Below are 449,762 nucleotides of genomic sequence, written 5' to 3'. Positions count from 1 at the left end.
AAATCTCCATTCACTGTCATTTATGTTTTCTGACTCATTAACCTAAATAAACATTCATTTATTAAATATGGATTTAGTTTATTTTTATTTTTATTTTGTAATTAAATTTGTTTATTTAAATTCTCTTTTATTTATATATTATTTAATTTAATTGTATATATTTCCATTCACTGTCATTTATGTTTTAGACTCCTCATTCACCTAATAAACATTCATTTATTAAATATAGATTTAGTTTATTTTTATTTTTATTTTATAATTAAATTTGTTTATTTAAATTTTTTTTATTTATATATTATTTAATTTAATTGTATATATTTTAGTTTGATTTAATAATTTTTATATTTTAAATTTTATTAAAAAATAAGAAATCAAAACATAAAAAACGTTTAGATTTTTTGTTAATATTTTCATTTCCTAGTGTTTTGACGATTTCGAAATTCAAATTTTAGATGTTTATATTTTGAGTTTTCAAATTTTAGATGTTTCTATTTTGAGTTTTATTCAGTTAAATGAGGTAAATGAAAATTTGTTAGAAAATTAATTTCATGGAGAACAATCTAGAAACATTAAATTAAACAAATCTAGAGACTTTTTATGGCAAAAAATTAGCAGAAGTGAAGGCAACTAAATCGCAACCAAATATCAATTTGGGAATTTGTTTTGAAGAATTTTAGTTGGCCAAAAAATAGCTTCTTGTTGCAAATTCATTTTGAATATCATTTTTGGCTAGAGAATATATCCATAGTGAAGCAATGAGATATTAGAATATGATTTTATTAATTTATCAAATAGATTCTAAATTTGTTGATTTGTTTTCACAATTTTAAAAATCTAAATTTTTCTCCATTCTTATTAGTTTTAATTTTTATTTTGATGGGGTTTTTCTGTAGGAAGTTTGTTGAAGAGATTGGAGCATAGGAAAACACAAGAAAAGGGAGGATTTGCAACTCCAAAATTGATGGATCTAAACTGCTTTCAACAACTCTCCTTTTTGGAATTTCTTTTATAAATTATGAATGAGAATTGAGAGAATGGAGAAAGGGTTCTAGATCTGAAACCTTAAGGGGAATTCTTTGCAAAAGAGGGCTTTTTGCACTACAGTAAGGAGCATAACTTTGTAGAGAATTAAGTATTATTTGGACCATATTTAGGGAGATTTAAGGAGATGTATTTCAGCTTTGAAAATTTCATGCTATCATGAAATTTTTTGAGAATTTTTGTGCTCAAAAGGCTTTGATCAGATCTGTAATTTTTGTACACTTTTGTCAGAGATAAAAGTTGATTGGTAGCTACATTTAATTAAAATTTGATGCGATTCTTGATCCAGATAAGTATGTGTTTTTATTGGGTTTTACACTATTGTAGATTTATCTAAGTATATGCTTGTTTAAATAATTTGAAAGTTATCTTTTAATGATGGATCTATTTGTTATCAAGTTAAATAAAAAATTCGAATAGATATGCATGGCATAATTGTTAACTATTTAGCAAATTAATGTCAAGTTTATCTTGGTTTTAATAATGATTGTTTTATGAGAACTATTTCCTTAAGGAAATCATATCATTAAGTTTGAATTCATTTTATTTGAATTTGGATGTATGTGCAACAGAAACCTGATGACTATTCATCAGATAACTGAATGTATATACCTGCTTGAATTAGTAGTAAGTCCCATAACTATTTCCTTGGCTTATTGATTTCATTTTTATTCTAAATTCAAAGTTGGTCCAAACTTCGTTGAATGTATATACCTGCTTGAATTAGTAGTAAGTCTCGGAACTATTTCCTTGGCTTATTGATTTCATTTTTAAGTTGGGCCAAACTTCACTACTTTGCTCTTGGTTGGGACTAAATCTATATCTTCCCAATTGAGATAGATTTAGGATTTATTTTATATTGCTTGTATCCTAGAGTAGATTTGCATTTAGAATAAATTCTTCATTTTAAAAGTCTCCTTACACAAGAGAAAACACTAGTGTGGCTTGGCTAAGCTCTTGTTTAGCTTAAGGGTTATTTTCTTGCAAGAGTTGGGTAAATAAGATATTTCTCTTTCTGTTGATAAGTAATTTGAGATATCATAAGTCAGCAGGAAGGGTGAGGGGGTAACTGGACCCATTAGAACTAGTTGGAACCATCATCCCAAACGGAAAAACGTCTAACTTGTGGCTTTGATTAAGTGGTCTCCCTAAATGTTGATGAGGTCATTTTTGGTCGTCAACATATTTGTGGTGTGATTATCAAATATGAAAGAGCTAGTGTAATCATTATTGTAACTGCTTGTTAGAATATTAAACCACCATATTTTTTTTATACACATTGTAACAAGAATTACCACATTATAACTTATTAAGCATATGATATCTATTGTTACAAGATTACTCATTGTGTGATTAGAATAATTCCATACAAAGGATGCTTGTGTGAAGAATTGTTATCTTTCATAATTAAACCAAATTGCAAATCTTGAATTGTAAGTTTGTGATTACGTTAATATAAACTTAGTTTATGCCATTTTAATATGTAAGAAGTGTTGAATAACATTCACAATGGTGTGCATTATATAGACAGTGAGAGATTTCTAAACTTAGCAAGGAATTACGAATAGCCGAAAATATTTTGTCTTGTTATCAACTACATCAACAATTATTTGCACCCTTTGGAGTCTGAAGTTTGGCAATACACTCCTTTGATTCCATAGACTATCTTATCTCCACACTATGCCAAGAACTCATGGTGAGTTTAGAGTCAGATCATAACAAACCTTGTAGTCATTCCACAATGAGCTACGACGCCTTAGTAGTAAGGTGCAATAATGCACAACTTGTGCAAAAGTTGTTATTTGATGGAGGATCTCTAATAGCCGAAGAGGAAGCGATTTACAAAATATTTATGCAAGATGATAGGGAGCCACACCCTAAAACACAGGCCTATATTTCACCAGATATATGGATTTGAACTGCAAAGGCATTCTACATTCCGCATAGCTATAACCAACATGATTGGTTTATACTCACATGTCCACGTCTATAATGCGGAAGTGCGTATAAATCACCATTTTTCGTACTTCCGCACATGGGCAGCTCTGAAAAGATCCATCCTGACAAAATCACAGATTGCTTTATATAACATATTGGTATTCTTGTTTATACACTGTCATTTAACTCTAAAAAGTATCTAACCCCACGATTCTGCTATATTGGTAATGTAGTTTAATTTCCCTACAGTCAATGAATTTTTTTAATCTGAAATGGTCATCAAAAGTTTCAAATGATTATGTACTACTATCTTATTATCAACTACACGTGACTTGCTAATTGCAGTAGTGCAACTCGACTTCTTGCCTCTTACACCAAATCACGATCAATGAGTACAGTGCATGTTTTCAAACCTTTTAGGCATTTAGTTAAATCTTGTCGCATGTTTAATTTATGGGACGTATCGAAAAGGAAATTAGACTCTAACTAATCCAAAATTACTATCTCTCGTTTTCGTGTCTAATTGTAAAACCCAATACTTGTTAGCATTTGTGGGAGATCCCGAGGCCAACAGAAAGGGTTTCAAATTCTAAATCTCATCGAGGTAGTGAGGTCTATCAACCAGGTAAACCACGTGGCTATTTAAGCGGTGAATTCAACAACATTGGCACATTCTTCAATGAAGCTCCACACTCCGCTCTGGCAAGTGCTATTTCATGGACTATAGCATCATTAATGCTATAGTCCACGTAACCGGGAGAGCCCATCTCATCCATGGATGCATGGATGCCATACATCGATTCATGAACTATCCGGGAATGTCCGTTCCTGCCCGCCTCTGTCCGTTCCTGCCCTGCCTCCGGCGCCAGCCCGCCTCCGGTTTGAGACATAATGGCCAGTGCACCAACCGTCCATTAATGCACTTAAACTCTCCGCCGTCTCCGCCGTTTACGTTTACCCACGCATCAACATGCCCGGATCCATAAACTCCATTCGCTCTTCAGATGTCAGTCCCTGCAACCAGCGAAGAGCGAAGAAGAACACGGCAGCAGAGCAGATTGGTGATCACGGGTAACGTTTGGTTTCATTCTTTTTAAGTCTATTTATTAAGTCATTCGATGGTTTCATTCTGTTGCCGTCTTGCAAACTAAACACTGCATCTCATCAATAAAATCACTGTTGTATTTATATTTCTGTATTTATATTTATGACCTTGGAAAGGAAATCCCTCTGATATGTTAGCTACACAGTGAATAGCAATGGCGATGACATTGTAATGACCATTACTCTCCTTTACTCAATGAAATAAATGAATTATTATGCTTCTTGGGTACTTTATCATGGAATTTTCATTATGCAAATAATAAAACGTGTTACAGGTTATCTGCTTTGCACATGAAATGCATGACCAGTAAATAAACAAATAAGTTTTGACCCGCAAAGAAAATTGGAATACTGCAACATAAAAGTTAGAACCGCTGTATTAAACGAAGATGCATGGCTATGCCATGTATTAAACAAATAACGCAAAAAGAAGCCAAAATATTGTAGGGTGTATACAGCACAATACAGAAGAAGATGAGACGAAACTGCCACTAGTAACAATGTTTGCTCTCCAAAAATGTTTTATACCACTACTTTCAAACGGCAACAATCTCACTCCAAGTTCTAATTCCTTCTCATGTCCGCTTTTTCATAAAATTCACTTTAAGAATTTTGTTGCATCTTCAAATCCGCCGTCATTGCATCGCATCTCGAAGTTACTAGAAAAAAAATTAGGCGGTAAACAAAATTCAGAGCAAGCGGTTTTCTGCTTTTGTGCTTTTATAGTTTAAATGGGCAGTATACAAAATTCAGACAATCCAAGCTGTTTTGAGCTTTTATAGCTTAAATTGGCGGTATACAAAATTCAGAACCGTCTAAATGGTTTTGTGCTTTTATAGCTTAAATGGGCGATATACAAAATTTAGAGCAATCTGGGCAGATTTGTGCTTTTGTGCTTTTACAGCAATTCAGATCAATGAAGGTGGTTTTGTGATTTTATAATAGCATACGTGTTAAAGCAATTGACGCGGTTTTGTGATTTTATAGCATACGCGTTAATGGTTAGTTGATACTCACTCACTCGAAGTTTTTAATCACTCACTCGAAGTTTTTAACTCAAAACAATATCACAGCGGTTCTAACTGGAGCAGGTCATTGCTGCCATTATTAATTAACAATAGGCATTCGCCAAAGCTGAAAATGATTTGTTTTATACTTTCCATGCTTCTGTTGGATATGATGTTCTAATTATGTTTCAAAAAAATTCTTAAACAAATGACAGTATAAAACCATGTTGACATGTTGGGCCACTCACAAAAGGCAGCGACTTCTTCCTAAACAGTTTACTATGCTCTGAGCCTAATTCTGTTTCAGACGTGTTCTTAAATAATAATAGAAAAACATGTTTGTTGTACCAGTTGCTCAGTCCACTAAAATTTCGTAATAACCAGGACCAGGACCAGCGGCCATATACGAATGGAGGACAATAGACATGAATGGGAGGTAACTATCAAAGGCACCAAGCAATTGTTCATTTGTCTTGTTGGTGATTGTGCGGGGAACTTGAGTCGATCTAAGCTATCTAGCCTTAATCATCATCGGGCTACCAACCACAATCTTCCACCAATTCCTCCACGTCAAAGAGGTCGAGTAAGAGATGCAAATGCTACATGGGCGGTTAAATCTACAAGTGTAGTAAAAAGGCAAAATGCCAAAATACAATATGATTTAGATGCAAGGCTATGTCGTGCACGACAACAAGCATATAAAAGATTTGTTAATGAAGAAATTCTTTCAGCTGTAAGTATTTATTAGTATTTATTTGTATATGCTTTTTTATTAATATTGTCAATGATGAAATTCTTTCAGCTGTAAGTATTTATTAGTATTTATCTGTATATGTTTTTTATTAGTATTAATTTATTGTTGTGGACTAAATTCATTGAAACTTGTTTTCACAGTCAGTTGTTACATTTGATCAGCTTAATGATACTTCAAAGCAAAGGATTTGTGAAAAAATTCAACGTTGGGATCAAAGTCTACCTCGTAGACGTATGGAGACAATGAAGCGCATAGACATTGCTTTAAAAGAGAAAGCAAGGACTGGGGTTCGTGATGATGTGGGGGAAGAAAGATTAGATGGGCACAACTATTTTAAACTTTGATGAAACTAATCAAGACAATGAGAACACAGTTGAGTCCATTTTTTTGCGTATATTAATTTTTTAGACATTTTAACATTAAATAATATTTATATTGATTATACTCATTGTTATTGATATGCGTAGCCGAATCAACAAAATTCCCCAAGTTCAACCCACCAACTATTACGCCGCTCACCTAGATTTCAAGGTTTTCAAGGGGTTATTGGGCCAGTAAGTTTTTAATCCATATAACCTATTCCACTAAAAACATTAATATATAAATTGTTATGTTTTACCATAATGATGGGATGAGAAATGGATGTTTTGTATGATATATCGTTATCCTTGATTTGTTTTGATTATGTGTGTGTGTGTTATTTCTTATTTATGGTGCAGGTTTTCCCTTTGGAACCATCACAATCTATGAAAACCCCTTGTCGAAGTCTTAAGAAGAATGGAAATGAAATGGTTCAAATGCTAGAACCATCTTCACGTCCAATGTCACAATGCAAGGTAAGCTATTTATACTCTTGTAAATTTAGCATATTTTTACATTTAATTTTATTTGATTCATACTTATATCTATGTATAATCTAATGTTCAGAGTAATGAATATACATTTCCCAAAACACCTTTGCACATGTATGATGGTGGACACGATACTCACCAAAAATCACATTCTCCTCAACCATTGCGGCATTCACCTAGACTTCAAGATAAATTAAGAGAGGTAAGTTATATACTACATATCTTAGCTCATAATAACATTGACATATATTTTTATGACTAGTTAATGCATTTTCTTTTCATATTCGTTACATGTTCCCCATATTCTCATTATATCTATATAGATTTTGATATTTGTTGATAGCTAGTCAATGCATTGTCTTTTCATATTCGTTACATGGTCCGCATATTTTCATTATATCTATGTGGATTTTGATATTTATTGATAATGTTTTAATTTCCACAGAAAACAAAAAAGATAAATGTTGATGCTATGGTTAAAAGGACCAAAATCACGCCAAAGGACTTGAAAGCACGTGGGTTCAAGTCACGCAAACAATACATAGAGCATATATGCTCAACTAGCATTGCTCTCACTAAACCCACTAGGCTTGCTACTTTGAAGGCTAAACATTCCAGCAAGTTGTGATTGGAGAAAGTTACAAGCTTGAATCTTAGAAATAAATGTTAAATTTACCTTGTTATTGAATTTACATAATATATGTATTTACTTGATATAGCAATTGCAATTTGTGAAAGAAATATCCTCGCTGTCAAATCTTTGAAATCAACGTTGAATATTTGCAAATATACTCTCGCGAACAAGCTTGTCTTGAATGGTATATTAGCTAGTTTACATTGAGTATAGCATGAAATATTTTTTTTTTATAAAAAAATGTAATGCATTATAATAAATAAGATACATATGGAAATTTGGTATCCCTAAGTTAGTTAAGTGGTTAGTGAATTACTTTAAATGGTTAACTGTTTTGAATTTTATATGGCCACTATTGTGAAATGTATTATGTGTTAACTGTATGTATTATTATTATGAGAAATGGAATGAGGACCATCAAAATTTTAAGACATGTCAAGATTCACACTAGAAAAAACTAAGCACCATACAAAGATGTTAGGATGGTTGCGTACAGATTGTTTGGCTTTATAAGAAATGGGATGAGAAACATAAATAAATTTAACACATTTCAGAGTTCATACTGTAAAAAAAAACTGAGCACCATATAAAGATGTTCACAGTGATTTTGTACAGATGGTTTGGATTTATGAGAAATGGAATGAGAACCATCACACTTTTAAGACATGTCAGAGTTTCACACCGAAAAAACTAAGCACCATATAAATATGTTATAATGATTGTGTACAGATTTTTTTGGATTTATGAGAAATGGAATGAGACACATCAAAATTTTATAAATCAACATTATTGTTATCATTATAAACTTCTATGGGCATGGTCTGCTTTTCATAATTCTTAACAATATGTACAAAGTCATTATGACATTAAAAAACCTTTGCATAGAGATCAAGACACTGACATCATCATTAATTCTTTATCAACTTTTCAAATAAAGTGAAACACTAATAAATCTATTCAGCTGGATTACTTTAAAGGGAAAAAATTATAAGTCATACGAAGTTTTCAATGTGTTCAAAACATTTTAAATTATATAGGTAGCTGAGATACTGCAATCTTATCAAAATATTTTAAATAATTGTAAATTTTATTCTATATGGCCACTATTGTGAAATGTATTATGTATATATACAAACAATTTTAATAGTTGAAAGGGTAATGATATTTTTTATTCATATTTATATAGGTATTATTTTATTTTTATTTTGAATTGTAAAATAAATTCTATAAGTAAATGGGTTATATACAAACAATTTTAATAGTTGAAAGGGTAATGATATTTTTTATTCATATTTATATAGGTATTATTTTATTTTTATTTTGAATTGTAAAATAAATTCTATAAGTAAATGGGTTATTTTGGAAATATTTTAAGAAAATGTATTTAAAAATAAATTTCTATTTGAAAAAAATTACATTATCTATATAAAAATATTTATCATATAAATCGATTATTATCAAAATATTTATGATTCAAGCAATGTTCTTAAATGGTATATTAGCTAGTTTACATTGAGTATAGCATGAAACATTTCTTTTTTTTATAAAAAAATGTATCTTAAAATTTCCATATGTATCTTATTTATTATAAAAATTTCCATATGTATCTTATTTATTATAAAAATTTCCATATGTATCTTATTTATTATAATGCATTACATTTTTTTATAAAAAAAAAGAAATGTTTCATGCTATACTCAATGTAAACTAGCTAATATACCATTTAAGAACATTGCTTGAATCATAAATATTTTGATAATAATCGATTTATATGATAAATATTTTTATATAGATAATGTAATTTTTTTCAAATAGAAATTTATTTTTAAATACATTTTCTTAAAATATTTCCAAAATAACCCATTTACTTATAGAATTTATTTTACAATTCAAAATAAAAATAAAATAATACCTATATAAATATGAATAAAAAATATCATTACCCTTTCAACTATTAAAATTGTTTGTATATAACCCATTTACTTATAGAATTTATTTTACAATTCAAAATAAAAATAAAATAATACCTATATAAATATGAATAAAAAATATCATTACCCTTTCAACTATTAAAATTGTTTGTATATATACATAATACATTTCACAATAGTGGCCATATAGAATAAAATTTACAATTATTTAAAATATTTTGATAAGATTGTAGTATCTCAGCTACCTATATAATTTAAAATGTTTTGAACACATTGAAAACTTCGTATGACTTATAATTTTTGCCCTTTAAAGTAATCCAGCTGAATAGATTTATTAGTGTTTCACTTTATTTGAAAAGTTGATAAAGAATTAATGATGATGTCAGTGTCTTGATCTCTATGCAAAGGTTTTTTAATGTCATAATGACTTTGTACATATTGTTAAGAATTATGAAAAGCAGACCATGCCCATAGAAGTTTATAATGATAACAATAATGTTGATTTATAAAATTTTGATGTGTCTCATTCCATTTCTCATAAATCCAAAAAAATCTGTACACAATCATTATAACATATTTATATGGTGCTTAGTTTTTTCGGTGTGAAACTCTGACATGTCTTAAAAGTGTGATGGTTCTCATTCCATTTCTCATAAATCCAAACCATCTGTACAAAATCACTGTGAACATCTTTATATGGTGCTCAGTTTTTTTTTACAGTATGAACTCTGAAATGTGTTAAATTTATTTATGTTTCTCATCCCATTTCTTATAAAGCCAAACAATCTGTACGCAACCATCCTAACATCTTTGTATGGTGCTTAGTTTTTTCTAGTGTGAATCTTGACATGTCTTAAAATTTTGATGGTCCTCATTCCATTTCTCATAATAATAATACATACAGTTAACACATAATACATTTCACAATAGTGGCCATATAAAATTCAAAACAGTTAACCATTTAAAGTAATTCACTAACCACTTAACTAACTTAGGGATACCAAATTTCCATATGTATCTTATTTATTATAATGCATTACATTTTTTTATAAAAAAAAAAATATTTCATGCTATACTCAATGTAAACTAGCTAATATACCATTCAAGACAAGCTTGTTCGCGAGAGTATATTTGCAAATATTCAACGTTGATTTCAAAGATTTGACAGCGAGGATATTTCTTTCACAAATTGCAATTGCTATATCAAGTAAATACATATATTATGTAAATTCAATAACAAGGTAAATTTAACATTTATTTCTAAGATTCAAGCTTGTAACTTTCTCCAATCACAACTTGCTGGAATGTTTAGCCTTCAAAGTAGCAAGCCTAGTGGGTTTAGTGAGAGCAATGCTAGTTGAGCATATATGCTCTATGTATTGTTTGCGTGACTTGAACCCACGTGCTTTCAAGTCCTTTGGCGTGATTTTGGTCCTTTTAACCATAGCATCAACATTTATCTTTTTTGTTTTCTGTGGAAATTAAAACATTATCAATAAATATCAAAATCCACATAGATATAATGAAAATATGCGGACCATGTAACGAATATGAAAAGACAATGCATTGACTAGCTATCAACAAATATCAAAATCTATATAGATATAATGAGAATATGGGGAACATGTAACGAATATGAAAAGAAAATGCATTAACTAGTCATAAAAATATATGTCAATGTTATTATGAGCTAAGATATGTAGTATATAACTTACCTCTCTTAATTTATCTTGAAGTCTAGGTGAATGCCGCAATGGTTGAGGAGAATGTGATTTTTGGTGAGTATCGTGTCCACCATCATACATGTGCAAAGGTGTTTTGGGAAATGTATATTCATTACTCTGAACATTAGATTATACATAGATATAAGTATGAATCAAATAAAATTAAATGTAAAAATATGCTAAATTTACAAGAGTATAAATAGCTTACCTTGCATTGTGACATTGGACGTGAAGATGGTTCTAGCATTTGAACCATTTCATTTCCATTCTTCTTAAGACTTCGACAAGGGGTTTTCATTGATTGTGATGGTTCCAAAGGGAACACCTGCACCATAAATAAGAAATAACACACACACATAATCAAAACAAATCAAGGATAACGATATATAATACAAAACATCCATTTCTCATCCCATCATTATGGTAAAACATAACAATTTATATATTAATGTTTTTAGTGGAATAGGTTATATGGATTAAAAACTTACTGGCCCAATAACCCCTTGAAAACCTTGAAATCTAGGTGAGCGGCGTAATAGTGGGTGGGTTGAACTTGGGGAATTTTGTTGATTCGGCTACGCATATCAATAACAATGAGTATAATCAATATAAATATTATTTAATGTTAAAATGTCTAAAAAATTAATATACGCAAAAAAATGGACTCAACTGTGTTCTCATTGTCTTGATTAGTTTCATCAAAGTTTAATATATAGTTGTGCCCATCTAATCTTTCTTCCCCCACATCATCAGGAACCCCAGTCCTTGCTTTCTCTTTTAAAGCAATGTCTATGCGCTTCATTGTCTCCATACGTCTACGAGGTAGACTTTGATCCCAACGTTGAATTTTTTCACAAATCCTTTGCTTTGAAGTATCATTAAGCTGATCAAATGTAACAACTGACTGTGAAAACAAGTTTCAATGAATTTAGTCCACAACAATAAATTAATACTAATAAAAAACATATACAGATAAATACTAATAAATACTTACAGCTGAAAGAATTTCATCATTGACAATATTAATAAAAAAGCATATACAAATAAATACTAATAAATACTTACAGCTGAAAGAATTTCTTCATTAACAAATCTTTTATATGCTTGTTGTCGTGCACGACATAGCCTTGCATCTAAATCATATTGTATTTTGGCATTTTGCCTTTTTACTACACTTGTAGATTTAACTGCCCATGTAGCATTTGCATCTCTTACTCGACCTCTTTGACGTGGAGGAATTGGTGGGAGATTGTGGTTGGTAGCCCGATGATGATTAAGGCTAGATAGCTTAGATCGACTCAAGTTCCCCGCACAATCACCAACAAGACAAATGAACAATTGCTTGGTGCCTTTGATAGTTACCTCCCATTCATGTCTATTGTCCTCCATTCGTATATGGCCGCTGGTCCTGGTCCTGGTTATTACGAAATTTTAGTGGACTGAGCAACTGGTACAACAAACATGTTTTTCTATTATTATTTAAGAACACGTCTGAAACAGAATTAGGCTCAGAGCATAGTAAACTGTTTAGGAAGAAGTCGCTGCCTTTTGTGAGTGGCCCAACATGTCAACATGGTTTTATACTGTCATTTGTTTAAGAATTTTTTTGAAACATAATTAGAACATCATATCCAACAGAAGCATGGAAAGTATAACACAAATCATTTTCAGCTTTGGCGAATGCCTATTGTTAATTAATAATGGCAGCAATGACCTGCTCCAGTTAGAACCGCTGTGATACTGTTTTGAGTTAAAAACTTCGAGTGAGTGATTAAAAACTTCGAGTGAGTGAGTATCAACTAACCATTAACGCGTATGCTATAAAATCACAAAACCGCGTCAATTGCTTTAACACGTATGCTATTATAAAATCACAAAACCACCTTCATTGATCTGAATTGCTGTAAAAGCACAAAAGCACAAATCTGCCCAGATTGCTCTGAATTTTGTATATCGCCCATTTAAGCTATAAAAGCACAAAACCATTTAGACGGTTCTGAATTTTGTATACCGCCAATTTAAGCTATAAAAGCTCAAAACAGCTTGGATTGTCTGAATTTTGTATACTGCCCATTTAAACTATAAAAGCACAAAAGCAGAAAACCGCTTGCTCTGAATTTTGTTTACCGCCTAATTTTTTTTCTAGTAACTTCGAGATGCGATGCAATGACGGCGGATTTGAAGATGCAACAAAATTCTTAAAGTGAATTTTATGAAAAAGCGGACATGAGAAGGAATTAGAACTTGGAGTGAGATTGTTGCCGTTTGAAAGTAGTGGTATAAAACATTTTTGGAGAGCAAACATTGTTACTAGTGGCAGTTTCGTCTCATCTTCTTCTGTATTGTGTTGTACCCTACAATATTTTGGCTTCTTTTTGCGTTATTTGTTTAATACATCGCATGGCCATGCATCTTCGTTTAATACAGCGGTTCTAACTTTTATGTTGCAGTATTCCAGTTTTCTTTGCGTGTCAAAACTTATTTGTTTATTTACTGGTCATGCATTTCATGTGCAAAGCAGATAACCTGTAACACGTTTTATTATTTGCATAATGAAAATTTCATGATAAAGTACCCAAGAAGCATAATAATTCATTTATTTCATTGAGTAAAGGAGAGTAATGGTCATTACAATGTCATCGCCATTGCTATTCACTGTGTAGCTAACATATCAGAGGGATTTCCTTTCCAAGGTCATAAATATAAATACAGAAATATAAATACAACAGCGATTTTATTGATGAGATGCAGTGTTTCGTTTGCAAGACGGCAACAGAATGAAACCATCGAATGACTTAATAAATAGACTTAAAAAGAATGAAACCAAACGTTACCCGTGATCACCAATCTGCTCTGCTGCCGTGTTCTTCTTCGCTCTTCGCTGGTTGTAGGGGGTTGCAGGGACTGACATCTGAAGAGCGAATGGAGTTTATGGATCCGGGCATGTTGATGCGTGGGTAAACGTAAACGGCGGCGGAGAGTTTAAGTGCATTAATGGACGGTTGGTGCACTGGCCATTATGTCTCAAACCGGAGGCGGGCCGGCGCCGGAGGCAGGGCAGGAACGGACAGAGGCGGGCAGGAACGGACATTCCCGGATAGTTCATGAATCGATGTATGGCATCCATGCATCCATGGATGAGATGGGCTCTCCCGGTTACGTGGACTATAGCATTAATGATGCTATAGTCCATGAAATAGCACTTGCCCTCCGCTCTAACGTGTTGTCTATCAACATGTAGAATGCAACCAATAAACATGTTGCTACAATGATTTTTAATTAATGTCAATGACATCATTGTTTTCTAAATTAATGCATTTACTTTAGGTTTAATGTGGCTATATTTAATGTCTTATACCAACACCTTTTATATATTCAATCGTAATTATGAAATAATGTTACTAACATGTTTCCATATCCATAGTGAATCGCATACGGTATAACAATATTTGCATATCTATGATATATCATATACGAGTATAATGTATCTTATCAACATTTTCTAAACGCAAAAATAATTGTGTTTTACTCTCAAGTTTGCATGTAATAATTAAGGCAAGATGGACACATGACGAGGGAGTCACAACCTTTTTATTGGACTAATATATTAGATGCAAAATAACTTAGTTTCCATCCCAATGTGTATCTCGGTTATATCTTTTACTTCGATGCACCAATGTGTATTAGTCAAATCAAGAAGTGCCTCACTTCTTTGCACCTTTGCAAACATTTTATTTATGCAATGTAAAGAGTGGAGAGGTGTAATTGTGTGGAGGTCAATACAAATACACTTATGTTGCACCAAAGAAATATACGACTCCATCCCAAAAGAAACATACATGACATAACCCCCTGTTTGGCGGCCCAACTATTCCAAACTCTCGCCTTCCCGCGGGCTTTACAATTTATGATGTCTACGAGGGAGATCCCTATTGCCCAAAACCGCTTACCTCCTCCACTGCTCTAGAGATGTCAGAAAAATCTGGGCTCCAACTCCATGAATGTGTTAATGATAACCTCGTCTATGAGACATGTGAACTCCATGTGCTTGTGAACCAACAACATGCCAATTCCCACTGACAACAATGTCTCGATGTTGTCTACGACCTCTGGCAGCAACAATAATAGATCCTCACTGTCTCAAAAGACTTCCTCCTTAAACAACCATATGTGCATGATGAATGGTTTAAACGTGAAGAACAAGATGTTGAAAAGAGTCGTAAACATAATTGAAACGATTGGTATTCCATCATAATAGATTGACAAGAATATGTGCACCTATTAGCAGTGGCGCACTCACAGTTTCAGTAGTGCACTCACACTTTTAAAACAAAGTGTAACTCTTTCCATTCCACTCTACCTATTGAAAAAAAAGAACTAGAATGAAAGGGCTTAGGCTGGGCTTAGGCTCAAGCGAAGGGAAACTTTTCAGAGTCAACTTAGACCTATGAACCTTGTTCGATATAACATTGTTAGAGATGAATAAGTATTGCTAATGTCAGAATGAATTAGAGAGAGTTTGGGAGATGGCCTTACGAAAGAGAGCGTTAACATTAGTAAGAGGAGGGTGACTTAATACGATAGTGGGGTTGAAACATTGCATTTTATCATTAATAATACACAAAATTCATGCCTTTGGACCATATTCGGCTTAGCCGGGAATGCACCAGCTCACGAAGAAGTCAAAGACGAGAAGAAGGTGTGGGGGAGGTGGCAGGCCCTCGGAATCATAATATTTTCATCCAGTGAGCTTCCTCATAAGATTATCAAAAGGGTCACACATTTTCTCGACTATATCAAATAGTTTGGGCGTCCTGTCCTACGAGAGGGATCAATGTGTGAGGCAATATGGAAGTGGGCATGTGTGCGGAAGGAGAAATATGCAAAAAATACTTTTGCACCTTTTATCCGGTCAATAACTATTGTCATTGTGATATGTTATTAGGAGGAGTGCATAAGTGTGGAGGAAGCTTTCATTGTGCTTCTTCCACACTCTACATAGCCTTAAACAATTAATTAGCGGTAGAGGAAGGGACTACGCTGCATTGCAACTATTAATGTTGTTTATATTAGAAATTTCAATTATTATTTATATATGTCAGTTATAATTAATGTGAAAGATATTTTACTCTTCTTAATGCAATTGAAAGGATAATTCTAAATCTAATTATTTTTATTCGTAAATTTAGAAGTTTTATTGCATATTGAAAATAGATAACATAAGTTGTTTTTTACTTATTTCAGTCGCGTCCTATCACTGAGGAAACTAGACTAGGGATGGAATAATCAACTTATAGTCCAAAATTTTACAAAAGCATTATAAAATTTGTCCCACTACCAAAAAGCAACATGATATACTAGATTTCTAGATAAACAAAAGGGAATAGTTGTGTCTAGCTTGTAGTGATGCTACCAAAGAGACATAGAAACTATAAATATCCACATCAAATCTACCCTGAAATCGGCCAAGCTTGCACAAAGATACCCATTGACTATGCATTAGAGGTCCATCACACCCTAGGATTGAGGAAGAGGTTACAGAATTGGAATGTTGAGGGAAAAAGCCAAGATTTGGGAGGACAGATCAAGGGGACCTAGACCTTCCCCAAAAATGAAGAGGGAAACCACATTGGGGATGGAAGGTTCCATGACTAGAAAGGCATGTTGCTCTATGCAATCACAAAGGAGTTACATTGTCGGTGGTGAGGAACAAAGACTTAATGAGAGCAGATGGCGTTGAAGTGGTTTGGAATGGTGAGGTGGGCTTGAGGATTGGAAATGAAACTCACAACATGAGGATGTAGAAATAACACATATGGCTCAACATAGGTTTGCATGTAGGGAGTAATGGAAGGTCGCTTAGGTGTACCATAAATTAATTGTGATGGTGCGGTGGGGATGGTGGTGTCCCATCGCCACCCACTTCTCTTGTGTGCACCCCTAACAAGGAAAATCTAATTTAAAATAATATGCAAAAATTTAAAAATAAAAATGTAATCCAGTTTCAAGAATATAATAATTTTCCATTATAAAAAGTTTTTTCAATTTAGAACTTAGCTTTAAAATAGATAAAGAGAGTTGGTGATAAGATAGACATATAAAATATTATTAGTCAAAAGCCTTTTTTTAGATGGAAGGTACATGATTTTTTTTAAATCATGGAAAGTGTATATAATTTTTAAATAAAATTTATTTGGAAATTATAAGATGAGCAAAGATTTTTTAATCTCCATTGGAAATATTGAGATTATTGAATTTTATAAATAATTAACAATAATTTTTTTCTTTAATAAATAATTAACAATAGTTTTTTTCACCGAGGAAATATCGATTCATCTAAAGGGATCACTTCCTACCAGCGTATTAGAAGAGCCTAATCTTAAGGGCATTGAGGAGAATTGACCCCATAACCTCCCATTAGTGAGGTGCTTTTAGCAACTAGAGCTTGACTAATTGACCTAACCCAGACTTAATAATTAACAATAATTCAAATAAATTTATCATATTAAATCTTGAAACTAATAACTATATCTTCCTTCCTTACATATCATTATAATGTACTAATTTAATTAAATTTGTTTATGAAATTGTATAATAATAATAAAAGTTAAATAGGACTTCTAAATTTTGAATGCATTGTTTGGCTATAAACTTTGTTTTGATTATGAACATGCTACAACATTATGGCATTGCCATCATAAACCATCAAAAGAAAAAAAAAGTAGAAAAACATTTAGAAATGGACTGTTATTAAGTGGAACATGATAATTTTGCAACAAATTTTACACTTACAATATTGACAAATTTTATTGTTTCATCTTCAACATGGTGCACCAAATACATTAATATAATGAAGATTTCAATACATCTTCCTTTTCACTAGTATCCTCGTGGAAGAATATTTTGAGAAGGAAAAAAAGAGAAACTATTCACATTCTTTAACCATTAAAAATCCAATTATCATTGATAACATTTCTAAAAATTTCTAATTTAAAACATCTTCTCTCTTATTAGTATTTTAGGACCCAATTATCATTGATAACATTTAAGAATTTCTAATTTAATGGCTCCAAGTAAGAGCCATTAAATTAGAAATGTAAAGTGAAAAAGACAAAAATAAAACAAATAGGAAATTAAATTTAAATAATAAAATATAGAATTAACATCTATACATATTTATAATTTATAAATTAGAATTTAAACTCTTTAATAAACTTGATAGTTTCTTAATTAAAAAGGTATTTATATTTACAAATAATCAAATATTAAATTTACTATAAAATAAAACATATATAATATTATAATTTAAAAATAATCACAATATTTTTATACATATAAAATTAATTTCAAGAATCCAATTCCAATATTTATAATCCACAAGTTCATTGTCCATGTGATTAAAAAAAAATTAAACACAAAAGATTGAATTGCAAAAAATGAAAAACAAAAAATTAATAGTCTTATAAGCTATTTTTAATCTCATAAATTATTTTGATCCATTTCATTTCATTAGAAAACTAAGACATGAAAAATAAATAATAAAAATTATTTGATCCCAAAAAACACAAACAACAGAGAAAAAATAATATATGTCCAATATTTAAAATTCACAAGTTCATTGTTGATATGATTTAAAAAATTCAAACATAAGCAATTAAATTGCAAAAATGAAAAACAAAAAATTAATATTCTCATAAATTATTTTTAATCGTGTAAACCTTAAAATATTATTTCGTTTCATCAGATAACTCAGACCAGAGAAATAAATAATAAAAGTTATTTGACCCGGAGGAACACAAACAAGGGCGAAAGAAATAATATAGGTTAAATTGATTTCAAGATTTCAATCGCAAATATTTATAAAAGTCATAATAAGCTCATTTCCCATGTGATTTAAATTTTTAATTTCAAATCATAACATTAAGAAAGAAAGAAATAATAATGACGAATAATAAAAGTTATTTGACCCAGAGACAGGGGACAAGGAAATAATGTAAGTGATTTGGCCCCAGATTACGTTGTCGTTTTGGGATATCAAACATGAACGTAGCCGCCTCTCATCCGTGGTCGATCAATGGAATGGCGAGCTATCTGAGTGCCCATATCCCACGCCTGATGTAAGTGCACGCAGTCCACCATCATCAGCTCATTAAACAACTAATTGATCAAGTCCAACTGCACGCAGGTCGTCACCTCATTAAACAACTAAAAAATCAGGTCTTCCTCGATGCAGATGGCCATAAATAAGAATGATTCAAAACTTCTACCATGCTTAAACCATCGACCTCTGCAATGGCGTCCGCAGCTGCGAGACCTCTTGTGTTTGGTCTGAATGGGCAGAGAATAGAAGTAGACCTCTCGCAAATCGATCCAGCAACTACAGTGCTCGATTATCTTCGTTATCACACCGAATACAGAGGAGCTAAGCTGGGTTGTGGGGAAGGTATGATCTGGAAGCCCAACCATTCATGATATATATATATATATTCCATTCATCATTAATATATATATGCTTTAGTATTATATTCTTTGTAGATTTCTGTGATTCACTGAAACATTTCTATTTCACCTTAGATGATACATAGACTCGCTTTTTAAATTTGGCATTGTTTGCTTGTATTGATAGCTATTTTACCTTGGATGTTACAGAGGCTGTTGCTTTTTAGATTTTGCATTGATTGCTTGTATTGGTAACAGGTGGTTGTGGAGCTTGTGTGGTGCTTTTGTCAAAATATAACACTAAAACAAAGAAGATAGAAGAATTTTCAATTAGTTCCTGCTTGACCTTGTTGGGTTCTATTGATGGCTGTTCTATTACAACTTCTGAAGGTCTTGGGAATTGCAGGGATGGATATCATTCTGTTCACAAAAGAATGGCAGGATTTCATGGATCGCAGTGTGGATACTGCACTCCAGGAATGTGTATGTCTATCTTTGCTGCTCTTCGCCGAGCTGAATCTAAAGAAAAACCTGATCACAAGCACGGGTTTACCAATTTTTCGGCGTTGGAAGCAGAGGAAGCTATTGCAGGCAATTTATGCAGATGTACAGGATACAGGCCCATTGCTGATGTTTGCAAAAGTTTTGCAGGAGATGTAGATTTGGAGGACTTGGGTATAAACTCGTTTTGGAAAAAGGGTGAACCCGGTGACCCTAATAAGTTGCCTGGCTACAATCCAACTACAGTTTGTACTTTCCCAGATTTTTTAAAGACGGAGTTTCTAGCCAGTGGACCTGCAATTCCTAATTGCAATAGCCAAAATGGTGAAGTACCGAGAGAATCGACATTGAAGTTTTCTTATAAAGAGGATGTTAAAGGAGAAGAGCGTTTCTGGATCAGACCATCCAGTTTGGAGGAGGTTTTGACAGCTTTAAATTTGAGAAAGGCCGGCAGTAAAGATCTCGAACTTAAGCTGGTTGTTGGAAATACAAGTGCTGGAATCTACAAGGAAATGAACCCTAAAGTGCTTGTTGATATCGGTAATATCCCAGAGCTACAGGTCATCAACATACAGGATTCTAGGATTGAGGTTGGAGCAGCAGTAACAATTGCCAAACTTATCGAAGCTTTAGAGGATAGAAAACACATTACCACTGATGTTTCAGATCAGAGTAAAGAGGGTCATAACAGAAATGTAGTTTTCGAAGGCATCGCCAGTCACCTGAAAATGGTTGCTTCTGGATTCATCAGAAATACAGCAAGTATTGGTGGCAACATAATTATGGCCCAGAAACTGCCCTTTGATTCAGATGTTGCGACCATCCTCTTGGGAGTGGGTGCATCAGTCAAAGTTATTTCAGCCGAAAGAATAGAATCCATGTTAACCATGGAGGAATTCCTTGACAAACCTCTAGATTCAGGGTCATTACTACTATCAGTATGCATTCCATACTGGAATGAATCTAGTCACCCAGTCAAAGATCTTAAGAGCGATGGTAGTGTTGGATCTTACAACAATTTGTTGTTCAAGACATACAGGGCATCCCCTCGTCCCCTTGGTAATGCAGTTTCCTATGTAAATGCTGCCTTCTTGGCTCAAATTTCACCCAATAAATCTCAGGGTAAATGGATGATAGAGAGTGTTCGACTTGCTTTTGGTGCTTTCGGTGTGAGACATGCCATAAGGGCTAAGAATGTGGAGGAATTCTTGGTTGGTAAAGTTATAACTTCAGCTGTTCTTTTGGAAGCAATTCAAATGCTTAAAGTGTCTATCATTCCTGTGGAAGGCACTCCAAAATCAGCTTACAGGCAAAGTGTGGTTGTTGGTTTCCTTTTTGATTTCTTTCTCCCTCTAGTAAAAGATAGAGTAATTCCCTCTATTACTTTCCACCCAAATGGTATGGATGAAATAAGTAGGTCCGTTAATTTGAATGATTCTCTGGAAGCAAACAGGGGCCTGAGTAGTATCGATTCCAGTGCAAAGAAATTGTGTTGTAGACCAAAATGTCTTACACTTGGGAAACAGATGATGGAGTTCCACAAAGATTACTATCCAGTAGGCCAGCCTTCTGCAAAAGTTGGTGCTGAGCTCCAGGCATCAGGTAATTTCCTGTCCTCTGCATTCCCGACTGTAGATGTCAACTATCTTGATTTTACATCATCATGTCTCAAGCCAAGCTATTCATGGTTTATATGAAAGAATTTGATACCAGCAACACATTCTCGTGTTCATATGCTTGTTAACGCTTGTGAAGAATCTAAAGTAAACTCTGGATGAACATTTTACATAAAATGGTACTTTTTTTGGGCAAAAATGCTTCATATATTACAAAGACAATATTATGTACACCTACAAAGTGAACAACATATGTACATGAGATAAGGATGTACAGTGAAACTTCTGTGATCAAATCAGAGTAAGCAGAGGAATCAAACTTCCTTGCATCCCTAATCAATAGAAAGCCCTTGGCCTGCAATTCAAGATGTAGCTCTTCCCACTGGGATTCAAGGAAGAGATAGAGTTGACAGTATTTGGCTTTCATTGCTTTTATCTTTCGTTATGGCTTTCTTACACTCTTATCTTTATTTTTAGCTGCATCAACGTGCTGGGCATGTTGAGATTGTAGCTTGGAAGGTGGTTCTGCATAGGTCAGGTGCCATGACATGCAGCCAATCACCTCAATTATCTTCTATGGCAATTATTTAATGAATTCCCCAAGTCAGGACTTTAGATGGCAAGAGACAGTTATCACGACAAATAATTAGAGATCGGTACACCAACTTCTAGGGTTTTCTACCATGGCCACTAGCGTTCAATATGAAGACAGATTGGAAGGCCCTTCAAATGATCTATAGTGGAAGGTTCAAATCTCAGCTGTTTTCAAGGAGAACAAACTGTGGAACTTCGTTAATATAACAATGGTGCCGCCAAACTTAGATCCAATTGATCTTGACTTGCATGAGGTCAAGGAGGCCAAGGCACCACGAATTATTCTCGATGGGGTCAAAGGTCATCTGATACCCCATTTGTCGGAGAGAGATACTGCAAAGAAGATGAGGGATATGCTCACAAAGTTGTACTAGAGAAACTATCAGAGTTGTAAGATTGTGCTTGTTACCACAAAATCTAGCAGGGCTTGTAGAGGGAAACCTTACAAGGCAAGGAGCTAAACTAAGTGCTAACAATGGGACAATGACCCACTGTTACCACAGCTAATGTCCCCTACTCTTTATGAACTTTCACCGATGGGAGGGGTCCCAGTAGGAAGGAGATCACTTAAAATAGATATGCTAGGTATTGGGTATGAGGTGATCAAGCTAGAGCTCATTCGAAAGAGAGGCTCAATAAAGGTACAAGGCTTCAAAGAAGCAAATCTCTCTCTAAGAGAAGCCCTAGAAAAGAAGGCACAAGAGCTAGGGTTTTGATTTTTTTTTATGGGAATAGGTATACACAAGGTCAATGCCCAAAACAAAAGGCTTCTTATGATATACTTCAACAAGTACTTAGCTCATACAACCTTCAACAAAGTCCTCAAGTTGAGGGAGAAGAACCTAGGGTTTCCCGCATGGAGCAACACCTAGGGCAAGAGATTTTATGGATGAAACTTGAGTGGATGCCCACCAAACTTGCAGCATAGGTAGCCTAGACCTTAAGCTTGATGTTTAGGCTCTCGAATTCCCGAAAAATCACCTCCCTAAAATTTTGTTGCAAGCCCTAGAGTTTCACCCTAGCCTTAAAAGGATCAAATTTTAAGAGAAAAAAATATGGATGAAAAGTAGAGATGACCACTAAGGACTTGGATTAGTGTCCTATCATTTGGTCATTTTGTTAATTTTAGATAACAATGGTATGTTCTATGCTTAGCACAATTACTTCAATGTTCCTTTAGCAACGCAATAACAATTTCCAACTATTTCAATAGCAATCACATTAACCATTAATCACATTAACAGTAAATGCAGATAAAACATAAAACAAGATGCAGAAGACAAGCCAAGACAAGAGAACACCGGATTTGGTGGATGCCAGGGAAAAACCCCAATGTGGGGAAACCCTTTGATCAAATCTTCTTATTATTATTCAATAGTTTAGTAGAGAGAGAGAGTACAAAAGTCAAATAGACTAGCCCAATACAAAGTCAAATCAGCCCTGTCAAATTCTACAGTGAACTGCAGTCAAACTTCATCCCTAACCAGAAAGTCAACGCTGGTCAAAACAATAGTCAAATACGTCCTTTGAAGCACGGTCAAAGGAAGTCAAATTTGACCTCCAACAATGGTCAAAGTCAACCCGAAACAATCCCAAAAACTCTGGTCAAATTCAATCAACCAACGGTCAGTCCTGTGGTCAACACAGGTCAAACAACTCCAAAATTCTCAATTTTTGTGCCAGTCAATGCAGCCTGAAGAAAGAGGAATTTTTCCCTTAAAACCGCAGTCAAATTCAGTTAAAACAACCTCGGTCAACGCTGGTCTTGAAGTCTTAGATTTAGCCTGTAATTTTCTGCCTAGAAAATTGTCCTCATTGCCACACGTGTGAGAGAGAGAGAAGTTGCCTAAGATGTATGAACCAATCTGATGAAGAGAGAAGAAATGTGTGAGTGAATGATGTCCAAATGAGGTGTGAGGTCTCTTTTATATATACACTTCGTTGTGGGAGAAGAGACACATCCATTGGGCTTCTTGAGCCTGTTACCACTCAAACTAGCAGGGGACCTAAAGGGGATTCCTAAAGGGCAAATGCTAGACCAATGGCAACAGATGGAGACTTAGCCCGCTATCACCTCAGCTAAAGCTCCCTACTATTTATCTACTTTCACCGATGGGAGGAGACCCTGTATATTATGGAGTCACCAGTGAAGGATAAATCAATAAGTGGATGTGGAGTGACCCAAATGATCCCTTTCTAGAAGAGGTTGAAGGATAGAGCTTGCTTGCTTTCTAAGCAAGGTACAATGTCTTCTAGGATAAGGATGGGAGTATTTTAGGGTTAGGTTAAGGGAATTTGACCCGTGAAAGAGTTTCACAATCCCTGTTGAAGATTGGTATCTTGGATGGTTCTTGAAGAATTGTCTTTTCAAAGGAACGGGACCACACGGGACCAAGTGGACCCAACCTAGGTTAGAAGGTAAGAGTTTAGCAACCAATGATGTTCTTAACCTAGACAAGGTGGGGGGAAGCATCAAAGAAAAAATATTCACTTAAAGGTGTTGAATTGATTCTATGAGGCACTAGCCTTGAGGATGCTAGGGCAAAGTTTGATCTCAGAGCTAGGGTTTGGCTTTTCTCACAACTCCATCGTCGGAATGGCTTCAAAATTGGAGGAGGCCTTGGGGAGACACTAGCGCAGGAGAGGCTAGGAGTTTGAACTTTTTGGAGGGATATCTTGTCAGGAAAATGATGCCCTAGATGACCCAACTTGGCTAGACCTAGGAAAAGGTGAAAAGGAATTGATTTTAGGTGACCACCTCTTAGTAGATCAGTGCCTTAATCTTGGGAGAATGGAGTCTATGATAAATATGAATGAAGACCTTTGGTTCTTAGTCAAGGAGGCCTCAAGACTACCTCGCTAGCCTTCTAGGTCAAAGAGAAGCAATCTTGCAGCTTTTATACTTCGATGTGCAAAAGGTGATGGCTTATCAAGATGAATTCGTTGATAGAATTATCCCTAGGAGATTTCATTCAAATTACATGGCCCATACATTGAGAGATGCTATATAGAGACAAAATTCCACAATTTAAGCAGTAAATGCATGCAACAATTAGCCCTAAAAATAGCGAAAATCCCAATCCAATGTATATGACAAAGTAAAACAAGAATAACATTAAAAGCATGTACTTACATGTAATAGAACATATCCAACCATCCACAATTTGACAATAGAGAAGCTCCAAGATAATATAAACCAAATCCACAAATCAAAATTCATCCATAAAGCTCCAATTCATCCTCCAAGAAAAAGTACGAAATTCTCAAGAGAGAGAAGAGATCCAATCCAAAGTGATGATGAGAAAATGAAATCATCTCACTTGTATTTATACACTAATGAGGAGTTCAAATTAGTCTCCTTGGCCTACATAAGCCCCAAAAATAAAATAATGTGCTAATATTCTAACTTTTGGTGACAAGCCCACCAAACTAGCTCACAAATGAAAGAATATGCCTCTTAAGAGGTCAAATGATGAATAATACATGTCGTAGAGCCCTCTAAGAGGCCTGATGAGGTCCATGGGTGCCATAATGAAGAGTAGGACCCTCAAAAGTGATGGACAAGGGGTTGGCCCCTTGTTCTCCAAACAATAAACTTGTGGTGCTCCCAATGGGTGTGGGGGCACAATAATAACCTCATGGGTCTCCAAATGGGTCAAAGATGCTTGTAGATCATCTGCAAGGGCTTTGATGATGGTATATGGGATACCACATTATTCTACAAGTTCTGGGTCAACTACCAAGTGCATGGTACATCTGTGGGGTCGGCTAGGCAAAGGTGAACCAGGTGCATCTTGTTCATCTAGTGGGAGTATCTCGAGCATCTTTGACCATCCTCGGGGATTCATGGAGTGTTTTCTACTGCTGTGGAGGCCCATGGCTCTCAACACATGCTCTACATGTGCCAATGTAGCCCTCTGGAGGATTAAGGCTCCGTATAGGGAGACCAAACCCAAGATGGAGACCATCTTCATTCCTGCATAAGATCCAATGTGTTCCCTAGCATTCCAATACAACAAATCATTAGAGAAATCAACTAAATGAGCTTAACAACCATGGACCACAGGTGGGGACTTAATAATGGCTTGCCCTTCCATAATGGGTTTCGGGATGTGCCAATGTCTCCTAACTCCAAATGGAGTTAAGTATCCTATTAGGTGGTTTCTACTTCTAAAGGGGATAATATGTTCAAGGTACATCCTTCAAAAGGTGGTGGCATGTGACAGATAGGTGCATGAAGTAGGGGATGAGAAGGGGCATCCCTGGGCCACATGCTGCGGTACAAGGGTAGCTAGTAAAAGGGAAGCCCACACTTGGGTTTATAATGCATAAGAGGGAGAAATCGTGGTATATGAGGTGCCTCGGCCTTGATTTTTCCACCCTTCTTTATATGCCTTTTTCCTTTTTATGATTTTCTTTGATTAACGGCTCGGGGCTCAAGGGGTAAGAGCATGATACATAAGATATAGCAGTGAATACCCCCTTTTAAGGTGGGGTAGTTTATTGCCCACTAGGTGTTGGGACAATAATGGGTTCCTATATGATGAAGGAGGCTAGTAGAACCAGGAGGGACCAAGGTGATGGCCATGATGATGGGGTAGAATTCATGTATTGGCTTTTGCCCACGTGCTAAATGTTTTTGTCTCGGCAATATTTTACATTTTGTGGTACATTTTCTTGTTGAATGTGGCCAAATATGCTTTTGTCTTTATTTTTAGCTGCATCAACCTTCAGGCATGATTCTAGGCCTGACCCGAGGTGTGGGCAAGGGGAAGGGGCGGGCCAACCCTATGTGGACCCAGTGGAGGAATTTGGACCCAAGTGGGAGAAATGATGGATGGGGTAATAATGCATGGAAAGGGGGGGTAATATAAGCGGATAAGGGAGTGGGACCACACAACCAGAATCGGGGTTTCCCATGAAATACCATCCCTAAAGCCAAATGGTTAGTAAAAGAGATTCCACGGGACTAGAATCCAAGGTTAATATCCAAAACGGTCTAGGGAACAAGAGCACAGACTTAACCCATTCTTTCCGCTGAATCCCCCCATTAATCCATGCCCATAAGTGTCCATGATAAGCAAACTAAAATACTCAATTATCGAATGACAAGGCATACCTTTAGGTTTGGGAGGCCCACCTTCAAACATACAATCATGGCAGATGGGCGAGGGACCACATGGCTAGCTCAGGTGGCGGAGAAATGGTACAATGAGCTAGCTAGTGGTTGCTAATTGCCGGCTGAGGACCATCTTGGAGAAAAAAAAAAATCTCCTAGGGATATCACCCACAAAATGGTGGGTAACAGAGCCTACATTAAGCTGAGGCCGACTTGAACAATTTGCAAATGTGTGGTCATAAATTCAAAATCACACTTTTGCTTGTCTAAATGAGATGATCTTTATATCAATCTTGGACCTCTCGAAAAGAGGAATCCAATGCAATTATCATCTCCATCAAATGAGCTGTCCCAAGGTGGAATTTGGCCGTAGTTTTCAATTTTAACACTCCCTCTCAACTTGGGAGAATTCCACTTGCCAATCCATCTGTCATCATCATGCCATCCTTTCGTCATGTACCATCTTTGTCATCTCTGTTCTGCTGAACCATGAAGTAATAATGAAGAAGAATTGATCGAGAGTGAGTCACAAGACCTTATCACTCTCCACTGACAAAAGTCAGTCTAGAGGTAGAACCTCAAATGATCCCAGATCAAGCTGTTGAACACCATGCATCCTAGTCATAGGGAGTACGACAATACACAATGCATCCATCGATAGTGCTATGGTCCCTAACCACTTTTCCCAACTCATTGGCCAGATGAGAGGTACTTCCCATGAGTCTCAGACTCCATGGGTAGGATGTATGCTGGGGCATCGACAGGAGAAGGTGAACTACTCTTCCTACTCATATGCCATAGGAGAAGGTGAATCACTCGTCCTATGCATATTTCAATCATAGGGGAAGGTGAACCACTCACCCTACATACATGTCAACCATCATGGGGTATCACAGGGGAAGGTGAACCACTCACCCTATACATAGCACACCACTAGGGGAAGGTGAACCACTCACCCTGTACATAGCGCACCACTAGGAGAAGGTGAACCACTCACCCTATGGTCGCTCATAGCTCCAAGAAGTACCCCAAGCCCCTAGGAGCTTCCAGAGCTCAATGTCCAACTCACGTGGGACCCTCATAGGAGGGTCTTTCCATGACTCCAAGTCTCTCTCCGAAGGTTAAGAATTCGACCTTCTCCAAGGGCTTCATGAGAATATCTGCGACCTGCTCATCAATATTTATGTGATGGAGCCTTATTGCTCCTTGTGGTACCATATCATGGATAAAGTGATACATGGTATTAGTTACTTACTTCTCAGTAACTGAGTTGCAGTGCAACAGTTAGCAGTGTTAGTGCTATGGGCAGCATGATGAGAGGGGCTGCCGTACAAATGCAGCAGTGGCAGTGGCAGGGACATGGGTAGCAGTACATGATGCAACAGTGCAGAGGATGTTGGGCAGCAGGCCTAACATCAGCACAGGGACCGATGCCGGATGATCAGGGTGATGCTCAGTGAGGAATCTTACTAGAGCACAATCCTTGCTAAGAGGGAGTGTTGATTTGGGGTAGCATCGGATGTGCTCTAGCCATGAAAATTGGTGGAGAGGCTAAAGCACATGAGATCTCCAATACCTAGAAATGGTTTGGGTAGATTCTAAACAGTTTGGGAGATATTAAAATAATTAATATTTTTAATGGAGTCCCTTAGTCTAAACTTAGGGAAAATAAAATATTAATGTGAATTAATATAAAACTGTGTTAGAAGGGTCGAAAAGTCATGGGTCAAGCCAAAGTTAATCTTAGTTGTTGATTAGGGACTTAATCTCAGCCGTTGATTTGTCAACGATAAAAGTATAAGAGGAGGCTTGAGGGTCATTTGGAGAACACACCGAGTTGATCAAGATTTCGATTTTTTGGGGCAAGGTTTGCTGAGGAAGTCAAAAGAGTGATCAGAGTTGCAGCTGAGGGGCAGTGAATACAGAAGCGGAGAGGTAGGGATAGTACCAGGAGGATCAACGCAGAAACTTGAAGAGAGGGACGTAGAGCTAGCCAGGGCTCACGTAGAGGTAGCTAGGAGCTGCACAGTGCCTCAGAGAGCCAGCGTGGGTGACGTAGAGGCTCTAAGGGCTGACGCAGTGCCTCCAGAGGCTGACGCAGGGTGAGCTAGGGTGATGTTGGGCCAGAAAGAGCTGACACAGTCCCTAGAGGCTGACGCTGGGGTTTTCGTGGGGCAGATTGGAGCTAGGAGCTCTCGGAGTGTTTATCCGGGGTTTCAACGAGAAAATCTATCTCCGATGAGAGGTACTACTGCCGAGATTATTCTCTATTGGGTGAGCCAGTTTTGGCACCCAGATTGTATTCTGAAACTGCTTAATAATTAAAATCCTCAGATAGTTGCACCGGTTTTCCCGCATTGGGTTTTCCGAGGACATTGGTCCAAAAACAACGGTGTCACTTGTGTGATTGTTTTGTTTCCTTCAGTTGATGATCTGTAACGTGTTGAGCATGTACTTGTATTTATTTTCAGTATTTACATGGTAAATAACTTGTTAATTAATCAGAACAAGTAGGCAGAAATAAATTAGAAAAGTACATGAAGGGTTTCTAACAGTTAGACTTAGAAATTCCAACACCTTCCACACTTGGTGCTTCACGGCTTCTTCTAACGTACATGGCTCAGATTGAACAATGCTACTCATAGCAGCTAAGTACATTTGGTACCTGTTCGGCTTCTTGCTTTCACGAAATGTCCCCCTTGGTGCAACATGTCTTTGAGCATCTTCAAGAGTATCTTTGAGCCACAAAGGTCTTTTCCTTGAGGTAGAGGGGTCACTAGGAGGTGGATCAATGGGATCCATCAGGCTTTCAACATCGGGCATCAGATCATCTGTCGGAGATTCATCCATCTTTCTTGCATTATCATCATTGTCCTTCCTAGGGATAGGAAGATCTTCGAATTTCGCAAGGTCAGAATCTTTATCGAAGGTGACATCATGACTTATTTCCACTTCTATTTGACCAGGCACATAGATTCTATTTGCCTTTGAAGTTTCACTATAGCCCACAAAAGTTCCTTTCTTCCCAGATGCATCTAGCTTGTTTTTTTTCTCTTTCAGCACATGAAAATATACGGGACAACCAAAAATTCTAAAATGAGAAACATTAGGTTTCTTACCGGTGAAAACTTCTTCGAGTGTCTTGAAGTCCAATGCTTGATGCGGGCACCTATTTTGAACATATACAGTGGTGTTGGCAGCTTCTTCCCATAAGAACTTCGGTAGGCCTTGGTCATGAAGCATGGCACGGGTGGCTTTTATGATAGTTTGATTCTTCCTTTCGGCAACTCCATTTTTCTCAGGAGTATATGCAGTAGTAGTCTCCCTCTTAATGCCAGCTTCTCTATAATAGTCATTGAATTCATTTGACTCATATTCGGTTCCATTATCGGTCCTCAATATTTTGATCTTCTTCCTTGTTTGATTCTCGACCAAGGCTTTGAAAGAGCAGAACCATTTGAACACTTTGTCCTTCTTCTTCAAGAAATAGATCCATGTTTTGTGAGAGAAGTCATCCACAAAAATTGCATAGTACAAGTATCCTCCTAAAGATGTTACGGGCAACATACCTGATAGATCAGAATGGACCAATTGAAGAATATTGGTAGTTTGACTTTCACTTGAAGGGAATGGTCCCCTTGTATGTTTTCCAGTTGCACAACCCTGACAAACTCCTTCATGATCTATGTTGAATTTGGGCATACTTGTGACCATCTTCCTTACATCAGGTAAGGCTTTGTAATGAAGGTGAGCAAATCTTTGGTGCCATAATTCGGATTGAAGAGAAGTATCGCAAGTCATAGCTCCCAAAGGACTTCCTCCAACCTGATAGAGACCTTCAACCCTAAATCCAAGTGTAAATGCATCTTTCAAGTTCCTTTGCCAAACACGTACCTTCCCATCAACAAATGTTACCTTGAAACCTTTATCTTCCATCGCATAAATAAATACCAGGTTCTTTTTAAAATCACGTACATACAATACTTCTTGTAGATGAAGGGTTTGACCTTGATTTAAGTGAAGTGTGACAGTCCCAATCCCTTTCACGGGGTAGGTGTCATTGTCCCCAAGTATGATCTCCAAATTTGTCTTCTTTTCAACCAAGTTTGAGAGTGCCTCCGTGTACCTAGTGAAGTGCCTTGAGGCACACTATCAATCAACCAATGATCCAATGTATCCAGAGGAGAGGTAGTGGTGAGGGTAGAAATAAGATAAAATTATTTTTTCTTATGTACAACATTAGTTTCCTCATACCTGGAGTTTCTCGATCTTTTGGGAGGATGACCATTTCCATATCGAGCAGTAGGAGCATTCCTCTTTCCTTTGTTGTTGAACTTGTTGTTCCTTTGATTGTCGTTGCCTTTGAAGTTGTTGTGGTTGTTGTTGTCATCATCCCTTGGAGCATCCTTTTTGTGAGGACACTCTCTAGCATAGTGGCCAAACTTGTTGCAATTAAAGCATCTTCGTTTTCTTCCTTTTTGAATCCCGGCTTAAATCCTTGACCTTGTCTTCTTGGACCAACATTGTTCTTCCTTTTAGCATGAGTGCATCTAGCCAATAATTCATCAAAACCCGGAATCCTGTCATTGTTGAGGATGGTGGTGTTAAACACATCCCATTCTCTTGTAAGGCCTCCAAGTGCAATAAGAGTGAGCTTCTTGTCGCCAACAACTTCTCCAATAGATAGGATTGAATGGATTCTCCTCTCTCCATCTTGATGTCTTTCAACTTATTCTTGAAAAAGAGGACTTGATTTGCATTGTTTACTTTGAACATCCCAACCAGCTTGTCATACATCTCCTTAGATGTTTCCAAATCAGAAATATAGGCAACCAAAGGCTTGTGAATGGAATCAACAATAATTTTCTTAGCTTTGACCTCACCTTTCTTGTACTTTGTTTTGGCAGCAGCGGTGCATTTGAAGGAGGTTCCACCACTCTTCCTTTGACATAGTCCATAGCATCATTTTCTTCCAAAGTCAAATCCAGAGACATCTTCCATGCATGATAGTTGGATTTGTCCTTAAGCTTGTCCTCAGATTTGAAGTATGATGTAGTCGTCATTGAGGCTAGCTCCAAATTCTTGTCCAACAACTTCCCTTAGTGATTGCTTTTTCTTACTCTTGCTTGGGCTTTGTCTTCACCCGAGATCTGATACCATGTTAATTTTAGATAACAATGGTATGTTCTATGCCTAGCACAATCACTTCAATGTTCCTTTAGCAGCCCAATAACAATTTCCAATTATTTCAGTAGCAATCACATTAACCATTAATCACATTGACAGTAAATGCAGATAGAACATAAAACAAAATGCAGAAGACAAGCCAAGACAAGAGAACACCAGATTTGGCGGATGCCAGGGAAAAACCCCAATGCGGGGAAAACCCTTTGATCAAATCTTCTTACTATTACTCAATAATTCATCAGAGAGAGAGAGTACAAAAATCAAATAGACTAGCCCAATACAAATTCAAATCAACCCTGTCAAATTCTGCAGTCAACTGCAGTCAAACTTCAGCCCTAACCAGAAAGTCAATGCTGGTCAAAACAATAGTCAAATACCTCCTTTGAAGCTCGGTCAAAGGAAATCAAACTTGGCCTCTAGAAATGGTCAAAGTCAACCCAAAACAGTCCCAAAAACTCTACTCAAACTCGATCAACTAGTGGTTAGCCCTGTGGTCAAACAAGCATGCGGTCAATGCAGGTCAAACAACTCCAAAATTCTTGATTTTTGTGCCAGTAAATGTGGCCCGAAGAAAACGAAATTCTGCCCTTAAAACCACAGTCAAATTCAGTCAAAACAACCTCGGTCAACGTTGGTTGTGAAGTCTGAAGTTCGACCTTTAGTTTTCTGCCTAGAAAATCGTCCTCCTTGCCACACGTGTGAGAGAGAGAGAGGTTGCCCAAGCTATATGAACCAATCTAATGAAGAGAGAGAAGAAATATGTGAGTGAATGATGTCCAAATGAGGTGTGAGGTCTCTTCTATTGATACACTTTGTTGTGGGTGAAGAGACACATCCATAGGGCTTCTTGAGCCTACATTGTGCTGAGGCCGACCTGAACAAATTGGAAATGTGTGGTCATAAATTCAAAATCACACTTTTTCTTGTCCAAATGAGATGATCTTTATATCAATCTTGGACCTCTCGAAAAGAGGAATCCAATGAAATTATCATCTCCATCAAATGAGCTATCCCAAGGTGGAATTTGGCCCTAGTTGTCAATTTTAACACATATGGAGTCTTACGATGTTCAAGATGAGCTAAATCGTCTCTAAGGAGGCTTAAAAATGATGCCCTAGGTACCACGTTTAAGCATTTACCCGCTTAAAACATAATCGAATTTCATGGAGAGTTCAAGAATTTCTTCCACTAGGGACATTAATTATATGCCATACACTGAATAACATATGCAATACTCAACTAGAAAGCCTTCCAAAATTATTTTTCAATAATTAGGGCACAATTAGCACATTCTAGAAGCAACAATTTCATGCATTAAACAAATTCAAGAGAAAAAATCCATCAACATTAAGAATTTACAAGGTGACATGCAATATATCCATTCAAGATCCAAGAAAGAGCTCCAAAAAAGAAATGTGAACTAGCTCCAAATGTCAAAATGCATTCCAAAAGATCTCCAATAGCCAAAGGAACAAGTGCAAAATTATCTCAAGAAGACTGAGCCCAAGTGCGATGATGATGAGTTAGCTCAAATGAGCTCTCATCTATTTATACATATCCATCAAACGTAATTTTAGCCTAGAAACCCCTCAACATTATAAAAATGGGCAAGATACATCCCTTGGTCACAAGCCTACCAGGTAGCTTTACAAAAATATGAATTAGCCATCCAAATGCAAACCGAAATGATGATGTCATGCTGATGTAGGGTCGTTGGAAGGCAATGTTGAGTCCTCTTTGTGCCAAAATGTGTGAGAGGGCTCCATAAATCTTGAACTAGGGGATGACCCCTAACTCTCCAAGTAAATATTCATGTGGGGCCCCAATTTGTGTTTGGAGCATAAACATTGGTCTCATGGGTCTCCTAATGATAGAATAACCTATAATACTCCAATACTAAGGGCTCTGACGATGGTGCTTGCCCTCCCATGTCTTAAGGAGTGAGACAAACCTCCTTTGGGCCTTGGGTCAATTGCCACACCATGTGGTAAATGCTAAGTTGGTTGGGGCACATTGGTCCAAGTGCATCAACTTGTGAATAATGTGGGGCAATGAGCAGAATGTTAAGGGCGCTGAAGGTGCCCATGAAGTGAAATGATGCTTTGCACATGATGGGAGTCCCATGGCTCTTGATGGTTCACCCAGGAATGCTAATATGATCCTCTGGTGTACTTGGGCTCCAATTAAGTTTCTTAGCCCATGATGAAACCACCTGCCAATTACATATAATGTCTAGTGCTACATCTTCACCACTAGGTACAATAATTCATCAGTGCATCTAAATGAACCAAGCTTGTTAATCAAGGGCACATTGAGACTTCATATGGGGCTTCTCTTCTAAATTTGGGGCTTTGATCTCAAAGTAGTGTTACCCATAGTTTTTAACTCTAGAATCGGTGACTGGACCGGTCCACCTAATGAACCAGTTTACCGACCGGAACCGGTCTAACCGGGACTGGTTTGGTCTAAACGAACCGGTTTTAGAAAAATACATTAAATAATTAATTTTTAATGAAACAAAACTATTTTTAAGATTTAAAACCATGATTCCAAGCCAATAGAGACAAAATATACAAAGTTTGCTCATTTATATACCATGTAAAGGTGAATATATCAAAATGGCACTGAGTGCAATACATATCATCGACAAAATAGCAAAATAAATAAGCAATGAGGCTGTAAATGGCCTATAAAGTCCAAAAACAATGTTGCAAGCTATGAGGCCATTGGCCTACTACAAGTCTACAGTGTACACATGATCAATCATCAAGTTCATCACCACTACTAGCCACAAGATCATCATCAGGAGCTACATAGACATCATCTGGTTCAGAGTCTGAGGATGCCTTAGCCTGATCTGCAACCTCAGTATCAATGCCACCAATAACAATAGAAGTGGACCTAACAGAAGCACGAGTTTGTCGACCTGCATGACTAGTGTCTTCCATTGTTTCTTTGCCTTTTCTTGATGCTGCTACTGATCCTGGTTCTGATGCCACCACATAATCTGCTTCATCCCCCGCTAAAGCCATGTCGATCTCAAAATCAGCCTCAAACACAAGTTCTTTAGTCTCCTCCACCCATTCTGATGTTGGATCAATATTGTCCAACACAATGGGATCTAGATCAGGAGTTTTGCTCATCATTTGGAGCTCCGATTGCATTTATTGTTTACCCCCAAACCATGAAATCCTGAAAACCATTAAGTCTGCTGAATTTTGAGTGAAATCTAAAATTCTAGTTTCTCCATATGAAATCCAATGAGGTCGAAACCACTCTCAAACATCCTGAGCCATTTCATGGTAATGTTAAAAATTTAAGTAAAAGGATGAAAATGAAAATTAAAGGAAATGTCACTTTTACTTTAAGAATTTAACATTACCATTAATTGCCAACATTGTTAGGGTTGAAATGTGTCAGGAAAATGAGAGGGTAGGCATGGTTTTCTTCGAGGGACTATTTTTGGACGAAAACAACCCCAAATTTCCCTCAAAACAGCTTCAAAACTCACAAAAATACATTTTGTGGGGGTTATACTTGCCCTGGCAATAAATCGGCCGGTTTAGGACAAAACCAGCTGGTTTGACCACAAATCGGCCGGTTCCGTCCTAAACCGGCTGGTTAGGACCGGTTAGCTCCAATTTTTGTCCAAACAGGGTGTCTGATCGGGTTTTTTGACCGGTTCCAACCGGTGGGCCTGCTAACCGGCCGGTTAGACCAGTAACCGGTTAGCTAGGCCGGTTTTGAATACTATGTTACCTCCTTAGGTGGGAGTTGTTAATAAATGACCCTATTAGGTGTTCCCAACCCATAAGGGGAAAGACAGGTCCCTGATACATCCTTCTATCGATAGTTGTCATGTGAATGATGATGAATGGATGGGGATACAGGGATCTCAAGGCCAAATGCCATAGGTTCAAGGGTGGAAATGATGAGGGATGTCCTCATATTGGGTGTATAGATTTAGGAGGGAACAATCATGGATACAATGAGTTACCCCAACCTTTATTTTTCCACCCTTCTTTATTTTCCTTTTTCCTTTTCTTGATTTTTCTTTGTATTACTACTCAGGGCTCCATGAAATGAGAGCATGCTATGTATGATGTGAAGCAGTTATTATCCCCTTAAGGTGGGATAGTTTATCACCATCCAGGGGTTGGGACGTGCATGGGTTCCTTTAATAATGTGGGGGCACTCATAGGCCATAGGAACTAGGGTGATGGCCATAATGATAAGGGGTAGAGCTCATGTTTGGCTTTTGCCCGTGTGCTATATTAAATGTCTTGACCATCTTTTGCATTTTATAATATTATTTTCATTGTTTCCTGCTTGTGGTCATGATATGATTTTAACTTTCGTTTAGCTACATTGACCACTGGGGAAACATTTCCAGTCCTGACCTAGATATGCAAACAAGGGGGTGGGGTGTGCCAGTGCCTTGTGGATCTAGTGGTCATGCAAACCCAGAGAAGGAAAATGATGAAATAGGGCTCGTAATGTGCTCAGGGGAATGAAAAATGTGGAATGGGAAAATGGGACCACACTACCAAAATCGGGGTTTCCCAAGTAGTTCCCTTCCTAAAGCCATAGACCAATAGGGTGTTAGTTTTTGTAGCATCAGATGTGTTCTAGCCATGAAATTTGGTGGAGAGGCTAAAATACATGAGATATCCAAAACCTAGAAATCATTTCTGGAACTTCTGCCTAGAAATGACTTAATTAGATTATTAACCAATTTTTAAATATTTCCTAAGTCTAAACTTAGGGAATATGGTTAATTAATCAGTATTAATTAATTCAAGGCGAGAATCATCTAGAAAATCACACGGATCGATCCATAGATGATCCTAGCTATCAATTATATTTTAAGCATGGCCGTTGGTGCTCCAACAGAGGATTATAAGAGTAGGTTCAAGGTTGATGTGGTGATGGAGAGATTAATTGAGACACTTGTGAGTGTTAGTTTTTGTAGCATCGGATGTGTTCTAGCCACAAATTTTTGTGGAGAGGCTAGAATACATGAGATCTCCAAAACCTAAAAATCGTTTATGGAAATTCCACCTAGAAATGACCTAATTAGATTATTAGTCGTTTTTTAAAATATTTCCGAAGTCTAAACTTAGGGAATGTGACTAATTAATCAGAATTAATTAAGTTAAGGTGTGAATGTTCTAGAAACTCACACAGATTGACTTCAAGTTAATCCTAGCCATCGATTAAGATCTCATCTTGGCCGTTGAAGTCTCAACAGAAGATTATAAGAAGAAGTCGATGGGGTTTGGAGAAGAAACTTGAGCAGTTTGATTTTTTGAGCAAATCGATTTCCAGAGTTGTAGCAGTCAATTGCCGAAGAGAGTCGAGATCGAAGCAGTGAGAGAGGGGCAAGGACAGTGAAGTCGGAGGAAGGATTTCCAGATCCGGTGAATGCATTTGCAGAGAGGCAGAAGAGCCACAGAGAGACTGACACTGGGGCAGCGCAGTAGCCTCTAGAGGCAAAGTCAGTTTGTTGGGAGAGATTGATGTTTTCAGTTACAGAGGCTGGGAAGGAGTCTCAAAACACTGGAGAAGCATCTTTCTGGTCAACAGAAGGAAAAACGATTTCATCAGAGTCTAAGTCCTAAGCTAGACATCGAGCCAGCTATGCAGAGCAGCGCAAAGGCTGATGCAGAGCCTCAGAGGCCGAAATTCTGAAGGCAAATTGTGCCGAGAGATTTGCCTGTGGATTACAGAATTTCTCCTCACTAGATTTTCTTGCCAGTATTTCTTTGTAGGATTGCTAGTTTCAGCATCCAGTTGTACTCAGTTTATTTCACTGCTGCATAATAATAAAACCCTTAGCTGCTGCATCGGTTTTCCCGAGTTGGGTTTTTCCAGGAACATTGGTCCAAAAATAACTGTCATTTCATGTGTGTGTGCTAGTATTTCTTCCAGCGTTTATTTCTTCCACAGTTTATTTGTGTAGGTTGCAGTGTAATTGATTCAGTATTTGTTGTAATAAACAGTAAATAAATTGTTAAAATTAATTTAACAATTAGGAGAATTATTTCCAGTTGCTGCAATAGGAATCAGGTTTCCGATTTTTCACATGGTATCAGAGCACAAATGATCAGCCAGAGTGCTCAGTGGCGAAGAGGGAGTTTTGCTGTTCATTGAGGGACAACAGTTCGAAACCCCAAAGGCAACGCAGTTACCTTGGCCATGAAGACAAATTATTTGTCATGTCCCTTCTCAAACACATTTGTAACAGGGTGTTGCTACACAATTTTGCACAATTTTGGCTAAGGAAGAGGACCCATGATTTTCGACTTAGGGACTTAGGAGGAAATTCGACTTAATTTGGTTGCTAGTGGAATGTGGGGGCCACCCACATGGGAATTCGAATTGGCCCATTCGAATGGCTTGGAGGGAAAGTCGAATAGGTGGATGGAGGGGCCCACATGAGGCAAGGGAGGCCCACGGAGTTATAAGGAGGGATCAACTTTCATTTTTGGATTCATTCTTACACCTTGCAATCAAAATTACTTGACTGTTCGCTCTGTTGTTTAGTTGAGTCAACCAGATGTTTAGCCACGAATCTCTCAAGCGAGAGATTCAAGCTCTACTTCGGGGGACCATCCGTGCCCGCCCTAGAGAGGCATTTCCACAAGTATCTCAGGAGTTTCAGGAGTGCGTTACAACACTACCATTCAGCCACAACAGGGAGTGCATATTTCTAGCTAGTTGGAGAATACGCAGGGGGAGTTTGGAGATATCAGTGATTAAGCATTTGCCAGGAGAATTGGAGGATTGGGAGAGCAGCAAAGGGCCAACCTTTCTTGTGAGTTTCGGAGCCAGCAAAGTGAGCATCCCAGCAGTTCGAATTACTGGCCTTGGGGACAGCGCAGAGGGCCAGTCCAACAATTTCGTGGAGCTAAGGAGCAGGTGCCATAGGCCGGAAGCCCATCCGAGAAGTCAGGGGATTGATAGCAGAGGTCATACCAACACTTTCGGTCCATTTCCGGGGGATTTACAGGTAGATTCCAGCAGGCCGAGATTTGCAGTTGTAGCTGACGCTGGGCTCCAAGGGGGTCGAATTTTAGTAGTCTAAACCAACCAAATTCCTTTCTGGAATTTTCTGGGTTTTGGGCAAGGATGACATTCCTAATTTTATAGAATTTTTTGGGCAGATCTAAGGGGTCAAATAGGGGTCCCAACCGAGCCAGCAACTAGAGGAGCTAAGGGGAATTTGGGCCAAAATTCCGAGGTCAAAGTTTCACCAATTCCTTTGTGAGTTCTTCTGGGTTTAGGCCAAGGAGCAAGGAGTTGAAATCTCATAATTTTCTGAGCAAGGGAAGCAGTGATTCCAGCCCTTTGAAGTAAGCAGACAAAACAATTTTCTGGGGCAGCGCAGTTCAGTTTGGTGCAGCAGTTGTCACAGCTTTTAGTTCAACATTTTCTCACTTGGGTTTTGTCATGCTTGTCCATTAAGACAAGCCCATGTGCACCATTCTATTTTACTATTGTATTTGGTCCTGAAGAAGTAATAAAATGGCTCAGCAGTTCTCTATTTCTAGTGTTTCCATGGGTGCTTAACGTATATTTCGTTTTTCTAATTGCTGGATTGTTTGCATGCTTGTATATCACTTATATTATTGTTTAGGAACATTACATTCTTGAAGAGAAATCGATTTTTTTGGGAGGGACAAAAAAATTTGATCTCTCCAAATTGATGGTTTGCAGGGGTAGAGGGAGCAACCAATATTTTTCACAGAGTAGATCTCTAGTTGGACGCAACAATTTTGCAGCAGTTGCTAGAGTAGAACTAGCGTCGAGACGAAGAAGAGCACACACTGAGAGGGGAAATTTTCCTCAGGGAACTTCTAGTCTCAAGAAGTTCGAATTCCCTTGTAGAGTAGCAACAACGGCTGAGTAGCACGCCGAGTAATAGCAATGGCTGAGTAGCAGCAGCGGCTAATTAGTAGCGACAACCGAGTAGCAGCAACAACCGAGTAACAACAGCGACCGAGTAGCAGCAACGACCGAGTAACAACAACGACCGAGTAGCAACAACGGTTGAGAAGCAACAGTGACTGAGTAACAACAGCTGAGCGACGACCGAGTGGCAACAGCGGTTGAGTAGCAGCAGCGACCGAGTAGCAATAGCGGCCGAGTAAAAGCAGCCGAGCGACGACTGAGTAGCAACAACTAAGCAAAAAGGGAAGAGGAGATTTTCAACATCATCTGAGATGGCCAATGCCGGACTACGAGATCGAGATAGGTTGGACGATGCTTCCAACTATGTCATTTGGAAGGCAAGGATGTCCTTCCTTCTGGATGAATATGGCTTGAAGCCATATATTGATGTAGTGGTAGCTACCCCCACGGATGCAGATCAACGGAAGGAATACCAAAAGGAGATGGCGAGGGCGAAGAGATTGATCCTAGATGGTGTCCGGGATCATGTTATATCACACATAGTGGCCAAGGTAACGACCAAAGAGATGTGGGATACACTTTCCACGTTGTACCAAGGCACTTCCGAGCAGCGAAAGATGTACTCGGAGGAGAAGCTGAGATGCACGAGGATGCAGAAAGGGGAAAGCATAGACCAATTCCTCACCAAGATTCAGGAGATCCGAGACCAGTTGTCAGTTGTTGGGGCAGCACCTCAACCCACAGAGCTAGTACGATTGGGACTCAACAGTGTCTCAGAGGAGTGGCAAGTATTTGTCCGAAGTATCTTGAGCAGAGAAACCATGCCAAGTTGGGATAAAATGTGGGCCAATTTGTAGCAGGAGGAGTTGAGATGAGCTCTTTTGAAGAGCTCCATCAATGGCAGTAGCAGCGGACCGAAGCAAGTGAATGGGGAGAAGAATGTGGCCCTCACATTGAAGGGTCCCAGCCAGGGACAGGGGGAGCAGAGAAAGAAGAAGAAGGACCTGTCAAAGGTCAAGTGCTTCAGATGTGGTGAGCTTGGTCACTACAACACTCAGTGTCCTCTTAGAAAGAAGGACAAGGAGGAGAAGCAGGACCAACAGGTAGCATTAGCAGAGATTGATAGGATTTCCTCTAGGCTGGAGGAAGACTGCCATATTTGCTGACATACCCCAGGAGTCAAGTGGGGTGTCTTGGTGCTGTAGCCTCAAAGTGTTACAGATGGGCAGGATTCTTGAGAAGGTCCACCTCTTGAATCAGTACCTTGCTACGAGGGGCCTATAGTGTTTCAGTAGCAGGATGGATCAGTGGCAGTAGATGCAGTTACATGCCAGAGTGACAAATGCAGAGTCTAGTTGCAGTCATATGCTGGGTAGCGCAATGAAGAGTTGGTAGCAGTGCAGAGTCAGTAGCAACACAAATACCTCAGTGATAAGGCAGATACTAGTAGTAGTCAGAGACTCAAGTGACGAATGTATCATACTGATCACAGTTGATTCAATATTTAGGATGCGTTTTAGTTGCAGATGTTGTAGTTGCAACAACAACAAATGGAGAGGGAGTTGCAGTGTGGATGCAGTGTTGGTAGCAGTTTTGCAGGGTCAGCAGCAACACATATCAGAGTTGCACAGTAGCTAGACATCAGCAGCGTGACAGGAGATGATGCAGTGACAGGGTGTTGCTATAGGGGGTAACAGCATTAGAACTCATTGCTCGCTAAGAGGGAGTGCTAGTTTTTGTAGCATCGGATGTGTTCTAGCTACAAGATTTTGTGGAGAGGCTAGAATACATGAGATCTCCAAAATCTAGAAATCATTTCTGGAAATTCTGCCTCGAAATGACTTAATTAGATTGTTAGTTGTTTTTAAAAATATTTCCCAAGTCTAAACTTAGGGAATATGACTAATTAATTAGAATTAATTAAGTTAAGGTGTGTATGTTCTAGAAACTCACACGGATCGACTTCAAGTTAATCTTAGCCATCAATTAAGATCTAATCTTGGCCGTTGAAGTCTCAACAGAGGATTATAAGAAGAAGTTGATAGGGCTTGGAGAAGAAACTTCAGCAGTTCGATTTTTTGAGCAGATCGATTTCCAAAGTTGCAACAGTCAGTTGCTGGAGAGAGAGTCGAGATCGAAGCAGTGAGAGAGGGGTAGGGACAGTGAAGCCGGAGGAAGGATTTCTAGATCTATTGAGTGCATTTGCAGAGAGGTAGAAGAGCCACAGAGAGGCTGACGTTGGGGCAACGCAGTAGCCTCTAGAGGCGAAGTCGATTTGCTGGGAGAGATTGACGTTTTCAGTTCCAGAGGTTGGGAAGGAGTCCCAGAATGCCGGAGAAGTGTCTTTCTGGTCAGCAGAAGGCAGAACGACTTCATCAAAGTCAAGTCCCAGGCTAGACGTCGAGCCATCTACGCAGAGCGGCGCAGAGGCTGACGCAGAGCCTCAGAGGGCCGAAATTCTGAAGGCAAGTTGTGCTGAGAGATTTGCCTGTGAATTGAGGAATTTCTCCTCACTAGATTTTCTTGCTAGTGTTTCTCTGTAGGATTGCTAGTTTTGACATCCAGTTGTACTCAATTTATTTCACTGTTGCATAATAATAAAACCCTCAGTTGCTACACTGGTTTTCCCGAGTTGGGTTTTTCCGGGGACAATGGTCCAAAAATAACTGCAATTTTATGTGTGCTAGTATTTCTTCCAGTGTTTATTTCTTCTGCAGTTTATTTGTGTAGGTTGCAGTGTGATTGATTCAGTATTTGTTGTAGCAAACAATAAATAAATTGTTAAAATTAATTTAACAATTAGGAGAATTATTTCCAATTGCTGCAATAGGAATCAGGTTTTCAATTTTTCATAGTGAGCACCAGAAGTTCGATCTATTGGCAGATCGATTTCTAGAGTAGCAACAACCAATTGCCGGAGAGAGATAGAGATCGAAGTAGTGAGTGAGGGGCAGGGACAATGATCCGGAGGATACTTTTCCAGATCCAGAGAGGCAACAAGAAGAGGGCCGAGTTATCCCAGTGAGGCAGTGCAGAGCTTTGTGCAGTAGCTTCAGAGAGGGAAATTTGATTTGCTGAGAGGGGAAGATGTCTTCAATTACAGAGGCCGAGAAGGAGTGCCAGAGTGCTAGAGAAGAATTTTCCCAGCTAGCAGAAGGCAGAATGACTTCATCAGAGATTAGTGAGAGGTTTGACGTCATAGTGACTGTGTAGTCTAGTGTAGAGGGTGACGCAAAAGCTTCTGGAGGCCGAGTTTCTGTAGGCAAGTTGTGTCGGGAATTGTTTTTGGAGGAAGGGTAAATTCCCTTCAATAATTTTGCCCAGATTTTCTTGTTGTGGATTGCCAGTTTCAGGCATCTAGATTGCAGTTAGATTTTCACTGCTGCATAATAAATAAAACCCTCATCTGCTACACCGATTTTCTCAAGTTGGTTTTTTTCGGGGACTTTTGTCAAAAAATAACGGTGTTATTTTTTATGTATGTGTGCTAGTTATTTCTCAGTTTCTTGTGTTATTATTTTCCGTTGTATTTTATTTGTGAAGGTTGCAGTGTGATTTATTCAATATTTGTTGTAGCAAACAACAAATAAATTGTTAAATTAAATTAACAATTAGAAGAATAATTTCTAGTTGCTGCAATAGGGTTCCAGTGCAAGAATTTTCACATGGTATCGGAGCGCAGTTGATCTGCTGGAGACCTCAAAAATGTGAGCAGCACAATATTTTTGCTAGGAGTCTGAATTGCTTGAGGAAGTTAGTTTTTTTTAGAGGGGCAGAAAAATTCGATCCTTCCAGATCAAGTGAGTCTAGAGGCAGAGGGAGTAGCTCACTCATTTCGTTGGGCAGATCTCTAGTTGGACGTAGACGTTTTTGCAGCAGTACGCTGAAGTAGAACCAATGTCGAGGTGGAAGAGAGAAGAGCACACATAGAGAGAACATTTTCCTCAGGGAACTTCTAGTCTCAAGACGTTCGATTTTCCTTGCAGATCGACAATAGTTGTGAACATACACTTCAGAAGGGAGTGCGAGTAGCAGCCGAGCAGAATGAAAGAGGAAGTTTTCGACAGTTCATTGAGATGGCCACTACTATGCTTTGTGATCAGAATAGGTTGGATGGAGCTTCCAACTATGACATCTGGAAGGCAAGGATGTCCTTCCTTCTAGATGGATCAACAAAAAGATTACAAGAAAGATATGGTGCGGGCGAAGCAGTTGATACTAGATGAAGTCTGGGATCATATAGTCTCACATATAGTTGGCAAAGATATTGCCAAACAGATGTGGGATGCTCTCTCCACGTTACACTAGGGAAATTCCGAGGAATGAAAGATGTTTCTTGGGGAGAAGTTGAGATGCATCCGGATGCAGAAGGGGGAAGGCATAGATCCCTTCCTTAACAGGATTCAGGAGGTCCGAGATCAGCTGTCAGTGCCTCAATCCACGGACCTAGTGCGATTGGCACTCAATAACGGCTGAGAGGATTCACAAGTTTTTGTCCAAAGAATATTGGGCAGAGATAGGCTACCAGACTGGGATAGAATGTGGGACGTGTTGACCACTACGTGTCAACTACCCATAGTAGTACACCCCCTTTTTTTGCAAAAGGGATAGCGCTTGAGCGACGTGTTCGTGCCATTCGACTTCCATCATCAGCCTAATTGTGTTATGTTGTAAACCCAGTCTGCATGTGTAAATTGTAAATAATCTTAGCAGATATGAGTCATGTATGTAAATTGCCTAGGTGGACCTAATTTTCTAGTAATAATCTACATTCTGGAAGGTTTTTTGTCTCACCAATCCATGATCGGCAGAGTTTTCCTTCAGCCTAACCCCAAAGCCGGAATGAATTTTGTCATTAGAATCTTAGGGGAATCCTAGTGTGTTGATCTGCTAGATTATATGTGTCGCAGAACTAGGTGGTCCATGAGGGTCTATGTCAAATGGGTTTTCCCCCTTGAGATGTCAAAACTGTAAAAGTCATGATGTAAAGTGTCTTGAGGGTTAGAAAATTTTCTAAATCCCCTCATAAGTCTTAAGTCCTAGGTCCTAGGTAATTTTTCCAAAGGCTAAGTTCGAGGATCCAAAAAACAAAATTAAAAATTAAAAAAAAAAATAATAAAATAATAAGTCAAATTTTTGAGTAAATGAATGCAGAATTTTAATTTTTCAATATATTAAGATGCATTTAAAAATTCAACGGATGAGATTAAAAGAAATCTTGATCCTCGTCGACGGTTGAGATTAGTTTGACATGGATCACTCGAACTAGCCGTTGGGATTTTTTCCTTTAAATAGGGTGCTAGGGGTCATTTGAGATCATTCGATCTGTGAGTCTTGTGCTGAAGAAAGCTCTCTTGTAAACTTTTTCTTGTGCAATAAAGAAAGACTTTGGGGTTGAAATCTTGCTAGTGTTACTCTCCTGAAGTGTTGTAAGCTGTTTTATTTTCTACATAATTTTATTTTCAGCCATTAGTAATAGCTTGGTGAAGAGTGATGTTGAACAGAGGCATCTTGTTCACTCACTAGGGTATTAATAGTAGTAGAATTTCTGGAAAAAATGGCAGGTATCTCCATTGGATTTGGAATTTAGTATTGCTTTTTCCCTCTTTATTAATAGTTGAAGTTAGCTGTGCAGGAAATCCAGATTGAGAAGATTAACGGGCGTTTGGGGAAGTACTAGGCTGAACCAGCCAACTCCCGAAAAGCATTCTCTTGTAGAGCCCAACCAGTTTCGATTTTGGGTCTGACATTTAAAGTTTATTTTTTGAATTGCATGAGAGATTTTTGAAGTATCTCATAGTAAATCTGATATTCTGAAAATATTATTGAGGGTTACTGACAAATCCGGCTGTTGTAGAGTCACAAAGCTGTAAATATTGTAGCTGGTTTGTAGGGTTTTAGTTTTAATATATATATTCTCTGGCTGTTTATCTTTCCATTACAGGTTGCAGGGTTTTCTGAAGATTTCCGAGGGTTTGATCAGCTCCTTGCTACTTCTTAGGGTTTCTTTGTGTTACAGGGGCATTTTGAATTCTTTTTTGAGGCAGATCTATGAAGTTACATCACTCAACGCTTCCCCCTTCATCTGCGTGTTTGCTGCATGTAATTCTACTGCATATACACAGCCCTTTAGGCCAGCATCTTCATTCCACAGCTTCTACTGCTGCTCCATCTGTAGCCATTGCTGCCAAACCACGCAGCCCATCCCACGCTGCTACCACAAACTTTTTCTGTCTCATTTCTTCATTGCTCTCAACCTGTACGGCAAGCAAAACAATAAAGACTCTATCATTAACGATTCCTTCACACTGCCCACGCAGCTCCTTCTCTGTGTGTTAACTCCGTGCAGCATACCTCCTCCATCGACTTCTCCAACCTGCAAACAAAAACTCAAGACGTTGCCTCTTCTACGCTCAACCTTCAGTATTTTTCTCACACTGCGTTTCACTCCTACGTAGCCTCCCTCCGCTGTCCATTTGTTCAGTCTCACGCAGCTGCCGTTACCTACACACAACAAAACGCCGTCACCTGCACACAACAAAACGAATAAGAGTTTCTTTTTTTTTTAATGCGTGCGTAGGTTCTAGGGCAAGCATTTGATTTTTGCATTAACTTAGATTTTGTTTTTCTTTTTTAAAGTGTGTTTAAAAAAAAAAAAAACATAAAAGAATTTCCGATTTTCAATCTACAGTCTAAGTTTTAGACGCATTACGATTTCATTTTATTTTAGGTTTTATATGTATATATCTTTAGGCTTAAACTTCACGTAAAAAAGGGAAGTAATTTAATTTGATTTTAGATTAGTTTATTTTTCTTTACGATTTTTTAATTTTAATTTTATTTCAAGCAAAGAAAATCATAAAAAAAGTTAAAAAAATAAAATAAAAAAAAAAAAAAAAAAAAAATCATAAAAAATTAAAAGGTCCCAAAAATATATATATATATATATATATATATATATATATATATAAAGGAAATCATTAAAAGTCTTTTTTTTTAGAGCATATTTTGCTTTTAGAATTTTAAATTTCATTAGTTTACTTTAGCTTTAATAATCTTTAAGTTTTATTTTTGCTTAGTTTTTTTTTTGTTTTATTTTAAATCATAAAAAAAGAAGTCATAAAAGGCATAAAAGGTTTCTTTTAATTTAGTTTAGATTTTAATGTTATTTAGATTTTAGATTTAAAGTTTCATTTATTTGGACTTTAGTTAGCTTAGTCTCGTTTGAAAATATAAAAAAAAAATTGGAAATATTTTGCCAGATTCAGCCTTGGCTCAAGGATTTGTCATGTTTGCGATATATCTTTTTCTGCCGAGGCTAAAATTTTGATGTGGGATTATGCTTATCATTTTCATGTGGTTAAACATGCTTGAATGATCATTTAAAGATTAGCTGTATGAATGTGATCTCTGGTTAGCATTTGAAATTACGTGGTTATTTCAAGCATTTAGTCTTTCGAATTTTAATCGCTGAAATATCGTTATTGAGTTTTAATTGCTAGAATATCATTAAGCCATTGAGCATTTATTGAATATCTCACATTTGGTAAAAGTTAATCTTTGTTTGAGTTATCTGATGGTAAATGATTGTTAATGAGTTCATCTTTCCGCAGCATTTGATAGATAATCATTCAGTCATTAACTCTATAAGGCACTGGTCTATTAACTTAATAAAATCAGGTAAGTGCTTGTTTTCCCTCGTGTCTCCCAGCCCAACTGGTCCATAGTTGGTCATCCATTGTCCCATAGGGTCTACCCCCCTTAGCCGCGGGAGACAGGCTTAAACGGAGAGATCGGGGATCAGGGTGACAGCCCCCTGTCGAAGTGTTGTTGTGACAATCTGTGCGACAACATATTTTGGCGCCGTTGCCGGGGATAGAGTTTTTCTGTCCTTGGTCCTTTCCTTTCGAGCTTTTCCGTGTTTCACTGCCTGTCCGGGTGGCGACTCCACTTCATATATCGTCTACAAGAGTGTATACTAGAAGACATCCAAGTAGTCTGTGCAATCCTGCTCCTGATCCTGAAAGGGCCCTCAGGATACGATTACACAAACTCTCTTCTTGTACACTTCTTGTTAACCTCAGACAAGAAGCCCTCTCTGATATCTATTTGCTTTTTACTAGTCTAGTTGGGCACGACATCATGGATATGTATGCCCCTTGCGATTTTTCTAACATTCCAGGGTATCCCAATAATCTTCCATCACTTGGGATAGATAAGTTGCCTAGCTTTCAGGGAGATAATGCGATTAGTGCTAATTCGCATCTGAGAGATTTTAGTATATGGATGGCTAAGTACGCAAGGTCTCCTGATTTCGATCATGAGGATGTTAGAATGACTCTTTTTATTTTAACCTTGGGGGGCGATGCTCATGAGTGGTTTACTGAAAAGCCTCAGAATTCATTTGATTCCTTACAATCAATCATTGATGCCTTTAAGGAAAAGTATGGAGATAAGAGAGAAGGAAGACACCTCGTAAAAGCTATTAGCATAATAAAAAAGAGAGAGAATGAAACTGTTGAAGAATTTAACAAAAGGTTTAATGGTATTGTTAGAGAATTACCGCAAGACTATAAACCTACAGACAAATCTCTCCGAGATTTTTACATTGATGCCTTTAGTCCTGAGCCATCTTATGAATTAAGGCGTGCTAGACTTAATGATTATAGGGATTGCCAGGCCTTAGCTATAGAGCTTGAAAAGGACAAGGCAACATCTGGGAAGTCTGAGATCCCAGGTTTCGATAGGGCTGCTACGAAACTAAAAGAACCTAAAGGAAAAGCAGTTCAAGAACCTGAAAGCGAACTTGTTCTCAAATTGCTCCAAAAGATTGAAACCATGGAAATTAATCATAATAAGGAGATAGCTACTTTGCAGAATAGGTTGATCCAAATGGAAAGAGCGCAAACGCAAAATTTCCAACCTCGAAATAATAATAATAGAAATAACAATTGGCAAAAGAAGGGTCAATCTAGTGAGCAGAGACCTCCTAATCCGTTAACTAATTTGGTTGATAATGCTCCTCCTTACTGTCGGGTTTGTGAAGAGGCCACTTGTCCCATCGTTAGAAGAATCTTAGATAACGGGATGTTTGGGGCAGGTGATCAAATAAATGTAGTGGGTAACAAGTTTCCTTTGTCTATGGATGATTGGATAGAGATCAAGGAAAATAGTCGTGACGTTATGAATCCTTCATCAGCTTTTAGTATAAATAACCTTGAAAATGAAGATGACATTTTGGCTAGGTTATATGGTGAAAAACCCTCTCCAGAGCAAATCATGGAAATTGATAGAGATAAAGGTTTAACCTATCAGAGGAGCGATAAAGATCAGAGCGGGAATCAAATTCCTCCTCGAACTTTTGACCTTGGTTTAAACTCTGCATTAGATGTTGATTTGGGAAGTTGGTTTAACAATGCGAAAATCTGGGTTCCTGTCTCCGAGATTGCTAAAATCCCTTCCCAAAGATATAAGTTGCTAAAAGCCATTCAGGGTTCTCAAATAAATACTTCTCAACAGAAGACTCGGGAATTTGACTATCACGATGCTCCCATATATTTGCAAAGCTTAGATGCAGATAACAAAGATCACCAGCCTTTATTTATCACCTTGTTAGTTAATGGATATAAATTGAATAATTGCATGTTGGATCTGGTGCATCAGCTTGTGTAATGACTAAAAGGATCATGGAACAACTTAACTTAAGAGTTTCTAGACCTTATTATAATATATGTGCCATGGATTCTAAAAAGATTGAAGTGCATGGTTTGATCAAAGATTTACAAGTTCATCTATCAGTTTACCCAGACATCATGATTGTTATGGATATAGTTGTTGTTGATGTGCCTGATGCCTGGGGTATGCTTTTATCTAGAAAGTGGGCCTCTGATCTAGGAGGAAGTATTCAAATGAATTGGTGATATGCTATGATTCCTTCCCCTAGAGGTGATGGTTTTGTAAGACTTAATAGAGAGCTCGAAAGAAAATTCCATGTTGAAGATCCTAAGAGACCTCACAACGAGATAATTAAAGAGCAATCTGACATTGGGAATTATGCTATCATGTCTAATTTCATAATTCCTCCCGATGATAAGATTAAGGATCTCAATGGTAGAGTTTGGTACATGTAATTTGATGGTGCATCGTCTAGGCATGGTAAAGGTGCTGGAATAGTGCTTAAATCTCCCCTTGATCACATTTTCAAGTTTGCCTGTCGATTAGAATTTGAAGCGACCAACAATGTCGCTGAATATGAAGCTGTATTGTTGGGTCTTGAATTGGCGAAGTCTTAGAAGATTAAGTTGCTTAGCATTAAGGGGGATTTTGATTTAATTATCATGCAGCTTAAAAATAAATTCACATGTAAAAATCAAAGATTAAGGAATTATCGAAATGCTGTGTGGGATGATACTATGGAGCACTTTGATGCCCTTGAGCTCGAAGAAATCCCAAGAGAGCAAAATAGTTTAGCAGATGAGCTTGCCATAGCTGCTACTACTTTCTAGTTATCTGATGAGCTAATTAAGGATAAGATCAAAATGGAAGTAATATTTAGACCATCTGTTCTAGATAACTCAGAGCATTGGCAAGTCTTTAATGATGAAAAACAAGTCATTCGTTTTCTTAATAGTCTGGATGAGTTTGAAGATTTCCGGATAGATTCTGAGGAGGATGGATCTTTAAATCATGAGCATATCATAAATCCTACTCCTAGGAATGTGGTTGCCTTAGAGCAACACTTTGATCGTCATGATGCCACGAAGTTGAGAGAGGAAAATAAAATGGACCCAGGCGAATATCTCGAGATAAACATTGGTACTCCTGAGAACCCAAAGATTGTTAAAATTGGTAAAGGTACTAGTGTGGAGGAAAGAAAAAAGTTAACTAATTTACTTTGCGAATATCGAGATGTTTTAGCTTTTTCTTATGATGAATTAAAGGGCTATAGGGAAGATGTCATGGAACATACTATCCTCTTAAAAGATGAAAATGCTAAATCCTTTTGTTAGAAGCTTAGGTAGATTAATCCTAAGTTAGCCCCTTTGGTTCAGAAAGAGCTTGCGAAAATGCTTGCGGCTGGACTTATCGCTCAAACAAGGCATTCGACATGGTGTTCAAATCTAGTGATTGTTAGGAAAAAGAATGGTATGATTAGGCTTTGTGTCGATTTCCGAAATCTTAATCTAGCATGCAAGAAAGATAATTACCCTTTGCCAAACATGGAGACTTTATTGCAAAGAGTAACCAGTTCTGGAATGATGTCGTTGCTAGATGGCTTTTCTGGGTACAATCAGGTGTGGGTTAAAAAGGAAGATCATCATAAAACCACTTTCACCACACCATGGGGTACTTTTGAATACATTAGAATGCCGTTTGGATTAACCAACGCTGGGGCTACATTTCAAAGGGCTATGGATTATGCCTTCAAGGGGTTAATCGAGAAATTTATTGAGATTTACCAAGATGATCTTACTGTATTTTCTAAAGATGGTATCAGTCATATAAATCATCTTAGGAAGGTTTTCGATAGATGTAGAGAATACGGGATTTCTTTGAATCCAGCTAAGTCTGTTTTTGGAGTAACCAAAGGGAAATTACTTGGCCATATCATTTCTAAGGATGGAATCAAGATTGATCCTGAAAGAATTGAAGCAATCCAAAAGATTCCTCTTCCTCATAATCTTAAATCCCTTCAGTCTTTCCTTGGAAAGACAAATTTTCTTAGAAGGTTTATTCCAAATTACGTAGAAATAGCTAAGCCTATTCAAAGTCTTCTGAAGAAAGATGCAAAATTTGTTTGGCAAGAAAACGGCAAAAAGGCTTTTCAAGAAATCAAATGTGCTATTGCAAGAGCTCCTGTCTTAGTTAGTCCCAATTATTCCAAGGATTTCATGATTTTTTCTTTTTCTTCCGAAGATACCATTGTTGGTGTCCTGTTACAAAAGAATAAAGATGGCCACGAGCAGCCTATTGCTTTCATGAGTAGAGCGCTTCAAAATTCCGCATTAAAGTACAATACCATGGAAAAGCAAGCTTATGCCCTGGTTAAGTCTCTTAAGCACTTCAAAACTTATGTGGGTTATTCTTAAATCATTGCTTTCGTCCCACATTCTGCTGTTAAAGATATATTAACTCAAACCGATTGCTTAGGGACTCGCGCTAGATGGGTTACTAAAATACAAGAATATGATTTAGAGATCAGACCCACCAAGCTAGTCAAAGGCCAAGGTTTGGCTCAAATGTTGACTGAAAGTAACGAAAAGACTCTTGGTTTGTTTTGTCTTAGCGATCTATCTTCACCGAAGTTGCAAAGATTAGGAGAGCATGAGTGGTACAAGGACATCGTTTATTACTTGATGAATCTTACATGTCCTAACCATTTAGCTGCTCATAAGAGAAGGGCTCTTAGACTAAAAGCCACTAAGTATTGCCTTATGAAGGATGGCCTTGGATGGAGAAATCCTGAGGGCATAGTGGTTAGGTGTGTTGATGAAATTGAGTCCAAGAGATTAATCTCTGAGTTTCATTCAGGATTTTGTGGTGGTCATTATGATGCTAGAACTACTGCCCACAAAATTCTGAGAGCTGGTTATTATTGGCCTTCAATTTTTTCTGATGTGCATAAGTTTGTTAGAACTTGTCAGGCCTGTCAACTATTCACTGGGAAATAGAAGCTTGCTGCCCTGCCCTTACAACCTATCATTGTAGAGGCACCTTTTCAGCACTGGGGTCTGGACTTCATCGGGAAGTTCCATGAAAATTCTAGCAATGGCTACTCATGGATTTTGACTGCTACGGATTATTTCACTAAATGGGTTGAAGCCATTCCTGCTAAGAATGCCATTGAAAAGGTTATTATGGATTTCATTGAAAATAATATCATTACTAGATTTGGTGTCCCTGCTAAGATCACTACTGATAATGCCAAGGCTTTTAGTTCTTCAGAGTTTTCATCTTTCTGTTTCAAATATGGCATTATCCTATCTCATTCATCAAATTACTATCCTTAGGGTAATGGTCTGGTTGAATCAAGTAACAAAAATCTCATAACCATTATCAAGAAGATAGTAGGAGATAATAAGAGATCATGGGATAGCAAAATCAAGTATGCTTTATGGGCAGATAGGATCACTAAGAAGAAAGCTACTAGTAAATCTCCCTTTGAATTAGTTTATGGCTTGGACGTAACCTTACCTGTGCACCACAAATTGCCAGCTTATCAGCTCCTTCAGCATTTTTCTACTAATAAAGATATTGTTCAGAATAGAATAGATCAGATTGTGGAGTTAGATGAAGCTCGTAGGACAACTTTTGATGCTATATGTAAAAATCAATCTAACATTAAGAAAAGCTTTGATAAATCCTCTCGATCTAGATCTTTGTAGGTGGGAGATATGGTACTTCTTTGGGATCGCAAGAATGAAAAACCAGGAAAACATAAGAAGTTCGACAGTTTGTGGCTGGGGTCATACATCATTCGAGATATAGCTGGACCAAACTCATTCCACTTGAGTAGAATGGATGGCGAACCACTTGATCTACCTGCAAATGGCCAAATGCTCAAGTTGTTCTTCAAAGATGATATCTGATGCCATGGGGCATCCTTTGTATTGTATTTCTAACCCTATTCCTTGTCATTTCAACATTTTATTTCTGTTTTAGGATTAGATTTACTTTCCTTGTTACTAGATAGTTAATAAATGAAGAGCTTATATTTTTCATGTGCTTAATGATGATTTTTGGATGGACGCTACTTATGTTTTGTTGTGTGTTGCATGGATGCAGATTCTGGATTCTCACATTCCTACAGTGCAACAACGTGTCCCCAAGTAGAGCCATATGTTGACCACTACGTGTCAACTACCCATAGCAGTACACCCCCTTTTTTCGCAAAAGGGATAGCGCTTGAGCGACGTGTCCATGCCATTCGACTTCCATCATCAGCCTGATCGTGTTATGTTGTAAACCCAGTCTGCATGTGTAAATTGTAAATAATCTTAGCAAATATGAGTCATGTATGTAAATTGCCTAGGTGGACCTAATTTTCTAGTAATAATCTACGTTCTAGAAGGTTTTTTGTCTCACCGATCCATGATCGGTAGAGTTTTCCTTCAGCCTAACCCCAAAGCCGGAATGAATTTTGTCATTAGAATCTTAGGGGAATCCTAGTGTGTTGATCTGCTAGATTATATTTGTGTCGTAGAACTGGGTGGTCCATGAGGGTCTATGTCAAATGGGTTTTCCCCCTTGAGATGTCAAAATTGTAAAAGTCATGATGTAAAGTGTCTTGAGGGTTAGAATTTTTTTTAAATCCCCTCATAAGTCTTAAGTCCCAGGTCCTAGGTAATTTTTCCAAAGGCTAAGTTCGAGGATCCAAAAAATAAAAATGAAAAAAAAATAATAATAATAGTAATAAGTCAAATTTTTGAGTAAATAAATGCAGAATTTTAATTTTTTAATATATTAAAATGCATTTAAAAATTCAACGGATGAGATTAAAAGAAATCTTGATCCTCATCGATAGTCGAGATAGTTTGACATGGATCACTTGAACTAGCCGTTGGGATTTTTTCCTTTAAATAGGGTGCTAGGGGTCATTTGAGATCATTCGATCTGTGAGTCTTGTGCTGAAGAAAGCTCTCTTGTAAACTTTTTCTTGTGCAATAAAGAAAGACTTTGGGGTTGAAATCTTGCTGGTGTTACTCTTCTGAAATGCTGTAAGTTGTTTTATCTTCTACATAATTTTATTTTCAGCCATTAGTAATAGCTTGGTGAAGAGTGATGTTGAACACAGGTATCTTGTTCACTCACTAGGGTTTTAATAGTAGTAGAATTTCTGGAAAAAATGGCAAGTATCTCCATTGGATTTGGAATTTAGTACTGTTTTTTCCCTTTATTAATAGTTGAAGTGAGCTGTGCAGGAAATCCAGATTGAGAAGATTAACGGGCGTTTGGGGAAGTTCTAAGATGAACCAGCCAACTCCCGAAAAGCATTCTCTTGTAGAGTCCAGCCAGTTTTGATTCTAGGTCTGACATTTAAAGTTTATTTTTTGAATTACATGAGAGATTTCTGAAGTATCTCATAGTAAATTTGATATTCTGAAAATATTATTGAGGGTTACTGACAAATCCGGCTGTTGTAGAGTCACAAAGCCGTAAATATTGTAGCTGATTTGTAGGGTTTTAGTTTTTATATATATATTCTCTAGTTGTTTATCTTTCCATTACAGGTTGCAGGGTTTTCTAAAGATTTCCGAGGGTTTGATCAACTCCTTGCTACTTCTCACGGTTTCTTTGTGTTACAGGGGCATTTTGAATTCTTTTTTGAGGTAGATCTGTGCAGTTACATCACTCAACGCTTCCCCCTTCATTTGCGTGTTTGCTACGTGTAATTATGCTACATATACACAGCCCTTTAAGCCAGCATCTTCATTCCACAGCTTCTACTGTTGCTCCATCCGTAGCCATTGCTGCCAAACCACGCAACCCATCCCACGCTGCTACCACAAACTTTTTCTGTCTCATTTCTTCATTGCTCTCAACCTGTACGGCAAGCAAAACAATAAAGACTCTATCATTAACGATTCCTTCACACTGCCCACGCAGCTCCTTCTCTGCGTGTTAACTCCGTGTAGCGTACCTCCTCCGTCGACTTGTCCAACCTGCAAACAAAAACTCAAGACGCTGCCTCTTCTACGCTCAACCTTCAGTATTTTTCTCACACTGCGTTTCACTCCTACGCAGCCTCCCTCCGCTGTCCATTTGCTCAATCTCCTCATGCAGCTGCCGTCACCTGCACACAACAAAACGCCGTCACCTGCACACAACAAAACGAATAAGAGTTTCTTTTTTTCTATGCGTGTGTAGGTTCTAGGGTAAGCATTTGATTTTTGCATTAACTTAGATTTTGTTTTTCTTTTTTAAAGTGTGTTTAAAAAAAAAAAAAAACGTAAAAAAAATTCTGATTTTCAATCTACATAGTCTAAGTTTTAGACGCATTACGATTTCATTTTATTTTAGGTTTTATATGTATATATCTCTAGGCTTAAAATTCACGTAAAAAAGGGAAATAATTTAATTTGATTTTAGATTAGTTTCTTTTTTCTTTAGGATTTTTTAATTTTAATTTTATTTCAAGCAAAGAAAATCATAAAAAAGTTATAAAAACATGAAAAAAAAATCATATTTTGCTTTTAGAATTTTAAATTTCATTAGTTTACTTTAGTTTTAATAATCTTTAAGTTTTATTTTTGCTTAGTTTTTTTTGTTTTATTTTAAATCATAAAAAAGAAAGTCATAAAAGGCATAAAAGGTTTCTTTTAATTTAGTTTAGATTTTAATGTCATTTAGATTTAGATTTAAAGTTTCATTTATTTGGACTTTAGTTAGCTTAGTCTCGTTTGAAAATATAAAAAAAAAAAATGGAAATATTTTGCCAGATTCAGCCTTGGCTCAAGGATTTGTCATGTTTGCGATATATCTTTTTCTGCCGAGGCTAAAATTTTGATGTGAGATTAATGTTTATCATTTTCATGTGGTTAAACATGCTTGAATGATCATTTAAAGATTCGCTGTATGAATGTGATCTCTAGTTATCATTTGAAATTACGTGGTTATTTCAAGCATTTAATCTTTCGAATTTTAATTGCTAGAATATCGTTATTGAGTTTTAATTGCTAGAATATCATTAAGCCATTGAGCATTTATTGATTATCTCGCATTTGGTAAAAGTTAATCTTTGTTTGAGTTATCTGATGGTAAATGATTGTTAATGAGTTCATCTTTCCGCAACATTTGATAGATAATCATTCAGTCATTAACTCTATAAGACACTAGTCTATTAACTTAATAAAATCAAATAAGTGCTTGTTTTCCCTCGTGTCTCCCAACCCAACTGGTCCACAGTTGGTCATCCATTGTTCCATAGGGTCTACCTCCCTTAGTCGCAGGAGACAGGCTTAAACGGAGAGATCGGGGATCAGGGTGATAGCCCCTGGTCTGAGCGTTGTCGTGACAATCTGTGCGACAACAGGACGATTTGCAGCAGGAGTAGTTGGGATGAGCTTTGTTAAAGAGCTCCATCAGTGGCAGTAGCAGCGGATCGAAGATAGTGAAAGAGGAGGAGAATGTGGCCCTCGCATCAAAGGGTCGCAGTCAGGGACAAGGGGAGCAAAGAAAGAAGAAGGACCTGTCAAAGGTCAAGTGCTTTAGGTGTGGTGAGCTCGGTCACTACAATACCCAGTGTCCTCTTAGGAAGAAGGACAAGGAGGAGAAGCAGGACCAGCAGGCAGCTTCAATAGAGATCGATAGGATTTCCTCCAGGTTGGAGGAAGACTTCGCTATGTTCGTCGATATACCTCTAGGGGTCAGGTGGGGTGACTTGGTGTTGTAGCCCCAGAGCGCTACAGTTCAGCAGGATTATTGAGGATCCCACCTCATGGATCATTACCTGGCTACGGGGGCCCACAGTATTCAGTAGCAGGATGGATCAGTGACAGTTGATGCAGTCAGATGCTCGAGTGATAGTTGCAGAGACTAGTAGCAGTCAAACGTTGGGGAGCGCAGTGCAGAGTTGACAACAGTGCAGTTGGCACAATGCAGAGTCAACAACAACGCAGATTCTTCAGTGACAGTGCAGATGCTAGTAGCAGTCAGAGAATAGGGAGATATATGCATCATACTGGTCATAGTTGATTAAGTATTTTGGATGCTTTTCAGTTGTAGATGTTGCAGTTGCAACAAAAATAGATGAGAGGAAGGGGCAGTGCAGATGCAATGTTGGAAACAATATGGCAGTGTCAGCAACATCACAAATGCAGCGTATATCAGAGTTGCGTAGTGGTTGGTGGGCACTATGTTCAAACATCAACAATGTGATAGGAGATGATGCAGAGATAGGGTGTTGTGGTAGGGAGTGCAGTGCTAGAACACATTCCTCGCTAAGAGGGAATGTTAGTTTTTGTGGTATCAGATGTGTTCTAGCTATGAAATTTGGTGGAGAGGTTAAAATACATGAGATCTCCAAAACCCAGAAGTCATTTCTGGAAGTTCTGCATAGAAATGACTTAAATAGATTATTAACCAGTTTTTAAATATTTCCTAAGTCTAAACTTAGGGAATATGGTTAATTAATCAGTATTGATTAAGTCAAGGCAAGAATCATGTAAAAACTCACACGGATCGATCCAGAGATGATCCTAGCCATAGATTATGTATTAATCTTGGCCATTGGTGCTCCAATAGAGGATTATAAGAGTAGGTTGATGTGGTGATAGAGAGATCACTTGAGACACTTGTGAGCACTAGAAGTTCGATTTCTTAGCAGATTGATTTCCAGAGTAGAAACAGTTAGTTTTCGGAGAGAGCCAGAGATCGAAGCATTGAGTGAGGGGCAGGGACAGTGATTCGGAGGATAGTTTTTCAGATTCGGAGAGGCAACAACAAGAGGGGCGAGTTATCCCAGTGAGGCAATGCAGAGATCTGCACAATAGCTTCAGATAGGGCATTTTGATTTGCTGAAAGGGGAAGACGTCTTCAGTTACAGAGGTCGGGAAGGAGTCCCAGAGTGCAGGAGAAGAATTTTCCCAGCCAACAGAAGGCAGAAGGACTTCATCAAAGGTTAGTGAGAGGCTTGACATCATAGTGACTGTGTACTCCAACGTAGAGGGTGACATAGAAGCTTCAGGAGGTCGAGTTTTTGTAGGCAAGTTGTGCCGAGAATTGCTTGTTGAGGAAGGGGAATTTCCCTTCAATAATTTTGCCCAAGTTTTCTTACTGTTGATTTCCAATTTCAGGGATCCAGATTGTACTTAGATTTTCACTGCTGCATAATAAATAAAACCCTCATCTGCTGCACCGGTTTTCCCGGGTTGGGTTTTTCCGGGGACTTTTGTGCAAAAATAACAGTGTTATTTTTTGTGTGTGCTAGTTATTTCTCAGTTTCCAGTGCTATTATTATCCGTTGTATTTTATTTGTGAAGCTTGCAATGTGATTTATGCAGTATTTGCCGTACCAAACAACAAATAAATTGTTAAATTAAATTAACAATGAGAAGAATAATTTCCAGTCGCCGCAATAGGGTTCCAGTGTAATAATTTTCACATAGGGGAGATCCCACGAGACTAGGATTGAAGATTAACCCCCCCATTTAAGGTGAGGGAACAAAACCACGGTCAAAACCCTTCTTCTAAGTTACCCAATAATCCATGCCCAAGATGTCCAAGAAAAACAAGCATAAGCACCCGATTGCACAATGAAAAGCATGCCTTTTGGGTTGGATTTCCCACCTTCTAACATATGCTCTCGACTGATCGGTGAGGGGACATACAATTGATGCAGGGAGCGAAGATCAAATACATTGATTACATCGGTGGCTGTCAGGGGCTACTAGTTGCTAGATGAAGAGATATGTAGGAGAAAAATTCTCCTATGGGGTCACCCACTTTTGGTGGGTAACAGTGCCGAGGGACAAGTTGCATAGCATAAGAATATCGAAGGACGAGAGTGTGACATCTTACTTGACTAGGATAACTCAATTGAGGGACGAGATGGCAATTATCGGGGACATGATCTAAGAAACGAAGTTGGTGCGTATCTTAAATGACATTACAAAACAATGGGAGGTGTTTGTCATGTGTATTGTTGGCTGGGAATACCTACCCTCTTGGGAGAGGATGTGGGACGATTTCATCCAGGAGGAAATCTGAGAGGGAGCTCAACGTGGAGATCAGAAGAAGAGATTTGAAGAGGACGAGAATCTTGCCCTAGCAGGCAAAGGTAAGTCTAAGGCCAAGAAATGGCTTAGTGATGGGTCTTCTTCAAAGGAAAATAAGAAGAAGGATCCAAGCAAGGTTAAGTGTTTTGCATGCCATAAGCTAGTACAATATGCCAGGCAATGCCCTAAAAAGAAGGGGGGAAAATAGAAGAAGCAGGTTGTTGGTACCGCAGAAGTGGACGAGTTTGCGATACGGTTCGAGAATGAGTTTTCACTCATTGCATGTCTCTCGATTTCAGTTGCCACCAGTGTGTCGTACATTGACAATGGGGCTTCATGCCATATGAAAAGAGTTAAGGAGTATTTCACCAGCCTAAAGGAAAGGGAGACAATTTCTACATAGAACTTGGGGATAATGCCAAGTACCAGGAAACCAGTATTGGCACGGTCAAGTTTTAGAGGGAGTCTGGCAAACCCTTGTTGGTGGAGGATGTGTTGTATGTTCTGAGTATGACAAGGAATCTGATCTCAGTTTCTACCTTGGAGGACAAGGGTTACATCATGACCTTTGAGGAGGGTAAAGTGTATATTCGGCCTAAGAATTCCAAGACAACGAAAGTGATATGGGTCAGGAAGGGCAACTCGTTTCAATTGCAGTTTGAACCAGCACATGCATTGATGAGTTGTAACAAAGCATCGTGGGAGTTATGTCATAGGAGGATGTCTCATCTTCATCGTGGAGCACTTAATGTGCTCAGGGAGATAGTGACGAGGTTGCTAGAACTAAAGGTAGAGCAACATAAGGTGTGCAAGGGTTGCACAATAAGCAAGTACACCAAGACCATTTTTCTGAGCAATGACACTAGGGCCAATGGCATTTTGGATCTAGTACATTCATACATGTGTGGGCCCATGTCAGGAGTATCCTTGAGTGGGTACCATTATTATGTGACCTTGACAACTTCTCCAGGAAGACTTGGATCTATTACAGGAAAAATAAGGACGAGGTTTTGAGTCGGATCAAGGAGTTCAAAGCTCTTGTTGAGAACTAGATAGGGAGAAAGATCAAGACACTGAGGCCTGATATTGGAGGTGAGTACACCTCTAACACCTTCAAGGACTTTTGTGTGCAGGAAGGCATCAAGGATTTGACAGTTCCATACAACCCTCAACAGAATGGGGTTGCAGAGCAGAAGAGCATGTCTATTATTGGAGCGGCCATAACCATGCTCCATGATTAGGATCTGCCTTTGTTTCTATGGGCAGAGGCTTGCAACACTATTGTGTATATGTAGAGTAGAAGTTCACACAAGGTGTTGGGAATATTGACACCAGAGGAGGCATTCACAAGAAAGAAACCAGATTTGGGGCACATCCACATCTTTGGATCCTTTGTGTATTTCCTTGTTCCTTTGGAGAAAAAGACCAAGTAGGAGCCTACTACAAAGAGGGTATCCTTGTGGGGTACAACGAGACTTCAAAAGCCTATCATGTTTACATTCTCGCTCTTAGGAAGACAGTAATATGTAGGGATGTGAAGTTTGAAGAAGAGAGGGCTCTTTGGAAGTCCGACAATGTGATTTCTTCTACAGTTAAGACTCAGGAGTAGCAGGCACCAAAGGTTGAGTCAACAAAGATTCCTCCAAGCACAGTCACACAGATTGGAGAACAAAGCGAGTAGGTCGAACAGGTAGATCAGGATGAGGAACAAAGAATTCCTAACACCTAGCCTCAAACTCCTGACACAGGGAGGAAGAGGTCCATGTGGGCAAAGGAAACACTGAGAGAATCCTAGGAGTACGTTAGTACTCCAAGCTTTTCAGTCAGATGGAGTACGGCTCCTCAACGTTATTTCCGATACATGGTGTTGATGAGTGATTGATCGAGACTGAACCTTCCAACTTTCAGGTGGCATTCGAGCATCAAGTGTGGACGGATTCCATGGTGGAGAAGTATTCTTCCATCATTAAGAACAATGTTTGGGAAGTAGTGCCACGACTAGAGTGCAAGTCAGTGGTTGGCTCCAAATTGGTGTATAAGATCAAGCATGTTGCGGATGGTAGCGTGGAGAAGTTCAAAGCTCGTTTTGTGGCTAAGGGGCTCTCACAGAAAGAATAGATTGATTATGACGAGACCTTCGCACCTGTATCTAGATACTCATTCATTGGGGTTGTTGCCGCAAAATCTAGCAGGCCTTGGAAAGGGAAATTGTTAGCTTTTGTAGCACTGGACAAGTGTTCTAGTCTAAATTTGTGACAGAGAGGCTAAGAACATGAGATCTTCAAAACTCAGAAAAGGTTTTATGAGATAAGCTTGTAAAATGACTTAATTAAATTAATTAACCATCATTTAATTTTTTCATAACTTAGGAAAACTGGTTAATTAATAGTAATTAATTAACAATTGGTGAGAATCTCTAGAAACTCACATGGATTGAGTTTGAGATGATCTTAGCCGTTGATGGAGATCTAATCATAGTCGTTGGTTCACCAACAAAAGATTATAAGAGCAGGCTGATGGGGATTGAGATACACACATCAAAGACACAGAGAGAGCAAGTTCCTTGGCAGATTGAACTATCCAGTTGCAAAGTTCGAGCAAGGAAGAAGAGTTCGAGTAAGAAGGAAGCTTCAATGATTGAAGGAGATCAACAATAGAGTTCTGGAGGATTATTCTAGTTCCGAGAGACAGTAGAGGGGAGGCTGAAATATTCTGCAAGAAAGCTGTCCAGGTTGAGCGAGTGAACTAGAAACCCAAGCACAAGTGTCAGAAGGAGATCGTTTCAGTTGTAGGAGACCTAGAGAGCACCCAAAAGGTAGAACGACTCATTATGAGTGATAGAGGGAGGATAGACTGCCGAGTTAGAGGCAGTTCTAGAGGCCGTACGACTTGCCCAAGCTAGTAGTGCGAGCAACCACTCAGGAAGTGGAAGTAGGCCAGAACGAGGCCGAATTATTTTGGAAGAGGGAGAAATTTTCTCCTAATTATTTTGGCGAGATTTTGGCTGGAGGATAGCCAGATTGGCATCCAGATATTATATTCAGATTTTGTTGCTGAATATGATAAAATAAACCCTCATCTGCTGCAACCGTTTTCCTAGTTGGGTTTTTTTGGGGACTTTTGTCTAGAAATACTGGTGTCATTTTTATTGTGTGTGCGCGCTCTATTTTCTCAGTTCCAGTTTATTTTCTGCAGCGTAATTTTATTGTGAATAAATTGTAGTGTTATTTATTCATTATTTGTCGTAACAAATAAACTGCATAATTAATTAGTTAGAAGAATAACTTCTAGTTGCGGCATTTCAAGGAATTTTCACATGGCTTCAGAGCAAGTTTGAAGACAGATCAAAAGCTCAGAAGCGATGGAAATTTTTTGCAGCTTTAGAGGGAGTTTCTGGGCATAATTTCTTTGATCTGCGCAGAGGCCAGCTAGTAGTGCAAATTGCAGAGGCAGAGGCTCGATTTCCAGTTGCAGCAAACAAAAAATTTGATCAGCTTCAGATGCAGAGATTTGAGGACAGTGGATTTTCTAGGAAGCAGTTTTAGTGAGCAGATCAATCGGTTCGTTGAGCGTATCTGGGCGCAGTAATTTTGTAGCAGATTTTGCAGTAGCATATCAATGTCAGGTTGAAGAGAATAGCACACAAAATTATACTCAGGATATCTTCAGTAGATTTCTCAGATTTCTCTAGTATGGCCACAAACAGATTCGACAGTCAGGAGGCTATTGATTTTTCTTCCAGATTGGAGGACATATTTTCTCATATAGCTTACCTATCTTGCTTAGCTTCACAGGGAGTCTGGTATATAGACAATGGAGTGTCAACGCACATGACAAGAGTTAGAGAATACTTCTCTATCTACAATGAGGAGATGGACTTCCATATAACAATGGGAAACATGACTAAATGTACTCTAGTTGGGAGAGGTACCATTGACATTAAGAGGGAGTCAAAAGCAAGCATAAGTGTTACAGATGTATTGCATGTGCCAAAATAGGTATGAACCTAATTTAAGTATCCCAGTTATAGGATAAGGGATATGATGTCTACTTTGTAGGGAAAAAGGTGTTCATCAAACACCAGAACTGGAAGAAGGTGAAACAGATTGGGGTTCAAAGCAAAAGATTGTATAGGTTGTAGTTCGACTCTCTAATGACACTAGTTAGCAGTAATAAGAGTAATAGTGGGAGAGACCTAGATGAGTTATGGCATAGGAGGATGGGACATTTACATCATGGAGCACTTAGGATGCTCAGGGAGACAATTACAGGTGTTCTAGAATTAGGCACGAAACACGATGATGTGTGCAAAGGGTGCATACTTGGGAAGTATGCTAAGGCAGTGTTCCCAAAACAAACAATTCAGTTTTCCTTCTTCATGATTCTCCTTCCTTTGCTAGGATATGAGGCACTTTCTTATCCCTTGATTGAACTTTTGCAATGCTTGATTGATTCTTGAATGAGGTTGAGTCTTTTAGTATATATAGGCTTCCTTCCCATGCTTGAAGACTGACTTGACATAGCATCTTAGGCCTGTTGAAGGAAATGTAACTAGGTTCGGTCTTCATAAATGTACTTTTGATATTTGTATTTATTCAAGATGATCTGGTAATGAGATCTAAGACAAATAATAAGGTATTACAGACTTATGTGCATGGATTTATCTATGTTATTTTATGCAATGGATCGATAAGATTGCGAAATACATAGACAATGAGGCAGTAAACAAAAACATAATAGACAACCCATAACACAACAAATTTAATGAGGAGTTCACCCAATAATCCTGGGCTACATTTCCTGGTCCAGCCTTCAGTGGTGGCCTCTCTATTATGTCTTCAAGCAGAGTTTTTACAACATTATGAGCTCAATTTGAGACTCAATACACAACAGATATAACAATAAGAGTTTGCTTGAACCTCTCAAGCCTTCTTTGAGTACACAGACTCTCTTAATCACTCTCTGTCTTTGTATTAGCTCTGTCTCGGCACTGCCTGCTCTGTCTTCTATTTGCTATGGCTTTAAAGCCAAAACTGCGTTGCCTGTTCGTTTCAGCTTCTCGGCTTTTAGTCTCCCGTCCTCTGTCCGCTTAGACCCCTTTCTAAGCGTTAGCAATCATTGCTAAATGCTTCTAAGGATGGTGGCCACCTGTACTGTAACGAAATGGTCATCGGGCCTCTGAAATCCTTTGGAATGCCCAAAAACGATCGTTTTCTGTTTTACATAGAGAAACACTGCAACACTGTGAAATTCCGACAAAACTCTGTTCATTTCGGACTTCAAAAGTCCTTAAATCCCGACTATTTTGCTATCAGGTCCATCCTTATCGCTATCGCAAGTCGCTTCGGCCTTGCTCCTTTGTATTTTTAAAAATATGTTAAAATCGTGAAAATAACGTAAAAATGGTTTTCCCCCGGACTTGAAACAATATATATTTCCTTTCACGAACCCTTTTGGGTCCGGTTCTTATCACATCGGTGCTGTTTCTTTGTATTTCGTTAAATAACGAAATATGTGAAAATACATTAAAAAACGCCTTTCGACCAGATCTCAAAATCTATGCAATAATGTTTATATCATTGTCGGATCCGGTTCATCGGATCGCATATATGTATGTGTATAGGCCCCGTTCCATAACATTTCTTTGATTGCGATATCACGATGCGATTAATCGCAATTGCATATTGCTCATGCCCCGGGCCGTTGTAAGTGCTCTGTTGTGGTTGCTGATTGCGATGTTGCGATGCAACGTGGGCCGTCGATCTGCGCGCTTGATCGACGATCCTCATTGACTCCGTCGATCGCCATCGCTACACATATATGTTAAGCGCCGATATCCGCTGTCTGCCTGTGCCGATTGCGATTGTTGATCAGATCTGGACCGTTGATCAGCCAGATCTGACGGCTACTGTGCATTTATTGTTCACGCCTCCAATACTCTGTTTTTTCACGGTTTTCTCTTGTTTTTGCCTCCCAATAGTGTTTTTCCGCCATTCCGAAAGGTTTTCTCATGCGATTTTTTTTTGGTCTTTTAAACGATTTTAAGAGTTTTCAAGACTTAGAGAGTGTTCTTGGATCCATTTGGATCACGCCTTCCCACTGAAAAGGCTTTTGGACCACCAAAAGTTGGTTTTCAAGCATCGCTTAAGTGAGGATATAGCTGCCTCACTTGCCCAATCTCTATCCATTTTGCACTGCTGGGTTTTGAACCTTTGAGTCCAATTCTAAGGTACTCCACGTCCCCTCTGCGCGTAGTCCTCACCTTCCTGTCCAGAACTGTATCTTCCTGTAGCTCATTGAGGTATTCAGGCAACAGATCATCAATGGAAGGCAATTGACTTTGCTCTTCAGGATCTTCAATTAATGAAGGTTCAAACAGTCTTAAATTTTCTGCATTTACCACTGAATAGATGTGCATGTATGCTGGCAGATCAAGGCGGAAAGCGTTCTCACCAATTTTCTCAAGTACCTTAAAAGGCCCATACCTTATTGGCTTCAACTTTTTTCCTTCACCTTGCATTCTGTCCTTGTTGATATACAGCCAGACTTGATCACCAACTTGGAAGCTGTGCTCCACCCGATGTTTATCATGCCTTGCCTTATACTTGGCTTGGCTCTTTTCCAGCTGTTCCTGCACCGCCTGGTGAATTTCTTGGATCTATTCAATGAACCTGGTTGCTTTGTCCACATCACTGTGTCCAACAACTACTATGTCTTTTTCAAAGACAAAATCCAAGGGAGACCTTGGTATAAAACCAAAACAGGTCTCAAAAGGAGATCTCTGTGTAGAAGAATGTTTAGCATGGTTGTAAGCATGTTGCACATAACATAAATGTTCATCCCAAAGCTTGGGATGCTTGCTGCAATAACCCCTGAGCAACTGGATCACTGTCCTGTTGACTACCTCTGTTTGGCCATCTGTTTGTGGGTGAAAGGTTGTGCTCTTCTTCAGTCTGGTGTCCATCAATTCCCACAGACTTGACCAAAACTTCCCAACAAATCGGGAGTCTCGATCAAATACTATGGAAGTGGGTAACCCAAAATGCACCTAGACATGCTGAAAGAACAACTTCGCTGTTTGTTCAGCTGTAATCTGCTTATTACAAGGTATTAAAATACACATTTTGCTGAACCTGTCCACAATAACATATAAATAGTCATGTCCCTTTCTAGATTTTGGCAATCCCCCAACAAAGTCCATGGAAACACTTTCCCAAGGACGGGAAGGAATTGGTAGTGGAGTGTACAAGCCTAGTTTTCTATTGCTGGGCTTGCTTTTAGCACACATGGTACACCCTCTTACATATCTAGAAACTGTTTCATGCATTTTTGGCCAATAGCAGTATCTTTGCAGCTGTGCAACTGTTTTACTTACACCAAAATGACCTGATATCAGAGAAGTATGTGCCTCCCTAATTATGTTAACTCTTTCAGTTTGTGGAATGCATAGCTTCCCCAAATGATACAAGAGTTGGTCCTTAACATAATAGTTCAAATCTTCTACTTTTTTTCCATGACATAAAGTTACATATACATCTTTAAAATCTATATCTTGAATATACTGTTCAATGTAGCTTTCATGCATTATCGAGTTATGCTTAAGTATAGTAGATGCATTTATGATTGGTCTGGACAACATATCTGCGACTTTATTGTGTATGCCCTTTTTATATCTAATGACTAAATGAAATTGTTGTAGGAAACCCATCCACCTATAGTGTCTTGATTGCTGCAATTTAGTTTGTGAGTGCAAATACTGAAGTGGCTGATGATCAGTATGTATAATTGTTTCTTTGCCCATTAAGTAATGTTTCCATTTCTTCACAATCTGGACTAATGCATACAATTCCTTATCATATGTAGGATAATTAACTATTGCAGAATTAAAAGTCTCAGAATGGTAGCATATGGGTTTACCATGTTGCATCAACACTACTCCCATGGCATAGTCACTGGCATCCATTTCGATCTCAAATGGTTGTTGAAGATTTGGCAATGCTAGTACTGGTGCTATACTAATTTTTTCTTTCAAGGTGTTGAAGGCTTTTTGCTGTTTGCCTCCCCGTTGAAACACCTTGTTCAATCTTGTTAAAGCATGTAGGGGAGCTGCAATTAAGGAAAAGTTAGCAATAAACTTTCTCCAATACTGTGCTGCTCCTAGGAAGCTTCTAACTTCTGTAGCAGATTTGGGTTTAGGCCAGTTTACAATGACTTCAACTTTAGAGGGATCTATCTTCAATTCACCACCCCCTACAATATGACCCAAATAATTTAAAGATGTTTTGCCAAATTCACACTTTGATAATTTAACATAGAGATTTTCTTTTTTCAAAACATCTAGAGTTTGCTTTACATGCTTCAAATGTTCTTCCCATGTTTTATTGAAAACAAGAATGTCATCCAAATATGCAATTACAAAATCACCAATAAAAGGCCTGAGTACATCATTCATAACCCTCATGAAAGTGGCAGGAGCGTTAGTCAAGCCAAAAGGCATAACTAGCCATTCATACAACCCTTGCTTTGTTTTGAAAGCAGTCTTCCATGCATCTTGCTCTGCTACTCTGACCTTGTTGGAGAGGTAAATCCCCTCTACGGATAGAGGCGATCCCTACTAGCCCAGAACGGGTCTAACAACAATCAATCAATGCTACTATGCAAGTTCCTAATTGCAAATAAAAGATAGGCAATGAACACCTACTTGGATTCCAATGCTATTGTTTGATGAAAAGATGTCATTCTCGCTCCTTCGCTTTGGCCGGTCACGATCTTCCACGATCCCCGTAGATAGATACCTGCACACACGAAGAGAAACGCAAACACAAGCGTGAAATCTAATAAATGCAATTATACATCAGTCAGAAAGGATGTAATTCACATTAACCATTACAAAGACAAATGAGAATGGAACCATAATAGTAGTCATCTATTATTAATCAATAAAGGAGAAAGGTACAACCAAAGTTCTGACGTTGAGTCCTTCTCAAGAGGGTCCAGCCAGCAAGTCTCTTAAGCATTCACCCTTGGAGGTAGATCTCCCAAGACAAAAACTCTCTCTCACACAAGCAATACTCACAACCTTCCTTAAGCTCTCTAGCAAATCCACACTTGTCACACCAACTACCTACTAGCAGCAACACTCTAAGCACTATGAATTCCACACTATCCAAAACTCGCTGCTTATGGCCATGGTAGAGGCTTAAATAGGAGAAGGAGTCTCCATGAATGGTGGGAGGATGAGCTTATCTCAAGGAAGGTGGCTCAAATGACGAACAGACATGCCATAGAAGTGAGGGCGACATTCACAAGGCCAACAACCAGGTCTGGAATCATCTGGAAGGCTGGCTGTTAGAACAAACTCGCCCAAACTGGATCAGCGCAGGTGTATAACTGCACTGGAGCGCTGACATCGCATCTGAATAACGGAGAAGGTTGTGTCAGCGCGACTCAATACAAACATAGGATGCGCTGGCTCATGAAATTCGACCAGCGCGGAAAACCCGTGTGCTTCCGCGCTGGCAGCGCATTCGTTGCACTATGAGGCGCCAGTCAGCGCGGTTATTTTAATAACAGTCGCGATGATGGAATAAACTTTGGCAAAGTGGGTCATTTGGCCAGATTAGAGAGCATGAGCATGATTAATTTGATTTCATGACACAGTAGGGAGACTGACAGAGAGACAGTGACAAATTACTGTGTAACAGATGCCCCCTAAAGCATGAAGCCCGAGAGAGTGGGAGGGGTGAAATGCTTTACAAAACTCGCTGAACTGGAACACCACCAGGAAGAACCTGCATGTACGTACAACTGATATCTCTATTACACGTAGTCTAGGCATGGGCGCAGCCATCCAAAAGACATACGAAAAGGTCTGTGGTATGGACGCAGCCACCCAGCTGAAGAGACCATGATGATAAGAAGGTATGGTCGCAGCCATCCCAAAAGACTCAGGTATGGGCGCAGCCATCCATCAATGAGTCATGTAATAACAATCCACAAAATTGCAGCCTGGTTCGCAACAGACAAAAACCAGGGTCTTGCGCTCCATCCCAACCCGAACAAAGTACAAGTCCAAGCATGTGAATACATGAGCTGAAGTCGAACATGCATGAACATCGTCTGATTACCAGCCAATAATGAAAACTGTTAACAGACGCGAGAGGTACCACCAATAATGACAATGGTCCTCAAGGTACTTATAGGTACAATCCGCGGCGTGTGAATCAATGAGCTGGTGTCGAACACCCGCAGAATCATTCGATCGGAGGCCAATGATGAAAACCTCGCGTCGAACACGAAGAACCTGCCATTGAGGCATGCAGGCTCTAAGGCACTTGAAGGGAGTCTCTAGGTCACTTTCCTGGATAATGAGCTGAAGTCGACAGGAAGTAACCTTGATCGAAGGTGGGCCATAATGTTTCCCACATCATCGACACGAGACAAGAAGGATAAAAGATTTTGTGTGAGACATCAGAGGGAGGTGGTAAGTTTGCAGAGGTCAACTTCTCTTGAACATATCGACGGCACGACAGCGGGTTTGGCAGTATTTGGCATCAAATGAGCAGAGGTCATGGTGACAAGGCAATGGGCAGATGAGAGGTCAAATAGGATAACCCAAACCCACGGAGGCTAGTGTAAACAAGATGAGAAATCCCCACCTAGACACGAATGCAGACTAGTGCCATGTTCAAGAGCGACATACTGCCGACACGACCATTATTACAGTTCCATTTTCCCCACCATTACTGGCAGGTACCCCGATTATTTTTGGGTTACAAGCTTGACGGGGATAGCATATGCTTGGGAAACGTCATTTCGACGGTGTCCGATGTCATTAAGTTTTAATGAGTCTGACAAAGGAAGAACTCGGCGTCTTTTCTTGTTTAGAGAGTCTGAAAAGACAGCGGAAAAGAAAACTCCAGGGGGGTCCTTTTTCTTAAAGTTGTGTCTCTCGAGCCCGAAAAAGTATAAAACAACGCTCGAAAGAACCGCCCGACCAGTATGATTGAGGAGTACTTTTCGTAAGTAGTGACTTTGACCCGAAAAAGTAGAAAAGCGGTCAAAAGCACGTCATTTTGGAGCCAATTACGAGTTCGAAATGACAAAAACCCGACAATCTTTTTTAATTTAAACGGTCGAAAAAAGAGCTTTAAAGACGACCGCCTCTCATTTCTTTAACGAGTCGAGAGGGGGACTCGGCAATCTTTTCATCTTTAAACGGTCAGAAAAGAGCTGAAAGCAGACCTCCATTTTTATTCTCTTTAACGAGTCAAAAAGGGAAAAATACTCGGCAATCTTTTCACATTTTACGAGTCAGAAAAGAGCTTAAAGGTGACTCGTTCTAGAGGAACGAGTGGTATAAAAGGTAGCAACTGGTTCCAGCAATGGTGGAACTGCTCAAACATATAATGGTCAAGAGGTTGGCTAATAAAACCACTCATCGCTGCGGTTCCTCAAGAAAGGATAAACAACCAAGTGAGAGCATATGATCGGCCAAAGAGATGGTAGCAATGGAATGAAACAACCAAGGCTCATCTAGCAGAATTCAGCGGATAAAAATGGCAATCACGAGATGTAAATCGGGTATGGGTTCATTTTTACACAAGCTTGAACCATGGAGAACTCTGTTTGGATTCGGTTTCATGTTTACACAAGCTTGAAACGAAAAACTATGCTTGTTATAAGTTCGCATGCCCCCAGCATAATAACGCAAATCGAGGTACATGCCCCCCAAGCTTCATTGCATTCAACAAAGTGGATGGAATGAAGGTTCACTCTCGAGATCGATGAAAGACTCGACTTGTATTTTACGAGATCTTAATCAAAAGACTCGATTTGGAAAGGGAGGTGTTTCATTTTTTAATGAGGTTGACACAGTAAAAGAACTATCCTCATAACCCTTGTTTCATTTTTTAATGAGCTTGACACAAGATCAGGAACTATGCTCGGGACACTTTGTTTCATTTTTTAACGAGCTTGACACAAGACAAGGAACTGTGCTCCAACCAAACCTAGTTTCATTTTTTAAGGAGCTTGACACCGGAAAGGAACTATGCTCCAACCAAACCTGATTATAATGAACAGGAAGTCGGTGCTTCCAAGAGTGTTACTCCCGGTGAAAGGCCCACATCTTGGAAGTCAGGACCTAATGCCCCCAGGACACTATACACGACAGTGTCAGCACTGGATACATGCACGGGGTAGGTGGCCACGTAGTTGATCTGCGGTAGGGCAGATACAACTGGTGGATAAAAACTAGGAGGGGACGACAACTGCACAGGAGGCATTGGGGGACTAACGAACGACAATTGATCGATAGTCACAATTCTTCCATCGTGTGGAAAGCAAACCACACGGAAAAGCGAAGAAACGAGGGCCCCCATGGCGTAAACATAGTCGCGACCAAGGAGAAGACTAAAGTCTAAAACACCTTGGGTAACCAAGACGTCTATATAGACGGTTTTGCCTCCAAAAGTAATAGGGAACTTCGGGAGAACTCCTAGAGATGGACAGGCTCCTCCGTCGAAGGCCAACAGATTCTGAGTGACTGGCCCAAGTTGCGGGGAACCTAAGGCTTGCCAAGTAGTGTACGGCATAAGACTGACAGACGCCCCTTCATCCAAGACAGTGCCAGGTACTGCCTTAGCACAGGCGTGTACTGTGAGCTGGAAAGGCATATGGGATGGAAGGCGACCGGTGATCAGGTGATTCCAATCAAAGGAAGTGACCAGACTACTTGGTGGGGGAATCGTATGATTGCCCCCATGTGCTAAAGGAACCGAAGGAGAATCGTCGGGAGTAGCTGGGTTAGGAGAGTCATTTCGAGACTCAGGAGAATCTGAAGAGACGAAAAGAACATGGGCGTGATTCTCTTCCGAAACAGAGTGAGCGAGTGGCGGACTCGAGTCGACACTCTTTTCGACCAATGGTTGGTCTTGAACAGGTTGGGGACAGCCGGGTTCAAGAAGAGGAGGCTGGACAAGAGAAGAAGATGAATCAATCTCTTTGTCAGCAGGGGAACGATCTGCGGCTACAGAGAGACGTCGATAACCAACGGGAAGTTGGGGTGAAGGGGCTGTAAGACCTTCCAAGACAACAGAGGCTTTATCCATGAGTGGACAAAGGTGAAGGGGATGATTGCCTTCACAAAGTCTACAGGAGATTCGAATCTTCCCTTTTCCCTTACCTTTGTGAGTCGATAGAGGAACATCGCCGTGAGCCTCAGTGGACGATGAGGGGCGGGCCGGATCATGAGACCATACTTCTAAGACCCTGGGGATGCCAGGACAATCACGAAGAAGATGGTCCCCCTTGCATAATCTACAAGGAAATTTGACCTTCCGCGGAGGAGCAGAAGGTGGCCCGACTTCAGGTGTACTCGGAGTAAGAGCTATACTTCTAGCCTCTCCCTTGGGAGCCTTCTTCTTCTTGGTCTTCTTCTTCTTCTTCTTAGCCACCTGGTTATTCGAATCGAGACTTTCACCAGGCGAAGTACAAGAGGAAGACGTAGAAGTAGGCGTCGAAGGGGAGAGATCCACCTTAGGATCAACATGATGTTGTTCAGGTGGAGGGACTGATGGACTAGCAGCCGATACGGCAGGGACCAAAGAGGTTGAAAACAACCAAACAGGCAACCCGACAGTTAACCCCGGAAGGGATAACGTTGCCATATAAGGGGCACCAACATTCCCGAGAGGAGGGAAATGACTAGGATTCCCGTCAGGAGGGGAACTTGGGTTGGTGAACCCCGGAAAAGTTGCCATGGCAAACAAAAAGAAACCTACTCAAGCTAACGCACACAAGATCTAACCAGGTAACGTTAATCGTGGCCAAATAAATTTTAAGACGCAAAGACACAACTTGACCTTTTCATGTTTTAAGAGTCGAGAAAAGGACGAAAAGATGACTCTAGTCTCCTTCGAATGTTTAATGAGCACGAAGTGACAAGACGCTCACTGGCACCTTTTCTTTTAAGGAGTCTGAAAAGGATCAAAAGTGACTACTCTGGAGACTCTAGGCAAAGGGTTTACCAGACAATCCGTAAAACTGCTTATACACCTTGGCAATCATACGAAAACCAAGGACTTTCCGTACTGCAGTCAATCTTCCCGAATGCTGTGTTCGGTGCGTTACGGCTTGTAAGGCGGCAGACACGGCTTCCTGTGGATAAAGGATGATAACCTATTGGGGTCTCCCTTATATACGCGACGGTACGTGGGAGCTCAATCCGTGTTAGACCACTATCGAGTCACAGAAGGAGGAATCACCCAACCGTAATGTGAAACAATAGTGACTATGTTTAAAGACGCCGGAACACGTCTCTAGCCTAGACCTCTAGATGTTTGCGTTAAGTTCCAATGCGTTTTTAGGTTCATTCAGTTCATTTTATGGTTGATCTTCGATTAAGTTTCAATTTCCAGGTCCTACCGTATGTAATCTCTCGCAATTCCCTAAATGCAAGCTATAATGAATGAAGTATCCTTTTCTTCGATGAACACCTACCTATGGGAGGGTAGAAATATCATTCCCAAACCATGACAAGCGAATGCAAACACTAAGAAACACAATGCATCAATACACTAATCTCACGATGAATCGATACTACTAATGAAAGATTTAAATTTTGCTTTTCAATTTCTCAAACATGAAAATTCGTAATGCAAATGCACTTTCACTTTCGTATGCTAAATGAATGCAATTTTTTTTGTGAATTCAAGAAGACAAACAAGCAAGTGTGAACTGATCGATCCAAACAATTGTGATCTATGCTTGGTAGTGAAGAAATCGAATCAACATAAAAAATTGGTTCAATAATCGACACTAAAAATCAACCAGCAACAAGCAGTGAAAAAACCTCAAGCAAATCAATAAGAGGGTTGTGGATGAACCTTGAATAGACAAGTAACCCGAGCAAACGGTTTCTCGATGAAACTTCTAAAGGACTAGGTCACATGGTCGAAAAAACACAAGACTCACTCGAATGAAATCAAAGAGAGAGTGCCCCTAACCAAAAGTAATCAAAACAAGCTAATGAGGGACAAGAAACAACAGGGGATAAGAAAGATTGATGAATTCAGGAGATAAAGTTATAAAAGCAACTTTTCAGGAATCAGCGCAAGTTACACACTGAGAACCCGAGATGATCACAATGTCAGCGCAATTTTTACACAGACAACCCGAGATGTCAGCGCAATTTTTACACAGACAACCCGCGATGATGCGATTTCAGGAGTCATCGCGGGAATTAAGCTAGCAACCCAAGATCATCGCGGGTAAAAAGCTATCAAGTGGCACTGACATCGCGACTGTACACGTCTTTTCCGCGATGATCCGATTTCCAGGATCGTCGCGACTGTTAGGCGTAATTCCGCGATGAACAGGATGTTGCAAAAGGGTGAGCGCGATGACAGCGCGACTGTTAAAATTAAATCCGCGATGGAGCTCAAAAATAGTGGCAGACAAATCAAAACTCCCAAATCAAAACAGCCAATCTTTCAATCAAACAGGGGCATTTCCCAGATCAACCCAGGAAACGTAAAAGACTGGTAATTAATCCCCAAAGCTGCAAAAGAGACCAAAACAATCAAACTCAAAGCAAGAATGAACAAAAAGGGACAAAGGCTATGATCCCCAGTGGAGTCGCCAAATTGTTGGAGAGGTAAATCCCCTCTACGGATAGAGGCGATCCCTACTAGCCCAGAACGGGTCTAGCAACAATCAATCAATGCTACTATGCAAGTTCCTAATTGCAAATAAAAGATAGGCAATGAACACCTACTTGGATTCCAACGCTATTGTTTGATGAAAAGATGTCGTTCTCGCCCCTTCGCTTTAGCCAGTCACGATCTTCCACGATCCCCGTAGATAGATACCTGCACACACGAAGAGAAACACAAACACAAGCGTGAAATCTAATAAATGCAATTATACATCAATCAGAAAGGATGTAATTCACATTAACCATTACAAAGACAAATGAGAATGGAACCATAATAGTAGTCATCTATTATTAATCAATAAAGGAGAAAGGTACAACCAAAGTTCTGACGTTGAGTCCTTCTCAAGAGGGTCCAGCCAGCAAGTCTCTTAAGCATTCACCCTTGGAGGTGTTAGTGTCAGTCTTTCCAGCCTTCCTCCAGTGATCAAATATGCTCTTACAAAGTGATTTTGAAGTGTCAAGGTCAAATTTTGTCATTTCAGTGAGTTTTCAAGCAAAATTTGGTCACTAGGCATTAGGTCTAGGGTTTGCCCAAATGTCAGTCCATGTCATCATTCAGCTGAGCCTATCATCATTCATAGGGTTGTCATTATCATGTCAGTGTCGAATGAGTCATTTTACACCTTATTCATGCTTCAGTTGCGCCTAGGCAAGCTCATTTCCCTCTCCTAGGGTTTTGAAGGCAATTTCTCTTGGATGGTCAAATCACCGACAAAACTTGTTTCTCGATGTTCATACACCTTCCCCTATCCTTAAAATACCTTATCAAACACTTCCCATCCCTTAGATCCGCCAAATTCCTCATTTTTGCACAAACCCTAGTTTCTAGCTACAACCTGGCAATTTTCTAGGTTTGGCCTGTGTTTTGCCCTTTTGGACCCCTTCCCCTCGCTCAATCTCTGAGATTCCACTTTCCCCTGCTTCCTAACATCCCTCCCCACTCCCAAAAATTTCCTCAAGAATTTAGAAGCCCCCTATCCCCTTCATTTCGCTTCATTTCGACAGAATTCCTTGTTTCACACATCGGGACAAGTTTCACTCAAATGATGTTTCATAGCAATCAAAAATGAATTTTGGGAAACTGAGAGAGGTTTTTGTCCAGAACATGCCAAAGAAGAAAAACCTCCTTCACTTTTTGCACAGGTGTCATTGTTTGAGAGAAATGTCAAGAATACCGTTGCCTCAGGAGAATCAAAGACACCTCTGAAGTGACCTTGGGAAAATCAAGTTTTCTCCTAGCTTGGTTGGCCAAATGATTTGCTTGATGGGTAAAATGATAACTATACATAAAGAGCTTTCCAATGAGCTATCATGAGCTCAATTTGGGGTTGAGGAAGGCATTCAAAAGTTGACTGCAACAGCACTCTTCCTTGAGGCAGCCTCATTTGACACTTTTTGACCAGTCTTGGGAGATTTGATTTTTGATAGGTCAAATCAACTCCAAATTGAAAAATTCTAGTTGGGTTGGAAAGTAGACTCAAAGACCTTTCCAACGAGCTATCTTGCGCCCAATTCCGACACCGGGAAGGCCTCCAAAAGCCTCCTGCAAAAGCGCGACCCGTTGGGTGGTGCGCGACCCGTTGAGAGCTCTTCTGCAGTTCAAAAAATCAACGTGCGCGACCCGTTGGGAGGGGCGCGACCCGTTGGGGATTTCTCCACAGAAATTTGCCAGTAAGCTGCCAAATGACCCCAAATCTCTTCAAGGTTGCAGGTAGGCCTCTGATCATCAAAGTATTTTGCTTGATAGAGAAAAATGAGCATGGGAAATGTGTTTTAATGCCATCAAATTGAAATGAGAAGTTCATGTATATTTGCTTTAAAAATGTCAAAATGCAAGTAGAGATAGGGTTTTGTTTTGCTGCTCTCAAGGTTATCCCTTTCACCCCCTGAGGTTGTTCATGAGGAGGGAAGGCCATCACAGTAGCATGATATTCTTGAGACCAGACATGTCAGCTCTCCTCCATTGGTCACTTATCAGAGAGGCCCAAGGGCCTTATTTGCAGCAGCTAGGCGAGTACTATCTCCACAGCAGGTGGAAGGGGTCTCGCCTTCATCTTCAGCTCAGCGAGTGTTATCTCCACATCAGGTGGAAGGGGCCTCGCTTTCTTCACCAGCACAGGTACTACAGAGGGGCAAAGAGCCCATGATTCATGAGGATCCGGTGATTGATCTTGAGGTTAGTTCTCCTAGCCAAGAGGTGAAGGAGATCATTCAGCATCTCAGGGCTGAAAATGATGTTTTACAGAGGAGACTTGAGGGTGCCCAATGGACTATTACTTACCTGGAGCAGCGGAACAAACAATTGGAGGATGAGAAAGCGCTTGATGAGCTATGGAGGATTCGTAGCGACCGAGTCTTGAATCGTAGAAGACCCGGTGATCCATTGCCAGCTGACCGAGAGTCAATGCTCATTCAGGAGAATGCTCACTTGGAGAGGCTGTTGGCTAAGGCCAACCAAGAGAAAAGACTGCTGAGAAACATGAAGAATCACCATTGGGCGAAAATGCATGTATGCAAGGCCAAAATGAAAATGTTCCAAAGGAGGTTGTCCGAGGCTCTTAAGTGGAGGAAGAAGACCAATCCACTCCGTATCTTGGCTGAGGCATCCCTCAAAGATCATGGCACTCACTAGCATCAGCTACAGCACAAATCCCAAAATTTTTTGAGAATTTTGGGTAATTTTGGGATTTTTTGGAAATTTACAGGTTTTGGCTTCTCAACGGGTCTCACCCCCGGTGAGACCCTTTGTCATCGTAGCTCCGTTTTGCAAAAACTCAACATTTCTAGATTTTTCATGCAAAGTTACACATGCCTATGGATGGACTTGAGTTTTTATGGGGATTTGGGCCTCCAGAAGGTCAAAATACAGGCAAAATTTGACTTTCTGCCCCTTTTTTGAGTTGCAGAAGCAGTCTTGGGAGAATTGACTTTTGACTGGGCAAATGACCTCCAAATCCAAAAATTCCAGTTGGGTTGGAAAGTAGACTCAGAGGCTTTTCCAACGAGCTATCCTGCACCTAATTCTGACACCGGAAAGGCCTCCAAACAGAGCTCCAAAGTGCGCGACCTGTTGAGGAAATGTGCGCGACCCGTTGAGGAAACTTTGCCAGATTTGACCAGTTCAGCCCAGAAAACGCAGTTTGGCTCCAGTTTGACTTTTTGAGGTGGATGGTGGTCCTCTTGAATGTAATTGTGACACTTTTTGGATATTTTTACTCTTGTTTAACTCTTCTAGAAGATTCTTGCATGTAAAGGGTAAAAATTGAATGTATGAACTGGTTTCCAAGTTTATAGAGGCAAGTTGTTTTGACTGCCTATTTTCTAGTGCTTAGTTTAGAAGTGGTTCAAACAGCTCCTAGGATAGTGAGTTCGACCCCTAGAGGCAAGGGAAGAGGTTGACTTGCCTATATTATGTATTTTCTTAATCATTTTCAGGGGTTGGAAGGTTGGACTCTTGAGGGAGAAGCTATCATTGTATATTTTCACTGTATCTCTGCAATTTTTGGCTAAGGAAGACCAGGGTTTTGCAGTCATCTTTGGGATTCTTGTGGACCCATGTGTTGATGGTGTGTTTCTCAATGTTCTTGTAAGCTTTGTTATGTGATTCATCTCCTTTCTTTACTGCTGCACATTAAACAAATGAAGTGTTAAAGTAGGAATTCATGCTAGCAATGCTCTGCTTTTAAATTTGTTTAATTTCCATGTTTTCTACTGTCTAAAGGGAATTCAAAGTCATTGTTTGCTCTCTTTAGCTCCTCATCTTTCATTCCTGACCATTCATTTCAGTTAAAGGCATCAACGCTGTCTCCTACCTCGCCCCAAGGAAACCCCTGCAGAAACTGTGTCCAATCCCCGCACCCAAAATTGCAATTCCTCAATTTGCCACCAAAAACCCAAAAAACCCCAAATCAACCTTTTAAATCAGTTTACTAGCCTAATATCAGTGTTACCTTGTTGGTCATCTCATCCCATTGAAGATCTACCGAGATTGACCGGAAAGAGCCTTCTTCTGCCCCGTAGGGCTAGCTACGAGGCTAAATGGTTTGATGTAGCCTTGAGGTTTGCCTTTCTCAGCCTGAGGTGAAATTTCAAGCGCTAACATACTGGCGACCATACTGGGGAGAACAAACTTGTTTGTGGGTTGATGTGTTTGTCTCATAAGTCTTAGACGGAGCCTGAAGTTACGCCAGGTAGCCTTCGAAAACGCTCTTGTTTTACATCAGCGTTAGTAGATAAACGCTGCTTCAGTCAATCTCCGTGAGCTTGTGAATACAACACTTCATTTGTATTTTACCCCAGTACATGTATCAGGTTCAGATCTGATTGTTGATGGTGAACAACGATCAGACACTGACAAGGCTGAAATCATTCACCTGGCGACTCTTTTCACTGAAGAATCCAGCAATCTGTGCTTCATGGTGACTTCACTGCAGAGAGATCAGTAGCTTTGAGATTTCTCAAGATGGATCAGATTGCAAGAAGATATGCTCCCTTGAGCCGAGATCACATTCCAGGTTTTCCGAATAAGATGCCCAAGGTAGATTGGTCAAGGAATCTGCCCACATTTAACGCTGATGGTAAGAAGGATGCTGCTCTTCATCTAGTTAGATTTCATATGCATATTCGCAAGTTAAAGATCAATTTTCCTGAGGACTGTTTGATGAAAATGTTTATGGCTACTCTGGAAGATGAAGCCCGATCCTGGTATGAAAGTTTGCCATCTGCTTCAATTTATTGTTTAAGGGATTTTCATACCGTGTTCTTTGAAAAGTATAAAGAATCATATCCATCTTTGATTTTAGTTCAGAACTGTTGTAGCCATGTACATAATTTTATTGAAAGCCTTGAGAAGTATTATGAAGATGATAATTTTATGGATGTTGAGATTATGGAGGCTCTGTATGAGAATCCATTTCAGCAACATGAAGAGAACCTAGTGGATACCCATCAAGATGATCAAGAAATTTTGCAGCAGAATCAAGATCAGCAGGTTGAAGATGGCCATATGGATGAAAATGATGAAAGAGAGGGTTCTATTTCAGATCTGCCCACAGAAGAAGACAGCGTGCAGGGTAGTCAAGATTCAATTTTAGAATGTGATGCAGTCAAGTCAGCCATTTCAGATCATGATGACCAAGAATACCTTGTGTTGAATCTTGAAAATGAGAATTTTGTTGTTGAGATCATAGACAGCGGTATGGATTCAAATGTTCTCAGTCATGCTGCCAGTCTGTCATTAGAACCGAGTCTTCATGAGGAGGTAATTCAGTCAGCTCATGAACAACAAGGTGAGATCTTTGCTCAAGCAAGTGAAAAAGTTTCTTTGAGTGAATTTGTGGCAGACAATCTAAACAATAATATTGTGCTTGATACTATTGAAGAATGTAATAAGGAAATTGATAATTTGGTTGTGATATCATATGACGATGACTTACCATGTATTCAAACTACAAAAGGTCAGACCATTCAGGATTCCATTTCAGATTCTTCCTCATATGTCTCATGTTTGAAATGTTTTCACAAGAAGAGATCTGCTCATCTACTTGTTCAGAATTTTTTGAAGCCCGTGAGCATACTTTTACCGAAGCACATGAGGAAGGCAAATCAGAAATTGAAACAAAGGATACCTTGATCTTTCAGCAGGAGGTGGCAGTGGCAAATCTTCATGTTGTTCACGATCCTCTAGCAGGTTTGTTGCAGCCAGCAGTGAAGGTGATTATTGCAGTATTCAGTGATGAAGGAGAATATGGTCAACTATGTTTTTGGATGCCCAGTGATAGGTTTGTATTGTTGACCAGAAGATCTAATCAGGAGAATCAATCAAGAAGGCATCTGCTTGATTGGTTGCATTGGCATTTTGATATAGTTTGATGTATATAGTCTTGTAAGAAACACCGGTGGTTGTCATCATGATTTCAGATCTTGATGGACTGCTGCCCTTCCATAAGCTTTTTAAGTTCTTGTTTTAGTTAAGTCAGTCATGAGTCATTTGTGTTTGGTCTATTGAGTGAGTTTTTTCAAGTTATTTCAGTTTGTCATCGAGTCGGTTTGAGTCAAGTTTCAGTTAAGTTTCAGTCAGTTTTTAGTCCAGTTTCATTCAATAAATGTGTCAAAGGTTTTGAAAGGTTTTGTGTTATCCGTTCAAAATAATGACTCCATTGCCCAATGATTGTAAGGCACTGGTCTGCTCTCCCAGAGGTCTAAAGTTCTTGGCACCTCCAAGGAGCTACCATCCCCATTGGAGCCAATGTTAGTGTCAGTGTTTCCAGCCTTCCTCCAGTGATCAAATATGCTCTTACAAAGTGATTTTGAAGTGTCAAGGTCAAATTTTGTCATTTCAGTGAGTCTTCAAGCAAAATTTGGTCACTAGGCATTAGGTCTAGGGTTTGCCCAAATGTCAGTCCATGTCATCATTCAGCTGAGCCTATCATCATTCATAGGGTTGTCATTATCATGTCAGTGTCGAATGAGTCATTTTACACCTTATTCATGCTTCAGTTGCGCCTAGGCAAGCTCATTTCCCTCTCCTAGGGTTTTGAAGGCAATTTCTCTTGGATGGTCAAATCACCGGCAAAACTTGTTTCTCGATGTTCATACACCTTCCCCTATCCTTAAAATACCTTATCAAACACTTCCCATCCCTTAGATCCGCCAAATTCCTCATTTTTGCACAAACCCTAGTTTCTAGCTACAACCTGGCAATTTTCTAGGTTTGGCCTGTGTTTTGCCCTTTTGGACCCCTTCCCCTCGCTCAATCTCTGAGATTCCACTTTCCCCTGCTTCCTAACATCCCTCCCCACTCCCAAAAATTTCCTCAAGAATTTAGAAGCCCCCTATCCCCTTCATTTCGCTTCATTTCGACAGAATTCCTTGTTTCACACATCGGGACAAGTTTCACTCAAATGATGTTTCAGAGCAATCAAAGATGAATTTTGGGAAACTGAGAGAGGTTTTTGTCCAGAACATGCCAAAGAAGAAAAACCTCCTTCACTTTTTGCACAGGTGTCATTGTTTGAGAGAAATGTCAAGAATACCGTTGCCTCAGGAGAATCAAAGACACCTCTGAAGTGACCTTGGGAAAATCAAGTTTTCTCCTAGCTTGGTTGGCCAAATGATTTGCTTGATGGGTAAAATGATAACTATACATAAAGAGCTTTCCAATGAGCTATCATGAGCTCAATTTGGGGTTGAGGAAGGCATTCAAAAGTTGACTGCAACAACACTCTTCCTTGAGGCAGCCTCATTTGGCACTTTTTGACCAGTCTTGGGAGATTTGATTTTTGATAGGTCAAATCAACTCCAAATTGAAAAATTCTAGTTGGGTTGGAAAGTAGACTCAAAGACCTTTCCAACGAGCTATCTTGCGCCCAATTCCGACACTGGGAAGGCCTCCAAAAGCCTCCTGCAAAAGCGCGACCCGTTGGGTGGTGCGCAACCCGTTGAGAGCTCTTCTGCAGTTCAAAAAATCAACGTGCGCGACCCGTTGGGAGGGGCACGACCCGTTGGGGATTTCTCCACAGAAATTTGCCAGTAAGCTGCCAAATGACCTCAAATCTCTTCAAGGTTGCAGGTGGGCCTCTGATCATCAAAGTATTTTGCTTGATAGAGAAAAATGAGCATGGGAAATGTGTTTTAATGCCATCAAATTGAAATGAGAAGTTCATGTATATTTGCTTTAAAAATGTCAAAATGCAAGTAGAGATAGGGTTTTGTTTTGCTGCTCTCAAGGTTATCCCTTTCACCCCCTGAGGTTGTTCATGAGGAGGGAAGGCCATCACAGTAGCATGATATTCTTGAGACCAGACATGTCAGCTCTCCTCCATTGGTCACTTATCAGAGAGGCCCAAGGGCCTTATTTGCAGCAGCTAGGCGAGTACTATCTCCACAGCAGGTGGAAGGGGTCTCGCCTTCATCTTCAGCTCAGCGAGTGTTATCTCCACATCAGGTGGAAGGGGCCTCGCTTTCTTCACCAGCACAGGTACTACAGAGGGGCAAAGAGCCCATGATTCATGAGGATCCGGTGATTGATCTTGAGGTTAGTTCTCCTAGCCAAGAGGCGAAGGAGATCATTCAGCATCTCAGGGCTGAAAATGATGTTTTACAGAGGAGACTTGAGGGTGCCCAATGGACTATTACTTACCTGGAGCAGCGGAACAAACAATTGGAGGATGAGAAAGCGCTTGATGAGCTATGGAGGATTCGTAGCGATCGAGTCTTGAACCGTAGAAGACCCGGTGATCCATTGCCAGCTGACCGAGAGTCAATGCTCATTCAGGAGAATGCTCACTTGGAGAGGCTGTTGGCTAAGGCCAACCAAGAGAAAAGACTGCTGAGAAACATGAAGAATCACCATTGGGCGAAAATGCATGTATGCAAGGCCAAAATGAAAATGTTCCAAAGGAGGTTGTCCAAGGCTCTTAAGCGGAGGAAGAAGACCAATCCACTCCGTATCTTGGCTGAGGCATCCCTCAAAGATCATGGCACTCACTAGCATCAGCTACAGCACAAATCCCAAATTTTTTTGAGAATTTTGGGTAATTTTGGGATTTTTTGGAAATTTACAGGTTTTGGCTTCTCAACGGGTCTCACCCCCGGTGAGACCCTTTGTCATCGTAGCTCCGTTTTGCAAAAACTCAACATTTCTAGATTTTTCATGCAAAGTTACACATGCCTATGGATGGACTTGAGTTTTTATGGGGATTTGGGCCTCCAGAAGGTCAAAATACAGGCAAAATTTGACTTTCTGCCCCTTTTTTGAGTTGCAGAAGCAGTCTTGGGAGAATTGACTTTTGACTGGGCAAATGACCTCCAAATCCAAAAATTCCAGTTGGGTTGGAAAGTAGACTCAGAGACCTTTCCAACGAGCTATCCTGCACCTAATTCTGACACCGGGAAGGCCTCCAAACAGAGCTCCAAAGTGCGCGACCTGTTGAGGAAATGTGCGCGACCCGTTGAGGAAACTTTGCCAGATTTGACCAGTTCAACCCAGAAAACGCAGTTTGGCTCCAGTTTGACTTTTTGAGGTGGATGGTGGTCCTCTTGAATGTAATTGTGACACTTTTTGGATATTTTTACTCTTGTTTAACTCTTCTAGAAGATTCTTGCATGTAAAGGGTAAAAATTGAATGTATGAACTGGTTTCCAAGTTTATAGAGGCAAGTTGTTTTGACTGCCTATTTTCTAGTGCTTAGTTTAGAAGTGGTTCAAACAGCTCCTAGGATAGTGAGCTCGACCCCTATAGGCAAGGGAAGAGGTTGGCTTGCCTATATTATGTATTTTCTTAATCATTTTCAGGGGTTGGAAGGTTGGACTCTTGAGGGAGAAGCTATCATTGTATATTTTCACTGTATCTCTGTAATTTTTGGCTAAGGAAGACCAGGGTTTTGCAGTCATCTTTGGGATTCTTGTGGACTCATGTGTTGATGGTGTGTTTCTCAATGTTCTTGTAAGCTTTGTTATGTGATTCATCTCCTTTCTTTACTGCTGCACATTAAACAAATGAAGTGTTAAAGTAGGAATTCATGCTAGCAATGCTCTGCTTTTAAATTTGTTTAATTTCCATGTTTTCTACTGTCTAAAGGGAATTCAAAGTCATTGTTTGCTCTCTTTAGCTCCTCATCCTTCATTCCTGACCATTCATTTCAGTTAAAGGCATCAACGCTGTCTCCTACCTCGCCCCAAGGAAACCCCTGCAGAAACTGTGTCCAATCCCCGCACCCAAAATTGCAATTCCTCAATTTGCCACCAAAAACCCAAAAAACCCCAAATCAACCTTTTAAATCAGTTTACTAGCCTAATGTCAGTGTTACCTTGTTGGTCATCTCATCCCATTGAAGATCTACCGAGATTGACCGGAGAGAGCCTTCTCCTGCCCCGTAGGGCTAGCTATGAGGCTAAATGGTTTGATGTAGCCTTGAGGTTTGCCTTTCTCAGCCTGAGGTTAAATTTCAAGCGCTAACAGGAGGTAGATCTCCCAAGACAAAAACTCTCTCTCACACAAGCAATACTCACAACCTTCCTTAAGCTCTCTAGCAAATCCACACTTGTCACACCAAATACCTACTAGCAGCAGCACTCTAAGCACTATGAATTCCACACTATCCAAAACTCGCTGCTTATGGCCATGGTAGAGGCTTAAATAGGAGAAGGAGTCTCCATGAATGGTGGGAGGATGAGCTTATCTCAAGGAAGGTGGCTCAAATGACGAACAGACATGCCATAGAAGAGAGGGCGACATTCACAAGGCCAACAACCAGGTCTGGAATCATCTGGAAGGCTGGCTGTTAGAACAAACTCGCCCAAACTGGATCAGCGCGGGTGTATAACTGCACTGGAGCGCTGACATCGCATCTGAATAACGGAGAAGGTTGTGTCAGCGTAACTCAATACAAACATAGGATGCGCTGGCTCATGAAATTCGACCAGCGCGGAAAACCCGTGTGCTTCCGCGCTGGCAGCGCATTCGTTGCACTATGAGGCGCCAGTCAGCGCGGTTATTTTAATAACAGTCGCGATGATGGAATAAACTTTGGCAAAGTGGGTCATTTGGCCAGATTAGAGAGCATGAGCATGATTAATTTGATTTCATGACACAGTAGGGAGACTGACAGAGAGACAGTGACAAATTACTGTGTAACAGACCTGATGGTAACCACTACGTAGGTCCAACTTGGAAAAGTAAACAACTTCTTTCAGCTGATCAAATAGATCATCAATGCAAGGAAGGGGATAACAATTCTTGATCGTTATTTTATTCAGTGCTTGGTAATCAATGCACATCCTCCATGAACCATCTTTCTTTCTCACCAACACGATTGGAGATCTGCATGTGCTTGGTTTTATGAACCCTTTCTCGAGCAGCTCCTGTACTTGCTTCTTGATCTTTTCATTCTCTAAAGCGGATAACCTGTACATTTCGATGTTAGGCAATGGAGCATCTTGCTGCAAATTAATATCATGTACAATTTCCATTTTGGGTGGCAAACCTTTAGGTTCTTGAAATAGGATATCATATTCTGAAACAACTTTTTCTAAATCAGCTTGCTGTTTAGCATTACAGTCTTCAAATACATTGGTTTTATCAGGTTTCTTTTCCTTTACAACCATCAGTAAAAATTGCTTGCATGAATTTACAATTCTTTTCATCTACCCTGAGTTTAGGAGAGTATAATTATTCTTGAGTTTATGAGCTCTTACAATATATTCGATTCCATTTTTAACGAGTTGAATTTATTTTCAGCTCTATAGAAAATGGCTTTTCTACCATACAAGTAAGGACTTCTTAAAACAATTCCACATATATCCAAGGGAACGATATTTAACTCAACCTCATCTACAAATGCTGACCCAAAAGAAAACCTAAGTTTACATTGTCTAGTCACTTGTAGCTTTGCTTTATCACATACCCAACCTAATGGATATGGCCTCTTGTGAGGTGTGGTTAGTAGTCCCAATTTCTTTACAATTGCTGCAGAAATCAAGTTTACTTGTGAGCCACTATCAAATAAAGTATCAATCTTTTGATGCTTGGAGATAACTCTAATATGAAAAAGCTCATGTCTTTTCCTCTCATTCTCTTCACTATTAATAGTTTGTGTAGAATTACTAGTGGATGCTTCAGAATTTTTACCTTTTATACTTGTGGCTGTGATTGTTGTTTCATCACCTGAGTCTGACCCCAAATCTTTCTGTATAGTAGCAGCAGTCTTCTTCTTCTTGCCATCAAACTTCTTGGGTTTCAACTCTAGATGCAAAGACCAGCAATGTTCATCATCATGTCCATCTTTTTTGCAGTGAATGCATGAAGGTTTGGCCTTTTGTACAGCATTTTCCTTCCTCTCTTTCCATTTCCGCTTCCTCTTTTCCTTGTTCTTGCTTGCAGTGGGTTTTGATGATCCCCCAATCTTTGGGTTCACATTCTTGCCTTTAGCCTCTAGATGGGTAGCCTGAACAGATACCTCATCTATGCTAGTAGGGTTAAACATGAGAATGGTGTGCTTCAAATAACTATGCAGCCCACCAATATACTTCAGCAAAGTTTCAGGTGAGTCTAAATAAATGCCTAGAATCAAAGCTCTTTTTCTAAATTCTTGGGTGTAGCTTTGTACACTTTGCCCTTTTAACTGGTGAAGAGTTTGCCAACTCATCATGGCTTGCTGCATATAAGCTAGTGGATAGAACTGTTTTTTAATTGCAGAAACAAATTCACTCCAGACAGAAAGAATTTTACCATGCTTCTTCAAGTCAGCTTGTGTCCTGCCTTCCCACCAAACTAAGGCAGTTCCTCCAAGGCGTAGGCTAGCCAGCGGAATTTTACTCCTGTCTGAATCAATGCTTTGCACCCTGCAATACACATCAATCTGTTTAATCCAATTATATAGCTTCTCTGCATTTAATTCTCCATCATATATTGGCAAATCAAATTTAACATCTAATTTAATCAAAGATGTTTTCTTCTTTTTATTTTCAGGGCTATCAGGAGGTGTGGATAGAGGAGCCTCTTTTCCTTTCCCTTTGCCTTCAAAATGGCCATCTAGAAGAGATTCCTCTGTTCCTTTGTCTTGTTTGGAGGTTGAAGAATCTTCACTTCGACCTTTCTTGAATTCTCGATACATTTCTTCTACCATGGCTCTCATGGTCATGAAACTGTCCATGAACTAAGAGTCTGATTCCAAGGGATTTTCTTCTGCCATTTTCCTCCTAGGATAGACTCTACCAATTTTTGGGTTAGCTTCAACCAGTTCTCTTTCTCCTAATTTGAGCTTTGACCTAGTTATCATTCACCAATCCAATACAAGCTTGTCTAACCTTAGTAAACCTAAAGCTCTGATACCACTTGATTTGGTAATGAGATATAAGACAAATAATAAGGTATTACAGACTTATGTGCATGGATTTTTCTATGTTATTTTATGCAATGGATCGATAAGATTGCGAAATACACAGACAATGAGGCAGTAAACAAAAACATAATAGACAACCCATAACACAACAAATTTAATGAGGAGTTCACCCAATACTCCTGGGCTACATCTCTTGTTCTAGCCTTCAGTGGTGGCCTCTCTATTATGTCTTCAAGCAGAGTTTTTACAACAGTATGAGCTCAATTTGAGACTCAATACACAATAGATATAACAGTAAGAGTTTGCTTGAACCTCTCAAGCCTTCTCTGAGTACACAAACTCTCTTAATCACTCTCTGTCTCTGTATTAGCTCTGTCTCGGCACTGCCTGCTCTGTCTTCTGTTTGCTATGGCTTTAAAGGCAAAATTGCGCTGCTTGTTCGTTTCAGCTTCTCGGCTTTCAGTCTCCCATCCTCTGTCTGCCCAGACCCCTTTCTAAGTGTTAGCAATCATTGCTAAACGCTTCTAAGGATGGTGGCCACTTGTACTGTAACGGAATGGTCATCGGGCCTATAAAATCCTTTGGAATGCCCAAAAACGATTGTTTTCTGTTTTACACAGAGAAACGTTGCAACACTGTGAAATTCTGCCAAAACTCTGTTCATTTCGGACTTCAAAAGTCCTTAAATCTCGCCTATTTTCCTATCGGGTCTGTCCTTATCGCTATCGCAAGTCGCTTCGGCCTTGCCCCTTTGTATTTTTAAAAATACGTTAAAATCATGAAAATAACGTAAAAATGGCTTTCCCCCAGACTTGAAACAATATATATTTCCCTTCACGAACCCTTTCGGGTCCGGTTCTTATCGCATCGGCATTGTTTCTTTGTATTTTGTTAAATAATGAAATATGTGAAAATATATTAAAAAATGCCTTTCGGCGGATCTCAAAATCTATGCAATAACGTCTATATCGCTGTCGGATCCGGTTCATCGGATTGCATATCCGATTACGATATTGCGATGCGATTAATTGTAATCGCATATCGCTCATGCCCCGGGCCGTTGTAAGTGCTCTGTTGTGGTTGCCGATTGCGATGTTGCGATGCAACGTGGGCCGTCGATCGACACGCTTGATCGACAGTCCTCGTTGACTCCGTCGATCGCCATCGCTACACATATATGTTAAGCGCCGATATCCGCTGTCTGCCTGTGCCGATTGCGATCGCCAATCAGATCTGGACCGTAGATCGGCCAAATATGACGGCTACTGTGCATTTATTATTCACGGCTCCAATACTCTTTTTTTCACGATTTTCTCTTGTTTTTGCCTCCCGATAGTGTTTTTCCGCCATTTCGAAAGGTTTTCTCATGCGATTTTTTTTGGTCTTTTAAACGATTTTAAGAGTTTTCAAGACTTAGAGAGTGTTCTTGGATCCATTTGGATCACAAGAAAAGAAATATTATTTTTATTATATTTGTCAATGAGTTTCTTGCTCATTGAAATAGGTCTAGCACATGTTAAAGTGCTATAGGTGAGTCAAAGAGTCAAAAAAAATTATGGAAGACCTTAAGGGCATGTTACTCTATGTATACTTATGTATTAGAGTCAAAGAATATACCTCCAAGCAAAGTAAAGTCTCCTCCAAGCAATGGAACCATCAAAAGAAGCCATCCGAAGCAAATAAGTGAAGTCATCCTATAGTCAGCAAGTCGGCCTAAAGGAGGGACAAACCTCTATATATAGAGACTGTCCACTCCTCCAACGTCAAGCTCACTCACCTCTGAAATTAGCGAAGGTGGAAGACCAAAAAGAGAGAAGAAAATGCAAGTTTAAGGAGACTCTAGTGCAACGAAGAAGGAGAAGTCACCACCGAGGGTTAAGGACTGTTTCTAGGGTAAAAACGCAGCCACAAGTGCAAGAAAGGAAGGTTCTGCCTATAGTCATAACAACAGAAACTCACAGTTAACATATCTCACCATTTGGGCTAGTAAACTAGGCCTATAAGGCCTCCTTCTCAAGCGAAGAAGAAGGGAACTCAAGCGAAGGAGAAAAGAGCCTATAACATCAAGTAAACCTCCCACACGTGCGAGAATTTAGGGCTGCAGGATGGTCATATAAAGTCTGCACCTACACCTTGAAGAAGGAGCTCATTTGGTCAAGAAGAAGGGAGGGATCATCACAAGGAGAGGGACTCATCAAAAGGTATCTCTTCTAGAGCAAGTGCAACAAGGTCTATCAACAGTTGAAAAAAGAATGAAGTGCCGGAAGAAGGAAGACAAAGTACCGCGGAACGATGTGTCAGAAGGAGAAGGACAAAGTGTCGGGGAAACAAAGTGTAGGAAGGAGGAAGGACTTGACTTATGCTTGGAGGATATTCTAGTCAGGGGTTTAGGGTTTGGCATTGATCAATAAGAAGCTTCAATAAGAGAAATTTACGGAAGGGGTTTCCTCTCAAGAGAAGAGAGGTTTTGGCTCTGGCAGAGAGCCAACATCTTGTGTTCTTTTTCTTATGTTTTTGGTAGCAGTTTGATGAAGTACATACACATGCATTAATAAGAAGAGGAAGAAGATTAAGCTAACAAGACAAATTGTAAAAAGTCTTCACAAATTATTATCAAGTCACGAAGAATCACACTACACCTAATTTCCCTAGATTCTTCAATATGGTATCGGAGCTAAGGTGACACATCAAGGAAATGGCATCTCAAGAACACTCATCAAGAAAAGACATCTACAAAATTGAAGCATCAAGTTAATAATTCTCAATCACTTCAAGGACAAGAGGGTCTACCATCTATCATTCATCAAGGAAGACTACAAAGCAAGAAGAAGAGCCTTATATAAAGGCACCCACAAGAAGAGAAAATCAAAGAAGGATCTACATCATCTACAAGCCATCAAGCAAATCTCATCATCAAGTAAGTCTGTTGGAATTTCTAAGTTTAACTCGTTAGAAATTCTTCCTGTACTATCTGGTTTATTTCACCTACTTGTTTAATTACTTAACAAGTTATTTACCATGTAAATACTGAAAATAAACACAAGTACAATATCAACATTTACAGATCATCAACTGAAAGAAAACAATCACACAAGTGACACCGTTATTTTTGGACCAATGTCCTTGGAAAAACCCAATGCGGGAAAACCGGTGCAGCTATTCAAAGGATTTTATTATTATGCAGTTTTCAGAATACAACTAGGGTGCCAGAAATGGCTCACCCAATAGAGAATGCCCTTGGCAATAGTACCTCTCCTCGGAGACAAATATTCCGGCTGATTAATCACCTGATGAACGATCCCACAGCAACAATTGCAGCTTCCACTGCTCTGCATCACTCTGATAGGGACTACGTCACCCTTCCCGGCTCATCAACACCCAGTCTGCCCCACGAAAATCCTTCCAGTGCTGCCTCTTGGCACTGCGTCAGCTCTTCTAGCCTTTGCGCAGCTACTAAAGCCTTTGCATCAGCCCTCAGACCCTCTGCGTTACCCACGTTGGCCTCTCTTGGCTCTGCGCAGCTCCCAGCTGCGTATGCGTAGCACCCGACTACCTCTGCGTCAACCTCCCCGGGCTCTACGCTGTCTCTCAGGTGCCAACTCTGCCTCTCTGCTATGTATTCACTGCCCTCGCTGCTTATCACTGATTCAATTTCTCTTAGCAAACCCTGCTCTAGAAAATCGAATGACTGATCACTCTGGTGTGTTCTCTAACTAACCCTTAAGCCTCCTCTTATACTTTTCTCGTTGGTCCTTCAACGACCGAGATTAAATCTTTAATCAACGGCTAAGATTAGATTTCGCTTGATCCATGTCTTTTGGAACATTCTAACCTAGTTTTATATTAATACCCATGAATATTTTATTTTCCTAAGTTTAGACTTAGGAACTCCATTAAAATTATTAATTATTTTAATATCTCCCAAACCGGTTAGAATCTACCCAAACCCTTTCTGGATCTTGGAGATCTCATGTGCTTTAGCCTATCCACCAATTTTCATGGCTAGAGCACATCTGATTCTACCCCAAATCAACACTCCCTCTTAGCGAGGATTGTGCTCTAGTAATACTCCCACTGAGCATCACTCTGATTATCCAGCATCGATATGTATGCTGATGCTAGGCCTCCCCGCCCAACATCCTCTGCATTGCTGCATCTTGTACTGTTGCCCATGGCCCTGCCACTACCACTGCTGCATCTGTACGGTAGCTCCCTTTGCATCCACGCTGCTGCTGGTCCATACTCCCAACACTGCATCCCCCTCTCATCATGCTACATCGTGCTACTGCATACTTCTAAGTTCTACTGCACTGCAACTCAGTTACTGAGAAGTAAGTAATTCATCCACCCAACTTCTGACATCCCTGTCAAGCTAGAAACACTCCTGATGCTGAAGCTTCCTCTACCACTAACAAGTGCTCCCTCTATTGACCTCTGTGCTGCTGCAACAACTCCCTTCATCTCGCAACGTTGCACACCTCTCTGTGCCATCCTGCACTGGTGCAACACTCCCGTGCCTCTCGCACTATTGCAGCCTGCTAGACTCGCGCTGCCCGGGGACTCTTGCACTATAGCACTCTCTGTTGCTTCATCCGCATTCGTCTCTACCCACATCTGCTAGTCCTGCTACTCCTCTTCGGGGCTCCCGTAGCCAGGTATAATCCAAGAGGTTGGGTACCTCAAGGATCTTGCCCCTCATCGCCTGTAGTCCGTTTGACTATAGCTCGATGTCTCCCCACTTCTTCTTAAGTGGCACATGAGCACTCATGGCACAATTGTCATCCTCCTTGACTTCTTTCTCCACCCTCGCTGGCGCTGCGTTGGTCTCAAAAGCCTCTCCCTTACTCTTCTTCTTAGGACACTAGTTCGCAAATGGACCTAGTTCCCCACAATGGAAGCACTTGACCTTGGAGAGGTCCTTCTTCTTTCTTTTCTCTTGCTTTCCCGCAGATGCTAGAGCTGCATCATCTTCTTCCTCCTTCTTGATTCTGACCCCTTTGCCGCTATTCCCTTCCTTGGTCACCCATCTGATCTCTTCTTGAGGAAGAGCCACCCACAATTCCTCCCAATCCGGAAGGCTCGTCCTGCCCAGTATGCTCTGGACAAATACCTCCCAATCCTCTGAGACTACACTCATTGCAGTCCTCACCATCAATTCCCGATCCGGCGTGGCCCCTATGGAGGTTAGCTGGTCACAGATCTCCTTCAATCGACTGAGGAAAACATCTATCTGCTCTCCCTTCTACATCTGGTATGACCGTAACTGATTTTCAAGTAACATCTTGCTCTGCACGGAATTATGCTGGTACAATTTCTTCAGGGCCTCCCACATCTCATTTGTCGTATCCTTTTTGGTAATATGCGACACCACATGATCCTTGACCCCATCAAGGATGATGTACTTCCCCTTGCCATTGCCTCCTCGTACTTCTCATTTTCAGCTAGGTCAGCTGGGATCGCTGTTATTTTCAAGGCGAAGTCCTTGATGCGATATCTGTCTAGAATGGACAAGATCCTGGCTTTCCAGACCACAAAGTTGGATGTTCCGTCCAACCTATCCTGATCTCTCAGTCCATTCATAGCCATTATGTTGCCCTTCTTTGGACTCCTCTGAGTCTCTTAACTTCCCGTATGGAAGTTCTTGGTTCGACTCCCTCTGAGTCTCGATTTCCCTTCTGGCAATCCTTCTGCCAATGTCAAGTTGCCCCACTTCGATGGTTTGACATTGATCAGGATTCCTTGGCTAGAAATCCACCTTGGCAGCAACTTCCTCCACCTTGGTCTTGCCCTGTTAGGTATTGTTCTGACCACAGTACCCCACTAGCTTCGCTCCGCAAACTACCCACAACCTCCTTTCCCCCAGCAACTGAAGGATTGAGTCACTTGGCTCTGCACATTCCCGACACTGGCAAATCAGCGCCCGCAGCAAACTGCGTCAGCCCTCCTGGCCTCTGCGTGAGCTTGATTCTGCCTCCCACAGCCTTTGCGCTGGCCTCTCACTGGCCCAAACTGATGATGCAGTCTCTCTACGTCACTCCTTCCTCTGTCGCCTTCTGCACAGATCAGCTCTGTCACTCGGGACAACTAAATATGCTTCTATTGCTCTGCTAGCTGATGCTTTCAGTTATCCTATGATCTGCAACCACGCTTTGATACCATGTTGGAATTTCTAAGCTTAACTTGTTAGAAATTCTTCCTATACTATCTAGTTTATTTCACCTACTTGTTTAATTACTTAACAAGTTATTTACCATGTAAACACTGAAAATAAATACAAGTACATTATCAACATCTACAGATCATCAACTGAAAAAAAAACAAGCACACAAGTGACACCGTTATTTTTGGACCAATGTCCCTGGAAAAACCGGTGCAGCTATTTAGAGGGTTTTATTATTATGCAGTTTTCAGAATACAACTAGGGTGCCGGAAATGGCTCACCCAACAGAGAATGCCCTCGGCAGTAGTACCTCTCCTCGGAGACAGATATTCCCGCTGATTAATCACCAAATGAACGATTCCACAGCAACAATTGCAGCTTCCACTGCTCTGCGTCACTCTGATAGGGAATGCGTCACCCTTCCTAGCTCATCAGCACCCAGTTTGTGTTGATTTTGGGTAGCATCGGATGTGCTCTAGCCATGAAAATTGGTGGAGAGGCTAAAGCACATGAGATCTCCAAGACCCAGAAATGGTTTTGGCAGATTCTAACCGGTTTGGGAGATATTAAAATAATTAATATTTTTAATGGAATTCCTAAGTCTAAACTTAGGAAAAATAAAATATTAATGGATATTAATATAAAACTGGGTTAGAAGGTTCCAAAAGTCATGGATCAAGCGAAATCTAATCTTAGCCGCTTATTAGAGATTTAATCTCGGCCGTTGAAGGACCAACAGGAAAAGTATAAGATGAGGCTTGAGGGTCAGTTGGAGAACATACGGAGGGAGACTTGTCAGTTCGATTTCTGGAGCGGGTTTAGCTGATAAATTTAAACTAGTGGTCTGGAGAGTAGCAGGAGACAGCAAGTACGGAACAGAGTTAGGATCAGCACCAGAAGACTAGCGCAGAGGCAGAAGAGGCAGACACAGAGGCAGCAGGAGACTGCGCAATCGCTAGAGGGCTTGCGTGGGTGACGCAGAGAGGCCTAGGGCTAACACAGAAAATTTGGGAGCTACGCAGAGGTCAGCCAGGCTGATGTTGGGAATGGGAGAAGTGCTGGAGAATTTTTTCTCTCTGTTGGGTATGCCAGTTTGGCACCCTGTTGTACGAAAGAATTGCTAAAAAATAAAATCCTCCCTTGCTGCACCGGTTTTCCCACATTGGGTTTTTCAGGGGACTATTGTCCAAAATAACTATGTCGATGTGTTGATCCTTGCATGTGTTTGTTTATGAATTATGGTGTGATATCTACAACAAAATTTATTTTAATGTTTATTGAAGGAATTTCATAAATAACTTATTGGAAATAAGTAGGCAAAGTAAATTAGATGTTGTAGTGATAGAATTTTCACATGTTATCAGAGCAAGTAATCAGAGACAGGAAAGGAAAATCAGTTATGGGTTGAGACCATGATGCGGAGGCATCCACGTCAAGAGACTCGCACAGATTTTCAGAAATCTGCACAAGAGAAAGTGATTTCAATTTCTTTATGTTGGCTTCCAGGCTGGAAGAAGAAGTGGCTTGCATGACTAGTTCTGCATCATCAGCAGTATGGTATATAGACAGCGGAGCCTCTTGGCATATGACGGGAATCAGAGAATGTTTCTCAGATTACCGAGAAGAGAAGATGAACTTTCAGATCACCATGGGGAACAAGGCAAAGTGTACTCCAGTAGGGAGGGGTACCATAGTTTTTCAAATAGAATCGGGAGAACGGTTCTGTGCTACCAATGTGCTGCATGTACCAGGATTGGGATGAACTTGCTTTCTGTGTCGCAACTTCAAGGCAAGGGCTATGACGTCTTCTTCATCAAGGAGAAAGTATACGTCAAACACCCGAGCTGGAAAAATAAAGTGCAGATCGGGATCAAAAGTAACAGGTTGTACAGATTACAACTAGAATCACCAATGGCACTAATAGGCAGTCATGGAGACAAGGACTTGAACGAACTATGGCACAAAAGAATGGGACATTTGCACCATGGGGCTCTGAGAATTCGTAGGAGCACTATAACAGGAGTTTTGGATCTTAGTACGGAACAAGATGATGTATGCAGAGGATGTGCTCTAGGAAAGTATGCCAAGGCAGCATTTCCTAGAAGTAAAAACAGGGCCAAGAGTGTACTAGGATTGATACGCTCAGATATCTGTGAACCAATGTCCACTAAAGCTTTGAGTGGTGCCAAGTACTTCCTTACCTTCATTGATGATTGCTCAAGGAAAACTTGGATTTATTTTCTGAAAACCAAGGACGAGGTTTTCTGTCGATTCAAAGAGTTCAAGGCTCTGGTGGAGAATCGCACTGGGAAGAAAATAAGAGTTTTGCGCTCAGATAATGGTGGAGAGTATGTCAATAAGGACTTCATTGATTTTTGCGCTAAGGAGGGCATCAGAAGAGAGTGGACAACTCCTTACAATCCGGAGTAGAATGGAGTAGCAGAAAAGAAGAACATGACTATTGTAGAAGTAGCTAGGGCCATGATGTATGACTAGGATATGCCAAAATTCCTGTGGGCGGAAGCATGCAACACAACAGTCTATGTTCAAAACAGGACTCCTCATCGGGTGTTGGGCAAGATTACTCCAGAGAAAGTTTTCACAAGGAAGACACCCGAAGTCAGTCATTTCAGGATATTTGGGAGCTTAGCATATTACCGCGTACTCGAGGAAAAGAGGAAAAAGCTGGATCAAACTATGGAAAAAGGATATCTAGTGGGATCTAGTGAGAACGCTAAGGCATGCAGAATCTATCTTCCAAGGAGTAGGGAGGTAGTGGTTCGACGAGATGTAAAGTTCATGGAGGACAGGGTTTTCAGAAAATCTCGTGAGATGCCTTCTGAGGATCAGTCAAAAGAGGAGTTGTTGGTTAAACATCTTCAACCAACGGAAGTAAAGAATTCTTCCTCAGATCAGGAAGATTCACAGGATTGAGGAAGAGCTAACAGAAGCACCAGCGAACAGAGGAAGAACTAGCAGGGAACTTTGTCAGATTCTGCGAGATGCAGAGGACTTCATCAGTGCACCAAGAAACAATAAGAGGGAGCAAAAAAAACCAGATAGATATCGAGCATTAGTAGCTCAGGATGGGGAGCCTGCCATTTTCTAGGAGGCAGCTTAACATCAGGTTTGGCTAGATGCGATGGTAGAGGAGTACAACTCCATAATGGTGAACGATGTCTGGGAGGTAGTGCCAAGGCCTCAAGACAGATTAGTGGTAGGTTCGAGATGGATCTACAAGATCAAATACGCTGCGGACGACAGTGTTGAGAAATATAAGGCTAGGCTTGTGGCTAAGGGGTATGCTCGAAAGGAAGGAATTGACTACGAGGAAACCTTCACCCCAGTAGCCAGGTATACATATATTAGGACAATGATATCTCTTGCAGCATAGATGGGGTGGGAGATTCATCAGATGGATGTCAAAACGACGTTTTTGAGCGGGGTAATAGAAGAAGAGGTATAAATTGAACAACCAGAGGGCTTTGAGATACATGAGAAGAAGTCTCATGTATGCAGGTTGAAGAAAGTTCTGAATGGGCTAAAATAGGCACCTAGAGCATGGTATGGTTGAATCGATGGCTACTTGCAGAAGATGGGATTTGTCAAGAGTGACGCGGATCCAAATCTCTACTATTTGGTTGTAGAGAATGGGCCGCTAATCTTAGTGTTGTATGTGGATGATCTCTTTCTGATAGGATCATCCAGGCGGACTGCAAGAAGAATCTAGCCACATAATTTGATATGAAGGATTTGGGACGAATGCATTATTTCCTAGGGTTGGAAGTTTGGCAGCAGAAGGGAGAGATCTTCCTTGGGCAAGGGAGGTATGCTACAGAAATCCTGAAAAGATTCAGGATGGAGGACTGTAGACCCATGGCTACTCCAATGATCACCAACTGGAAGAAGATTGATGCATTAGAAGACAAGGATGTTGATCCCACCTTATATAGGCAACTCATAGGGTCCCTGATGTATCTGGTCAATACCAGGCTAGACATTTGCTATGTTGTCAACACCCTCAGTCAGTTCATGGTGGAACCAAAGAGGGCGCACTGGGCAGCAGCCAAACATGTTCTCAGGTATTTACAAGGAACAGTCGATTATGGACTCTTGTACACCAGGGGTAAGGATATCAGATTGAGTGGATTTACTGATGCAGATTGGGCAGGAAGTTCAGTGGATCGGAAAAGTACCTCTGGGTACTGTTTCAACATTGGATCAGGAATGACTTCCTGGTGCAGTAGGAAACAGAAGTCCGTGGCTCTGAGCTCATCTGAGGCAGAATATATGGCAGCGAGCACAGCTTTGTGTGAGGCCATATGGCTTAGAAAACTGCTTGTGAACCTATTCAGAAGAAAAATGGAGGCGACCAAGATCATGTGCGATAATCAGAGTTGCATCAAGCTCTCTGAGACTCCAGTGTTTCAAGATCGGTCAAAGCATATTGATATCCAATGTCACTTTGTCAGAGACCGTGTCCAACGAGGAGCTGTACAGTTGAGCTACACTCCTATAAGAGAACAGGTGGTAGACATCCTTACCAAGGCCCTTGGAAGAACCAAGTTTGATTATTTAAGGGAGAAGATGGGGATGATAAAGAATCCATTTCAGTAGCAGAAATGGGTATGATGTTGCAGTGTAGTAGCACGATGCAACATGATGAGTAGGAGTTTGCTGTGTTGATGCAATGTTGGGAAGAAGGACCAGCAACAGCACAGATGTAGAGGGAGTTGCATTGCAGATGCAGTGTTGGGAAGATGGACCAACAACAACACGGATGTAGAGGGAGTTGCAGTACAGATGTAGCAGTGGCAGTGATAGAGCCATGGTAGCAGTATAGGATGCAGCAGTCCAGACGATGTTGTGCAGGGAGACTTAGCATCAGCACAGGTACCGATGCCGTATGATCAGAGTAATACTCAGTGTGGAGTATTACTAGAGCACAGTCCTCGCTAAGAGGGAGTGTTGATTTGGGGTAGCATCAGATGTGCTCTAGCCATGAAAATTGATGGTGAGGCTAAAGCACATGAGATCTCCAAGAAACGGAAATGGTTTGGGCAGATTTTAACCGGTTTGGGAGATATTAAAATAATTAATATTTTTAATGGAGTTCCTAAGTCTAAACTTAGGAAAAATAAAACATTAATGGGTATTAATATAACACTGGGTTAGAAGATTCCAAAAGTCATGGATCGAGAGATATCTAATCTTAGCCGTTGATTAGAGATTTAATCTCGGCTGTTGAAGGACCAACAAGAAAAGTATAAAATGAGGCTTGAGGGTCAGTTCGAGAACATATGGAGGGAGACCAATCAGTTTGATTTCTGGAGTGGGGTTAGCTGAGAAATTTGAACTAGTGGTCTAGAGAGCAGTAGGAGGTAGCAAGTACGGAACAAGAGAGTCAGGATCAGCACCAGAAGACCAGCATAGAGGTAGAAGAGGCAAACGCAAAGCCTCTCAGGCAGACACAGAGGCAGCAGGAGACTGCACAGTCACTAGAGGGCCTGCGTGGGTGACGCAGAGAGGCCCAAGGTTGACGCAGACAAGCAGGGGCTGACACAGAGTGTCTGGGAGCTACGCAGAGGTCAGCCAGGCTGACGCTGGGACTGGGAGAAGTGCTGGAGAATTTTCTCTCTGTTGGGTATGCCAGTTTGGCACCTTGTTGTACGAAAGAATTGCTGAAAAATAAAATCCTCCCTTGTTGCACCGGTTTTCCCACATTGGGTTTTTCTTGGGACTGTTGTCCAAAATAACTGTGTTGATGTGTTGATTCTTGAGCATGTGTTTGTTTCTGAATTATGGTGTGGTATCTGCAGCAGAATTTATTTTAATGTTTATTGAAGGAATTTCATAAATAACTTATTAGAAATAAGTAGGCAAAGTAAATCAGATGTTGCAGTGATAGAATTTTCATAGTCCACCCCACGAAAATCCTCCCAGCATTGCCTCTTGGCCTTGCGTCAGCTCTGCTAGCCTCTGCGGAACTACTAAAGCCTCTGCGTCAGCCCTTAGACCCTTTGTGTCACCCACGCTGGCCTCTCCTAGCTCTGTGTAGCTCCCAACTGCCTCTGCGTAGCACCCAGCTGCCTCTGCGTCAACCTCTCCGGGCTCTGCATTGTATCTCGGGTACCAACTCTGCCTCTCTGCTATGTATTCACTGTCCCTCGCTGCTGATCACTGATTCAATATCTCTTAGCAAACCCCGCTCTAGAAAATCGAATGACTGATCACTCTGGTGTGTTCTCCAACTAACCCTCAAGCCTCCTCTTATACTTTTCTCGTTGGTCCTTCAACGGTCGAGATTAAATCTCTAATCAACGACTAAGATTAGATTTGGCTCGATCCATGTCTTTGGGAACATTCTAACCCATTTTTATATTAATACCCATTAATATTTTATTTTTCCTAAGTTTAGACCTAAAAACTCCATTAAAAATATTAATTATTTTAATATCTCCCAAACTGGTTAGAATCTGTCCAAACCCTTTCTGGGTCTTGGAGATCATGTGGTTTAGCCTCTCCACCAATTTTCATGGCTAGAGCACATCCGATGCTACCACAAATCAACAAAGTCCACTTGGAGAAAGCAACTTGAAGACCATCAAGATCTAAGGAAGGCAAGCCATCAAGTCTTCAAGGAGAAAACAAGTTGCTAAGGTTCTAGGGTCTAGGGTTTGGCATTGATCAATAAGAAGCTTCAATAAGAGAAACTTACTAAAGGGTTTTCCTCTTAAGAGAAGAGAGGTTTTGGCCCTGGCAGAGAGCCAACATCTTGTGTTCTTGTTCTTATGTTTTTGGTAGCAGTTTGATGAAGTACACACACATGCATTAATAATAAGAAGAAGAATAAGTTAACAAGGAAAAGTGAAAAGACTCCACAAATTGTTATAAATAGAATAAGAATCACACCACACCTAATTGCCCTTGATTCTTCAACATGGTATGGGAGCTAAGGTGACACATCAAGGAAAGGGCATATCAAGAACACTCATCAAGGGAGGACATCTACAAAAGTTGAAGCATCAAGCCAAGAAGTCTCAATCACATCAAAGGACAAGAAGGTCTACCATCTAGCATTCATCAAGGAAAACTACAAAGCAAGAAGAAGAGCCTTACATAAAGGCACCTACAAAGAAGAGCATATCAAAGAGGGACATACATCATCTACAAGTCATCAAGCAAGTCCACTTGGCTGGGGGCACACAAGTGTCCTCATTGGTCTCCAAACAAATCGAAGATCCCTGTGGGTCGCCCTTAAGGGATGGGATGATGGTGTAGGTGATGCCACATCATTGTGGCAGTCTTGGATCATCTGCCAAGTGTATGGTGTAGCTTTGGGGCCGGTTGGGCACGATGGATCAAGTGCATCCTCCTCATCCAATAGGTGAACCACAAGTAATCTCTGAATGGATGTGGGGATCCATGGAGTGTACTCTGCTGCTGTGGAGGCCCCTGTCTCTCAACGCTCACCCTACATGTGCCAATGCAGCCCTTTGGAGGATTAGGACCCTGTATAGGGAGACAAAATGCCAAATGGAAACCATATGCAATATTGCATAAGATCCAATGCATCACCTAGCCTTCCAGTACAACAATTCATTAGAGAAATCAAGTAAATTAGCTTACGTAACCATGGACCACAGGTGGGGACTTCATAATGGCCTGCGCTTCCATAATGGGCTTCGGGATGTGCCAACATCTCCTAAAATCCTAATGGGGTTAACCAAGTGTCCTATTAGGTGGTTTCTACCTCTAAAGGGGATAAATAGTGAAGGTATATCCGTCAAAAGGTGGTGGCATGTGGCAGATAGGTGGATGAAGTAGTGGATGAGAAGGGGCAACCTTGGGTCACATGCTTGGGTACAAGGGTAGCTAATAAGAGGGAAGCCCACACTTGGGTTTATAATGCGTAGGAGGGAGAAATTATGGTACATGAGGTGCCTCAGCCTTGATTTTTCCACCCTTCTTTATATGTTGTTTTGCTTTTTATGATTTTCTTTGATTCACTGCTTGGGGCTCAAGGGGCTAGAGCATGATGTGTAGGATATAGCAGTGCAATCCCCTTTTTAAGGTGGGGCTGTTCATCGCCCACCAGGGGTTGGAACTTGGGACAATCATGGTTTCCTATATGAAGAAGGCTCATAGAACCTATAGGAACTAGGGTGATGGCCATGATGATGGGGTAGAGCTCATGTATTGGCTTTTGCCCACGTGATAAATGTTTTTGTCCTGGTGATCTTCTGCATTTTGTGGTACTCTTCCTGTTGAATGTGGTCATATATGCTTTTAACTTTCTTTTCAGCTGCAACATCCTTTAGGCTTCATTCCAGGCCATGACCCAAGGTGTGGGCAAGGGGAAGGGGTGAACTAACCCCATGTAGATCTAGGTGGGAAATATGACGAATGGGGCAATAGTGAATGGAAAGAAGGTAATATAAGCGGATACGGGAGTGGGACCACAACTAAAATTGGGGTTTCCCATGAAATACCATCCCTGGAACCAAATGGTCAATAAAAGAGATCTGACAGGACTAGAATCCAAGGTTAATTCCTAAAAGGGGTCTAGGGGATAGAAGCACAGACTTAGCCCATTCTTTCCGACGAATCCCCCCATTAAGCCATGCCCAGAAGTGTCCATGATAAGCAATCTACAAAACTCAATTTCAAAATGACAAGTCATACCTTTAGATTTGGAAGGCCCACCTTCAAACATATGATCGTGGAAGATGGACTAGGGATCACATGGCTAGCTCAAGTGGTGGAGAAATGGCATAATGAGCTAGCTGATAGCTGCAAGGGGCCGCTCGTTGCCGGTTGAGGACTATCTTGGAGAAAAATTTTCTCCTAGGGATATTACCCACAAAATGGTGGGTAACATCTGGCTCCAACTGGGACGTGATCTCTCGAAGAAGTGGGCGAATCTACTGGAACGAGAGGTCACGTGAACTCCAACAATCTCTTGGTTACCGTAGACCTGTCACCTACACATATAATAGATGGAAAAACATAGGGCAGCATGCTTTTGCGGTGTCTCATGATCACACATGCTAATATGTTAGGCCATAAAATTGTTGAAATTTGGTACCGGAGGACAGGTGGTTCCCTAAGGCTTTGATCTTTGGCCTAGGGAAAAGTGTCCAAAAACAGAATTTAATTTTTCTCCTAAAGTGACTTTATAATTTTTATAAAGTCAAATCTAATTTAAAAGTGACTTTAAGTGATAAAGTTACTAAAGTCTAATTTTAAAGTGACTTTAATAAAGTCAATGTAAAATTAGAAAGGAAAAGTGACTTTGGAAATAAATGAATAAGTGGGTCTTTATTAAAGTGGGGTGAATTAAAAAATAGAAAGTGAGATTTAAATGAGCATTTAATCTCAGCCCTAGATCTCAATCTATTTTAGCGATTGGATTTAGGGATTACCCAAAAGTCACTTAGGGCTAGATTAAGGGAGGAAAAAGTCATTCATTCTTTCATGAGCAGATTGAGAGAAGGAGAGCAAGAGAGCAAGGGAGATTTCTGGACAGGGAGGAGGAGGAGCAACAACTTGGCACACATTCCAAGGCAGCATTCCAGCAAGTCCATACAACTGAGTTAGCACACAGTGAAAGGCAGGATTTTGGCACGATTTTCTAGAAAGGCAGTTCAGCGTTTTTGGAGCAGGTCGTACAGCGTTTTAGGAGCAGGCCGTACAACAGTTTTCAGCAGTCCGTACAACAGTTTCCAGGCAGGCCGTACAGCAGAATTTCACGCTGAAATTTGGCACAAAAATCGAGGAGGCCGTACAACATTTATTGCTGTTCAGTTTTGCTGTTTGCAGTTTTTCCAGTTGGCTGTGAGGCACGGAAAACGAGATAAGTTGTAAAATTTGCTTGCTGATTTTTGCTGAATATTTCTCACTGTAAAAAGCATTTTCCAGAAATAAGAAAGAGCTGTCGAACTGGTTTTCCCCAAGAGTTGTATGGGGTTTTTCCAGGGTCACCTTGACCAAAAATCACTGTGTTTAAATGAGTTAAATGGCTGTTTGTATGTGCTGATTTTTATATTTCTGCATTTTCCAGCATTCTGTAAAATTTTCAGAATTTGTGTTTTCAGCAAAATTTATTTTCCAGTTGTTGAATGTATGGATATGGGAAAGGACATTTAACTATTTTGGAGAAATAAGGTGAAACTGAAAACCGGGGTGGGAAATGAGAAATTTTTAACATGGTATCAGAGCTTGAGTGTTGAAGTGCAGTTTGGGACAGCAAGGAGGAAAATTACAGCTGCTGATTTTTCACTCAGAAAATTCCAGCAAGCTGATTTTTCACAAACAACAGTTTTATCTTTACTACAGCAGTGCTATTTTTCAGTTTTAGGACAGCAGGATGTCATTGGGATTGAGGGTGGAGGATAGGTTGGATGGGCATACAAATTACAACGTTTAGTAGGAGAGAATGCAGAGTATCTTTGAGGAGGCAGAAGTCTAGGACATCATGGTGCATACCACACAGAACACTGTTGTTGTGCCTACTGATGCTACTCAGTTGGCTGAGTATAATAAAAAGAACAACAAGGGTAAGAGACTGATTCTAGACGGAGTCAAAGACCATTGCATTCCTCATGTGAGAGGAAAGAGAAATGCCCATGAGATGTGGACAGCATTGTCCAATCTCTACCAGAGTACCAATGAGAACCGGAAAATGGTCCTGAAGGAGAAGCTGAAGACTATTAAGATGGGTAATGATAGTGCAGCTGGATATCTCACCAAGATTACTAATGTGAGAGATGAGTTGGCAGCAGTTGGAGAGGTCATTCCACCCACTGAGTTGGTGCGGATTGCAGTGAATGGCCTCCCCCGTTCATGGATGAACTTTGCTGATGGGGTTTGTGCACGTGAGACCCTTCCCACATGGGAGAGGTTTTGGGATGATTGCATTCAGACAGAGATCAGGAAAGGTCAGCTTGGGGCAGCCAAGCCAGTTGAGCAGGATGAGGATGTAGCACTGTCGGCAGGAGGCAAGAAAGGCAAAGGGAAGAAGCAGGCTTCCACAAGCAATGGTGGGGGCAAAGGCAAAGGTAAAGGTAAACAGGGTAACACACAGAAGGACTATTCCAAGGTGAAGTGTTGGAATTGTCAAAAGATGGGACACTATGCAGTTGTGTGTCCGAAAAAGAAGAAGAAGGGGAAGAACCAGAACGTGGCAGCTTCAGCAGAGGTTGAGGACTTTGCAGTTCGTTTTGACCGGGAGTTTGGGTTCACGGCGTATGAGTCCTCTAGTGCAGGATCACCTGCCACACAGGTTCAGAGGGAGCATGCTTTTCCCTCGATTAGCGGAGCATTTTCGGGTATCTGGTATGTGGACAGTGGGGCTTCACGTGACATGATAGGAGTCCGTGAGTACTTCTCAGAGCTTTCAGAGAGTGGCACTGATATAGAGGTAGTACTCGGTGATGACAGAGTTGTTAGAGCAGTCGGGGTGGGGACACTGATATTTCAAAGGGACTCCAAACCTCCCTTGAAGGTGACAGATGTTCTTTATGTGCCAGGGATGAGGAAGAACCTCATATCCGTATCAGCTTTGGAGGACAGAGGATATGAGGTACTGTTCAGGGGAGGACAGGTGTTGATGTATCCCAGGGGCACTCCAGCTGATTCAGCTAGAGTGATAGGTGTACGCCATGCAAAGGTGTACAAGTTTGCATTCCAGTCCCTTGTGGCATTGAGCAGTAATACCGACAACAGAGCTAGCAGTTCTGAGCTGTGTGAGATTTGGCACCGCAGGATGGGACATATGTATCATGGAGCCTTGAGGACATTGCGGGAGATCACTACAGGTGTGCCGGATTTCAGTATTGATCACTTTGATACTTGTAGAGGATGTGCGATGGGCAAGTTTGCCAAATTCCCTTTTCCCAGCAGTGACAGCAGAGCGACTGGGATACTTGATTTGATTCATTCCGATGTGAGCGGTCAGATGTCTCATGTTTCCTTGAGTGGATATGAGTACTATGTTTTATTCATTGATGATCACTCCAGGAGGACTTGGATTTATTTGTTGAAGACCAAGAGTGAGGTCTTCAAGCGGTTTCAGGAGTTTAGAGCTCTTATGGAGACACAGACAAGTCGGAAGATCAGTACCCTGAGGTCGGACAATGGGGGAGAGTACACCCTTGGAGAGTTTGTTGACTATTGTGCGGAGGCAGGCATTAGGAGGGAGTTCACTGTTCCTTACAACCCCAGCAGAACGGGGTTGCGGAGAGGAAGAACAGATCCATCGTGGGGCTGCCAAAGCCATGTTACATGATCAGGGGTTGCCATTGTTCTTGTGGGCAGAGGCCTGCAACACCACTGTTTATTTGCAGAACAGGAGTCCGCATCGTGCCTTGGGGCACATGACTCCGGAGGAGGCTTTTTCTGGGAAGAAGCTTGATATTGGTCATCTTCGTATCTTTGGATGCCTCTCATACGCCTACATACCCAAGGAGAAGAGGACCAAACTAGAGCCCACCGTAGAGAAGGGTATCTTTGTGGGCTACAGTGAGACCTCAAATGCCTTTCGGATTTACATTCCTGCACAGAGGAAAGTTGTTGTCAGACGGGATGTGAAGTTCGAGGAGGACAGGGCCTTTAGGAGGTCACGGGAGTTAGAGTGTCTGGATCAGCCAGACCCTCAGCAGCAGTTGAGTCAGTCGCAAGGATCCAGTGGGCAGGGATCAAGAGGATCCGGAGGTACATCTATGAGGATGTCAGTGAGCAGTGGCTCACTGAGCTAGAGGGGTGGTGCTCCGGGCAGCATGCAGAGCAGTTCATTAGGGAGTCCACTGATGGACAGTTCACACGGTACCTCAGCTTCTACAGGTTCAGGTGCAGGCAGGAGGACAGCAGACAGACAGTCAGGAGTTCAGGCTCCTGATGATGATGAGGAGGAGGAGTTTCATTCTCCTATGGGAGAAGTGCACTTAGGGAAGAGGAAGCCCAAGTGGCTTTAGGACACCTTGAGAGATGCCACATCTGTTGCTGAGCCTAAGAGGCCGGTCAGAGAGAGTAGACCACCTGAGAGGTTTTGTAGCTATATGGCAATGGTTACCAGCATCCTTGACTCTGAGCCTTCTAGCTATGAGGAGGCAGCTAGCCAGCAGGTCTGGAGAGAGGCCATGCAGGAGGAGTATTCTTCTATCATGAAAAATGATGTTTGGGAGGTGGTGCCGAGGCCTGAGGGCAAATCCGTGGTTACTTCCAGATGGCTTTACAAGGTAAAGCATGCTGTAGATGGCAGCATTGAGAAATTCAAAGCAAGGTTTGTGGCTAGAGGGTTCTCCCAGGTAGAGGGAGTTGATTATGAGGAGACCTTCGCTCCCGTGGTTCGATATACTTCGATCCGCTCCATTATATCGATAGCAGCAGAGATGGGTTGGAAGATCCACCAGATGGATGTGAAGACTGCATTTCTCAATGGCTTCATACAGGAGGAGGTGTACATTGAGCAGCCATAGGGCTTTGAGGTGCATGGGAAGGAGTCCCATGTGTGCAGACTGAAGAAGGCCCTTTATGCCCTGAAGCAAGCTCCCAGAGCTTGGTACTCCAGGATAGATACATACTTGCAGGGGATGGGTTTCACAAAGAGTGAGGCAGATCCGAACCTTTACTTTATTGTGATAGGTGAAGAGCCTCTCATTCTGGTGCTGTATGTGGATGACTTGGTCATTACAGGTGCAGAGAGACTCATAGAGCATTGCAAGAGAGATCTTGCGGCGGAGTTTGAGATGAAGGGCATCGGCTTGATGCATTAATTTTTGGGTTTGGAGGTGTGGCAGGAGGAGGGGCATTTCTTCCTCGGGCAGGGGAAGTATATTGTGGACATCCTTGGCAGATTCCACATGGAGGATTGTAGACCCATGTTGACACCAATGATCACCAACTGGAAGAAGCTTCATGATTCAAATTCCGAGTTGGTGGATCCCATATTGTACAGGCAGCTGATTGGTTCCTTGATGTATTTGGTCAACACTAGACCAGATATTTGTTTGGCAGTCATCACGATGAATCAGTTTATGTGTGAGCCTGGAAGGTTCACTGGGTGGCTGCAAAACACATTTTGCGGTACTTGCAGGGGATAGTGGATTATGGTTTGGACTACAAGCAGGGGGATGGAGTGAGATTGGCAGGTTATACTAATTCTGATTGGGCAGGTTGTGCTTCTAATAGGAAGAGCACTTCAGGGTGTTGTTTTGGGTTGGGTTCGGCAGTAGTGTCATGGTTCAGCCAGAAGCAGGAGTCAGTAGCATTGAGTTCAGCGGAAGCAGAGTATATGGCAGCCAGTCTAGCTAGTTGTGAGGCCATCTGGCTTCGCAAGATGTTGTTTGGCTTATTTGGTCAGCCGTTGAGACCTTCAGTGATTTATTGTGATAATCAGAGTTGCATTAAACTCACGGAGAATCCAGTATTTCATGACAGGTCAAAGCATATCGGGATCAAATATCATTTCATCAGAGACTGTGTTCAGAAAGGAGTTGTGAAGCTTGAGTATATTCACACTGATGAACAGGTTGCAGATATTCTTACCAAAGCCTTACCACGGGGCAAGCATGACTACTTCAGAGACAAGATGGGTGTGGTGAGGAACACCTTCCTCGGTAAGAGGGAGTGTTGAAATTTGGTACCGGAGGACAGGTGGTTCCATAAGGCTTTGATCTTTGGCCTAGGGAAAAGTGTCCAAAAAAAGAATTTAATTTTTCTCCTAAACTGACTTTATAATTTTTATAAAGTCAAATCTAATTTAAAAGTGTCTTTAAGTGATAAAGTTACTAAAGTCTAATTTTAAAGTGACTTTAATAAAGTCAATGTAAAATTAGAAAGGAAAAGTGACTTTGGAAATAAATGACTAAGTGGGTCTTTATTAGAGTGGGGTGAATTAAAAAATAGAAAGTGAGATTTAAATGAGCATTTAATCTCAGCCCTAGATCTCAATCATTTCAGCGATTGGATTTAGGGATTACCCAAAAGTCACTTAGGGCTAGATTAAGGGAGGAAAAGGAGGAAAAGGTCATTCATTCTTTCATGAGCAGATTGAGAGAAGGAGAGCAAGAGAGCAAGGGAGATTTCTAGACAGGGAGGAGAAGAAGGCAGCAGCTTGGCACACATTCCAAGGTAGCATTCCAGCAAGTCCATACAGCTGAGTTAGCACACAATGAAAGGCAGGATTTTGGCATGATTTTCTAGAAAGGCAGTTCAGCATTTTTGGAGCAGGTCGTACAACGTTTTTGGAGCAGGCTGTACAGCGTTTTATAGCAGGTCGTACAACGATTTTCAGCAGTCCGTACAGCAGTTTCCAGGCAGGCTGTACAGCAGAATTTCACGCTGAAATTTGGCACAAAAATCAAGGCGGCCGTACAGCATTTATCGCTGTTCAGTGTTGCTGTTTGCAGTTTTTCCAGTTGGCTGTGAGGCACGGAAAACGAGATAAGTTGTAAAATTTGCTTGCTGATTTTTGCTGAATATTTCTCACTGTAAAAAGCATTTTCCAGAAATAAGAAAGAGCTGTCGAACTGGTTTTCCCCAAGAGTTGTAGGGGGTTTTTCCAGGGTCACCTTGACCAAAAATCACTGTGTTTAAATGAGTTAAATGGCTGTTTGTATGTGCTGATTTTTATATTTCTGCATTTTCCAGCATTCTGTAAAATTTTCAGAATTTGTGTTTTCAGCAAAATTTATTTTCCAGTTGTTGAATGTATGGATATGGGAAAGGACATTTAACTATTTTGGAGAAATAAGGTGAAACTGAAAACCGGGGTGGGAAATGAGAAATTTTTACAAAAATCAACAGAAAATAAAGAAATATGCAAATTTTAATCTAAGTGCAACTAATCTACCATGAGGAATATCATATGGCATTATGTCTAATGCAAAAATCAGCATGCAATGCATCCTACTCTACCATGCATATGATACAATGTCAAGTCTCAAAGAACAAGGTGATACGACTCAATTTGACTGGCTCAGGCCAAAGTTCGTCATTAAGTTTAGCAATGTAGTAATAGTCATGCCCAACCCTTCCACGAATCCTGAAGGGAACGGGATCCTTATCTACCAAGACTAAATCCCCAACCATATATTCTTTCTTAGGATTCCACTTTTTGCTTGTTTGAGAGATTGGTCACTTAAGGATTCAGATTTCCTAGGTAGGTGTTGACCACTATTGGTCAACTTCCCATGCAGTACACCCTCTTTTCTTGGCAGAAAGGGGTAGCACCTGAACGACGTGTCCGTGCCAGCCTACAGTCATCAGCAGCTTGATCATTTCAATTGTAAACCCAGTCTGCATGTATGAATTGTAAATAATCTAAGCAGATCAGAGTCATGTATGTAAAGTTGCCTAGGTGGACCTAACTTTCTATGATAATCTATGTCCCGGAAGGTTTTTCGTCTCACCGATCCATGGATCGGCAGAGTTTTCCTTCAAACCTGACCCCAAAGCCGGGATGGATTTTGTCATTAGAACTTTAGGAGAATCCTAGTGTGTTAATCTGCTAGATTATAGTCGTGTCGCATAACTGGGTGATTTATGAGGGTCTGTGTTAAGTGGGCTTGTCCCCTTGAGATGTAAGTTGTAAAAGTCATGATGTAATGTGTCTTGAGGGTCGAAAAATGTTTTAAATCCCCTCGTGAATCCTAAGTCCTAGGTCCTAGGTGATGTTTCCAAAGGTTTAGTTCGATGATCCATTTAAAAAATGAAATAAAATAATAAATAATAAAAAATAAAAAAATTTAAATTTTAAAAATTTAAAAAATGAAATAAATAAAAAATAATAAAAAATTTAAAAATTTAAAAATAATAATAAATAATAAAAAAAATTTAAATTTTTTTAAAAATTTAAAAAATAATAATAAAAAATTAATTGAATAAATCGACAGATGAGATCAAGAGATGTCTTGATCCTCATCAACAGTCGAGATCATTTCTACATGGATCATTCGAACTAGCCGTTGGGATCATTTCCTTTATATAGAGTCTTAGGTGGTCATTTCAGATTCATTCGATCTGTGAGTCAATACTGAGAAAGCTCTCTTGTAATCTGATTTCTGGTTAATAAAAGAAGACTTTGGGGTCCAAATCTTGCTGGTGTTACTCTCTGGAATTGCTGTGAGATGCTTATTTTTCTGCATATTTCAGTTTTCAGAGTATTGTGAGCACAGGTATCTTGTTCACCTGCTAGGGTTTGAGTGTTGTTAGGGTTTCTGAAATAATGGCAGGTATCTCCATTATTTCCTGAGATTTAGCAGCATTCTTGCTCTCTTTATTGATGGTTGCTTGAGATGTGCAGGAAAGCTTTAGGTGAAGATATTGGTGGGCGTTTGGGGAAGTTCTAGGCTGAACCAGCCGACTCCCATAGGCTTTTCTTTGCAGAGCCTAGCTGATTTTGGCCCTGGGTTAATCATTAAGAGTTTCTTTTCTGGTTTATATGAGAGATTTCTGAAACATTACATGATATTCTAAATATTCCTGTTATTATTTGCTGAATCAGGCTGTCAAGGGGCCATATCTGTAATTCTTTTGCTGGATCTAGGGTTTTGATTTTGTTTACTGCAATTTTTTTTTGTGATTTTAGGTTAATTTTCAAGGGTTTTACTTTAAATCTTTGCGTATAGCTGCCGAGTTCTTTGTTTACCATTCGCAGGATTACAGGGATCTGGAGGAAAATTTATTCTTGCAGGACCTCTGTCCCAGCTATCCAAGGGTTCTAAGCATCAGTGATTTTTCAGATCTGGGTCCAACATTTTGCAGACAAATCATTTGTCAACCGATCTGCATAAAACCCTCACTGCTGCATCGTGGTCACCATCTGTTTGAAAGCTTCATTCAGCAAAATCGTCTCTCCATACGCCACCCTCCCACCTGCAATTTCATCACGTATCAAACTAATAAAACAAATTGGCATTTCTGCTGAGGGGTTACGCTGGTCGGTTTCATCGTATCAGCAAAATTGATTCAACGCCACCACCATCTGCTGTCCATTGTCCAGGTAAATCGAATCTGCGTTTCCGTTTCTCATCGCAGGTTGCAGTGATCAGAAAGCGTGAGTATCAGGTAAAAAAGAGCGTCGGTTGAAGGCCGCTCTCGTGCCAGCGTGAGCCATCAGCCAGGTAATCTTCGTAAGTCTCAAATCGATTTCTGTCACGCGGTCGACTGTGCATCCATCACTATATACGCCATCAACGCATCCTGCCATCGTATTACCCATCGATTTATGCTCAGCGAATCACGTTTCACGATTTTTTTTTGTTTCCTCAGTCCTTTAGATTTAGGGTTTTAATTTTAAGACGCTGAATGTTCTGTTGATAAGCTTGGCGTAGGGTGGCATATAGTTCGTACTCATTGTGATTTAGATTTGTTTAGATTTTTCTTTTTTTAGTCCTTAGTTTAGATTCATGTAATTCGATTTTAAATTATTGCCTTCTAGTTTAGCTTAGGGTTTGTTTAATTGTATTTTAAAAGAAAATTAAGGAGCTTCAAGCTTAGATTAGCTATAGTTTTAGTTTTAGATTTTTTTTTTAGATTTTGATTTTAGTAGTTAGGCTTTAGATTTTTTTTTTAGTTAGTTTTTAATGTGTTAGCTTTAGTTTTTTTTAGATTTTAGATTTAGGTTTTAGGAAATTTAAATTTTTAATTTAATTTAGGAATTAACTTTTTATTTAAAAAAAATTAATAATAATAATAAAAAAATATATATATATATTTTGCATTTAGCCGGAATTTTTAGCTTTAAATTTTTTGCCTGAAAATATTTCTTTTGCCAAATTCAGTTTGCTGAGATTTAAAGTTATTGATCTGGAATGAATGCTTTATATGAATGATTATCCTAACATGGTATCTGGTTGACAATTGGAGATTTATAATTGCGTATTATTTTCCTAATTACTGGATATCGACATTGAGTTCCATGATCTTTGTGGTTTTACTGAATATTCAAGCATTGTTCAAGTTATTTGATGATAAGTGATTGCTGTCTGTGGTTCATGTTCTTATATCATCTAGCTAGTAATCATTTGAGCACCAATCTCTTAAGGCACTGATCTATCAAATCAATAAAATCATCTTAGTGCATCTCGTCTCCCAGCCCAACTGTTTGGCAGTTGGCCTCCATCACCTCACAGGGTCTACCCCCCTCAGCCACGGGAGACAGGCTTAAACGGAGGGATCGGGGATCAGAGTGACAGCCCCCGGTCTGAGCGTTGTCGTGCCAATCTGCGCGACAACATTTTTTGGCGCCGTTGTCGGGGATAGAGTTTTTCTGTCCTTGCTTCTTACATTTCAAGCTTTTTTGTGTTTAACTTCTTGTTCAAGTGGCGACTCCACTTCCTATATTATCTGCAAGAGTGTACACTAGAAGACATCCAAGCAGTCTGTGCAACCCCACTCCTGATCCTGAAAAGGTTTACAGGGTGCGATCACACAAACTTGCTTCTCGTACACTCCTTGCAAATCTTGGACAAGAAGCCCTTTCCGATATTCATTTGCTCTTTAAAGGTCAAGTTAGGCGCAGCACCATGAATTTGTATGCCCCTTGTGATTTTTCTAACATTCCTGGATCCCCCAATGCTATTCCATCTGTTGGGTTAGACAAATTGCCTAATTTTCAAGGAGATAATGCCATTACTGTTAATTCCCACTTGCGAGATTTCAATATATGGATGGCTAAGTATGCTAGATCTCCTGATTTTGATCATGAAGATGTCAGGATGTCTCTTTTTATCTTGACTCTAGCAGGTGATGCTTATGACTGGTTTACAGAAAAACCTCCAAATTCATTTAACTCTTTACAATCAATCATTAATTCATTTAGAGAAAAATATGGAGATAAGAGAGAGGGAAGACATCTTGTAAGAGCTCTTACTCTGATAAAAAAGAGACATGATTAAACTGTTGAAGAATTTAACAGAAGGTTTAATGGTATTATTAGAGAATTACCTCAAGACTATAAACCTACAGATAAAACTCTCCAAGATTTTTACATTGATGCCTTTGGTCCTGAACCATCTTATGAGTTAAGGCGTGCTAAACTCACTGATTATCGAGATTGCCAAGCCTTAGCTGTAGAACTTGAAAAGGACAAGGCAGCTTCTGGGAAGTCTGAAATCCCAGGTTTTGATAGGGCTGCTACGAAACTAAAGGAACCTAAGGGAAAAGCAGTCCAAGAGCCAGAAAGTGAGCTTGTTCTTAAATTGCTTCAAAAAATTGAAACTATGGAAATTAATCATAATAAGGAGATAAACACTTTGCAGAATAGATTGATTCAGATGGAAAGAACGCAATCGCAAAATTTTCAGCCTCGAAATAATAATAACAAAAATAATAATTGGCAAAGAAGGGGTCAATCTAGTGAGCAGAGACCCCCTAACCCGCTTACTTATCTGGTAGATGATGCTCCTCCTTACTGTCGTGCTTGCGATGCTTTTCACGAAGAGTCCTCTTGTCTCATTATCAGAAGACTCTTGGATAATGGAATGCTTGAGACAGGTGAGCAAATAAACGTAGTAGGGAGCAAGTTTCCTGTGCCCATGAATGATGGGATAGAGATTAAGGAAAGGAGCTATGATGTTATGGATCCTTCATCTGCTTTTAGTATTAATAACCTTGAAAATGAAGATGACATTTTGGCTAGGTTATATGGTGAGAAACCCTCTCCTGAGAAAATTTTAGAAATTGCTAGAGATAGGGGTTTGACATACCAAAGAAGGGATAAAGATCAGAGCGGGAATCAAATTCCCCCTCGAACTTTAAACCCTGGCATAAACTCTGGAATAGATGTTGATTTGGGAAGTTGGTTTAACAATGCAAAAATCTGGGTTCCTGTATCTGAGATCGCTAAGATCCCTTCCCAAAAAGACAAGTTACTAAAGGCAATTCAGGGTCCTCAAGTCAACACTTCTCAGCAGAAGATTCGCGAGGTTGACTATCATGATGCTCCTATTTATCTGCAAAGCGTAGATGCTGATAACAAAGATCATCAACCCTTCTTTATCACCTTATTAGTCAACGGGTATAAATTGAATAACTGCATGTTGGATTCAGGCGCATCTGCTTGCGTTATGACTAAAAGGGTCATGGAACAACTTAACTTAAGAGTTTCTAGACCCTACTATAATATATGTGCTATGGATTCTAAGAAAATCGAAGTACATGGTTTAATCAAGGATTTGCAAGTTCACCTTTCAGTTTACCCGGACATCATGGTTGTTATGGATATTGTTGTCGTTGATGTACCTGATGCTTGGGGTATGCTGTTATCTAGAAAGTGGGCCTCTGATCTAGGAGGAAGCATTCAGATGAATTGGTCATATGCTATGATTCCTTCTCCTAGCAGTGATGGTTTTGTTAGGCTAAATAGAGAGCCCGAGAGGAAATTTCATGTTGAAAATCCTAAGAAGCCTCATAACGAAATAATTAGAGAACAATCTGACATCGGGAACTACTCTATCATGTCCAATTTCATAATTCCTCCCGATGATGAGATTAAGGATCTTAAGGATAACGTCTGGTATATGTACTTCGATGGTGCGTCCTCTAGTCATGGTAAAGGTGCGGGAGTAGTGCTTAAATCTCCCCTTGGTCATATATTCAAGTTTGCCTATCGTTTAGAATTTGAAGCAACCAACAATGTCGCTGAATACGAAGCTATATTGTTGGGTCTTGAATTGGCCAAAGCTTTGACGATTAAATTGCTTAGCATCAAGGGGGATTCCGATCTGGTTATCATGCAACTTAAAAACAAATTCACATGTAGAAATCAGAGATTAAGAAACTATCGAAATGCTGTGTGGGATACTATGGAGCACTTCGATGCCCTTAACCTTGAAGCAATCCCTCGTGAACAAAATAGTTTGGCGGACGAACTTGCTGTAGCTGCCACAACTTTCCAGTTATCTGATGAATTAATTAACGATAAAATCAAAATGGAAGTAATATTTAGACCATCTGTCCCAGATAACTCGGAGCATTGGCAAGTTTTTAACGACGAAAAGCAAGTCATTCGTTTTCTCAACAGTTTGGATGAGTTTGAGGATTTTCGAATAATTTCTCAGGAGAATGGATCTTTAAATCATGAACATATCATAAATCCTACTCCTAGAAATGTGGTTGCCTTAGAGCAACATTTTGATCGACATGATGCCACGAAGCTTAGAGAAGAAAACAAGATGGACCCAGGCGAGTACCTCGAAATCAACATTGGTACTTCCGAAAATCCGAAAATAGTTAAAATTGGTAAAGGTACTAGTTTGGAGGAAAGGAAAAAGTTAACTGATTTACTTCATGAATATAGAGATGTTTTAGCTTTTTCCTATGATGAATTAAAAGGCTATAGGGAAGATGTTATGGAGCATACTATTCCCTTAAAGGACGAAAATGCTAAACCCTTTCGGCAGAAACTTAGGCAAATTAATCCGAAATTAGCCCCCTTGGTCCAGAAAGAGCTTGCAAAGATGCTTTCAGCAGGGATCATCGCTCAAACTAGGCATTCGACATGGTGTTCGAATTTGGTGATTGTTAGGAAAAAGAACGGTACAATAAGACTTTGTGTCGATTTTAGAAACCTTAATCTAGCATGCAAAAAGGATAATTACCCTTTGCCAAACATGGAAACTTTGTTGCAAAGAGTAACTGGGTCTGGAATGATGTCATTGCTAGATGGCTTTTCTGGGTATAATCAAGTTTGGGTTAAAAAGGAAGATCGACACAAGACCACATTTACAACACCGTGGGGTACTTTTGAATACATCAGAATGCCATTTGGGTTAACAAATGCTGGGGCTACATTCCAGAGGGCCATGGATTATGCCTTCAAAGGGTTAATCGGGAAAATTATCGAAATCTATCAAGACGATCTTACTATTTTCTCGAAAGATGGTATCAGTCATATAGATCATCTTAGGCAAGTTTTCGACAGATGTAGAGAATATGGAATTTCTTTGAATCCGGCTAAGTCTGTTTTTGGGGTAACAAAAGGGAAATTACTCGGTCATATCATTTCTAAGGAAGGAATCAAAATCGATCCCGAACGAGTTGAAGCAATTCAAAAGATTCCTCTCCCGCATAATCTTAAATCCCTTCAGTCTTTCCTTGGAAAGATAAATTTTATTAGAAGATTCATCCCAAATTATGCAGAAATAGCTAAGCCCATTCAAAATATTCTGAAGAAAAATGCAAAATTTGTCTGGCAAGAAGAGGGCAAAAAGGCTTTCCAAGAAATCAAGTCTGCTATTGCAAAAGCCCCTGTCCTGGTTAGTCCTAATTACTCCAAGGATTTTATGATTTTTTCTTTCGCTTCTGAAGATACCATTGCCGGTGTCTTGCTTCAAAAGAATCGAGATGGTCACGAGCAGCCTATTGCTTTCATGAGTAGAGCACTTCAAAACTCCGAATTGAAGTACAATACCATGGAAAAGCAGGCTTATGCCCTGGTCAAGTCTCTCAAGCATTTTAAAACTTATGTGGGTTATTCTAAGATCATTGCTTTCGTCCCACATTCTGCTATTAAAGACATATTAACTCAAACTGATTGCTTAGGGACTCGTGCTAGGTGGGTTACTAAGATACAGGAGTATGATTTAGAAATTAGACCCACCAAGCTGATCAAAGGCCAAGGTTTAGCTCAAATGTTAACAAAAAGTAATGAAAAGACTCTTGGTTTGTTTTGCCTTGACGATCTATCTTCGCTAGAGTTGAGAAGATTAGCAGAGCACGAATGGTATAAGGACATAGTATACTACTTAACCAATCTTGCATGTCCTAACCACTTAGTCGCTCATAAGCGAAGGGCTCTTAGACTAAAAGCCACTAAGTACTGCCTTATGAAGGATGGCCTTGGATGGAGAAATCCTGAGGGCATAGTGCTTAGGTGTGTTGACGAAGTTGAGTCCAAAAGATTAATCTCCGAATTTCATTCAGGATTTTGTGGTGGCCATTATGTCGCTAGAACTACCGCCCACAAAATCCTGAGAGCTGGCTATTATTGGCCTTCGATTTTTTCTGATGTGCACAAGTATGTTAGAACGTGTCAAGCCTGTCAACTGTGCACTGGGAAGCAGAAGCTTGCTGCCCTTCCTCTACAACTTGTTATCGTAGAGGCACCTTTTCAGCATTGGGGTCTGGACTTCATAGGGAAGTTCCATGAAAATTCTAGCAATGGCTACTCTTGGATTTTGACCGCTACCGATTATTTCACTAAATGGGTCGAAGCCATTCCTGCTAAGAATGCCACTGAAAAGGTGATTATGGATTTCATTGAGAATAACATCATTACTAGATTTGGTGTCCCCGCTAAGATCACTACGGACAATGCCAAGGCTTTTAGTTCTTCAGAGTTTACATCTTTTTGCTTCAAATATGGCATTGTCTTATCTCATTCGTCGAATTACTATCCTCAGGGTAATGGTTTGGCTGAATCAAGTAATAAAAATCTCATAACCATTATCAAGAAGATAGTAGGAGATAACAAGAAGTCTTGGGACAGCAAAATCAAGTATGCTTTGTGGGCAGACAGAATTACTAAGAAGAAGTCTACTGGTAAATCTCCCTTTGAATTAGTTTATGGCTTGGATGTTACCTTACCTGTGCACCTAAAATTGCCAGCTTATCAGCTTCTCCAAAATTTTTCCACTAATAAAGATGTTGTTCAGAATAGGATAGATCAGATTGTGGAATTAGATGAGGCTCGTCGGACAGCTTTTGAGGCTATATGTAAAAATCAATCTAATATTAAGAAAAGCTTTGATAAATGCTCTCGATCTAGATCTTTGCAGGTTGGAGATATGGTTTTACTCTGGGATCGCAAAAATGAAAAGCCGGGAAAACATAAGAAGTTTGATAGTTTGTGGCTGGGACCATACATCATTAGAGATATAGCCGGGCCAAACTCATTCTACTTGAGCAGATTGGATGGCGAACCACTTGATCTACCAGTGAACGGCCAAATGCTCAAGCTGTTCTTCAGAGATGATATCTGATGCCATGGGGCATCTTCTGTATTGTATTTCTATCCCTACTCCTTGCCTTTTCAGCATTTCATTTCTGTTTTTAGGATTAGATTTACTTTTCATGTTATTAGTTAGTTAATAAATGAAGAGCTTTTATCTTTCCTGTGCTTAATGTATATGATGATTTTGGACGGACGCTACTTATATTTTGTTGTGTGTTGCATGGATGCAGATTCTGGATTCTCACATTCCTACAGAGCAGCAACGTGTCCCCAAGTAGAGCCAGATGTTGACCACTACTGGTCAACTTCCCATGCAGTACACCCTCTTTTCTTGGCAGAAAGGGGTAGCACCTGAACAACGTGTCCGTGCCAGCCTACAGTCATCAACAGCTTGATCATTTCAATTGTAAACCCAGTCTGCATGTATGAATTGTAAATAATCTAAGCAGATCAGAGTCATGTATGTAAAGTTGCCTAGGTGGACCTAACTTTCTATGATAATCTATGTCCCGGAAGGTTTTTCGTCTCACCGATCCATGGATCGGCAGAGTTTTCCTTCAAACCTGACCCCAAAGCCGGGATGGATTTTGTCATTAGAACTTTAGGAGAATCCTAGTGTGTTAATCTGCTAGATTATAGTTGTGTCGCAGAACTGGGTGATTTATGAGGGTCTGTGTTAAGTGGGCTTGTCCCCTTGAGATGTAAGTTGTAAAAGTCATGATGTAATGTGTCTTGAGGGTCGAAAAATGTTTTAAATCCCCTCGTGAGTCCTAAGTCCTAGGTCCTAGGTGATGTTTCCAAAGGTTTAGTTCGATGATCCATTTAAAAAATGAAATAAAATAATAAATAATAAAAAAAAAAAATTTAAAATTTTAAAAATTTTAAAAATGAAATAAATAAAAAATAATAAAAAATTTAAAAATTTAAAAATTTAAAAAATAATAATAAAATAATAAATAATAAAAAATTTAAAAAAATTTTAAAAATTTAAAAAATAATAATAAAAAATTAATTGAATAAATCGACGGATGAGATCAAGAGATGTCTTGATCCTCATCAACGGTCGAGATCATTTCTACATGGATCATTCGAACTAGCCGTTGGGATCATTTCCTTTATATAGAGTCTTAGGTGGTCATTTCAGATTCATTCGATCTGTGAGTCAATACTGAGAAAGCTCTCTTGTAATCTGATTTCTGGTTAATAAAAGAAGACTTTGGGGTCCAAATCTTGCTGGTGTTACTCTCTGGAATTGCTGTGAGATGCTTATTTTTCTGCATATTTCAGTTTTCAGCCATTAATAATAGCTTGTTTTCAGAGTATTGTGAGCACAGGTATCTTGTTCACCTGCTAGGGTTTGAGTGTTGTTAGGGTTTCTGAAATAATGGCAGGTATCTCCATTATTTCCTGAGATCTAGCAGCATTCTTGCTCTCTTTATTGATGGTTGCTTGAGATGTGCAGGAAAACTTTAGGTGAAGATATTGGTGGGCGTTTGGGGAAGTTCTAGGCTGAACCAGCCGACTCCCACAGGCTTTTCTTTGCAGAGCCTAGCTGATTTTGGCCCTGGGTTAATCATTAAGAGTTTCTTTTCTGGTTTATATGAGAGATTTCTGAAACATTACATGATATTCTAAATATTCCTGTTATTATTTGCTGAATCAGGCTGTCAAGGGGCCATATCTGTAATTCTTTTGCTGGATCTAGGGTTTTGATTTTGTTTACTGCAATTTTTTTTTGTGATTTTAGGTTAATTTTCAAGGGTTTTACTTTAAATCTTTGCGTATAGCTGCCGGGTTCTTTGTTTACCATTCACAGGATTACAGGGATCTGGAGGAAAATTTATTCTTGCAGGACCTCTGTCCCAGCTATCCAAGGGTTCTAAGCATCAGTGATTTTTCAGATCTGGGTCCAACATTTTGCAGACAAATCATTTGTCAACCGATCTGCATAAAACCCTCACTGCTGCATCGTGGTCACCATCCGTTTGAAAGCTTCATTCAGCAAAATCGTCTCTCCATACACCACCCTCCCACCTGCAATTTCATCACGTATCAAACTAATAAAACAAATTGGCATTTCGGTTGAGGGGTTACGCTGGTTGGTTTCATCGTATCAGCAAAATTGATTCAATGCCACCACCATCTGCTGTCCATTGTCCAGGTAAATCGAATCTGCGTTTCCGTTTCTCATCGCAGGTTGCAGTGATCAGAAAGCGTGAGTATCAGGTAAAAAAGAGCGTCGGTTGAAGGCCGCTCTCGTGCCAGCGTGAGCCATCAGCCAGGTAATCTCCGTAAGTCTCAAATCGATTTCTGTCATGCGGTCGACTGTGCATCCATCACTATATACGCCATCAACGCATCCTGCCATCGTATTACCCATCGATTTATGCTCAGCGAATCACGTTTCACGATTTTTTTTTGTTTCCTCAGTCCTTTAGATTTAGGGTTTTAATTTTAAGACGCTGAATGTTCTGTTGATAAGCTTGGCGTAGGGTAGCGTATAGTTCGTAGTCATTGTGATTTAGATTTGTTTAGATTTTTCTTTTTTTAGTCCTTAGTTTAGATTCATGTAATTCGATTTCAAATTATTGCCTTCTAGTTTAGCTTAGGGTTTGTTTAATTGTATTTTAAAAGAAAATTAAGGAGCTTCAAGCTTAGATCAGCTATAGTTTTAGTTTTAGATTTTTTTTTTAGATTTTGATTTTAGTAGTTAGGCTTTAGATTTTTTTTTTAGTTAGTTTTTAATGTGTTAGCTTTAGTTTTTTTTAGATTTTAGATTTAGGTTTTAGGAAATTTAAATTTTTAATTTAATTTAGGAATTAACTTTTTATTTAAAAAAAAATAATAATAATAATAATAAAAAAAAAAATATATTTTGCATTTAGCCGGAATTTTTAGCTTTAAATTTTTTGCCTGAAAATATTTCTTTTGCCAAATTCAGTTTGCTGAGATTTAAAGTTATTGATCTGGAATGAATGCTTTATATGAATGATTATCCTAACATGGTATCTGGTTGACAATTGGAGATTTATAATTGCGTATTATTTTCCTAATTACTAGATATCGGCATTGAGTTCCATGATCTTTGTGGTTTTACTGAATATTCAAGCATTGTTCAAGTTATTTGATGATAAGTGATTGTTGTCTGTGGTTCATGTTCTTATATCATCTAGCTAGTAATCATTTGAGCACCAATCTCTTAAGGCACTGATCTATCAAATCAATAAAATCATCTTAGTGCATCTCGTCTCCCAGCCCAACTGTTTGGCAGTTGGCCTCCATCACCTCACAGGGTCTACCCCCCTTAGCCACGGGAGACAGGCTTAAACGGAGGGATCGGGGATCAGAGTGACAGCCCTCGATCTGAGCGTTGTCGTGCCAATCTGCGCGACAACAGTAGGGATGATATGGAAAGGTTTTTCGCCCTTGCATGTCTCATAATATGGTCCCGGCTTGATCACATGCATGAATAAGCAGGCTCCCTATAAAGGATGAAAGGGGTGCCATCAGATTGGGGAATGGTTGCATAGGATATTTCATTTGCACATGTCCCCCAACGGTAGCTCCCCACTTCCGAGATAACAACATCCCCCACACATCAGGTATATCATTGACAATAACATCCATGAGAAGGGATATATCGAGATTCCTAGTTAGAGAGACCTTAAGATATTTGATGATGCCTTCTACTTCCACAGGTTTGGAATTAAAACCACACACCCTTTTATATGGTCGAGTGATGTTGAGACACAATTGCTTCATGACAGTCAAAGGTATGACATTGGCTGAAGCACTAGAATCTAACATACAATTATGTAAGAAGAGGTCATTGATAGCCAAAGTGAGCAAGAAAGTTTTATGCCTTGAGTTTTGATCAGTGATGTGAATGTTTTGCAATTCTTCAAGTATTTCTTCATCCTGAATCCCGAGGAATTTTTTAAGTTGTTGTTGTTGCTCAGGAAGCTTAACAATTTCCTTTAGGGGAACAGGGATAATCATCTTTCCCACAAGAGGCCCTATGTTTCTGTCAAGTTTAACTTCCTTTCCCTTTTCCTTCTTCCTGTATTCTTTCCTAGGAGGATCCTTTCTTTGATTTACCTTTGTTGGAGGATTCTTGTTGGGAGGAAGTTTGGGGATGGATTCTTTAGAAGCGGCTTGCCTGGTTGATTGATATTCCTTGGGTGATTCGTTAGGAGGCGAGGGGTCTTTGTTCTTTTCCTTTTGGGGAATATTGGACCCCTTTGAATCTTCCCTGGCTATCAACATTAAGATGGATTCTTCATTTTCTTCCTTAAGGGTGACCTCACTAATGTGGGGATGGGTGTATGATCCTCCTTGCAAAATGTTGAAGACATCAACTTCCACCAGATTGGCTTGCTCATCTGTTTGTTCATCCTCACATTCATCCTCTTCACTTTCCTCATCATTAGATGAAGGATTTGGCTCAACAACATTTGTTGGGGCCAATGTGTTTGGGATTTGAGAAGAGCTTGTCCTTTCTTCTTCATTTTTCTTTTTGGGAAAAGGCTTTCCTTTAGGGATGTAACTCAATTTTTGAGCCCTTTCTAAGGTGGTGATTTTATTCATGATAACCTTGTCACGTGCATTAGCTTCTTCGGTGAACCTCTCCACCTTTTTGAGAATAGCGAGGAGAGTTTCTTTGTGTTGTTCTTTGGACTTCTCCTTCTTGGTCTGTAGTAGATCGTGTCTTATCCCTCAACACATAGGTGAGGTGGCCACCCACGACCTTTATGAATTTGTCAAGAATGCTGGCTTCGAATGGCCTCAAACGATCAAGTATATATTTGACTACCCTATCGAACCTTTGAATGAATTCCTGCACATCTTCCCTTCCCTTAGTTATTTGGTAGAACTTTTCAATGTTGAAGGTCCCTTGGGCATTGCATGACCACCTTTTCATGATTAGTTCCTCAAATTCATTGGAGACTTTTATGCACCCAGGGGGAAGGCTAAAATACCAATCTATTGCTTCTCCCTCAAGTGATAAGGCAAAAAGCATCATGATCCTATCTTCATCAAATATCAATCTAGGGGACAACTGCTAGTAGAATTTCTTAATAAAACCATGGGCAGTCCAAGTAGCATCCCCTTTGAATTTGAGCAACCATCGGTTAAATTTTTTAGGTTATGGCTTGGGATCGTTACTTAATTTCAAAGGAAAAAGACACTAGCCAAGTGTCTTTCACTTTTGGTCATCTTGGGTTGGTCCCTTTAAGAATAAGCGCTTGAAGTAGATGCCATTTCTGGAGATGTATGAATGACTTTCTCGAATTCGGGGAAAAGGGAGGTTCCAACAAGTGATTGAGTTTGTGAAAATTCGGTGATCCTGAATCCTACTGCAGCAACTGATAATATTTATCCTATTTGTTAAATTACTTAAACAAATTATTTTGCAGTTTTCTACGGAAAATATCGAAATACATACACTGCAGCCTTCACAAATAAAATTTTGCGGAAAGTAAATACAAGGAAAATACTAGCACATATATAACCATAATGACACAGTTATTTTTGGACAATTGTGTTGATTTTTGGTAGCATCGGATGCGCTCTAGCCATGAAAATTGGTGGAGAGGCTAAGGCACATGAGATCTCCAAGACCCGGAAATCGTTTGGGGAAATTCCACCTGGATGGAGAGATATTAAAATAATTAATATCTTTAATGAGACCCTAAATCTCAACGTAGGAAAATTAAAATATTAATGTGTATTAATATAATATGGGTGGGAAAGTTCTAAATAACGAGGATCAAGCCAGATCTAATCTTAGCCGTTGATTAGGGACTTAATCTCGGTCGTTGAATCCTCAACAAGAAAAGTATAAGAGGAGGCTTGAGCGTCCGTTGGAGACACACCAAGACACCAAGAGAGATAAGTCAGTTCGATTTTCTAGGGCGAGGTTTGCTGAGGAAATCGAACAAGTGATCAGTTGCAGTGAGGGGCAACTCGGCAGGAGGCCGAGGAATACATATCAGAGAGGCAGCAGAGTGCCAGAAGAGGCAGCGCAGAGCCTAGGAAGGTTGACGCAGAGGTAGCAAGGGTTGACGCAGAGGCTAAGGAGGCCAGCGCAGAGGACGTAGAGGGCCAAAGGAGCTGACGTAGAGGCCGTAGAGGTTGACGCAGAGGGCTTCAGAGGTTGCGCTGAGGTGATTTAGTGGGACAGACTGAGAGCTGATTGGCTGATGCAGAGCCAGAGAGGGTGACGTAGTCCCTAAGAGGGTGGCATAGTTCTTGAGAGTGTGTGGAGCAGATTTCGTTGTCCATCACAAGGAATAGCTGGAGTCACTGTGGGATCGTTCATCCGGTTGCTGATCAACCGGAATATCTGTTTCCGGAAAAAGGTATTGCTACCAAGGATATTCTCTGAAGGGTGAGCCATTTCTAGCACTCTAGTTGTATTCAGAATCTGCTTAATAATAAAACCTTCTATATGTTGCACCGGTTTTCCCGCATTGGGTTTTACTGGGGACGATTGTCCAAAAATAACGGTGTCCCTTGTGTTGTCTCAGTTTATTTCAGTTGTTGATCTGTATATATGTGAAGGCTGTGTTGTCGCACAGAATGTCTAGGCACCGTAACAACGCTCAGATCGGGGGCTGTGACCCTGTTGTCGCACAGAATGTCTAGGCACCGTAACAACACTCAGATCGGGGGGCTGTCACCCTGATCCCCAATCTCTCCATTTAAGATGTCTCCCTACAACAGGTTAAGGGGGGTAGACCCTATGGAAAAGTGGAATGAAGAAGAACTAGTTGGGAACTAGCCAGTTTGGGAGACATAGTGAAGCGATCAAGTACTTGATTAAGATTTAGCAAGACTTATAGGATTTGATTAGATTTTAATCGATTGATACCAGTGCCTTATGTAGTCAACGATCTTGCTAGGGAAATTAAAACCAAGTAATCGATTAGCAACTGCTTCTTAGATGAATGATTATTTTATATGAAATGCAGATCCTAAAACTAATGTGAGATGCAAGAATCTTGGCTACTTTTAGTTAAATGCCTATTTAAATGTGAACCCTTCAATCCTTTCTGTGTTGAGCCTGATTTCGTAGTAATTGGCAGAGAGAAGATCAGGAGAAGCACACTAAGGTGTGATTAACAATACCTCTCCTGAAATTCTAACATACCCAGTGCCTTCGGCGCTGCAAAGAACTGTGGCTCTGACGACTGCAAGGTCACCGTTTTAAGTACTATTAAAACAGGCTTCTCAAGAAAAGGCGGATGAAGATCTATCTGTCTATCGACCAAGCTTATGCTTGGAAGTAAATTTTATCTATGCAAAGTTAACTTATATGCAAGTGCACCAAAAGATGAGATGAAGTTAGACTCGAGAATGGGAAAACACTTATGCCACAAAAGCCCTCAATTACCCAAATGAAATGCTTGCCATTTTTTAGATAAAGACTTGGAAAATAAACTCTTGAAGATGCTCTAGTTAAAACACCAACTTATTTCAAATCTTCTTGATACAATTTAGCTCAAAGAGAACAAAAACAACTTTGCAATTCGATATCAATGTCAACAGATGCTAAAAAAAAAATACTCAGATTATGAAACAAAGGATATGCATTTTATCACAATTCCATGACAGAGTACTTAATTTTCAGAAATTAATTTTTAGGATAGCAGTAAGAAAAACTTTATGACAGCAGCAATATGACAATGAAAACAGTAAGCTATCAATGATATCTTTATGCCAAAAATTTACTGAAAATTTTCCAAACTTGCCCACATGAATTATCAAAAATTTTCAGTTTGTTATGATGTGATTTCTGGAATTATATCAGATCTGATATACTTATTATAGCCAGCAATTAAAACATGAAATAAGCCTAATAATGAATGCCCAACTCAAGAAATTAATTCCTTAATGTATTAGACAACTTAGGAACTGATTTTAGGCTAACCACATGAAATTTTTCCACTGTTATATTTCAGACTTCATAAACAGAATTATTCAGAGATAACAGTGACCCAAAATGTAGATCTAGGCCAAATTCTTGATACACATCAAAACATAAATGACGTATTAATGTATTTAACGATTTTTTAGTTAATTTCAAACCACTTAGATGTGTTTTTCACCACTATTAGAAAGGTATATGAATGTTGTAGCAAATAGTGAGGAAAAAGATGGTTTAGAGATCAAACCCTTAGGCCCTAGGCCTTGAAGATCACTTGCCCAAGTTGCCAAAAAAATTTCAATATCTGAAACACAAATTTTTACCAAATTTTCTGCAAAAACCCACCAATGATTAGCTTCAAAAAATCAAATATTCAAATTAGAAATGGAGCAAGGGAATCTAGGGCCAATGAGAGCTAGCACTAGGCCCAATAGAACTAGCGTTGGGCTAGGAGAAGGCAGATCTGGGCTTAGGAGCCCCAAAACTTGAAACCCTTGTTCTGAAAAAATTATTTTGCTTCAGATTTTCAAATTTATTGCAAAATCTTTAATGGCTGGCCTTGCAAAAAGATTTGGGATAAGATATTGCCCTCCAGGGCCTAGATCTGTCTCAAAACCCCCAGATCTGCTTGAAAAAATCTCAGATTTGAAGATTTACTTGATTGATTTCCCAGATCATATCCTGCAAACAATCTTTGAGCCCAGATCTTGCTCTCTAGGGTCTAGATCTAGCTCAGATCTGAAGATTTTCTTGGCTGATTTCTTAGATCTATTCTTGCACACAATCTTTGAGCCCAGATCTTGCCCTCTAGGGTCTAGATCTAGCTCAGATCTAAAGATTTTCTTGGCTGATTTCTCAGATCTATTCCAGCACAAGTGAAAAGAGAAAAACCCAATACCCAATATGTACAAAAATAGATAAAATCCCAAATAACCCAAGTGTTAAAATTCAAAATTATGTTACAAAATTTAAGATCTACACAAGTAAATAACATATCTATACGAATAATTTATAGATCTATCAGATTTAAGGAGTATGAGTCCAACTCTGCTCCGAGATTTGATAATCTAAGGCTCTTAATAGCCTTAGATTATCAAAATATTTAAAAGATTTTGAAATTTTAGAGAGGTACTAGCCCAAAAACACCTTGCAATAAAAGATTATCGTTAGATAAATCTTGAGGCTTATATGAAGTAGGCTCTTCAGAAAATATGTGTTGAGAGTTGGTTGGTCCAACCGAGAACTATTCCCAAACGCTCAATGAGAACCTAAGAGATCTTCTGCAAACACTAGATCAACCATCAAATCAAGTAGAGAAATAGAACAACAATAAAATTCTGAAGAAATAGAGATACCTGCTACTTCAATCAAAATTAGAAATGTTACCCTAGATCCAACAAATTGAATAAGATACATGTATTCATATTATTCTAAAAGAGCTATTGATTGATAGTTTTCACATAATATTAAGCAGAAATTAAAACAATGTTACCATAAATTTGTGAAGAGGAACACTACAACCAGTGTTGCGAAAATCGCGATTTTTTGAGTTTGGTGATATTATCGCCTGATTTTTACACAATTTTTTTCACAAAAAATCGCGATAATTTGAAAAAATCACAATTTTTTAGGAAAAATCTTTGGGAAAAAACAAAAAAAAACTCTCCGATTTTTTGATGAGGAGGAGCAACAGGAGGAGGAGGTGACACAACCTACCCAGGCCACCCCTGTCACCAGTAGAGGACGTGATCTACCTCCTGTAGCTCCTAGTTCTTCAGCTTCTAGAGCACAGCAGAGTCCACTGCCAACTCCACTGGCATCTACATCTAGAGGGGCAGAGGAAATCATTAGTATTAGAGTTTAGTTATTTGGTTCATTTCATTGTATATGACATTATGACTCATGATATGAGATACATTATTATATTTTTTGTTGATATTTTGAAACTGAGTTGGGAATCAGGAGTCAGGACTTACTATTCAGTACATGATTCATTGTTATGTGTGATGTAGCACTAGAAATGATATTACACATCTTATATATTAGTTCTTTTATCATATTTATGTGTCAATGTATTCTATGTTGTAGATGCTTTAGATATTAAAAAAATTGAAAAAAATTGAATTTTTTGTATATTACGATTTTTTCCGATTTTTTTTTTCGATTTTTTTCGATTTTTTCCCCTCGCTGATAATATCCCGATAACGATTACTGCAACATTGACTACAACATGTTGAAACGCCAAAGGCTTTTGCATTAATTCAAAAAAGTATACAAGAGAGTTTGAGAACTTAGTACACGATCCAAAGATCGGATCAACTGACTGACAAATGACCTCCTATTTAAAGATAAATCCTCCAACGGCTAGTTCGAGTGATCCTCATCAAAGCAATCTCAACCGTTGATGAGAATTAGAATTTCTTTTAATCTCATCCGTCGAAATTTTAAATTATTGAAGAAATTCGAATTTTTCAATTAAATGCATTTTAATTAATTCAAAAATTAATTTTTGAATTAATTTCTTCAAAATTTTGACTTTGACTTAACCCCAGGGACCAAAGGCTTAAAATTTAGCAAAATATTTAATTTACCTTAGTCCTTGGACCTCTTAATTTTTTTTTTTTTGAATGACCAACGAATTTTGCCTTTGGAGAATTTAAATTTACCTAGGATCTAGAATTAATCAAATTTCTGGCTTAGGATTTTAATTAATTTTGGCCAGAAAATTTAATTAATTAACTTATGAGGCGATAAATTATTTTTCCAACTCTCAGGACACTTTACATCATGATTTTCACATTTTTTACATCTCAAGGGGGGAAAACCCATCTGAAAAGGATCCTCATAGACTACCCAGTTCTGCGACACAAATATAATCTAGCAGATCAAGCAATTTGCAATAAAATAACATAACCAAATAGTTAGGATTATTCCAAAATCACTTTTACATAGATTCGATCTAGAACACTAGGACTCCTCTAAGACCCCAGTGACAAAATCCACTCCGGCTTTGGGGTAAGGCTGAAGGAAAACTCTGTCGACCATCCAAGAATGGATCGGTGAGACAAAAAACCTCCCGGAATGTAGATCGTCACCAAAAAAATTAGGCTTACCTAGGCAATTACATACACTACACGGATCTGCTGAGATTATTTACAATTTACACATGCAGAAAGGGTTTACAGTGTAACATGATGATCAGATTGTGATGATAGTTGAATGGCACAGACACATTGATTAGGCGCTATCCCTCTTGTGAAAAAAGGGGGTGTACTGCTATGGGTTGTTGACACGTAGTGGTCAACATCTGGCTCTACTTGGGGACACGTTGCTGCACTGGAGGAATGTGAGAATCAAGAATCTGCGTCCAGGCAACACACAACATAACATAAGTAACGTCCATCTAAAAATCATCATATAACGTTAAGCACAGGAAAGATATAAGCTCTTCATTTATTAACTAGTCTAATAATGTGAAAAACACATCTAACTACAAAACGAAATATTGAAATAACTGGGTATAAGGTTAGAAATACAATACAAAGATGCCCCATGGCATCAGATGTGTTCAATATAATGCACACTGAGCATTTGCCTGCTTTCAGGCAAATCTGTCGGTTGTTTCTCGGATGTGCCATGTCCAATCCTGCATACGATAGGACTTTTTCCTATTCGAAAATCAGATTTCTCGCGGCCATCTGATGTATCAAATCGCTTTCTCATTCTCTTTCTCTTGCGTCTTTTCTTTGTGGTAGGTTGTATCACTGATGATGTGGAACATTCTGCTTCAAAACTCTCTGATGAAGTATGTAAGATATGTGCGATATGTCTTTCTTCATTTTGCATCTGCTCTGTCAAGAATGATGGATCAGTCGCAAAGGTGTCATGAGTAATAAATTGACCTTTTTTAATTTCTTTGATCATGTCATTCTTAGTTAAATATTCGTTAATGGAGTTAGCCTCTTTCTTGGGATATTTGCAACAAGACGGGACTTGTGATTTCCTCTCTTCCAGCCTCTTATGCAATGAACCCATTTCTCTGGCATGTCTTACTATTAACTTCGCTTGATTGAATTCAATTTTCACAAATCTTTCTTGCAAAGTGACATGATTAGCTTGCATAGCCTTTATTTAATTTTGAATAATGGACACTGAATAGAATGATTAACTTCCATTATTTTTAATCTGTTTTCGATGATATGTATTCCATCTGTATTTATGATACATGGTACTTGCTTTTCTTCTATGCCCAATAATCTATTCTGAAGAGATATTTGACCAACTTCCATGTCCTCTATAATTTTATCATTCTTTGCTTTCATGCCCATGAAATAGTTTTGCATATAGTTTATCTCTTTCTTATGATTTGCTTGCATGGTAGCTAACTAATTATTATAATCGAATCTCATGATGGTCATTTCTTCATCCATAGTTGACAATTTGTTCTGAATCGAACTTATTTCTTCTTGATAACTTGCTTCCATGGCAGTCACTTGATTTGAATGATTGAATTCCATGATCATCATCTTTTCCTCTAGGACTAATAACTTGTTTTGCATAGAATTAATTTCCCTATCATGATTAGCTTTCATGGTTTCCATTTCCTTAGCATGTTGACTCTGCATGTCGGTTATGTGATCAGAGTGTTTAATTTTCATGATTTCCATCTCCTTATGATGTTTTTCCAGGTGGGTGTACAAAGTCCTCATATCCTTGATGTAATGAGATATAATTTTTTTTTGATTAAGTTCCATATTTTTTACCAGTTTGACTAAACTGCATGTCTTTAACCAACTGCTTTAGTTATTCTATAATTTGCTTATCATTTTCGCTTTCATTGTCGACATTGATTTGATAACTTGTTTCTGCTTTTCCACTATCATGGATTTGTCTAGCAACAGTACAAGTGTATGGCACATTCTGATATGAAGAATTGTCTTGAAATCTTTTATTGTTAGTTGGATCCTTTACAAGATCACTTTCATTTTGTTGCATAATTTTAGGGGCACAAGGCGAGCTACCTTGATTACCATATCTATCTGTAAAAGCATTGATGATGTCTTGTAAAGAAGCGAAAGATTCTTCAGGACAATTATTAAACCAATTCAAAACATCAGCCTCTAAAGAAAAGGCAAATAGATGCATTTTGACATCTTCATGTTTATATTGGGGAGAACTACAATATTTGATTATTGTATGAGTAAACCTGCATAGATGCTTTCTAACAATGACTGAATCACCACCTGAGAACAAAGGCAATTTATGAATGGCCGCTTCCGGTATATCATGGAGAAAATCAGTAAAATGACACGGGGTAAACGACTCATCAAGAAAATCAAGAGATCCACAAGAAGCGCACTTTTAGTAGAAATTCTTGTAAGAAATGAAAGAAGTGGAGTCGCCACCCAAACAAGAAACGAGCCGAAATGTACAAGTGCTAAAAGTGCAGATGAAACGATTAATGAGATGATGAAAAATAAGGTAATGAAAAGATCAAACGACGCCAAAAAATGTTGGCGTTGCCGGATAAAATGAATGATAGAAAGATGAAAGATGAATGTCGTAAAGCCCATGCCCAATAAACTGGTCCCCAACAACGGCGCCAAAATTTTTTGTCACACAGAATGTCTAGGCATCGCGACAACGCTCAGATCGGGGGCTGTCACCCTGATCCCCAATCTCTCCATTTAAGCTGTCTCCCTACAGCAGGCTAAGGGGGGTAGACCCTATGGAAAAGTGGAATGAAGAAGAACTAGTTGGGAACCAACCAGTTTGGGAGACACAGTGAAGCGATCAAGTACTTGATTAAGATTTAGCAAGACTTATAGGATTTGATTAGATTTTAAACGATTGATACCAGTGCCTTATGGAGTCAACGATCTTGCTAGGGAAATTAAGACCAAGTAATCGATTAGCGACTGCTGCTTAGATGAATGACTATTTTATATGAAATGCAGATCCTAAAACTAATGTGAGATGCAAGAATCTTGGTTAATTTTAGTTAAATGTCTATTTAAATGTGAACCCTTCAATCCTTTCTGTGTTGAGCCTAATTTTGTAGTAATTGACAGAGAGAAGATCAGGAGAAACACATTAAGGTGCGATTGACGATACCTCTCCTAAAATTCTAACATACTCGGTGCCTCCGGTGTTGCAGAGAACTGTGGCTCTGACGACTGCAAGGTCACCATTTTAAGTACTATTAAAACAGGCTTCTCGAGAAAAGGCAGATGGAGATCTATCTATCTATTGACCAAGCTTATGCTTGGAAGTAAATTTTATCTATGCAAAGTTAACTTATATGCAAATGCACTGGAAGATGAGATGAAGTTAGACTCGAGAATGGGAAAACACTTATGCCACAAAAGCTCTCAATTACCCAAATGAAATGCTTGCCTTTTTTTAGATGAAGACTTAGAAAATAAACTCTTGAAGATGCTATAGTTAAAACACCAGCTTACTTCAAATCTTCTTGATACAATTTAGCTCAAAGAAAACAAAAACAACTTTGCAATTCGATATCAATGTCAACAGATGCTAAAAAAAAATACTCAGTTTATGAAACAAAGGATATGCATTTTATCACAATTCCATGACAAAACACTTAATTTTCAGAAATTAATTTTTAGGACAGCAGTATGAAAAACTTTATCACAGCGACAATATGACAATGAAAACAGTAAGCTATCAATGATATCTTTATGCCAAAAATTTACCGAAAATTTTCCAAACTTGCCCACATGAATTATCAAAAATTTTCACTCTGTTGTGATTTGATTTTCGAAATTATATTAGATTTGATATACTTATTATAGCCAACAATTAAAACATGAAATAAGCCTAATGATGAATGCCCAACTCAAGAAATTAATTCCTTAATGTATTAGACAACTTAGGAATTGATTTTAAGCTAACCCACATGAAATTTTTCCATTGTTATATTTCAGACTTCAGAAACAGAATTATTCAGAGATAATAGTGACCCAAAATGTAGATCTAGGCCAAATTCTTGATACACATCAAAACATAAATGACTTATGAATGTATTTAGCAATTTTTTAGTTAATTCAAACCACGTAGATGTGTTTTTCACCATTATTAGAAATGTATATGACTGCTGTAGCAAACAGTGAGGAAAAAGATGGTTTAGAGATCAAACCCTTAGGCTCTAGGCCTTGAAGACCACTTGCCCAAGTTGCCAAAAAAATTTCAATATCTGAAACACAAATTTTTACCAAATTTTCTGCAAAAACCCATTAATGATTAACTTCAGAAAATCAAATATTCAAATAAAAAATGGAGCAAGGGAATCTAGGGCCAATGAGAGCTAGCACTAGGCCCAATAGAACTAGTGTTGGGCTAGCAGAAGGCAGATCTGGGCTTAGGAGCCCCAAAACTTGAAACCCTTGTTCTGAAAAAATTATTTTGCTTCAGATCTTCAGATTTATTGCAAAATCTTTAATGGTTGGCCTTGCAAAAAGATTTGGGATAATATATTGCCCTCGAGGGCCTAGATCTGTCTCAAAACCCCCAGATTTGTTTGAAAAAATCTCAGATCTGAAGATTTACTTGGTTGATTTCCCAGATCATATCCTGCAAAAAATCTAGCTCAGATCTGAAGATTTTCTTGGCTGATTTCTCAGATCTATTCCTGCACACAATCTTTGAGCTTAGATTTTGCCCTTTAGGGTCTAAATTTAGCTCAGATCTTGCCCTTTAGGGTCTAGATTTAGCTCAGATCTAAAGATTTTTTTGGCTGATTTCTCAGATCTATTCTTGCACAAGTGAAAAGAGAAAAACCCAATACCCAATATGTACAAAAATAGATAAAATCCCAAAAAACTCAAGTATTAAAATTCAAAATTATGTTACAAAATTTCAGATCTACACAAGTAAATAACAGATCTATACAAATAATTTACAGATCTATACAAATAATTTACAGATCTACCAGATCTAAGGAGTATGAGTCCAATTCCGCTCTCAGATCTGATAGTCTAAGGCTCTTAATAGCCAGATCTATCAAAATTTCCACAAAATATTTAAAAGATTTTGAAATTTTAGAGAGGTACTAGCCCAAAAACACCCTGCAGAAAAAAGATTATTGTTAGATAATCCTAAGGCTTATATGCAGTAGGCTCTTCAGAAAATATGTGTTGAGAATTGGCTGGTCCAACCGAAAACTATCCCCAAACGCTCAATGAGAACCTGAGAGATCTTCTGCAAACACTAGATCAACCATCAAATCAAGTAGAGAAATAGAACAACAATAAAATTCTGAAGAAATAGAGATACCTGCTACTTCAATCAAAATTAAAAATGTTACCCTAGATCCAACAAACTGAATAAGATACCTCTATTCAGATTATTCTAAGAGAGCTATTAATTGATAGTTTTCACATAATATTAAGCAGGAATTAAAACAATGTTGCCATAAATTAGCGAAGAGGAACACTACAACACGTTGAAACCCCAAAGAGTTTTGCATTAATTCAAAAAAGTATACAAGAGAGCTTGAGAGCTTAGTACACGATCCAGAGATCGGATCAACTGACTGACAAATGACCTCCTATTTAAAGATAAATCCTCCAACAGCTAGTTCGAGTGATCCTCATCAAAGCAATCTCGACCGTTGATGAGGATTAAAATTTCTTTTAATCTCATCCATTGAAATAATTTTTTTTTAGGAAATTCGAATTTTTCAATTAAATGCATTTTAATTAATTCAAAAATTAATTTTTTGAATTAATTTCCTCAAAATTTTGACTTTGACTTAACCCCAGGGACCAGTGTTGCACGAAGCGCCCCCCCCCCCCCCACGGTTCCAAGCCCCGAAGCGTGTCCCGTACGGAAGCGCCTAGGAAACTTGGTCGGAAGCGGCGCTTCCGAATTCGGAAGCGCCGCTTCGGCTTTTTTAGCCGCTTCCTGGAAATTTGGAAGCACTGTACGGAAGCGTCGCTTCCGAAGCGCCGAAGCACGCTTCGTAGGGTGCTTTGGGCGTCGGAAGCGTGGCGCTTCGGAGGAGGAAGCGTACGCTTCCGTACGCTTCCAAAAAAGTTTCCGGAAAAGCGTTTAGAAAATCGTTTTTTTTTTCAATTTTTTTTTTTAATTTTAGGTGAGTTTGCTTGTTAGGGGTGGGTCCACCTTGGGTTAGGGTGATGAATGAAGGCAAAAAAAATATAAATATAGCAGATGCTCCCTTATGGTAATGTTAAATTCTTAAAGTAAAAGTGACATTCTCCTTTATTTTTCATTTTCATCCTTTTACTTAAATTTTTAACATTACCATGAAATGACTCAGGATGTTTGAGAGTGGTTCCAGCCTCATTGGACTTCATATGGAGAAAATAGAATTTCATATCCTATTCAAAATTCAGCAGACTTAACAGTTTTCAGGAATTCAGGATCAATGGGATTGTGGCATTTCATTAGATTATATCAAGTATGAAGGTATGCGATTAGCATTTAATCAAGAGCACCAAGCCCTATACGTACCCTAGTGTTGGTGGTGTTAATTGTTGAACTCCTTTGTCACGCGGCACGCCCTTAGCAAAAAATTACCTTTCAATCAAGTCAAAATCATCGATCAAACATGTTAAGATTTTTCTACCATGTTTTAAGTCTTGAATTAGGTAGTTTGATCAAAATTGGGCAATGTTGACTAATATCCCTAGACAATCGAGGTAGAGGCAAAGGCTAGACAAGAGGAGAAGAATCTAGATTCTAGATCATTAATGTGCAATGGATGTTATATCTATCTTGATTTATGCAAAAATATGCATGTTTTCATGTCTTCTACAATTAATTTGGTATTTGGAATGTTTGTTTTGAGTATAAATGCAAAAAAATATAAAAAAATATATATATATAGCAGACGCTTCCGCGGACGCTTCGCTTCCTAGATTTTTGGAAAATGACGCTTCGGCGTCCCCGCTTCCAAAAAACGCTTCCGCTTCGTGCAACATTGCCAGGGACCAAAGGCTTAAAATTTAGCAAAATAATTAATTTACCTTATTCCCTGGACCTCTTAAACTTTAAATTTTTTTTTTTAAGGACCAACGAATTTTGCCTTTGGAGAATTTAAATTTACCTAGGACCTAAAATTAATCAAATTTCTGGCTCAGGATTTTAATTAATTTTGGTCAGAAAATTTAATTAATTAACCTATGAGGGGATAAATTATTTTTCCAACTCTCAAGACACTTTACATCATGATTTTCACATTTTTTACATCTCAAGGGGGAAAACTCATCTGAAAAGGATCCTCACAGACTACCCAGTTCTGTGACACAAATATAATCTAGTAGATCAAACAATTTGTAATAAAATAACCTAATCAAATAGTTAGGATTATTCCCAAATCACTTTTACATAGACTCGATCTAGAACACTAGGACTCCCCTAAGATCCCAGTGACAAAATCCACTCCGGCTTTGGGGTAAGGTTGAAGGAAAACTCTGCCGACCATCTGAGAATGGATCGGTGAGACAAAAAACCTCCCGGAATGTAGATCGTCATCAAAAAATTAGGTTTACCTAGGCAATTACATACACGACATGGATCTGTTGAGATTATTTACAATTTACACATGCAGAAAGGGTTTACAATATAACATGATGATCAGGCTGATGATGATAGTTGAATGGCAGGGACACATCGATCAGGCACTATCCCTCTTGTGAAAAAAGGGGGTGTACTGCTATGGGTCGTTGACTCGTAGTGGTCAACAGGCTGCATTTGTGTTTACTTCGATATTTATGCATTTAAATAACTTGTCAATGTAAAGAACAAGTAAGAGATTGTAAACCAGAAAATGTAGCAGGGGTTTCTGATGTGTTAGATTTGAAAATTTTCACATGGTATTAGAGCGATTACAGATCACAGGAGGACTGAAGACACCAACAAAAGAAATCTGAAAATTTGCAACAGAAGCAGCTGTCCCGAGAGACAACGTTGTTCCAGAGCTGAAGCGACAAGGGAAGAAGTGATGCAGTGCTTAGAGGGTTACGTCGAGGTTCACGCAGAGCCTGCGTCAACATTTCGAGCCAAGGGAAGGGCCAACGCGGAGATAGAAGGAGGTAGATCAGGCCTACGGAGTGCCCGGTCATCTTTCTCAGCCAGGAAGGAGTGACGTTGAGGCCAGGAGGAGTTGATCAAGATCTCACTGATTGGGCAGAGTCATAAGGGCTCAGAGTCTTCAGTTTCCGGGGCCAAGGAAGCTATGCAGATTGTGATTTGAGGAGCTGGTGGGATGCTGTTTCTGTCTGAGCAGAACAATGTTTAAGGAGACGAAACCAAGGTAGAGGGAAGCACTACCTCGACGGATTTCTAGCCAATAAATCCAGATTCGAGTTGCAACAACAAAGGGGGATTGGAGAGGAGTGATTCGACAGTTGGTCGATTTCCAGGAGGGAAGTCGAGAGCTAGAGGGAGTCTAGGAGAGGAGCAGAGATGGCAGCGAACAAATTGAGGAATCATGACAGATTGGACGGGGATTCCAATTTTGTCATTTGGAAGGTCAGGATCTTGGCAATCCTGGATAAACATCGCATCGAGGTCTATGCCTTGAAAACCGTAGCTGTCCCAGTTGACCCAAACGCTAATGAGAAGTATGAGGAGGCCGAGGCGAAGGCAAAATGCATGATCCTAGATGGGGTCAAAGATCATGTCATACCACATATTGCTGAGAAGAACACAACAAGGGAGATGTGGGAGGCACTGACCACCTTATACCAGGGCTCTTCCGTGTAGTGGAAGATGTTATTGGAAAATCAACTGAGGTCATATCATATGTAGAAAGGAGAGGAGATATATCACTTCCTCCTCAGGTTGCAAGGAATTCACGAAAAACTTACTTCCGTGGGGTCTACACCGGATCCAAAGTTTATGGTCAGGATTGCTCTAAATGCAGTCTTTGAGGACTGGGAGATGTTTGTCCAAAGCATTTTTGGCAGAGCGACTCTCCCCAGTTGGGAATTGATGTGAGAAGCTCTTCGACAGGAAGAGATCAAGAGGTTAAACAAAGCGGGGAGTAGTGGTAAGGGAGTTCGTGTCAAGAAAAAGGAGGAGGAGGATGCGGCTTTAGCATCTGCGAGACAACAAGGGAAGAGGAAGAAGAAGGACATCTCCAAGGTCAAGTGCTTCAACTGTGGGGAGTTGGGACATTATGCATCTCAGTGCCCCAGGAATAAAGGAAAGGGAGAAGCTTCTGACTCAAAGGCAGCTCCAGCAAAGGCGAAGAAGGATGTCGAGACTGATGACGATTGTGCCATGAGTGCTCATGCATCTCTAGAGAAGAGGTGGGGAGACATCGAGTTGTAGTTTGGAGGACTACATGCAAGGGCAAGATCCTTGAGGTGCCCAAACTCTTGGATCACATCCAGCTAGGGGAGCCCTTAACGATAGTAGCATGATGACAAATGTCAAGTGGAGCAAAGTGTGGTGGAGCAGCAAGGCTGGGTTAGAGTGCAGAAATCTGTAGCAGCGCAGTAGAGGTTGCAGCAGTGTGAGAGGCACAGAAGAGGTTGCAGCAACACAATGGCAGCAAAGAGAGCACGGGTTAGCACCAGAGGCAGCTTCAGCATCACGAGGCTTCCACACTGACCGAGATGTCAGTATTTGGGTGAAGTCAGTGACTTACTTTTCGGTAACTGAGTTGCAGTGCAGTAGTTAGCAGTGGTAGTGCTATGGGTAGCATGATGCAGCATGTTGAGAGGGAGATGCAGTACAGATGTGGCAGTGTCATGGGCAGTAGTACAGGAAGCAACAGTGCAGTGGATGTGGGGCAGCAGGCCAAGCATCATCACAGAGAACCGATGCGGAAGATCAGTGTGATGCTTTTATGGTGAAGCATTGCTAGAGCACATTCCTTGCTAAGAGGGAGTGTTGATTTTTGGTAGCATCGGATGTGTTCTAGCCATGAAAATTGGTGAAGAGGCTAAGGCACATGAGATCTCCAAGTCCTAGAAATCGTTTGGGGAAATTCCACCTGGATGGAGAGATATTAAAATAATCAATATTTTTAATGAGGTTCGAAGTCTAAACTTACGAAAATTAAAATATTAATGTGTATTAATATAATATGGGTGAGAAAGTTCTAAATAACGAGGATCAAGCCAGATCTAATCTTAGTCGTTGATTAGGGACTTAATTTCGGTCGTTGAATCGTCAATAGGAAAAGTATAAAAAGAGGCTTGAGGGTCAGTTGGAGACACACCAAGACACTAAGAGAGATCAGTCAGTTCGATTTTATGGGGCGAGGTTTTCCGAGGAAATCGAACAAGTGATCAGTTGCAGTGAGGGGCAACTCGGCAAGAGGTTGAGGAATACATATCAGAGAGGCAGCAGAGTGCCGGAAGAGGCAGTGCAGAGCCTAGGAGGGCCAGCGCAGAGGCAGCAGGGTTGATGTGGAGGCTAAGGAGGCCAGCGCAGAGGACGCAGAGGGCCAAAGGAGTTGACGCAGAGGTTGTAGAGGCTGATGCAGACGGCTTTAGACGCTGCGCAAAGGTGATTCAGTGGGACAGACTGAGAGCTGATTGGCTGACGCAGAGCTAGAGAGGGTGGCGCAGTTCTTGAGAGTGCGTGGAGCAGCTTTCGCTATCCAGCACAAGGAATAGTAGGAGTCACTATGGGATCGTTCATCCGGTTGCTGATCAACCGAAATATATGTCATCGGATAGAGGTATTGCTGCCAAGGATATTCTCTGAAGGGTGAGCCATTTTTGGCACCCTAGTTGTATTAAAAATCTGTTTAATAATAAAACCCTCTATATGTTGCACCAGTTTTCCCGCATTGGGTTTTTCCAGGGACGATTGTCCAAAAATAACGGTGTCCCTTGGGTTGTCTTAGTTTATTTCAGTTGCTGATTTGTATATTTGTGAAGGTTGCATTTGTGTTTACTTCGATATTTATGCATTTAAATAACTTGTTAATGTAAAGAACAAATAGGAGATAGTAAACCAGAAAATGCAGTAGGGATTTCTGATGTGTTAGGTTCAGAAATTTTCACAAATTGTCCCCGAAAACCCAATATGGGAAAATCGGTGCAGCAGATGAGGGTTTCTTTTATTAATCTTCAGCAATTATTTTTGTACAAGATACATATAGCAAAAATAGAGGAAGAATCACTGAGAGAAATTTAATGATGAATTTCTCACACTCCATAGCATTTTTCTAACCCCAAAGAGGACCTCCTACCCTTTCGCTGGCCTTTCTGCGTCACCCTTTACGCAGTGACTGCGTAGTGGCCGCGTCACTCCTCGACGTTGATGAACTGCGTCCCTCCTCTGTGTTGCCCCTTCCAGATTTATCCTGCATTCTCAAAAAACGCTGATGCCCTTTCTCTCCCACCTGCAACTCACTCTTTGACTCGTTTTCTTCTTATAATCGTCTGTTGGAGTTCCAACAACCAAGATTAAATCATAATCGATGGCTGAGATTAACTAGAAATCCAACCATGTCTTCTTCTAGAATATTCTCACCATGACTTAATTAATACCCTTTAATTAACCAGATTTCCTAAGTTTAGAATTAAGAACCATTAAACAAAAGTGAATTATTTTAATTAAGTCATCTCTAGGTGGAATTTCTAGAAATGATTTCCGGGTTTCGGAGAATACATGTATTCTAGCCTCTCCACAAAATTTCATGGCTAGAATACATTCGATGCTACAAAAATCAACACTCCCTCTTAGCGAGGAATGTGTAATAGTGCTGCAACCCATTGAAGCAACATCCTATCTTTGCATCATCTCTTGTCACGCAGTTGATGTTTGGCTGTTGTTGCCCACAAACTATTGCGTAACTTTGATATGTGTTACATTTGTACTACTGCTGACCCTTGTTGAACTGCTGTCAACTACTGCATCTATAGTGCAACTCCCTCTCAACTGCTGCTGCTGAGAATCTATTGAAACGGATTCTCCACAATACCCATCTATTCTCTGAACTGGATGAACTTAGATCACCCTAGAGCTTTTGTGAGTATGTTTGTGACTTGATCGCCTGTGGGGATATACTGCAACTGGATTGCCCTACGTTGAACACAATCTTTGATGAAATGACATCTACTATCAATTTGATTCGACCTATAATGAAATACGGGATTCTCAGAGAGTTTTATGCAACTTTGATTATCACAGTAAACACTGGTCGCTCCCATTTTCTTCGTGAACAAACTCGCTAGCAATTTCCTAAGCCATATGGCTCCGCACGTAGCTCTGATGGATGCCATATATTCTGCTTTTGCTGAGCTCAGTGCTACTGACTTCTGCTTCCTGCTACACCAAGAGATCATCCTTGATCTAATGCTGAAGCAGTACCCGGAGGTACTTTTCCTGTCCACTGAACTACCTGCCCAATCTACATCTGTGAATCTGCTCAACCTAACATCATCTCCTTGAGTATATTTCAACCCCGGTCCGACTGTTCCACGCACATATCTGAGAATGTGCCTAGTTGCTGCCCAATGCCCCCTTTTCGTTTCCACCATGAACAAACTAAAGGTATTGACAGCGAAACAAATGTCTGACCTGGTGTTGACCAGATACATGAGTGACCCAATTAGCTGTCTGTACAAGGTGGGGTTGACTTCCTTGTCCCCTGAGGCATCCATCTTTTTCCAGTTGGTAATCATGGGTGTTGCCATGGGTCTACAATCCTGCATTTTGAATCTCTTCAGAATTCCTGTAGCGTATCTCTCTTGTCCAAGGAATATTTCCCCATTCTTCTGCCATACTTCCAACCCCAAAAAAATAGTGCATCAACCCCATATTCTTCATGTCGAATTCTGCTGCAAGGTTCCTTTTGTAGTCCTTTATGAGCCTCAATGATCCTGTCAAATACAGATCATCTACATATAAAACCAGAATGAGAGGCTCATTCTCCTTCATCAGATAATAGAGATTGGGATCTGCATCACTCTTGATGAATCCCAACTGTTGCAAGTAACTATCAATCCGACTGTACCATGCCCTGGGTGCTTGCTTGAGCCCATACAGGGCTTTCTTCAACCTACATACATGTGTGCGCTTCTCATGAGTTTCAAAGCCTTCAAGTTGCTCTATGTACACCTTTTTTTCTATCACCTCATTCAAGAATGTTGTCTTGACGTCCATCTGGTGAATTTCCCATCCCATCTGCGCTGCTAGGGATATGACGGATCTGATAGAGGTATATCTGGCAACTGGGGCGAAGGTCTCCTCATAGTCTATTCCTTCTTTTTGTGCATACCCCTTTGCCACGAATCTAGCCTTATACTTCTCTACACTGCCATCTGTAATGTACTTGATCTTGTAGATCCATCTGGAACCTACAACTGATCTATCTTCTAGTTTAGGCACCACCTCTCAAACGTCATTTGTCATGATAGAACTGTACTCTTCTACCATGGCATCCACCCACACCTGATGTTGTGTGGCTTCCTGAAAACTGGAGGGTTCTGCAACCTGAACCACCAAGGCCTGGTATCTGTCAGGTTGCCCGCGTTGCCTCTTGTCGGTTTTAGGAGCTCCAACAAACTCTTTTGCATCCTTCAAGGTCTGACACACTTTCCTACTGGCCCTACTGCTGGTGGTGGGAGGTTCAATCTGTTCCTTTACCTGTTCCTGCAGCTCTGTCTGTTGAGAACTTCCTAGATCTCCTGCTCCTGAGGAGATGCTGGTACTAGTCATTGTACTTGAACCCTGTGACTGTCCCCCTGCTTGTTCTGCCTGCGGTCCCTGCTGCTACTGGACTAATGGAACATCTGATGACTGATCTCCTATAGGCATCTCTCGAGATCTTCTGAAAGCTCTGTCTTCCATGAACTTTACATCTCGCCTCACTACAATATTCCTGCTGCCAGGAACGTAGATTCTGTATGTTTTTGAGATCTCGCTATATCCTAAGAGATACCCCTTTTCTGTAGTCTGATCCAACTTACTACGCTTCTCATCTGGAATGTGACAATAGACCACACTCTCAAATATCCTCAAATGACTTACCTCAGGTTTCTTCCGGGTGAAGACTCCCTCTGGCGTTTTCTTCCCCAAAGCTTTGTCAGGTGTCCTATTTTGAATGTACACTGTTGTGTTGCATGCTTCTGCCCATAGAAATATAGGCAAGTCTTGATCATACAACATGGTCTTTGCTGCCTCGACTATAGTCCTGTTCTTCCATTCTGCTATTCCATTCTACTGTGGATTGTAGGGAGTTGTCCAGTCTTTTTTGATACCTTCCTTTTTGCAAAAATCTGTGAAGTTTTTATCTGTGTATTCTCCACCATTATCTGAACGTAGTACCTTGATTTTTTCCCTGTCATGTTTTCTACGAGAGCCTTGAACTCTCGAAACCAATCAAAGACCTCATCCTTGATGTTTAAGAAGTAGATCCGGGTTTTTCTGAAATGGTCATCAATAAAGGTGACGAAATACTCGCCACCGCTAAGAGCTCTGGTGGAGATAGGGCCGCAAATATTTGAGTGTATCAATCCCAACATGCCATTGGCTCTGCTTTCACTTTTGGGAAACACTGATTTTGTGTACTTCCCAAGTACACATCCTCGACATAGATCATTGTGCTCGGTGCTGAGAGGTGGAACTCTTGTTATAGTCTCTTTGAGCATCCTACGTCCTCCATGGTGCAAGCGTCCCATCCTCCTGTGCCATAGTTTGTTCAACTCCTTCCTACTGTTGTTATCACTGCCTATCAGTGCCATTGGAGAATCGATCTGCAATCTATATAGCCTGTTGCTTCGAGCTCCAATCTGTCTCACCTTCTTCCAGGTGGGATGCTTGACATATACTTTCCTTCCCACAAAGTATACATTGTACCCCTTGTCCTGCAACTGGGACACTGAAATTAGGTTCATACCCAATCTTGGCACATGCAGTACATTCGTGGCGCTAGTGCAAGTTCCTACTTCCGTCTGAAAATGTATGGTGCCTCTCCCTACAGGAGTACACTTAGTTCTGTTGCCCATAGTGATCTGGAAGTCCATTTGTTCCTCTTGATAGCTCGAGAAGTATTCTCTTACTCCAGTCATGTGAGTTGAAGCTCCGCTATCAATATACCAGACACCAGTTGATGCCAATCCTGACAGACATGCAAACTCATCTTCCAATTTGGAAGATAATTCTATACTTGTTGACTATCTATAATTTCGTGTGTTATTTTTCCTTCCCAACACTGAATTCGCAGTTGCAAAAATACACGTCCTACTTTGCGTGGAAACTGCTGCGTTGCTCCCTCTGCCTCTGACAAATCACGATCGGAAAAAATTTATTCTCTGTCGACTCACTCAGAGAATTAATTTTCCATGAAAATTTTCCCATCTAGCAAATGGACTACGCAGCCTCTCTGGGATTTCAAACTGCTGCCTATGTAGTGATTTCGAAATCCTTCTTCCATCTGCAACTGAGCTCTTTCTGCTTTACCAGTGCTCTAATACCATGTGAAAATTCGGTGATCCTGAATCCTACTATAGCAACTGATAATATTTCTCCTATTTGTTAAATTACTTAAACAAATTATTTGCAGTTTTCTATGGCAAATATCGAAACACATACACTGCAACCTTCACAAATAAAATTCTACGGAAAGTAAATACAAGGAAAATACTAGCACATATATAACCACAATGACAGTTATTTCTGGACAATTGTCCCAGAAAAACCCAATGTGGAAAAACCGGTGCAGCAGATGAGGGTTTCTTTTATTAATCTTGAGCAATAACTTATGTACAAGATATGGATAGCAAAAATAGAGGAAGAATCACTGAGAGAAATTTACTGATGAATTTATCACACTCTACAACGGTTTTTATATCCCGAAGAGGACCTCCTTCCCTTTCGTTGGCCTTTCTGCGTCACCCTCTACGCAGTGATTGTGTAGTGCCTGCGTCACTCCTCTCCACTGATGAACTGCGTCCCTCCTCTGTGCTGCCCCTTCCAGATTTGTCCTGCACTCTCAGATTATGCTAATGCCCTCTCTCTCCCACTTGCAACTCACTCTATATGATCCAGGTGGATGTTGGTGGCCACCCACCTATCCCATTTGGACCCCCACAACTGTCTCTTTCAGCATTTTCAGTTTCTATAATTATAGCACAACTTACTATTTTTAGCAGTTTTTTCGGGTCCTGAACTTCCAGAGCCGTTTTGAGGCCCTAAACGACGTTTTTTGGGAAATCTGGGGGCAACATGGGTCCATGGACAGATGGATCGATGTTGCCCTTCTCAAAGTGGTAGTGCTCGGATAGATCTTTCTAACGAGCTATCGTACGCGTCAAACGGAGATCGTATGCCAAAGTTACGACCCCAGGAAATTGATGTACCAATTTACCCAAACGGGGCCCACAATTTGGCGTTTCATCTTCTAGGGTTAGGTTTTGGGATGTGAAGGGTTTTCCATTGTTTATCAACAATAAATAGACCTTCGAGCCTCATTGTAACACAGTTTTTAGAACAGTTCAGAGGCATGTAGCCACCACATTTCTTCTCAGAGATAAGCTACCATCGCCCTAGCTGGTTTATTTCCATTATTGTTTGTAAGCATATTTCAATATTTTATATTAATGAAATGAAGTATTATTTCCTCTGCATATCTGTGTTTATGGCTATCTCTGCAATTTGTTGCGTTCCTGTTTAAGTCCGGATCAGTGGTATCAGAGCGGTCTGCTTCTTCTCTGTTTTTCTTTGCATGTCCCCAACGAGGTCGGGATATAAGGAGTTAGGGCTTGAACTGGTCGAACCTTTGCAAGACCAGCCTCGCAAATCCCGACGACCTCCCATGGCGGATGAGAAGAAAGACGAGGGGGCAGGAGATCCTATCAAAATCTTGCTCGAAGAAGCCCTCGAGCAACAAAGGAATGCGATGATGGATAGCTTTGTGCAGATCCTTCAACGGCTACCCAGAGGCGATGCATCGGCTTCCAATAGCTACTCTGGAAACGCCACACCATTTAAGGTACAAGTTAATTTCGAAATCCCCATATTTGAGGGTCAAATAGACACGGATGCTGTAGATAAATGGTTAAATCTACTAGAAGGGTATTTTTTTGTTCATGAATTTTCAAGTCGGGAAAAGATTGTTCTTGCTCTTCTCAAAGCAGCCCCCCACGTCAAGGACTGGTGGGAAACCTACTGCGATCAGAAGAATGAAAATACAGGCTCACTATTTTCAGCCGCACACACTTGGGATTCATTCCGGGATGCTGTCAAGGAGCAGTACTACCTTGTCAAAAGCTATGAGGACAAATACATCAGATGGACCACACTGCAGCAGGGGCGGGACCAAGATGTGCCGGAGTTCACAAACATTTTTCATACCCTTCGCACACAGTTGGGTATCAAGGACTCTAAGCTGCATTTGGTACTCAAATACCGTGGCTGCCTACACAGATACATCCAGGAAGAGATGGAGTTCCTGAACATCTCCTCGCTCAGCACGGCGTACTGATACGCTATCAAAATTGAGCAAAAGTTCAAACAAAAGAAGCAAGACTTTAGATCTGCAAATCCGAAGCCCAAAGGACAAAGCCAAGGTGGGGTGACCCAAGACAACCCGTCGAAGCCGCAAGAAAAGAACAACACCATGAAGCCAAAGAAGGACACAGGAAAGTGGTGTGAGTTCCACAAGAGTCCCACTCATAACACAAGTGAGTGTCGAACCAAGCAGTCGCTGGTGGCCGAGTTGAAGGCTTCTGAATCAGATGCATGTTCCGACCCTGAGCCAGAACCCGACAAGGGGAATGGCAAAGGGAAGCAGATCATTGATGCGGATCCCAGAGCCACCGTTGCCACCGCCAAGATCCAGAAAAATGAGCTCGAAAATCCAAAGGAAGGGGAGCATCTTTTCCACTCACAGATATGGGTGAAGGGTTTGTCGCTGCAATTCATTGTCGACAGTAGCAGCCAAAAGAACCTCGTTTCAGCAGAGGTCGTGAAGCGGTTGGGCCTACCACTACACCACACCCGCAGCCGTACAGTATCGGGTGGCTTCATGAAGGACGAGATCTCAATGTTCGCCAGCAGTGCCGCCTTCCCTACAGCATCAAGCCCTTTACAGACGAGGTATTGTGTGATGTTACACCTCTGGATGTTTGTGATGTATTATTAGGCCAGCCATACTTGTGGAGGCGACATGCTGTGTATGAGTCAAGGCCTCGCGCTGTCATCATTTCTTTAGGTGATTCATTATACAGGATACCGGAGGTAGCCCCACCTACCGTCACCTCTTTGATCACTGCTAAGAAAGGCAGCAAGCTCATCTCCCAGACTAGGAAATTCATTTTCAGTCTAATTCGCTCCCAAAGTAAGGGGAAGATCGTTGCTACATCCATGACCCCTGCAAAGGGTTCCTCCACGCAGCAGTAGCAGCAAAGGGATACGGTCATGACAAAACATAGGAAAAACTTCTCCTCACCGACAGGGGTACCACGCAAGTTTCAGGTGGGCAACAAAGTCTGGTTGCATCGATAGAAAGAACGCCTTACCAGAACCCATCAGAAGCTCAGACCACTCCGACATGGTCCTTACAACAGTACCAAGGCTGTGGAGAATAATGCTTTGGAGCACATCATTCCTCCATTCCTTCACCTGCACCAAGTGTTCAATGTGGACCGTTGTCGACCATGCTTCCCACTATTACTGGACACATCAGAGATTGCAGGACAAGTTCAGCAGATGGAGGAACTCAACGCAATGGGGACCATTGCTTCCTAAGGAGGGAGGAATGATTCAGGTGGACGTTGGTGGCCACCCACCTATCCCATTTGGACCCCCACAACTGTCTCTTTCAGCGTTTTCAGTTTCTGTAATTATAGCACAACTTACTATTTTTAGCAGTTTTTTCGGGTCCTAAACTTCCGGAGCTGTTTTGAGGCCCTACACGACGTTTTTTGGGAAATCTGAGAGCTTCCCAAAGTGGTAGTGCTCGGATAGATCTTTCTAACGAGCTATCGTACACGTCAAACGGAGATCGTATGCCAAAGTTACGACCCCGGGAAATTGATGTACCAATTTACCCAAACGGGGCCCACAACTTGGCGTTTCATCTTCTAGGGTTAGGTTTTGGGATGTGAAGGGTTTTCCATTGTTTCTCAACAATAAATAGGCCTTCGAGCCTCATTGTAACACAGTTTTTAGAACAGTTCAGAGGCATGTAGCCACCACATCTCTTCTCAGAGATAAGCTACCATCGCCCTAGTTGGTTTATTTCCATTACTGTTTGTAAGCATATTTCAGTATTTTACATTAATGAAATGAAGTATTATTTCCGCTGCATATCTGTGTTTATGGTTATCTCTGTAATTTGTTGCGTTCCTGTTTAAGTCCGGATCACTCTATCTCGATTTTCTCTTGCCGAACATCAGCCACTGAGAAAATCGATCTGCTTGAGCAACTGAGTATCTGCCCTGGTGTGTTCTCCATCAACCCATCGTTTTCTTCTTATAATCTTCTGTTGGAGTACCAACGGCCAAGATTAAATCATAATCGATGGCTAGGATTAACTAGAAATCGATCCATGTTTTCTTTTAGAATATACTCACCATGACTTAATTCATACTCTTTAATTAACTAGATTGCCTAAGTTTAAACTTAGGGAACCATTAAAAAAAATTAATTATTTTAATTAAGTCATCTCTAGGTGGAATTTCTAGAAACGATTTCTGGGTTTCGGAGAATACATGTATTCTAGTCTCTACACAAAATTTTGTGGCTAGAACACATCCGATGCTACAAAAATCAACATAGCTCGCTTTCCCCATCTTGCAACAGCGCTAGTTAAAGCAAGAATGTCGTCGCCTTAAGGTAAACCAGGGGATTGGACAATGAGTGGAGTTACTAAAGGAATATTTATAAATGTCGTCAATGAATCAATTCCTCAATGATTCACTAGGGAGGCAGACCTACTTCCTCCCCGGCAATGGCACCAAAAATGTTACCGCTCAATCTAGCAGGGGACCTAAGGGGAATCCCTAAAGGGCAAATGTTAGGCCAAGGGCAACAAATGGAGTCTTAGCCCACTGTCACCTCAACCAAGGCTCCCTTCTATTTACAGACTTTCAATGATCGGAGGATACCCGATATGTATGGAGTCACTAATGAATGATAAGTCAATGGTTATGAGTGACCTAGACCCTTTCCGAGAAGTTTTTGAAAGATGGAGTTTGCTTTCTTTTTAAGCAAGGTACTATATGCTTCTAGGGAAAGGAAGAGGATTTTGGGGGTTAGGTGTATGAGAATAGGCTTTGAACGGGGTTCCCCACACCCTTAATCCTTGTTAAGGTTGGTATCCCGGATGGCTCTTGAAGGATGGTCCTTTGAAAGAGTGGAACCGCATGGGGCCAAGTGGACCTAGTCTAGGGTATGAGGAAGGTATGAAATAATCAGTGATTTTCTTACCCTATACAAGGTGGGAATGATCAAAGAAAGTATTTTACTCAACGATGTTGCTTTCACCCTGGGAAGTACTAGCCTTGGCGATGGCAGTGCAAGTTTTGGTCCCAGAGCTAGGGCTTGGCTTTTCTCCCAACTCCATCGTCGGAATGTCGTCAAATTTGGAGGAGTACTAGAGGAAAGGCCAATGCAGGAGACCTTAGGAGATCAAACTTTTTCAATGGCTAACTTGTCAGGAAATTGGTGCCTTAGGCACCCCAATGTGACTAGACTTGGGAGACAGTGAAAGAATAAGTGTTTTGGTGACCACCCTTGGTAAATCAGTGCCTTAATCCTTGGGAGAATGGAGTCTATGTTAATTATGTGTAAGATTTCTTTGTTCCCAGTCAAGGAGGCCTCAAAATTACTTCACAAACCCTTCCAGGTCAAGTGAAAGCAATCTTGCAGCTTTTATACTTCAAATGTACAAGATGAATGGCTTATCAAGGTTAGATTTACCCCTAGGAGATTTCACTCATACTACATGGGCCAGTGGAGAAATCATTGTAATAGAGACAATCACACAATATTAAGCAACAATTTGCCTTAAAACAATGAAAATCCCATCTAGCATATGTGACAAAAGTAACAAGAATAACATCAAAAAAATTAGTACTTGCATGCAGTAGAGTATATCCAACCATTCACAAATGACAATAGAGAAGCTCCAAGAGATGATAGACCAATATCCATACATCAAAATTCATCCATAAATGCTCCAAATCATCCTCTAGAAAAAAGTGCGAAATTCTCTAAAGAAAAGAGAGATCCAATCCAAAGTGATGATGAGAAATGATCTCACCTCACTTGTATTTATACACATCTAAGGAGTTCGAATTAGCCTCCTTGGCCTACATAAGCCCCAAAAGTAAAATAATGTGCTAATAATACAACTTTTGGTGACAAGCCCACCAAACTAGCTCATGAATGAAAATATAAACCTCTCAAGAGGTCAAATAATAATCTATGCATGTCATAGGGCCCTCTAAGAGGCCTAATGAGGTCCATGGGTGCCATAATGAAGAGAAGGACCCTCAAAAGCAGTGGACAAGGGGGTGGCCCCTTGTGATAATCTGTGGTGCTCCAAATTGTTGATTTCTGGTAGCATCGGATGTGCTCTAAGCCTCAAAATTTGCAAGGAGGCTTGGACACGTGTATTCCAGAATACCTATAAATCGTTTTGGGAAATTCCACCCAGAGACAATTTTATTAAAATAATTAATTATTTTTAATGGAGGCCTAAGTTTGAACTTAGGAAATTAAAATAATTAAAGGGTATTAATTAAACTGGGGGTGAAACTTCTAGAAGAAGACGAGGATCGAGCCAAAATGATTTGAGTCATTGATTAGAATGTAATCTAGGCTGTTGGTTGCTCAACGAGAAGATTATAGGAAGAGGCTTAATGGGCATTTGCAAAACACATCTAGTAAGAGATCAAGAGATCGATTTTTGAAGAGAGCAGCACAGTAGTTGCCAAAGAATTGATCAAGGGGATTTCTTGCAGTGAGGGGCAGAGATAGTTTCCATTTGGAGAATTTCCTAATCTGGGGATACATTGTAGAGAAGGCAGAGAGAGATCCAGAGGAGGCAGTGCAGAGCCACTGTGGGCAGCGTAGAGCCATGCAAAGGTAGCGTAGAGCTTGAGAGGAGATTCAAAATTTGCTGGAGAATCGAGTTCCAGAGCTAGAAGTCGGGGTGTGAGACTGGGAGTGCTAAAAGTCGAAGTTCTAGAGGCAAATTGACCAGCCAAAGGAGTGACATAGTCCCCAGAAGCTATGATGTAGAGCAGCGCAGTGATTGCGTAGAAACTGTGTAGAGGCAGCTAAGGTCTACCCCTTCAGTGGCTGGATCAATGCTGGATCGCCAGTAATAGTGTGAGGTATATCTCACTCATCTCTTTGTCAGTCAGATTCTCTGTATTGAATAGCCAATAAGGCATCCAAAGATTGTATTAAAAAATTACTGCTTAATAATACAAACCCTCAACTGTTGTATCGGTTTTCCCTCATTGGGTTTTTCCGGGGACATTGGTCCAAAAATAACGGTGTCACTTGTTTGTTATTTCTTTCTTGCTCAGATGATTGTTTCTGTGAAAATTCTATTACTGCAACAACTGATTTATTTTACCTACTTATTTTCCAATAAGTTATTTATGAAATCCCTTCAGTAAATATTAAAATAAATTCTACTGCAGATATCACACCATAATGCAGAAACAAATACATGCACACGAATCAAACACATCAACAAAAATATTTTTGGCCAATTGTCCCCGGAAAAACCCAACGCGGGAAAACCGGTGCAACAGAGGAGGATTTTATTATTAAGCTTTTCTCGAGTACAACTAGGGTGCCAAACTGGCTCACCCAACAGAGATAAACCCTCCGGCACCTCCCCTAGGCTCAACGTCTTTCCAGCTAGCCTCTGCGTCAACATTTGCCTCACTGCGTCAGAACTTGGCCTCTTTGCATCACCCACGCAGGCCCTCTAGTGAATGCGCAGTCCAACTGCCTCTGCGTCTTCCTGAGTAGCTCTGCGTCTACCTCTCTGAACTATGCATTGGTCCTCCGGCACTGTCCCTGCCTCTCTGTTATGTACTCACTACCTCTTGTTGCAATCCAGACCTCTAGTTTGAATTTCTCAACAAGCCCCGCTCCAGAAATCGAACTGACTAGTCTCGCTCAGTGTATCTCCAACTGACCCTCAAGCATTCTCTTATACTTCCTGTTGATGAATCAACGGTCGAGATTAAGACCCTAATCAACGACTAAGATTAAAATAGACTTGATCTTCGTCTCTCAAAAGCTTCTCATCCTTATCTTTATTAATACCCATTAATATTTTTATTTTCCTAAGTTTAGACTTAGGAACTCATTAAAAATATTAACTATTTTAATAACTCTTCATGCGGATGGAATTTTCCAAAACGATTTCTCGGTCTTTGAGATCTCATGTGCTTTACCCTCTCCACCAATTTTCATGGCTAGAGCACATTCGATGCTACCCCAAATCAACACTCCCTCTTAGTGAGGAATGTGCTCTTGTAATACTCCACAACTGAGCATCACCCTAATCATCTGGCACCGGTACCTGTGCTGATGTTTGGCTTCCTGCCCAACATCCTCTGTACTACTGCCCATGGCTCTACCACTGCCAGTGCTACATCTGTACTGCAGCTCCCCCTGTATCCGTGCTGCTCTTGGTCATTTCTCCCAACACTGCATCTGCACTGCGACATCATACCCATTTCTGCTACTGAAATGGATTCTTATGATCCCCATCTTCTCCCTAAAATAAGCAAACTTTGTTCTTCCTAGGGCCTTGGTAAGGATGTTTGCCACCTATTCTCCTGTAGGAGTGTAACTCAACTATACAACTCTTCGTTGGACACAGTCTCTGACAAAGTGACACTGAATATCAATGTGCTTTGACCGATCATGAAATATTAGATTCTCAAAGAGCTTGATGCAACTCTGTTTATCACACATGATCTTGGTCGCTTCCATCCTTCTTATGAATAGGTTAACAGTAGTTTTCTAGGCCATATGGCTTCACACGAAGCTGTGCTAGTGGCCATATATTCTGCTTCAGCTAAGCTCAAAGCTACGGATTTTTGTTTCCTACTGCACCAGGAGGTCATTCCCGATCCAATGTTGAAATAGTACCCAGAGGTACTTTTCTGATCCACTGAACTTCCAACCCAATCTGCATCAGTAAACCCACTCAATTTGATATCCTTACTTTTGGTGTACAAGATTCCATAATCGACTGTTCCCTATAAATATATGAGAACATTTTTGGCTGCTACCCAATGAGTCCTCTTTGGTTCCACCATGAACTGACTGAGGTTGTTAACAGCATAACAAATGTCTGGCTTGGTATTGACCAGATACATTAGGGACCCTATGAGTTGCCTGTATAAGGTGGGATCAACATCTTTGTCTTCTGATGCATCAATTTCTTCGAGTTGGTGATCATTGGATGTTAAAATTTGGGTACTAGGGGACAAGTGGTTCCTTAAGGCTTTGAACTTTGGCCTAGGGAAAAGTGTCCAAATTTATTTTTTACTTTTTTCCTAAAGTGACTTTATAAGTGGTAAAGTCAATTTAATTTAATAGTGACTTTATAAGTGGTAAAGTTACATTCTAATTTAAAAGTGACTTTATAAGTGGTAAAGTTACATCCTAATTTAAAGTTGACTTTATTAAAGTCAATGAAGAATTAGAAAGTGAAAAAGTGACTATGGAAATAAAAGGCTAAGTGGGCCTTTATTTAAGTGGGTGAGTTAAAAAATAGAAAGTGAGAATTAAATGCACATTTATTCTCATCCCTAGATCTAAATGAATCTCAACCATTAGATCTTAGGGTAACCCAAAAGGTCATTTAGAGAATAAAAGGAGAAGAGAAGAGGAAAAGATCAATTCATTCTTTCATGAGCATTTGAGAGAAAGAGAAGAGAGAGCAAGGAGAAAATTTCTGAGTAGTGAGGAAGTGAAGGAGAGTAGCAAGAATACATTTCTGCAAATCTGGACAACATCATTTATTAGCGCGCATCCCAAGGCAAAACCGTATAGTAGGAGAAAGGCACAAAAATTGAGGAAGAGGGATAGCACAAAAATCGAGGAAGAGGGACAACACAAAAATTGAGGAAGAGGGACAGCATCAAGGGCACGAATTTCGAGGCAGTCATACTACTGAAATATGTACAGTCTGTATAGCAAGTTCTGGGGCACATTTTTCGAGGCATGCCGTACAACATTTAATGTTGTTTTATTGTTGTAAAAATTTCTGTTTTGGCTGTTTACTGATTGGCACAATTTTCGAGGTGGATTTCAAGCACGAAAATCTAGATAAGTTGTAATTTGTGGTTGCTGGAATTTTTACTATGTATTTCAGTTTCTCTGTAAAAGCATTTTTAGAAATAAAGAAGAGCTCTCAAACTGGTTTTTCCCAAGAGTTGTAGGGGGGTTTTCCAGGGTCACATTGACCAAAATTCATTGTGTTATTTTCTGTGTGTGGCTGTCATAATTTTGCTGTGTTTTATTTCTGCAATTTCAGCAGTTGTGAAATCTCTAATTTTGTGTTTTCAGAAAATACTGTCATTTCCAGATTTTAGAATTTTTTATCATGTTTTGATTTAAACTAAATGCATGGAGTGATAAGGAAAACTGATAACTGGAGTGGGAGTTGAAATTCTTCATGGTATCAGAGCTTGGTTGGCTGAAGAGTGCAGTTTGGGACAATAAAGTGAAAATTACAAGAAGCTGATTTTTACACAGAAAACATAAATTTTCACCACAGATTTGAAAATTTCAGTTTGGTAGGACAGTGAAAAATGTCTTTGGGTTTGATAGTTGAAGACAGGTTGGATGGGCAGAACAACTACAGCGCATGGAAGGAGAGAATCCAGAGCATCTTTGAGGAAGCAGAAGTATGGGGCATTATGGTAAATACCACACAGAACCTAGTAGTAGTACCTACTGACCCTGTACAGTTGGCATAGTTTAACAAAAAGAATGCTAAGGCAAAAAGATTGATTCTGGAAGGAATCAAAGACCATGTCATTCCTCATGTGAGAGGAAAGACTTATGCACATGAGATGTGGATAGCCTTGACCAGTCTTTACCAGAGCTGAATTGAAAACAAAAAAATGGTCCTAAAGGAGAAACTGAAGGCCATTAAAATGGCTAAGACTGATAGTGCTACAGCATACCTCATAAAGATCACTTCAGTGAGAGATGAGTTGGCAGCCATAGGTGAGATCGTTGCACCGACTGAGTTGTTGAGGATTGGTTTGAATGGTCTTCCCAAGACTTTGGGAGAATTTTGTGGATGGCATTGTTGCACGGGAAAACCTTCTCGATTGGGAGAGGTTGTGGGATGATTGCATTCCGAATGAGATCAGAAAGAACCATCTCGGAGCAGCCAAACAGGTGGAGGAGGATTACAATGTGGCATAGTTAGCAAGAGGCAAGAAGGGCAGAGCAAAGAAGCAAGCTTCCAACAGTGGAGGCAAAGGCAAATGTAAAGGCAAGCAGCAAAACAAGGAGAAGGACTATTCCAAAGTCAAATGTTGGAATTGTCAAAAGTTGGGACACTATGCTGTTGTGTGTCCGGAGAAGAAGAACAAGAAAGGGAAAGACAAACCCATGGCAGCTTCTGCAGATATAGAGAGCTTCTCAGAGAGCTTTGACTGGGAGTTTGGGTTCATAGCTTGTGAGGCCACTAGTGCAGGATCACCTGTCGTACAGGTTCAGAGGGAGTTTGCATTCCCTGCTACTAGCAGAGCATCTTCTAGCATTTGGTATGTTGACAGTGGCGCTTCCCACTATATGACAAGAGTCAGAGAGTACTTCTCAGAGCTTTCAGAGGGTGATACTGATATGGAGGTAGTACTTGGTGATGACAGCATTGTTAGAGCAGTCGGTGTGGGGACATTGACATTTGATAGGGGACCCAAACCTCCCTTGAAATTGTCAGATGTTCTATATGTGCCTGGAATGAAGAAGAACTTGATATCCGTCTCAGCACTTGAGGACATAGGGTATGATGTGTTGTTTAGGAGAGGGAAGGTGCTTATATATCCTAGGGGAACTCCAGCTACCTTAGCTAGAGATATTGGTGTGCGACATGCCAAGGTGTACAAGTTCTCATTCTAGCCCCTATTGGCATTAAGTAGCAGCACCCGAGACAGGATCGACAACAGATCTAGCAGTTCAGAGTTGTGTGAGATTTGGCACCGCAGGATGGGGCACATGTATCATGGGGCCTTGAGTACATTACGGGAGATCACCACTAGTGTGCCGGTTTTCAGTTCTGATCACCTTGATGTATGCAGAGGATGTGCTATGGGGAAGTTTGACAGATCCCCTTTTCCCAGCAGTGACAGCAGAGCGACCAGGATCCTTGACTTGATTCATACCGATGTGAGTGGTTGGATGTCTCATGTATCCTTGAGTGGCTATGAGTACTATGTTTTATTCATTGATGACCACTCCAGGAAGACCTGGATTTATTTCTTGAAGACCAAGAGTGAGGTCTTCAAGCAGTTTCAAGAGTTCAAAGCTCTTGTGGAGACCCAGACAGGTAGGAAGATCAAGGTCCTCAGGTCAGACAATGGAGGGGAGTATACCCTTGGTGAGTTTGTTGATTTTTGTGCTGAGGCAGACATTAGAAGGGAGTTCACAGTTCCTTACTACCCCTAGCAGAATGGGGTTGCGGAGAGGAAGAACAGATCCATTGCAGGGGCTGCCAAAGCCATGCTTCATGATCAGGGGTTACCTTTATTTTTGTGGGCAGAGGCCTGCAACATTGTTGTGTACTTGTAGAACAAGAATCCACGTCGTGCCTTTGGGGAATGTGACTCTGGAGGAGACTTTTTCTGGGAAGAAGGCTGATGTTGGGCACTTTCGTATCTTTGGGTGCCTTACATATTCCTATGTCCCCAAGGAGAACAGGACCAAGCTAGAGCCCACTGCAGACAAGGGCATCTTTGCGGGTTATAGCGAGACCTCGAAAGCTTATTGGATTTATATTCCTGCGTAGAGGAAAGTGGTTGTCAGGCGGGATGTGAAGTTCAAGGAGGAGAGAGCTTTCAGAAGGTCATGGGAGTTAGAGTATCCAGAGTCACCAGACCCTCAGGAGTAGCTGAGTCAGTCACAGGGATCCAGTGGTTAGGGATCAGGAGGTACATCAATTACAGTGTTAGGTTCATCAGTGAGTAGTGGCTCTCAGAGTCAGGTGGGTGGTTCTTCGAGCAGCATGCAAGGTAGTCCGCAGAGCTTTTCACAGGGTAGTCCACTAATGGACAGTTCGCATGGTACTTCAGCATCTACAAGCACAAGTTCAGGCATGAGGACAGTTGACAGGCCTTCATGAGTTCATGCTTCTGATGATGATGAGGATTCTTTCACTCCGGTGGGAGAAGTATGCTCAGGGAAGGGGAAGCCCAAGTGTCTTCAAGATACCTTGCACGAGGCCACATCAGTTGCTCGGCCAAAGAGACATGTTAGAGAGAGTAAACCACCTGAGTAGTTCTGTAATTACATGGCATTGGTAACAAGCATTGTTGACTCCGAGCCTTCTAGTTATGAGGAGGCAGCCAGCCAGCAGGTCTGGAGAGAGGCCATGATGGAGGAGTATTCTTCTATTATGAAGAACGATGTTTGGGAGGTAGTGCCGAGGCCTGAAGGTAAATCAGTTGTTACTTCCAGATGGCTCTACAAGATAAAGCATGTTGCAGATGGCAGCATCGAGAAGTTCAAGGCTCGATTTGTGGCAAGAGGGTTCTCACAGGTAGAGGGAGTTGACTATGAGGAGACCTTTGCTCCCGTAGCTCGGTATACATCTATTCGCTCCATTATATCGATTGCAGCAGAGATGCGTTAGAAGATCCACCAGATGGATATGAAGACCACATTTCTCAATGGCTTCATTCAGGAGGAGGTTTATATTGAGCAGCCGCAGGGCTTTGAGGTGCATGGGAAGGAGTCCCATGTATGCAGATTGAAAAAGGCACTTTATGGCTTGAAGCAAGCTCCTAGAGCTTGGTACTCTAGGATTGATACATACTTGCAGCAGTTGGGTTTCACAAAGAGTGAGATTGATCCGAACCTATACTTCATTGTGGTGGGTGAGGAGCCTCTCATTCTGGTGTTGTATGTTGATGACTTGATCATCACTGGTGCAAAGAGACTCATTGAGGGCTACAAGAGAGATCTTGCTTCAGAGTTTGAGATGAAGGATATCGGCTTGATGCATTATTTTCTGGGATTGGAGGTGTGGCAGGAGGAGGGGCATTTCTTCATGGGACAAGGGAAGTACATTGTGGATATTCTTAGCATATTTCACATGGAGGACTGCAAACCCATGTCTACACCTATGATCACTAATTGGAAGAAGCTTCACGCTTCTGATTCTGAGTTGGTGGATCCTACTCTATACAGACAGTTGATTGGTTGTTTGATGTATTTGGTCAACACTCGACCCGATATATGTTTTGCAGTTAACACTATGAGTCAGTTCATGTGTGAGCCCATGATAGTGCACTAGGTGGCTGCAAAACACATTCTTCGTTACTTGCAGGGGACTGTGATTTTGGTTTGGATTATAGACAAGGTGATGGAGTGAGACTAGCAGGGTACACAGATTCAGATTGGGCAGGTTGTGCTTTAGATAGGAAGAGTACTTCCGGGTGTTGTTTTGGGTTGGGTTCGGTAGTTGTGTCGTGGATCATCTGGAAACAACAGTCAGTTAGATTGAGCTCAGCTGAGGTAGAGTATATGGCTGCTAGTTTGGCTAGTTGTGAGGCCATATGGCTTCGCAAGATGTTGTTTGGTCTATTTGGTCAGTGATTGAGACCTTCAGTAATTTACTGTGATAATCAAAGTTGCATAAAACTCACAGAGAATCCAGTTTTTCATGACAAGTCAAAGCATATTGAGATCAAGTATCACTTCATTAGAGACTATGTCCAAAAGGGAGTTGTCAAGCTTGAGTACATTTCCACAAATGAGCAGGTAGCGGACATTTTCACCAAAGCCTTACCACGGGGCAAGCATGTCTACTTCAGAGACAAGATGGGAGTGGTGAGGAACACTTTCCTCGGTAAGAGGGAGTATTAAAATTTGGGTACCAGAGGACAAGTGGTTCCCTGAGGCTTTGATCTTTGGCCTAGGGAAAAGTGTCCAAATTTATTTTTTACTTTTTTCCAAAAGTGACTTTATAAGTGGTAAAGTCAATTTAATTTAAAAGTGACTTTATAAGTGGTAAAGTTACATTCTAATTTAAAAGTGACTTTATAAGTGGTAAAGTTACATTCTAATTTAAAGGTGACTTTATTAAAGTCAATGAAGAATTAGAAAGTGAAAAAGTGACTATGGAAATAAAAGGCTAAGTGGGTCTTTATTTAAGTGGGTGAGTTAAAAAATAGAAAGTGAGAATTAAATGCACATTTATTCTCATTCCTAGATCTAAATGAATCTTAGCCATTAGATCTTAGAGTAACCCAAAAGGTCTTTTAGAGAATAAAAGGAGAAGAGAAGAGGAAAAGATCAATTCATTCTTTCATGAGCATTTGAGAGAAAGAGAAGAGAGAGCAAGAAGAAAATTTCTAAGCAGTGAGGAAGTGAAAGAGAGCAGCAAGAATACATTTCAGCAAATCTAGACAGCAACATTTATTGGCACACATCCAAAGGCAAAACCATATAGCAAGAGAAAGGCACAGAAGTTGAGGAAGAGAGACATTAGCAAGGGGACAAATTTTGAGGCAGATTTGGGTACGAATTTCGAGGTAGTTGTACTGCTGAAATCCGTATGGTCCATACAGCAAGTTCTGGGCACATTTTTCGAGGTAGGCCATACAACATTTAATGTTGTTTTATTGCTGTAAAAATTTATGTTTTGGCTATTTGCTGATTGGCACGATTTTCGAGGTGGAGTTCAAGCACGAAAATTGAGATAAGTTGTAATTTGTGGTTGATGAAATTTTTATTGTGTATTTCAGTTTCTCTGTAAAAGCGTTTTCAGAAATAAAGAAGAGCTCTCAAACTGGTTTTCCCCAAGAGTTGTAGGGGGTTTTTCCAGGGTCACATTGACCAAAAATCACTGTGTTATTTTATGTGTGTGGCTATCATAATTTTGCTATGTTTTATTTCTGCAATTTCAACAGTTATGAAATCTCTAAATTTGTGTTTTCAAAAAATATTGTCATTTCCAGATTTTAGAATTTTTTATCATGCTTGGATTTAAAACTAAATGCATGGAGTGATAAAGAAAACTGATAACTAGAGTGGGGGTTGAAATTCGTCATTGGAGTAGCCATCGGCCTACAGTCCTGTATCCTGAATCTCTTCAGGATCTCTGTAGCATATCTCCTTTGTCCAAGGAAGATTTTATCCTTCTACTGCCAAACTTCCAACCCTAGGAAATAATGCATTTGTCCCAAATCCTTCATGTCAAACTTTGTGGCCAGATTCTTCTTGCAGTCCTCGATGAGCCTAGATGAACCTATCAGAAAGAGATCATCCACATATAATACTAGTATTAGAGGCTCACCTTCTACAACCAGTTAGTAGAGATTGGGATCAACATCACTCTTGACGAACCCCATTTTCTGCAAGTAGCCATCAATTCGACCATACCATGCTCTAGGCGCCTGTTTGAGCCCATACAAGGCTTTCTTCAATTTGCATGCATGAGACTTCTTCTCACGTGTCTCAAAGCCTTCCTGCTGTTCAATGTATACTTCCTCTTCTATTACTCTGTTCAAGAATGTCGTTTTGACATCCATCTGATGAATCTCCCATCCCATCTGAGCTGCAAGAGATATCGTGTTTCTAATAGTTGTATACTTGGATACTGGGGCGAAAGTCTCTTCGTAGTCAATTCCGTCCTTCTGAGCATACCCCTTAGCCACAAACCTGGCTTTGTATTTTTCCACACTGCCGTCTGCAGCGTATTTAATCTTGTAGATCCATCTAGAACCTACCACTGATCTGTCTTGAGGAGTAGGCACTACTTCCCAGACATCATTCACGATTATAGAGTTGTATTCCTCTACGATCGCATCCATCCAAACTCGATGTTGAGTGGCCTCTTGAAAACTGGAAGGCTCCCCATCCTGAGCTACTAATGCCTGATATCTATTTGGCTATTTTTGCTCCCTTTTATTGTTTCTTGGTGCACCGATGAAATCTTCTGCATCCCGCAAAATTTGTCGAATTTCCTGGCTCGTTCTTCCTATCGTAGCAGGTGCCTCTGTTAGCTCCTCCTCTTCCTGTGATTCTTCCTGTTTTGAGGAAGAATTCTTGGCTTTCATTGGTTGAAGTGGCTTGACCAACAACTCATCTTTTGACTGCTCCTCGGAAGGCATTTCTCGAGGTTTTCTGAAAGCCCTATCTTGCATGAACTTCACATATCGTCGAACTACTACCTTCCTGCTCCCTGGAAGATAGATTTTATATGCCTTATCATTCTCGCTATATCCCACTAGATATCCTTTCTCTGCAGTTTGATCTAACTTCTTCCTTTTCTCTTCAGGTATATGACAATATGCTAAACTCCCAAATATCCTAAAATGGCCGACTTCAGGCTTCTTCCCGGTGAAGACTTTCTTTGGAGTAATCTTGCCTAATGCCCTATGAGGAGTTCTATTTTGGACATAGACTGTCGTGTTGCATGTGTATGCCCACAGGAATTTTGGCATATCCTGATCATACATCATGGCCCTAGCTGCTTCCACGATAGTCTTGTTCTTCCTTTCTGCTACTCCATTATGCTCTGGATTGTAAGGAGCTGTCCACTCTCTTCCGATGCCCTCCTTAGCGCAAAAATCAGTGAAGTCCTTATCGACATATTCTCCACCAATATCTGAGTGAAAAACTTTTATTTTCTTCCTTGTCAGATTCTCCACCAAAGCCTTGAACTCTTTGAATCGACAGAAAACCTCGTCCTTGGTTTTCAGAAAATAAATCCAAGTTTTCCTGGAGTGGTCATCATTGAAGGTGACGAAGTATTCGGCACCACTAAGAGATTTAGTGGACGTTGGTCTGCAGATATCTAAGTGTATCAATCCTAGTACACTCTTGGCCCTGTTTTTACTTCTAGGAAATGTTTGTTTGGCATACTTGCCCAGAGCACATCCTCAGCATACATCATCTCGTTCTGTACTAAGATCTGGAATTCCTGTTACAGTTTTCTTGAGAATTCTTAGAGCCCCATGGTGCAAATGTCCCATTCTTCTGTGCCATAGTTCATTCAAATCCTTGTCTCCATTACTGCCTATCGGTGCCATTGGTGATTCTAGATGTAACCTATACAACCTATTACTTCTGATTCTGATTTGCACTTTTTTTTCCAGCTTGGATGTTTGACATATACTTTTTCCTTAATGAAGAAAACATCATAGCACTTGCCTTGAAGTTAAGATATAGAAAGTAAGTTGATCCTGAGTCCTGAAGAACTATAGTACCCTTCCCTACTGGAGTACACTTTGCCTTATTCCCCATGGTGATCTGAAAATTCATCCTTTCCTCCTGATAATCTGAGAAACATTCCCGTATTCCTGTCATATTCCAAGAGGCTCCATTGTCTATATACCATACCTCTAATGATGCAAAGCTTGTCACACAAGCAACTTCTTCTTCCAATCTGGAAGCCAGCTTAGAGAAATCGAAATTACTATCTCTTGTGCAATTTTCTGAAAATATGCGCGAGTCTCCTGACAGAGATGCCTCTGCATCATGATCTTGACCCATACTTGATTTCCCTTGCTGTCTCTGATTACTCGCTGTGATACCATGTGAAAATTCTATTACTGCAACAACTACTTTATTTTACCTACTTATTTTCCAATAAGTTATTTACGAAATCTCTTCAGTAAATATTAAAATAAATTCTACTGCAGATATCACACCATAATACAGAAACAAATACATGCACAAGAATCAAACACATCAACACAGATATTTTTGGCTATTTGTCACCGAAAAAACCCAATGCGGGAAAATCGGTGCAGCAGAGGAGGATTTTACTATTAAGCTTTTCTTGAGTACAACTAGGGTGCCAAACTGGCTCACCCAACAGAGATAAACCCTCGGGCACCTCCACTAGGCTCAGCGTCTGTCCAGCTAGCCGCTGCGCAGCTCCTAGATCCTCTGCGTCAGCATCTACCTCATTGCGTCAATGCTTGGCCTCTCTGCATCACCCACGTAGGCCCTCCAGTGACTGCGCAGTCCAACTGCCTCTGCGTCTGCCTCTCTGAACTATGCGTTGGTCCTCCGACACTATCCCTGCCTCTCTATTACGTACTCGGTACCTCTTGCTGCAATCTAGACCTCTAGTTCGAATTTCTTAGCAAGCCTCACTCCAGAAATCGAACTGACTGGTCTCCCTCAGTGTATCTCCAACTGACCCTCAAGCCTGCTCTTGTACTTTTCCTGTTGATGAATCAACGACCAAGATTAAGTCCCTAATCAACGACTAAGAATAAAATAGACTTGATCTTCATCTCTTACAAGCTTCTCAACCTTATCTTTATTAATACCCATTAATATTTTTATTTTTCTAAGTTTATACTTAGGAACTCATTAAAAATGTTAATTATTTTAATAACTCTTCATCTGGATGGAATTTTCCAAAACGATTTTTGGGTCTTGGAGATCTCATGTGCTTTAGCCTCTCCACGAATTTTCATGGTTAGAGCACATCCAATGCTACCCCAAATCAACAGTTTCTGCATATTATTTAAAATTGTGAAGGTTGCAGTTATATTTACTTCGATATTTATAGTAGAACACAGTAAATAACTTGCATGGATTAATAAGTAGAAGTAATATCAGTTTGCTATAGTAGTGATTTTGGGATTCTCAAATTTTCACATGGTATCAGAGCGTAAGTGAAGCAAGGGAGCAGACCGGAAGAGCCAACGTCGAAGAGGAGGGAGATTGAAGTGATCCATAGCCAACAGATTGAATCCCCAGAGGGATTGCACAATCCAAGCCAGGAGAGCAAGATTTTCGTGGAAGATCTCTCTCTGAGTGATTCAACAAAGAGATAATATTTCCAAATCAATACTAGTCAGCGACAGAGGGAGTAGCGCAGCAAAAGCTTCAGTTCAGAGCAGTTTTTGGTGAGACAGTTTTTTGCAGCAGCTGTTGGGGCAAAAAAACGTCAGAAGAGAGAAGGAGACACTATTTTGAGGGATTTCTTTATCAGAAGACTTCCAACCAAGAAGTCCAAATTCTTATTTGCTGAATAGCTATAGAGAGGAGTAGATCTACTAATTCTAGCAGGGAGTGTGTAGGCCAGCCCAGCAGCAGTGCAGAGGAGAGAGGAGGCAGTTCGACATTTTGTTGGTAGAGATGGCAGCTAATGGGCTGAGAGATCAAGATCGGTTGGATGGAGCATCCAACTATGTGATCTGGAAGGCTAGGATATCATGCCTTCTGGATGAGCATGATATGAACATGTACATTGATAGTGTGGTCGCTGTACCTGGTGATGCAGATCCACTCAAAAAGTACAAGGCTGAGATGGCGAAGGCCAAGCGGTTGATCCTCGATGGAGTGAGGGATCACGTTGTATGTCACATTGCTGGCAAAGGGACAACCAAAGAGATGTGGGATGCCTTGGCTACGCTATATCAAGGATCTTCCGTGCAACGGAAGATGTACTTGGAGGAGAACTTGAGATTAGCTAGGGTGGAGAAAGGGGAACGCATTGATCCATTCTTGTCAAACTTCAGGAAGTCTGAGATCAGTTGGCAGTTGTAGGATCAACACCTCAACTTACAGAGATGGTGAGGTTGGCTCTGAATTCAATTTCAGAGGAATGGCAAGTGTTTGTCCAGAGTATCTTGGGTAGAGAGAAATTACCAGATTAGGAAGGAATGTGGGCCGCTCTTCAGTAGGAAGAGATGAGGCGAGACTTAGTCAAGTGCAAATTTGATGTCAGTAGCAACAGTGGGATGAAGCCCAAGGAGGAGGAAGAGAATGCAACCTTTGCATATAAGGGGCAGCAGGAGCAGCATAGAAAGAAGAAGGATGTCTCAAAGATCAAATGTTTCCGGTGTGGTGAACTTGGTCACTACACTACATAATGTCCTCTCAAGAAGAAGGACAAGGATGCGAAACATGATCCGCAGGCTACAACCACAAAGATCGAGGAAGAGGAGTTTTCCATGATTGCCCAGATACCTCCAGGGGAGAGGTGGGGTCATCTAGTATTGTAGTTCATGTTGAAGTTTCTAAGTTTACTTAGTTAGAAACCCTCCATGCACTTTATTGGATTTATTCCTACCTACTTGTTATTTTACGCAACAAGTTATTTACAATGTAAATATTGAAAAATAAACACTAGTGCATGCTCAACATATTACAGATTAGCAACTAAAGGAAACAGAAACAATCACACCATATGACACCATTATTTTTGGACCAATGTCCCCAATAAAAACCCAATGTGGGAAAACCGGTGCAGCTATCTGAGGGTTTTCTTATTAAGCAATATCAGAGTACAATCTGGGTGCCGAAACTGGCCTACCCAACAGAGAATTTCTTGGCAGTAATACCTCTCAGTTTGAGACAAATCTCCTGGCTGAAGCACCGGATAATCCTTCTGGCAGCTCCTCAACACCAATCTGCCCCAAAAACCCCAGCGTCAGCCTTTTCTGGACTGCGTCAGCCCCTCTCTACCTAGCGTTGGCCCTGCATCACCCGGATGGGTCTGCGTCAACCTTAGGAGGCCCTGCGTCAACCAGCTGGCCCTCTACGTCAGCAACGCTGGCCTCTCTGAGGCTCTGCGCAGCTCCCGGCTGCCTCTGCATGGCCCTGCATCAACCCTGGCTGGCTTTGCGTAACACTCCTCGACTACTGCGCTGCTCTCCCAGCACTATCTCTACCTCTCTGTCTCTCTATACTCAATGCCCCTCAACTACAACTCCCGATCACTAATTCTATCTCTCTTAGCAAAGCCCACTCTAGAGAATAGAATGACTGATCACTCTGGTGTCTTCTCCAAGTGACCCTCAAGCCTCCTCTTATACTTTTCTTGTTGACATATCAACGACCGAGATTGAGTCCCTAATCAATGGCTAAGATTAGATCTAGCTTGATCCATGTCTTTTGGACCATTCAAACACAGTTTCATATTAATGCACATTAATATTTTATTTTCCTAAGTTTAGACTTAGGGACTCCATTAAAAATATTAATTATTTTAATATCTCCTGAACTGTTTAGAATCTGCCCAAACCCTTTTTGGGTATTGGAGATCTCATGTGCCCCAACCTCTCCACCAAATTTTGTGGCTAGAGCACATCCGATACTACTCCAAATCAACACTCCCTCTTAGCGAGGACTGTGCTCTAGCAATACTCCTCACTGAGTATTACTCTGATCATCCGGCATCGGTACCTGTGTTGATGCTAGGCCTGCTGCCCACCATCTTCTGCACTGTTGTCTCCTATACTGCTGCCCATGGTTCTGCCACTGCCATTGTTGCATCTGTACGACAACTCCCTCTGCATTTGTGCTGCTGCTGGTCCTTTCTCCCAGCACTGCATCCGCATTGCACCTCCTCTCATCATGTTGCATGGTGCTGCCCACTGCTGCACTGTAAGTCAGTTACTGAGAAGTAAGTAACTGATCTCCCAACTCTGACCTCTCTGTTGGGCTAGAGACACCCACTGATGCTGAAGCTCCCTCTACTGCTGACAAATGCTTCCTCTCTGACATCTGCACTGCTGCAACAACTCTCTGCATCTTGCACCGTTGCACACCTCTCGTTGCCATCCTGCACTAGTGCAACACTCCCGTGCCTCTCGCACTGTTGCAGCCTGCTAGCCTCGCGCTGTCCTGTGACTCCTGCACTGTAGCTCTCTCTGTCGTTCCATCCGCATCCATCTCTACACAACTCAACCAGTCCTGCTACTCCTCTTCGGGGCTCCTGTAGCAAGGTCTAATCCAAGAGGCTGGGTACCTCGATGATGCTGCCCCTCATCGCCTGTAGTCCGCCTGACTACAACTCTATGTCTCCCCACATTTTCTCCAGTGGTGCATGTGCACTCATGGCATAGTCATCGTCTGTCAAAACTTCCTTCTCTGACCGTGCTGGCTCTGCCTTAGTCTCGGAAGACGCTCCCTCACTCTTCTTCCTTGGACACTGGGTCACATAATGACCCAGCTCCCCACAGTGGAAGCACTTGATCTTGGAGAGATCCTTCTTCTTCTGCTTTTCCTGCTTTCCCTCAGAAGCTAGGGCAACATCGTCCTCCTCCTGTTTGACTTTGATCCCCTTGCTGTTGCTATCCGTCTTCGACTGTCGTCTGATCTCTTCTTGGCGAAGAGCCGCCCACGTCTCGTCCCAAGGTGGGAGAGTCCCTCTTCCCAGCATACTCTGGACAAATACCTCCTAGTCTTCTGAGACAACATTCAGGGTTGTCCTCACCATCAACTCCTGATTTGGTGTGGCCCCTATAGCAGTCAACTGATCTCGGATCTCATTCAGTCCTCTGAGGAAGGTGTCAATCAGTTCTCCCTTCTTCATCTGATACGACTTCCACTGATTCTCAAGTAGCATTCTTCTCTGCATAGAAGTATGATGGTACAATTTCTTGAGAGCCTTCCACATCTCATATGTCGTTTCCTTCTTGACAATGTGTGGTACTACATGATCCTTGACACCTTCAAGGGTGATGCTCTTGGCCCTCACCATTGCCTCCTCGTACTTGTCGTTATCATTTGGGTTGACTGGGATAGCTATTACCCTCAAGGCGAAGTTCTTGACACGATTTCTGTCAAGTACGGATAAGATTTTGGCCTTTCAGACTGCGAAGTTCGACACTCCGTCCAGTCTATCTTGGTCTCTTACTCCGTGTAGTGCCATGATAATGTTCTACTTCCCTCCTGGAAGTTCTCTATTCGATCCCTCCGAGTCTCTACTTCCCATCTGGAAGTTCTCTTCTGGACTCCCTTTGAGTTCCAATTTCCCTCTTGGAAATCCTTCTGCCGCTGTCAAGATGCCCCCTACTCTGATCGTCTTGTGCAACTGCACCACTGATCCGAGTTCCTCGGCTAGAAACCCTTGGCAACAACTCCCTCCTCTTGGCCTTGCTCTGTCAGGTACTGTTCTGACTATAGTACCTCACCAGCTCCACTCTGCGATATTCCCACAGCCTTCTAAAACCCAGCAACTTGAAGGTGAGAGCTCCTAGGCTCTGCGCAATCTCGGCACCAGCAACTCAGCTTCCTCAGCCAACTGCGTCAGCCCTCCCAGCTTCTGCGTGAGGCTCCCTTTGTGTTCCTTAGCCTCTGCGCTGCCTCTTCCTAGCTCACCCTTGATGATGCAGGCACTACGTCACCCTTCCCTATTGCTACTCCGCTAGAAACAGCTTCTGTCACCTCGGGACAACGATTTTCTGCTGCTATTGCTTCGCTCGGCTGATGCTCTTAGTCCTCCTGTGATCTGCAATCACGCTCTGATACCATGTTGAAGTTTCTATGTTTACTTAGTTAGAAACCCTCCATGCATTTTATCTGATTTATTCCTACCTACTTGTTATTTTACTCAACAAGTTATTTACAATGTAAATATTGAAAAATAAACACTAGTGCATGCTCAACATATTACAGATCAACAACTAAAGGAAACAGAAACAATCACACCATATGACACCATTATTTTTGGACCAATGTCCCCAGAAAAAACCCAATGTGGGAAAACCGGTGCAGCTATCTGAGGGTTTTCTTATTAAGCAATATCAGAGTACAATCTGGGTGCCGAAACTGGCCTACCCAACAGTGAATTTCCTTGGCAGTAATACCTCTCAGTTTGAGACAAATCTCCTGGCTAAAACCCCAGGTAATCCTTCCGGCAGCTCCTCAGCACCAATCCGCCCCAGAAACCCCAGCGTGAGCCTTTTATGGATTGCGTCAGCCCCTCTCTGCCCAGCACTGGCCCTGCATCACCCCGGATGGGTCTGCGTCAGTCTTAGGAGGCCCTGCGTCAGCCCTCTGGCCCTCTACGTCAGCAACATTGGCCTCTCTGAGGCTCTATGCAGCTCCCGGCTGCCTCTGCGTGGCCCTGTGTTAGCCCTGGCTGGCTCTGCGTCACACTCCTCGGCTACTGCGTTGCTCTCCCGGCACTATCTCTGCCTCTCTGTCTCTCTGTACTCAATTCCCCAAAGCTACAACTCCCAATCACTAATTCTATCTCTCTTAGCAAACTACGCTCTAGAGAATAGAATCACTGATCACTCTGGTGTCTTCTCCAAGTGACCCTCAAGCCTCCTCTTATACTTTTCCTGTTGACATATCAACGACCGAGATTAAGTCCCGAATCAACGGCTAAGATTAGATTTGGCTTGATCCATGTCTTTTGGACCATTCTAACACAGTTTCATATCAATACACATTAATATTTTATTTACCCTTAGTTTAGACTTAGGGACTCCATTAAAAATATTAATTATTTTAATATCTCCTAAACTGTTTAGAATCTGCTCAAACTCTTTCTGGGTATTGGAGATCTCATGTGCCCCAACCTCTCCACCAAATTTCGTGGCTAGAGCACATCCGATGCTACCCCAAATCAATAGTTCGAAAGAACTACAGATGGGCAGGAACCTTGAGGAGTCCACCTATTGGATCAATACCTTGCTACGAGAGCCCATATTAGAAGTAGCAGGATGGACCGGGTCAGTTGGTGCAGAGGAGTCTCAAAGTGCCAGTTGCAGTGGTTAGGATCTGAGCAGCGCAATGCTAGTCTTGGCAGCAGTGCAAGTGGCACAGAGCAGAGTTAGCAGCAGCGTAGTGGCTTCAGTGACAGTGTCGAGACTAGCAGCAGTCAGAACTCTAGCAACATATGCATCATACTGAACACCTGTTCAGTAATTTTGGATGCTTTTCCATTGCTGATGCAGTAGCAACAACAGTTGGAGAAGGTTGTAGTGCAAATGCAACATTGGCAGTGGCAGGGCTAACAACATCATGTATGCAACATTTTCGCAGTAGTTGGTGGGCAGTGATGTCAGACATTAGCAGCGAAGAGGGAGATGTTATAGAGTCAGAGTGATGCTTCAACAAGTTCCATTACTAGAGCACATTCCTCGCTAAGAGGTAGTGTTGATTTCTGGTAGCATCGGATGTGCTCTAAGCCTCAAAATTTGCAAGGAGGCTTGGACACATGTATTCCAGAATACAAGAAATCGTTTTGGGAAATTCCACCCGAAGACAGTTTTATTAAAATAATTAATTATTTTTAATGGAGGCCTAAGTCTAAAATTAGGAAATTAAAATAATTAAAGGGTATTAATTAAACTGGGGATGAAACTTCTAGAAGAAGACTAGGATCAAGCCAAAATGATCTGAGCCATTGATTAGAATGTAATCTGGGATGTTGGTTACTCAACGAGAAGATTATAAGAAGAGGCTCGATGGGCATTTGGAAAACACATCGAGTAGGAGATCAAGAGATCGATTTCTGAAGAGAGCAGCGCATCAGTTGTTGGAGAAGTGATCGAGCGGATTTCTTGCAGTGAGGGGTAGAGATAGTTTTCAGTTGGAGAATTTCCTGATCCGGGGATACATCTTAGAGAACGTAGAGAGAGATCCAGAGGAGGCAGCATAGAGCCACACTGGGCAGCGTAGGGCCATGCAGAGGCAGCGCATAGCTTGAGAGGATATCTAAAATTTGCTGAAGAATCAAGTTCCAGAGCCATAAGCCGGGTTGTGAGACCGGGAGAGCTGCAAGTTGAAGTTCTAGAGGAAAATCGATCAGCCAAAGGAGTGACACAGTCCCCAGAAGCTGTGACGCAGAGTAGCGCAGTGATTGTGCAGAAACTGCATAGAGGCAGCTAGGGGCTAACCATTCAGTGGTTGGATCAGTGTTAGATCGCTAGTGATAGTGTGAGGTATATATCACTCATCTTTTTGTCATTCAAATTCTCTATATTGGATAGCTAGTAAGGCATCCAAAGATTCTATTTAGAAATTACTGCTTAATAATACAAAACCTCAGCTGTTGCACCAATTTTCCTGCATTGGGTTTTTTCAGGGACATTGGTCCAAAAATAACTGTCACTTGTGTGTTATTTATTTCTTGCTCAAATTCTTGTTTCTGCATATTATTTAAAATTGTGAAGGCTACAGTTGTATTTATTTCGATATTTACAGTAGAACACAATAAATAACTTGCATGGATTAATAAGTATGAGAAGTAATATCAGTTTGCTGCAGTAGTGATTAGGGGATTTTCGAATTTTCACACAAATGACATCTGGGGGCACACAAGTGTCCTCATGTGTCTCCAAACAAATCGAAAATGCTTGTAGGTTGCCCTCAAGGGATAGGATCATGGTGTAGGTGATGCCACATCATTGTGGAAGTCCTGGATCATCTGCCAAGTGTATGGTGTAGATCTGGGGCTGACTGGGCATGATGGATCAAGTGCATCCTCCTCATCTATTAGGTGAACCATGAGCAATCTTTGATTGGTTGTGGGGGTCCATTGAGTGTACTCTGCTGCTGTGGAGGCCCATGGCTCTCAACTCTCACCCTACATGTGCCAATGCAATCCTTTGGAGGATTAAGACCCCGTATAGGGAGACCAAACCCCAAATGGAAACCATCTGCAATCCTGCATAAGATCCAATGTGTCCCCTAGCCTTCCAATAAAACAAGTCATTAGAGAAATCGAGTAAATGAGCTTACTTAACCATGGAACACAGGTGGGGACTTCATAATGGCTTGGTCTTGACTCTTCCATAATGGGCTTCCGAATGTGTCAATGTCTCTTAAAATCCTAATGGAGTTAACCAAGTGTCCTATTAGGTGGTTTCTACCTCTAAAGGGGATAAATAGTCAAGGTACAACCGTTAAAATGTGGTGGCATGTGACAAATAGGTGGATGAAGTAGGGAATGAGAAGGGGCAGCACTTGGTCACATGCTGGGGTACAAGGGTAGTTAATAAGAGGGAAGCCCACACTTGGGTTTATAATGTGTAGGAGGGAGCAATCGTAGTACATGAGGTGACCCGACCTTGATTTGTCCACCCTTCTTTATATGCCTTTTTCCTTTTTATGATTTTCTTTGATTAATTGCTCGGAGCTCAAGGGGTTAGAGCATGATGTGTAAGATATAGCAGTGGAATCTCGTTTTTCAGGTGGGGCGGTTCATCGCCCACTAGGGGTTGGGACAATCATGGATTCCTATATGAAAAAGGCTCATAGAACCTGTAGGAACTAGGGTGATGGCCATGATGATGGGGTAGAGCTCATGTATTGGCTTTTGCCAACGTGCTAAATGTTTTTGTCCCAGCCATCTTCTGCATTTTGTGGTACTCTTCTTGTTGAATGTGGCCATATATGCTTTTAACTTTCTTTTCGGCTGCATCAACCTCTAAGTTTCATTCCAGGCCATGACCCAAGGTGTGGGCAAGGGGAAGGGGCAAGCTTACCCTATGTGGACCGATGGAGGCATGTGGACCCAGGTGGGAAATATGATGAATGGGGCTGCAATGAATGGAAAGAGGGTAATATAAGCGGATAAAGGAGCGGGAACATGCAACCAAAATCGGAGTTTCACGTGAAATACCATCCCTGGAACCAAATGGTCAATAAAAGAGATCCCACAGGACTAGAATCGAAGGTTAATTCCTAAAAGGGGTCTAGTGGATAGAAGCACAGACGTAGCCCATTCTTTCCGCCGAATCCTCCCATTAATCCATGCCTAGAAGTGTCCATAATAAGCAAATTACAAAATTCAATTTCAAAGTGACAAGGCATACCTTTAGATTCGGGAGGCCCACCTTCAAACATACGATCATAGCAGATGGGTGAGGGACCACATGGCTAGCTCAGGTGGCGGAGAAATGGCACTATGAGCTAGCTGATGGATGCAAGGGGCTGCTGGCTTCCGGCTGAGGACTATCTTGGAGAAAAAGTTTCTCCTATGGATATTACCCACAAAATGGTGGTTAACAGGGTGTACACCTCAGGGGACAGCACTTCCTTTGCTAGGGTTTTTTTTCCAGCCTCAAACCACCATATATTCATGCTCTTTAATATTAGCCCTAAAAGGTTAATCTCATATTTGTGAAAGTTGACTTAAAGCTTCAAGTTCATTATCACAGAACGATTGCTTATTAGAAGAGATTATTGTAAGAGAGTGAGAAGTGACTTTCATTAATTTTCCACATCGATTGTGGGAAAGTTGGAATGCAGATAATCCTAGCATGCTACAACCAAAATATTTTTCATTAAAAATCAGCTCTAAATTGCTGCAAATTTTGAGTTGAGTTAGACATTTAATTACAAATTATAGAGACATGTGCTTTATGCTATATTGTGCACAATAACTGAAATGAATGGTGCTAACTGGACAAGGTGATGGAAGTGAATTTGGTGCAGTGAATTGGTTTCATACTTTTGGGCCTCTTGTATCTAATATTCTCAGTTTATTGAGACTTAAATAAATAGTGACTTTGATAGAAGTGCCTGCTGCTTCCCTCTAAATGTGCAGGAGAAGCTGTATATGTAAATGACATTCCTTCACCAGCGAATTGCTTGTATGGGGCATTTGTTTACAGTGGAAAGGCATTGGCATCAGTTAATAAGGTTGATGTACAACTTGCATTAGATTCTACAGGAGTTGTTGCCTATATATCAGTCAGTGATATCCCAAAAGAAGGAATAAATGTGGGTGCTGAATCTTTCTTTGGCACAGAAGTTCTATTTGCTGAGGATATTGTGGAATGTGTTGGCCAACCATTAGGTCTCATGGTAATTATCATCCTGTAAAGACTTGTGCAATTGTGAATATTACTTCCACCTGTATATGCAGGATAGAGATATTATTTTTTATGCTCTTGTTTTATGAGTAGGTCACCACAATTCCTAGCCTACTGTTTGTTCTATCTATTCGCATCTTTAGAGTCTTTGAAGTTTGAACTTGGTTTCTGGGAATACTTTTATCTGATTTACAGTGTTTATTTTCTTTAGCTCAACCTTTTTGGTTCATTTGATTAGGTTGCAAATACTTGGCATGATGCTAGAAGAGCAGCTGATAAAGTGAAGGTACAGTATAATTGTGAGATGTTAGGCGCTCCCATACTGTCTGTGGAAGATGCAGTAGCAAAAGAAAGTTATTTTCAAGTTCTTGAAGGGTTGTCTCCCATGCCAGTAGGGGATTTTGCAAAAGGAATGTCAGAAGCACATTGTAGAATTGAATCTACTGAGGTGACTTTTCCAATTTCAAATCTAAGACCATTTCAGTGCTTTTTACTGTTCCTTGCTACTGTAGTGTTCAAAATCTAATAAAAGAATGTTAAGATTTACATTGGGATGCCAAGTGCAGGTTCTTGATAAGTATGAGAATATACTTTTAGAAATTTATCTTACTAAGATGGTGATCACAACAGGTCAGGATGGGTTCTCAATATTATTTCTATTTAGAGACTCAGACTGCACTTGCTATACCAGATGAAGATCAGTGTATAGTAGTCTACAGTTCATGCCAGATTCCCAGCATGTTACATAACTGTGTTGCAAAATGTCTTGGTCTTCCTCTCCATAACGTACGTGTTATAACCAGAAGAGTAGGTGGTGGATTTGGTGGAAAGGCTACCAGGTCTATACAAGTAAGTTCTTTCAATTAAAGTTTCACTTCATGTTTTGTTTGACATTATTTTTTTGGGAAACACTTCTTAAATAATCTTTTTGGCTAAGCTGTGGTGTCATGATGACTGTATCTATACCATCAAAATCACCCAGTTCTTGCACCTGACCTCATCTGCACCCACTTGAGGGGGTTTGAAACTGGGTCCCCACTTTAATACAAGCCTGATTACACCGCTGCTTGCTGCTAGACAACACTCCCATGGGCTATCTACCTTTATACTTGTGTGTTTCAATGTTTTCTTTTAGGTGAAAGTTTAAACTTTTGTGTCATTGCATTCATGCACAAGCAGGTTAATGCTCATACTCTTATATTGCAGCAGTTGTGAGTTTTCCTCTTACAAAATATTTTAAATTCTCCTTAAATACCATGAATAGTAGACATGGGAAAGGCAAAAAGAGGATGGTATTAGCAAATATCACATGCAAAATAGTTCAAGACTCTATTTGTTTCATTCACGATGGACCTTTTTTCAGCACTCAAATTCAAAGTTACCTTTTGACCTAGAGTTATGTCTTTGTATCATTACCATAATGGAACTTTTTTAAACATAAACAACAAGAAAGGATTTTATTACATTAACAAAGACTACATTGCCTCAGCTATTTTTTCTGCAGAGAAAAATCATAATTTTTGTTTAAAAGAACAAAATTACATTCTTCAAAATGCTGAAATAGCATTCAAACAGCTTGTGGATGAAAGCTAAAAATCTCTCAGAAATGAAATCAACCTACACCACAGGGAGTAGACAGTCGGAGTCCTGTAATATAACACCTCATAGAAAATAGCCCTAAATTTGCACCAGATCTTGATTATCCAGTTTATATGACCACACTGTATGGTCTTAATAACAAAGGAACATCATCAAACATTGCTGTCTTATCAGAATCATCTATTGATAAACCCATAATTATGCCATATTCTAGATCCATCAAATGTATGGCGGTCTAGTAAAGATGCTCAATCATGAAAAGGAGGATGACGATATCCAGAACTCTGGCCCTACCTGAGCTCAATCATGAAAAGGAGGATGATAATATCCAGAACTCTGGCCCTACCTGTCTTCATGGATAAACCACTTATCTTGTGACATTTGAGTCCCTTCTTTTGATAGTGCATCAACAATAGAGTTCCTTTCTCTGTGAATGAGTAAAAGATATATCAGTAAATGTAAAGCAATATTCATGGATCTCATCGAATAAATGCAACAATAAATTTAGACAATTTTGTTCTTCCCTGCTACCTATCTGATTAGCAGAGTCACTAAGCTTCTGGCAAACCTGTTGGATGGGCACACACAGGGTAGGGACCCACCATCAACTCGTCCCAAGCCCCCACTATTTAATCCAACAATATTCGAAATGGTAAAGGGAGGAGTCCCAATTGAAACCTCAATCAACTCCAAATAAGACCTGTGTCTTAGATGGGGTCAAAGTAAGGTGGAGGTCGTAACTTCCGGGACTATCTAGGTGTCCCTGGGTATAACTGTGCAGCTAAAAACTAAACAGCAGATTAAATGACACCAAATAATAGAAAGTTTATCGTGAGACTAGTCGATTTTGGTGTATAGAAATTATCTTAACCAAATATATTATTAGTTTACTGCTTGTACAGTTGGTTTAGGACATATGAGTCAAAATAACTTGCTGTCCTGTAAAATCAGACTCTAAAAGTCTGCTTAAAACACAGACAATAACCTATTAGGCCCAAATTAGCCACCTAATGAGTGCCAAATGAGATGTCAAATGAGTGCGGAAGTTAGAGCATGTCAAATGAGTCTTTAGAAATTAGAACCGACTTGCCAATCTGTAATAGCAGGAAAAATCAATTTCCAGCAAACTGGAAATTGCTCTTTCTGAGAACTAAGAGTATATCCCTTTAAGCCAAATGCATAAATAATTTCCAGATTTAAGATATGATTTATTTATGGCTGAAAACTTAAATATTTGACTCTCAAAATGTAAAAATAAACAAGCATAGAGCAATAGAGTCATGAAATAATACTTTAGTAAGGTACTTACCTGTTTGGAAACATGAAGTCTTTGACTTTTGTTGCTGATTTATGAAGGTACAACCAGCAAATAAGTTCACATCTGCAAAATATAGATTAGATACAAGTGTAAGATATATCCAAATAAACCACGTATCTATCCTAGCAACAAACTCAAAGTTTCCAAGTTTTAACTTGCTAATAAGATGAAATCAGTTAGATCCAGCAAGAAAAATAGTATTAATCTAATGCTGAAAAATAAAAAGTTATAGAATTTTTGTAAATAAGAATGGTCTTTTGGTTATACCTTATGCCAAGATTACCTCACTTTGCTGGGGAGTGAAACTCACAACTTCTTAATGTTAGTTTCTATAGCATCGGATGTGTTCTAGGCTCTAGCCACAACATTTGGTGGAGAGGCTAGAATACATGAGATCTCCAAAACCCATAAATTGTTTCTGGAAATTCCAACTAGAGATGACTTAATTAGATTATTAACCAATTTTTTAAATATTTCCTAAGTCTAAACTTAGCAAAACTGGTTAATTAATCAGAATTAATTAAGTCAAGGTGAAAATTCTCTAAAAACTCACACGGATCGATCCAGAAATGATCTGAGCCATTGAATAAGATTTAATCTTGGTCATTGGAGTCCCAATAGGAAGATATAAGAAGGGATCGATGTGGTGATGGAGAAAACACCAGAGACACTTGGAGAACTTGATTTTCCAGAGTAGTAGCAATCAGTGGCCTGAGAGTTCGAGCTTCAGTGAGGAAGCAAAGTTAGTGAGGGGTAGAGACAGTGATCTGGAGGAAGTTTTCTAGATCCGGAGAGGTAGCAGCAAGAGGCCTAGTTATTCCCAGTGAGGTAGGGGAGAGTACTGCGCAGTTGCTTCAGAAAAACAATTCGATTTAGCTGGAGGAAAAATCGATTTAGCTTCCAGAGGACGAGAAAGTCTTTCAGAGGGTCGGAGAATGAATTTCCTTAGCAGAGACAAGCAAAACAACTTCGTCAGAGGTAGTTTCAGGCTTATATGTCCAAGGGTTTGCGCAGAGGGTCCAGGAGGACAAATTTTCTAAAGGGAAGTTGTGTCGGGGTTGCTTGTGGAAGAAGGGAAATTCCCTTAAATAATTTTGGCCAGATTTTCTTGGTTTTTGGATTGCCAGTTGGGCATCCATAGATTGTACTCAGATTTCATTGCTGCTTAATAAAATAAAACCCTCATCTGCTGCACCGGTTTTCCCATGTTGGGTTTTTTCTGGGGACTTTTGTTCAAAAATAACGGTGTCATTTTTATTGTGTGTGAGAGTATTTTCTCAGTTTCTAGCACTATTATTTCCGCAGTATTTTACTTGTGAAGGTTGCAGTGTGATTTATTCAGTATTTGCCGTAGCAAATAAATTGTTAAAATTAATTAACAATTAGAAGAATAATTTCTAGTTGTTGCAGTAAGATTTCAGTTTTAGAATTTTCACATGGTATCAAAGCATGAGTGATCAGTCGGGAAGCTTAGAAGTGAAAGAGGGAATTTCGCTGTTTAGAGGGAGCAACAAGCTGAAATTCTTAGAGGCAGCGTAGTGCTCAGACAGGCAGGCTGAATCACTGGGACATGAATTTGATTTTTTGATGCAGGGTTGCAGAAAAGCCAGGTTGCTCGGGTTAGTGATTCTAGCAGTCAGAGGGAGCATCAACAACTTAGTTTTTCGCTGAGAAGATTCCTTGGTTGGACACAGAGGGTTTTGCTACAGTTGCAGTAGCAGAATCTGCGTTGGGTGGAAGAGAAAAGCACACACAGTAGAGGGAAAATTTCTCTCAGGGAACTTTGAGTCTAGAAGTTCAATATTTCTAGGCAGATTAGTCGTAGAAGCTAGCAGATTTGCGCATTCCAGGAGGAAGTGCAAGCAGTAGCTAAGCAAAGGGAAAGAGGGAGTTTTGGACTTCATAGATGGCCACAGTAGGGCTTAGAGATGAAGATAGGTTGGATGGAGCTTCCATCTACGTCATTTGAAAGGCTAGGATGCCCTTCCTTCTAGATGAATATGGCATGAAAGCCTAAATAGATAATGTGGTGGCAGTTCCCCAGGATGCATACCAGCTCAAGCAATACAGGAAGGAAATGGCGAAGGGTCAGCAGTTGATCCTAGATGGAGTTCGGGATCATATAGTATCACATATAGTGGCCAAGGGAACGACCAAAGAGATGTGGGATGCTCTCTCCATGCTATACCAGGGTACTTCCGAGCAGCGGAAGATGTTTCTGGAAGAAAAGCTGAGATGCATTAGTGTTGAAATTTCTAAGTCTAACTGTTAGAAATTTTATTTGTATTCTTCTGGTTTATTTCTCCTACTTGTTAATTACGAGCAAGTTATTTAAACATATAAACATCGAAATAAACACAATACAGTCTCAACCATCTACAGATCAACAGCTAAAAGAAATAGCAAACACACAAGTGACACCGTTATTTTTGGACAACTCGTCCCCGGAAAAACCCAACTTGGGAAAACTGGTGCAACAATTCTGAGGGTTATTTATTATGCAGTATATACTTGAGTAAAACTGGGTGCCAAACGGGCTCACCCGATAGAGAAAATAGCCAGCAATAATACCTCTATTCGGAAGTAGATATTCAGAAAATCTGCCCAACGAAACCCTCTCCAGCACAACTAAAGCACTGTGTCAGCCCTCTTGGCCTTTGCGTCAACCCTCTGAGGCAATGCGCAACCTCTACGGCCTTCTGCGTCACTCCTGCCGCCCTCTGCGTGGATGACGCGGGCCCTTCTGGCCTCTACGCTGTCTCAGCTAGCCTCTGTGTGGCCTACTCTGGCTTCTACGTCTGCCTCTACGCTGGTCTCTTGGCACTATCTCTGCCTCTTTGTCCAGTACTCACTGCCCCTCACTACAAACTGATCACTGATTCGACTTTTCTTAGAAAACCCCACTCTAGAAAATCGAATGACTGATCACTCTGGTGTGTCTCCAACTGACCCTCAAGCCTTCTCTTATACTTTTCCTGTTGGTCCTTCAACGATCGAGATTACATCTCTAATTAATGGCTAAGATTAGATTTGGCTTGATCCATGTCATTTAGAACCTTCTAACCTAGTTTTATATTAATACCCATTAATATTTTATTTTTCCTAAGTTTAGACTTAGGAACTCCATTAAAAATATTAATTATTTTAATATCTCCTTAACCGGGTAGAATCTGCCCAAACCATTTCTGAGTCTTGAATATCTCATATGCTTTAGCCTCTCCACCAATTTTCATGGCTAGAGCACATTCGATGCTACCCCAAATCAACAATTAGGATGCAGAAGGGGGAAGGCATAAATCCCTTTCTCACCAGGATTCAAGAGGTCCAAGACTAGCTTGCAGCTGTTGCAGCAGCACCTCAATGTTCAGAGCTAGTATGGTTGGCACTAAACAGTGTCTCGAAGGATTGGCAAGTCTTCGTCCAAAGCATATTGGGTAGAGACACGCTACCAGGATGGGATAGAATGTGGGTTGACTTGCAGCGAGACAAGCTGAGGCGAGCTCTGCTAAAGAGCTCCATTAGTAGCAGCAGTAGCAACGGACTGAAGGGTGTGAAGGAGGAGGAGAACGTGGCCCTCGCATCAAAGGGTCCCAGTCAGGGGCAGGGAGAGAAGAAGAAAAGGAAGAGAGACCTATCTAAGGTCAAGTGCCTCAGGTGTGGCAAGTTTGGCCACTACAGTACCCAATGTCCTCTCAGAAAGAGGGACAAGTAGGAGAAGCAGGAATAGGCGACAACACATGTTGAGATAGATAGGTTTTCCTCCAGGTTGGAGGAAGACTTCGCTATGATGGCAACCATACCTCCAGAAGTGAGGTGGGGTGACTTGGAGTTGTAGCCCCAGAGAGCTACATAGATTGGGTAGTGTCTTTGAGGAGTCCGCCTCATAGATCATTCAGTAGCAGGATGGATCAATCGCAGTTGATGCAGTCAGTACCAGAGTGACAGTTGCAGACTAATGGCATTTAGATGCTGAGGAGTGCAGTGCAGTGTTGACAACAGAGCAAGTGGCTCAGTGCAGAGTTAACAACAATGCAGATTCCTCAGTGACAATGTAGAGGCTAGTGTTAGTTTTTGGTAGCATTGGAAGTGCTCTAGACTTGAAAATTGGTCGAGAGGCTAAGGCACATGATTTCTAAAGAACCCAGAAACCGTTTGGTGAAATTCCACCCAGTTTGTATTTTATTAAAATAATTAATACTTTTAATGGGGTTCCTAAGTCTAAACTTAAGGAAATTAAAATATTAATGGGTATTAGTCAAAATATGGGTGAGAATGATGTAGAAGGCGGATCAAGTCATGTTTTGATCTTAGTCGTTTATTAGAGACTTAATCTTGGTCGTTGAAGACTCAATAGCTAAGTCACCTGAAACGGGGATTCGGGACATGTAGGATTCGAGATTCGTGGTGTCGGATTCGGACACGCTGACCCCTCGGAACAGGACACGTTATATATTATTTTATTAAAATATATATATATATATATATATATATATATATATATATAAAAATTAGTTATTATCATATTTCTTACACAAATTTTAATTAATGATACAAATTTATTGATTTCAAACATAGATCTTCATCTATAGCTATTAGCATGCAGAGTACATACAAAATTCAAATAAATGTCAGTGGTACTGGTCACATAAATGATAAATCTATTAAAAATTTAAATCATGATTCATAATTCATAACTGAAAGACAACTTACAACTACAAGATAGTAAGATAAACACACTGACAATTGTAGTTTTCTCATTAAGTCATCAAATCAAAATGTTTTACATAGGTAGTGTTGGTGCAATGCCAATGGCAAATAGAAATAGAAAATATAAAACAACTACAGGTATACAAGCCTCAAGGCATCAATCAGCATTAGAATCAGCATCACTGTCCCCATCATCATGGTCCCCACTGCTCTCCTCTGCATCCTCCTCCTCCCCTGTATCCATAGTCGCCTCTACATCTGTTGGTATGGAGGTTGACCCCTCTAAGTCATCAAATCTAACAGGCTCTAGCACTGGATCATTGAGATCCATGTTGGCCAATGCCAACTCAACAGTGGTGTTCAAACCCATATCATTAGGGACAGTGTTACTTGGGAGCAGGAGCGAAAGCGGGGAGCGGGAGTGAAAAAGGGAGCAGGAGCGACATATTCAGAAGCTCTTGGTTTGGTGCTTTTGATTAAATACGAGTTCCATACCCTAATACATGACAAAATTCAATGGAAACATTGCAATCCCCCAATCCTAAAATCCTGAAAAACTGATAAGTCTGCTGGATTTTGAAAGAAATCTAAAATTCTACTTTCTCCATATGAAATCCAATGAGGCCGGAACCACTCTCAAACATCCTGAGTCATTTCATGGTAATGTTAAAAATTTAAGTAAAAGGATGAAAATGAAGATTAAGGAGAATGTCACTTTTACTTTAAGAATTTAACATTACCATGAATAGCATATCAATACTAGGGCCTAGACTTGATCATGAAGCTGCCAAAATGCTCTATTCCTTGCTGCAACAACACAAATCACTTGCCAAATGAAAATATTAATGAGCAAACACGCCCTTTTCTTTCCCGCACTGAGCTTAGCGAGTCCTGGAAACCGGACACGTGTCCTAAAATCGCGACACGCCCTCGGACACGACGTGTCCTGTGATTTGGACACGAATCCAGACCGAATCGTGTCGGATTCGCTGGATTCGGGATTCGCAGGGGGTTTAGGACGAATCCGGTGACTTAGCTCAATAGGAAAAGTATAAAATGGAGGCTTGGGGTTCATTTGGAAACACACACAGAGAGATTGAGGAAATCAATTTTCTGAGGTGAGTTCTCAAGAGGAAAACCGATTGGGGAGATCTTGCAGCTGAGGGGCAGAGAGAATCCAGAAGGAGGAATTTCCGGAAAATACAGAACAGAGAGGTGGAGAGAGTTGACGCAAAGGCAGCACAGTAGCCGGGAGAGCTGACGTAGAAAAGCTGCCTGTCACGCAGAATCCAAAACTATTGGAACAACCGAAACTGCCGGGAACTATCCAAATTGTCGGAACTACCGGGAACTGCGGGGAACTGCCGGAATAGTCGGGAGAGGTGACGCATAGGGCAGAGAAGGTGACACAAAGCCTAAACGGCTGACGTAGGGCCATCACAGACATAGCCAGGGTTAGCCAATCTTGTGCCAAATCAGTCGGAATTCTATCGGGTGAAGTGAGGTAAAACTTACTTAGTTTTTCCGCCAGTACTTTCTCTATAAAGGATTGCTAGATGAGCATCCTTGATTTGTATTCAGATATTTCTCCTGCATAATAATAAAATCTTAGAGTTGTTGCACCAGTTTTCCCGCATTGGGTTTTTCTGGGGACTATTGTGTCCAAAAATAAGTGTGTTCTATGTATCTTGTTCTTTGCTCCGTTTTCCGTTTCATGAGATCAAATATTTAATAAGTGTAGGCTACATAAGTAATTTGCTTCAGTATTCAGAAGAATAACTTGATGAATGTAATATAAAACATCAAGGTGGTGAAGTAGATTCACATTTGCTGCACTAGGGATTCCTTCAGAGTGTAGGAATTTTCACATGGTATCTGAGGCAGGTTTTGAGACAGGAAGAGCAAATCCAGTGCTGAGCAGTGAGGCCAAAAGGTGCACTTGGTAGCAATTCGAATCCCCTTGAAGAGATTGTGCAGTCCTTGTCGGGAAGCAGATCCGAGGAAATCTCTCTTTGAGTGAGACGACAGAGAGGTACGATTTCTAGTTTGTGAGTTTGTAGAGGGAGTGACAAAGAGCCTCAATGCATTGCTTGAAGGGCGCAGATTCTGCCGGAGCAGAAGTCCTCTGGAAAAGAACAAAGACACGTAGAAGGGGAATTTTCTTCTCATAAAACTTTCCACCAGAAAGTTCGAATTTCTCACTTGTTGAGCAACTGAGCAGTGCTAAGCAGTGACTAGAGGAGTCAGTTCGACAGTTGGGTGAGATGGCATCGCATGGGCTCAGAGATCAGGACAGGTTGGACGGAGCCTCCAACTATGTCATATGGAAGACCAGAATCTTAGTTGTTCTGGAGGAATATGATCTCGAGGCCTACGTCAAAAGTGTTGTAGTTGTTCCTGCTGACAACGATCAAAAGAAGAAGTACAAGGCCGAGCAGGGGAAGGCAAAGAGGCTCATTCTCAATGGAGTTCGAGATCATGTGGTCTCACACTTGCAGGGCAAAGATACAGCCCGAGAGATGTGGGAAGCCTTGTCATCTCTATAATATGAAGGCTCTTCCCAACAACGAAAGATGTATTTAGAGCAGAAGTTGCAGCGAATTTTGACGTAGAAAGGAGAAGGGGTGAACCTCTATCTTCAACGTCTTCAGGACATTAGAGACCAGCTTGCTGCAGTGGGATCCACTCCTCAGCCAACCGCGATGGTGAGCATAGCCTTGAATGGAGTCTCGGATGAATGATAAGCTTTCATCCAAAGCATATTGGGCAGGGAAATACTACCTTCATAGGAGGAGATGTGTTGTAGATCTGATCCAAAAATATAAATATACCCAAGAATAACAAGATAGAAATAGATAGAAATGATTCTCTTTATTGATACCAAACCCTTAAGGTAGGGCAACACCATACATTCACTCCTTAAGGAAGGAGAGCACTCCACAAGCCATATGCCTGTTCATACAATAATCCTTCACTTCATAGCTCTCCATGTGGAGTCTCTAGCCTCTATATAGGTCACATACATACAATACCATGCATCATTACCATGGTTCCCTCATACCATCAACTAATACCATGGGCCCATTACATTATTATTAACTACTTGTGGTCCCTTACATGACATGGGTTAACCACCTTATTTATTACTATGGCCCATCCCATTATTACATTATTACCTTGGGTACCTCCCTTGGTACCCCATATTATCCCCCCTAGGTATATAACAAGATGTGGGCAGCTCTTCAACAAGAGGAGTTGAGGGACCTAGTGAAGGTCAACGGTTCAACCTCAATGGAAGTAGTGGGAGTGGCATAAAGACGAAGGAGGAGGAGGAGGAGGAGAACGCAGCTCTAGCATCGAAGGGACAACAGAAGCAAAAGTGGAAGAAGGACATTTCAAAGGTGAAATGTTTCAGATGTGGCAAGATGTGTAGCTTTGCATCTCAGTGTCCTTTGAAGCAAAAGGATAAGGATAAGAAGCATGATCCAAAGGTTGCAGCTGCGAAGATAGATGAGGAAGAGTATGCGATGAGTGCCCACACATCTCCAGGAGGGAGATGGCGCGATATTGAGTTGTAGTTGGGAGGACTACATCTGGCCAGGATCCTTGAGGAGTCCACCTCTTGGATCAATTCCTTGCTACGGGAGCCCAAGAGCCAGCAGTAGCGAGATGGACTTAGTGTCAGATGATGCAGTGGAGTGTTTAGAGGACACTTGCAGTAGATGGGGACCAGAGACTGATCAGCGCAGAGAAAGGTTGGCAGCAGTGTAGTTGGCACAGTGCAAAGGTCAGCAACAACGTAGAAGATTCAGAGGGTCAGCAGCAGTCAGTTGCCAACATTCATTGTACTATGCTGAACACAGTTAAGTTAAACTAATTTTGGATGTTTTTCAGTTGCTTCTCTCAGCAACTGAGTTGTAGTACGGATGTAGTGTTACCAGTGTTGAAGAATCTAGGGAAAGAATATTAAGTTGATTCTTCCTTTAACATGATAACAATTTGTGAAGTCTTTAAACAATTTATCTTAGTTTGATGTTTACTTCATTATTAGCATGTGTTTGTTAACTTCATCAAACTGCTATCAAATCAAAAAGAGAGAAGAACACAAATATTTTGGCTTCCTGCTAGGGCCAAAACCTCTCCCTCTTAGAGAGGAAAACCCATGCAAAATTCTTCTTATGGAGATTCAATTGACGAATGCCAAGACCATGACCCTTGATACATTCTGCCACTCCAAGACCAAGACATCAGTCCTCCTCCTCAAACACTGCAGAGATCATCATGATTACTGCTGCCATACTTAGTTTACTGTTGCACCTTCATTTGCTGCTCCTTCACTTTAGATCTTCATTTAGGTCACCATTACTGTAGTACTGAGATCTTTACATTAGATCCATTGAGATCACTTACCAAGACAACTGAGATATGAGAGTTATATCGAGATCAAACTCATGATCCTATAACTATCATAAGACTGTACATTACAGAGATCATTCTTTGATATCTATACATATAGTGATCATATCTTGTGACTATTGTTATTATGGATCTGACTGGGAGAATGTCGAAATGGTGTATGACTTGATCTTCTATGATGATGTCGAGAATGTAACCCTACTCCATAGTTGATCATCATGCCGAGGCTACTGCAGGGATACCATCTTGATTTATTTCATCAATGATAAATCAAGACTGTGGTTGTGCTTGGAGAGAATGCTGAGGTCACCAGAGGTAGATCCACATCCTTATTCGAGGCTGCTTCTGAGATTGAATACCCTTTACTGTGATACCGAGATTATCATGACTGTGCTGAAACTTTGTCTATCCCAGAACTCTTACTGTGTCCTCATCCAAGATGTTCTCTGCTCCATTTATAGATACCCTAGCTTGATTGTGCCTTCAACTTCACAGGTATGTTGAGGAGGGAATTATCCCGGTACTGTGGTCTTTCAAACCAAAGCAGGAGAGTGGCTTCGAGCAACTAATGTGCTGCATGTGCTAGGATTGGGGATGAACTTACTCTTCGTATCTCAAATTCAAAACAAGGGCTATGACGTTTTCTTCATTAAGGAGAAAGTATATGTCAAACACTCGAGTTGGAAAAAGAAGGCCCAGATTGGAATCAGAAGTAACAGGTTGCAACTAGAATCACCAATGGCATTGATAGGCAGTAATGGAGACAAAGATTTGAATGAACTATGGCACAGGAGGATGGGACACTTTGTTGGAATTTCTAAGTCTAACTGTTAGAAACCCTTCATGTACTTTCTAATTTATTTCTGCCTACTTGTTCTGATTAATTAACAAGTTACTTACTATGTAAATACTGAAAATAAATACAAGTACATGCTCAACACATTACAGATCATCAACTGAAGGAAACAAAAACAAGCACACAAGTGACACCATTGTTTCTGGATCAATGTCCCCGGAAAAACCCAATGCAGGAAAACCGGTGTAGCTATTTAAGGGTTTTATTATTATGTAGTTTTTGAATACAATCTGTGTGCCAAAGCCGTCTCACCCAACAGAGAATAATCTCGGCAGTAGTACCTCTTAGTCGGAGATAGATGTTCCGACTGAAACCCTGGATAAACACTCCGACAGCTCCCAGCTCCAATCTGCCCCACGAAAACCCCAACGTCTGCCTCTAGGGACTGCGTCAGCCCTTCCTGGCCCAGCGTCAGCCCAATAACCCCTGCGTCAACCTCTGGAGGCACTGCATCAGCCTCTAGAGCCTCTGTGTCACCCACGCTGGCTCTCTGAGGCACTGCGCAGCTCCTGGCTGCCTCTACGTGGGCCCTAGCTGGCTCTGCGTGGCCTTTGGCTAGCTCTGCGTCCCTATCTCCCAGCTTCTGCATTGATTCTCTTGGTACTCTCTTTGCCTCTCTCCTTATGTATTCACTAACCCTCAGCTGCAACTTTGATCACTCCTTCGACTTCCTCAACAAACCCTAACCCAGAAAATCGAAATCTTGATCAACTCGGTGTATTCTCCAAGTGACCCTCAAGGCTCCTTTTATACTTTTCTCGTTGACAATTCAACGGCCGAGATTAAGTCCCTAATCAATGGCTAAGATTAACTCTGGCTTGATCCATGACTTTTGGATCCTTCTAACACAGTTTTATATTAATTCACATTAATATTTTATTTTCCCTAAGTTTAGACTTAGGGACTCCAAAAAATATTAATTATTTTAATATCTCCCAAACTGTTTAGAATCTGCCCAAACCATTTCTGGGTATTGGAGATCTTATGTGCTTTAGCCTCTTCACCAATTTTTGTGGCTAGAGCACATTTGATGCTACCCCAAATCAACACTCCCTCTTAGCGAGGACTATGCTCTAGTAATACTCCTCACTTAGCATCACCTTGATCATCTGACATCGGTCCCTGTGCTGATGCTAGGCCTGCTCCCAACATCCTCTGCACTGCTACACCATGTACTACTACCCATGACCCTGCCATTGCCACTGCTGCATCTGTACGACAATTTCCTCTACATCTGTGCTACTGCCCATGGCCCTGCCACTACCACTGCTGCATCTGCACTGCAACCCCTCTCATCATGCTACATCGTGCTGCCCATAGCACTGCCACTGCTAACTACTGCACTGCAACTCAGTTACTGAGAAGTAAGTAACTGATCTCCCAACTCTGACATCTCTGTTAGGCTAGAAACACTCTCGATGCTGAAGCTCCCTCTGTCACTGACAAGTGCTCCCTCTCTTACCTCTGCGCTGCTGCAACAACTCTGTGCATCTCGCACTGCTGCCTCATGTTGTCCTGGGACTCCTGCACTGTAGCTCCCTCTGTCGCTCCATCTGCATCCCTCTCTATCGACATCTGCCAGTGCTGCTACTCCTCTTCGGGACTCCCATACCAAGGTATAATCCAAGAAGTTGGATACCTCGAGGATCCTGCCCCTCATCGCCTATAGTCCATCTGATTACAGCTCGATGTCTCCCCACTTCTGCTTAAGTGGCGTGTGAGCACTCATGGCACAATCATCATCTGTCTCCAATTCCTTCTCCACCCTTGCTGACGCAGCCTTGGTCTCGAAAGCCTCTCCCTTGCTCTTCTTCCTTGGACACTGGCTTGCATAGTGATCCAGTTCCCCACAGTTGAAGCATTTGACCTTGGAGAGGTCCTTCTTCTTTCATTTCTCTTGCTTTCCCTAAGATGCTAGGGCAACATCCTCCTCTTCCTCCTTCTTGATTCTGATCCCCTTGCCACTGCTTCCAGCCTTGCTTAGCCTTATGATCTCTTCTTGGCGAAGAGTCGCCCACATTTCCTCCCAATCTGGAAGGGTCGCCCTACCCAGTATGCTCTGGACAAACACCTCCCAATCTTTTGAGACTGCGTTCAGGGTTGTTCTCACCATCAATTCTTGATCTGGCATGACTCCTATGGAAGTCAGCTGATCCCGGATCTCCTTCAATCGACCGAGGAAGGGGCTGATCTATTCTCCCTTCTACATCTGGTATGACCGCAGCTGATTTTCTTGTAGCATCTTCCTCTGCACGGAAGTATGCTAATACAACGTCTTTAGGGCCTCCCACATCTCATTTGCCGTATTCTTCTCGGCAATGTGTGGTACTACATGGTCCTTGACCCCGTCAAGGATGATGCTCTTGGCCCTCGCCATTGCATCCTCGTACTTATCGTTATCAGTCGGGTCAACTGGGACCACTATTGTCCTCAAGGCGAATTGCTTGAGACGGTTCCTGTCTAGAATGGATAAGTTTTGGCCTCCTAGACTACAAAGTTTGAGGCTCCGTCCAGTCTGTCCTTGTCTCTTACCTTGTTCACTGCCATCTCACTGCTCCTCTACTTCCCTTCTGGAAGTTCTTGGTGTGACTCCCTCTGAGCCTCGATTTCCCTCCTGGAAACCCCTCTGCCAATGTCGAGATGCCCCCACTCCGATCCTTAGTGCAGCTGCACCACTGATCTAGATTTCTTGGCTAGAAATCCTCGGTAGCAACTCCCTCCTCCTTGGTCTTGCCCTGTTAGGTATTGTTCTGACTACAGTACCCCACCAGCTTCACTCTGCAACTTACCCACAGCCTCCTAAGCCCCAACAAATTGAAGGTTAGAGCTTCTAGGCTCTGCACAATCCCGGCACCAGCAAAATTCGCACCTCCTGGCCACGGGCATCAATCCTTCCTGACTGAGAAAGATGACAAGGCACTGTGTAGGTTGATTCTGCTCCCCTCTGCCACTACACTAATCTTCCCGGCTCAAACTTGATGACGTAGGCACTGCTTTACCCCTTCCTTGCTGCTTCTTTGCTAGGAACAGCTTATGTCACTTGAGACAACTGTTTTCTACTGCTGCTGCTCTGCTCGGCTGATGTCCTCAGTTCTCCTGTGATCTGCAACCACGCTCTGATACCATGTTGGAATTTCTAAGTCTAACTGTTAGAAACCCTTCATGTACTTTTTGATTTATTTCTGCCTACTTGTTCTAATTAATTAACAAGTTATTTACCATGTAAATACAGAAAATAAATACAAGTACATGCTGAACACATTACAGATCATCAACTGAAGGAAATAAAAACAAGCACACAAGTGACATCGTTGTTTTTGGACCAATGTCCCGGAAAAACCCAATGCGGAAAAACCGGTGCAGCGATCTGAGGGTTTTATTATTATGCAGTTTCTGAATACAATCTGGGTGCTAAAACCGGCTCACCCAACAGAGAATAATCTCGGCAGTAGTACCTCTCAGTCGGAGACATATGTTCCGGCTGAAACCCCGGATAAACACTCCGACAACTCCCAGCGCTAATTTGCCCCACGAAAACCCTAGCATCTGCCTCTAGGAACTGCGTCAGCGCTTCCTAGCCCAGCGCCAGCCCAATAACCCCTGCGTCAACCTCTCGTGGCACTGCATCAGCCTCTAGAGCCTCTGCGTCACCCACACTAGCTCTCTAAGGCACTGCGCAACTCCTGGCTGCCTCTGCGTGGGCCCTAGCTGGATCTGTGTGACCTCTGGCTGGCTCCGCGTCTCTCTCTCCTGACTTCTGCGCTGATTCTCCCGGTACTCTCTCTGCCTCTCTACTTTTGTATTCACTGCCCCTCAACTGCAACTCTGATCACTCTTTCGACTTCCTCAGCAAACCCTGCCTCGGAAATTGAAATCTTGATCAACTCAGTGTATTCTTCAAGTGACCCTCAAGCCTCCTTTTATACTTTTCTCGTTGACAATTCAACGGCCGAGCTTAAGTCCCTAATCAACGACTAAGATTAACTCTGGCTTGATCCATGACTTTTGGACCCTTCTAACACGGTTTTATATTAATTCACATTAATATTTTATTTTCCTTAAGTTTAGACTTAGGGACTCCATTAAAAAGATTAATTATTTTAATATCTCCCAAACTATTTAGAATCTTCCCAAACCATTTCTGGGTATTGGAGATCTCATGTGCTTTAGCCTCTCCACCAATTTTCGTGGCTAGAGCACATTGGATGCTACCCCAAATCAACACACTTAAACCATGAGGCTCTGAGAATTCTCAGGAAAACAGTATCAGGAGTTCCATAACTAAGTACCGAACGAGATGATGTATGCAGAGGATGTGCTCTGAGCAAATATGCCAAAGTAGCGTTTTCCAGAAGTAACAAGAGGGCTAAGAGTGTGCTAGGATTGATACACTAAGATATCTGCATACCGATGTCCACAAAAACTCTTAGTGGTGCCGAATACTTCGTCACCTTCATTGATGACTATTCCAGAAAGACTTGGATCTACTTTCTGAAAACCAAGGATGAGGTTTTTGGTCGATTCGAAGAGTTCAAGGCTCTAGTGGAGAATTTGACAGGAAATAAGATAAAAGTGTTGCGCTCAAAAAATGGTGGAGATTATGTTGACAAGGACCTCACCGATTTTTGCTCTAAGAAAGGCATCAGAAGAGAGTGGACAACTCCCTACAATCTGGAGCAGAATGGAGTAGCAGAAAGGAAAAACAGGACTATTGTGGAAGCAGCTAGGGCAATGCTGTATGATCAGGATATGCTTAAATTTCTGTGGGCAGAAGCATGTAGCACGACAGTTTATGTCCAGAACAGGACTCCACACAGGGCATTGGGGAAAATCACTTCGGAGAAGGTCTTCACAAGGAAGACACTTGAAGTCAGTCATTTTAGGATATTTGGGAGTTTAGCGTATTGCCGTATACACGAAGAAAAGAGAAAGAAATTAGATCAAACTGTTGAGAAAGGATATCTTGCGAGATATAGCGAGAATGCTAAGGCATATAGAGTCTATCTTCCAGGCAGTAGGAAGGTAGTAGTTTGACGGGTTGTAAAGTTCATGGAGGACAGAGCTTTAAGGAAATCCTGAGGAATGCCTTCCGAGGAGCTATTGAAAAAGGAACCATTGGTCAAACCACTTCGACCAACAGAAACTAGTACGAGAAATTCTCTTGAAGACAAAGCTTCAGAACAGGAGGAATCTCAGGAAGAGGAAGAGCTGATAGATGTGCCTACTACCAGTGGAAGAACGGGTGGGGAACTCCAATAGATTCTACGGATGCAAAGGACTTCATTAGTGCACCCAGGAATAATAAAAGGGAGCGAAGACATCCAGACAGATACCAGGCCTTAGTAGCTCAGGTTGGGGAACCTTCTAGTTTTCAGGAGGTCATTCAGCGTCAAGTATGGGTAGATGCTATGGTGGAGGAATATAGCTCTATAATGGTCAAAAATGTCTAGGAAGTGGTACTTAGGCCTCAGGACAGGTCAGTGGTAGGTTCGAGATGGATCTACAAGGTCAAATATGATGCAGACGGCAGTGTGGAGAAATACAAAGCCAGGTTTGTGGCTAAGGGGTATGCTTAGAAGGAAGGAATAGACTACGAAGAAACCTTTGCCCCAGTAGCCAGGTATACTTCTATTAGAACTGTGATATCCCTTACAGCACATATGGGGTGGGAGATTCATCAGATGGATGTCAAGACGACATTCTTGGATGGGGTATTAGAAGAGGAAGTATACATTGAACAACCAGAAGGTTTTGAGACACATGAGAAGAAATCCCATGTATGCTGATTAAAGAAAGCCTTGTATGGGCTTAAACAGACACCTAGAGCATGGTACAGTCGAATTGATGGCTACTTGCAAAAGATGGGGTTTGTCAAGAGTGACGCACACCCTAATCTCTACTATGTTGTCGTAGAAAATGAGCCTCTAATCCTAGTGTTATATGTGGATGATCTCTTCCTGACAGGATCATCCAGTTTCATCAAAGACTGCAAGAAGAACCTAGCCACAGAATGCGACATGAAGGATTTGGGACAAATGCATTATTTCCTGGGGTTGGAAGTTTGGCAGCAGAAGGGTGACATCTTCCTTGGACAAGGGAGATATGCTACAGACATCTTGAAGAGATTCGGGATGCAGAACAGTAGACCTATGGCTACTCCAATGATCACCAACTGGAAGAAGATTGATGCATCAGAAGATAAAGACGTTGATCCCACCTTGTACAGGCAGCTTATAGGGTCCCTGATGTATCTAGTCAATACTAGGCTAGACGTTTGTTACGCTGTCAACACCCTTAGTCAGTTCATGGTGGAACCTAAGAGGGCGCAATGGGCAACATCCAAACATGTTCTTAGGTATATAAAAGGAACAGTCGAGCATGGACTATTGTACACGAGAGGTAATGACATCAGGCTGAGTGGGTTCACTGATGCGGATTGGGCTGGAAGTTTAGTAGATCGGAAAAGTACAACTGGGTATTGTTTCAACATTAGATCAGGAATGACCTCTTGGTGTAGTAGGAAACAGAGATCTGTGGCTTTGAGCTCAGCTGAAGCAGAATAGATGGCAGCTAGCACAATTTCGTGTGAAGCCATATGGCTTAGGAAATTTCTTGTGAATCTATTCAGGAGAAGGATGGAAGCGACCATGATCATGTGTGATAATTAGAGTTGCATCAAGCTCTCTGAGAATCCAGTATTTCATGATCAGTCGAAGCACATTGATATCAGGTGTCACTTTGTCAGAGACCGTGTCCAACGAGGAGCAATACAGTTGAGGTACACTCCTATAGGAGAATAAGTGGCAGACATCCTCACCAAGGCTCTAGGAAGAACAAAGTTCGTTTATTTCAGGGAGAAGATGGGGATGGTAAAAAATCCATTTCAGTAGTAGAAATGGATAAGTGTTAGGAGTTGCAGTGCAACAGTTAGCAGTGGTATTGCTATCGGCAACATAATGCAGCATGCTAGGAGGGAGCTATAGTATAGATGCAGCAATACAGAAAGCAGCAGTGCAAAGGATGTGAGGCAGCAGGCCAAGCATCAACACAGGTACCGATGCAGAAGATCAGTGTGATGTTTCTATAGTGAAGCATTGCTAGAGCACATTCCTCGCTAAGAGGAGTGTTGAGTTTTGGTAGCATCAGATGTGCTCTAGCCTTGAAATTTGGAGGAGAGGCTAAGGCACATGAGATCTCCAAGACCGAGAAATCGTTTTGAGAAATTCTACCCGGATGAGGAGTTATTAAAATAATTAATATTTTTAATGAGGAGTTATTAAAATAATTAATATTTTTAATGGGTTCCTAAGTCTAAACTTAGGAAAATAAAAATATTAATGGGTATTAATAAAGATAAGGGTGAGAAGCTTCTAAGAGACGAGGATCAAGTTTGTTTTTAATATTAGACGTTGATTAGATATTTAATCTCAGCCATTGATTCATCAACAGGAAAAGTATAAGAGAAGACTTGAGGATCATTTGGAGACACACCGGCAGATACTCAGTATCTCTAGGAAAATCGATTCTCAAGTAAAGGCGATCAATTTCAGAGGGAGAGTTGCAAGGTGGAGGAAGAGGAGGGCATCAGCAGTAGGCTGAGGCTAAGGAGGAGGTGACACAGGGACAGTGGGAGACAACGCAGAGAGAGACGCAGTCCAAAGGAGAGATGCAACCCTCACGCAGAGGGACGCAGAGCCACACTGGGCCACGCTGAGTGACGCAGAGGTGACGCAGGAGTGGGAGCAAGGTCTCCAAAGTGTCAGAAAGTCTCAGGTGTTTTCTTTCAGTTGCTCTGTAAAATTATTCCTTGTAAAAGCAATTGCTGCTGAAGATTAATAAATCCCTCATCTACTACACCGGTTTTCCCGCATTGGGTTTTTCTAGGGACAATTGTCCAAAAACAACTATGTTGATGTGATTGGTTCTTGTGCATGTATTTTTCTCTGGGTAATTGTGTGATAACTGCAGTAGAATTTATTTTAATATTTGTTGAAGGGATTTCGTAAATAACTTATTGTGAATAATAAGTAGGTGAAATAATCAGTTGCTGCAGTAGAATTTCAGTTCAGAAATTTTCACATTCAAAACCAATGGTTCCTCTAAAGCATGAGGCCAAAAAATCCACCCTATGTCTTCCCAATCCTATATAGTATTGGCAGGACCATCCATGTTCAACGATAATGGACCTAATATAAAATAATATGTAGCCTCCACATTGCCTACAAGGCTTTTGACTTGCATTCTTTGGGATTACAATGGTTCTGCCCAAAAGTGAAAATATGCATATATGTATTCCTGCTAAAAGAGGGGTGACAAGGTCAATCACTTTGGTATTTCTGTCCCTAATTACAGTTGTGAACCTAAGTCACAGGACACGTCCTCCAAGGTCCTGTGTCCCGTATTTTACGTGTCGGACACGAAAACGGCCCTAAAACATGTCGAAAACGTTTTTCATCGTGTCCTGTAAAATGTAAAACGTATTCGCTGGTTTTTGTCGTGCCCTGCATCTGGAAAACGCGTATTCCGTTGATAGAAAACGTTGCCTGCATAAGCTGCAAATTTTTTTGAAAGAAACAAATAATTTTTGAGTGGGGTAGCTTAATGATCAAGTCTAGGCTCGAGTATTGATATGAAATCCAATGAGGCCGGAACCACTCTCAAACATCCTGAGTCATTTCATGGTAATGTTAAAAATTTAAGTAAAAGGATGAAAATGAAGATGAAAATGTGACATTCTCCTTAATCTTCATTTCCTTAATCTTCATTTTCATCCTTTTACTTAAATTTTTAACATTACCATGAAATGACTCAGGATGTTTGAGAGTGGTTCCGGCCTCATTGGATTTCATATGGAGAAAGTAGAATTTTAGATTTCATTCAAAATGCAGCAGACTTATCAGTGTTTCAGGATTTCAGGATTGGGAGATTGTAATGTTTCCAGGTGACACCACCTGCCCGGGCTACCCCTGCCACCAGTAGAGGACGTGGTCTACCTCCTATAGCTCCTACTTCTAGTTTTTCAACTTCTAGAGCATAGCAAACTCCACTGCCAACTCCACCAACACCAGCATCTACATCTAGAGGGAAAGGGAAAGCTGTGGCATTTTCTCGCAAGAGGGGCAGAGGAAATCAATAGGATTAGAATTTAGTTATTTTCTTATGTGCTTGTAAGTTGTACATGAACAATGAACATTGAATATTCAAGAATCAAGACCAAGCATATCACATTCTAATTTCTAGATAGTAAATTTTGATTCTATTTATTTTTTTTAAGTGAACTATGAACTTGGAGAAGTAATTATATTTTAATTTGATTAGATAAGCTGCAACCTGCAATTTAATATGTATAAAAAACTATATTTCGGTATATATATATATATATTTATTAAATATATATAAAACGTGTCCCCCGTGTCCTGTTTCCAGGTCGCTGCATTTCGTATTGAATACTCGTATTTACGTGTCCTCCGTGTCTCGTGTCCCGGTGTCATGTGACTTAGCTGTGAACTAATATCCAAACTTTATAGGGCTAGGGTTACCATGCTGGCCAGCAAATATCTGAGTGATGTAACAAGTGAAATGTTCAAACCAAATCTTGGATAACAGAGCCAAATTGGTTTATGATTGATTGCTTCATGTTCAGTATCTACATTCTCAGTCTTATATTATAATATATAAAAATAACGGCCTTTATGGTATATTCTCAAATTCTTCAGTTTGACTAGTCTTGAAATAATTTATTTAAAGAGAGCTGAATTCTTTGGATAAGTTTAGTCTTGAAAATAGATTTCAATTCTGCTAATGCAGACTGTATGATATTTGTCTTTGTGTCATCTATTTTACTGAATGTTGATACTTGTTCAGGTTGCAGTTGCATGTGCATTAGCTGCATACAGGCTCAAGCGTCCTGTACGAATGTACCTTGATCGTAAAACAGACATGATCATGGCCGGTGGGCGTCACCCCATCAAAGCAAACTATATTGTTGGGTTTAAAAATGATGGAAAAATGACAGCATTGCATGTGGATTTATTAATTGATGCAGGCATTTCAATAGATTTCAGTCCTATATTGCCCAATAATATAATATCAGCAATGAAAAAGTATAACTGGGGAGCTCTTTCATTTGACTATAGATTATGTAAAACAAATGTAACAAGCAAGTCTGCAATGAGGGGGCCTGGAGAAGTACAGGGATCTTTCATTGCAGAAACTGTTATTGAGCATGTTGCCTCAATTCTTGGCTTGGATGCAAATGTTGTTAGAGAAAAGAACATACACACATTTGAAAGTGCTGAGTTTTTCTATGGCTCCTGTGTTGATAGCCCTCTTGGCTATACATTGCCCTCAATATGGGAGAAACTGAAATTTTCTTCGTTGTTGGACAATAGAAGGGAAACTATTAAAAGGTTTAATGCTAGTAACAGATGGCTGAAACGAGGCTTATCACTAGTGCCATGCTGCTACCCAGTAAGGATGGGCCCTAGACCAGCAAGAGTAACCATTTTCAGAGATGGATCTATTGCTGTAGAGGTGGGAGGAATCGAATTAGGTCAGGGACTATGGACAAAAGTGAAACAGATGACAGCATATGCTCTTGGTCAGCTATGGGATGCTGGAAGTGAAGATCTGATGTCGAAAATTAGGATTGTCCAGCAAGACACTGTAAGTTTGGCACATGGAGGAATCACAGGTGGAAGTACCACATCTGAAGAAAGTTGTGAAGCAGTTCGACATGCATGTAATATTTTAGTTGAAAGGCTTCTCCAAGTAAAGACTCTATTAGAGCAGAATGAGTCCGGTGTTGTTTCCTGGGAGGACTTGATTATCCAGGTATGCTTATAGTTCTTAATTTCTACTTAAATAAGTTCCCAGCATTCTAAAAGATAGGAATGTCTATTTGTTTATCTATCTCACAGGATTATTTGACCCAGTTGCAGTTTGAGTCTAATGAATTATATCATATATGGTATGCCTCCTTGAATTATCTTTATAGATATAGTATTTTTAACCTTTCTTAACTATATTTCTGCCTATCTATCCTTCTTTTGAAATTTCTGATCTAGCATTGTTCAGATTTCCTCCTTTTTAGAAGAAAATTTATATATTCACAAGGCTTAGAATGTCATGAAGAAGTATTCATATGAAATGAGGGTAGATGGATTGACAACCAAGATTTGTCAGGGGGTAAGGTGGTTGTAGGGATGCCCCTAGCCACTATTAGAAATGTAGAATACATCTTGACAAATGTGAATTTTTCAGTGGAAGAATACTTTGAAAAAGCACTTTCACCACTTGATAACACCATCCACACTTCATACATTCATAAACAAATCACAATGATTTAGAAAGAACACTTAGTAGGTAAACCAATGCTTATCCATGAAACCCTAACGGTGAATCATCCATCAAACTTGAAAAAGCATACAGAAATTATCTCTCCAAAAGGTCACATAATTCATTCATCCATTGTGAATTAGTAACGAGAGAAGTAGACAAGTAGTAGTAATCCTCCACAAGTAGCAATGATACAAATGAGGGAGCATTTCCACTATTTATATGAGGAATCCCAAGTGTTTTACCTCTAAATAAGTCTAAAGTCCCTAAAACATAATCCATGATACAAGGTGGATAGGTCTCATGCCGACCCCGAAAAATGCCTCTTAATGAAGATACAATATTAAAACATGAAATCGTCCTCCATAAATGCCACACATATGAGTGTAGAGGTCTCATCAAGGTGACATCATCTCTAAAATTGGGAGTAAATGCTCCCAAAGTCATGTCTCCCCCCAAACGGTGCAATGCATCATCAAAAAGGTCATGTCTCCTCATCAAAGGGTGCCACCTCATCATCAAATTGGCTATGTTGGATCAAATATGTGCAACATCATCATCAAAGTGGAACATCCCATCATGGATGCAATGTCCTCAATCATCATTGTTAGTTTTTGTAGCATCGGACAGGTGTTCTAGTCTCGATTTGTGTCAAATAGGCTAAGAACACAAGATATTCAAAACCCAAAAAAGGTTTCGCGAGATAAGCTTGCGAAACACCTTAATTAAATTAAGTTACCACCATTTAAAATTTTCCTAAGTTACTAGTAAATTAATAGTAATTAATTAAGGAAAGCTGAGAATGCTCGAGAAACTCACAAGGATTGAGTTTGAGATGATCTTAGTCGTTGATGGAGATCTAATCATGGTCGTTGGTTCACCAATGAGATATTATAAGAGCAGTTTGATGGGGCTAGAGATACACACATATGAGAGACACATCGAGCAAGAGGTTCCTTGAGCAGATCGAGCTATCCAATTGCAGAGATTCAACACGAGAGAGTTCAAGCCAAAGCATCAGTGACTGAGGGATCAACAATAGAGTTTCTGCGGAGTTTTAGTCTCAAAGAGCCAACAAAAGAGAGGTAGCGATATTTCCTTAGTGAGGCTACGCAGGGCCTGCGCTAATCTTCAGATGGTTAGTTTGATTCAGTTGAAAGGGAGATCAATTTAGCAGCTAGAGACCGGGAAGAGATCCAGGAGGTCAAGCAAATCATTCCTGTTGGATGTGAAAATTTCATAACTGAAATTCCATTGCAGCAACTGGAATTTATTTTTCTAATTGTTAATTATTTTAACAATTTATCTACTACAACAAATATCAAATAAATCACACTGCAACCTTCACAAATAAACTGCGGAAGAAAATAATGATGGAAACTGAGAAAATACTAGTGCACATAATAAAAATGACACTATTCTTTTTGGATAATTGTCCCTGGAAAAAACCAATGTGGGAAAACTGGTGCAGCAGTGAGGGTTTTTATTATTATGCAGCAGTGAAATTATGAGTACAATCTATGGTTGCCCAACTGGCAATCCAAACAACAAGAAAATCTAGGCAAAATTATCTGAGGGAATTACCCTTCTTCCACAAGCAATCCCGACACAACTTCTCTTCAGAAACTCGTCCTCCTAGACTCTCTGTGCAGACCCTATGACGTCTAGCCTCTGAACTGCCTCTAATGAAGTCGTTATGCCAGTCTCTGCTGAAGAAATCTCTTCTCCGACACTCTGGATCCTCTGCCTGGCCTCTGGAACTGAAAACGAATTTCTCTCCAGCTAAATTGAACTGCTTCTCTGAAGCAATTGCGCTGCCTCACTAGGAATAAATCAGCTCCTTGTTGTTGCCTCTCTGGATTTGGAAAACTTCCTCCGGATCATTGTCTCTGCCCCTCACTGTCTCTACTTCGATCTCTGGCTCTCCGACAACTGCTACTGCTCTCTGGAAATCGATCTGCCAAGGAAATCAAACTGTTGGTGTTTCTTCTCCAAGTGCCCATCGACTTCCTCTTATAATCCACTGTTGGAGCACCAACGACCAAGATTAAAATTTAATCAATGGCTAGGATCATCTTGGAGTCGATCCGTGTCAGGTTTTAGATGATTCACACCTTGACTTAATTAATTATGACTAATCAACCATATTCCCTAAGTTTAGACTTATGAAATATTTAAAAATTGGTTAATAATCTAATTTAGTCATTTATAGGTGGAATTTCCATAAACAATTTTTGGGTTTTGGAGATCTCATGTATTCTAGCCTCTCCACCAAATTTCGTGGCTAGAACACATCCGATGCTACAGAAACTACATTGGATGTTGTTGTCATTGATGTCAACCCATGGAGTTGACTGGGTTTGACTTTGACTAAAAACACTATTCATTGATGTCAAATGGTTAATGAACGCTTCTTTGTAATTTTCGGATTACATCAAGATGGCAGCAATATTGTTGGATGGTGGAAAACCCAAGTCCTAGGGTTTGGGTTCCATGTGTTAGTTTTTGTAGCATCAGATGTGTTCTAGCCATGAAATTTGGTGGAGAGGCTAGAATGCTTGAGATCTCCAAAACCAAAAATCGTTATTGGAAATTCCACCTAGATATGGCTTAATTAGATTATTAACCAGTTTTTAAATATTTCTTAAGTCTAAACTTAGGGAATATGGTTATTAATCAGAATTAATTAAGTCAATATGTGAATCATCTAGAAACTCACACGAATAGACTCCAAGATGATCCTAGCCATGATTAAGATTTAATCTTAATTGTTGGTGCTCCAATAGTGGATTATACGAGGAAGTCGATTGGAACTTGGAGAACATACCATAGACACTTGGAGAATTCGATTTTCTAGAGTAGCAGTAGTCAATTGTTGGAGATTTCGAGCTTCAGTGAGGAAGCAGAGATAGTGAGGCTGGAGGAAGTCTTCCAGAACCAACAAATGCATTTGCAAAGAGGCAGAAGAACCATAGTGCGGCTGATGCAGGGGCTGTGCAGAAGCTTCTGGAGGGCAGTTCAATTTGGCTTCCGCTGGTTGAAGTGGTTTGACCAACGGGTCATCTTTTGGCTGCTCCTTGGAACGCATTTCTCGAGATTTTCTGGAGGCCCTATCTTCCATGAACTTCACATCTCGTCGAACTACTACCTTCCTGCTCCCTGGAAGATAGATTCTATATGCCTTAGTGTTCTCGCTATATCCCACTAGATATCCTTTCTCTGCAGTTTGATCTAACTTCTTCCTCTTCTCTTCGGGTATACGGCAATATGCTAAACTCCCAAATATCCTGAAATCGCTGACTTCAGGTGTCTTCCTAATGAAGACTTTCTTTGGAGTAATCTTGCCCAATTCCCTATGAGGAGTTCTATTCTAGACATAGACTGTCGTGTTGCATGCTTCTGCCCACAGGAATTTTGGTATATCCTGATCATACATCATGGCCCTAGCTGCTTCCACGATAGTCCTGTTCTTCCTTTCTGCTACTCCATTCTGCTCCAGCTTGTAAGGAGTTGTCCACTCTCTCGTGATACCCTCCCTGGCGCAAAAATCGATGAAGTCCTTATCGACATATTATCCACCATTGTCTGAGCGCAAAACTTTTATTTTCTTTCCTGTCAGATTCTCCACCAGAGCCTTGAACTCTTTGAATCGACAGAACACCTTGTCCTTGGTTTTCAGAAAATAAATCCAAGTTTTCCTGGAGTGGTCATCAATGAAGGTGACAAAATATTTGGCACCACTAAGAGCTTTAGTGGACATTGGTTCGCATATATCTAAGTGTATCAATCTTAGTACACTCTTGGTCCTGTTTTTACTTCTAGGAAATGCTGCTTTGGCACACTTGCCCAGAGCACATCCTCTGCATAGATCATCTCGTTCTGTACTAAGATCTGGAACTCCTGTTACAGTTTTCCTGAGAATTCTCAGAGCCCCATGGTGCAAATGTCCCATTCTTTTGTGCCATAGTTCATTCAAATCCTTGTCTCCATTACTGCCTATCAGTGCCATTGGTGATTCTTGCTATAACCTGTACAACCTGGTACTTCTGATTCCGATTTGCACTTTCTTTTTCCAACTCGGATGTTTGACGTATACTTTCTCCTTAATGAAGAAAATGTCATAGCCCTTGGTTTGAAGTTGTGAGACGGAAAGTAAGTTCATCCCCAGTCTTGGCACATGCAGCACATTGGTAGCCCGAAACCGTTCTCTTGTTTCTGTTTGAAAGATTACAATACCCTTCCCTACTGGAGTACACTTTGCCTTATTCTCCATGGTGATTTGAAAATTCATCCTTTCCTCCTGATAATCTGAAAAACATTCCTAGATTCCTGTCACATACCAAGAGGCTCCATTGTCTGTATAACATACCTCTGATGATGCAGAGCTTGTTACACAAGCAACTTCTTCTTCCAATCTGGAAGCCAGCATAGAGAAATCGAAATTACTATATCTTGTGTAATTTTTTGAAAATATGCATGCATCTCCTGACGTAGATGCCTCTGCATCATGATCTTGACCCATAATTGTTTTTTCCTTCCTGTCTTTGATTCTTTTCTCTGATACCATGTGAAAATTCTATTACTGCAGTCTGCAGCAACTCATTTATTTTACCTACTTATTTTTCAATAAGTTATTTATGAAATTCCTTCAGTGAATATTAAAATAAATTCTACTGCAGATATCACATCATTATACAGAAACAAATACATGCACAAGAATCAAACACATCAACACAGTTATTTTTGGACAATTGTCCCCGTAAAAACCCAATGCGGGAAAACTGATGTTGATTTGGGGTAGCATCGGGTGTGCTCTAGCCATGAAAATTGGTGGAGAGGCTAAAGCACATGAAATCTCCAAGACCTAGAAAGGGTTTGTGCAGATTCTAACTGGTTTGGGAGATATTAAAATAATTAATATTTTTAATGGAGTTCCTAAGTCTAAACTTAGGAAAAATAAAATATTATTGGGTATTAATATAAAACTGGGTTAAAATGTTCCAAAGGATAAGGATCAAGCCAAATCTAATCTTAGTCATTGATTAGAGATTTAATCTTGGCCATTGAAGGACCAACGAGAAAAGTGTAAGAGGAGGCTTGAGGGTCAGTTGGAGAACACACCAGAGTGATCAGTCATTCATTTTGCTAGAGCGGGGTTGCTAAGCAAAGTTGAATCAGTGATCAGCAGTAAGGGGCAATGAGTACGATACAGAGAGGCAGAGACAGTACTAAGAGACCAGCGCAAAAGCAGAGACAATGAGAGCAGCAGCCAATTCAAGCCATGCAGAGCCCAGCAAAGACAACGCAGAGGCCAGAGGGACTGCGTCATCCACGCGGAGGCTACTGGAGTGACGCAGAGGGTCCCATGGGTTGCACAATGCCTCAAAGGGCTAACGCAGAGGGTCCTGGGGCTAATGCAGGTTAGCAGGAGGCTGACATAGAGGAAAGAAGGGCCAGCGCTGAGTTTTAGTTGTGCCGGAGAGGGTTTCGTGGGACAGGTTTTCTGAATACCTATTTCCGAATATAGAGGTATTGCTGCAGTGTATTTTTCTCTGTCGCGTGAGTCGGTTAGGCACCCAGTTGTACTCAGAAAAAATGCAAAATAATATAACCCTCAGAATAGCTGAACCAATTTTCCCACATTGGGTTTTTTCGGGGACATTTGTCCAAAAATAACAGTGTCACTTGTGTGCTTGTTTTATTTCAATTGATGATTTATAGATGTTGTGACTGTATTGTGTTTATTTCGGTATTTAAATGTATTAAATAACTTGTTCGAATTTAAACAAATAGAAGAAATAAACCAACTGAATACAGATTAATTTTCTAACGGATAGACTTAGAAAATTCAACATGGTATCAGAGCGTGGTTGCAGATCACAGGAAAACTGAAGGCATCATCTTAGCAGAGCATTTGCAGCAGATTCAGCTGTCCCATGTGACAGAGCTGATCCTTGCAAAAAGCGATAGAGGAAGGAGTGATGCAGAGGGACTGCATCATCAGTCTAGGCCAAAAAGAGGCAGCGCAGAGGCTGAGGAGGGCAAAAACAGGCTCACGCAGAGCCACACAGAGGCCAAGTGGGCTGATGTAGTTCGCTGAGGGAGTTGTTTTGCTAGTAACAGGATTGCACAGAGCCAAGAGGCTCAATCCTTTAATTGTTGGGGCATAGGAGGTTGTGGGTAGTTTGCGGAGCGAAGATGGTGGGGTACTGTGGTCAGAATAATACCTGACAGGGCAAGACCAAGGTGGAGGGAGTTGCTGCCGAGGCAGATTTCTAGCCAAGGAATTTGGATCAATGTTGTAGTTGCACAGACGATCGGAGAGGAGAAACTTGACAGTTGGTAGAAGGATTTCCAAGAGGGAACTTGGGACTCAGAGGGAGTCTAGAAGAGAACTTCCAGACGGGAAGTAGAGAGACTCGGAGGAGTTGAATCAAGAATTTCCAGATGGGAATTAAAGAGACTTGGAGGAGTCGAATCGAGAACTTCCAGACGGGAAGTAGAGAGACTTGTTAAAATTGGCAACTAGGGAAAAACTTCATGTGGGTCATCTTATTCATGGCTGATAATATTTTTATTAGATTCCTCTCGTTGAGAGGTGTAGGATTGATATAAAGATCATCCGATTCTGATAAGTATTCATAGAGATATGAATTTATTTTGATTATGGAATTATTATCAAGCCGACCTGCAACTCATGTAGGCTTAAAAGCCCAATAGTCGCTTCTATTCAAACACCAACATTGTGTATAAATACAGGAGGATTTTTCCTCATTTGGACTCACTCATCTCATCACATCTCTTTCTCTCTACTGCGCAGAAAAGAGTCTCTTCTCTACTGTGCAGAAAAGGGTCTCTCCCTCACACATGTGAAGCCGGAAGCTGCCAAAACTGAAGCTGCAACTGCAGAAGTAAAGATTGACCTGCGTGGACTAGAAGATCTCTTCATCTAAACTGCGTTGTAGGTTCATCTGAACCTCCTCTGAAAGCCACAACTTTTGGTGGTGGAATCAAGTCAATCCGACAGACGGTTTGCAAGATATCGACTGCCCTAGTTTGAAGTCGGAAGCTGCCGAAACTGAAGCTGCAACTGCAGAAGTAAAGAATGACTTGCATGGACTAGAAGATCTCATCTGAACTGTGTTGTAGATTCATCTGAACCTCCTCTGAAAGCCACAACTTTTGGTGGTGGAATCAAGTCAATCCGACGGACGGTTTGCAAGATATCGACTGCCCTAGTTTGAAGCCGGAAGCTGCCGAAACTGAAGCTGCAACTGCAGAAGTAAAGATTGACCTGCGTGGACTAGAAGATCTCCTCATTTGAACTGCACTGTAGGTTCATCTGAACCTCCTCTAGAAGCCGCAACTTTTGGTGGTGGAATCAAGCCGATCCGACGGTCGGTTTGTGAGATATCATCTGCCCTAGTTTGATGATGAAGCCGCTAATGTTGATGCTGCTGATCTAGGGTTTGCTACTGCTGATATAAATAAGATTTATTGTACTATTTCGCTTTGCTAAATTATTGAAGATAAAAGAAGATTTGATCAAAGGGTTTCCCCACACATTGTGGGGTTTGTCCTTGGCTAGCCGCCACATCTTGTGTTTCTTGTCTTGGCTTGTTTTCTGTCGATTGTTTAATGTTCTATCTGCACTTTACTTTATGTACATGTGATTGCTAATCTGTGGAATATAATAAGGAAAGGAAGTAAATTGTTATAAACATAGAACATACCATAACTTAACATGGAATCAGAACTGAGGTGAAGACAAAGCCCGAGCAAGAGCAAGAGCAATCACCGAAAAGAAGATTGGCAAGGCTATCCTAAAAAGAACTATGGGGTCCTCAACACTCTTTCCTACCGAAGACAAGCTCCGTGAGAAAGCTGACTATCACGAATCGATGTCTATCGATCTAACCCTAGAAGATCAAGGAGTGCTGGACCATGTAAGAGGCAATACTATTGAGCCTCCATCAAATGCATCTGTTGCTGCCTGGAACAAATGAAAAAACAGAGAAGTCAAAACAAAGAAGATCATCCGGGACTCTATCGACAAGCACTTGGTGGCCTACATCTCTAAACTGGACACCTCCAAGGAAATCTACAATAGACTGGTGAGTTTATTTAAAGTTAATGATGCAAATCAAGTTTTGTTTCTTAGAAATAAGCTGAGGGAAATCAAGAAGGGTAAAGATGAGAGTATGCAAGCATACTTCTTAAGAATCACCGAGATCAAGAAAGATCTCTTATCTATTGGGGAGACTATTACTGACAGAGAAATGGCACTCACAACTCTTGGAGGATTACCATTCGAATGGTACGTGTTCAGGACTACTCTTTTGAACAATAATGTAATTCTTGGTTTCAAGGAATTAATGGCTAGATGCATTCAAGAAGAAACAAGGGTAGAAGAGCTAGAAATGCCCATGCCTAAAGGTCCTCCTGCTGCCTTTTCTTCTCATGCTAAGGAAAGGCTAGACCTAAGGGTGGAAGAAAAGGATGATGTTACATCTGCGATAAAGCAGGTCACTATGCAAGGGAGTGCCCTAATAGAAAGGACTCACACCGGGACGATGATCAAAATCCCTCTGATGGCAATCAAAGGAATGACAAATCTAATAGTAGAGGTAAAAGGAGTGCCAGAAGTCAAGGAAGAGGACAATCATTCAAGAAGGCTAGAAATTCCAGGATGTATTAAATGCACCTAACCTCCGAAAGAACCCGGTGTCCATCTCGACAATGGAAGACAAAGGCTACAAAGTAACCTTCAACAATGGTAGGGTACGTGTATCGAAAAATAATGTTAAAGATGCCTTTACTCTTGGGTTTCGTGTTGATTCATTATATCAGGTCGATGAAAGTCAGGTAGGTGTCATGTCTTATGACACAACTCTTCAGTCTGAACTTTGGCATCGGAGGTTTGCCCACCTTCATTACAAAGCTCTACCCGATGTAAGACAAATGGTGACAGGGATGCCCGAATTCCGAGTAGAAAAAGAAGGTGTATGTCCAGGATGTGTCGAAAGAAAGTTCAAAAGGGGACCATTCCCCTCAAGCCAAAGTATGACCTCCGATATATTACAGTTGGTTCACTCAGGCATATTTGAGCCTGGCATTAAGAAGGAGACTACTACACCACATACTCCTGAGCAGAATGGTGTGGCGGAAAGGAAGAACCATACGATTATGGAAGCTGTCTCTATGGATAGATGATCACTGATGTGGAGGAACCCATGGATCTTATTTATCCACCTAAACCTCCCTCTTCTAGGAAGAGGCCTTCATGGCTTAGGGGGATACTTGATGATGCTGAAAGACATGCTGCACCCCGAGGAACCTTCCGTGAAAATAAGAAACCTAACAGGTACTAGGGATACCTGACCATCATGAGCACGATCATACAAAATGAGCCTCCATCATTCTCAGATGCCGTCAAGCATCAAGTATGGAAGGATGCTATGACCAAAGAATATGAGTCTATTATGGAGAATGATGTCTGGGAAGTAGTTCCCAGACCCCAGGACAAGACAATTGTCACTTCTAAATGGCTTTACAAGATAAAGCATGTAGCAGATGAAAGTACGGAAAAGTATAAGGCTCGTTTTGTTGCTCGTGGTTTCTGCCAGAAGGAAGGTATAGACTATGATTTGATATTTGCACTTGTTTCCAGATATACGACCATTCGCTCGATCATAGCCCTTGCGGCTTCACAAGGATGTAACCTACATCAGATGGATGTCAAGACCGCATTCTTGCATGGTTCGATCAAAGAAGAGGTCTACGTGGAGCAACCCGAAGGATTTGAGATTTATGATCGAAAATCTCATGTATGCAGGTTGAAGAAGGCTCTCTATGGGCTGAAGCAAGCACCCCGAGCATGGTATGAGAGGATCAACAGCTACTTGATGAAGCTGGGATTCACTAGAAGTGAAGCTGATCCTAACGTTTACTTTAAGGTTGAAGAGGACAAGCCTCTCATACTGGTGTTGTATGTGGATGACCTCTTTCTAATTGGTGCATACCCTCTCATTCACAAATGTAAGAGGGAGTTGGCTTCCGAATTTGAAATGAAGGACTAAGGACTTGAAGTGTGGCAGAAGCCAAGGGAAATTTTCCTATCTCAAGGAAAATATGTGGTGAAGATTCTGGAAAAAGCTGGTATGGTGGATTGCAAGCCTATGACTACCTTGAGGATCTTAACTTTCAGAAGTTATATGGTAGTGATGTCGGACCAGATTTGTAAAATGCCTCTGAGTTTCAAAAACTCATTCGCGTTGATGTTCTTGGTGAACCTCCATTCGAACCTATGTTTTGCAGTTAGCACTGTGAGCTCATATTTGGTTGAGCCTTACTAGATTGGTGCCAAGAATCTTCTGAGATGTCTTCAGGACACAATCTCTCATGGATTGAGATACACTGTCGGAAATATGAAACTGCATGATTATTCGAATGCTGATTAGGAAGGTAGTGTGGAGGATCATTGGAGCACTTTTTAGTGTTGTTTCTCTTTGGATTCTGCTTCGATATAATGGATGAGCAGGAAGCAGACGTCGGTTGCCATAAGCACTGTCGAGACCAGATACATATCTACGAGTAAGATCTCGTATGAAGCTGACTGGTTGGGGAAGCTCTTCAGTGAGCTGTTTGAACACGTACCACTGTGATTCTCTGTAACAACCCGAGGTGGGATTCGATTATTGAGGAATCCTGTATTCGTCGATTGCTCCAGCAGATAGACATCATCTGGGATATGGTAAGTCGATGAGCAAGGAGGCTCCATCGCATTAACATGATGTACAGGTCGATACACCTTGTCAAAGCCTCGAGGAAAGATATAATCTGTGATTTTCCCAAACGACTTGGAGTCATCAAGAAACCCTTGTACAAGGGTCCTGCATGTTGCATACATTGAGCTCTGGGAGCTCTGAGGGCTTGCGGTTCTTACTGGAGCAACATACGACCACAGGGTGACTCACCCTCCCCTGGTGGTGCACACTGGAATAAGATGATTCGCTCTCTTGTGGGACAAGATGATTCACTCTCTTGTGGAACAGGATGATTCGCTCTCTTGTGTAGCAGGATGATTAGTTCTCCTGTGAGCCCTGGATTGATGTGCTCCATGGCGATTGTAGTAGAATTGATGTGTTCTCCTGTGAGGCCTGGATTGATGTGTTCTCCATGGCGATCGCAGCAGGATTGATGTGTTCTCTTGTGAGGCCTGGATTGATGTGCTCTCCATGGCGATTGTAGAAGGATTGATGTGTTCTCCTGTGAGGACGGGATTGATTAGGTTCTCCTGTCGAGGCATCCTACCCATGCAGTCTGGGACTCATGGGAAGTACCTCTCATCTGATCAATGAGCAAGGAAATGAAGTTAGGGACCATAGTAGTACCGATGGACGCATCGCTGTATCTACCGTACTCCTTATGCTAGGATGACCTCCATTGATCTGGGATCAATGACACTGGTCTGGGACCAGTGGTAGGAGTTGTACCATACTATGACACTGACTTCGGGTCGATTAAGACTGGTTTGGGACCAATGGTACATACTCTGAGACTGATTTCGTGTCAGTGCAGTACTAGTCTGGGACCAGTGAGAGTTGTACCATACTATGACGCTGACTTTGGGTCGGTTGAGACTGGTCTGGGACCAGTAGTACATACTCTGAGACTGACTTTGTGTCAGTGCAGTACTGGTCTGGGATCAGTGAGAATACTATGATGCTAACTTCGGGTCGGTTGAGACTGGTCTGGGACCAGTGGTACACTCTCTGAGACTGCGATACTGGTCTGGGACCAGTGGTAGGAGTGGTACCTACTATGAAGCTGACTTCGGGTCAGTTGAGACTGGTCTGGGACAAGTGAGTACGCACTCTGAGACTGACTTTGAGTCAGTTGTACTCACTATGACGCTGACTTCGGGTTGGTTGAGACTGGTCTGGGACCAATGGTACATACTCTAAGACTGACTTTGAGTCAGTATGATACATTCTCGATCATTTCTTCTTCTTCATAATTCGGACAAAAGCAGAGCAAAACAGAGTAGAACAATACAGATCAGTACAGGGCAGAACAAGACAAGTGGAACAAGCAGAATAGAGCAGAGCAGGGCAAGGGACAGGCTGTACAAGGCAGTGCATTTGATGGATGAATAGTAACGACCAATAGACAGATTGCAGATGAAGTTCTCCCTAGTTGAGAGGGAGTGTTAAAATTGGCAACTAGGGCAAAACTTCATGTGGGTCATCTTATTCATGGCTGATAATATTTTTATTAGATTCCTCTCGTCGAGAGGTGTAGGATTGATATAAAGATCATCTGATTCCGATAAGTATTCATGGAGATATGAATTTATTTTGATTATGGAATTATTATCAAGCCGACCTACAACTCATGTAGGCTCAGAAGCCCAATAGTCGCTTCTATTCAAATACCAACATTGTGTCTAAATACAGGAGAATTTTTCCTCATTTGGACTCACTTATCTCATCACATCTCTCTCTTTCTACTGCGCAGAAAAGAGTCTCTTCTCTACTGCGAAGAAAAGGGTCTCTCCCTCACACGTGAAGCCGGAAGCTGTCGAAATTGACGCTGCAACTGCAGAAGCAAAGATTGACCTACGTGGACTAGAATATCTCCTCATCTGAACTGCGCTGTAGGTTCATCTGAACCTCCTCTAAAAGCCACAACTTTTGGTGGTGGAATCAAGTCAATCCGACGGACGGTTTGCAAGATATCGACTGCCCTAGTTTGAAGTCGGAAGCTGCCGAAACTGAAGCTGCAACTGCAGAAGTAAAGATTGACCTGCGTGGACTAGAAGATCTCCTTATCTGAACTGCACTATAGGTTCATCTGAACCTCCTCTGAAAGCCACAACTTTGGGTGGTGGAATCAAGTCAATCTGACGGACGGTTTGCAAGATATCGACTACCCTAGTTTGAAGTCGGAAGCTGCCGAAACTGAAGTTGCAACTGCAAAAGTAAAGATTTGAACTGCGTTGTAGGTTCATCTGAACCTCCTCTAGAAGCCGCAACTTTTGGTGGTGGAATCAAGCTGATCCGACGGTCGGTTTATGAGATATCATTTGCCCTAGTTTGATGATGAAGCCGCTAACGCTGATGTTGTTGATCTAGGGTTTGCTACTGCTGATATAAATCAGATTTATTGTACTATTTCGCTCTGCTGAATTATTGAAGATAGAAGAAGATTTGATCAAAGGGTTTTCCCACACATTGTGGGGTTTGTCCTTGGTTTGGTGCCACATCTTGTCTCTTGTCTTGGCTTGTTTTCTGTCGATCGTTTAATGTTCTATCTGCACTTTACTTTATGTACATGTGATTGCTAATCTGTGGAATATAATAAGAAAAAGAAATAAACTATTATAAGCATAGAACATACCATAACTTAACAAGACTCAACAGGAGTCGAACCGAGAACTTCTAGGCGGGAAGTAGAGAGACTTGGAGGAGTGGATAGAAGAGCAGTGAGATGGCCGTGAATGGGCTGAGAGATCAGGATAGGCTGGACAGAGCGTCCAACTTTATGGTCTAGAAAGCCAGGATCTTGTCCATTCTAGACAAACATCGTATCAAGGGCTTCACCTTGAGAGTGATGGTATGAGGAGGCAATGGCTAAGGAAAAGTGTATCATCCTTGATGGGGTCAAGGATCATGTGGTCCCACATATTGCCAAGAAGGAAACGGCAAAGGAGATGTGGGATACTTTGAAGACATTGTACCAGCATACTTCCATGCAGAGGAAGATGCTCCTAGAGAATCAGCTAAGGTCATCCCAGATGTAGAAGGGAGAGCAAATAGATGTCTTCCTCGGTCAATTGAAGGAGATTCGTGACCAACTAACTTCCATAGGGGCCATGCCAGATCAGGAGTTGATGGTAAGGACCGCACTTAACGTAGTCTTCAAGGATTGGGAGACATTTGTCCAGAGCATACTGGGTAAGACGAGTCTTCCAAATTGGGAAGAACTGTAGGTGGCTCTTCGTCAAGAAGAGATCAGACGGTTGACCAAGGCGGGGAGTAGCGGCAAGGGGGTCAAGATCAAGAAGGAAGAGGAAGAGGAAGTGGCTCTAGCATCTACGGGAAAGCTATTGGAGTATTTATTCAATAAATTTCCACGAAAGATGAATACACTTTGGATTCTTTCAAAGTATTACTTGTGGAGTATGCGTTTATGCCTGATTAATCCACCCGTTGTTGATTGGAAAAACGAACGATTGGTAATTTATAGTATTTATTCTGGAATTTGCATCTTTTGTGGAAATTGTGTTGAGTATTGTTCATCAAATTTTCTTTTTATGATTGAAGAATATGAACTCCCGACCTATGTATGATCGTCATGAATGAAATTATGATTATATTGCTCCGGGACGTTTACCAATATCGGTGATTGAAGATTCGAGAATTAAAACAATTCAAAGTTTAACTTGTCTGTCCGAGGGAACTATGGACGAACATTCTGACCGATTAAAGAATTTCTACCAATTCTTCAGATTCAGTTTGGATTCGATCAAAGAGGACTGATGGGTCGAGACCATACCTTTTTTCCGGATGGATCATAAATAAGGATCAGGATATTTATAATTTGATTAAGAATGTCACATGTATTATTGATCAGAGTCTATTATCAACCAACGGAATTATAGACCAGTTCATGTAATTCCTAGATCCATTGAAATACAAATATTTCAATCCGATTAGGTATGTGGATAAGAGGAAGAGGAAGAAGAAGGAGCTCTCCAAGGTCAAGTGCTTCCATTGTGGGGAACTAGGTCACTATGCGAACCAGTGTCTGAGGAAGAAGAGTAAGGGAGAGGCTTCTGACTCGAAGGTAGCGCCAGGAGGACTACAGGTGATGAGGGGCAAGATCCTTGAGGTACCCAAACTCTTGGATTATACCTTGCTACGGGAGCCCCGAAGAGAGAGTAGCAAGATTGGCGGATGTAGGTAGAGACAAATGTGGATGAAGCGGCGAAGAGTGCTACAATGCAGGAATCCTTGGGCAGTGCGAGCCTAGCAGGCTGCAACAGTGCGAGAGGCACGGAAGTGTTGAACCAGTGCAAGATGGCACATAGAGGTGTACAATGGTGTGAGATGCAAGGAGTTGTTGCAGCAGCGCAGAGGTCAGTAGAGGGAGCACTTGTTAGCGGCAGAGGGAGCTTCAACATCAGGAGTGTTTCTAGCCTGACAGGGATGTCAAAAGTTGGGTGGATCAGTTACTTACTTCTCAGTAACTGAGTTGCAGTGCAGTAGCAATTAGTAGTAGCACGATGTAGCATGATGAGAGGGGGTTGCAGTGCAGATGAAGTGCTGGGAGGACGGACCAGCAGCAACACGAATGCAGAGGGAGCTGTTGTAGGGATGCAGCAGTGGCAGTGGCAGAGCCATGGGCAGCAGTACAAGATGCAGCAGTGTAGAGGATGTTGGGCAGGGAGGCCTAGCATCAGCATAGGTACCAGTGCCGGATAATCAGAGTGATGCTCAGTGAGGAGTATTACTAGAGCACAGTCATCGCTAAGAGGAAGTGTTGATTTGGGGCAGCATTGGATGTGCTCTAGCATGAAAATTGGTGGAGAGGCTAAAGCACATGATATCTCCACGACCCAGAAAGGGTTTGGGCAGATTCTAACCAGTATGGAAGATATTAAAATAATTAATATTTTTAATGGAGTTCCTAAGTCTAAACTTAGGAAAAATAAAATATTAATGGGTATTAATATAAAACTGGGTTAGAATGTTCCAAAGGATAAGGATCAAGCCAAATCTAATCTTAGTCGTTGATTAGAGATTTAATCTTGGTTGTTGAAGGACCAACGAGAAAAGTATAAGAGGAGGCTTGAGGGTTAGTCGGAGAACACACCACAATGTTTAGTCATTCATTTTTCTAGAGTGGGGTTGCTAAGCAAAGAAGAATCAGTGATCAGCAATGAGGGGAAGTGAGTGCGATACAGAGAGGTAGAGATAGTACTGAGAGAACAGCGCAAAAGCAAAGAGAGCGAGAGCAACAATCAGTTCAGGCCACGCAAAGCCCAGCAGAGACAGCGCAGAGGCTAGAGGGACTGCGTCATCCACGCAGAGGTTGCTGGAGTGACGCAGAGGGTCCAAGAGGCTGCGCAATGCCTCAGAGGGATGATGTAGAGGGTCCCAGAGGCTGCGAAGTGCCTCAGAGGGCTAATGCAGGTCAGCAGGAGGCTGACGCAGAGGCCAAAAGGGCCAGCGCTGAGCTTCAGTTATGCTGGAGAGGGTTTTGTGAGACAGGTTTATGAATATCTGTTTCCGAATATAGAGGTATTGCTGCCGTGTATTTTTCTCTGTTGAGGGAGCCGGTTAGGCACCCAGTTGTACTCAGAAAGACTGCATAATAATATAACCCTCAGAATAGCTGCACTGGTTTTTTCGCATTGGGTTTTTCTAGGGACATTTGTCCAAAAATAACGGTGTCATTTGTGTGAATGTTTTCTTTCAGTTGATGATCTGTAGATGTTGTGTCTGTATTGTGCTTATTTCGGTATTTAAATGTATTAAATAGTTTGTTCGAATTTAAACAAGTAGAAGAAATAAACCAGCAGAATAGCCCCAAGAGTTAGCTCAATCGGTCAAAACAGTGCCTCGCCAATCGGGAGGTCACAGGGTCAAATCCCGAAAGCTCTTGGGGTCAGGTCAGTATAGGCCGAGGGGTGTGCTCCCCTTCGGGGTCGAGCGCCCAGTTATTTCGTGGACGTAGCGGCTGCCCATTGACCATGGGTATCCGTGAACCACATGTGAAAAAAAAAAAAAAAAAAAAAAAAAACCAGCAGAATACAAATTAATTTTCCAACAGATAGACTTAGAAAATTCAACAACCGGTGCAGCAGAGGAGGATTTTATTAATCAACTTTTCTTGAGTACAACTAGGGTGCCAAATTGGCTCACCCAATAGAGATAAATCCTTCAGTGCTTCCCCTAGGCTCAGCGTCAGTCTAGCTAGCCTTTGCAGCTCTCAGACCCTCTGCGTCAGCAATCTGCCACGCTGCATCAGCACTTGACCTCTCTGCGTCACCCACGCAGGCTCTCTAGTTACTACGTAGTCCAGCTGCCTCTACGTCTTCCTGAGTGGCTCTGCATCTGCCTCTCTGATCTTTGCGCTGGTCCTCCGAAAATGTCCTTGCCTCTCTGTTTCGTACTCGCTACCTCTTGCTGCAATCCAGTCTGTTGTCGCACAAAGTGTCTAGGCAGCGCGACAACGCTCAGTGTAAGGGTTGTCACTCTTAATCCTTACTCACTCCGTTTAGACTTCTCCTAGGCAAGTCAAGGGGTGTAGTCCCTAAGGTAAATGGATGAGAAACACTGTGGAACACGGGCTCTAGGAGATTTTAATGATGGACAACTTGATGAATGAATCTAAATGATTAAATCAGATTGATAGATTAAATGCCAACGTAAACAAGACATGACCACAAGATAGAAACAATTATAGACCAGTGCCTTCGATATTTGAATTAACCATCAATAAAACAAGTTATCCAGAACGATATTCAATATGTGACGAAAAGTGACAATCATAAATAATCCACGAAAATGCCCAACACTGTCACATGCAAAAAATTCTAGATTTTAAATGATTTTCGCTAATGACAAGATCAAGAAAAGTCAATATGATTTATCGCGCTAGACTATAGGGAAATCATAAAAAATTCACACTTAATGACCAAATGACACTAAGGAACTTTAGGTAAAAAATTTTAAATTATTCCTTGGGAACTTAATTTAATTAAAGGGTTAAAAAAAATCAAAAATTTTAATGGGCCATAGGCCACATTAAAAATTCTATAGTTTAAGCGAAAAAACCCCTTAATTTTGTTTATTCTTAGTCACAAAATCTTTTTAGAAATTTTTAATGTTTTAAAATTTTTCTAATTTTATATTTTTTAAATGTTTTTGGAATTTTTTAGAAAAAATTTTTAGATTTTTTATTTTTATTTTTTTTACTTTTTAGAATAAAAAATGAAAATAAAAATAAAAAATAAAAAAAGGGGAAAAAATCAAATGTCAATTTTATTTATTTTTTTATTTTTTTAATCAAAACCATAAAAAGGTGAAACTAAGAGGAATGAAATCAAATTAAAAAAAAAAATGAATGCCAAAAAAAACAAAATCGAACCTTATTTAAAAAATCAGAACATATGAAACCAAAAAAAAATTGTGCGCTAACCCTAATATACCAAAAGAACTAACGCATATATACAATGAAGTCGAATGTTCTTATGGTTTTGCAGCTGCAGGTTCGCGTGAGGAGCATGGACGCTAGCAGAGAAAGTTGGAGGAGTGTACGGGCAGCGTAGAGAGGAAGAGCAGCTGCGGGAGAACACTGAGGTTGCCAAAGGGTTTTGCTAGCAGCAATGAAGCAATCATGCGTGAGGAAGAGGAGATATCGTGGAGGAGTATGGGTGCAGCGAGGTAAGCTAACGGGAAAGAGGCGGGTATCAGGCAACGAGGGAGCACGCAAAACGCAAAGGGAAGGGGTTTGAAACCGCAGCAAGAGGGAGCAAATGATGGCTGCGTGTAGCTAGAATGGAGCTGCGTGATGGGTGAGGGAGTAGTGTAAAGGGGAATGGCAGCTTGAGGATATGTGTGCGGATCTGGCAGTGATGGAGGGATAGAAGCTGATAGAGCAGCGAAAGAAGGCAACGCAGAGAGGCAGGGAGGAGTGATTGCAATGCAAGGAACTGCATTTTGAGCTTGTGGCAGCACACAGGTGGGAGCGTATATGAACAGAAAAGAAGAACACAGTTTGATGGGAGTTGCGTGACGGGAATGAGTGGGCTCAGACCAGGTTTGGCAATGCGTGGATGTATAGAGGAGCTGGACGGAGCAGGGAGATGGCGGACTGTGAGTGAGAGGGTTTGATGGGAGAGCCCAGGGATGGTTGCGTGGAAGAAGTTTGGAGCAGCGGATTAGATTGGACTGCGTGAAGGACAGCGGATGGGCAGTTGTGCGACAACATTTTTTGGCGCCGTTGCCGGGGAACCGATTTATTGGGCCTGGGCTTTACGACATTCATCATTCATCATTCATCTTTCTATCATTCATTTTAGCCGGCAATGCCAACATTTTTTGGCACCGCTACTGGGGATATTTTATTCTCGGCATTTCAACGACTTTTCATTTCTCATATTTTCATTTGGGCCGGCAACGACAACATTTTTTGGTGCCGCTGCCAGGGATAGAGTTTTTCTGTCCTGGGTCCTCACGACATTCATCTTTCATCTTTCTATCATTCATTTTAGTCGGCAACACCAACATTTTTTGGCGCCGTTGCCGAGGACATTTTATTCTCAGCGTTTCAACGGCATTTCCTCATCATTCATCATTTAAATCATTTCATCTTTTTCCGCCATTCATTAGCCTGTCAAGCGGCCAACATTTCCTAGCATCATTTGATCTTTTCATCACCCTATCTTTCGTCATCTCATTAATCGTTTCATCTGCACCTTGAGCACCTGGACTTCTCGGTTCATTTCTTGTTTGGGTGGCGACTCCACTTCTTCCATTTATTATTTCCCAGACAAGAAGCCCCCCTTATATCTGGTTGTTTGTTGTCTTTTGGATCCTAGAGTTAGATTTATGTTCAAGTGGCGACTCCACTTCTTTCATTTCTACTAGAAGCTCCCTTCTTGTGGATCTCTTGAATTTTCTTGAGCAGAGGTCTCTCTCTATCATCCATTTGGTCCCTCGTTATTCATCATGGATTATTCGTTTACCTCGTGTCATTTTACTCATGTTCTCCATGATATTCCGGAAGTGGCCATTTCTAAATTGTCTTTGTTCTCAGGTGGTGATTCAGTCGCTGTTAGAAAGCATCTATGCAGGTTTTCTTGTATAATGCTCGTATAATGCTCATATATTGTAGTTCTCCCCAGTGTGATCTTGAAGATGTCAAAATGCGTCTATTTGCCTTTTCTCTAGAAGGTCATGCTTCGAATTGGTTTAATAATTGTCCTGAAGATTCTTTCGCTTGTTTACAAGATATCGTCAATGCTTTTAAAGATAGATATGGTTATCAAGATAGTTCGCCTTGTGCCCCTAAAATTATGCAATAGAATGAAAGTGATCTGGTGAAGGATCCAGCTGTCGATGAAAGATTTCAAGACAATTCTCCATATCAGAATGTGCCATCCACTTGCACCGTTACAGATCAAATTCATGACAATGGGAAGACAGGGACAAGTTGTCAAATCAGTGTCAACAATGAAAGGGAAAATGATAAGCAAATTATAGAAGAACTAATGCGGTTGGTAAAAAATATGGAGCTTAATCAAGAAAAATTTGTAACTGATTACGTCAAGGATATGAGAACTTTATACACCCACCTGGAAAAGCGAGATAAGGAGATGGAAACCATGAAAGCTAATCATGACAGGGAAATTAATTCTATGCAAAACAAGTTATTAACTATGGATGAAGAAATGACCATCATGACATTCGATTATAATAATCAGTTGGCTACCATGCAAGCAAATCATAAGAAAGAGATAAACTATATGCAAAATTGTTTCATGGGCATGAAAGCAAAGAATGAAAAAGTAATAAAAGATGTGGAAGTTGGTTAGATATGCCTTCAGAATAAGTTATTGACCATGGAGGAAAACCATGCCAGGGAAGTCAATGCTATGAAGGTTGAACACTCTAACCAGATGGATGCCATAACAATACAGGTACAGAAATTTCAGCATCAGTCAGAGGATGAAAGAAACAAGGAGACATCAATAGATCAGAAGCCTCCTTATCTGCTGCAGCAAGCTCCATCTTATTATGAGGAGGTCATTTGTTCCATTGAAAAGTGGCTAATTGAAGGTGACTCGGATAAAACAGAAATTGATAAGAATCAAATACAGAATGAAGAAAGACATGTCATGCATACCCTACATACTTCATCTGAGAGTTTTGAAACAGAATGTTCCACGTCATCAGGGATACACCCTGCCACAAAGAAAAGACGTAAAAGAAAGAGAATGAGAAAGCGATTTGATGCATCAGATGGTCATAAGCAGCTTGATTTTCGGATAGGAAAAAGTCCTACTTTATGCAGGATTGGACATGGCACATCCGAAAAACAACTGACAGATTTGCCTGAAAGCAGGGAAATGCTTAGTATGCACTATATTGAACGCATCTGATGCCATGGGGCATCTTTGTATTGTATTTCTGACCTTATGCCCTGTTATTTCAGTGTTTCATTTTGTAGTTAGATTTGGTTTTTCATGTTGTTAGACTAGTTAATAAATGAAGAGCTTATATAGTTCCTGTGCTTAATGTTATATGATGATTTTTGGATGGATGCTACTTATGTTTTGTTGTGTGTTGCGTGGATGCAGATTCTGGATTCTCACATTCCTACAGTGCAGCAACGTGTCCCCAAGTAGAGCCAGATGTTGACCATTATGTGTCAACAACCCATATAGGTACACCCCCTTTTTTCGCAAAAGGAATAGCGCTTTATCAACGTGTCCGTGTCGTTCGACTCTCATCATCAGCCTGATCATGTTATATTGTAAACCTTTTCTGCATGTGTAATTGTAAATAATCTCAGCAGATCCGTGTCGTGTATGTAATTGCCTAGGTAAACCTAATTTTTTGATGACGATTTATATTCGGGAAGGTTTTTTGTCTCACCGATCCATGATCGGCAGAGTTTTCCTTCAGCCTTACCCCAAAGGCGGAATGGATTTTGTCACCAGAATGTTAGGGGAGTCCTAGTGTGCTAGATTTATGTAAAAGTGATTTGGGAATAATCCTAACTATTTGGTTAGGTTATTTTATTACAAATTGTTTGATCTGCTAGATTATATTTGTGTCGCAGAAATGGGTAGTCTGTGAGGGTCTTGGTCAAATGGGTTTTCCCCTTTGAGATGTAAAAAATGTAAAAAATCATGATGTAAAATGTCTTGAGGGTTAGAAAATTAATTTATCCCCTCATAGGTCCTAGGTCCTAGGTAAATTTAAATTTTCGAGTGGTAAAATTCGTGGATCCTTTAAAAAATTAAATCTTAACTGGTCTAGGGACTAAGGTTAATTGATTATTTTGCTAAATTTAATGTCTTAGGTCCTTGGGGTTAAGTCAGAGTCAAAGTTTTGAGGAAATAAATGCAAAATTTTAATTTTTGAATATATTAAAATGCATTTAATTGAAAAATTCGAAATTTCTTCAATATTTAAAATTTCGACGGATAAGATTAAAAGAAATCTTGATCTTCATCAACGGTCGAGATTGCTTTGACAAGGATCACTCGAACTAGCCATTGGGAAATTTATCTTTAAATAGGGGGTTAGTTGTCAGTTGAGACCATCCGATCTTTTGATCGTGTACTAAGCGAAAAGCTCTCTTGTAATTTTTTTATGAGCAATAAATAAAGACTTTGGAGTTAATTTCTGTTGGTGTTACTCTTCGTGGAAATACTGTAAGATGTGTTATTTTCATGCATAGATTTCTTTTTAGCCATTGATGATAGCTTTCTGAAGAGTGATTTGAGTACAAGTATCTTGCTCAGTCGCTGGGGTTTGAATGATAATTTAAGTTTTGAATATAATAGCAGGTATCTCTATTAAATCTGAATTTTATTATCGTTTTTTCGCTCTAAGTTGACGGCTGAATTTAGTTTTGCAGGAAAATCCTTGATTATTAGATTATCGGGAGTTCGGGGAAGTTCTCCACTGAACCAGCCAACTCCTGATCCGTGTTTTCTGAAGAGCCCAGTGTAATTTCATCCTGGGCTTATCATAAGATATTTTTTACGAGTGATGCATGAAGGGTTTTGAGTTCAGTACCTCTTTTAAAATTCAAAATATCCAATTTTTGTGCTAAATTGACAGATTTGGCTAATTAGAGCATTCAATTTGTAAATATTGTATTTTTCTAACTTTTGGGGATTTGGATGTTGTTTTATTTTTTTATTTTTATTTTTTTTTAATATTTTTTTTGGGTTTTTAACATACTTATAAATACTTTTTATTTTTATTTTGTAAATAATTGGTATATAATTATTCTAACTTTATTGTATAGATTTAGTAAATATAATATCTTTTAAATATTTTGTAAATAATTTATATTTTTTTTTACTTTGTAAATAAAAATATAGAAACATTTCATTTTAAAATTTGTAAAATGATATTCACAATGTATTATTAGCTTTTCTCCCAACCTTTTCTATATATATTAACTTTGTACATGAGTGTTATATTTTTGCAGGGCTTTCATTGTAGATTTGACAAAGCAAGGGTTTCTAGCCTTCACAGCTAGGGTTTGAATCCATGCTGATTGTATTTTCTGAGGGCTGCAAAGTTTTTTAAGGCTGATCTAGCCTCAAACGGAAGGATTTATTAATGTTTGCAAGCTATTTGTGGCATATAAAATTTTATTTAGGGTTTTGAAGGCAGCCGTAAGGCCTTTGAGGGCATTTTTTTATTTTTTCTTTTTATCCAACCCTCATTCTGCAGGTGGTCTGAGCCATTTTTCTCCATAAATTCTCGAGGAAGAATTCGTCATTTGTTGCCTCTGGTTTATTTCAAAAAATTCTAAGCCTTTTCTCAGCTAGCCGAAAGCATTTTTGAGGGCTGATTCTTTATCCTAAATCGACCTTTTTTTTAAGGGTTTGAAAGCTGAAATTCTACACTTTTTTGTAGCCGTCTATATTCTGGACTCTAAATTTTTAGTGCATATTCATTAAAGGCTTTTTCTCTCTGGCAGGTTTATGAGATTGCCACTGACCATAAGGAAATTGCTTTTCTCTTATAAAAATCATCTAATCCTCCTTGGTCTTTTTCGCAAGGTTTTTCTTGGGAAGCCTCTCACCTCTAAATCAAATTTTCAGATTTTTCTATCTAAGCCATTATTCCCATCTGACATTATTTGCTTTGCAGAGATTTTCCCTCAGATTTGATATACAAATCCATTGATTTGATATTGTTGCCTTACTGATCCGAAAGGACTTTTTTCTGATTTGAAGTTTAACTCTTGAGCGTTCATACATATCTTATAGAATTTTTCTAGTCCTTTTCTCCAGCCTGGGAGTGGATTCTTTATGACTGATTTGATTGGCTGCATTTTCTTCTTATAGTTTGATGCTTGTTCTTTATCACTGAAGCTCATATCCTTGTGCTCTTATATTCAGCATCTAATCGTTGCAGCAAAATTCTGAAGGCATTTCAAGCAATGGAACCATAACAGATTCTCATCAAAATTTAACTAGAACTTATTCAAGATTTGAACTAAATTCTGAAGCTTACCTTTGGAGTTCTATCACTAGTTTGCAAAGGCGATTTTAAAGCTCTTCCTCAATATATCACTTTCATTGAGAGGAAAATCACTGGCCTACTGAGGCCCCTTTTTTTTTTCAACAGTGATCCTTTATGTGGCCACATTTACTTCAGATCTGAAGCAGAACCTAATTATAAAGAAAAATCATAAGAACAAGGCCTAAAATAATTAAAATTTATCCCACATTGCTCACAAGAAGTTTGGAAAATATTCTAACCATTGTTCTTACATGTCCGCGGATTGTCCTTGATTGACAGTGGGCTGCAACAATTGATATTTTCTGATAGTGGCATATTTAAAGTTTGGTTTTGGAAGTCTTCTTAGATCTGCATTAAATAGCTAGGCCTACTGTCAGGTTGCTTCTTGCATAGAACACTGTTAACAATTTCATCAAATCTTGAGTTACTTGTGCTTACATCCTTTGGTGTCTCACTACCTCGTAAGTATTATTTCATAAGGTGAAGATCGCTATAAACAAGTAACTTACCTAAAACTACAAGATATTGTGGTAATTCTTTGATCTATCATTAAAACAATCAATTTGGTTATATGTGTTCTTGTTTGAGGCAGCCTAACATAGCTTCCTATCTCATTGGTGATATTTCATAGTTCATTTGCAGGTTGTGTTTTGCTCATATATCAATCTCATATTTTGATAACCTTTTCCTTGTGGCATTGCTTACTTGGTAGCTTGAGATATCATATATTGTTGTTGAAGCACTTTTAAATTTATTTGAACATTGTATCTAGGCACTGGTCTCTTATAGTTTCATCTTAAGTGTCATATTATTCTAACTCAAGTTATCTATCTCACATTGCTCAATTTAATAACTTTCCCTCTAATCTTAATTCAAGCTACCTAGAGAAGTAATTGTCTTACCTCAGATCTCCTAGAACTTGTTGATCCAATAAGCTTTCCCCTCATTATCACCTTTAGGGACTACCCCCTTGACTTAGCGAGGAGTGAGTCTAAACGGAGTGAGTAGGGATCAGGGTGATAGCCCCTATTCTAAGCGTTGTGCTTTAGGTATACACTTTAGGCGACAACACAGTCTTCAAGTTCGAATTTATCAGCAAGCCCCGCTCTAGAAATCGAACTGACTGGTCTTCCTTAGTATATCTCCAACTGACCCTCAAGCCTTCTCTTATACTTTTCTTGTTGATGAATCAACCGCCGAGATTAAGTCCCTAATCAACGTCCAAGATTAAAATAGACTTGATCTTCGTCTCTTAGAAGCTTTTCATCCTTATCTTTATTAATACCCATTAATACTTTTATTTTCTTAAGTTTAGACTTAGGAACTCATTAAAAATATTAATTATTTTAATAACTCTTCATTCGGATGGAATTTTCCAAAGCAATTTTTGGGTCTTGGAGATCTCATGTGCTTTAGCCTGTCCACCAATTTTCATGGCTGGAGCACATCCTATGCTACCCCAAATGAACAAATTGAAGCATCTGACCTTGGTTATGTCCTTCTTCTTTCTCTTTTGCTGCCCTTGCTGTCCCGATGATGCAAGAGTTGCATCCTCCTCCTCCTCCTTCTTGACCCGGGCTCCCTTGTCGCTACTCCTTGTCTTGGTCAACCTCCTAAGCTCTTCTTGTCGAAGATCTGCCCACATCTCCTCCCAACCGGGGAGAGTTGCTCTTGCCAAGATACTTTGGACAAAAGTATCCCAGTCCTCGGTGACTACATTCAAGGTAGTCCTGACCATGAACTCAGGATCTGGTGTAGACCCCACGGAAGTCCACTGGTCACGAATCCCTTGCAACCTGAGAAGGAAGGGATCGATCTCTTCTCCCTTTTGCATCTAGTACTGTCTCAATTGATTTTCTAATAGAATCTTCCATTGGACGGAAGAGCCATGATACAAGGTGGTCAGCGCCTCCCACATCTCCCTTGTTGTGTCATTCTCAGCAATTTTTGGTACTACATGATCTTTGACCTTGTCTATGATCATGCACTTGGCCTTAGCCTGGGCCTCCTCGTACTTCTTCATCGGATCAGCTTTGACCGACACAACAACTAACTTCAAGGCATAGTCCTTAATGCGATGTTTGTCTAGGATTGCTAGGATCCTGGCCTTCCAGATGACAAAATTGGATGCTCCATCCAATCTGTCCAGATCCCTCAACCCATTCATTGCCATCTCTACTCCAAAATAGGACTAGTTCTCTTCTCCCTCTCCTGCTGTCAATCTAGCAAGAATTGGATCTGGATTTCTTTGGCGCAAGAAACCCTCTAAGGAACAAGCTCCTCTAGACTCCCTCTGAGTCCTAATTTCCTTCACGAAAATCCTCCAGCCAAATGTCGAATCGCTCATTTCAATCCTCCTTTGCTGCTGCAACCTGGACCTAGATTTCTTTGGCTAAAAATCTGTCAAGGCAGTGACTCCCTCTACCTTGGCTTTGTCTCCACATACATTGTTCTGCACCAACAGAAACAAAGTCCCACCAACTCCTCAAATCAAATCAAATCTGCTCCTCCAGCCCCGACAACTGGCTGATTCGAACCTTTCAGGCTCTGCGCTGGCCCAGAGAGCTGACGCAATCACTACGTGGGCCCCTCTCTGGCTCTGCGTCACCCTCTGCAGGCTCGAAGTGCTGATGCGGGCATTGCGTGAGCCTCTGTGTCACTCCTCTGGCTCTGAGTAACCCCTGTAGCTACTCCTCTGCCTCTGAAACAACGTTGTCACTCAGGACAGCTGCTTCTTTGCAACAAATTCTTTGGATTTATCCACTGGTGTCTTTAGTCTCCTATGATCTATAATAACGCTCTGATACCATGTTGAAGTTTCTAATTTTACTTAGTTAGAAACCCTCCATGCACTTTATCTAATTTATTCCTACCTACTTGTTATTTTTCTTTAACAAGTTATTTACAATGTAAATATTGAAAATAAACACTAGTGCATTCTCAACATATTACAGATCAGCAACTAAAAGAAACAAGAACAAACACACCACATGACACCATTATTTTTGGACTAATGTCCCCCGAAAAACCCAATGCGGGAAAACCAGTGCAGCTATCTGAGGGTTTTCTTATTAAGCAATATCAGAGTACAATCTAGGTGCCGAAACTAGCCTACCCAACAGAGAATTTCCTTAGCAGCTATATCTCACAGTTTGAGAGAAATCTCCTGGCTGAAACCTCAGAAAATCCTTCCGATAGCTCCTCAGCACAAAACTGCTCTGCAACCCCAGCGTCTGCCAAATCTAGACAGCGTCAGCCCCTCTTTGTCTCATGTTGGCCCTGTGTCAGCCTATCTTGGCCCGCATCAGCCCCAGGAGGCCCTGCGTCAGCTTTCTGGGCCTCTGCGTCAGACACGCTAGCCTCTCTGGTGCTCTGCGCAACACTTGGCTGCCTCTGAGTGGCCTTGCATGAGCCCTTGCTGGCTCTGCATCACTCTCCTTGGCTGTTGTGCTGCTCTTCCGGCACAATCTTTGCCTTCTATGTTTCTTTGTACTCAATGCCCCTCAGCTACTCTCCCGATCACTGATTCTATCTCTCTTAGCAAACCCCGCTCTAGAGAATAGAATCACTGATCACTCTGGTGTGTTCTCCAAGTGACCCTCAAGCCTCCTCTTATACTTTTCCTGTTGACATCTCAACGGCCAAGATTAGATCTGGCTTGATGCATGTCTTTTGGACCATTCTAACACAGATTCATATTAATACACATTAATATTTTATTTTCCCTAAGTTTAGACTTAAGGACTCCATTAAAAATATTAATTATTTTAATATCTCCTGATCTGTTTAGAATCTGCCCAAACCCTTTCTGTGTATTGGAGATCTCATGTGCCCCAACCTCTCCACCAAATTTCGTGGCTAGAGCACATCTGATGCTACCCCAAATCAACACTCCCTCTTAGCGAGGACTGTGATTTAGCAATACTCCTCACTGAGTATTACTCTGATCTTCTGGCATCGGTACCTGTGCTGATGCTAGGCCTTCCTGCTCAACATCCTCTGCACTGCTGCCTCCTGTACTGCTGCCCATGGTTCTGCCATTGCCACTGCTGCATCTATATGACAACTCCCTCTGCATCTGTGTTGTTGCTTGTCCTTTCTCCCAGCACTACATCCGCACTGCACCTCCTTTCATCATGTTGCATCGTGCTGCCCACTGTTGCACTACAACTCAGTTATTGAGAAGTAAGTAACTAATTTCCTAATCTGACCTCCCTGTTGGGCTAAAGACACCCACTGACGCTGAAGCTCCCTCTACCGCTGACAAGTGCTCCCTCTCTGACCTCTGCGCCGCTGCAACAACTCTCCTATATCTTGCACCGTTGCACACCTCTCTGTGCCGTCCTGCACTGGTGCAACACTCCTGTGCCTCTTGCACCGCTGCAGCTTGTTAGCCTTGCGCTGTCTCTTGACTCCTGCGCTATAGTTCTCTCTATCGCTTCATCTGCATCCGTCTCTACTTGACTCAGCCAGACCTGCTACTCCTCTTCAGGGCTCTCGTAGTAAGGTCTAATCCAAGAGGCTGGGTACCTCAAGGATCCTGCCCCTCATCGCCTGTAATCCATCTTACTACAGCGCGACGTCTCCCCACTTCCGCTCAAGTGGTGCGTGCGCACTCATGGCACAGTCATCGTCTGTCAAAACATCCTTCTCTGCCCGTGCTGGCGCTGCCTTAGTCTCGGAAGACTCTCCCTTACTCTTCTTCCTTGGACACTGGGTTGCAAAATGACCCATCTCCCCACAGTGGAAGCACTTGATCTTGGAGAGATCTTTCTTCTTTCGTTTCGCCTGCTTTCCCTCAGATGCTAGGGCCACATCCTCCTCCTCCTGCTTGACCTTGATCCCTTCGTTGTTGCTACCTGTCTTCGACTGCCATCTGATCTCTTCCTGGTGAAGAGCTGCCCACATCTCGTCCTAAGGTGGGAGAGTCCCTCTGCCCAGGATACTCTGGACAAACACTTCCCAATCTTCTGAGATAGCATTCACGGTTGTCCTCACCATAAGCTCCTGATCCGGTGTCGCTCCTATAGCAGTCAACTGGCCTTGGATCTCATTCAGTCCTCTGAGGAAGGTGTCAATCGATTGACCCTTCTTCATCTGATATGACCTCATCTAGTTCTCAAGCAACATTCTTCTCTGCATAGAAGTATGTTGGTACACGTTCTTGAGAGCCTCCCACATCTCAACTGCTGTTTCCTTCTCGGTTATATGTGGTACCACATGATCCTTGACCCCATCAAGGATAATGCACTTGGCCCTCGCCATTGCCTCCTCGTACTTGTCGTTATCATTGGGGTCGACTGGGATAGCTATAACCTTCAAGGTGAAGTTCTTGACACGATTCTTGTCAAGCACTGATAAGATTCTAGCCTTCCAGACTGCAAAGTTTGATGCTTCGTCCAATCTATCCCGGTCTCTTACCTCATGTAGTGCCATGACGCTCCTCTACTTCCCTCCTAGAAGTTCTCTGTTCGACTCCTCTGAGTCTCTACTTCCCGTGTGGAAGTTCTCTTCTAGACTCCCTCTGAGTCCTTATTTCCCTCCTGGAAATCCTTCTGCTGCTTGTCGAGATGCCCCCTACTCTGATCGACTTGTGTAGCTGCTGTTTCCTTCTCGGCTATATGTGGTACCACATGATCCTTGACCCCATCAAGGATAATGCACTTGGCCCTCGCCATTGCCTCCTCGTACTTGTCGTTATCATTGGGGTCGACTGGGATAGCTATAACCTTCAAGGTGAAGTTCTTGACACGATTCTTGTCAAGCACTGATAAGATTCTAGCCTTCCAGACTGCAAAGTTTGATGCTTCGTCCAATCTATCCCGGTCTCTTACCTCATGTAGTGCCATGACGCTCCTCTACTTCCCTCCTAGAAGTTCTCTGTTCGACTCCTCTGAGTCTCTACTTCCCGTGTGGAAGTTCTCTTCTAGACTCCCTCTGAGTCCTTATTTCCCTCCTGGAAATCCTTCTGCTGCTTGTCGAGATGCCCCCTACTCTGATCGACTTGTGTAGCTGCACTTCTGATCCGGGTTCCTCGGCTAGAAACCCTCGGTAACAACTCCTCTAGCCCTTCTCTGTTAGGTATTGTTCTAACTACAGTACCTCACCAGCGCCACTCTGCAATATTTCTACAGCCCTCTAGACTCCAGAAACTGCCTCTCTGTGAACTGCATCAGCCCCTCTCTACCTCATGCTGGCTCTGCGTCACCCTAGATGGGTTTGCGTCAGCCCTGGGATGCCCTGCATCAACCCCCTGGCCCTCTGCGTCAACAACGCTGGCCTCTCTGAGGCTTTGCGCAGCTCTCGGCTTCTTCTACGTGGCTCTGGCTGGCTCTGCGTAACACTTCTCGACTTCTGCACTGCTAGAAACAGAGTCTGTCACCTCGGGACAACTGTTTTTCTGCTGCTATTGCTCCGCTCGGCTGATGTCTTTTAGTCCTCCTGTGATCTGCAATCACGCTCTGATACCATGTTGAAGTTTCTAATTTTACTTAGTTAGAAACCCTCCATGCACTTTATCTGATTTATTCCTACCTACTTGTTATATTTCTTTAACAAGTTATTTACAATGTAAATACTGAAAATAAACACTAGTGCATGCTCAACATATTACAGATCAACAACTAAAAGAAACAAGAACAAACACACCACATGACACCATTATTTTTGGACTAATGTCCCCGGAAAAACCCAATGCGGGAAAACTGGTGCAGCTATCTGAGGGTTTTCTTATTAAGTAATATCAGAGTACAATCTGGGTGTCAAAACTGGCCTACCCAACAGAGAATTTTCTTAGCAACTATACCTCACAGTTTGAGAGAAATCTCCTGGCTAAAACCCCAGAAAATCCTTCCGGCAGCCCCTCAACACAAAACTGCTATGCAACCCCAGCGTCTGCCCAATCTGGACTGCATCAGCCCCTCTTTGTCTCACGCTGGCCCTACGTCAACCCCAGGAGGCCCTGCATCAACTTTTTGGGCCTCTGCGTCAGACACGCTGGCCTCTCTGGTGCTCTGCGCAGCACTTGGTTGCCTTTGTGTGGCCCTGCGTGAGCCCTTGCTGGCTCTGCATCACTCTCCTTCGCTGTTGCACTGCTCTCCTGACACAATCTCTTCCTTATCTGTTTCTTTGTACTCAATGCCCCTCAGCTGCTCTCTTGATCACTGATTCTATCTCTCTTAGCAAACCCCGCTCTAGAGAATAGAATGATTGCTCACTCTGGTGTGTTCTCCAAGTGACCCTCAAGCCTCCTCTTATACTTTTCCTGTTGACATTTCAACGGTCGAGATTAGATCTGGCTTGATCCATGTCTTTTGGACCATTCTAACACAGATTCATATTAATACACATTAATATTTTATTTTCCCTAAGTTTAGACTTAGGGACTCCATTAAAAATATTAATTGTTTTAATATCTCCTGATCTGTTTAGAATCTGCCCAAACCCTTTCTGGGTATTGGATATCTCATGTGCCCCAAACTCTCCACCAAATTTCGTGGCTAGAGCACATCCATGCTACCCCAAATCAACAATTGGTTTTTCATCTCCTACTTGTTCTTTACATTCAACAAGTTATTTAATTATTTAAATAGCGATGAAAACACTATTGCAGACGACACATACATACAGATCATGAATTGAAATAAAATGAGACAATCACACAAGGGACACCATTATTTTTGGACAATCGTCCCCAGAAAAACCCAATTCGAGAAAACCCGTGCAACATATAGAGGGTTTGTATTATTAAGCAAATTTCAGAATACAACTAGGGTGCCAAAGCCGGCTCACCCAACAGAGAATAAACCTGGCAGAAATACCTATCTGGAGACAGATATTTTGGCAAATCCAACAACTGGATGATCAAACCCCACAGATGACAATGTTGTTCCCAGTGCTGGGTAGCAATGGTTGCTCTAAGCTCTGTGCTGGAACTGTGTCACCTCCTCTAGGAGCTGCGTTGTCTCTCCTAGTGCTGCTCTGCCTCTGCTATGTATTCTTGGCCTTGGACTGAAGTCCCTCTGCCGAACTGCCCCTCTCACTGTGACTTAGATCACTAGCTCGATTTTCTTAGCAAACCTCGCCCTAGAAAAATCGAACTCTTTGATCTCACAGGTGTATCTCCAACTGACCATCAAGCCTCCTCTTATACTTTTCCCATTAATGAATCAATGGCCGAGATTAAGTTCCTAATCAATGGCTAAGATTAAAACAGGCTTGATCCTCGTCACTTAGAAGTTTCTCACCCATATTCTTATTAATACCCTTTAATATTTTTATTTTCCTAAGTTTAGACTTAGGAACCCATTAAAAATATTAATTATTTTAATAACTCTTCATCCGGGTGGAATTTCTCCAAACAATTATGGGTTCTGGAGATCTCATGTATTCTATCCCCTCCACAAAATTTTGGAGCTAGAGCACATCCGATGCTACCCAAAATTAACAGAAGGTGGTGAAGGAGGAGGAGCATGTGGCCCTCGCATCAAAGGGTCCCAGTCAAGGGCAGGGGGAATAGAGAAGGAAGGACCTGTCAAAGGTCAAGTGCTTCAGATGTGGTGAGCTCAGTCATTATAACACGCAGTGTCCTCTCAAGAAGAAGGACAAGTCAGAGAAGCGGGACTAGCAGGCAGTGTCAGCTATGATCGACAAGTTGTCCTCCAGGTTGGAGGAAGACTTCGCAATGTTGGAAGCCATACCTCCAAGAGTGAGGTGGGGTGACTTGGAGTTGTAGCCCTAGAGAGCTAACGATTTGGACAGGGTCCTTGAGGATTCTACCTCATGGATCATTATCTGGCTACGGGGGCCCATTGTATTTAGTAACAAGATGGATCAGTGACAATTGACGTAATCAGTACCAGAGTGACATAATATGAGTACAACTGGATGCTGAAACTAGAAAGCCTACAAAGAAACACTGGAAAGAAAATCTAGTGAGGAGAAATTCCTCACTCCACAGGCAAATCTCGGCACTGACCTCAGCTCAAATTGAGCTGTCCAAACTGCCTCTGCGCAGTCACTGTGTCACCCTAGAGTAGTTGTTGCTTCTCTCAACTTGGAACAACTTATCAGGTATAGGCCTTCAAATTCAAATGCAGATTGACCGAATTGGGAAGCTAGTCTTTGTCTCAAGGCAATAACCATGTACTTTATGAAACAATGAAATATTAATGAAAAATGACCTTGTACAGTGAGATATGAGATCACTGTTAGAGAGGTTTAAGATAAGGGTATTGACTCGTAACCTTCCACAGTACCTTGACCTAAACAGTGATACTTTGATCATGACTTCATGTGACAGCCTTATTGATCTTTATATTGGAACCGTGACTTTGCACTTAGAAGATAAATATCTTGACCTTGACTAACTTTGACTATGACTATTGACTTGACATGTTGTAAACTATTGAGCTATGACATGTTAGCATTTGACAAGTAACGTGATGGGTTAGCAAGTGATATAGACCTTGACTTTGTTAGTTTTTGTAGCATCGGATGTGTTCTAGCCACGAAATTTGGTGGAGAGGCTAGAATACATGACATCTCCAAAACCCATAAATCGTTAATGGAAATTCTACCTAGAAGTGTCTCAATTAGATTATTAACCAAATTTTAAATATTTCCGAAGTCTAAGCTCAGGGAATATGGTTAATTAATCAGTATTAATTGAGATAAGGTGAGAATGATCTAGAAACTCACACAGATCGATCCATAGATAATCCTAGCCATCGATTATGTTTTAATCTTGTCCGTTGGTGCTCCAACAGTGGATTATAAGAGGAGGTCGATGTGGTAATGGAGAAGACACTTGAGTAATTCGATTTCTTGGCAGATTGATTTCCAGAGTAGCAGCAGTCAGTTGTCAGAGAGAGCTAGAGGTCGTAGCAGTGAGTGAGGGGCAGGAATAGTGATCTGGAGGAAGTTTTCCAAATTTGGAGAGGCAACAGCAAGAGGGTCGAGTTATCCCAGTGAGGCAGTGCAGAGCTCTGCGCAATAGCTTTAGAGAGGGTAGTTTGATTTGTTGGAGAGAAAAACGTTCTCAGATCCAGAGGTCGGGCAGAGGTTCTAGAGGATCGGAGAGACAAATTTCTTAGTAGCAGAAGGCAGAACAACTTCATCAGAGAACAGTCAGAGGCTAGACGTCATAGTGACAGCGCAGAGGGTGACGCAGAAGCTTTAGGAGGCCGAGTTTTTTGTAGGCAAGTTGTGTCGAGATTGCTTGCAGAGGAAGGGTAAATTTTCTTCAATAATTTTGCCCAGATTTTCTTGTTGTGGATTGCCAATTTCAGGCATCCAGATTGTACTCAGATTTTCACTGCTACATAATAATAAAAACCCTCACTACTACACCGGTTTTCCCGCATTGGGTTTTTCTGGGGACATTTGTCCAAAAATAATTCTCATATTTTATGTGTGTGTGCTAACATTTCTCAATTTCCAGGGCATTATTTTTTTTCGCAGTATTTTATTTGTGAAGGTTGCAATGTGTTTATTTTGATATTTGTCGTAGTAGATAAATTGTTAAATTAATTAACAATTAGGAGAAATAATACCAGTTGCTGCAATAGGATTCCATATTGGAATTTTCACATGGTATCAAAGCGTAGTTGATCAGCCGGGGAGCTCAGACGCGACAAAGGAATTTTGATGTTCAGTAAAGAGCAACAGGCCAAAATTCCCAGGAGCAACACAGTCTTTTGCCAGGAGGCCGAGTTACTTGAGGAAGTTCGATTTTTTTGAGCAGAGAGGCAGAAAAAATCGATTTTCCAAATCGAGTAATTCCAGAGGCAGAGGGAGCAGCTGAAATTTTTCGTTGGGTAGATATCTAGCTAGACGTAGAGGATTTTGCTGTAGTTGGCAAGAGCAAAGCTAGCGCTGGGTGGAAGAGAGAGAAGCACACACAGTTGAGGGAAAATTTTCCTCGGGGAAATTCTAGTCTCAGAAGTTCAATTTTCCTTGCAGATTGGTAGTAGTTGTGAGCAAATCTTTTCACTCCAGAAGGGAGTGCGAGTAGCAGAGTAGCAGTGAAGCAAAAGAAAAGAGGGAGTATTCGATAGTTCGTTGAGATGGCCACTGCAAGGCTTCGTGATCAGGATAGGTTGGATGGAACTTCTGTGAAAAATCCTACCCTTAAGGAACGCCTACTGTAGCAAATTTGAATCTACTTCATCTACTTGATTTTTAAATTACATTCATCAAGTTATTATTCTTAATACTGAAGCAAATTACTTCCACAGCCTACAATAATTAAACATTTGATCTCATGAAACAGAAAATAGAGCAAAGAACAAGAGACATAGGACACAATAGTCCCTGAAAAAACCCAATGGGGGAAAACTGGTGCAGCAGTTCTGAGGGGTTTATTATTATGCAGGAGAAATATCTGAATACAAATTTAGGATGCTCATCTAGCAATCCTTTAAAGAGAAAATACTGGCAGAAAATATGAGTGTGCTTTACCTCACTTCACTCGATAGAATTCTGGCTGATCTGACAACAAGATTGGCTAACCCCAACTACTTTTGCGCTGGCGCTTCGTAGGACCCGTGTCAGCCTTCCAGGCTCTGCGTCAGCTCTTCTGCCCTCTACGTCAGCTATCTCAGTTGTTCAGGCAGTTCCCGACAGTTCCGACATCTGCATGACAGGCAAATTTCCCCTCCATGCTGGCTCTTCTGGATATGTGTCAAGGCTGCATGGGCCCAAACTGGCCCAGCGTCAGCTCTCCCAGCTACTGCGTTGCCTCTCTGCAAGCTCTCTTTGCCTCTTTGTTAGTATTCTCTGGAAAGTCCTTCTCTTGGATTCTCTTTGCCCCTCTGCTACTGAATGGTCACCTAGTTCGAATTTCTCAGCTTCCTAGCCCCAAAAATCGAACTCTAGATCTATTCGTTCTCTCTGTGTGTGTTTCCAAATGAACCCCAAGCCTCCATTTTATACTTTTCTTGTTGAGTCTTCAACAACCGAGATTAAGTCTCTAATCAACGACTAAGATTAAAACACGACTTGATCCACCTTCTAGATCATTCTCATCCATATTTTGATTAATACCCATTAATATTTTAATTTCCCTAAATTTAGACTTAGGAACTCCATTGAAAATATTAATTATTTTAATAAAATACAATCTGGGTGGAATTTCACCAAACCGTTTCTGGGTTCTTTATAACTCATGTGCCTTAGCCTCTCCACCAATTTGCAAGGCTAGATCACTTCCAATGCTATCAAAAACTAACACTCCCTCTTAGCGAGGAAAGTGCTCTAGCAACAATGTCCACCTGCATGCTGCTCTGTTTCTGAAGCACTTCCTTTCTGCAGTGCTGCTGCCACCAACACTGTGCTATTGCTGCTACTATACTGCTGCCCATGACACTGCCACTGCCACTACTACATTTGTACTACAACTCCCTCTCACATGCTGCATCTTCTATGCTACTAGCACTGCCACTGCTAACACTGCATTCATACTGCAACTCAGTTGCTGAGAGAAGAAACTGAAAAACATCCAAAATTAATTGAACTTAACTGTGTTCAGCATAATACCATGAATGTTGGAATCTGACTGCTCGAGTCACTGACCCTCTGAATCTTCTGCGCTGCTGCTGACTTCTACACTGTGCCAACTGCACTGCTACCAACCTTGCTCTGCGTTGATCAGTCTTTGGTTCCAAGCTACTGCGTCTGTCTTTCAAACAATCCACTCCATCATCTGACACTTAATCCATCTCGCTACTGTTGAATCTCGGGCTCTCGTAGAAAGGAATTAATCCAAGAGGTGGACTCCTCAAGGATCCTGCCCATATGTAGTCCTCCCGACTATGGCTCAATATCACCCCATTTCCCTCCTGGGGATGCATGGGCACTCATGGAAAACTCATTCTCGTCTATCTTCGTGGCTGCAACCTTTTGATCATGCTTCTCGTCCTTATCCTTTTGCTTCAAAGGTCACTGAGATGCAAAGTAACCCTTCTCACCACATCTGAAACATTTCACCTTTGAAATGTCCTTCTTCTGCTTCTGCTTCCGCTGTCCCTTCAATGCTAGAGTTGTGTTCTCCTCCTCCTCCTTCGTCTTTGTGCCACTCCCACTACTGCCATTGTAGTTGACCTTCACTAGGTCCCTTCTTAACTCCTTTTGTTGAAGAGTTGCCCACATCTCCTCCCATGAAGGTAGTTTTTCTCTACCCAATATGCTTTGGACGAAAACTTGCCATTCATTTGACACTCCATTCAGGGCTATCCTCACCATCGCGGTCGGCTAAGGAGTGGACCCTACTGCAGCAAGCTGGTCTCTAGTGTCCTGAAGACGTTGAAGATAGAGGTTCACCCCTTCTCCTTTCTGTATCAAAGTCTGCTGCAACTTCTGCTCTAAATACATCTTTCGTTGTTCGGAAGAGCCTTCATACAGAGACGACAAGGCTTCCCACATCTCTCGAGTTGTATCCTTGCCCTGCAAGTGTGAGACCACATGATCTCGAACTCCATCGAGAATGAGCCTCTTTGCCTTCCCCTACTCGGCCTTGTACTTCTTCTTTTGATCGTTGTCAGCAGGAACAATTACAACACTTTTGATGTAGGCCTTGAGATCATATTCCTCTAGAACAGCTACGATTTTGGTCTTCCATATGACATAGTTGGAGGCTCCATCCAACCTGTCCTGATCTCCGAGCCCATGCCATGCCATCTCACCCAATTGTCGAACTGACTCCTCTAGTCACTACTTAGCACTGCTCAGCAAGTGAGAAATTCGAACTTTCTGGCGGAAAGTTCTCTGAGGAGAAAATTCCCCTTCTACGTGTCTTCGTTCTTTTCCAGCGGATTTCCGCCCCGACGGAAACTGCGCCCTTCAAGCACTGTGTTGAGGCTCTGCTACATCGGTTTTCCCGCATTGGGTTTTTCCGAGGACAATTGTCCAAAAATCACTATGTTAATGTGTTTGATTCTTGTGCATATACTTGTTTCTGTATAATGGTGTGATATCTGTAGTAGAATTTGTTTTAATATTTACTGAAGGGATTTCATAAATAACTTATTGAAAAATAAGTAGGTAAAATAAATCAATTGTTGTAGTAATAAAATTCCTGTTTAGAAATTTTCACATTCTAGCTACGCAATTTGGTGGAGAGGCTAGAACACATGAGATTTCCAAAACCCAGAAATTGTTTCTGGACATTCTGCCTAGAAGTGTCTCAATTAGATTATTAACCAATTTTTAAATATTTCTTAAGTCTAAACTTAAGGAATATGGTTAATTAATCATAGATTATTAACCAATTTTTAAATATTTCTTAAGTCTAAACTTAGGGAATATGGTTAATTAATCAGTGTTAATTGAGATAAGGCAAGAATGATCTAGAAACTCACACGAATCGATCCAAACATAATCATACCCATTGATTATGTTTTAATCTTGGTCGTTGGTGCTCCAACAATGGATTATAAGAGGAGGTCGATGTGGTGATGGAGAAGAGACTGGAGCAGTTCTATTTCTTGGTAGATCGATTTGCAGAGTAGCAGAAGTCAGTTTCTAGAGAGACCCAGAGATCAAAGCAGTGAGTGAGGAGGGGCAGGGATAGTGATCCGGAGGAAGTTTTCCAGATCCGGAGAGGCAACAACAATAGGGCCGAGTTATCCCAGTGAGGCAGCAGAGCTCTGCGTAGTAGCTTCAGCGAGGGAAGTTCAATTTGCTAGAGAGAAAAATGTTCTCAGACCCAGAGGCCGGGCAGAGGTTCCAGAGGGCTGGAGAGATGAATTTCTCAGTAGCAGAAGGCAGAACGACTTCGTCAGAGAACGATCAGAGGCTAGACGTCAACCTAGAGAAGTTTCTACATTTAGATTAGATCTCGCTATCCATATTTCAGAAAGGAATGCCAGTTTTAGGAAAGCTATAATATTCTTCAAGTTGGAGTGTGTTAGCTCTACTTGCTTATGTAATAAGAGTAATCTTGTGTGAATAATCTTTGGTTCTTAGATGTAACAATATTGATATGCATGTATGTAGCAAGATCTTCCATTGTATTTGGTTGTGAGATGTATTTCTAGGCATCTGTCAAATATTTAAAATTGCTTCATTCAGAAAAAAAGTTTTTACCACTGCTTTGCTATGACACAAGATTTATGAAAAGGAAATAAATAATTTCTGTGCTAGTACGTCAAACAATAATTATGTCATGGATAGTGAGGATAAACTACTATGTGTGACAAATCTGTTTATATTCTAGAAAAAGATAAGATACAGATTTCTCTTAACAAAAGATTATTAATAATTGCCATGGCCACATCTTAAGATGCAACATGCTTATTATCTATCATGTTTGTTCAACTTATCATAAGGCCATAAAATTATAATGAAATCCAACCCCTGAGTTTTGTTTCATTCACAGGCCACAATTCAATCAGTGGATCTTTCTGCACAAACGTACTGGGTTCCTGATTCAAGTGCTCAAAAATATCTCAACTTTGGTGCTGCAGCAAGTGAGGTAAGGATACAAAATATTTATGTGATATAACATTGTTTATAGTCACAAAAAATATTAATATGAGAAATTCATGTGACAGGTAGAGGTAGACCTCCTTACAGGAGCTACTACAATACTGCAAACAGATATAATCTATGATTGTGGAAGAAGCCTGAATCCTGCCGTGGATATTGGACAGGTCGGTTTGTGGATTTTTTGCCATACTAGTCACAGTATTGTTAGATTGTTTCCTTTATCCGATTGAACTGATTTCATTATTTTTGGCTGATCTTTTCAACCTTTTTGTCATTGTTGCATGGCAATCTAATTTTTTAAATATAGATCATAACATCAATGTTATTTGAATATGGCTGGTCATTTAACTTCTATACAACTTCATTCTACATTCCTCAGTACTATTAGACACCTACAACTCCGCTGTACATAGGATGATTAGCTACTGGTGTTGTCATGAAAAGTTGCTTTTGTAATCTCTAATGTTGTAAGAAATGACATGTCCAAAGCCTCAAGAAATTTCATTAGGATATTTAATACCTTCAAAATTTATATTAAGGAAATTGTCCATAAACTTCCCATGACATGTGAATGTTCCAAACAAAAGGTGTAGCTTAGCATAATGAGATCCCTCTACCTATGCATGTTTGTGGTATGAAGTGCCAGGGACTGGAAGAGATGAAATATAAGCAAAGAACAATCCCAATCTAAAATATAAGATCCACATTGTAGTACCTCATAATGCTACCTCTATTTTGTAAATGAACTGTGATGTAAATATTGTTCCTAGATGCCTAACTCATGTGGTGTCATAAAAAAGCACAATGATAATCTTGTTGATATCTCTAGTCCAACCCCACTAGAGATTTAGTTTTTCTAGGAATTATTACAGCAAAACCTCGCACTTCTAAAGATAAAGTCCAAAAAATCAAGTGCAAGAGCCACAACACCTTAGAGGGTGCCACTATCACCTCACCAACCTTCTTCTTGCTTCTGGCCTGCTCTCCTCTAAATTAAGGGAGGTTCTCCCTACAGATTTTGGAGATCTAGTGGCCGGGTCACACCAAGTCAAAAGCTCCCAAAGATTCTACTTCACACTCCACCAATCAAATGATCTGATCAATTAGGGTTTAAGTGGAAAATAGGATTGCTATGTTTCTTAGGATAATCAGGGTTAGAGTTCAAAGGGAATGTCCCCAAACATCATAACTACAAGATTTTCTAGGAGAGTGGAACCCTAGCCAAATGGTTTTTATGCTTTACAAAGGGTATAAAGTGATGGAGACTGAAAGATCAATGTCTTAGCTTATCAATGAATTTATGGCAGAGTCACAAAAGGAGTAGGTCTATGGAAAAGAACTGAGAGAAAAGATATATGAGAGAGAGAAAAAGCTACGACGAGGCTTCTACTCCACAAACGCTGTCAACTTTTAGTCACATTGGAGATAAAGAGCAAGAAAGCTATACTAAGGTTCCTTGAAAAAAATTGATGATAAATTGATAATCATACAAAGGAGATGTTAAAGCCATAAAATATTCAACACATTTGGGTGAAAATTTGAGTGAAACCTTAGTTCTACAACAAATACAAGATAGAAGAACATACTCACATTAAATTTTGCACAAAATCACCATAGAATCACCATTTACCATCCAAGAGAAAAATCCACCCAATCACAATATCCTCCCCAAGACAATTTACTCAACTTGAAATATCCATAGCCAATTTTACAAGAGAAAATTGCAGAATAGTTGTGGGATTTCTCCCCCAAAACTCCATGCCAAAATTGAGGGGAAGTGCATCTCTATTTATAGAGGAGGTGCTCAACTTCCCTCGTATTAAAATTATAATTTTATAAGCTAAAATCCCCTAAATTAGCCTATGGAGGGGAAAAGCCCCTATTCTATAATTAATTAACCTAAATTACTTAAAATTAGGGGCATTGATGCCACATGTAAAAATATAACGGGCAAAGAGCCCTCAAACATGATCCTTCTCCATAATTGAAGGAAAAAGTAGGTGCTTTGGTGCAACGGCACTAGGATACAAGGATAACCATGAAATCGGGCAATGGAGACAAGAATAAAGACCTAACCCACTCCTTCCACCGAATCCCCCCACCAATTCATGCCCAAAACTGCTCATGGCAACTAAGGAAAACTACTCAACTATACCAATGGAAATTCATACCTTTGGGGTTGGAAGGCCCACCTTCAAACATGCATTCATAACAGATGGGCGAGGGACCACATGGCTGGATCAAGTGGTAGAGAAAATCGCAAAGCAAGCTATCTAGGGGTTGCAAGGGGTTGCTGGCTGTCGGCTGAGGACCATCCTGGAGAAATTTTTTCTTCTATATATACTACCCACAAGTGGTGGGTAACAATTCCAATATACTCAATCTTGATATTCTTTTCTACAACTTGTTCTCTAACAAAATGATACTTACTCTGAATGTGTTTCATTTTTCAATGCATCACAAGATTCTTGGAGATATTGATGGCATTGGTGTTATCGCAAAAGATTGGAATGGGCTAATCAAACTTCACATGAAGATCGTGAAAGATTTGTTTCATCCAGAGGACTTGGGTACAACAAGTTGTTGCTACCATGTATTCTACTTCCACTGTGAATAATGAGATTGAAGATTTCTTCTTGCTCAACCACGAAACAAGACAACCACCTAGATAGAAGGCTGCTCCACTAGTGCTCTTACGATCATCAACACTTCTTGCCCAATCTGCATCGGTATAAGCTTCGATGGTTAGCTCATTTCCTTTAGGATACCATAGTCCATATTTTGTCGTTCCCTTAAGATATCGAAAAATCCTTTTTACCACACTGAAATGGGATTCCTTTTGTTGGAAATAATGAGAGAAGGGTGAATCAATATTTCTTTTCAGTTGTTACTTTTACCAGTTAAATCAATTATATTTAGAACACAAAATGAACAATAGGAATAAATGCTTTTATTAATATAATTTTTACAATAAATCAGGGACAATATATATACGGCTCCAACCCGTTGCCAAGCAACAACTTGGTCTTTTGTGAGGCTCCAACCTCTAGGGCACCAACCCTGTCTTGTCAAGGCACCAACCTTGGATTTAGGAGCACCAATTCCAAGGACACCAATCCTTCCAATTTTGAGGCACCAACCCCAAGGGCTTCGACCCTATCTTGTCAAGGTACCAACCTTGGATTTAGGACCATCAACTCCAAGGACACCAATCCTTCCATTTTGAGGCACCAACCCCAACGGCTCCGACCCTATAGTTTTGCTTTGTCAAGAAATGTTTTGATTGTATTACACTGATCTCAAAATCTTCTTCACTGTGTTCTGTCAATCTACAGCTTCACTGCTACATCAATGACAACTTGTCTTCATATGAAGGAGTCTTCACAATTCTTCATATTGCCCAAACAGAGTCTGCAAAGTTACCTCATGATGATTTCAAATAGCCATCATGATCTCCAATAATGTCTCCAAGATCTGTTGATGCTTTTCAACAAGATATCTTTGATAAGCTGCGCTAAGCCTCAATGTCTGCACAAAAACAATTCTCTGTTTTTCAACCCTCTGTTCTTATTGTCGCGGTAACTACTTCAGGAGTGACTGTCACGGTATCTTACTTCCAAGGAACAAACTCACAAATACTTCAACTCTGGTGTTGTCTATTTCTCCCTTCAAACGATGACTGATGAAATCTTACTTCGCTGGTTCAAGGTCATACAGATCTTCACAAAACTATTCTTCAGGTTGCGATCTGTGTTGATTTGGGGTAGCATTGGATGTGATCTAGCAACGAAATTTGGTAGAGAGGTTGGGGCACATGAGATCTCCAATACCCAGAAAGGGTTTGGGCAGATTCTAAACAGATCAGGAGATATTAAAATAATTAATATTTTTAATGGAGTCCCTAAGTCTAAACTTAGGGAAAATAAAATACTAATGTGTATTAATATGAATCTGTGTTAGAGTAGTCCAAAAGACATGGATCAAGCCAGATCTAATATTAGCCATTGATTAGATATTTAATCTCGACCGTTGAGATGTCAACAAGAAACGTATAAGAGGAGGCTTGAGGGTCACTTGGAGAGGGACACCAGATGATCAGTCATTCTATTCTCTAGAGCGGGGTTGCTAAGAGAGAGAATCAGTGATCGGGAGAGCAGCTGAGGGGCGTTGAGTACAGAGGAATAGAGAAGGCAGGATTGTGGCGGGAGAGTAGCACAGCAGCCAAGGAGGGTGACACAGAGCCAACAAGGGCTCACGCAGGGCCACGCAGAGGCAGCCAAGTGCTATGCAGAGCACCAGAGGGGCCAATGTGGCTGACGCAGAGGCTTCCAGAGCTGACGTAGGGCCTCCTGGGGCTGACACAGGCCAAGGAAGGCTGATACAGGGCCAACGCTGGGCTAGGAGAGGCTGACGCAGTCCAGATTGGGCAAACGCTGGGGTTGTAGGAGCAGTTTTGTGCTAAGGAGCTGCCGGAAGGGTTTTCCTGGGTTTCAGCCAGGAGATTTCTCTCAAACTGTGAGGCATAGCTGCCAAGGAAATTCTCTGTTGAATAGGCCAGTTTTGGCACCCAGATTGTACTCTGATATTGCTTAATAAGAAAACCCTCAGATAGCTGCACCGGTTTTCCCACATTGGATTTTTCCGGGGACATTGGTCCAAAAATAATGGTGTCATGTGGTGTGTTTGTTCTTGTTTCTTTTAGTTACTGATTTGTGATATGTTGAGCATGCATTGGTGTTTATTTTCAGTATTTACTTTGTAAATAACTTGTTAAAGAAAAATAACAAGTAGGTAGGAATAAATCAAAAAAAAGTGCATGAAGGGTTTCTAAATTAAGTAAACTTAGAAACTTCAACAGTCTGTACTTCTTCCATAGATTAATTCATCATAGGTCCGAACTATATGAATGACCCTATGTGCAGTCAGTCTTGGCTTTCTTCGTTCTTCAACTCTTAATGCTCCTGTGTATTTCTCTTCTGATCGACCTTTGGCTTCCTTTCCTTTGTTTCTTCTTTTTCGCTCGTCCTTCGGCTTCTTTGAGTTCACGAGTTGTGAACTATTATTTACTTTCTGTATTCAATGCCCGAGATCGATGGCCAGAAATGAGGCATCTTAACTTATATTTATATGGGTTACACTAATGACCGTAAAGACACGTTCATTTGAAGGAGTGGTCGACTTATTGTATGAGGTCGCTTATTACACAATATATCGCAGAGGCCCTTTTTAATATTCATCCAAGGCTATACCCACATGGAGGTCCCACATGCCACGTTATCACATTAATCGCAATCGCAACATTCATGAAAATCAGAGTTCATCCTTTAATCCTGCAATCGCAACTTTCAGAGGTTTGCACATAACATAGCGATTCCCCTACTGCCGATGGAGCGGATGCGATATAATATCAAACAGTAGTTAATAAATCTGTCGGGTCCACAGCTTCATCGCAATCAGCGGTCTGTCGGGTCTACTGCAATTGGCGGTCCAGGGTCCATGCCCTTATCACAATCAGCGGTGTGACATCCTTTAAGACTTTGCGATATGACAATTCTGATAGGCGGATGCAATGTTTCTTTAAGGTGAATTGTAATGGTCCCGCGGATCCGTATATATATCGTAATCTGGGGATTTGAACGAAACATCCCTTTATGGCTTGCGATTATGTGACGGATGCGATATTGTATGGAGTTGTTACCATAACCTGTTTCAGGTCCGTAGTACATATCGCATCCGGGGTTTTGGGTAGTGGCACATAATAGACCGCTAGTAAAGCCACCAATGTGTTTTATTACATGTGTTGGGGATTTTAATGGGTTTCCATGGTTTAATACTCCCTCCGCTTATTTCTTCGATATTACTGTTAACTCCTCCGTTAACATTGTTTATGCTCCTCCGCTACGTGTTCCTCTTTGTTTCTTAGTTCTTTCCTTTTCCACTGCGTGTTCCTCTTTGTTTCTTAGTTCTTTCCTTTTCCGCTGCGTGTTCCTCTTTGCTTCTTCCGATGAACTTCCTCCGCTTACTCTTTGGCTTTCTCTTTTGATGACTTCCGATATCTTTCCTCCTCGTCTTTCCTTCTTGGGTCTACTGCACCTGTCGCTTCGCGAATCTGCTCTGCTTGGCTTCACATCATTATTTAGTATCCAAAATATTGCCACATTGACATCAATGACAATCTAGATCAACACCTTTGGTGCTTCTTGGAATCTTGCAACTTGCCCGACTCCCTGCATCACAACTGGCCTAGAAGTTGTTACATATAGAAGACTATCAATCATAGATCTATACATCCTCTAATCCGCATCTTTGGATGAGTCATCTACGCTCAACTTGCAACCTGTCACCATTGGGGTAAGAACTGGCTTGCAATCTTCCTTTTGAAATCTCTTCAACATTTCCTTAATATATTTGGTTTGACAGATAAATATTCCCTTGTCTTGCTGAGATATCTGAAGTCCCAAAAAGTATGTCAACTCACCAAGTAGTGACATCTCAAACTCACTCTGCATATTTGTTGCAAACTTCTTACTTAACCTGCCATCATCACTCCCAAAGATTATATCATCCACATACACTTCAATAATCGTCAGACTATCATGTTCAACCCTTACATAAAGGTTGGTATCCGCACTTCCCTTATTGAATCCTTGTTGTTGCAAATATCTGTCAAGACAGGCATATCATGCCCTAGGTGTTGATTTGGGGTAGCATCAAATGTTCTATAAGCCTCAAAATTTGTAGGAAGGCTTAGACACATGCATTCTCCAATACCCAGAAATCGTTTTAGGAAATTCCACCCTGAAACAATTTTATTAAAATAATTAATTATTTTTAGTCGGACCCTAAGTCTAAATTTAGGAAATTAAAATAATTAATGGGTATTAATCTAAACTGTCAGTGGAACTTCTAGAAGAAGGCAGAGATCAAGTCAAATGATCCTAACCATTGATTAGAATATAATCTGGGTCGTTGATTGATCAACGAGAGGATTATAAGAGGAGACTTGATGGGCACTTAGAGAACACACCAGAGGCAGATACTCAGTTACCCGAGTAGGATCGAATTTCTCACTGGTCAAAGTTCGGCAAGAGAAAATCGAATCAAAGCGAGAGTTGCAGGTGAGAAAGGAAGAGAGGGCATCATCATATTCAGAGAGTGTAAGGTAGCATGACGCAGAGCGCAGAAAGAGGCTGCGTAGAGGCAGTTTGACGTAGAGCCTGTGTGGGCAGCTTGACACTGTGCCAGGGAGAGCAGTTTGATGCAAAGAGGATCAGAAGGATTCTGGGGAAGAAGTGCTTCACCTAGGGTAGAACTTGGTCAAGAAATGTCTGTAAAATTTCTCATTCCTATTTTGTTGGTTGTAATTTGTACATGAGAATTTGTTGAAGAATAATAAAACCCTCATCTACTGCAAGTTGGAATTTCTAAGTCTAACTGTTAGAAACCCTTTATGTACTTTTCTGATTTAGTTTTGCCTACTTGTTCTAATTAATTAACAAGTTATTTACCATGTAAATACTGAAAATAAATACAAGTACATGCTCAACACATTACAGATCATCAACCGAAGGAAACAAAACAAGCACACAAGTGACACCGTTGTTTTTGGACCAATGTCCCCGGAAAAATCCAATGCGGGAAACCGGTGCAGTTATCTGAGGGTTTGATTTATTAAGCAGTTTTAGAATACAATCTGGGTGCCAAATCCGGCTCACCCAACAGAGAAAAATCTCGGCAGTAGTACCTCTCTACTCGGACGCAAATATTCTGGCTGAAACCCCGATAAACACTCCGGCAGCTACACAGCTCCAATTTGCCCCACGAAACCCTAGCGTCAGCCTCTCTCTGGCCCAGCGTTAGCCCAGCGTCACTCTGGCTTGGCCTGTGTCAGCCTCTAGAGGCACTACGTTAGCCCTGTAGCCCTCTGCGTCATCCATGTTGGCCCTCTGAGGCACTACGCAGCTCCTGGCTGGCTTTGCGTGAACCCTTGGCTGCTTCTGCGTCCCTCTCTCCGGCTACTGCGTTAATCCTCCCGGTGCTATCTCTGCCTCTCTGCTTCTGTATTCACTGCCCCTCAGCTGCAACTCTGATCACTCTCTCAACTTTCTCAGCAAACCCAGCCCCAAAAAGTCAAAATCTTGATCTCTTGGTGTGTTCTCCAAGTGACCCTCAAGCCTCCTCTTATACTTTTCTCGTTGACAAATCAACGGCCGAGATTAAGTCCCTAATCAACGACTAAGATTAGATCTGGCTTGATCCATGACTTTTGGACCATTCTAACATAGTTTTATATTAATTCACATTAATATCTTATTTTCCTTAAGTTTAAACTTAGGGATTCCATTAAAAATATTAATCATTTTAATATCTCGCAAACTGTTTAGAATCTGCCCAAATCATTTCTGGGTATTGGAGATCTCATGCATCTTAGCCTCTCCACCAATTTCTGTGGCTAGAGCACATTCGATGCTACCCCAAATCAAAACTCCCTCTTAGCGAGGACTGTGCTCTAGCAATACTCCTCATTGAGTACCACCCTGATCATCCGGCATCGGTCCCTATGCTAATGCTAGGCCTGCTGCCCATCATCTGCACTGCTGCATCCTGTACTGCTACCCATGGCCCTGCCACTGACACTACTACATCCGTACTGCAACTCTCTTTGCATCTGTGCTGCTATCCATGGCCTTGCCACTGCGACTGCTACATTTGCATTGCAACCCCTCTCATCATGCTGCCCATAGCACTACCACTACTAACTGATGCACTGCAACTCAATTATTGAGAAGTAAGTAACTGATCTCCCAACTCTGACATCTCTGTCAGGCTAGAGACACCCTCGATGCTGAAACTCTCTCTGTCGCTGACAAGTGCTCCCTCTCTGACCTCTATGTTACTGCAACAACTCCATGCATCTCGCACCATTGCACAGCTCTCTGTGCCATCTTGCACTGGTGCAACACTCCCGTGCTTCTCGCACTGCTGCCTCACACTGTCCTGGGAATCCTACACTGTAGCTCCCTATGTCGTTCCATCCGCATCCGTCTCTACCGACATCTGCCAGTCCTACTACTCCTCTTCGGGGCTCCCGTAGCAAGGTATAATCCAAGAGGTTGGGCACCTTGAGGATCCTGCCCCTCATCGCCTGTAATCCATCTGACTACAGTTCGATGTCTCCCCACTTCCGCTCAAGTGGTGTGTGTGCACTCATGGCACGTGATCATCTTTCTCCACTTCCTTCTCTGCCCTTCTTGGCGCAGCTTTGGTCTCAGAGGCCTCCCCCTTGCTCTTCTTCCTTGGACACTGGGTCGCATAATGACCCAGCTCCCCACAGTGGAAGCATTTGACCTTGGAGAGGTCCTTCTTCTTCCGTTTCTCCTACTTTCCCTCAGATGCTAAGGCAACATCCACCTCCTCCTCCTTCTTGCTTTTGATCCCCTTGCCGCTGCTTCCCGCCTTGCTTAGCCTTCTGATCTCTTCTTGGTGAAGACAAACCCACATTTCCTCCCAATCTGGAAGGGTCGCCCTACCTAGTATGCTCTCGACAAACACCTCCCAGTCTTTTGAGACTGCATTTAGGGTTGTTCTCACCATCAATTCTTGATCCGGCGTGGCCCCTATGGAAGTCAACTGATCTCGGATCTCTTTCAATCGACCGAGGAAGGGGTCGATCTGTTCTCCCTTCTGCATCTAGTATGATCGCAGTTGATTTTCTAGTAACATCCTTCTCTGCACAGAAGTATGCTGGTACAATTTCTTTAGGGCCTCCCACATCTCATTTGCCGTGTCCTTTTCGGCAATATGTGGTACTACATGGTCCTTGACCCCGTCAAGAATGATTCTCTTGGCCCTTGCCATTGCCTCCTCGTACTTGTCATTATCAACTGGGTCAACTGGGATAGCTATCGTCCTCAAGGCGAAGTGCTTGACACGATTCCTGTCTAGAACGGATAAGATTATGGCCTTCCAGACTATGAAGTTTGAGGCTCCGTCCAGTTCGTCCTGGTCTCTTACCCGTTCACTGCCATCTCGCTGCTCCCCCACTTCCTTCCTAGATGTTCTTGGTGTGACTCCCTCTGAGTCTCGATTTCCCTCCTAGAAGCCCCTCTCCCAATGTCGAGATGCCCCCACTCTGATCGCTAGTGTAGCTGCACCATTGATCCGGGTTTCTCAGCTAGAAATCCTCGGTAGCAACTCCCTCCTCCTTGGCCTTGCCCTGTTAGGTACTGTTCTGACTACAGTACCCCACCATCTCCACTCTGCAACTTACCCATAGGCTCCTAAGCTCTAGCAAACTGAAGGTTAGAGCTTGTAGGCTCTACGCAATCCTGACACCAGCAAAATTCGCGCCTCTTGGCCACGGGCATCAATCCTTCCTGACTGAGAAAGATGACTGGGCACTACGTAGTTCAAGTCTACTCCCCTCTGCCACTGCACTAATCCTCTTCCCGACTCAAACTTGATGACGCAGGCACTGCTTCACCCCTTCCTTGCTGCTTCTCTGCAAGGAACAACTTCTGTCACTTGGGACAATTGTTTTCTGCTGCTGCTACTCTGCTCAGCTGATGTCCTCAGTTCTCCTGTAATCTTCAACCACGCTCTGATACCATGTTGGAATTTCTAAGTCTAACTCTTAGAAACCCTTCATGTACTTTTCTGATTTATTTTTGCCTACTTGTTCTAATTAATTAACAAGTTATTTACCATGTAAATACTGAAAATAAATACAAATACATGCTCAACACATTATAGATCATCAACTAAAGGAAACAAAACAAGCACACAACTGGCACCGTTGTATTTGGACCAATGTCCCCAAAAAAACCCAATGTGGGAAAACCGGTGCAGCTATCTGAGGGTTTGATTTATTAAGCAGTTTCAAAATACAATCTAGATGCCAAATTCGGCTCACCCAACAGAGAAAAATCTCGACAGTAGTACGTCTCTACTCGGAAGCAGATATTCCGGCTGAAACCTTGGATAAACACTCCGGCAGCTCTACAACTCCAATCTGCCCCATGAAACCCCAGCGTCAGCCTCTAGGGACTACATCAGCCTCTCTCTGGCCCAGCGTTAGCCCAATGTCACTCTGGCTTGGCTTGCGTCAGCCTTTGGAGGCACTGCGTTAGCCCTTTGTCTCTCTGTGTCACCCACGTCGGCCCTCTAAGGCACTGCGCAACTCCTGGCTGCATCTACATGAGCCCTGGTTGGCTTTGCGTAAGCCCTTGGCTGCTTCTGCGTCCCTCTCTCCAGCTACTGCGCTGATTCTCCCAGTGCTATCTCTGCCTCTCTGCTTCTGTATTCACTGCCCCTCAGCTACAACTCTGATCACTCTCTCAACTTTCTCAAGCAAATCCAGCCCCAGAAAGTCAAAATCTTGATCTCTTGGTGTGTTCTCCAAGTGACCCTCAAGCCTCCTCTTATACTTTTCTCGTTGACAAATCAATGGCCGAGATTAAATCCCTAATCAACGGCTAAGATTAGATTTGGCTTGATCCATGACTTTTGGACCATTCTAACAGAGTTTTATATTAATTCACATTAATATTTTTATTTTCCCTAAGTTTAGACTTAGGAACTCCATTAAAAATATTAATTATTTTAATATCTCCCAAACAGTTTAGAATCTGCCCAAACCATTTCTGGGTATTGGAGATCTCATGTGCCTTAGCCTTTCCACTAATTTTCATGGCTAGAGCACATTCTATGCTACCCCTAATCAACACTGCACCAGTTTTCCCACATTGGGTTTTTCTGGGGACGACTGTGTGAAAATTTCCTAATCTAACAAACCGGAAATCTATGTTGCAGGAAACGTGGGGTATGGGTACGTTTCCGTACGGAAACTGGTATGAAACGGTGAAACGCGTTTGGTACGACCGTGAAATGCGTTTCCGACCGTACTGCCACGTTTCACGAAACTGAAACATGGCCAGAAACACGTTTCACGACCGTACGACCCACGTTTCAGCATTTACTTGTGTTTTTTTCTTAATTTTTTTTTTAAATTTGTTTTTTAACTTATTTTTAGGATATGCTAGTGACTTCTAGTTGCTTCTAGATGCGTGTCTAAAGTTATAAAAGTGAATTTTTGCCCTAGTGTTGATATGCAGTTCATTAGGAAGTTTGAGGCATATGTAGTGCATGGTAATGTTAAATTCTTAAAGTAAAAGTGATATTCTCCTTTATTTTTCATTTTCATCCTTTTACTTAAATTTTTAACATTAACATGAAATGACTCAGGATGTTTGAGAGTGGTTTCACCCTCATTCGATTTCATATGGAGAAAGTAGAATTTTAGATCTCACTCAAAATCCAGCAGACTTATCTATTTTTCAAGATTTCAGGATTGGGGTGATTGCAATGTTTCCATTGGATTTTATCATGTACTAGCGTATGGACTTGTATTTAATCAAGAGAACCAAGCCCTCTATGCAGGGGAAACTCCCAATAATCAAGAGCATGTAGGATACTAGGGTATGAAATTTGTATTTAATCAAGAGCACTAAGGTCGTTCGACTATGTAGGAGGAGACTCCCAATACAACAGTGGTCCTTCTAAAGAATGGGATGTGGATGCAGAAAATCCTGATTTGGATCTCTCTCTTGCAGCCTTATAGTCTTTATTGTACTTGCAGCGTCATATATTAATATAAATAAAGGCTAATTTTGAGATTTGGATATATAATAAAGGTTGCTTTTGGATATTCCGATATTTTTATTTTCATTATGTGATCATTCATGAGTAAATGTGATGTAAATTAAATCTTAATGTTTAAATGTAATAAATTATAATGTATCATTTATGCTTTATGATTGCACATATATCTATATATCTATATATATATATTTAAATATTTTTAATATATATATATATATATATATATATTCGCGTTTCCCCGTTTCCAAAATTTGGGGAGGTCGCATTTCGTATCGCTTCCCGTTTCGGAAACTCATCCTGTTTCCCCGTTTTGTGCAACCTAGCTGGAAATCCTATTGCAGTAAACTGATTTGCATTACCTACTTATGTTCTTCGTTTCGACAAGTTATTTTCAGAAATATTCAGAAAATATTAAATGATAATACATTGTAGCCTACACCAACATATAGATCAAGTATTGAAAAATAAATGAGACAATCACACAAAAGACACACTTATTTTTGGACTAAACGTCCCCGGAAAAACCCAATGCGGGAAAACTGGCGCAAAGGCTCTGAGGGTTTTCTGTTATTAAGCAATAGTTTTGAATACAAATGTTGGTTGCCCTCCCGGCAAACCTTTGACAAAGAAATACAATGGCGGAAAATCTAAGTGAGTTTTACCTCACTTCACCCGACAAATTCTGGTTGATCCAGCAGCAAAATTGGCTGGCCTCGACTACCACTGTGCTGCCCCTTTGCAGTACCTGCATGGGCCTGTGTGGAGCTCTCTGAGGCTCTACATCAACTCTGCATCAGCTCTTACCTGCATGGGCCTGCGTGGAGCTCTCTGAGGCTCTACATCAACTTTGCGTCAGCTCTTCTGGCCATTGCATCAGCTTTCTCGGTTGTTTCGACATTTTCGACTCTCTACGTGGACGACAGCTTTCTCCCTCTACGCTGGCCCTTCTGGCTCTGCGTCAAGGCTGCGTGGTCCCAGACTAGCCTAGCGTCAGCTCTCCTAGCTACTACGCTTCCTCCACAAGCTTCTCTCCGCCTCTCTGTTAGTATTCTCGAACTATCCTTGCCCCTCAACTGCAAGATCTCCCCAATCAATTTCCCTCCTGAGAACATCTTACCTCGAAAATCGATTTCCTCAATTTTTGTGTGTGTCTTATCCAACTAACCCTAAGCCTCCATTTATACTTTTTCTGTTGATAAATCAATGACCGAGATTAAGTCTCTAATCGATGGCTAAGATTAAATTAAACTTGATCCTCATCTCTTAGAAGCTTCTCACCCATATTTTCATTAATACCCATTAATATTTTAATTTTCCTAAGTTCAAACTTAGGAACCCCATTTTTTTTTTTGTAAGCTGGGGCAGGACTCTCTGATTTACATGTCCATTATGTACCCCTCTACGGGGGAGGGGTAGCCCAAGATTTGAACCCAAGACTTCCGGTTCGGTGAGACTTCATTTCCACGGCCCTTGCCACTTGAGCTACCCCATGTGGACAACTTAGGAACCCCATTAAAAATATTAAATATTTTAATAAAATACAATCCGGCTAGAATTTCACCAAACGATTTCTGGGTCATGGAGATCTCATGTGTTCTAGTCCCTCTACAAAATTTCGAAACTAGAGCACATCTGATGCTACCCAAAAATCAACACTCCCTCTTAGCGAAGAATGTGCTCTAGCAATACTTCCTAGCAGAAGTATCACATTGATCCACGACATTGGTCCTCTGCGTTGTTGATGCTCGTTCTGTTGCCCCTCATCCATTGTGCTGCTACAATCTGTATTGCTGCCCATGACACTGCCACTGTCACTTCTACATTTGTACTGCAACTCCCTCTGAATATGCTGCATCATGCTGCCTATAGCACTGCCACTACTAATTGCTACTCTGCAACTCAGTTGTTGAGAAGTAAGCAACTAAAAAGCCACCCAAAAGCTGACATGCTGGTCAGTCTGGATGCCCCATGACGCTAAAGCTACCTGTTGGAATTTTTAAGTCTAAGCCATTAGAAATTCTTCCTGCACTATCTGGTTTATTTCACCTACTTGTTTAATTTCTTAGCAAGTTATTTAACCATATAAATACTGAAAATAAACACTAATGCAATCTCAATCATCTACAGATCATCAACTGAAAGAATAGACAAACACACAAGGGACACCGTTATTTTTGGATAATCATCCCCAGAAAAACCCAACTTGGGAAAATCGGTGTAGCAGTTCTGAGGGTTTTATTATTAAGCAACTTTCAGTACAACTAGGGTGCCAAACTGGCTCACCCAACAAATAAATCAATCTGGCAGTAATACCTCTCTTCGGAAGCAGATATTTAGCAAGTTTGCTTCACGAAAATCTATCTGACGCTTCTTTGAAGCTCTGCGTCATCCCTCCTGGCCTCTGCGCCACTCAAAAGCCCCTTGCGTCAAACTTCTATTGCTCTGTGTTGGCTCTTTGGCCATCTTCGTCACCCACACAAGCCATGCTAGCCTCTGCACAGTCACTCTAGCCCTCTGCGTGGCTCCTGTTGGCTTTGCGTAACGTCCTCTGCTATTGTTGTCATTGATGTCAATATGGCAATATTCTGGACAGTAAACAATGATGTGAAGCCAAGTAGAGCAGATCCATGAAGCAACAAGAGTATGTCAATATGGAAATATTCTAGGATACTAAATGATGATATGAAGCCAAGGAGAAGTAGAGCAGATCCATGAAGAAACAGGAGCAAGAAGCCATGAGGAGAAACCGAAGGAAAGCCAAGACAATCAAGCCATTGGAGAGAATATCAGAAGTCATAGGAGCTATCAGAGCAGAACTATCAAAGCAAAGAAGAGGTATTGGAGCAGTATCGGAAGCCACAAGAAAGCCAAGTTAGTGTAAGAGCGAGAGATTGAGGAGGAGCCATATCGGGAGTATCGCATGTAATATATGCCAAAGAAGAACTGCAGAGTATCAGAGGAGTTAACAGAGGAGCCATATCAGACCAGAGAAGAGCAGAAAGTCAAGGGAGCTGAGATGATTAGGTTTGAGTGAGAAGCGAGAGGTTGAGCATTAGAAGGGGTTTGAGACAGAGGTCAATTTATTGTTGTAATTGAGCCGAGAGGGCAAGACTCGTGCCTGGTATGGACTCTCATTACTCTATGTATCCGCGTTCAACAGTTAATCGGGTATTTCTTTGTATTCCCACTGAAAAACATAAATCTCAGTGCTTAACGCTTTTATTCACAAATCATGATTATCTTGTGATTAAATGTTAATCTCGTGGTTAAACGATTAAGCTCTTTATTTAAGTGATTGATTAATGCACGTGGTTATATTCCAAAAAGCGGTTTTGTAATAGTGGCAGTGGTTATCGGGTGGACACTAGGCAATAAGCGGTATTTAGAGGAGCTCCCCCGATTCCATTAACCGAGCGACACGTAGCACTCAAGTGGAGAGAAAAAACCACCTTTTCGAGTGGTTATTTCCTTTGCAAGTGGCTCATCCGAAATGCATGTAGTCCGTTGGATCTAGCGCGGGTTGATTGACGACGAAGGATCAACAGACGGTTTTGGGTTGATCGGGTTAAGTCGGGACCATTAGATCTGGAGAGAAGAGATCTACGACGCAGCAAGCTTTCGATGGATTGAGTTGATCAGACCGAGTGTTGATCGTCGGATCTAATACAGAAGAAATCGACGATGCGGAACAAGGACCACTATTATAACATGCCCTAATGTTATATCGCGTCCCCTGTGTCGGAAGTAGGGGCAATCGGCCATCAGCTATGTTTATGGCACGACTTGTAAAAGACCTCCAAAAAGTTGTGATTGCAATTAGATAGTGACATGGCATGTGGGACCTCTCCGTTGGTACAACCTCTCCAATGAAATCCTCTGTAAATAATGATTGAGTTTATTGTATAAATATTAAGGAAAAAAGGGCCTCTCTGATATTTTTTAATATTCAACATTTCGTTGTAATTCGGCCTCTCTTCTGAATTTACCTGTCCTGTGAGTATTGGAACACTCGAATAGACAGAAGAAGCCATGGACCGGGAAGCCGAAGAATCAAGCGAGCGTAGATGAACGAGCGAGCGTAGATGAACGAGCGAGCGCAGAGGAAGCTAAAGCGACCGAAGGAGGGAAGCCAAAAGGTCGAGCGAGCGTTGAGGAAGCCGAAGCTCAAGCGAGTAAGGGGGAAGCCAACGGTCAGGCGTATCAATATAAGAAAACAGAGAATTGCCTTTATGAGTGGTTGTTGGCGAACTGGAAGAAAGAAGGAAGCTGACGGTCCAGCAGGATAGAAAGAGGTCGAAGGTCCAGCAGGACAGAAGGAAGACGAAGGTCCAGCCGGACAGGAGGCAGTCGAAGGACGAGCAACTCTGTTGATCGTGTTACCCTGTGAAAGACTCAGACCTATGATGAATTAATCAGTAGCCAACACTGGCATTGAAGCATATGTGATTTTGTTTCTAAGAAGTAAGAGAACAGTGAGAAGCAGTCACACCTGAAGCATTTACTGTGACTAGTAGAACAGAGGCTTGAAACAGAGAGTTGGTTCTCGTGCAGAGCTTAGTACAACTAATAGTAGACTCACTAAAGTTGTGTGGAGACATTATCAGAGATTATGATGGCTATTCGATATCATCATGAGATAACTTTTGTAGAATCTGTGTGGACAGTATGAAGAGTTGTAAAGACTTCTTCATATGAAGACTGGTTGCCATTGATGCTGTAGCATGGAGACTACAGTGAAGCTGTAAACAAACATAATTCAGTAAAGAAGAGTTCTAGGAACAGAGAATCACTATCAAACATGCCTTGACAAGATTGGGTCGGAGCCCTTGGGGTTGGAGCCTCAGAAGTGGAAGGATTGGTGTCGTTGGGGTTGGTGCCTCAGAAGTGGAAGGATTGGTGTCCTTGGAGTTGGTACTCCTATATCCAAGGTTGGTGCCTTGACAGCAGAGGGTTGGAGCCCTTGAGGTTGGTGCCTCAGAACTGGAAGGATTGGTGTCCTGGGAGTTGGTGCTCCTAAGTCCAAGGTTGGTGCCTTGACAAAACAGAGTTGGTGCTCTGGAGGTTGGAGCCTCACAAAAGTCCAAGTTGGTGCTTGGCAACAGATTGGAACCATATATATATTGTATCTATTTTATTGCAAAGATTATATTAATAAAAGCATTTATTCTTGTTGTTCATCTTGTGTTCTGAATATAAATGTTTTAACTGGTAAAATAACAATTGAAAAGAAATATTGATTCACCCCCCCAGTATTTCCAACAATTGGTATCAGAGCCAGTACCTTCATTCAAAGCCTAACAGCTTGAAGGTTGATCTTTAGAACACAAATGGCGAAGTCAAGGAAGAAAGTCTCCAATCCTCCTAAGGATGTGTCTCCCTCTTCCACTAAAATAGAAGACAATCAATTTGAGGAGGCTCCATGGTTCAATGGGAACTTTAATATATGGGAAGCAAGAATGAGGAATTTCTTAAAGACTCAAGGCACTGAAATCTGGAAATCAGTAATTGTTGATAGCATGATGGATGGAGAATCCAAGGAGTACAATGAAAAAGCAATGAAGGCAATCTTGAATGGGCTACCTGATTCTATAAAGAACAATTTAGGAAAATGTTTGTCAGCAAAGGGTATATGGGACAAACTTCATCACCTTCACTCAAAAGGAGCATTGACCGTGACCATCAGTCAAGAAGATGATGGAAATCAAGAAGGAAATCCAGAACCCATCACAGAAGCTGAAAATGAGAATGATGATATCAAGGCTAAAGAAGATCTAGAAGATGAAGAGAATGAAAAAGATTTTTTAGAAGATCTCCTTGCTCAACTTATGGCTGCCATGGAAGAGATTATCAATTTGAAAAAGGAAAACGAGGAACTTAAGAAGAAAGCACTAGCTGGTGACCAAGAACAAACAAGGAAGAAAGTTGACCTTGTCAAGCTTCAAGTACAAGAAAGGGATGAAGAGCTTGCCAAGCTTAAGAAGGAATTTCATCAAAGCAAAAGAAAGCAACATGAAGAAGTCATATCCATGACAAATCAACTGGATAAAGCAAAGAAACGGGAAGATACCTTGTCAAGTCAACTTGAACAAAGGCACAAGAGCTTGAACAAACTTGAAGAAGAGATTGGTTAGTACAAGGTAGAGGTATCCTCTCTCAAATCTCAACTACAAGAAGCAAGAAAGTTAGCACAAGGAGCTGAGAAGACAATGGAAGCATTGGCAATCATAGAACAGGTTGATGAAGCAGAAAAGGAGAGAAACACCATGATATGTCAACTAAAAGCAAAGGATGAAGAAATTTTCAAATTAAAATCTAACATCAAACTTCTTAAGGCCGAAACATGTAAAGCTACAAGAATCAAGGAAGAAATGGAAAGCAGTCGAGCAAAGGAAAACGAAGAAATCTTCAAAATGAAGTCAAATATCATGTCCCTTAAAATAGAAGCAAATGAAGTTGCTCATATCAAGGAAGAAACTGAGAAACATCTTGCTAAGAAGAATAATGAGTGTGAAAGATTGGAAGAAGAGATTATCTTCCTCAAGAAAAAGGTTGAAGGGATGAACAAAACCTTGAAGAGCTCTCAAGCCTTAGATGACATGCTCAGCCATCAAAGATGTCCATTTAATAAATCAGGTCTCGGGTATGCAGGTGAATCCTCAAACAAGAATGATAATGCTTCAAACAAAAGGGATGTGAAGAAGCCAGAAAGAAATGGTGATGCTCCCAATTCCAGCAAAGGCAAGGAGAAAAATCAAGGCAACAATGGAAGAAATCCTGCTCCAAGAAGAAATGTAGATAATGTCAAGGATGCTAGAAGCAATGGTTATCATCAAAGGATCTCAAGACAGAAAGACTTCAGAAGTACATCAAGGAAATCTCCATCTCCCAGGTACCAAAGTTTATTTCTTGGTTATTGTTATTCTTGTACAAACTTTGGTCACATGGCAAAATATTGTAAAGCATATCATAAAGATAGATGTTATGGTCCCCAACCATATCATAAAGATAGATATTATGGTCCCCAACAATCTCCAAGGAACAATTTTGCAGGAAGAAATCATGAATTCTTATTCATGAACAATGTAGAATGCTTCAAGTGTCATAACATTGGTCATATGGCACGTGATTGTAACTTAACTTGGGCTCTTACACAAGCTAGAACCATGCAAAAGAAGAAAGTTACACAAGTATGGAGAAGGAAGCAAATACAATCCGAAAGTCCCTTGAACTCTCCAGCCAACAACACATGTTGTTGACCTGATCTTCGACAATCTGAGCATTTGATAGGAAGATTCTGCCAAAAGAGAAGATGCATACAGTTAGGGGGAGCCTGTGATTCTTGATCATTATTGCAGAAGCTATTAGTGAAAGGGTCCTTATGAAATCCTTGTTGAGCTATATTAACAATCATTCATTAATAAAGATCATTTCTCAGGAGCACTCCATTGAAGAACTTGATCTCTTAACTATTCTTTGGACTGGTGTTGAAGATGTTTTCCACTTGATCACTAAGTAGAAATTGGAACAACAGAGAATGTCATCTAATACTAGAGAAATAGGGCAAATAACCATGTTGTTGTTATTACAGAAGTTTATGCCTCAACTCAGGGATTGAATGTGAGAACAGGTAAATTATGGACACAAATAAAGGCAACCTTCAAACAAACAGATACATCTGGGAATGAAGTATGAAGCAAGAGCAGTTGGCAGCATCTAACAAAACTGAAGCATTGTTGAAGCCATGATAAAGTAGTTTTGAGACATGAAGAGGGGATAATGTGCTAGTTGCAGCAATCCTTCTATCTTGAGTAAAAAGAAGAGCACTATGACAGGGGGAGTAACAGACCCATGAAGATCTACTATTCATGAAGAAGAGTAGCAGTTCGATAGGGGGAGTCCTTGTGCACTCCTTTGCCATTGATGTCAAAGGGGGAGAGAAGAAGAATATTGCCATCAATAACAAAGGGGGAGATTGTTAATCTAGGTTGTCATTGACGTCAATATGGCAATATTCTGGACAGTAAACAATGATTTGAAGCCAAGTAGCGCAGATCCATGAAGCAATAGGAGTATCTCAATATGGCAATATTCTAGGATATTAAATGATGATATGAAGCCAAGCAGAAGTAGAGCAAATCCGTGAAGAAACAGAAGCAAGAAGCCATGAGGAGAAACCAAAGGAAAGCTAAGACAGTCAACCCATTGGAGAGAATATCGGAAGTTACAGGAGCTATCAAAGCAGAGAAGAGGTATTGGAGCGGTATCGGAAGCCACAGGAAAGCCAAGTTAGTGTAAGAGCGGGAGATTGAGGAGGAGCCATATCGGGAGTATTGCATGTAATATATGCCAAAGAAGAACTGCAGAGTATTAGAGGAGTTAACAGAGGAGCCATATCAGACTAGAGAAGAGCGGAAAGTCAAGGGAGCTGAGATGATTTGGTTTTGAGTGAGAAGCGAGAGGTTGAGCGTTAGAGGGGGTTTGAGATAGAGGTCAATTTATTGTTGTAATTGAGCCGAGAGGGCAAGACTCGTTACTCTGTGTATCTGCGTTCAACAGTTAACTGGGTATTTCTTTGTATTCCCACTGAAAAACATAAATCTTAGTGCTTAATGCTTTTATTCACAAATCATGATTATCTTGTGATTAAGTGTTAATCTTGTGGTTAAACGATTAAGCACTTTATTTAAGTGATTGATTAATGCACGTGGTTATATTCCAAAAAGCGGGTTTGTAATAGTGGCAGTGGTTATCGGGTGGACGCTAGGCAGTAAGCGGTATTTAGAGGAGCTCCCCCGATTCCATTAACCGAGCGACACGTAGCACTCAGGTGGAGAGAGAAAACCACCTTTTCGGGTGGTTATTTCCCTTGCAAGTGGCTCACCCGAAATGCATGTAGGTCGTTGGATCTAGCGCGGGTTGATTGACGGCGAAGGATCAATGGACGGTTTTGGGTTGATCGGGTTAAGTCGGGACCGTTAGATCTGGAGAGAAGAGATCTACGGCGTAGCAAGCTTCCGATGGATTGTGTTGATCGAACTGAGTGTTGATCGTCAGATCTAATACAAAAGAAATCGATGGTGTGGAACGAGGACCACTATTATAACACGCCCTAATGTTCTATCGCGTCTATGAAAGTAGGGGCAATCGGCCATCGGCTACGTTTATGGCACGACTTGTAAAAGACCTCCAGAAAGTTGCGATTGCGATTGGATAATGATGTGGCATGTGGGACCTCTCTGTTGGTACAACCTCTCCAATGAAATCCTCCGTAAATAATGATTGAGTCTATTGTATAAATATTAAGGAAAAAAGGGCCTCTCTGATATTTTTTAATATGCAACATTTCTTTGTAATTCGGCTTTTCTTCTGAATTTACGTGTCCTGTGAGTATTGGAACACTCGAATAGATAGAGGAAGCCATGGACCGGGAAGCCGAAGAATCAAGCGAGCGTAGATGGACAAGTGAGCACAGAGGAAGCTAAAGCGACCGGAGGAGGGAAGCCAAAAGGTCGAGCGAGCGTTGAGGAAGCCAAAGCTCAAGCGAGCAAGGGGGAAGCCAAAGGTCAGGCATATCAATATAAGAAAACAGAGAATTGCCTTTATGAGTGGTTGTTGGCAAACTGGAAGAAAGAAGGAAGCCGACGGTCCAGCAGGATAGAAAGAGGCCGAAGGTCCAGTAGGACAGAAGGAAGACGAATGTCCAATCGGACAAGAGGCAGTCGAAGGACGAGCAACTCTGTTGATCATGTTACCCTGTGAAAGACTCAGACTTGTGATGAATTAATCAGTAGCCAGCACTGGCATTGAAGCATATGCGATTTTGTTTCTGGGAATGAAGAGAATAGTGAGAAGCAGTCACGCATGAAGCATTTACTGTGACTGGTAGAACAGAGGCTTGAAACAGAGAGTTGATTCTCGTGCAGAGCTTAGTACAGCTAATAGTAGACTCACTAAAGCTGTGTGGAGACATTATCAGAGATTATGATGGTTATTCGATATCATCATGAGATAAATTTTGCAAACTCTATGCCGACAGTATGAAGAGTTGTAAAGACTTCTTCATATGAAGACTGGTTGCCATTGATACTGTAGCATGGAGACTACAGTGAAGCTATAAACAGACAGAATTCAGTAAAGAAGATTTTTGGGAACAAAGAATCACTATCCAACATGCCCTGACAAGATTGGGTCGGAGCCCTTGGGGTTGGAGCCTCAGAAGTGGAAGGATTGGTGTCCTTGGGGTTGGTGCCTCAGAAGTGGAAGGATTGGTGTCCTTGGAGTTGGTACTCCTATATCCAAGATTGTTGCCTTGACAGCAGAGGGTTGGAGCCCTTGAGGCTGGTGCCTCAGAATTGGAAGGATTGGTGTCTTGGGAGTTGGTGCTCTGGAGGTTGGAGCCTCACAAAAGTCCAAGTTGGTGCTTGGCAACAGATTGGAACCATATATATATTGTATCTATTTTATTGCAAAGATTATATTAACAAAAGCATTTATTCTTGTTGTTCATCTTGTGTTCTGAATATAAATGTTTTAACTGGTAAAATAACAATTGAAAAAAATATTGATTCACCCCCCCAGTATTTCCAACATCTGCGCAGTCACTCTGGCCCTCTGCGTGGCTCCTGCTGGCTCTGCGTAGCCTCCTCTACCTCTGCACTGGTCCTTTGGCACTATCTCTGCCTCTCTTCTATTCATTCACTGCCCCTCACTACAACTTTGATCACTTGTTCGATTTATCTCAGCAAACCCCGCTCCAGAAAATCGAACTGACTGATCAATCTTGGTGTATCTCCAACTGACCCTCAAGCCTCCTCTTATACTTTTTCTGTTGAGTCTTCAACGGCCGAGATTAAATCTCTAATCAACGACTAAGATTAGATTTGGCTTTATCCATGTCTTTTAGAAGATTCTCACCCAGTTTTATATTAATACCATTAATATTTTTATTTTCATAAGTTTAGACTTAGGAGCCTATTAAAAATATTAATTATTTTAATACCTCTCTAACCGGGTGGAATTTCCCCAAACCATTTCTGGGTCTTGGAGATATCATGTGCTTTAGCCTCTCCACCAATTTTCATGGCTAGAGCACATCCGATGCTACTCCAAATCAACACTCCCTCTTACCAAGGAATGTGCTCTAGTAATGTTCCACTACTAAACATTACCCTAATCGTCTGGCACCGGTACCTGTGTTGATGCTTGGCCTACTGCCCAACATCCTCTGCACTGATGAGTGATGCCCCCTGTACTGCTGACCATGGCTTTGCCACTGCCACTGCTACATCTGTACTGCACCTCCCTCTGCATCTGTGCTGTTGCTGGTCCTTCCTCCCAACACTGCATCTGCACTGTAGCTCTCTCTTATCATGCTACATCGTGTTGCCCATAGCACTATCACTGCTCTTGTTGCACTGCAACTCAGTCACTGAGAAGTAAGTAACTGATCTACCCAACTACTGACATCCTTGTCAGGCTAGAAGCCCTCCTGATGCCGAAGCTCCCTCTGCTGCTATCTTGTGCTCCCTTTGCTGCCTCTACGCTGTTACAACTCTGTGCCTCTTGCACTATTGAAAACTCCTTTGTGCCTTTCTACATTGCTGCAACCTCCAGTGTGCCTCTCGCACTGCTGCAACCCTCACTGCGCTACTACAGATCCCTGCACTCTAGCATTGTTCTGTCGCTCCATTCGCATATTTCTTCTACCGACATCCATCATCCTGCTACTGTCACTCGAGGCTCCCGTAGCCGGATATGATCCAAGAGTTTGGGTACCTCAAGGATTTTGCCCCACATCTTTTGTAGTCCTCCTGACTACAGCTCGATGTCACCCCACCTCTTCTCTATAGGTGCATGAGCACTCATGGCACAGTCGTCATCCGTCTCGACTTCTTTCTCCACCTTTGTCGGAGCTGCCTTGGAGTCAGAAGCTTCTCCCTTATTCTTCTTCCTGGGACACTGTGTTGCATAATGGCCCAGCTCCCCACAATGGAAGCACTTTATCTTGGAGATGTCTTTCTTCTTTCTCTTCCCCTGTTGTCTCGCAGATGCCAGACCCACATCCTCCTTTCGTTATCAGCTGGGTCGATTGGGATAGCCACGGTTCTCAATGCGAAGCCCTTGATGTGATGTCTATCCAAAACAGACAGGATCCTGGCCTTCCAGATGAAAAAGTTGGATGCCCCGTCCAACCTGTCCTGATCCCTCAGTCTATTCATTGCCATCTCCGCTCTTCTCTTCGACTCCCTCTGAGTCTCGACTTCCCTCCTAGAAGTTCTCTCTTAGAATCCCTCTGAGTCTCGATTTCCCTCCTGGAAATCCTCTCCTCGACTCCCTCTGAGTCTCGATTTCCCTCTGGAAATCCTCCTGCCAACTATCGAACCGCTCCTCTCTGATCCCCTTTGCTCCTGCAACACTGATCTAGATTTCTTGGCTAGAAATCCGCCTAGGTAGCAACTCCCTCTACTTTGGTTCTGTCCCGTTAGGTACTGTTCTGCTTCAACAGCAATAGCACCCCACCAGCTTCATAATCCACAATCTGCCCACAGCTCTCTAGGACCCAGTAGCTGAAGAAACTTAGCCTCTTTGCTCTGCGCAATCACGGCAAGGCTGAATTGCTCCTCTGGCCAACTGCGTCACTCCTACCTGGCTGAGTAGGATGATGTGGCTCTTCGTGAGCCTCTTCTACCTTCCTATGCCTCTGCACTGGCCCTCCCTCTGGCTCGAACTGATGACGCAAGCCCTCTGCGTCACTTCTTCTCTGCTGCCTTCTGCTTAGGAACAACTTTGTCTCTCGGGACATCTATTTCTGCTGCAAATTTTCTTATTTCAGCTGGTGCTTTCATCTCTCCTGTGATCTGCAATGCTCTGATACCATGTTGGAATTTCTAAGTCTAACCCATTAGTAATTCTTCCTGCACTATCTGGTTTATTTCACCTACTTGTTTAATTTCTTAACAAGTTATTTAATCATATAAATACTAAAAATAAACACTAATGCAGTTTCAACCATCTACAGATCATCAACTGAAAGAATAGACAAACACACAAGGAACCCCGTTATTTTTGGACAACCGTCCCCGGGAAAACCCAACTTGGGAAAACCAGTGCAGCAGTTCTGAGGGTTTTATTATTAAGCAGCGTTCTTGAGTAAAACTGGGGTGCCAAACTGGCTCACCCAATAGAGAAATCATTATGGCAGTAATACCTCTCTTCCGAAGCACATATTCAGCAAGTCTGCGCCACGAAAATCTATCTGACACTTCTTTGAAGCTCTGCGTCAACCCTCCTGGCCTCTGCATCACTCAAAAGCCCCCCTGCGTCAGACTTCTGCTGCTCTGTGCTGGGTCTCTAGTCCTTTGTGTCGCCCACACAGGCCCTGCTAACCTTTGCGCAGTCACTTTGGCCCTCTGCGTGGCTCCTGCTTTCTCTGCATGCCTCCTCTACCTCTGCACTGGTCCTTTGGCACTATCTCTGCCTCTCTTCTATGCACTCACTGCCCCTCGCTGCAACTCTGATCACTTGTTCAGTTTCTCTCAGCAAACCCCACTCCAGAAAATCGAACTAACTGATCAATCTTGGTGTATCTCCAACTGACCCTAAAGCCTCCTCTTATACTTTTTTTGTCGAGTCTTCAACGGCCAAGATTAAATCTCTAATCAACGGCTAAGATTAGATTTGGCTTGATCCATGTCTTTTAGAACATTCTCACCCAGTTTTATATTAATACCCATTAATATTTTTATTTTCCTAAGTTTTGTTGATTTGAGGTAGCATCGGATGTGCTCTAGCCATGAAAATTGGTGGAGAGGCTAAAACACATGAGATCTCCAAGACCCAGAAAGGGTTTGGGAAGATTCTAACTGGTTTGGGAGATATTAAAACAATTAATATTTTTAATGGAGTTCCTAAGTCTAAACTTAGGAAAAATAAAATATTAATGGGTATTAATATAAAACTGGGTTAGAGGCTAGTTGGAGAGACGGTGAAGGTGGAGACGGAGCAGAGATAGAGGCGACCAGGGTTTACAACTTCGGCGGCGAGTTTCTCGCCATGGATCGGCGCAGAGGAGGGAGCTCCACTCCCTCCTACAAGGAGGTAGTGGCCAACAAGGGTAAGAGGTCTCTGGAGAAAGGAAACGGTGAGGCGGAGGAAGGTAGAAATAACAGGGAAAAGGAATCAGAAAACACCAAAGCGAAGGAGAAGGATGGCACTAAAGACAAGGAAGAAAATGACAAAATACAGGTAACAAAAGACAAAAATCAGAAGAGTCAGTGCAAACCCAGAGCTGAAATTACTCCTCGAATAGTTTTAAATAATCCTGCGCTGCAGGAACACAGAGAGCACATGCAGACTTACGCAATCATATGCAAATTTATGGGGCTATGGCCCACTGAAAAAGCTTTACAAACATGGATAAGATACCACTGGAAGCCCAAAGGAAGCATTGACCTACATCTGGGGTCCAAAGGTTTTTTCACTGTGGTCTTCACTAACATTGAAGATAAGGACAGCGTGTTTGAAGGCGGGCCCTACTTCTATGCAGCAGCAGGGCTCTATATGAGACCCTGGACGATGAACTTTGTTCCAGAGCGGGAAACTTTTACTTCGGTTCCGGTTTGGGTTAGACTCTATTCTCTACCCCTTGACTATTGGCAAGCTGAATCCCTGGCGGCCATAGGCAATAAATTAGGAAGATTTATTAAAGCCTCTGAAGCCACAAGGAGGGGAAAATACACTTCTTTTGCTAGAATCTGTGTTGAAATGGATCTATCCGGAGCTCTCCCGGATGAAGTCATCTTGGAGGTTTTTGATGAGGAATGGGTGCAAACAGTAGACTATGAACATATTCCTTTTAGATGTTGTAGATGCCATGAACATGGGCACCTTCTAAGAGACTGCCCCCTCAGTCTAGCAGAGAACAAAAGCAAGATGAACGCAAAGAAAGACTCAGAGAGCTTTCACAAAGTAGTTCATAAAGGAAAAAGTGGGAAAAAAGGGACAAAACAACATCAGGCTGAAGGTAAAACGGGTAGCCAGAACCAGTTCCAAGTTCTTGAAGAGGAGGACGAAATAACAGCAGAAGATCAAGCTATGAATGAAGATAATGAGAAGAAGGAAGAGAAGAAAGAAAGAGATCAGACAAAGGAAAACAGAAAAACAGAAGGGGATTATGTTGAATGAATCAGAGCTGGAAATGGATCAGGATATGACCCAAAGTGATATGGATATGGAGGACAATGAGCTTCAGGAGATTCTGGACAGAGAAAACCTAGATCTAGAAGGATTCTTGGCTCAGGGAACTACTGGAGGGGTAGAATCACTACCACAAGAAGAGCTCAATCGGATTCAGCAGCTATTCTTATGGAAAACCCAGGCAAAGGGTTTAGAGGGAGTAAAGAACATTGAAAGGCAGAGCAGTGACGAGATGAAAGCAGCGAAAATGACTCCGGGGTTAGCACCGAGAAATCCAAGGAAAAAAAGAGGTCGGAAAAAACAAAACGAGCTACTAATGGAATGTGGAAAGCTTATGGTGAACTCAGGTAAGATGAAAGACCTAACCAATTACTCCTTTACCAATCTTTAATTATGAAGTTCACAACTTGGAACATTAGAGGGCTGGGTAGCAAGAGAAAACAGAGAATGATGAATAATAGAATGAAACAGGAAGCTCCGGACATAATTTTTGTCCAAGAGACAAAATGTTCCATTCAGAAACTAAGGCAAATCCATAGTAAATGGCTCAGTAGATTTGAGTTTCTAGAAGTTAAAGTAGAAAATACAGCAGGTGGCATCCTCACTCTCTGGAATCCCCAAAAAATTGGTATTATTGATGCGGAGGCTTCTAGGAATTATTTATCAGTTGTTATACAGCCAGTAGGAGACAGGGAAACTTATCTAGTCACGAATGTTTATGGCCCTCAAAGGTTAGATGACAAAATCAAGTTCATTGACTCCCTGGTGGATCTAAAAGCCAGACATGCAGGACTACCTTGGGTCCTAGGAGGAGACTTCAATATGATCAGATCTCTATCGGAAAAAAAAGGAGGCACAAGAACTCTAAATAAAGATTCCTTAGCCTTCCAAATCTTTTCAGAAAACATGAACCTTGTTGATATTGAGACAAACAATGGTTGCTGCACCTGGAACAATAAATGAGGAGGTGACTCTCAGGTAGCCTCCAAGTTAGATAGATTCATGATATCTGAGGATCTCATGCTTATAGATAAGGAAATAATAGCTGGAATTCTTCCCTTCGGAGGCTCAGATCACTGGCCGGTTCAAATGGAAATCAAAGGAATAGGCACCCCAAGAAATAGACCTTTCAGATTTGAAAATATGTGGCTTTCTCACCCAGAATTCCTCAGTAACATCGAAGAATGGTGGGCCGAGGATCTGCAAACCCAAGGATCAACTATGTTCCTGCTTCACAAAAGATTAAAGTTCATCAAACTGAAGCTTAAAGCCTGGAATAAAAATGAATTTGGTAATATTTTTGCAGGAAAGAGAGATGTGGAAAAAAAAATAATGGAGCTCAATCAAGTTTTGATCAAGGAAGGTTTTGACAAGGACAAAAATGACCAAGTTGAGAAACATCACCAGGAGTGGGAAAAGCTGTGCCATCAAGAGGAAATTTTTTGGAAACAGAAATCAAGAATTCAATGGCTAAAAGAAGGAGAGAGAAATACTAAATTTTTCCATAAAACCACTATAGCAAACAGGACTTACAACAGAATCTCTTCGATCAAGGATGAGGAAGGGCAGACACATCAATCCCATGAGAAGATAGAAGCAGTGTTAGTTAAGCACTTCTGAGGTATTGCTCAGGAAAACACTCTAGACAGGGATCCTTTCATCAAGGACCTCATAAAGCATATCCCCAAGTTGGTGTCCAGAGAGGATAATGGTAATCTCAACAAACCAGTTACCGAAAAGGAGGTCTGTGAGGTCCTCAAGGAAATGAAAAATGGTAAGGCTCCAGGTCCGGATGGTTTCAATGTAGAATTCTTCAAAGCTTGTTGGAGTATTGTCAAAGAGGATATTATAAGGGTTGTGGAAGACTCCAGGCGGAACAGAACCATTTTGAGGGCTCTCAATACCTCCTTTATCTCCCTTATTCCGAAGCAGGATAATGCACAAACTCCAGAGAAGTACAGACCTATAGCTTTATGCAACGTTGTTTATAAGATAATTTCCAAAGTTGTGGCCAACAGACTTAAAACTTTATTGCCTTCGCTGGTTTCGGGGGAGCAATCAAGTTATGTGGAGGGCAGACAAATTCTAGACAACATCATACAAGCACACGAGGTGGTACACTCATTAACCAGTGAAAGGAAATCGGGGATGATAATGCAATTGGACATTGCCAAAGCTTATGATAAAGTAAGTTGGACATATATCAAGAAAGTACTTGGTGCGTTTGGCTTTGACCATAATTGGATCAGATGGGTTATGGCCCTGGTGACTTCCTCCAGCTTTTCAATTTTAATTAATGGCTCACCCTCTGAACTTTTTCTGCCTTCTCGAGGTCTCAGACAAGGAGATCCGCTCTCACCTTTTCTCTTCATCCTCATGATGGAAGGGCTGGGGCGGTCCATCAAATATGCTAGAGCTACCGGAAAAATTCAAGGACTACAACTTTCGGAAAATGGACAAGCACTGATGCATCAACAGTTTGTAGATGATACTATGTTACAGGGGATTCCCACGGTCAAAGAAGCGCTAGCTTACAAACAAATTTTGAAAGACTTTGCTTCGGCTTCAGGTATGGAAGTCAATCTTTCCAAATCAATTTTTTTTTTCTTTAATACACATATAGCCATCCAGAGAAATGTCTCTAGAATCCTTGGATTTCAAAGAGACTCTCTCCCCTCTAAGTATTTGGGAGTTCCTCTAACGGCTAAACCTATGCTCAAAAGCATATGGGAACCGTTAATCATCAAGATGCAAGACAAGGTCAGGAAATGGGCAAACAGGTCTCTAAATCTAGCGGGTAGACTGGTTCTCACAAAGGCTGTGCTACAAGCTATCCCTGTCTTCATGTTATCAGCTCTCCCAGCGCCAAAAGGAGTTTTACAGCAATTTAGAAACATCCAAAGAGATTTTCTCTGGGGCAAAGAGGAAACAAGGAAAAAATGGGCTTTAGTCTCATGGGATAAGATTTGTAAACCCAAGAAACAAGGAGGCCTCGGATTGGATGATATAGAAATTCTAAGTAAGGTTCTAGGGGCCAAACTTTGGTGGAGATGGGTGAAGGATCCTAAGGCTCAATGGGCAAGCATCTGGAAGGAAAAATATGCTAGTGCCTGGCTTCCTCAGGATATCATAAGAATGTCTGGATATATAAAGGGCTCACACATTTGGAATAAGGCCTGGGAGAACAGAGAGGTTGTCCAAAAAAACTGTTTCTGGGAAATTAGAGATGGAGACCTGGCACTATTCTGGGAGGACAAATGGCAACAAGAACCAACTCTTTTGACAGAAGATTTTACGGGCCTCAAACAGGAAACAAACAAACAAAGATTAAGGAAAGTCAAGGACTTTTGGGAGCATTCTCACAACACAGAAAAATGGAGAATATGGAAGGAAATAGAAGTTAGAGATAATAGAAACCTGAACAGTAAAGCAGAGACCCTTAAGAGGTTGTTGGATCAGAGGATGATACTAGTGACAGAAGGGCAGGATCAACTAAGATGGGGCAGTGACAACGAAGGCAACTTTAACATTAAGGAAGCTAAAGGGATTCTCCTTGGGATGGAATCCCAAGCTACGGATAGAACTTGGCAGAAGCTATGGAGGCACAAGGGCTGGATGAAGATCAAACTCTTTATGTGGCTAGTTCACCATAGAAAAATCTTAACCTGGGATAATATCAGGAAGAAAGGTATTCTGGGACCCTCCAGATGCCAGCTTTGCGAAGGCCAAGAGGAGACCTTAGAACACCTTCTCAATAGCTGCATTTTCACTTCCACGTTATGGGATTTCTTTGCCAACATCTTCAGACAGTCGGATAGAGACAAAGACAGCATCACAAATACCTTGACCAATTGGAGGAATAATTTCTCGAAACATGAAATTCTTAACTCAGCCTGGGCTCTGTTACCAAGTTTCATCATATGGAATGTGTGGAAAGAGCGCAACAGAAGAATTTTCAAAGAAGAGAAGAGGTCCGCTCTTCGAGTGTTGGAGCAAATCTCAAAACAGCTTAAGGAGACAGTCAACACTACAGTCAGGGATCTCCCTAAAAATCCTCCCTCAGACGCAGAGTTATCAATTCTCAGGCAATTAGGCATGCAGGGGCTGAGTCTGCAAGGTATAGACAGGAAAATAAACATGAGGGAACCGGGTAAGGAGTTCTGGAATCCTCCCCCGGAAGGCTTTTTAAAGTATAACATAGATGGGGCTTCAAAGGGCAATCCGGGCATAGCAAGCTTTGGAGGGGCGCTTAGGGATGAAAACGGAAGCATTATCTCCCTCTTCTATGGGCATCTAGGAAAAGCCACCAACAACATGGCTGAATTAATGGCATTGGAACAAGGCCTGGAATTTCTGAAATAGAACAATTGCCAAAATGTAATAATAGAAGCTGATTCAGTGTTAGTCATCAACGCAGCAAAAAAAATCAGTCATGGAACAGGGCCGGAGAAAGTTTCAAAACATTGGAGGCTAATACAGGTTCTCCAGAAAATTCAAGGACATCTTCAGGGACTGCGCACTCTTAGATTCATCCATGTGCGCCGAAAAGCCAACAAGTTGGCTGATATTCTGGCCAACCAAGGGGTCAGGTGTACGGATAATAGAGTTTGGATGGACTGGCTTGCAATGCCGCCGAGCAATCTAAAGGAGCTTTGCTTTAATCAGGAGGAAGAGGACAAAGAGGTGTATAGGAACAAAACACAGGAAGCTAAATCGCAATGATCGGTTTTTGGCTCGCTTCTCTTTCCGGGTCTGGTAAGACTATGGAGGAAGATCGGTCAGAGTCGGCCTCTGCTTCTGGGGGAATTTCTTCCCTGCACAGTCCCGGAGTCAGGCGCAAGGTTTTCTCTTTCAGCAGAGAGGAAGATTGGAATAATAGTCAGCGGGAAATTTTTCACAAGTTTCGGTGGCGGGCCACTAAACCGCCTCCAAAGCGGTTTTGGTGCGATCGCACCGCTTTCTTACGGAAGGCAGTTTTGAACTTCGGGCAACGATTCCATACAGCTCTTGACGCGTGGATGAGGACAGGGTCGGGAAACCACCCTCATCGCACGCTAAAGAGAGATCACTTGGGCTATGCGATATTACAGTTCAACCGTCCGATGGGATCAAGCAAATCAACGGTCGGTATTAATCGTAAGGTATCACACACTATAGTCTGATCTTTTCGGCCGTGCGATTTGTTGTTCCGCCGTTCGATGGGAGTAGGCAGATCAACGATCGGGATTAAACGTGCGGTTTGGTGGGGTCTGGGGGTTATTCTCTGCGGTTCTTCTCAGTGCGATATGGATCTCAGACGATGATTTACTTATGAAGTTTGGACAGTGGTGTTTTAGAGGCATGTGGGGCTTTGGTTGGCGCGGCTTTGTAAGGGGAAGGTACCCCGTGGGTTATCTTTTGTATGTACTCTTTTGGTTTGGGAGAATATTTTTGTGGGGGTAGGCTTAGTTTCTGTCCACACTGCATAGTGGCTTGGTGTAAATATTGTAAACTTTGCTTGATTTAATGAATGAGAAGGCACGACTCTTGCTTAAGAAAAAAAAAATATAAAACTGGGTTAGAATGTTCCAAAAGGCATGGATCAAGCCAAATCTAATCTTAGTCGTTGATTAGAGATTTAATCTCCACCGTTGATGGACCAACGAGAAAAGTATAAGAGGAGGCTTGAGGTCAGTTGGAGAATACACCAGAGTGGTCAATCATTCGATTTTCTAGAACGGGGTTTGCTAACAGAAATCAAATCAATGATCAGTTGTAGTGAGGGGCAGTGAGTACGAGGCAGAGAGGCAGGGACAGCCGAGAGACCAGCGTAGAAGCAGAGAGAGGTAGACGCAGAGCTAGAGGGAGCCATGCAATGGTAGCAAAGACTGCATAGAGCTAGAAGGGCCTGTGTCATCCACGCAGTGGCTGCAGGAGTGACGCAAAGAGCCAGAGAGGCTATGCAAAGCCTCAGAAGGCTGACGCAGAACGTTTCAGGTTGACGCAGAGGCTAGGAGGGCTGACGTTGAGCTTCAGATTGTGTTGGAGAGGGATTTCGTGGAGTAGACTTTCCGAAGAGAGGTATTGCTGCCAGATATTGTATCTCTATTGGGTGAGCCGGTTTAGGCACCCAGTTGTACTTAGATAGACTGAATAATAATAAAACCCTCTGAATAGTTGCACCGATTTTCTCACATTGGGCTTTTCTGGTGACATTGGTCCAAAAATAACGATGTCACTTGTGTGTTTGTTTTCTTTCAGTTTATGATTTGTAGATGTTGTGATTGTATTGTATTTATTTCGATATTTAACTGTGTTAAATAACTTGTAAGAATTTAGACAACTAGGAGAAATAAATCATAAGAATACAAAATAATTTTCTAAACGGATAGACTTAGAAAATTCAACATGGTATCAGAGGGTGGTTGCAGATCACAGGATAACTGAAGGCATCAACTTAGCAGAGCATTTTCAGCAGATTTAGTTGTCTCGAGTGACAGAATTGATCTTTGCAGAAAGTGATAGAGGAAGGAGTGACGCAGAGGGACTGCGTCATCAATCTGGGCCAGATAGAGGCTGAGGAGGGCAGAAAATGGCTCACACAGAGGCCAAGTGGGCTGACGCAGTTCGCTGAGGGAGTTGTTTTGCCAGTGTCAGGATTTCGCAGAGCCAAGAGGCTCAATCCTTCAGTTGTTGGGGCATAGGAGGCTGTGGGTATTTTGCGGAGCGAAGTTGGTGGGGTACTGTGGTCAAAACAGTACCTAACAGGGCAAGACGAAGGTGGAGGGAGTTGTTGCCAAGGAAGATTTCTAGCCAAGGAATCTGGATCAGTGTTAGACGATTGGAGTGGGGCAACTTGACATTGGCAGAAGGATTTCCAGTAGGGAAATCGAGACTCAGAGGGAGTCAAACCGAGAACTTCCAGACAGGATGTTGAGAGCCTCAGCAGGAGTTGAACAGAGGACTTCCAGGAGGGAAGTAGAGAGACTCGGAGGAGTCAAAAGAAGAGCAACGTAATGGTCGTGAATGCGCTGAGAGACCAGGGTACGCTGAATGGAGCGTCCAACTTTGTGGTCTAAAAGACCAGGATCTTGTCCATTTTAGACAGATATCGCATCAAAGACTTCACCTTGAAAGAAATGGCGATCCCAGTTGACTCAGCTGAAAATGAGAAGTACGAGGAGGCAATGGCCAGGGCGAAGTGAATCATCCTTAATGGGGTCAAGGATCATGTGGTACCGCATATTGCCGACAAGGATATGGCAAATGAGATGTGGGATACCCTGAAAAAATTGTACCAGCATACTTCCGTGCAGAGGAAGATGTTACTTGAGAATCAATTGCGGTCATACCAGATGTAGAAGGGAGAGCAGATAGATGTCTTCCTCGGTCGATTGAAGGAGATCCGTGACCAGCGAACTTCCATAGGGGCTATGCCGGATTAGGAATTGATGGTGAGAACCGCATTGAATGCAGTCTCAGAGGATTGAGAGGTATTTGTCCAGAGCATACTGGGCAGGATGAGCCTTCCAAATTGGGAGGAACTGTGGGCGGCTCTTCGTCAAGAAGAGATTAGACAGGTGACCACGGCGGGGAGTAGCGACAAAGGGGTCAGAATCAAGAAGGAGGAAGAAAAGGATGCGGCTCTAGCATCTGCGGGAAAGCAAGAGAAGAGGAAGAAGAAGGACCTCTCCAAGGTCAAGTGCTTCCATTGTGAGGAACTGGGTCATTTTGCGAACCAATGTCCGAGGAACAAGAACAAGGAAGAGGCTTCTAAGACCAAGACTACGCTAGCGAGGGTGGAGAAAGAAGTCGAGGAGGATAACGATTGTGCCATGAGTGCTCATGTGCCACTTGAGAAGAAGTGGGGAGACATCGAGCTGTAGTAAGAAGGACTACAGGCGATGAGGGGTAGGATCCTTGAGGTACCCAACCTCTTGGATTATACCTTGCTACGGGAGCCCTGAAGAGGAGTAGCACGACTGACAGTGTTGCAATTTCTAATTTTAACTCGTTAGAAATTCTTCCTGTACTATCTGATTTATTTCTTCCTACTTGTTCAATTACTTAACAAGCTATTTACCATGTAAATACTAAAAAATAAATACAAGTACATTATCAACACATACAGATCATCAACCGAAAGTAAAAAAGCACACAAGTGACACCGTTGTTTTTGGACTAATGTCCCCGGAAAAACCCAATGCAAAAAACCGGTGCAGCTATTTAGAGGGTTTTATTATTATGCAGTTTCAGAATACAACCTGAGTGCCAGAAATGGCTCACCCAACAGAGAATTCCCTCGGCAGTAGTACCTCTCAGTGGGAGACAGATATTCCGGCTAAATCACCAGATGAACGATCCCACAGCAACAATGCAGCTTCTGCTGCTCTGCGTCACTCTGATAGGGACTGCGTCACCCTATCCGGCTCTCCAGCTCCCAGTCTGCCCCACAAAATTCTCCCAGTGTTGCCTCTTGGCCCTGCGTTAGCTCTGCTAACTTTTGCGTCAGCTTCTGGAGCTTTTGCGTCAGCCCCTAGACCTTCTGTGTCTCACACGCTGGCCTCTCCTGGCTCTGCGCAGCTCCTGGCTGCCTTTGCGTAGCCTCCAGCTGCCTCTACGTCAACCTCTCCCGACTCTGCGCTGTCTCTCCGGTACGAACTCTGCCTCTCTGCTATGTATTCTCTGCCCCTTAGCTACAACTCAAATCATTTACTCAATTTCCTCAGCAAACCCTGCCCCAGAAAATCGAGTTCTTGATCTCTCTTGGTGTTTCCTCCAACTGACCCTCAAGCCTCCTCTTATACTTTTCTCGTTGGTCCATCAACGACCGAGATTAAATCTCTAATCAACGACTAAGATTAGATTTGGCTTGATCCATGAGTTTTGGACCATTTTAACCCAGTTTTATTAATACCCATTAATATTTTATTTTTTCTAAGTTTAGGCTTAGGAACTCCATTAAAAATATTAATGATTTTAATATCTCCCAAACCGGTTAGATTCTGCCCAAATCATTTCTGGGTCTTGAAGATCTCACGTGCTTTAGCCTCTCCACCAATTTTCATGGCTAGAGCACATCCGATGCTACCCCAAATCAACACTCCCTCTTAGCGAGCACTGTGCTATGGTAATACTCCTCATTGAGTATCACCTTGATCATCCAGCATCGGTCCCTGTGCTGATGCTAGGCCTCCCCGGCCAACATTCTCTGCACTGTTGCATCCTGTACTGCTGCCCATAGCCCTACCACTGCCACTGCTGCATCTGTACAACAGGTCTCTCTGCAATCCGTGTTGCTGCCCATGGCCCTGCCACTACTGCATCCCCTCTCATAATGCTGCATCGTGCTGCCCATAGCACTTCCACTGCTAACTGCTGCACTGCAACTCAGTTACTGAGAAGTAAGTAACGGATCCTCCCAACTCTGACATCTCTGTCAGGGCATAAACACTCCCGATGCTGAACCTCCCATTGTCACTGACAAGTGCTCCCTCTACTGACCTCTGTGCTGCTGCAACAACTCCATGCATCTCGCATTGTTGCCTCACGCTATCCTGGGACTCCTACACTATAGCACCCTCTATCACTCCATCCACATCCATCTCTACCGACATCTGCAAGTCTTGCTACTTCTCTTCGGGGCTCCCAGAGCAAGGTATAATCCAAGAGGTTGGGTACCTCAAGGATCCTGCCCCTCATCGTCTGTAGTCCGTCTGACTACATCTCGATGTCTCCCCACTTCCTCTCAAGTGGCGTATGAGCACTCATGGCATAGTCGTCATCTGTCTCCACTTCTTTCTCCGCCCTTACTGGCGCTACCTTGGTCTTAGAAGCCTCTCCCTTGTTCTTCTTCTTCAAACACTAGTTCGCATAGTGACCCAGTTCCCCATAGTGGAAGCATTTGACCTTGGAGAGGTCCTTCTTCTTATGTTTCTCCTGCTTTCCCGCAAATGCTATAGCAGCATCCTCCTCTTCCTCCTTCTTGATTTTGACCCCTTTGTTGCTGCTCCCTGCCTTGGTTAGCCTTCTAATCTCTTCTTGACGAAGAGCCACCCATAGTTCTTCCCAATCTGGAAGCTTCGACCTGCCTAGTAAGCTCTGGACAAATACCTCCCAGTCCTCTGAGACTGCGTTCAGTGCGGTCCTCACCGACATCTCCTCATCCGACGTGGCCCCTATAGAAGTCAGCTGATCCCGGATCTCTGTCAATCGCCCGAAGAAGATATCTATCTGCTCTCCTCTCTGCATCTGGTATGACCGCAGCTGGCTTTCTAGAAGCATCTTCCTCTGCACGGAAATATGTTGATACAACTTCTTCAAGGCATCCCACATCTTATTTGTCGTATTCTTCTCGGCAATATGTGGTACCACATGATCCTTGACCCCATCAAGAATGATGCACTTAGCCCTGGCCATTGCCTCCTCGTACTTCTCATTTTCACCAAGGTCAACTGGGATCATTATCGTTTTCAAGGCGAAGTGCTTGATGCGATACTTGTCTAGAATTGACAAGATCCTGGCCTTCCAGACTACGAAGTTGGAGGCTCTGTCCAGTCTATCGTGATCTCTCAGCCCATTCACTGCAATTTCACTGCTCCTCTTTTGACTCTTCCGAGTCTCTCTACTTCCCTCCTAGAAGTCCTCTGATTGACTCCACTGAGTCTCTCAACTTCCCATCTGCAAGTTCTCGATTTGACTCCCTCTGAGCCTCGATTTCCCTTCTGGAAACCCCTCTGCCAATGTCGAGATGCCCCACTCCGATCGTTTGTGCCACTGCACCATTAATCCAGATTCCTTGGCTAGAAATCCTTGGCAGCAACTCCCTCCTCCTTGGTCTTGCCCTGTTAGGTACTTTTCTAACCACAGTACCCCACCAGCTTCGCTCCGCAAATTACCCACAACCTCCTATGCCCCAACAATCTGAAGGTCTGAGCCTCTAGGCGCTACACAATCCCGACACTGGCAAAATATGCACCTCCTGGCCACAACTTCGATCCTTCCTGATTGAGAAAGATGACCGGGCATTATGTAGGTCAGGTCTGCTCCTCTCTACCTCTGCGTTGATCCTCCTCCTGGTTCAAACTGATGACGCAGGCCCTCTGCGTCACCCCTTCCTTGTTGCTTTCTGCTAGGAACAACTTCTGTCACTCGGGATAGCTGTTTCTGCTGCTACTGCTCTACTAGCTGATGCGTTCAGTTATCATGTGATCTGCAACCTCACTCTGATACCATGTTGGAATTTCTAAGTTTAACCCGTTAGAAATTCTTCCTGCACGATCTGATTTATTTCTTCCTACTTGTTCAATTACTTAACAAGTTATTTACCATGTAAATACTGAAAATAAGTACAAGTACAGTATCAACACATATAGATCATCAACTGAAAGTAAACAAGCACACAAGTGACACCGTTGTTTTTGGACTAATGTCCCTGGAAAAACCCAATGCGGGAAAACTGGCGCAGCGATTCAAAGGGTTTTATTATTATGCAGTTTCATAATACAACCTGGGTGCCAGAAATGGCTCACGCAATAGAAAATGCCCTCGGTAATGGTACCTCTCAGTTGGAGACAGAGATTCCGTCTAAATCACCGGATGAATGATCCCACAGCAAAACTGCAACTTTTGCTGCTCTGCGTCACTTTGATAGGGACTGCGTCACCCTATCCAGCTCTCCAGCTCCCACTATACCCCACGAAATTCTCCCAGCGCTGCCTCTTGGCCCTGCGTCAGCTCTGCTAGCCTCTGCGTCAGCTTCTGGAGCTTCTGCATCAGCCCCTAGACCCTCTGCATCTCACAAGCTGGCCTATCCTGGCTCTGCGCAGCTCCTAGCTGCCTCTACGTAGCCTCCAGCTGCCTCTGCGTCAACCTTTCCAAGCTCCGCACTGTCTCTCCGGTACCAACTCCGCCTCTCTGCTATGTATTCACTGCCCCTCAGCTGCAACTCAAATCACTTACTCAATTTCCTCAGCAAACCCTACCCCAGAAAATCGAGTTCTTGATCTCTCTTGGTGTGTCCTCCAACTAACCCTCAAGCCTCCTCTTATACTTTTCTCGTTGGTCCATCAACGACTGAGATTAAATCTCTAATCAATGGCTAAGATTAGATTTGGCTTGATCCATGACTTTTGGACCATTCTAACCCAATTTTATATTAATACCCATTAATATTTTATTTTTCCTAAGTTTATACTTAGGAACTCCATTAAAAATATTAATTATTTTAATATCTTCCAAACCAGTTAAATTATGCCCAAACCATTTTTGGGTCTTGGAGATCTCATGTGCTTTAGCCTCTCTGCCAATTTTTGTGGTTAGAGCACATCCGATACTACCCCAAATCAACAGACAGATGTTGGTAGAGACAGATGCGGATGAAGCAACAAAGAGTGCTACAGTGCAGGAGTCCCCTGACAACGCGAGACTAGCAGGCTGCAATAGTGCGAGAGGCACGAGAGTGTTGCACGAGTGAAGGATGGCACAGAGAGGTGTGCAACGATGCGAGATGTAGGGAGTTGTTGCAGCGGCACAAAGGTCAGTAGAGGGAGCACTTGTTAGTGGTAGAGGGAGCTTCAACATCGGGAGTGTTTCTAGCCAGACAGGGATGTCAAAAGTTGTGTGGATCAGTTACTTACTTCTTAGTAACTGAGTTGCAATGCAGTAGCAGTATGCAGTATGCAATAGCACGATGCAGCATGATGAGAGGGGGATGCAGTGTAGATGCAGTGTTGGGAGTATGGACCAACAGCAGCACGGATGCAGAGGGAGTTGCCGTACGGATGCAGTAGTGGCAGTGGCAGGGCCATGGGCAGTAATACAGGATGCAGCAGTGCAGAGGATGTTGGGTGGGGAGGCCTAGCATCAGCACGAGAACCGGTGTTGGATAATCAGGGTGATACTCAGTGTGGAGTATTACTAGAGCACATTCCTCGCTAAGAGGGAGTGTTGATTTGGGGCAGCATCAGATGTTCTCTAGCCATGAAAATTGGTGAAAAGACTAAAGCACATGAGATCTCCAAGACCCAGAAAGGGTTTGAGTAGATACTAACCGGTTTGGGAGATATTAAAATAATTAATATTTTTAATGGAGTTCCTTAGTCTAAACTTAGGAAAAATAAAATATTAATGAGTATTAATATAAAACTGGGTTAGAATGTTCCAAAAGACATGGATCAAACCAAATCTAATCTTAACCGTTGATTAGAGATTTAATCTCAGACGTTGATGGACCAACGAGAAAAGTATAAGAGGAGGCTTGAGGGTCAGTTGGAGAATATACCGGAGTGATCAGTCATTCAATTTTCTAGAACGGGGTTTGCTAAGAGAAATCGAATTAGTGATCAATCGTAGTGAGGGGCAATGAGTACAAGGCAGAGAGGTAGAGACAGTGCCGAGAGACCAGCGCAGAAGTAGAGAGAGGCAGACGCAGAGCCAGAGGGAGCCACGCAGAGGTAGCAGAGACTGCGCAAAGCCAGAAGGGCCTGCGTCATCCACGTAGAGGCTACAGGAGTGACGCAGAGAGCCAAAGAGGATGCGCAGAGCCTCAGAAGGCTGAAGCAAAAGGTTTCAGGACGCAGAGGCCAGGAGGGCTGACGCTGAGCTTCAGATTGTGCTGGAGAGGGATTTCGTGGAGCAAACTTTCCGAATATCTGCTACCGAAGAGAGGTATTGCTGCCAGATTTTGTATCTTTGTCGGGTGAGCCGGTTTAGGCACCCAGTTGTACTCAGATAGACTGCATAATAATAAAACCCTCCAAATAGCTTCACCGGTTTTCCCGCATTGGGTTTTTCTGGGGACATTGGTCCAAAAATAACAGTGTCACTTGTGTGCTTGTTTTCTTTCAGTTGATGATTTGTAGATGTTGTGACTGTATTGTATAGATTTCGATATTTAACTATGTTAAATAACTTGTAAGAATTTAGACAAGTAGGAGAAATAAATCAGAAGAATACAAAATAATTTTCTAAACAGAGAGACTTAGAAAATTCAACAAGTTTAGACTTAGGAACCCATTAAAAATATTAATTATTTTAATATATCTCTAACCAGGTGGAGTTTCCCCAAACCATTTTTGGGTCTTGGAAATCTCATGTGCTTTAGTCTCTCCACCAATTTTCATGGCTAGAGCACATCCGATGCTACCCCAAATCAACACTACCTCTGCTGTTAATCTGCGTTGACCCTCTGATGCTACTGCGTTGCTGTTGTATCTTCTCTATGCCTCCCGCACTGCTGCAACACTCCACTGCTTTGCTTCAGACTTTGGCACTCTAGCTCTACCACTGTTGCTCCATCATCTCTCACACGAACTAACTCTCGTCATTCTACTACTGTCATTAAGGGTTCCCATAGCCATATGTGATCCAAGAGTTTGGACACCTCAAGGATCCTGCCCTCCTCTGTAGTCCTCCCGAATACAGCTCAATATCGCCCCACCTCTTCTCTAGAGGTGCATGAGCACTCATGGCGCAATCCTCATTGTCCTCCTTGTCAGCTTGCACTAGAGCAGCCTTTGAGTCAAACTTCTCTTCTTTGCCCTTCTTTTGAGGGCACTGCGTGGCGAAATGACCAATTTCTCCACATTTGAAGCATCTGACTTTAGATATGTCCTCTTTCCTTCTCTTTTGTTGCCCTTGCTCTCCCACTGATGCTAGAGCCGCATCCTCCTCGTCCTCCTTCTTGACTCTGATCCCTTTGTTGTTGCTTCCTGCCTTGGTCAACCATTTGATCTCTTCCCGTCGAAGAGCTGCCCACATCTCCTCCCAAATGGGAAGAGAAGCCCTGCCCAAGATGCTTTCGACAAAGGTTTCCCAGTCTTCAGTGACTGCATTCATAGCAGTCATGACCATAAATTCAAGATCTGGTGTAGCCCATATGGAAGTTAGCTGGTCACGACTTGCAACCTAAGAAAGAAGGGATCGATTTCTTCTCTCTTCTGCATTTGAAATTGTCTCAGCTAACTCTCAAGCAACATCTTCCACTGAACGGAAGTTCCCTCGTACAAAGTTGTCAAAACCTCGCACATTTCCCTTGTTGTGTCTTTCTCAGCAATATGTGGGATCACATGATAATTGACCCAATCCAAGATCATGCACTTTTCTTTTGCCAGAGCCTCCTCGTACTTCTTGAGAGGATCAGCATCAACCGGAACAACAACCGTCTTCAAGGCATAATCCTTGATGCAATTTTTATCCAAAATTGCCAAGATCCTAGCCTTCTTGATGACGAAGTTGGATGCTCCATCCAACCTGTCTTGATCCCTTAGTCCGTTAACTTCCATCTCTGCTCAAATGAATGTCGAATTGGTTCTCTTCTCCCTCTTTCGCTGTTGACCCAGCCAAACTCGGATATGGATTTCTTTGGCGCTAGAAATCTTCTAAGGAACAAGCTCCCTCTGAATTTTGATTTCCTTCACGGAAATCCTTCTGCCAACCATTGTCAGACCACTCCTCTTTGATCTCTCTTTGCTGCTGCTAAGCACTGGATCTAGATTTCTTGGCAATAAATCTTCTGAGGAGCTAATTCCCTCTACTTTTCTTCTACCCCACTAGCTATTGTTCTATACCAACAGAATCAACACCCCACCAGCAACTCCAAATGAAGTTTGCGTTGCACCTCTAGCCACGAAAACCAAAAAAACGAGACTCAATAGTCTCTGCACTGGCTCAACAACCACTGCGTTGCCCTCTGCAGCAACAGTGTCACCCAATCAGGTTGACGCGGGCTTTGCGTGAGCCTCCCTTGGTGACTGTGTCACCCCTCCTCTGCTCTCTCAGCTGGAAACTGCGCTGTCTCTCGGGACAACTGTCTTCAGCACAAATTTTCCTCTGTCCTTTGGCCGAGGGCTTCCGTCCTCCTTGATCTGAAATTCCTTTGATACCATGTGAAAATTTCTGAATCTAACAAACCAGAAATCCTACTGCAGTAAACTGATTTGCATTACCTACTTATGTTCTTCATTTTAACAAAAGTTATTTTCAGAAATATTCAGAAAATATTAAATGAAAATACACTACAACCTACACCAACACATAGATCAAGTACTGAAATAAATGAGACAATCACACAAAGGACATTTATTTTTAGACTAAACGTCTCTAGAAAACCCAATGCGAGAAAACTAGTGCAGCAGCTCTGAGGGTTTTCTATTATTAAGCAATAGTTCTGACTACAAATGTTGGTTGCCCTCCCAGCGAACCAGTGACAGAGAAATACAATGGCGGAAAATCTAAGTGAGTTTTACCTCACTTCAACTGAGAAATTCTGGCTGATCTGGCAGCAAAACTGGTTGGCCCCAACTACAATTGCACTGCCCCTTCGCAGTAACTGTGTGGAGCTCTTTGAGGCTCTGCATCAACTCTGCGTCAACTCTTCTAGCCACTACGTCAGCTTTCCTAATTGTTCGGCAGTGCTGGCTCTCTGAGTGGAAAGCAACATTCTCCCTCTGCGCTGGTCCTTCTGGCTCTGTGTCAAGGCTGCGTGGGCCCAGACTGGCCCGACATCAGCTCTCCTGGCTATTGCGTTGCCTCCAAAAGCTTCTCTCTGCCTCTCTGTCAGTATTCCCAAACTATCCCTGCCCCTCAGCTGCAAGATCTCCCCAATCGATTTCCCTCCTAAGAACTTCTCACCTCAGAAAATCGATTTCCTCAATCTCTTTGTGTGTTTTCTCCAACTGACCCCAAGCCTCCATTTATACTTTTCCTGTTGAGAAATCAACGGCCAAGATTAAGTCTCTAATCAATGGCTAAGATTAAATTAGACTTGATCCTCATCTCTTAGAAGCTTCTCACCCATATTTTCATTAATATCCATTAATATTTTAATTTTCCTAAGTTTAGACTTAGGAACCCCATTAAAAATATTAATTATTTTAATAAAATACAATCCGGGTGGAATTTCACCAAACGATTTCTGGGTCTTGGAGATCTCATGTGTTCTAGCCCCTCCACAAAATTTCGGAGCTAGAGCACATCCGATGCTACCCAAAAATCAACAGATTTTCCAAAAATAATTGTCAATGTGATTGTATTTGTGCCAGTGTTTTTCCTTACATTTACTTTTTGCAATGTTTTAATTGTGAAGGCTGCAACAGAATATATTTCAATATTTGCCGTAAGAATACTGTGAATAACTTATTTATGAGATAATAAGTAGAAGAAATAATATTAATCACTGCAGTAGGATTTCTATTTAGAAATTTTCACATGGTATCAGAGCTAAAGGGACGCCAAAGGAAGAAGCTGGAGGACCCAGCGTTGAAAGGAGAAGGGAATTCGAAATTCCTGCAGGGGCAGTAATTCGAATCTCCCAAAGGGTTGCGCAGTTCAAGCCAAGAAGATTGGATTGCATGGGAAAACTCAGTTTGAGTGAGTCGACAGAGAGGTAAGTCTTTCCAATTGAAATTTTTCAGTGGTAGAAGGAACAACGCAACAGAAGATTCAACAAGGAGGGTTGTCTCAGGTGGAACGTAACTTTTCCTGCAGCAGTTGCTGGGACAGGTTGGCATCAGAAATTGGCACAATATGGATACTCAAAGTGTCAGATTTATCTACCAAATTAGATGAAGGATTCGCATGCCTAACAAATTGAGCGTCAACAGATGTTTGGTACATTGATAGCAGGGCTTCAGCTCAAATGACTAGAGTATAAGAACATCTCTCGAGCTATCAAGAAGAACAAATGGAATTCCAAATAACTATGGGAAACAGAACGAAATGTACTCCAATAAGGAGAGGTACCATACCCTTTCAGACGGAAGCAAGAACCAACATCCAAGCCACCAATGTTCTACATCTGCCAGGATTAGGAATGAACTTGATTTCAGTGTCTCAGTTACAGGACAAGGGATATGATGTATACTTCATGGGAAAGAAAGTATGCATCAAGCATCCAAGCTAGAAGAAGAAAAGACAAATTGGGATTCGAAGCAACAAGTTGTATAGGTTGCAGCTTGAATCACTAATGGAATTGATAGGAAACAACTATAATGGTGAGGAGGGAAATGAATTATGGCATAGGTGAATGGGGCATTTACACCATGGAGCATTGAGGATGCTCAGAGAGACTGTTACAGGGGTACCAGTCCTTAGTAGTGAACATGATGACTTATGCAGAGGATGTGTGCTAGGGAAGTACACTAAAGCAAATTTTTCCAGAAGTAACAATAGAGCAAAATGTGTATTAGGATTAATACACTTAGATTTTTGTGATCCTATGTCCACAAGAGCTCTTAGTGGTGGCGAATACTTCATCACCTTTATCGATGATCACTCCAAAAAAACTTGGATCTATTTCTTAAAGACCAAGGATGAGGTCTTTGATCATTTCCGAGAGTTTCAAGCTCTTGTAGAAAATATGACAGGGAAAAAGATAAAGGTATTGCGTTCAGATAATGGTGGAGTATATATAGACAAAGACTTATGCGCAAAAGAGGCCATCAAAAGAGAGTGGAAAACTCCATATAATCCCAAGAAAAATGGAGTAGTAGAACGGAAAAACAAAACTATTATTGAGGCAGCCAAAGCTATGTTGTATGATTAGGAACTACCTAGGTATTTATGGGCATAAGCTTGCAACGCAACAGTATATATCCAGAATAGAACACCTCATAGAGCATTGGGGAAGAGAACGCCCGAAGGAGTTTTCACGGGGAAGAAGTTGGAAGTCAGTCATCTCAGGATATTCGGAAGCATGGCTTATTGTCACATTCCAGACAAGAAGCGCAGTAAACTGGATCAGACTGCAGAAAAGGGGTATCTCGTAGGATATAACGAGACCTCAAAGGCATATAGAATCTACATTCCTGGCAGCAGGAAGATTGTAGTAAGACGGGATGCAAATTTCATGGAGGACAGAGCTTTCAGGAAATCACGTGAGATGCCTGTAGAAGATTAGTCGGGAGATTTTCCATTAGTCCAAGAGCAGTAGGGGTAGCAAGGAGGACATACACCTGAATCGAGTACAATGACCAGTACCAGTATCTCCTCAAAAGGAGGAAATGCAGATGGTTCTCAACAGACAGAATGACAAGATCAGAAGGAGGAGTTGGTTGAGCCTCCCACCACCAATGGTAGAACCAACAGAGAAGTACATCAAACACTGAGGGACGCAGAGGAGTTTGTTGGAACTCCTAAAGCCGATAAGAGGCAACGTAGACAACCAAATAGATACCAGGCATTGGTAGTGTTGACCACTACTGGTCAACTACCCAAGCAGTACACCCCGCCTTTTCTTTGCAAAAAGGGGCAGCACCTGATCAGCGTTTCCGTGCCATCCTGCAGTCATCAGCAGCTTGATCATTTTGATTGTAAACCCAGTCTGCATGTATGAATTGTAAATAATCTTAGCAGACATGAGTCGTGTATGTGTATTGCCTAGGTGGACCTAACTTTCTAGTGGTAATCTACGTCCCGGAAGGTTTTTCGTCTCACCGATCCATGGATCGGCAGAGTTTTCCTTCAAACCTGACCCCAAAGCCGGGATGGATTTTGTCATTAGAACTTTAGGAGAATCCTAGTGTGTTGATCTGCTAGATTATAGTTGTGTCGCAGAACTGGGTGTTTTGTGAGGGTCTGTATTAAGTGGGTTTGTCCCCTTGAGATGTAAATTGTAAAAAGTCATCATGAAATGTGTCTTGAGCATTGAAAATGTTTTAAATCCCCTCGTGAGTCCTAAGTCCTAGGTCTTAGGTGATGTTTCCAAGGCTTAGTTCGATGATCCATTTAAAAAAATGAAATAAAATAATAAAATAAATAAAAATTAAGAAATTTAAAAAATTTAAAAAATGAAATAAAATAATAAATAATAAAAAATTTAAAAATTTAAAAAATTAAATAAATAAAAAATTTAAGAAATAAAATAAAATAATAATATAAATCGACGGATGAGATCAAGAGATGTCTTGATCCTCATCAACGGTCGAGATCATTTCTACATGGATCATTCGAACTAGCTGTTGGGATCATTTCCTTTATATAGGGTCTTAGGTGGTCATTTCAGATCATTCGATCTGTGAGTCTAAGACTGAAGAAGCTCTCTTGTAAATCTGTTTCTGGTTAATAAAAGAAGACTTTGGGGTCCATATCTTGCTGGTGTTACTCTCTTGGAATGCTGTGAGATCATTTCATTTTCTGCATATGTTATTTTCAGCCATTAATAATAGCTTTTCGTAGAGTATTGTGAGCACAGGTATCTTGTTCACTTGCTGGGGTTTGAGTGCTGTTAGGGTTTCTGAAGTAATGGCAGGTATCTCCATTACTTTCTGAGATCCAGCAGCATTTTTGCCCTCTTTATTGACGGTTGTTTTGATCTGTGCAGAAAACATCATTGAAGGAAATTTTGTGGGCGTTCGGGGAAGTTCTCGCCTGAACCAGCCAACTCCCGCAAGCATTTTTTGCTGAGCCCAGTTGGATTTGATCCTGGGTCTATCATTCGGTTTATTTATCTGATTTGCATGAGATATTTTTCTGAAGTTCTTCACAGTGAAAACCTCAAATTTTTATTCTTAAAATATTTTCTGTGCTTACTGCTAAATCTGGCTGTTAAGGGGCCAAATTTGTAAATTAATCAGCTGTTTTAGGGTTTCAAAATTTTCTGATCTAGGGTTTCAATTTTAGTTTTGCTTAGGTCAGTTTTATTTAGGGTTTTGATCTTGGTTTTATGTATGTATTATTCTTGGGTGATTTTGTCTTTTTCAGGTTCCAAGGCCATCATTCCGTACCCTATTTCGCCAGTAGCCACAGTTTTTCCACACTCAGAGGATCAGGTTGCTTGCAGAATCCTTGTTGCTGCACATACGGATTGCAGTGATCATTATAACTCTTGCATACTGCACTGGGTTTCATATATCCGTCAAGCACGTTTTTGCCTGCCTTCAAATACCACAAATCCAATCTGCGTCATCCCTGAGCTCCTCATGCACTTTCGTTTTTTTTTTCTCCGTGGCTGTCCAAACTTCTCCACGCATTTGTAAATCCCTCCTTTGATCCGCACATGAAACTGCAAAGCATATGCAAACAGTTCCAAGGAAGTAAACTCGTTCGAAATAAACTTCACACGCCTGCGTTAAACATCATTGCCGCCGTCGACTGTGGGAGTTTGTTGTCTGAGCGCTGCTGGTGACATATTGAGGCGATCAAATCGGACCAGGAAACGTTCACGACTTCTGGCATTTATCCATCCGCTGTCAAGTCCCTTCGCTGCATTGTGCGTGGAGGTGGCAAAACGTTAACAGTGAGAGCTCCAGCATCGGTCTTCAGTCAGTTCACTGGAGAAATCATTCAAAAGCCGGATTCCTCAGCCAGGTAAAAGAGGCCGATCCTCAAATCCGCCCACGTGATTTCCGAATCCGTTGCGTATCTTCGAGGTATGGTGTTCCACGCGCAATGGAATTTTCGTTCTAAGTTACGTCTGGTTTTGCTTGGCATAGGGTTTATACGAAGTTTCGAACCATGTTTTTTTTTTTTTTGATCTTTCCCTTTGAATATAAATTCATAAAGGTCATACGTAGCTTTAGATTTGGGTTTGGATTAGTTTCGTTTTTTTTATTTTTCTGTTATATTTCAAATCGTATGTCATTTAGATTTTAATTCTTTTGAAATAGTTTCATTTTTTTTAATGTAGATTCATAAAGATATAAAAAATAAAAAAATAAAATAAAAAAGATTTACGTTTAGTTTAGTTTTCATTAGATTTAGATTTAATTTTTTTATAGTTTTTGTTTTATATTTAAAATAGATTTTAATTTTAGATTTAAATTTAAATTAACTTAGATTTTAATTTAATTTTTTAGTTTAGTTTAGGTTCTATTTTATTTGATTTTTTAATTTAGTTTTGTAATAAAAATAAAAAAAATAAAAAATAAAAAGGATTTTTAGGCTTAGTTGTATTTTTAGTTTTAGATTAATTTTTTTAAATTTCATTTTTTAATTTAAAAAAAAAAAAAATTGGAAAATTTTTCTTCGTGAGATCCAGTTTTATTTTCGAATTATTATCTTTCATGCTGAGATCTAAAATTTTCAAGTCGAGATGCGAATACGATGTCTGGTTAATAATTCATGATTCTCGTGGTGGTTTAAGGCATTTATCTCTTCAAAATTTTCAGTTGCTGGATATCGTTTTGGTCATTCTAAGAGCATGGTGATTTAGTTGATGATAGATGATTGCTGTTCATGGTCCATTTTTTTTATATCATTCAACAAGTAATCGTTTTAACCGCAATCTCTTAAGGCACTGGTCTGCTAAGTTAATCAAATCTATCGATTGCTTTTTACATCGTATCTCGTGTCTCCCAACCAACTGGTCGACAGTTGGTCACATCATCTCACAGGGTCTACCCCCCTTAGCCGCGGGAGACAGGCTTAAACGGAGGGATCGGGGATCAGAGTGACAGCCCCCGGTCTGAGCGTTGTCGTGTCAATCCGCGCGACAACATTTTTTGGCGCCGTTGCCGGGGACAGAGTTTTCCTGTTCCTGAAGTTTCATCGACATTCATCTTCTCATCTCTCATCTCTCAGTTGAGCTGGCAGATTCAATATTTTTGGCATCTTTTCATCCCATATCAGCAGCATCTCTTGGGTTTGTTTCCTGTTTGGGTGGCGACTCCATTTTTTTCATTTTTCCCAGACAAGAAGCATCCCGTATATTTGTTTGTGATTCCTTTTTGGATCTTAGAATCAGATTCATTGTTCAAGTGGCGACTCCACTTCTTTCATCTCTTGATTTTCTTGAGCAGAGATCTAGTTCTATCATTCATCTAATCCCTTATCATTCATCATGGATTATTCATTTAAGCCATGTTGTTTTACTGAACGTCTCCATGATTTTCCGGAAGATGCCATTCCTAAGTTACCTATTTTCTCGGGTGGTGATCCAATCGCTGTTAGAAGGCATATAGTCTTGTTTACTCGCATCATGATCATATACTGTAGATCCCCTCAGTTTAATCATGAAGATATCAAAATGCGCCTATTTGTCCTTTCTTTAGAAGATGATGCTTTGAATTGGTTTAACAATTTTCCAAAGGAATCTTTCACTTCTTTAGAAGACATTGTCGCTGCTTTTAAAAATAGATATGGTTATCCAAACAGCTTGCCTTCTGCCTCTAAAATTGTGCAACAGAATGAAAGTAATTTGATAAGCGGTCCAGCTGAAAGATCCCAAGACGATTCATCATGTCAGAATGTGTTATCCACCGGAAATATTGCAGATCAAGTTCATGATAGTGAAAAATCAGGGACAAATGACAATGAAAGGGAAGAGCAAAAGCAAATTTTACGAGATCTAATGATGCTGGTAAGAAATATGGAAATCAACCAAACTAATTATGTCAATGATGTGAAAACTTTATGCACCCACCTGGAAAAACGTAATAGGGAGATTGAGGTCACGCAAAATCAGCACGCTAAAGAAATTGAGGCGATGAAAACTAAATATGAAACAAAAATTGGAAACATGCATAGCAAGATGTCAGTCTTAGAGGAAAATATGGTGACCATGAAAGCTGATCATGATAGGGAAATTGACTCTATGCAAAACAAGTTACTAACTATGGAAGAGGAAATGACTATCATGACGTTCAATCATAATAATCAGTTGGCTGACATGCAAGCGAATCATAAAGAAGAAATAAATTTCATGCAGCATTACTTGATGGACATAAAGGAAAAGAACAATAAAATGATAAAAGACATGGAAGAACATCATGCCAGACAAATCGGTGATATAAAGGTTGAACACTCTAGACAGATGGATGCCATTAGAATACAGGTTCAAAGGTTTCAGCAATTGGAAGATGAAAGAAACCAGGTAACATCAACGGATCAGGAGTCTTCTCATTTGCTGCAACAAGCTCCATCTTATTATGAGGAGGTTATGTATTCGATTGAAAGATGGTTGATTGAAGGTGATCCGGATAGACTTAAGAATGATAAAGATCAGATGCGGGCTAAAGAAAGACATATCACGCATACTCCATCTGATAGTTTTGAAACAGAAAGTTCCAGGTCATCAGTAATTGAACCTGCCAAAAAGAAAAAGCGTAAGAGAAAGAAAAAGAGAAGAAGATTTGATGCATCAGACGGCCGTGAGCAGCTTGATTTTCGGATAGGAAAAAGTCCTACCTTATGCAGAATTGGACATGGTACATCCGACAAGCAGCCGACAGATTTGCCTGAAAGCAGGCAAATGCTCAGTATGCACTATATTGAACACATCTGATGCCATGGGGCATTTTTTGTATCGTATTTCTACCCCTACACCTTGTCTTTTCAGCATTTCATTTCTGTTTTTAGGATTAGATTTACTTTTCATGTTGTTAGTTAGTCAATAAATGAAGAGCTTTTATCTTTCCTGTGCTTAATGTATATGATGATTTTGGAATGGACGCTACTTATTTTTATCTGTGTGTTGTATGGGTGCAAATTCTGGATTCTCACATTCCTACAGTGCAGCAACGTGTCCCCAAGTAGAGCCAGATGTTGACCACTATTGGTCAACTACCCATGCAGTACACCCCCCCTTTTCTTTGCAAAAAGGGGCAGCACCTGATCAGCGTTTCCGTGCCATCCTGCAGTCATCAGCAGCTTGATCATTTTGATTGTAAACCCAGTCTGCATGTATGAATTGTAAATAATCTTAGCATACATGAGTCGTGTATGTGTATTGCCTAGGTGGACCTAACTTTCTAGTGGTAATCTACGTCCCGGAAGGTTTTTCGTCTCACCGATCCATGGATCAGCAGAATTTTCCTTCAAACCTGACCCCAAAGCCGGGATGGATTTTGTCATTAGAACTTTAGGAGAATCCTAGTGTGTTGATCTGCTAGATTATAGTTGTGTCGCAGAACTGGGTGTTTTGTGAGGGTCTGTATTAAGTGGGTTTGTCCCCTTGAGATGTAAATTGTAAAAAGTCATCATGAAATGTGTCTTGAGGGTTGAAAATGTTTTAAATCCCCTCGTGAGTCCTAAGTCCTAGGTCCTTGGTGATGTTTCCAAAGGCTTAGTTCGATGATCCATTTAAAAAAATGAAATAAAATAATAAAATAAATAAAAATTAAGAAATTTAAAAAATTTTAAAAATGAAATAAAATAATAAATAATAAAAAATTAAAAAAATTAAAAAATTAAATAAATAAAAAAATAATAAAAAATTTACAAATTTAAAATTTAAAAAATAAAATAAAATAATAATATAAATCGACGGATGAGATCAAGAGATGTCTTGATCCTCATCAACGGTCGAGATCATTTCTACATGGATCATTCGAACTAGCCGTTGGGATCATTTCCTTAATATAGGGTCTTAGGTGGTCATTTCAGATCATTCGATCTGTGAGTCTAAGACTGAAGAAGCTCTCTTGTAAATCTGTTTCTGGTTAATAAAAGAAGACTTTGGGGTCCATATCTTGCTGGTGTTACTCTCTTGGAATGCTGTGAGATCATTTCATTTTCTGCATATGTTATTTTCAGCCATTAATAATAGCTTTTCGTAGAGTATTGTGAGCACAGGTATCTTGTTCACTTGCTGGGGTTTGAGTGCTGTTAGGGTTTCTGAAGTAATGGCAGGTATCTCCATTACTTTCTGAGATCCAGCAGCATTTTTGCCCTCTTTATTGACGGTTGTTTTGAGCTGTGCAGAAAACATCATTGAAGGAAATTTTGTGGGTGTTCGGGGAAGTTCTCAGCTGAACCAGCCAACTCCCGCAAGCATTTTTTGCTGAGCCCAGTTGGATTTGATCCTGGGTCTATCATTCGGTTTATTTATCTGATTTGCATGAGATATTTTTCTGAAGTTCTTCACAGTGAAAACCTCAAATTTTTATTCTTAAAATATTTTCTGTGCTTACTGCTAAATCTGGCTGTTAAGGGGCCAAATTTGTAAATTAATCAGTTGTTTTAGGGTTTCAAAATTTTCTGATCTAGGGTTTCAATTTTAGTTTTGCTTAGGTCAGTTTTATTTAGGGTTTTGATCTTGGTTTTATGTATGTATTATTCTTGGGTGATTTTGTCTTTTTCAGGTTCCAAGGCCATCATTCCGTACCCTATTTCGCTAGTAGCCACAGTTTTTCCACACTCAGAGGATCAGGTTGCTTGCAGAATCCTTGTTGCTGCACATACGGATTGCAGTGATCATTATAACTCTTGCATACTGCACTGGGTTTCATATATCCGTCAAGCACGTTTTTGCCTGCCTTCAAATACCACAAATCCGATCTGCGTCATCCCTGAGCTCCTCATGCACTTTCGTTTTTTTTTTCTCCGTGGCTGTCCAAACTTCTCCACGCATTTGTAAATCCCTCCTTTGATCCGCACATGAAACTGCAAAGCATATGCAATAGATTTCAGGCTGCCAACAGTTCCAAGGAAGGAAACTCGTTCAAAATAAACTTCACACGCCTGCGTTCAACATCATTGCCGCCGTCGACTGTGGGAGTTTGTTGTTTGAGCGCTGCTGGTGACATATTGAGGCGATCAAATCGGACCAGGAAATGTTCACGACTTCTGGCATTTATCCATCCGCTGTCAAATCCCTTCGCTGCATTGTGCGTGGAGGTGGCAAAACGTTAACAGTGAGAGCTCCAGCATCGGTCTTCAGTCAGTTCACTGGAGAAATCATTCAAAAGCCGGATTCCTCAGCCAGGTAAAAAAGGCCGATCCTCAAATCCGCCCACGTGATTTCCGAATCCGTTGCGTATCTTCGAGGTTTGGTGTTCCACGCGCAGTGGAATTTTCGTTCTAAGTTACGTCTGGTTTTGCTTGGCATAGGGTTTATACGAAGTTTCGAACCATGTTTTTTTTTTTTTTATCTTTCCCTTTGAATATAAATTCATAAAGGTCATACGTAGCTTTAGATTTGGGTTTGGATTAGTTTCGTTTTTTTTATTTTTCTGTTATATTTCAAATCGTATGTCATTTAGATTTTAATTCTTTTGAAATAGTTTCATTTTTTTTAATGTAGATTCATAAAGATATAAAAAATAAAAAAAAATAAAAAAGATTTACGTTTAGTTTAGTTTTCATTAGATTTAGATTTAAATTTTTTTATAGTTTTTGTTTTATATTTAAAATAGATTTTAATTTTAGATTTAAATTTAAATTAACTTAGATTTTAATTTAATTTTTTAGTTTAGTTTAGGTTCTATTTTATTTGATTTTTTAATTTAGTTTTGTAATAAAAATAAAAAAATAAAAAATAAAAATGATTTTTAGGCTTAGTTGTATTTTTAGTTTTAGATTAATTTTTTTAAATTTCATTTTTTAATTTAAAAAAAAAAAATTGGAAAATTTTTCTTCGTCAGATCCAGTTTTATTTTCGAATTATTATCTTTCATGCTGAGATCTAAAATTTTCAAGTCGAGATGCGAATACGATGTCTGGTTAATAATTCATGATTCTCGTGGTGGTTTAAGGCATTTATCTCTTCAAAATTTTCAGTTGCTGGATATCGTTTTGGTCATTCTAAGAGCATGGTGATTTAGCTGATGATAGATGATTGTTGTTCATGGTCCATTTTTTTTATATCATTCAACAAGTAATCGTTTTAACCGCAATCTCTTAAGGCACTGGTCTGCTAAGTTAATCAAATCTATCGAGTGCTTTTTACATCGTATCTCGTGTCTCCCAACCAACTGGTCGACAGTTGGTCACATCATCTCACAGGGTCTACCCCCCTTAGCCGCGGGAGACAGGCTTAAACGAAGGGATCGGGGATCAGAGTGACAGCCCCCGGTCTGAGCGTTGTCGTGTCAATCCGCGCGACAACATTTTTTGGCACCGTTGCCGGGGACAGAGTTTTCCTATTCCTGAAGTTTCATCGACATTCATCTTCTCATCTCTCATCTCTCAGTTGAGCTGGCAGATTCAATATTTTTGGCATCTTTTCATCCCATATCAGCAGCATCTCTTGGGTTTGTTTCCTGTTTGGGTGGCAACTCCATTTTTTTCATTTTTCCCAGACAAGAAGCATCCCGCATATTTGTTTGTGATTCCTTTTTGGATCTTAGAATGAGATTCATTGTTCAAGTGGCGACTCCACTTCTTTCATCTCTTGATTTTCTTGAGCAGAGATCTAGTTCTATCATTCATCTAATCCCTTATCATTCATCATGGATTATTCATTTAAGCCATGTTGTTTTACTGAACGTCTCCATGATTTTCCGGAAGATGCCATTCCTAAGTTACCTATTTTCTCGGGTGGTGATCCAATCGCTGTTAGAAGGCATATAGTCTTGTTTACTCGCATCATGATCATATACTGTAGATCCCCTCAGTTTAATCATGAAGATATCAAAATGCGCCTATTTGTCCTTTCTTTAGAAGATGATGCTTTGAATTGGTTTAACAATTTTCCAAAGGAATCTTTCACTTCTTTAGAAGACATTGTCGCTGCTTTTAAAAATAGATATGGTTATCCAAACAGCTTGCCTTCTGCCTCTAAAATTGTGCAACAGAATGAAAGTAATTTGATAAGCGGTCCAGCTGAAAGATCCCAAGACGATTCATCATGTCAGAATGTGTCATCCACCGGAAATATTGCAGATCAAGTTCATGATAGTGAAAAATCAGGGACAAATGACAATGAAAGGGAAGAGCAAAAGCAAATTTTACGAGATCTAATGATGCTGGTAAGAAATATGGAAATCAACCAAACTAATTATGTCAATGATGTGAAAACTTTATGCACCCACCTGGAAAAACGTAATAGGGAGATTGAGGTCACGCAAAATCAGCACGCTAAAGAAATTGAGGCGATGAAAACTAAATATGAAACAAAAATTGGAAACATGCATAGCAAGATGTCAGTCTTAGAGGAAAATATGGTGACCATGAAAGCTGATCATGATAGGGAAATTGACTCTATGCAAAACAAGTTACTAACTATGGAAGAGGAAATGACTATCATGACGTTCAATCATAATAATCAGTTGGCTGACATGCAAGCGAATCATAAAGAAGAAATAAATTTCATGCAGCATTACTTGATGGACATAAAGGAAAAGAACAATAAAATGATAAAAGACATGGAAGAACATCGTGCCAGACAAATCGGTGATATAAAGGTTGAACACTCTAGACAGATGGATGCCATTAGAATACAGGTTCAAAGGTTTCAGCAATTGGAAGATGAAAGAAACCAGGTAACATCAACGGATCAGGAGTCTTCTCATTTGCTGCAACAAGCTCCATCTTATTATGAGGAGGTTATTGATTCGATTGAAAGATGGTTGATTGAAGGTGATCCGGATAGACTTAAGAATGATAAAGATCAGATGCGGGCTAAAGAAAGACATATCACGCATACTTCATCTGATAGTTTTGAAACAGAAAATTCCAGGTCATCAGTAATTGAACCTGCCAGAAAGAAAAAGCGTAAGAGAAAGAAAAAGAGAAGAAGATTTGACGCATCAGACGGCCGTGAGCAGCTTGATTTTCGGATAGGAAAAAGTCCTACCTTATGCAGAATTGGACATGGTACATCCGACAAGCAACCGACAGATTTGCCTGAAAGCAGGCAAATGCTCAGTATGCACTATATTGAACACATCTGATGCCATGGGGCATTTTTTGTATCGTATTTCTACCCCTACACCTTGTCTTTTCAGCATTTCATTTCTGTTTTTAGGATTAGATTTACTTTTCATGTTGTTAGTTAGTCAATAAATGAAGAGCTTTTATCTTTCCTGTGCTTAATGTATATGATGATTTTGGAATGGACGCTACTTATTTTTATCTGTGTGTTGTATGGGTGCAGATTCTGGATTCTCACATTCCTACAGTGCAGCAACGTGTCCCCAAGTAGAGCCAGATGTTGACCACTACTGGTCAACTACCCATGCAGTACACCCCCCCTTTTCTTTGCAAAAAGGGGCAGCACCTGATCAGCGTTTCCGTGCCATCCTGCAGTCATCAGCAGCTTGATCATTTTGATTGTAAACCCAGTCTGCATGTATGAATTGTAAATAATCTTAGCAGACATGAGTCATGTATGTGCATTGCCTAGGTGGACCTAACTTTCTAGTGGTAATCTACGTCCCGGAAGGTTTTTCGTCTCACCGATCCATGGATCGGCAGAGTTTTCCTTCAAACCTGACCCCAAAGCCGGGATGGATTTTGTCATTAGAACTTTAGGAGAATCCTAGTGTGTTGATCTGCTAGATTATAGTTGTGTCGCAGAACTGGGTGTTTTGTGAGGGTCTGTATTAAGTGGGTTTGTCCCCTTGAGATGTAAATTGTAAAAAGTCATCATGAAATGTGTCTTGAGGGTTGAAAATGTTTTAAATCCCCTCGTGAGTCCTAAGTCCTAGGTCCTAGGTGATGTTTCCAAAGGCTTAGTTCGATGATCCATTTAAAAAAATGAAATAAAATAATAAAATAAATAAAAATTAAGAAATTTAAAAAATTTTAAAAATGAAATAAAATAATAAATAATAAAAAATTTAAAAAATTTAAAAAATAAAAAAATAATAAAAAATTTAAAAATTTAAAAATTTAAAAAATAAAATAAAATAATAATATAAATCGACAGATGAGATCAAGAGATGTCTTAATCCTCATCAACGGTCGAGATCATTTCTACATGGATCATTCGAACTAGCCGTTGGGATCATTTCCTTTATATAGGGTCTTAGGTGGTCATTTCAGATCATTCGATCTGTGAGTCTAAGACTGAAGAAGCTCTCTTGTAAATCTGTTTCTGGTTAATAAAAGAAGACTTTGGGGTCCATATCTTGCTGGTGTTACTCTCTTGGAATGCTGTGAGATCATTTCATTTTCTGCATATGTTATTTTCAGCCATTAATAATAGCTTTTCGTAGAGTATTGTGAGCACAGGTATCTTGTTCACTTGCTGGGGTTTGAGTGCTGTTAGGGTTTCTGAAGTAATGGCAGGTATCTCCATTACTTTCTGAGATCCAGCAACATTTTTGCCCTCTTTATTGACGGTTGTTTTGAGTTGTGCAGAAAACATCATTGAAGGAAATTTTGTGGGCGTTCGGGGAAGTTCTCGGCTGAACCAGCCAACTCCCGCAAGCATTTTTTGCTGAGCCCAGTTGGATTTGATCCTCGGTCTATCATTCGGTTTATTTATCTGATTTGCATGAGATATTTTTATGAAGTTCTTCACAGTGAAAACCTCAAATTTTTATTCTTAAAATATTTTCTGTGCTTACTGCTAAATCTGGCTGTTAAGGGGCCAAATTTGTAAATTAATCAGCTGTTTTAGGGTTTCAAAATTTTCTGATCTAGGGTTTCAATTTTAGTTTTGCTTAGGTCAGTTTTTTTTAGGGTTTTGATCTTGGTTTTATGTATGTATTATTCTTGGGTGATTTTGTCTTTTTCAGGTTCCAAGGCCATCATTCCGTACCCTATTTCGCCAGTAGCCACAGTTTTTCCACACTCAGAGGATCAGGTTGCTTGCAGAATCCTTGTTGCTGCACATACGGATTGCAGTGATCATTATAACTCTTGCATACTGCACTGGGTTTCATATATCCGTCAAGCACGTTTTTGCCTGCCTTCAAATACCACAAATCCGATCTGCGTCATCCCTGAGCTCCTCATGCACTTTCGTTTTTTTTTTCTCCATGGCTGTCCAAACTTCTCCACGCATTTGTAAATCCCTCCTTTGATCCGCACATGAAACTGCAAAGCATATGCAATAGATTTCAGGCTGCCAACAGTTCCAAGGAAGGAAACTCGTTCGAAATAAACTTCACACGCCTGCGTTAAACATCATTGCCGCCGTCGACTGTGGGAGTTTGTTGTCTGAGCGCTGTTGGTGACATATTGAGGCAATCAAATCGGACCAGGAAACGTTCACGACTTCTGGCATTTATCCATCCGCTGTCAAATCCCTTCGCTGCATTGTGCGTGGAGGTGGCAAAACGTTAACAGTGAGAGCTCCAGCATCGGTCTTCAGTCAGTTCACTGGAGAAATCATTCAAAAGCCGGATTCCTCAGCCAGGTAAAAAAGGCCGATCCTCAAATCCGCCCACGTGATTTCCGAATCCGTTGCGTATCTTCGAGGTATGGTGTTCCACGCGCAGTGGAATTTTCGTTCTAAGTTACGTCTGGTTTTGCTTGACATAGGGTTTATACGAAGTTTCGAACCATGTTTTTTTTTTTTTGATCTTTCCCTTTGAATATAAATTCATAAAGGTCATACATAGCTTTAGATTTGGGTTTGGATTAGTTTCGTTTTTTTTATTTTTCTGTTATATTTCAAATCGTATGTCATTTAGATTTTAATTCTTTTGAAATAGTTTCATTTTTTTTAATGTAGATTCATAAAGATATAAAAAATAAAAATAAAAATAAAAAAGATTTACGTTTAGTTTGGTTTTCATTAGATTTAGATTTAAATTTTTTTATAGTTTTTGTTTTATATTTAAAATAGATTTTAATTTTAGATTTAAATTTAAATTAACTTAGATTTTAATTTAATTTTTTAGTTTAGTTTAGGTTCTATTTTATTTGATTTTTTAATTTAGTTTTGTAATAAAAATAAAAAAATAAAAAATAAAAAGGATTTTTAGGCTTAGTTGTATTTTTAGTTTTAGATTAATTTTTTTAAATTTCATTTTTTAATTTAAAAAAAAAAAAAAATTGGAAAATTTTTCTTCGTCAGATCCAGTTTTATTTTCGAATTATTATCTTTCATGCTGAGATCTAAAATTTTCAATTCGAGATGCGAATACGATGTCTGGTTAATAATTCATGATTCTCGTGGTGGTTTAAGGCATTTATCTCTTCAAAATTTTCAGTTGCTGGATATCGTTTTGGTCATTCTAAGAGCATGTTGATTTAGCTGATGATAGATGATTGCTGTTCATGGTCCATTTTTTTTATATCATTCAACAAGTAATCGTTTTAACCGCAATCTCTTAAGTCACTGGTCTGCTAAGTTAATCAAATCTATCGAGTGCTTTTTACATCGTATCTCGTGTCTCCCAACCAACTAGTCGACAGTTGGTCACATCATCTCACAGGGTCTACCCCCCTTAGTCGCGGGAGACAGGCTTAAACGGAGGGATCGGGGATCAGAGTGACAGCCCCCGGTCTGAGCGTTGTCGTGTCAATCCGCGCGACAACAGGTAGCTCAGGTTGATGAACCCTCTAGCTTTCAGGAAGTTGTTCAACACCAAGTATGGGTTGATGCCATGGTGGAAGAATACAACTCCATCATGATGAATGATGTCTGGGAAGTAGTACCTAGACCAGAAGGTAGATCAGTTGTAGGATCACGATGGATCTACAAGATCAAGTATTCTACAAACGACGGTATAGAGAAGTACAAGGCAAGGTTCGTGGCAAAGGGGTACGCTCAGAAAAAAGGAATAGACTATGAAGATACCTTCGCCCCAGTTGCTCGATACACCTCTATTAGATCTGTTATATCCTTAGCAGCTCAAATGGGATGGGAGATTCACCAGATGGATGTCAAGACAACATTCTTGAACAGAGTAATAGAAGAGGAGGTGTATATAGAACAACCCGAAGGCTTCAAAACTCATCAGAAGAAAACTCATGTTTGTAGGTTAAAGAAAGCCTTGTACGGGCTCAAGCAGGCACCCAGAGCATGGTATGGTCGGATTGATAGTTACTTGCAGCAGTTGGGATTTGTCAAGAGTGATGTTGATCTGAATCTCTACTATTTGTTGGTACAAAATGAGCCACTTATTCTGGTATTGTATGCAGGTGACCTGTTCCTAATTGGGTCATCTAGGTTCATCCAGGATTTCAAGAAGAATCTTGAAGTTGAATTCGACATGAAGGACCTAGGATTGATGTATTATTTTCTGGGGTTGGAAGTTTGGCAGAAGAATGGGGAGATCTTCCTTGGACAAGGAAGGTACGCTACATAAATTATGAAGAGATTTAGAATGCAGGATTACCGACCCATGGCTACTCCCATGATCACCAACTGGAAGAAAACAGATGCATCAGAAGACAAGGAAGTAGATCCCACCTTGTACAGGTAGCTCATTGGGTCACTTATGTATATGGTCAACACTAGGCCAGACATTTGTTTTTCTGTCAACACTCTTAGTTAGTTCATGGTGGAACCAAAAAGGGTGCATTAGGCAGCAGCAAGACACATTCTTAAGTATGTATGTGGAACAGTCGAATATGGGTTGAAGTATTTCCGAGGGGAGGACGTCAGTTTGAATGGGTTCATTAATGCAGATTGGGCGGGTAATTCAGTAGACCGAAAAAGTACCTCAGGGTACTACTTCAGTGTTGGATCAAGGATGATATCTTGGTGCAGCAGGAAGTAGAAATCAGTAGCACTGGGCTCAACAGAAGCAAAATATATGGCAGCCAGCACAACTACGTGCGAATCCATATGGCTCAGAAAATTGTTTGTGAGCTTATTCAGAAAAAGGATGGAAGCGACCAAGGTTTACTACGATAATCAGACTTGTATCAAACTCTCTAAGAATCCAGTATTTCATAATCGGTTGAAACATATAGATATCAGTTGTCACTTTATCAGACTATGTTCAACGTGGGGCAGTACAGCTACAGTATGTCCCCACACGAGAGTAGGTGGCCGATATACTTAGAAAGGCTCTCGGAAGAGCTAAGTTCACTCAGTTCAAAGAGTAGATGGGTATGGTAGAAAATCCGTTTCAATAGCAGCAGCAGTTTGCAATGCAGGGACAGTTGGCAGTGGCAGTGGCAGCAGCAGCACAAATATAGACATTCAGAGGGAGTTGTAGTATGGATGCAGTGTTGGCAGTGAAAGTGTCAACAGCAGTATAGTTACAGCAGCAGTGCAGTAGTTGGTGGACAATATGTTAGTCATCAGCAACATAGAGGACGATGCTTCAAGGTCAGAGCAGTATGCAGTAGCAGTATATTGCTAGAGCCTAGAGCACATTCCTCGTTAAGAGGGCGCGTTGATTTGGGGTAGCATCGGATGTGCTTTAGGCCTCAAAATTTGTGGGAATGCTTAGACATGCATTCTCCTATACCCAAAAATCGTTTTGGGAAATTCCACCTGGAAATAGTTTTATTAAAATAATCAATTATTTTTAATGGAACCTTAAGTCTAAACTTAGGAAATTAAAATAATTAATGGGTATTAATCTAAATTGTGGGTGGAACTTCTAGAAGAAGGCAAAGATTAAGTCAAGTGATCCTATCCACTGATTAGAATCTAATATTGGTCGTTGTTTGATCAACGAGAGGATTATAAGAGGAGACTTTATGGGCACTTGGAGAACACACCAAAGGCAGATACTCAGTTACTCGAGTAAGATTGATTTTCCCACTGGTCGAAGTTCAGCAAGAGAAAATCGAATCAGAAGGAGTTGCAGGTGAGAAAGGAAGAGAGGGCATCAGCATATTCAAAGAGTGCAAGGCAACACGACGCAGAGCAAGAACAGGGTGACGCAGAAAGAGGCAGCACAGACGCAATTTGACGCAGAGCCTACTTGGGCAGCTTGACGTTGAGCCAGGGAGAGCAGTTTGACGCAGAGAGGATCAGAAGGATTCCGGGGAAGAAGTGCTTCACCTGGGGTAGAACTTGGTCAAGTGTTTGTAAAATTTCTCATTCCTATTTTGTTGGTTGTAATTTGTACATTAGAATTTGCTGAAGAATAATAAAACCCTCATCTGCTACATCAGTTTTCCCACATTGGGTTTTTCCGGGGACAATTGTCCAAAAATAACTGTCATTGTGATTGTATTTGTGCCAGTATCTTTCCTTACATTTACTTTCTGTAACGTTTTAATTGTGAACGTTGTTGTTGTTAAATTTTGGTATGTTCTATGCTTAAGAGCAATTTACTTCAATTTTCTTGTTAGCCCAATATCAATGTCCAGTTTAGCAATCACATTAGCATGATAGTAGAATTCAGATAGAACATAAACATAAACAGTAGAAGACAAGCCAAGACAAGAGGACACAAGATGTGGCACCAGCCAGGACAAACCCCAATGCAGGGAAACCTGGATCAAATCTTTTTTAGTCTTCAATAGTTCAGCAGAGAGATAGAGTACAATGATTTAAAGTCAATAGTGACTTGCCAAATAGGAGATCAGACATCAGAGATCTTAACCATGAGGATGACTCAATGAAATCACAGTTTTGGCACCAAGGGCTGAAGATTTCTATACAGCAGATGTTCGCCCTAAAACTGCTTCACCAATCACCTAGAGTATTGCAGCTTTCCTTCCACAAGATCCTTCTTCCTTTGCTGCATCACTGGTTATATCAAAGCTGCAAGTTTGACACCCTTTACATGCTCCAAGGACTGGTGGCAAAAACAGGTCACTGGTTAGGGCATCATGGTATGCTGCAGCCTGCACCAGCCTTGAAACATACACCCAAACAACCTCCTAACATTGTAGCTTGGTCTCTCCTCTTTGTAGTTGTCCTACGTAGGGGTACACGGCTAACACCAACCCCTATACTCACCCAACAACCAATTGTTTAGGGCTCGGTCTCCTTGCAATCCTTCTTGTGCAATCTGTTGTTCAAAACAGTGTTGAACCTTGCCTTAACTCAATCACAACAGACTTGCGGCTTCCCTTTTCTAACTCAGCCCTCCTACAGGATGAGACAACCTCCAAGTAGTCACAAAAAGGCTCCTGAAACAATCATTTTCTTCCTTGTTGGTGTGCTTCTTTTCCTGCGGCCAAACAATGGTAACTCTCCTCTCTTCCACACTGCAATTTGCACTAACCTGCGGGTTAGAGCTCCTTTTGACAGCAAATTAGAGCCTTCCTCAACTGCAGATTAGAGCCTTCCTCTAGACAGCGGATTAGAGCCTTCACTATCTACGTATAGGAGCCTTCCCCTTGACTGCGGCTAGGGCTGCCTTTGACTGCGGCTAGGGCTGCCTTTGATTGCGGCTAGGGCTTCCTTCTCGACTGTAGCTAGAGCTCCTTCAAGACTGTGGCTAGGGTCTCTCCTTCATGACTCTTTCCACTATGTCCTCCTTGAGAGAAGACAAACCCAAAACATGTGGAGAGAGAGATCATGAGAGATGTGTGCTCCTCAAATGACTTGAGGTCTCCTCTATTTAAATTCAATGTTGAGGTTGAGCTAGGGGTAATTTGGTTGTTGGCCGACCTTGACAAATTGTCAAATAATATAAATAAATTCATATCTCCATAAATACATGTCGGAATCGGATGATCTTTAGACCAATCCTACACCTCTCGAAGAGAGGAATCCAAGAAAAATACCAGTTGCCATAAATAAGGTGACCCATATGGAGTTTGGCCCTAGTTGTCAATTTTAACACTCCCTCTCAACTAGGGAGAACTCCATCTGCTAATCCATCTGTCATTTTGTACTATCTCTGCCATCTATGCAATGCCCTGCACTGCTGAACTATGAAGAAGAAAAAGTGATCGAGAATGTATCATACCATTCTCTACTAACCCGAAGTCAGTCCCATATAAAGAGAGTGTCTCATGCCACTCTTACTGATCCAAAATCAGTTCCAAAAAAAGAGAGTGTCTCATACCACTCTTACTGACCCGAAGTCAGTTCTAGATACAAGAGAGTGTCTCATACCACTCTTACTGACCCGAAGTCAGTTCCAATTGATCCCAGATCAATATTATTCATCTTAGCATAGGGAGTACGGTAGTACTATTGTCCCTATCCTCATTTCCCTACTCATTGGCCAGATGAAAGGTATTTCCCATGAGTTCCAGATTGCATGGGTAGGATGTCTCAGCAGGAGAATGATGAACCACTCACCCTATACACAACAAATCAAAGGGGAAGGCTGGACCACTCACCCTATGATTGTGTCTGAGCAGGAGAAGGATGAACCACTTATCCTGCCTACATAGCAAACCACTAGGGTAAGGTTGAACCACTCACCCTATGGTTGCTTATAGCTCCAAGAAGTTACCCATGCCCCCTGGAGCTCCCAGAGCTCAAAGTCCATCTCATACAGGACCCTCAGGAGAGGATCTCTCCACGACTCCTAGTCGTTCTCAGAAAGTCAAGAATTTGACCTTTCCCAGGGGCTTCGTCAGAATATCGGTGACCTACTCATCAGTCCCAATGTGATGGAGCCTTATTGCTCCTTGTTGTACCATATCTCGGATAAAGTGGTACCTGATGTCTATGTGCTTGGAACGATCATGAAATACGGGATTCTCTGATAATCGGATCCCACTCTAGTTGTCACAAAGGATCATGGTGGTATCTAGCACATGTCCAAACAACTCACTGAAGAGATTCCTAAACCAGAAAGCTTCACAAGAGGCTATACTCGTGACTATGTATTCAGCCTCAGCGGTGCTCAAAGCAACCGAATTCTACTTCCTGCTCATCCAGGATATCGAAGCATAACCCAAAGAGAAACAACACCCAGAAGTGCTCTTGCGATCCATCACATTGCCTGCCCAATCAGCATCATGTAGCCTCACATCTTTGACAGTGTATCTCAGTCCATGAGTGATTGTGCCCAGAAGATATCTAAGAGGATTCTTGGCACCAATCCAATGTGTGTGATGAGGCTCAACCATATATTGGCTCAACGTGTTCACTACAAAACTTATATCCGGACGGGAGTTCACCAAGAACATGTTGAATTTTCTAAGTCTATCCATTAGAAAATTAATCTATATTCAGCTGGTTTATTTCTTCTACTTGTAAATTCTGAACAAGTTATTTAAAACATATAAATAACGAAATAAACACAATACAGTCTCAACATCTACAGATCATCAGCTGAAAGAAAACAAACACACAAGTGACACCGTTATTTTTTGACAAATGTCCCCAGAAAAAACCAATGCGGGAAAAATGGTGTAGCTATTCTGAGGGTTTATTATTATGCAATATTCCCTTGAGTACAATTGGGTGCCTAACTGGCTCACCCAACAAAGAAAAAATACACGGCAGCAATACCTCTCTATTCAGAAACAGGTATTCAGAAATCTTGTCCCACAAAACCCTCTCTAGCAACTCTGAAGCTTTGTGTTGGCCCTTCTAGCCTCTGCGTCAGCCTCTTGCTGCTCTACATCAACCTCAAACCTCTCTGCATCAACCCTCTTGCTGCTCTACGTCAACCTCAAACCTCTCTGCATCAACCCTCTGAGGCATTGCGTAGCCTCTGGGACACTCTATGTCACTCCCTCTACCCTCTGCGTGGATGACATAGTCCCTCTGGGCTCTGTGTTGTATCTGTTGGGATCTGCTTACCCTGCTCTGGCTGATGCTTCTCGCTCTCTGCCTCTACGCTAGTCTCTCGGCACTGTCTCTGCGTCTCTGTCTAGTACTCACTGCCCCTTGCTACTGATCACTGACTCAACTTTGCTTAGCAACCCCGTTGTAGCAAATCGAATCACTGATCACTCTAGTGTGTTCTCCAACTGACCCTCAAGCCTCCTCTTATAATTTTCCTGTTGGTCCTTCAGTAGTCGAGATTAAATCTCTAATCAATAGCTAAGATTAGATTTGGCTTGATCCATGACTTTTGGAACTTTCTAACCTAGTGTTATATTAATACCCATTAATATTTTATGTTTCCTAAGTTTAGACTTAAGAACTCCATTAAAAATATTAATTATTGTAATATCTCCCAAATCGGTTAGAATTTGCCCAAACCATTTCTGGGTCTTGGAGATCTCATGTGCTTTAGCCTCTCCACCAATTTTCATGGCTAGAGCACATCCGATGCTAGCCCAAATCAGCACTCCCTCTTAGCAAGGACTGTGCTCTAGTAATACTCCATACTAAGCATCACACTGATTATCCGGCACCGGTACCTGTGCTGATGCTAGACCTACCTGCCCAATATCCTCTGCACTGCTGCATTCTGTATTGCTGCCCATGGCCCTGCCACTACCACTACTACATCCGTACGGCAGCTCCCTTTGCATCTGTGTTGTTGCTGGTCCATACTCCCAACACTGCATCTACACTGCAACCCCCTCTCATCATGCTGTGTTGTGCTACTGCACTGCAACTCAGTTACTGAGAAGTAAGTAACTGATCCACCCAACTTCTAACATCCCTGTCAGGCTAGAAATACTCCCGATGCTGAATTTCCCTTTCCCGCTAACAAGTGCTCCCTCTACTGCCCTCTGCGCTGCTACAACAACTCCCTGCATCTCGCACCGTTGCACACCTCTCTGTGCCATCCTGCACTGGTGCAACACTCCCGTGGCTCTCGCACTGTTGCAACGTGCTAGCCTCGCGCTGCCCGGGGACTCCTGCACTGTAACACTCTTTGTCGCTTCATCCACATCCGCCCCTACTGACATTCGCCAGTCCTGCTAATCTTCTTCGGGGCTCCCATAGCAAGGTATAATCCAAGAGCTTGGGTACCTCAAGGATCCTGCCCCTCATCACCTGTAGTCTGCCTGACTACAGCTCGATGTCTCCCCACCTCTTCTCTAGAGGTACATTAGCACTCATGGCACAATCGTCATCTTCCTCGACTTCTTTCTTTCCCTGCACTAGCGCTGCCTTAGAGTCAGACGCCTCTCCCTTGTTCTTCTTCCTTGGACACTGGTTAGCATAATGACCCATTTCCCCACAGTACTTGACCTTGGAGAGGTCCTTCTTATTTCTCTTCTCCTGCTTTCCCACAAATGCCAGAGCCGCATCCTCTTCCTCTTCCTTCTTGATTCGGACTCCTTCGTTGCTACTTCTTGCCTTACTCAACCACCTGATCTCCTCTTGGCGAAGAGCCGCTCACAATTCTTCCCAATCTGGAAGATCCGCCCTGCCCAGTATGCCCTGGACAAATGTCTCCCAATCCTCAAAGACTGCATTAAGTGCAGTCCTTACCATCATCTCTTCATCCGGGGTGGCTCCTCTGGAAGTCAGCTGGTCCCAGATCTCCTTCAACCGATCGAGGAAGTGATCTATCTGCTCCCCCTTCTGCATCTGGTATGACCGTAGCTAATTCTCAAGTAACATCTTCCTCTGCACGGAAGTATGTTGGTACAATGTCTTCAAGGTGTCCCACATTTCCTTTACTATCTCCTTCTCGGCAATATGTTGGACCACATGATCCTTGACCCCATCAAGGATGATGGATTTTTCCTTGGCCATTGCCTCCTCGTACTTCTCATTAGCTACCGGGTCAACTGGGATAGCCGTTACTCTCAAGGTGAAACCCTTGATGCGATGTCTATCTAGAATGGACAAGATCCTGGCCTTCCAGACCACAAAGTTGGACGCCCCGTCCAGCCTGTCTTAATCCCTTAGCGCATTCACGACCATCTCGCTGCTCTTCTGTCGACTCCTCCGAGTCTCTCTACTTTCCTCTGGAAGTTCTCCTTTCGACTCCTGCTGAGTCTCTCTACTTCCCGTCTGAAAGTTCTCTGCTAGACTCCCTCTGAGTCCTAATTTCCCTCCTGGAAATCCTTTTACCAATCGTCAAGTTGCCTCTCTTCGATCGTCTGTGCACCCGCAACACTAATCTGGATTCCTTGGCTAGAAATCCACCTCGGCAGCAACTCTCTCTGCCTTGGTTTTGCCCTGTTAGGTATTGTTCTGACCATTGTACCCCACCAGATTCGCTCCCGCAAACTGCCCATAGCTTCCTATGCCCCAACAACTGAAGGAATGAGCCTCTAGGCTCTGCGCAATCCCGACACTGGCAAAAACAACTCCGTCAGCCACTGTGTCAATCCTTCTAGTCTTCGCGTGGCTCTGCGTGAGCCTTTCTCTGTCCTCCTTAGCCTCTGCGCTGGCCTTTCTCTGGCCCAGACTGATGACGCAGTCCCTCTGTGTCAACCCTTCCTCTGTTTTTTCTGCAAGGATCAACTTCTGTCACTCAGGACAGCTGATTCCGCTGCAAATGCTCTGCTTAGCTGATGCCTTCATCTTTCCTATGATCTGCAACCATGCTCTAATACCATGTTGAACATATAAATAACGAAATAAACACAATACAGTCTCAACATCTACAGATCATCAGCTGAAAGAAAACAAACACACAAGTGACACTGTTATTTTTGGACAAATGTCCCCGAAAAAACCCAATGCGGGAAAACCGGTGTAGCTATTCTGAGGGTTTATTACTATGCAGTATTTCCTTGAGTACAAGTGGGTGCCTAACCGGCTCACCCGACAGAAAAAAATACACGACAGCAATACCTTTCTATTCGGAAACAGGTATTCTGAAAACCTGTCCCATGAAACCTCTCTAGCAACTTTGAAGCTTTGCATTGTCCCTTCTGGCCTCTGCGCAACCTCTGGGACCCTCTGTGTCACTCCCTCTGCCATCTGCATGGATGACGTAGTCCCTTTGGGCTCTGCGTTGTCTCTATTGGGCTCTGCGTGGTCTGTTCTGGCTGCTGCTTCTCGCTCTCTGCCTCTGCACTGGTCTCTCGACACTGTCTCTGCCTCTCTATCTAGTACTCACTGCCCCTCGCTGCTTATCATTAACTCGACTTTGCTTAGCAACCCCGCTCTAGCAAATCAAATGATTGATCACTCTGGTGTGTTCTTGTAGGAATCTAGGGGGTAAGTTCCTCAGACAGAACACCAAAGGACACCGCTCACAAACAGATCACAGATCAATACACCAGTATTCTTGACGTGGTTAAAACCCTCAAAGAGGGAAACAATGCACGGCCTGAGTCAACGCGACCACTTCAGGCAATTTATTAATAAAATAATGAAAATTTACATAAGCTTCTCTCATGAACGGTTACCCTACAAATGACCCTCCATGCTCTTTAAATAGAGATCATGGACCAATCGGGTGTTAAGCCATGGATCAAGTGTCGGTAATCCTTCATGTCTAGAACATATCATGACTGTCGGATTGTGAGTTATAAAAGTACATAGTAAAGAAACACACTTTACCTAACTCTACACTAGACCAAGTTATACTTAACTATTTCCTATGTGTTGGAATATCTTAACATCCCCCCTTAAGAACAACTTGGGATAAGATTGAAGGATGTACAAATATGACACAATAGGAGAAGGAGGCATTAGAGCCTATCCCCCCTTAGTGACAACTTCCTGAACTCCAACCATAAATCGAAGTTTAGTAAACTTCAACTATATGAGAGTCTTTGTAAAAATGTCTGCAACTTGATCCTCTGTTGAACAATATTGCACTTCAAAAGCATGGTCATGAATGAGCTTTCTAATGCAGTGCATGTGCAGTTCAATGTGTTTGTTGCGCTGATGAATGGCACTTTGATTATCACACCAAAGTGTAGTCGGATGCTGCTGCTGAAAGCCAAACTCTAACAGGATCTGACGAAGCCACAGGGCTTCCTTACTAGCTTCTACGACACCACGATACTCTGCTTTTGTTGAAGAAATAGAAATGGCACTTTGTTTCTTGCAAGCCCATGTAATAGGTCCTGAACCAAGAGTGAACACATAACCTGCAGTAGACTTCCGATCATCAGGGTCACCAGCCCAATCAGAATTAGTGAAACCAACCAATAGAGGAGATGCTTCTGCACTATAATGGATCCCAAACTGAACTGTACCTCGAACATAACGAAGTATTCTTTTAGTTGCTTTCCAATGACTTTCATGTGGGTTTTGCATAAACTGAGCAATAAGGCCAACAGCAAAGGAAAGGTCAGAACGAGTATGGGTTAGATACAAAAGTTTTCCTACAAGTTGACGGTATAAGGTAGCATCAACTTTAGGAGAAGTACAAGTGACTGAAAGTTTGGCTCCAGACTGAAAGGGAGAAGGGGCTGGCTTACAGTCTTCCATGTGAAAATGGCGTAGAAGATCACAGGCATACTTGGACTGGGAAAGGGAAATACCTTCCTTGGATTGCAAGACTTGAAGACAAGAAAATAATGCAAGTGTCCTAAGTCTATCATTTCAAACTTCTTTTTAAGGCTGGACTTCATATCGTTTATAAGGTTGGGATCACTACCAGTAAGTATAAGATCATCAACATAAAGAACAAGAATGATAAGAGACTTGCCCACTTTCTTGGTGTAGACAGTATTGTCAGAATGACACCTAGAAAAGCCAGTTTCTAAAATAAAGCTATCCATTTTGGCATACCAAGCCCGAGGGGCTTCCTTGAGACCATAAAGGGATTTCTTAAGCCGACATACAAGGCTGGAGTCTGTTTGTATAAAGCCAGTAGGTTGTTCCATATAGATTTCTTCATGCAAGTCCCCATGCAAGAAGGTAGATTTAACATCCATCTGATGGACTTCCCATTTGAAAGAGGTAGCAAGGGAAAGAACAAGGCGGATAGAGTTCATTTTGGCAACAAGGGAGAAGGTTTCAGTATAGTCAATGCCTTCAACTTGTGAAAAACCCTTAGCAACAAGACGAGCTTTATGTTTATCAACTTTTCCATCTGGTTCATACTTGGTTTTGTAAACCCATTTGCATCTAACAAGTTTTTGTCCCTTTGGAAGAGGAACAAGATCCCATGTATCATTTGCCAATAATGAACGATATTCTTCATTCATAGCTGCGTCCCAATCTGGATGGCCTAAAGCTTCTGCAAAGGTGTCAGGATCATAATTCGCTGAAGCTTGAGCCAGTAAAGAAGAGGCTCTATCGAACTGAGAACATGTACGTCACTGATCTATAGGATCACCAGCAAGAGCACCTGCTGCATCCCGAGTAGCACGAACCCATTTTGGAAGCTGAGGAGCTGAAGGAGGATAATGAGAAGGTGGGGGAGGATTGTCATCCTCGCTGTCATCATCTGAAGAAGAAATATTTTCAGAAGAAGAAGGGATAGAGAGAGGTGTCACATTCGCCGAACTACGCTCGTAGGCCGATATATTTTCAGCAAACTTTACATCTCTTCTAATGATAACATTTTTGGACTTAAGTGGAATAAGTCTATATCCTTTGATATCTTCAGAATATCCAACAAAAATACATTTTTCACTCTTAGGTTCTAAAGCTTTATGTTTCTCATCTAGAATATGGGCCCATGCTTCACTTCCAAAAACACGAAAGTGACTTACATCTGGTTTAATTGAGCTCCATGCTTCTTCTGGAGTGATATTCTTTAAAACCTTAGTAGGAGTGCGATTTACTATGTAGTTTTCACAGTTAATTGCTTCTGCCCAAAAATTAAGACTAAGTCCTTTAGATTGAAGTATACAATTAACCATTTCCTTTAAGGTGCGATTCTTCCTTTTAGCGACACTGTTGGGTCCCTATAATACTAGTGATTACCCCATTACTATTGTAGTTGTACCTCTTATTAATATTGTTGTGCCCCTATTATCCCCTATTGTTATTACTGTGCCCCATAGAATCCCTCTATTGTTATTTTTGTGGCTTTATATTATTATTGTTAGGTTGACTGGGTTATATTGTGACTCCTTAGACTCCTATATATAGAAAGGAGGTTTTGTCATTTGAATCATCCAAGAATTGTTCATTTATGTAATGTAAAGGAGGTTGCCCCCTCGAAGAGGCTGAATTCTAAGGCGTTGATCTATCTTTTTTATCTTTTCTTGAGCTGGTTTCATAACATTTGGTATCAGAGCTTTGGATTCTACGGTTTCGTTGCTCCAAATAGGTCATCGTGGCATTTTCGCTATAACTTTTTTTCTGCGACGTTTCAGAAGCTAAAAAAAAAACCATTTGAGAAGAAATCGCGCTAAACCTCAAGTCCGAATTTCAGAGCTTTTCGCGCTATATTTGCGGAGATATGATCTGAGGAAGTTGGTCTTTTTGCAGACTCCTGAATTACATTCCAAATAGGTGACCTGGGGAAAATCGTCATAACTTTCTCTCTGAGCATTGGATTGAAATTTCGTAAGAAGGTACAGAAAGAGGACGGACTGTAGTTTCTTGTATATATTTTTCAGAGCCAAAAATCGAAACAGTGGCTCGTGGCACGTCTTACAAGTTCGCTCTACTGAACTAGTCTATAATAAGGTCACTGTGGGAGATTTCACATAACTCTTCCTTGGAGAATCCAATTTGGATCAGACTGGTGGCATTGGAAAGAGGACACAGAGGGCTACTGCAGGTCGCAATTTTAGAACTGGATGATCCGAAAGTACAGAAATACATCAGAGGCAATATCGAGCTCCTACAAAGTGAAAAAAGGTGTGTAGATTCTTTTAAATTTTTGCTTAAGCTTGGTTTGAAAATTTATTTTGAAGAATTCAAAAGGCATAGTAGAGCATTATTATTGGTAACTGATGCCCCGAGGAAAGAAAATGCAAACAACTAGTAAGCAACCTGAAAGCAGTAACATGACTCATGAAGAAGAGGAAGAAATGCTACATGATATATCAAAATTACAAGACCAAGTGCAACAAATGTCAGTCTCACAAAAGTTAACAGAAGCTAAGATAAATGGAATGGAATCTAAGATAAAGGGCGTGGAAGCTAAGATGAATGGCATGGAAGCTAAGATGGATGATTGGAAGACAGATTTGAAGACAGACATGGAAGAATTGAAGATAAATATGAGTAAGTTGCTACAAGAAATGGTCACTAATGGTGAAAGGGTAGTAAAAGAAACTCATGATGAGAACAAAAGAAATGTTAATCATGATTCCATAGACCCTAATGTTGGATCAAAGACCCACCATATTCCAAAAATTGATATGAGGAAGTTTGATGGCAAGGATCCCGCAACATGGATATTACAAATGGAACAATTTTTCGATCTCAATAATGTGCAAAACACACAAAAGGTACGTATTGCAACTTTATATTTTGAACCAAATCAGTTTGTATGGTATCAATGGCTTTGCTCTCGTAAACAAATTATCACTTGGGCAATTTTTACGGAAGAATTGACAGCACATTATGAGGATACAAAAAGCAACACTTTTTTTAGCCAATTGATAAGTCTCAAACAAAAGGGTTCAATAATGGAGCACATTGAGGAGTTCCAAAAATTGAACATAAGGGTAAAAAATATTCCAGAGGAGCATAGGATTGATGTGTTCATAGGGACTTTCAAGGATAATATCCAACATGATGTTCGCCTTTGGGAACCTGATTCATTAGAGAAGGCATTCAGGTTAGCCAGAAAAATGGAAAGCAAAATTATGGCAACCAGGAAGCATATCACTCAGAACTATAAAGATGGAAGTGTTGTTGCTCCTAGTCTTCCACAACCTATAAGGTTGACACCACAACAATTGGAAGAAAAAAGAGCAAAAGGGCTTTGTTACAGTTGTGATAGCAAATACACTAAAGGTCATAAGTGTGCTGAGAAGAAATTATTCTACATAGATTGTGAAGAGGAAGAAGAAAAAGAGCAAGAAAGGTCAAAAGAAGAGGATATACTCCAGGAACAAAGCCTAGATAAAGAAGAAATGAATCCAACCATATCTTGTAATGCATTGGCGGGAATTACCACTCCTCAAACCATCAAGATAGAAGGACAAATCAAGAAGAAAAAGGTAATAGTGTTGATTGATTCAGGAAGTACCCACAATTTTATTCATTGTAAGGTAGTAAAAGAATTGAATTGCTTCTTATATCCAGCACCAGAGTGTCAAGTGATGGTTGCAAATGGAGGAACAATAAATTGCTCCGGAAAGTGCCATAATATCAAGCTATCCATGGGAGAATATGTATTGACTAGCCCAATGCTTTCCATTCCAATGGGAGGTGCTGATCTTGTACTAGGAGTCCAATGGCTACAATCCTTGGGTACAATAGCTTTTAATTTTCAAGAACTTTTCATGAAATTTTTTGTGGAAGGAAAGGAAGTGGAATTAAGGGGTATTGCAGGGAAACCGGGAAAGATAATCAGCTCTAACGGTATGACAAAGCTTCTAAAAAATGAACAAAGAGGTGTAATTTCACAATTATGTTCGCTAGATGTTTCCATATTGGAATCATCTATTTTTCCAGATCTCCAAAAAGTTTTGGACAATCATTCCAAGGTATTTGAGACTCTCAAAGGTCTCCCACCTATTCGTGATCATGATCATGCTATTCATCTGATTCCAGGAAGTGTTCCTCCAAACATCAGGCCGTACAGATATCCCTATGCCCAAAAGAGTGAAATTGAACGTGTGGTTGCAGAAATGCTAGACGTTGGTATAATTCAATCGAGTCAAAGTTCTTTCTCTGCTCCAGTAGTATCGGACCGGTGACAGTTGTTGCAGATGCCAAACTGGGTTTATTCAGCAAGATGCAGCTGGACTGAGCGAACTGCCTGAGAACCGAACTGCTCTGATACCAGTGAAACAGAAAATTTAAGATATATGCAGAATTGATATATATAAATATTTTATTAATATGATGAATTACAGATGATGATGTTTACAATGGGTTGCCTGGCTTATATATCGCCATGGGCACCCTTTGGGAAAGGGCATGATCTTATGATCGTGCCCTTTCATCTAATTAAACCTAGAATTAAAAAATAACCTAAAATTAACTAATTTTTTTACATAACATTGCCTTCCTCTCGAAAGAATGCTTTGTCCTCAAAGCATGCGCAACGACAGATGTTGTTGACAAAATGCTTCATTCTCCCAAGAAACGTCTTCTTTGGGAAGTCCTTCCACTTGAGCAGATATTCCAAGATAATCAATGTCACACACTGTAAAAGGTTTTGGATTAATCTCTCAATTTCCGTTTTTTGGAGATGTGGATATCAGTATGGCTTGATGTTGACAAGGTCTGACCCTGCTTTAACTTCTGTTCTACGCTCAATTTCCCTACTAGGCGGCATCTTCATAGGTAGGTCTTGAATCTCTGGTGATTCTTCTCTGGTCATATTTGCAGATAACATTTCTAATTGGTGACATTGTATTGCATACGCAGGTGCTCTTCTTCGACTCAGCTTCATCGTCTGAGATGATGATACAGCATGATTTTCTGGTGCTTGGAATCCATGTAGTTTGTACTTCTGACCTCCCCATATGAATTTTATAAATTGTACTTGATGGTTGGCGGCATAAGTACCTAAAGTTCGTGGCCATTGGATACCTAAGACTACATCTACTCCTCCTAACGGTACTGTGAAAAACGGAGACTCTAAACTGAAGTCTTGAATCTGCAATTTAACCTTATGGCATTTTCCCACCTTTTCAATCTTCTTACCGTTAGCTATCATCACTTTCATGTTTGGTAAGGGAAATGAAAATATATTGAGTCTCTTTGCCACGGTTGCATCTAGAAAATTGTGTGTGCTTCCAGAGTCGACGAGAACCACTACGTTGTTCTTCTTTATGTGTCCTTTTAACTTTAAAGTCTGAGGTTGTGATATACCTGTCATAGCTGATAATGATACTTGTGGAATACTTCCATCATCTAGTTCTGGTGAGAATTCTGGGGCATCTTCTGTGTCTTCTACGTCATAATCTTCACTGTTTGAATCATTGGTTGCTTCACAATTATATAGGTTCTTTGGTTCTTTTCCTTTAGTACATCTATGTTTGGGGTCCCACTTCTCACCACAGCGTTTACATTTACCCTCTTTTATCCTTTGCATTTCCACATTAGATTTTTCATCTTCACGACGATGTGGTGGAACATATCTTGTATTATTTGAGTCCACATACTGGGGTATCCTTCGTCTTGCATAAGCTTTTTCCGCTGTTGACCAAAATATTGGTTCGGATTTCTTTTTGGCTGTTTTTGCTTTTCGTCTTGCTTCTTCTATAGATGTAATATCATGCATCTCAAGTTCTGCTTGTAAATAGGTTTTGAGTCCCGAGATGTATGACTGAATTAGACGAGATTCTGATAACCCAGGTACTCGTGTTATTAAGGTCTCCCATTCTTGAGTGTATTCATCGACATTTCCTTTTTGTCGTAGTTTGATGAGTTTTGAAAAGAACTCTTCTTCCTTTACACCTTGGAATCTTTTGAAGAATGCATCTTTAAATTTCCTCCAGCTAATGACATGTGTTGTCTTTTTCCACCACATATACCAGTTATATGCTTCTCCCTCCATTTTCATGGATGCATGTCTGAGCTTTTCGTCATCGTCAGTGATGTCATATATCTCAAAGTATTCTTCTGCTTTATTTATCCATGCAACATTGTTTTTTTCGTTTCCATCGAATTTAGGCATCTCGACTTTTGCCCGTCGCTGGTATGTTGCTACTGGTTGAGCGAAAAAAGGGTGTTGATTGGTAAAGTTATCCCAGAGTTGCTTGTTTGTAAAGGCTGTGTTACTCGCTTCTTGGTGGGGTGTCACTGATTTGTTTGGGGATTCAACTTTGTCATGAGAGTCTATGGACTTAGTTGAATCTGACGAAAGGTGTTCTTGATTCTCTTCACCTTCTTTTAGCAGTTGTTCGGGCGTACAATTCGACCTTTTACACAGAACTTTTAGCATTGTTAAGACCTCTTTGAAGTTTACTCCTGTTTGGACATGTTGACTTTCCATTTTTATCTCTATTCGATTTGTCGTATCTTCAAGATTTTTGATTTTGTCCGCTTGCTCCCCCAGCTTGCTCTCGACTTCATTCAATCTTTTACTGACCTCGTCGTGGTTGTTATTTATCTTATGCTCTACATCCAACAACCTTTTTTGGAAATCCGCCATTGTCATTGTCGACATTGAGCGGGTTTGCGGGGGCGTGTATTTATTTGCCAGCTAAAATATTTTTCCTCCCTCCTTTTTTTTTTTTTTTTTAGCTAAAATAAATTTTATACATATAAATTTTAATTAATTAAAATAAATTTAATTAATTAAATTAACATATATATATATATATACTTTTAATTAATTAAATTATATATATATATAACTTTTTAATTAATTAAAATAATTTTAATTTATTAAATCAACTTTTTATATATATAAAAAACTTTATAACTAAATTAAATTACGTATTATATATAACATATATATATAATTATATTATATATTATATATATATATATATATATTTTTGATATTATATATAAACAAACGTTATATATATATATATATATATTATATATAATATACGTCACGTTATATTTATTCCAACTCTTTGTCGACCGTCACGTTTCTTGCTGGAACCGGTTGACTGTCCAAAACCCGATGGCTGACACGGAGAGTCACGTACACCCTAACGTCACGTCTGATGCCCCGTATCTGCACAGAAATACCGTGGCCCTTCCTGTCTGATTGTGGCCACGAGATTCTTGTTTACCAGCGGTTGCAGAGTTTTCCACGGCCGCAGTTGTTTGACCTGCGGACGTTTTGTTGTTTTGTATACTCACGCAGACGGAAGAAATAAACAGCGGCGGCGGGTTAGCAAGGAAATGGCAGGTGTGGAATGGAAGAGCGATGACGGGGTATTACAGTAGTGACAGGAGCAACTACGGGCGTCAAAACTAATTACAGTGGTGGTGGAGACAGCAGATGGCTACGGACCGGTGACGGTTGTTGCAGATGCCAAACTGGGTTTATTCAGCAAGATGCAGCTGGACTGAGCGAACTGCCTGAGAACCGAACCGCTCTGATACCAGTGAAACAGAAAATTTAAGATATATGCAGAATTGATATATATAAATATTTTATTAATATGATGAATTACAGATGATGATGTTTACAATGGGTTGCCTGGCTTATATATCGCCATGGGCACCCTTTGGGAAAGGGCATGATCTTATGATCGTGCCCTTTCATCTAATTAAACCTAGAATTAAAAAATAACCTAAAATTAACTAATTTTTTTACATAACAGAGGTGTTGATGTTGTACTAGGAGTCCAATGGCTACAATCCTTGGGTACAATAGCTTTTAATTTTCAAGAACTTTTCATGAAATTTTTTGTGGAAGGAAAGGAAGTGGAATTAAGGGGTATTGCAGGGAAACCGGGAAAGATAATCAGCTCTAATGGTATGACAAAGCTTCTAAAAAATGAACAAAGAGGTGTAATTGCACAATTATGTTCGCTAGATGTTTCCATATTGGAATCATCTATTTCTCCAGATCTCCAAAAAGTTTTGGACAATCATTCCAAGGTATTTGAAACTCCCAAAGGTCTCCCACCTATTCGTGATCATGATCACGCTATTCATCTGATTCCAGGAAGTGTTCCTCCAAACATCAGGCCGTACAGATATCCATATGCCCAAAAGAGTGAAATTGAACGTATGGTTGCAGAAATGCTAGACGTTGGTATAATTCAACCGAGTCAAAGTTCTTTCTCTGCTCCAGTAGTATTGGTGCACAAGAAGGATGGATCATGGCACATGTGTCCGGATTATAGGGAGCTCAACAAGCTCACTATTAAAGATAAGTTTCCCATTCCTGTCATTGATGAATTACTGGATGAATTGCATGGATCAATTTACTTCACCAAGTTGGATCTTCGTTCAGGATATCATCAAATCAGAATGAAGACTGAAGACATTCCGAAAACAGCATTTAGAACTCATGAGGGTCATTATGAATTTTTGGTCATGCCTTTTGGCCTTACCAATGCACCTTCAACATTTCAAGGTTTGATGAATTCAATTTTCAAACCATTCCTTAGAAAATTTGTGTTAGTATTTTTTGATGATATACTAATCTACAGCAAGTCTTGGAAGGATCATGTCGAACATGTTGACAAGGTGCTACAACTACTGGAGGAGAAACAATTATATGCAAAAAGATCCAAATGTTTCTTTGGAGTACAAGAGGTGGAATATCTAGGTCATATTGTATCTCATGAAGGAGTTAAGGTAAACCCTAGCAAAATTAAAGCCATTAAGGAATGGAAAATTCCCACATCCATAAAGCATCTACGAGGATTTCTCGGGTTGACAGGGTATTATCGCAAGTTTGTTAAGAATTATGGGAGAATAGCAGCACCTCTAACAACATTATTGAAGAAAGATGCATTTTCATGGACTCCAAAAGCAACAAAGGCATTCGAACATCTTAAAGAGGCAATGTGCCAAGCATCGGTCTTAGCTACACCGGACTTCATAAAAACCTTTATTGTGGAATGTGATGCTTCAGGAAATGGAATCGGTGCTGTTTTAATGCAAGATGAAAGACCCATTGCTTTTGAAAGTCGTCCAATCAAGGGAAAGTTTTTACACAAAGCTATTTATGAGAAGGAAATGTTGGCAATACTCCATGCACTTAAGAAATGGCGACCCTACCTAATGGGAAGACACTTCAAGGTAAAAACGGATCATGATAGCCTTAAATACTTTTTAGAACAAAGATTATCCTCTGAAGAGCAACAAAAGTGGGTCACAAAGATGTTGGGTTATGACTTTGAAATCATCTACAAAAAAGGGAACCAAAATGTGGTGGCAGATGCACTCTCAAGAAAGGATGAGGATGTCGAAGCATTGTTGTGCGCCATTTCTATTATCCAACCAGATTGGATAAACGAAGCAAGGGAGGAATGGAAGAATGACGAAGAAGTGTGGGCAGTTATTCGAAAGTTACAACAAGATTCCAGTATGTCTGATACATTTAGCTGGCAAAATGATTCGTTATGGTACAAAGATCGCTTATATCTCTGTAAGAATTCCCAGCTAAAACAAAAAATTCTTATGGAATTGCACACTTCTCCCTTAGGAGGGCACTCAGGATTTTTAAAAACTTACCATAGGGTTAAGAAGGAATTTTTTTGGGATGGCCTTAAATCAGATATTCAAAAGTTTGTGGCGGAATGTTTGGTTTGCCAACAAAATAAAGTTGAAACAATTAAGTCACCGGGTCTATTACAACCTTTATCCATTCCAAGCCAACGTTGGGAGGAGGTTTCAATGGATTTTATCACAGGTTTACTCAAGTCTGAGGAAAAGAGTGTCATCATGATGGTAGTTGACAGACTTACCAAGTATGCACAATTTTGTGTATTATCACATCCATTTAAAGCTAGTACAGTTTCTACTGCATTTATGGAAACAATTCAAAAGCTACATGGAAACCCAAAGATTATTGTAAGTGACAGAGATCCCATTTTCACTGGAAATTTTTGGACATAATTATTTTCTTGTCTTGGTACTTAGTTAGCTCATAGTTCATCTTATCATCCTCAATCTGATGGGCAAACTGAGATAGTAAACAAATGTTTGGAAGGATATCTTCGTTGCTTTGTATCTGATAAACAGACACAATGGGTCAAATGGTTGCCTCTGACTGAATGGTGGTATAACACTTCCTTCCATACAGCAACAAAAATGACCCCATTTATGGCACTTTATGGGTATCAGCCACCATCCATCACATCATATTTAAGAGAAAATTCTAAGGTTCAAGCAGTGGAACATCACATCGAACATCAACAACAAGTCCTCCAACTCTTAAAGGATAACCTCGTGTTGGCACAAAATAGAATGAAACAACAGGCAGATCAACATCGCAGCGAAAGAAGTTTTGATGTAGGTGATTGGGTATTCCTACGGCTACAACCATATAAGCAAATGTCCCTCAAGCAAGCTAAGAAGGATAATAAATTATCACCAAAGTATTATGGTCCATACAAGGTGTTGCAAAAGAATGGTACTATGGCATACAAATTGGAGCTCCCTGCAGCTTCTCGATTTCACCTAGTTTTCCATGTTTCATGTTTAAAGAAGGTTATAGGCGACAAGCTCCCAGTTCAAACAATATTGCCAGAACTTGACGAGGAAGGAAAAATTATATTGGAACCGGAAGCAGTGACAGAAACAAGAACTCGACAGCTACAAAATCGATCAATTTCGGAGTATCTTATCAAGTGGAAGAACTTATCCACTGAAGATTCCACATGGGAGGATGAGAATTTTATACAGAAGCATCCAGAACTTCTCAAGCGTTGAGGACAACACTTTTTTGAAGGAGAGGGGCATGTTGGGTCCCTATAATACTAGTGATTACCCCATTACTATTGTAGTTGTACCCCTTATTAATATTGTTGTGCCCCTATTATCCTCTATTGTTATTACTGTGCCCCATAGAATCCCTCTATTGTTATTTTTGTGGCTTTATATTATTATTGTTAGGACAGCTGGGTTATATTGTGACTCCTTAGACTCCTATATATAGAAAGGAGGTTTTGTCATTTGAATCATTCAAGAATTGTTCATTTATGTAATATAAAAGAGGTTGCCCCCTCAAAGAAGCTGAATTCTAAGGCGTTGATCTATCTTTTCTATCTTTTCTTGAGCTGGTTTCATAACATACACCATTTTGTTGTGGAGTATGTTGTCGCACAGAGTGTCTAGGCACCGCGACAACGCTAAGACCGGGGACTGTCACCCTAATCCCCGATCTCTCCGTTTAAGCCGTCTCCCTATAGCAGGGTAAGGGGGGTAGACCCTATGGGATAAAAGAGAACCAACTGTAAATCAGCGGGTTCGGAAAACACAGTGAAGCAATCAAATACTTGATTAAGGCTTAGCGAGACTTAGAATTTGATTGAATTTTAAATGATTACAACTGGTGCCTTATGGATTCAATGATCCAAGATAATCAATTAGTTGCTGCTGCTTATGAAATAATTAATGATTGTTTGAAAAATTTGCAAAATATCTGATGTGTACGAGCATTAAATAATTCAAGCAAAACGGTCAATTGCACAATGCCTTAGCAATTAAATTTCACGAGATACAAATTAACCATGCAATTTAAATGCTAACGAGTTCATTGATCTATCTTTTTTATCTTTTCTTGAGCTGGTTTCATAACATTTGGTATTAGAGCTTTGGATTCTACGGTTTCGTTGCTCCAAATAGGTCATCGTGGCATTTTCGCTATAACTTTTTTCTGCGACGTTTCAAAAGCTAAAAGAAAAAACCATTTGAGAAGAAATCGCGCTAAGCCTCAGGTCCGAATTTCAGAGCTTTTCGCGCTATATTTGCGGAGATATGATCTGAGGAAGTTGGTCTTTTTGCAGACTCCTGAATTACATTCCAAATAGGTGACCTGGGGAAAATTGTCATAACTTTCTCTCTGAGCATTGGATTGAAATTTCGTAAGAAGGTACAGAAAGAGGACGGACTGTAGTTTCTTGTATATATTTTTCAGAGCCAAAAGTCGAAACAGTGGCTCGTGGCACGTCTTACAAGTTCGCTCTACTGAACTAGTCTATAATAAGGTCACTGTGGGAGATTTCACATAACTCTTCCTTGGAGAATCCAATTTGGATCAGACTGGTGGCATTGGAAAGAGGACACAGAGGGCTACTGCAGGTCGCAATTTTAGAACTGGATGATCCGAAAGTACAGAAATACATCAGAGACAATATCGAGCTCCTACAAAGTGAAAAAAGTTGTGTAGATTCTTTTAAATTTTTGCTTAAGCTTGGTTTGAAAATTTATTTTGAAGAATTCAAAAGGCATAGTAGAGCATTATTATTGGTAACTGATGCCCCGAGGAAAGAAAATGCAAACAACTAGTAAGCAACCTAAAAGCAGTAGCATGACTATTGAAGAAGAGGAAGAAATGCTACATGATATATCAAAATTACAAGACCAAGTGCAACAAATGTCAGTCTCACAAAAGTTAACAGAAGCTAAGATAAATGGCATGGAATCTAAGATAAAGGGCGTGGAAGCTAAGATGAATGGCATGGAAGCTAAGATGGATGATTGGAAGACAGATTTGAAGACAGACATGGAAGAATTGAAGATAAATATGAGTAAGTTGCTACAAGAAATGGTCACTAATGGTGAAAGGGTAGTAAAGGAAACTCATGATGAGAACAAAAGAAATGTTAATCATGATTCCATAGACCCCAATGTTGGATCAAAGACCCACCATATTCCAAAAATTGATATGAGGAAGTTTGATGGCAAGGATCCCGCAACATGGATATTACAAATGGAACAATTTTTCGATCTCAATAATGTGCAAAACACACAAAAGGTACGTATTGCAACTTTATATTTTGAACCAAATCAGTTTGTATGGTATCAATGGCTTTGCTCTCGTAAACAAATTATCACTTGGGCAATTTTTACGGAAGAATTGACAGCACATTATGAGGATACAAAAAGCAACACTTTTTTTAGCCAATTCATAAGTCTCAAACAAAAGGGTTCAATAATGGAGCACATTGAGGAGTTCCAAAAATTGAACATAAGGGTAAAAAATATTCCAGAGGAGCATAGGATTGATGTGTTCATAGGGACTTTCAAGGATAATATCCAACATGATGTTCGCCTTTGGGAACCTGATTCATTAGAGAAGGCATTCAGGTTAGCCAGAAAAATGGAAAGCAAAATTATGGCAACCAGGAAGCATATCACTCAGAACTATAAAGATGGAAGTGTTGTTGCTCCTAGTCTTCCACAACCTATAAGGTTGACACCACAACAATTGGAAGAAAAAAGAGCAAAAGGGCTTTGTTACAGTTGTGATAGCAAATACACTAAAGGTCATAAGTGTGCTGAGAAGAAATTATTCTACATAGATTGTGAAGAGGAAGAAGAAAAAAAGCAAGAAAGGTCAAAAGAAGAGGATATACTCCAGGAACAAAGCCTAGATAAAGAAGAAATGAATCCAACCATATCTTGTAATGCACTGGCGGGAATTACCATTCCTCAAACCATCAAGATAGAAGGACAAATCAAGAAGAAAAAGGTAATAGTGTTGATTGATTCAGGAAGTACCCACAATTTTATTCATTGTAAGGTAGTAAAAGAATTGAATTGCTTCTTATATTCAGCACCAGAGTGTCAAGTGATGGTTGCAAATGGAGGAACAATAATTGCTCCGGAAAGTGCCATAATATCAAACTATCCATGGGAGAATATGTATTGACTAGCCCAATGCTTTCCATTCCAATGGGAGGTGCTGATGTTGTACTAGGAGTCCAATGGCTACAATCCTTGGGTACAATAGCTTTTAATTTTCAAGAACTTTTCATGAAATTTTTTGTGGAAGGAAAGGAAGTGGAATTAAGGGGTATTGCAGGGAAACCGGGAAAGATAATCAGCTCTAACGGTATGACAAAGCTTCTAAAAAATGAACAAAGAGGTGTAATTGCACAATTATGTTCGCTAGATGTTTCCATATTGGAATCATCTATTTCTCCAGATCTCCAAAAAGTTTTGGACAATCATTCCAAGGTATTTGAGACTCCCAAAGGTCTCCCACCTATTCGTGATCATGATCATGCTATTCATCTGATTCCAGGAAGTGTTCCTCCAAACATCAGGCCGTACAGATATCCCTATGCCCAAAAGAGTGAAATTGAACGTATGGTTGCAGAAATGCTAGACGTTGGTATAATTCAACCGAGTCAAAGTTCTTTCTCTGCTCCAGTAGTATCGGACCGGTGACGGTTGTTGCAGATGCCAAACTGGGTTTATTCAGCAAGATGGACTGAGCGAACTGCCTGAGAACCGAACCGCTCTGATACCAGTGAAACAGAAAATTTAAGATATATGCAGAATTGATATATATAAATATTTTATTAATATGATGAATTACAGATGATGATGTTTACAATGGGTTGCCTGGCTTATATATCGCCATGGGCACCCTTTGGGAAAGGGCATGATCTTATGATCGTGCCCTTTCATCTAATTAAACCTAGAATTAAAAAATAACCTAAAATTAACTAATTTTTTTACATAACATTGCCTTCCTCTCGAAAGAATGCTTTGTCCTCAAAGCATGCACAACGACGGATGTTGTTGACAAAATGCTTCATTCTCCCAAGAAACGTCTTCTTTGGGAAGTCCTTCCACTTGAGCAGATATTCCAAGATAATCAATGTCACACACTGTAAAAGGTTTTGGATTAATCTCTCAATTTCCGTTTTTTGGAGATGTGGATATCGGTATGGCTTGATGTTGACAAGGTCTGACCCTGCTTTAACTTCTGTTCTACGCTCAATTTCCCTACTAGGCGGCATCTTCATAGGTAGGTCTTGAATCTCTGGTGATTCTTCTCTGGTCATATTTGCAGATAACATTTCTAATTGGTGACATTGTATTGCATACGCAGGTGCTCTTCTTCGACTCAGCTTCATCGTCTGAGATGATGATACAGCATGATTTTCTGGTGCTTGGAATCCATGTAGTTTGTACTTCTGACCTCCCCATATGAATTTTATAAATTGTACTTGATGGTTGGCGGCATAAGTACCTAAAGTTCGTAGCCATTGGATACCTAAGACTACATCTACTGCTCCTAACGGTACTGTGAAAAACGGACTCTAAACTGAAGTCTTGAATCTGCAATTTAACCTTATGGCATTTTCCCACCTTTTCAATCTTCTTACCGTTAGCTATCATCACTTTCATGTTTGGTAAGGGAAATGAAAATATATTGAGTCTCTTTGCCACGGTTGCATCTAGAAAATTGTGTGTGCTTCCAGAGTCGACGAGAACCACTACGTTGTTCTTCTTTATGTGTCCTTTTAACTTTAAAGTCTGAGGTTGTGATATACCTGTCATAGCTGATAATGATACTTGTGGAATACTTCCATCATCTAGTTCTGGTGAGAATTCTGGGGCATCTTCTGTGTCTTCTACGTCATAATCTTCACTGTTTGAATCATTGGTTGCTTCACAATTATATAGGTTCTTTGGTTCTTTTCCTTTAGTACATCTATGTTTGGGGTCCCACTTCTCACCACAGCGTTTACATTTACCCTCTTTTATCCTTTGCATTTCCACATTAGATTTTTCATCTTCACGACGATGTGGTGGAACATATCTTGTATTATTTGAGTCCACATACTGGGGTATCCTTCGTCTTGCATAAGCTTTTTCCGCTGTTGACCAAAATATTGGTTCGGATTTCTTTTCGGCTGTTTTTGCTTTTCGTCTTGCTTCTTCTATAGATGTAATATCATGCATCTCAAGTTCTGCTTGTAAATGGGTTTTGAGTCCCGAGATGTATGACTGAATTAGACGAGATTCTGATAACCCAGGTACTCGTGTTACTAAGGTCTCCCATTCTTGAGTGTATTCATCGACACTTCCTTTTTGTCGTAGTTTGATGAGTTTTGAAAAGAACTCTTCTTCCTTTACACCTTGGAATCTTTTGAAGAATGCATCTTTAAATCTCCTCCAGCTAATGACATGTGTTGTCTTTTTCCACCACATATACCAGTTATATGCTTCTCCCTCCATTTCATGGATGCATGTCTGAGCTTTTCGTCATCGTCAGTGATGTCATATATCTCAAAGTATTCTTCTGCTTTATTTATCCATGCAACATTGTTTTTTTCGTTTCAATCGAATTTAGGCATCTCGACTTTTGTCCGTCGCTGGTATGTTGCTACTGGTTGAGCGAAAAAAGGGTGTTGATTGGTAAAGTTATCCCAGAGTTGCTTGTTTGTAAAGGCTATGTTACTCGCTTCTTGGTGGGGTGTCACTGATTTTTTTGGGGATTCAACTTTGTCATGAGAGTCTATGGACTTAGTTGAATCTGACGAAAGGTGTTCTTGATTCTCTTCACCTTCTTTTAGCAGTTGTTCGGGCGTACAATTCGACCTTTTACACAGAACTTTTAGCATTGTTAAGACCTCTTTGAAGTTTACTCCTGTTTGGACATGTTGACTTTCCATTTTTATCTCTATTCGATTTGTCGTATCTTCAAGATTTTTGATTTTGTCCGCTTGCTCCCCAAGCTTGCTCTCGACTTCATTCAATCTTTTACTGACCTCGTCGTGGTTGTTATTTATCTTATGCTCTACATCCAACAACCTTTTTTGGAAATCCGCCATTGTCATTGTCGACATTGAGCGGGTTTGCGGGGGCGTGTATTTATTTGCCAGCTAAAATATTTTTCCTCCCTCCTTTTTTTTTTTTTTTAGCTAAAATAAATTTTATACATATAAATTTTAATTAATTAAAATAAATTTAATTAATTAAATTAACATATATATATATATATATATACTTTTAATTAATTAAATTATATATATATATATATATAACTTTTTAATTAATTAAAATAATTTTAATTTATTAAATCAACTTTTTATATATATAAAAAACTTTATAACTAAATTAAATTACGTATTATATATAACATATATATATATTATATTATATATATATATATATATATATATATATATTTTTGATATTATATATAAACAAACGTTATATATATATATATATATATATATATATATATAATATACGTCACGTTATATTTATTCTAACTCTTTGTCGACCGTCACGTTTCTTGCTGGAACCGGTTGACTGTCCAAAACCCGATGGCTGACACGGAGAGTCACGTACACCCTAACGTCACGTCTGATGCCCCGTATCTGCACAGAAATACCGTGGCCCTTCCTGTCTGATTGTGGCCACGAGATTCTTGTTTACCAGCGGTTGCAGAGTTTTCCACGGCCGCAGTTGTTTGACCTGCGGACGTTTTGTTGTTTTGTATACTCACGCAGACGGAAGAAATAAACAGCGGCGGCGGGTTAGCAAGGAAATGGCAGGTGTGGAATGGAAGAGCGATGACGGGGTATTACAGTAGTGACAGGAGCAACTACGGGCGTCAAAACTAATTACAGTGGTGGTGGAGACAGCAGATGGCTACGGACCGGTGACGGTTGTTGCAGATGCCAAACTGGGTTTATTCAGCAAGATGCAGCTGGACTGAGCGAACTGCCTGAGAACCGAACCGCTCTGATACCAGTGAAACAGAAAATTTAAGATATATGCAGAATTGATATATATAAATATTTTATTAATATGATGAATTACAGATGATGATGTTTACAATGGGTTGCCTGGCTTATATATCGCCATGGGCACCCTTTGGGAAAGGGCATGATCTTATGATCGTGCCCTTTCATCTAATTAAACCTAGAATTAAAAAATAACCTAAAATTAACTAATTTTTTTACATAACAGAGGTGCTGATGTTGTACTAGGAGTCCAATGGCTACAATCCTTGGGTACAATAGCTTTTAATTTTCAAGAACTTTTCATGAAATTTTTTGTGGAAGGAAAGGAAGTGGAATTAAGGGGTATTGCAGGGAAACCGGGAAAGATAATCAGCTCTAACGGTATGACAAAGCTTCTAAAAAATGAACAAAGAGGTGTAATTGCACAATTATGTTCGCTAGATGTTTCCATATTGGAATCATCTATTTCTCCAGATCTCCAAAAAGTTTTGGACAATCATTCCTAGGTATTTGAGACTCCCAAAGGTCTCCCACCTATTCGTGATCATGATCATGCTATTCATCTGATTCCAGGAAGTGTTCCTCCAAACATCAGGCCGTACAGATATCCCTATGCCCAAAAGAGTGAAATTGAACGTATGGTTGCAGAAATGCTAGATGTTGGTATAATTCAACCGAGTCAAAGTTCTTTCTCTGCTCCAGTAGTATTGGTGCACAAGAAGGATGGATCATGGTGCATGTGTCCGGATTATAGGGAGCTCAACAAGCTCACTATTAAAGATAAGTTTCCCATTCCTGTCATTGATGAATTACTGGATGAATTGCATGGATCAATTTACTTCACCAAGTTGGATCTTCGTTCAGGATATCATCAAATCAGAATGAAGACTGAAGACATTCCGAAAACAGCATTTAGAACTCATGAGGGTCATTATGAATTTTTGGTCATGCCTTTTGGCCTTACCAATGCACCTTCAACATTTCAAGGTTTGATGAATTCAATTTTCAAACCATTCCTTAGAAAATTTGTGTTAGTATTTTTTGATGATATACTAATCTACAGCAAGTCTTGGAAGGATCATGTTGAACATGTTGACAAGGTGCTACAACTACTGGAGGAGAAACAATTATATGCAAAAAGATCCAAATGTTTCTTTGGAGTACAAGAGGTGGAATATCTAGGTCATATTGTATCTCATGAAGGAGTTAAGGTAAACCCTAGCAAAATTAAAGCCATTAAGGAATGGAAAATTCCCACATCCATAAAGCATCTGCGAGGATTTCTCGGGTTGACAGGGTATTATCGCAAGTTTGTTAAGAATTATGGGAGAATAGCAGCACCTCTAACAACATTATTGAAGAAAGATGCATTTTCATGGACTCCAAAAGCAACAAAGGCATTCGAACATCTTAAAGAGGCAATGTGCCAAGCATCGGTCTTAGCTACACCGGACTTCACAAAAACCTTTATTGTGGAATGTGATGCTTCAGGAAATGGAATTGGTGTTGTTTTAATGCAAGATGAAAGACCCATTGCTTTTAAAAGTCGTCCAATCAAGGGAAAGTTTTTACACAAAGCTATTTATGAGAAGGAAATGTTGGCAATACTCCATGCACTTAAGAAATGGCGACCCTACCTAATGGGAAGACACTTCAAGGTAAAAACGGATCATGATAGCCTTAAATACTTTTTAGAACAAAGATTATCCTCTGAAGAGCAACAAAAGTGGGTCACAAAGATGTTGGGTTATGACTTTGAAATCATCTACAAAAAAGGGAACCAAAATGTGGTGGCAGATGCACTCTCAAGAAAGGATGAGGATGTCGAAGCATTGTTGTGCGCCATTTCTATTATCCAACCAGATTGGATAAACGAAGCAAGGGAGGAATGGAAGAATGACGAAGAAGTGTGGGCAGTTATTCGAAAGTTACAACAAGATTCCAGTATGTCTGATACATTTAGCTGGCAAAATGATTCGTTATGGTACAAAGATCGCTTATATCTCTGTAAGAATTCCCAGCTAAAACAAAAAATTCTTATGGAATTGCACACTTCTCCCTTAGGAGGGCACTCAGGATTTTTAAAAACTTACCATAGGGTTAAGAAGGAATTTTTTCGGGATGGCCTTAAATCAGATATTCAAAAGTTTGTGGCGGAATGTTTGGTTTGCCAACAAAATAAAGTTGAAACAATTAAGACACCGGGTCTATTACAACCTTTATCCATTCCAAGCCAACTTTGGGAGGAGGTTTCAATGGATTTTATCACAGGTTTACCCAAGTCTGAGGGAAAGAGTGTCATCATGATGGTAGTTGACAGACTTACCAAGTATGCACAATTTTGTGTATTATCACATCCATTTAAAGCCAGTACAGTTTCTACTGCATTTATGGAAACAATTCAAAAGCTACATGGAAACCCAAAGATTATTGTAAGTGACAGAGATCCCATTTTCACTGGAAATTTTTGGACAGAATTATTTTCTTGTCTTGGTACTTAGTTAGCTCATAGCTCATCTTATCATCCTCAATCTGATGGGCAAACTGAGATAGTAAACAAATGTTTGGAAGGATATCTTCGTTGCTTTGTATCTGATAAACAGACACAATGGGTCAAATGGTTGCCTCTGGCTGAATGGTGGTATAACACTTCCTTCCATACAGCAACAAAAATGACCCCATTTATGGCACTTTATGGGTATCAGCCACCATCCATCACATCATATTTAAGAGAAAATTCTAAGGTTCAAGCAGTGGAACATCACATCGAACATCAACAACAAGTCCTCCAACTCTTAAAGGATAACCTCGTGTTGGCACAGAATAGAATGAAACAACAGGCAGATCAACATCGCAGCGAAAGAAGTTTTGATGTAGGTGATTGGGTATTCCTACGGCTACAACCATATAAGCAAATGTCCCTCAAGCAAGCTAAGAAGGATAATAAATTATCACCAAAGTATTATGGTCCATACAAGGTGTTGCAAAAGAATGGTACTATGGCATACAAATTGGAGCTCCCTGCAGCTTCTCGATTTCACCCAGTTTTCCATGTTTCATGTTTAAAGAAGGTTATAGGCGACAAGCTCCCAGTTCAAACAATATTGCCAGAACTTGACGAGGAAGGAAAAATTATATTGGAACCGGAAGCAGTCACAGAAACAAGAACTCGACAGCTACAAAATCGATCAATTTCGGAGTATCTTATCAAGTGGAAGAACTTATCCACTGAAGATTCCACATGGGAGGATGAGAATTTTATACATAAGCATCCAGAACTTCTCAAGCGTTGAGGACAACACTTTTTTGAAGGAGAGGGGCATGTTGGGTCCCTATAATACTAGTGATTACCCCATTACTATTGTAGTTGTACCCCTTATTAATATTGTTGTGCTCCTATTATCCTCTATTGTTATTACTGTGCCCCATAGAATCCCTCTATTGTTATTTTTGTGGCTTTATATTATTATTGTTAGGTCAGCTGGGTTACATTGTGACTCCTTAGACTCCTATATATAGAAAGGAGGTTTTGTCATTTGAATCATTCAAGAATTGTTCATTTATGTAATATAAAAGAGGTTGCCCCCTCAAAGAAGCTGAATTATAAGGCGTTGATCTATCTTTTCTATCTTTTCTTGAGCTCGTTTCATAACATACACCATTTTGTTGTGGAGTATGTTGTCGCACAGAGTGTCTAGGCACCGCGACAACGCTAAGACCGGGGACTGTCACCCTAATCCCCGATCTCTCCGTTTAAGCCGTCTCCCTATAGCAGGGTAAGGGGGGTAGACCCTATGGGATAAAAGAGAACCAGCTGTAAATCAGCGGGTTCGGAAAACACAGCGAAGCAATCAAATACTTGATTAAGGCTTAGCGAGACTTAGAATTTGATTGAATTTTAAATGATTACAACTGGTGCCTTATGGATTCAATGATCCAAGATAATCAATTAGTTGCTGCTGCTTATGAAATAATTAATGATTGTTTGAAAAATTTGCAAAATATCTGATGTGTACGAGCATTAAATAATTCAAGCAAAACGGTCAATTGCACAATGCCTTAGCAATTAAATTTCACGAGATACAAATTAACCATGCAATTTAAATGCTAACGAGTTCCAATCCCAGGATTAAAAGATATATGCTTAGAGAACCAAATCCGGGAAAATTTACCACTCTCCAATGGTTAATCTTCATATATAAGAATTTAAGCACATTTAACTATAGAAGGATGACAAATATTAATACCACGAAGGTCCACCTTTCAAATTTTAGCCTTAGCACGAAAAAGACACCAAGAAGAAATTTTAAATTGACACTTAACTTTTCCTTAGGTGAATTTTTTTGATATTTTAAGCAAGACTAAATGTGACAAAAATAAATCGACAAATAATTTCTTCGATTTTTCTTTTTTTAAATGATAAAAATCAAAGTCAAAAATAAAAATAAAATTGAATTTTTATAATTTTTTAAATGTTTAGAATTTTAAAAGTTTTTTCATTTTTATATTCTGAAAATTTTAATTTTTTTTTTTTAGGATTTCTTAAAGTTTTTTAATTTTTTGTTTTATTTTTTAATGTTTATAAATTTTTTAATTTTTTAGGATTTTTTAATTTTTTATGATTTTTTTTTTAAATATTTTGGATTTTTTTAAGGAAAATTTTATTTTTATGATTGTTTATACTAAGTTAAAATGGTTTATGACAAAGCCAAAAAAAAACAAAAAAAATCTAACCTAATCTTAATAAATGGGAACCGAATCCAAAACAAATCAAAAGTCAAAACTAAGGAAAATCTAATCAAAGTTAAAATTTCAAAAGTCATAAGAAAATAAAAAAAAATAAAAATTAATCAGATGAAACCTAGCCTAAAACTAAACCAACCTAACCCGTATACATAAAAAAAAAATCGAATTGTTTCATTGCTCTGTAGGGTTGTGTGAGGTTCGAAGGGAAACAATGGCAGCGTCGAGAGGTGAATACGCAGGTCTTGAGCTCGAAGGTGCTTGCGTGTGCAGGTTGAAGGGAGTCGACAGCGGCAAGGAGGAACAGATGAAGCCTGCGTATGGAGCAGAGGGGCTGACAGACAGCATGGGGATGGACTGGTAACGGATCAATGGAAGGAACTGAGCTGTGTGTGAGGGACAGGCAGCGTGGAGGATGAGGGTTTGGATGGCTGCGTTGAAGGATACACAAGTACAACAATGCGTGGAAATGAAGGGATGGCAGCACGCTGGTTATGGCAGAGAGGGAATGCGTGGAGATGACGATGGGCTGCATTGTTTGGCAGATTGCTGAGGAGAGGGTTTGAGGAGTGTAGAAAAAAACGTAGAGAATGAGCCCACGTGAAGAGAAAGCACAGATGTATGGCAGCAGCAAAAAGCTGCAAGCCCTAAAAAAATTTCGAAATTTTTCAATGAAAATGAAACCCTAGGCAGCAGTAGACAGATGACAAAATTCTCCAAAAAACCTAATAAAAATTTTAGATCCTTTTGCTTTAGATTTGCCTGATGAAAACCCCACAAAAATTTTCCAGATCTGGAATAAATACCCCTACAAGAGTCGATTTCTGAGGCCAGATCCTACCCTCCAGGGCCTAGATCTGGCTTCAAAATTGAACTTCACTTTTAGATCTGCACCCTGCAATGACCTAAACAAAGCACCCAGAAACAATATATACAATGATGAAATTCAAAACCCCAAAAAACCCAGCTGAATAATTACAGTAATTACAAATTGAAGGCTCTAAGTAGCCAAATTTATCATTATGCCACACATATTCTTAAAATTTTTAAATTTAAAGTGAGGTACTTCAGAGAACCCTTCATGCATCAACAATGGAATTTCTAATGATAAGCTCGGGATTCAATCAAGTTGGGCCCTTCGGAAAATGTTGATCGGGAGTTAACTAGTCCAACTGAAAACTTCCTCGAACGCCCAACAATCTCAAAATCAAAAAATTCTCTGCACAACTCAATTCAACCATTAACATAGAGAGAGAAAACGACAATAAAATTCAGATTTAATGGAGATACCTGCCATTATATTCAAAATTTAAACTACCATTCAAACCCCAGTGATCAAACAAGATACCTGTGCTTAAATCACTCTTCATAAAGCTATCATCAATGGCTGATAAGAAATCTATGCATGAAAATAAAACATCTTAAAGCATTTCCACGAAGAGTAACACCAACAGGAATTAACCCCAAAGTCTTTCTTTATTGCACATGAAAAACGATTACAAGAGAGCTTTCACTTAGCACATGACTCAAAGATCCCATGATCTCAACTGAAAATTGACCTCCTATTTAAAAACAAATCTTCCAACAGCTAGTTCGAGTGATTCTTGTCAAAGTGATCTCGACCGTTGATGAGGATCAAAATTTCTTTTAATCTCATCTGTCAAAATTTTAAATTATTGAGGAAATTCAAAATCATCAATTAAATACATTTTAATTAATTCAAAAATTTAATTTTTGAATTAATTTCTTCAAAATTTTGAATTTGACTTAACCCTAGGGACCAAGGGCATAAAATTTTAGCAAAATAATCAATTAACCTTAGTCCCTGGACCTTTTAAAATTTAATTTTTTAAAGGACCTTCGAATTTAGCCTTTGGAAAATTTAAATTTACCTAAGACCTAGGACTAATGAGGGGATAAATTATTTTTCTAACCCTCAAGACATTTTACATCATGATTTTTACATTTTTACATCTCAAGGGGGGAAACCCATTTGATATAGCCCCTCATAGACTACCCAATTCTGCGACACAAACATAATCTAGCAGATCAAGCAATTTGTAATAAAATAACCTAACCAAATAGTTAGGATTATTCCCAAATCACTTTTATATAGACTCGATCTAACACACTAGGACTCCCGTAAAGATTTTAATGACAAAATCCATTCCGACTTTGGGGTAAGGCTGAAGGAAAACTCTACCGATCATGGATCGGTGAGACAAAAAACCTTCCGGATGTAGATCATCACCAGAAAATTAGGTTTACCTAAGCAATTACATACATGACATAGATCTGCTGAGATTATTTACAATTTACGCATGCAGACTGGGTTTACAATATAACATGATCAAGCTGATGATGATAGTCGAACGGCACGGACACATTGATCAAGCGCTATCCCTTTTACGAAAAAAGGGTATGTACTGGTATGGGTCATTGACACGTAGTGGTCAACATCTGGCTCTACTTGGGGACACGTTGCTGCACTGTAGGAATGTGAGAATCCAAAATTTGCATCCACGCAACACACAACAAAACATAAGTAGCGTCCATCCAAAAATCATCATATAACATTAAGCACAGAAAAGATATAAGCTCTTCATTTATTAACTATCTAGTAACATGAAAAGTAAATCTAATCCTAAAACAGAAATGAAATGCTAAAAAGACAAGGTGTAGAGTTAGAACTATAATACAGAGGATGCCCCATGGCATCAGATGTCATCTTTGAAGAATAGCTTGAGAATTTGGCCATTTGCAGGTAAGTCAAGTGGTTCACCATCCAATCTGCTCAAGTGGAATGAGTTTGGTCCAGCAATGTCTCGAATAATGTATGGTCCTAGCCACAAACTGTCAAATTTCTTGTGTTTTCCTGGTTTATCATTCTTGCGATCCCAAAGGAGCACCATATCTCCAACCTGCAAAGATCTAGATCGAGATGATTTATCAAATCTTTTCTTAATGTTAGATTGACTTTTACATATATTATCAAAAGTTGTCCTACGAGCTTCATCCAACTCCACAATTTGATCAATTCTATTTTGAACAACATCTTTATTAGTGGAAAAATGTTGAAGAAGTTGATAAGCTAGCAATTTCAGGTGCACAGGTAAGGTTACATCCAAGCCATAAACTAATTCAAAGGGACTTTTACCAGTAGCTTTCTTTTTAGTGATCCTATCTGCCCATAAAGCATACTTGATTTTGCTATCCCAAGATCTTTTATTATCTCCTACTATCTTCTTGATAATGGTTATGAGATTTTTATTACTTGATTTAGCAAGATCATTACCCTGAGGATAGTAATTTGATGAATAAGATAAGACAATGCCATACTTGAAACAAAAAGACAAAAATTCTGAAGAACTAAAAGCCTTGGCATTATCAGTAGTGATCTTAGCCGGGACACCAAATCTAGTAATGATATTATTTTCAATGAAATCCATTATGACCTTTTCAGTGGCATTCTTAGCAGGGATGGCTTCAACCCATTTAGTGAAATAGTCGATAGCAGTCCAAATCCATGAGTAACCATTGCTAGAATTTTCATGAAACTTCCCGATAAAGTCCAGACCCCAATGCTGAAAAGGTGCCTCCACCACGACAGGTTGTAAGGGCAGGGAAGCAAGCTTTTGTTTCCCAGTGAACAGTTGGCAGGCTTGACAACTTCTAACAAACTTATGCACATCAGAAAAAATCGAAGGCCAATAATAACCAACTCTCAGAATTTTGTGGGCAGTAGTTCTAGCAGCATAATGACCACCACAAAATCTTGAATGAAACTCAGAAACTAACTTCTTGGACTCAATTTAATCAATACACCTAAGTACAATGCCCTCAGTATTTCTCCATCCAAGGCCATCCTTCATGAGGCAATACTTAGTGGCTTTTAATCTAAGAGCCCTTCTCTTATGAGCGACTAAATGGTTAGGACATGTAAGATTTATCAGGTAATAAACAATGTCCTTGTACCACTCATGCTCTCCTAATCTTTGCAACTCAGGCGAAGATGAATCATTAAGACAAATCAAACCAAGAGCTTTTTCATTACCTTCTATCATCATTTGAGCCAAGCTTTGGCCTTTGACTAACTTGGTGGGTCTAATCTCTAAATCATATTCTTGTATTTTAGTAACCCACCCAGCATGAGTCCCTAAGCAATCGGTTTGAGTTAATATATCTTTAACCGCAGAATGTGGGACAAAAGCAATGATTTTGGAATAATCCACATAAGTCTTGAAATGCTTAAGAGATTTGACTAAGGCATAGGCTTGCTTTTCCATGGTATTGTATTTTAATTCAGAATTTTGAAGCGCTCTACTCATGAAAGCAATAGGCTGCTCGTGACCATCTTTATTTTTCTGCAATAAGACACCAGCAATGGTATCTTCAGAAGTGAAAGAGAAAACCATGAAATCCTTCGAGTAATCAGGACTGACTAAAATAGGGGCTCTTGCAATAGCGCCTTTGATTTCCTGAAAAGCCCTTTTGTCGTCTTCTTGCCAAACAAATTTTACATCTTTCTTCAGAAGACTTTGAATAGGCTTAGCTACTTCTGCGTAATTTGGAATAAACCTTCTAAGAAAATTTGTTTTTCCAAGAAAAGACTGAAGGGATTTAAGATTATGGGGAAGAGGAATCTTTTGGATTGCCTCAACTCTTTCAGGATCAATCTTGATTCCATCTTTAGAAATGATGTGACCAAGTAATTTCCCTTCGGTTACTCCAAAAACAGACTTAGTCGGATTTAAAGAAATCCCGTACTCTCTACATCTATCAAAAACTTGCCTAAGATGACTCATATGGAAATAGTAAGATCATCCTGGTAAATTTCGATAAACTTCCCAATTAAACCCTTGAAGGCATAATCCATAGCCCTTTGAAATGTAGCCCCAGCATTGGTTAATCCAAACGGCATTCTAATATATTCGAAAGTACCCCATGGTGTGGTGAATGTAGTTTTGTGACGATCCTCCTTCTTAACCCATACTTGATTATATCTAGAAAAACCATCTAGCAATGACATCATTCCAGAACCAGTTACTCTTTGCAACATAGTCTCCATGTTTGGCAAAGGGTAATTATCTTTCTTACATGCTAGATTAAGGTTTCGAAAATCAACGCAAAGTCTTATTATACCATTCTTTTTCCTAACAATCCCCAGGTTGGAACACCATGTTGAATGCCTCGTCTGAACAATAATCCCTGCTGCAAGCATCTTTGAAAGCTCCTTTTGAACCAGAGGGGCTAACTTAGGATTTATTTGCCTAAGCTTTTGACGAAAAGGTGTAGCATTTTCATCTTTCAAGGGGATAGTGTGTTCCATGATATCTTCCCTATGACCTTTCAATTCATCATAGGAAAATGCTAAAACATCCTGATATTCACGAAGTAAATTGGTTAACTTTTTTCTTTCTTCAACATTAGTACCCTTACCAATTTTAACAATCTTTGGATCCCTAGAAGTACCAATGTTTACGTCAATGTATTCGCCTGGATCCATTTTACTTTCCTCTTTCAACTTTGTAGCGTCATGTCGATCAAAGTGTTGCTCTAAGGCAACCACATTCCTAGGAGTAGGATTTATGATATCCTCATGATCATCAGATCCATCCTCCTTAGAATCTACCGAAAATTTTCAAACTCATTCAAATTGTCAAGAAAATGGATCCCCTGTTTCTCATCATCAAAAACTTGCCAATGCTCTGAGTTATCTAAAACAGAAGGCCTAAATATAACTTCCATTTTTATCTTATCCTTAATCAGCCCATCAGATAATTGCAACGTAGAAGCAGCGACAGCGAGCTCATCTGCCTAATTATTCTGCTCTCTTGGGATAGCCTCCAAGTCGAGGGCATCAAAGTACTCTATAGTATCCCATACAGCATTCTGATAATTCCTTAACCTTTGGTTTTTACATGTAAATTTATTTTTAAGTTACATGATAATTAAGTCAGAATCCCCCTTGATGCTAAGCAACTTATTATTAAAGCCTTTGCCAACTCAAGACCCAACAACAAAGCTTCATATTCAACGATGTTGTTGGTTGCTTCAAACTCCAATCGACAGGCAAACTTGAAAATATGACCAAGAGGTGATTTTAATACTATTCCTGCACCTTTACCATGCCTAGACGATGCACCATCAAAATACATGTACCAAACTTTATCATTGAGATCCCTAATCTTTTTATCAACCTTATCATCGGGAAGAACTATGAAATTAGACATGATAGCATAATTCCCAATGTCAAATTGTTCTTTAATTATCTCATTATGAGGCCTCTTAGGGTCTTCAACATGGAATCTTCTCTCGGGCTCTCTAATAAGTCTCACAAATCCATCACCTCTAGGAGAAGGAATCATAACATATGACCAGTTCATTTGAATACTCCCTCCTAGATCAGAGGCCCATTTTGTAGATAAAAGCATACCCCAAGCATCAGGCACATCAACAACAACAATGTCCATAACAATCATAATGTTAGGGTAACTGATAAATGAACCTGTAAATCCTTGATCAGACCGTGAACCTCAATCTTCTTAGAATCCATGGCACATATATTGTAGTAAGGCCTGGAAACTCTTAAATTAAGTTGTTCCATGACCCTCTTAGTCATGACACAAGCTGACGCACCAGAATCCAACATGCAAGTAATAAAGAAAGGATGATGATCCTTGTTATTCGAATTTAAACTTTGCAAATATATAGGAGCATCCTGATAATCAACCTCCGAGGCTTTATGTTGAGGAACATTTACTTGAGGACCTTTAATAGCTTTTAGTAATTTAGCTCTTTGGGAAGGAATTTTCACAATCTCGAAGACAGGAACCCAGATTTTATCATTATTAAACCAACTTCCCAAATCGACATCTAATCCAGAGTTTGAACCTGGGTTAAAAGTTCGAGGGGGAATCTGATTCCCACTCTGATCTTTATCCCTTCTTTGATAAGTTAAACCCTTATCTTTAGCAATTTCCATGATTTGTTCTGGAGAAAGTTTTTCACCATATAATTTAGCCATAATATCATTTTCATTTTCAAAATTATTTATACTAAAAGCTGACGAGGGATGCATAACATCTCGACTGTTTTCCTTAACTTCCATCCAGTCTCTCATAGATAAAGGAAACTCTTTACCTACTACATTTATTTGATTACCTGCCTCAAACATTCCATTATCCAAAAGTCTTCTAACGATGGGGCAATTAGTCTCCTCATGAAGAGCATCACAAGCCCGACAGTAAGGCGGAGCATCATCAACCAAATTAGTATGTTCAAGTGGATTAGGTGGTCTCTGCTCACTAGATTGACCCTTCTTCTGCCAATTATTATTCCGATTATTATTATTATTTCTAGGCTGGAAATTTTGTGTTTGAGTTCTTTCCATTTGGACCAACCTATTCTGCAAAGTAGCTATTTCCTTAGCATGGTTTGAGGTTAATTTCGCATGGTTAATCTCCATGCTTTCAATCTTTTGCAGCAATTTCTAAACAAGGTCGTTATCAGGTTCTTGAACCTCTTTTCTTTTAGGCTCTTTCAATTTCGTTGAATGCCTATCAAAACCTGGGATTTCAGACTTCCCAGATGCTACCTTATCCTTTTCAAGCTCTACGGCTAAAGCTTGACAATCCCTATAATCAGGAAGTTTAGCACGTCTCAACTCATAAGAGGGCTCAGGGCTAAAGGCATCAATATAAAAATCTCGAAGAGATTTGTCGGTAGGTTTATAATCTTGAGGTAATTCCTTAATAATATCATTAAACCTCTTGTTAAATTCCTCTGCGGTCTCATTCTCTCTCTTTTTAATGATACTGATAGCTTTTACGAGATGTCTTCCTTCTCTCTTATCTCCATACTTTTCCTTAAAGGCATTAACAATCGATTGCAAAGAATCAAATGAATCTTGAGGCTTTTCCGTGAACCAATCTAAAGCATCCCCCTCCAAGGTAAGAATAAAAAGGGTCATCTTTACGTCTTCATGATTAAAATCAGCAGCCCTTGCATACTTACCCAGCCATGAACTAAAAGATTTCAGATGAGAGTTAGCACTAATTGCACTATTTCCCTGAAAGATAGGTAATTTATCCATCCCATGCTTTGGAATATCATTGGGATAACCTTGAATGTTAGAAAAATCGCAAGGAGCGAATATGTCCATGATGTCGTGCTTGACCGAACTAGTAAAAAGCAAGCGGATATCGGAGAGGGCTTCTTGTCCAAGATTAACAAGAAGTGTACGAGAAGAGAGTTTGTGTAATCGTACTCTGAGAGCCCTTTCAAGATCAGGAGCAGGATTAACCAAACTGCTTGGATGTCTTCTAGTATACACTCTTGCAAAGGATAGATGAAGTGGAGTCACCACCCGGACAAAAATTCTAACACGGAATAACCAGAAAGCAAGGAGCCAAGGACAAGGAACTTATCCTGGTGAGAGGCGAAAGGGATGAGAGGAAAGAAATGAGATGAATGTCGAAGAAACCAAGGATAGAAAATCTCTATCCCCGACAACGGCACCAAAAAATGTTGTCGCACAGAGTGTTTAGGCACAACGACAACACTCAGACAGGGGTCTATCACCCTGATCCCTGATCTCTCTGTTTAAGCCGTTTCCCTATAGCAGGCTAAGGGGGGTAGACCCTATGGGATAAAAGAGAACCAGCTATGAATATGCCGGTTCGGGAGACACAGCGAAGCAATCGAATACTTGATTAAGGCTTAGCGAGACTTAGAATTTGATTGAATTTTAAATGATTACAACTAGTGCCTTATGGAGTCAATGATCCAAGGTAATCAATTAGCTGCTGTTGCTTATGAAATAATTAATGATTGCTTGAAAAATTTGCAAAATATCTGATATGTAACGAGCATTAAATAATTCAAGCAAAACGGTCAATTGCACAATGCCTTAGCAATTAAATTTCACGAGATACAAAATAACCATGCAATTTAAATGCTAACGAGTTCCAATCCCGGGATTAAAAGACATATACTTAGAGAACCAAATCCAGGAAAATTTACCACTCTCCAATGGTTAATCTTCACATATAATAATTTAAGCACATTTAACTATAGAAGGATGACAAATATTAATATCACAAAGGTCCACCTTTCAAATTTTATCCTTAGCATGAAAAAGACACCAAGAAGAAATTTTAAATTGACACTTAACTTTTCCTTAGGTGATTTTTTTTTATATTTTAAGCAAGACTAAATGTGACAAAAATAAATCGACAAATAATTTTTTCGATTTTTCTTTTTTTAAATGATAAAAATCAAAGTCAAAAATAAAAATAAAATTGAATTTTTAGAATTTTTTAAATGTTTAGAATTTTAAAAGTTTTTTCTTTTTTATATTCTGAAAATTTTAATTTTTTTTTTTTAGGATTTTTTAAAGTTTTTTAATTTTTTTTTTTTAATGCTTAGAAATTTTTTAACTTTTAGGAACTTTTAATTTTGTTATGAATTTTTTTTTAAATATTTTAGATTTTTTTTTTGGAATTTTTTATTTTTATGATTGTTTATACTAAGTTAAAATGGTTTATGACAAAGCCAACAAAAAAAAAAAAATCTAACCTAATCTTAATAAAATGGGAACCGAATCCAAAACAAATCAAAAGTCGAAACTAAGGAAAATCTAATCAAAAGTTAAAATTTCAAAAGTCATAAGAAAATTAAAAAATAAAAATAAAAAATTAATCAAATGAAACCTAGCCTAAAACTAAACCAATCTAACCCGTATACATAAAAAAAATCGAATTGTTTCATTGCTCTGCAGGTTTGTGTGAGGGTCGAAGGGAAACGATGGCAGCTTGGAGAGGTGAATACGCAGGTCTTCAGCTCGAAGGTGCTTGTGTGTGCAGGTTAAAGGGAGTCGATAGCGGCAAGGAGGAACGGATGAAGCCTGCGTATGGAGCAAAGGGGCTAACAGACAGCGTGGGGATGGACTGGCAGCGGATCGATGGAGGGAACTGAGCTGCGTGTGAGGGACAGGCAGCATGGAGGATGAGGGTTTGGATGGCTGTGTTGAAGGATACGCAAGTACAACAATGCGTGGAAATGAAGGGATCGCAGCACGCTGGTTATGGCAGAGAGGGAATGCGTGGAGATGGCGATGGGTTGCGTGGTTTGGCAGATTGCTGAGGAGAGGGTTTGAGGAGTGTAGAAAAAAAAGCGCAGAGAATGAGCCCACGTGAAGAGAAAGCACAGATGTATGGCATTAGCAAAAAGCTGCATGCCCTAAAAAAATTTCGAAATTTTTCAATGAAAATGAAACCCTAGGTAGCAGTAGACAGATGACAAAATTCTCCAGAAAACCTAATAAAAATTTTAGATCCTTTTGCTTCAGATTTGCCTGATGAAAACCCCACAAAAATTTTCCAGATCTGAAATAAATACCCCTGCAAGAGCCGATTTCTTAGGCAAGATCCTACTCTCCAAGGCCTAGATCTGGCTTCAAGATTGAACTTCACCTTCAGAACTGCAACCTGCGATGACCAGAACAAAACACCCAGAAATAATATATACAATGATGAAACTAAAAACCCCAAAAAACCCAACTGAATAATCACAGTAATTACAAAATGAAGGCTCTAAGTAGCCAGATTTATCGTTATGCCACACATATTTTTTAAAATTTAAAATTTAAAGTGAGGTACTTCAGAGAAAACCCTTCATGCATTAACAATGGAATTTCTAATGATAAGCCTAGGATTCAATCACGCTGGGCCCTTCAGAAAATGCTGATCGGGAGTTGGCTAGTCCAACTGAAAACTTCCCCGAACGCCCGACGATCTCAAAATCAAAAAATTCCCTGTACAACTCAATTCAACCATTAACATAGAGAGAGAAAACGAAAACAAAATTCAGATTTAATGGAGATACCTGCCATTATATTCAGAATTTAAACTACCATTCAAACTCCAGTGATCAAACAAGATACCTATGCTTAAATCACTCTTCATAAAGCTATCATCAATGGCTGATAAGAAATCTATGCATGAAAATAAAACATCTTACAGCATTTCCACGAAGAGTAACACCAGCAGGAATTAACCCCAAAGTCTTTCTTTATTGCACATGAAAAACGATTACAAGAGAGCTTTCACTTAGCACGCAACTCAAAGATCCCATGATCTCAACTGAAAATTGACCTCCTATTTAAAGACAAATCTTCCAACGGCTAGTTCGAGTGATCCTTGTCAAAGTGATCTCGACCGTTGATGAAGATCAAAATTTCTTTTAATCTCATCCGTCGAAATTTTAAATTATTGAGGAAATTTTAAATTATTGAGGAAATTCGAAATTATCAATTAAATGCATTTTAATTAATTCAAAAAATTAAATTCTTTGAATTAATTTCCTCAAAAATTTGACTAACTTAACCCTAGGGACCAAGGGCATAAAATTTTAGCAAAATAATCAATTAACCTTAGTCCCTGGACCTTTTAAAATTTAATTTTTTTAAGGACCCTCGAATTTAGCCTTTGGAAAATTTAAAATTACCTAGGACCTAGGACTTATGAGGGGATAAATTATTTTTCTAACCCTCAAGACATTTTACATCATGATTTTTACATTTTTACATCTCAAGGGGGAAAACCCATTTGATATAGACCCTCATAGACTACCCAGTTCTGCAACACAAACATAATCTAGCAGATCAAGCAATTTGTAATAAAATAACCTAACCAAATAGTTAGGATTATTCCCAAATCACTTTTACATAGACTCGATCTAACACACTAGGACTCCCCTAAGATTCTAATGACAAAATCCATTCCGGCTTTGGGGTAAGGCTGAAGGAAAACTCTGCCGATCATGGATCAGTGAGACAAAAAACCTTTTGGAATGTAGATCATCACCAGAAAATTAGGTTTACCTAGGCAATTACATGCATGACACAGATCTGCTGAGATTATTTACAATTTACACATGTAGACTGGGTTTACAATATAACATGATCAGGCTGATGATGATAGTCGAACGACACGGACACATTGATCAAGCGCTATCCCTTTTGCGAAAAAAGGGGGTGTACTGCTATGGGTCGTTGACATGTAGTGGTCAACAGAGTATATGGAACAATATGTTGCATTTGAATTCCATTCTCAGTGCAAAAGTTGATGAATTTGTTGTTAACATATTCTCCGCCATTATCAGATCTTAGCTTAAGAATTTGATGTCCAGATTGATTTTCAACAAAGGACTTAAAGGCCAAGAACATGTTAAATACTTCACTCTTGAGTTTTAAGAAGTATATCCAAGTGCGTCTTGAGAAATCATCAATGAAAGTTAAGAAATACTTGTAGCCAGAAAATGAAACAATTGGAAGTGGACCACATAAATCACTATGCACAAGCTGTAAAGGGGTTGAGGCGTGTCAAGAGGCACGTTTTTCAAAACTATCCTGATGATGTTTTCCGAGTACACATCCGGAACAAACACCATCTCTACAAGATACCATTGGAAGATCTGTCACCATATTTTCTTTACATAGATTATGAAGGGAGCGATAGTTTAAGTGACCAAATCGCTCATGCCAAAGTTTGCTCACTTCATCATTATGAGCAACAAATGTCGTGGGAAGTTTGATGACCCAAAGTTGTTAAACTTATACAACCTTGTAGAATCATCAACAATGCCAGTAGCTAAAATCTGTCTAGGATCTCTTAGGTCCTTAATTACAACATCGTGAGGTGAAAATTCAACGATTTTATCTTCACTTGAATGAGTTATCTGATATACCGATAGAAGGTTGTGGGATAAGGTTGGAACACATAATACATCATTAAATTGACCATTGTCTAGATGAACAGTTACAGTCCCTACAACACTAAGAGATCTACCATCACCAACATATATATTTTTGGTGTTACAATCATTTAAAGAGGAAAACATGGCTTTGTTTTTGGCCATGTGATAAGAAGCTCCAGAATCAATGAGCCATTCATGAGAATGAGAAGAAGAAGATACATTTAGTGCATAACTAGACCGAAATGCTTGACAACCACATGCAAAAAGTGTTATTCCTGAAGATGAAGTTGAAGTTGAAGAGTGCTTCAAATGGATGTTATGCTTCTTCATTGCTTCTTCCAAGGCTTCCATCTTCTTAAAGCATTTGGATTCTAAGTGGCCATCTCGATTACAAAAGTGGCAATGTCTATCAGTCTTCTTCCCTTTGTTTTTATTTGCCTTATCATTTTGTTGAAATGATTTTTCATTTTGAGACTAAAATTGCTTAGGACCCTTGTTTGGTTTAGGACCATTCTTTTTAGGATACTGCTTCTTAGGATTCTTTGAATTTGGTTGCTGCTGGGCGGCTAAGGCTTTCTTAGAAGAGTTTCCAAGATTAAGAATACCAAGATATAAGAGTTTTTCTTGTTCTCTTATTAAAGAATCACAAAAGGCATCAAAAGTGGGGGGACTTGTAGTCTTGCCCTTGAGAAATAAAGGTTTCTCTAGTAGAATGGAAGGTGGAAACAAACACAGAGTAGGCTGGTCCCAACTTACTAAAACTGGAATAGATAAGACTACCATCTTCTTTCTTAACCCTAACACCTTCCAAGAGAAGTCTAAGGGTCTTGAACTCGGACAAAAAATCTTCAATGGAAGAAAAATTATTGGGGTCCAATGTAAGCAACTCATTTTCGAGTTGATGGGCTCTAATTTCATTTTTAATTCCAAAAGCTTTAGTGATTTGTTTCATTGCTTCATTAGGAGTATCAAGTTCTGCAATATGGAATCTAAGGTCTGGAGAAATAGACATCCCTATCAACCCACGTGCTTGATCTTGCCTATTTTCCCATTTGGCTGTTTATCTTCATCTTGAGGTTTGGTTTCTTGGCCTAAGGCTATTTTGTAAAGATCTTTACTTCTAAGTAAATCCACAATGTAAGACCACCATTGAAGTAGTTGGTGCTATCAAGAATAACTTGGCATGGACTTTCCATTTTAATAGAAATTAAAGCTGTAGATGCTGAAACTAAGTATTCCAATGGAAAAATCTCAAAAAATTAGGCTGATTAAAAAAAACGGCTCTGAAAACGACTTTCGGATGAAGAAGTTATGGCTTTTTGAAGAAAAGTTGTTGAAGATGCCGATGAAGTGCGTGAATGTGCAGAAATGAATGATAATGTTATATTTAAAAAAAATCTAGCCCCCCTTTACAAACTTAATCTAATTAGCTCACTTTAAAAAAAAATTATGTGACTCACTTTTATAAATAAGTGAAAGTCACTTTTACAATGGTAATTTATGAGCTACCCACTAAATTGTAACTTAAATAGAAGATAAAGAGATTTTAGAATTATAAATGACTCACTTTTTATAATGGGTGAGAACACTTTCACATAAAGTAACTTTAAAACATAAGTTACATGTGCTTTTTGAAAAAGTAACTCAACAAAAAGAAAGACTAGAACTCAAGACCTCTATTCTCATAAAGCAACTTTGGACCAAGTGAGCTAGTTTAAAAGGTTAGTAATTTTTGGAAAAGAGGAAAGGGCTTTTTTATTTTAGTCACTGAAGCTTTGGGGTGCGTGCTTACTTGAAAAAGCTTTTCTTTGCCTACAAAACAAAAAACCACAAAACCCAACACGGACATACAAAAAAAACAAACCTTACGGCTTGAAGTTAGCTTTAGCCGGAAACTAAATATTTTCCTCAATGTTTATGATTTTCCAAGATCACACTAAGGCACAGCGGAAAAGAGCATACGCATGAGAAAAATACTTCCTTTCTATTTCTGATTTGCCCAGGTCGCACAGAGTCGCGGGGCAAAGAGCATACGCAGAAATGAAAGGTATAGATCCGGTAATTAAAAACAGAGAGCTAAATAAAATGAAATACACAGAGAGATGAACAGCTAGAACTGCAGATAAACACTGTATACCTCCAGATCTTTAAAATGACGTAGCTAGGGCTACCAGAAACTTTTTCGCGTGAAACGAAAGGGGTTCCTCACTGGAACAGATGCTCCTAACACAATAGAGTAGTGCTCTCGGCTCAAAAGTAGTCAGAAAATAGTGGATCTAGGAAACAACAGTCGGATGCAGTTGTACCAGCTTCAGATTTGGATCACCAACGGATGCGGCCCTCAAATAGCTTTGATACCATGTAGGAATCTACAGGGTAAGTTTCTCAGACAGAACACCAAAGGACACTTCTCACAAACAGATCACAGATCAATACACCAAAATTCTTGACGTGGTTAAAACCCTCAAAGAGGGAAACAGTCCACGGACTGAGCCAACGCGGCCACTTCAGGCAATTTATTAATAAAAGAATGAAAATTTACATAAGCTTCTCTCATGAACGATTACCCTACAAATGACCTTCCATGCTCTTTAAATAGAGATCATGGACCAATCGGTGTTAAGCCACGAATGAAGTGTCGGTAATACCGAGGAGAGAATGAATCGTCGAATCACTTCATGTCTAGAACATATCGTGATAGTCGGATTGTAAGTTACAAAAGTACATAGTAAAGAAACGCACTTTACCTAACTCTACACTAAACTAGGTTATACTTAACTATTTCCTATGTGTCGGAATATCCTAACAGTTCTCCAACTGACCCTCAAGCCTCTTCTTATACTTTTCCTGTTGGTCCTTCAACGGTCTAGATTAAATTCTAATCAACGGTTAAGATTAGATTTGGCTTGATCCATGACTTTTGGTATCTACTAGCCCAGTTTTATATTAATACCCATTAATATTTTATTTTTCCTAAGTTTAGAGTTAGGAACTCCATTAAAAATATTAATTATTTTAATATCTCCCAAACCAGTTAGAATCTGCCCAAACCATTTCTGGGTCTTGGAGATCTCGTGTGCTTTAGCCTCTCCACCAATTTTCATGGCTAGAGCACATCCGATGCTACCCCAAATCAACATAACATCAGTGCTCCTATGCGTTGACGATACTCAGAAGCAATTCCCAATTCAAGTCCTGAAGCACTACCGCATAATTTCTTAAAGTTAAGCTCCATCAGGGTAGTCACAGGCTTGCAGTCCACCATCTCAAATCTTTCCAATATCTTCACAGCATATTTAGAATCAAACTCCCTCTTACGTTTATGAATGAGAGGGTCTGCACCTGTCAGAAAGAGGTCATCCATATAAAGCACCAGTATGAGAGGTCTATCATCTTCAACCTTAAAGTAAAGGTTCAAATCAGCTTCACTCCTAGTGAATCCCAGCTTCATCAGATAGCTATCGATCCTCTCATACCAAGCCCGGGGTGCTTTTTTCAAACCATAGAGAGCTTTCTTCAACCTGCATATATGAGATTCCTGGTCATGAACCTCAAGCCCCTCGGGTTGTTCCACATCTGTGGTCTTCATATTACTTGAGAGGAATGGTCCCCTTGTAAGTTTTCCCTTGGTACATCCCAGACATATACCTTCATGCTCTTCTTTGAACTCGGGCATCCTTGTCACCATCTATCTCATATCGGGTAGGGCCTTGTAATGAAGATGAGCAAATCTCCGGTGCCATAGTTCAGATTGAAGTGATGTGTTGCAAGACATGGCCCCCAATGGACTTCCTGCAACTTGATACAAAGTGCCAACCCTAAACCCAAGAGTAAAAGCATCTTTAAAATTTATTTTCCAAACACGTACCTTTCCATCGATGAATGCCACCTTGTAACCTTTGTCTTCCATTGCCGAAATGGACACCAGGTTCTTCTTGAGATCAAGTACATATAGAACTTCTTGTAAATGAATCATGTTACCTTGATTCAATTGAAGAGTAATATTCCCTACACCCTTTATGGGATAGGTGGCATCGTCTCCAAGAATAATCTCCAAGTTTGTTTCCTTCTCTATCAGATTAGAGAGTGCTTCCTTGTATCCAGTGAAGTGCCTTGAAGCACCACTATCAATAAGCCAATTTCCCAAAGTGTCCGGAGGAGAGGTGGTGGAGAGGGCCGATATAAGATAATACTCCTTTTGCTTATTGTTAACAACATTTGATTCTTCATACCTGGAGTTCCTTGCTTTCTTGGAGGGTCGACCATTTCCTTGATGTCCTGCATTCCTTTTTCCTTTGCCATTGTACCTTTCATTCCTTCGATCATTGTTGTTGAAGTTGCCCCTGGAATGATTTTGATCATCATCATGTGATGTGTCCTTCTATTTGGACACTCCCTTGCATAACGGCCAAACTTATTGCAAACAAAGAACCTGTCCTTCCTTCCACCCTTGGATTTGGGCTTTCCATTGAAGTGACCTTTAGACCCTGCATTATTTCTCCTTTTGGCATGAGCGGAGAAAGCAGTGGGGTTGCCTCTATTAGAAGGCATTTCTTGCTCCACCATTCTTGTTTCTTCCTGAATGCATCTTGACATCAATTATTCAAATCTCGGAATTCGATCATTATTGAGAATAGTGGTTCTAAATATATACCACTCGGGTGGGAGCCCTCCAAGGGTAGTGATAGTAAGTTCCCTGTCAGGAATGACTTCTCTAATTGATAGAAGATCATTCTTGATCTCAGTGATCCTTAAGAAGTAGGATTGAATATCCTCATCCTTGCTCTTCTTAATGTCCTTCAACTTATTTTTGAGGAACAAAATTTGATTTGCATCACTAACCTTGAACATGCTTACCAATCTGTCGTAGATCTCCTTGGAGGTGTTCAAATCGAAGATATAGGCCACCAGACGCTTGTCAATGGAATCTCTGATAATCTTCTTTACTTTGAATTCACCCTTGGTGTACTTGTTCTTTGTAGCAGTTGGTGCATTTGATGAAGGCTCAAGGATTTTACCCTTCACATAATCCAACACTTCTTGTTCTTCCAATGTCAGATCAAGAGACATCTTCCATCCATGATAGTCAGACTTTTCACAGAGCTTGTCTTCAGCCGGGAAGTGGGACCAGGAACCCATTCAGCCTTTTGTCCTTTCCAACTGTCTTCGGTGATTGCTCTTTCACTCTTGCTTGGGATTTGTCTTCACCTCAGCTCTGATACCATGTTAAATTTTGGTATGTTCTATGCTTAAGAGCAATTTAATTCAATTTTCTTGCTAGCCCAATATCAATGTTCAGTTTAGCAATCGCATTAGCATGATAGTAAAATGCAGATAGAACATAAACATAAACAATAGAAGACAAGCCAAGACAAGAGGACACAAGATGAGGCACCAGCTAGGGACAAACCCCAATGTGTGGAAACCAGTGTTGCAGGAACCGTCCCCCTCCAAGGATCCAAAAGCAGATCCGCTTCTCATACCGATCCGCCACCGATCTTTCGGCGGAACCGCAGATCGGAAAATCGGATCTACGATTCCTCATTTTTTAGGCGGTTCCTGCAAAATTGGATTCGTGGGGGCCTGATCCATGGCTCCTACTACCCGATCCGCGATTCCTATTTCCCGATCCGCGAATTTGGAAAGGATCGGGTGCGGATCTGTGGAGGTTCGGCATGTATCCACCGCGGATCGCGAGCGGATCTGAGAGAAGGTGGACAGTTCCGCGGGGCTTTTTTGTTTTTTTATTTTTGGAAATTCCGAACTATTCTGTGAGGAACTACACTTTTTGAATACTCCCAAGGTGCCCCTTGATGCTCCCTAGACACTTCCTAGATGCTCCCTAATGGTAATGTTAAATTCTTAAAGTAAAAGTGACATTCTCCTTTATCTTTCATTTCCATTCTTTTACTTAAATTTTTAACATTACCATGAAATGACTCAGGATATTTGAGAGTGGTTCCAACCTCATCAGACTTCATATGGAGAAACTAGAATTTCATATCCCAATCAAAATTCAACAGACTTAATAGTTTTCAGGATCAATGGGATTGTGGTGTTTCATTGGATTATATCATGTATGAGGGTATGTGATTGGCATTTAATCAATAGAAACAAGCCCTATATGTACCCCAGTGTTGGTGTTATTGATTGTTGAACTCCTTTGTCATGGCCTTAGCAATTATATACCCTTCACTCAAGTCAAAATCATTGATCAGGCATGTTAAGCTTTCTCTACCATATTATAAGGCTTGGATTAAGCTGTTTGATCAAAATTAGGCAATGTTGACTAAAATCCCTATAGAATTGAAGTAGAGGCAAAGGCTAGACAAGAGAAGAGGGATCTAGATTGTAGATAGTTGATGCTAGAATAATTAATCATTGATGTACAATGGATGCCATATCTATCTTGATTTATGTAAAAATATGCATGTTTTCATGTCTTCTACAACTAATTTGGTATTTTGGATTTTTTTTTAATATAAATGCAAAAAAATATAATATATATATATAGTAGACGCTTTCGAGACGCTTTGCTTCCTATATTTTTGGAAAATGACGCTTCCACGTCCCCGCTTCGTGCAACATTGGGGGAAACCCTTTGATCAAATCTTCTTTAGTCTTCAATAGTTCAGCAGAGAGATAGAGATAGAGTACAATGATTTAAAGTCACTACTGACTTGCCAAATAGGAGATTGTACATCAGAGATCTTAACCATAAGGATGACTCTATGAAATTACAGTTCTAGCACCTAGGGCTGAAGATTTCTATACAACAGATGTTCGCCCTAGAACTGCTTCACCAATCACCTAGAGTACTACGGCTTTCCTTCCACAAGATCCTCCTTCCTTTGCTGCATCACTGGTTATATCAAAGCTGCAAGTTTGACACCCTTTACATGCTCCAAGGGCTGGTGGAAAAACTGGTCACTGGTTAAGGCATCATGGTATGTTGCAGCCTGCACCAGCCCTGAAACATTCACCCAAACAACCTCCTAACACTACAGCTTGGTCTCTCCTCTTTGTAGTTGTCCTACGTAGGAGTATAGGGCTAACACCAGCCCCTATACTCACCCAACAACCCACTGTTTAGGGCTCGGTCTCCTTGCAATCCTTCCTGTGCAATCCATTGTCCAAAACAGTGTTGAACCTTGCCTTAACTCGGTCACAACAGACTTGCAACTTCCCTTTTCTAACTTGGCCCTCCTACATGATGAGACAACCTCCACGCGGTCACAAAAAGGCTCCTCAAACAATACTTTTCTTCCTCGTTGGTCTACTTCTTTTCCTGTGGCCAAACAATGGCAACTCTCCTCTCTTCCACGCTGAAATTTGCACTAACTTGCGGGTTAGAGCTCCTCTTGACAACAAATTAGAGCCTTCCTTAACTGCGGATTAGAGCCTTCCTCTAGACAGCGGATTAGAGCCTTCATTGTCTTCATATAGGAGCCTTCCCTTTGACTGCGGCTAGGGCTTCCTTTTCGACTGTGGCTAGAGCTCCTTCAAGACTGCGGCTAGGGTCTCTCCTTCATGACTCTTTCCACTACATCCTCCTTGAGAGAAGACAAACCCAAAACATGTGGAGAGAGAGATCATGAGAGATGTGTGCTCCTCAAATGACTTGAGGTCTCCTCTATTTAAATGCAACGTTGAGGTTGAGTTGGGGGTAATTTGGTTGTTGGCTGACCTTGACAAATTGTCAAATAATATAAATAAATTCATATCTCCATAAATACATGTCGGAATCGGATGATCTTTAGATCAATCCTACACCTCTCGAAGAGAGGAATCCAAGAAAAATATTAGTTTCCATAAATAAGGTGACACATATGGAGATTGGCCCTAGTTGCCAATTTTAACAATTGTAGAATATATTTTGATATTTGTCGTAAGAATACTGTGAATAACTTATTTATGAGATAATAATTAGAAGAAATAATATAAATCATTGTAGTAGGATTTTTGTTTAGAAATTTTCGCACTAGGACACTATTTGAGATCATACAATGCCTTATTTAATCTGCAAACATAATCTTTCTTTTCAGTGAGGACAAATCCTTCAGGTTGTTCTATATATATTTATTCTAATTTGCGATTTAGAAAAGCTGATTTTACGTCCATTTGATAAACTTTGGTTTTTATTGAACATGCATAAGCCAAGAACATCCTGATAGCTTCCATTCTGGCAGTGGGAACAAATGTCTTTTCGAAATCAATTCCTTCAACCTGTGCATATCCTTTGCAAACCAACCTTGCCTTGTTCCTGGTAACCTGTCCATCCTTATTTAGCTTGTTCCTGAAAACCCATTTTGTTCCAATGACATTTTTGTCTTTTGGTCATGGGACCAATTCCCAAGAGTCATTCTTCTCAGTTTGATCTAATTCTTCATTCATAGCTGCTACCCAATGTTCACCTTGACTAGCTTCTTCAAAATTGTTTGGCTCAAATGTAGCTAAAAGAGCAAGATGAGCTTGGTGTGGTACATGAAACTGACGTTTCTTCTAGTTCCTATACCTTCATTGAGATCCCCAATGATTTGATTTGAAGGATGATTCTTTTGATACCATTCTTTAGGGGTCTTCGAGGGCGCTTGATGTTCAGATTGTTGTTCATCTCTTGTCTCTTATTCATTGATAGTTGTTTCCTTATTCGATTGTGGTTGCTCCGAAACTTCTTCTTTGACCTTTTCTAGTTATGTTTCGTGTATCTTTGATTTGCTTAAAGAGGAAATTTCTTCCTTTGAGCCATATTCTTCATTAAATGTTACATTGATGCTTTCAGCTATGCGTTTAAGTCTCCGATTGTAACATTTATAAGCTTTTCTTTTGCGTGAATAACCAACAAAGATACCTTCATCTACTCAAGAATCAAACTTTCCTGTTTTCTGATCTTTTCTTTTAATGTGGCATTTGCTTCCAAATACCCTAAAATATTTGAGATTTGCTAGTCTTCCTTTCCAAATTTTGTATGGAGTCATATCACAATTGTTTCTAAGCAAACTTTTGTTCAAGATAAATACAGTCGTATCAACTGCTTGAACCCAAAATTTGTCATCCAATTTTGAATCATTTAGCATTGTTTTGGCCATTTATTGTAAATTTCTATTCTTCCATTCAACAACTCCATTTTGTTGCGGTGGCCTGGATGTTGATAACTGCCTTTTTATTCCATGCTCTTCACAAAATTGTTGAAACAGTCTAGAAGTAAATTTGCCACCGTTATTAGATCTCAAACATTTTATCTTCAAATCAATTCATTCTCAACCATTTCCTTGTAGATCTTCAAACATTTGAAAGCTTCAGACTTGTTCTTCAAGAAGCTAACTGTCGTCATCCTGGTATAATCATCAATCATTAACATAAAATATAATTCACCATTCAATCCTTTAGTCTTCATTGGTCCACATAGATCAGTTTGTATTAATTCCAATGGTTGCGATGTGAAGTATTCTTTTGTCTTAAATTTGACTTTTGTCTTCTTTCCATGCTTGCAGTGTTCACATACAACGTTTGTTGGTTTTGAAATTAATGGCATTTCTCTCACAGCTTCATTTTTGCTAATTCTAACAAGGTTTTCAAAGTTTATATGCCCCATTCGTCTATGCCAGAGCCAACACTCATCTTCTTTTGCCAAGAAACATAATTTAACAACCTCATCCAAAGTATATATGTCATTTGGAGTTCTACTTGCAGTAGCCACTAGTTGGTCGGACTTTTCTCTTATTTCACATTTCTTTGAGTTGAATAACATTTTATGTCCTTGATAATACATTTGACCTACACTTAGCAGATTGTGATTCATATTTTCAACAAGAAGCACATCTTTTTCTAAAGCATACTTTCTTCCAAGTTTGACAGTGCTTGTTCCTATAACATTTGAAGATCCGTTATTTCCAAAAGACATTGTTCCATCTTTTCCTTCTTTCAAAGATATAAATTTATTCCTATCTCCAGTCACATGTGTTGAACAACCGTTATCGACGTACCAAACATTTCTTTTACTTTGAGCCTTTAAGGCAAGAGCGCACCTTTCATCTTCTTCTTCCAAACTTGTTCATTCCAATTTTGTTGTGATTCCTTTGGGGGAGCCACAAATCTGCAATATTTAGCCAAATGTCCAAAATTGTTGCATTTATTGCATTCTACTTCAGTTCTTAGAGAGTCAAATATGTTGTAACTTTGCCTAAGTTTGCTTGCGAATTTTTGGAATAACCATTCCTAAAGGGTCTTCCAAAGTTGCTTTTGTTCCATCCATAAGTACGACAGTCTATAGATTTATGTCCAAACTTTCTACATGAATAACAAAAGCGATGAAAGACAAACTGATACCTAGGAGAAAACCATCTTTGTGGAATCATTTTCCAAGAGCCTTCTTGCATATCTTGACTTTTTGGTTCGGTTGGGAAACTTCCTTGCTTGATAGATCCTTTAACGGTTTCTATATAGGTTTTCTGTCCATTTGCCTTTTCTGTCATAGAGGAGCTTGAACCATTTTTAAATGTTTCTTTGTAGCCTAGACCAGTCTTATCACTATATGACCTTTGGTTGCTAATGAGCTCATCCAAGGTTTTAGAGCTATTTCCAAAGTTTTGCAAAACATTTCCCCTTTTTTCTTCCTTTCGTAGAGAGACTATTTGGGCTTCTAATTCTTCCCTTGCCTCGTTGCTTTAGTTTAACTCATTCCTAAGTGATTCTTCAATTCTTTTGGCTTCTTCTAACGATACTCTGAGGTTGATGATTTCTTCTTCATTACTTTTGTTAAGATTATTGGTGTGTTCTTTTACCTCCTTCAATTCGGCTTCCAAAGAATTAACATTTTTCCTTTTTGCTTGAGTTCTTTTATAACTCAGACAACTTCGTTTTGAAATTCAATTTGTCTCCCTCAGGTGGATTCACTTCTCGATGGTCACCACATCATGATGAAATCTGCATTGATTCGCTCCAAAACAATCAACAAAAGTGGCATGGGAGCTAACTTCTATGTTTTCGAATTGGTTCAACACACACAACGTGATAGCAATGGCAAATCGTATTGAAATTAAAATATGTGAAAGCCCTTTGTATTTGTAATATTTTTTTTTTAAATCAAATTGTTATGTTGATCTCAGTGAAGACAACCACTGGAACAAAACAGAAGAACAGTTCACATCTCGTGAACTAGACCATCGAGGAAGCTTCTAAAGGCTATGCTTTTTTGGGTTAAAATTTATAACTAGCCTTCTGACTTGTGACAGCAACACTGCACCGCTACAGGACTGCACCTTGGATTCACTGCAGGATTGTCTATGGAATTTTCTCGACCTCATTACAGGATTAATTCTCGGGCCCATTGCACGACTGTTTCTTGATTGTCTACATATAAAGAGCTCGGATTTGCATTTGTGGACAGTGACAGTGACACCTCAGACCTCAAGAGCTACAGTTATCTCAGGACAGTCACCTTGGAGGACAGAACTGTGAAGAGACTCAATCTTTTGGAGCTCGGATCTGTGGATAAGAGGCTAATAGCTCAAACAACTATTTGTGGAGGATAGTCTAACCCAAAATTCAGTCTTCTTGATTTGTCATCAGATCATTTATCAGAGTCATACAACACATTATCACTTGGAGCAGGTCATATTGACTTTGAAAGTTGGTTTAAAGAATTGTTTTGAGGAAATCTTTGAAGTTATCTTTTGGAAAGGCATCTTGTGTAGAAATATTTGTGAGCATCTTGAATCAGCATACTAGGCATAGTTTGGAGAAGTTTCTTTTTGAGACAGTTTGGGCTATGATTGATATATCTTGAAGAGAAGACTTGTTGTATACCTTTGAAGCATTCCTTGCAGACTTATTAAAGAATTAATTTGAAGAGCCTTGTTGAAGTATAGTGGAGCAAGCCTTGGGTCTGAACTAGTTTGATGTACTCTTGAAAGAGGATTGATTGTGAAGACTCTTCTGGAGCAGTCTTAGAGTATACATCCTTGCCCTTGGAGCTGACTTTGAAGATCGTGGAGATCCTAGGAGACCATGATGCACTAGTCATCATGAAGTGACCTGGAGAATCTGATTGGAGAACCTGATTGTTTTGAGGAAGTCTTTGAAGTTATCTTTTGGAAAGGCATCTTGTGTAGAAATATTTGTGAGCATCTTGAAGCAGCATCCTAGGCATAGTTTGGAGAAGTTTCTTTTTGAGACAGTTTGGGCTATGATTGATATATCTTGAAGAGAAGACTTGTTGTATACCTTTGAAGCATTCCTTGCAGACTTATTGAAGAAGTAATTTGAAGAGCCTTGTTGAACTATAGTGGAGCAAGCCTTGGGTTTGAACCAGTTTGAAGTACTCTTGAAAGAGGATTGATTGTGAAGACTCTTCTGGAGGAGTCTTAGAGTATGCATCCTTGTCCTTGGAGCTGAATTTGAAGATTGTGGAGATCCTATGAGACCATGATGCACTAGTCATCATGAAGTGACTTGGAGAATCTGATTGGGTACCATGAAGGACAGCGAAGACACCTTCATGTGAGGAGATCAAGGTTGTCATTGATGATGTAGCATGAAGACTACAGTGACGCTGAAGATTGACAGGGCTCGATCAAGAAGACCTTGGGAGCTGTGAAGTACAACCAAACATACCTTGACAAATGAAGCTATAGGGTTGGAGCCCATGGGGTTGATGCCTCAGAATTGATAGGGTTGGTGCCTTGGAAAGTCCGAGTTGGTGCTTGGCAAATATAAGATTGGTGTCCTTGGAGTTGGTGTCCTTGGAGTTGGTGCCTTAGCCTCTCCACCAATTTTCAAGGCTAGAGCATTTCCGATGCTACCAAAAACTAACATTGCGAATATCGAGGAGGATGAGTTTGCCATGACAGCCAAGATACCTCCAGGAGGGAGGTGGGCTGATTTAGAGTAGTAGTTCGAAAGAGCTACATATGGACAGGATCCTTGAGGAGCCCACCTCTCTAATCAATTCCTTGCTACAGGTGCCTAGATCAGTAGTAGCAGGATGGACCAATGTCAGTTGGTGCAGAGGAGTGTCGAAGTCACAGTTGCAAAGGCTAGTAGCGACAAACACTGAGCAGTGCAAAGCAGAGTTGGCAGCAGTGCAGATGGCATAGAGCAGTGGTCAGCAGCAGCGCAGAGGTTTCAAAGGGTCAGCACAGAGACTAGCAGCAGTCAGACTCCAACAGCGAGATGCATCATACTAAACACCAGTTCAGCAATTTGGGATATTTTTTCATTGCTGATACAATAGCAGTAGCAGTTGGAGAAGGTTGTAGTGCAGATGCAGTTGGCAGTGGCAGGGCCAGCAGCATCATGGATGCATAATTAAGAGGGAGTTGCAGTACGGATGCAGTGTTGACAGTGGCAGGGTCAGCAGTAGTATAGATGCAACATTTGCACAATAGTTGGTGGACAGGATGTCAAACATTAGCGGCGCAGAAGGACGATGTTATGAAGTCAGGGTGATGCTTCAGTGGGAGGCATTGCTAGAGCACATTCCTCGCTAAGAGGGAGTGTTGATTTCTAGTAGCATCAGATGTGCTCTAAGTCTCAAATTTTGCAGGGAGGCTTGGGCACATGTATTCCAAAGAACCCAGAAAGCGTTTTTGGAAATTCCACCTGGAGACAGTTTTATTAAAATAATTAATTATTTTTAATAGGTCCCTAAGTCTAAACTTAGGAAATTAAAATAATTAATGGGTATTAATCTAACTGTGGGTGTAACTTCTAGAAGAAGACGAAGATCAAGCTAAAATGATCTTAACCATTGATTACCTTCTAATATGGGTCGTTGAATGTGAACGAGAATATTATTTAAGGAGGCTTGACGGTCATTTGAAAAACACACGGAGAGAGTTCAAAAGATCGAATTACTGAAGCAGAGCAGCTGCCGGTGAGAAATTCGAAGTGAGCGTTTGCAGTGAGGGGCAGGGATAGTATCCGAAGGGAAATATTTCTCGATCAAAGAACACTCAACAGAGAAGGCAGAGGGAGATCCAGCAGTGGTAGCGCAGAGCCAGAGGGGCTGACGCAGAGGTAGCGCAAAAGCCGAGAGGAAGTTCGAAAATTTGTTGAAGGAATCGATTGCAGAAGTTGGACGTCGGGGTGTGAGACCGAGAGGCAGAAATCGAAGTTCCTGGGCAGCAAATCGATCAGTTGGAGGAGTGATGTTGTCCCTAGAGTTTTGACGTTGGGCTGACGCAAAGACTATGCAGAGGCAGCCAGGGGTAGTCATTTAGGGGCTGGATCAGCCAAAATTTCCAAAGATAGTGTGAAGTAATCTCACAAATCTCTTTGTCAATGATATTCTTTGTAACTGGATTGTCGGGAAGGCATCCAAAAGTTGTATTCAGAAATTACTACTGCATAATAATAAAACCCTCAGAGTTGTTGCATCGATTTTCCCACATTGGGTTTTTCTGGGGACATTTCTCCAAAAATAACAGTGTCATTGTGTTGTATCTTTTCCTGTTCAGTTTTCTGTTTTGGCGTATTATTTTAAATAGTGAATGTTGTAGTTGTATTTACTTCAAGATTTACTGTAGAACACAGTAAATAACTTGTACGGATTAACAAGTAGGAGAAGTAACATCAGTTTGTTGCAGCAGGGATTCCGAGTTTAGGAATTTTCATAGGCCATAGTGATAAGGAGTAGAGATCATGTTTGGATTTTTCCCATGCACAAAATTTTTATGTCCCGACCATCTTTTTCATTTTGTGGTACATTCCTTGTTGTAAGTGGCCAAATTATCAACCTACGAGGCATCGTTCCAGTCCCAACCCAAGGTGTGGACAAGAGGAGGGGGAGGCTAACACCTTGTGGACCCAATGGACAAATGTGGACCCGAATGGGAAAAGTGTGAAAATGGGTTATAATACACGGAGGGAAGCGAGATATATGGGATCGGGAAGCGGGACCATGCAACCAAAATCAAGTTTTCACTTATAGTGCCACTCCTAAAGCTAGTAGCCAATAAAGAATATCCCAAGGGACTAGGATAAAAGATTAACCACCAATTTGGAAAAAGAGAACAAGATTACAATCCAAGCCCATTTTTCCCGATGAATCCCCTCACCAATCCATGTCCAAATGTGTCCAAGAAAAGCAAGCATAAACACCCAATTACATAATGAAAAGTCATACCTTTGGGGTTGGAAAGTCCACCTTCAAACATACTATCATAACAAATGGGCGAGAGTACATAATGAAAGGCTCAGGTGACGAAGAATGATGGGACATCGAGTTATCTGGTGTCTGCAAGGAGCTGTCGGATGAAGACAAAATGTAAGAGAAAATTTCTCCTATAGGGGTTTTAAGTATTCATGCTATAGAAGATTTTCAATAAGTACTTAAATAACTGACACAATTTTAACTCAAGACAAACCTCACTCATAATCTCTTGCATAATCATACTAGGTCTAGATTGCAATAATAACTTACCTCCTAGTATCAGCTTGGTTGATAGAAATATAGGGCAACCCTTCTCATTTAGCTTGAGGGGCCTCGACAACTCTTCAGTGGTTAATATGGTGACCTTGCAATCATCAGAGCCACAGTCTCTGCAGTGCCGGAGGCATCGGGTGATAGGAGCATAATAGAAAGTATTGTTAATCAGGCCCTAGCCTACTTCCTGTTGGTCTCCTTCCCACAACCTACCTTGGAGCCTAGCTTCAAAATAGTTAAGGGAAGGTTACATTTAGATTAGGCATTTAATTAAAAATAACCAAGATCTCTGCATCACACATAGGTCATAGGGTTTGCATATCATTTTGGTTAGTCAATCATCTCAAGCAACAGGTGTCCATCCAGTCATTTGGTTCTAATTTACGATAAGCAAGAATTTGTGACTCCATTAAGCCACTGGTCTCATACTCTAAAATCTAATCAAATTAACAACCTTGCTTAAATTTAACCAATTAGCTATAGGCCACTCATTTGTGTCTCCCAAACAAGTTGGTTTCCAACTTGTTTTTCTTCATCTCATTTCATAGGGACTACCCCCCATAGCCTGTTATTGGGAGACAACTAGAACGGAGTGGGCAGGGATCAGAGTGACAGCCCCCGCCCTGAGCGTTGTCGCAATGCCTGTACAATCCAGGCAATAACATTTTTCTGGCGCCATTGCCAGGGACGAGTTTGTCTTGTTGTTGAGGTTAACGACATTATCATTATTGTTCTCTCATTTTTCCATTTAGCCCCTCAAAGCGGCACATTTTTTGGCGCCATTGTCGGGGACCAATTTATTGGACCTTGGCTTTACGAAAATCTTTATAATCTTGTAAATATTTCATTCATTATTCCATCAACACCACAACACTTTTGGCATCTTTCTCTCATCATTTTTCATCTACTCATCACCTTATCATTTTTCCTCTCACTAATCCTCTTATCTTGTTCATTCTCACATTTAGCACCTGGACATTTAGGTTGGTTTCCTGCTTAGGTGGCAACTCCACTTATTAATCCATTCACTAGAACGTACTTTAGAAGGAATATTGGTAGCCTGGTTGATCCCGGTCCCGATCCTGAAAAGGTTCTAAGAGCTCGGTTAAACAAGTTACATTCTAGAGATGGTTTAAATTTTTTTAGACCAAAAGCTCTCCTTGACCTCCATCTACTTTTCATCAATCCTCCAAATCAAGACATTATGGGTGACTTCTATGGGCCTTGCAACTTCACCAACATCTAGGGGTATCCGCATGATCTACCAAATGTGTCAACTATAAACAGATTGCCAAGTTTTGAAGGAAATAATGTTGTCAACGTTGAAGAACATATAAAGAAGTTTGATTTGTTCCTCCATAGATATGCTCATTCTACGAACTATAATCATGAAGATTTCAGGATTAAACTATTTGTCTTATCATTGGAAAGTAGTGTGATTGATTGGTTCCACGAGAAGGCTGATAATTCCCTTGATTCTCTAAGAATCCTCCTCAATGCCTTCAGAGACAAATATGGGGATAAGAGGGAAGGAAAATTCTTAGTAAAGGAATTCAATACCATTAAGAAGAAAGAAAATGAAATGATGCTAGAGTTTAACCAGAGGTTCAGCAAATTACTAAAGGATATGACTCGGGATTACAAGCCTCCTAAAAAAACAGTCTTGGAAACATATCTTGAGGCTTACCATGTAGAAGTTCAATATGAGATAAGGCGGGCTCACCCTGGCACTTTAGCTATTGCTCAAAACGAAGAGTTAGGAAAAGATAAAAAGGCTTTAGGTAAATTTGAGATCCCTGGCTATAAGAGAGTTCCTGTTAAAGTCAAACAAGAGTCAGAAACGGTAAAAGAATTAACCAAACTGGTTAGGGATATGGACATTAAACATGCCAAGAAGATAAATGACATGCATAATCAGTTAATACAGATGGAAAGGAATACTAGGATGCAAATACAAAGTATGCCTCCCTAGAACAATAATAATAACAGGGGTTAACAATAACAATGAGTGGCCAAAAAGGAATTCCACAAACGTCAAACGCCTCCTACACCACTTGAGTCTGCCAATGTAGTTGATGAGTCTATCCCTTTCTGCAGACCTTGTGACAGTTTTCATAAAGAAAGTACATGTGCCTTTGCTAGAAGGATCTTAGAGAAAATTAGATATCAACAAAATAATAATGCAAGTCAAGGCGAATCAAATGAAAGCCCATACGCTAATATGATTTCTTCAACCTTTGCAATAAACACCTTCGATGAAGAAAAGCTTCCCATTACTCAGGCATATGGTGATAAACTGACTCAGGAACAAGTTCTAGAACTTGCAAAGAGTAAGGGCTATACATATCAAAGGAATGGTAAAAGTCAAAATCATAACAAACAAGTTCCCGCCGAAAGATACAAATCTGGCTTAAACATGGATTGAGCCGTACGGATAGATAATATTAAGATGTTTGTCTTCAGGGCTTTGGGTATGCTTCAACAGAAAGATGACGGAAATAATCATCGGGACAAAGAAATTAAGTTAAAGGATATCAACTATTATATGACTAATGAAAATAATGAGCCGTTCTTTCTTACTTTGGACATAAATGACAAATTACTCACAATTGCATGCTAGATTCTAGTGCATCTAAGAATTTTATGACCAAGAAGGTCATGAAGAAATTAAACTTAAGGATTTCTAGATCATATCATAAGTTATAACATTTGTTCAATGGACTCTAGAAAGGTTGAAGTCCTTGGCATGGTTAAAGATTTACAGGTTGCCTTAGCAGATTATCCATACAAAATCATCACCATGGATATAGCAGTCATTGATGCGTTAGATGTATGGGGAATGTTTCTCTCTTGGAAGTTTGCAGTTGATTTAGGTGGATGCATTCAGAGGGATTTATCTTATGCCACTATTCTAGTAGCAACAGGTGGCATGGTCAAGTTGTACAAAGAAGTAGAAAGGAGATACCACGTGGAAATTCCAAAGACGTTGGAGAATGGTGAATAGGTTCTGCCATAGGAGCATTCGCCTCATTTTGAATCAGAGATATGTCACTTTTTCCACCACCCATCCCCTCCGCCAAGCAAAAAAAAAGAAGATTTCAGATTGACAAAGATATGCAGTCAATGATGACCAGTCACACCAACCTAAAAGGGTCAAACTTCAGCAAGGGACATCTAAAAAGCAACCGAGTGATCTACCAGTCTGTGGACAAATGCCCGATATTGTTCCTCACCGATGACATCTGATGCCATGAGCACATTTTGTATAGTATCTCTAACCCTATTATCTTTTTATTTCATGTCGTTAGATAGTTTACTTCACGCATTTATATTATGTTTTTTAGATTTCAGTTTGTTAGAATAGATCTTCTATTCCAACGGTATTTTCTATATATCCATGATGATTTCGATGTTGAATGGATATCTATTTGATGGACTTTTGTTTCCTTGGATGCAAGATTATGGGATTCTCATGTTACTTCATGGAAGCAACGCGTCCCCATATGGAGCCATATGTTTCTCTCAATTTGTCAAAGTTCCAGGGAAGTGGAAGTACCAACTTTTTCAACAGGGATCGGATCACATATTAGTAGTCCATGTGTCATGGTCATCCTATTCTACAAATTATATATTGTAAATGATCTTAATAAAACCTTGAATCTATGTAACAACCTAGGTAAGCCTATAATTTGATGACGAATTCCATCCTAGAAGGTTTTTTAACCTCGTTGATTACCTGTGTTTTTAGACATGGCTAATCAGAAGAGTTTTTTCCCTCCAGCTTAAACCTCAAAGCTAGGGTGAAATTTATTGTTGAATTATTATGTGAGTCCTAGTATTTTTAGTCGAGTTTGATGTAAAAGTGGTTTGGGAATAATTTAAGCTAATAGGCTTAATTATTTTATTACAAATCACTTGGTTTACTAGATCATGTTGTGTCGCAGATGGGTTATGTGTCTTGAGAGTCTAAGCCAAATGTGTATTCCCTCTTTGAGTCTTGTAAATGAAAAAAATCTTATGTATTGGAGGGTTGAAAAAATAAATAAATCCCCTCATGTGTAAATTAATTAATTTTCTGGTAAAATTAAATTAAATCCTAAGCTAGAAAAAATTAATTAATTAATGAGAGTCAAATAAATTTGTCTTAGGGAAATAAATTCTCCAAATGGAAAAATTTGTGGGTCTTAAAAGAGTCAATTTTTAAAAGTCCTCTATCAAGTGGATATTGTATATTTCAAGAAAATTTGGACCCTTGGATCTTGGTGGTTAAGTCAAAGTCAAATTTTCAAAGAAATTAGCTCAAAATAATTAATTTTGAACTAATTAAATGATAAATTCAAAAATTCCTAAAAAATAAGGAATTAAGGTCCAAGATTAAAAGATTTTGAAGTGTTTATCAACGACCAAGATTATTTTGACAATGATCAAAGAAACTAGCCATTATTTTTCCATTTTGAGGATTTATTTATAAATTAGAGAGTCAATTGAGTCTCTAGTCATCTTGATCTCTGGCTAGAATTGTTGCTGAAGCATTTTGTAAACTATTGTCCCCCTGAGAAACTATTTTTTATACTATAATAAAAGACTTTGGGGTGCAACTCGAGGTGTTCTCGTTGCTGATTTGTGGTATGTATTGACTAAGGGCTTCCTATGTGGTGCTTTATATTATTATTTTGAGATAATACATAGTGTTTGCAGCTACTCAGTCCTTGGTCTCCAAGTTCACAGAGAGTGGGCAAGGGATACTTTGCTTGGATCCTTAGTCTTATATGGTGGATTGAATCTTCGCTAAGGCTATAGTGAGCATAACTTTTTTCTGAAGCGTTTTAGTCATTCTTTCAAGGAAAAATATCATAAAAAAATATTTTCTCAAAATCTATTTTAAAACTGATGTATATTTTGTAAAATAATTTTGTAATATTAATTGTAAATTATTTTTCTAACTTGGGTTGGGGTTTTTTAGATCTATTTTATATATATTTGGAGTTTGGGTGTTTTTTTTGTTTTTTATTTTTTATTTTTATTTTTTATTATTATTATTCGTACTTACATTTTTCTAGGTTGGATCAAGAAATCAAGTGGGAGAAGAGCTAGATCCAAGGCCTTGAGGGTAAGATCTAGTATCTTGGATTTTTTTGCAGGGGTCCCACGGAAGAATTTTCAGAAAATCAAAGAGCTGAAGCATAAAAGAAAAATTGAGCAAAGGTTTCAAGGTTTTCAGGGCTCCTAGCACCGGTTTTCTCCTCCAAACCCCCATCGTCACCTCTCTGGTGTCTTGCGTCAACCTTTTAAGCCTTCCTAAGGCTGGTCGTGACCCTTAGGGGTTGCAGCCTCCCTTCCTTACCCTAGCCGCAGGCCCAAAAGGCCTTTTGGCCTCCTCTTTGGCCCTCCTAGGCCTATCGCAAGCCCACTGTCGCCTCCTCGGCCTCCTCGCCCTTTGTTCCCTCTCCTCTCAGCCTTCGCTCCCCTCTGACCCCTCTTTTCCTTGAGTACCAGCCCTAGAAGGGATTTTGGTTGCCTCTTTTGAGGCCTCCCAAGGGTGTCGCAGGCCTAAGGGCCTTAAAATCCTAGGCCGCAACCCCTTGAGGTCCTTTCTTGGCCCTCCTCAGCCCAAACAACAACCTCTTTGGGCTTGTCGTAAGGCCTATTAGGCCTTTTACCCTAGCCACAGGCCTATTGAGGCATTTTCCTTCCATTTTGGCCTCTCTCTTGCCCTCTCTTGGCCCTAAATTGACATATACTTATCTCTAAAAAATTCCTAGACATATTGTGGGTGTATTTTTCTGAGGAAATTGGCCTAAAATCTTGTGTTTCAGGTATCAAGTCATTGGACAAAATTTTACACAAGTTGAGCTAATAGACTTCAAGGCCTAAGGCCTAAGGGTTTGATCTCCTAACCCTTATCTCCTCACTGTTTCATTTCAGCAAGCAAATTAACTCATAGTAGTGGTGAAAACATCCTAATTTGCCTTGAAATTCATCTTAGAAGTTGCTTGACATACTAAGGAATAAATTGCATAAGTGGGCAATCATAGATTGGCATGAATTTTGAAGTTTTGGTAACTAATATTTCTGCATAATAAGTCTGATATAACAGTGGTAAATTTCACATTTGAAAGGTTAATCCATCCAAATTCTTAAGTTGGTTAAGTGTACTTGATAATTGGGTTTCTCTTCATCACATTGGGCAAGTATATGCACCTTGAATTTGGCATCTAAGCTAATTTATCTATTGTTGTCATAAAATTTCTTATTGTTGTTATAAAATCTTGTACTGCTGTCATAATAGTCATTTACCGTTCATAGAAGAATCATTGGAACATTGTTATGAATATAATTCATAACAACTAAATAAATAAAATAAATATAAATATTAATTAGGTTAAATAGTCATTAAGTTAGGTGAAAAGGCATGTCTAAAAGACATGCCCTTTCACGAAAGGTCACCTACTGAGGTATAAAAGAAGGGCCTCATTGTAATCTTATATCATCTTATACAATTATATATATTAATAAATTATTATTATTAAATACCTATGTGTATTTTTACATTCAAGTCTACATGCTATCAGTTTTCATTCTTCAGCGATAGTTTTTATGCTACAGTGGTATCACAGCCATGGCACACAATATAATCATGCAGGCCTTTGAATGCAGTTCGCCGCACAATGTGCTATTACGTTCACAACCTGATTACATTGAACAATTTAGTATTCAAGAAGCATTTCAGCGTTTAGAAAAATCATTTCAAGAAGTTAAAGCATGTCAAAATGAAATCAATAATAAAGAAGAGAATAGTGACAGTGAAGAAACAAAACAAGGTGAAGCAGAAGAAGAAGACTATCTGAGAAACAAGAAGATGAACAATATCATAACAATGAAGAAGATGTTGTCAATGAGAAATTATCATCCATGACCTTGGAACAAGATCAGGATGTTGTAGATATTGGCAATGAAAAGATATTAGATTTATCCTGGTTGGAAGAAGATGTTAATAAAAATCTTCCATTGGTGGCTCTTGAGGAAAAACAAGTTTTTAAAGATATGATGATTACTACTTCTGATTTTGATGATAAAAGTGAAGGCTGCAAAATTTATTATAGAAAAATGCCCAAGCGTTCTAGAGATCATGACCTAGGCCCTGTCTTCCACTTCGTCTCCAACAAGGACAACCTCGTCGTAGCGGTGGGTTCTATACTGAAGCAATGCTGAAGGTCACTTTTTGCGCAAATTAGCAAGTGTGATCCGACACAGGCCGTGGCTGATGAAAAACGGCCAATGCATCTGGTGGCCACGCTCTTATCTCATTCCTACCCCTCCACCCACTGGGTGAAAGCAACATTATCTATCGTTGCTCATTTGCACAATGACGTTGAATTGTTTAATGTGGGTGATCTGGAGAGCAACAGGAGAGAAATGAAGATGGAAAGAATCTTAGCCCGGCGGCAAGAAAGTGGAAGTTGCGGTACAAGTTCAAGTTCAAGTTCTGCTCAAAGTCAACGTCTGAAACAACCGACAGGGCTCTTGAATCTTGGCAATTCTTGTTATCTCAACAGCGTGCTGCAGTGTCTCACTTACACTCCGCCCCTCGCAAAATTTTGTCTCAGACAACAACATTCTTCTTCTTGCACTCTTTCGTCCACCTCAGACGGCGATGGCGGCTGCCCATTCTGCCTGCTGGAGACACGCATCGTCAGGTCTCGCAAAACCGCCTGCGCAATCGATTCTCCCCAAAAATTTAAAAACTCGCTCCACGTTTTTGCAAAACATTTTGCCCATGGAAGACAAGAAGACGCCCACGAATTTCTGACATATGTCCTCGGAGTCTGCGACGATGTCTGTGTAGAAATGGCGAAGCAACAAAATGGAGACGCAGAGGATGACCAAAGGGAATTACCAGATACCATTATTAAAAAAATCTTCGGCGGCACGCTGCAGAGCCGAGTGAAATGCTTGACCTGCGGAGCCCAGTCAATCACGCGCGACGATATTATGGATGAGGTCCATGTTGTGCCTGCTAAAATCTTTCCTGAAGCCATTGCGCGCACCAAATATCACTGCAAGTTCGGCCTCACAACTAATCTTCTCCGAGAGGAAGAGGCCATCAACGATCTACAGCTCTTTCTCTTCACTGGATTTGGAAAGGATGACAAGCGCGCAGTCCAAGCGCCGCATCTCCTCCGCTTGTTGTCCCATCTCTATCCACCACAATCCATCGTTGTATGGATCGGCATCAATTCAACGGCTCTCCGCCAGTCTATGCCCTCGTTTACTCACACACTACCATTTGCTCCGTCCTCCCACAGTTATCTTTCTATCCACAGCCGACAGCTGGCCATCATTTCATTCTTTCCAATCGACACTATCCTTTCCACTGTGTTACCTGTCCGCTGAAACCTCTCGTCCAACCCTCTATTGTGCCAAAGCCGACGAGCCATTTACAGCTATTTACAAGAATCCGTCCACATGAAGCGTCGTTGGGTCAAACAACGTGACCACCAACACATCCGTTGACCATGGTCATACGCTGTAAACAACACGAATTAACCCATTCAACCACGTTTCTTATATATATATATATATATATATATATTATTAAAAAATAATAATAATAATAATTTAGAATTATTTAAAACAAAATTTTATCTATTTATTTTTATTCTCGTGGTTTATTTTTGTTTGATTTATCTTTTATTTTATTTATTTTTACTTTTGTGTTTGTGTATTTGTTTTATTTTTACTATTTTTAGTTCGGGTTCTTATTTATTTAATATGTTATTTTAATAGTTTACTTAGTTATTCTCCCTTAGTCCGTTCTTAGAAACGGTCCATTGCATCTAATTTTCTTTTATTAATAATTTGACCTTTAATTTTTTATTATTTATTGGATTTGAAATATTAGCGGTTGGGTCAAACTAGCCGTTGGAGGCTCTACTCGGTCTATATAGCATGCTAAGCTAAATCTGTTTTCTTCATCTTGTCCTGACGATGAACCACACTGGTTGGTTCGAAACGCGTCACAAATGACTCTTCATGTGATTTACGGGAGTATGGGAATGTTACAAACGAGCTATAAGATGCCAGATTATATACGTCGAGATGATAGACACTAGTTGAAGAAAACCCCAGTGTTAAAGCTTTGAGGACAAAGCTTCCGAAGGAAAAGGCTATGTTATGAATATAATTCATAACAATTAAATAAATAAAATAAATATAAATATTAAATAATTAAATATTAATTAGGTTAAATAGTCATTAAGTTAGGTGAAAAGGCATGTCTAAAAGACATGTCCTTTCACGAAAGGTCCCCTATTGAAGTATAAAAGCAGGGCCTCATTGTAATCTTATATCATCTTATACAATTATATATATTAATAAATTATTATTATTAAATACCTGTGTATTTTTACATTCAAGTCTACAAGCTATCAATTTCCATTCTTTAGCCGTAGTTTTTATGCTACAAACATAAAGTACACAAGTGTTTTCGTAGCTCTATATTTTTCGTTACATGTTCTTACTATTTACATTGTGTAAGTGACTAACATTGTGTTTCCTTGTGAGTTTATATGCTGCAAAATGTATTCACATCTAATAAACTTGCTCTATAAGCACATTTCAAATATTTGGTTTAAATTGTTCCTAAGAGGTATTGAAATAACTTGTTTAATTTGTGTACCTAATTGGCGGAAATCATTGCATAATTATCATAATCATAAGAATTTTGGCATTTTGATGTGTTTATCTTAAACATTTGGCATCTTAAGTTCATTGGTTATTTGGCATCTTGTGGAATATTCTTGAAGTTTACACTTGTATCTCTAAGTGTCTGTCTCGTTTAAAGATTGTCATTTTAACATTGTTAAGTACTCTTGCTATAAGAAAATTTTCGCTAAGTACTTAAATAACTTATACAATCTTACTCAAGACAAACCTCACTCATAATCTCTTGCATAAGCATACTAGGTCTAGATTGCACTAATAACTCACCTCCTAGTATAAGCTTGATTGATGCAACCCTTCTCATTTAGCTTGAGGGGCCTCAACAACTCTTTAGTGGTTAACACAGTGACCTTACAGCTGTCAGAACCACAGTCTCTGTAGCGCCGGAGGCATCAGGTGATAGGAGCACAACAGAATATATTGTTAATCAGGCCTTAGTATGCTCCATGTTGGCCTCCTTCCTACACCCTACCTTAGAGCCCAGCTTCAAAATAGTTAAGGGATTTAAATTAGGCATTTAACTAAAAATAACCAAGATCTTTGCATCACACATAGGTCATAGGGTTTGAATATCATTTAGGTTAGTCAATCATCTCAAACAGCGGGTGTCCATCCAGTCATTTGATTCCAATTTATTATAAGCAAGAATTTGTGACTCCATTAAGACACTGGTCTCATACTCTAAAATCTAATCAAATTAACAACCTTGCTTAAATTTAACCAATTGGCTAGGCCACTCATCTGTGTCTCCCAAACAAGTTGGTTTCCTACTTGTTTTCATTCATCTCACCATAGGGACTACCCTCATAGTATGTTGTTGGGAGACAGCTAGAACGGAGTGGGCGGGGATCAGAGTGACAACCCCCACCCTAAGCGTTGTCGCGGTGCCTATACAATCCAGGCGACAACAAGAGCCACCCACTGGTGGTGGGTAACAAGACCAAGAAGCAACCTTCCTTAGCATGCACGAGTTCATATAAGTTAGGAAACAATTCCTATAAGTTAGGAGATTATTCTTAAAAATTAGGACGAGTTCCTATAATTTAGGGTGAATTCCTAAAATTTAGGACATGTGCATGAAGTAGTTTAAATGGTGCAGATGTGGAAGGCTCACTTGTTGTCTTCTAGTGCAAGTTAATTTGGGAAAGGACAAGGTAAGAGAGACTTAACTTCTAAATTAAGGCAAGACGAGTTACAACAGCTTGATAGTCTTTCTTAACTCTTCAACCGATAGCTCGATTTCCTAAAATAAAGACTTGCCGGAATTAGCCTATTCGAAAAGCTTAAAAGGAGAATCAAGGCACATTGTTATTCATTGGCTTGTGAGCACGAGTTGGTGAAACAAGGTAGTAGAGAACACAAATTTGTGTTTGTGTGCGTGAGCTTGTGAGATGATTAGCATACCAAGAGAGGCTTGTGTGTAGACTTATAAGAGAATTTCCTTGGGATTTGTGCAAAGGAAATAGGGAAGCAGGGATCAGAGTCTTGCAAGTGCTTAAGCTTAGTACAAGCAGAGAAAACCAGATTGGTTTCTATTGAAACAAGATTTTTTTTGTAATAGATCTATTGCTCATTCTTCTATCAATAAAATTCTCAATCAAGCAGAGGATTTTCTAGTTGGGTTCCCTAGAAAAATATTCTGTTTACTATTGTTTGACTGTGTTTATTTCTGTTCTGATTTCGTTGTAAATTAAGTAGAGAAAATTGTGTATCTTGCTTACAAGTTAGTTTCAAATTTGTTCATTCAAGGTGATCAGAATTTTCTTGGATTTTCTACAATTATCATATTAATTTTATTATTTAAATTAACTAAAATAAAAAGTCTATTTAAATTTCAAAACCAATTTTTAAAATTTGAATATATTATTATTATTATTATTATTATTATATTGACAAATTCTTTAGCATGGAGTATTTGGTGATATGTACTCTGAGATTGGAGGCCTGTCCAATGTTGATTGTGATTGTTATCATCTATAGGAAAGTTGTTATGGTAGTATTCGTGAAGATAAAGGTTTGTGCATAATTGTTTCGTGATTAATGCAGTTGCACTACCTTCGACAGATTAACTGTAGATAATGACTGAATTATTATGCCAACCCTATTTTGCAGATTGAAGGTGCTTTTGTGCAAGGAATTGGATTCTTCACGATGGAGGAAGTTGTCGTCGACAAGGATGGGAAGGTTGTATCTGATGGGACATGGACCTACAAAGTGCCCACTATTGATACCATTCCTCGGAAGTTTAATATCGAGCTACTCTGTAGCCCTATGCACGAAAAACGTATTCTGTCATCAAAAGGTTTTCTTCTGAACTAACTGTTCTGCAGCACTAACTATATATGGTTTCTGGTAGAAGCCATAGTCTGGCATACCATATATATTAGATTACAGCATTGAATATATAACATAGTATGCTTTCAATATGGTGGTATCTCTACCTGATATTAATTGGCATTTGCATGAATGCATGACGCAGCTTCTGGTGAACCCCCATTGCTTTTAGCAGCATCCGTTCACTGTGCAATTAGGGAAGCCATAAAAGCGGCCCGGGAAGACCTTCAAATAGAAGATAAGTTCTTCAGAATGGACACCCCTGCCACTATGGATGTCATCAAGTCGCTCTGCGGGCTGGATAATGTTGAACGCTATTTGCAAAGTTTGGCAGTTTCTTCTGAATCATGATTTGTCGGAGCTTGAAGAAAGTGATGAATATCAATATTCAAAAGATCAACTCAGGGATAAAGTTAACAACAGATTTAGAAACAATAACCCTTTCATTTAAGCAACTATTTGTGAATTAAGTGCCTTTCTGGTAGCGCTGAGTGAAAACCTCTTCCTCGTTTTGTTGTAGTTTGTGTGTACGTACTCTTATATATATATATATATATCTACTGAGTTTTGTTCTTTTTAGTTTCCGTTTTGCATTTATATGTTTATAATAAAACAAAAGATAATTAGGCAGTAATATAAGTTAGAATGATAATTGAGTATTTCTAGTTAGTAGTCAGAAATCTTTATCGCTGGTTTGACAACTAAGTTATGATACGTTTTCTACTTTTGAAAAAAATTAGAATGATAAAGGCTTATATCCATAATGAAATGAAATGATATTTTAACGTCCATGACACTAAAAATAGTCTATGGGACTATTAGTTCCTTGCTTTTCGTCTTTTGCAATTCAATCATTTTCTTGTTCAAATTGATGATGAGCTGGCCCAACTTTCCAACAATCCCATTAGTGAAAAGACAATGCCAAAAAACCGATGCTAGCATATTCTCATAACTTTCTCTGATGTATTTGAATGCATCACATTTCAAAATGAAACATTTTTCCGATTCCACTGCCCCAGACATGCAAAATGTACACACCCGTTCTTCCCAAGCTTCTTTAGGCCTTTTCCACCATTTTGTTTTACATCGAAGTTTATGCGCGTTGGTTCTTAATTGAGCAATAAGAACCTTTGCCCTCCACAGAATGCTAGCTCCAATGAACTCTTTTTGTTGTAGATCACACGTAGGGTCAAATTCCTCAATGTAGTACTTCTTCTTTCTACCCAACTCTTTTCCCCATACCCATTTACGAAACTTCTCCATAACAAAATCCTTTAGCTCCTTGCTATTTGTGGGACAGACATTGAGGTAGATATTCCATTTTTGCATCCATATGTAGTTTTGTTTCATCCATGTTTTCTTTCTTTCACTCATGCCTTCATTGAAGATAACATTAGGCGATTTACCTACTCCCATTTCCTCAATTCTTTTTAGATATCTTATGAGCCGCACCATAGCAATTGCTTCGATGGGAGTTGCCCCTGTTTCACTCAACATTATTTCATAAGATGCCGAATTTTTTATTTTGAACTTGCTCATGATCAAGCATTTTTGGATTTTCTCAATTTGTTTCCATTTTGAGATGGGGGAGCTGCTAGCCCACAATTCACACTCATATAGCATCACTGGACAAACTAGGATTCCAAAAAGCGTTTTACTCATTTTCCAATCCCATAGCTCTGCCTCTTTACATCTGTTTTGAAGAGCATATAATGTTTTCCACCCTCCTAGAATTCTCTTATTTCTGCAGTCCTCCTAATTAAGTTTGTTGTTGAAATCAATCCTGAGATACTTGTACTCATTTACTTCTTCAAGAATGTTGTCTTCAAATAAGAACGTATGTTGGCTCTGCTTCCTTTTATTAGAGAAAATCATTATTTTGGTCTTGCTAGTATTGACTTGCATCCCCACTTCTCTACAAAAATGCTCAAGGGCATATAGGTCCATTTGCAATCCATGGGCCGATTTAGATATCAATACAAGATCATCCGCATAAAAAGAAGCTTTATCACAAACTCCCCCAACCGAACACCATCTCCACCTTGCATATTTATCCACTCTTCCAGTTTATCAATATATAAGCCAAAAAATATAGGAAATAGAGGGAAACTTTGCTTGATTCCAATGTCACTTCTAAAACTTTCTGAAATACCTCGTGAGGTTCTAATTCAAAAAATTGTTTTATTATTATAATTTAATTTCTATTATTATGATTTGTATTATTTTTTTTTTATTTAAAAAATATATATATTTTTAATTTAAGAAAAACAAATGTGTTATTTAAATGATTAAAGATTTGATTTTATCCGTAATAAAGTACGATTGATGATGATTTGAATAATTGAAAATTTAACAATTTTTATGTTGGTAATTATATTTTTAAAGTGTGAATTAATATAGAGAAAATGATTCGTTGAAAGTTATGATTTGGATTTGGTGGAAAGAGAAAATGATTTAATGAAAGTTGATTTGGATTTGGTGGAAAGAGAAAATGATTCAATTAAAGTTATTATTTGGATTAAGTGGAAGTTATTATTTTAAAAGTAAAAAGATTTTATAAATGATGATGATGATTATTAATTTATATTTGGACTTTAAGAATGTAAGATAAGAATTAAGAGAAGCTTTGCAAGATTATCATGGTTTTGTTGACTTAGGTCAAGATGCTTGGTTTGACATATATTTTTAAATTTAGATCCAATTTGAATATATGATGGCAATTTAAGAGAGTGTTTTTTTATCTTTGACCCTTTAAATATCACAAAGGTAACATACATTTTCATCCCAAAGAGTTTTGGGAATGGATCAAAAGGTTTTTGGAATTGACCAAAGGTTGGTTTCACGATAGAGCTCATGATAATTTGTTCTTCTTTTAGCAATATTTATTTTCTTCTTTTAATATAATCATTATAATGATATTAAAGTTATTAGTAATAATGTTAAAATATATATATAGAAGGCTATAAGAATGCATTCTTCATAAACCATTAAAGGCCCAAAATTCCCTAATTGTCCCTCCACTTATACTAAAATTTGATATTATTACCATATTTTATAGGTAGGATACAACTCCCCATGCAAAAGATCATCACTTCAATTATGTTTATACTAATGTTTTAAAACTCCAACTCGAGTTCGGAACCGGCCGAGGATTGACTCTGACTCCGTCTCTGACTCAGTATTGATTCGGCCAGTTTGATTTCAATGACTAGGTCGTTGTAAAAAATACATTAATGAAAAAACATAATTTTGAAGATTTTCATTCGTGTTTCCAAACATAAAGTATTAGAATATAGAGAGAAGACAACTTATGATTGAAGTAGGCTCATGAATATATCCATTATATCAAAATGGCACCCAGTGCATTGTCCAATACATACATGATATAGAGATCAAAACAAAAACACATAACCAAAGAGGCTCTAAATGGCCTCTACAACAAAAGTAAAACATCACTAGTCACCAGTACTATTGGCTACTGCTAGAGAACCCAACATCATCTGGCTCAGACTCTGAATCAGAGTCAGACAAGGAAACCCATGGCTCCTCCTCTACCTCATCATCATCTCCAATTGCAACTGTAGAAGTAGTAGCACTAGCAGGCGCAGTAGTTGTACGCTGAGACAGACGAGATATATGCTTTCGTCGTGGATTAGTAGAGGAAGTGTCTGCAATTGGAGGACTTGGGGCTGGGTCTGGTATTAGTAGATCTACATTCAACTGAAAAATTATGTTCAACTAATGCCTCCATATGTAAATCCAAATCAAGACCAATATTGTCATCAAAATCAAACTCTGTTGGATGACTCTCCACTACCCAATCTGTTGTTTGATCAATATCTTCCAACACAATAGGATTTGTATCAAGTCTTTTGTTCAACAATTGGTTGTGTCTTAGTTGGAGGTTGTATTGGACATAGACTAGATCATTTAGCCTTTTTTTTCCAAACGGTTTCTCTTCTTCATGTGAATCCTCTCAAAGACAAACCAATTGCACTCACACCCAATAGCACTGCAAGTTTGACTCAAAATATGGATTGCAAACTTCTATAATTGAGGACAATGGCTACCAAATTCCTCCCACCATTGTGCTGCAAAAAACATAGTTGTGTAATGAGTTGGCTCAAAAAATTATATCCAACTTTCAAATTATAAACAATTTAACAAAATAAGAATTTGAAAATTGAAATTGTTTGTTTACCTGGCTCATCTGCTTCCCTTGCAATCATTGCTAGGTTCTTGCTAAAGGTACCTGTGGCTCTGTTGAAACAAGTGATTTGTCAGTGTATCTCCAACTGGTCACTCTCCTTAGGGACCATGCGGTCAATGTAGTCAATCAATCCATCTCTAACCTCCCCAGTCAAAGCTTATGCCTCCAGAGCTTTATAATGATACCTTGGGTTCAGAAAAAACTCAGTTGCATGTATAGGGCGATGGAGTTGATTGTTTCATCTTTGATCATTGATTTCCCAAATGGGCCCATACTTAACCACTCTATCCTTGTATTTTGCCTTTATTTTCTCCTTTGCTTGATCCATAGCCTCATAAATGAAGCCCATAGCCAATTTTTCCCCATCCACCAACCACAACACCTTAACCAGTGGCTCAACAACCTTCACAATCTCTACTGCCTTTTTCCAAAATATTTCATTATTAAAAAAAAAAATTCACATCTTTGTCATCATGTTTGCGAGACCATTGACATTCATTCCATTCATCACTGGAAAACACCCTTTGCAAGTTTCTATGTTGGGAAAACATAGATTGCAATGTTAAAAAATGAGTTGCAAATCTAGTGATGGCAGGCCTAATAATATCCTTGCCCCCTGTGTGTTTCCTCATCAGGTTCAAAATCCATGAGTGATTGTAAATATATGTAATGTCCCCAATTAAATTAATTTTGCTACGATGAATTTCTATTTTGCAATTGGGCGTTGGGAAATATTTTGGCATGTAAACTTAGGTAAAGTGGGTGAAGAGAGTCCCCACTTAGTTTTTGGAGAGATGGAGGCCACCAACATTAGAGAAAATGAAAGATTAAATTGATAGTGGAATATGGGGCCCACATAAAGTACACACTTGGGGAAGAAAGAATTTGAATTCCTTCAGGCAAATCAAATTAGTGGAGGGATCCACAAGGAATGCATGGCCAGCAATTATAAAATGAAGGAATGAGGGAGAAATACAGGTCTTTTGTCTATTTGAAAATCGAATTTGCCTTAACTGTTTAGCTGAGCCAATATTGTGTTGTTTAGCACAAGAGCTTCCCAAGGAGAGAAGCTCAACCTTTCTTCGGTGGACTTCGAGTGCCACCCTAGGAAGGCTTTTCTTCATCACTGAGACTGGAAGAGGCATCAACTACAGGTCCCACACATTTCTGGAGTAGAGCACGCAGTCTGGGAGCCACCATTGCACAGAGGGAGGATTCACTGGTTGTTTGTGGAGCTGGGTTGTTGGGGAATTGACCGAAGAAGCTACAGGAGTGTTCTTTGATCATTTTCATGAGTGTGGAGGGAAGCTACAGCCAAGAGGACCAACCTACACGCAGCTCTCACTTTATCATACATAGGATTGCACCATCTCCTCCATGACTGCACAGTCATTAGTGTGAGACTCCTTTGGGGCAGCATCATCCAGGGGAGTTTGGAGTTGCGGTGTTGGGAAATCATTGGGAGGGCAATTTGAGGAGGATTTCTAGAGTTTGGAGAGAAGAGATTGACAGGGGTAGCCACAATAACAGAATTCGAATTTGCTGGAGGGCCAAGCTGTGAAGGGTCAAATTTTGAAATTTGGAACTAAGGGAAACCCTTTCCAGGTTTTTTTGGGTTTTGGGCAAGGAGCACTCTCCTAATTTTATAGAATTTGCTGGGCACTCTAGAGTGGGAGAACGAGGGGGTGAAGTCAGGCAGCAGTTTAGTTTTGGAGTAGCAGCACAATTTTTTGGAGGTGTTGATTATTGCAGCCGTTTGGCTTTCTCGTGCTCATCACCTGGTGCTTGTAGCTTGCCTTGTGCAAGCTCAGGTGCAATTTTTCCAACTAATTTGTACCAAAACTGATATTATTAATAAAATTTGGCCACTTTGGGGATTTGTAGAAATTTCTAGTTTATGTGTATGCATTTCTGAAATTTTTTGTGTTATTTATTTGTGCATGTCTTTGTTATCATTGTAAAATTTCTACTAGGAATATTACAGTGGTATCAGAGCATGATCTTGGCTAGTTGTGGAGTATCCAGCAAGATCATGGAAGATTTGGGCATGTATGCACTGTGATGGGTAAACTATAGACAAACCCATGGCTCAAGGGAGAGTGAGTATCATTGAGGGAAAAATGACCCTCACCCACTTTGATGGTTCAGCTAGGAGTTCTGGGAGAAAATGGGTACAAGAATTGGACAGATATTTCCGGCTAAACCCCATGAGGGAGGCAGACGCTATTAGACATGCCACTTTGCACTTGGATGGAAATGCTACCGAGGGTTGATCCCTTGAGGTCATGTACATATCACATCCTACAAAGAGTTCACATAGAGGCTCGTGGAGAGATTGAAATGAAAGGACACTAGACCCCCTCAAAGGGAGTGGATAGGACGAGGAAAGCTAGAGGATGAGACCAGGGGCATTTCTACTGGTGGAGACCGGGCTTTAGATGTCAGAAGCTTGAGGAGGAGGTTGAGTAGGAGGACATGCAGGATGGTGAGGGGCACATCGATATACCCGGTGTGGCGCAAGAGTTGCCATTGTTGGAGGCCTCTTTGGTAGCTCCAGCTGACACATCGGTTGAGGGAGTAGAGGATACACTAGGAGGGCCATCTATTGATGAGATGCCAACAGTTAATGAGGTACCTAGTGCTATGACCCAGTTTCTAGACGATCGCTGCCCACAATAGGATGATGAGGTACTTGGAGGCATACATGTCATTGTGGAGGTACCAGAAGAGACGGAGGGGTCCAGAGTGGTGACCGATTTTACAAAGGATAGTCACCCTCCATAGTTTCATAAGTTCTAGGCTAGCCTTCTAGCATTGAGAAAGAAGACCACGACAGTGCAAGAGGCCATTCTACAACAGAACGAGGAGTTGGAGGGCATGAGAGCGGTTTGTGCTGAGTTAGCGGCCAAACTGACTCACGTTGGGGAATGTTTGGGTTCCCTAATGGTTCAGTTGGAGTGCACATTGGAGCGATGGGTAAACCCTACTCGGACATTACAGGCCAGTAGCACTAGCAGGTTACCACTACACATTGGAGAGGGAGAGGCAGAGTCACCTCGACATATTTTATGTGTTGACGAGGATGGTGAGATGAGGCAACATGAGTTGTGTAGGATGCATCCTTGGCAAGATGGAGGGTTAGTTCCATGTATGGGAGTTTATGCTCTCGGTCCTTCCCTTGGGGTTGAATGGCAAGAGCTATTGAGTCGGTATCTAATGGAGCTCGCTAGGAGGTTAGATGCATCCATGGCCACAACTCAGTAGAGGCTGTCGATTACTAGAGGAGCTCGAGGGCCAAACTATTGTTGGGATCCAGGTGGTATTCTCGATCACATCGTGGAGTCGGTAGTTCATGGTAGCCGCTATGTGATGGACTTGGTGGTTGGGTGCACACACCTTTTCATATCCCCTTCAGAGTTCCTGAATATACTAGTGACAGGATGGATTGGCAGAGGAGCAAGCAGAATTCATGAGTTGTCATGACATGTTGGGTTGACATGGGATCGTAAGATGGTTAGACTACTCTGGCAGGAGTTGGTAGGAGGAGGTGGTATCGTCAGGCCACCAGATAGGGCATCATATGGAGACAGTGCTTTCTCATTGATGTATTGGGCACTAGAGCTACTGAGGTTCGATATGTCAGCATTAGTCCCAATTGCATGTGCGGAGTTGAGCCACATAGGTGTACCTGGGCAGATGAGGAGGTGTAGATCACATCGTGGTGGGTGTACTAGCAGAGTGGCAGATGCATGGGCACATATGGGATGGCCTATGGTACATGGTGGCATGGCACTAAGCATTGATATCCAGTGGTGCATGAAGTTGTGCCACGGAAATTAGGGCTATGTAGTGGAGTGTTGGGGTGTGTATTTGTGTGCAGCAGAGCATGATGATGCACAATAGTTTATTGAGGTGTTTTCGCCAAAGAGATCTCCTGACAAGGGCATCAGGAAATCCATTGGGTTTGTCACACTCAAATTTGGAGAGCGATGTGATCATAGGGTCTATCGTGAGCTTCCCTTTATCACTCTCCAATATTGCACACTAATGTCGGGGACTTTGATACCATTCCTTGATGCTCTCATTACGAGAAACATAACCTAGGAGGTTCATCTAAGACAGTTTGACGATGCACGGTGCATCAGGAGAGAGGCTTTCCAGCTGTGGCATATGGGCAAGGTGTGGGTTGGTGGATGTAGGCTTGGGGGTAGTCCAATCTTCTGTAGAGGTAACACTTGCACCGCACTTGAGCCCACACTCAAGGAGAGGCATGACCCCCTTTGGGTGAGACATTCTAAGGTGTCTCAGGAGCATCAACAATAGTTTGTGGACCTTACATGCAGGCAGATGTTTAGATTCCAGGCGGTGTTGAGGAGTGCTTTCAAGAGGCAAGATGATAGATCCCACGACTTGGTATGGCTAGCGCAGGGTAGGTTCGTATGCACCAAATTGGTTCATGATGTAAGGAAACCATATATCAGTTGCACGTAGGGGCTTGAGATGTGGTACGGGTTAGCGCCAGCAACTGTCAGGACTATGTCGCAGCCATTCTGGCTGTGGGATCTAGGGATTTAGCTAGTCGATTGGACACTTTGTTTCATGATGAGCAGGAGCAAGACAGGGGATGACCCAACTCCCACTTGGTTTGACATGCAAGGGAGTGTTGAGGCCTTTGTCGCATGGCAAGACTGGTTTTCCTTGTTGTTGCTACAAATCAAAGTGAGTGTTGGATGGGTAGGTCATGACATCATGGGGATTATTGGGCCAGATGCATTGGGACTCCATAGATATTTTTCCATCAGGTCCCAGGAGAGGGGAATACAACTTGCACATGACGGGAAAACTGTCATGATCAGAGTGGCGTAACGACATCATGGTGGCACCCCTTTTGGACTAGCTTGGGATTTTGGCCTAGCAGGGCTTAGCAATTCAACTACCTGTGGAGGTGAGTGGGTTTCTATAGGGGAAGGTCATCCATATCTTCCATTGGGTTTTAGTGACTTGTTAGTGGTGTGGTGAACTTCACCAGTGTGGCAGGGTGATCAGCAAGAGGAGATCAGGGGAAGTGTAGGCAGGCGAGGATAATATCCCACAAGGATTGGATTGCATCTTCAGCGGTCTACTCCTGAAGTGCACGAGAGATCCTATTCGGTAGAGAAGTTTCATGAGGAGCTAATCAAGATTTTATACTACCATGATTCTCTACTTAGTGGCGGTATGCAGGGGACGTTTGGTGCCTATGCTGAGTTGGACAGCAAATGGAGCAAGGGATGCCTCATGCTGATCAAGATGGCTTGGCATCCTGGAAGGACGAGTGAGAGATCAGGGATGGATGAGTGGTACATTTGGGACCCTAGTATTGTGTGCAGAGACTATTGGGGTCAGTTGATCGAGAGGGTGCTTGTTCAGGCATTGCTTGAGGACAAGCAATTTTTGGTGGGGAGGACTGTAATGTCCCCAATTAAATTAATTTTTCTAAGATGAATTTCTATTTTGCAATTGGGTGTTGGGAAATATTTTGGCATGTAAACTTAGGAAAAGTGGGTGGAGGGAGTCCCCACTTAATTTTTGGAGAGATGGAGGCCACCAACATTAGAGAAAATGAAGGATTAAGTTGATAGTGGAATATGGGGCCCACATAAAGTACACACTGGGGGAAAAAATTTTGAATTCCTTGAGGCAAATCGAATTGGTGGAGGGACCCACAAGGAATGCATGGCCAACAATTATAAAAGGAAGGAATGAGGGAGAAATAGGGGTCTTTTGTCTATTTGAAAATCGAATTTGCCTTAGCTGTTCAACTGAGCCAATATTGTGTTGTTTAGCACAAGAGCTTCCCAAGGAGAGAAGTTCAACCTTTCTTTGGTGGACTTCGAGTGCCACCCTAGGAAGGCTTTCCTTCATCACTGAGACTGGAAGATGCATCAACTACAGGTCCCATGCATTTATGGAGTAGAGCACACAGTCTGGGAGCCAACACTGCACAAAGGGAGGATTCACTGGTTGTTTGTGGAGCTGGGTTGTTAGGGAATTGACCGAAGAAGCTGCAGGAGTGTTCTTTGAACATGTTCATGAGTGTGGCGAGAAGCTACAACCAAGAGGACTGACCTACACGCAGCTCTCACTTTATCATACACAGGATTACATCATCTCCTCCATGACTGCACAGTCATTGGAGTGAGACTCTTTTGGGGAAGCATCATCGAGGGGAGTTTGGAGCTAGGGTGTTGGGAAAACATTGGGAGGGAAATTTGAGGAGGATTGCTAGAGTTTGGAGAGAAGAGATTGACAGGAGTAGCCATAGTAACAAAATTCGAATTTGGTGGAGGGCCAAGCTGTGAAGGGTCAAATTTCGAAATTTGGAACTAAGGGAAACCCTTTCTGGGTTTTGTTGGGTTTTGGGCAAAGAGCACTCTCCTAATTTTATATAATTTTCTGGGCACTCTAGAGTGGAAAAAATCAGGGGGCGAAGTCAGGCAATAATGTAATTTTGGAGCAGCAACACAATTTTCTAGAGGTGTTGATCATTGCAGCCGTTTGGCTTTCTCGTACTCATCACCTAGTGCTTGTAGCTTGCCTTATGCAATCCCGGGTGAAATTTCTCCAACTAATTTGTACTACAACATATATTATTAATATAATTTGGCCAGTTTGGGGATTTGCATAAATTTCTGGTTTATGTGTATTTATTTCTGAAATTTTTTGTGTTATTTATTTGTGCAAGTCTTTGTTATCATTGTAAAATTTCTACTAGGAATATTACAATATATTTTGTTATGCTTTTGGCATGTTGTATAGTGTTCTTGACCCATTCTATTTTGCCAATATCCTCAAGCATGAGGTCTATGCAATGTGTAGCACATGGGGTCCAAAAGATGGTTTTGTGTTTTTCCTCTAACATTTTACCAACAAGAACATAGGTAGAGGCATTATCTGTGATGACTTGAACAACATTAGCCAACTCCACCTCTTCAACAACCTCATCCAAAAGCTGAAACAAAAAGTGTGCATCTTTCACCCTATCAATTGCATCAATTGATTTTAGAAACATGGTTCCCTGTGGGCAAAAGATAAGAAAGTTTATGATGGTATAGTTCCTTTGATCATTCCATCCATCTAACATGATGGTAGATCCTGTTTTTTCTCATGAGATTTTGAAATCTTTCAAATATTCATCAATGGACAAAACTTTTTTTTTGCAAAAGAGATCCTCTTAACTCATGCATAGTAGGGCCTTTGAAGCCCTTTCCAGCAGCAAATATGGAATCAAACATAGGTTCATAATATGGTGAACGAGAATCATTGAAGGGGATATCAGCATCATACCACCATCTAGCTATCTAATCACAAGAAGTTTCTCTCAATTCTTTCTTCCAATGGTCATCTAAAGTGGGTTGCATTTTACCTCTATTAGCTTGAGGACCATGTGCATTATCAGAGGGAGAGGAGGGTGTGAAATAACTTTTGATATCACCCTTCTTTTTCATTTTACCCTTACCCTTTTCTTGAATAGACTCAAAAGAGGGAGGAACATAGCAAAAGGGGTTGGATGTATCAGTGCAAGGGATAGATGAAGAGCCCTCATAATCAAAATTAGGGTTGGCAGCCATCATGTGTTTTATACTCCTCTTCCTCCCAATTTCAGCCTCTATTTCTTTTTGCCTAGCTTTTTATTCCTCAAACTTCTCAAATTTTTCTATCAACTCCTTCCTAATCCCCCCAATTTGTTCTGATGGTGTTGCACATGGAGTAATGCGGCCTCTAATACCAGCCAAGTCTTGTTTCAACCTATGAATGCCCCCTCCACCTCCCTTAATTGTTCTATGAAAACTTTTTCAATGCATTTGATTATCAATCATCTCAGCATATGCCCAACCAACATCTTTCATTCTAGAAGCCATTTTCTGATATTTGGACTTGCAAAAAAAAAAAAAATCTTCAATGTTCATTTTTTTTACAAAAATTACTCTTTTCAATTTCCAGATTTGCAAAAAAAATAGCACAATCAAAAGCAGATTTTAGAAGTGAAAAAAAATACCTCTAGGCTCTAGCCTCCTCAATGTTGCTCCAATGGCTTCCCAAGAAGCTCCTCATTGCTACTCCAATGATTTCCCAAGATTCCTCATTGCTGCTCCAAAAACCAACTCCACAACTCTTCACAAACTCCTCACAAATTCTCACAAAAATGCAATGAGATAGTTGTGAGGAAATGTGAGGGGGTTGGGTAGCTTTTATAGGTTTGGGAGAGGTTAGATGCGCTTCAAGAAAACTTAAAATAAGAAAATAACTGTGTTTGGGGTCCAAAATTCCCTCCAAAAAGCATCGTTGGTCGTGTTTGACCGGCTCAGCCGGTTTAAGTCGGTCTCGGCCGAGCCGACCAATCTGTTACCGAACCGGCCGAGTCAGTGATCGGCTCGGCCAATTCGGTAACAGACCGACCACTAAACTGGATTTTCTACTGAGGCAGGGGTCGGATCAGCCGATTCCAATTTGGTACGACCGAATTTTAAAACACTAGTTTATGATGATGATGATGATGATGATAGTGGCTAACGTCACTGAGACCAAATTGGTCTATTGGACCTATAATTTTCTTAGTTTTTAATTGTCTGGCTCCTCGTCTTTCTTGGCGAGATTGACACTGTACCTTTCTTTTTTTTCTCTGCGGTATTCCAAATTCCTGTATCTTGCATCTCCTTCATCTTTTCTGGTTCTTGGGACATTGGTGTCTTAGCTTTGTGATCTTTTGTGTTCGTCCTCTTGAAGATAGACGGAGAAGAAATTTGGTCTAGGAGATCTGCTTTGCTATTAAATGAAGATTTATTTTGTGCGGTATTCGAATCCTCATAAATGTTGATGCTTGAGGGGTTGTCGAGTTCACTTTTTTGTTGCTGGACGGGGCTTTCTCCCTGCTTGTCTTGAGAGTTGTTTCTTTCTTGTGATTCAGAGTTTTCTCTAGGGTATTCTTCTTTGATGACAGTGTAGTGTTCATTTTGTGCTCCTTCCCACCATGTAGATCTGTGGTGGTTTTTTCTAGCAGAATTTTTCTGGAAGGCTTTTGGGCAATTTTTGGTTAGATGGCCCGTCTCAAAGCAGGATCGACATCTGAAGAGGACACTTTCATAATCGATTTTCTAGTTCCACATATAGTCTTTACTTGTTAGGTTTATTTTAGCTGGGAATCCGACGCTGAAGTCCATTTCCACACAGATGCGTGCATAGGTGGTTCTGGGATATTCCTCTGTTTCTGGGCACCTGCAGTAAAATTTCCCAATTGCATTTCCAATGACTTTTAGCGAGGAGAGATTCCAGAGATGCAAGGGTAGGCTTGGCAATCTCACCCAAACTAGTGCTGAGGTTATGACCGTTGTTGAGGGATCGAATGATGGGTTCCATGGCTTCATGAATAGGCCTGAGTTTTCCCAAAACCAAGGGCCGGAATCTAGAATACATTGTCTGCTTTCAGGATTTTCAAAATCTACTATAAAGAAACCCCTAGCACAGGGTAGATATTAATTTCATCAGAAATGACAGGCTTCCATACCTCCGAGATCCAAATAACAACCCAAATTTACAACCAAAAGTGTTGAGAAATCCATTAGGGGAGCCTTAGGGCAACTTATTATTGATTTATCTTACTTAACATTTACTTGTGATATTATATTTTTCTTTTGTTGATTATATTAGTGTTCTTATAATCAAATAAATGCCAAAAACATGAAGATCACAACCATACAAGATGTAGGCACTCAACCAAGGAAAAACCCCTCTACTAGGGGAAAACTCAAAAATTATATTTCTCTTCTTTAGAATCAAATCAATTGAGATAACCTGGACCTTTTGACCAAAAACATAGACTCAGTCCATCCACCAAGTCAATATTCCATCTAAATAGGTCAAACTTCAATCAAAATCTTCAAAGGTCAACATGAATCAGCCCTTCAAAAATCTCAGTCCCTTCTGCAATCCTCAAGTTCGGCTTTCCAACTTCAGCCCTGCAGCTTTCTCAATTTCTTCGAACGTGTGGTAGAATGTAACAAATTTCAAACTTCATTTTCTTCTTTGCTTGGCATTCTTTGCTTCTTGTTATAGAATAATATCTCCCTTTTGTAATTCACACTTTTTTCTCACTTCAAGTTGCAGATCAAAATGTTATGTGTGTGTCCTTCTCAATAGGTTGAATGCATGGGTATAAATAGTAGTTCGAAGCTCATGTTGAGGCCAACTTGAAGAGAAAGGGTAGGTTGACTTGGTGGAGGATTATAACATGACCAATATAAATAAATGATTTTATTTCTTTGATGTAATGAGCCTAAGATTGGACTACAAAAATAAAGACATTGGCAATGACTTATGACTCAACCCTAGAAGATTCTAATGGAGGCTTGACCTAGAAACAAAAATAAAATGAGGATGAAACCCATGCTCATAAATAACTTTTATTTTACAATAAATTTCCTTTTTCTTTCTTTCAATAAATACATGACTCAAGTACAATTATGAAGACCGACATTAGTTACATTTCTCAACAAAAGGTAGAATTAGTAATTCGAAAAACCTTCATCGCAATAACTATCAAGACTCTGTTAGCACTCCTTAGTTTCCAAGGTTGAGAAAGGAAGCCAATGAGGTAACCTTAGACAAGCTTTTGACTTGGTATCTAGCCCTACCAAATCAGAGAGGGCTCTCTCTATATCAAGCTCACAGCCATTGGAAGTGACTGGAGAGTATTAGGGTTTTAGGCTAGTTATCAGCTCAGTAGGGTTTGATTAGGGTTTTATTGGATAGAGAGCACTAGGCTAGGAACTAGGTCAAGTATTCTTAAAGGTCAGCTGCAAAGATTAGATGGGGCAAGGTAGGTGCAATTAGTGGCTCAAAATGGTTTTTCATTGTACTATGGTGAGGAAGATGTAGCAGGGATTAAGTGAGCAAGAGCATGAATTCACTTGTAGAAGAAAAACACTTAAATGCTTATCTTGAACAAAAACAGAGCATACATATGATGATTTCTGTTTTAAACCTTAAAAGATAAAGCATAAGAAGCAAGTAGATGGCATATAGATAGATCTAATCATCAAATATAAAATAAAATACAGGAAAAACAGAGCCACTAACCACAACACAAGAATCCCATGAAAATAGCTACAATTGTTTGTTATATTTATGCAAAATAGCCAAGTACACTAGTCCAAGCTATGAATTCCAAGTATCCAACCCTTTCTATGAGTTGAATCTCACTATATATAGATGAAAAACAATATTTCCCCTCTTGGGGGTCGAATCCTTCATCCTAGGAACTAATTACATCATTTTCTCTAACCATTGCCAAAAACTAGGGAGGTTAGAAACCAATTCCCTTTTTACACTAACTGATTTGATTTGACTTTGAAAGCTTTAATTACAAGGAAATCAACTCTAACCATCACTAGAATTCTTAATTACATCATGTAAAATCAATGAGAGACAAATTACATCTACCAAGGTCAACTCTTGACCATCAAAACACAGAAACAGGCCTCCTCCACAAAAGTGCAGTGAATGATTGCAGAAGCGCAACGAAACATAGGGGTCAAAGATGAACTAATATTTATTTAACCATAACACATGTTACAAAACAGGAAGATTTTTTTGTAGATAAGGTTTTTTTGGGAAAAACCTTTCTTCATTTTTGGAAATTCATTTTAATTTGCTCGTAATATGTGCCACACAATCATGGCTAAAACAGGAAATACGGAGTGTTTTATTTTTTGAAACAATAGGCCTCTAAGATGATTGAATATATCCCAAACCATAAAGTATATTCAAAAAATTAGAGATGTTTTTGTTTTTAGGTATGTTATTAACAAAAACCTCCTCCCATTTTTAAAAATACTTTCCAATTTGTTTATAATCCAAGTTTGAAGTTGGTCACTAAAAACGCAACAAATCTTGCAGAAACACAACAAAAGTTTGGAGGGTAATTTGGAGGCATTCCTGGATGAGTTAGCTGCTGAAAGATGTATGTTTGGAAATAGGAAGATGTCTACTACACAATGGATTCATCAAGAACGGAAAACACCTGCTCCAAACCCATGAAAAATCGACTTGAAGTCAAACTTTCCAAAAGCGCAGCAAACTGACAGCAGAAGCGCAACGAACTTTGGCGAAATGTTTTGATGACTTTGAGGGATATTTAAACTTTGTTGAAGGATGGTACATGTAGATTAGGATGTATACTACACCTCTAAAGCTTCAAGTCACCAAAAATACATCTCTAAGACACCTCAAAACTGATTAGAATACAACTACTCCAAAAGCGCAGCGAGTGACCCAAAACAATGGCAGAAGGGTGAAAAATAGGTGGTTTTTGGCCTTTTTCTGAAAATTCATGAGCTGACAAGTAACCCAAGTAGATTTCTAGAATTTACTAATCAAAATCCACCTCCACATGCTTTCCAATCTTCATTTGGAGCCTCTGGGAAAAAGCGCAGCGAGCACACGTTGCGTTTCTGTAGAGTACCCTTTGACTGTGTGCAAAAATTCTTCAAAATTTCAAAAATTTGTTGTTTTTTTTCTAAGCTGAATTTAGGCCACTAAGGATGCATCAGCTAGAATTTCAAGGTTTTCCCTCTTCTTGAGCTTCTTAAGGGCTTTCTTGAGTTTTCCCTTCATGTTCTTGACCTTAACCCTAGAAACCATGTTCCTTGCATAATAATGTCTAGCCATATTCCTCTGCATGGTGACATCTTTGTTTGCTTTCTTCAAAAGCTTCTCTAAATGCTCATTCACCTGTTCAAGCCAATACTCCATGTTCTCTTCAAAACCAGCAGCTATGGGGTCATTGGGGTCTTTGTGTGCTTGAGGAGGAGATGGCTCCTTGTCATGTTGTTCTTTCCTTGCCATTTCTCTTGTTGTAGGTCTCCTTGGTTGTCTCTGAAGGTTTATGTCTTCCATTTGCTCTACATCAATGACTACCTTACCTTTGTCCTTAGCTGCCTTGCTAGATGATGGAGGCTCTTCATGTGTTGTACCTTGTTGCATTAAATTCAACTGCCTATTTTCCTGTTTTAAGAAAGCCACCATAAAGTTTGCCTTAGAGAGGTCATCTTGTAGTTCCTTGATTTTTGCTTGCTGCTCTTTGATGATGTCTATTGTTGTCTTGTCTCCATGATCAACCTTATGACACCATGACTCTTTCTTTTCAATTTCTTTAATGATGACCCTCTAATAAAGGAAAAAGTGACCTTGGTGACTCAAAGACTCATGAATCTAATTTATTGACCTTGATGACCATGGCATGAGAGTAGCATTACGCCTATACAATGACTTGGAACTTTTTTGACAACCAAAAGATGTCAAATTTTATTTGAGAATCTTATTTGAAAATATAACAATTTAACCTAATGACCCAATCAATCATATGGAAAGAGTACATTTGATCACTGGGACTAAAGGACACTAACAGACTCGATGGGCACACCCTCAAAGTACTCTACCACATGCACTTCCCTTGTGGGTAGTATAAACACTCCTTTCACAAGAAGTCAATCTTCTAATTCAATTCTCTATAAATATGACTAGTCATTAAATGCTCAAAAACTCCACTCACCTCCTCTAAGTGAATTGCTATATGTTGTAAATCCACTTATTGATTGGTTGCTTGCCTCTCATCTAGTTGATCACCAACCAAGGGTCCCCAAATAATTGAACATTTATTAATCCACAATCATAAGTTAATTTTAATAGGAACTTCAATGCCAACAGTTATGCTACACTAGTATTATAGGGACCTAACATGCCCTTCTCCTTCAAAACAGTGTTGTCTTCAACGCTTGAGTAGTTATGGATGCTTTTGTATGAAATACTCATCCTCCCATGTGGAATATTCAGCTAGTAAGTACTTTCACTTAATGAGATACTCTAAAATTGACCTATTTTATAGCTGTTGGATTCTTATTTCCATGATTTCTTCAAATTCCAATATTATTTTTCCTTCCTCGTCAAGTTCTGGCAATATAGTTTGAACTAGGAGCTTGTCACCTATAGCCTTCTTTAATCATGAAACATAGAAAATTGGGTGTACTCGCGAAGATGTAAGAAGCTCCAATTTGTATCCCATAGTACCAATCTTTTGCAACACCTTGTAAGGGCAATAGTAATTGGGTGATAATTTATTATCCTTCTTAGCCTGCTTGAGGGACCTTTTTTTGTATGGTTGTAGCTATAAAAATACCTAATCGCCCATATTAAAACTTCTTTCACTGCAATGTTGATCTACCTATTGTTTCATTTGATTATGTGCCAGAGTTAGGTTATACTTTAAGAGTTGGAGAACTTTTTGATGCTCGAAGTGATCTTCCACTACTTGAACCTTGGAATTGACTCTTAAATACAATGTGATAGATGATGGATGATATCCATAAAGTGCCATACATTGGGTCATTTTTGTTTTGGTATGGAAGGAAGTTTTATACCACCATTCTGCCAAAGGTAACCACTTGACCCATCGTCTTTGTTTATCAGATATAAAGCAACGAATATATCCTTCCAAACATTTGTTCATTATCTTGGTTTTCCCATCAGATTGAGGATGATAAGATGAGCTATGAGGTAGTTGAGTACCAAGACAAGAAAATAATTATGTCCAAAAATTTCCAGTGAAAATGGGATCTTCGTCACTTACAATAATCTTTGGGTTTCCATGTTGCTTTTGAAATGTTTCCACAAATGCAGTAGCGACTGTACTAACTTTGAAATGATGAGATAGTGCACAAAAATGTGCATACTTGGTAAGTATATCAACTACCACCGTGATGACACTCTTTCCTTTGGAATTGGGTAAACTCGTGATAAAATTCATTGAAACCTCCTCCCAATGCTAACTTGTAATGGATAATGGTTGTAAAAGACCCAGGGTATTAATTATCTCAACTTTATTTTGTTGGAAAATCAAACATTTTGCCAAAAACTTCTGAATATCAGATTTAAGGTCATCCCAAAAAAAATTCATTCTTGACTCTGTGGTAAGTTTTTAAAAATCCTGAGTGTCCTCCTATAGGATAGGTGTGCGGTTCCAAAATAACCTTTTGTTTGAGTTGGGATTTCTTACATAGATATAAGAAATCCTTGTACCATAGTGAATCATTTTTCCAAATAAATGTATCAAATGCATTGGGATCTTGTTGTAACTTTTAAATGAGTGTCCAAACCTCTTCGTCCTTCTTCCATTAATTCCTTGCTTCAGTTATCTAATCAAGTTGGATAATAGAAATGGCACAGAGAAATGCTTCCGCATCCTCATCCCTTCCTAAGAGTGCATCTGTAATAACATTTTGCTTCCCTTTTTTGTAGATGATTTCAAAGTTATAACGCAACATTTTTGTGACCCAGTTTTGTTGCTCTTTTGAAGATGATCTTTTTTCCAAGAATTATTTAAGACTATCATGATCTATTTTTATTTTGAAATGCCTTCCAATTAGGTAAGGGTATCATTGCTTTAGGGCATGTAGTATTGACAACATTTCCTTCTCATAAATAGGTTTATGTAAATACTTTCCCTTTATTGGATGACTTTCAAAAGAAATGGATCTTCGTTCTTGCATTAAAATAGCACCAATGTCATTTCCTGAGGCATCACATTCCACAATAAAGGTTTTTTTGAAGTCTGGAGTAGCTAAGACCAGAGCTTAGCACATTGCCTCTTTAAGATGTTCAAAGGCCTTAGTTGCTTCTAGAGTCCGAAAACAATGCATTTGTCTTCAATAATGTTGTTATAGGTGTTGTTATTTTCCCATAATTCTTAACAAAATTGCGATAATACCTTATCAACCTGAGAAATCCTTAAATATGCCTTAAGGTTGTGGAGATTTCCCATTCCTTTATGGCTTTAATTTTGTTAAGGTGTACCTTAACACCCTCATGAGATACAGTATGACCCAAACATTCCACTTCTTGTACCCCAAAGAAACATTTGGAGGGTTTTGCATATAATTGTTTGTCCTCCAATAGTTTGAGCACCTTGTCAAAATGTTGAGCATGATTTTTCCAAGACTTGTTGTAGATTAGTATATCATAAAAAAAAGCTAACATAAATTTTCTAAGGAATGATTTGAAATTGGAATTCATCAATCCTTGAAATGTGGAAGGCATTAGTAAATCCAAAAAGCATGACCAAAAATTCATAATGACCTTCATGAGTTCTGAATGTTGTTTTCAGAATGTCTTTTGTCTTCATTCTAAATTGATGATATCTAGAGCGAAGATCTAGCTTGGTGAAGTAAATTGCTCCACGTAGTTCATCCAACAATTCATCAATAACAGGAACGTAAAATTTATCTTTAATAGTGAGATTATTGAGCTCTTTATAATTTGGACACATATGCCATGATCCATCCTTCTTGTACACCAATACTATTAGAGAAGAGAAAGAACTTTGGTTAGGTTAAATTATACCTGCCTCTAGCATTTTTTCAACCATACATTCAATTTCACTCTTTTGGGCATGGGGATATCTATAAGTCCCAATGTTTGGAGGAGCACTTCCTAGAATCAAGTGAATAGCATGATCATGATCGTGAATAGGTGGGAGACCTTTGGGAGTCTCAAATTCCTTGGAATGATTGTTGATTACTCTTTAGAGATCTGGAGAAATGGATGATTTAGATGTTTGAACATCTAGTGAGCATAATTGTGCAATTACCTGTAGGAATTTACAGGGTAAGTTCCTCAGACAGAACACCAAAGGACACCGCTCACAAATAGATCACAGATCAATACACCAGTATCATTGATGTGGGTAAAACCCTCAAAGAGGGAAACAGTCCATGGCCTGAGCCAATGCGGCCACTTCAGGCAATTTATTAATAAAAGAATGAAAATTTACATAAGCTTCTCTCATGAACTGTTACCCTACAAATGACCCTCCATGCTCTTTAAATAGAGATCATGGACCAATCAGGCGTTAAGCCATGGATCAAGTGTCAGTAATACCGAAGAGAGAATGAACAGTTGGATCACTACATATCGTGACCGTCGGATTGTAAGTTACAAAAGTACATAGTAAAGAAACACACTTTACCTAACTCTACACTAGACCAAGTCATACTTAACTATTTCCTATGTGTCAGAATATCCTAATATCTCCCCTTAAGAACAACTTGGGATAGGATTGAAGGATGTACAAAGATGACATAATAGGAGAAGGAAGGAGGCATTAGAGCCTATCCCTCCTTAGTGACAACTTCCTGAACTCCAACCATAAATCGAAGTTTAGTAAACTTCGCCTCTGTGAGAGCCTTTATAAAGATGTTTGCAACTTGATCATCTGTTGAACAATATTGCACTTCAAGAACATGGTCGTGAATGAGCTTTCCGATGAAGTGCATGTGCAGTTCAATTTGTTTGCCGCGCTAATGTTGGACTAGATATTTGCATAGTTGAATGGCACTTTGATTATCACACCAAAGTGTAGTCGGATGTTGCTGCTGAAAGCCAAACTCTGACAGGATCTGACCAAGCCACAGGGCTTCCGTACTAGCTTCTATGGCACCACGATACTCAACTTCTATTAAAGAAAGAGAAATGGCACTTTGTTTCTTGCAAGCCCATGTAATAGGTCCTGAACCAAGAGTGAACACATAACCTGCAGTAGACTTCCGATCATCAGGGTCACCAGCCCAATCAGAATCAGTGAAACCAACCAATAGAGGAGATGCTTCTGCACTGTAATGAATCCCAAACTGAACTGTACCTTGAACATAACGAAGTATTCTTTTAGCTGCTTTCCAATGACTTTCATGTGGGTTTTGCATAAACTGAGCAATAAGGCCAACAACAAAGGAAAGGTCAGGACGAGTATGGGTCAGATACAAAAGTTTTCCTACAAGTTGACGGTATAAGGTAGCATCAACTTCAGGGGAAGTACAAGTGACTGAAAGTTTGGCTCCAGACTGAAAGGGAGAAGGGGTTTGCTTACAGTCTTCCATGTGAAAATGGCGTAGAAGATCACATGCATACTTGGACTGGGAAAGGGAAATACCTTCCTTGGATTGCAAGACTTGAAGACCAAGAAAATAATGCAAGTGTCCTAAGTCTGTCATTTCAAACTTCTTTTTAAGGTTGGACTTCACATGGCTTATAAGGTTGGGATCACTACCAGTAAGGATAAGATCATCAACATAAAGAACAAGAATGATAAGAGACTTGCCCACTTTCTTGGTGTAGACAATATTGTCAGAATGACACCTAGAAAATCCAGTTTCTAAAAGAAAGCTATCCATTTTGGCATACCAAGCCCGAGGGGCTTGCTTGAGACCATAAAGGGATTTCTTAAGCCGACATACAAGGCTGGATTCTATTTGTATAAAGCCAGTAGGTTGTTCCATATAGACTTCTTCATGCAAGTTCCCATGCAAGAAGGTAGATTTAACATCCATCTGATGGACTTCCCATTTGAAAGAGGCAACAAGGGAAAGAACAAGGCGGATAGAATTCATTTTGGCAACAGGGGAGAAGGTTTCAATATAGTCAATGCCTTCAACTTGTGAAAAACCCTTAGCAACAAGACAAGCTTTATGTTTATCAACTTTTCCATCTGGTCCATACTTGGTTCTATAAACCCATTTGCATCTAACAAGTTTTCGTCCCTTTGGAAGGGGAACAAGATCCCATGTATCATTTGCCAATAATTAACGATATTCTTCATTCATAGTTGCATCCCAATCTGGATGACTTGAAGCTTCTGCAAAAGGTATCAGGATCATAATTAGCTGAAGCTTGAGCTAGTAAAGAAGAGGCTCTATCGAACTGAGAACGCGTATGTCGCTGATCTGTAGGATCACCGACAAGAGCACTTGCTGCATCCTAAGTAGCACGGACCCATTTTGGAAGCTGAGGAGCTGAAGGAGGATCTTGAGAAGGTGGGGGAGGATTTTTATCCTCGTTGTCATCATTTAAAGAAGAAATATTTTGAGAAGTAGAAGGGATAGAGAGAGGCGGCACATCCACCAAACTAGGCTCGTAGGCTGATATATTTTCAACAAAATTTACATCTCTTCTAATGATAACATTTTTGGACTTAAGTGGAATAAGTTTGTATCCTTTGACATATTCATAATATCCAACAAAAATACATTTTTCACTCTTAGGTTCTAAAGCTTTATGTTTCTCATCTAGATTATGGACCCATGCTTCACTTCCAAAAACACGAAAGTGACTTACATCTGGTTTAATTGAGCTCCATGCTTCTTCTGGAGTGATATTCTTTAAAACCTTAGTAGGTGTTATCTCAAAATCAGACCCTGGAAGGCTGCTGACCAGGAAGACCTTAAGTAACTATTTCAAACCTACTTTATGCTGAGGCTTAGCCTCCCCAACCTGAGAGGGCTCTCTCAAAGGATGAATGTTTTTTTATTATGATTAAGATGACTAACTCTTGTGAAACAAAGATAGAAAAATGTGAGTGGTTGAAACACAATTAGAAGGTATCCATTGGCCTTATGGAGTCACAATCGTTTCAGTATAACAATGATATCAACCTTACATAGAAGTCAGGGCATTTAGATTTCTACCATTCAGAACACACCAAAAACATATAGGGCAACACAATTTATAAATATGTGAAGGAAATTAGAGCACAATCAGTGATTTCTAAGTAATCACACATCTATACCACTGCAAATATTGAAGAGAATATAATACACAACATTCTGAACAGTAAAATTCCTTCTAATTCCTGAGAAGTAAATTCAAGTATTGTATTACTAAAACTGAGTCATATACATAGCACAATAGTTCCAATTTCTCTGAAATTTTCCAACCCCCGGTACATTGCCCTCTCTCCTATATATAGAATTCTTTACAAGGCTGAGATTCCTCCTCCAGCATGAGGGGAACTCGAATTCTGCTTGCTATGACACCTATTCAAACTTTAACTACTTATTAAATGCAACAAACTGCTAACTAGACGTTTTAGAAACCTAAGACAATTAGGAGTCTAACTCCACATCATGCTGGTAATAGCATTAATTACAATCAAATCTCGTTCTCTGACAAGTGGTCTCCTTCAATTTAGTTGTGGTGGATGTTCAAAGCTCCTTACTGGTCCTTAATGTCTTATCCCTTTACTGCTGCTGAGAAGTAGGAAACTGCCCTTGTTTTTATGCTTTTGGTTTCCTCAAAGATATTCGGAACCAATTAACCATGTTGATCTTCTTTAATTACCCAACAATCTATTTGAGTGCCACGTTCTTCATGTGCTGTAAGCCTTTCCCATATACATGTGTGATGACAAAACCTTTCAAAAAGATTTTCCGCTTTGTCAATCATAATTGATCAACCGAATTGTAACATGTAGCTACGAAACTGCTGTGTAATTTCAAAAACAGAGTCTTAATGCCAAAATTTGACTGTCTTGAGCCTCTTTTATCTTGACATATCTCTTTCAACTGTCCTGAAGCTATCAAAACTGAGTAGAGATGTAGCATTCTTCAAGAAACTGTAACAAGGTAAATCATCAAAATTTTGAATATAACCTTACTTGCCGAGTGGTTTCCTTAAGGACCAGTAAGGAGCTTCGAACATCCACCACAACTAAATTGAAGGAGACCACTTGTCAGAGAACGAGATTTGATTGTAATTAATGTTATTATCAGCATGGTATAGAATTAGACTCCTAATTGTCTTAGGTTTCTAAAACGTCTAGTTAGCAGTTTGTTGCATTTAATAAGAAGTTAAAGTTTGAATAGGTGTCATAGCAAGCATACTTCGAGTTCCCCTCATGCTGGAGGAGGAATCTCAGCCTTGTAAATAATTCTATATATAGTAGAGACAGCAATGTACTGGGGGTTGGAAAATTTCAGAGAAATTGTAACTATTGTGCTATGTATATGACTCTGTTTTAGTAATACAGAACTTGGCTTTACTTCTCAGGAATCAGAAGGAGTTTACTGTTCAGAATGTTGTGTATTATCTTCTCTTCAATATTTGCAGTAGTATAGATGTGTGATTACTTAGAAATCACTGATTGTGCTCTAATTTCCTTCACATATTTATAAACTGTGTTGCCCTAGATGTTTCTGGTGTGTTCTGAATGGTAGAAATCTAAATGCCCTGACTTCTATGTAAGGTTGATGTCATTGTTATACTGAAACGATTGTGACTCCATAAGCCCAATGGATACCTTCTTCTAATTGTGTTTCAACCACTCTCATTTTTCTATCTTTGTTTCACAAGAGTTAGCCATCTTAATCATAATAAAAAACATTAATCCTTTGAGAGAGCCCTCTCAGGTTGGGGAGGCTAAGCCTCAACATAAAGTAGGTTTGAAATAGTTACTTAAGGTCTTCCTGGTCAGCAGCCTTCCAGGGTCTGATTTTGAGATAACAGTAGGAGTACGATTTATTATGTAATTTGCACAGTTAATTGCTTCTGCCCAAAAATTAAGACTAAGTCCTTTAGATTGAATCATACAATTAGCCATTTCCTTTAAGGTGTGATTCTTCCTTTTAGCTACACCATTTTGTTGTGGAGTATATGGAACAGTATGTTGCATTTGAATTCCATTCTCAGTGCAAAACTTGATGAATTTGTTGTTAACATATTCTCCGCCATTATCAGATCTTAGCTTAAGAATTTGATGTCCAAATTGTTTTTCAACAAAGGCCTTAAAAGCCAAGAACATGTTAAATACTTCACTCTCAAGTTTTAAGAAGTATACCCAAGTGCGTCTGGAGAAATCATCAATGAAAGTTAAGAAATACTTGTAGCCAGAGATTGAAACAACTGGAAGTGGACCACATAAATCACTGTGCACAAGTTGTAAAGGGGATGAGGCGTGCCAAGAGGCACGTTTTTCAAAACTATCCCAATGATGTTTTCTGAGTACACATCCGGAACAAACACCATCTCTGCAAGATACCATTGGAAGACCTGTCACCATATTTTATTTACATAGATTCTGAAGGGAGCGATAGTTTAAGTGACCAAATTGCTCATGCCAAAGTTTGCTCACTTCATCATTATGAGCAACAAATACCGAGGGAAGATTTGATGACCCAAAGTTGCTAAACTTATACAACCTTGTAGAATCATCAGCAATGCTAGTAACTAAAATCTGTCTAGGATCTCTTAGGTCCTTAATTACAACATCGTGAGGTGAAAATTCAATGATTTGACCTTCACTTGAATGAGTTATCTGATATACAGATAGAAGGTTGCAGGATAAGGTTGGAACATATAATACATCATTGAATTGACCATTGTCTATATGAATAGTTCTAGTCCCTACAACACTAAGAGATCTATCATCACCATCATATATATTTTTGGTGTTACAATCATTTAAAGAAGAAAACATGGCTTTGTTTTTGGCCACGTGATAAGAAGCTCCAGAATCAATGAGCCACTCATGAGAATGAGAAGACGAAGATACATTTAGTGCATATCCAGACCGAGATGATTGACAACCACATGCAGAAAGTGTTATTCTTGAAGATGAAGTTGAAGTTGTTGAGTGCTCCAAATGGATGTTATGCTTCTTCATTTCTGCTTCCAAGGCTTCCATCTTCTTAAAGCATTTGGATTCTAAGTGGCCATCTCGATTACAAAAGTGGCAATGTCTATCAGTCTTCTTCCCTTTGTTTTTATTTGCCTTATCATTTCGTTGAAATGATTTTTTATTTTGAGACTGAAATTGCTTAGGACCCTTGTTTGGTTTAGGACCATTCTTTTTAGGATATGGCTTCTTAGGATTCTTTGAATTTGGTTGCTACTGGGCGGCTAAGGGTTTCTTAGAAGAGTTTCCAAGCTTAAGAAGACCAAGATGTAAGAGTTTTTCTTGTTCTCTTATTAAAGAATCACAGAAGGCATCAAAGGAAGGGGACTCGTAGTCTTGTCCTTGAGAAATGGAGGCTTCTCTTGTAGAATGGAAGGTGGAAACAAACACAGAGTAGGCTGGTCCCAACTTAGTAAGAATGGAATAGATAATGTTACCATCTTCTTTCTTAACATTAACACCTTCCAAGAGAAGTCTAAGGGTCTTGAACTTGGACAAAAAATCTTTAATGGAAGAAAAATTATTAGGGTCCAATGTAAGCAACTCATTTTCGAGTTGATGGGCTCTAAGTTCATTTTTAATTCCAAAAACTTTAGTGATTTGTTTCATTGCTTCATTAGGAGTATCAAATTCTGCGATATGGAATCTGAGGTCTGGAAAAGTAGACATCCCTATCAACCCACGTGCTTGATCTTGCCTATTTTCCTATTTGGCTGGCTTATCTTCATCTTTTGGTTTGGTTTCTTGGCCTGAGGCTATTCTGTAAAGACCTTTACTTCTAAGTAAATCCACAATGTAGGACCACCATTGGCAGTAGTTGGTGCTATCAAGAATAACTTGGCATGGACTTTCCATTTTAACAGAAACTGAAGCTATAGATGCTAAATCTAAGTGTTCCAATGGAAAGATCTCGAATAATTACGCTGATTAAAAAAAAACGGCTCTGAAAACGGCTTCTGGATGAAAAAGTTATGGCTTTTTGAAGAAAAGTTGTTGAAGATGCCGGCGAAGTGCGGAAATGAATGATACTGTTATATTTAAAAAAAAAATCCGCCCCCTTTCCAAACTTAATCTAATTTGCTCAACAAAAAGAAAGATTTGAACTCAAGACCTCTATTCTCATAAAGTAGCTTTGGACCAAGTGAGCTAGATTAAAAAGTTAGTAATTTTTGGAAAAGAGGAAGGGTTTTTTTTTTTTTTTTTTTAGTCACTGAAGCATTGCGGTGCGTGCTTACTTGAGAAAGCTCTCTTTTTGCCTACATAACAAAAAACACAAAACCCAACACAGACATACAAAAAAAACAAACCTTACGGCTTGAAGTTATTTTCCTCAATGTTTTTGATTTTCCGAGATCACACTAAGGCGCGGCGGAAAAGAGCATACGCATGAGAAAAATACTTCCTTTCTATTTCTGATTTGCATAGATCGCACAGAGTCACGGGGCAAAGAGCATACACAGAAATGAAAGGTATAGATTCGGTAATAAAAAAAAACAAAGAGCTAAATAAACCGAAATAAACAGAGAGAAAATAACTAAAAACTGCAAATAAACACTGTATACCTCCAGATCTTAAAAATGACGTAGCTAGGGCTACCAGAAACCTTTTCGCATGGAACGAAAGGGGTTCCTCACTGGAAAAGATGCTCCTAATACAATAAAGCAGTCCTCTCGGCCCGAAAGTAGTCATAAACAGTAGATCTAGGAAATGATAGTCAGATGCAGTTCTACAAACTTCAGATTTGGATCACCAATGGATGCGCCCTCAAATAGCTCTGATACCATGTAGGAATTTAGAGGGTAAGTTCCTCAGACAGAACACCAAAGGCCACCGCTCACAAACAAATCACAGATCAATACACCAGTATTGTTGACGTGGTTAAAACCCTCAAAGAGGGAAACAATCCACGACCTAAGCCAACGCGGCCACTTCAAGCAATTTATTAATAAAAGAATGAAAATTTACATAAGCTTCTCTCATGAGTTGTTACCCTACAAATAACCCTCCATGCTCTTTAAATAGAGATCATGGACCAATCAGGTGTTAAGCCACGGATCAAGTGTCGGTAATACCGAGGAGAGAATGAACCGTCAGATCACTACATATTGTGACCGTCGGATTGTAAGTTACAAAAGTACATAGTAAAGAAGCACACTTTACCTAACTCTAAACTAGACCAAGTTATACTTAACTATTTCCTATGTGTCGGAATATCCTAACATTACCCCTTGTCACTCCTTTTTCAAAGGCTTTGTCATGCCATTAGAGTTGATTATTTTCCCAGGATTCCTAGGGATACCCCTTAATTCAATTTCCTTTCCTTCCCAGAAAAAATTCAAGAAAAGTTCCTGAAAATTAAAAGTTATCATCCCCAAAGATTGTAATCATTTTAATCCTGATACAACATCAGCAACATCCATTGGAATGGAAAGAATTGGACTATTAAATGCATATTCCCCCATGATTAGATTGATATTATGGCAATTACCTAAGCAATTTATAATTCCTCCATTTGCGACCATCACTTGGCACTATGGTGTTGGATATAGAAATCAATTCAAATCCTTGGCTATCTTACAATGAGTAAAATTATGGTACTACCTGAATCAATCAGCACTATTACCTTTTTCTTCTTGATATATCCTTCTATCTCGAGAGTTTTAGGAATAGCAATTCCTGCCAATGCATTACAAGATACGGTCAGATTCATTTCTTCTTTTTCAACCCCTGGGGTAGGTTCTTGGTGTATATGTTCTTCTTTTGATGTTTCTTGTTCTTTTTCTTCCTGCTCTTCACAATCTTTATAAAATAATTTCTTCTCAACACACATATTACCTTTAGTGTATTTTCTATCACAACTATAACAAAAACCCTTTTGCTCTTTTTTCATCCAGTTTTTTTTGTGTCAACCTTGTAGGTTGTGGGAGGCTAGGAGTAGCAACACTTCCATCTTTATAGTTGTGAGTGGTAGGCTTCCTTGTTGCCATAATTTTGCTTTCAACTTTTCTTGTCACCCTAAATGCATCCTCCAATGACTTAAGTTTTCAAAGGAAAACCTCATGTTGGATGTTATCCTTTAAAGTTCATATGAAGAAATCAATAAGATGCTCCTCAATCGTTGGAAGTCCTCAATGTGCTCACCAATTGAACCCCTTTTTTTAGATTTATCAATTACATAAAGAAAGTATTGCTCTTTGTATCCTCATAATGTGTTATCAATTCCTCCGTAAAAATTTTCCAAGTGAAAAATGATTTATGAGAAAAAATTCCATTGATACCACACAAACTAATTGGGTTCTAAATATAATGATGCAATGTGTACATTTTTTGTGTGTTGAACATCATGTAAATCAAATAATTGCTCCATATGTAGTATCCATGTTACCAAATCCTTGCCATCAAACTTCCTCATATCGATATTTGGAATATGGTTGGTATTCAACCCAAAGTTAGAGTCTCTAAAATCATGATTCACATTCCTTTTTTTCTCATCATGAGTTTCATGGAATACCTTGTCACCGCTAGGAAGCCTTTCTTGTAGCAATTTGTCAAATCTTCCTTCAAACCTTCCATGTCTACTTTTAAACCTTCCATGTTCCCTTTTATGCCTGCTTTTATGTCATCTTTTAAAACTTCCATGTCCCCTTTTATGTCTACTTTTATGTCTTCTTTTAATCTCATTCATCATCGCTTTCATTTCGTCTTTGGTTTCTCTTTGTTGCACTTGGTCTCGTAATTTTGATATATCATGTTTCATTTCTTCTTCTTCTTCATGCGTCATAGTAGAGATTTATGAGGGCTTAATGGGTGTAGCATTTTTTGTTTGGGAGGAATTTTGGAACCAATTAATGATATATATGCTTAAATATGCCCTTTAAATCGCTTCAAACTAAATTTTTAAACAAAATTATGCAAATTTAAAAATACACACCTTTTAAGAGCTTGATTTTGAGTTTGTCGATTTGGCTAACCTTGAAATTATTCGATCTCTGTGATTTAGGCCTCCCAAGCTCTGAAATAGCGTCTTAAGGTATCTTCTATGTCTTCTTTCCAATGCCACAAGTCAGACTGAGATTGGATTCTTTAAGATAAATTGATGCCAAATCTCCCAGGATGGCTTAATTATGGACTGCTCCAGTAGATCAAGCTTGTACGGTATTCCACGTGTCATTGTTAAACCTTCAGCCCTAAAAATCATAACCAAAAATATACATTCCATGCAATTTTTAGTTAATTTTTACGGAATTCAAATCTGTTGCTCGAAGATAAGTTTATGATGATTTTCCCCAAGACACTTGTTTGAGACTGAATTTTGGATCACACAAAATTCTTAACTTCCTTGGACCATATATAAGAAAATATAGAGAAACAAGGTCTGAAATTGTAAACAGATATTCATCAAAAAATTTCCTTCATGTGGTAACAATTTCATAGTTTGAAGCTTCACAGAAAAAAAAAGTTATAGTGAAAATCCCATGATGGCCCATTTGAAGCAGCAAAACCTTAGGATCAAAGCTCTAATTCTAAATGTTATGTATCCAGATAAAAATATCAAAATGTAAGCATCTGACACATGCACCTAAGAGTGGACCAAGTGTTCTTGAAATAAAAATAAATAATGATAAAGAAATAAATGTACTCTTCAAGATTCATTCCACTACATTCAACATTCACATTGTTGATTTGGGGTAGCGTCGGATGTGCTCTAGCCATGAAAATTGGTGGAGAGGCTAAAGCACATGAGACATCCAAGACCCAGAAATGGTTTGGGCAGATTCTAACCAGTTTGGGAGATATTAAAATAAATAATATTTTTAATGGAGTTCCTAAGACTAAACTTAGGAAAAATAAAATATTAATGGGTATTAATATAAAACTACATTAGAAGGTTCCAAAAGTCATGGATAAAGCCAAATCTAATCTTAGTCGTTGATTAGAGATTTAATCTCGGCCGTGGATGGACCAATGAGAAAAGCATAAGAGGAGGCTTGAGGGTCAGTTGGAGAATACACCAGAGTGATTAGTCATTCTATTCTCTACAGCGGGGTTTGCTAAGAGAGATAGAATCAGTGATTAGCAGGGAGGGGCAGTGAATAAATAGCAAAGAGGCAGATTTGGTACCATAGAGACAGCGCAGATCCCAGAGAGGTTGACGCAGAGGCATCTGGGGCCTACGCAGAGGCAGCCAGAAGTTGCGCAGAGCCAGGAGAGGCCAGCATGTGTGACACAGAGGGTCTAAGGGATGATGCAGAAGCTCCAAAAGCTATGCAGAGGCTATAAAAGCTGACGTAGGGCCAAGAGGCAGTGCTGGGAGGATTTCGTGGGACAGACTGGGAGCTGGTGAGCCGGATAGGGTGATGCAGTCCCTATCAGAGGGACGCAAAGCAGTGGAAGCTGCAATTGTTGTTGTGGGATCGTTCATCTGGTGATTGATCAGCCAGAATATCTATCTTCGAGGAGAGGTACTACTGCTAAGGGAATTCTCTGTTGGGTGAGCCATTTCTAGCACCCTGATTGTATTCTAAAAACTTCATAATAATAAAACCCTCTGAATAGCTGCACCGGTTTTCCCTTATTGCTTTTTGTAGAAATTCTGTAAATTCTCTAAAAATCTCGCTCTGAGACTTATATAGAAAATATGACTGTAGATTAACCCAATAATGCAATATACTAAAGCAAAATACTATAATCTACTTCTACTATCAAACTTGCGGAAGCTTAAAGATAGAGTAGATTGAGCTGAACACATATAACCAGAAGAAGAAGAATCAATGCATATGAAACATAGAAAATACTCAGGGGAAAGCCTCAGCTAAAAACCCCACTATTTGTATTATCATACAAGATGGAAATACATTAGAATTATACAAAGCCTTAGCTCTCACAGCTAGCTAGCTCTCAGTACAATCCTCCTGGATGCTCACAAGCAAACCTCGCTTCTCACAAGCCTTCCTCTTACCCTCCAATATCCTATTTCCTTGCGCAGTTTCTCCTGGGTGATCCTCCTGTTACCAAGTGGAAAACGGATCTCACACCCTATCAGAACTATGCAATCCTCAAGGAACCTTACCTTGACTGCATGCATGAGTTTCCTTTATAGGAGAAAACATGCAACTGATAGTACATTGTCCTTGACATTTAGCTCAACTGGGTCTTTCTTAGAATAGACATGCATGAGTTACTGATGAGGGAATCTTCAGTTATCTGGAGTACACTTGTTGAGTGCATGCATGCATCAATTGAATGATAACTCACAATTAATTCCTCAAACAGTTTGGAACTAATTTAACTGGACTTAACTCAGTAAACTAAGTTAACTAATTACAACTCAAATATAACTCAATCTTATCTCCTTAATTGAGGGATAATCTCTTTAATTTAAGGGATAAATGTTGCATGACTTCAGAAAGACTTCTAACTTGAATTTCTCCAACTAATTAATCCATAATGAATTAATTAATTATTTTCAAGCAGCTGGTGAGACTAAATTTGAATTTTAATTCAAGGACAAATTAAAATTGGAATATTCTTGTTGCCACATTTCAACACTCCCTCTCAACAAGAAAGGGATTATCTGCCACCCCGATACTATCTCTATGGAACTCGAATTTACACTTTGACAATGCCTTCGTCAAAATGTTAGCATCTTGCTCCTCTGTCGAAATATACTGCAACAACATGATCCTCCTCGCTACACAGTCTCTGAGATGATGATATCAGATGTCGATGTGCTTGGACCTATCATGAAATACTGGATTCTCAGACAGTTTGATACAACTCAGACTATCACAATAGATCACAGTCGGATCCATCCTCTGATCAAACAAACCAACTAGGATTTTCTGCATCTAGATAGCCTCACATGTTGCCTGACTTGCAGCCATGTATTCAGCCTCTACCGAGCTGAGTGCAACTGACCTTTTTTTCCTATTGTACCAAGAAACTACCGCGGACCCAAGGTTGAAAATCCCTCCTGATGTGCTCTTCCGATCTGATGGACTCCCTACCCAATTTGCATCATTGAAGCCCTATAACTTCACTCCCTCTGTCCGTTTGTACCATAATCCATACTGAGATGTGCCTCTGAGGTATCTCAATACATTCTTTTCCGCCTTCCAAAACATCTTGGTAGGTTGAACCATCGCTTGACTTAGCTGGTTCACTGCATAGCACAAATCTAGTCATGTGTTCACTAAGTACATCAGTGAACCCACAAGCTTCCTGTACACAGTAGCTTCCACTACTTCTCCTGAAGTAGCATCCTCCTTCCTCCAGTTACCAGCTAGAGGAGTCTGCATGGGCTTGCACTTCTCCATGTGGAATCTCCTGAGTATCTCATTGGCATACTTTCCCTGAGACACAAACAACTCCCCATCCTTCTGCCACACTTCCATGCCAAGGAAGTAATGCATGAGACCCATGTCTTTCATCGCGAATTCTCTTTCAAGGTCCTCGTTGCAAGACACGATCAACTGATCATCGCAAGTCAATATGAGATCATCAACATAAAGAACTATGATCAAGAACTTACCTTCCACCATGATGTTGTACAAGTTCGCATCTGCTTCACTCTTTGTGAAGCCCAACTAGATGAAGTAGTTGTCTATCCTGGTGTACCAAGCACAAGGTGCTTGCTTCAACCTGTACAACGCTCTCTTGAGTCGGCACACATGCGACTCACGATCGAAGGTCTCAAAACCTTTTGGCTGCTCTATGTACACCTCTTCCTGAATCTTGCCATTGAGGAATGCAGTCTTCACATCCATCTGATGGATCTTCCAACCCATTTGTGCTGATAGTGCCAATATAGATCTGATAGATGAGTACCTTGCGACAGGTGCAAAAGTCTTATCATAGTCAATCCCCTCGACCTGTGAAAAGCCACAGGCAAAAAATCTTGCCTTATGCTTCTCCACACTTACCATTAGCAGCTTGCTTTACCTTGTAAAGCCAACGGGAACTCACAACTGACTTGTTCTCCAGTCTCAGAACCACATCGCAAACACTGTTAGGAACTATGGACTCACACTCCTCCACCATAACATCAACCCAAATCGGCTGCTACACTGCTTCCTCAAAGGAAGATGGCTCGATCTCAACACATTCCCTAACAAGGGCCATGTATCTAGTGTACCTCTCAGGTGACCTCCTCTGTTTGCACTGAGAAGATAGTGCTCCCACATTCTCTCTCGCATCCTGCAACAATCTGTCAGCTTCTTTTGTGCGCTTCCGTCCATCTCTGGAAGACTCTGCTTGAGTGGATGTCTCCACTCCTGGAACCTCTGCATGCGGTTGCTCCGCATCAGTCTGAGGCTCCTCCTCCTTAGGAACCAACCGTTCCTCCACAGCCTGTAGTTGGAGCTCCCTCTCAAGGGAATCTCACATGGCCTTCTTCTCATCAAACTTGAGATCTTTGTGAACCATTGTCCTCCAACTAGTAGGCAAGTACACCCGATAGTTGTGAGGTGTATTAGTGTACCCCACAAGTATCCCCAACTCTGTTGTTGGCTCAAGCTTCTTCCATGCATCCTTTGTCACATGGCAATATACCGATGAGCCAAAGATCCTAAAGTGACCCACATCTGGTCTCTTATCAGAGAAAGCTTCCTCTAGTGTCTTCATCCCAAAGTATGCGATGTGAGCTTCTATTCTGCAAATAGACTGCTGTGTTGCATGCCTCAGCCCACAAGTGAAGTGGTAGGCCTTGGTCATGCAGCATCGCTTGTGCTGCCCCTACAATAGTTATGTTCTTCCTCTCGACCACCCCATTATGTTGTGGGTTATGAGGTACCGTCAACTCCCATTTAATTCCTTTCGCTGCATAGAAGTCCTTAAACTCTCGAGAGACATATTCTCCACCGTTATCACTTCTCAAGGCCTTGATCTTCTTCCCTGACTCTTTCTTGACTAAAGCTTTGAACTCACAAAACTTTGAGAAGGTTTGGTCCTTCTTTTGCATGAAATAAATCCAGCATTTACGAGAAAAATTAAAATCACATAATACCTTTGCTTCACTGTGGACGCCATCGAGAATGGTCCACACACATCAGTATGAACTCACTCTAAGATAGCCTTTGCTCGACTGTCTCGATAATGAAAGGAAGACTTGGTGTAATTTCCCAAGGTACAACCTTTGCAAGTCAACTTGCTTAAGTTTACCTTTGGGAAGTCCTGTAGATATCTGTTGCATTATCTTCAAAGTCCATGATGCAAATGGCCCAACCGCCTGTGCCACAACTCGCCAATGTCTTGGCTTTGCGCCAATTTTGATTTCGTACTCAATGCTACACAATCATCTACCTCTAGTTTATAGAGATTCTTCACTTGAATCCCTATCCTCTTGGTCTGACCTATGTCTATGTGTCTTAGGAATGCCTTTCCTTTACTGAAGACAACATCGTAGCCTTTGTCCTCCAACATCGCAACTGATACCAAGTTCTTCTTCAGTCCAGGCACATACATCACATTTGTCAAGGTGAGAGGAGCTCCATGCTCCCTCTGAAAAGCAACCGTGCCCACTCCTGAAACACTATACTTTCCATCGTCACCCATCTCTATGCGCATCTTGAGGTCTTTCTCCTCCAAGGTACTGAATAAACTTTTATCACCGGTCATGTGGAATGAGGCTCCACTGTCAATATACTAGACACAACCCATCATCGATGACACCATGCATGCCATGAGGGTAAAGTACATTTCGAACTGAGAGGATAATGCGTCACCTTCCGACCCTCCCGAGGATCCCTTCTTGGACTTCTTCGATGGGAAATTAGTCGCATAATGTCCCATATCGATTTGAAGTATGATATGAATTCGATTTGCACCTGCAACCCCAAACTTCAAACTTTGAATTCTCTTCTCTGTACACTGTTCACAGCTCCGATAAACTTGGCTCTGATACCATGTAGAAATTCGGCAAATTCTCTAAAAATCTCGCTCTTAGACTTATATAGAAAATCTGACTGTAGATTAACCTGATAATGCAATATACTAAAGCAAAATACTATAATCTACTTCTATTGTCAAACTTGTGGAAGCTTAAAGATAGAGCAAGATCGAGCTGAACACATATAACCATAAGAAGAAGAATCAATGCACATGAAACACAGAAAATACTCAGGGGAAAGCCTCAGCTAAAAACCCCACTATCTGTATTATCATACAAGGTGGAAATACATCAGAATTATACAAAGCCTTAGCTCTCACAGCTAGCTAGCTCTCAGTACAATCCTCTTGGATGCTCACAAGTGAACCTGACTTCTCACAAACCTTCATCTCTGTCCTCCAAACTCCTATTTCCTTGCGCAGTTTCTCCTGGGTGATCCTTTCGTTACCAAGTGGAAAATTGATCTCACACCTTGTCAGAACTGCGCAATCCTCAAGGAACCTTACCTTGACTGCATGCATGAGTTTCCTTTATAGGAGAAAACATGCAACTGATAGTACACTATCCTTGACATTTAGCTCAATTGGGTCTTTCTCAGAATAGACATGCATGAGTTACTGATGAGGGAATCTTCAGTTATCTGGAGTACACTTGTTAAGTGCATGCATGCATCAACTGACTGATAACTCACAATTAGTTCCTCAAACAGTTTGGAACTAATTTAACTGGACTTAACTCAGTAAATTAAGTTAATTAATTACAACTCAAATATAACTCAATCTTATCTCCTTAATTAAGGGATAATCTCCTTAATTTAAGGGATAATTGTTGCATGACTTCAGAAAGACTTCTAACTTGAATTTCTCCAACTAATTAATCCATAATGAATTAATTAATTATTTTCAAGCAGCTGGTGAGACTAATTTCAAATTTTAATTCACAATTTTAATTCAAGGACAAATTAAAATTGGAATATTCTTGTTGCCACCTTTCAACAGTTTTTTCCGGGGACATTGGTGCAAAAATAACGGTGTCACTTGTGTGCTTGTTTTCTTTCAATTGATGATCTGTAGATGTTGATATTGTACTTGTGTTTATTTTCAGCGTTTACATGGTAAATAACTTGTTAAGTAATTAAACAAGTAGGAAGAAATAAACCAAAGTACAGGAAGAATTTCTAACAGGATAGACTTAGAAATTCCAATATGGTACCGGAGCGTGGTTATATATCACAGGATAACTAAAGGCATCAGCTAGCAAAGCAATACAAGCAAATTCAGCTGTCACAAGTGACAGGGCTAATCCATGCAGAAGGCGACAAAAGAAGGAGTGACACAGAGGAACTGCATCATCATTATGGGCTAGAGAAAGGCAGCGCAGAGGCTAAGGGAGGCAGAATCAGGCTCACATAGAGGCCAGGAGGGCTGACGCAATTGGCTAGGGGAGATGATTTGTCGATGTCAGGGTTGTGCAGAGCCAAGTGGCACAATCCTTCAGTTGCTGGGGTATAGGAGGCTGCAAGTAATTTGCGGAGTGAAGCTGGTGGGGTACCGTGGTCATAATAGTACCTAACAGGGCAAGACCAAGGGGGAGGGAGTTGCTGCCGAGGCAGATTTCTAGCCAAGGGATCTGGATCAGTGGTGTAGTTTCACAAACGATCAAAATGGGGCAACTTGACGTTGGTAGAGGGATTTCCAGAAGGGAAATCGAGACTCAAAGGGAGTCGAACCGAGAACTTCCAGACGGGAAGTTAAGAGACTCATCAGGAGTCGAATAGAGGACTTCCAGGAGGGAAGTAGAGAGAGTCAGAGGAGTCGAAAGAAGAGCAGCATAATGGCCATGAATGGACTGATAGATCAGGATAGGTTGGATGTAGCATCCAACTTTGTGGTCTGGAAGGCTAGGATCTTGTCCATTCTAGACAGATATCGCATCAAGGACTTCACCTTGAAAACAATAACGATCCCAGTTGACCCAGTTGAAAATGAGAAGTACGAGGAGGCAATGTGCAAGGTGAAGTGCATCATCCTTGATGGGGTCAAGGATCATGTGGTGCCGCATATTGCCGAGAAGGACACAACAAATGAGATGTGGGAGGCCTTGAAGAAATTGTACCAGCATACTTCCGTGCAGAGGAAGATGTTACTTGAAAATCAACTACGATCATACCAGATGCAGAAGGGAGAGAAGATTGATTTCTTCCTTGGTCAATTGAAGGAGATCCATGACCAGCTAACTTCCATAGGAGCCACGCTGGATCAGGAATTGACGGTGAGGACCGCATTGAATGCAGTCTCAGAGGATTGGGAGGTATTTTTCTAGAGCATACTGGGTAAGACAAGCCTTCTGGATTGGGAGGAACTGTGGGCATCTCTTCATCAAGAAGAGATCAGACGGGTGACCAAGGTGGGGAAAAGCAGCAAAGGGGTCAGAATCAAGAAGGAGGAAGAAGAGGATGCGGCTCTAGAATCTGCGAGAAAGCAGGAGAAGAGGAAGAAGAAGGAACTCTCCAAGGTCAAGTGTTTCCATTGTGGGGAACTAGGTCATTTTGCAAACTAGTGTCCTCAGAAGAAGAGTAAGGGAGAGGCTTCTAAGACCAAGACAGCGCCAGCAAGGGTGGAGAAAGAAGTCAAGGAGGATGATGATTGTACCATGAGTGCTCATGTGCCACTTGAGAAGAAGTGGGGAGACATTGAGCTGTAGTCAGGCGGACTACAGGCGATGAGGAGCAAAATCCTTGAGGTACCAAACCTCTTGGATTATACCTTGCTATGGGAGCCCCGAAGAGGAGTAGCAGGACTGGCAGATGTAGGTAGAAATGAATGCGGATGAAGCGACAAAGAGTGCTACAGTGCAGGAGTCCCCGGATAGCGCAAGGCTAGCAGGTTACAATAGTGCGAGAGGCACGGGAGTGTTGCACTAGTGCAGGATGGCACAAAGAGGTGTGCAACGTTGTGAGATGCAGGGAGTTGTTGCAGCAGCGCAGAGGTCAGTAGAGGGAGAACTTGTTAGCAGCAGAGGAAGCTTCAGCATCGGGAGTGTTTCTAGCTTGACATGGATGTCAGAGGTTGGGTGGATCAGTTACTTACTTCTTAGTAATTGACTTGCAGTGAAGTAGCAGTACGCAGTAGTATGATGCAACATGATGAGAGGGGATGCAATGTAGATGCAGTGCTGGGAGGATGGACCAATAGCAGCACGGATGCAGAGGGAGCTGCCATACAAATGCGACGGTGGTAGTGGTAGGGCCATGGGCAGAAGTATAGGATGCAACAGTGCAGAGGATGTTGGGTGGGGAGGCCTAGCATCATCATAGGGATCGGTGCTGAATAATCAAGGTGATGCTTAGTGTGGAGTATTACTAGAGCATAGTCCTTGCTAAGAGGGAGTGTTGATTTTGGGTAGCATCGGATGTGCTCTAGCAATGAAAATTGGTGGAGAGGCTAAAGCACATGAGATCTCCAAGACCCAGAAATGGTTTGGGCAGATTCTAACCAGTTTGGGAGATATTAAAATAATTAATATTTTTAATGGAGTTCCTAAGTCTAAACTTAGGAAAAATAAAATATTAATGGGTATTAATATAAAACTAGGTTAGAAGGTTCCAAAAGTTATGGATCAAGCCAAATCTAATATTAGCCGTTGATTAGAGATTTAATCTCGGCCATTGATGGACCAATGAGAAAAGTATAAGAGGAGGCTTGAGGGTCAGTTGGAGAATACACCAGAGTGATCAGTCATTCTATTCTCTAGAGCGGGGTTTGCTAAGAGAGATAGAATCAGTGATCAACAACGAGGGGTAGTGAATACATAGCAGATAGGCAGAGTTGGTACTAGAGAGATAGCGCAGAGCCTGGAGGTTGACCCATAGGCAGCTGGGGTCTACACAGAGGCAGCTAGAAGTTGCACAGAGCCAGGAGAGGCCAGCGTGTGTGACACAGAGGGTCTAAGGGCTGACACAGAAGCTCCAGAAGCTACGCAAAGGCTAGAAAAGATGACAGGGCCAAGAGGCAGCACTGGGAGGATTTTGTGGGACAGACTGGGAGTTGGTGAGCCAGATAGGGTGATGCAGTCCCTGTCAGAGTGACACAGAGCAGTGGAAGTTGCAATTGTTGTTGTGGGATCGTTCATCCAGTGATTAATCAGTTAGAATATCTGTCTCTGAGGAGAAGTACTACTGTCGAGAGCATTCTCTGTTGGGTGAGTCATTTCTGGCACCCTGGTTGTATTCTGAAAACTGCATAATAATAAAACCCTCTGAATAGCTGCACTTGTTTTCCCGCATTGGGTTTTTCCGAGGAAATTGGTCCAAAAATAACGGTGTCACTTGTGTGCTTGTTTTCTTTCAATTGATGATATGTAGATGTTGATACTGTAATTGTGTTTATTTTCAATATTTACATGGTAAATAACTTGTTAAGTAATTAAATAAGTAGGAAGAAATAAACCAGATACAGGAAGAATTTCTAACGGGATAGACTTAGAAATTCCAACACACATATCAAGCGGGACACATTTTAAGCAAATTCAATAGACATAATAAAAAGGAGTATGGTCCAAATATCAAAGAACTATAAAATTATTTGAAGCATTTAAATTCATAAGAGGATAAGAAAACATTAACGAGATTCCTACTACTTATTTAAAAGTCACGAAATCACAAATAAGATGTTTTCCAGAAAAATATCTGTACAAGATTCAAAGAATAAGTTTACGTATCTAAATAAAGTTAAGTGCCTATAGCACTTGAAAAAATTATGATATTTAATGCAAAATGTAAAGGTGTTCGTCCCTAAGCGATTAGGATTGGGCTCCCATGGACCTGTTAATGTAAGGGTACCTAGAAGAGAAAAATAAATTGCAATCAGGGATCGAATTTAGAAACATATAAGGCAATTCATAAAGTTGGATGATCAAAGACTAGGAAGAAAATGGGGAATCGCTTCAAACTAAATAAATAACACTCACAAAATTATAGAAAGTTGATGTGTGGAATGAATTGATGATGATACTTTCTGGCTATTGTAGAAGCGTGTATAGATGTGGCTATCAGAAGCTCATTAATCTAACGCTCAATTAGTTTCTTACAATTGACAATTTCATTTAGGGACTTTCTAAGCCACCTTTCAATGTATTACTTCATCGGAAAGATCATTGTCTTTTCTAACGCGTAATGCAAAGAGTTTTTCTTCTAAGCCTTGTGCATCTCATCATAGTTGCTCCACCATAGCCAATTGGTCCTCGTTGTCATAAACAAATGTGACCAACCATTTATTCATTTGAGCATCAAGAAATTAAACTAAGTTTTCAGAGTCAACACCCAATGAGACTAATAAAATACAATTCTTATTTTCAATACATATTTAGGGATCAACGTAGAGTCCATAAACATTTGTGAGTCCCACAAGTCTTTGACAACTTTAATGGCTTCGAGGAAGGTGTTATTCCTACAATTATCAATACTCGAACACTCCATGATAACATCATGTAACATTTTATTCTTGCAAACCAACCTATTTCGATTTGTTTAGTCCTTTATCCTTCAGGGAGGCCTTGCTAAGTTTTTTGGAAATTTGTATGAGTATTGATTTTATTAATGAAGGTTGAAAACTCATTGTCGGGAAATTGTTGCTCATGTTCAATATCTTTCCTTAGATAATCAGTGAACAAACAAATTTGTTGAGATATTTTTCTTAAATGTAGAGAAACCTCCCATGCCTCTTAAGTGATTTTTTGTTGCTTATTTATGTTCATTACAACATAGGATCTAGTTGAAATTAACAATTGGGTTTCTTTTCTTAGTTTTTGGGGTGTGTTGGGTGTACTTGCTACAAATTCAGGCACTTTGATAGGCATAGGGGTCATGAACAAGGAAATGGAGCTAAGAGCCTCTTCAAGTTCATTTATTCTTATGTTCAACCACAAATTCTCTTCCTATTTCTTAGTAACAAAGGGCTTCCCTTATAGCCTACTTGAATTTTAAGAGTCCTATAGGTCCAACTCCTAAAATGTCCACCTCATACTTCCATTGATTGGTAATCTTCTTAATTTGCATGCATACCTTCTCAAATTGAAGCTTCTTAGTAGCCTTGTTATAACAAGTATTATGCATGGTTAGAAACCGATCTTCAAAGGTGACCGACTCTTTAGTAGCTAATTATTCGACTAATTTTTTAGTCTTGACTGTGCACAATACCACCTAGCCTGCAATAGTAGAACTATCAACTTCCACATCTATGGGTTATTTTGCACATTGGGACCCCTTTTTGTTCGAGATTTTTTTGATAAATAATAACATCAAACCTTTCTAGGGTGACTCGCGGGGGTGGTTCTTCTTCATCTCCTCCATCAGACTGCCAATCATTACTATCTCCTTGAATTATTATAGTATACTTTCTTCCTTGAGTTGAGGAGGAACTATGGCAAGCCTATGGAGTTGAAGTAGGTTGAGTACTAATCATATTATGTCATCTTTCCTTAGTTGTCTCTTTAGTACTGGGTCTTGCTTCTATAATTATATCATCAACAACTGTGGGTGCCTTGTTCTTTTTGGATGGGCTAGTGTGGATTTCTCCACTTTCTTGAACGACTTTGGTAAAAAAAATTCCATATCTAACTAATGCTAGGTGTTCCAAAAATATCCCTTGAGGGTCAAATCCTTAGGTGGATTCAGCCTCATCCAAATTAAAGAGCTTCAATAGTTCAGAGAATTTCACAAGGTGAGCAGATTATTCACGGTAATGTCTCCAACAGTATATGGTAGTGTTATAAACTACTTATTTTTCTCTCAAATAAAATAGTTAAGGGGTGATACTATTTGTAAACCTATACAATAAAACATATGTTTACAACAAATTTGGTTAGTAATAGATGTTTATCTTGATACCATATAATCTAATGAGAGTGTGGTCTTATTTTTCCTCATGTATCCCCTTCCCCATAATAACTTATGGGCTTCTAAGGATATTATCCTGGTCTCTTGCCTTGCTACTAAATGGTTGAACTATTTGACAAACATGTCCTTTACTTGACAAAAATGGAAGGGGGTCTTATGTCAGAATTGCATTAGCTCTATGTTAGGATTCAAAATTTTCTTATGTGGTAGTCCATGGAATGAATTGCAAGAAACAATGGCCATTTCCAGGTAGGTTGTCATAAAGAATCACTAGGTATTCAAGTAATTAACAAAATAAAAGGAAATCTCATTTGAAATGACTTTAGCCCAGTCAAATATGACATCCTTTTTTAAAGAAAAATAAAGTATGTACAAAATTGACCTAGGTACATTAGCAGTAGTTTCTTGTCACATGATCTAGAAAAATAACTAAGGAAAGTATATATAAGGCTTGGCAAATAGATACCGATAAAGGACATGCTAGATGGGACCTATGCATAATGCAACATGAATTCCTGAATGAATTCATTCCACCACCCTAAGAGTCCAAGAAAGTGTCAAATTCAGATAACTTCAACAACTTAATGGGCTCTGACGGCTTCAATATCTTCCTGAAAACCTTAGGAGTTAATGGAATTGGGTTCTTTTTTATGCAAAGCTTAATGGTTCTCGTCTTGGCATCAAATTGGTGAGCACACTAGATAACAATTTATTTGAATTCAAAGACTTATGGAATGCATGCAACACTTTCCAACCCCGTGCTCCAAATCTTATTATTTTGATTCTCCTCTAGGGCCATATTTTAATACCACTAATATTCAGATTACTAGTGGAAATTATTGTCCTAATGAGCCAATGATTTAGTTTTATCCCCACAAATTGGCTCCTTCTTCCTTTTCATCACCATCATGCTTATGTTTGTAATGCACTTAAGAATATGTGATGGCTAAATGATGCTTTATTGAAACTCTTAGTTGTTACCTCATTTTGCAGTGGCATTTACTAGGATGTTACTTCTTCATGTACCACCTTCATTAGGCCATGTGATAATGTTAATGGAAGTTAACAAATTACGACAAGTTTTTAAGAGGTGTGATCGTAGGTAATTCATATAGTACAATATCAAGCACCTCCTTTTACCTTGAAGATCTGGATTTCTTAAATAAAATTTCAATTAAACTTGAAAGGAGCAAATGGTTGATTTCCACTTAGTATGGAATAAAGGTGGTGAAGTGGCATTTATGGCATATTGTGTACAGATATTTGATATGTGTGGGAGATTTTTTTTTGGAGAAAATGATATGCAAAAATGTAAACTACATAGAGGATAGATTATGTAGAACAAATGAATGTTCGAGGGATGAGGTATGTGGAGAGTTGGGTTATGTAGTTCTTCCCCACACATTAAAATGACTAAGTTTATGAGGGTGTGAGAAGGAGTGTGCAGAGATGGAGATGTGCAGAGCGTAGAGCAATGGGATGTTTCCACACATGATGTATGTAGAAAAATGACTAAGTATAGTATTGTTGGGGTATTGTATGTAATACACAGGGAAGGTGGTCGGGCACAAAAATACGTCAAGAAAAGAGCATGCCATGAGCAGAAGTGTTAAAAGAATAAGAATCAATATTGATGTTATATTTCTTCATTCTTGCATCCAAGAACTCCATCTTTTTTAAACATTTAGACTCCAAATAACACTCTTTCCCACAATAATTGCAACATTTTTCAATTTTCTTACTTTTTTATTTCGGTCCTTGGTCACCATTGGGAGTAGAAGTTGGTTGAGAGGGTTTGGGACCCTTGTTTTTCTTATTATTTCGAGGATGTTGCTTCATTAGATGCTTCATTTTATATTTCCATTGGGCCATTAAGGAATTTTTATATGTACATGTAGTTTTGATCACTTTAAGAAAAATCTCATATTACTCTCTCATCAAAGAGTCAAAAAAAGATTCAAGAGTAAGATCTTTACATGGAACCCTTAGAGCATTTGTAGTGGCATAAAATGTAGATACAAAAATAGAGTATGCATAATCAGCTTGGAAAGAATAACACATTATTGGACATAGTGTTGTCATTTATGACAACTAGTGTCATTGATGTCAAAGGGGAAGTCTAACGAAGCAACAATATCAACAATGAATCAAAGGAAGCAATAAGATAGTCCAATCTCTTGACAATATTATGTCAAAGTGGAATGAAGTTTATTGTTGAAGTTATGATGCTCAAAATAGTCTATGGATGGTATGGTTAGATATTCCTCTCTGACTACTTTCCAATGGTATATCACACTTGGTCAAACTCCTCCCGAATGAGAAGATATGTTAGTTTTAAGTTGACAACTACATTAAGGGAAAAAACACCAAATTTGTTAAATTTCAAGCATCTTCTGATTGGATCTATGATCTTGTAATCAAAAACAAATTATTCATGTACTTTCACACTATTCCATAGGTTATTCTAGCAGATCCAAGGGCGGTGAATGAATGGATAAATATCTACGGCGGTCAAAGTGAAAAGTTGCATACTAGTTAATAACATGAACCCCCACATGGCATGACATGTCAGTGTGGTGATGAGGTCGATAGTGGCCCAATTATAACTTGACACATTAGCATGATGATGTCACCAGGGTGATATAGAAGATCTGTTGATTGACACATGGTAAGAATATATGGCAATTGGAGTGACCAATCGAGCTATTTTTAGGTGACATGTGGTCCTCTCAATGGGCACCATGTGGCATGATGATGTCATGTTGATGTCACCACGCGGTCGGCCAATGAGCCCCTAAGCCTAGGTCATATAGCATAGAGGTTCAGTCCAAGGTGACTAAGGGTCTTTGCATAGAAATCAAGTCATGATCACATGGAATGGTCATATGGTCGACCTCAAGGCCCGACCAGTGGTTTAATTGTATATATATGTAACCCCACCATGGAATGAGTGAAACATAACTTGGATTGGAATTCAATAAACATAAGTTGGTACGTTAGCGCTATGATTTGAGTTGTTATTTTGGCTCTGTAGTTTATGTGGTTCGTTGGCTTGCTAATTCTATGGTTTTTTTATTTCCATTGGTTAGCTAGCTTCGTTGGCAATTTACTTTGTATTGATGCATTGGATTTGTGCTTCTGTTGTTTATGTTGGTATGTTGGAACTATGGTTTGCATTGATCCACTCGCTCTGTGGCTCTATTATTTATGTTGGTTCTTTGGTATTGTGGTTTGCATTGACTCATTCGCTTGGTGGTTTGTGTCATTTTCCATCTCTATTGGCACTATGGTTTGTGTTGATCTGTTGGCTTTGTGCCTCTGTTGTTTACATTAATCCATTGGCATTGTGGTTTGTGTTGGATCGTCAACTCTGTGGTTTTTTGGTTCATGTTGGTTCGTTGTCTTAATAGAACTATGGCTCATGTGGTTTTTTGGCTCCATGGTTGTGTTGGATCATTGGCTCTGTGACTCGTTGGTTTGCGTTGATTCATTGGCTCTATGGGTCTGCGGTTTATGCCAGGTCATTGAAGGTTTGTGGTTCAAGTCGACGGAGGGCTTCATTTTTTTGGCTCACGAATCTAGGTCAAAAGTAAAAGTAGTTGTGAGCCACAAGATGATTGGACGTGTTGTGTAGTCAGATCAGTTATTGGCATTGGTTTGGGATGAGGTCATGGGTTTGATCCCTGAATAGCTCACCTTATTTAATTTTTATATAGGGTTATTGGCACACCCAAAATGGGTGTTTTGTAGAACCATTAAAATATTTTGTAGAGCCCTTAAAGGGGATTTCTATATAATGTGCCCGAAATTTTCTATTATATCGAACAATTAATTTTTATATAGTTTAATATGGGTTTTGGAATTTTTGAAGCTAAACTAAATTCTGGAAAATGGGAAATCACCATAATTCAGTTGCGATATTTCTACGGGATATGAAGAGTCATGAAGATGTAATTTTGATGTTGTAGATTCATATTTTCCATTTTGGATCTTATGAGCATATTTCAGGGTTTATGAGTAGATGTTATATGTATGACCTAAACAAGATCCGAGAAAGATGTTATGGTACCAAATTAATGAATAGGTTGTCATGATGAATGGGTTGACTGATGAACAGGGTATGACAACATTACATCTTGATTAAAAAGTTATGACAACTTAATGAATAGGTCTGATGAACAAGGTTGTGACAGTGATGAATGGGGTTGTGATAGTAGTGGTATGATCATTTTCTAAAGACTTATATAGTTTGAGATGCTTATGGATCCAGTATAAAATATTCTGAAAAGTGGTCCACAACAAGTTAAAGGAGGTGGGTGCCTCCACTAAGGTTGGAGCCTCAATCAGGTTGAAGCATATTGCAAGTTGGTGATTTCACATTGTCAAGGTTTGTGCCTCAATCAAGTTGTATCCTATTGTAATTCAGTTCTTGCACATTTTTGGGTTTGGTGCCTGCAAATTTATTTTTGGGGTGGGTGCCTCGAGCAATTTGGTGTTTGAAAGTATATGTAATAAAATTGAAGAAGATAAAAACAATTTTTGGTTTTCTACTGCAAGGGTTTCCACGCAAAAGCTGGTGTTCTCGTGTTCATGTGATTATTCTTACTTGATGCACAATTTGATTCCCTGTTGTGATGCATGTTGTTTACCAATGCTCTGTTATATATTTAGTTATTGATTAAATGGTTTTGATATGTTGAAATTTCCATTACATTGGTTCACCCCCCCACTCTCTCAATATAATCTTTAATCTAACAATTGGTATTAGAGCGAGTTCCTTCAAGAACAATTATTCAATGGAAGGTTGATCTCAGGGAAGATGGCCTCTATTAAATCATAAACAAAACCTCAATTTGATGGAACCAACTATGCCTTCTAGAAGATAATAATGGAAACTTACCTCATATCCTTGGGAGCTACGCTTGGTCAGTAGTGGAAAATTATTATCAAGTTCCTACCTCTCCACCCAATGACACAGTTGGTAAGGTTATTTATACATCTAATGTAATAGCTAAAAATGTTATTTTGAGTGGTTTATTAGATACCAAATTTGTCAAAGTAATGCATTGAAAATCATCCCATGATCTATGGAGCAAGCTCAAAAATTATTATAAAGGGGAAAATAAGGTGAAGGGAGCCAAGCTACGATCTTATAGGGATCAATTTGAAAGTTTGAGAATGGAAAAGGATGAGAATATTGCTTCATATTTTCTTCAAGTAGACAATGTTGTCAACTATGATGCAGGAGCATTCCACTTCCAAGTTAAAATTCATTTTGACTAGAATAGTGGTCTTTTCATTTCCCAAGGGAATTGGTTCCCTAATGGTGAGGAGTTGTTTAATTTAATCTATTTTCCTTGGTTTCTAGAATAGTAGTAGATAGAGAGAGGATTGATGTAATCAAATCTACTCTTTAGGAGATATCTCGAGATTATTTGGGAGAGTTAGAGAGATTTAAGGGTTAGTTAGATCCCTTGCGAATTTAGTGGATCTAGGAAAGCTAGAAATAGGATTTTGTTGCGCAGATTGTGGATTTGAACCTAAATTAGTTCAGAATCCTATTTTTTATAAATGTAACCAATTTCATGTAAATAGAGGGCCAGGTAGAGAAGGGTGTGATAGAGACACTCGAGAGGAATTGAAGTCCAATTAGGGCCACAAGGTCAAGAACGGATTTATTGCAGTAATAAGGTCAGAGATGGCCTATTGTATATATGTTTTGTTCATTTAATTAATCGAAGAAAGGAAACACCATGTTCGAATGCCCTGAGTGGATTTGTATGCAATTGTTATTGTGAGTGGATTTGTATGCAATTGTTATTGTTAAGGAAAAATATATTTGTTATTTGTTTGTTTCTTAGTCAGTGACTGCAGTATTGTTAAAACCAATCTCATGATGGGTTCATATATATACATACAAGCATTGCACTATCAACGTGGCAGAAAAAGAGAAACGTGAGGAAGTCCACAACATTCAAAAAAGGGAAAAGGCCACATTGAAATACACAAATGGAAGTGAGACTAAAATAAAGCTAAGATTGGAGAGTCACAGAGGTTGCAGACATTGGTTAGAGAAGCATATCTAAAATATGTAGTGGTAACATTGAAGTTAGAGTTGTAATAGACGAAGACGACAGACACAAAGGAGTCTTGTTGGGTGGAAGGAAGAGATCAATGTACAGGTTGTAGAATTAATTAGAGGAAAGGCGCAGTGGAAGCATGGAAAGGATCTAGATCATGCCCAGACATGTATAAATAATCATAACCAGAGGCAAAGCAACCGAGTTTGCATAAGTAAGAGGCTTGCAAAAGTGATAGAAGAGTATCGAGCACATATACAAAGTCAAAGTCAAAGTACAGAGGCAGAGTCGAGCACAAAGGAGCGAAACACTTAGTTTTTTTTATGTCTCAACGGAAGTTCGTCGCTTGATAGCGTAGGGAGACAAAAATTGAATTATGTTAGAGAAAAAGTAGTCATTTGACAGTGTCAGGCCGAAGGCTTTATCCTAGAAGGACAAAAGGAGTGCTTAACGAGAATAGGCGGGTTGACTAGGACTGGGATGAGGTGCGATCCCAACTAATCAAAAGGAGGCCAAGATTGCGTGGAACTATGGATCCTACCCAGAGGATTTATACCTTGGCAATTTTTATGAATTTCATTTATGCATTGAGTCAGTTACTATGAGCAGGCTCATGTGGCCTTGATAGGACCTAAAACTAAGTGGGTCCCTCCCGAAGGTTTTCTACCCTGAGCCAAGTTTTTGAGAGCGGGTCGGAAGCGGTAACGTAGAGCTAGTGGGCTAGCCCAGATGGTTGGTGCCTGGGCGGTTTATGAAATGGAAATTAAAGAGAAGGTTATGCATTAGGATACCCAGGCCTTTAGTGCACATGTGTTGTGGGGAAAAATGCCTATGCAGGACGATCCTATCCACCTAAGGTGTGACAGTGCCTTAGCAACAAACAGAGACAGCTATTCTAGTATTCTTCCTTTATGAATTAAGAATGAAGAGAGATGGATGGACTAACCGGTGTCTTCCGTTTGTCCCTCGATCCGGTTTCCCTTCTCTTGGAGAGTTCCCAGCTACTTGCCTTCTCACCCGCCCAGCTTCAAGAGGTTTCTGCAAGATCACAAGAAGAGAACACTACACAAGACATGGATTCATATTCATAACTAGTTCAGGATTATAAATAAACTAAACATACTAATGCAATCATACATCAAAGATACATCAGTATATAGGAGAAACCAAGATAGCTTTATTGATGAATAACAAGGTTCAGGAAGAGATACAACCCAGAGGGCTCCAATCCAGCATCTCCTTCCCAGCAAATGGAATTCCTATCTTCACCCCCTTCGAAGCATTAAGCACCCAATGATTCCAATCTCAAACCAACAGCAATTCTTTGCAATAACAAAATTCCAGCCTCTAGATCTCATGGAGGAGAGATCCATATATAGATGTTTGGAGAGAGGATGAGTCAGCTTGAGATCCGACTAGTGTCCTCTCCCTCTGTCAGTTCTTGATTCCATTTGGAGGTTCTTGCTTCCACTTGGAGATTTGGAACCTCTTACTCATCACTAGTCGAATTCACTGAGGCAAGTGTCATTGAGGAAGATTCTGGAAGCTTCCTGGGTCTTGACACCTCTTGGAATGAACTTTCCATTTGGCAAATCTCGCTCAACGCACCCTGGTAGTGCTTCTACCTGCGTTGCAGTGCAGGTAGCCAGTGTTGGCTTTGACATTCAGCGCAGACAGCTAGTGGAGCCACTGAATTGATCCTGAATTGACTTGTTTTTGAGTAGTTTCTGGTGGAGAACTTCTGTGAATTGTTGTGGTTTGTTAGCCTTGTTCCTCTAGGGGTAGGAACAACATGTTTAGGGACTTTGGATCCCTTAGATTATGGATATTTCATGCTTAATGCTGTAAGGCACAAAAATGTCTATAACAGTTGCCCCCTAAAGTATGAGGCCGTTTATCGGGTGAAATGCTTTATCAGGAGGATTCGAAGTTCATCCAATGCTGGGAGGAGACCTGTAATAAGATACAATACAATACATTATTTTTCATACTGCTTTCATGATCTAGCTGAGGCGGGCATTCCCATGCTCAGCTTTATAAATTCATTTTTCTGTACATAGAACAGACAATCGTCTGATGGTAGACTGATAATTTTGATGAAATTATCATCCTTTGGATAGGATGATTATCAGCTACAATGATGTACATGTCAATGTCTTTATCTTTCCTGAATATATATCGCAGCCCGGATGGATGAAACTAGATCCGGGGTCTTCAAAATCGTTCGATCTTCACTCTAAGTACAAGTCGATCCATGTGAGAAATGTTCTGAAGTCGACCATGGAAAGACATCGCTTGATTACCGGTCAATGAGGTAAATCGTTAACAAGCGCGAGAGGAATCACCGATAATGATAATGACCCTCAAGGTACTGCAGTACAATTCATGTGGTGTGAATAAAGGACTTGGCGTCGAACACCACGCAAAATCTTTCGGTCGAAGGTCATTGATGTATACCTGTCGCCGAAAGTGAGAAACTTGCCATTGAGGCATGCAAGCTTCAAAGTACTGAAGGGGTTGTTCCTAGATCAACTTCTTGGATAATGAGCTGATGTCGACAAGAAGTGATCCGTCAAAGGAGGGCCTTAATGAATCCCACATCAATGACACGGAACGGAGCTAATGATTTTGATGGAGGTGAAAACGATCTGTGACATATGATTCAGGGTGGCGGTCATGAAAGGATGAAGGATAATGTACGGCAGTGGATGGGACACGGTTGACTTTGCTGAACGACTTCTCTTGAACATATGGCGACACTGATGCGATGGATCGGTAGCATTACCCCAAATATGGATGGTATGGCGAGACCATGGATGTGACCGGTGAATGAAACAACCCAACCCAATTGTGGTACGGAGGAAAAGTGTCATGATCAAGAGCGACTTGCTACCATCAAACTTTTCTTGAGTTTCTCGCAATTTTTCCCCAGTCATTGCTGACCAGTACCTCTTTATTTTTGTCAAGCTTGAGGAGGATAACATATTCTTGTTCTATAACTTTCCCTTCGGGCAAGCCCATCGCTATGTTTTAACGAGCCTAGCGATAGTGAAACTCGTTCTCGTCTAAAGACAAGTTTGTCGCTATTTAATGATTTTAATGAGTCTAACGACAAAGATAACTCGGTCCTTTTCATTTTTAGAGAGTCTGAAAAGGTACATAAAGTTAACTCCAAAAGTCCTTTTTCGTCATCTAATCCCTTAGGTCCGAAAAAGTATAAAACAATACAGAAGGGATGAGTTTTCGATAGTTTTAACGAGCCGAATAAAACAAGCACTCGATATTTTTGTGCAATAATCCCTCGGGTCCAAAAAGATTAAAATCTAGAGGAGGGATAGCACTTCCTGTCCCTTTAACGAGTTGGAAGGCCAAGGACTCGGCAATCTTTTCATATTTTACGAGTCAGATGAAAAGAGCTTAAAGAAGACTCGTCTTTTGAGGAACGAGTGATAAAACGGGTTAGCAACTGATTCCAGGTACGGGTTAGAATTTTTCCAATCACGGCAGTGTCACAAGGATGGCTAGGTGAAATCACTCTTCGCAGCTGTTCCTCAAAATGGGTAAACAAACATACGGAGGTGAACGATCGGCCAATGGAAAAGTGGAGGTGACGGTGCAAACACGACCAAGGCTTTAATGGCTGATGATATTACATTCACAGTGGTTATTTACCGGGATAGTTCATTTTTTAACGAGCTTAAACGCGGGGAGAAACATTTGCTCGATCTTATGTTTATTTTTTAACGAGCATGAACTATATGCTAAAACTGCTCGGATCTTGCGTTTTTTTTTTAACGAGCATGAACTGTGTGCTAAAACTGCTCGATTACCCAGTCATATGATAAGAGTGTCTCATTAAGATTCTATTTTTTATGGAGCTTCATCTTACAAAGCTATGCCCTGCATCCTTTCGTTATGCAAGTTTGGAAACGACTAATCCTACGAGTTTAAAGGGTTAGACCTACAGGTTTAAAGGGAGGACCTAAAAATTTAAAAAATAAATAGCCGCCCCTTGCTTGCACTCTGAAGGGTTTGCATGCCCCCAGGTATAAAACAGAGTTTCAAAGTTACCCCTACTTTAGTCCGGCAAAACAATTGCTTTACCGAGAGAGGCCTACCTCTTTCAGGTCACCCAAAGATTGTTCTGTTAATCTTTCAAACGAAACACTTCTTCGGCGATGTCTATCGAAATAGACAACGGTGAGCGACGATGCCCGCCAACTCACATAACTTTGACAAAATAATCTTATTCTAGAACAACCCCTCTTCCAATCACGGACGGGGTACGGACTAGTCATATTCTCCCGCGGAAACCTACCCTATACCCAAAGTTTTCCTGCCGAAGCAGACCAGGACGCATGCCCCCTGGGTTCCAGTCATATCCTCCCGGATTACTCGCACTCATCAGGAGGACGGACCGTGGGTTGAGACACTTCTTGCGTGAAGAGACCATTTAGGGATGGTACATGACTATTTGCGATGCGTGAACCGGGAAATGAAAGTTGGTCCATGAGCTTGACCACTCTTCCTTCATGTGGAAAACACATTACTCTAAAGAGTGAGGAGACGATGGCTCCCATGCAATATATATAGTCTCGTCCAAGGAGTAGGTTATAATCCAAGGGTCCTTGAACGACCATCACGTTCATTTGAACGGTCTTCCCTTTCAATGTTATGGGCACATTGGGGAGGATCCCTAAAGGTCGACTGGTTCCTTTATCAAAGCCTGATAGATTTCTCATTTCAGGCAAAAGCGCTGGAGAACCAAGCGCTTTCTAAGAATTAGAGGAAAGGATACTCACAGATGCCCCCTCATCAATGATGGTGCCAGCCATTACCATTCTGTATATTTGAACGATAATTCTGAATGGTATGCTTGCTGGCAAGCGGGGTCTGCCTAGTTGGTTCCAGTCGAACGAGACAACTAGGTTGCTTGGTGGTGGGACCGAATAGACGGCCGGGTATGACTCTGACGAAGTTCCTTCCTGCGATAAAGGAATGGGCAAATTGCCCCCTTGTTCGTCGGAGTCTGTGTTGATGAAGAGAATTAGGACGGTGTCGTCTTTATTCTCCTCTGTGATGGTATCATTCGAAGATAGAGCCTCTGAAGGCAAAACCGGGTCAACTGCCGCCTCAACCTTTTGACTTTCGTCAGGTATGGATTCAGACGGTTTGTCTTCAATCATAGGTGCTTCGGCTGACCACCTGGGCGGGCCAGCCGGGTTCTCAACTAGTGAAGGACTTGGCAGGAGTTTTTGATATCCAGGAGGAAGTTGCGCTCGTAAAATCGGGTGATCTTCCAAAACTCTTTTAGCCTTGTCTAAGAAGGGACAACGGTGGATGGCATGGTTGCCTTCACACAGTTTGCAGGGAAATCTAGCTTTCCCTCTTTGTCCTGTGACTTCACTTTCACTAGTTGACGGTGAGCTGTCAACATGGCTATCAAAGGTCGACACTACCGAATTGTGCAAACGGGGAGACCAGTCCCTTAGTATCCAAGGGATGCAGGGACAATCTCTGTGGAAGTGGTCTCCCTTGCATTTGACACATGGCGATTTAGGCCTAGTCAGTGCGGTGTGTGGATTTTTGTCAGACGCCACTTGTTTTCCCCCAGTCGCTTTTGGCTCCTTCTTCTTCTTCTCTTTCTTCTTCTTTTCCTTCTTCTCCTTAGGAACTTGGTTTTTTGTTTTACCAGTTCCGTCAAGCGAAGAGGAAGGAGGAGAGGGAGAGTTAGATGAAGTAGAAGGCTGGTGGGTAACTCTGGTCTGGTCTGACTGTTGATTCAACTGTTCAGGAATAGTGGTGTTCTGAACGACATTGGTTGAGAAGAGCCAGACCGGCAAGCCAATTGTCAGTCCTGGAAGCGACAATGTGGCCATATGAGGCGCACCAACATCTCCCCAAGAGGAGAAGGGACTAGGATTTCCACCAAGGGGAATTCCTTGGTTGGTGTGCTCCATTTTCTCAACCTAAAGATCAACGCAGGAAGAAGGGGTGATTGTTCCGTTTAAAATAAATTTTAACGACGCTTTAGACACAACTTGCTTTTTCACTTTTAAAGAGTCGAGAAAAAGCTAAAGATGACTCTAGTCTCCTTCGATGTTTTAACGAGCCCGAAGTGACAAATGCTCGGATGGACTTTTTCCGTTATAGAGTCTGAAAAAGGCCAAAAGGAACTGCTCTGGAGATCTAGGTAGAGGGTGTGCCAAACTTTTCGCAAAACCGCAGAATACTTTTTAAGGTACGGGCGGTCGATCTTCCTGAATGTTGTGTTCAGTGCATTGCGATCAGTAGGGCGGCCGACATGGCTTCCTAAGGATAAAGGTTTTATGCCTATAGGGGTCTCCCAATACATACGCGACGGTACGTGGGAGCACAATCCGTACTGGCGCTATCGTCCCTCAGGAGGAATCACCCACCATCAACGAGATCGATAGTCACCAGGCTTTACGACGCCGGAACACGTCTCTAGCCTAGACCTCTATGTTGTGCGTTATGTTGCAAAGCGTTGTTAATTTCATTCAATTTATTTTAGGTTGATCTTTTTAAAAGTTTGCCTTTCTGGATCACCACGAGATGTATGATACAATTCCTAAATGCAGTCTAAAGATGATAAGCAAGCTTTATATCTTTTCAACTTTTGAAAATCCTAGCTACTAAGGGAAAAGAAAGACACCATCTTTTCTCAAAGAGCAATCAGCATACTCTAATGCACTTTTCCTAAATCAAACATGCAAACTATCAAGATGCAAATGCACAATGCAGGTGTTTGTTTTCCGCCTTCTTAGTATTGATGCCTACAAAGAAAGCTTTTTGTACAACTTTGAATTTGCTTTTAAATGACAAATACAAACAAGTTTACTTTTTCGAAATCAGAGAGGGTAGAAGAGATTACAACACTTAACGATTTCTGAAATGAATACTTGTTTCGACACTTAAAAGAGACAAACTCAAACCAAAAGCAAAAGTAAATGTATAATCAACTGTAAATAGCCAATGAACTCTCTCCTAAGATCACAACCAACAGATATGAATCAAGGGCTACAGGATGACTATTTCACTCTTGCAAAGGAAAACTGTAAATGACGCCACAAACACATAAAAACACTCACAGTCTTTTTGTACAAAAGGAGGCAGAATTTAAGCAGAGAAAAGGAGTTATCAGACTGGTACCTATGCTGGTTACAGGCTGCAAAAATCAGAGATCAAAACAAGGCAAAACAGAGCAGAGAACCCCAGCTGCACAAGGCCTAACTGGATCAGCGCAACCTCAACACAGGGGTTTTGACATTCAGCGCAGGTAGCCTTCACGGGACCTGCGTTGAAATGCAGAACCTCTTCACAGGGGTCGCGCTGAAGGAGAAACGAGAGTTTCTCACTGGGTTCTGGGTCACAGATTGCTGATTAATCTACTGTTTCAGGCCAAATAAAAGCAACAAGCAAGGTGCAATCAAAGGGATGATTTGAGGGAGTACTAAGATCTATCACAAAGGATCATCAAATCATTTTTGAGTCCATTGTTGAGATCATAGACAAATCCAGTGATTGGATCAAAGCAGCAACTGTCTACTTTGCATCTGAGAATAGCAGATGCAGTTCGATTGTTGCTGTTGAGTCTATGAAACAAACAATGATGGAAACACAAATAAAATGACTAAACAAATCTCCCCAGCGGAGTCGCCAATTTGTTGTGGGGAAAAATGCCTATGCAGGACGATCCTATCCACCTAAGGTGTGACAGTGCCTTAGCAACAAACAGAGACAGCTATTCTAGTATTCTTCCTTTATGAATTAAGAATGAAGAGAGATGGATGGACTAACCGGTGTCTTCCGTTTGTCCCTCGATCCAGTTTCCCTTCTCTTGGAGAGTTCCCAGCTACTTGCCTTCTCGCTCGCCCAGCTTCAAGAGGTTTCTGCAAGATCACAAGAAGAGAACACTACACAAGACATGGATTCATATTCATAACTAGTTCAGGATTAGAAATAAACTAAACATACTAATGCAATCATACATCAAAGATACATCAGTATATAGGAGAAACCAAGATAGCTTTATTGATGAATAACAAGGTTCAGGAAGAGATACAACCCAGAGGGCTCCAATCCAGCATCTCCTTCCCAGCAAATGGAATTCCTATCTTCACCCCCTTCGAAGCATTAAGCACCCAATGATTCCAATCTCAAACCAACAACAATTCTTTGCAATAACAAAATTCCAGCCTCTAGATCTCATGGAGGAGAGATCCATATATAGATGTTTGGAGACAGGATGAGTCAGCTTGAGATCTGACTAGTGTCCTCTCCCTCTGTCAGTTCTTGATTCCACTTGGGGGTTCTTGGTTCCACTTGGAGATTTGGAACCTCTTACTCATCACTAGTCGAATTCACTGAGGCAAGTGTCATTGAGGAAGATTCTGGAAGCTTCCTGGGTCTTGACACCTCTTGGAATGAACTTGCCATTTGGCAAATCTCGCTCAACGCGCCCTGGTAGTGCTTCTACCTGCGTTGCAGTGCAGGTAGCCAGTGTTGGCTTTGACATTCAGCGCAGACAGCTAGTGGAGCCACTGAATTGATCCTGAATTGACTTGTTTTTGAGCAGTTTATGGTGGAGAACTTCTGTGAATTGCTGTGGTTTGTTAGCCTTGTTCCTCTAGGGGTAGGAACAACATGTTTAGGGACTTTGGATCCCTTAGATTATGGACATTTCATGCTTAATGCTGTAAGGCACAAAAATTTCTATAACAACATGGTCGCGAGGCGAGGTTCAATGATCAAGGTTAAAGGATCTACGACATAAGACAAGGTGCGGTAGATGGGAAAATAGTGTGGGTATATATGTATTGTGACAATGTGTTAGAAATAGGAGCTTCAGTGTTGGAGCATTGATATAAGGGTATAACCCTTTCGGCTCCTCCCACTGTATTATTTATAAAAGGGGTTATTATCCCATAAGATAGTCTGTAAACATGGTTGAAGGAAGCGCCTTTTCAGATCAATTTGGGCACTGTGGGTTTTCTAAGCCAGGGATTTAAGCAGGTCTCAAATTGGTCTTGCATCATTTGGTATCAGAGTTGGAAAGCTCTTTAGCTTGACAACTCTTAGTGAAAAATATAAGAAACTTTGAAGAAAACGAGTCTGCAAAAACACAAGTATGAGTGTGATTTTAATTTTTGAAGCTGAGGATAGTTGATGATAGAACTAACATTGTTGTTCTTTAAGATAAGAGTAAATTTAGTTTTTCTCATAAGATGTTTGCAAGGATATATTTTTTATTTTGCCATAAAGTTGATTTTATGAAAAAGATTGTAGACAAAGATTGCAGGGAAGCTTCTGAAAGAGATCAGAATAGATTGAGTTGTTGTTTAAAAGGAAAAGTATATAAAGAGGGCTACAATAGTAATACAACAAACATTTGAAGAAGAAGATTCCAGAGGAGGAATTTGCAAAAACAACAGAGGTAGAGTGGCAAACAGAAAGGATAAAGACAAAAGCCATCACAGTAAGTAAAAGAAAGCAAATCTTTTAGAAGGAGAATTGTGACAGAACTCAACAACATAATGAAATTGTTGAAGCATGGATAGTAAGAAGAGATAGAGGTGAGTAGAGGAAATTGCAGCAGCCTAACAACTTGAAAGATGATAAACAAATGTGCCCTGGAGAGGAAGAAAGAGGTTCTATTACAAAGAACCGGAAGAAGACAACTTCCAATAAGAAAAATTTGGGTAGAAGTTCCCAGAGGGTAATTCCATAGTGGGGTAGAATTGCCTAGCCTAGAGAGAGAAAGAGAAAGATACCAAGAATTAGAACTTGTTACTGTAGCAAGTAGAAGACTTGTTAGAAGAGGAAGAAGGCTTGTTGTAGCTCACAAGGAAGAAGGCTTATTGTAGCTCACAGGTGAACAAGGAGAGTTCACAAGAAGAAGAAGTAGAAAGAAAAAATGACTATTGATGTTCATATGATGGGTTCATGAAAGAGGCATAGTTAAAGAGGAGGGAGTACCAAGATGTTAGACATCAAAAGGATGAGTGATGAATAATGTGTAAGAGAGAGATGGTTGAGTTGAAATTAGAGCTTAATTTTTTGAAACAAATGTTACAGGAAAAATGTTGGGTAAAATTGACTTGGGGTTTGAGTCAAGGTTGACCTCTTTAAACATCAGTGGTTTTGTCACATGGTATAGTGTACCCATGGTATTATTTCCCATGGTATTTCATGTAATGGAGCCTATAAAATGTTGAGAGAACTTCATTGTAATGTAGGCCAAGGTGGTGAGCGATGAAGGCTCACTTGGCCATCTTGGCTAGGATTTTGGCCAAGGATAATGAGATCTCATTGGGTTGGGTTTTTCCCTAGATTTGGGGTTTTCCCAGAAAAACATGTGTGTTTATGTGTTTGTAGTTGTTGTTGGTTATTGTTCATCTCGGTAAATCTCTGTAAATAAGTTAATGTTCCAGCTAAACTTCCTTCAATTGGTATCAGAGCCCAGAGTTGGCTTCAGACGGACACTTCTGTCACCAAAGGTTTACGATCTAATGAATAAAGCTCGGTAAATATTCTATAGCTATGTTGATCTAGGATCATTTGATCTCGATCTAAGATCAAGAAGGGATTTACTGGATCCTTTTATGTGGTAAAAGGATCACAGTAACAAGGCGGCATTGGTCGAAGCATTGGTGGAAGAAATTTGGTGGCAAGTTTGAAGCTGCACTCAAATCCAAATAGGGTTTGTGAGAAATAGAGTTTTGTTTCCAAGGGTTTATGGCTTAATGAATGCAGATGAGGAGAACAGAGGGGATAATCAACGTAGAAATCAAGCAGATGGGCGCGACATCCGTACGCTTTGGTGGAGGGCTTGATATGATTGGTCGGATCCTCATAGACCTCTGCATGTGAGGCATGCCAAAGGAGGGTTTGGCAATGAGGCTGAGAAAACATGTTGAAGAGGAGTCGCGATGCTCATCCAGGAGTAAATTGGATGAGTGGATTTGGGATCTCTCGCTACCAGAAGGCAGATCTCCAAGTTCAAAATGGAGAAGTGATCCAGATGCAAATCTTGGTGAATATCTGAAATAGTCTGATAAGCCATTGGTGAAGTGCACAGTCGAAGAAGAAAAGGTGGTTGTGTAGTTGTGTTGCATTGTTGAACCTCTGCGTGGTAAGAGATTTGTTGATTTTCTGCGTGAGAAGCGCTGGAAGCTGAGGATCTTTCAAACAGTGGGAAGTGCATGTCTACCTATTGGGAGCATGAAATGGGATTGACAAGCAGAGAAGACGGACAAAAGTAGCAGAGAAGACAATTCCCCTAGCTTTGAAGCGATAAAAGTCGCATGGAATGAGGTTCAGAGAATCCTTGGCGGTGGAGGAGAACGACAGTCGTAGAGGAGGTTGTGTTGAGAAATATCGTCGAGCCTAGCGAACCCAATAGCATTGTTGGGCACCGTGAGCAGAAACGAAATGAAATGATATTTTAAGGTCCATGAGACTAAAAATAGTCTATGAGACCATTAGTTCCCTATTTTTCGCTCTTTGCAATTCAGTCCTTTTCCAGTTCAAATTGATGATGAGCTGACCCAACCTTCCAACAATCTCCTTACTAAAAAGACAATGCCAAGAAACTAATGCTAACATGTTCTCATAACTTTCTCTGATGTCTTTGAATGCATCACATTCCAAAATGAAATGTTTTTCTGATTCCACAGCCCCAAACGTGCAAAATGTGCAAACCCTTTCTTCCCAAGCTTCTTTAGGCCTTTTCCACCATCCTATTTCACACTAAAGTTGATGTGAGTTGGTCCTTAATTAAGCAATAAGAACCTTTTCCCTCCACGAAATGCTAGCTCCAATGAACTCTTTTTGTTGTAAATCACACGTAGGGTTGAATTCCTCAATGTAATGTTTTTTCTTTCTACCCAACTCTTTTCCCCATACCTTTTTACAAAACTTCTCCATAACAAAATCCTTTAGCTCCTTGTTATTTTTGGGACAGGCATCGAGGTAGATATCCCATTTCTCCATCCATGTGTAGTTTTGTTTCATCCATGTTTTCTTTCTTTCATTGATGCCTTCATTGAAGATAACATTAGGCCATCTACCTACTCTCATTTGTTCAATTCTTCTTAGGTATCTTATGAGCCGCACCATAGCAATTGCTTCAATGGAAGTTTCTCCTGTTTCACTCAACATTATCTCATAAGGTACCAAACTTTTTATTTTGAACTTGTTCATGATCAAGCGTTTTTGGATTTTCTCAATTTGTTTCCATTTTGAGATGGGAGTGTTGCTAGCCCACAATTCATACCCATATCGCATCACTGGACAAACTAGGAGTCCAAAAAGCACTTTAATCGTTTTCCAATCCCATAAATCTGCCTCTCTACATCTGTTTTGAAGAGCATATAATGCTTTCCACCCTCCTAAAATTATCTTCTTTCTACAGTCCTCCCAATTGAGTTTGTTGTTGAAATCAATCCCAAGGTACTTGTACTCCTTTACTTCTTCAAGAATGTTGTCTTCAAAGAAGAAAGTATGCTGGCTATGCTTCCTTTTATTAGAAAAAATCATTATTTTGGTCTTGCTAGTATTGACTTGCATCCCCACTGCTCTACAAAAATGCTCAAGGGCATATAAGTGCATTTACAATCCATGGGTCGATTTAGAAATCAATACAATATCATCAGCATATAAAAGAAGCTTTATCACAAACTCCCCCAACCGAACACCATCTCCACCTTGCAAATTTAGCCACTCTTGCAGATGTACCTTATGTTATGTTGTATGCACCCTGCAAATAAGTTATGTGTGGTCAAATTCTGGAGGAAAAATCGTTGGAAAAGAGGCATTTGTGATTGGACAGTAAAAACGAATGCCACATATTGCAGAAGGGTAGGTATATTGGATCCCTACGCAAATAGTGCACAATGTTCCAATGGATTCGAAGGTGCAAGATGAGCAACAACGTCCATGTTGTTGCCATTGTCATGAAAACAATACAAAGAGTGTTCCAGTGTTTAAGTGTGCTAGCGAGGAAGTTGTGGATTCAACAAAAAGAGATAGAGTTTGGACAAGGTCATGGAAATCAACTTTGAGATGTGGAATACAAGTGGCAGTGCTAGAGTTGGGTTCAATGTACACAGGACCAAGGAGATGTAGTGTAAATGAACCGCATGTAAAAGTGATGAGGAAGATATGTGTAGGTGGATTAATGAACCATGTACCTGAAAAAAATGCCTAGATAATCAGTGGTTACAACGGCTGGTGACCCATGTAATCTTGTAGATGGGTTCTTTTTATATGGACATTGATGTCCTATGCGCAAAGACAACAACAAAGGTAAAAATAATAAAATTATTATAATGGAGTCAAATTTTATTGCATGTAAAGGGGCATACTAATGTAAGACTTCGTAAGGCATGCGTACCCTTGGGTAATTACCAGTAAATTCTGGGTTAGACCTAGTTGATGGGGGGAATGTCGAGTTAACAATAACTCGGGTAAAAAATTTGAGGGGGTAAGGGCTAGAGTGAGCGGGGTTGTCTCACTTAGCAGGTTTGGCTAGAGTTAGTCAAGGAACCCTAAGTCAAGTTTAATGGGGGAAAGGTTAGGTAAAATTGACTCCGGGTTTGAGTCAAGGTTGACCTAGTTAAACAACAGTGGTTTGGGTGCATGGTATAGTGTACCCATGGTATTATTTCCCATGGTATTGCATGTAATGGAGCCTATAAAAGGCTGAGAGAATTTCATTGTAATGTAGGCTAGGGTGGTGAGCGGTGAAGGCTCACTTGGCCATCTTGGCTAGGATTTTGGCCAAGGATAATGAGATCTCATTGGGTTGGGTTTTTCCCTGGATTTGGGGTTTTCCTAGATAAACATGTGTGTTTATGATTGTTGGTAGTTATTGTTCATCTCGGTAAATCTCCATAAATAAGTTTATGTTCCGACTAAATTTCCTTCAAAAACCAGAGATATGAATGAATGATGAGACAAAAGAAAGTGAGATAGTCTCTATTACAAAAAGCGTTGTGGTAGAGAATGTATGTTAAAGTGAGAGAAGAACTCAAAGTAGTTAAGTATAATGTGGTTGCTTATGAACAAGGCATGTACATCTCTGAAGAAGAAGCTAGAGATGTGGAGAAGACATTTATAGATAGTCTGATGAACTATTGGATTAGTTCAGATAAACATGAGGATGTGATGAGAGAGGCATCAAATGAGGTTAAGGAGCCTTATGTTTTTAGAATAATAATTTGTGTGTGAAGGAATGAACAACATTCAAATGACATGTTTTTTCAAGGTGATGAATAAATGAAGTTGCTAGAGAGGAAGGTTGAAATCAAGAATTTTTTTCTTAAGTATGTGTTTTACAGATGTCAAAGATGGACAACTAATGGAAGTTTCCATGGACAATGATGATGGTACAAAATTTCTTCAAGAATATAATTCTATTGGAGATGCAGTAAAGAAGAATAGTCATATGATAAAGAAGGAAGAATTGAAAACTAGCATGGAAAATGTTCATGATTTTGTAGCAGAACTTAGATTTCTAGAAGATTGGTTTGATAATCTCAAACCTATTAATGAAGAAAGTACAAACATGACAAATTATGAAAGTTGGAGGGAGGATGAAGTGAAGGTGCAATAGCAGCTAGAGAGGAATATCAACAATAATGATCAGCAAGAAAGCATCAGAGAATTGAAAAATATGTACCAGTCGAAGGATCAGTTGGACGTAGAGATCGAAGAAATGAGGAAGGTGATGATAAAGTGTCTCAGAAGAGGCATATTGTGAAAAGGAGGAAGGTTAATAGCAGATTATATGTAACTGAACACGTTTACATCAGTAAGGAAGGAGGAGAACTGCAGCACAAAGTCTAGAAACCTGGAAAAATGAAGGAACCAACAACAGAGCAATAGCATGAAAGAAAATGATCAGAAGACCATGATTTTTTTTCACCTTGGGATTCTGATGCAGGAGCATCCCACTTCCAAGTAAAAATTCATTTTGACTAGAATATGGATCTTTTCATTTTACCAAGGGAGTTGGTTCCTTAATGGCAAGGAAAGTTCTACTCTTTAGGAAAGATCTCGAGATTATTTGGGAGAGTTGGATAAATTTAAGGGTTGGTTAGATCCCTTGAAAATTTAGTAGGTATAGGAAAGCTAGAGATAAGATTTTGTTGAGGATATTGTGGATCTGAACCTAAATTAGTTTAGAATCCTATTTTGTATAAATGTAACCAATTTCACGTAAATAGAGGGCCAGATAGAGAAGGGTGTGATAGAGAGGCTCAAGAGGAATTGAAGTCTAATTAGGACCACAAGGCCGACAAGGGATCCATTGTAGTAATCAGGTTAGAGAGGGCCTATTGTAGATATGTTTTTTTCATTTAATTAATAGAAGAAGGGAAACACTTTGTTCGAGTGTCATGAGTGGATTTGTATGCATTTCTTATTGTTAAGGAAAAATAACTTTTTTTTTTTTTTCTTGGTCAGTGACCGCAGTCCCATTAAAACCAAGCTCAAGAGGGGTTTACATATATATCTCTCTCTCTATATATATATATACAATCGTTGCAGTATTAGAGAAACGCAGTGAAAGAGAAGCATGAGGAATTCCAAAACATTCAACAGAGGGAAAAGGACACATTGAAATACACAAATGGAAGAGAGACTAAAATAAAGCTAAGATTGGAGAGTCTCAAAGGTTGTAGACAATGGTCAGTGAGGCATATCTAAAAGATGCAGCAATAGCATTGAAGTTAGAGCTAGAATAGAAGAAGGTGATAGATGCAAAGGAGTCATGTTGGGTGGAATGAATAGATAAACATAGAGGTTGAAAAGTTCATCATAGGAAAGGCGCAGTGGAAGCATGGAGAGGATCTAGATCATGCTCAAACTTGTATAAATTTTGTGTAACCAAAGGCATAGAAACTGAGTTTGTGTAAGTAAGAGGCTTGCAGGAGTGATTGAAGAGTGTCAAGCATATAGAGTCGAATCCAAAGTACAAAGGCGAAGTCGAGAATAGAATAACACAACACTTAAATTTTTTTTAGTCCATACAAAATTTCGTCGCTTAACAACGCTAGGACATGGAACTTGAATTATGTGAGAGAAAAAGCATTTATTTAACAGCATCGGTCGAAGGCTTTATCCTGAAAGAAAAAAAGGAGTGATTAACAAGAATAGGCAGTCTTTATCCTCAAAGAATAAAAGGAGTGATTAATGAGAATAGGCAGGTTGACTGGGATTGGGCTTACGTGCGAGCCTAACCAATCAAAAGGAGGTCAGGATTGCATATAACTGTGGGTCTCGCCTGAAGGCTTTATACCTTGGCGATTTTGTGAAGTTCATTTATTCATTGAGCAAGCTATTATGAGAGGGCTCACATGGCCTTGAAAAGACATAAAATCAAGTGGGTCCTGCCTAAAGGTTTTCTACCCGAGCGGCCTTTATTAACCCCTTATTCCAGTGAGGCAGGTTTTTGAGAGTGGGCTGAAAGTTGTAACATGGAGTTAGTGGGCCATTCCGGAGGGTTGAAGTCCAGATGGTTTATGAAATAGGAATTAAAGAGAAGGTCGACATTGGGAGACTTGAGCCTTTTGTTTGCATGGTCACGAGGCAATGTTCTGCGATCAAGATTAAAGGAGATAAGACATAAGACAAGGCACGATGGATGGGAGAAGAGTGCAAGTATATTTATGTATATGTAACAATGTGTTAGAAATAGGAGATTCGGTGCTAGAGTATTGACATAAAAGGGACAACTTGTATATAAAGGGGCTTGTGTTGATAGTTTATATAAGGGTATAACCCTTTCAGCTCCTCCCACTATTTATTTGAATCCTCCCACTATATTATTTATAAAAGGGGTTATTATCCCGTAAGATAATATGTAAACAAGGTTGAAGGAAGTGCCTTTTCAGATTAATTGGGAACTATGGGTTTTCTAAGATAGGGATTTAAGTAGGTCTCAAATTGGGCCTACATCAAACTTTATCATAGGTGTCAGTGAAGAAATCAAGGATGTTGATATCGTTCAAAAAATATTGAGATCTCTTGCTTCAAGGTTCAATCCCAAGGTCTCATCCCTTGAAGAGATATCATTCATGGATCAGTTGAGCATAGATATGCTTCATGGAACACTCTCAACATATTAACTAACAATAGAAAAGGACAAGTTATGAATCAAAGAAGTAGCATTTAAAGTAGCAAAATAATGAAGAAACCACGAGAATCAAGAAGACTCCATTCATGAAACTGATGAAGAAGAAGCCAAGTTTGTCAAAAATATAAAGAAGGGAATAAAAAAGATTTAATGTAGGCTTCCTTTTAAATGGCTTGAATTTGGAAGAATAGGACACTATGTTTCTAAATGTCCTTATGCAAAAATGAATGATGGTGATAATGAAGTGAGATTAAATTCTAAGGATCAAAAGAAAAGATGAAATGCCCAAAAGAAAAAATTCTTCTTAAGGGAAGAAAGCAATTACGAAAGCAATGAAAGTGTAATTTATGTTGAATGAGGTGAGATATTATTCTTTGTTGGAGTAGAAGAACTGAAGAAAAAATAAATTATGAAGGAGAACTCAAAATTGCATTGAAAGAAATAAAATCTCTTAGAAATATGGTGGATCAACTAGAGTAGCAAGTGTAAGACAGAGATCAAGATGGAGAACAAAATAGAAGAACAATTTGTGCTTTTGAAATAAAACTAGAACAATTCAATCACAACTTAAATCTTCTCAAAGGATTTGAGTCATTAGATCACATCCTCAGCATCCAAAGCCCTCTTCTCATCAAAATAGACCTTGGTTATCAGGAATATTGTGGGACGTATATAGGTAATGATCTCTCAAGAACATCAAATTGAGAACAACCTAAAAGTAAACTCATTTTAAGATGTCAAGCAGGTGATGAATCAACCCAAACATGTTCATTTCAGCATCTCAAATAACACTCAAAAGGAAACTAGGAATCAACAAGATACATCTAGCCTAAGTAAGAAAAGGAACCAAGATGAAAATATAAATCCCCTCATGACAGAAAATTATTTGAAGGGATTCACAAGAAACAATAGAATATGAGTCAAAAATAAGCAAAGAAATGAATCACTTCTAAGAGACAACTTCAGAATATATGCCTTATCAAGTCAACCTCATGCCACCAGGTATTAAAATATGTTTTTTGCTCATTGTTTCTCATGTGAAAAATTTGGACACAAAGCAAGCGATTACAAAAGCTATGATGATTATGTTTAGTATAGAAGATATGATCAAATTCCCAGGCTCATATATATATGAAATCAAGTTAGGAGTTATGATAATAGGTCATACAAACAATTCCCACAAATATTCAAACCCAATACAGAATGTTACAAGTCTCATAATGAATGCCACATCACATGATTGTAGGATAATTTTGAGATGGTACAATGAAGGAATCTCTAATAACTCAATAACGAACACCAAGGAATGGAGAATGAAATAGGAAGAGCCAAGGTTAGATTTGACCTCTTAGATCTAATCCAATGGTGAGGGCTTCTTCAAGAAAATAATTGTTTGAAATAAAACTTGAAGAAGCAATATTATGTAGAGAAACAACCATTGAAAGATGAAATTGAGCAGTTTAAGGAATCTGAGTAATTCAAGAGTATATATTGGGACACTTGCAGTCGTTTAGAAATATTTGCATCATAAGGAGAATATGTTCATATTATAGAAAGAACAATATATTTGTCAAAGTGATATAAGATGTAGAGATGACTTCAAAAATATATAGTAGGAATTCATTGCAAGAAGAGACATTATTGACAAGGGGAGATTCGCATGAAAGGGACTCATATTCTCAGTCAAAGAGTTATTTTACAAGAAGATCAGGTCCACAAGAAATACTACAATAACTATGTAGCTTGAAAAAGTGATTACCTTTTAAGCAGTCATCCTCAGCATGTCCCTTTCCATTTATGTCAAAGGGGGAGAGAAAGCAGACATTGAAGCAGTGGCAAGTCTTTGGAAGAAAAATCAGATAATTGAAGTAGTCAGAGGACTTTGGAAGATTGTTAGAAACCAGGATAATATTGAGAGGGGGGAGTGAATCAATATTATGACAATTTAAAACCTTATTTCTCAAAATAAAGAATACTTAGCACAAAAATCAATAATCAATGGAATATAAAAATTCAAAATCAGGACACAAGATATAACGTGGAAACCCAACCAGGAAAACCACCATTTCCTTTTCTATTATGATGGTATTAAAACTCCAACTTCAAATACATCAACTTGTAGGCTACAACCTACTAAAGGCTTCAACCCTCTTTCTTGCTACAAGCACCAACTTATTAGCTTCTTAAGAGCCAACCTAAAGGAAGCTCCAACTTGCTATTTTATCAACTAGAACTCCCTAGTGTGAAAACACCAACTCGCACAACCTTCTAGATCATTCTTTCATATAATTTTCATATTCAAATCATAAAGGTGTTAGGTCCCTATAATACTAGTGTATTCCCTCATTGTTATTGGAAGTGTATCCCCCTTATTGTTATTTTTGTGCCCATGTAGTCCTCATATTGTTATTATTGTGCCCCATAGAAGCCCACAATTTTTATTGTTGTGCCCTTACATTATTATTGTTATGTCATCTCTGATTATATTGTGACCCCTTAGACACCTACATATAGAAAGGAGGTTTTGTCATTTGAATCATCCAAGAATTGTTCATTTGTGTAATGTAAAGGAGGTTACCCCTTGAAGAGGCTAATTTTGAAGTAGGTGATCTATCTCTTCTTTGTTGGAAATAATACTGAGAGGGGGGGTGAATCAGTATTATCTGATTAATCAAACTTTTTAAATGCTCAGAAACATATACGCTACTTCAGTTAAGTGAACCAGCGTGTACACGCTACTGTGACGAAGTAAAACAGCGTATAGGAAGAAAACTCACAATTTAGTTAGCTTATTCTTCAATTAAGTGCATCAGGACATTATTCATCACATTAACAGTAAACATGTGCAGTAAAACAGAACAGATAAAAAGCCACACACATGAACACCAAGATATAAGGTGGAAACCCAATGTGGGTGAAAACCACCTGCTGCAAGTTGTCTCTATCTTTCTTTAATATGAAACTTCAGTTTACAATCTTTTGTACTGGTGCAGCCTTATACCAGTACGCAGGCTACAACCTGCAGAAGGCTTCAACCTTCTCTCGTTCTCCAAACTTCCTTGGAAGGGAGCTCCAACCCCCTTTGCTCTTGTACTAGCCAAGATACTAGTACGTAGGTGCTGACCTACAATCTTCCTTCTTTCAGATATCACTTTTCATACATTTTCAGACTTGGATATTCCTGAAGCACAACATTACAATCTGAAGACCACAAATCATTCAATTTCCACAACAGATCATTGAAGCATAAAACAACCAAACTTTGAATCACTGAACCACTGAACCCTGTCAATCACCAGTTACCAGAACACAGAGCAGACTACAGAACTCTGCAATAACAGTCAGACCCCACTGTAAACCCAAAATCAAGCTTCAAAAGATATACGCTACTTCAATGAGCAAAACCCGCGTATACACGCTCTTTTACCGAAGCCAACCTGCGTACAGATCTAAAAATAAACTTTCTCAATTTGCAGCTGTACCAGACATTAGTTAGATCCAAAACGTAACATTGCGACAATATGCAGATCTAGAAATACGCATAATCAACCATATCATGATAGTGCATTTCAAACCATTAGATCCCGATCTATCCTTAGATCTAGTCTTCCATCAACCGATGTGATCTCTCCTTGGCTTAGATCAAGCAACCCAGAACCTGCATATCAGATCTCTTTCTCTCTTAGATATTCAAGCCTTGTCGAAAGATGATCTTGCCTAATGATCTTCTTCTCCTTATATAGTCTTAGGCCTAACTCAATACCAAGAGCCAAAACCATAGTAACACAATACCATCAACTTCAAAACTAGGGATCGACACGCCCGTCGAGACACAATGGTCCGAAATCATAGGCACAACTTCCAAGGACTAACCACCATGGACCAAAGGAACCTTTCCACATACACGCGCTTTTTATGAATCGAACTTGCGTGTACACGCGACTTGGGCTTAACAAAACGGCGTGTATGAGCTTCCTTGGTATGCTGTACTGAGATCTGTCTTCTGATTAAGTTGCCATCACCTGTACCAACCTCTGAGCACCTGTACCATCCTCTGAGTGAGTTGCCATCAAGGACAACACTTGAATCATAATGCCAACAATCTCCCCCTTTGGACTTGATGGCAACCATCACACCAAGTCACTCTCCCCCTTTGACATCAAGGGCAAAGGGCTGTGCTCCCCCTGAGGACATGCTGATATCTCTGTTTGGCTGTGCTGACTTGTGCTCCCCCTGACCGAAGGCCAGATCTGCAAAAGATGTTCTTCAACAAGAACCAAGCCTTATACACCATAAGGGACCTTCCTATCACCAAAAGACTCAATACATACATCCATACTCCCTACCAAGAGGGGACATAACAGAAACAACCAATTATATTACAGCATTCATCCCAGGCATAGTGGGGAAACCAACAAAGGCCGTTACATGACCTTGATACCATAAAAGAGATATGACAAGAGAGATACATGACATAGAGACAACAGATCTAGACCAAGACTTAGGAAAGACACCAGCAGCATCTGATTAAACATCTTGTTAGATCAGCAACCAGAATTTCTTTCTGAGCTCCTCTCTCCTGAAACCAACAACCAAAACATCTGAATGCCAACAATGCTTTATGAGACTTTTGAGCTGCTCCCCCTGAACCTGTGCCTGTTGCACTCCCTGAAACTGTGCCTGAAGAATTCTGACATTCCTATTGCTGTTCAGAACTTCAGAGTTTTCCCTTGCTGTTCAGAACTTCATATACGCGTTTTATCCTGTACAAAACAGCGTATGTACGCGGATATTCTTTCTGCAACAAGCGTCCAGCATACACGCGACTTACCCAGCATGAATCCGCGTGTATACGCACATATCTCTTCCGTAACCTGCGTATACCAACTTTTCTGTAGAACAAACAAACTTCAACAACAGGATGAAGCATCAACTACTCCCAGCTTTTGTCTGAGATATTCAAAAGTTTCCCTGGGCAGTGGTTTTGTGAGAATATCAGCAACTTGCTCTTTAGAAGGAACATACTCCAACTTGACCTTCTGCTCAAGCACTTGTTCCCGAAGAAAATGGTACTTGATTGGTATGTGCTTGGTCTTTGAGTGCATGACAGGATTCTTTGAAATGCTGATTGCACTTGTATTATCACATAAGATAGAGACAGGTGGAGTGCAAGTGATTTGAAAGTCCTGCAAGGTCTGCATCATCCAAAGAAGTTGTGTGCAACAAGATGCTGCAGCCACATATTCTGCTTCAGCTGTAGATAAGGCAATCGAACTTTGTTTCTTGCTGAACCAAGATACTAATCTGGAACCCATGAAGAAAGCACCTCCACTTGTGCTTTTCCTATCATCCACACTTCCAGCCCAATCTGCATCTGTGTAAGCATGAAGAGTGAGATCAGTATTTCTAGGATACCATAAGCCATAGTTTTGGGTCCCTTGAAGATATTTGAAGATTCTTTTGACTGCCTGAAGATGAGTTTCCTTTGGGTTGGCTTGAAATCTTCCAACCATTCCTACTGCATGTGTAATATCTGGTCGAGTACCTGTCAAATAAAGCAAACTCCCAATCATGGATCTATAAGTGGGTTGGTGGACTGCTGCTGATTCATCATTTGCACTGAGGCTGCATCCTGTAACCATGGGTGTACATACTGGCTTTGACTCTTCCATGCCATACTTCTTCAAGATCTGCTTGAGGTATTTGGTTTGAGACAAGAAGATACCTCCTTCATTTTGTTGGATTTGCAATCCAAGAAAATATGTCAATTCTCCAAGAAGTGACATTTCGAATTCTTTCTGCATAACCAAGGCAAAGTTTTGACTCATAGTCTCTTCATTGCTGCCAAAAATAATATCATCTACATAAACAACAAGAATTAGCAATTTGTTATTTTCAACTTTTATATAGAGATTGCTATCTGCTGATCCTTTTGAAAAGCCTTGTTGGTGAAGATATTTGTCCAACCGATAGTACCAAGCCCTTGGAGCTTGTTTGAGCCCATAGAGTGCCTTTTTCAATCTGCATACAAGGTTTGGATCATTCCCAAGAATGAAACCATCTGGCTGCTCAATATATACTTCTTCTTCTAAGTCTCCATTCAGGAAGGCTGATTTCACGTCCATTTGAAATACCTTGAAGTTTTGAAAGCTTGAGAGAGCAAGGAACATTCGGATGGCCTCTAGTCTTGCCACAGGAGCAAAGGTCTCTTCAAAATCTATTCCTTCTTGCTGTGCATACCCTTTACAAACAAGTCTGGCCTTGTTTCTAATTACTTCTCCATTTTCATTTAACTTATTCTTGAAGACCCATTTTGTTCCTATTACATTCTTATCTTTTGGTCTAGGAACTAATTCCCAAGTGTTGTTCCTTTCGATTTGCTCAAGTTCTTCATCCATTGCTTTGACCCAACATTCATCTTTGCATGCTTCTTTCACATTTTGTGGTTCAATGGAGGAGAGTAGAGCCAAGTAGCTTGAAGCTTCTGCAAGTGTCCTTCTTGTTTGTACTCCTGCTTCTTTCTGCCCCACAATCTGAGTTTCTGGATGATTCTTTTGGACATATCTGGATGGAGTCTTCTCTTCTATTCTTGTCTGCTCCTCTGGTTCTTCTTGAGATTCTTCTTCTTCTTGAGGTTCTTCTTCTTCATCATTTCGCCTTTGAGAGTAACCTTCATCTTCTTCAATGTCTTCATGATGAACTTGCCTAGGAATATATCCCTTCTCATCAACCACTATATCAATACTGTCAACAATTCTGCCAAGTCTTTTATTGTAGCACTTGTATGCTTTGCTATGTGGAGAATAACCAAGAAGAATGCCCTCATCTGCTCTAGGTTCAAGTTTGCCAAGTTGCTCATCAGTATTCTTAATATAACATTTGCTCCCAAAGATTTTGAAATGCTTCACGGAAGGAGTTTTACCACTCCAAAGCTCATGAGGTGTTTGAGTGCTGTTTACTCGGACATTTGTTTTGTTAAGAATGATAACAGCAGCATGTGCAGCTTCACCCCAGAAGGTTGCAGGAGTACCTGATTCATCGAGCATAGCACGAGCCATTTGTTGGATAGTTCTGTTCATTCTTTCCACAACCCCATTTTGCTGAGGAGTTCTAGCTGTAGAGAATTCTCTTCTTATCCCATGTTCATCGCAGAAATCGAAAAATTCATTTGATGTGAACTCCCCACCTCTGTCAGATCTGAGGCACTTAATTTTGTGTCCTGATTCATTTTCAGCCAATGCTTTGAAGGATTTGAATTTTTCGAATGCTTCATCTTTGTGCTTCATAAGCCCTAACCAAACAAACCTTGAGAAATCATCAATGAATAATATCAGATATTCTTCTCCTCGAGGTGTCCTTTTCCTAAATGGACCACATACATCTGTATGGACTAGCTCAAGAGGCAAGCTAGCTGATCCTTCCTTCTCTGGAAAGTTAGTTCTGGTTTGCTTTCCAAACTGACAAGATTTGCATATGGTGTTGTCTGGAATTTTGATATCTGGAAGATCGCGAACTGCCTGATATTTGCATGCTTTCCTTATTTGTGAGAAGCTTAGATGTCCCAACCTTCGATGCCATAACCAGTGCTCTTCATCCTTGCTAAGATAGCATTGTTGTTGTCCTTCTTCAAATATGTACAGATTATTTGGAGTTCTTTTGCCTTTGAGAACTGTTTTACCTGTATCAAGATCACGAACAAGACATCCATTCGATCTGAAAATAACCTCGGTTTTTTGATCACACATCTGGCTGACACTTAGAAGATTATGCTTCAATCCATCAACATACAAAACATTTCCAGCCTTGACCTTTTCTTTCAAAGGAGCAATACCTTTTCCTTTTATAGTTGCAGGAGTATCATTTCCAAAAGAAACTTTCTTTCCCTTTTCTAAAGTAGAATAAGATTCAAGTTTTTCTTTATCACCTGTCATATGTTTCGAACATCCACTGTCAATGTACCATAGATTTTCCTGTCCTTCTGCATAAAACGCTATCCCACATCTTTCTGTCTGAGGTTCCTTTATTCTCCATTTTTTGGTGCTCGTGGCTTGTTCCTTTTTCTCCTGAAACCTGCTCCTGCATTCAGATTCTTTATGACCAAAATTATTGCAAATAGAACATTCAACTTCATTTTCAAGAACCGAAAAGTTGTTATAGGTCCTCTTTGTAATCCCTGTCATACTTCTTTGTTTTTGAGCTTCCCTAGTCATGATTGTTTTATATGCAACACATTGAGCTGCTTTGTGACCAAAGTTATGGCAAGAAAAGCATTGTCCATTGAAGAAGCTTCTGCGGTTATTGAATCTACCAGCCAACTGATTGTAATTTCTATTTTCATCTATTCTTGTGCCAAACTGAGAAGATTTTACCTGTGGTTGGTTGTAGCTTTTGTTCACCCTTAAGAAGGATTGTCCCTGATAGTTTCTGTTTGTAATTCGTCCCTGCTTTACCTGATTATCTTCATTGTTCTTCTGCTCATTTCTTCTTGCTGCATCAAGATAACTTTTTGAGGTGGATGCTTGAGAGGTTTCTCCATTATAGCCCAAACCTGTCTTGTTTAGAGGAGACCGCTGCACATTGATAATCTCATCCAAAGTTTCAGATCCTTTGACAAACTTAAGATTAATAGCTTTTGTTTTCTCAATTTCTTTTCTGAGACCAACAATTTCACCTTCTAGTTTTTCAAGATGTTTTTCCTTTTCATCAATTTGAAATTGCAAAGTATCAATGATCACACTCTTTTCTTCTATGCATCTCTTGAGTCTAGTAATTTCATTATAGAGATTATCCACATCTACAGCATCCTCATAATCATCATCTTCAAATGCCATTAACAGCTTATATTTATTACCTTGTTCATCTTTCATCACTGTTTGATAAGCCATCACTATCTTCATGGGTGTAGTAGCTTTTCTTATTTGCACTTTGTTTCTTTGTTCCATCTAGCAGGTTCTTTTCCTTTATCCTTATAAGGACATTTTGCAGCATAATGACCTACTCTTCCACAAGCAAAGCATTTGAAAGGTAGCTTACCTCTGAACCTTCCAGCCCTTTGAAGATTTCTGACAAAATTTGATTCTTCTTCCTCTTCTTCTGGAACATGGCTTGCTTCATAGTAATCTTCTTTTCTTGATGCCTAAAAGCAGCTTCCCTTCTGTCTGATGGACCTCCTTTCTCATTTCATAAGCAGTTAGAATTCCATGTAGCTGAGACATAGTGAGAACACGGAGATTTTCTTTTCTTCTATTGCAGATACTTTAGATTCAAACTTGGGGGATAATGATCTTAGAATCTTTTGAACTACTATAGTCTCTTTTATTTCTTCCCAAATTTTTCATACAATTAACAATCTCATCTACCCGAAGAAAT

The 449,762-nt window shown here is 40.2% G+C and overlaps 2 protein-coding genes and 1 long non-coding RNA gene across 4 annotated transcripts; 1 reads left to right on the top strand and 2 right to left on the bottom strand.

Annotated features, from left to right (window-relative positions):
- Positions 1-3,933: 3,933 nt before the first annotated feature.
- Positions 3,934-12,373, bottom strand: LOC149233610 (uncharacterized). The gene is made up of 5 exons (XM_089382240.1): positions 12,050-12,373; positions 11,655-11,888; positions 11,193-11,309; positions 10,976-11,101; positions 3,934-3,993 (listed from the first exon to the last, which is right to left on the bottom strand). Exons 1-5 carry the CDS (start codon positions 12,371-12,373, stop codon positions 3,934-3,936), a joined length of 861 nt encoding a protein of 286 aa, XP_089238366.1.
- Positions 12,374-19,016: 6,643 nt separating this feature from the next.
- On the top strand, positions 19,017-374,185 carry LOC149233608 (indole-3-acetaldehyde oxidase-like). Of its 2 annotated transcripts, none has more exons than XM_089379808.1 (10): positions 19,017-19,427; positions 19,682-21,526; positions 175,115-175,374; positions 175,621-175,830; positions 176,013-176,231; positions 198,143-199,111; positions 239,282-239,377; positions 239,457-239,555; positions 373,409-373,598; positions 373,776-374,185. In XM_089379808.1, exons 1-10 carry the CDS (start codon positions 19,253-19,255, stop codon positions 373,979-373,981), a joined length of 4,269 nt encoding a protein of 1,422 aa, XP_089235934.1. In that variant the 5' UTR covers positions 19,017-19,252; the 3' UTR covers positions 373,982-374,185. The 2 variants fall into 2 exon arrangements, with proteins under 2 accessions (XP_089235934.1, XP_089235935.1); XM_089379809.1 differs by having other exon boundaries at positions 19,018-19,427; positions 19,830-21,526.
- Positions 177,112-373,873, bottom strand: LOC149233609 (uncharacterized). The gene is made up of 3 exons (XR_016248240.1): positions 373,738-373,873; positions 178,291-178,362; positions 177,112-177,408 (listed from the first exon to the last, which is right to left on the bottom strand). It is a non-coding gene; the product is annotated as an uncharacterized LOC149233609 (long non-coding RNA).
- Positions 374,186-449,762: the final 75,577 nt, after the last annotated feature.

The sequence above is a fragment of the Pinus tabuliformis genome, chromosome J (assembly GCF_031772625.1).
Source record: "Pinus tabuliformis cultivar Carrire ecotype Pingquan chromosome J, CPIR1, whole genome shotgun sequence".
NCBI classification, from domain to species: domain Eukaryota; kingdom Viridiplantae; phylum Streptophyta; class Pinopsida; order Pinales; family Pinaceae; genus Pinus; species Pinus tabuliformis.
This window is presented reverse-complemented; position numbering and strand designations above follow the sequence as displayed.

Coding starts and splice junctions, on each gene's coding strand:
- LOC149233610 (XM_089382240.1), bottom strand. CDS start 12,373: ATGGAGGACAATAGACATGAATGGGAGGTAACTATCAAAGGCACCAAG. Junction 11,102..11,192: donor GTCCAATGTCACAATGCAAG/GTAAGCTATTTA, acceptor TCTAATGTTCAG/AGTAATGAATATACATTTCC. Junction 3,994..10,975: donor TTCAAGATAAATTAAGAGAG/GTAAGTTATATA, acceptor CGCTGGTTGCAG/GGACTGACATCTGAAGAGCG.
- LOC149233608 (XM_089379808.1), top strand. CDS start 19,253: ATGCTTAAACCATCGACCTCTGCAATGGCGTCCGCAGCTGCGAGACCT. Junction 199,112..239,281: donor GGGAGGACTTGATTATCCAG/GTATGCTTATAG, acceptor TTTCATTCACAG/GCCACAATTCAATCAGTGGA. Junction 239,378..239,456: donor TTGGTGCTGCAGCAAGTGAG/GTAAGGATACAA, acceptor TTCATGTGACAG/GTAGAGGTAGACCTCCTTAC.